Source organism: Squalius cephalus (assembly GCF_949319135.1).
Source record: "Squalius cephalus genome assembly, chromosome: 4".
In the NCBI taxonomy this organism is placed as follows: domain Eukaryota; kingdom Metazoa; phylum Chordata; class Actinopteri; order Cypriniformes; family Leuciscidae; genus Squalius; species Squalius cephalus.
Window position 1 is genome coordinate 26,699,529 of NC_137125.1, and position 576,716 is coordinate 27,276,244.

General features: G+C 39.1%; 8 protein-coding genes and 2 long non-coding RNA genes across 17 annotated transcripts; 6 read left to right on the top strand and 4 right to left on the bottom strand.

Annotated features, from left to right (window-relative positions):
• Nucleotides 1-100,262: 100,262 nt before the first annotated feature.
• Nucleotides 100,263-102,028, top strand: LOC307157665 (piggyBac transposable element-derived protein 4-like; the record flags this gene model as incomplete). Its single annotated transcript, XM_079869593.1, has 3 exons — nucleotides 100,263-100,345; nucleotides 100,482-101,536; nucleotides 101,709-102,028. 3 exons carry the CDS (start codon nucleotides 100,263-100,265, stop codon nucleotides 102,026-102,028), a joined length of 1,458 nt encoding a protein of 485 aa, XP_079725719.1.
• An 11,143-nt stretch (nucleotides 102,029-113,171) lies between these two features.
• On the top strand, nucleotides 113,172-115,253 carry LOC307157475. The gene is made up of 5 exons (XR_013821001.1): nucleotides 113,172-113,311; nucleotides 113,815-113,890; nucleotides 113,981-114,218; nucleotides 114,385-114,544; nucleotides 115,071-115,253. It is a non-coding gene; the product is annotated as an uncharacterized lncRNA (long non-coding RNA).
• Nucleotides 115,254-148,978: 33,725 nt separating this feature from the next.
• On the bottom strand, nucleotides 148,979-161,958 carry LOC307157470 (uncharacterized protein). Its single transcript, XM_079869383.1, has 3 exons — nucleotides 161,919-161,958; nucleotides 161,129-161,301; nucleotides 148,979-154,254 (listed from the first exon to the last, which is right to left on the bottom strand). Exons 2-3 carry the CDS (start codon nucleotides 161,235-161,237, stop codon nucleotides 153,374-153,376), a joined length of 990 nt encoding a protein of 329 aa, XP_079725509.1. The 5' UTR covers nucleotides 161,238-161,301; nucleotides 161,919-161,958; the 3' UTR covers nucleotides 148,979-153,373.
• A 21,019-nt stretch (nucleotides 161,959-182,977) lies between these two features.
• Nucleotides 182,978-186,344, bottom strand: LOC307157932 (uncharacterized protein). The gene is made up of 4 exons (XM_079869926.1): nucleotides 186,235-186,344; nucleotides 185,941-186,111; nucleotides 185,690-185,857; nucleotides 182,978-183,599 (listed from the first exon to the last, which is right to left on the bottom strand). Exons 3-4 carry the CDS (start codon nucleotides 185,811-185,813, stop codon nucleotides 183,361-183,363), a joined length of 363 nt encoding a protein of 120 aa, XP_079726052.1. The 5' UTR covers nucleotides 185,814-185,857; nucleotides 185,941-186,111; nucleotides 186,235-186,344; the 3' UTR covers nucleotides 182,978-183,360.
• A 3,150-nt stretch (nucleotides 186,345-189,494) lies between these two features.
• LOC307157471 (uncharacterized protein) lies at nucleotides 189,495-381,087 on the bottom strand. Its single transcript, XM_079869384.1, has 10 exons — nucleotides 380,578-381,087; nucleotides 197,541-197,650; nucleotides 195,753-196,044; nucleotides 195,414-195,510; nucleotides 195,249-195,320; nucleotides 194,469-194,543; nucleotides 194,185-194,286; nucleotides 190,803-191,036; nucleotides 189,755-189,933; nucleotides 189,495-189,509 (listed from the first exon to the last, which is right to left on the bottom strand). The coding sequence occupies exons 1-8, from the start codon at nucleotides 380,581-380,583 to the stop codon at nucleotides 190,909-190,911; spliced, it is 882 nt and encodes a 293-aa protein (XP_079725510.1). The 5' UTR covers nucleotides 380,584-381,087; the 3' UTR covers nucleotides 189,495-189,509; nucleotides 189,755-189,933; nucleotides 190,803-190,908.
• Nucleotides 223,324-231,326, top strand: LOC307157474. Of its 5 annotated transcripts, none has more exons than XR_013820997.1 (7): nucleotides 223,324-223,521; nucleotides 224,096-224,504; nucleotides 224,638-224,839; nucleotides 229,120-229,431; nucleotides 229,562-230,369; nucleotides 230,463-230,637; nucleotides 231,094-231,320. It is a non-coding gene; the product is annotated as an uncharacterized lncRNA (long non-coding RNA). The 5 variants fall into 5 exon arrangements; XR_013820998.1 differs by having other exon boundaries at nucleotides 229,120-229,417; XR_013820999.1 differs by having other exon boundaries at nucleotides 229,120-230,153; nucleotides 230,278-230,369; nucleotides 231,094-231,306.
• Nucleotides 270,621-288,018, top strand: LOC307157459 (protein NLRC3-like). 3 transcript variants are annotated; one of them, XM_079869367.1, is made up of 8 exons: nucleotides 270,621-270,740; nucleotides 281,695-281,829; nucleotides 281,937-282,053; nucleotides 282,249-284,117; nucleotides 284,297-284,470; nucleotides 284,566-284,739; nucleotides 286,291-286,372; nucleotides 286,702-288,018. In XM_079869367.1, exons 2-7 carry the CDS (start codon nucleotides 281,726-281,728, stop codon nucleotides 286,346-286,348), a joined length of 2,496 nt encoding a protein of 831 aa, XP_079725493.1. In that variant the 5' UTR covers nucleotides 270,621-270,740; nucleotides 281,695-281,725; the 3' UTR covers nucleotides 286,349-286,372; nucleotides 286,702-288,018. The 3 variants fall into 3 exon arrangements, with proteins under 3 accessions (XP_079725493.1, XP_079725492.1, XP_079725494.1); XM_079869366.1 differs by having other exon boundaries at nucleotides 270,623-270,740; nucleotides 286,326-286,372; XM_079869368.1 differs by lacking the exon at nucleotides 286,291-286,372 and having other exon boundaries at nucleotides 270,686-270,740; nucleotides 286,702-286,766.
• A 278-nt stretch (nucleotides 381,088-381,365) lies between the features above and the next one.
• LOC307157751 (uncharacterized protein) lies at nucleotides 381,366-434,493 on the top strand. Of its 2 annotated transcripts, none has more exons than XM_079869673.1 (3): nucleotides 381,366-381,423; nucleotides 388,492-388,632; nucleotides 433,079-434,493. In XM_079869673.1, the coding sequence occupies exons 2-3, from the start codon at nucleotides 388,548-388,550 to the stop codon at nucleotides 434,092-434,094; spliced, it is 1,101 nt and encodes a 366-aa protein (XP_079725799.1). In that variant the 5' UTR covers nucleotides 381,366-381,423; nucleotides 388,492-388,547; the 3' UTR covers nucleotides 434,095-434,493. The 2 variants fall into 2 exon arrangements, with proteins under 2 accessions (XP_079725799.1, XP_079725798.1); XM_079869672.1 differs by lacking the exon at nucleotides 381,366-381,423 and adding an exon at nucleotides 384,622-384,684.
• A 52,507-nt stretch (nucleotides 434,494-487,000) lies between these two features.
• Nucleotides 487,001-514,695, bottom strand: LOC307157464 (uncharacterized protein). Its single transcript, XM_079869375.1, has 5 exons — nucleotides 514,636-514,695; nucleotides 513,667-513,956; nucleotides 494,477-494,557; nucleotides 494,034-494,135; nucleotides 487,001-488,155 (listed from the first exon to the last, which is right to left on the bottom strand). Exons 2-5 carry the CDS (start codon nucleotides 513,929-513,931, stop codon nucleotides 487,305-487,307), a joined length of 1,299 nt encoding a protein of 432 aa, XP_079725501.1. The 5' UTR covers nucleotides 513,932-513,956; nucleotides 514,636-514,695; the 3' UTR covers nucleotides 487,001-487,304.
• Nucleotides 514,696-521,361: 6,666 nt separating this feature from the next.
• Nucleotides 521,362-522,324, top strand: LOC307157666 (uncharacterized protein; the record flags this gene model as incomplete). Its single annotated transcript, XM_079869594.1, has 1 exon — nucleotides 521,362-522,324. The coding sequence occupies one exon, from the start codon at nucleotides 521,362-521,364 to the stop codon at nucleotides 522,322-522,324; it is 963 nt and encodes a 320-aa protein (XP_079725720.1).
• Nucleotides 522,325-576,716: the final 54,392 nt, after the last annotated feature.

Below are 576,716 nucleotides of genomic sequence, written 5' to 3' on the forward strand. Positions count from 1 at the left end.
CTGAAGCTAAAAAAGGGCGTTTTCACATATTTTGATTTTTTGACTCTAGAATTATAAGACAATGTGCTATCCTCAAATGCAAGGTGTTATTTTTTTCAGACAACATCTGGCTTTCAATAAATTACAGTTATTGCCCCTTACTGTGTGTGGTGAGTTTGAAAATAGAGTTTAATACACAATTTCTAAAAAAATGGGAATACATTTTACTGCTTTTTATTTAGGAAAAATCAGAAGACCCCTGAACGAAAGAATCTAACATTTTAAACTTAAAGAATAAACTATAATACATATATACAAGTTTTTTGTGACACTGGGTTGCAGAGTCTTCACTCAGGAGCCTTTTTCGTTACCCCAGTTCTCCAGGCGTTTTTGATCCTTCAATATCCAGGAAGTGCTGAAAAATGGTCATGTACCACTTCCGTGTTTTACGGTGCACCGAATGTGTTCCCAGCATCTGGTCAGAGGAGTCAACTCCCCCCGTGTACTTATTGTACTGTTGAACTGCTGTTGGCCTGGGAACAGGGACCAGCTGTTTTTGCCCATCCTCTGTTGTCTGCCACCTCAGCACTGTCTCCCCACCAGTGGCGTGCACAGACCTCCTCCGGGGCAGGGGCGGAAGGACCAAAAAGGGCACTTTTAAAAAAAAACATTTATTTTTAAAAATAAATCACCTGTATAAAGCAGTACCCGTCTGTCTGTTGCGTTTTATATATTTTAATGACTTCCTCACAATTATTTGGAATATCTCACTCGATGGAGAGCAGCAGTAGGTCAGAGAGCCTCTCTCGGAAATGATGATAATATAACTAATTATTATTTACTTTACCAAACAAAACAGAGAATCAAGTCGGTAATTATGAGGAATTCATGTTTAGTTTGATGTTATAAATTGTAGGCCTATGTATTCAATAAAGTGTTAGCTATCATGAAATCAGTAACACTTTACAATAAGGTTTCATTAGTTAAATTTGTTAACATGAACTAATAATGAACTACACTTCTACACAATTTATTAATCTTAATTAATATTAATTTCAGCCTTTACTAAAACATTATTAAAATCAAAAGTTGTATTTGTTAACATTAGTTAATGCACTGACTGTGACATAACATGTACAAACAATTAAAAGTTGTATTATTATTAACTAAGATTAACAAATAGGCCTATACAGTAGCCTAACAAATGTTTAGTTTAGTTTCAGACACAGTTGAGCTATCAAACAACAGCACAGTCTGAAACAGGTGTAGGCTGAAGCTCTTGCTTATAATGCCTACCTTTTTAAAACATCTCATATTTTAATTAAAAATAAAAATAATTATTGTCTTACATCATTATAATGTTGACAAACAAATATAAACAGAATACAAAAACATTAGTATTTCCTATGCAATACCATTGCACAATCCAAATACAACAAAAGCAGCTTGTTCATTTAACATTCTTTAAATGGTTTCATATAGTTTCAGTGCATTATTTTTTAAATAGTTTCTTTAACTTATTAAGTGCCCCACATATTTTTTTTTTTAGTTCCTCATGACAGCTATTCCATAGATTTACACCTTTAACTGAAATACAATGGTATTTTGCATTGGTCCTATGTTCTTTTTGAACTGTACAAGTTCCCCTTAAGTCATGTTGGCATTCTCTTTCTGTGAACAACCCTTGGATACTTTCTGGCAATTGATGATTTTTTACTTTGTACATGATCTGTAATGTTTTTAGTTGTTTTGCATGATTAGTTAATGTTAGTTAATATGAATAATAAACAAATAAACCTCATTGTAAAGTGTAGGCCTACTATGAAATCAAAGATATAAATTCCTTACAATTTAGAGCTGAACATGGACTTTTCCTTGGACATGAAATTTCCTTTCACTAGATATATGTATTTCCCCAAGCTAATTACACTTGCTATGGCCTGGACAAAAACGAATGACATTGTCAGACTCAGAATGCGGCTGAAATTGAGTTATACTTTTATGATTGTTAAGCATAACTCACATGCTGCCACAACTTTTACAGTAGCATGGTAGGATAAATGTAACTTTTCCGTATTAGCTTAATGTTACCTGCTGCCGTGCAGTTTGAAGACTCGCGGCGAACTGCTGCGTACATAGCGCTGAAAAAAAGAACTCCGCCTACTGCCACTTCACCTCCGCCAAATGCTTCCGCCAAAAAAATAATATTTAATATTTGTTTGTATTATTATTGTTCGTGGCAATGGTGTATAAGTGTATTGTTATTTATTATAATATTTATTTTAATAATAATTATTATTTACATTTATCAGAGAGGGGCACAATACATTTTGAGACAAAAGGGGCAGGGGCTTGAGCCCCCCCGGCCCCCCCCCCCCCCCGTGCACGCCACTGCTCCCCACTGTACACTGTGTGGACAGTTGTGCTCATGGAGACCTCTCTTGTGTCCATCCACTTCACAAACAAATGTTCATCATCTCTGATCCAGCAAATGCAGCCTCTTGGTGACCTTTTGTTCAAGGCATTTTGTTTGGTGAAAGGAACACCAACTCTTCCTTCTCGATAAGTCCCACATGCACCAAATCCCGGCTGGTGCAGGTGTCGAAAGAGGAGAGGGCTTGTGTAGAAATTGTCGCAGTAAACTACATAGCCTGATCCCAGGTAGTCTCGGTTTACCAGTGATGCAACAACATCAAAAGACAGGCCTTTCCCAGATGAAAATTTTGATTTACCAGTGTAAATTTTGAAGTCACAAAAAGTTTTATACCCCACTTAGTGGGCTTGGCCTTCATATATTGTTTGAAGGATATCCTGGCTTTAGTGGTAACCATACTTTCATCAACAGAAATGTGCTGTTTAGGGTGATAAATAGACTCGCACCTGTACCTTATAATGTGTGGTTGTGGTTGCACTCTGTGGACAGTCATACGCCTCTGTGTCCCGTTTCTTGTCATTCTCTGCATCTTAAATTGGATCGCTGATATGCAGAATACAGGAGATTGTTAGAAAACGATCTCTAGACATCACAGTAGCGGGAAAGGGAACATGAAACAAAGTCTTCTTCCTCCAGAAGTCCCTCACTTTGGGCAGATCCATTACACCCATGTAGAGAAGTAGACCTATGTACTTCTTCATTTCTTCTGGGCAAATATCAGTCCATGTGAATTTCCTACCCTTCTCCAGAATTCTTGTTATTGTTTTCACACAAGATCTTCATAACCTCTTCATCAAAATATTGACTGAAAATTTCAAGTGGAGACATTTTTCCAAATATGAGAGGAGGCTGCACTCAAGGTGTTCTTCTGGGAGTAAACCTTGTAAACATTCACCTACACATGAATGCACATGCACACACACACTCACACACATGCATACATACAAATGAAGGCATGCAAAAAATGTAATGAACACGCTTGCAAACACAAACGCAGGTGCACTCACACACACACGCAAACACACACGTACACGCACACGCACTCACACACACACACACACACACAGACAGACACACGTCTCACACACACACACACACACACACAGACACACACTCACTCACACACACACACACACACGTCACACACACACACACACACACACACACACACACACACACACAGACAGACAGACAGACAGACAGACACACACACACACACACACACACACAGACAGACAGACAGACAGACAGACACACACACACACACACACACACACACACACACACAGACACACACAGCCCAGTACGGTAGACTGTTACTCCTGGAGAATAAGGCTTTATGCTTTATGCTTCAGGTTGTATTAGTTGTATTAGTATTACTTACTTACTGTTTTATAATTTGCCATGGTATCATTATTGATGATTATTTATCAAAACTCTCATTGTGTAAATATTTTGTGAAAGCACTAATAGTGAACCCTTCAATATCGACATTGATGTTTGGTCAAAAATGTCGCAATGTTTAATTTTCTCCATATCACCCAGCACATTGACTGTATCAAGTTCTCTGTGCGTGATTCACAGTATTTATCAATTCAGATTTGAATTGAATTTGAATTGAAATAAATTTGAATTTGAATTATTTTGCTTTCTTTGATTTGTGTATAGTTATTTTTGTTAGGGAGGTTCCTCCTATTTCCTTTCAGCTGGTTTTGGAGTGCCCTTTGTAGTTGTCTGCCAAATTGTAAATACTATTCATATCTTGAATATATATCCTATTTATCCAATTCCATATCCTGCTAAATGAATTAATAAACAGTGAGTTTTACTGGTCTTATTCTTCTGTTTTTAAGAAGTTGATAAATAAAATATTTGTACTGTATCAGCCATAAAAACTCTCCTGTGTGTCTTATTGTCACATAAAAAACATAATAGACTTTGATGTATGGTTTGACACAATTCATAGATTTATTCACTCTGGTGGAACAACAGGAGGGCAAAGGTTACAGAGGGCACAGCACACTTTCACCATCTTGCCCAGAGGTGTGAGTCCATCTGGGGTTGAGTAGCACAGTGTTATTGGTATAGTTCCTTGCAAAATGGTGTATTTATTTCGTACAAGGCCTATAGCTCTCTAAACATGGATGCGCACTGCTGCCAGTCCCCGCAATGACTCAACTTTAGCTGGGTGAAGCTGCTGTTTTCCTGTAGTAAATGCCGGTATCTTGAGTCGAGCATTAACAAGACCCAAAGAGTCTGCCACATTAAACCCCCTGTCTGCAAGAACAACATCTCCTGGGGACAATAACACAAGAAATCCACTGTCTTCAATCACATGCTTGTCACTTGTCCTTCGAAACAAAACTGATGACCCCTTGTGGAGTTATGGAGATGAGGTATTTAACTGTGTTATGATGCTTATACTGAGAATATGTTTGTGCTCTTGCTCTCATTTCCTTTGGTCTTTCGATAAATATTTCAAAGCAATCAATAATACTGGTACAATTTTCAAAGCCGTTTCTCTAACACATTGGGAGACTACAAAGGATCTGATCTCTGCTTGGCCACTTTATGATATTACACAGCCTGATATTCATTACATTCAGTGTGTTGTTGAAACCCGATCAGCAGTTGGCGTTGATACATGAAACACATGAGCTAAAAAGAAAAGTGGCAAGTTCATTCTCAGGCGCATTAATGTCAATAGAAACTGCTGAAAAGGGGACAAACTGGATTTCAACTTTAGGAATGATGAGATAAAAGAGAAAACAACAATTAGTTTTACATATGAAGGCAGGCCTGTTAATTTATGTACTTTATCATCTTTGTCCTTCAAACTTTCTTGGTTGAAAGACAATGAATTTACTTGACTTTTGAGCTTCCAAATTTGTCTGTAATCTTATGCACTCCTCTTTTAATTGTTTCATTGTGGCTTCACAAGAGGCATTTCCACAGGAACGGTCCAGAGCTAGGCCTACAGCACTGCTTGTCTCCAATCCAGGCTTCTCTCTGTCAATCTCCTGTCCCTCTTCTTCATCCAACTCATGCCAGTCTTCTCTGTCAAACTCTTGCCTGTCATCTTTGTCCATCTCCACTCCCTCTTCTTCTTTTCCAGTCTCTCGTCTGTCCAAATTAAATGCTCTTTTTCTCTTCAGTTCCTGTGTTTGTTTGAATTGCGTCATTTGATTAATCATCTTCCTCTTGTTGGGGAGCTGAGGTATAGAAATATTGTAGGGACAAAAAGTCAGGGTTCAGAGGGTTCTGGCTCTTCACACCTGGTGAGACAAAGATCTCAAAAGTCAACATTATAATTTATTTCAATCATCTGTTTTTAATATAATTCTACAATTTTAACATTTCAGTTACTAACTATAACAGAACAAAAATTAACAGAAATTTGTGGTGGTTCTGCATTTTATTTGCTAAATAACACAATGCTAAATCATAAAACAGATGTATGTACAATAACATTACGATGTCCAGCAATCGATTTAAATAGTACATTGGGTTTAATTAGTCGTTTAATGAGGCCTATTATATGTTGATCCGACTATTTTAAGTGTGTATTTAAATGGTCCAGGGGCAGAACTTTTGCCAAGCGTGTCAGAGGTTCTGGCTTCTAATCTGCACTCATATAGTTTTTTTAATTTATTTTTTTCTCATCAAAACCGATTATGTTTATCAGTGGTTGTATATCAGGGAGGGACAAGTTTGTGTGCATTTTGTTTTGTAATTTCACCGACGAATAGAGAGTCTCTCCACAACGGATTGAACCGCGCACGTCCGAGTGAAGATTAAACGGTAAACTGATCTTTGACGCTAAACTCATGCTGTTAGACAGTATATGAACCAATTCACATGGATTACTTAATACTGTTTAGAAAATTAGTAGGGTATGTTATTATCTTTACATCTCCAATTTCAGATAGAAATATGGTCATATTGCCACCCGTAAGAAATTTAAACAGAGCTGATAGAAAGTATGTAATGCCATGTTCCCAGGGTCCTATGTTCCCCAGATTTATATGTCACTTAAGAAAAATGAAAAAGTGGGACCTATGTTACCCAGTAAAATGGTAGCCTATGTTAACACACAGAGTAAACTTTTTAAACCCTAACCCATGATAAAAAGTTCAATTTAACAAGCTCAACTGAACAACACAGAGAGAGACCCCTCTATTAATTCACTAGCTTGACTTGAGATTGATTGGTTGAGAAGGTATATTTTGTGGAGGACTGTCTGTGATTAAATCTAAATGAAATTTGGAAAGTTGTTAGAAGTACAGTAGATGTTCAGTGAAGCATATGATAATTGAATCTGAGTGATCAGAACATACTTTATAGCCTGGGGAACATAGTTATGTGCTCCTTGTGTGCCATATAAATATGGGGAACATAGGACCCTGTGAACATAGGAATGAGAGGCAAAACTGTGGCACAAGAATGAAAAAATTTCATATTGATGGTAGCAGGGGAAAATAAAACTTCATACTACATACAGAATTCAAACTACATAGGGGGAGACAATTCTCTACTGGCATCTTGTAATTACAATCAAATGCAGGATAAAATTAAAAATTAAATCATTACCAGTGGCTTTGTAAAACATCCAGCTTCTTTTAAGGCATCTTAATTTTGGAAACTCATTCTCCAGTTGATCAAAAATCGAATGAAGATATAATCAATTGTCATTTGTCATACGGTTAGTCATATCAATATATGTGACACGTGTTGGCATAATGAGTGGGTTTTCACAAAAAATGTGAGTTCATTAAGCCCTCATCTAGCAATCCCAATGCTCCAAATAGCAAATAAACATCTTAGAGTATATTTGTTTGTGCCTTTTATGAGAGGAGTACTTAGTTTTTGCTGCTGGCTTCTGGACGACTGGCGCTTCCTCTCAGCACAAGTTTGGTATGGTTTTAAAGCACAGTATTCCAACTTTGTGAATATTCATAGCGAATTCTCGATGGCATGAGTCTGAACCAATGAAATGTGATTTTCAGACACATGCTGATGTATGATCTTGCTCGGGCTGACTGACGCGTCCAAAAAAGTGTGTGCTCAAAGATGCTATACAAATATACATAGAATTACAGTATTTCAAAATATGTGCTCCTGCCTACCTCGTTGCTGCTGCTGAGTTGGCTTGCGTCTGTAAGCTTTGTATATCTTTCTGTTTTTAATCATTGTTTACTATCATTCCTTGTTGTTTATACTGCTAAATATAGCTTACTCAACATCACACATTAACCTGACATCGCTAGCTAAATCGTTATTGCTAGCTAGGGATGGGCGATATCTTATCGTTTGCGATATACCGCTGAAAATTCTCCCCACGATAAAAATTTGTCTCCTCGCGATAATAACGATAAGTCTAGTTGATGACGTAGTTTTGTGCGTGCCCGATTCACTGTTCACGTGCGGAGTGAAGCATGGCGGAAGGCGTACGTGAGGCTGAGGAGAAGCTTGTTGTTAAGCGAGGAGCTACCTCCACAATTTGGAACTGGTTTGGTTACAGAAAATCAGAAAGCGGGAAGCGGCATATGAGGCGCCGGACTGGACAAAAGCGAAACGAACTGCGCGAGCGAGCGACAGTGCGCGAGAGAGACCGAGTGTGTCTGCGTGAGCGAGCGAAAGTGCGCGAGAGAGACGGAGTGTGTCTGCGCGAGCGAGCGACAGTGCGCGAGAGAGACCGAGTGTGTCTGCGCGCGAGAGAGACCGAGTGTATGACGAGTGGATAGTGCCACGGATAACTTACCGAAGTCGACAGTCGTGTACTTTTACGTGACAGAAGGGGTACGCCGCACCACAGACGCGTGAAACCAACGCGTGACTCCAACGTCGCATCACAGCACGTCGCACCACTGACGCGTGACTCCAACGTCTCACCACAGCACGTCGCATCACAGACGCGTGACACCAACGTCTCACCACAGCATGACTCCAATGTCACATCACAATAAAATAATATCTATTTCCCCCCCTAGCTTTTCTTATCTTTCCTTTGTTATCTTTCTAATCAATCATTCTTTTCTTGTATTCTGATGACATGGAAAATATAATTGATACAAATTTTGTATTGTATACAAAGTTGTGTATGTCATTAATGTCATCTCTGAATGGTTTACGAACATAGTTTTTTTTTTTTTTTTAAATAATTCAATCACTTTCTAGTGGATATGAGGACTATGCAAATTATACACCATCAAAGTCACAACTTTTTGCACAATTATTAACAACAACTTTAAAGTTGAACAGATAAATTCATTAATTGTAATCTATAAACATAATATTCTGGAATGTGTCATTCTGAGTTTTTACTTTTGAAGGTGGTAATAATTTTAATTTACACAGTCGACCATAATGGGCGAATACACACTATGAAACTATTCACGATATTGTTTACAGGAGAAGGTGACAAGAAAGTATTTTAATAGCCTATTATTTTCAAGAAATCAACAATGAAAAAATATAAGATAGGGAAATAGTCGTTTAGTCACAAAATGCAAAACAATGTAGGTTCATGGTCAAATGTTCAAGACGAGGGCTGTCAGTGTCGAATATTTATTTAGGCTATATATTTTTTGGTCATAAAGATAGATCTGAAGTGAACAATAGCCTTTACTAAAATACATAATTACAAATGATGCAATATAATTGGTTCAAATAAAGTAGGGTATTAAAAGTAATTAATTATTTTATTTTATTTAACAACACTATTAAAATACATGAAGAAATATATAAACAATGAACATATGTATGTACAAATGCCAACAGAGGGCGCAAGAGGATAACTGACGATAATTGTTACACATCAAGAGTAGTACTACGGTGACGCATAGCTGCTGCCACATACATATTATTTTTTCCCCTCAATTATTGTAATAACGAGATCTTATGTCGTTTTAACGTCATCTTTTCTCGTAATAACGTGATCTTATGTCGTTAAAACGACATATTTTTCTCGTTTTCTCGTTTTTTGCCTTTATAATCCACATAAAATTGACAGCCTATCGCGCCTTTTTCACACTTCTACGTTCAAAAAGCTTATGCAAATAGTAACAGCCCCCAATCAGGCAAAATGAATCAATGAGGCCCTTTTTTAAAATATATTTTATATAGGCCTATAAGTTTTTTTTATATAATATATTATATATAGCCTAAGATTTATTTTTGTTAATAGGCTATATCTTCATTACCTAGAAATAATTAAACAAAAAGTAGTCAAAACACATCTAACAGATAGCCTAAGTTGTTTATTTTTTACAACATTGTGTTCTTATTTTGTTTAATTAACGAAATGTCAATCTTCATCTTTATAACAGAAGATACAATACAAAAATCTTCAAGATACAGCCATATACAATCTTCACATGTATAACGGATTGTCACCATAAACAATCCTTTGTGTGGTGGAATAAGCAATGTTACCGGTATAATTTAAACTTTATTTTATTATTTTATTTGTTCATTAACTAATTATGCTAACTCAACTAATTTAATGTAAAGAGCTGGATAAAATTACTAATTAAATAATGTCAAATATTAAAGGGTTAGTTCACCCAAAAATGAAAATTCTGTCAGTAATTACTCACCCTCATGTTGTTCCAACCGCGTAAGACCTTCGTTCATCTTCGGAACACAAATTAAGATATTTTTGATGAAATCTGAGCTATGTCTCACTCCTCCATAGGCTGCTATGTGACCGAAACTTGCTGGCCCAGAAAAGTCATCAAAGAGATCGTTAATATAGTCCAAGTGACTCCAGTGGCTCAATCTTAAGTATATCAAGCGACGAGAATACTTTTTGTGCGCAAAAACAAACAAAAATAACGACTTTATTCCACTTTTCATTTCCTTCTCTCTGGGCCTCTAGTTGGTTCGCGTAGTCTTTTTGCGCAGCGCGTCTGTGTTCACGTCACCACGTAGGCTCACTATTGGCCGACGCCGGTCATGTGTGTGATGCGTGATGACGTGCAACACAGACGCGCAGCGCAAAAACACTACGAGGCCCAGAGAGAAGGAAATGAAAAGTGGAATAAAGTCGTTATTTTTGTTTGTTTTTGCGCACAAAAAGTATTCTCGTCGCTTGATATACTTAAGATTGAGCCACTGGAGTCACTTGGACTATATTAACGATCTCTTTAATGACTTTTCTGGGCCAGCAAGTTTCGGTCACATAGCAGCCTATGGAGGAGTGAGACATAGCTCTGATTTCATCAAAAATATCTTAATTTGTGTTCCGAAGATGAACGAAGGTCTTACGCGGTTGGAACAACATGAGGGTGAGTAATTACTGACAGAATTTTCATTTTTGGGTGAACTAACCCTTTAAATGTAGGCTATTGATTAGAGTTGCCATAGACTAAAAGGATTTTTCTAGACTAGTAGTAATTTATTTAAGCAATTAGGACTAATCGCACGTTTATATTCAATCCTGGGTGTATATATGGCTATTCCACGCTCAAGCGCATAAAACTTGCCGCAAAGCACCGGCAAAAGTAGGCTAATGAATGCGCCTTTCATACGGACAGGATCACATAATCAGATGGTAGCCTACCGTATTTGCTTTCGATTGGATTTTTTTTCGTTGGTGGACATTTTTATTTTATTTATAAACTTTATATAGATAGTTATATTTCTCATGTCTGTGAGGCTAACTGTTTTTCGGTTCATTTTTGAGACGCGCTCCAATTCACAGAGATCATGAAAGCGCGTTCGTTTTCTTTTATTTTACAAAAGCACAACGTTTTCTTGTTGTTGAGAGTTTACACAAATAAAGTTGCGACTGATGTTTTATTCTTTTCTGTATGACCAGAAATGGAGTATTTAAGTTGCTTCCACTGTTGATAGGAAAATGCGAGTGATGGCACCGGCGCGTCCATGTGTGCCATGCAGTGTGCGCTCCACACTCCGCACAAACACTCGGATATGCGCTTAATAATCTTATTATCTAGGTTAACTTTAGAGCGAGCGGCCATGCCAGACTGATAAGTCCTTCATGTTTAACAAATCAAATTCTGTTGCATTTTATTGCGCCAGTTTGAAAAGGGCGGCTGAAACACTCTACAGATAAACGCCCAACGCTGTTTTTTTTCTTTAAACAAATTCGTTTAGTCTTTAAAATAAATATTGTTTGTGGGCTAATTAATGCCACAATAATTTGTTTATTTTATTGGTTACTTTTATTTTTCATTTTTGTTTTGCATTGAATACCATTTAAAGGATTTGCTGTGCACCGCAATGCCATCCTCCCATAGAAAGCCACGTTAAGAGCCACCTTTATTTTCTTTATAATAAAGGGTTTCTATCGGAAAACGCTTAACGTATAATTAAATGCATTGCGTTCATATTCTGGGCTCATCTGCTTTTCTGTAGGATAGTATGGTTTATTAATAAGGTGTGTACAGCATTTGATCTTTATCACTGAAGTATATTAAGCCACATTAAGCTTTTTCTTTATTATAAGGGTTTTCTATGAGAGGAAAATGCTTAGCCTAATATGCAATTAAACCTATTTTTTACAGTGTATGAATCAGTGGCGGCTGGTGCTAAAAAATGTTGGGGGGGCACAACAAACTGAATTTTTAATTCAGGACTGAATGTAGGCTTATTGTTAAATAACAATTTAACAGTGATAATAATGTAGCTATCATTAGCCTAAAGTTTAGCTAAAACTTCAGCCGGTAGGGTTGGGAAATAGCCAATTGCCAAATAAATCTGAATTTTTGGGCTAAATGGCGATGTATAGTATAATCTGAGTATTTAATTATTATTTTTCTATTTGAATAAAAAAACCTGTATTTAACTTTTTTTTTTAAATATTTAATATCCTGATCGATATTGTCCTACAAACAATGTTTATATTGAAGGTTATAAAAACAAACATAGTGTAACCTTGCTGTCTATCTGCAGTCTATCCAAAAAATGGGTCAAATCACATTACATTCTAACATTGCAACATTACAATCTAAAAACAAAATAATGCTTTCTTTTTTAAAGAAGTAGTTAAATTTACTAAACCAAAAAAAAAAAAAAAAAAAAAAAAAGCTAATATCATAAAAATACACATGTAGGTTTGAAATTCTCTAGCACATTTATGTTCACCAACAACAACAAATATTCAACAACAAATGTTTTAGCTAAATATATTTATAATTTAGTGCTAATGTATATTTTAGTCAGAATAATTGCGCTCCTATTCTATTGCGCTCCGTCTGTTCGGCGCGCATGCACGCGGGGGCGCTCGTTCACGGAAGTATAGCTTGCAGAAAGCTCGCCCACTCATGACAGCAAACTGGACTTTCTAACATTTACAGATGGAGAATATGTCCGTGAAATGTAAGTTATGCACTGAGGAAATTATTGGATGTCACTTCAGCTTATGGCTAAATACTAATAGAGGTACATTTGTTTCCACCAATCGCTGCACAAGTTAAGGTTACGTATGATGACGAAAGCACGTTAGTGCGAGCCCTCCCGGAACCCATAGAGAATGCATTGCAGTGCCTGCAGTTCGAAAAAAAAAATCTTTGAATGTAAGTCTATGGGAAGACTCTGGGCGATTCTCAGCCATAGTAAAATCGCCCAAAAAGAGGCGGTACTCCACAGAACGTGACTCGGCGCTGATTGGACCATATCCAGAGGCAGAACAACAGTGAGTGACTGCTAGCGTAACTCTGTGGTTGAATGAGATAGTGATTGAAAGTCCCTTTCACACTTTGGTGGTGCGTCGCCCGATCGCCCTAATGAAGAAACCGCCGCTGCTATGAATTAAACACAATGTTCGTATTCTGGGCTCATCTGTTATTAATAAGGTGTGTACAGAATTTTATCTTTTAACATGAATGTCCGTTGGGGGCTGCTATTTCTTCAGCTTTTTGAACGTATGATAAAGACATGATTGGCTATCAATTTTATGTGGATAAAGGCATATTTTGTACATGACTACACACGTTCTTATAAGGCCAAGAAAATATGTCGTTTTAATGAAATAAGATCTCGTTATTACGAGAAAAATATGTCGATAAAACGACATAAGATCTCGTTATTACGACAATTGAGTGGAAAAAATTATGTGGCAGCAATGCGTCTCCGTAGTTTTTCATAAACTTCGATTTAAGAATAAAGAATTTTCCAAGCAAAATGATTAAGTTGACTATATATTGTACAGAGAAATTTGAGTCAGAAAAGTAAAAGAAGATATCAAAATTAGATAAATGTAGGCTATGTTTGAGCCAAGTTGTCCATTAATGAAACATTGTAGGCTATATCATTCCACAGAGAAGAGCTATGTGAGCAATTATAGAATAAATAGTCTAACGTTTCCGTTTCCATAAAGCAAAAGCTGCATTTTTCGTCTACGGTAGGCTATAAATTTAGAGATAATCTTGTTACAGGGGTAATAATGGTAAATAATTTTAAATTATATTTCTTTTACTTTGTTTGTAATTAAAAATGTATGTGGGTTACTCCATGCTCTATTCCAATTAATATTTTCATACAAGGGGGACCATTGTATCTGGAGGCAGGGATAGATTTTGCAAATACATTTTTTTATTACTTTGTTGTTAACTTTTCTGTCTAGAAAAGATAGACCATTTATTGAAACACTGCTGTAGAAAGACCAACAAGTTAGAGCCTGTTTATGGAATATTCGCTTCTTTTTTTATTAAATCCATACAATTGGGTGATGACAAATTTAAAATTAAGAGGCTTTAATATTAAACAAAAATTCACTTTAAAGAAAAGCTTCCTACAAAACAAAAATCATGTCTCCCGATATAGCCTATTGCAAATCTAATCTTACTCATGCTATTCACTTTTCGTTATCAACATGGGAAAAATAACATTATATTGGGACGACGTGTGTATCAGGCGTCTTATTAGGCGACGTACTGAGGGACGACGTGTGTATCAGGCGTCTTATTAGGCGACGTACTGAGGGACGACGTGTGTATCAGGCGTCTTATTAGGCGACGTACTGAGGGACGACGTGTGTATCAGGCGTCTTATTAGGCGACGTGCCTGGTTCAGACGTTATGATTTTTTATACATTTCTCACGTACGCCGTCGCCACGTCGCCGTAAGGTATACTTTACTACTGTGACGCCGCCGTGACGTCGCCGCCGGTCTGTCGTCTGACGTCTCTATCAATCCCATTCAAAAATAGACACGGACTGACGGCGACGGAAGGGTAGACTGCTCCTTCGCCTTCTTCAGGGTAGACTTAGAAAAGGCATGATCCACTCGCCATACCGAGTGTGTCTGCGCGCGAGAGCGACAGTGCGCGAGAGAGACCGAGTGTGTCTGCTCACCTCACGCGAGCAGGGCTTATATGCTCCGAGAACGGACACACTGCACTAGTGATATAAAACACACACACACACACACACACACACACACACACACACACAGGTCTGTTAACTTAAGCAATACTTTTAAAAAGGTAGTCTAATATTTTTCTGACTAACAAATTACTGACACAGTAAAGGGTAGATTTAAATAAAGAAAAACGAAATTTAAATAAAGAAAAAAACGAAATTTAAATAAAGAAAAAAACGAAATTTAAATAAAGAAAAACGAAATTTAAATAAAGAAAAACTAAATATAAATAAAGAAAAACTAAATATAAATAAAGAAAAAAACGAAATTTAAATAAAGAAAAAAATGAAATTTAAATAAAGAAAAAAATGAAATTTAAATAAAGAAAAATGGAATTAAACAAAACACAACACAAACATAATCTGATATTTTACAGAAGAAAATAATTTATCGTCATGTGTATCGTTATCGCAATAAATACCTGAAATTATCGTGATAAATTTTTTAGGCCATATCGCCCATCCCTATTGCTAGCACAACACGCTAGTAATTTGCTAGCCTGTTAGCGTGCCATCCGTGCACTCTTTATTTATTTTTCGCTCGCGCCTTTTACGAGTTCATCAAACCTTAGGTGAGTAGGATCAGTCAACAAACACGGTGAGTCATGTCATCTTCTCCTCTTATTGTCACTTGCACTTCATGTAACATGTATAGCATAGCCTTCTCTGCCAGCACAGGATTTACATGTGATAAATGCAGGGAGATAGTCAGGCTGACGGGGAAGATTTCAGAACTAGAGACACATCCAAATTTTAATCGAGGTTAATTGTAAGAGTGCAAGGGCCTTAGATACTGCTTTAGTTAGTTAGTTAGCTTTATTATCCCCCCATGGGGAAATTTAGTTTACAGCCAGCAGTCACATACAACGTACCATCAACACAAAACAAAGAACACATAATAAAACAATACATTAAATATACTCATTCATTTAAAAGACTAATCGCTCTGGGGATCATGGACTTTTTGAACCTGTTGGTGTTACCCCGTGGAACATTATAACGACGCCCGGAAGGAAGCAGTAAAAACTCTTGGCACAAGGGGTGAGAAGGGTCAGCAATGATAGCCTTAGCCTTCCTCACACATCTGACCCTGTACACCTCGCTAAGGTCATTTAAGGCAATTCCAGCAATTTTACTACACACTTTAACGACATCAAGACGGTTCTTTTGCTTCTCCAAGAGGGAACCGTACCAACAGATAAATGAGAAAGTAAAAAATTGATTCAATAAAACAAAAATAAAACATTTTCATAAAGGTAGTGTCCAGGTTAAAATTTCTAAGTTTCCGATAAAAGTACATACGTTGATGAGCCTTCTTGCAGACAGCATCTACCTGGGACTCAAAGCGCAACTTATTGTCAATGACCGTCCCCAGGTATTTGTAATTCTCTACCTGATCCACAGCCTGGCTGTTGATAAGAGCAGGTGGAAGAGACCAAAATTGATGTACATTTCTTTAGTTTTGTTTACATTTATGTTTAGAAAGGCAGTTTCACACCACTCAACAAAATCTAATAAAACAGGACCATGCCCACAGTCTTTCTGACTTAGAAGTGAAACGATGACAGAGTCGTCTGCAAACTTAACAACATGACGACCTGGATAGCTGCTCTGACAGTCATTAGTATACAGGACAAATAAAAGTGGCGACAGTACACAGCCCTGCGGAGATCCGGTTGATGACAAAAGAACATCCGATTGGATCCCATTCACCCTGACTCGCTTAGGCCGCTCTGTTAAAAAGTCCATCAGCCAACTGATCAAGCCTGGATCAATGTAGGGCTGGGCGATATGGCCTTTTATAAATACCGCGATATTTTTAGGCCATGTCACGATACGCGATATATATCTCGATATTTTGCCTTAGCCTTGAATTAAAACTTTGATGCATACAATCACACCAGTATGATGATTCTATATGTCTACATTAAAACATTCTTGTTCATACTGCATTAATATATGCTAATTTTAAACTTTCATGTAAAAAAGGGGATATCACAACTAAGTCAAAGTTAACATAATTGTATTTATTAAACAGTGAGTGGCACAAACATAAAATTGTCAACAGAAAGTGCATGTTTTGTGCAAAATTGTCAGAGACAACATTTCAAAACAAGACATTAGGGCACGCTTGTAACTGTAATAGCTGTAACTCACATGGCATTTCAAAACACAAAATTAAAGTGCACTTCTTGTACATAATGCCACCACTACAATAATTTAAAACAAATAAAGTGCCCTTTTGTGCATGTTGTCATTAAGATGACATTTCAAAACAACACTAAATTTAAGTGCACCTGTTGTGCATAATGCCACTAGGATATTTAAAACAAATATATATAATGCGCTTTTGTGCAGGATGTCACAGGTAATTTCAAAATCAGTAAAATAAAAAATAGCTGCATAATAGGAAATCAAATGTTGGAAAAGAAAGTGTATTTATAAAAAGGACTCTCCTTTTAGTTTTTTAATAAACAATCCTATGGTTTCAAACACAATACCTAAACATAAAACAATAAGTTTGCAGCTTTAGTTTTGGTTTCTTCTGCATGAAATATATGGCACAAATAAAAAGTAAAAAAATATGTAGTTGTATTTCGTGCATACTATGTTGTCCCTTTGTAACAACAACCAGTGAATACCAGGTTGTTTAGAGGTTTTGTGCCAAAAACACAAGCCTATCAACGGCGTCTGGTTTGAGAGATGCTCGATGGCATGTAACTATATTACCACTGGTACTAAATACCCTTTCCGATGGGGAACTGGTGGCGGGCACACACAGATATTTTTTTGCCACATTTTTCAGGTTTGGGAACATTTCCTCATGGTCGTTCCACCACTGCAATGGATTTGCTTCACCGTCAACATCAACAGACTGCAAGTAGGCAGACAACTCTTTTTCAATAAGCTCTCTCTGCGACAGTGTGGCGGAAGATGTTGCTGCAGTTTTAAAGAAGCTGCCCAGGGATTTCTTCCTTAGTGGCTCTTCTGGCTGTGATACCGTTGTTGCATCTTGAGGCAGTGAAGCAGCCAACTCAGCTGTGCCCTGGTCAGTCTCATAGAGCATTGCCTCCATCTCGGTTATGGCTCTGCTCTTGATGGCCTCCACCTTTTTTTCTGTGCAGTATGTTATCTTGAACCTGGGATCCACTAAGCCTGCCATGTCCAGCAGGTCGTTAGTGGAAGGATCAGAATACTTCTCCCTCAGGTAATCCAGGATGGAGGCTTTGATAGACTGGGTCAGTGGGGGTGTCATTCTCCTGACGTGCCAAGAGGCTGGACTGGAAGAGATGGAGAACAGGCTTGACATAGGACACTGTGACATAGCTCTCACCGGATAGAGCGTCAGTGAATTCCAGGAGAGGTTTGAGAGCCTTGTGCACTGACTCTAGAACTTCCAGGTCTTGCCAGGTGAGAACGAGATGCCGGGTTTTCTTGTCTGCAGCCAAGACTTGAGAAATAGCTTGCTCCTGCTCCAGTACCCGCTCAATCATCTTCTCTCGGGATCCCCACCTGGTAGGAGACTCACTGATGAGCTGGTGTGCTGGGAGATTTAGCTCTTGCTGCGCTGTGGCCAGGTCTCTCCTCCTCTTCCAACTGAAAGAGAAGCTGCTCACTACCTTCTTGCACACAGCAACAGCACGGTCAATACGGGGGTCCTTCATGCTTCTCTCTGAGAATGAAAACAAACATTTAAAATGTTATAATAATTTGAAAGGGAATAGTAATTGTGAAGAAATCCACTCAGCCTAACACTAAACTAATTCTTGGTAATTATTTATTTATATAGTACTGTGTAAAAGTGAAGATGCTATCAAAAAATATAAGTTTCAAAATATAAAAAAATGCACAATAAAGAGCAGTCTACTGACACACTAATGCAGAAAAAGAAAGAACATGTAACTCTAAGGTGCCTAAGCTAGTATAGTATGTCACGGGGTGACGAAGGTGGGAACCTTTTTTTTAGAACTTGTTTCCCCCGGGGAGCGTTTCCGCTGGGACACCAGGACGGTTCCGGTCTCCCACGTGAGGGTCATGATGGCGGGCGAGGCTTGATGAGGGAAACTCGCGGCAGGTGTGAGAGGAGAGGATACAGGATGGTGATGCGGAGGGGGGCCGCGGGAGGGAGAAAGAAAGAGAGACAGAGACAGAAGATTTCGGCTGGATTGCGGGTGTAAGCCGTTGTTTGCACCGTGAGTCTGTTGAATTGCAGTTTTATTATGGAAATGAGCACGAGTGAAACCTTACAGTGTGTGGTGAATATACAATTGTGGGAATTGTGTTTCTGCTGTTCACTCGCAGTCACAGCTGTCCATTAACCTCCTCTCTGCCTGAGCCCTGTGAGTGTACAGCCGCGCTGGTGAGTTACACGTATCCTCCACCCTCTCTCTGAGTCCAGTGAAGAGCCTGCTAATGCTGTGAGTTATACGTTTCCTCCACTCTCTGAGTCCAGTGAAGAGCCCGCTAATGCTGTGAGTTATACGTATCCTCCACTCTCTGTCTGAGTCCAGTGAAGAACCTGCTCTCCAAAAGAAGAGAATGCTGAAGAGACTTTTAAGAAACTTTTTATTTACTTAATAAAGAACATTTATTTTTAATTCTGTGTCTGTCTCCTTTGTGTCCACGGTCAGCTCCTCAGGGGCGGCACGCAAGCGAAGGGGTGGGCGGCCCGCTGGCGCCCCACCCCGACCTGTGACAAGTACAGTATGTACTTTTTTGAAAAATCACTCGCATTCATTCTCTCTCTCTCTCTCTCTAATATTCAATACAGCTTTATTGGCATGGGAAACATATGTTAACATTAAATTCTGTGTTATGACCATGCAGTAGGCTATTATAACATTGCTCATAGGGCTGGGCGTATCGCATGAGATTGTTATGCGCATCTCGTCAGTAAAGCCGGTTCCTTGATTAGTAGTAAATCGCCATCACCTGCTTTCAGATGGAGCGGTGTTAAATTAACACTCCTGGGGCTGGGAGTGTATGAGTCCACACTCAAGAGTGTAAAGTGTTAAAATATGAGTGTTAAATTAACACTCAAGAGTGTTAAAGTTAATGAGATAATTAAGTGATTAATTTAGTGATGATTGAGCATTATTCTCATATATCAATAAAGATAATTACTATTTTATCACAGTGGTAAAAAACACTCACCAATTGCAAGATGCAGGCGATGGCCAAAACACTGTAGACGTGTCCAGTGGTTCAGGCTCACAGCTTTGACGATGTTAGCGCCGTTATCGGTGGTGATGCACACCTGACGAGCTTCATTTAAATTCCATGACATGAGAGCATCTTGCAGGCCTTGTGCGATGATCCCGCCAGTGTGATCCTCAGGAAGAAAGCTCGTCTGAAGGCACTTGCTTTTCAACTCCCAATTGTCTATATAGTGGACCGTCAAACTGAGGTATGGCTCACATGTTCGGCTGCTCCATATGTCGGCAGTTGTTGAGAAGTGGGTCACATTTACAAGCTGACTGGCCAGCTCTTCCCTCACTTTAATGTACAACTCAGGCAGCGCTTTCTCTGCAAAATATTTGCGACCCGGCAGATTATATCTAGGGTCAAGTGTGTTGATGAGCTTTCTGAACCCGGGCTTTTCAACAACATTAAGCGGGGCCATGTCTTTCGCGATGTGGTGGGTTACTGCACACGTTATCTACTTCTGTTTTTGACTGTTTTTGTCGTACGGCGTTGATCTGGAAATAGAAGAGGCCAGACTCAGTTGCGTGAGTGCTGGTTGCTTAGGCACTTTCTTTGATATTGCACCGCTCTGAGATGTTGTCGTGCGGAGTTTCAAGCACTCTTCATTTTCTAGCGGGTGGGTTCTCAAATGGTGATATAAATTTGATGTACTGCTACATTTTGAAGCGATGCTTTTGCGACAGATTTTGCATATCACCGTTGTTTGTTCAACATCTTCCTTCTTGAAACCAAACCACCGCCAGACGATGGATCCTGTGCTGTTTCTTTTTTTTATTAATTCGTCCTCCTCCATGTGTAACCGTTAGCACCTGCTGCCGCTATCTTTCTGCTGGTCGAGGGCGTATGACGTTGCATGCGCGACAGACTGACGTTTGTAACTACCGGTATGTGCGTTTGTTTTGTCTCTATGTGAGAGGGAAAGACTAGAAAGAGTGTGAGAAGCCTGGAGTTAAATGTCCGCGATGTAAAAGTTAATCTACAAACAAGCATCAAAAATAAAATAAAATAAGCTTCTTAACTTAGGTTATCAAGGTATTCATTATGCTTGCGCTTCGATGCTGGACAGGACAAGAGGGGGAAAAAACAAAGGAAAAAAAAATGTCCGCGAGTTTCAGGATATAGTAATTTTCTACATCGCACGGACTACAAGCCGCGATATATCGAGTATATTCGATATATCGCCCAGCCCTAGATCAATGTTGAAGTTTTGTTTCAGTTTATCAGCTAAAACATGAGGCTGAATACAGTTAAATGCGGAAGAAAAATCAACAAAAAGCAAACGGACCAGAGAACCTGCCCCTTCGAGATGTTTAAAAACCAGATTTAAAAGTGTTCCCGTGGCATCATCCACACCTCGACCTGGTCTATAAGCAAACTGTAAAGGATCCAGTCTGTCCTGCACGGAGTCCATTATGGCAGTCTTCACCAGTTTTTTAAATGATTTCATCACCAGGGAAGTGAGTGCTACAGGTCGAAAGTCATTCAGTAGCTTTGGGGCTTTAATTTTTGGGACTGGAACAATTATAGAGTCCTTCCAAAGACGAGGGACCATATGCAACTGCAGTGATAGTTGAAAGATGTAGGTGAAGATATCCGCCAGCTGCACAGCACAGTTTTTAAGAAGTCGTCCTCCAATATGATCAGGACCAGGGCTTTTCCGCTCTTTGACTGATCTAAAAACTTTAATGACAGCACATTTATCGATGTGAACATTAGGGGGAGTACAAGCAGTATCCTTAAAGACAGACACCTCTTTGCTAAAATTATGCTCATCATAACGATTAAAAAAAAACATTAAATTCATTTGAAAGTTGTAAGTCATTTATCCCATTAAGTGAGACTACACTCTTCTTTGTTGGCATACCCATCATATTTTTCACACCTTCCCATGCAGGGCGTGCATTACCTGCACTCAATAAGTTTTCAACTTTATCTTTGTAAGCGAACTTTGCAAGTTTAAGTTCTCTCTTAGCTTGCTTTGAGAGCTCCCTATTTTGTGTCTCCTTGATTAACCCTTGTATGGTGTTCGGGTCTGTTGGACCCTTTTTCATTTTTTATCAAAAGAAAAATGATCCAATTAATTATTTTTTCAAACTGAGACTTATTGGCCTTGGCTCATTTTCTGTGAGGAATATATATCAGAACACATTTTCAATGAAAACACACTGTACACCCCCCCTACACATTTATATTACACACAGGATGTTCGGGTCCACTGGACCCGGGGCTAATAAAAGTGTGGAAATTGTAGGTCCTGTGGACCTTTACTCTGTCCTCCTCCTGTCAGGGCCTGCTGTTAGTGTGTGTGTATGTTCTTGTATATGGTTTATGAGGACACAAATGTGTATAATGACATGGGTATTACAACATAAACATGGTTTATGACGACATCTGTGTCCTCATACTAAAACATACTAAATGGTGTTTTTTGAAATTCAAAAAATGCCAAAAGTTTTCTGTGATTGATGGGTTTAGGGGTAGGGTTAGTGTAGGTGGATAGATTATACAGTTTGTACATTAGAAAAACCATTATGTCTATGGAGAGTGACCGTACACCACATATCCAAGTGTGTGTGTGTGTGTGTGTGTGTGTGTGTATGTGCCCTTGTTTATATTACATTGTGGGGACCAAATGTCCCCATAAGAATAGTAAAACCTGAGATCACCTACATTGTGGGGACCAGCCAGCGGTCCCCACTTTTCAAAAGGCTTATAAATCACACAGGATGAGTTGTTTTGAGAAAGTAAAAATGCAGAATGTTTCCTGTGATGGGTAGGTTTAGGGGCAGGGGCAGTGTAAGGGGATAGAATGTACAGTTTGTACGGTATAAAAAAACATTACGTCTATGGAGAGTCCCCACAAAGATAGTGAACCAGACATGTGTGTATGTGTGTGTGTGTTTTGTGTGTGTGTGTGTGTATGTGTGTGCGTGAGTGTGTGTGTGTGTGTGTGTGCGTGTGAGAGAGAGATTGTGTGTAAGTGTAAAAGAGTGCAAGAGTGAGTTTTGTGTTTCTACTCCTGCCGTTCCCACACGAGGTTGCAATTCTTAAATGTGATCTAACAAAGGTAAAGAGAAAATATTAACCATGCTGTTTATATTGCTTGTAATTGGGATGAAGTAAACATCTGTTGAGTATTTTAACATAACATTTTTGATTGTGTTGAATTAAAAACCCAAAAATGCGGCGGGTCCACCAGACCCACGAACACTGGCTGTGTAACAAAAATATGAACACCACACAAGGGTTAAAAGAGATATTCCTCTGATTAATCAGTTTCTTGACGGATTTTGAGACCCACTGTTTATTATTAGCATAAATTAAACAGGATTACTTGGGGACAATCATGTTTTCACAAAAAGAAATGTAACTAGAAACCGTTTCTGTTAATTCATTTATATCCGTGCAGGCATTCTTAAAAACGTCCCAGTCAGTATCAGCAAAACATTCTTGTAGATCCTGCACCGATTCATCCGACCAGACAGGCACCAGAGTTCTCTCAGGCTTGTTCCTCTTCAGGACAGTTTTGTAGGTCGGACGCACCAATAGGAGCTCTCGGAGGTGATTTATATGCTCCTTTGACTGTCCCAAAACATAGATCAAGACACTTGGAATGCCAAGTCGGGCAAGTGACATATTGAAAAAAGTGACCAAGCGCTTCCCCGGGTTTGCAGTGGTTAAAGTCTCCCAAAAAATCGGCGCATCCGGCGCTCGCGCTTGAAAAAACTGCACTGTTTTGGTCAGGGTTTGTGTTGCGATGTCAGCGTTAGCCCTGGGGTGTATATAAACCACAGTCACAAATAGTTGTGGAAATTCCCTCGGCAAATAAAATGGCCGTAGCGACACCGCTAAAAGCTCAATGTCTGGTGTACACAAGGACTCACAAATGATGACTGTACTGCACCAGCGTTTATTAACCCTCTGGGGTCTGAGCTGTTTTCTGGGCCCTGGAGGTGTTCTGACATGCTCTGACATTTGTGCTTATTTCTGTTACTTGTGACATTTTCATGGCTAAAGTCTAATTACACTGTATTTAGCACAAACTCTGCTACAATAATATATCAGCAGCATGTGTGTAAAAATTTGTATGACATTTATGCGTGGTTTGTGAAAATACAAAAAAAATTCTCACTGAAATAAGGTCATGAAACCCATACTGATTATTTCTTCACAAGACTTTTGGAAATTGTATGACGTAGCCTAGAATATTTGCTCTAAAACTATGTGAAAATCACCCTGACTGCTCATTCAGAGAAGACAATATATTGATTTAAAAATTTTACGACATGTTTTGTGCCACAAAGCTTTATGCGGGAGCTCATTAATATGTAAGATTTTCACACCTGAGAAAGACAAAGACCCTCCCCTAACGGCCCTATTAGGAGATATCAGGCCCTATCATTCTGAGCAACCTTGCACAAAGAATGAGGAGATTTAAAAAAGAATGACTTTTAGATTGTTTGATTTATTTACAACACAACATAATCCAAAGATACACAACAAATGACAAAAAAGCACTCATTGAAACCAATGATCCAAAGACAGAGACCTTTGTGCCATTCCTAAAAACATTGTACATACCTTTCATTTCCAAGGTGTTTGATTTTCATTTTACCAGGTTCATGTACAGAGACTCATGTGAATGTTGAAGTCAGCAGGACTCAGTGGCATCTGGGCCCTGAAAAAAAAAAAAAGTGAACATACTGATATCAAGAGAAAGGCCTGCACGATTTTGGGAATACATTTTAGATTTTTCTGGTTAAAATTGCTTTTTAAAATTCACAGAATACACACACACACACACACACACACACACACACACACACACACAAATGTTTCCAACAATATATAATATAATAAAAACCAGGTTTGTTGTGCCTTGTAGGCATAGGCTATGCGCAGTGCTGCATAAAATAATAATAACAATAACCATAGCAGCCTATAAATCTTCCAAAATATTTCAGTAACAACTAAGCTAGAGAAAAATATATTGATTATCATGTTACTTCAAATGTTTCCATTCGTTATGATGATATGAAATGAGATAATAGTAAAAACATGAAGCCGTTTGGTGCTTTTCAAACGCGATCGCGATCCAAAATATGATACATTCAAACGCGATCGCGCTCAAATATAAAACATTATGGTTACCATATACATATCTACGTTTGAGCAGATATCCACAAACACAGTAACAGTAAACACGGGTCTAAATATTATAATATTCACCATATATCGAGCAACAGTTCAACTGCAATGTGAAATTTATGCAACAATAACAAACTAATATGCAAGAATTTCTTAGCCTACCTTACATCTTTCTTGTCTTCAAATCGCATTCTTCTTCTTCTGAGGTAGCCTAAATCCAATGTAAGCTCACGGTGCGCCTTTCAAACTCGACGAAAAGCAGAGACTTGTGAAGTGTTTTGGTGCTTTGTTTTTGAGGTAATGAGCGTGTTCGCATTCCATGTGGAGATTTACATGTGAATCTCTTTTGCGCGAGTGGGCGTGTTCAAATAAAAAATAATTAGGAAGCGTTTGAGAAGCTGGACATCTTGTTGGTTTTATACAAATTACTTAAACAGAGAATATTTGTTTTCAGTTTGAATCCAATCATTTAAAAGTACACACTTAAATGTTTATAAAGGTATATGGCTCATAAATGTGTGACAAGTATTCGCTGAGTTTTGTTTCAGTTTATAAACCTGCTCAAGAAAAAAAAGTTCACCGCGACGGAGAGGCAGAACGCACACCCTGTTTATTTTCTTTATTTTACAAAAGCACAGTGTTTTGATTTGATTGTAAGTGGACACATACAAAAGTAGAAATATCACAGATTCTTTTTTTATATTTCTTTTTTCTGTATGACCATAAATGGCGGCGTAATTTAAGTTTATAGTTCTACAATGTGAAGAAAATCCAGCAAAGCGCGCGGGCGCGTTTGCCGACCTCAGAGGGTTAATGTACAAACATAAACCACCGCCCAGTGACTTACCGGTCACCGCGGGGTCTCTGTCAAGACGAAGGGGTGCTCCAAAGCCATCAATTTCCATAACGTCCTGGGAGTCATGCTCTTTAAGCCATGTTTCTGTGAAGGCGAGGATGCACGAGTCCCGATACTCCTCCAAAAACCACATGTGTGCTTGGACTTCATCCACTTTATTGCGGAGAGACTGCACATTTGCTAACATTATAGAGGGAAGGGGGATTCTGCGATGTCCAAGTCTCTTGAGCCTTTGCCATACACCTCCATGTCTCCCTCTCTTCCTCCTTGCCCGTGGCGGTATCCAGCTCTGGGCCCCAGGCGTGGGAGCCGGCGGTTGAATGATCTCCCCGGGGAAGACCACGTTTGGATCCACGAAGCCACCCCTGGCATTGCGGAGCAGGAGAAGAAATTCCCGTGTATATTGCAACGTTTCACCGTGCACCGGGAGATAGGCCAAGAGACAACAAAACACGCTCCACAGGAGAAGAAGGTCAGCTCCATGGTAAGTCCACATATTGACCCAGTAAAGTGCGATTAGTCCAAGAGTGTGAAAAAAAAAAAACGTCAACGGGGCAAAACACAATCACAGTTCATAAAAACGGGTTAAAACGTACTTAAACCCATTTATAAAAACTTGTATTCCAAACAAGTCTCACACACTGCTACTGCATGTCGCCATGCTAGCGCCACCGGAAGTCCCAAGATGCGACTAGCTTAGTTAACTCTGTACATTGTTCGGTTCCGGCTGTAGTAGAGCCTGTGCAGCAGGGCAATTGGGTGACGGTGAGGCGCTGTAGTCGCGGGACAAAGCACCGCTCTTCCGTTCCGATTACCATAACAAACAGGTTCTCCCCTCTCAGTGAAACACCCACTGTGAATCCTATTGAATGTGCCCTAGTTATTGGCGATTCTATTACAGGTAACGTGAAAATAGAGACACCAGCCACCATAGTCTTCTCTCTAGTAATATGGCACATAGTCTTAGAGCTCAAACTTGAATTGGGTCAGGTCAGGAAGCAGACAGACTGGCTAAACCGACCGCCTGCCAGCCGTCTCACGTCACCAAGGTCAGATAAATCCCATCACATAGAGCCTCTTTCACCTAGATATCATCATATAGAGACTGTGTCTGTTCCCCGAATTAGGAAATACAAAAAACTTCCAAACCCATCTAAGGGTAAAAATTTAATTGATGTTCAACAAATAAAAAACAGATATAATACAATGAGCAAATGATAAAACTTGGGTTGCTGAATATTCGATCCCTTACTCCAAAAGCACTTATTGTTAATGATATGATTACAGACTATAATCTAGATGTGCTGTGTTTGACAGAAACCTGGCTAAAACCAAACGATTACATTACTTTAAATGAGTCCACCCCACAAGATTACTGTTATAAACATGAACCTTGTGTGAAAGGCAAAGGGGGAGGAGTTGCTATAATTTATAGTAATATTTTCAAAATTACTAAGAAGTCTAGTTTCAAATATAATTCTTTTGAAGTGTTGGTGCTTAATGTAACAATATATAGTGTAAATGATAAATCACGTTTGATATTTGTGCTGGCTACTGTATACAGGCCACCAGGGCACCATACAGACTTTATCAAAGAATTTGCTGACTTTCTATCAGTTATTACTGGCTGCAGATAAAGTCCTAATTGTTGGTGATTTTAATATACATGTGGATAATGAAAAAGATGCATTGGGATTGGCATTTATAGACATTCTTAACTCTATTGGAGTTAGACAACATGTGTCAGGACCTACTCATTAACGTAATCATACTCTAGATCTAATATTATCACACAGAATCAATGTTGATGCCGTTGAAATTCTGCAGCAGAGCGATGACATCTCAGATCATTATCTAGTCTTGTGTAAACTTCATTTAGCCAAGGCTGCAAAGCCGACTCTGTGTTACAAATATGTTAGACCTATCACTTCTGCCACTAAAGATTGCTTTATTAATAATCTTCCTGATCAGTTTCACCATCTCAGCATCCCAGATAGCTTAGAACAGGGGTGCCCAATCCTGCTCCAGCCGATCGACTGTCCTGCACATTTCATCTCCAACCCTAATCGAACACACCTGAAGCAACCAATTAAGGTCTTCAGGATCACTTGAAAATTAAAGGCAGGTGTGTTTGATTAGGGTTGGAGATGAACTGTGCAGGACAGTCGATCAGCAGGTGGAGGATTGGGCACCCCTGGCTTAGAAGAACTTGATATTGCGACAGAAACTTTTAACTCTCTCTTTTCCAGCACTTTAGACACAGTTGCTCCGTTGTGCTTAAAGAAGATTAAAGAAAATGGTCCAATACCGTGGTACAACGAGCACACTCAGGCCAGAAAAATGGAGCGCAACTGGAAGAAAACAAAACTAGAGGTATTTCGCATTTCATGGAAGGAGAGCTCGATTGCATACAGAGAGGCTTTAAAAGCTGCTAGATCTGCTATTTTTCAACCCTATTGGAAGCAAATAAACAAAACCCTAGGTATTTATTTTAAACAGTGGCTAAACTAACGAAAAATAAAGCTTCAAGCCCAGAAGTTTCCAAGCAGTACGCTCAGTATTGACGCTCGCGCTGTTTTCAGTCTCTGCTGCCTCACGATATGATGACATGATGAAATTCATCTCCAGAGCCACTCTGAGAGTCACTTCATGAGCATTTTACCATTTAATTTGAGAAAAAAACTATCGTCATATCATACACACACAGAAACTCAAAGGCTACGTCTCCATGGGATTTTTTTTATAAGCAATATTTATGTTTAAACAGAATGTAGCCTTTAATGCTTATATGAATTATTTACTTATGATTACCGTCATAAAAAAAGTCATTTAATTGAATTCAATATTTTTTTCAAATAGTTAAATAAAATAGAAAAATAGTTCCAACAGATTTTAATGTGGTACCGAAATTGGTACCGAGAACCATAAAATTTGAATGGTATCGGTACCGACTACTGGAATTTTGGTACCGTGACATCTTTACAAGGAAGTATGACCATATCAGCCCGGTTCTGTCAACACTGCATTGGCTCCCTATTTAACATTGTATACATTTTTAAATCTTGCTGATAACTTACAAAGCTTTTATCCCGAGGTTTACTATAGTCAGCCAGATCCGGGCCGTATCCAGATCAGAGGTTGGGCCTGCGCCTAGACGCAACCACAACGTATCCCTGAAGTGTCAGCAGAGATTGTGTCAACTAGACTCTCCCCTGTGAAGGCCTCATCGACACGACAGGCATCGGCACTAATCCTCAACAAAGCTGTCTCTGAGAACTGAACTGAGCTGGACGATGACATCACTGTTTTCTCCAGAGCGGCTGTATAGATAAATGTAATATATTAATAACTTTTTTACAACATAAATGAACCGTCACTTAACTTAGGGTGCTTTCACACTAGCACTTTTGGTGCGCACCCGGGTTCGAATGATGTCATAGTTCGGTTTGTTTGGATGATGTGAACGCTGTCTTCCGAACTCAGGTGCGCACCCGCGAACCGTACTCGAGTCCGATTAAAAAGGTGGTCTGGGGTACGGTTCATGTGAACTCGGGTACGGTTTGCTGCTGATATGAACGCAATCGAACCAAACCGCGGAAGTGAACCGCTATTGATGACGTATAATGTGGTCGTCAGGACAGTCGTCTGTCGCATACACGTCACTTTCAAAATGAGCGGAAAAGGTTTACTTTGGTCTTCCGATGAAATTGAAACCTTGTTAGCTGTATGGGCTGACGAAAACATAAAATCACAACTGGAAAACACACATGAAAATGCTAACATTTTCAAAATGTTCAGCGAGCACCTGGAAACGAGGGGATTCACAAGAACGCCGGATCAATGTCGCGTTAAGGTAAAAAAACTCCGACAGCAATATCTGAAAATACGTGACTCCCTCAGAAAGACTGGAAGCTCAACAGAAGAGAAGGAGAAGTTCCCGTGGTATGATGCGATTGACAACATTATTGGTTCTAGGCCCACAAGTGACCCTCAAAACATAATCGAATCACATCCACCTACACCATCCTTCTATGCAACCCCTGACGACCAACAAGAAGATCTGTCAGCTTCAGAACCTTCATCAGAAACTACAAATGAGCTAACGAACAGTGAGTAACGTTATATTGCTTTAACCTATCAGTCCCTCCAGAAAAACGCGGAGTTTTTTTGTGATTGTTGCTGGCAAAAATCCTTGATTATGCGGCACGTTTTCTTAAAAAATGCGATGGAATATGCGGGATATTTATGCAATTTTATGCGATGAAATTGCGGGAACTTGCAAAAATTGCGGGAACTTGCAAAAACTGCAGTTTGATGAAAGAGAAAAAAAAGTGATTCCCCCAACAAATATATTAAAAAAGACCTATATTTTTGTGAATTGGTGAATATTCAGGTGAATATTGTTTTGTGGCCACGAATTAATAATACCTCAGCAGGTTATACTAATTTGTTCCCTTGTTTTACTATATTGTGGCCATGTAATTTGTTAAATCAAAATGAGGGAGGGAATTAGTTCAACGTGTCCACGATTTATTAAAACGAGGGAACAAATAAGTCGTCGTAACAACTAATTATTTAGATCAGTGGACCAGGGGCGGAGCCAGACGATGTAAACATTCGGGGCTTAGCCCAAACCTAGGGGGGTCCGGGGGCATGCTCCCCCGGGGAGATGTTTTCCCAATAACATCAGCTAAATACACTATTTTTCAGGCTGTTTGAGATAATATAATGCCTAAAAATCTATACACTATCTGGGAAAATGATGATAGTTACTCAGTAAAAAAACAAAACAACAAAAAAAATAAAATTACCCAGTAGAGCCTACAACCTATTTTGTATTTAATTGTTCTCCAGCTGTAGTGAATCCAAAACACCAAAAATGTTAAGGATGACTCATTTTCACCCTGGCAACTAAAAAGAGGCAACCATTATCTGAATTTTAAGTTAGCCTACATAGGTAAAATTGGAATTTGGTGTAAACATCATTACTATTCTTAAGAGTTCAGTTCTGTTTATTTTGTGCTTAGCTGAAAAATTTGCTACATCAGAATCCATGCCATGATAATTTAGGCTGCTCTACTAGCAAACAGCAAATGCTGCAGTGCCAAGTAAATGTGGTCTTCAATACTCTAAATCGAATATCAGGCCAACAGAAGAATATTTACTAAAATTATATTATATTGTATTTCTTTGGGAAATAGCACAGTATGATAAACAACATGACCATATATTATTATGTTATGGTACTTTATTTGTTTGACTATTGGTCACGTTTCTCCTGACTCTTCTTCTCTTACTCATGCTCCACTCATCTCTGGAAATGTCTTCCACTGAAAGAAGTATAAACCAAAGAAAGTATAAGCGTTTCTGATCACAAACTTAAGATGCAAAAAAGATTAAATGCAAATCTTGTTCTCTTACATTTACTTCTGGCATCTGTGCTCCCCTTTACTCATCTGCTCTTCACTCCTTTCTGCTAAACGCATTTTCATCTCTTGTCCCTCTTCCAATTCACCTGCTTTCATATTTCATTTCTTTTCATCTCTATTTTCTTTGCTTTCTCCCTCACTCATCCCTTTCTTCTCCACTCCTCAAATCCAGACTTTTACTTGTCCTCTTCTCTCCTATTTCTCCACTCTTCATCACACATTTTTCTCCTCTCTCCTTCTCTTAACTTCTGCTTTTCACTTCTTTCTCACTCCCCTCATCATCTCTCCTCCTCTTGTCCTCCAGCCTCTCCTGCTCCACAGGTGTATCCGTGTCCTTGCCTCTTCACTCATTCTTCCTCCTCATCACCAGACCATTATCTTTTATTTTCTCTCCTTCATTTACGTCCTCCTCCATCCTCCTTCATTTTCTTTGCTTTCTCCCTCACTCATCCCTTTCTTCTCAACTCCTCAAATCCAGACTTTTACTTGTCCTCTTCTCTCCTATTTCTCCACTCTTCATCACACATTTTTCTCCTCTCTCCTTCTCTTAACTTCTGCTTTTCACTTCTTTCTCACTCCCCTCATCATCTCTCCTCCTCTTGTCCTCCAGCCTCTCCTGCTCCACAGGTGTATCCGTGTCCTTGCCTCTTCACTCATTCTTCCTCCTCATCACCAGACCATTATCTTTTATTTTCTCTCCCTCATTTACGTCCTCCTCCATCCTCCTTCATTTTCTTTGCTTTCTCCCTCACTCATCCCTTTCTTCTCAACTCCTCCAATCCAGACTTCCACTTGTCCTCTTCTCTCCTATTTCTCCACTCCTCATCACACATTTTTCTCAACTTTCTTAACTTCTGCTTTTCACTTCTTTCTCACTCCCCTCATCATCTCTCCTCCTCTTGTCCTCCAGCCTCTCCTGCTCCACAGGTGTATTTGTGTATTTGTGCCTCTTCACTCACTTATTTTTCCTCCTTGATCATTTTCAGACTTATCTCCTTTCTCCGAATTTAATAAATATATACATGTAAAAGCTATTAACCATACAGAAATTCTGTATATCTAACCTATTTAGTAAACATATTAAACATCTCCATTCTTTTGCTCCTTTTTCACTCTCCATTCTTTTCCTCCTACACACTTTCTTCTATTTCTTATTTGCATTCCTTTCCAACTGCCGTGCCTCCATTCTTTCTCTCACAAACCCTCTAAATCTTTGCTCTCCTATTGTTGTCTTGATCAAGCATTTTTTGTCGTCTTCTATTTCTGTTGCGGCAACATAAGGCTGTATTGACGTGGCTTTAATTGAGCAAATCTGTCAATAACGCTGTCAGGGTTGATGTCATTCAAATTGTCCTTTTCAATTGACATGATGGCCAAGTCGTTGAGCCTGTCTTGACCCATGGTGTTCCTTAACCATGTATGAAGACGGCGCAAGGCACTGAAGGAGCGTTCACAGCTGCAGCTGCTTACTGGAATCGTCAGGGCAACTTGGAAGAGAGCCTTTAGGGTGGGAAACATGTCTTCATCAAGCAGTTGGAACACAGTGGAGGTGTCAGGGACTGTCTCTTTCTCCATCCTTCTATTGATGAAACTTTTAGCCACTAGGAGTTCTTCTGGCTTCAACTGAATCTTATAATTGGAAGCAAGGCTTTTGAGGGCTTCTTCAGAGAGAAAGGTCTCTGAGGTTGGGTTGCAAGCATGAATACCTGACATAAGTGCTTCTCCCAGACCTGAAAACCGATGGGTGAGTTCCTCTACCATCCTGTCCAGACATGGATAAAAAAGCTTTTGTCTGAATTCATCTGAGGTGGTCAGATTGGAGGTTGACCCACAGGCTGACTCCACCACAAAACCATCATATCTTTTTTGTTTTTGCCTGGGACCAACAGGGAGCTGGATGTCATTTGCCTCACATAAGGCCATGGCCCTCCTGAACACATCTTCACCACCAGAGTCTGTGCGGAGCTCTGTCAACGTTTGAAGGACTGCCGTCTTGTACTGAACTGCTTTGCTCAAGTCCAAACTTTCCCCCTGCAGGTACCGATGCAGACCTTCAGTTATGCCGAGGAGTTTGGAAAACATCACAAGCATGTAGAGTGTCTTTGTCTTGCAGAGTTTTGATCGGATCCCTAGGGCCATGGATGTGTTCTTGTTGTTGAGACACGCTAAAATGGCAGAAAGGTTGTTCAAGACAGCATTGACAGACCTCACCTGGCACGCCCATCTTGTTGTGGAGAGCTGCACAAGTTCAGATGGCCTTAATCCAAGTTGTTTCTGGATTTCTATGAACTTGTTGTGGTTCACAAGTGAGTTGCTGAAAAATGTGTACACATTCTCCAGCAGTTCAAAGAATGCGGTAGCTTCAGGTATAGCTTTGCATGTGTAGCACAGAACAAGGTTGAGTTCGTGTGCATAGCAGTGCACATACACTGCTTCAGGGTGTCGCTCTCTGAAGCGGGCTTGGACACCGCCCACTGCTCCACTCATGACAGATGCCCCATAATAGGCTTGTGCAACACACAGTAGGTCACCCAAGTTGTGCGACTGTAACATTGCCTCTATTTCATTTGCAATGGACTTTGCATCAAAGCCCTGTAACTTCCGAAGCCCAAGAAAACACTCTCGCACTACGCCCTTTTGCGTAACAAAACGCACACAGACTGCAAGCTGCTCTGTGCATCTGTCTCTGGCCTCGTCTGCCATTACAGAGTACATCTTTGCAATCTTCATTTGCTTGATGATGCTTTCTGTGATTTCTTGTGAAATGCTGGTTATCATTTCATTTTGGGAAAAATGAGAGAGGTAAGTGGTATGAGAAGGGGGAGTATATTCTTGTAGAAATGGGTCAAATTGTTTAAGGAGCTTCATACATTCAATAAAGTTGCCTTGATTCTGGCTAGATTCCTGCTCATCATGCCCCCGGAATGGGATGCCTTGTTTTCCTAAAAAGGTGGTTGCTGCCACAATACGGTGAAGGTACTGGCGCCTCTCTGAGATTTCTGCTGCACTAGCAGTTTTCAGCTGCTCAATTACATCCCCATGAGTTTTTGTGCTTTTAAAACTCTGCCAGCATGTCATGGTGGAAGTGTGGAGGGCACTTCTTTCATGCTCCCGGAAGGATTCCAAAGCCCTCTTCCAATTTGAAAACCCAGAGCAACTGAGTGCATCTTTATTAGCGCGAATGTTTTGCCTTCCGTACAGGAGACATGAAAAACAAAATGTGCAGTTTCTGGTTACAGAATACTCCAACCATTTAAATTGCTCAAACCATGTCTTGTTAAATGCTCTTTGTTGAGCTCCAAACTGGCTGAGGGGGTACTGTGGGAGATGAACCTGCTTTGGGCCACTTTCCGGAGTCCCTAGATCACTAACTGCAGTTAATCCACCTGCTGTCCCTTGCTGTGATGCCTGTCCTTCCTCTTCCCTAGCTGACTCATCTGTGTGACAAAATATTCCCTCAAACACTGTAAAATCAGAAAACATTAGCTAGCGAGTAGTGATGGGTGGATGAAGCATTATGAAGCTTTGGGGCTTTTTTTTCTATTTGTGCCGAAAAAGAGTGGAAGCTTGGGGGGCTTCAAACTCTGCAAACACAGTGGTATCTGGTGGAGTGTAAAACTTATAACAGCCCTTTTAGACTGGGGCCAAAACGCCACAATAACTCGCTGATAATAATTTAAGTCTCGTGTGCAATAAAAGTTCCAAAGACCTGTGTCTTATTATTAAATATGTATACTTTTTGTTCAGAATTGCTGCATTAAATATAGATGATATTGTGTAATATGTTACAGTAAAAAAGATGAAAAACCGCACTCTCAAAGTATAATTTCATAGATTTATTGTTACCATGTCCACACAGACGCGTTTCGGCCTAAGCCATCATCAGTGTGTACTGTGAAACACCGAAAAGATTGTTTTTTAGAAACATCACAGGTGAACCTCATTCCTCAAATCATCAGCACCGTTAGATGCATCAAGTTACCAACATTGTGGGAAGACAAAGAATAAAAAAAAAATAAAAAAAGTAAAAAAAAAAATTTCCAGATTAAAAAAAAAAAAAAAAAAAAAAAATTAGATATACACATATATATACACATACATACACATATACATATATACATTTTTTTTTTTTTTTTATTATTATTATTTTTTTTAATCTGGTAATTTTGTTTTTTGGTAATTGTTCATAAGGGTCACATGTGAACATTATCTATGGCCTGTTTTGTTGTGTTATTCCTTGTGTTCCCACAATGTTGGTAACTTGATGCATCTAACGGTGCTGATGATTTGAGGAATGAGTTTCACCTGTGATGTTTTTAAAAAACAATCTTTTCGGTGTTTCACAGTACACACTGATGATGGCTTAGGCCGAAACGCGTCTGTGTGGACATGGTAACAATAAATCTATGAAATTATACTTTGAGAGTGTGGTTTTTCATCTTTATTTTTGATAACTTCTTTATTACTCGCACCCACCCATTAACGATTTGGGAGTTGAGCGCACCTGTTCTCAATAATATGTTACAGTAAAATAATGATGCGTTGTCCAAAAAGCTTACATATTAAATTGTGGACAGTGATATTCATTTAAGTAGCTGCTGCTACTATTTATTCATTATTACTGTTCACCATAACAATTCTTTTAATTATGTAAATACTAATACGTTTATTATATTATTACAGGCGCATCTCAAATTTTGAATATTGTGGAAAAGGTCATTGTGCTGCACCACCAGAACAAGAATGACAGATTAAATTCTCAGGAAACCTTTGCAGATGTTTTGAGTTGATTAGCTGATTAGAGATCTTGTCAGGTCATATAAAAAATTCTTTGTTCTAAAATTCTAATACATTTTGTGATAGGCGTACTGGAGTTTTGATTTCCATGAGCTGTAAGCCCTTATCACCAAGATTAAAACAATAAAAGGCTTGAAATATTTTACTTTTTATGTAATGAATGTAGAATATATTAAAGATTATTTTTTAAATTAAAGTATGGGGGGGAAACATGGGATACTGATGCATCTGTACTTGGAATTGTTGTCATCAGGAGGAGGAAATATATTTTCTCATGTCTTTCTAATCTTCTTTATCAATATATTTCTCAATTAGTCTCTCTTCTTTTTGCACTAATGTGCCGATTGCCGAGATTATCTTTAAAACATGCCCTGAGATAATTTAGCATTTGATACAAGCTGTGTGTTTCGGTTTTAGTGTGTAACGTTACGTGACAAATCATCAGACAAATCATCCGCCCATCTCTATTAGCAACTAATTTCTCTTAATAACACCTAACGTTAACTCTCTAGCTAGTCAGTAATACAGTCACTTAACTCAAGTGTTACAAGTACTTGTTGTAACAGCGGATTCACAAACCTGTAACACTTGTCTTATCGTCTGCTTCTGAATCTCTCTCCGGCCGGTGAGGTTTACTGTTCCGTATAAAAAACTTTGTTATGTCCATATTATTAGCCAGTAAGCTTGCTACGACGCCGGTGAAGTATATACAACAGCCCGCAAGATGACTACGACGAAGAAGATGATTTATATTCTTATTCGTTAGTTTTTTGGCAGTTGGCAAACAAGCTGAGTGATGACGTCATTTTTGCCGCGCACACCTTCGCGCTCGTGCGGACGCGTCGAGTACCGTCCGACAACACGCACGTAATAGAGCTTTTGTTTCATTTTTTTGCCGCTCCTGTCAGAAAGACTGAGAGGAAATGAAACAAAGTTGAAGTTATTTTAAAAAACCTAAAAGATTCGGGGCTTTTGACAAAACATTTGGGGCTTAAGCCCAATTAGCCACCCCCCCGCTCCGCCCCTGCAGTGGACACAGGGCGCATAAGAACAAGCAGAGAGAGAGAGAGAGCGCCCCAGCCGCGCGCGCGCACTCTCACCGCCTTCAAACAATATGCTGTATTGCTCTCTCCCTCGCGCATATCAACATCAATTGACACAGTAAAAGGTCGAAAGACCGATTGTGTTTTATAGATTTAGTAGTTTGTTCATATAAAGTGTTTGATTAGCAAGTACATGTTCAGGAAATGCTTAATACAAATTGTATGGGTTAATGTAACGGAAACGGACTGTTTTATCGTTGTTTTTTGAAGAAGCAGCAGCATTACTCTTGCCTCGGAGAATACAACACGGGCATAGCGACAATTTTGCATATACATTATTATAGGGCTTGAATTACAACCTGAAACTGCGCATGCGCGGGGTAAAACTGCTGGGGTGAAACTGCTGGGGTAAAACTGTGGCTCTGCGGTTCTGCAGACAGATATTATTGGTTTCATCGGCATCGCGGGGTTTGCAGCTTTTCAATGATGTCGCGTAATTACGTCACTTCATAACGTTCCCATCGCAACAGGGGAAATGGCTGCGCTTGTGTTAAGTAAACGCAACATTTTTCAACTTTCTGCTAAGATATATGTGACTTTTTGCAACGAAAATGCGGGGATTATGAAATCATGCAAGCCCGCATATTATTGCGCGCGGAAATTTGAAATTTATGCAGCGAAAGTGCGGCGTATTTGAAAAAATGCGTCCCCCACATAAATATGCGGACTTTGGCTGATTATGCATTGAATCATGCCGATCGCATAATCGCGTTTTTCTGGAGGGACTGACCTATGGCTTATGTTATTGCTAATATTAGCAAAATGTACAATATTGATATGTTGATGTCACAGTCATACCTTTTCATCAAGCACCGCCATCTCCCCTTGAGACGGCCAAAAGCTCTCTCGATGGTCATCCGTGACTTGCATAGCCTGTGGTTGAATGCCGGTGTTGTTCCTCTGTTTTCTGCGTATGGTTTCATTAACCATTTGAGAAGAGGATACGCAGCATTCCCTAATAACACTATAGGCACATCAACATCATTAAATCTTTCTGTGCAGTTAGGGAACAGTGTACCATTGTGAAGCGATGAATTTCCAAACACCCTGGCATCGCGAACCTTGCCTGGCCAGCCTACGTTAATGTCCCAGAACCTCATTCGATGGTCTACCACACCTTGTAGAATGACAGAATAAAAGCCTTTACGGTTATAATAGTCTGCAGGGCTGTTGGTTGGACATAAAATACCAATGTGGGTTCCATCAATAGCCCCACCACATTGTGGGAAACCCCACTGATCATGAAAACCTTGAATTATTACCTTGAATTCATCTTCAGAAGGTGTTTTGATGTACACTTGGAGCAATTTCTCTACAATGACTGATGTTATATTTTTTGTTATCATACAAGCAGTGGATAATCCAATCCCAAATAAATGTGAAAGTGACCTGAATTCCAGGTTTGTGGCCAGCCTCCAGATACATATTGCGACTTGCTGTTTCACAGACAATGCTCTTCTAAATCTGGTTATATGTCTTTCGAGATGTGGCCTGAGGATATCACATAGCTGCATGAATGTGGTCCTCTTCATCCTAAAATTATTGCGCCATTCATATTCTGTCCAGCTGGTTAGGACATGCTCCCACCACACACCAGATCGATGACGGATCCAAATTCTCCTGTATTGTACAGCAATCGAACTTGGGTTCGGAACAGGCAATCGAACCAAGTGTGAAAGCGCCCTTACTTAAGCTGGACTATGACATTATTTTCTCTGCAACTTTGTTGCATTATTTTCCTGCTATCACGGTAAAGCTGCTATATAAATGAAGGTGACTTAAATACTTCAATTTTCATATTTACCTGATTTTGTTTGTTGTATAATTGTCATTTGATTGAATTCATACAATTTGGATCTCATGGCACCTCTTACCAAGAATAAAAACCTGCTCCAGAGCAGGTTAGCTGTGTAGCATGTCACCATGGCAAAAAAGACACCTAAAAACCAATCCACCCTTTTGAGGCTTTAAAGCTACATAAGCGAGCAATTCTTTACAAAGACAACTATAAATTTGTATTTAGAAGTTGGTAATTTATAAAATTGATAGTCTTGAAAGTTTGTTAAGATGGGGATGTGTACAACATTCGCATGTAAATGGTAAACAACCAAAACAACCAAGAAAACAGCTCAGATCTTGTCGTTTCAGTCATACTTTCAATTTGTTTACAAGACAGCAAACTCCACGGATAAAAAAAACAAATAAACCAAAAAAAACCCGCACACTCGGGTTTGATTTGGGTTGTGTTAGCCTATGTAGCTGTCTGTGTATTACATAAACTAAAAGAAAGTTTATATATAATATTTTCTGGCTAGTTTACTTTAGTTTTTTTATATACACCAAACATTCACACAAACCTAATAATTAAAAACAAGTTTAAATGGGTAGCCGAAATCTTCTATAAATATTTTTGAGTCTTCATTTTCTTTTTTTGCCTACTCCAGTTCTTGTTAAAACTCACTATGCTTATTCTGTGCATTTTGGAAATAAATATATAGATACATTTTTTTTTATTTGAATTTTTTTTTACAATATTTATTTTGTCCATCAAAACTGTGCTTTCACTTTAATTGAGCGTGAGCAGTGCAGCAAAAATAGACTTGGTGCGCTTCAACTGCTGCTCACACAACGCTCCTGCTCCCGGTGTGAATGCCCTCATTTGTATGTTTTTGTACATTTGCCCTCATTTCATCTTCATGCACGCCGAAAAAAATATACGGTGTGAAACTGCCGATGTTGAGAAGACGCTCTTTTCAAACAGTTTTTTATTTTATTTTCACCATGAGCTCGTATTATGAAAAAAAAAATCCTATTCACAAGTGTGCCTTCTGACAAAAGAGATTGAGAACCACTGAACTACATCAAAGCAGATGGTCATGTGCAGCCACAGGAGTTCGTATCTAAATGACAAAAAAAATCAATAATGATTTATTATGAGGTCAATAATGCAAATTTCCATGAAGGTGGACAATCATATCTAGGCCACATTAGCTGCGGTGTGAACGTATCCGTATTTTCCGGTGCCATTTTAAATGGCCGAGCCATTTAAATCTCTTACAACACAAAGAACAAAAATAGCGTCTGAAATATGCGTGACTTTTCAGATGCATCTGTATGTGTGATAGCAAAATAAATGTTTTATTACACTTTAAGCCTTTATCCAGAGTGATTTTTAAAATGGCTCCTTTTTGTAAACCTCTTTCCACATTCAGGGCCCTGCAATTCCTTTCTAGAATGAGTTTGCAAATGACTTTTCAGGTGTCTTCGATATGTGAAACTCTTCTCACAATGAACACATGTAAAAGGCTTCTCTCCAGTGTGAAGTCTCATGTGAACATCAAGGCTAACTTTCTGATTGAAACTCTTTCCACAGAGAGAGCATGTGTAAGGCTTCTCTCCAGTGTGAACTCTCATGTGAGTCTTAAGGTTTCCTTTAAATCTGAAACTCTTTCCACAGTGATCGCACATGAATGTCTCTTCTCCAATGTGAATTTTTACATGCTTGTTGAGGCTTTTTTTGTCTGGGAAACTCTGTCCACACCGATAACATTTAAAACATTCCTCTCCAGAGTGATACTTCTTCATGTGGAAATTAAGGGCTCGTTTACGTGTAAAACATTTTCCACACTCAACACACATGAATGGTTTCTCTCCTGTGTGAGATTTCATGTGATACTTAAGATTTCCGTTTTGTGTGAAGCTCTTCCCACACAGTTTGCAGGTGAAAGGACTCTCTCCGGTGTGACTTCTCATGTGGGCCTTAAAGGTTGATTTGTATGTGAAGCAGTTCCCACACAGTTTGCAGGTGTAAGGATTCTCTCCAGTGTGACTTCTCATGTGCAAATCAAGGGTTGATTTATGTCTGAAACTGTTTCCACACTGATCACATGTGAACGGCTTCTCTCCAGTGTGAATTCTCATGTGAGTCTGAAGGCCTCCTTTATGTGAGAAGCTATTCCCACACTGTTTGCAGGTGTAAGGCCTCTCTCCAGTGTGACCTCTCATGTGCGAATCAAGTTGTGCTTTATATGAGAAGTTTTTGCCACACTCTTTGCATGTGTAAGGTGTACTTTCATTGTGAGATGTCATGTGCCTCTTGAGGCTATCTTTAGTACTGAAACTCTTTCTACACTGATTACATGTAAAACAGCTCTCCCCTGAGTGCATCTTCATGTGGTTATTAAGGGTTACTTTACTTTTGAAAAGCTTTCCACACTGATCACATGTGAACGGCTTCTCCCCTGAGTGAATCTTCATGTGGTTTTTAAGGGTTACTTTACGTTTGAAAAGGTTTCCACACTGATCACAAGTGAAAGGCTTTTCTTCAGTGTGACTTGCCATGTGGGAATTAAGGTTTCCTTTGTGAGTGAAACTTTTTCCACAATGATTGCAGGTGAAAGGCTTCTCTCCAGTGTGAACTGTCATGTGGAGTACAAGGTTATGTTTTAGTTTGAAACTCTTTCCACACTGACAGCAGGAGAAGGAACTGTTAAATTCTCTCTTCGGTGCTCTTTTTCGTGAGGAAGTCGTTTCAGTTTGTATGTATTTTTCTTTAGTTGTGACATGTTTCTCATATTGATGTTTCTCTTCTATTTCATTCAGTTCTTGACTCTCCTCTTTCAGTCCCACCAGGTCTAAAGAAAAAAAAAAAAAAGAAGACAAATACAAATACAAGTTAACATCAGTATACCATCAAAAACAACAACACGATATCAGATCTTTCAACAACTTAGCCTAATTCTCAAGCTATTCAAAAGAACATTGTGGTCTATGTTGCCATTTATGGACAAGTGTTAGCATAATTTAGGTCTTATATATCCGACCTCTACCACTTTGTTTGTGTAAACAAAGAGACATCTCATCAAACACAAGTATGGAATGCAACAGGGCTCAGTATTAGGTCCTCTGCTTTCCTCAAGGAACATTATCATTAAATTTCCTCATATGACCAAACTGGTCATATGGTCAAACGGGAAGTTGTTCCTTTGTTTGAACAACAAAAAACAGTGCTTTGTTGCATGTTGCAAAAAAACTCTCCAAGTTAGTGGAGTTTATTGATAATAAGGCTACATCAACTAACGGATAATATTGACAAAATAAAAGATTATAATTGTTGAAAATAATCACCAATACATTTTATTGTTGACTAATAATGTCAACATGCAGTGCATGGAAAAACCTCCACCATTCAAGTCACTTTACAGATGTGAATAGAGCATTTCCATGGACAAAACACTGCAATGGATGGCACAGAATTTTACATAACATTTACATTTATGCATTTAGCTTTTATCCAAGAGACTTACAATACAGTAACAAGTAATTTGTCAACAATAAATATAGTAAACAATGACAGGAATTGTTAGAAATCTAGAACGGGAAACAAGTTCCCAAGTTGGGAAACAACAGTCAATGTAATATGATAGAAATCTAATCAAATTTAAAGTAAATAAATAAAAAAACAAAGTAATAATAATGAAAATAATAAACAAATAATTAAATTATATTACAAATAATAAACAAATAATAGATCTAGTGCAATCTGTATAAAATGTACAGCAAAATAAATATAGTTAATGTAATATAATAGAACAAATTATTGATATGATATGGTGATATGTAACAAAGCATTGGTTTTTGTTGTTCAAACAAAGGAACCTCTCATCCTAAGATTTCCCTAGATGTAGAATATAAATCAAAATATGACAATGCATCTAATGTAAAAAAAAGAAGAAAAAAAAGCATAAATTTGAATAGAATAATAAACAAATAATAGATCTAGTACAATCTGTATAAGGGCCGTGGGAGAACGGCGCGAGGCCGGTGGCGTGATTACTGATGAGCGACACCTGTGAGACGCACCGGTCTCGTATCTCTCACACGGTGGAGCGGGAATTTTCTTAGCAATGCTAAAACGCACATCAACCGATCACTTGTTTAGTGTTCATGTAAACACTACATTCAGATTCACCAATCAGAATGAATTCAGTTAGACTGAAACAAAAGCTGTGCATGTAAACAATGAATGGCAACTGTAAAAGGCAAAAGCTGAATCCCGGACATTTTGGACGATCTCGACGGCCGGACATGTCCAGGAAAAAGAGGATGGTAACCCCTACTACTCAGCTTTCTCCTACTACTCAGCTTTCTCCACAGAACAAGAGCCTGTTAGCTTAGCTTCCAAAAAAAAGATGTCTGGCACTATTTGTACATTCTGTGAGTGAGATCCCACCCTCTATGGGCAGGTTGAGAACATGCGGAACTAGCTCCTACTACTGGATGTAGTTTCTAGCCTCTGGCCAAAAAATCATTTTTTTGTCTAGATAAAAAATCGTCATTTTGCCTCATCGGAGGATTTTTTCCAGACAAAAAAATACATAAATCTCTCATATCAGGGGGATATGAGGGAGGGAAGCATGGTAATTCGAAAATGCTACAGGTTTTCTACTGATACAAAGCTTAATGCTAAATGCTCAAGTATCCCTTTAACCTATTAAAACCGGATCACACATCTGTGTGTGTTTACCTTTAAGACCGGATCGCGCATCTGTGCGTACTCACCATTAAGCCCGGCAAACGCGTCTGCGTCATTTTGAGCGGTGTCGTCTTTTTCAAGGCACATGGCCAATTATATGCACTGTGATTGGCTGAAATATTCTTGGGGTGAGTGACAGAGATACTTAGGGATTTTTTTTAAACTCATGTGACTAGTAAAATGCTTTGTGATTGGTCAAAATAAGCCTACACATACAGTAAGTTTTATTTTACTGTCTTTACTGTTTTGGTCGACATTTTTAAACACCGTGCTAGCGATCTGTCATGGCTGACTCAAGTGAAGGAAGTGATATTGATGAAGTTATGGAGGATGACACAGGACCAGATTCAAATGATATCCCAGATGATTTAGATGTACCATCGCGTAGTTAGAGAGCAGTGGATCTTAGCGATGTTTCGAGAGGAAAAGGAGGATATGTGCAATTTCGTTGGCTTCCAAGAAGAATGGAAGACCGACAACTTTCACTCTCGTGAGAAGATCCTGTATAACCGCGAACCAGGCGTCAAGATAGAGCTTCCAGATGTTGTTACACCAATACAGGTATTCTCCCATGTTTTCACGGAGGAGTTGTGGATGCGACTTGTAACAGAAACATCTTTATGCTGAACAATCACGGAGCGCAACTCCATCAAACAGCAAGTGGCTTATCAAAGGCGACATCCAAATAATACAAGAAACAAAATTAACATAAATTAATATTGAAATTGTTATGTAAAGAAGTAACCCTCTGTTCTGTTTTGGGTTTTTTCTATAACTTTGTATCAGTGATGTTCACTTGTCACTTTGGTACCTCAAAAGTATGAAATAATGGCTGCAGACAGTGCATTGTGCCACTGTACATGCAGTGCTTCAGAAAACATTACCGCAGCATTTGACAGTGAATGATGAGTTGTGTTGAGTTGAATGTAAAAGTTGAGACTGTACTGTTCTGTTTATCTGTACACTCACCACCAAGTTATGATTATGGTTTCTTAGTGCTATGGTTTCTCTGACGCTGTTATCAAAGGCGACATCCAAAAATACAAGAAACAAAATTTACCTAAATTAATATTGAAATTGTTATGTAAAGAAGAATTAACCCTCTGTTTTTTTTTTTTTTTTTTTCTATAACTTTGTATCAGTGATGTTCACTTGTCACTTTGGTACCTCAAAAGTATGAAATAATGAAATAAAAATGGATCTGTACTGATTTTCAAAATATTCTTGATGTTTTTGTTGTTTATAGATTTTTTAAAAAAATGCAGTTGAAGATTATGGCCAAGCAAGTCAGTCAAGCCTTTCTTTAAAGTGAATTGTTTTGCATAAATTGTATCTTAATTTTAATCAATGTTTCATCAACCAATTGCCTGGATTTAATAAATAAGAAGCAATATAGCAGACAATTTATTCAGGACTCGGAGGCGCTGGCGTGTGAACTAGAGCTTGTCTCATAAGTGAACCGAAACTCAGCTTATAAGATACTTGTCTTACAGACCTGAGAAATATATCTATAGAAAGCTTGAAATGTCTACTTTTAAACAAAACAATTCAAAACGAAAGGAAACAGACTGCTCTCTGCTTATGTAATCCGTATGAAATGTGCATTTCTCTCTAGGGCGTTCACAACTGCGAAGATCGCAAATCAGCATTGTAAACTTCATCTTTTGGTGCCGACACGGACATAGAAAACACATATTAATAAACAATTAAGATGTCTCCTTGCTATATTTGACATATTCATTACTTTTGCCGGTTCTTTGTGACAGCTTTTAGAAGCGTTATTGGCATCGCCACCCTCTGGTTACACCACCGCATAAGCACCGAAAACATGGAAAAACATTTTTATAGACAATAATCAAATATAATTAAATACTCAGTGACTCATCCCAACCAAATATTGAAATCTACGAAACCATTCTGGTAAGATTGCACAATTAATCAACTTTAATTATTATAGGCTACTAAATCGCTCTATTTCAAATTGTTATAAGGCTATTTCTCATGTTGACAAGTGTGTGCATTGTTCAAGACTCTGATTTTCCTACTAACAGAACTGCTTGCTAAAATACATTAACAAATATTAATGTTTATCATATAGGAGTTCAAATCGCAGGTTTCCTCTACAGTCAGGTGAACCGATTAACACCATTGTCCATAGGTGTGAGTCGCTCGCAATCATGAGCTTTATGTTTTGTGTCTAAATGATTGCACGGTTTTCAGCCAGTTTGTGCAGTTCAAAGCACAGTCGTGAGTCAAAATGATTACATTATTTCGTGTCAAAATGATTGCAATATTATTATTATTTTGTCAGCTTGATCGCGGGAACCAAGAGGGAAAAACGCGACATCCCGAGGGAAGTGTCCTATAAGACACATGCTGTATGAAGCGTCCGAAGGGTCACGTCCGTAACGCATTATCATGGTTGTTCAGAGCAAAGTAGTGGGATGAAATGACACAGACAGTTTAGCTTTGCATATAAAGTTTCAAGTTATATGTATTTATAATTTTTATATTATATAAACCTAATCTTTAAAACGTTACGAACGTGACAGAACACTGAAGCGTCATGACCTCTTAATTATTGCCCTTACAAATTCAACAGGCAGAGCTGTTATGACTAAATCAGTATATTTATTTCTCAGGCATGCCTCCATCTTTCTGCAAAATGCTTAATGTTAAAATAAAGTTTTGAAATGCATGAAATATGGTTAGTTGAAAATTTAACATTGTTGCTCACCTCATATGTGGTGGAAAAACAAGGCAATTTTCTTAATTTCTGATACAGCACATTAATACAGTATATTGCAGACCTAAATGAACAACTTAAAGGGGAGGGTGAAATGCTATTTCATGCATACTGAGTTTTTTACACTGTTAAAGAGTTGGATTCCCATGCTAAACATGGACAAAGTTAAAAAAATTAAATTGTACGTTTGAAGGAGCATTTCTGTGCCAAAAATTGTCCTTCCGGTTTGTCACAAGTTTCGGAAAGTTTTTTTCGAGTATGGGTCTTCGTGACGTCAGCTGGGGCGGAATTTCCTTATATGGGTCCTAAGGGCACTTCTCCGCGGGCGCGCACGCACTCGTAGACCAGACAGAGAGAGAAGAGAGCGAAAGCAGTACGTTACCTCATCAAAGCGCTCTGCTCAGCTTTTGGAAGTCAATGTCACCAAAGAAGTGGGTTTTCACAAAGAATGTGTTTGTCACAAAGAATGTGACATCCCTGCACAGATTCCTAAAGAACCCAGCGCTAAGGGACCAGTGGATGGAGTTTGTTTTTGTGCAAGACTGTTTGTTCCCTGCATTTCGACGATGATTGTTTTATAAACAAAGCCCAGATCGACGGATTTGCAGATCGTCTAATGCTTAAGGATCGAGCAGTCACAATGATAAAGGTTCGCGGTCGTAGGCGGTGAGTAAGAAACTGCTTCAAATGTCTCTGTGTTGTTAGCTCGGCGCGTTAGCACAGCTTTAGCTTCGCCCACACGGCCCGCCTCCAGCCGCTCGTTTTTTTCCGGAAAGACTCGGTACAGCCTATCTTTCTTTTATAAATATAATAAAACTAAAGACTTTTTGGAGATATGAAGGATGCAATACTACTCTATAGGTACTCAAGATTAACAGGAGATTGAGTGAAAATGAGCATTTCACCCCCCCTTTAAAAAGGGTTTTGATCTTTAGGTGAAAACTTTATTTTTTTTATGGTAAGGATTACCCTGGAAATCCAGAGTTCTTGCGAGAGCACAAGTTGAATTTGCTCAGCGAGTCACTCTGGCTTTGAGTAATGATGCTCATTAACTATGCCCTTGTATCCAAGCTGCACCAATCACATCGGGTTATCTGATATAGGCGGGCAAGAGGCGAGCTAAACAGATGATGACAGCGCTGTGACGTCGAAGTCATTAGTAAACATGGCAAGATGGCTATGGATGAACACCAGTTGTTTTAAACGGCTTTGGCCACTACAATGAACGAGTTAGACTTGACTTTTTATCTAAAAGAGGAACAGAAGACAGCGCTCAAATCATTCCTTTGCAAGAAGGACATTTTTGCAGTTTTGCCGACCGGATACGGCAAGAGTCTAATCTACCAGTTAGCTCTGCTGGTAGCTAAGCGTATGGGGCTTAACGAAAACCCACTGGTGACTCTGGATACGTCACCATGTATTGTTGTGATTGGTCGTAGTGTTATCCAATTGCGTGCAGTGAGATTTTCAAATGCATGCTTGGTGCTCGAGTTGGGCGACTTTCATTACTCAATGCCAGACCCTTAATCTTTCGGATTTGGGCCTGGATTTCCAGGCTAGGTAAGGATGACTTTTGCGTTGAATTGCCCAAATGCAGTTTCTCAAGGGAACGCCAAACATTTGTGAGAGAACACAAAAGCATTGATGAATAATTTTTTTTTCCCCATCTCATATTATTTTTGGGGCTTTAGGGGCTTCAGATTAGAACTGGTTTATTTATTTTTATTGGTTTATACTCCATAGTCCAGGTGTTAGTAACCTGTACTTAATCTGTGTTTCAGAAAGCCATTTTTTAAGACATGATTAACTATTCTAGATTAAGGCCTATTCCGGTCTTAATTTAAACCCTGTCCGGGAAACCACCCCTTTATCATTCAAATTACTGACGTTTTAATGTTACTGGGCGCGATCCGTGGAAACAGAGTGAGTGTTAATGAATGTCACCGCGCGCTGCAGGAGCTTCAAAGGATAAGAGGAGGAGTGACGACAGTGGAAGATGCGAGAAGACCAGGCCTGGGACATTTAAGTTGCATTTTGTCTTGTGTATGGGTGGCAGTCAGCTATGAAGCACATACTGTTTACTTTCCGTTTACCGTTCACTGGTTCCCTGCGCCTTGAATTTTGTTACATGTATATTTAATAGCATTTTAAATAGCACATTAAAATAAAACACTTGGAAAAATAATACCTTAAGTAGGGTCTTATCTTTTTATTTTACCTCAGATGCGTTTTTTTCGTGTTGTCACAGAGAGCACAGAAATGACCACTCAAAAGACAAATTAGTATTTTGGGAGTATTTTGAAAACGGAAAAGTTTTATGTAAGCTGTGCCATTTTAAACTGGCATAACTCTACTAGAGCGATGCATAACCATAATCAGGACATGCACGTAGATGTGATAGCCGAAGCAAGCAAATGACCATCACATATTCACTTTAACAGCGAAGAAAATAACTGCGCTTCAGAATCAGAATGAGCTTTATTCGCCAAGTGTGCAGCATTTAGCAGGATTGACTGTTTGATTCAAAGATTAAGTGCTCAAATGGATCATATATACACACGTCTTTAGAGGGTTTTTTACTTTTAGACTAGTCGGTTACAAAACTTCCGTTTAAATGACTGTCAAATTAGTCGGTGCGCAAAGTTTTTAATGGGATGGCGGACAGCAGTGAGTAAAATAATAGATGCCCCAAACACGTTTAAGTTCAAAGTCTGGATGCACTTTGGCTTTTATACCATTGATTGGACAAACATATTGTAATTAGACATTTTTGACACTCTGCACCGAGCACTTGCACAGATACACACGTAAGCATATAAACCTTGCGACTAAAACCTTGCGAAGACAGAGCTACTCGTGGTCCCGGCCAACCCAACACTTCACCACAACTTCACCATTCAGCTAGACTCGTCATCCATAACTCCATCTAGATCAGCCAGGAACCTTGGTGTGGTAATTGATGATCAATTGAACTTCACAGACCACATTGCAAGAACTGCCCGGTCATGTAGATTTGCCTTGTACAACATTAGGAGGATCAGACCCTTCCTATCAGAACATGCAACTCAACTCCTTGTCCAAGCGCTTGTTTTATCCAGACTTGACTATTGCAACGCTCTCCTGGCTGGTCTTCCAGCTTGCACAGTCAAACCTCTGCAACTGATCCAGAACGCCGCAGCTAGAGTGGTCTTTAACGAGCCGAAAAGGGCACATGTCACTCCTCTCCTCACAAAATTGCACTGGTTGCCAGTTGCCGCTCGCATCAAATTCAAGTCACTGACGTTTGCCTACAGAACAACCACTGGTTCTGCTCCCTTTTACTTTAACTCTTTACTTCAGACTTATGTGCCTTCCAGGAACTTGCGCTCTGCAAGTGAACGGCGTCTTGTGGTGCCATCTCAAAGAGGCACAAAATCTCTTTCTCGGACCTTTACCATGACTGTTCCCTGCTGGTGGAATGATCTGCCGAACTCAACCAGAGCGGCTGAGTCCATTGCCACTTTTAAGAAACGGCTGAAGACACTTCTTTTTCGACAGCACTTGATCCAGTAATACTAACACTTTCTCTCTACCACTCTATTCTGTTCTATAAAAAAAAAAAAAAAAAAAAAAAATGCCTTGAATTAAACTGAGAAGGGTCATAGCACTTGCATTTTGTTGTCCTACTGCTAGTTTAACTGCTTCTATTGTTCTCATTTGTAAGTCGCTTTGGATAAAAGCGTCTGCTAAATGAATAAATGTAAATGTAAAATGTAAGCATATGAAAGCATGCGTCTATTTACTTAAAATGTTAAATTTAATTTACAGACTGAAAAACTTTTTGCGCTGTTTTCAAACAGTTTGGACTTTAATAAAGAGAGAAAACCTGCACTAAACCTTTTCACAGGCATTTTGTTTTCATAGTTAGACAGATATCATGATCATCATTATAGTATCATTATAGGATTGTCTAGCAATAGATCATGATATTATCGTGTATTGTATTGTGAGGTACCCTGTGATTCCCATCCCTAGTGAGTATCCTTGTAAACATGGTTATGTCTTAAGTGAATGTAAACAGTTTATAACTAAAACACCTGTAACAGTATATTTGATCCGTTAATCAAACAACAAAATACAAAATACAAAAAAAACCACCTCACTCACTCACTGATCTTTACTGAATGAGTTTTGTAACTTTAATAAACATTCATCTTTTCATCTACACCCATGGAGGGCCACAGTGTATACTATGTGTATCTTAACAAACAAACAGAAAGCAATGTGCAAGTACAAAGGTCAGTTTGAGTGAAAATGCAGTGGTAACAAATATGTATTGTGTTTTACAAATATAAATAAATAAGCCTAGATAATATTTCACAAATAAATACAAACCATCCTACAAATTGCATGTAAACTTTGAACAAATACCAAATCTAGTGCATACAAATGCATATCTGTCTGTTATGATTGTGTGACACTTGGCTTTTTATGAGATCTCCTGGCTCGATTTTCTCACAAATGTGTCCAGGCAGATTTTCTCACAAATGCAGTTGAGCATCTTCCTCTTCTAAAACAGTAGATGGCGCTAAACTTGGGGATTAATTTAGCGCTAGTCTCCCGGGAGAAGCACTGATTTGAAACTTGTCTTTGCCTACATCTGAGGAAAATGACCGGTGAATGGGTGTGTTTCTGTCTTAATTGATCTATAATTAACCTTTTTGAGGTTTTCTTTTGCAAAATGTTTATTGCATATCTAGACAGAAATCCACATTAGCACTTAGTAGCACTTCACGCTCTCTAGGATAGGGGAATCTATAAACTGAAAGCTCTACCATCATATGTTGCTTTTTGTCAATTTTTTCTACATCGGACGCATGCGAAATTACTAAATTAGTAATTATGTCTACACTGAACGAATCTATTTCTTTCGTTCTCCATAAATTAATGAGAAAATTTCATTTAATTGAGAGGAAGGTTTCATTTGTCGGTCCAAAATTATAATTTGGGCACTGCATATGTCACAGGCTAGTTAAGAAACAATTGTATATTGTTTGTTTTATTCATTAATTACAGGGTTTCCCCAGGTTTGATCACCCCAAATTTAAGACTATTTTAAGACCTTTTTAAGACCACTTTAATGAAAATTAAGACCTACATCGCACCCATTATGCAGTCGCAAAACACCAGATCAAATCCCAATAATGACTATTACTAACAAATGTTTTAATTAAAAACACATTTATTATAAAAAAAAACTCATTCAGCAATACACTGCAAAGTGATGTTTTTGGTAAATATCAAACATTCATAACAATAAACAGATAAACTAACTTTTCAAATCGTCTTAGTAAAGTTTCTCAGCATTCAAATTGCTTCAACCATTTTACATTTTCAAGAATAAAAAGAAATGTAAATACACCTTAAAAACAAGGGAGAGAGGGATAGAGAGAGACATAGAGAGGGGTAGATAGATAAAGAGACACAATGAGATATAGATAAGAGAGATAAATAGATAGGAGAGAGAGAGGGGTAGACAGATAGGTAAGAGAGATATAGATAGAATAGCGAGATAGGAGAGAGACACAGAGCGACAGACAGATAGATAAGAGATATAGATATGAGAGAGAGAGAGAGAGAGAGAGAGAGAGAGAGAGAGAGAGAGGAGACACACTTGCCTCGTTAACGTCTTTTACCGACAACTTTGTTATGTATGGAGCCAGGCCGAATTTCGTAATATAAGATGTTTTGTTCTTGCCGCAGGAACGCTGCAGCAATTTCAGAGTCATCGAACATCGCCTTAAAGATTTCGCTTATTCCTTCATTTGAGTTGTACGAGTGGTGGTCAGAAATTGTGTGTAGAATCCATAGCACCTCTGCCCGAAGTGTAGGGGCTCCACCGACATGCATCACGCCACTGCTCGCCCCTTGTGCTGTTGCTGTTCTTATCGATGATGTCTGGCTCGGCTGGTGCTGCTGACTTTCGGTGTTCCTGATGCTAGTGCTAACTCTCAGGTGCATTCGGAGGTTGAGCCGTGCAGAATTGATCGATGGGCGGCTGGCGGTGAAGGGCTGCTGCGTTGTTTCACGCTCTTCATGTGAGACTCCAAAGCGAGATGACCTAATGTAGTCAGCTTGAACGTCTTCCGACACACACAGCATCGTGCTTCGACGTTGCTTCCCAGAACCTTCCTCACCCAATCTCTATACCAAGCATCTAAGAGCCACTGTGTATTAAAACGACACTTCCCCATGATGTCTCTCCTCTCGACTGATTGATTAGAATGTTGATCCATTGCCGCCGGCGCAAAAACCCAAACTATTGTTTGCGCATACTCCAAGAAATTAGACGTTCTCTGACTTTACGCTAAACCCTGTTGAATTTTCACGTTGTTGTTGTTTTTTCCCCCATTTCACCTTGCGTTGCAGTCTGGTTGACTTTGAATAAATAGGCTAGTATAATGAAATTTAAGATCTTCGTTTAAAAAATGAAGACTTGGACAACGGAATTTAAGACTTTTTAAGGCCTTAATTTAGGAACATGACATTTAAGACCTTTTTAAGACTTTTAAGACCCCGAGGCTACCCTGAATTATTTTATTACAATAACAGTTAAGCTGACTGAATTCCAACTAAATAAATAAATAAGTGGGACCCTCCTTTCAATTAAAGGAACACTCCACCGTTTTTTCATATTAAACTATGTTATTCCCTTAACTAAGACGAGTTGATACATACCTCTCTCGGCACAGTAATATCATCACTCCTGAAAAATCCTCTCCCCCTCTCCCTCTCACTTCTGTCATTAGAACCAACGTGACTTTTTACTGCGCCGAGTCGAAGTGCTCCCAGTGCTATTCTGCCATACATTATAGTTATCCTTTTTACCCCCTTAGAAAAGCGCCACGTTTTATTTTGCGTCACCATACTTGGTCGTGTAACTACTCGTGTAACTGTATTTAAATAGGGAAAACGTGGAGGTGTTTGGTCGCTTCTAGCTTCATCTCTGTTTGGATCCTAATGAATGAACGGGGCTAAGCTAAGTGCTGCCGCACGCCAGAGCGATTGAGTGCACGCACTGAGACGAGAGAGGTATGCATCAACTCGTCTTAGTTAAGGGAATAACAGTTTAATATGAAAAATGTTGAAGTGTTCCTTTAAATGAAATGTTCTCATTAATGTTCACATTTTTACAAAAATTTAAAAAAGCAACATATGATGGCAGAGCTTTCAGTTTATAGATTCCCCTATCTTAGAGAGAGTGAATTGCTAAGTGCTAATCTGTCTAGATATGTAATAAACATTTTGCAAAAGAAAACCTCAAAAAGGTTAATTATAGATCAATTAAGACAGAAACACACCCAATTCACCGCAGTCATTTTTCTCAGATGTAGGCAAAGACAAGTTTCAAATCAGTGCTTCTCCCGGGAGACTAGCGCTAAATTAATCCCCAAGTTTAGCACCATCTACTGTTTTAGAAGAGGAAGATGCTCAACTGCATTTGTGAGAAAATCTGCCTGGACACATTTGTGAGAAAATCGAGCCAAGAGATCTCATAAAAAGCCAAGTGTCACACAATCATAACAGACAGATATGCATTTGTATGCACTAGATTTGGTATTTGTTCAAAGGTTACATGCAATTTGTAGGATGGTTTGTATTTATTTGTGAAATATTATCTTGGCTCATTTATTTATATTTGTAAAACACAATACATATTTGTTACTCCACTGCATTTTCACTCAAACTGACCTTTGTACTTGCACATTGCTTTCTGTTTGTTTGCAAGTCGAGTTTTCCTTTGCAAAGCAGATCGAGTTTGTTTGCAAAATGCTGGATTTGTTTGTTTAATTATGGCACATAATTCGCTCCATAGTTTTGGTAGATTTGGGCTTACACTTCCTGAAGTCTCCATATAGCTCCCTGAGGTTGCGTTCCAGATGACTGTGGAGATTAGTTTCCTCTAGACGTGACCAAAATTTTTCAGCACGACTTGGTGACACCGTCACTTATCAAGTTTTTTGCGCGTGCAAATTCGTTATTTCAAATGCAGGCGCGCAGCAAGCGCGCTCAAAATTAAAGCACATTTTTCTAGGCCCGGCTATGCCGCGACGAGATGAGAACATCTCAACTTTACAGAATTCCGCAATGGTTGCATAGCAACGACAGATGCAAGCGCTTGTGGAAAGGAGATAGCGGCGCAGCCGCGCTTTCCATGCGTTTTTAGGCGCGAAATGTGAACGGCCCCTTACACAGTACCTGCATTTATGACACGTCTTCTCTATTGAAGCCAAAATATTGCCAGATTTATTTTTTTATTAAATTTTTCTAAATATTAACAAAAACACACACAAACCTTACAAAACCCAGTTAAGTATAAAAGACATGAAACGTACAGTATACAAAGAAAATTTGAGATCATTGAAATTATAAACAGAGCTTGTGATTGCAAACATCATGAAACATATAAAGACAGTATTTGACAAAACATTATGTTAAAGGGGACAAATTACAATGGGGGTGGAGGAGGTGCGTGTGTGCATGAATAGACATGTCCGTGCGTGTAAGTGTGTGAGTGATGAAAGTTTTTATGTTGAAATGTTGCAATCATCAGGATTGGCATAGTATGAGATGTTGGTATTCTAGTTATAAAAGGGAGTGGGTATGAATTTTTGAGTATGTTGGGTTGGGTCGGGGGGGGGGGGGGGGGGGTAATATGGTAATATGGGGTTATTACCATATTTCAGACGTAGAGTTATTTTTAGGCACAGGTTCTTCGCTGTTGTCATTTTCCTTGCTTGTCTCTACTCCCGCCATTAGTTTTTATTTTCCACTCTCTGCTCTGAGCCACTAGGTTCCCCTTTGGGCCCGATCTAGCCAATAGCATAATAGCATCTACTGGGGAGGCGGGTATAAAGATAGTAAGGCCCCATTTGATTGGTCGAATTTGGATTAACAACCTATGCATGCATGACACAAATGCTTGGCACATCAAATAAATGCAATAGATATCGCATATACTATTATCGCGGTAACAATACTTTTTCGATATATTGTGCAGCCCTAAACAGGACATAGAAATGGCACAAATAAAACCTAAACCGCCTTGACCGGACTGTTATAGCCTAGGCCTATGCCTTTACAGTACACGGATCCATTCAAAATGACTAAACACAGCAACATACACATTCAGGATCATGTTGATTTGTCAGTTGTGTGGAAACAATATGAAAGTACTGAAATGTGTCTGTGCATAAATACAATATGCGATCAGTGTGTCGATAGAACACATAAATGGTTTATTTGCGCATCAATATGACAGATTGGCGCATGCTTGCTTTACAACTCCTGTACGTCACCGCAGTCTTTGAGATGCCGGTTTGCTTTATCCAGCAGAGAAACGTAGAAAGCATATCATAAAGAGAGAAAACCTGCACTAAACCTTTACATGGGCATTTTGCTTTCAAAGTTAGACAGATATCACACTCAAAAAGCGGAAGCTTAAAATGGGAGCATGAAAAAACTTCTGCTACAGCCTGTATCAATGGGATTGTTGATTTTTTTAAAAGTAAAATTCAGCAGATCCTACTTCTAAAAAATGCAGTTTACAATCATTAATTGAGGGGAAAAAAAATTGTGAAACAAAGAAAACAGGTGTCATAATATTCTGAGGTATATTTTGCGATTTAAAGGGAAGCGCATAAGCCATACTATGTGTATGCGCAATACTTTAGAGTCTGATCACCTTATTTTATTACAGAACTGCAAGAGTGTAATACAAAAAATAGATAACATTAAGAGCATTACAAACAGAAACTTATTGCATTAAACTATAATGTTGGCATTTATTCATGCACTTACTTTACGATGCGATCATCTATAATTAGATCAAATTGAAGGTGTTTAAATAAAGGTCATTTAATTTTTATTTTTTAAACTTTATTTCCAGCCCATAGACGATTATTCAAAAATAACCGGTTTAATCTCATGACTGGGAGCACCGGTGTTCTGACAATCACGCTGACAATTAAGTCTAAATAAACATTTTTAAGTATTGATGTTTATTGTTAAGTTCAACAATATTATTTAAATTAGTTGAACTTAACAATAAACAATTAATTTTCTTCTCAAAACTGGCGTTTGTCCATTGTCAATAATGCAGGTGGAAATTCCTTTACGCTATTAATAGGACACACGGACGGATAAAAGCCTATAAAGAATGTCCAACAAGAAAGTAGGATCTTCTCAACAACATAAAAAAAAAAAAAAAAACCTTTAATTAGGACACTGTATGACATTCTTTAAAAGTATCATTCATTTCTGTAGCTGGACATTTTAATAAGGATCAAAAGACTGAATGCAGCTTTGAGAATGAAACCAACCTGTTTGTTCCTCAGTATATTCTTGTTTCACACTGAATGTTTCTACAATCTTCATGTCTTCACTCTCCTCTTTAATAGACGCCATCTTTGTTTGTTCCTCAGTATCTTCTTGTTTCACACTGAATACTTCTTCGATCCTCATTTCTTGACTCTCTTCTTTAATAGACGCCATCTTAAATTGTACATCACGTGGTTCTCAGTCGCTTCACCGGGAGTTTTTCTGTGTATAAACATATGTGTCATGTTTAAGATAAGAATAATTAACAGAAAAAAAAAATAGATCCACACTAAACCTCTGAGTGTGTCTCAATCAGCTCTAGTTAAGTAGTTCAGTGCACTGGTAAGAGTGTCAATCAGAGTGAGAGTTAAAGGAGAACTCCGGTCAATTTTAACATTGAGCTCATATTTTTGTAAATTTGGAGTGCTGTCAGTACAGAGAACAACGACAAAAATCGGTGTTGCCTACACCGTGTTACACTCGACTACTGTGGACTTCAGCCGAAAACAGGATGTACAGGTATGTGTGCTGGCTGAATAAACATCATTTTTTTTAATATCTTTCACATCTACTGCAGTCAGATTCACCCGTGATCACTCTGAAGGAATCACTCACATTGGCTGTGCACTTGTAATGACACATCAAGGATGTTAAGAGGCTAAAAGCAGGTTTAAAACTTGCCCCACTGAAGTCAACAGGGTGCAAATTTTAAAAAGAGGATAACACGATTTAGGAAACACCGATTTTTGTCGTTGTTCTCTGTACTGACAGCACTCCAAATTTACAAAAAAATGAGCTCAATGTTAAAATTGACAGGAGTTCTCCTTTAATGACCTGAAAAATAGCGTTACCAATTAATTAGGACAAACTATACATTTTGTTCCTTATGATTTAGCTTTGATATTTAATAATTAGTGGATCCCATTTAATAGATCATTATAGGGTGAACCATTTTTACAGTTGCCAACTTCAGAAAAGGAAAACAAGGGACAATTGTGGTTCTTTATATGAAAATAAGGGACACTCAAAACTTGTAGCCTACTGTACCACACAGTGCATGTCATTTCAGTGTCTGCGGTTATGTGTATAAGGCTGTCAGACAAACACATTTGTCAACACTTTATGTACAATTTAATTCTAAAAATAATTCAAAACGATACACTTATTGTGGTTAAACAATCAATAAACCCTCCAAAAGATATAGCCTAAATAGAATAAAACATGGTTACCACATGCGGTATAGCCTAATACACTAGTTTCAAAAGCCCAGTTTCTCCATCATTAACGTTACTAGCCAGTGAGCGAATTCACGTTTATGATATCAAGCTGATTCAGGATATTGGGAGCGAATATAAAGCGCACATTTTATACAAATGCACTGTTACTCTTGCGCATCTATGCGCTTTACTCGCAAAAATAACGTTAGATAAAGCATTTCTATGTTTCATTCAATATTAATTAGTTCCTTTTACAGTCATTGTAAAAGCTATAAAATTGACTGAGGGGCTTTCATTGATTTAAAAACATAAAAGCCACAAACCTTTTATCAGCATAATCACAACAGATCAGATGCAGGAGCGCGGCGCAGCCTTATGACGACATCTTCTTCTTCTTGATTTTAGGTGCACCCGCTGACGTCATAGCGCCAATCTAAAACTAAAGTCCCATTCACGTGTTGCTGTGTAAAATCAGAAAAGTGCATAAACATACAACATACAAATAATAAAAAAGATGACAGAGAGTTTCAGAGTTGAATCCTTGGTGAGTGAGATTCTGTCTAAAAGGCCAAACTCTAATGGGTGTAGAAACCATACCAGCAGTCAGGATCCTTTTTATTATTATTATTAATCATTTTAGTTTGATTTTTTTCTTTTTTTTTCCTTTTTTTTTTATGAAAGATTCATAGCAAAAACTATGGAAGAGGATTAGGGCCAAGCAAAAAAATAAATAAATAAATAAATCTAAAAAATAGAGTCATTATAATGCGAGAATAAACTATTCTAAACTAACCAAAATTACATTTTGAGAATGAAGTTGTTTGTATAGTATAAGTCGTATCCAGTGGTAGGCCTTCAGATACAAAAAAATCAAAAAATCAGCAAGGCCTCCTCTGTTGGCCTAAACACTATCAGAATCACTGACTAGTACTTTAATATATTTTTCAACATAATGTGTATTAAATTATTCCCAATAGTACATTCTCTAACATATTCTTATGTTAGTTCTTTTATCCAATCATATTTCAGCAATCATGCGTTGCCAAGGTCAAATAAATCTGCCTTGAGGCCTTCAGAATCGATAGTGCGGGCGCCTGTACCTTAAAATGAATGGCAGTGAAACTGTTGCTTTAACCAGTCAGATAATCAGTCAGATTTAATCAGCCAATCAGATTTCGATTAGACTGCAACGGGGCCGTTCAGCCCCGACAAAACGTTGCACAACGTTTTTTTAAACAGAAACGGTGACGCGTTGAACACACTGTTCTGATGACGCAAGAGTTGCAACTATGGCAGCTGAGAAGGCCATTCTTTGTGTTCTTTGTGAAGAATTTTCTGAGCCTGATGAAATCGGTATAAATATGTGTTTAATACTACAAAATATGCCCGATGTTACAGTTACTGCACTTGCCGCCCAGAACAAAAGAGAACATCCCAATCGAGTGAAGGGATTTGTGGAAACTGAAATGGAAGCACACATCTTACCTAATTCAGACTAAAACACATATATTTAGCCTCGCATACTGACTTTATTTGTAGTTCATACTGTTTTAATACCCTGTATTTTCTTTCTCATTTTTAGGAAAATCACTTAATTACCAATGTTTATTTCTATACCAAATGTCATACACTTGCAATGAAGCTAAAAATATAAACAACTACATCATTATGTTGATATCCTATATTTTTACAATAAAACTTACGACAAACATGTCTTCTAATATCCTCAGTTGTTGTGTATACTGAGCTGCATCGAACACATTTGTAAATTACTTTCCTTGAACCCATTGTGCGAGTTCACTTTAATACCGCGTGCTTTATATACATGTTGCTGCTGATTGGACTGCAGTTCTGACACTAAAACACCACCAAACAAGAGAAAACATATCTCAAACCCCGTTGCACACCGGTGCACGCCGTTTCCAGGAAACATGACGTTCAAACCGTAGCAAAACGTTGCGCACCGTTTTGAACTTGAACGTGCCCCAGGCGTACAATAACGTTGGCATTTTCACGTCCTTTGATTGGATGATCAGAGTGTGTAGTAGACCTACTAGAAGTCAGAGGAGCTAGCTAACCGTATCTGTAGCATAAACTAAAATATATCCCTGTAGATTTAATAGTTTTTCAACCCACAAATTAATGTTTCTCTCCCTCCTCGACCCCCAGCAGTTTCAAACCTACCGGAAAAAAATACCTTATTCAGCCTTAAGGCCCGTTCACACCAAGCACGATAACTATAAAGATAACGATAAAGATAACTATATATGCGTCCACACCAACGACCGATAACGGTCTTTTTATTCTAAGCACGCACGCGCCCAGATGATCCAGATCCATCTTAAATGCGCGAGACCTTTAAATTAGAATGGATTCTGATTGGCTGTCAGTGTTTTATCGTTCGACAGCTGGAAAAAAATCGTTCTGAAAGTGATCCCAACGATATTGTTCCTCATATCTTTATCGTTATAGTTGTGGTGTGAACTCTGTTATTCTTTAATATGGAGAACGATTTTTAGAATTATATCTTTATCGTTATCTTTATAGTTATCGTCCTTGGTGTGAACGGGCCTTTATCCAGCTTAATGCAGAGTCACGGAACTCTATTCGATCTGTCCGGGTAAAAACAGAATGAACTGACTCTAATGTATGCCATGACTGATTTTGAAGGCAAAAGTCCCGCTGATCTCATTGATTTCCTTCAAAAATCTGTGAGAGCTTGGGGCAGCTGTAGGCTACACATCGTCATGTTTTGCGGTGACTGTCCCTGTGTCCACTGCTTCTGCTGAGCAAACACTCTCAGCACTAAAGCAAATTTAAATTTATGCCAGAATTACGATGGGACAGACTCGACTTTCAGCATTAGCCTTGGTAGAAAAGACTCATTGTTGGAACTGAAACGCACAGATAACCTGTACAACAGAGTACAATCAAAGTCTTCTTGAGGAAAGAAATAAGGATGGATTTTGTGTAAAAATAATCAGTCGTTTGGACGACTTCCGCTTCCGGCCGAATGGAGTGAGCAGCGAAGTTAGGCAGCTCCGCAAAAGTTTTAACAATTTAAGTATCCTGGGTCAACGAACATCGCCCTTTGTCAGCAATTCACTTATAAAAATAATTTAGGACAATATTTGATATGAAGGGCACTCGGAAATACACACAAAAAACTCTACAAGCCACACCCGCACCGGTTGGCACTGCTCCGGTTAACGACTCTGCTAACAAGGCCTCAACCGGCACTGCACAGGCTGACAAAGCCCCGGCTAACACTGCTCCAGCTAGTGAAGCTCTGGCCTGCTCACAAGATGAGGGCGTGATGGCGGAAGAAAAAACGCCTCTTTCTGTGGGAATATTTCGAAGTGAACTACGTGCCTACCGCGAAAATTTAAAGAATGATATTAAAGCGGAAATCGAGAGTATGCATCAAGATATACGCAAAGACATCACATCGCTACGGGAGGAAGCTAAAGCGGACATCAACACGCTCCGAAACGAACTTTCACAGAAAATAGAAACATTGCACAGGGCCCACACTGAAACGGCAGACACACAGAGAGAGATGGAAAGATCTCTCTGTGATGTTTCGGACAAAATAACCGCCATGGACAAAGCACACGCAACCTTACAGAAGGACTACAATAAACTGCAGGAAAAATACATGGACCTGGAGAACAGAAGTCGCAGGCAAAACCTACGCGTGGTGGGAATTAGCGAAGAGATGGAGGCAGGGAACCCAAGCCGCTTCATAGCAGAGTTTTTTTCAGAAGTGCTCGGCGAAGAAAACTTTGAATCACCAATCTTGATAGATCGAGCTCATAGAACCCTGGCCCCTAAGCCCCGAGCAGGAGAACGCCCGAGAGCGATGATAGCTCGCCTACATTACTACACCGACAGGGAGAAGATTCTGCAACTATCCAGGAGAAAAGGCAACCTATTTTACAAAGGATCACCTGTACATATTTTTCCGGATATGAGTCCAGAGGTCAGCAAGCTGCGAGCTTCTTTCAACCCGGTTAAGGTGAAACTACGCGACGCTGGAATACCCTACAGCAGTGGTTTTCAAACTTTTTCAAGAGCGACCCTTTTTTTTTTTTTTTTTAATTGACGCGACCCATAGGCCTATATAGGCCTATTCTTAAGCCTTTTGTTAACAACCGCTTTTGATGATGCACGTGCAGTGGCTTATCCGTGACGCGATCGTAACGCAAAGTTGATTCTGCACTCTTTTGATCTAGCTAAAGCTACAGGGATGCTAATGAACCGGTAAACCATTAACCATTGTAAAAATTTTAACCAATTAATAGCCTACTATCGTTTGCTGTATGCTTAAAAAATTCACTAAAAATATTCCACAACAAATCCTTTAAATTTAATGATATTCAGAACAGAACAAGAATGAAAATATATATATATATCTATAAACAAGCCAAAGCGAAATAATTTAAAGCGAAAGTGAAAGAAAGCGGCGTTGGGCTCACGTAACTCTCTCATTCGAATACATTTTTTTCCATATTCGCGATTTATTTGGATGCTAAACTATTATTTATTATAGGCTTATAAGAAAAAATGAAAATGATTATCCCCCCAAATTTTAAATATTTATTAGGCTTCAAAAAATATAAAAACTTTTAATTTAAGTGAACTTAAAACAAACCTTACATAAACCCATTATAAATGTCATATTTACCTGTGCCTTTCCTGTCTAACAGGTATGAAATATACAAAAAATTGAATAAGATTATCAAAACATTCTGCACTGCATAAATTATAAACTAAATATAGATAAATCCTTATTAAAGCTACAAGCATTCTTTAGTCAAGAGCAGTTAGTAATTTTCTCCGAGAATTAGCTGCTGCCACTTTAGGACCAGCCACAGCTGACGATCTCACGCATCCCATTCTCTCACTACTCTTTACTTTAATTTAAGATTTTATTTAACTCATTTAAGACTGTTATTGTGAGGATACTCGACAAAACGGACATGGCATACATGTGTTGTTCGTTCTAGCGCGAAAGAGAACTTGATACTGGCGCGCGTCTATCTGTGGGTCGTGTGTGTGTGTGTGTGTGTGTGTGTCAGGAGGACATTCACTGACAGCGCGTTCTCTTTTGTCTTGTCGCGCATGAAAAAGCATTTGCATGAATAAGAGCGGGATCATATAACGATAGCTTAGTTACTGTTGTTGTTTCTGGCGTTTCATCGCCTGTGCCGCAAACGCGATACCACGGACCGAGCTTATGTCGATGCGTCCGCGTCCGGGAACATCGCGTGCACACTATATAAACAAATTATAGCAAACGGGATTTTGGATTTTGAAAAGTGGGGAGGACATGTCCCCCCTCTCCCCATAGGAAATTACGCTCGTGGGCTTCTTTGTACTTCACTCACGTTCCAATATCGATCCCTCTTCAGAAAATCACCCTCTTCACATGCGCAAAAATGTGCTTGGAAACATCACAGTGGAGCGGTGCTTACGCTGAATGGCACGAACTGTAGGCTATTGACTATTTAAACAGAGCAGTGTAATTTTTATGAGAGGTTGACTATTTTATTTTGATAAATGAACCGGCTGCGATGTCAAGATTGCAATGCTGGAATGCGTGTGAGGCGCCACCGGCACGATGGAATCATTTAAATATACTCCGTTATTTTGTTCAGGACATCATTCGAAACTGCAAAGTATTTATTTATATTTGTGTACACTCGCAATAAAACACAACATTGTGCTTTTGTAAAATAAAGAAAACAAACAAACTGCGGTCTCGGTTTCCTTTCCGTCAACTTGTTTGTGAGGCGCCGCGCCAAACGAACCAAACTCAGCAGCATGCTGTCAGTTTTTTCTTTCGTTTTATTAATCTATTAATTGTTTAAATAGCCATATTGCGTGTGTTTCTTTTATATAGGCCTACACTGTAAAAAATGCTGGGTTAAAAATAACTCAACTTGGGTTGTTTTATAACTCAGCCGCTGGTTAACTATTGCACCAGCCCAGCAGTAGTTAATTTGACCCAGCAAGATGGGTCGGTCATATTTAACCCAGCAGATGAGTTAAATATTCTACCCAAATGCTGGGTCAAACTAATTACATTTATGGGTTGATTTAACTACATACTTTGGTTAAATAGTGTACCCAAATGTTGGGTCAATTTAATTACAATTATGGGTTGATTTAACTACATATTAGTTATATAGTGTACCCAAATGCTGGGTCAAATTAATTACAATTCTGGGTTGATTCAACTACATACTTGTTATAAAGTGTACCCAAATTCTGGGTAAAATTAACCCAAATGCCAGATTAATTCTAACACATTACAGTACAATTTATGAAAATAAATTGCAATAGACTACCCATAGCTATAAAACTGTTAAACTACAAACTTAGAACAGAATACATGCTAGATTTATGCATATATTATGCAATAAACACTTAAACAATACAAAAACAAAACAACAATGGAATCTCTGAATTCTTTTTTATTATAACATGAATTAATTGCAACAATATAGTGGAACTGGTGCAGTTCATATAAAAAATATAGTGGAACTGGTGCAGTGGAGATTTGCATGCCTTGGCCTCATGAAGGTACTCCACCATGTTTATTCCAGGCTAAAAAAGAAAGAATACAAGAGAGCGAGAGTTAGAGAGTGCGAGTAAGGACCAAATGTCTACCGACTACTATAGTATAATTAAAATATAGACATTGTGAGGACCATTTTCCTGGTCCTCACTAGAGAAATTGTTTTATGATAAAGTCTAGTTAACTTTACAATTTGGAAAAGATTCGGTGCATTTATAATTCAAAAAGTTGAACTGTAATAGTCTACATCTCATTGCACATAAAATATTTTTTGATTAAGTCTTAGAGCATATAGCTCACATTACAGAAAACAATTTAAAAAAAACGATTCAGACCTCAATTGACCTAAAAAGCCATAAATTGATTAATGATATATCATTACAATAAACATGTTCAGAAAACGAATGTGGCCCACCTATCTGACTATCCTGTCTGGCCAATGGGCAGCGGGGTTAGGTGGTCAGATAGATGGGCCGCAAATGCTTTGTAGATTTAGAAGACTTCTTTAGAGTCAACCTCAGAGTCAGATCCAAATTGGTTAAAATACAACAGTGGGGCAATTCCGCGCAAAACTGTCACATCCATAACACCAACACAATGCAATGGTATTTAGTTGGCGTTATGGATGTGACATTTTTGCGTGGAATTGCCCAGTGTCAACTTTCTGATAATTATGTTAATTTCTGCACTCAATACTTTGTTGGTGCCTGTTTTAGAACAAATTACTGCATCAGTGAGGTGTGGTACAGAGGTTACCAGCCTGTGGCACTGCTGAGGTGTTCTAGAAGCCCAGGATGCTTTCATAGTGACCAACTTAAGCTTATAGAACAGCCATTTTCCGAATACTGTCAGGCTATATTTGATGCCTGTCCCCAAAAGTATAGTAAAAAAAATACCTGGATATGCATGTGTGCATCACAGTCTTGAGCTCAGATATGTTGATAAAATGAATAAAGTTTCCCCCTTTAGATGTACTTGAGGACTTACAGGCTTATGGTCGATGAAGGCCAAGCTGCATTCCTGAATGGTGTGGCAAACCACTTTCGCACCGCGGCCATGGCCAACTCTCCAAGTTGTAGGTGGAAGCAAGGCTGGCAGCTGCCTCAGGGCGAGTTCCCCAACACCATCTGTAAGACATAGGTGTCAATACAATGTGGAATGGCATACCTGTGATTTCACAATCCCCGCAATATCGTCGCATAAATATCCTGCATATTCCATCGCATTTTTTAAGAAAACGTGCCACATAATCAAGGATTTTTGCCTGCAACAATCACAAAAAAACTCTGCATTTTTCTGGAGGGACTGGTTAATGTTATTAGTTACACCGGTACCGCTGTGTTGACTCTGCTGTGAAAACTTGGCATTTTTTGTACCCAATTAGCATAAAGAGGCTGACGGATTTATTTAACTATTCCTATGATGATATCACTCACTATTCTCTATTCACTAAGTCACTATTCTGCCCAAAATTATGTGAAAAGTTTTTGGTCAAAAAACTTTAAAAATGTTGGCAAGAGGAATGCTAATATATTAATATATTATATTACGAATATATTACCTGGTGTTAATCCATCCAGGGGCAATGTCAGCTCTGTCTTGCCAGGTACAGGATCTTCTCAGCATAGATGGGTAGCCATGTTTCAAACAACTTTGATGTAGCATCCCAATGCAGGACAAGAAAGTTCTGTGCAATCTATAAAATGGAAAACACATTTTTAAAATTAATTCAATGTAGCACACTAATAAAACGTTTTAAACAATGCATCCTCATATTCAAAATCATATTTCCCTATACCTACCATGCCTTTGGTCATCAGGCGAGGGAACTCTTCGAGGATCTGATCGATGGTCCAATTGTAGTCCCTAATCCACTTGGCCCTGTAGACTGCCGTGTTCTGCATGTAACGTTAGGTCTCTATCTGGCTGAGGGGCTGAGAATTGTTTCTCAACCATTATTTAAGCTGTGACGCATGTTCGTCTGATATGGTACATTCTGTAAAAAAGAACAAAGTTGTCAGTCACTGAAATATGATTGTTTTGCTTCATCAAATAATTATTCTGTTTAATAATTACCTGGTATGAGAGCCCTTGCAAGAGCGCCATCAACTTAAGTTATACAAAATATAGAGAAAACAGTCCTCCCTCTCTACAATTCATATGACAAATTGCATAAAGTTACATGTAAATTGTCTATGTTTTCACTGCACAATAATATTTGTGGCTGCTCACTGCATAGGGCACAGAAATATATTATATATTTCTTAATGTTACAGGCCCCGCGCAGAAGGCCAAGTAACGTTAGAGAGACAGTTCTGCAAAATAAGTGCATCCGATCTTTATATGTATAACTTAAACCAAACACAAATAAAAGTAAACTCATAATCAACACTATAACCTTGTAACTGGAGTCTTGAATCGAATTAAACGCATTTCACAATAACCTCGTGTGTTACAGCGTTCACAAAATGGCGGACAGTCTGCATAGACCTATATTCAACATATTCACAACCCCGAACGTCATTAACGTTACCCGAAATATCTGCGGTATGAACATATACATTTACATTACAGTGCATATTATCAAGTTGTTGTAACAATAGTACCTGCAAAATAACAGGACAAATTGATGAAACAGGAGACACCGCGTCACGTCGCACCAAATCCTCAGAAGATGTGAGGGGGCGCAGGCGCGCACAGAGTCCTCCTTTCAGTTTTCAAAATTGTCCCGGTTTCTCACCACAAAATACTATATTCTTACACTAATCCCGTAATGATTTACTTTCAAGTCCCACATCTCCGCATAAATAAAAATAAACTTTTGCTTAATGTATAATACCTTACAAAAATGTAATTCAGACCAAATAAGCAGGCTATCCGTGCTGATAACGGCTAAATGGCTAACGTTAGCTACGTTGTTAGCCAAACCAACCAACTAGCCTCGACATCGACAATATATAGTAATTTAATAGGTAACGCAACACAGACAATGTGAATTAGACATGTAGTGTACACATACCTTTTATTATTTGTTTGCCTCGCTGGATGATCAGTCAGGTTCTCTGCTGTGACGAGCGCTCGGTGTGGGTGTGTGGACTCTGGTGACGATATGATGACGTTCGAAGCACAAACAACCCACGTGCTGGGTCAAACGATATAATGTTGGGTTGATGGATTTTGACTCAACATATGAGTTGCACAAAATAACCCAACTTCCATATAAATAACCCATAATGGGTAAAGAATTTCATAACCCAGCGGTTGGGTAGATTAAATAACCCAGCATTTTAAAAAAAATACCCAACTTCCATATAAATAACCCATAATGGGTAAAGAATTTCATAACCCAGCGGTTGGGTAGATTAAATAACCCAGCATTTAAAAAAAATACCCAACTTCCATATAAATAACCCATAATGGGTAAAGAATTTCATAACCCAGCGGTTGGGTAGATTAAATAACCCAGCATTTTTTAGAGTGTATATGGTTTTATGAAAACAAATTTTGTTTTTTAATTTAATTATATTTTCCTTAAATCATCCTGGCGACCCATTTTTTAAGTCTCGCGACCCACTCGAGGGTCGCGACCCAGGGTTTGAAAACCACTGCCCTACAGTCTGTACTACCCGGCAAAGTTGATCATAACGATGGGCAGCACCAAACATTCCTTCACTGACCCACGGGCAGCTGAAAACTTTATCAAAACCCAGGCCCCAACTGCACAGGGAGTAGAGGATTAAAGGTATTTGAGTATTCCTTTCAACATACAATTGTGATGCCACCAAGGAAAACATGCTAAAAGACATTTCTCTTTTGCCTGTAACACATGTTTTAGAGGATATTGGAGTAAGGTTGATTTGACAGAGAGAAAAGGAGGGGGAAGAAAATTTGTGTTGACGGGTGTAATAGCTGGAGGTGTGGGTGTATGTGTATATGCATATGTATATTTATTTTACTGTATTCTATTTTATTTATTTTTCTCCTACCCCTTTAAAGTTTTGTTTATCATTTTTTTTTTTTTTTTTTTTTTTAGCTATTTTCTATGCGTATTGGACAACAATCTGATTTAAATTTCATGTTTAGGGAAGGGGGTAAGGAGTCAAATTTAATTACTATACTAGATTTGATTCGTGTCTACTTTTATTCAATAAGAGTGGGCCACAACTACAAGAGATCTGACCCAGGAGTATATAGTATACAACTTTAGGAGTTAAGTGGTAAGTCAAGTGTCCACGGACTTAGGGATTAGGAACTTAGGGATCTTTAGGAAGATCTTTTTTGTTCTTTGTTTTTACCCTAGCACGTTTAGTTTAGGGATGTTGAAAAAGTTCATATGTTCAGACTTTGTTCTACTTCAGAGGATGTCACACAAGATAGTTTTCACTGCCATGCATTAATTAAATATGACCAAGGTTAACACCATGTTGGCTAAAACAATTCCGCACAACTTGGTCAAATTTGTGACTTGGAATTGCAAAGGGCTTAATGGAACCATAAAACGGTGTAATATTTTAGCACATTTGAAAAAACTAGATATGGATATTTGCTTTCTACAAGAAACGCACTTGAAAAATCAAGATCACAACAGATTACGCAATAAATGGATTGGACAGATATTTCACTCTAATTTCGGTGCAAAGAGTAGGGGTACAGCAATTTTAATAAAAAAAACAGTGCCGTTTATCGCTTCAAAGATAATACCAGACTCTCAAGGCAGATTCATCATTGTCACTGGTAAACTTTATGATAATTTGATCACATTAGTAAATATATATGCACCCAACGTTGATGACGAACAATTTATAAACTCATTGTTATTAAAAATACCTGACATGGACTCTCATCAACTGATAATTGGGGGAGATTTTAATTTAGTGCTTGACTCTGACCTGGATAGGTCATCACGGAGACCGGTTACTGTGACTAAAATGGCAAAAAGTGTTAAGAATTTCATGAATACTTATAAAATAATAGATCCATGGAGAACCCTGCACCCCAACACACGGCAATATTCTTATTATTCCCCAGTTCATCAGACTTATACCAGAATAGATTACTTTTTAATAGATAGTAAACTCCTTCAACAAACGAAACATTGCAATTATGAAACATTAATGTTGTCAGATCATAGTCCTCTAACTCTGCATTTAACTTTCGGATATAATCAAACATCGAGGATCTGGAGGTTTGATAACAGCATACTATCAAGCAAAGAAGGAATAGAAGAAATAAAAAAGCACATAAATTTGTATTTATCATTTAATGACACTCCAGACGTCACAAAATCCACCCTCTGGGAAGCGCTAAAGGCATTCATTAGAGGCCAGGTAATTTCATGGAAAAGCCTGAAAAACAAGCAACAAAGGGAAAAAGAAACTCAACTAAAAAAAGAAATAACAGAAACGGATAGACAACATTCATCTAGTCCCTCAATAATTCTACATAAGAAAAAGCTGGCTTTGCAGACAGAACTGGAATTAATATACACTTCAAGAACAGTTAAAATGTTGACCAAAGCAAGGCATAGATATTATGAAAAAGGGGAAAGAATGGGCAAGATTTTGGCTCAACAAATTAAAAAACAAACTGCATCAAGGATGATTACGGAAATCCGCACGGATTTAGGCCAAGTTACAAGAGACCTACAGGGGATAAATGATACATTTAAATGTTTCTATAAAAAACTATATACTTCAGAATCCAAGAAAAACCCCACACTCATAGATATGTTTTTTGATAAAATGTCTATTCCAACAATTAGTTTAGAAAATCTAGAACAACTGGAAAAACCCATAACAAAGCAAGAAATTGAACAAGCTATAAATAGTATGCAAAATTCTAAAGCGCCTGGTCCAGACGGCTACACTTCAGAATTTTACAAAGCCTTTAAAGAGCAGATCTCGATATTGCTGTTAGATGTATTCAATGAAGCCTTACATAGGGGCTCTCTACCTCCAACATTTTACCATGCAAGCATCTCTCTTATTCACAAAAAAGACAAGGACCCCTTAGACCCCGCGTCTTATAGACCGGTGAGCTTACTCAACGTGGACAATAAAATACTTGCAAAAATTGTAGCTACACGACTGGAAACAATCTTACCGACAATCATTTCACAGGACCAAACTGGGTTTATCAAAAACAGACAGTTGTTTTTTAATATTAGAAGATTACTAAATATAATTCACACTCAGGATAAAAAAAATCTACACCCTGAAATTTTACTTTCCTTGGATGCGGAAAAAGCTTTTGACAGGGTCGAGTGGGATTATCTCTTTTCGACCCTGTCAAAGTTTGGATTTGGCCCAAAAATTATATCTTTGGTAAAATTATTATATGCCCAACCCCAAGCATCAGTGCGGACTAACAATATGCATTCAAGTTATTTCCCTCTTAGCCGCTCGACTAGACAGGGCTGCCCGCTCTCGCCATTACTTTTTGCATTAGCCATTGAACCCCTGGCTCTTTTATTACGGGCAACGGAGGAGTTCATTGGGATTAAAAGGGGAAAAATGGAACATAAGGTTTCTTTGTACGCGGACGATCTGTTACTATATATTTCAAACCCTGTTAAATCTGTTCCTGTGATAATGGAAATTTTGAAAGAATTTGGAGCAGTATCAGGTTATAAATTGAACTTATCAAAAAGTGTCTTATTTCCAATTAATTCTAAAGCCCGTATGAATACTAAGGTGTTTAATATCTTTCCCTTTTCAATCTCAACTGAATTTAAATATCTTGGGATAAATATTACGCAGGAACATAACGGCCTCTTTAAGCACAACTTTTTGAAATTATATGATCAAACGAAAAAAGATATAGATACATGGAAAAATCTACCACTTTCATTAGCAGGTCGAATAAATATTATTAGAATGAATGTTCTGCCTAAGTTTCTGTTCTTGTTCCAATGTATTCCTATTTGGATAGCCAAGGCATTTTTTAATAAACTAGATTCCCTCATGTCATATTTTATATGGAATGGAAAAACTCCAAGAATCAAGAAAATGTTCTTGCAAAGACCAACTTGCCAGGGAGGAATGGGATTACCCTGTTTCCGACGTTACTACTGGTCATGTAATATCCGCTCAATGTCGTTTTGGTTGTCCACTCAGGGGGCTGATTGGAGTAGGATGGAAAATGAAAGCTGTTATCCCACCTCGTTAAAAGCATTACTTTATTCAGCTTTGCCTATTTCAAAACAAAAACTTGAGAACCCAGTAGTTTCTCATTCAGTTAAAATCTGGTCCCAGATTAGGATGCATTACGGATGGAGGGGTGCGTCAGCTTTAAGTCCATTGATTAATAATCATACATTTCCTCCATCAGTCTTAAATATGACATTTCTTCAGTGGGAACATAAAGGTATTCAATGTTTAAAAGATTTATTTATTGAAAATATATTTCCCACATTCAAACAATTACAGAGCAAATACAGATTGGAAAGTAAAGATTTCTTTAAATACCTACAGATCCGAAGTTTTGTTAAGGGTTTATTTCCGTCTTTCCCTAATCAGCCCCCAAACTCTGCAATGGAAACAGTGTTTTTGTCTAATCCATTTCAAAGAGGGCTAATTGCTAAAATCCACAATGTGCTATCACAGGAAGAAACAACACCTACATTGGACCATTTGAAAAGAGCCTGGCAAGATGACCTAGGGGTGTCTATTACAGACAATCAATGGTCAAAAGCCCAAAGTAATGTTCATTCTACCTCTGTTTGTATTAGACATGGTCTTTTGCAGTTTAAGGTGCTACACAGAGTGCATTTATCCAAATTAAAGTTGTCAAAGATGTTTCCTTCCATTAGTCCTTCTTGTGACAGATGTTCACAAGGGCCAGCTTCTCTTGCACATATGTTTTGGAAGTGTCCTCACATTACGACCTACTGGAACACTATATTTCAAACCCTTTCCAAGATTTTGAAAAAACAGCTTAAGCCAGATCCAATTTGGGCTCTTTTTGGTGTGAAACCAGTCAATGTACAACTTTCGGACACCCAAAACAGCATGGTTTGTTTTGTGACCTTGTTAGCACGGAGATTGATTCTCTTGTGTTGGAAACAAAAAATGCCCCCTGCTCACTCAGCCTTAATGAAAGACATAATGGGTCATTTGAAATTGGAGAAAATTAAATACTTGTTAAGGGGGAAGTCTGAAATATTTTATTCAATGTGGCAAACTTTCATAGATTACTTTGGTGAGAATGTTTAATTGATTGGCTTAGCATGGAAATAGAAATGATGCCCTCTGATGTATGTTGTTTGTTATTGTGTTTTTGTCTTTCTGTATTTGATATGTAAAAAACCTCAATAAAGAGAATTATAAAAAAAAAAATAATAATAATCAGTCGTTTTGAAGAGTATAATGCTTATTTTTGTCCCCATTTTTCCCGTGCTGAATATGATTTTCTTCTTACTTTTTCTTGTAAATTTCTGATAGAATTTTTTTTTTTAAAAAACATTTATACTTTTGTAATGTCTGAAGAATGCCAGACAAGGGAGGCTCCATTTCTGAACTTTTTAATCGGAACGCAAAACAACATGAACGCACCAGCCGAACTCACTCGCTCGTTTCTCTCTACCCGGCCTTTTCCGAACTCACTGCATTAATCCTAAACTGCCGGTGCAAAATAAAACAGCAATTTCACAACAATTATAAAGAGTCTGTGAGCTATTTAAAGCATATTAAGAGATGGATTAATTCAGGTACGACACCACTGAAGGCCTAGGTGTGAAATGTATGAAAATGTACTAAAGATATCAAATAATTCTGATATCAAATAATAGTTCTGATAATCAGATTTATTATGATAGGCTATAGCCAGAAGATAAATATAAACAAATATGTATAGAGTAGGAAGATAGACAACCTGTTTAACAATGAAGTCTGAATATATGCACAAAAAAATGAGAATACAAGTAGGCCTATATGACTGATGTTATAAACTGTTCATGGGGTATTGAGTACTAGGTCTTCATCACTCTTCACTCTCTATTAGATGTGCACCGTTACTGTGTTGCCACTTGTTTTTTTTGGGCGCTTGTCTTTGCACTGCAAGGCTCTGGTGACTTCATAAGCATCTCCCAAAATGGAGACGTTAAAATCGCTTTAGTGACGAGCATCATTGCACAAGTTTCACCTCGGCTCACCTAAAGTTAAACTTTATTAAAATATTAACAGCTTTACAGCTTAAGGAACCTGACTTCTAAAATACGTGAGAATGAGCTTTTTTCATATGCACGTGCAGATCCCTGCACAAGCACTGCGGGTGAGAGAGAACGCAATTGAAACAGGCCCCGCCCTCCAAGGGGGGCCCCAACAGACCACCAAAATCCCGTTAATTTTCTCTGTAGGATAATGATTTTCAGCCATAATGTCTAAACCATCCAAGGTAGATTGACCACGAGCTACGAGGTTGTGAAACTAAAGTTTCTGCTCCTATAAAAGCCACAAGGTATAAAAATCAACCTTGTTATTTGCGATCTTCTGGAGAAATACTACACTACCCATAATTCTAAGCAAAACACTGACGTCTCTGATTGGTCGAACTCGCGCCGCGGTTACCATGGCGACGTTTACCGCCCCCGCGAACGGTGATCTGAAGTAAATAAATACCGGTAGTTTATGTGTTTATACTTTGCCTTTTTTGCCGTTAGGTTAAAACGTTATTTTGAGCAGGAAAATAATTTTAATAGGAAATGAAACGTACATATGCCAGTGGTGCTGAAAAACGAAAGATATCAGACAACAAAAGAAAAGCTTTATTCAGTCTACCAAAAGTGACCTCTTTCTTTGGTCCAGCATCTGTGACGTTAACCCTACCGGCGACAGCAGCCGAACCCCCCGTCACAGGATGCTAGCCAAAATAAAGATTATCCGTCTTCAACAAACATCAACTTCAAACATCATTATTTATTTATTTATTTATGAAGTTCGGTTCAGTGTCAGTCAGACACTTTTTCGTCTTTGCTTTTGTTAAATAATTCAAGTTGAGGGGATGTTTGAGCTGTGTTTTTTTAAGTCAGCCCAGACAGCTGAAAATATACTGTGCAAATCAATTAAGCAGTGAAGTTGCCCTGCGTAAAAGGGCGAGGATTATTCCAACGTAAAATGCTGTATAATTGTATATAGTTTTAATCAAATAAGGTTGGATTATTTCTATGTTGAGCTGCCTGTTCATGAAGTTGAAAGTGCACGTAATAAAATAATATACCATTGATGCAAACCAACAGGAATCCTTGCTTTTTCTGCTCTATTATGTTTATGTTTTATGTGGGTATGGCCCCATATTAGTTATTGATGCTTAAGGCCGCCCCTGGCTGGACTGGAGCGGATCATGAAAGACTGAAAGAAGCTCAAAAGAATATTTGATTTGTTCACTTGTTATGGGTATATTAATTCACGTTTTTTTCTCATCATAATGGGCGACTTGCAGAGCGCCGAGTTAACCACGCCTTCTTATTTACATTCCGTGGAATACACGGAATAAAAAAATCTCTTACGGTTGACATTTTATTTCGGGGTTACGGAATATTCCGTCATTCCGCCCAGCCCTAACGTTGTGTCACGCGTCAGACAGGATAAACTTTACCGGCTGAAGTCCTAAAGGTTCAGTTTAAAGATAAGGAACGTACCAAGCACAGTGTTCTCTCACCATTCTAACACACACACACACACACACAGTTTGTCGCAGTCTTGTGGTCGTCAGACTAGAAATGAAAACCGATAAGTTAGATTTTTCTGTAATTTAACTTCTGTTTACATAACATCTCCAGAGTTTTGCGGACTGTGCGTCAGTAATCATGGTCCGTGGGGAAACGCGGCTTAAACAAAGCTTGCCTTGATGATTTTTTTGTATTTGAATTACTCAAGTTACTCGAGGAATCGTTGCAGCCTGCAGCAGGTGTAAACAGGTATGTGTCTCTTTTGTCCACTTGTCATCCAATCGACCAAAACGCATCTTAATATACCAGGCATAAACAGGGCATTATAAAGACTGCAGGGAGCCACAGCAGGGAGGCAGAAGAGCCACATCCGGCTCGAGAGCCACGGGTTGCCGACCCCTGTTCTAGATCAACTATCACATCATCTAATTCAGAGCTTCCCAAACTTCAGAGGGTAAGACCCCCCAAAAACATAGCAAAAGCTCCACGGGCCCCCTACCTCTTTGTTACAAAAATATATAGATTAATAGTAGATAGATATATTTGTAAATTAGATATATTTAATAAAGCAGATTGTCTCTTTGCACAAAATTATCAACATTTATTTATAATTATGTAAACCTTCTTTACAAATGTATTTAAATCCCTATTTACAATTCGTGAGCTTAGAATTATAAGGTTCTATCTCCACTTTTGGTCGAAATTGAGTTTTTGACATAATCTGATCCATTAGGTGTTTATTAATGCCTGTGTGGTGTTATTTTTGTAAAAACATATTTTGTTAGTAGTTATTAAAAAAATAAAAAGGTTCCATCTCAGTTTTGCCAGCTGGGATGTAAAAACTTTGATGCTCAATATCTCGGAACTACCTTAAACGGAGATAGAACCATATAATTCTAAGCTCACGAATTATATTCCATCAAAGTGTGTAATGTAAGATACATAGTTCACAAATCTATTCCAATAAAATACAAAGCGATAACTCCTTCCTGGTGGAACATTCTTCTTAACTCAGTCCGGTCAACCACATCTCTCATAACATTCAAAAAACTACTTAAAATCTCTTCTGTGAATACTTGACAGCAAAACACACTAACCCTCTCTCTTTTTCTCAACAGGTAGTGGTCTATCTTTTGTTAAAACAAGTAACTTTGTATTAGCACCTACTGTATAATTTCTAATGTTTGACATATCGCGTATTGCTCCCTGAACTCTTTGTAAGTGTTTTGGATAAATGCATCTGCTAAATGACTAAATGTAAATATAAATGTAAACTCATTAGAACCCATTATAATTCTAAATTTTGTGCGAATGCACCACACAAAAAATCAGATGTGGGGGTATAATTTGTAAATCACACGAAGTCAGTTGATAATACTATTCTGAGCAGTGCACTATTGTTGTAGAAATGTTGATGATGATTCAGGAAATGCTGCTGCTTGAAGGCTCAGCTCTTCTGGTCACTTAGTTGTATTGTTCAATAATCTATTGATTACTGATATTACTTGGTTGTCTTTTTTCTTACAAACAGATTGATGGCAACAATGAATATGGATGGCTCAGGGGTGAAGAAGGCCTTTGGAAAAACACGGCTATGCCGTGTTATAATAGGAACTACATTACTTTTTTTGTATGATTAGAGGATGTACTATCTATAGAGCTGGTAAGTCCCGCCCCTTCCGCAAAACCCTGCTGGACCTCAAAGTTGAAAAACCGTCAATGCAAGTGAATGGGAGAAAATAATTATTTTCTGGTCCCGCTTGAATTGTGCCATGAATGTGAACATATGTTGTCTGTGAATTTTTTATAGAACTTTTCGTGTAAAGAATGATACAATTTAGCGGGTAGAAGTTTGATACGGTTAGACTTTGTGTGAGAGCACTTTGTGGACTACAACTCTCGACGCGTTTGAAACGTCAACACCACTAGCACACGGACTAGCTCACGGATCCCGCTAAACATGGCTGTGTCTTTGGTGCACTTCACCGCCTTCTTTCAGGGAGAGGACAAAATCGTTCAAGTTGGCGAAAACCACGGGTAAGTCAACTTTTTGGGGTGACGTCACATAGGCGACATGTAGTCTTTCTCGTTATGTCTTTTCCACAACTGCTGGCCGAAGAATCATACCATATACTGTCAAACTCGTAACATGAAACGTTGTATAAAAAATTCACAGACAACATATGTTCACATTCATGGCACAATTCAAACGGGACCAGAAAATAATTATTTTCTCCCATTCACTTGCATTGACGGTTTTTCAACTTTGAGGTCCAGCGGGGTTTTGCGGAAGGGGCGGGACTTACCAGCTCTATACATTATCTATCCAGTGTTACCCATTGTGCGGCAAACTTTTAGCCATCACAGATGTACAGTGACAATACTGTAGGGGTGTAACAATTAATTGTGCATTATTATGCTCAGTTTCTCAACAAGTTACGGTCAAATGCTGCCACATCCAAAAGCCAGAGGGCGCTCTCATGCATGAACTCAAAATATGCGCAGTTATTTATTCAGTTTTTTAAATGTTTTAACCTGCAGACAATAGACAATATTAAAAGCACAGGTTTTAAATGTGTGAATTCTGTTATACCTATGCCACCTTTAGTTAAGATGGGTAGCCCTTATCAGTTAAATTTTTCATCTGAAAAACGAAAAGTTGGACATTGAAAAATTGGATTCAGTTTTTCTGTTTATTCCTGCTGTTGCAGCTCACTTGAAAAGAATGCTTGCTGAAAAATGTATGCTGTATTTTAATGTCTTAAAATGAGTGCTAATTGTGGCTTCATATTCATTAAGGTGCTGTACAGCAGTCCAAACCTTCAGCGTCAGAGGCTGAAATAAAAAAAATACAAAGGGAGCTATCTCCGGTCTGCTCCTGATAGATGCGGGGGCATGGGACGACAAAAGGGGAAATCGGCAATTGATGTGTGTTCAGATTCTGAATAAGTAGGCCTATAACCTATTGTTTATCTACATTGTTTCTGTTCATTTGTGATATGATATGGGAAAACTCATCACATGGTGAAATATAAAATACAGGTTTTGGTATCTTTCAAGCCCTTACAAAACTGGTTTTATTTAACTTACACATGATAGCAAAACCTGTAATATGTAAAAATTTGTCATGTGATGGGTTTTTCAAGATCACATCACATTTATATATGAATTTAATGCAACCAATGTTCTTAAAGCCCCCATCAATAAAAAATTATCTTTGAATTACATTTTTAAATTCTTGAATTGAATATAATAAAACACGTACAGTATTACATTTAATACTGTTGTGTCATTATTCTTGTGGTCTAGAATAGGACATCAATGTGTTAAAAAAATGTACAAAAAAATGCAAATCAAATGAATGTCAAGGTTTGACATCGATTTGATTTGCAATTTTGACCAATTCTTTGATGATTATGTTTGACGTCAATTTGATGTCTGTTTGACATCAATCGCCCGCTGGGTCAAAAGATTTTACACATTACCATAATAAATATACGTTTTTTTTTTTCTTTTTTCGTTGTGTGTTAATGTGTCTTTTGTTGTCCTGACTGTTTTTTTTTGCTTTTGTGTTTGTTATATAACTTCAAAACTGTAAATAAAAATAATATAAATAAACAAATATAAATAATATGTTAAATATTAACATACCTGAACATAATAGCAGTAAATATTCGATGACACAAACCATAAGTAAGCCAATTTTTTTCTTCTCATCTCAAAAGTGTTCGCTGTATCAAACTAGTGTCTTGTAAAAAATAAATAAAAAATAAAAATTGTGACATGGAAGAAAAAACACATTTTCCAGGCAGTTTGATGGAAAACACCTGGAAGCATCAATATTTCACATTTAATATAATAACACTTTAGGAAATATTTGGGTGGCAGTGGGAGATTCAGCTGTAAATGTTTATTTAGAAAGAAATGCAATGAATGCTATTTCTTTCACCTTTTGTGCGATGATGCACATGGAAGATAATAATATTGGCATTTTCGGTTTAAAGGCCCTTTCACACCGGATGCGTAACGAAAAAGCGAATAGTTCGTGTGCGAATAGTTCGCGTCAAAACCCATCACATGAGCCGCGTAAACACGGTCTCTATCTCTATCTTTGACGATTAGCTTTCTATCCCAAATGTAGTTTAGCCTGCTAGCCTACACAGCACAGGACTATACAACAACTAAAACTATCACACAACATACTCACAGTCGTGATAACCGAGTTGGTTGGCAATGCTACGCCACACAATCATTGTCCTTGTAGTATATGATTGGCTGAAGTCTTTTCTGTCGCCGCAAAAGGGAAAAAAAATCGACATCGAAACGAAAAAAAAAAAAGTCGTTTTTTCGCCGCAGCACATTCGCGTTCGGTGTGAAAGCACTCATTACACAAACAGCTGATCAAAAAATAAAACCATTGCGCGAATTATTCGTGCGTAAAAATCGCGTCCAGTGTGAAAGGGCCTTTAGGCTGAAAATATTAGCCGAAAATATGCAGCCCCGTCCCTCAGTGTTTGGCGATCGGGTTGCACTCTCACGCAGCATGTTTTCTATTCGCCACATATTGCGGAGGGCAACTTTCACATACCTCTCATAATGGGAACTGAGAAAAATGCCTGCTTCGTGTGCTGCTTGGGGCTGTACAAATCGCCACACAATTGAAAACAGGTCTCGGGGAATTACATTTCACAAGTAAGACTGAACATTTGTTTCTGGTTGTATTTGGTCATGATATAATCAGTAATAGTAACGTTAGTTGGCCACCGCACTGTAAACCCGGATAAGTAGAATCTACTTAAAAAAACCAAGGTAACTCATTGCCTTAATTTTTAAGAAATGAAGCATTAGTTGAATAAGTGAAGTGGACTACGTTCAATGAACTTAAAGGGATAGTTCACTTTGAAAATAAATTTTGGTATGTTTTAGCTTACCTCAAGGGCATCCAAGATGTAGGTGTCTTTTTTTCCGCAGTAATTTCAATTTTGATATTTTTAGGTCAAACCGTTCTTGTCTGTCAGTCATTTCATGCAGGTCTATGGATACTGTCTCAAAGAGCATGCACAAAGTCCAAATTAAAACATTTCCCCATCGTCCAAATTAAACAAATCCCCATCGTAAGTACACATTGATGGCCTAAGACACGAAACGAACGGTTTGTGTGAGAAAACGAATAGTATTTATATCGTTGTTATCTCTTGAACACAGCCGCGTCCAAATGATCTGAGGACGCGGGCGGGTATAGATATATACACTAGATGTCGCCTTCGCTACTGCAGTTCATTGGAACGAAACCATAGCCAAGGCGATGTCTAGTGTATATATCTCTATACCCACCCGCGCCATCAGATCATTTGGACGCGGCTGTGTTCAAGTGATAACAACGATATAAATACTGTTCGTTTTCTCACACAAACCGCTCGTTTCGTGTCTTAGGCCATCAATGTGTACTTACGATGGGGAAATGTTTTAATTTGGACTTTGTGCATGCTCTTTGAGACAGTTTACAGTAACTGAAGGTACTTAGTTTAAACAATCATTCCCCACCCATTTATTTAACTCAGCTTGTTAAGTAAGCATTACTCCATTACCAATTCAACTAAATTGTATATTCTAAGTGACCCAACTTAACTTTTAGTTCCTGAAACTTAAAATATCTTTCAATCAATAGAGCCAACATACAACTGCAAAATTACACTGATCCAATTCTTTACCTCCAATCATTACAATATTGCACTGCGCCTCTTCAAATTTGGTTGACAAACTGGCAAGATAAAACTCAGCCCTGCTGAACACTGGCAGCTTAACATTTACAAATAACAAATGTGTCCATGGAAAAACAAAAAAGTGTGTGAGAATGAAAAGAGAGAACGGGAGGGTGAAAAAAATAACAGAGAGCAGATACCTGTATGGAGAGCCCATACTCTCCCCTCCACCTCTACCTCCCTTTCTCTCTTCCCCCCCTCCTCTCTCTACCCCACTCCTCCATCTTGGCAATTGTGAACTCGATCATTAACAAAAAATGTTTCTCTGGATAAAATAAAAAAGCATGTGTGAGACAGAATAAGGGTGAAAAATAAAACTGACAGTAGATACCCATCTAGAGCCTATACTCTCCCCTCCTCCTCCTCCCTCTATCTCCCCTCCTCACGACCCCCCATGCTTTCTCTATCCACCATGTAAAAAATGTTTAAGCTGTCCTTCTCTCCTTACCCTCTCTCTCTTCACTGTACTTTACTTTTACTGCCTATTAATAATAAAAAAACTCACATTTGATTACTTGGGAAGAGGAGATGCTGGATCTTTCATTGCAAGCTGATTCTTGAGTGTTTGAAGTTTAGGTTTCAGATCTGTCTTACCCAAGTTCAGAAGTACCTGTTGAAAAAAATCTAAAGTGTTCTTCATGTATTTTGGGTAGTTGAGATGCAGTGCATAGGTAAGTCCGAAGACAGTGTACATGGCCTGGGGCAGGCTCTCAACATCCATCACAATGTTTCCCTCCAAGATGATTCCCACTGAGGATGCAGTGTGGTGAAGGGACTGCGTGTGTGGAGTGATGTTTTCCTGTTCATGGCAGAGGATCCCCACTGGCACATCATTGTATGAACCTTCCTCATCATCAACGTCCTGAAAAAAGGAACAGGGCATGATCACATCAACATGACAACATAGTGCTACAAACACCCTCTAAAGGTACACAGCCCACATGTCTGCCCTGTCCAGTGTCCACCCACTGCAGCGACCGCTACAGAAAATCACTCAGGACAGGTGCAAGAAGTATCCACAAATGATCTGGGGTGAACACTAGGGGTGGAACGGTACATGTATTCGTATTGAACCGAAACGGTACGGGTGTCTCGGTTCAGGACATGAATTTACACGGAGAATACACGATATAAAAATAAATAAAACTTGAGTGTAAATTATTTATGAAATGCAAACCTACTGTTAGATACGCAGTTTCTTAGGGACACCTAATCTGTAGCCCCGCATGTCTGATCTGAAACCAAACACACGAACACTGCAGGGAGGTAAACAGTAACACGTTGGGTTTATGCGCTCTGCACCAGACTGGTGCCGTGCACAGTGCACAAAGATTGTAAACCCGGAAAGCGAGCCCAGCCGCCGCCATCCACTCTGCGGAGCGGACATGCTTCACCTCCACGCGGACACAAAATTGAACTAAAACAAGCATTTAAAATGCATGGAAATGACTTACGGTGAATGTAAGTGCTGTGTCTTATGATCTCCAGTTGACGGTGAAGACTTCATGGCGCCGCTCGTGCTTATCCAGTCCTTTAAATGAAAAATGTGGCAAAGGTATGCCTGTCGCAATAGCAAGAATACTTTCTTTTATCTTTTGTGGGGGGGAAGGTCTCGCCTAAGTAGAATTTTTTTGTTTGTTATTATTCTATGTAATTTGCACTTTCATAAATAAGAGATGCTGTATTTTCAGTTTTATAACTGATTGTCTTATTTTGTTTATGTCACGCCTGCCGATCCAGAGTCTCCGGACAAGATGGCCGCCGCCGAGCCAGCGTCTCCGAACAAGATGGCCGCCGCCGAGCCAGTGTCTCCGGACAAGTTGGCCACCGCCGAGCCAGTGTCTCCGGACAAGATGGTCTCCGCCACGCTGTCTGTTCCTGTTCCTGAGCCGGTGTCTGTTCCTGTTCCCGAGCCGGTTCCTGTTCCTGGGCCGGTGCCTGTTCCTGAGCAGAATCCCATAGCTGCCCTCAAGAGAATTTTAGGGAGGGGCACTGTGTCCCTTGACAGGACCATGGAGGCCGCGCTGCCATGGCCACCCGAACTGTCTGGTCCGCCCTGGCCCCCTGAACTGTCTGCCCCACCCTTGGTCCGCCTCCCACCTGGACTTTTTTGGGTGTTTTTTGTTTTGTTGAGCGTCTGGAAGCCGCTCTTAAAGGGGGGGCTCTGTCACGATTAACCACGCACTCCCTGGGTGATTACGGACTCCATTTCCCATCATGCCTCTCCCTGGACTGATTACACCATACACCTGCACTGCACTGATTACACACACCTGCACCTCATGTTCAAACACTCATTTAAGCCACACTCACACAACACTCGGGGCTAAGTCTTGTTTTGCTGCTGCGAACATTTCCAAGCGTTTTACATGTGTTTACCTGCCTGTTGTGACCTTGTCTGTTCCTGATCTTCTGCCTGGTTCCTCCTGTTTGTTTGCTGCCTGCCCTGATATCCTGTGCCTGTTTGTTGACCACGATTTTGCCTGATCTTCTCTGCTGTGTTTGCTGGTGTATGACCCTTGCCTGGTGACTACTCTGTTTAATAAAGACAAGCTGCACTTGGATCAAGCGTGACTTTTTATTTACAGTACTGTGCAAAAGTCTTAGGCATGTTAATACCCCCCCCCCCCCCCCCCCCAAAAAAGGTTTTAAGTCAGTTATTTATATCTTTTGCTGTAGTGTGTCAGTAGGAAATATCAGTTTACATTTCCAAACATTCTTTTTGCCATTAATTGTAATAATCCAGTGAGATTTCTGTATGCACAACGAATCTGACAACAGTTAGGATGATCTGATCTTACCATCATCGAGTCCGTCTGTGATTACATGAAGAAACAAAAAACTGAGACAAACTAAATCCAGAAGAACTGCGGGAACGTCTCCAAGATGCTTGAAGAAACCTTCCTGCAAAGCTACAGTACTGTGAAAAGTACTGGCACTTGTGTTAAAATGCTGTAAAGTGAGAATGCTTTAAAAAATAAAATCACAGATTGAATTTACTTATGATTTAACTTCTATTAACTAATTCAAATCAATATATGGTGTAACTTGAAGAAACCTTCCTGCAAAGCTACAGTACTGTGAAAAGTACTGGCACTTGTGTTAAAATGCTGTAAAGTGAGAATGCTTTCAAAAATAAAATCACAGATTGAATTTATTTATGATTTAACTAAGACCTTTCATAAGTAAAAAATAAGACTTTTTAAGACTTTTTATGGCCTTAAAAAAATCTAATTTAAGACTTTTTAAGGATCCGCGGAAACGTACTTGGTTACTTACGTAACCTCGGTTCCCTTAGAGATAAGGGAACGAGTACTGCATTGCAAACGCTGTGGGAAAACTCCTTTTCTCGAGAATATTGAAGCCTTTATTTTAAAACGCATTGCAGCTGCACAGCGAGAGCTCGCGCGCTGATTGGCTGTGCTGCGCCAAATTGGACGCGTCAGGAGAGTATAAATTCAGAGAAAACTCGCCATATGACAGGTCTATATCGACTGAAGCGAAACACCTGATATGAGCGAAATAGCACGGCAAGGCAACGCAGTACTCGTTCCCTTATCTCTAAGAGAACCGAGGTTACGTAAGTAACCAAGTATATTCCCTTACGAGAACGTTCTCTCGTACTGCATTGCAAACGCTTTGGAAACCAATTTAAAACACCGTGCTATTCGCCTACGACTACTCTGAGAATCCAGGGACCCCCAGGACTATAACAGAGTAGTCTGAATATCACAGACCAGAACGTCGGGTCTAAAAATGATATGCAATTATGTAGTGAAGCACAAAGACCACTCAGAATATGTATAGGGCTGGGTCGAAAGAGCCAGGGACCTAGAATATCATTCCCACATAGAATTGTGAAGTCACAACAGAGTGTCTGAGTTATACACTGGCCTGGGTCCATATAGCCAGGGCCTAGATGGAGAGAACTCGTACCTGCAGAGCAGGGACCTCTAGGTTATAAAACCTTGCAAATGTGGACGGAGCGGACCAGCCGGCCGCCGCACAAATGTCTTCGATAGGGACTCCACTGGACCATGCCCAAGAGGAAGCCATGCCTCTTGTGGAGTGAGCTCTTACACCTATGGGACACGGGAGGCCCAGTGAGGTGTATGCCAGAGTGATAGCGTCCACTCTCCATCTAGATAGCGTGAGTTTCATGACCGGCAGCCCTTTGGTGCGGCCCCCGAAACAGACAAAGAGCTGTTCAGACTGTCTGAAAGAGGCCGAACGCTCCAAATATATTCTCAGAGCTCTGACGGGGCAGAGCATGAGAGCATCACTATCTTCTCCCAAAACTGGGAGAGCTGATAGAGAGATAACCTGGGCTCTGAACGGTGTTGAGAGCACCTTAGGTACATTTTAGGTACTTTAGAGTCGTTAGGTCCAAACTCAAGACAGGAAGCGCTCGTGGAGAGCGCTTGTAAGTCCCCTACTCTTTTTACTGATGCCAGTGCTAACAGCAGAGCATTTTTAAGAGAGAGAGGTCTTAAATCAGCCGACTGAAATGGCTCGAAGGGGGGTCCCTTTAGAGCCCGTAGAACCAGAGAAAGGTCCCAAGCCGGCACTGAAGGTGGTCGAGGCGGGTTAAGCCTTCTGGCTCCTTTAAGGAAGTGAACTATGAGGTCGCTTTTACCTAAAGAAGAGCCAGCCACTTGCACATGGAAGGCTGCGATAGCTGGCACGTACACTTTGAGTGTGGAGGGGGAGCGTCCCGCATCCAGCAGCTCTTGGAGAAAGGAAAGTACCGTTGGTACTTCGCAAGTGTGTGGGTCGAGGTTCCGAGCTAAACACCAGCTGGAGAACACTGACCATTTAAGGTAGTAATGGTCCATAATGGTATTCCATAATGGTATTGGCATAATGGTATTGGTATTCAGGACACCTTCTGGGAGGTCCTGGGGTACCCGTTGAGTGGCCATGCATGGAGGGCCCACAAGTCGGGACGGGGGTGCCAGATAGTCCTGTTTGCCTGTGCAAGGAGGTCGCTCCTTAGCGGGATTGGCCATGGAGCTATCACAGACAGCTGCATTAGCTCTGGGAACCAAATCTGGGTTCGCCAGAGGGGGGCTACAAGGAGGACTGCGCAATTCGTGTTCCTGATCCGTTCGATGACCTGAGGGAGCATCGAGACCGGGGGAAACGCATAAAGGGGGAGGCTGGGCCACTCGTGAGCCAGTGCATCCCTGCTCTTTGAAAAGAAGATTGGGCAGTGACAGTTGTCTTCTGAGGCGAAGAGGTCTACATCTGCCTTCCCGAAGACCTCCCATAACAGGAGAACCGTGAAGGGGTGGAGTGGCCATTCTTCTGGGGGAACATTGCCCTGAGAAAGCATGTCTGCTCCTACGTTCATCGTGCCTGGTGAGCGCAGGTTGGTTTGAGCCCATAGCAGTAGCCATGTGGCTATGGCTAACAGGTTTGGGGACCTGAGACCGCCCTGGCGATTTATGTAGGAGACCACTGACATGTTGTCCGTGCGGACCAAGACGTGGTGTCCCGCCAGATATGGGAGGAAGGTTTTTAGGGCTAGAAAAACCGCTCTCATCTCGAGGCAGTTGATGTGTAGGCATTTCTCCGAGCTCGTCCAGAGCCCGGAGGCAGGCCTGCCCTCGTACAGGGCTCCCCAACTGGAGTTGGAAGCGTCTGTTGAAATGACCCTCCTCTCTGAGACCAAACCCATGCTCACACCCTGCTGGTACCAGCGGGTGTTTTTCCAGGGGTCCAGAGCTTTGATACAGCGCTGGTTCACCCTGATATTCACGAGGCCCGAGCACCATGCATGGGGTGGTACCTGAGGTGCTTGCCACAACTGAAGAGGACGCATACGCAGTAGGCCTAGTTGGAGTACTGATGATGCTGATTCCGTAAGGCCCAAGATCCTCTGAAACGTTCGGAGGGGTACATAGGAGCCCTCTTTGAACGACGCGGCGAGCCGCTGAATTGATAGAGCCCGGTCCGTTGTGGGCCATGCTCTCATAAGTACGGAGACGAGAACTGTTCCCAGGAACGTGATAAGTTGGCTAGGGGACAGAATACTCTTGGAAAATTTTACTCTGAGCCCTAGACATTCTAGATGGTTGAGGAGTCAAGTTTTGTGAGTATGGGACTCCGCCTCTGACTGAGTCAGTATGAGCCAGTCGTCGAGGTAGTTCAGAATGCGCATTCCCCGCTGTCTCAGGGGAGAGAGATCTGCATCCATGCACTTCGTGAATGTACGAGGCACTAGCGCCAGTCCAAATGGTAGGACTGTGTATTGACATGTCTGCCCCTCGAAGGCGAATCTCAAGAATGGCCTGTGATGGGGGTTCACTTGGATGTGAAAGTAAGCGTCTTTTAGATCCACTGAGAAGAACCAGTGTAACCCAGGTCACAAAGGGTTAAAACAGAATCTTGAAAAAAAAGCCAAGAACAAATAATTTTATATGTAGAAAAAAGAATCATCTATATTATTCAATATAGTACAAAAAGATATATCAGTACAAATATTGTATTTTAAAATAACTCTTAAGTTAAAACTAATCAGAGTAATCTAAAGAGATCGCTAATTGGATAAGTGAAAGTTGAGCCCCGCCCCTAGAAGCTCGTCGGAAAGAGAGATGTGAGACGCAATGTGAGAAAAGCCATGTTAGAGAAGCCATGCGAGAGCATTAGCTATATTAAAGCTGTTAAGAGATAAAAACAAACCTTGATTATATTGAACAGAAGTTCTGTAATGTTCCTGATCGGAAGGAAGACTTAAGCAGTGGCGATTTACTGAAGTAACAAGGCCAAATCGATGGGTGTTTAGGATAATCGCCAACTTTTTTTTTTTTCTTTTCTTTTTTTGGATTATATTCTCCTTGGTGAGTAACATTTTATTTATAAGATGATGTTTTTGAATGTGAAACGAGTAATATGAATATCTGACTAAGGTGCACGTATATACAATGGAAATCTGAATGACGTGAAATGATGCAATTGCTGTTTAAATGAGCTGTGTACAGCTGTAAAGTGATGTGAATGTGTAAATTGTGTTTAATGTTGAAGGAAAACGTGTATATTTGTGTGAAGTTAGTTAGTTTTGTTTTTTTTCTCATTACCGAGTTTATCACCACGAGGTGCTAGCTTGCTAACCATGTACATATATTTCAATATGTATCAACCGCACGTGAGTTGATTAGCATGTCACGTTCTCTGTGTACGAGGAGAATGAAATTGATCAGACAGACATGTTTGAGTTTAAAATAGTTTATTAGAAATTGAAATGAGGTATGTTGACTGAATATTTGGAAAATGTGATTTAATGACTGTTGTTTTTTTGGTTTTGTGTTTTCAAGGCCGGGTTTTTTTGTTTTTTTGTTTGTTTGTTCTCTTCTTTTTTTTTGTTGAGCATATGTGAGTGTTTCATCTGCTGCCGATCCTGAGTTTCAGCAGTAGAGATTGACATCGAGGAATTGTCCTTGCCTTTTGCTGTGTGTGAATTGCGAGGACTGGCGAGCCATTCCCAACTGAATCGTACCTGGTGACATAGTTTCAAGCGTGAGGAATACATATTGGTAGGACGAACCATTCTTCTTTAATCACCTTTATTCTACTGGACTGAGCATTTTTATTATTTTTTTCCTCTCTCGTCTTTCGGACTCGCTGGATTGAGAAACTGATTTTTTTTGGACTGAGCCATTTTTTTTTTCCTTTTTGAATCTGAACTGAGATACTGATTATCTGAACTGAGATACTGTTTTTTGAACTGAAACACTGATTTTCTGAATCGAGACATTTTTATTTTATTTTTATTTTGACATTTCAATTGAATTATACTGTTGTTTATATTGTGTTTTTTTTTCTCCTCCCATTCTAATATTTCACTTCAAGAGTTACTAAGAAAAGAAAATCTAAAAAGATACGGAAAATATAAATACTTTTCTTATAGTTAATACTTACATTGATGTTTTGAGTGGTTATTCCCCTTTTGTTGTCGCTTTATATAATTAGCATTTTTTTCTCCAGAGAGCCGTACTTAATCTTCTGTGACTGGTCTATACTTAGTTTTAACTTGTGATTTAGGTTACAAAAATTGGCGAGCCCAGCCAGGAGGAAAAAATAAATCAATAATATATATATAATTTTTTAAACCGAACAAAAATACTAAGTGCAAGACTAAAAAGGGGAATTTATACTTTAACCAGAGTGAAACAGTCAAAATGAATATAGTGAAACAAGAAAATGTGAACGTTACAAATGCTGTCCTCGTTAGCGGCCTTGCTTTAACTGAAGCAGACCAGCATGTTGAAGCATATTTGCTTCGATATGGTTCTATAAAACGTAACTTGCTGATAGATGACCCTACCTCAAAATTCCACCGTAGTGCCATAGTGGAATTTGCCCATAGTGCTGCCATGAAAAATTTAGGACCTTTACTACCCTTGACATTTGTGTGCCCTACTGACCTGAATGTTACTTTTCAAATACATCCCTTAGATATTATGTGCCCTCAGGCTGACACCAGTGAAGTTACTAAGGGGTACCTCGAAGAACTGCAAGCAATTGCCAGTGCAAGCGGGAAGTCATTTCAAGATGTGCTCCAGGAGGAATTGGCAAAGATTCACCAGGTTAGTGTTTCTGGGAAAGAACCAGCAGTGTCACAGGGAGTGAGTACCTGCAATCTTGGTGACAGTCTTCTGAGTCCAGGGACCAGCAATCCCCCTCTGTTGAGTGATGAGAACCCAGAGTTAAAAAGCCCGGTTTTGGAGAACACAACTACTGCTACACCTTTGCAGTCGGAAGTCAATGGAGCCATACCTGTTACAATGGTGTCCCCACCCATCTCAGCAAGCATCCTAGACACACCTACGGTACAACGAGTGGTGGTAGAGCACATTGTGAAGACAAATGAAGCTGCGTCGTCGCAACAAGCCTTAATTCACCTTCGGGCCTTTTCTGGTAAAATTCCTCGCCCTGGAAATGAGCCAGACTTCGATACTTGGCGTGCAAGTGTCGACCTTCTTATGACCGATCCTTCAATCTCTGATTTGCATCGAACAAGGAAAATTCTTGACAGTCTGCTTCCCCCAGCTGCGGATATTGTCAAACATGTCTCTCCCAAAAGCCTACCTACTGTATATCTGCAACTGCTGGAGTCTGTATATGGCTCTGTTGAAGACGGAGATGAGTTGCTAGCCAAGTTTATGAGCACTCTTCAAAATCATGGTGAGAAGCCTTCAACTTATTTGCATAGATTACAAGTTCTCATGAGTACAACAATTCGACGAGGAGGCATAGCTGAAAGTGAAAGAGACTGTTGTCTTCTGAAGCAATTTTGTCGCGGCTGTTGGGACAATGGCCTCATCACTGACCTCCAGCTGGAAAAGAGGAAATCCAACCCACCTTCATTTGCAGAATTAGTTGTGCTCATTCGCACAGAAGAAGACAAAAATGCCTCCAAAGAGGAACGAATGCGGAAGCATTTAGGATTAAACAAGCACTGTCCTGCTCCTTCAAAATTGAGAATGTCAACTCACCAGATATCTGCACACCCATGCGATGCACTTGAAGTTGACCATGCTGAAGCAACTCTTTTAAAGCAAGTCTGTGAACTTCAAGCTCAAGTTAGTTCCCTGCAAAAGCATTCTGGCCAGAAGGAAAAAAACGTTCAAGCGAAACCAGATGAAGTGAGTGCGCTGAAAAAAGCTGTCACGGAGTTGCAGGCCCAGGTCTCGGCTATGAAAACGGCAGCTACTGCAAAAAAGAAAGATGTGGAATTGACTGAAATTGCTGACTTAAAGAGACAAGTTGCTGACTTGAAAGTCCAAATTTCTGCTTCTGAGATGCACAGAAACCATTTTGAGAAGTTCCCTCAGTCCAGAGACTGTCACAAACACAAGCTACCTGAATCAAGTGCAACAGAGTGGTCTGGAAATGGTCAAATACCTGGCAGCAGACCCCGTCCGGGGTATTGTTTCAGATGTGGGGAAGACAGTCATCTTGCCAACAGTTGTGATAATGCTCCTGATCCCTCCAAAGTTGCAGAAAAACGACAGAAGTTAAGAGAGCGTCAGGCCCAGTGGGATTCACACCATGCTGCAGCTATGAAACCTTTAAACTGAGAATGGTCTCTGTAGAGGGGCATACAGAGACCGGACAAGGAAAAAATTGCCCAAGAAAGTCTAGACACTTGTTCAACCAACATCCTCGCAGCAACCCACCTTTATGCAACTTACCAAGAGGGTTGGTAGGAATAAAGTGTACTGCTCAAATTGCTGTTGCTGGAAAAAAAGTTTCCTGCCTTTTAGACACAGGATCCCAGGTCACCACAATTCCCTTGTCATTCTATGAACAGCACTTGTCAGACCATCCTCTGAAGTCACTGAACAACTTGTTGGAAGTGGAAGGGGCGAATGGACAAGCAGTGCCTTATCTCGGATATGTGGAACTGGTCTTAAAGTTTCCCAGAGAGTTTCTTGGAATAGAAGCAGAGGTACCTACCCTAGCTTTAGTGGTCCCAGATCTGATGAACACGCCTCAAGTTCTGATTGGCACTAACTCATTAGATGCCCTTTACAGTTACTATGTCCCGAAGCCTGCAGAACACCCTCAATCCACCTCTCATGGTTATCGTGCAGTGCTAAAAGTTCTTGAAGCAAGACACCGACAAACATGTGCTGATATGGTGGGCTGGGTGAAATTCAAGGGGAGCGTTCCAGAGGTAGTACCCGCTCGGAGTACAGTGGTCCTGGATGGACATGTTTTGGGGAACAGCCCTAATGTAGAGAAATGGGTAGCTTTAGAGTCACCAACCTCACCCTCCTTGCCTGGTGGTTTGCTGGTTGCTAGCTGTTTGCATACTTTACCTTCCAAGAGGCATCAGTTGCCAGTTGTGCTAAGGAATGAAACCCAGACTGATATCACCATCCAGCCCAGAACTATAATTGCTGAGATGCATGCAGTCCAGAGCGTTATGAAGAATGAACAAATTAATTCCAGTGCTATGAATGCAAGAGGTCCTGTTTGTTCCGATCTCAGTTTCGACTTTGGAGATTCACCCTTGTCACCTGAATGGAAAAAACGGATAACAGATCAGTTGAATTCCATGCCCGAAGTCTTTGCTTTGCACGACTTAGATTATGGACACACTGACAAAGTCACCCACCATATAAAGCTTAGCGATGAGACACCATTCAAACACAGGGCTCGACCTATCTTCCCGCAAGACATTGATGCTGTGAGAAAGCATCTGCAAGAATTATTAGCTGCTGGAATCATTCAAAAGTCAGAATCTCCCTTTGCCTCCCCTATAGTGGTTGTGAGGAAGAAAGATAACTCTGTTCGTCTGTGTATTGATTTCAGAAAGCTCAACTCGCAAACCATCAAGGATGCGTACGCCTTGCCGAATTTAGAGGAAGTCTTTTCAGTGTTGACTGGTTCGAGGTGGTTCTCTGTCCTTGACTTAAAATCAGGGTATTATCAGATCGAGATGGAAGAAGCTGACAAGTGTAAGACTGCCTTTGTTTGTCCCCTGGGGTTCTGGGAGTTCAATAGGATGCCCCAGGGGATCACCAATGCCCCAAGTACGTTTCAAAGGCTGATGGAGCGATGCATGGGGGATTTGAACAGGAAAGAAGTTTTAGTCTTCATCGATGATCTGATAGTTTTCTCTGAAAGTCTCGAAGAGCACGAGTCACGGCTGTTGCAAGTCTTGAAACGACTCAAGGAGTATGGATTAAAATTATCACCTGCAAAGTGCAAATTTTTCCAGACCTCTGTTCGATACCTGGGTCATATTGTATCTGAGAATGGAGTGGAGACAGATCCGGTGAAAACCAAGGCCCTTAAAACCTGGCCAAGGCCTAGGAACCTCAAGGAATTAAGATCCTTCCTGGGATTTTCTGGATACTATAGGAGATTTGTCCAGGATTACTCTAAGATCATCAAACCACTTAATGATCTCACAACAGGGTATCCACCACTTCGGAAAGGTCACAGTCAAGACAAGAGTAAAAAGTACCTTGATCCCAAAGAGCAGTTTGGGGATAGATGGAATCACTCGTGTCAACAAGCCTTTGATCTGATCATTGAAAGACTCACTTCTGCTCCTGTCCTAGGATTTGCAAATCCAACACTTCCTTACGTTTTGCATACCGATGCCAGTACCACCGGGCTCGGAGCAGCCTTGTACCAGAAGCAAGAAGGACAGATGCGGGTGATTGCATTTGCAAGTCGAGGATTGACAAAAAGTGAAACCAAGTACCCAGCTCACAAGCTAGAATTCCTAGCTCTCAAATGGGCAGTTACATCTAAATTTAGTGATTATCTGTATGGAACGGATTTTGTAGTAATAACAGATAGCAACCCCTTAACCTACATTCTGACGTCTGCAAAGCTGGATGCCACTAGTTATCGTTGGTTGTCAAACCTGTCCACCTACAATTTCAAGTTACAGTACAGGGCTGGAAGCCAGAATCAGGATGCCGATGGGCTTTCTCGACGCCCACATGGAGAGCCTTTGGACGATCTAGTGTCCCAGAAAGAGAGGGAGAGGATAAAACAGTTTACCCTTCATCATCTAAATCAAGCAACAGCTGAAGAATCTGTTATCCTGCCAGAAGCCATAAAAGCCATCTGTGAAAGACATCAGATCAGCAAGCTTCTTAATGGTGGTGGATTGTTGAACCCTTCCTTTGCCCTTGTCGAGTCTTTGGCCCTTCATGTAAATGTGCTACCTGATGAGTTTGAACAGGAAAATGAGCATGGTCTCCCTGTTATTCCTCACCTGTCCAATGAAGAGTTGGTGAAGCAGCAGAGGATGGATCCAGACCTTAAAATCATCATTGAATGTTTGGAGTTGAATGAGAAGCCTTCTATTCCAAAGAGCCAGTCCCTCGCTATTGCCTTGTGGATACGAGAGTGGAATCGTCTGGAATTGAGAGATGGAGTGCTCTACAGAAAGAGGCAAGATCAAGGAACCACCCTTTATCAACTAGCCTTACCTGCTGTCCTGCGAGAAACAGTGTTGAGGAGTCTTCATGATGACATGGGGCACATGGGCATGGAAAGGACTCTTGATCTAGTCAGGGCCAGATTCTTTTGGCCAAAAATGTCCTTAACTGTGGAAGAGAAGATTAAGGCATGTGAGAGATGTATACGTAGGAAAAAGCTTCCAGAGAAAGCTGCTGCCCTGGTGAATATCAAGACTACCAGGCCGTTGGAGTTGGTCTGTATGGACTTCTTGTCCATAGAACCAGATAAGAGCAACATCAAAGACATATTAGTCATTACAGACCACTTTACCAAATATGCAGTGGCTATACCTACCCGAAACCAGAAGGCGCAGACTGTGGCTAAATGCCTATGGGAAAACTTTCTAGTACATTATGGATTTCCCGAGAAATTGCACAGCGATCAAGGGCCAGATTTCGAGTCACGTCTGATCAAAGAGCTGTGTCACATTGTAGGAATACGCAAGGTGAGAACTACTCCATACCACCCGAGAGGGAATCCGGTGGAGAGATTCAACAGAACCCTTCTCCAGATGTTGGGTACACTCGAAAACCAGAAGAAATCTTGCTGGAAGGAGTTTGTGAAGCCTTTGGTGCATGCTTACAATTGCACTAGAAATGATGTGACAGGATACACACCCTATGAACTTATGTTTGGGAGAAAGCCCAGGCTGCCAGTTGACTTAGCCTTTGGTCTGCCAGTGAATGAACCTACCAAGTCCCATTCTCAATATGTGAGTGAACTGAAAGAATGTTTAAAGGAAAGCTACGAAATTGCCATCAAGAACGCAGCAAAGGTAGCTGATCGCAACAAGTGCAGGTTTGACAAACGTGTAGTGGTTTCTCCCCTTGAAGAAGGAGATAGAGTCCTGGTGCGGAATGTTAAACTGAGAGGGAAGAACAAGCTAGCAGACAAATGGGAGCCGGATGTATATGTAGTCATTCGGAAAGCGGGTGATCTTCCAGTCTATACAGTCCAGACAGAGGGAAAGAATGGTCCTATCCGCACTCTGCATCGTGACTTGTTACTACCATGCGGGTTCCTCCAAGCGGATGACACAGAAGAGTTGCCAAAACAGAGTCTGAACCGTAGACCCAGAACACGAGCCTGCCTGGATGCTGGAAAAGCGGAAGAATCAGAATCGGTCGAAGAATATTCAGATTATGATGATGATCCTGAGCTTTCTTATATGACTGGAAGAGGATTTGAGATTGATACCAAAATTCTTTCCAGACCATCAACGAGTGTTGAAAGAACTGTGACCAACTTACCTGACCAAGTGCCTCCAAAAGAACCTTCTAGCGAACCTGTGGGATACTTACCTGGAAACTCACCAGAAGAAAACTCCTTACCTGTACTGGATCTGGCAGAAAAATCTGTGTCTGAGGATGAATCTGGAAAAGTAACAGAAACTGTTGAACAGAGGCAGAGAGAAGAACCCCAAGGACTGTCAAGTGAGTTTTCTGAGCAAACCCAGGGTAAATTGTCCAGCACTAATAATGAAGGAATGATGACTCAAGATGAGATAAACACAGAGGTGAATTCTCACCAGGATCTGATGGAACAGGAGGATCAAGTGGAAGAGAGTTTTGTTCCTAGACGTTCTCTAAGGTCAAGAGAACCTCCAAGACGACTCCAATACTCACAGTTGGGGCATCCGCTCAGCCTAGTCATCCAATCCCTGTTGACAGGCCTTAGCACTGCTTTATCTACCTCCTTGGATGACTCTGAATCCTCAACCAGAGCCTCGAGTCCTAATCCTGTGGTGACCAGTCAGCCCCGTAGATGCAGAGGGACCTGCATATATTCAGGAGGGGAGGGTGTAACCCAGGTCACAAAGGGTTAAAACAGAATCTTGAAAAAAAAAGCCAACAACAAATAATTTTATATGTAGAAAAAAGAATCATCTATATTATTCAATATAGTACAAAAAGATATATCAGTACAAATATTGTATTTTAAAATAACTCTTAAGTTAAAACTAATCAGAGTAATCTAAAGAGATCGCTAATTGGATAAGTGAAAGTTGAGCCCCGCCCCTAGAAGCTCGTCGGAAAGAGAGATGTGAGACGCAATGTGAGAAAAGCCATGTTAGAGAAGCCATGCGAGAGCATTAGCTATATTAAAGCTGTTAAGAGATAAAAACAAACCTTGATTATATTGAACAGAAGTTCTGTAATGTTCCTGATCGGAAGGAAGACTTAAGCAGTGGCGATTTACTGAAGTAACAAGGCCAAATCGATGGGTGTTTAGGATAATCGCCAACTTTTTTTTTTTCTTTTCTTTTTTTGGATTATATTCTCCTTGGTGAGTAACATTTTATTTATAAGATGATGTTTTTGAATGTGAAACGAGTAATATGAATATCTGACTAAGGTGCACGTATATACAATGGAAATCTGAATGACGTGAAATGATGCAATTGCTGTTTAAATGAGCTGTGTACAGCTGTAAAGTGATGTGAATGTGTAAATTGTGTTTAATGTTGAAGGAAAACGTGTATATTTGTGTGAAGTTAGTTAGTTGTGTTTTTTTTCTCATTACCGAGTTTATCACCACGAGGTGCTAGCTTGCTAACCATGTACATATATTTCAATATGTATCAACCGCACGTGAGTTGATTAGCATGTCACGTTCTCTGTGTACGAGGAGAATGAAATTGATCAGACAGACATGTTTGAGTTTAAAATAGTTTATTAGAAATTGAAATGAGGTATGTTGACTGAATATTTGGAAAATGTGATTTAATGACTGTTGTTTTTTTGGCTTTGTGTTTTCAAGGCCGGGTTTTTTTGTTTTTTTGTTTGTTTGTTCTCTTCTTTTTTTTTGTTGAGCATATGTGAGTGTTTCATCTGCTGCCGATCCTGAGTTTCAGCAGTAGAGATTGACATAGAGGAATTGTCCTTGCCTTTTGCTGTGTGTGAATTGCGAGGACTGGCGAGCCATTCCCAACTGAATCGTACCTGGTGACATAGTTTCAAGCGTGAGGAATACATATTGGTAGGACGAACCATTCTTCTTTAATCACCTTTATTCTACTGGACTGAGCATTTTTATTATTTTTTTCCTCTCTCGTCTTTCGGACTCGCTGGATTGAGAAACTGATTTTTTTTGGACTGAGCCATTTTTTTTTTCCTCTTTGAATCTGAACTGAGATACTGATTATCTGAACTGAGATACTGTTTTTTGAACTGAAACACTGATTTTCTGAATCGAGACATTTTTATTTTATTTTTATTTTGACATTTCAATTGAATTATACTGTTGTTTATATTGTGTTTTTTTTTTCTCCTCCCATTCTAATATTTCACTTCAAGAGTTACTAAGAAAAGAAAATCTAAAAAGATACGGAAAATATAAATACTTTTCTTATAGTTAATACTTACATTGATGTTTTGAGTGGTTATTCCCCTTTTGTTGTCGCTTTATATAATTAGCATTTTTTTCTCCAGAGAGCCGTACTTAATCTTCTGTGACTGGTCTATACTTAGTTTTAACTTGTGATTTAGGTTACACCAGTCTCCTGGGCGAATTTGCGCTAGGATGTGTATGGTTGTAAGCATTCTGAATGGCCGTCTCATGAGGGCCTTGTTCAGATGTCTGAGATCTAAAATGGGTCTCAAGCCGCCGTCTTTCTTCGAAACGAGAAAATAACGGCTGTAAAACCCCGACTCCCTTTGTGACGCGGGGACTATCTCGATAGCCCCTTTCGCCAGCAGACATGATACCTCGGTGCGGAGGACATGAGCTATGGTGCTCCTTACCAAGGTTTGGATGACAGCGCGAAAGCGCGGTGGTCTGCGGGCAAACTGAAGCGAGTAGCCGCACTTTATAATGTTCATTACCCATTCTGAAACTCCGGGGATGGCCTGCCATACCAGAGCCCGCTGAGCCCGAACCGACATGAGTTTATGTGAGAGGTTTTGCTCAATTCGTGCTTTTTGTGGGTCGCCGTTAAAACGGCTTTGGGTGCAGGGGTGCGTGACAGAAGACGGGCCCATGTTCTGCATTTAACACTGCTCCAGCCGCCTGAGCTGAAGAGGGGGCTGTGAGAAGCACTTAAGCGGTCTTTGGGGCTGGTCCGGCCGCGGCGGGACATAAACCCCTCTTTCTGCCGGCTAGGACTGCTTTTTGGCCTGTCCCTCAGTATGATTTTTCTACTTCTACTTGCTATCAAGGCCAAAAAAGTCAAACTATCATAAAAAAACATATACTTGTATATAGCCTTAAAGCTCCAATATGTAAAAAATTTTGACCACAAGAGGGCGCAGTTTCCAACAATAACAAAGGCGAAGCTTGATGACGCTATGAAGGAGGTGACGATGGGAGATGTCGTTTTTAATGCGTTTTCACCATCTAGCGATGTATCTAAATGGAATTAATGAATCATGATCACGGATGAGGTAATTTATTCGTTTTTGTATTACCTGTAAGTCTGATCGTATTATTTTATGTCATCATAATTAATGAACTGCAAGGAACTTGAAATGTTATGCTATATTATCCCGTTACAACTTACAGCTATTTGTCAAATGATTTGTTGGGTTAATGTTGTGCAGTTTTACATGTTTATGGTTAATGCCGTGTTGTTTAACGTGTTCAAACCAATCGTTCTAAAAGTATATTTGAACGAACATTTGCAAGTAATGACTAAATATGTTTTTTTAACAACACATATCCGATTATATTTAATTGTACTGCCATAATCTCGGTCACCACACGTGATAAAAAGCCTTACCGAAGTACAAAGAGCAATATAACTTTGTTTATAAGTGCTATTGACAGTTGCATGTGTTGCAGGGAAACACAGATACATAAAAAATGCTACAGTGACAGAATGTACAGGCATGTGGTGTAATTCATATCTATTAAAATCATCTTTACTGTAACTATTACGTTACTTGTACAATAAAAAAATAATTGATTTGCTTACCTGTCTATCAATACACTCGCGAGAGCAGAGTCTCTGTCAAGTCCAAGATTGTCGCGCAGCTCTCTCCATCTCGAAAACGCCTGGCCGATATTTATCCGGGTTTTATTCCTCCGTTTGTCACACAGTCTGCGTGTATCCGAATATGGACACTTTCTTTCTGTTGGCACTTCAATACTCGCCAAAGAGTAATCGTGATCCATAACAGCTATAACCATACAGTCTATGGCTATAACGCTATAACCACCACTTCCGCATTTGACCATGTGATATTCCGGTGTGGTGGAATATCACATGGTCCACACCGGAAAAAAAGGATAGTGCGGACATTGCGTCACTGAGAGGCGACATTTCTTTTCCGGGACCGACAGGTATTTAAAATCAGGTTTCATTCACTTTAAATGACATTACACAATAACAAATATATAGTTTATTATTGCACACTAATATTTATAACAGCAAAATAACCTTTTAAACATGATGTAATATTAATATTTATTCGAGTCAAACACACCTTGTACATAAAACGGCCGTTTCACACAGCAAGCGTCAGCGACGCGTATTTTTTTCGGCGTGAGTGCATGTTAATCAATGAGTGCATTCACACCAGGAGCAGCGTGTGAGCGTCAAGCAGGAGCGTCGCGTGAGATGCAGTGAAGCGGGGGTTACTGTTATATATTTCGGGAGACATGGATGATCTTGCATGTTGTAAATCCAGCAGGCTCCGAGTCCAACTCTCCATCAGTATTGTAAACAAATAATGGCGGCGCCCATAGCCCGTGATAACTTACCGATCAACATGATCTTTTTTTCTCCAAGTATTAAAACCACATTATGAGTTCCCTTACATATGTTTAACGATGTTAATAACTACAAGTTTGTAAATATTTTGTATAAAAAAATAAAAAAGATTTTAACTGTCATGCATTGCGAGTCTTTTTTTCCAGCTGACAAGTGCTGTAGATCTGACGTCACCGTTACCTCACACTCGCCTTTGTTCTTATTTAAAGACACAACTTTAATCAAGCTCACCAACTTCAGAGAAAATGACAGAAAATTTATATAAAAGAAGAAAACTGACAAATGAGGAAATTGAGGACATTTTTTTTAATTCTGATGAGGAGATTTTTGACAGCGAGGCAGAGAGTGACAGCGATGAAGATCTTCCCCCGAACCTTGAAGCTCTTGACAACATTGCAGATGAAGAGACGACACCAGTCCCAAATGAGGCAGAAGAGGTAAACTCATTGTTATGGAAGTCAACCAACCTTTTTAATCCTCCTGGCCCAGGAAATTTTGACAACCAGCTCTGTGGTGTGCAAAATCCACCAGAATCACCCAGTGAGGTCAATTGTTTTAAATTGTTCCTCACAGAATGGGAGAAATTGTGGAGGAAACAAACCGCTATGCCTCTGACTTGCAAGAAAGCGAAATTAAAGGAAAACTGGTTAAATGGGTTCCAACAAATATCCCTGAAATGTACACATTTTTAGTATCAGTTCTCCTAATGGGGGTGATAAAAAAAACATCACTTCGTGATTACTGGAGCACAGACCCCATGCTCTTGACCCCATTTTTTGGGTCTTTGTTCTCACAGGATCGCTTCCTTCTGCTCCTCCGCTGTCTTCACTTTGCAAACAATGCGACAGCAGTTTCCAACGACCCGCTGAAAAAAATCAGAAACATATTCACTGCTCTCACCTCCTCCTTTCGTCGTATTTTTGTGCCATACAGGGATCTGTGTGTGGATGAGTCGCTGATGAAGTGGAAAGGCAGGCTAGCATTTCGTCAGTTCATTCCATCTAAACGGCACAGATTTGGGGTCAAGTTTTTTGTGTTGTGTGATATGCGCACTGGTTATGTGCAGGACATGATCATTTACACCGGATCTACCACTGACATCCAACATTACCCAGGACTTGGGATTTCTGGGTCCGTTGTGATGACACTTCTAACACCTTACCTAAGAAAAAGTCATGTTCTTTATGTAGACAACTGGTACAGTAGTCCCACACTTTTCCAGCACCTCTTGTCACTTGGCACTGGAGCTTGTGGGACTGTGTGCGCAAACAGGAAAGGGATGCCAAAGTTCACCTGTAAGATGGAAAAAGGTGAGGTGGAATTCGAAGAGAATGAGTCACAGCTGGCAGTAAAATGGCATGACAAGAGGGATGTTCATGTCCTCACCACAGTCCACCCAACTGGTATGGCAGCCACAGGGAAGCTGGATCACATCACTGGGCAACCAAGGATGAAGCCAGTCTGTGTGCTCGAGTACAACAAAAAGATGGGGGCAGTTGACAAAGCTGATATGATGACTGGTTTTCATGAATGCGCCAGAAAGTCTACCAAGTGGTACAAGAAAATCTTTTTTCATGTACTTGACACTGTTTTACTCAACAGCCACATCGTCTACCGGCAAATTACTGGTGAGAAATGGATACAAATCATCTAATAATAAATATAAACAAGATAAAAAGTGATAACATTTTTAATTAATGTAATCTAAAGTGTTAACAAATTCACAATAATAAACAGACCACACTGTCACATACTATTCTATTCTCCTCACTCCCTATTGATGTGCTCTACTATGAGTAGGAAAGGAAATCACCTCCCTACAATTCAGGACGAACCTGATGAGAGGGCTGCTGGAGGAGTACAGCACATTGCGGTGTCCAGCTAAAGGAGGGCGTCCTGCCTTGAACACTCCTCTGCGCCTTACAGCCAGGCACTTCCCATCTGAAGTCCCTCAGACCACTTCCCAGGGCAGCAAGACCAGGCGGCACTGCAAGGTCTGCCTCTCCAGCACACGCAAGGGCAAGCAGAGGCGCCTCACCAAGCACATGTGTGTGCCATGCAACACTCCCTTGTGTGCTGTCCTATGTTTTCAGGAGTACCACACACTGAAACATTATTAAGCCTGTAAAAAGTCAGAGCATATTAATTAATTTATGATACTATTTTAATTGTTATTTATCGTAATTATATTATTAAGTATAAAGGTATGTATAATAGTTTGTTTAAAAAAAATTAATCAAAAGTCAAGTCAAGTCAAAAAGTATATTTATAGATTTTTCGTTTGTTTGTTTATGATGATAATATTTTGATTGTTATTCATTGTAAATATATTTGTTATCTGTTTTGTAATTATATTAGTAAGTATAAACATATTGTATTAAACAAAAACATTTAACTTACATTAAAATAGATTTAATAAAACATACATGAAATGTGTACACTTTGTGATTTCTTTTTAACAAATGTCATACGTTTGAATTGTATGAATAATGCTAAACTTATACTATACATAGGCCCTATCTCTCACTAGCAAAGCAGAGAAAAGCTACATGGTATGACATCGTTAAAGGAATAGTTCACTTTAAAATGAAAATTCTGTCATCATTTACTCACCCTCAAGTTGTTTTAAACCTGTATGAATTTCTCTCTTCTGCTGAACACAAAAGATGATATTTTGAAGAATGTCAGTAACCAGACCGTTAACTGGAGCCACTGACTTCCATTGTATATATTTTTTTCCTACTATGGAAGTCAGTGGCTCCAGTTAACTCTTTGGTTACTGACATTCTTCAAAATATCATCTTTTGTGTTCAGCAGAAGAGAGAAATTCCGTTTAGAAACTATCCGTTTAAATTATATTTCCAACAAACATTTGAGCAAGCTAATAATATAATATAATATATATATATATATATATATATATATATATATATATATATATATATATATATATAAAATTGTATATATGTATATGGTCACACAGCTTGCTCAAATGTTTTGTATATAGGAAAATATAATTTAACAATGTCATACCATGTAGCTTTTCTCTGCTTTGCTATTGAGAGATATAAAACTCAGTAACAATATTAACTAAAACAAACAAGAAAATCGATGTAAAGGGTTTACCGTCAAATATGTGCTTTGGTATATTCATGTTACGTATAACGTATCAATTCAACTGAACCCCGACTTTACCTCCTGAATGCACGGATTACTGAACATATTTATTTGCAATGTGCAAAGCAGTGCGTTGACAGACAAACAAACCGTAATTACGTGAACGACCACATTATTGAGCACTGTCCGTTTTACGTTCTTTATTCATATTTATTGCATGCTTGTAAATAATTCTAGATGCTTTAGAATACAATTAAAAACTAAAATAGCCTAACGTTACTCACCGATTGTCACGCGGCTGACTGTTTTGAGGGAGATGCAAAGTACCATGTGCAAGCGAAATTCAAAGCAGTGGGGTGGGGGGGACATAAACATAACCATATCAACCATAGTCGGTACACGAAAACAAATTATTTGAAAGGTTTTGAATAAAAAATAAAGCGAAACATTCAAACTACTCACCTGCAGACGGTTATCCATCGTGTGCGCCATTGTGACTGCGAAATGTCACGTGACAAGGTTCATGCGTCTCCATGGAAATTAGAATGCGATTGATTGCAAAATAACGGTCGCAGAAAAAAACTCACGCCAGGCTGCCAGTCTGACTATTTAGAATGTACGTGCGAAAGGGTTAAGTGTCAGTTCCTTAGTCATGAATGGATTTTATTCTTAACGTGTCAAATTTTGAAAAAAAAACACAATTTAGTCGGGTCCCTAGGTTCTCGTCAACCCTGTTACTTTTTATGAAAACACCTCTTTAAAGATAATGGACTGTTCCAAAAGTTGCATCAGTTCCAGGAAGTGACATCATCTGCCTTTCATGAAGTTGATGGTAGAAGACAAGTAAGTGTTCTCTTCTTTTAATGAATTTTCTTTGAGTTTATGTAATGTCTCAAAGACAGGGACACGCTCATTGTGTCAGCCCTGTTACCAGAAAAGCATACGTTAAAAAGTTATTTGTACATATTTAAAAATGTACATATATAACAACATTTAAGCCTCTCATTAAGTCACATAATGTGGTGTCATTACCTATATCTCATGGCTAGTAATGGCCGGCAATAACATTTTTCGTCAACCCTGTTACCATTCCAGGGTAACAGGGTTGACGAAAGTATGCTTTTGTGTGTCTTACCCATGTTGTATACCCAAGAAGGGTTAAATCAAGGGCAACTGGACTTGGTACTTCCATATTTGAAGATGTTTTGCCTCTCATCCAAGGGGTTTCTTCAGTTCTAAATGACTGATGGGGAGTGCCAGGTATTTAACCTCTGTGGGGTTGTCACCCCTGAGCCAACCCTTCTTGGATAACTATGACCTGGATGACTGAGAATTTTCACAGACGTACTTTTCTTACTAATAGTATTTGCATAATATACATGTTTTTAGATATTTCTGGCCAGCCCGTGAGGACAGCATCTGGTACATACTTGATGACATTTTAAGAATGATTCCTGCTCCTTATAATGTGACAGCACGGCACGTAGAAATACGGAAAGACATCTGGTCAAAACTTGTTGGGTAGGCAGACAGGAATGTTACATTAAGTGATCATTAGTGATCATTGACTTTTGTTTATTCTGTTAAGGCCAAACATGTTCAACAGTTAGCTTTTCCTTTACCGAGTCCTTTTGCTCCGGTCCTGAGCGCCAGTACTTAAAACGTTGTTGTGGACGTAGTTGAGGACTAACGACAAAAGAAATTGCTGTATCACCATTCACCTTCAGGATAGAAGCAGGAAATGGCCACTCTGAAATGTCGATATGTGTCTAATCTTTAAACCCAATTTCTCTAGACATAAGATTTTTCACCAGTTTACTTCCTCCATGTTACACACTCACCAAATGCCTACATAATCATTATATGATCTGCATTTTGTTTTTTATACTTTTTTATAGTGGCCTTTAGTAAGTGATCGTTAGTGGTTTTTGCTTATTCTGTTAAGGCCAAACATGTTCAATTGGTCATTTAATTGCAATGTAATGTTAATGTTTTAATAAAACAATTGGTTTACATTTACATCCGCAGAATCATCATCATTTTTCATCATTTTTATGCTAAAATATCTCAATAGAGCTGTCTCCAAAATATGCTGATTAGTCATGTTGAATTAAAGGTTTATGAATGTCCAATTAAGACTCCATTACACCCATAACTTTAACTCAAACAAGCAGTATAACCAATACGGTAACTGTTGTTAACCCTGTTACTGATGTGTCAACCCTGTTACTTGTATAATATTCTAATAATTAATATGTCGGTAACAGGGTTGACCAAACACACACATTTACGTTGGTTATATGAAAAAAAAATAAGATAGCCTGAGATGGCACAGCACATTTTCCTGAGAGGTAAGGATCTACTTCATCCAAAAAGGGGCTTAAAGATTTTCAAAACAGTACTTTGAAAATCAAACATTAAAAGTGGGAAATGGCACGTTTTCATAAAATGACCCATGTATATATATATATATATATATATATATATATATATATATATATATATATATAACTGAATTGATTGTGATGTAATTTCATAGCCAACTTTTCATAAAAACTAACGTTAATGTTATGTTTATGATACTGTTAAAACAATGATAGGATCTTCACACATAATGTTAACGTTATTTAAGAAAATGTCATACATCAAATGATTGTTTAGAAATCATTTTTATTCACAGTTTTAGTTGTAACATAACATAAGCTGCGTCCGAAATCGAATACTTCCCTACTATATAGTATGTGAAAAACAGTACGCGAGCAGAGTAGTATGTCCGAAATCATAGAATTCGAAAAACAGTAGGCGAAAAGTACCCGGATGGCCTACTACTTCCGGCGAGATTCTGAAGTGCGCATACGATGGACACTTTACTATCCCATGATGCCACGGGAGAGGAGTTGTCGTCGTTATATTTGAAAATGGCGGAAAACGGAGACGCGGCTGTTTTCAAGTGTAAGTACTTTACAAAACACTTTTTGTTTCTTTGTGGTTAAATTGTATTTGTTTAACATCATATAAGTAAACGATTGACTTGTTAAAAGTTTAAATAATGTAAATCGAGGGTACAATTTTGTGAATTGGCTGCAAAATGACAATTTTATCATTATTATTACCGAACAGAACGAGCTAATGCCTGTCAGCTAGTTAACACAGTTTTATTTAAACAACGACGTTGTTTCTCAGTTAAATGAGATAGTTACAAAACGTTTATTTTATTTCTCCTTTACCAGTGTTGATATGTAATATGTGTTGGCTACGTAGCAAGCTACTGTTATCAAGTGTACCTCAACTTGTCCATGTAACATTAATATTAATATAATAATATAGATTGACCATGGTTCATTATTAATGTTAAATTCTGTGTTGATTTTGCAGGGGGCTGATGAACACACCTGTGTTCTTATAGAGTGGAGAGTGGCTAATGAAAGGGAGGAAAGAAAAGAAAGAGCGACGAGACCATGAGGAGAGACGAACAGGAGGCCAGAGAGAGAAAGAGAGAGGAAAGATTCCTTCAGCTTTTAGAAATAATTGCTAAAAAAAAAAAAAAAAAAAAAATTAATAAAGAAAACAAATGTTACAAACTCTCTTTCCATTTATTTGTTAGTAAGTTCATTTTGTCATGCCTTTTTAGCAAGTTTTATTACAAAACACAATATTTACAGTAGTTAGATTGTCAGTTGTAAAGTGTTTAATATGTGGCATTGAGTAATTAATATTTTTAAAGGGTGTTGTGTGTGCACTTATTTTGTGGCAGATTCCAGATGGTTTTTGAAACAAGCAAATTGCAGGTATATCTGAAAAATATGAGTGCCGCACTATAGAGAAATACCCACACACTCCAGACACCTTTAAAATGTATTTGCTTTATTTTTGTATATTATTTAACTTTTAAATTGATACAGAATACAAAGCTTAAAACAAAATCACAAAACTTTGGCACAAAGTAGTATAATAGAGCTTAAAGCACCACCAAAAGCAAAAGTTTTAAAACTTTTTTTATTAAAGTGTCATCTTGAGGGAAGAAAAAAACGTCAGCAGCTTCAGTAAGGTAACCTTCACAGGTTTCTAAAAGATCTAAAGGGACTTTCTTACTAACAATCTCATTTGTAGGGAATCACTTTAAAATAATTCAAAATCTGTTTCTTTAAAAGCATGTGTACAAGATGAGAACTACTTTACACCTTGGGTAATTTTTGGATTTCCACTTGAATTTTTCCTACCCAAATTTAAAGTAAATAATTTGTAAAAAATTAAGCTCAAATATGTGATATGTAGCTAGAGCACCAGCACCTCGTCCTTTTTTTCCACCCATGGTCGCAATCAGTGACTGGATGGACTACCTTGAAAGTCGGAGGTTGGGGTGGAGGTCAGCTCCATCTTTAAAATATAGATGAAGAATTGGCGCAGTAGGTTGTAGGGCTCACAATCTGTAAACGTGTTTATAGTTTATTTTAGAATACCATTTGAATCGACAAGACACTTGTTTTCTGTGTTGGCTTATTTATAAATATAATATGTATGAATGTATTATATGTATATGATCAATTTCTTATGTATGTGAATACATATGAATACTTAAGATGTAAAAGCCTCTAAGTGCCATCTGAAATTTTCTTCTAGTTTGATCATTTATATCAATAAAATGTTTAAATGGCCAAATGATATTTAACTTATTTGAGAAATTACACAAAAGCTCTCGACAAAGGCGTGATCTGCGAGCAGCTGACCGACGACTCCTCTGAATTGTGAGCACAAACGACGTAAAAACGCAGATGAAAGCGGAAAGAAGAACTAAAAACATTGCTCTAGGTGCAGTCAGTGGAATGGGCTCTTTACATTTTCGCGCTGATGTGAACGCGCATGTTACGTGACAATACCAACATGGCGCATGTAGTATGTCCGGACTCCATTCATACTACCCATATTCATACTATATAGAATGTACTTTTTTAACGGTCGCAAAGTACGTTCTAATTTAAATGTAGTACCTACTCACATAGTACACGATTTCGGAAAAGCAAGACAAGGGAAAGTTAGGAAATGTCAGGCAAGAAAAAATAGTACACAAAGGAAGTACTAGAAAAGGCAGTTGAGGAAGTGAGAGCAGGAGCTAGCTTGAGGCAGACGTCCAAATTCCATACACCACCCTGCAGGACTACAAAAAGAAAAAATACACACTGAACCCTCATCCTAATTCGGCCCTGACACCTGCAGAAGAAGATGCACTGATTTCATTTATTTTGGATGGCAGACCACGGCTTCCCAGTCACAAGAGCTCTAGTGAAAGTGCTGGCTAGTGGCATCATAAAAGAGAGTGGCAGAGCGGACAGTACCACTGTCAATCTGGAGAAGGGACCAAGTGATGTCTGGTGGTCCAGATTTAAGGCCCGCCATCCAGAACTCACATCCCGTACAGCCGATTCCCTAGACAGAGCAAGAGTCCATGGTGCTACTCCAGAGGCCATTGAAGGGTTCTTCAAATTATATGAAGCCTTATACATTCGCCACAGTTTAGAGGACAAGCCCCATCTCGTCTTCAACTGTGACGAAACTGGCTTTGGGGACAAGCCTAGATCACGAGAGAAGGTGCTCTGCCAGATTGGAAGGAAGCACGTTTACCAGCAGCAGCAGACCACCAGGGAGCACATTACAGTGCACTGCTGCGTGAGTGCAGCCTGGGAAAGCATTCAGCCCTTCATCATCTACCCCGGCTGCCTCCCAAGCAACGCATACAGGCTGGATGGGCCCCCCAATGCTCTCTATGGCATCCAGGAGAAGGGGTACATGGATTCTGAGCTATTTCTCAAATGGCTCAGGCATTTTGTACAGTATGCTCCGGAGGAAAGACCAATCATTTTAATCATGGACGCATGTCTCAAGAGATGTAATCATGTACTGCAGGGAAAATAAAATTGAAATTCTCTGCCTCCCTGCCCACACCACACACATCCTACAGCCCCTGGATATTGCAGTCTTTAATCCCTTAAGGCTGGTTTTTCCACCATGGCTTCCAGGATGGGTCTAGTGCGAGGGGATCTTGTGGTGGAGAAAAAGCAGTTTTCTTCCCTGCTAAAAACAGTCTACCCCACTGCTGTCACTGCACTAAACATAAAGGCTGGGTTCCGGAAGGCAGGCATCTTCCCTCTGTCCAGGGGGGCTGTGGACACAACCCAGGTAATTTTAACATTAATACAATGATTATTCATCCTCTAAGTTACTTGCATTTTTTGTGGTGTGCTAATGAGTTTTAAATATGCTTTATTGTCTTAGGTGGTGAGAGTGCTCTCATCTGCTGACGCCAGGCCATCCAGCGCTCCCGTCACTCCCTCAGCCACATCATCCAGTGCTCCCGTCACTCCCTTAGCCACATCATCCAGCGCTCCCATCACTCCCTTAGCCACAAGGAAGATATGGCAAAGAAGAAGGAGGAAAAAACACAAGCGCAGGAGGCCAAAAGGCAGAAGATACAGGCACCAACTCCAACTGAGGAAGATGGGAACACTGCGCTGTCTGCAGTAGGGTGGTCCCACCTGGCTCAGGAGATGGGGCTATTGATGAATGGGTGCAGTGTGACCTTTGTCATCTTTGGTTCCACGTTGAGTGCGCAGGGGTGGAGGATAAATAAATGCCATAAATGTTGTTTGTCCACATAATCTAACACACACACACACACAATGTAAATAGTTTTAAATAGTGCACACACACACAAAATTAACACATCCTACTGCTGATTTACTGACAATTTCTAATTTTATAATCAGTTTAGTGTTAAATGTAAAAGGTGCACACACACGCTACAACACTCACACACGCGCACAAACACGCTGTATCCTAATTATTTTATTTTTAATTCACGGTTTGCCCATTAATTAGTTACTTTCAATTATTAAATGTTTTAAACAAATGCAAATTGTTTCCCATCCTTCTTGTTCTTCAGAAAGATATGGTCAAGTTGTTTTATAACGTTTCACATGGTTCATGCTTAACTCACGTGCCATAATTAACGTAATATCACGTTGACGTGCGGTGAAAGGTGAAAAGTGTACGGAACATGGTTAGTCTATGTTACCTTATCTGCCTTCCCTTATAAAACAACCTTTTTAACATAGTAAAATCTAAATATCATTCCCAACAAAAGTATTTTTAGTGTAAAACATGTTCAGGATTAGCGAACAGGCTGTGTCGATGCAAAGTCAATGGAGACAGTTGGATTGTTTTCCCCCCCGGTGGGCGTGGTCTTCAGATTATGACACTTCATGCTCACTACTGCGCAGACTCAGTGACTTTGGCGGCTTCACTTTTCATCAATGGAAGAGAGTAAAGGGGCGTCATCCATCTTCTTTTACAGTCTGATCGGAACATACGGGACTTATTCCGCCATATTGCACGTTGCACTTTCTCCCATTCATAGTAGACTAATGCGAGACTAGTGCACTGTTTTTCTGTATAAAAAGTCTTTGCCTATAGTAAAGTGCAATTCCATTTCTTGGCAGAGGTTTTTCATGTGGGTTTTTCTTAGGCTTGAAGCTTTTGCATCTGATGTCTGATGATGTAAATTGTTTATCAAGTCTTACCTCCCTCAAACTCATCATCTCTCTTTTCTGCTTCCCTGTCCCTGCTTCATACAAAAAAAATTCTGATGTCCATCCACAGAAGCCAATAATGAATAAAAATAAGAGTATTTGTATTATTTACAAACTTATGTTTCGTCATGTTTTCATAGCCTACCTTAAAGGGTTAGTTCACCCAAAAATGAAAATTCTGTCAGTAATTACTCACCCTCATGTTGTTCCAACCATATAAGACTTTCGTTCATCTTCGGAACACAAATTAAGATATTTTTGATTAAATCTGAGAGCTGTCTCACTCCTCCATAGGCTTCCAGAGGGACCGAAACTCACCGGCCCAGAAAGTCAGTGAAGAAAATGTTGAAATAGTCCAAGTGACTACAGTGGCTCTACATTAAGTGTATCATACGACGACAATACTTTTTGTGCGAAAAAACAACAAAAAGAACGACTTTATTCAACTATTAGTGTTCTTCAATGTGGGCCTCTGACGAGAGTTCACGGGAGCGCCACGACGCATGCGCGAGAACTGAGATTACGGTGTTCTTCTTCTACAGGGCTCTACAGTGCGAGTAATTCACTCGCATTTGCGCCTAAAAATAGTTATGTGCGAACTTGAAAAATAATTTAGGAGCACAGTGCGCGAATGACGGGCTGTTCTCAATACACTGAACAACAGCGCGATCGATGAAGCGAAGCATACCATTGAATTCACATGGAAAGAAAGCAAGAGGACGAATCGCGACTGCGCAATTTGAACATAACATGATGACGCGCTTAACTTTACTCAAATGAGAGCGACCCATGAGCCAATCACTGAAATAGTGTGGGAATGTGCGGGAACTGCTGGATTTTAAGTGAGAGTCAAGTGACTCCTCCCAACAGTGCTAAAAATAAAGGTGTGAGAGCATGTTATTGACAGTGTCATGTTATAGCCAGATATGATGACGCTACTGCAACACGCATCACGACAGATGAGCGATCTATTCATCAAGCCAACGCGCAAACTGCCGCAAATGAAAGTGAAAGTAAGTCGTAGACGCTCAACACACAATCATATTCATTAATAGTAAAGAAACGAAATGATATTAGGCTACCAGTGCTGCTGTCGCTCTCTCCTATGCTGATTTTGAAATGAGCTTATGATCAATAAAATGCAGCTCATATCTGTTGCTTTTGGTGACGTGAACTCTGCATAGGCCTACATTGAATCTGCATATAGCGCGGGAATAGAAGATCCGATTTATTAGGGCTGGGTAAAAAATATCAATTTCTCTATTTCCAGTTGATGAATGAATCTGTTGCTTTGTAGCGCGCAACCCATCCAATAAAATCGCAATAATCTTTGTGCTTTGTTACTATTGATATAAAACAAAGTCTCAGATTTCAAATTAGACTACGTCCATTTTCTTACGAAATTCAAAAACATAAATACCGTTTTGGCGCTGTGGCGTGAGATCGCTCTGGCGCAGCTCAGCTCAAGAGCAGCAACATGATCTTTTCTTCCGCCTTAATACCAGTACACTCTTAGAAAAAAGGGTTCATTGGGGTTCTATATAGAACCATAGGGTTCTTTACTCAACTCCAAAGAACCTTTTATGCTAAAAAGGTTCTATAATGACAAGAAAGAACCCTTTTGGCACAAAGGTTCTTTAGGCTATTATTCATTTATATATTAGCCTACATTATTCTGCAACATTTTGTAGTTGTAATTAAATGATTGTTTATTAAACTGTCGTAGTAACTTAATATCACATTTTAATCATGCTGATTTTTGAAGGAGAAAAACTGAAATGGCACTCTTCGTGTGATATTGATTAACTAAGTTACATAAAATTATATAAATATATGCATTTTCTAACCCCCATATCTTGAATTTTGTGATCATTCACATGCATTCATAAATGCAATTGAATACACTGAATAATGCAGTGAAAGAACGCACTCAAAATGCACATGCGCAGTAGTATAACTAGACTTGCTAGATGCGTGCACTCTGTAGGCACGATTTGTTTAGTTTTTTAAATATACTTGATAATGTTAAAGCGCACATCGTAAAAAAAAAAAAAAAAAAAAGATATTATCGCAGACGAATTAGCTAGGCCTATATCGCACACCCCTATATTGACCTTAACGTCATCATCATCATTATCATCATAACAAGAAATTACTCAGTATAAAAACAAACATAAGGGCTCATTCTAAGCCATTTATAGCTGAATAGGCTTTCGTCTTGTCTTATTTAGCCTTGTTTGCTGCTTTTTCATTTCATTCTTTGTCATTTATGTGAAATTATTGTACCGCAACCATAGACTAACCAATTTTGCATTATGGATTTAAATTTTTTATCTGTTGAACAGCAAACATAAACAAAAAGAAGTAATAAACTCATTATTTTCATTAATTTTACAAAGTAAACAATTTGTTTGCATTTGCGCGAGCATATTCACGCAGCGCGGTCTCGCGAGTGCAGCAGTGCACGTCGTTTTTGAATTCCAACGGTCGAGAGGAGACTGATCCCCGTCTGCTGATTTAAATTGATGGTCTGACGGAAATATTGTTGTGGTAAGTCAGAGAAATACATCGATTTTTTAAGTAATTTACTTGTTATAAGCTTTAAACCCATTAGTAATGAAGTTGTCAATGTTTCTACAGCGGATTTACACTAAAACACCAAATAGCCTGAACCGCGACAGTGTCACAAGTTGCCTTACATCGGTAAGTTTTGTTGTGCTTGTTGCAAACTGTTAAATTTTGTGTTTTCTGATCCTAAGCTTAGTTTTTAACTGCAGATAGTGCTCTAAGCTAGTTTTTGACCGCACACTCAAATGGTCATTAAGAACAGCCCTACAGACAGAACAGAACGAGCGCTTGTGCGTTCAGCTTAGGGGCGGTTCTAGACCCTTTTTTTAGGTGGGCTTCAACCCCCATATTTTTCGTCTCAGCCCCCCTAAAATTATAATCAGCTATCTAAACGATAAGGTTAGTGCTGCTTCTTCAGTAAAGTTTATCATTTTCACTTCCACCTTTTCAAATTTTATGAATGATTATTTTATGTTCAAGTCAAGTGGTGTCTAAGGAACTGGAAGCAGGCCAGGGTACGGCTGTTTCTAAAGCACACACAGCTTAAAGGGATAGTTCACTTTAAAATGAAAATTCTGGCATCCTTTACTCACTTCTAAATATTTTTCCTTATATGAACTGTCTTTTGCTCATTTCAGCAAACAAAAAGAAGCAAGACTGCAAACTTTCCAGTACTCCTGTGTACTGATAATCCGGTTTCCACCCAGTCAGGAGGTTTGTCTGTTTTATCTTTCTTCACTAAAATGTCTTAAAATTGCTTGGTTATTGGCCAGTAATGTATATACAAATTCCTATATACAATAGGAATTTTGTTATTTGCTACTTTTTTCAGATTATATTAAACCTGGAAAATATTGGAGAAGATCAATGAAGTTTTCAGGAGCACATTACTGTGATAAATGCTGAACTACGTAAAAGACAACCCGACAACACCAACATAAAAAATCGAATGAGATGCAATCTTTTTAAAAGAGTCGATTTAATGACAAAATCAACACGAGAGGTCATGGACATGTTCCCATTTCTTCGGGTTCCACAACTTGTGAGTATTTGTTTTTAGTGTTGTTTCCTTTGAGTTTAGTATTTCCACTGCATTTTCAATTTTTTTGTATGAATAAAAACATTTTATTGTTTATTATTATTAAAACATTTTTATGCTTTAATGAATTTTTCTTTCTTTTTTCTTTCTTTCTTTCTTTTTTTGGTAGTTGCTGCATGAAGTGAAGATGCGGTTTGGGAAGGACCTTCATCTTAATCTAGAGACTGCTCTTCAAGTTCTGGCCCCAAACATCTTAAATGTGGCTAGACATGGAAGTCAGAGGGATGTGCTGAACAGTTTACTTCAGCAAATTGACACAAACACAAAAAGTATGTTCTTTTTTTCCTTTTGTCTGAATATTTGATTCTGATCGGCTAAAAGGTGTACATTAAACTAATTTGATTCACAGGTAGTTCCAGTCAGTTTAATTACAATTAAAGTTTAATGTGCTGCTTTTCAATGACATACATGCACACAAAACACAGTATGCTATCCAAGCTATTTTATTAATGAATATTGCATTGATCTTGAAAAGAAGTTTCTGTGCTCATGATTGTTTGTGAGTTGTGTGTGCAACCAAGCCAATTCAGAATATTTATATTCTGAATTGGCCCTTACCACTGTGGTAAAAAAATGGTCAGTCACATCCTTAATTGTTTGGAAGAAAGTATGCAAAGGCAGTTAAACATGACTAAGGCTATCATTCTGCCTTTTGTTTTTCACCACAGAAAAGTCATGCAAATTTTGGGCAAAATGGGGTTGACTAAATGATCATTTTTGATGAAATTTTAACTTTTGGGACTACTGTATTCTAAGTTATTTCACAAATAATGTATATGTTTTTCCAACTTGCAGAAATCAGTAAAGCCAACTCCGACTATAGTTTTTCATGAAGCGTCAAACCCCCTCCATGCAAAAAGAGCCAGCATCAGTATGGAGGGTGTCAACATTGTGAGCGCAGAAATGGATGTGATGGAGCCAATGGAGTGCCTCTTTGCTACTTATTTCGTATTCAGTGTGGAATACCCTAAGCACATCACTCACACAATGAATTTTGTTGAGCACTACCTGTTTAAACTCTCCAGCAGCCAAAAAATACTGACTGTCCCAGTGCTCAAAATGTATAATCAATTATCATAATACTTTGATATGTCATGAAAAGTGCTAATGTAAATTTGTAAATATGAGGCGATTGATGTTATTCTGAAATGCTGATGTGAATTTGAATCTGTAATTACAATTCTTTATGAGTGATATTAATGTAAATTTGTAGATTTGAAGTACTTGATGTTCTGAAATGCTGATCTGAATTTTAATCTATGTATTCAGATTCTTTATGAGTGATATTATGAATTTGTAGATTTGAAGTACTTCTATATCTGTATATTTCCATTGTGAGTTATATTAATATGGATTTGTAGTTTTGAGGGACTTGATGTTGTTCTAACACTGATGGGAATTTAGGTGAATCTGTATATTTGCATTATTTATTAGTGATAGATTAATGTAATTTTGTACATTTTATGGACTTATTTTGTAATATGTAGATGATGGTGAAAGTCTATTTTCATTATTTATGAGATCTTTTTAAATGGTTGATGTTTTAATGTTGATTTGTACATTTAAAGCCTTGAATACTTGAAATTACAGTAGCATTCTTTCAGTAATAGTGATTATTTTTGTTAATATAAATAAATGACTAGTTCTATGCACTTTGGGTGTGCTTTTTTTTAGTATTCATGGGTGACTTTTTTATTTGAATTACATTTTTACATTTTAGTGTCTTGATGTTTGTCAATAATATGAAATATTTAATCCGGAAAGGACAAAACAAATGATAATGAATGAACCCCTAAAAGGTTCCATATAGAACCTTTTTCCTGGTTACAAAGAACCCTAAAGGGTTCTTTTGATTGAACCCTTAAAAAGGGTTCTATATAGAACCTTTTAGTGGTTCCAAATACGTAGCGCCTGATAGAACCTTTTAAGGTTCTATATAGAACCTTTTCTTCTAAGAGTGTACCGCGCGAAATAAACATGAATGAGCATCTGAAAGTATGTTAAAAGGTAGAATACAACTTATCGAAATCCGTATCATGTGACATGGAATCGCTCAATCAAGACGTCAGTAAATCAGCTTGTAAACAATGTCATTTCACGTCACATTTACCTCAGAAAAAACATATCCAGTGACCATAAACTCGTTAGTCAGCTAGAAAAATTTACTTTAGAGAGGAGCATTTTGCTAAATATATGCACCATATTACATATTCATTATAAAGGTTTTTATGACAGCCCCCATTTAAATGTTTATATTTCTTATAACTTTATTAATATAAAAATAAATAAAAGTGTAACTGAAAGTGTTTGTATACAAATCAGTTCATTTTTACCTTCAATATTATAGTTGGCTAATGAAGCCTATTGGCTACCACCGACTCCCATAGTTTACAGCATTAGTAAAGAGATTTGTTTTCCTTGAGAAAATTTGCCATGTATTGTACCTGATATCCAAAATAATCAATATTGAATCGAATCGAAATCGAATCGAATTACAAGCTTGTGAATCGAAATCGAATCGAATTGTGAAATTTGTGTCAATACCCAGCCCTACGATTTATATCAGTTTTGCGAAAACACACTTATGTGACTAGGTGTAAATGGAATCGTTTTGATCAGTAAAAATGCATGAAGTGACCAGGTGTAAACAGGCCCCTACACCATAAAAAAAGTCAAGTAAACACTTAGTGAGCTAGATACGCAACACAGTATGAAGCCTATAGTCATTATCTCAAAAGATCAAGTGCAAAAAAATTAAACAAGGAACTCGCGCACACTATCAATACTTGCAAATGAGTATCAAAATTTTATTAGACCAAGTGCAGACCAAAGACCAAGTGCAGAAACTGAAGTTACTACCAAAACAGTCGACACTGAGGACAGGAAGATAACAAAAACTCATTTTTGAGGACAAGTTAATGCAGCCTAGCCTACTGCAAGTACTGCAAAGGAAAAAAGCAAGCGGGCATTTGTTTTGTTTTTAGCACTTTATACTTTATTGAGGTGTTCATTCTTTTTATATATTTTGAAGTAGGCTAAAAATAATAATTGCATAATTATTAAACGGGTAGTTCTCTTACGAGAGGTCTCTCGTATTGCGTAAGGTTAGCTTACGCATCGGGAAAGTCTTCTTTCTTCGAGATCTGAAGCCAAAAAATTATCCTTAATTTTGTATACATTGTCAACGCAGTGCAGCAGCCGACAGACCTAGGCAGGCTGTATAAGCGTGCTCATTGGCTGCTCGGCGGCAACTGCTTAAGCCTATCGGTGAGCGCTCTGAACGCGGCAACCAATGAGGGCGCTTCGCGCCCTCCACACCCTTCTAACCGTCAGAATGGGTGTGGCCAGCGTGTATAAATTCAGCGCTCACAGGCTAAAATTCTGGTTTTCGCAGTCTGAAGCGCAAAAGCTCGTGGCGCGACACGGCAGGTTACGCAATACTCGTTCCCTCTTCTAGAGAGAACCGAGGTTACATTAGTAACCGAGTACGTTCTCTTACGAGAGGTCTCTCGTATTGCGTAAGGTTAGCTTACGCATCGGGAACCCTTTGTCAACGCCGTGTGCGCCGAGCATCCAGCCCATGAATCCCAGGGAAACCGGGGAAAACACTCTGCTGGGAAAAGTGGCCGGTCGGAGAGACGGGCCAGCGCAGTACAGGCACTTCATGCAGCATATGAAATAGAGCGGCGCGGCCGGTCTATAAACATATAACAGTACAAACAGTAGGGCCGGCAGAGCGAGCCCATACAGTACATAAGCACTCATAAGGGTAGGAGAAAAACGACATAGTCGGTCTCACATGAAGGGAAAAAATTCCCGCGCGACAGAGAATAATACGGGCGGCCAGCAACGCGGGCCAGCACCGACAACAGCGCGTAACGGGAAATAGGAAACAGAGCGGATCAGCCGGTCTGAGTCAAACACTTCACCCTGAGTATAGTACTAGAATAGCGCCAGCATATGAACGTAGTCTGCACACGAGAAATGGGCAGAGCATACACGTCACTTATACTGACAGTATTTTTGCCTGTAGGGCAGGAACTTCCAGGTTATAAAACCTCACGAATGTTGACGGGGAGGCCCAGCCCGCCGCCATACAAATATCGTGAATAGAAATTCCGCTGGACCAGGCCCACGACGAGGCCATGCCTCTAGTGGAGTGGGCTCTGATGCCCAGAGGGCACTGCAGGTGTCTGGAGGCATAAGCTGCTGCTATCGCGTCCACTATCCACCTGGACAAGCTCTGCTTCGAGGCGGCGAGACCCTTGGTGCGTCCGCCGAAGGAAACAAAGAGCTGCTCTGAACGCCTGAAAGCGGCGGAGCGCGTGATGTAAACTCTCAGCGCCCGGACAGGGCAAAGGAGGTTATCACTGTCCCCACTATCGGATGCTGGCAGAGCCGAGAGGGAAATAACTTGTGCCCTAAACGGGGTTCCAATCGCTTTGGGGATGTAACCGTGTCTCGGTCTGAGAATGACTTTCGAGTCATTCGGCCCGAACTCAAGACATGCAGGGCTAACAGATAGCGCGTGCAAATCACCCACTCGTTTGACTGAAGACAGAGCTATCAGAAAAACGGTTTTAAGCGACAGATATTTTAGATCCGCGGATTCAAGCGGTTCAAAGGGAAAAGCCTTTAGGGCCGCTAGGACCAAGGACAGATCCCACGAGGGAACCGAGGGGGGCCGCGGGGGGTTCATCCGTCTAGCTCCTCTGAGGAAGCGGATAATGAGCTCATTCCTTCCCATTGCCCGGCCGCGCGTCGTCTCAGCGAACGCTGCAATAGCGGCCACATACACTTTGAGCGTGGAAGGGGATCTGCCCTTTTCCAACAGCTCTTGCAAGAAGGAGAGCACCCGCGGGACCCCGCATGCGCGCGGATCCAAGTTTTTAGTAGCGCACCATTTAGAAAACACCGACCATTTAGACGCGTAGAGCCGTCTCGTAGAGGGGGCTCTCGACTGTGTGATCGTGTTCACGACCCCGTCTGACAGGTCAACGGGTATCCGTTGATCACCCATGCATGCAGCGACCAGCGCTCTGGATGGGGATGCCAGATCGACCCACCGGCTTGGGAGAGGAGATCCTGTCTCACCGGGATCGGCCATGGGGGTGAGTGCGACAGCCTCACTAGCTCTGGGTACCAGGTTTGGTTTTCCCATCGCGGGGCTATAAGCAGCACTGAGTGGTGCGTTTCTCTGATCCTCGAAATGACCTGTGGCAACAGGGAGATCGGAGGAAAAGCGTACAGCGGGAGGCTGGGCCATGTCTGGGACAGCGCGTCCTCGCTCTTCGAATAAAACTTCTGGCATTGAGCATTGTCTTTCGACGCAAAGAGGTCGATTTCCGCTCTGCCGAATAGGCGCCAGAGAAACTGGACTGTCTGGGGGTGCAGAGACCATTCTCCCGGGGGAATGTTGTCCCTGGACAGTCTGTCTGGACCGACATTCAGGTGGCCCGGCACGTGCGCGGCTCTCAGCGAGCGCAGCGAGCGGTAAGCCCACACGAGAAGGCGTTCTGTCAGCCTGCACAGATTCCTGGATCTGACACCGCCCTGTCGGTTCACATAGGATACCACGGCCGTGTTGTCCGAGCGGACTAGCACATGGTGATCCCGTATGAATGGGAGGAAGCGCCTGAGCGCGTTCTCGACCGCCATCATCTCCAAACAGTTTATGTGGAGGCATTTTTCCCGGTCTGACCATAGGCCAAAAGCCGGTTTGCCCTCGAACAGAGCGCCCCAGCCGGAGGTGGAAGCGTCCGTCGAGATAACTTTGCGGTGTGAGATAGCTCCCATTGTCACTCCCCGCTGGTACCAGTCGGCCGCTAACCAGGGCTTCAGAGCTGAAACGCAGCTCTGAGTCACTCTGATGCGAATACCGCCGGAAGCCCATGCTCTGTGAGGCACTCGGGCATTCAGCCAGCGTTGTAGCGGGCGCATTCGTAAAAGACCCAGCCGAAGCGCTGCTGCGGCTGAGGCCATACAACCCAGTAACCTCTGAAATGTTTTGAGAGGTACGGTGCTGCCCGGCCGGGGGGACGCGGCCAGGCGTCGAATGCAGCGCGCGCGCTGTGTCGACAGGCGGGCCGTCATCGCTACAGTGTCCAGATCCAAACCCAGAAAAGAGGTTGATTGACTGGGCACGAGCGAGCTCTTGGTCCAGTTGACCGTAAGCCCCAGGCTGTCCAAATGGCTTAAAAGCACTGTTCTGTGGGCGATGAGTTCGGCCTCTGACTGTGCTAGGATCAGCCAATCGTCCAAGTAGTTCAAAATTCGCATTCCCCGACCCCTCAGGGGAGCGAGAGCCGTGTCCATGCACTTCGTGAATGTGCGAGGTGCCAAAGACAGGCCGAACGGCAGGACGGTGTACTGATATACCTGACCGTCGAAGGCGAATCTCAAGAATGGCCTGTGACGGGGTATTATCTGGATCTGAAAGTACGCGTCTTTTAGATCGAGAGATATAAACCAGTCCCTCGGGCGAATTTGCGCGAGGATTTGTCTGGTTGTGAGCATTTTGAACGGTCTTTTCATAAGAGCCTTGTTCAAACGTCTCAGATCCAGAATCGGTCTGAGAGCTCCGTCCTTCTTGGGAACGAGGAAATAACGGCTGTAAAAGCCCGACTCGCTCATGGAAGGGGAAACCGGTTCTATTGCCCTTTTGCACAGCAGTGTGGCTATTTCTGCTCGAAGTAGATGTGCTACTTCCCCATTCACTCTGGTCTCGATACGCGCTTGAAAGCGCGGAGGGCGGCGAGCGAACTGCAGAGTATAGCCTCGTTTTACTGTGCTCAGCACCCATTCTGACGCGCCTGGAATAGCTTCCCACGCTCTCGCGTGTGCAGCCAGGGGCAGAATGGTCTCTGGGCTCTGATCGCCGCTGATCGCGGGCTCGAGAGCTCGAGACGGAGGGGCGGGCGTGACGCGCGCGCTCTTGGTGCTTAGATACGGCGGGTCGCACACAGCGGTGACTGGCCGTTTTACACACAGCGTCCCGGTGGCTTTTGACGGGGAACATACAGTGTGAAGCACGACGCTCGAAGGCGGCGTGGGGGGCGAAGTAAGAGAGCGGATGTGTGAGCGCGTGGAAGCGGGCACAGCATCCGTGTTTATAACTTGACCGGTTGTGAGGGGTTGTGTAACAGAGCGGGTAGTCAGTAGGTGTGGGCACAGCGGGGTGGACACGTGACCTACTTTTATCACTCGAGCGGCTTGTGCCAGCTTTATGCGAGTGGGCTCTGTGAGAGACACGGAGTTTACAGTGCTTGTGTGCAGAGGTGAACACAGATAAGTGGGCACATTTTCTGCATTTGAAACACTTACAGCGCGAGGCGCGCGACCAGGCATAATACTCTCTTTGAGATTTCTCTGAGTCGCCGTGAAAACGGCGGTTGTGTGCAGGCGAGAGGGTGAATTCACCTGCTCGTTGGCTGCGAAATGAGTGTCTGCAGTAACCGTAGCAACGGGGACTGACAGAACGTGAAGCTTTGACGACGGTCCGGCCGCGGCGGGACCCAGTCGTCGCTTTTCTCCTCGGGCTAGGAGGATTTTGGAGGCTCAGGCTTCACCGCGATCCTCTGCCGGGGTCCCCGGGGAGGCGGCGGTCTGACGCGGCTGGTCGAGCGAGAGCGAGGGCGGCCGCCCTGTCGTCGCTGCGAGGACGGAGGTCGAGCTGGGCGCTGGGCAGAGCTATGTGCAGGCTGGTCCGAAGGACGGCGTGCAGCAGGTCTGGAGCGTCGAGGCAGAAACAAATTCATTGCCTGTGTAGTTTTTTGAACCTCCGAAAAACGGTCGACGATCCCGCTAACCGCTGGGCCGAACAGGCCGGTGGGGGAGAGGGGGGCGTTGAGAAACACCGCGCGCTCAGACTCCCTCATGTCCGCGAGCGTGAGCCAGAGATGCCTCTCTGTAACTGACAGAGAGGCCATGCACCTTCCAATGGCCTGGGCAGCGGATTTCGTGGCGCGAAGGGAAAGGTCCGTCGCGCTCCTCAAATCCGTGATGGAAGCAGGCTCCGAGCGCTTCTCGTCCAGATCACGGAGGAGGTTAGCCTGGAGAATCTGCAGTACTGCCATAGAGTGGAGTGCTGATGCGGCCTGCCCCGCGGCGGCGAAAGCGCGGCCGACGAGGGCTGAAGTGGTCCTGCATGCTTTGGACGGGAGGGCAGCCTTTGAGCGCCAACGAGAGGGCGGGCAAAGGTGCGCTGCGACCGCCTCCTCCACAGGGGGGATGGAATTATACCCCTTCTCAGCGGCGCCGTCAACCTGTGAGAGCGTCGATGAGGCGTGTGAAGATACTCTCGCGGAGAATGGAGCATTCCACGATTTAGAGAGCTCGCTGTGAAGCTCAGGCAGGAAGGGTGCTTTTCTGGACGCCAGCTGTCGGCGGCGTTGGTGAAGGAAGCAGCCGTCGAGTCTGTTCGGGGCTGGCTCTTCCGGGGAAGACCAGTCAAGGCCCAGCTGTTCGACAGCACGCGTGAGGAGGCGTAAAAGTTCCGCGTCCTCGCCCGCTCGAGATCGGCCTGAATCCTGGACTGAAGAGGAGGCGGTAGACCATTCCTCGCTGTCAGAAGCCAGGAGAGAACAGGTATCCGCGGCGCGTTCACCAGGCTCATCCGCCTCATCCCCTGAAGCGGCGGCGGCCGGAGGCTGCGCGGCCGTGAGGGGGGGCGGGGAAGGCGAAGGAGAAGCTCGAGGGAAAGGCTCCGGCGAGCTTCTGTACGCCTGGTTGGTCTCCGGTGGTCGCTGTGAGCGGCGCTTTTTCTTGCGCGGCCCAGCAGGGACGGGCGGGGAGACATGTAGGTCGAAAACTCCAAGCCGAGCCCGCAGGGTCGACATTGGAAGTTCCTCGCACTCGGGGCAGCCGCCCGTGGAGAGTGCGGTGGCGGCGTGATCGCGGCCCAGGCAGAGAGCGCAGATGAGATGGCGGTCTCCGTCGCTGAGCGGGGCGTGGCACGAGCCGCATGGAAAACGGGGCATTTTTAGAAAAACGCCCCGCGCTCTTTTAGAAGGAGAGGGTGTGATGCAGTAGGCAAACACACAGCAGTGAAAAGGATATGACGCCGGATAGCGTAGCAGGCACGGAAGGCTGAAGGCGGCGAAGGCGGCCGGCTTCTTCAGGCGCTGTCCTAGGCTTGCTGGTCGCTGGTTTCAACGGCGGCGGCTTCTCCAGATCCAGCGATGCGAAGTGCTTCGCTGAAGACAAGAAAATCAGAATTTTAGCCTGTGAGCGCTGAATTTATACACGCTGGCCACACCCATTCTGACGGTTAGAAGGGTGTGGAGGGCGCGAAGCGCCCTCATTGGTTGCCGCGTTCAGAGCGCTCACCGATAGGCTTAAGCAGTTGCCGCCGAGCAGCCAATGAGCACGCTTATACAGCCTGCCTAGGTCTGTCGGCTGCTGCACTGCGTTGACAATGTATACAAAATTAAGGATAATTTTTTGGCTTCAGATCTCGAAGAAAGAAGACTTTCCCGATGCGTAAGCTAACCTTACGCAATACTCGTTCCCTCTTCTAGAGAGAACCGAGGTTACATTAGTAACCGAGTACGTTCACACAAAATAGAAAGTTCTGTCATTTACTACTCTCCATCATGTCGTTCCAAACCCGCAAGACTTTCACTCATCTTCGAAACACAAATGAAGAACTTTTTGATGAAATTGAGAGATTTCTTTACCTCCATTGACTGCCTACACAACTACCACTTTGATGCTTCGAAAAAAGTTCATAAAAATATCATAAAACTAATCCATATGAATTGAGCAGTTTAATCATCTTTTTTCACTGTGCTCCTATATTTCTTTGTGTGCTCCTAAATTTTTTCATTTAGGAGCACATGTACTCCTTGGGAAAAAAGTTAGCGTAGAGCCCTGTTCTACTACTACTTGTTACTGGCTGCTCACTCCTTATGAGTATTACCGCCATCTACTGTACAAGATGACGTCCCGACATTGCCGGGAGCGCAAAACGGTCTGTTTACAAGCAGATGAAGACGCGCGCTGTATGTAAAACTGTATTCGTAAATATGTCCGCAGATTTCGATGTAGATGAAGATGAAGACTTGAATTTTTTTTAACCAACCATACTTATTCGAACCAGAATACACAGACATTGAACTACAAGAGATGGATGCTGCAACACAACCGCAGTCTCAAGCTTCTGAAAGACAGAGAGCATTGGACAGCTGGTGGTGTAAATGTATTCAGTGCGATGCCTACTGAGGCCATCCTTAAAAATATTTTGGTTTGCCGTAACAGCCAAAAAAAAAAAAAAAGGGGTCGGTAGGTCGGTCTATATATATATATATATATATATATATATATATATATATATATGGGCCATTCTACAGAATTGGTGCAAACTGCTGTCCCTCATCCAAAAAACACATTTGAAAAGCATTTAATTATTAAAATCTTAGATGTTTACTAAGATCCTTCAATTATCTATTGAAACCCACAATAATATTTAAGATATCAGTAAGCTTTATATATATAAAATCATCATTTATGGGCTACTTTCAATTAGGAGGTGGCTGTCCCAAACACTAACCCCTAAATTTCAACTTGTGAAAATGATATTAAAAATTTTTTTGCAAATTTTTCCATTCTTGTTTTAAAAAAAATATTTTTGTTCTTTTTTAAAAAATGAAGTTAAAAAAAATATTTATTTTATATTTTATTTTTAAATCATTAAACTTTATCTAAAAAAAACTTGTCCCGCATTTTCATGTCACTACCAAAACAGTGAATGTTGAAGTCCATTGGCTGAGACTGATTTTAACCACACCCCTACATTTTTGATCAGGAAATATTCCTGTGTCCCTCTCTCTCATGTGCTATATGGTGAGTAGATTGATCCCATCATTTTGAGGTAAAAGTGTTCTAAAGTCTAAAAATCTGTGTGTAACTTTAAGGAATGTCACTACCAAACTCATTTTTTCTGCTATTGAGAAAACTTTTTTGGATGTTATTCCATAAAATTTAGTTGTTATATGTGTTCAACTGTTCTGACCAGTTATTGCTAACCATGTGCTGATTAGCATCTTCGAGCTAGGCTCAAAAGTATCTAAAATTGTCACTACCAAAACAGTCACAACCGTAACATGTCTTGAAGTTTCGGTTGTGACATTATTGTTTTGGTAGTGACAAAAGGGAACACATAATCCTTTATTTGGAGGAATAAACTACATTTTAGTACAGTTATGCAAATAATTACTACTGTAGTATGTTTTAGTAGTGTTTTAGTGTTTTAGTATGCAAGATTCTGTTGAAATTCTGTAATGTGATGAGGTTACAATTACTTAAGGTTGTAGTCCATGATACTAGCTTAGGTGTAAGGTTGGTGTCAGTAATGTTAATTTCTATGATTAACTTGACAGGGAGAATGACATAAAACACCAGCATGCCTAAAACAAATAGAAAAACTAATACAGAGAGACAGAGAGAGTACAAACAAAGGTTGAGGGAAGACCCAGTGAAGTATGAGGAATACTTAAGGAAAGAAAGAGAAAGAAATAAGAAACGAAGGGAAGAAGGAAAGTTGAAGAGTATCAGTGAATTATCTGACAGGGAGCAAAGACATGTCAGAAAAGCATGGAGGAAAAGACAGAAAAGACACAGGACGATGGTGAAAAGACAAAAAGAGGTGGAGACATTTTGCAAGGCTTCCACACCACCTAGCACTTCCAGTGAGGGTGATCAGACACCAGTGAACACACACACTGGGGGAAAAGGGAGAAAACGAGCAAAAATCAGTAACTATAGAAAATGTCAGAAGTTAGAACAGAAGATCAAAGAAATCCAGAGGAGAGAAGACAAATATAGAAAGCGATATCAAAGGTTGAGGCAGAAGTTGACACAAGACCAATGTTCTCCAAGGTCGAAGACTCAGAAGGATGTAAAGAAGCACAGACTTCCCAAACAAGTCAGAAAGACTCTTCTTTTTCACAACACGCTTATGCACCAAATACAGTGTAAATACAAGTCTGCAAGTTATAAAGAGAAACATTCACTCAGAAGAGCTTTCACAAACGGGCTTCTTAGAAAATACAAACTTGTCTCTATGATAAGAAAATGTGCTGGTATCTCCCACAAAGTGTTCAACAAGTCTGAAAACCACCAATGTCATGGGTTCACCTATCAGAGCAATCACAAACACAATAACATGACCATAGTCAAACATTTTCTAAGCCGAGATGACAATAGTCGAGTATCAGCAGGGAAGAAGGACACCATCACAAGATTTAAAACAAAGAAACAAAAGAGGTTTCTCTCTGACACAATGATGAATTTGTATAAGAAACTGATGCTGGAGATGCCCGACCTGAAGCTGTCCTATTCACTTTTCTGTAGAATAAAGCCGTTTTGGATTGTTGCTCCAAATATCAATGATAGGGAGACATGTGTCTGCAAAGTGCATGACAACGCCCAAATGAAAGCAGATAGGCTCAAGCAGCTTGGCATCATTTACTCCCAGAGTCTGAGCAAAGTGGCAGAGGAGTTGTGCTGTGACACAAAGGTCAAGGCTTGTAAGTACAGAGAATGTATTTCATGCAGCAAGAAGTCGCTCACACATACCCAAATGACATCAGAAACAGGGGTCACATGGTGGTACCAGTGGCTAACAAAAAAGGAAGACTATGAAAAAGAAAAGGATGGGAAAAGAGAGAAGATCACTGTGACAAAAACTGTTAAGCAGAGATGTGAGGGTAGGACAATGCACCTATTGGAAGATTTTGAAAAGGAAATGAAAGAAAAAGTGTGCAAGCACCTCTTCAACATCCAACATCAATACACTCAGCTACAGTGTTTGCATAGATCTCTGAAAGATGATGAGGTGATTCTTCACATTGACTATGCAGAAAATTGGCAGTGCAAATATGCAAAGGAGGTACAACAAGTCCATTTTGGAGCGTCTCATAGACAGACAACACTGCACAATGCTGTTTTGTACACCACAGATAACACACTGACATTCTGTGCCTTGTCACCCTCAATGAAACATGATCCTGCTGCCATTTGGGCTCAACTTGAACCAGTTCTTCAGTTCGTGAAGGTGAACCACCCAAGGGTTCAAAAACTCTTCTTCATCAGCGATGGGCCAACTATGCAATATAGAGGCAAGAAGAACTTTTACTTGATGAGCACTATTCCTTTCCAGATGGGGTTTTCTGCTGTAAACTGGAATTTCCTGGAAGCTGGTCACGGTAAAGGGCCTGCTGATGGTGTTGGAGCTACCATTAAGAGAATGGCAGATTCACAGGTAGCCAGAGGTACTGACATACCAACAGCGAAAGCACTCTATGACACACTCCTTCCTCTCACCAAAGTCAACCTCTTATATGTGGAAGAAGAACAGATTTCTAGAGTAAGTGCACTCCTGCCAAAAGAGCTGCCCACCATCAAAGGCACACTAAGCATTCATCAGATAATCTGCACTACTCCAGGCACAGTATATTCTAGAGTGCTCAGTTGCTTTTGCAACAGAGAAGCCATTTGCTCCTGTTTCCACCCAATGTCCACCAACATTGCACCACAAGTACAGCCTGGGAGAAATGTAGTTTCTCCTGAGCCACCAACCCCTGAAGATAGAAGCCATTCTACCTCAAAGTCTGGGTGTAAAGGGACTCTCTGTCCAGTCGAGGATATCACCGAAGAACTTCTTGGAAAGTGGTGTATTGTCGCATATGAAAATGATCCATATCCTGGAATCATTGAAAATGTGGATGAAGGTGAGACATGTTCATTCTTCTTACACTTATTTAAATAAGTGGATTTATTTTTTTTATTTTTAAATCATTGCATTGCATTTCTATTCCATTTTAATATTCCATTATCAGGTGTTCACTTGAATCATATCTTTTGTAAGATTACCTGCCATGTCATTTACACATTGTCTTCAGGTGCCGTGGAAGTCAAAGCCATGCACAACATTGGGCGAAACAGATTTTATTGGCCACGAATGGAGGACAAGATCTGGTACACGATAGACAAGGTCATCACCTTAATCTGCCCCCCGGAAGAAGTCACGAGTAGGCATGTCCAGATCAACCCAGCAGTATTCGAAGCAGTGTGTGAAAAGTTAAACTGTTGAAAAAGTTAATCTCTCTCTCTCTCTCTCTCTCTCTCTCTCTCTCTCTCTCTTTCTCTCTCTCTCTCTCTCTCTCTCTCTCTCTCTCTCTCTCTCTCTCACAATCACATGTCTAGATCAACCTGTTCAAAGCAGCATGTAAAAAGTTGTAATTTGTAAAACTGCTGAATACTCCTTAGAACAAAGGAAAATTACTCTGAAATTAATGTTGTATGTAAGCGCGCACACACACACAGACACACACACACAGAGTTCAGTGGTTCTGGAGATTTATCTGAATGAGGAAAATTATTCGAAAATTAATGTTTTATGTAAAAACACACACACACACACACACACACACACACACACACACACAGTTCAGTGGTTCTGGAGATTTATCTGAATAAACAAAATGTTGGAAACAAAACAAAGTGGTTCTGAAACAGTCTACATTGTAAGTTGTTGTTGTTTTTTAGGAAGAAAAATCTATGAGCATACCTCTTCTCACTTGCTCAGTATAGAATAGCTCTAGGTGTTCTTATAAGATATTTACTGTCAGATGTGTGTCTGCTATATGTACTGACTGCATATGTGCATCATATTTATTTATTTATATTAACATAAAATGTGGACAGTCTGATTCAGCCATGGCAAACTAAGTATTGTGGTCACTACCAAAACATTACTGTCACTACCAAAAATGTGCAGTCACTACCGTAACATGGGATGTGTTGTCAAAAATAAAGTATATTGAATTATCAACTAAGATGTTATGATAGTGTTTGGTTCAATGCATATTCAAACTAATGAATCCTTAACTTTGAAATCAGTACGATAAACTTTAGGCCTTCTATAAAGAAAAATTGGGTTCAAAAAACAACAAATATCATAAATTACACTTAAAATATTATTAAAATTATAATGTTTATTGATTTAATCTATAAAAATATTTTTTAAAAATAGAAAAAAAATATATTTATAAGGTAGATGTAAACAAAATCTAAATAGGTCATTATAAGCCTTCTTAAAAAATTATTTAATATTGTGTTTTGGTAGTGACAAATTTGGGGAGAAGGAAAATATTTCAGCATTTTCTGAAAATACAATATGAGAATTAACTGCACAATTACTAGAAAAGTGTACCTTGGATATTATACAATTTGCATACATGCAAAATTTGTGAGAAAAAACAAAAAAATTTCAAGATGTTTCCAACTCTGACTTTGCACCAATTCTGTAGAATGGCCCATATATATATATATTTTTTTTTTTTTCAAGATTCAATGTATAGTTTCGGTTCATTTAAGAGATGAGCGCGCGGGCGCCTCCGTGTCCTGATTATATTGCCTGCATGCTATTTAGCCTGCCTCTTATGTATTAAATCCAGGAAATTGGTTGATGAAAAATTTATTAAAATTAAGATACAATTAATACAAAACGAAATTCACTTTAAAGAAAGGCTTTCTACAAAAAGCCTACAGTAGCCTACAGAGAAATTTAATGTCGGAGCATCTTGCCGGTGAGCATGTGGGGGGAGAGATACGATTTTCGATCAAACATCGAATATTATATTATTTTGCTTTTGTAAAACTGTATTCGTAATGTACGTAACTGTATGTCCCAATCAATGCAGCACACGCTCTCCTGTTCAGGCCATCCTTAAAAATATTCTTGTTTGCCGTAACCCGACCGACCCTGTCAATTTAGGACCGACCCAATTAATTATTTTTTTCCCCTTTTGGACTAAAAAAGTCCCCTTTGGTTTTTAAGTTGATAAAAACCGACTTGCCGGTTGTAAACGTGCGTTAAGACCGACAGGTTTTTTTTACTCTACAGAGCAGGCTACTGTAGGCTTTTTGTAGAAAGCCTTTCTTTAAAGTGAATTTCGTTTTGTATTAATTGTATCTTAATTTTAATAAATTTTTCATCAACCAATTTCCTGGATTTAATACATAAGAGGCAGACTGGATTTAATACATAGCATGCAGGCAATATAATCAGGACACGGAGGCGCCCGCGCGCTCGTCTCTTAAATGAACCGAAACTATACATTGAATCTTGAAAAAAAAAAATAAAAAAAAAAAAAAAAATATATATATATATATATATATATATATAGACCGACCTACCGACCCCTTTTTTTTTTTGGCTGTTACGGCAAACCAAAATATTTTTAAGGATGGCCTCAGTAGGCATCGCACTGAATACATTTACACCACCAGCTGTCCAATGCTCTCTGTCTTTCAGAAGCTTGAGACTGCGGTTGTGTTGCAGCATCCATCTCTTGTAGTTCAATGTCTGTGTATTCTGGTTCGAATAAGTATGGTTGGTTAAAAAAAATTCAAGTCTTCATCTTCATCTACATCGAAATCTGCGGACATATTTACGAATACAGTTTTACATACAGCGCGCGTCTTCATCTGCTTGTAAACAGACCGTTTTGCGCTCCCGGCAATGTCGGGACGTCATCTTGTACAGTAGATGGCGGTAATACTCATAAGGAGTGAGCAGCCAGTAACAAGTAGTAGTAGAAGAAGAACACCGTAATCTCAGTTCTCGCGCATGCGTCGTGGCTCTCCCGTGAACTCTCGTCAGAGGCCCACATTGAAGAACACTAATAGTTGAATAAAGTCGTTATTTTTGTTGTTTTTTCGCACAAAAAGTATTGTCGTCGCATGATACACTTAATGTAGAGCCACTGTAGTCACTTGGACTATTTCAACATTTTCTTCACTGACTTTCTGGGCCGGCGAGTTTCGGTCCCTCTGGAAGCCTATGGAGGAGTGAGACAGCTCTCAGATTTAATCAAAATATCTTAATTTGTGTTCCGAAGATGAACGAAAGACTTACATGGCTTACAAGACTTACAAAGGAAAAGAACTGTATCGTTTCAACTGCCAAGTAGTGATGATGACCACTCTGCAAATGAAAGCCTTCCTCCTGTGGATTTTTTAGATACCAGACCCAAAAAAGTCAACAGAGTACTGAGACGAAGAGGCGTAAGACCAGACGAGGACGAAGACGAGGCAATTCATCCAAGAAGCAGGAGCATGAGGAAGATAAACAGGAAGTAATTAATATCTCTGGCATATCACTTTCAAACAGCCAGATTTCAGTTCTATCAAAAGGTCTTTCCTTTGCACCTACAAACCCAACCAAGGAGTTCCAAACTAAAGTTGACTTATTTAAATTTTACCGCAACCTTCAGCTAAAAGTGTGGCATTACACCAACTATAGTGAAACAGCTGCTCACTCCCAAGAGACACACTTTAGGCCTAAGTCAACTTTTATGCCTTACATAAACAATTCGACTCTGAATACTTTTTCTACAAAAGTTACATATGAAGTGAATAAACTCTTCGCACCTGGTAAAAAAACTCAACAGAATTACAACCTGTTAAAGGATGAAAAAGAAGCTTTAAAATGTCTGTCAACTAACAACGATATCATCATCAAAAGAGCAGATAAAGGAGGAGCAGTGGTAGTGTGGGGCAGAGACCAGTACATCACCGAGGCCATGCGTCAACTGGACAACCGTGAGTACTATCAGCCTTTACCATCTAATCCAATAGAACAAATTAAGAGTGAACTAGAGGAGATGCTTACATATGCAAAAGGTGAAGACTGGATTTCTAAAAAAGAACATGATTTCCTACAATGTAAATGTCCAAGAATTGCTTCTTTTTACATGCTTCCGAAAATACACAAGAACTTAGAGAACCCACCAGGAAGGCCAATCATAAGTGGCAATGGGTCAGTGACTGAACCGGCATCCAAGTTTGTTGATTTTCACATTAAGCAATTTGTAATAGACTTGCCCTCCTTTATCCAAGACAGTACATTTGTGTTAAATAAGATCAAAGAAATGAAAAATATTGGTAATGCCTTTCTAGTGACGATGGACGTTGAGTCACTATATACGAACATTGATCACAAAGAAGGATTAAAGGCATTGTCACATTATTTGGAGAAGAGACCACCAGAACAGATGCCCCCAGCAGAGTTTATCTTAAAACTAACAGAATGGACACTAACTAACAATGTTTTCTTATTCCAAAACAGATTCTTTAAGCAGATAAAAGGTACAGCAATGGGAGCATGCTTTGCACCAAATTATTCAAATCTGTTTATGGGTCTCTGGGAGGAAACATTTGTCTATTCAAGTCTAAATGAGTATGTTAATAAGATTGTATGGTGGGGTAGATATATCGACGATGTTCTTCTTATATGGTCTGGGTCACAGCAAGAGTTGCTACAGTTTCATGCGTATCTTAATAACACTAATCCTAACTTGAAGCTGAGTCTAGAGTTCTCATTATCAAATATCCATTTCCTAGATCTGGAGATATCAAAAGATGACAAAGGTGAATTGCACACGTCCGTGTTTAGAAAACCCACTGATCGGAATACCATACTGAGGGCAGAAAGCTACCATCCACCTTGGTTAATAGAGAATATCCCTTTTGGCCAATTTCAAAGGATTAAACGCATATGTGATTCTGAAGATGTTTTTGATAAAAATGCTCAAGACATGGTTCAAAGGTTTAAGAAAAGAGGATATAAACACAAGACCTTAGATATAGCCTATAATAGAGTTAAAGAAATTAGTAGAGAACAGCTGTTGGTTCAGAAACAGAGGCGTCAACAAGAGCAAAATCAAGTTTATTTTGTTACACAATACAGTAGTCAAGCCAATAAGATAAAGCAAATAATCAAGAAGAATTGGGACATAATAAAAAGTGATACCGTTTTGAGAGATGTATTGCCGGAGGTACCTACTATCACCTTTAAACGAGCTCCTACTCTAAAAGATAGTCTTGTGAAAAGCTATATGCCTCTTGTACAGAATAAAACCTGGCTAGGCATAAAAAGAGGTAACTATAAGTGTGGAAACTGTAATCATTGTAACAATATGGTCAAGACCAATATTTTTACAGATGTGACATCAAATCGTGAATACAGTATACACTCATTTATTAATTGCAATACATCGTTCGTCGTCTATAGACTTGAATGTCCTTGTGGCTGTTTTTATATTGGAAGAACCAAACGTAAGCTTAAAGAAAGATTAGCAGAACACAAATATGCGATAAGAACAAGCAACCATCAATACCCTATGGCTCTACATTACAAAGAGGCGAACCATGGAAGTAGCGATACTCTAAAAATCTTTGGGATAGAACATGTTAAAACATCACCAAGAGGGGGAGATAGACTGAAAAAACTTTTACAAAGAGAATCCTTTTGGATTTATACTTTAAAAGCTAATCAATACCCTGGTCTAAACTTGGAATTAGATTTTTCTCCTTTTTTGTAACAGATTATATGCATATGTCAATGTTTTGCTATATCTATTTATATTGATATTTCAAATTGTATCTTGATGTAGAAAGTGTAAAATCGTTTAATATCTGAGACTGCACATATTTATAAGAGCATGAAATGAAACTAAATCTTTTTCACAAAGTGACTTTTTTTCTGTAACTTGTCTTATATAAAGTAATCGTTTGCTTTATGTATCTATTGATATTTTAAACTATTCTGATGTGAAAATGTGACTTGTAATTGTTTGCAGTCAGGTGATACGTGCAGATGAGCACCTGTGCTTCTAGGTCATGTGACCACATGCAGATATATAGTATGCAGTCAACGGACTGCCATTTTGAATTTGCCCTGAAGAAGGCCACAGAGGCCGAAACATGTTGGCATGTTTTTTAATGAATAGCCAAGTTTAAATAAAGGCTTTTTAAACTTATATTCCTTTTGAGTGCCTCAGAACTATTGTTTATTTGTGAAAGACTTACATGGTTGGAACAACATGAGGGTGAGTAATTACTGACAGAATTTTCATTTGCTCAAATATGTGCGCGCTGCAGTTGCCAGGAAACACAGATGTGCACGGACATGGATTTCTGTCGCGCGGATCAGCTTCTGTTTTCGGTTTAACTGCGTTGCTTTTACAAGCGTTGATTGTTTTATTACTGCGTTAAATAGATAATTTATATTACCCTATAACATAGTTTCTATGAAGTTTATTTTTTAACATGCGAAATTTTCGGGCAAGAATCTCGGACTCGGTGTGCATGTGCAATGACCTTTGTCTTGTGTGTGTGCCTATGCGCTTAAAAAGTAACATTAGATAAATAATTTTTATGGTACATTCAATATTAACTAGATCCTTTTACAGTCATTGTAAACTTTAAAAGCATAAAAGCCACAAACCTTTTATCAGCAGAATCACAACAGATCAGATGCAGGAGCGCGGCCTTATGACGTCTTCTTCTTGATTTTTAAAAAATTTTTTATGGCGGCTGGGTTTTTATTTTATTTTTTATTGAATACAAAATTATACAACCAAGGCAAATGTATTCATTCTACAGTACGTAAAAAAAATTGAATGAAAGGCTCAACACAGTTTAACCAAAAAATTACTTAAAAGGGAAAAAAATAAATACATATTTGAAATCATATCTTACATGTAAAATTTTTTTAAATAAAAAAAATAAATAACAATCAATTAAGTTAAGGGGCAATATCACACCAAATCATATGAAATCAAAAGATCAAGCAGCTTCATCGCACTCCCACCTCTTATTCCTTCAAGGGCTCTAGAAAAACACTTTAAATCATTTTTGAACACAAGAAGTAGTGGGAGGGATTTAATAAATCTACATTTGTGAATGAAATATTTTGCCATTATTACAATGTTATTAATCAAATAAAAATGAACACAGCAGTCTTTGGAAATTCCAAATAAAATATGTTGTAAAGTAAAAGCAAAACCATCAACAACCACCTCCTTTTCTATCAACCAGTTCTGAACTGATATCCAGAAGACTTTGGAAAAATTGCATGTAAAGAAGATATGGTCAGTGTCTTCAGAATGACTATTACAGAAAGAACAGGGGACATGGCGGCTGGCTTACAACTTTTAGGTGCACCTGCTGATGTCATAGCGCCAATCTAAAACAAAAGTCTTATTCACATGCTGCTGTGTAAAATCACAAAAGTGCATAGACGTACAAGTAGAGGGGTTTACCTGTCACAGTGTCTGGTTTGTGTTCCCTGGGTAACCACTAGATGTCCTCCTTCCCCACGGTGTCTGTCACTTTCTGAACTACATTCCCCACAATCCTTGTTTCTTCATTGCACTCAGCTGTCCCTTGTCATTAATCATTGCACTCAGCCAATTCCCCATTAGCATTGTCATTTCCCTGTGTATATAACCCTGTCTGTTTTAGTATGTGTCACGGAGTCCTTGTATTTATCACGCCACTTCCGAGTTCTGTTCTTGCCCGTTTGTCTTGTGCCTGTTTATGTTTGATTGCTACTTTGGTTTTGACCCCTGCCTGGACTGGATATTGATGTAACGGTTTTCCCTTATTAAACTTACTGCAATTGGATCTACTTTTCCTCTGTTCTTGTGTGGAGCGTGACATTACCAGGATGTCATGTTTGAGGGAGCAACATAAACAATTGACAAATCGGCGCAAAATTAAGCTATACTACACACAATCTGTTTTAGTGCAGATCTTTTTCTAAGCCAGGAACCCAAAGATAGGCACAGCCCTATTAGACTATAAGGCTATCACATAAAACTTAGTTAAACCAGGTCAACATTAATAATATGATTTTATTTTATTATTATTATTATTATTATTAATATTATTATTATTGACAGATTCATATCAGATATATATTCATATTCTCTTGTTGTAAGTGGCTTTGGATAAAAGTGTCTGCTAAATGAATAAATGTAAATGTAAACAGTAGGCCTAGATAGAGAGCCTAAGTCTCTCCCCTCCGCTTCCGGCCAGGCCCGTCGCGACAAGGCAGGCAAACCAAGCAATTGCTTGGGGCCCCGAGCTGGCCTGGGGCCCCAAGACAACGACTGGTTAAGAATAAAATGCAACGACAAACTGTGTGAGCGCCCCTTTGATAGTCAATGCAGTAAAGTGCAATGACATTGTTATCGGGATCCCCCTCAAGGGGGCCCCCCTCAGTAGTCGCTGACAGCAGCCAGCCAATCACGTGATCTCTGCTGCCGGCAAAATACAAAAACTCCTCGGCAGTCATCATGAAGCGGAATTATGCTTCAGGAAGCCAGAAAATAATTAAGAGAAAGAAAGAGGAGGATAAGAAAAAACAAGATAGTGGTAAGTAGGGGTGTAACGATACACGTATTCGTATTGAACCGTTCGGTACGAGGCTTTCGGTTCGGTGTTCGGTACGCGTTTTCAAACCGAACGGTTCGTTGGATCATTTTTCCTGCCGACCAAAATTTCGTTATTTCAAATGTAGGCGCGTTGCGCGTGGCAAGCGTGCTCATAATGTAGAGACGCCGGCGCGACCACAACATTGCCCAACATCAAATGGCAAACGTAATGTAAGCGGAACGAAACTGAGCTACTCGTTATTATTGTGTGGTTGACGGACCGTTGTTTATCAGTTTGGACCAGTGCAGCGCGAGCCGATCGTGATCATGCGACACTGTTACTACACAGCGCTAATAAGAGATCCAGTAAAGAAAGCATTTGAATTTGCCACAGAAGTAATAATATCGCTGCGAGATCTAGTGAGAAACATTCACATAGTTTGGCAGGAATAGTAGGCTATAATGCCTTCAAGTAACATTACGTCAGTTTTATTTTGACATTATGAATACAATGCAAATGTTAATCTTAACTAAAATAAACATTTGTTTATAACTACTACAATACATAAATACAATTACATTTAATTTTTTCCAAGGAGCTGTTTTGTTTTATATGCTCCTAAGAAGAGTCAATTATAGCTCCAGAATTGCTCAAAGTAAAAAGAAATCATATTTTATGATGCTAGTTTTAATTAAAAAAAGAAAAATAAATAAATCAAGGAAATTGGCATTTCTTTCTTTTTGCTGTATCGAAAACATACCAAACCGTAACACATGAGTATCGTATTGAACCGTATTGGCCTCCATGTCCATTTTGCTTGGGGGCCCCATGTCCATTTTGCTTGGGGCCCCCAAATTCCTTCAAACGGCCCTGAGCCTATATTAAATATTTTATATTTATAAAATAAAATTACCATTAATTTCCATTTTACATTAGGGACAATTTTTATCCAACAGAATGGCTGAATTAACATCTGCATAATAATAATAATAATAAATAAATAAACAGCACAAGGTCTTGTAAAAACACTTTTTTTATAATTTTTTCGACACATAATTTCGAGACAGTAAATTGCCAATGTTAAAAAACATAAGCAAATAAAAAAAGAATATAACAAACTTTTAAAACAGAGAAAATAGTAGATCTAGGCTATTCAGACGATAGCTCTGTGGTCAATGCATTAACAATAGCCTCTCGGAGCTTCAAACGATCTGAGATCGAATCTCAGTGTAGCCGACAGTGTTTGTGTTTTTCCATTCTTGATGCTTAAATATGCATCTGTTTATTAAAGTCAATCATCTTGTTTAATTATCAATTTACAACATAAATTTGCTACATTCCAGTTGAGCCGCTGCAAAGACGACACATCTGATGAGGAAGACTGTCAGCCGATTGCACCAGAAAATTAAGATGATGAAGCTCGTCTTTAATCTGCTAAAAAGAAATTTGTGTGTGAATCATTCACGAGATTGAGATGACTGACAGTGATACCCGGCCATAGCAACGGAAGACATTTTTCAAAACAGATCGAACAAATCAGAAAAATACTTTCAATACAGTATTGCTTTCAATTAAAAAATAAACAATGAAAATGTAAAAGAAAAAGAAAATTAATTAAGTTTGAAAACCCATCGCACATTTCAAGGTATGAATAAAGTGTCGGAACAGTTTATTTATTTAAACAGGGTTGCATCGATAGAGTTTATTCCCTTTGTGATGCAAAATAAGAAACACAATCTTATTCTTGCAACATTTTAAATTTCTATTGTCAAAGAAATTGCAGCTAAATTAAAAAATTAAAACGGTACAAAACGAAAAAAGTTCAAAGCAACATAAATTAAGTACAGGCGTTTTTCTTTGTCTCTCTCGCGCTGGATATTTTTTTAGTAAGTTTGGTCTCCCTCACTGCGCGCGGTGGGTCTTTCTCGAAATTAAGCATTTCAGCGTAAAAAAACACCATACAGCTGATAATACTGTATATGTCGCTGTGTGTCATCCACACAAATCACGAAAGAAAAAACTGTAACAAATAGCTTTTGTTCCTTCAAAGATACAACATGCCTTGCTGAATTCACCTCACAATAAAACGAGGTGGGTCGCGAATTAAAGAGCTCTGTATCTGCTAAATTGAAATTGTGTGTGGAAAACCTTTAAATACAATCAATAAAACTACAATATATAATTTAATAAGATATAGGGCCTACTGTACATAGGCTATGGACTTTTGGAGATTTTGAGATTAATCCTTAAAATAATTTTGCCTTTGCCTGCTCATCAGGCTGGCTCCGACACTCTCCATATGAAAGACGGAACATTAATACCTCTGTCCTGCACCCCCACGATAAAGCAACTATTGCCTTCTCCAAACCCCCCACAGGCTAGCTGAGTTTGCAAAACAAAACAAAGAGTTTGCCACTCGTCGTGGTTTGCCAAAACACTTCATTATAAACTTCAATATTTCATTCAAAACAATCTCAAAACGCTTTGTGACATTTTGAAAAGCCGTGGATGCATTACTGCCACTGGAACCATGAATGCAAATACTGGTTCTGATTTTATTGTGTCGTTTAAACGTCATATATATATATATATATATATATATATATATATATATATAGGCCTATATATATATATATTAACAGAACTGCTTTTGAAATTACGATTGGAATCATTATAGGCTACAGAAGTAAAGTCATTGTATAATAGGCTATTTGTTCCTTAGTGTAAAATGGAAATGCATGGTGATTTTATTTTGTAAATAGGCTATAAGCAAAAAAACTATGTTTTAGAACTAGACAAATCTCTGTGCATCAACAATAGACTATAAAATGCATTAATAGGCTAATATAAAAATATCAGTAGTCCAAGTTAGTTCGGGATTCGAACCCGTGTCATCTAAATGATCGTAACGTAAGTTCAACCACTCGGCCCACGATTCACTCGTTGCGACATGGCCTAACGTTCCAGTGTGTCCTCATTCAAATGAACGCGCCGCCGCGTTTGTCGAACACTAATTCAACATGCCAGAAAAAAACCTGCCTTTGGAACAATGCATAGCGCCACTCGTCGTCGTGTGCCAAAAAATTTACAATAATTTAGTTTAATTTATTTCAGTGTTAATGTTTGAGTTAAAAAAATCCTCTACAAATTAAATTAACACAAAGTCGGCTACAAGAGTCCTTTATAGGCTAAGTAAAAAGCAAAGGGCTTACAGTCTTAATATTTAGGCTACTTTGCTTAAATTCGATACATTTATTTTCAGTAGGGCCTAATAAATTTGTAGGGATGTAATTTCAGTATGCTTCACCAACGCTATGTATTCAATTAAAGTTCCAAGAGGTCTGGTATATATTTCCTTCCCAGCTGACACAAAAAATCACAACTTGTGCTTGCTGCGAACGCAAGATATTTAAGGTGTCTCAACTGTACACAGTCTACCATAGTGTGAATTTGTTACAAGGTTTTATTTAATTAAATTAATGTGCAGCAATTTGTACAAATAGAGTCTATAGGCCTACTATACTGTTGTAGCCATTAAATAATCTCATTTAGTATCATATTAAAATATTATAATGTTATTTTTTTTCCATCTATGTTGAATATGAAAAGTGAACAGCACGAGTAAGATAGGATGCATTATATCGAGAGATGGATATGGAGTGGGTCAGACATGATTTTGACCACTTCATTAAGTTTTGTTTAGTAGAAAACCTTTATTTAAAGTGAATTTCGTTTTCTATAAATTGTATCTTAATTTGAATAAATTTTTCATCACCCAATTGTCTGGATTCAATAAGAAAGAGAAGCAAATATAACAGACACTAATCATGGAGGCGCCCGCGCGGTCACTTGCGTTGCACGTCAGCTGGAGCGCATCTCATCCTCCTAACTTAACGAAACTCAGCGTATGCCTCACACAGACATGATAAATACATCAAATACACAAAGCTTGAAATGTCTTCAAACGAAATAATTCAAAACGAAAAGAAAAAGGCTACTCTCTGATTATGTCTTTATGTGCATTTCTCTCTAGGTGCGTTCACTACAAATATGGCGATCGTCAACTTCATCTTTGCAGTCGACACTGTCAGAAAACACTAGTTTATTGATAAAAATCAAGCACGCATCACCGGATTTACAAATGCACATCTTGCTTGTTGCACGCACACATATTATGTCGAAAAAACGAAATATTATGTTGAAATAACATTATTATTAATAATACATCTTTTAGAATATTTGATTAAATGCTGATTGTTGCGCTTGTTCAATTTAATAAAATTAAAACTTTAATTGTGATAATTAAAATAATTGAAAATTAAATATTTAGTGGCCAAGTTTTGCTAATTTAGGCTATTATATAGGCTAGTATATGCCTATTGCCTATATTAAGTAGGTCATATTAAGACAAGGCATATATTAAGTTATTTTAGCTGTTATGAGAAAAATAAATCTAACGAAATCTAAAATCTAAATCTAATAAATCTAAAAAAAAAATTCTAACCCCAATTCAACATGTCAGAATAAAACTTGATTTTTGAACGATGCGTAACGCCACTCGGCCTGGTGTGCCAAAACACTACATTTTAAACTTCAATGTTTAATTCAAAACAATCTCAAAACGCGTTGTGACATTTTTTTAAAGCAGTAGCCTAGCCTATACATTAAGGGCATTGAAACCAGGATCTTAACTAAAACCCGTTCCGCGTAATCTCCACACTACTCCATGTATTTTTTTTTAAGGACTGCTTTTGAAATCACTATAAATTACTATGCAATTGTATCGCTCACGAGAGCTCTTCATTTATCTAATTCCTCAATAGAATAGTAAAAATATTCAGCGTCATTGCTCCTAATATCGTCTCTATTTTTAACTTTTGATTCTATTTTTTCAGTTCTAAAATTGATTCTATCTTTGGTTCTATTCTGTTGTAGCCTAATAGGCCTATTTATATATATGAAAAATATGCCTATCAGGCTTAGGGTTTTATATTTAACCCACTTACATTTTAAAATACGGCTATTGCTGCTGTTTTGCACAATGTCCCTTTGCGCCACCTGGCGGTCATTTCGGGAACGACTTTGAAATGCGGCTGGTTTCACCGCGGCGGCTGGCGCGGCGGTAATAGGCATTCTGGTTGGGTACCATCTGTAATATATAATTATATAAGAGTAATGCATTAAATAATACGTTGTTTAAATTGTATTTAAACGTGAATACGTCTATTAAAGACTATATACGTGTGTACAAACGCGCCAGTTGGCAAAATGATACCGAAGGTAGTTTCATTTGGCTATAAAAATTACGAGGTAGTCGACAAAAAACGAGTTGCAATTTGAAGTTGCATGAAGTTGCACAAAGAAAGGTAAGTTTTGAACGAATGCTAAGCACCTTATCGGATGTACCATAAAACTTCAAATAATAGCCGAGTCCCCAATACACGAATCCGACGAGCGTTCTGTGTAGGCTGCCATCTTGTGGCGACGCCATTACTGAGCTGTTACTGGTATGTAAACAAACCTCCGTGATAACGCACCCTCGATGACAGCTACAGCCAGGCAGTATGACTTGTTGGGTTGATGATGTTAGACAGTGGCCTCCAGTCACAGATGAAGGTACAAACGATCTTACAGATTATTTATGAAAATAGCTTGGCAATAACTATGCTAGCTAGGCTAGCTAACGAGGAAACTATAAAAAGATCTGTCCACTTGGCAACAATAAATAAATGAATGATATCAAATAAACGAATTCATGTTTTTCATTTGTGACCATTATTTATCTCATTTTCACATTTCAAAAGGAAAGGGTAAGGTACAGCTAACTGCTAACGTTGTTGGTTCTCAGAGTGAGAGTCACAGTCAAGCAAATCAAACATTAACAACAGATAACAGTAATGTTACTACTGCCCCAACGCGCCCCTTCTGTTGTTTTAAAGGTATTCAAGAGTATTTTCTCCTTCGCCTGGCATCCGATGATCAACAAAATGCCAACTACAGGTCACTGATAGAGGGTAAAAATTATCTGAGCTCCGGATGGGTTGGTCAAATAATGCACACTCTACCAGATGATAAACACATAGTTCTAAAAGGACCTGTCCGATTTTCACAGACCATTAACAAGACTCATACTGTACAAATAACTCTGCAGAGGAAGAATAGGAAAGTTGTAGATGTAACGTTAGTGACAGTCGTAAATCGCGGGCTGTTTATTCCAGTGGACGCAACCAAACCAATAGGAGGCAATGGCGCAATGCTACCCAGCAACAGCTCAGTTATGGCGCCCGCTTACTTCCGGTAGTTTCGCCGGATTCGTCTATAGACGCCTGTCTCTTTTAAACTCTCTCTCTCTCATACTGTACACACCAGTCATGGAGGCATTCCAATTCAGAAGTTTTTCAGAAGTGATAATTTTGAGGAGTGAGGATTTTATTGATGACATGTTTAAAAAGGTTTAGGCTAAAACGACCAGAGCCGGACGAGTACATTTACTTTAAGTACAATTTTGAGGGATCTGTACTTTACTCGAGTATCATTTTTGGGGAGTGCTCATCATGACTTTACTCAAGTACATTTGAGAGGCAAATATTGTACTCTTTACTCCACTACATTTCTATCCATAACTGTGAGTACCTGTTACTTCTTCTAAAAAAAAAAAAAAGGAAAAAAGAAACATCTCGGAAACCCTCTCAAATGTGATTGGATTGTGCAGGCGCCACTGATTGGGACAGCCTATCAGCAATCACCTTCAGCTTTTCCGCCAAAGTCAACTCCATGGTCAGATTTAGATAAAAGACGAAACCATGGACGAAACAATGGATGAAGACGCAGCAAGTCCATCCCGGGAGCGATATTTTTTTTCCCAGGATGGTAGGGGAAGACTCATGAATATTCATTTGGGAAGTCATCCCTGATTGGTCTTAACCCCAGTGACGGGTAGGTTTAGGGGCGGGGTTATTGAGGTCATAAGACCCCCAGTGACAGGTAGGTTTAGGGGTGGGGTTAGGGGTAGGTCATCAGACCAATCAGGGATGACTTCCCTAATGAATATTCATGAGTCTTCCCCTACCATCCTGGGAAAAAAAAATATTGCATACCGGGAATGTGCCAAGCCGTGGCCCCACCTCGCCAGACTATTTCAATTTTCTGAACAAGTTAATGATAATTTTCGCTTCAAGTGTTTGCTGTTTACCAATGTAAGCACTGTGACAGTAGTAATGCAATATTTAGAAAATGTACTCTTGTACTCTTGATACTCAAGTACTTTTAAAAACAAGTACTTTAGTACTTTTACTTAAGTAGACATCTGACTGTAGTACTTTTACTTGTACTTGAGTAAAATTTAGCAAGGGGTATCTGTACTTTTACTCAAGTAATGTAGCTGTGTACTCTGTCCGCCTCTGAAAACGACCCAAGTCTATTTGAAAGTTAAACTGTTTTGCAATATGAGGTCAATACAATACAGGACTGAAGCTGCATGCTGTGCATTGTTCTAGTGCAATATGCTGTTGAAATACAAGCATTTTTTGTGAAAATTAAATTTTCTGTTTTTTACTGTATTTGATTAATGTCATTGTATAAAAAGAGGTTTAAATAAATACAAATCTTACAGACATACATGATTTGTATAAATTTTATTTCTGTGGTAAGAGGACTTGAAATGACTCGAAACTAAAATGGTAGGACTTTGGACTCGACTTGAGACTTGTTGGCTTTGACTTTTGACTCGACTCGGGACTTGCCTCATCTTTGACTCGACTTGACTCGGGACTCGAGGGCAAAGACTTGAGACTTACTTGTGACTTGCATAACAATGACTTTGTCCCACCTCTGGCATATACACAATCATGTAGGTCATCAAATTCGTAGATACCAAACATGGTATATATGCAATCATGAAAAATCGAGTAATACAAACACAAGCATTCAAGGATTATTACATAGGCATAACACTATAAAAGAGTGTGTGATCACAAAGTGAAATCATATACGTGATGTCTCAAATGATTATTCAACTGAGTAGGAACAGGGTACCTTTTCTAATAATTATATTGTAAGGCATGCATAGAACAAAATACACTACAAAGTCTGTTTTAAGGGCTATGTGTCTTTCCTATGGCCTTTGGTTTTCACAATTTTTCAAGCAATAAAAACAGTCTTAGCCCTGGTGACTGAGGCCTTTTCTGCTCTAGTGACTCTTTTCGGGGGATGGTTCATTACTAAGTGTGGGCTTTAAAGCTTATTTGTAAAATTTGACAAATAATTGTGTGATTTGTCTAAGTCACTACAATACTGTAGGTATATTGCACAATAGAGGGTGTTGTATGCGTAGTTTCTGTATATAGCTATTTAGAAGGCATAGTTTAGCAAGAGCTACTATATCGATACGTGTTCTAAAATGTGTTGTTACATTGTTTATCTTGACTGTTGGCAGTTAGGTCAGGAACGTTTTTTTTTTTTATGGTAACCCTTATTAGAAATGCTGTAGGTTAGCTATAAAACTATATAGGCTTACAAAATGGCAACACTGTGCTTCTTCCGTAAAATAACTCCTTTCTCAAGCAAAACTGTCTCCATGGTTACTTCGTAATAACCTTTGCATTGCTTCCACACTACAAAACTCGGTGCCCATGTCTGTGCGGATCCTCTCGGGACACCCTCCTACACACTAAAAATCTCCTGGGTTATTTCTTCAACCCATTTGGGTTATTTGTGTTGGGTTAAAATTATGGGTTATTTTTTCAGAGAGTAACCATTTTCAGGGTTATAGGGTTAATATTTTGACCCATCTCCTGGGTTGTTTGGGTTTCTGGGTTATTTTTCAAAGAGTAACCCAAGTTCTGGGTTATAGGGTTGGCTTTCTCTCTCTCTCTCTCTCTCTCTCGGGCCCACCCATAATGCTTGATAATGAAAGAGTGCCTGGTGAGTGGTTCACAATTGTCTCGACTTATTAACAATACTCATGTTGTCTTGTTTTCTGTCTTTCAGATGAAGACATAGATGAGGAGGCATTTCTTCTCTTTGATGACACTATCAAAAATCTTGTCCCCAAAGTTGGCCCCAGGCTTAAATTCAGATATAGAGGCTCTTCAGAGAATTGTTGTTTATTTTTCTATTTTTTATTTCTAATATTATTAGAGTGTGACCTAAAATAAATAGGAAAATAAACATGTCCAAGTGTGTGTTTTTTCATATAGATTTTAATTTAATGCAATAAAAATAATTTAAAAGATAAAAGATAATTTAAAAATAATTTAAAATAAAAGTGCTTGAAGTGTGTAATATAATGTAAAACAAAGTTTTATTTTCCCTAAATAATGCATACTGGGATAGTAACCCAAGTTAGGTTATTTTTGACCCAACTCCTGGGTTAAAAAAGGATCAACTAATTTTGGGTTATTTCTACCCAGATGTTGGGTTTTTTAAACCCAACATTTGGGTCAGGTATTTAACCCAGAATTTGGGTCAAAAAAGAATAACCCAATTTTCTGGGTTGAAATAACCCAGAAATTAGTTGGTCCCTTTTTAACCCAGGAGTTGGGTCAAAAATAACCCATTATGGGTTATGTTTGACCCAGGAGTTTTTAGTGTGTATGCTCGTAACTGTTTTTATGAAGTAATTGGCTATTATAGGATCACAGCTGGTTGTGTACGCCTCCATCCATAGAATAAAAACGACTGTAACCATCTATACCGATTAATGGTAATGCATATGGTTTTAGTTTATCATAGCTGAACATAAGCCAGAGTGCATTTGGGTCAGCGCCAGGGATGATTCAAAATAAATAAAATTATATATATATATATATATAGTCTGATTTTGTAAAAGAAAAATGACAAATGTAATGTCATGTATATTTGTTTTGTTTCATGTATCATAACTTACAAATAAAACTATATAAAAAAAAAGTTTGGAAACATTACTATTTTTAATGTTTTTGAAAGAAGTCTCTTATGCTCATCAAGCCTGCAGTTAAAAAAAAACAAAAAAAAAAAACAGTAATATTATGAAATATTATAAAAATAATAATATAAAATAATGGTTCTCTTTTTTAATATATTTTAAAATGTAATTTATTTTTGTGATGCAAAGCTGAATTTTCATCAGCAAGTACTCCAGTCTTTGGTGTCTTATGATCCTTCAGAAATCATTCTAATATGATGATTTGATACTCAGTTATTATCAATGATGGAAACAGTTGTGCTGTTTAATATATTTTTTTGGAATACTTTTTTCAGGATTCATTGATGAGTAAAACGTTAACAGCATTTATTCATAAAAACAGCATTTATTTCAAAATAAAAACATTTCTAACAATATAAATCGTTACCATCACCTTTTATCAATTTAACGCATCCTTGTTGAATTAAAGTACTAATTTCTTAAAAAAAAAAAATAGTAATTGTTCCCAAACTTTTGAACGGTAGTGTATATTGTTACAAAAGATTTCTATTCTAAATAAATACAGTTCTTTTTAACTTTTTATTCATCAAATAATCCTGAAAAAAGTATCTCAGGTTATAAAAAAAATATTAAGCAGCACAACTGTTTCCAACATTGATCATAAATCAGCATATTAGAATGATTTCTGAAGGATCATAAGACACCAAAGACTGGAGTACTTGCTGATGAAAATTCAGCTTTGCATCACAAAAATAAATTACATTTTAAAGTATATTAAAAAAGAGAACCATTATTTTAAATTGTAATAATATTTCATAATATTAGTTTTTTTTTTTTTTTACTGCAGGCTTGATGAGCATAAGAGACTTCTTTCAAAAACATTAAAAATAGTAATGTTTCCAAACTTTTGACTGGTACTGTATATATATATATATATATATATATATATATATATATATTTGTATTTTTATGTATTTATATATTTTTATGTTTGACTATTAGGGTAGGGTTGTATACTACTAACCTTATTGCACTCCACTATTTCATTGTATTACATTTTATTGCATATGTGGGAGTACTGACTGAGCCAGACAGAAGACTACCGGATTCTTTCTTCACTGTAAACACACACACACACACACACACACACACACGTTTCCTGTACAACCACAACATTTAATGGTTTGCATTTTTATGCTCAAGTATAAACCTTAGAAACCAAAAAAGGTTTAACCAGAAAACAACTTTATCTTTAAACTTACATTGACTATGTGGGGGCAGTGATTTACTATAAGGAATGAAAAATAAGCTAAAATGAAGCAGTCTGTGAGAAGCTGCCCAGTTACTGGTCTTTCATGGGGAGCATCAATCTCTCCTTAAGAGTAGCAAATCTGTTGATAATTTGATTATGGTTCAATTATTCAACAACATCTTTCTCAATGCCATAACTGCCCAATAATGGAGCCTGCATTGACCCATGGTTCTCTCAAGCCAGGTGTGGAGATAACGAAGAGCACTGAATGACCTTGTACACTACCAAGTACATTGAGGGCAAGCTGGATGACAGATTTCAGTGATGGAAACATGTCAGAATCCAGCAGGTTATAAACTGAAATCATGTCATGTGGAGCAGCACCATCTCGCTTTTTAAGTGTCAAAAAGTGCCTTGCTACCATGACTTCCTCTGTCTTTAGATCAGTGTTGTAGTGGTGTGCCAGTTATGCTAAATGTGGCTCAGACAGGATGTTTTCAGATATTGGAAAACATGATTGAATACCTTGAGGCATTGCTGCATTTACAGCAAAAAAACAGTTATCCTATTCCGCTACCATTCTATTCAGACATGGATATAGTCATTTTGTTTTGAGTTGTTCGGCATCTGTGCTGATTCAACAACAAAATCATCCATTCTTTCTCAGAGTCTTCTATCTCTGGCCAGAAAGTTGCTCCTCAAATAGAATGTGATTAACTTCACACAATGCCTTTGCTCTGAGATATAGTATCTGCAGCAGTGGGATCACTGCATTTCTGCTTTAGGGAGTTACACACACAGCATCTTTGTATGCCACTGCTTGGGGAAGGGCAATGGTCTCTTTTTGGAGGTATTTGTACAAGCCTGCCACTACAGATAGTAGATCCTTGAAAAGAGTCAACAGATACACAAATGAGAAAATCAACGTCATTGTTCTTACCGTCTTTACTGGTGGACGGTGTTCGTTATTGTCTTTAGTTTACGGTGATGAGTCGTTTAGGAATCATAGACATTTTTCTATGTGATGTGCAAATGTATATTATGAGAAAATTATTTATTTATTTACCTTTGATGCATGTAAACCTGTTGTAGGAGACTCCAAAACAACATTAGGAAACTTAGCATAATTAAGGCACTTTAAGCAAAAACTCACTAAATTTGTCTCTTTTTTTTTTACAGAAAACAAAATATAATTTCTTATGTAATTTTACTCATCTAGTAAATGCTTCTTTTTAGACATTTGGACTGGAAACAAGGCAAAAACACTAAGTAAGAAAAGTATTTCTTGCAGTGAAGCAACTGAGATCCACGTGACACTATTATAAAGATGGTGTTTATTAAAGAAGAGAGTGAGGAAATGAAGACTGAAGAAGCGATTAGTGTGAAACAAAAAACTACTGAGGAAAAAACAGGTTGGTTTCATTCTCAAAGCTGAACTCGATCATTTGATCCTTAATAAAATGTCCAGCTCAACAGAAATGAATGATATCTTTGAAGAATGTCATAATGTATAAAATTAAACCCAATATCTACTTCTGAACTGAAACTCATTCAGATAAGATCATTCAGATCCTCATTAAATTCAGAGGGTCAAAAGATGCTTAATTTACAAGCTAAATATTATTATTAACATTCCTGATCACAATTATCAATAAATATTAATTAATTAACCAGTAAGTAAGCCATATGTCAAAAACACCTAACCCTAACAAAGTAATAAAACGTCTCGCTGACAGCTTGATAGAAAGAGTTACTGCATGTGGTCCACATTTGTTCTTCATTTACAGGGTTTTGGTGAGCAAATAAAACAGCTTGTAATTTTATAACAAACTAACATAATAGATGTCTGAAATAAATTATGTCAGCGATACAACAGCAGCATAACCTTTAGTTGTGTTCCTGTCTTTTTACTGACTACTGCTTCTCAAATCTCTTCGAGGTCAACGGGGAATTTGTAAAAAGCTTATCCATTAAAGATGGGACAGTACCCACTTTATATGGACCAACTTGCTACTTTGTGTGACAACCTGTAAGTATAATTCATTACTGAAAACTACATATGTAGTTTTGTATTTAAAACAGTGTACACCTAGTGCAGCTGTAGGTCTCCGGCTAACTCACATTATTACTGTCTTACTGAAATAGTTCTGCTAAGCAGCTGTTGGCCACTATTACCTAAAACTGTGTCTATTAATGCAGATTGTCTGTTGTTTTTACTACTTTAAGTAATGATAAAAGTAATGATAAAATATGGAGCAAGATTTGTTTTACAAAGTTTAATGTTAAATCAGTCATTCGGGTTAGCGCTCTGCTAATGTTTGCACAGTTAATGGCAGGGATGGAGGACTCGAGTCACATGACCGGACTCGAGTCGCAAATTTACGGACTTGAGACTTGCTTGACTAAATTAAGAAAATTACTTGACTTTGACTTGAGATCCAATGACTTGACTTGAACTGTTTTACTCGAGAATGACTTTATATACAGTTTTATATAACCGCAACATCAATTGATGAACAAAATGAAGGCAACAGAACCTTTGATGCCAGTCATCAGATTCTGCGCGATTGCGTGACGCTGCACAAGCCCAGAAAAAAAACATACATTGCGGTGAACGCGCTAAATACAAAAACATCTCCCAGCATAGTTTCTTTTTGGATATAAACACTAGAAATTGACCATATTCATACAAGAAGATTTGCCATACACATAATAACTGGCAAGGGATATCAGACAAGACCATAACAACCTCAAACTTCATTCACCAAAAAGTAAGCAATGGCTTGTTTAACCTGTTTGTTATAGTTAATTTGACTAACGTTAAATCTAGAGCCTGATATACAACAGGAACCACGATCTGAAACACAGAACTCCAATCTCTGTCAGTAGCATCATTAGAACACAATTTACACATAAGGAGACCATCATCAATAAAATAAGCTGTCTTTTCCTTCTTCACTACCTCCTGACTTACTGCTGAAATGAAACATTTACAAAGCAATGGGTCAGACTGTTGCGCAGCACTCATTTGCTTTCGATTCACTGCAATTGATTACGTTTTTTTAGGAGTAAATGTGACAACCTTTTCATCATTAGATGCTATGGTAGATAGAGTCTGCACGGTATCAGATACTTTCGATGGGCTAAGAGATGTCTCCTTGGTAAAAAGAGGAACAATAAAAGAGTCTGACAAATAAAATCTCATCTCCAAACTTACGTGCCTGGGCTCGTGTAACCGCGCATGCCGAAAATACTTCTGGGAATTTTTTTTTTGTTCATCAGAGCCACAAGGCACTTCGGGCACATCCAGTATCTCCAGTACAGGCATAACTTTACCACCAGCAAGGTCATTTAGTAACCAGCAAGGTTACTTTGGTTGGTGTCGGGTTATTCTTACCTCGTGAGAGCGAAGGTTGAGATGTAGGCGGCGAAGGGAATGAAACTGACTCTGTGCCTGGTGAAAATACGCTCTTATGCATCAGCACAAATTCATCAGCCAACACCGCAGCATGTGACAGAGACACAACTTTTTCCTCATTCAAATAAATGACTGTTTTCTGTTTTCAAACAAATTCTGACAAACAGGATTTAAATTCTTATAATTCTTTGAAGGAATTAATTTTATTGTAATCCACTGCTTGCGTGGCCACACACCATTTATCAAACAACATGCCCTTATCTCGAGCAAATTCCACAAATGTCTGTTGCTTACCCTTTTTGTGATTCCTTAATTTTTGCCTATAGGCTTCAGGTACCAACTCATATGCTCTAAGAAAAGTGGTCTTAACACTCTCATACTTCATACCTTCTTCCAATGACAGTGTAGAGCAAATTTCCTGTGCCTTCCCCACCAGCCTACATTGAAGCAATAAGGACCACACCTCTTTTGGCCATCGGAGAGAGATGTTGCGATGCGCTCAAATACACTGAAATAAGAATCAACTTCAGTCTCCCTAAAATGAGGCACTAAAGCGATGTGTTTACTAATGTCAAAACTGACAGCAGGTGTTTCGGGTGGGGAACATGCATTCTGGAGTTTACCAGGGTTTGGCTGCGCAGCTGAGCTGTCGGTCACCTTCATGGCCTCCAGCTCAAGCTATCGCATCTTAACCTCTTTATCCGCCTCAATCTCCAGCCTGCGGATTTCCAACCGCAGATCCAACTCACCCTGACGTGCTTGCACTTTATCTTGCGCCTCTAGGTGTAAACGGGCCAACCGAACTTTAAGCCGTGCCCCTCCCGAAGTCTCGGAGGAGATTGGGGTATGGGGATCAAACAGAGACAAGCCAGCCTTGGCTCCAGCCTCAGCCATAGCACCAGTCGCAATCCCCTTCTGGCCCCACTCCTCATGCACACGAGGTGGTTTCTAAAAACACTTTCGTTTCCACCAAATAATTCACTACATCACTTTTAATTTCTTTTTTAAGTGCCTGCCTCCTAATAAGAATACAGAAGTGATTCGCTACTTCAATCAAATCATCCTTCCTACACTTTTCCAACTGAACACGACTAGGATGACAAAGAAATGCTTGAAGATCGAAGGAAGCCATGCCCACTAAAAGTATTAAAACCACTACACACACCAGCACGTGGCATCAACTCTATCGCCAGATGGATCACCTAATCCAATACTATGCCAGCTTACATTTTAGACATCAATACGGAGTTAAACCACGACATCTCGGGAAAGTTGTAAATATCCCGGACAAGCCCCCAATTAATGTTACGTACCCTGCGATTATTAAAGGGGTATTGGGAATAACATTAACTGTCGGAGTTTGACTCTGTACTAATGTAAATGCAGGCAAAGAAGACCACAGCTCTAAAGGCAATCAAGACGTGTTTATTTACAAAAATATAGTGGAAAGAACCCATAAACCAAATCAACTTACAATAATATTTACAGGAAAGAAAAGAACAAAAAGGTACCCAGGCAGGGGAGAAGAAGGGAATTGGGCGGCAATCAAATAAATGAAATAATCAAAACATAACCCTCTAACTCATAAATCAGTACTAAACTGACTAAAAAAGAAAAAGAAAAGAAAAATCTTCAGTCTGCAAAGATACCCTAATATAAACTATACTCACTAAATCCAAACAAAAATACAAGAAGTGATGCACGCCCCTAACAACGGGTGGTGCCCAATGTATATCACGTGATATTGCTTACCTTTCCTCTCCTTCCCTCCCCATTGTAATCACAACCATTCAAACAAATGGTGGTAAAGAGTTGTTTAGGTAGCACACAAGAACACCACAGGATCTTAACTACAATACACAGAATTGACGGCGTCTCTAAATCACAATCTCTCTCAGAACAACAACAGACAAAAACAAAGGCATCTTCTCTCTCCGTGTCAGCGTCTCTCTTTTATTATTTCCTGGTGTCCGCCAATTGGAGGAAAGCGGGGCAACATCATCGGCTCCAACGATGATTGGCAGGAAGCAGCACCAATGGCGCAGAACTAAGAAAGTGAAAGTAAAAAAATACAACGAACAACACAAAACGGCACTAGCCGTAACAGTGGATGACAAACTGAGTGAAAACTTATCGCTGAAAAATGTCCTGCTCGAGTCAACCTTTACGATGAAGGTTCGGGTTGAATAACTAGTTCTTCCAACGTTTCATCATCAGATTTGCATTTAAATTGACATTGTTACTGTCCTTACAATGTGTACAATTGCTGAGCTTTAGGAAGCCTCCAGAGCTGAGATTCAGATTAGGGGCGTTTTGTTTCTGACACGTTCTGGAATCGGTAGACCAATCATAACACTGCTATTTCCAGGATGACCTCGCAAATGACGCTTCAGGTCTCTTCGATATGTGAAGCTCATCTCACACTGAAAACATATGAAAGGTTTATCTCCGGTGTGAACTCTTGTGTGGACTTTAAGGGTCCCTTTTTCATTGAAACCTTTTCCACAGTGTTGGCAGGTGAAAGGCCTCTCTCCAGTGTGAAGTCTCACGTGAACATCAAGGTTTGATTTGCTTGAGCAAGTCCTTCCACAGTGATCGCACATGAAAGGTTTCTCTCCAATGTGAGTTATTACATGCCTCTTCAGTTGATCGCTGTCTGTGAAACTCTCTTCGCATTGATGACATTTAAAGCAGTTTTCTCTCGAGTGAGTCCTCATGTGGGAATTAAGGTTTATTTTACGTCTGAAACTCTTTCCACACCGATCACATGTGAAAGGCGTTTCTCCAGTGTGAATTCTTTTGTGGTCATTAAGCGTTCCCTGATGTGCAAAACTCTTTCCACACTGAGGGCAGATGAAAGGTTTCTCACCAGTGTGAACTCTCATGTGGACTTTAAGATTCCCCTTTCCAGTGAAACCTTTTCCACACTCTTGGCAGGGGTAAGGGCTCTCTCCACTGTGAATATTCATGTGAGCTTCAAGGTTTTCGTGTTGGCTGAAACTCTTTCCACACTCAAAGCAGATGAAATAACGTGTACTCCCTGACTTTTGAGCTCTTTCTTCTGAGGAAGTCTTTTCAGTCTGCGGGCAGTCAAGATAGTTTTCCACAGTTATGAAATCATGTTTCTCTTCTTCCTTTACATCAAGTTCTTGAATCTCCTCTTTCAGCGGCATCAGGTCTAAGGTGAAAACAGACAAATACAAGTTTAAGCCGAGTTTAATGGCACAAATAAATGCATACTCTGAGAGTGCTCCACAAGATATTTACGGATACTCCATGATGATCAGGTGAATGCATGTTTATCATACAGATAAGTAAATCACTGATCTAAACGAATGTGCTTCTACACTGTACAATGCACAAACATACAGACTAGGGATGTCAACGATTAATCGACGATCGATTAATTGTCGATAATACATTTAATCGATACAACTTATCGATCATCGATTAAGCAGGTCTTCATGCGCGTACACGCGTGCTGCTCAACCGCGAAACATGTAAAGCGAGCGCGCCGGAGTTATGTTGGGACCATTTTACACCTTCATCATGACTATAAGTTTGCGTGTGCATTCGCAGCCTTTTGTTTTGTGCAAATGTAAGTTGTAATACTGTTTATTTTGTGTATGCCTATTTATATCTGATTTATCTCACATCGGATGCATTTGGTTAAGAATTTAACTCTGTAGTAAAGCATCAGCTTCAGCGCGCGCAGCTCAAACGGCAGTGCACGACTAATAATGTCTATTGGGACTGTAATATTACATAACATTATAAAGAGAACAATATTGTAATAAAACATTGTGAATTATTTGGGTTTAGTTGCCGTGTCGCGTTGCTCCAGGAAGAGCGCGTCCACAACATGAGTAGTTCTGAATGAATGGCACGTAACTTAATTCAAGTTCACTTGTGCATGAATTTGCGTCATTTTGTGCAGATATAATTTGTAATATTATGTTTATTTTGAATATATCGGATTAATCTCATATAGGATGCGTTTCTTTTAGATAAATAATGTGCTAGCAAAGTGCTCCAGTTTAACGGTAGCAGATTCATTCAGCGCGTGCAGTTGTTCCAGGAAGAGCGCGTCCACAACTGTCACACATTCAAAGCGCATACTTAGCGTTTGTGACACGTTGGTAAGTGTACCCATTAAGCCCACCAAAATCTAAGTCTAGGTTTTTTTTCATATAATAGACATAGTTTATAAGAAAAATAATTTGTTAAAATGCAAGATTAATCTCTCATTTGAGATTGTATTAATTAGTTGATGTACATTTTAGAATATAAAATTAAGATAATTTAGGAATAAAGTCAGATGTCTGGCATGGGCTTAATTGGTACTTTGGCACCATTTAAGCCCGCATGTGTTCCAAATAAGCCCACATCATCATTGATTCACAAAATATAAAAAAAGTATTGATTTTAAAGAAGTAAAACATTAATATATTTATTTAGTGACAGGGAAGTATTAAAAAAAAGTAATTTTGCTAATGTTTGATTACAGCCCAGGGTGGGATGGGTTGGTGTTAGTGGCCGGTGGTCTGGAGCCTTAAGTCGGCTTGACTGGAGTTGTAGCTGGAGTCAAGCTGGAAGTTTGACCGGGTGTATCTGGGGAGCCAAGCCGAGTTAGGGCTCCATACTCTGGGCTTAGGGGGGCCTCCTAGTGGGCCCCCCACACCGGGAGTCTGGAGCCTTAAGCCGGCTTGGCTCCCGAGTTATGCCTGGTCAAAGGTGGAAGTTTAACCAGGTGTATCTCGGGAAGGAAGCTGAGTTGGGGCCAGGGTTTCGGGGGGTCTCCTAGTGGGCCCCCCACACCGGGAATATGCAGTATTAGGTCGGCTTGACTCTGGAGTTATGCCCTATCAAAGTTCCACAGGAAGTGACCATATCTCGGGAAGAAAGCCGAGTTAGGGCTCGATAACTCAGCATAGGGGGCCCACTGGGTGACCCTTCCATGCCCAGAGTCCGGAGCCCCAACTTGGCTTGGGTCCCGAGTTTTGCCCGGACAAAGTTGGACAGGAAGTGGCGGTATCTCGGAGCCGGACAGTCCCAGGGGCTCAGGACTGTGGGGAATGTAGGGTCCCTCTGGGAGCTCTCCATGTCCAGAATCTCAATCCTTAACTCAGCTTGGCTCCCGAATTATGCCCGGTTATACATAAAGGACTTTAGGACAAAACGGGCTCTATCTCATTTGAATGAATGTGTGTAATTTGTGTGTAAGTAAGGTAAGGTTAAAAGGTTAGTAAGGTAAAAGCACACAAAGACATGTTATCATTAAACATTTCAGAAAATGTATCAAAGTTTGCAATTAGAGGAATTCCTCACTGAAACCCATAAGGTGGGCTTAAATGGTTCCACAGTGAGTAATGGTGAAAAAAGACAATGTTTTCCTTTAAAAATGTAAGATATGTTTACAAATACATGCATGGAGCTTAAATATACTGTGGACTAGTATCATAGTAATTTTCATTGTGCCCACATTGAGAAATGTTTAGTTTTTTTCATTCAAGGTTAGCTTGTGATGGCTATAGTTTGCATGCGTTTTGTGGCACTGTACCATTTAAGCCCATCTTTAAAAAAAGTTAATTTATAAAAATAATCTTCTCTATAAAACAATTTAGGGTGTATTTATTTGTAAATGAATGTAAAATGAATCACAAAACATTTATTGTTTGCAGTTCACATGCTTAATTCTTTGGCAGTCTATCTTTCTGTAAGGCTAATGGTTTGACCTAGAGATTAGCTTTGAACACAAGCTAATAAAACTCATCTTTCCATTTAAAGGAAAATGATATAAAATGATAAAATACTGTTTGTTCATACACAAAAAACAAAACATTTATCTCTTATTTGACATAATATCAATGCAGTTACCAAAGAAATGGCTGAAAATTGCAGAAATGTGTTGATTTCTGAAGGGTCCCGAAACACCAAAGTTTTGGGGTGACTTTGTGTGAGGTCCCCTGAGACAGCATGCACATTGGTGGGGCTAACTCAACATTGCCAAATGTAATTGGTATGCAATTAAAAATGCCAGGGAAGTAACAAATCACTGGATTGATTAAAATAATAAGCAGCATAAAATATTATTTTCTCTTTTTTTAATTTGACTTCAGAGTTGAAAGTGGGCTTAAAGGGTACATGGGCTTAATGGGTACACTTACCCTAGTAGTTATATTTGATTATTAAATAATTAATTTAATTATCAATCACATCGAAACATTTTACAATCCTACTAGCCCTTTATTTATATTTAAAACCATTCTCATTGATTTGGTGAGGATAGCGTTTTGAGCAGCATTTGCAGACCCTGTCATGCTGTTGGCCATAGCCACTACAGTAGAGGCATATCGCAGTATTACGGCTAACGATTAATCGATTCATTGATCGTTAAATTAAATGACGATCGATCATGAGAATTTGTGAAAATTGACCTCCCTAATACAGACAGTATCACGTGCAGACTGCACACACACGGAAACATTCTGTCAATGCTTTTCTAATTTATCAATAAAATAGCTTAAAAACTGAAAGTTCTAGCATGTTTTGAAAGAACTAAACCCCATAGCTTCAATTAGTAGAGAGACGCCGCACGGACAGGTAGGAGTAATTCACACACACAATGGCTCTCTTACTAGGGGTGTGCACAATTATTTGAATTTTCGATCTGTAATTATTATTCGAAAAATAAAATGCAACATTATTTTACTACGTTACTTTTTCTGGCCGTGAATGCAGTGAATCCATGATAAATCCCAAGCACTAACTCGCAGTTATAATTAAATGCACTGGATGGCGCTGTGGAGCGTGTTAACGTGTTAAAGTCCTTCCTAAATAAATAAATAAATAAACAATCCTTCCTAAAACGCATTAAACTTTAGTTTACAAAGAAGTGAAACTCACGAGTGGTCAGGGGTGTTCACTGATATGCTCACACAAAAATCGCTGCAAAAGATGCTTTCCAACAGGTTTTATCGTAGTTTTTGTCCAAGTTTTTTTTTTTGTGTGTTTGACAAAAACTACGATAAAACCTGCTGGAAAGCATCTTTTGCAGCAATTTTTGTGTGAGCATATCAGTGAACACCCCTGACCACTCGGTGAGTTTCACGTCTTTGTAAACGAAAGTTTAATGCGTTTTAGGAAGGATTGTTCCAGTGCCCATATGCAGCCATTCTGGAGGTGGGGGGGAAAGCGAAAGAAACCTAAAATTCTCAGGACAGCAGCATGTGTCCAAATTTTAATCTTAACCATTCTATTTCATCAGAAACGATCTGTAAACAGGGCTTTAAGTGTAAAATACCGAACTTGTATCAGCTTGCAGACCTTTCCCGATACCAAAATTTGCACTGCAAAATGCAGCAATGATACTCAACCTTTAAAGGGTCATTTCACCCGTGGAGACATGAATGTGTATTGAAAGTGGGTCATTTATGTAGAAGAAATGTGAAATTATTTTTGAATTTGGAGCTTTCTAGACTGAGAAAAGCCAGAAAATGTATTTTTGGCTTATGTGGAGGAAAGACAACAACTCCCAGAATGCACTTGCTTCGCTGCCCTACAAGGCCACTCCCAAGCCACGCCTACCGGTAAGACAGCGCAGTTGAAAACAAAAACATCAAGGCAAGGCTAGGCTACGAGTGAGTCTCCGTGACGAGTTTGCCCAAAATGTCCGGGATTCGGCTTTTGCGTTCTAAAGTCGCCATTCATCATGTTTACTGTGGCGAGCAGGACGAGGCTAAGGGGCGCGGGATAACGGCGCGAGGCCGGTGGCGTGATTACTGACGACCGACACCTGTGAGGCACTGTTCTCGTACCTCGCACGGAGGAGCAGGTATTTTCTTAGCAATGGTAAAACACACATCAACCGATCACGCCACCGGCCTCGCGTCTTTCAACCGATCACGCCACCGGCCTCGCGTCTTTCTCCCGTGGCGCTAGCCTCGTCCTGCTCCCTGTATTACTGTGATTACTGATGAGCGCGCCTGTGAGATGCACCGGTCTCATGGGCTATCTCTCACGGAGCTGCGGGTATTTTCTTAGCAATGTTAAAACGCAAATCAACCGATCACTTGTTTAGCATTCATGTAAACATTACATTCAGATTCACCAATCGGGGTGAATTCAGTTAGATTGAAACAAAAGGTGAGCATGTAAACAATGGATGGCGACCGCAGAAAGCAAAAGCTGAATCCCGGACATTTTTGTCGATCTCGACGGCCGGACATGTCCGGGAAATAGAGTATGATAACCCCTACTACTCAGCTTTCAAACGCACTCGCACTGATCTGTGATAGGTCTGTTAGCGCATTAGGTCCAACTAGGGCTGTCGCGATAACCGCAATATCGCAGTACCGCGCTACTGACAAGCCAACCGCAGAGGAATTCAAGTAACCGCAGCAACCGCGATATTCACGTGTTTTCTTTTTTCATAAGGCTATACCCTTCTTGTTTTGAACTTCGTGCATGTATTGAATGTTAAATAAGTTAATAATGATAATAAGACGCGGCAATCATGGTTTTATCATGGTGATTTGTACAGAGGCTTCGTGGATTTGCCTAAACAGACAGTGAATGAGAGTGATCGACTGAGTGCGTGCGATTACCTGCGTCTGTCTTTGAGGTCAAGTCATATATTCGTGAAAAGGTTGCCGTGTCCAAGGAAAGTTAAATATTTGTCCTGTCATCCTTTTAACGTTTAAAATAAAGGTTACCATGAATGGCATCAGCGACAGCGCTGGTCAGCATCCACAGCACGAGGAACTCGCGGTCGCGGGAAACAAAACTCAGTGAGTCACGCATTGAATCAATGCCATTTGTCTCCATTAAGTGAAGCTTCAGTCAGAGAATGTCTAATAAGACGGGCTCTGCTTCAGTGTTACCCGTGCGACGCATTGCTGGTCAGCTGAGCCTTGAAAAGTGGAGCTCAAAGTTAAAAAATAATTAACCTTGTTTCATTACTATCTTTTAATGAATCAATCAGCGTTTTTGAACGTGTTGTTGAATGAATAGTTTAATGACTCACTCAAAGACAGTCCGTTGCCGTAACAACTGCGCGCTGAGTGACAGGCTTTCAATGCGGAGAGACGCTGTTTAGTTTCGGTTTATTGGTTACTAAAAATGTACTCGTTTTTGTGCATGCTGATTATTTATATAGCAACAAATAAATATAAATAAATCAAAATAAATTAATAAATGCGGTAAAACCGCATATCGCGCTATTGAGCCACTCAAAATTACCGCAAGGGAAAATCCTTCACCGCGACAGCCCTAGGTCCAACCCCCTATGGGCGGGTTTGAAAGGGTGGATCTAGTGCTTGTAGTCTTAACAGAAATCCCCCCCTCTTACACTTCCTCCTACAATGACGCAAAATGACGATTTTTGCGTCATTGTAGGAGGAAGTGTAAAGAGGTAAATACAGATTTCTCTCGTCTCGGGGGAAAATGAAAAAATGTTGCATGACCATTCAATAGTATGACTGGGTTTCTATCAATGCAAAGCTTAATGCAAATGGGTGAAGTGTCCCTTTAATGCTGATTAATTTCGCTGATTAACAACTGCCGTAGTCTATTGCATGTTGTGGGGAAACAATGTTTAATGCATACTAGTGTTCCAATCAACCACGCTGAAACTATTCTCCTAGTATTGCTTATTTTTTTCTATTAATATAAGTTCTGAGCAGAACTTTTGTGATAATACAAAGCATACTGAAATACTTTAGCCGCAAATTTAATCAGGGAGCGAAAGTGGAGCAGTGTTTCTGTTATCAGTGAGCAAGGAAATTGGAGCGGAGTGATTATTGAATGCTTAAGGGTGCGGAGGGAAAAAATACTCTGGTTTGAAGGCAGCATTCATGTTTGTCCGGTCATGTGATCTCAACATCATGTCTGTCCACAAGAGGGACCCGCTCCATGTCAAATGTTCTGCTATTTTAAATGTTCTCTCTAATTTAAACTATCACTCTACTAACAATCACTCAATTCTGTAGAGCTGGACATTTTAATACGGAATGGATCAAATGACTGAGTTCAGCTTTGAGAATGAAACCAACCTGTTTCTTCATCCGTTTCTTCTTGTTTCATGCTGATTGTTTCTTCTTCTTTCACTCTGATTGTTTCTTCAATCTCCATGTCCTCACTTTCCACTTTAATAAACGCCATCTTTATAATAGTGTCACGTGGATCTCAGTCGCTTCACCAAGAGTTTTTTCTGTGTTTGGACAATCTGTCATTATTAAAATGAGAATAATTAACAGAAAGAAAAATAAATTCAAACTAATTCTCTGTGCATGTCTCAATCAGCTCTAGTTCAGTAGTTCAGTGCACTGGTAAGAGAGTGGACTTAAACAGCCAAAAAGTCATTAAAAAAAACCCTCAAAACTAGTACTATATGAATAAAAGAGCACAAATTATATCGACATAAACACATAGCCTATCCTTACTATGATTCTATTTCTTAGACTTTGTTTGTTTGGTATTTATAAAATGTAGATTATAGACAGCACTTTCATTTAAACATTCGCTGTTGGTGTTCATTACACGTTTGTGTTCATTACACGTTTGTGTTCGTTAGACGCGGTGATTCGAGCGCTTAATTCGAATCACTGAATCATTTCGCGAAGCATTTAGTTCAATAGATTTGATTTTCCAAAGGCTCGGTTTCTCCGTCACTACTGCGCTTTAGTCAAATGCTTAACGGTTCGTTTCTAGCATAACAACCTACAATTCAGTGATATATAACTAATTCCATAGCTCTCATATAGCTATAAAACAGTCTTGCAGAGTTTGTATCGATTGTATCGATCTACTTTTAATACACTTTAAACGCTGTAAAACACAAACCTTTCTTCAGCCGAAAACCGCAGCGAATGCAGGAACGTGGCGCAGCCTTATGACGTCACACCACCAAACCAAAATAAAAGTATTTTCTTAAAATATCTAAATAGATATAAATGGGGGAAAAATACAAATAACCAGAACAACACCCTAACCATCCCAGATATCACACAAAAACTAAGAAATTAAAAGGAAAGATATATATATATATATATATATATATATATAGAATCAAATCTCCAACGAAGGGACAGTTCGAACAAAGGAAAGGACAGGGGACCACATTTTATAAAATGAGTGAACAGTCTCTAATGGAGGGTTTAATTTTTCTTCTAGGTGTAGAAAGAACATTAAGTCCTTGAACCAAGAAAAATTGGAGGGGGGCAAGAGGATTTCCAATGTAACAATATTCATCTTCTAGTGAAGCAAAAGCAATAATATCAATCTCAAACTGTAATACAAATATAAATGACAATAAACAATTAAAATATATATATATTTTAAATCATTCAACTTTAAATAACAGGCTGAGATTTTTAGACTAAGAGTATTGAAAGTGTTTATTTGCAAATGATTCATTAATTAATTTCTTTTCCACATTATTCAGGGACGTTTCATTTTTTGAACAGCTTGTCCTCATTATTCCCATTGGTTCTTATGACTGCATCTTCTGCCCTCGGTTGAGTGTGTGGCTACTCAGCCTATGCAGCGAGATAAACATACAGTAAGAGAAGGTGGTTCCAGGAATAACAGGACACAGTTTTCTTCTTAGTGTCTTTACTGAAGACCTCTCTTTTTGATTGTAAAACTGTGAACATACAAGTAAATTTCATTAAAAATACATTATTTAACAAACCAAGACTCATTGCTGTGAATTTAAATGCTGGAAGTGATCAGAGTTCAAGATATAAGAATCACAAGATTACATGATTCAGTTTGTGTCAGTTTGCCACCATGTGGTTGCGGAATATACTGCAGTTAATTGCAGTTTCAGTGCACAGATTCACATTGATTTATAAGATATTGTACAACCATATACTAAACAGAAGCTAGCAACATTAGCTTGGCTTAGATCACAAACAACCTTTTTGCTTGAAAGAGTAAATAACCTCTAAGAAGCACCCAAAAGAAACACTAAAGGAGATACTGACCCCAAGTGGGGAAATAAAGAAATGCACCAGCGAACTAATACAATACTATTGAACATAGAGGGACAGAATAGCCTAATTTATATCAGATGCAAACATGCTGAATTTCTTTTGGATGTAGTCTGAAAAAAAAAAAAAAAAATATATATATATATATATATATATATATATATATATATATATATATATATATATATATATATATATATATATATATATATATCAGAAAATCACTTTAGTTTCAGTTCCACTCTTCAACAACGGTTCGTGGAAAGTATTCGTACTGTTTCCAATTAATTTTTAATGGCATAGTGGTCAGCTTTAATGGCTTTAAACGTTTCAGGTAAAAGAAGTGAAGTTAAGGTAACACTTTACTTCCTAAAGCCTTTATGTATAATGCATAATAAAGGTATTAATAATGTACATTATAATGCATTATATCTTTTAATGAATATATTTGCAGATTCCTTGTTAGTTGTTACAACTGATATTGGTTGTTTGTCATGTGTTTTAATGCATTACACATTGTAAAGGCATAATATAAGTACTATAATGTATTATAATTGACCATACAATGCATTATAAGGTGCATTACAAGGCATACTTAATGCATTAAAAATGCTACATATAAAGGCTTTAAGTAAAGTGTTACCGAAGTTAGACCAATTGGTTACAAATAATGGTAACACTTTGTCAGGATACAGGCACGGAGACAGAGGTAAGTGAATCCAAACACAGCTTTATTCAAGTAAACAAGAGTGCAAGGTGAGTATTCAGTGAGTTCAGGTGCAGATTCGGTGAAGATCACTCGGTGCGGGGCAGAAAATCAGGTGAGCATGTTCTCTTCAGGTTATTTAATGTCAAGCAGTCACATTTCATTTATACTTGTCTTTTCTCTTTCAATTTACTGCCACAGTACTGCTATATTGCACAACCATATAATTAAACAAGTTACTACTGAATTTGGCCCGCCCATGAGAAAAAGACATCATGGCTTGCAAACAAGCGAAGCATGGCAGTTGCTCAGTTATGTGAATTTCTGATGTGTAATTGTTCAAGTTCAGACAGATAATCTTTCTCTCAAAGTCGTTCTATACTGTTTATGCATCAGTAAATCAAGTCAGTGACTAAAATATCAACTTCACATCGTTTCTCTTAGTAGGATGAAAATAATCTTATTTAAACTGTGATTAAAATATATACAGAAAGCGATCAAAGAACAATCCCTTTCCAAACGCCCAAGCTGTCAATCACACAGCGCGAGTTTATCTGGACACTTGCCAAAACTCGTTATGAAATCAATGACAGTGTTACACTGCACAACGAAGCTCTTACTGTACTTACCTCATGTTTGCATTGGTGAAATCATTAGTGAGAGTACAGAAACTGCGTTGCAATGATAAGATCTTCATTCAAGCGATCAACAGACTCAACAGTCAACAGTCATCTGCTCAATGCTCATCACTGCAACCTTTTATGTGATGGGGATAGATCTAAATACATAAACTTCTCACGATTCGTTCATCTCGATAGCTGTAATAGTAAAACCGTATAATAGCTGTAATAGTAAAAGTATTCGAGAGAGTTCCACATTTAATGCTAGCTATTTCGTATGCAAGCATGCCAGCCAATCACATTGGGCGTTTACACTGAAGTCTCACAGCAGACACAGACAAATCAGGCTAGGAAAAATGCCTTTATTTCAAAATTATTAAAATTTTTGATCTTAAAAACATACTAATATTATAAGGGCACCCCAGGAAACATTATAAAATAATCCATGTCATGGAACCTTTAAGATAATCCATGCGATCCGTGTGATCATCGAATCCAGAGGATTAAGTTAACTCGTATTAACTTTTGTATTCATTTAGCAGTTAACTAAAGTTATGCTGTTCAGATTAAAGCAGTAAGCACGTTGCTGTGTTTTGGGAGCAAGCTGTTAAATATAAAAATACTGATGTAGCTGTTAGCCAAATCAGCATATCAATTCTCGATTAGCAATGCCACCTCGTTTATTCATCTAGATTTTGGTGGATAGACTAAGTTAGTGTAATACTGACAGGCTATGGCATAATTTGTACCTTACATTTCTAGAAAGCATCAGCCAATAGACACACCCCAGCTAACAATGACCTGGCGGTTTGCCGCAGTTGGTCCTCCGTCGGCACACCGCCGGCATGCTGATTGTTGAGCATTTATTTAAATTAATAAATAAATTATATATATATATATATATATATATATATACATATATATATATATATATATATAAAACATAACTACCGTAAATGTGTATTTGTAAATGTGAATAGAATGGAACCTTTTTTTTTTTTTAATAATGGATGTGTGAAGCGCTCAAGTTACTGGAGTAAAACCTTTTTAAAAGGCTGAAGACGCATCTTTTTCGGCAGCACTTGATCCAGTTATACTAACACTTTATCTTCTATTCTACATTTACATTTACATTTATTCATTTAGCTGACGCTTTTTATCCAAAGCGACTTACAATTGCTATATATGTCAGAGGTCGCACGCCTCTGGAGCAACTAGGGGTTAAGTGTCATGCTCAGGGACACATTGGTGTCTCACAGTGGATTCTATAAAAAAAAAAACAAAAAAAAAAAAACCGTAGCCTACTGAGTAGATTAAAGTGAGAAGGGTCATAGCACTTGCATATTGTTGTCCTACTGTTAGTTTAACTGCTTCCATTGTTCTCATTTGTAAGTCGCTTTGGATAAAATGCTAAATGAATAAATGTAAATATAAATGTAATGTAAAATTCTTTTTAAGGCAATCAGTTTGCATTTTTTTAACAAGATGTTTAACTAAATACAACTGAAATTTCAAGTTGCAGGAAATGTTACATTATTTAGCTCAACTTACATTAAATAAGCATTTGTTACTACAACATACTATTCTCTCACTTTACAAAGATTTTTAAGGCAATCACTTTGCATGCTTTTTTAAAGGGAGGTTAACAAATTAGAATTTACAGTGTAAAAGAGTGAAAGCACATAATAAAATAAACATTTGTGAGATGGGCAAACAAAAGCTAAGTTAAATATAAATACTAATCAGTTGAATGTAAAAACAATAGAAAATCTAAAACTAAAAAAAAGGTGTTCTACTATCATGGTGCAGGTGGCATTTTGCATCTATGACTTAAATTAGTTATTAGTTACTTAATAAGTTAATCATTAATTAAACGAGATTTAAATTTATTTCCTCAATGTTTATTGTATAATTCTTTACATTTATAAAATATATCATAATAAGTTATTAATAAATCTTTAATATAACAAATGATATAGACTCAGCAAAAAAGAAACGTCCCTATTTTCAGTATGCTCACCCATGGCTCCCAGAATGCACTGCAAGTAAACTCAATTTGCAGTACCTCATTGTAAACTTTTAAAACAGTAGTAACTTGTTTAATTATATGGTTGTGCAATATAGCAGTACTGTGGCAGTAAATTGTCTGAGTGAAAAGTGAAACTGCTGCCAGTACGGAAACAGTACATTTTAACAGAGACCTGTATGCAGGCCCGGAGTGGGTAATCGGGAGAATCGGGAGAATTCCTGGTGGGCCGCTTCACTTTTGGGCCGGTCGAGGAATTTTTTTTATTATTATTATTTTTTTTCACATTTCAATGTCACGTTAGTTACAGTAGGCTACACACATTCCGCATTCTGACAGCGGAGCGCGCAGCCTCTGCATGGGTTGTACCATGTGAGGGAGTTCTCCCCTCCCCTCCTATAGAGTTGGTTGGGTCCATAGCTGTCTTTTCCAAAACGTTTTCTCAGGTAGGCTACTGCGGCACCGCCGGCACCTACCGATAGCTGGGCCGGCCCTACCGTAACGGTACGCGTCAGGGAGGATGGATGGGAGGAAGAGGCCAGGAGGTATGGAAGCTTTGTTTCCGCTACAGAATAAAACATTTCAAAAGATAATTGTGACTTTTTATCTCACAATTGCGAGTTTACATCTCGCAATTCTGACTTTATTTCTCAGAATTGCGTGATATAAAGTCAGAATTGCGAGATATAAAGTCAGAATTGCGTGAAATAAAGTCAGAATTGCGTGAAATAAAGTCACAATTGCGTGTTATAAAGTCAGAATTGCGAGATATAGAGTCAGAATTGCGTGATATAAAGTCACAATTGTGTGTTATAAATTCAGAACTGCGTGAAATAAAGTCGCAATTGCTTATAAAGTCAGAACTGCAAGATATAGAGTCAGAATTGTGTGATAAAGTCACAATTGTGTGTTATAAAGTCAGAATTGCGAAATATAAAGTCAGAATTGTGTGAAATAAAGTCACAATTGCTTAAAGTCTAAGTGAATTATTATTTAACCTTTAGGCTACATTATTTGTTAACCCATGGTATTAATACAAACTACACAATAGTACGAGCTGAACTGTTGCTTCATTTATCCAATTTAGAAAAAGTGCTAATTTGGAATTCCACCATGGAAAAAGTGGACCGGTCTTGGGCCTGAAACTCCCGGGCTGAAAAGTGGCCCCACTCCGGCCCTACCTGTATGGGACGGCAGAGGAAATCATTCCCTAGATTTGTCAATACAAGTAAAGAAAATAGAGGTGGACTATAACAGTCAGAAGTAAGAAACCCAGCTCCTCTATTAACCCATGACAGCAGTTTTATTATATTATTATTAATTTAATGCCAGGGTGATATAAGAAGATATAATGACACACATTATATATATATGAATATGAATAAATATAAAAATATATAAACTTTGCTGCCAGACTTAAATTATTACTCGCGTGCCAAGCCCGCGAAAAAACTTGGCAGCGGGTGTAATAGCTGAAGTCTGTGCCCAGCACACATCCCACCTGCCGACTCCCTGCTGAGAGGACTAACGGTGCGTGTCCACTGGCACGTTGCGAGCGGAGCAGAGCGAGCGTTTTCAATTCATTCCTATGGAAGTTGAGCTTCACGCTCGCGCAGTGCATTTTGGGATTGCCAGCGGACCGGAGAAAGCATTGAGAGCGACCGAGAGCGCCAAAAAGGTTGGGCAGTCGACTTTATGCAAATATCAAGCGAAAAACGGAGGGCGACAACCAATCGGTGTGAAAAGTAGGCAAGGCAAGATTTTGACGTATGTTTCCGACTGTTTGCGAAACTGAGGTGGGTTACTGAGATCAAATCACGCGATATTTAAAAAGTCATAGGCTACTTCAAATGCACTTTGCATACTTTCATCATATGTGCTGAATGGGTGAACAAAACTGTATTAAACTGTCATTGTATTAAATGTAGGCTATGAAAATGTATTTAAGTTTACACAAACATATGGTAATAAACTTTTTCCCGCACTGAGATATCATGGCTTATGTTTACTTTATTGACCATTTCTTCAAAACAATCATTAGCTAATTAATGCATAAATGTGTAAACAACTCGAAGTTCCCCCTGATAACTTTGTCAGCGGCAACATGGAGAAGTTGATTGTCGCTGTGTCTTCTTTCCCCGTTCTCTATGACACATCCCTTTATTCATATAGAGACACAACAATGAAAACTGACGCATGGAGCAAAGTGGCAGAGGTTGTTGGTGTTCCTGGTAGGTTTAACAGTAATAAAACTGTTTGTGTCCGTGTTAAGTCCTGTTTACAATAGGCTATAAGTCACATTTTGAATAGTGTCACAATTACAAATTCTTTATTGTATTTTTAGACTATTGGATTAAAAAAATGGTTCTCAACACTACCAGATAGCAAAGACTTGTTTTGTTGCTGATTTGGTTTAATTTAATCAATATCACTTGCTTTTAAATGACATAAGACAGTCCCTAACTTTTTTAGTTTACTCTACCTAAACTGAGCTGTTCACATGTGTTAAAAAATTTGTTAAAATAATGCAAGAAGTAGGATAAAACGATTACTTTTTGATTTGTAAGTTATATTTATAGACATATTAAGGATATGCATCATATCTGTTGGATAGGATGTGTTTGCTGAGCTACAGTAATGTTCTAAATTACTTACATTTAGAAGATGCTTTTATTCAAAACAACATATAATAGAGGCAACAATATTCATAGTCAATGCCAGTTAAAAAAAAAAGAAGCTATATCATAGTCAATGCCAGTTAAAAAAAAAAGAAGCTATATCAAGAACTAATTTGAGTAAATAACAATCTTCTTTTGAAGTAACATTCTTAAATTAAGGTACATTAATTTGAGAAGCAAAATAACAATGGATAATAAATGTTGTTTTCTGTGAAACTCATAACATGCCTAAAACAAAAAAATACATGCATTCTGGTAAGAAAAAATACACTTCATTCAAAGAGAAAAAAAGTTTATTTGGTCTTATTAAAACAATAAACTTCTGTTAATTTTGAGAAATTGATCTGAAAACAAGACCTATCTTTAATCTTATGTCAAATTGCATCTTAAAGGTCCCATTCCATGGATTATTTTTTATTATTTAATAATGTTTCCAGGGGTGCCCTTATAATGTTAGTATGTTTTTTAGATAAAAAATTGTTATAATTTAGAAATAAAAGGCATATTTCCTAGCCTGATTTCATTCCCTGGTTTGAACACTCTGTTTGAAGGGGCGTGTCTGCTGTGAGACTTCAGTGTAAACGCCCTCTGCTGTGATTGGCTGACATGCTTGCATATGAAATATCTGGTATTACATGTAGAACTATCTGGAAAACTTTTACTATTACAGCTATTATACGTTTTTACTATTACAGCTATCTGGATTAACGAATCGTGAGAAGTTTTTTAAGCATTTAGATCTATTCCCATCACATAAAAGGTTGCAGTGATGAGCATTGAGCAGATGACAGCCTGTTGATCGTGTGAATGAAGATCTTATCATTGCAACGCAGTTTCTGCACTCACCAATGATTTCACCAATGCAAACATGAGGCATATAAATACAGTAAGAGATTCGTTGTGCAGTGTAACAGCGTCATTGATTTCATAACGAGTTTTGGCAAGTGTCCAGATAAACTGTGTGATTGATAGTTTGGGCGATTGGAAAGGGATTGTTCTGTGATCGCTTTCTGTATATTAATCACAGTTTAAGTAAGATTATTTTCATCCTACTAAGAGAAACGAACGATGTGAAGAGTGATCGCTACTTCCATAGTAAATCACTACTTACCGCTTGCTGGAATATAGTTGAAATTGCCCCCTTCGTCAGTATGAAACGCTGAGAGAAGCCTGCTTGATATTATTCCAGGTTAGAAAAACAGTCCGTGGTGAAATGGACAGAGCAAACTAACAACTTCGAATTAATCTTTTGCGGTATCCGATTATAGATAAACATCAACCACGTCTGTTGACATTTCGCCATCAATACGCCTGTGTTCCTGTGGGCGGAGGTTACGGTTCTAGTGACATCATTAAAGAAGGAAGTAGAGGGGTGTAGTCCAATCCAGCCGTTTTTTTGTAGTCAACTTCTGTTAAATAAAATATCTCGCTTGGCATTGAACTTTGAGCTTTATAATTTTACAGATATTATTTATACTCTAACAACAACATTACACACTAACTAAAGTTTGAAACATGGGATCACATAGAACGGGACCTTTAAAGGGGGGGTGAAATGCTATTTCATGCATACTGAGTTTTTTACACTGTTAAAGAGTTGGATTCCCATGCTAAACATGGACAAAGTTTCAAAAATTAAGTTGTACGTTTGATGGAGTATTTCTGTGCCAAAAATACTCCTTCCGGTTTGTCACAAGTTTCGGAAAGTTTTTTTCAACTATGGGTATGTGTGACGTCAGCTGTGGCGGAATTTCCTTATACGGGTCCTAAGGGCACTTCTCCCGGAAGGGCGCGCGCGCACCCGTAGACCAGAGCGAGAGAGCGAAAGCAGTACTCCCATCAAAGCGCTGTGCTCGCTGCAGTCACAGGACTTTATTTGTTCCCTGCATTTCGACGATGATTGTTTTATAAACAAGGCCCAGTTCGACGCCGGATTTGCAGATCATCTAATGCTTAAGGATGGAGCAGTCCCAACGATAAAGGTTAACGGTCGTGCGTTGGAACCGTGAGTAAAACTGCTTCAAATGTCTTGTGTGTTGTTAGCTATCGGCGCGTAAGCACAGCCCACACGGCCCGCCTCCAGCCGCTCGTTTTTTTCCGGAAAGACTCGGAACAGTCTATCTTTCTTTTATAAATATAATAAAACTAAAGACTTTTTGGAGATATGAAGGATGCAATACTACTCTATAGGTATTCAGGATTAACATGAGATTGACTGAAACTGAGTGTTTCACCCCTCCTTTAAGTAAATGTATCTTTTGTAGTAAATGTTCCATGAACAGCTGAATTAATGTATTGGAATTGTGATCTTAAAGAGCTTTTGTCTTTTGATATGTGTGTGTGTAAATATATATATAAACTTTAAAATACAACAACAACAACAAAAAACAAGAAGCTGCCAACATACACTCTATGAAAATGGTAACTTCTTCAATCAGTACAATCAATGGTTAGAAACCATACCATAATGGTTAATAATATAAAAACTGAGTACATTGGTATTGTTGAATATAACGGTTTGAAAAAAACATAACATAAAAGTGAAACTTTGGTAGTAAGATTATATGATCAAAAAAAGGAGATCAAACAGAAGAAATGTTTCAGAACATAAGTGTTTGGAATGACATGAGAATTAGTAAAGATATAGAAGTATTTATTATTTATGTCTGTGTGAAGTACTTCCTTTACACATGAAAATAATGTATGCTTTTCAATTACAACCCCATTTCCAGAAAAGATGGGAAATTTTGTTAAATGCAATAAAATCAAGAATCTATGATTTATTAATTCTCTTTAACCTTTATTAAACTGACAAAAGTACAAAGAAAATATTTTCAATGTTTTCACGGACCAAATCAAATGTATTTTGTACATATACACACATTTTTAATTTGATGGCTGCAACACACTCCAAATAAGTTGGGTTAGAGGCATGTTTGCAACTTTGTCACATTACATTTCCTTTTAATTACACTTTTTAATAGTTTGTGAATTGAGAATACTAATTCTTGAAGTTTGCATGTTGAATTTTTGCCCAGTCTCTTCTGATATAATACATATGCTCAACAGTCCAATTCTCCTTTTCATGATGGGTCATCCATTTTCAGTAAGATACAGCTCTTGTCTGCAGGCATCAGGCACATCTCTTCTACCAACGTGATCTCATGGAAATACGTGTTGATTTGTACGTAAAGTTTGTTCAAGGCAAACGTATGCATTTGACGTTTTATGGACGCATATGCGTACAATATTGACGTATTTTGGCTTGATAAACGTACAGTTCTTACATATTTGCACATTAATTACGTATAAATAATGTAACTGTATTAATAGTTTTCAGTCACGTCACTGTCGCGGAGCCTTGGAGGGCAAAACCGCCATAGAACTCCATTAAACTGCAGCACAACATACAAGCCTGGCAAATTTCCATCTTAAAACAAAAATGTGTGAACAAGATGCACGTTTTGGGCACATGATCCATATACAGCACCTGCTGCAGTATTTCAATCACTTAAAATAGTGTGAAGTTTTTAATGTGAAAAACACTATAGGGTGAGTTGCACCAATAAGGATTAAATTAAGTAAAGTTTAACGTTATTCTACGGTTTGTATATATGGGTTTTATTTTAAATCGAGTTGTTGCACCACTTAATTTTAAACACTGATTAATTACGCTGTAAAACCGTTAGGCTAGAGATCAAGCAGCAGACGGAAGGTGACGACTGGCTAGAATCATTAGTGCAACCCTTGAAGTGCCATAATGTGATAAAACAGTGATATTAAAATATCAAAATCCTTTTTGATGAGCCAAGAATATATGAACGCAACGCGTACGGGTTTCGCTGGGGAAAACACGTGGCATTAATATTCTGCGTTCAATCTGCTTTCCAGTAGCAAAGTATGCAACATCAATGTTGAATTTGGTAATTTAATATCACTGTCTGCATTAATACTGACTACAAAACTGTGTTTTACATATAACTGCTATTGATCAGATGCCTTGTAACATTCTTTATTATTATTATTATTATTATTATTATTATTATTAATAGGCTAATAATAATAATACATTAATTGGCGTCCAAAATCACTCAACTTGCAGAGTCACGCATGAATTCATGCCGTTTCGTTTCAGCTTATTGCAGTAAGAAGATATTGGCTATTATTGGAATTCCAGTTTTGTCGACTCCATGTCAATAACTTCTTCTGTAGGCCTACCGTTTGCAAATGATTATAAATTTGGGTATGGGTTGTGAGAATAAACTGAACAACTTTGTCATCAATAATATTGCATTGCATTTGTTATTTATTGTTATGTTATATATATAGAATGGGCATATCATTTTACTTAAGGGTATATTAGGGTAATTGTGCATAATAATTAACCGCTTGAATATAGGCTATAGTCAAGAGCTAGAATGAGTTTCGGGATGAGCGAAAAACCGGGGAAAACACAACTGCAATGTCGCGATTGACCAATGAGAATCAAGTATTTCAGAGCGCATGTAATAAATAAAAAATAAAATGTGGTCAAATGAAATACGTGAAAGCAAACATGAATGTGTAATTAGCCTAGGTTTATAACAAAAACAAAAGTGCTCGTTTTGTAGATATACTGAGTAAATTATTTATTTGATAGTTGTAAAATCTGCATATTTTTGTGTTGCATTTTTAAACTGTGTTATCAGGTAAGTAAATAATAATAATAAAAAAAAATAATAATAAAAATAATAACTTTATCAGCTTTGCGCTTGCATTTCCGGTGTTTCTCCTTTGGCACAATCTCCCACGAATTGCGTACAAGAAAAATAGCTTAACAGGTAAGAAAACTGTGTTTTCCTTCTTTTTTGGTTGTTCTCTGATATTGTATTCAAAGTAGATTATAAATTAAGTACTTTTATATTAGTTATTCAGTATTAGATGTCACTTGATATGCTATTTCTCATTGATCTGTTCAAATCTTTGAAATGTGATGTATTAAAATGTGTAGCCGCGTAATGTTAGATGTGCTAATGTTATCCATATGCAAAATCAACTTGATTATGCATTACTAATCATCATCTAAAGTGATCTGATCTTCTTTTTAGGCTTCATTAATAATTTAGCATGTTGTATGAGCTCGTTTAGGTCAGAGTGGATTTTCTTATTACCAATTTACTAACTAATTTATGACATTTCAAAACAGCATAAAACCGGCAGCATTAATCAACATGGACATTTTACTTGCTGTTTTTAGAAGCATAACAATAATACAACATTACAGTGAATTACTTGCTACATGTATGCTCATGGTAAAAATGTGTACTTTTTGTTTATCACAGGATGCCTGGGTCCACTTTTTAAAAATGCGGGTCATGCAATGTCCACATTTATGTAAACCTGCAAACACTGTGGACAAAAACAGGAAATGAAACAAGCAACAAAAGCTGCCAAACAAAAAATAAATGACAAATGGGTCAAAAGCATGAAAAATGGAAACAACTTTTGCAAACTCACAAATGCAGCCAATGTTCTGGTAAGTCACTATATTAAATGCATTCACATGTTAAAGTTGGCCTTCCTTTGGAGTATGAAACACGATGAACTGTATTAAGTGTGTGTGTGTGTGTGTGTGTGTGTGTAAGTGTGTGTGTGTGTGTGTGTGTGTGTGTGTGTGTGTGTGTGTGTGTGTGTGTGCATGCATGTATGTGTGTGTGTCTATCTGTGTGTCTCTGTGTGTGTTACAATGGCTTCTGCAAAAAAAAAATAAAAAAAAATACCGGTGCTGGTCATATAATTAGAATATCATCAAAAAGTTGATTTATTTCACTAATTCCATTCAAAAAGTGAAACTTGTATATTATATTAATTCATTACACACAGACTGATATATTTCAAATGTTTATATCTTTTAATTTTGATGATTATAACTGACAACTAAGGAAAATCCCAAATTCAGTATCTCAGAAAATTAGAATATTACTTAAGACCAATACAAAGAAAGGATTTTTAGAAATATTGGCCAACTGAAAAGTATGAACATGAAAAGTATGAGCATGTACAGCACTCAATACTTAGTTGGGGCTCCTTTTGGGGCACGGAGTCGATCAGTCTGTGCTCAGGTGTTATGAGAGCCCAGGTTGCTCTGATAGTGGCCTTCAGCTCTTCTGCATTGTTGGGTCTGGGTCTGGCATATCGCATCTTCCTCTTCACAATACCCCATAGATTTTCTATGGGGTTAAGGTCAGGCGAGTTTGCTGGCCAATTAAGAACAGGGATACCATGGTCCTTAAACCAGGTACTGGTTGCTTTGGCACTGTGTGCAGGTGCCAAGTCCTGTTGGAAAATTAAATCTGCATCTCCATAAAGTTGGTCAGCAGCAGGAAGCATGAAGTGCTCTAAAGCTTCCTGGTATACGGCTGCGTTGACCTTGGACCTCAGAAAACACAGTGGACCAACACCAGCAGATGACATGGCACCCCAAACCATCACTGACTGTGGAAACTTTACATTGGACCTCAAGCAACGTGGATTGTGTGCCTCTCCTCTCTTCCTCCAGACTCTGGGACCCTGATTTCTAAAGGAAATGCAAAATTTACTTTCATCAGAGAGCATAACTTTGGACCACTCAGCAGCAGTCCAGTCCTTTTTGTCTTTAGCCCAGGCGAGACGCTTCTGACGCTGTCTGTTGTTCAGAGTGGCTTGACACAATGAGTGCGACAGCTGATACACATGTCTTGCATTCGTCTGTGCGTAGTGGTTCTTGAAGCACTGACTCCAGCTGCAGTCCACTCTTTGTGAATCTCCCCCAGATTTTTGAATGGGTTTTGTTTCACTATCCTCTCCAGGGTGCGGTTATTAGGGGTGTAAATCGGACAGTTAATCACGATACGATACGATATCGATTCTCTCAGCCAGCGATACGATATTTTCCGATACTTCAAAAAATTCCACGATACGATTCGATTCGATTCGATTCAGGGCTATATCGATTGATTAATCGATATTTAGATATTATGTTCACACAACTAGTTACATTTTTATTAACTCACAAATGCAACCAAAATATATAACATGAATGTTTAATTAAACTCTTTGAAAATTGCACACCCTCTCCCAATTGGGACATTTATAACAGAAGTGGTCATTTGCAAGTACTCCGTTCTTGTTCATTTTCATAAATCATGTTTTTTATTATTATTGTGCATTCCAAGTAATATCAATCAAACTGCAGCTGGGTTGTTTTGATTAATAATAATAATAATAATAACTTAAAAAAATACAGGTAAATTACAAAATTAAAGATAATTGCTTTAATATGTTAATTTTTTTTATTTATTTTTTTTTTTTAGCAGAGCAGATACATTCACATTTCATATTTCTGAGTCAAACAAAACCAAGTAATTGCTATGATAAATAATACAACACTCGGTTAATCTTCATAACGTTAATCTACTCAGCTGACATAGACAGACAAACTTTGTTGTTGTGATAACGTACACGCAATACAGAGAGCTTTTCCCTCACCACTAAACGAGCTGCTTTAGTAAGGTTCCGTGAAAATGTTTCAGCTTTTATTTTCCTTTTACGCCCTGAAGAAGATATCACGAGTTCATTGAAATTATCCATCCTCGATCACTTTTAGTCAGCTTTGACGAAACTCGTCTTAGCTAGCGCGTCTTTTCAAAGTGACATCTGACCTGAATACTGCGCGCTGAGTCGCTAAAACGGACTTATCGTGTTGTGTTCACCAACAAGGGTGCGACGACTGCTTGTCTGTTTCTGCTGTAAAACATGAACTTGCGATGCCTTGACAGTGGACAATACCGGCTTTTGTGAAAAAAACTTGTTTAGGGTTTAGTCAGTCTTGTCAGGCGTCTTTTTCAGATGAGGAGATTAACGTTACACACCGGCAGGCGGTTGGTGAGTAAACGAAAATGTGCGCTTTGGCGGAAGGATGTTACGTGAGAATGTGGAGAGTGTCAAAATAAAGGTGTATATCGATATTTTAAGTGTGGAATCGATGCATCGTATCATTAGACGTTATATCGATGCATCGATCCATCGTGAGCTTAGAATTATAAGGTTCTATCTCCACTTTTGGTCGAAATTGAGTTTTTGACATAATCTGATCCATTAGGTGTTTATTAATGCCTGTGTGGTGTTATTTTTGTAAAAAAAATATTTTGTTACTAGTTATTAATAAAATAAAAAGGTTCCATCTCACAAAACATAAACCGAGTTGGGATTATAAGGTTCTATCTCCAGTAGATTCAATATCCAATCAAAACCCTGAATGAACACGGACGGACCAATCAAAACCCACCTCTTAGCTCTGTAGCCTGGACACAGAGCTAAGGGCTGGACATTAGCCTGGACATTTGAAGTTGGCAAAAGATGGCATTTCCATCTTTCTATCTTTTTTTTATAACAAATCAATCGTTCTTTCTTTCTATCTATCTATCTATCTATCTATCTATCTATCTATCTATCTATCTATCTATCTATCTATCTATCTTCAAACTGTTTCTATCTATCTTCAAACTTTATCTACCTATATATCTATACTTAATAACTATTCCATCTTTCTTTCTTTCTAACTAATCTTTCTTTCTTTCTTTCTTTCTTTCTTTCTTTCTTTCTTTCTTTCTTTCTTTCTTTCTCTTTCTAACTAATCCATCTTTCTTTCTTTCTAACAAATCCATCTTTCTTTCTTTCTAACTAATCTATCTTTCTTTCTAACTAATCCATCTTTCTTTCTAACTAATCCATCTTTCTTTCTTTCTTTCTTACTAATCCATCTTTCTTTCTAACTAATCTATCTTTCTTTCTAACTAATCCATCTTTCTTTCTTTCTTTCTTTCTTTCTTTCTAACTAATCCATCTTTCTTTCTTTCTTTCTTTCTTTCTTTCTTTCTTTCTTTCTTTCTAATACATCTTTCGTTCTTCCTAACTAATCTAATTTCTTTCTTTCTTTCTTTCTTTCTTACTAATCCATCTTTCTTTCTAACTAATCCATCTTTCTTTCTTTCTTTCTCTCTTTTTCTTTCTTTCTTTCTTTCTTTCTTTCTTTCTTTCTAACTAATCTATCTTTCTTTCTAACTAATCCATCTTTCTTTCTTTTCTTTCTAATCCATCTTTCTTTCTTTCTTTCTTTCTTTCTCTTTCTTTCTTTCTTTCTAACTAATCCATCTTTCTTTCTTTATTTCTAACTAATCTATCTTTCTTTCTAACTAATCCATCCATCCATCTTTCTTTCTTTCTTTCTTTCTTTCTAACTAATCTATCTTTCTTTCTAACTAATCTTTCTTTCTCTCTCTCTTTCTTTCTTTCTTTCTTTCTTTCTTTCTAACTAATCCATCTTTCTATCTTTCTTTCTAACTAATCCATCTTTCTTTCTTTCTTTTTTTCTTTCTTTCTTTCTTTCTTTCTTTCTTTCTTTCTTTCTTTCTTTCTTTCTTTCTTTCTAACTAATACATCTTTCGTTCTTCCTAACTAATCCATCTTTCTTTCTAACTAATCCATCTTTCTTTCTTTCTTTTTTTTCTTTCTTTCTTTCTTTCTTTCTTTCTTTCTTTCTTTCTCTTTCTTTCTTTCTTTCTTTCTTTCTTTCTTTCTAACTAATCTATCTTTCTTTCTAACTAATCCATCTTTCTTTCTTTTTTCTAATCCATCTTTCTTTCTTTCTTTCTTTCTTTCTTTCTTTCTTTCTTTCTTTCTCTTTCTTTCTAACTAATCCATCTTTCTTTCTTTCTAACTAATCCATCTTTCTTTCTTTATTTCTAACTAATCTATCTTTCTTTCTAACTAATCCATCCATCCATCTTTCTTTCTTTCTTTCTTTCTCTTTCTAACTAATCTATCTTTCTTTCTAACTAATCTTTCTTTCTTTCTTTCTTTCTTTCTTTTTAACTAATCCATCTTTCTATCTTTCTAACTAATCTGTTTCATTTTTTAAAATGTTTCAGAGCACAGAGGGGGTGGGGGTGGTGGATGCATCAGGATGCATCCATGTCCATGTTCTTTGAAAATAAAAATAAAAATTTTTCTTACAAACTTGCTTGGCTTTGATGTATACTATACTATTATATATTATATTATATACTACAAGCTGTGTGCTTGTATTATAAATATATAAATTGATTAAAATCAATGGTTATATACATTTATTCTTTGAAATGTGGGGTTTTATTTGTAAAAGTGGAGATAGAACCTTATAATTCCAAACAGAATCAGAGCTCTCAGAATTATAAGGTTCTATCTCCATTTGGGCCATCTTAAAAAATCCCATTTCCAAATGTGCCAGGATTTTGATATTCTATCCTCAAAGTACCTGTAGGGTGATGGTCTTGTTGAGCTATAATAGTAGGTTATACTACATAACAGTTTTGCCAGCTGGGATGTAAAAACTTTGATGCTCAATATCTCAGAACTACCCTAAACGGAGATAGAACCTTATAATTCTAAGCTCACGCCATATCGATGTATCGTTACACCCCTAGCGGTTATCCCTATTGCTTTTACAATTTTTTCTACCACATCTTTTCCTTCCCTTCGCCTCTCTATTAATGTGCTTGGACACAGAGCTCTGTGAAGAGCCAGCCTCTTTTGCAATAACCTTTTGTGTCTTGCCCTCCTTGTGCAAGGTGTCAACAGTCATCTTTTGGACAACTGTCAAGTCAGCAGTCTTCCCCATGATTGTGTAGCCTACAGAACTAGACTGAGAGACCATTTAAAGGCCTTTGCAGGTGTTTTGAGTTCATTAGCTGATTATAGTGTGGCTATATTAGCTGACCAGGTGTCTTCAATATTGAACCTTTTCACAATATTCTAAGTTTCTGAGATATTGAATTTGGGATTTTCCTTAGTTGTCAGTTATAATCATCAAAATTAAAATAAATACACATTTGAAATATATCAGTCTGTGTGTAATGAATGAATATAATATGTTTCACTTTTTGAATGGAAATAGTGAAATAAATCAACTTTTTGATGATATTCTAATTATATGACCAGGCCTTATTCATTTGATCAAAAGTAATGTTCAGCATTTTCCTTTTCATGTCAGACTAATTTTTTACCCTTGTGATTACAGATGCACAAATTTCATGCCTTGGGGAAATATCCTCTGCTTCTCCTGGGGAAAAGGGATGTGTCGGGGTGTTTTACAACTGATGTTATCACAAACCATTCCTTTTCAGCCCCACAGGAGAAGGTGTCCATAGACACAATGAAAAATATTTTTTCAAGTGTTCTGAAAGGTAACTGTACAGCTACAGATTTTCCATGTTGCAGTTTTAACCATATCTTAGTGAAACCAATTTAATGCCAGTCAATGTAAAGTAGTGTTATTTTATTTAAGTTTGACATTTGGAGCAATGGTTCCTTTCTTACTGAGCAGCCTTTCAGGTCATGTCAATATCAGGCTCATTTTAATGTAGACACTTGACCAGCTGTTTCCTCCAGTATCTAAGGTCCTTGCTGCTTCTGGAATTGATTTGCACCTTGTGCACAAAACTGCATTCATCTCTTAGAGATTTCATATGCATTGTGATGGCTGTGTGATCCCATTTTTTGTGATCCCAATAGCATATTATTGTTTATAAAGATGAACATGGTAATTCCAGTGGTTTCTTTTAAGTGGTTAAAACTTGCTTTAATGAATTCAACCTTATTGTATATAAACTTCTGAAGTTTGATAACAGTGAAAGCAAACGTATCAAGGCAAATTACAGTTTAAAATTAGTTTAATTGTACTATTATATTATTAAGTTGTCCTACTTTTATGTGTTCTGTGTGCCTTAAATAGCAATATTAAATATTATTACTACTTAGTATGATGGGGCTGTGCTGAGAAGCTTAGCCTTAAAGATATGAAATTGAAATTGATGTGATTTGCTCTGCTAATTTTATAGTGAAATATTCTGTCCTGGACCACAACATGGCATCCAGCAGGGAAGATAATTGTGGAACCCAAAGATCACTGTGGCTGAGCTCCAGAGATGCAGTCGGAAGATGGGAGAAAGTTGTAGAAAGTCAATCATCACTGCAGCCCTCCACCAGTCGGGGCTTTACGGCAGAGTGGCCCAACGGAAGCCTCTCCTCAGTGCAAGACACATGAAAGCCTGCATGGAGTTTGCTAAAAAAACACCTGAAGTACTCCAAGATGGTGAGAGACCAAGATAGAGCTTTTTGGCCTTAATTATAAGCAGTATGTGTGGAGAAAACCAGGCACTGCTCATCACCTGTCCAATACAGTCCCAACAGTGAAGCATGGTGGTGGCAGCATCATGCTGTGGGGGTGTTTTTCAGCTGCAGGGATAGGACGATTGGTTGCAATCGAGGGAAAGATGAATGCGGCCAAGTATATGGATATCCTGGACGAAAACCTTCTCCAGAGTGCTCAAGACCTCAGACTGGGCAGAAGGTTCACCTTCCAACAAGACAATAACCCTAAGCACCCAGCTAAAATAACGAAGGAGTGGCTTCACAACAACTCCGTGACTGTTCTTGAATGGCCCAGCCAGAGCCCTGACTTAAACCCAATTGAGCATCTCTGGAGAGACCTGAAAATGGCTGTCCACCAACGTTTACCATCCAATCTGACAGAACTGGAGAGGATCTGCGAGGAATGGCCGAGGATCCCCAAATCCAGGTGTGAAAAACTTGTTGCATCTTTCCCAAAAAGACTCATGGCTGTATTAGATCAAAAGGGTGCTTCTACTAAATACTGAGCAAAGAGTCTGAATACTTAGGACCATGTGATATTTCAGTTTTTCTTTTTTAATAAATCTGCAAACATGTCAACAATTCTGTGTTTTTCTGTCAATATGGGGTGCTGTGTGTACAATAATGAGAAAAATATGAACTTAAATGATTTTAGCAAATGGCTGCAATATAACAAAGACTGAAAAAATTTAAGGGGGTCTGAATACTTTCCGTACCCACTGTATGTCTGGAAACTGTGCCCAAACTATTTAGTAAACATAGCATAAGTAGTTCTCCTGCAGATTTTCTCTTTGATACGCTAACTGGACTTTGAGTTACAGCCATTTGAAATGTGCATTTTTTTTGCTCTTACAGGGGCCACTACTGGGCCCCTGAGGGTGGAAGGGCAGTACAATCTATACAGATGTATTCTCTTCATCTTCAGTTATGCTTTAAGTGTTTGTAGAAATGTAGCCCACTGTAGCCTCTTGTAATACCTTCCCTTTATTTCACTGAAAACTGGCATACATGTCACAACATGCAAGTATATGGTGTATTGTCACAACATGCAACTTTTTGGTGCATTGTTGTCCCAAATTTCATACAATACTGAACAAACACTATTTTACCCATATCAACAGCAACCTCTTTTAAAGGATCTTTTAGAAAGGCATATGTATTGTGTCTTAATTACTGTTGTCGTCAATTGCGGATACACCATAAGCTTGCTAATTAATTTCATTGCATTTTTTCCCCCTGTAACCATTACTGTTTTGCATAACACAGAAGTTTCCTTCTTAAAATCATACTGTTGTCATAAAAGTGTGAGGGTTTACACTAATTTAGTGGTTTTAACATCTAAACACACTGACACCTTAGATATGATGTTCATTATTACATGAATTACTAAATTGCACAGATGGTAACACTTTACAATATACGGGTGCACTAATATGCATTAATTCATGCTTAACTAATGCACAGATAATGAGTTAATGTATGACTCATGAAGAACTAAAACATTTATTAATTATATTAATTGTATTAATACAAATTTAAAAAATTAGCTTGTAGTAGAAAAGTATACCAATACTAGTATACCAAATCAGTTGTCACTAAAACTACAACTATAGCTGTTTTTTCTTAATACACACACACACACACACACACACACACATGTAAATATGGCCACTTTTTTATTTAACATCATTGTTACTTTGAAATAATCTTCTATTTAACACAAAATAAAAACATGTCTCAAAACAATTCCCATACATCCCCCAATCCCAGCAAGACACTGCAGGATAAATCTGTAAAACCCACTGGAAGAGAGAGAACAGAAAAATAACAAAATGGATAACTTCATGTCAGCTTCTTAGTACCCCTTCCTACTCAGGTAAAGTTCATCTTTTTTTTCTCCCATGGTGCAAGCACTCATTTGCAGACACAAAGGAAAGATTAAAAATAAGTGGAAGAGAGGAAACAGAAAGATTGAGAAACAGAAGTGGAGTAATATATAGCATGAGAGAGACAAATAACATGCAAGGTATTTAGCATGTTATTTATATTAATAACTACAGAAGTTCATCATCTTCATCAGAGCTCTGATCAGTACTGCTTGAGTAAAGGTCTTCCGGGTGTTCTGGCCAGCTTGAATATTCACATTCTTCAACAGTAATATGTTCCGTTATGCTGTCTATTGCCTGATAACTTCTTTTGACAGTGTCCTGGTGAGCTCTTAGCTGATGTAATTTTGTCTGCAACACACACCGAAGTCCTTGAATCCCATCGTCTGGAAGATTCCAGGGGTTAACTACAAAACAAACACACAAACAAACATGAAAATTAAGTAATTATTATGACCGCCGCTAGCATTGCTAGCGAAAGCGGTCATATAGGGATTGTCAAAGTTTTTTTTTTTTTTTTTTTTTTGTCATCTACTGAATTTTTCGTCAACGATACCAGGGACACCGAAACACCGGGGAACATGAAATTTGGTGGGCATGTAGCCCCACTAGACTTTTACGGAAAAATTTTGTTTGGTCCCAGGGGGCCACTCCCCCCCCCCCCCCCCCCCCCCCCCCGCGCTGGGCCCCCCCAAACCCAAAAAATGCAGTTTTTCCTAAATAACTACCTGAACCGTGGCACCGAGGATGAAGAAATTTTTATGGTATGTTGCTCTTAAGGGCCCACATCAACCTAGCCCATAATCACACTCATTTGTGATTTGCGCCCCTCCCATAAAAAATGAAAATGCAATATTATTCTGCTTTAATCGCCCCTATCTTCAGTTGAGATGTTCAGAACTGCACCATATTTCATGTGTATGATTAACTTGACATCCTCTGGGGGTATGCTAAGTTTCGTAGAATTTCATCCATGGGGGGGTATAAAATAAATTCATTTATGTGCACATTTAGTGACTGTACACTCATCGGCCTGTAGATGGTGGTGTTGAGCGAAGGGTTGCTGGTTTAGGATGATACTGTCACTAGGTTGCCAACTGTCCCGAATTAGGCGGGACGTCCCGTATTTTGGGCCTAATTTATTTGTCCCGTGCGTGACCTCCCGTGTCCCGTTTTTTGACAAGCTGATAAACCACTGACTGATACAACAGCAACAGCAGCAGTGCTGACCACGACACTTGAGAATGATCACCGACACCTGTCATCATCCAATCACAGCTTTTTTTAATCACTGTTTTGAGACAAATCATTGTTTGATTTGCGAACATCCTCTGGCGTCTGGTCGCTTCCGCTTCAAGCCGGACTCGTCTCGCGCTAACGGTAATTTCCTTTCACTGTCCAAGTTTTGATTTCGGCTAATCAATTTTGGCGAATGCAAACAACGTGATTATTGTTCATGAGTCTAACATCCAGCCACGCAAGAAAACATGTAATCTACCTGAGGGAATAATATGCTCAAAAAACATTTCTGATTATTATTAATGTTTTAAAGCTTTTAGAAAGTACATAGAAAGCTTTTGTAACATTATCTTAACTGTCACTTTTGATTAATGTAATGCATCCTTGCTGAATAAAAGTAGGCAATTACTTTCTTTATTTTTTTTCCCAAAAAATAATCTTACTAACCCCAAACTTTTGAACTGTAAGCCTAGTGTATAATGTTAAAAAAGCTTTCTATTTTAGATAAATGCTGTTATTTTGAACTATGGTTTGTTTGTAATGTGACTTTTTTCATGTATGACATTAAAATTATTTTTAGAATTAAATACATAAATAGGTTAAGCAATACAAATGTGTTTATGTCTGATAACCTTTTAAACACAAACTTAACTGCAGACACTGAAATGACGTACACTGTGTGATACAGTACAAATATTTTGAGTGTCCCTCATTTTCCTATAAATAACCACGATTGTCCCGCATTTTCCTTTTCTGAAGTTGGCAACCCTAACTGTCACACACACACACATGCAGGAATACAAACAAACGCAAGCATGCACACACACTGACATCCACACGCACAGACACACACCCATACACACACACACATACAAATCCACATGCACAGACACACACACACAAACACACACGCGCACACACATGTACGCACGCATACATACACGCACAGACACACACACAGACACACACATACACAAACACACATACACAAACACACACACACACATACATACACACACACACAGACAGACATGCACATACTACTACTACTTTTTTTAGGTATATACATAAACACGCAATACAGCCAAATTGCTCCACGTCATTTATTTTTGTGGAAAGCCAGTGCAGGCCTGAGCGGCGGTCATATTTTGTACCGCCATGCGGTACATCTAGTTTCATTTGGGATAAAGAAATTATGTATTTTATGAATTGTAATTATGAAATGTTTTTTAAATTAAAAACATTTTTAGGTTCTTACCATCTGAAATGATGCTATCAAGCAAACCGTTCAGTTTGTGTTCCTGACTTCTTAGATAAAGCCAGTGCTGCTTTGCCTCTTGAATGAGGATAATCTGTTCTTCCTCTAGTCGTTGAATTAGCATCACCTTGTCAAAGACCTTCTTCTTTGTTAAGAGGTTGACACCATCTACATAATACAGGTAAACAATGTAAATAAAATAAATATTGATTAAATATTTAATGTGAATACTGACGCTATGCATCACTGACCTTGTACTGCTAGCTGCCAGGGGAAAACATAGTCATTTTGAAGGACCTCCTCAACAGACACAATCTTAAGGGAAAGGTCAGCAAGGTCATTGTGCTGCTCAACTGCAGAAGCCAGCTTTTTTCTCTCCTCGTTTATTTTTCTTCTTATTTTATTTCGTCCTTTGTTTGTGGCTGAAACACAATTGACATTGGCATTTTGTTTATTGCCATTTGTTATTTTCAACAAGAATAATAGTAGTAGTAATAATAATGCCAAAGTAGACGAATACGTTCTTTCCTAAATATTTTAAATACCAGTGTGTCTGTAAAGACGATGCTGCCGTTGTTTAATGCACAAAGATAATTCTTCTATTGTGTTCCTTATTGGCTGGATTGCAGCATCACTGTCCCAAACAGTTGCTGTAAAAAAATGACATGTCAATTTTAATAAACTAAAACTGTTTGATCAATTACAAGTTGTAGCACAATGCAGTGATAGTGTTTTGCAATTGTACACTAATGGTGCTTTTCCACTACACAGTACCAGCTCGACTCGACTCAACTCGCCTCGCCTTTGTTTGGTTTTCCACTGTGTAAAAGTTGTACCAGTACCTGGTTCCAGGATGGTACAAAGGATATGCATAGATCTCTCCTCTAAACATATTGAGTGCCCTCAAAAGAACACCATGCCTACAGACAGCGACTTCAATTCCCTCCTCATCCAGTTTACTGCTGGTCTTTCTGGAAAACTCTTTCGCAGCTGCAAACTCTGCAGATCCACAGACACCTTTGCCTCCAACCTACATTAAATACAAGATAATAAAAGGAAAATCAGGCTTTTGGGATAGACAGAAAAAACAAGCCGATATGCCTGATTCATGAACTGTGTACACATGATTTTGTATGTGAAATCAGTCTATAACACTTTTCACAAACAAATCATGAATCATAATGTGTACATGCAAGCAATCTGAGGCAGTGTAGTAAACTTACGTGTTGCACTTTTTCACGGATATATTGAACAAAAGAGGAAACCTCATCATCTTTGCAAAGAAACAACTAGTGGTCGACCGATATGGGATTTTTAATGGCCGATGCCGATGCCGATATTGAGAAAGCAATCTGGCCGATATGAGGCAGATACAATACATGTGAATACAGTAAATGAGAGACATAAAGAATATTGGTGAAACTAAATGAACATTTATTGTACATACTATTTATGCAAAAATCTTTTTGAAATAAAAAATATTTACTAAGAAGTTAAAATGTAAACAAAAAGGTAAGGTAACACTTCAATAAATAAAGTTTTAGTGCAGCTTCTTGTCTGCTTTAATATTTAGTCATTTTTTCAGTCACATAAATAATTACTGCTGCTTACTGCAGGTTACAAATAACATTTATCATTAATGAACCAATCTAAACAATATTCATAAATTGATGACAAAATAGTATGTGAAATTACATACATTTTATGTACAATACATAGTTAAATATAAATCTCACATAGTTTATTTACACTATTTACTTTAAACAGGTTGTTTTACTTCAAGTATATTTAAATAATGATTTATGTGTTTAGTTTTGCTTGTTTGTTTCTTTAAAGGTGCCCTAGAATGTGAAATTGAATTTATCTTGGCATAGTTAAATAACAAGAGTTCAGTACATGGACATGACATACAGTGAGTCTCAAACACCATAGTTTTCTCCTTCTTATTTAAATCTCGTTTTTGAAAAACACCCCTGAAAAACAGGCGAATCTCCACATAACACCGACTGTGACGCAACAGTTGGGATCATTAATATGTACGCCTCCAAAAATTTGCATATGCCAGCCCATGTTCAAGGCCAGGCGGAACTGCGCAGCCGAATCATCAGAAGTTCTGCAGGTTAAGAAACAAGCAGGAGGAGGATCATAGGGAAAATGGCAGATCTATCTATAATCTATCTATCTATAATCGGATACCGCTACAGTTTAATTCGAAGTTGTTAGTTGCTCTGTCCGACTGTTTTTCTAACCTGGAACAATATCAAGCAGCCAGGCTTCTCTCGGCGTCTCAAACGGACGAAGGGGGCAATTTCAACTAACGTTATATTCCCGCAAGCGGGAAGTAGTGATTTTATTAACGATAATTTACACTGTGTTATCTAGATCCAGCGCGATATTGTTTTTTCCTCGAGAGACATCGTGGCTTGCAAACGAGCGAAACGAAGTATGGCAGTTGCTCAGTGTTTGGATGTACAAATGAACACAAAAGTATTTTTTTAGCTCCTTCATCCGAGCCTCTGGAGAACCAGTGGGTTATGTGAATTTCTGAGGTGTAATTGTTCAAGTTCAGACAGATAATCTTTCTCTCAAAGTCGTTCAACACTGTTTATGCATCAGTAAATCGCGTTGCAGTGATAAGATCTTCATTCACGCGATCAACAGGCTGTCATCTGCTCAATGCTCATCACTGCAACCTTTTATGTGATGGGAATAGATCTAAATACTTAAAAAACTTCTCATGATTCGTTAATCCCGATAGCTGTAATAGTAAAAACGTATAAAAGCTGTAATAGTAAAAGTTTTCCAGATAGCTCTACATGTAATACCAGATATTTCATATGCAAGCATGTCAGCCAATCACAGCAGAGGGCGTTTACTCTGAAGTCTCACAGCAGACACGCCCCTTCAAACAGAGTGTTCAAATCAATGGATGAAATCAGGCTAGGAAATATGCCTTTTATTTCTAAATTATAACAAATTTTGATCTAAAAAACATACTAACATTATAAGGGCACCCCAGGAAACATTATAAAATAATAAAATAATCCATTCTACGGCACCTTTAAAACGTTGCAAGCCGTCATGTATTTGCATGACATACATGAACATATGAAAATGTATACTACACACGATATTACGCCAATCATGGATAAATAAATACAGTAGATAGTGAATAACATTTTCAAGGATTTATTTTCAAACGTAATATTATTACATAGTGTTCTCCTCTCATCCACCTCACGCAACCAACTGATCTGTAATGCACGCGACCCAGCTTTTCCGTGCACGCGAGTCCGTTGGAAAACAGCGTCTAGTTTAAATGTAACCCGAGAACAACGCGCGTATCTGAGGAACAGCCAGTCACAGGATTTTTGACTGTTTGTGAGGTAAAATGTTTTCAGTTTTGTTTGAATTCCTTTATATCACATCTGTGACCCCCACTGGAGCTACCGCTGGGCTGCAGATCTGACATATCACGGTACTGTTTGAATAGACTCTGCTGCACGCCGGAGTGTTTTTGTGTGTAACACAATGTAGCGTCAGGTTAGAAAGCGAATGCGAATGGTCATTTACTGTGTCTGTCAGATGTCTGCTTCACTTCTGAGTGGCTTGTCTTACGGTGCTCTGTTCGCGTCAGTGGAAAAAAGCGCTAATGCACAGTCACAAACTGTTTTGAAATATATCCTATCGGCCAAACGGAAATATTTATCGGCCGATGCCGATATCTGAAAAATTCCAAATATCGGCCGATATATCGGCCTCGGCGATATATCGGTCGACCACTAGAAACAACCCTTCAAAGTAGCCAGAGCCCTCTGAACTAATAAAACAAATTAGATAGATTTTTTTTAGATCAGATTTTTAAACAACAATGAACACAATCTTAAGAAAGAACAACTTCAGGGTAATTCAAAGAATTGTTGTGACAATAATAGAAAGAGTCTTCACAGTATGAAACATTCTTCTCTATGGTCTTTGTATTACTGACATAAGACATTGAGTCATAATAGTATAAAAAAAATACAAAAAGTAAAATTCAACCAATAACAACAACTAAACACTTACTTCCCAGCCTTTTTGAACCGATGAAGTTTTCTGTTGCCGTCCACAGCAACTGCCAGCATTAGAGGGGAACAAGCTGGGCACATGAAATGTTGTTCACCGCAGATCTTTTCAACCTCATAACGACAGATGTTCCATTCGAAAAAGCTCTTCAGAAACGCATCACCACATAAAGTGCCAGTCTAGAAGATGCATGGAAACAATGAACAAACCTAGAATTTAAAGACTTTAATAGAAGTCTTTTCCACATTTACTATCCTCTATAAGTTAAATATACTGATCACATTAAAACATTAAAACAGAAAGAATAATATTATGTAGGTCCTCATTGTGCAAACAAAATAGCACAAAGCCATTCTAAAATGATATTATTTTCTGATCACAATTTTACAAAAGAGTTACCATAAACTTTGTCAGTTTGAATCAGTCTGACAATTGTTATTCGTCACCAAGGTGTTTTTACTTACTGAACACTTTTTTTTTTTGGGTCACCATTCTGGGTAAATGCTAGAGACAGTTCTGTGTGTGGAAATCCCGGAGACCGGAGTCAGCGGTTTTTAACATTTGGATCATTATTGTTAACAAAACCATGCAGATATGGGTCATTTTAAGTTTATGAACTACACTGCATGATTGGTTGATTACTAGATAACCAAATGGATGATTGTTGTTTCCAGATGGGCTGGTTTGAGAACATCTATGTTCCTGTTTACACCTGGTATTAAGATTTAATTTGGTTGATCACAAGTGGACGTCACTAAATACAGGTCTAAAACATTTTGAGCTTGTCCACTTCCAGTGGTAGTCGAAAACCCATTTGACCAGATTGCTGTCATAGTATAGACAGATTTAAAATACAGATGTAAATGAGAATGTCTCCCTCGTCTATTTGTGATCTGATCAACCAAAATGCATCTTAAACTAGGAGTAAACAGGACCATACACTGCTTATCTCCTGCTTTGCTCGAATGAGGTTGGAGCTCAACAATAGACATTTTTGTCTATTGTCAATACACAGTTTTAATGCTCAGTGTATGAGAAAGGTACTCACTCTGCCATAGTGCTCTGTCTTCATGTTAAGCATTCTTAAGAATGCTAAACGGGACATTCCTGGAGCAGCCATTTTTAGGTCTTCGAATGACATGAAGACTTCTTCATCATAGATTGTGCAGGAGTTCATGGTTGCAGGCCAGTAGCCACTGTTCTGCATTTCTACCACACCTGGTATCCATGTTTCTCTGCATATGGGACAGTGAAGATAGGGGAAAAAACAGTTCGTAGCGACCTATAAAATAATTGTCAGTAAATTAGATTAGTAATGATAGAATGCAAATGATGGCTGAGCAGAGTACACACATTTAAATGCATAAAGACAGCTTCTGCCAATGACTTATATTTCTCTAGGCAAGAATATTCTAGACAAATTATACAAATCAGGTGCTGATATTATACATACTATATCATCAGAAATGTGCTTGTAAAGCAAACCAACATGTTGGTTTAATATCAACCAACAGAAATATACAAATTGGCTACGTCAGTATATGTGTAGCAGCTTAATTAAGCAAAAAAATAAATAGCAAAATAGTAATTATGACCAAAGCCATTTTTAAAAAGTAGAGTACATACATGCATTTAATTTTCAAATAATAAACATTCATATGTTAAAGGGCATATGTTAGTATCCACTCACTCACTCAGTCACTCACTCACTCAGTCACTCACACGCTCACTCACACACTCTCACTCACTCGCACGCTCGCACACTCGCTCGCAGGCTCGCACACTCAGGCTCACTCACACGCAGGCTCGCTCACTCACACGCAGACTCGCTCACTCACATGCAGGCTCGCTCACACGCTCGCTCACACGCTCACTCGCACGCTCACACTCTCACTCACACACTCTCACTCACTCGCATGCTCGCACACTCGCTCGCAGGCTCACTCACACGCAGGCTCGCACACTCACATGCAGGCTCGCTCACATGCTCGCTCACACGCTCACTCGCACGCTCACTCGCACGCTCACACTCTCACTCACACACTCTCACTCACTCGCATGCTCGCACACTCGCTCGCAGGCTCGCACGCAGGCTCGCACACTCGCACGCAGGCTCACTCACACGCAGGCTCGCACACTCACACGCAGGCTCACTCACACGCAGGCTCGCACACTCGCACGCAGGCTCACTCACACGCAGGCTCGCACACTCACGCAGGCTCACTCACACGCAGGCTCGCACACTCACACGCAGGCTCACTCACACGCAGGCTCGCACACTCGCACGCAGGCTCACTCACACGCAGGCTCGCACACTCGCACGCAGGCTCACTCACACGCAGGCTCGCACACTCTCACGCAGGCTCACTCACACGCAGGCTCGCACACTCACACGCAGGCTCACTCACACGCAGGCTCGCACACTCACACGCTCACTCGCACGCTCACACTCTCACTCACACACTCTCACTCACTCGCATGCTCGCACACTCGCTCGCACGCAGGCTCCCACACTCGCACGCAGGCTCACTCACACGCAGGCTCGCACACTCACACGCAGGCACACTCACACGCAGGCTCACTCACACGCAGGCTCGCACACTCACACGCAGGCTCGCTCACACGCTCACTCGCACGCTCACACTCTCACTCACACACTCTCACTCACACACTCTCACTCACTCGCACGCTCGCACACTCGTTCGCAGGCTCGCACACTCACACGCAGGCTCACTCACACGCAGGCTCGCACACTCACACGCTCACTCGCACGCTCACACTCTCACTCACACACTCTCACTCACTCGCATGCTCGCACACTCGCTCGCACGCAGGCTCCCACACTCGCACGCAGGCTCACTCACACGCAGGCTCGCACACTCACACGCAGGCTCACTCACACGCAGGCTCCCACACTCGCACGCAGGCTCACTCACACGCAGGCACACTCACACGCAGGCTCACTCACACGCAGGCTCGCACACTCACACGCAGGCTCGCTCACTCGCACGCTCACACTCTCACTCACACACTCTCACTCACACACTCTCACTCACTCGCACGCTCGCACACTCGCTCGCAGGCTCGCACACTCACACACAGGCTCGCTCACTCACACGCAGACTCGCTCACTCACACGCAGGCTCGCTCACACGCTCACTCGCACGCTCACACTCTCACTCACACACTCTCACTCACACACTCTCACTCACACACTCTCACTCGCACGCTCGCACACTCGCTCGCAGGCTCGCACACTCACACACAGGCTCGCTCACTCACACGCAGACTCGCTCACTCACACACAGACTCGCTCACACGCTCACTCGCACGCTCACTCGCTCGCTCACTCACACGCAGGCTCGCACACTCAGGCTCACTCACACGCAGACTCGCTCACTCACACGCAAGCTCGCTCACTCGCACGCAGGCTCGCTCACTCACACGCAGGCTCGCTCACTCGCACGCTCACTCACACGCAGGCTCGCTCACTCACGCGCAGGCTCGCTCACTCAGGCTCACTCACACGCAGGCTCGCTCACTCACACGCAGGCTCGCTCACTCACAAGCAGGCTCGCACACTCAGGCTCACTCACACGCAGGCTCGCTCACTCGCACGCTCACTCACTCGCACGCTCACTCACTCGCACGCTCACTCGCACGCTCACTCGCACGCTCACTCGCACGCTCACTCGCTCACTCACACGCACGCTCACTCGCACGCTCACTCGCACGCTCACTCGCTCACTCACACGCACGCAGGCTCGCTCACTCACACGCACGCTCACTCGCACGCTCACTCACACGCAGGCTCGCTCACTCACACGCAGGCTCGCACACGCAGGCTCGCTCACACGCTCACTCGCACGCTCACACGCTCGCTCACACGCAGGCTCGCTCACTCACACACAGGCTCGCACACTCAGGCTCGCTCACACGCAGGCTCGCTCACACGCAGGCTCGCTCACACGCTCACTCGCACGCTCACTCACACGCAGGCTCACTCGCACGCTCACACGCTCACTCACACGCTCACTCACACGCAGGCTCGCTCACTCACACGCAGCCTCGCACACTCACACGCAGGCTTGCACACTCAGGCTCACTCACACGCAGGCTCGCTCGCTCGCACGCTCACTCGCACGCTCACACGCTCGCTCACACACTCACTCACAGACTCGCACACTCACACGCTCACTCACACGCTCACTCACAGACTCGCACACTCACACGCTCACTCACACGCTCACACGCTCGCTCTCGCATGCTCACACACTCACTCGCAGGCTCACACACTCACTCGCTCGCACACTCACTCGCTCGCAGGCTCGCACACTCACTCGCTCGCAGGCTCGCACACTCACTCGCTTGCAGGCTCGCACACTCACACGCACACGCTCACGCTCACTCACACGCTCACGCTCACTTACCCTTCATGTTAATTAAAGTAATGGACCTCCTTATGCCAACACTGTACGTTTCTTCACCACAACTGCATATGGAATTAGGTAGTGCCATTGGTAAGAGTCGATCTACAATAAAAAAAAGAAAACATTAAAAGAAAATGTTTCAATTCATAACTTCGCAAGTTCAATAAAAAATTAAAAAGGAAGTTTGACAATGGCAGCTTGTAGTTATGTGACTATTCTAAGAATTACATTTATAATGACATTTATTAGAAAGTAATTATTCAAAAACTAAAATAAGACAGTACCTTCATGATGGTGAAAATATTGCCCATCAGAGTCCTGCTTCACCACTGTGGTGGGAGGTACAGCCTTGTGGAAGCCTGAAATCATAGTGCTTCTGTTGTGAAACACTTGTGTACGGTGTATAGCACAGTCACAGTCAATGCAGGTGTATTGTTTAGGCAAACAGTCTTTGCATTTGACCACCGCCACCTTTGCCTTGCACTGTGAACACAACTGTGTTGTGATATGCTCTGTTGCTGATTAACAAGGGTCTAGCCTCCCTCCATCTTTCTGATGAAGCTGCTGTCCTAGTGCCCCAATGCAGTGATGCTGAATGTGGGGTACTCTCACAATGAAGGGTAGAACTAGCCACTGACAGCAGGTCTTGCAACTCGTGTAGAAGAGAATCTGTGCCCCCCCCCCCCCCCCCCCCAAAAAAAAAAAACAATTGCAAATTATGTACACCACTGAGAGTAACAAAACAGTCTCCTGTCTAATGACACAGTGCAGTTACCTTACTACAGATAATTGCTTTTTGTTACAATGTAAGGCACTGTTGTGCTAATTTGAAAAAATAAAATATATATATATATATTTTTTTTTAAGTTTAAGCAAAGCATTTTATATAAGTATCATAGATCAAAATCATTTGGGGCTACTGGGGCTCATATGGGGATCTTTGCACATCATGAAAAATGTATAGTTTCATATAATTTATATCCAAAAATAAAGACATGAACTTACAATAAGTCCTAATAAATGTAAAAAAAAAAAAAAAAAAAAAACATATTGGCCTAACCAACCATGATCTGGACCCTGGTCTGGAACAGATTCTGTTGGCTGTGGACATGCCCTTGATTGGCTGACTCTTGAATCTGAATGTAAAAGTCAGTCAAAACATCTTTGTTATTTAAAAAACTAATGTACAATATAATAAATGATTTTCCTTTAGGATGACAAAATCTTACCATGTGAAGTAGAAGATTCTGCCCTTTGCGGACGTGACTTCTCTCTCATTTTACACTTGACTTTACAGCTGGACTGGATCCTTTTTTTCCTCTTTGTCTGTAAAAATCAAACATTACACTATATCTGTGCATCATTAAGATCGGACGTTTTGTTATGCAGATCAAGATTGATAGGATTATGACTGTCTGAATCGTAGTAAAAATTAATACTATAATTTAAAATATTTATTACATTATATCTATTGTTCCATCAATCTTTAATAATATTCTTAAAATTTTCAGTCAAATGTTATATTGATTGCCTTAAAATTTGGATGTTCAAAAACTACATTACTTTACCATCACTGGTTGGACCTTTGGGTCACTTTTGTTTGGTTGGTCAAACATCTCTCTGGATTCCTTCAAAAGATGGTTGAGATTATTCTTGGAACTCTCCTGGCCAAGTGCTTGAAAAATCGTCTGTCCTTGTTTGACTATCTGACAAAGGTCCATTTGTGCAGGGTCAGTACGTTTTTTTTTAATGAGGGCATCCATTTGGCTGCGGTCATACACCTCATCGAGGGCTGCAGCAACTGCGCGCCCTTTTCTTACTAGTTCATCAAGTTTGCTGTTATCTGTCATAGTGTGTGATCTGAACATGTAAAAAACAAACAAACAAACAATAAATGCGTCAAAATAATTGAATATATGTATTATATTAAATATAGTATCAAACTAAGGTGACCAGATGAAATGGAAACCGGGGACATTTCCTATTTGAGTGGTCAAAATATCACTAAAATCTCATTTGTTATTATCTTTTAATTAAAAAACAGGGACAATACATTTTTGAATGTATTGTTATTGTTGTTAGAGGCTCCCTATATTATATTAACATTAACAATTATTATGATTTAGTTTGATTATTAGGATTTTTGGTCTGGATTTACCATATATACCCGAATATAAGACGAGGTTTGTGACGTCAAAAATAATAATGTCCGTATCTGACTCGGAGTATTCCAAATGTTACGTCAGTTGTGATGTAAAATAAAGCGTGCACCGTGTCTGCGGGAGATTTACGGCTCATATTATCCCTCATGCAGTTACAGTCTTATATTCAGGGTCGTCTTACAGTATATACGGTAATACAATTCAACGAACCGCCAAAACAACAACAACAACAACGCTGATGATAAATATGAACAACACTATGATAAATAAAACTATTTAAAAAACATTTTAACATTTATAATTGTATTTAATATTTTTATTTTCATAAGTTTGTACTATATAAATTACTTTTTTAGGCCTAATTCAAATGTTTTGTTAAGTTTGCGCTTGCAATTAACTCTTACTATTCTCAGTTGGTCTTGTTATTTTGTATTTTAAGCAGAAAGTATGTGCATTTCTGCACATGTATTTGTTGCGATTGTAACGCTAATTGTTTAGGTTTTTTATAAGTGTGTGGTAATTACACTTTGTGACTGCGGAACTTTTGGGGACAAAACAATCCCGCACCTTGTTGAGGCTCTTTTATTAAGCACATACATACAGTCTTAATTTAATTTAACATGAATAGTTAGTATGTCACTAGTCACTACCTTGAAAGCGATAACGATGTTTCTTTTTATATTTGACGATAATGGCGCTCTGCCCTCGGTTACGTTATTCATGAAAGTAACTTAGCGGAACAAGTAGAATCAGCGTATCTCACAGGCTGCTGTATGTTGGTTGAGCGCCTTTTTTGCAATATATCTGCGGGTTGTTTTGAACGAGATGTAAAACGGGGACATTTCCGGGGACAGAACACCAAAAACCGGGAAAACGGGGACGTCTGGTCACCCTGGGTGCGTCTCAATCAGCTCCCTAGTTCAGTAGTCAGGGCACTGATGAGGGAGCCAGCCCATTGACTTGTGTACTGATCAGTGTCCTGACTACTAAACTAGGGAGCTGATTGAGACGCACCCCCTATCTCTCCAATGCTAAAACCTAGCATTACTCCAGTCGATGCACTTTTTCTATTACAAGACAGCAATCTGTTGTTATCTAACAGGACAAAAAGCAACAACTGCACTTAAAATCATCTTATTTCATAAAGCACACATATAAATGAACAGAAGTAAATAAATAAATAAGTGTCCTCACCTGGAAAAACAGACATCCAAACTGTAACGAACGGAGTCTGTTGCAACTCTGAAATGAGTCCGACTCCGACAGGTGTTCGGGAACGCGCACTTTTCTGGTTTCGTCAGATTCTGATTAATTTGACATCAAAACCACAGAATCATAACGTTTATAGTCCATAAGACCTCGAAGCAAATTAATAATAAAATATAAATTAAATATAAATTTACTACATACGATTTAAAAGCAGCTTCATTTAAGTTTTAATACGTAAATATAGATACGTATCGAACCTGAAATAACGTCCATATGATACGTAAAAGTCACTATAATACGTAAATATATATACGAATTGGATCGTTTTTATTTACGTCTAAATATGTACGTTTCGTGTGTGAGATCAGGCTGCTTCTACGGTGCAGAGTGTCTAGAAACCACTCAGTTTTAGCATGTGCAGAATGAGGCCTGGAATTGTCTTGCTTCCCAGGAAAGATGTCACCTTGATGGCAGTTAATGTCTCTGTACAATCCAAATATATGCCTCCATGTCAGCGAAACCTTCACACAAATGCAAGTCCCACATGCCGTTTGCACTGATGCACCTCTATACAATGATATACTGTATATTTGCTTCATTCAGTGCCATCTGAGGGCACAAAGGTCATGCACATTTAACAGAGGTCTCCTGCCTTGCCGTACACAGACTGATATTTCTCTGGATTCCCTGAATCTTTTCACAATATTATGTGTGGTAGATGGTGAAAGAAACTTGTGACATACTAATTGTGATTTTTTAATTGTTTGACGATTCTCTCATTGTATTTTGCACAAAGTGGTGAGCCATGACCCATCTTTGCTTACAAATAGCCTCACCTATTACCAGTTCACCTACTTATTGTGGACTGTTTCAAAACACTTTAACTTTGATAATCTTTTCACTTTTATTTTGCCACTGTTCTACCTTTTTTGGAGTGTGTTGCAGCCATCAAAATATTTTATTTTTATACAAAATACAATTAAATTGGTCAGTGAAAAGATATACTTTTTTTCTTGTGTTTCTGTCAGTTAAATAAAGGTTCAAGATAATAAATAAATCACAGATTCTTGATTTTATTGTGTTTTGTCAAAATGTCCCAACTTTTCTGGAATTGGGGTTTAAGCTACAGCACAAGATGTTGCCAGGGCACAGCACCCTCTGTACAGAAATAAGCAGAGAACGCATCCCTGATGCGAATGGCAACACGTGCAGCATTGTTGCTTCCCAGTCTTGGAGCCTCCTGGAGTGCCGCTGGCCCCTCTCTCTGCCAAGAAGAGACACATAGGTGGTTTCTGGTCCCTCTTCTGGACATCCTAAGAAAGTTGTGGAGGATGCAGGTGGCCTTCACACACACCTCTGCCTTTGCTGGGTTGACAGTGAGCAGTCGATGGTACATACGCCATTGGCTTGTTAGTATGCCAAAGGCACACTCCACAGTCAACCTGGCACGACTGTGACGATAGTTGAAAATACGTTTTTCCCTGGAGAGATTGCACCCAGGAAAGGGTACAATGGCAGGAGGTTTCTTTGGAGGGGAAAGGCTTCATCCCCCACAAACACATGTGGCAGTGGAGTACAGTGCTGTGATCCTGGCAATACACAGTCATCTGGGAGATCAAGGTTGCCATTCCTCAGGGCTTCACCAAAGGCAGAGTTGGCCAGGGTCCCGCCATCACTGTTACGTCCATATCCACCAACATCTATTATAAGGAACAGATATTTGGCATCCACAACTGCCAGAAGCACAAGAAAGAAGGTCCCCTTGTAGTTATGAAACAGAGACCCTGAGTTTGAAGGGGCCTGGATGACAACATGTTTGCCATCGATGGAACCCAAGCAGTTTGGGAAGTTCCATTGCTCTAGAAAACCTGCAGCAATGTTGCTCCAGTCCTGCTTTGATGGCACAGGCATATAGTCATCCAACAGGTACTCCCATATAGCCTGGGACACTGCCCCAACAATGCGTGCCACTGTGCAGACACCCACACGTTAGCTGTAACTTATTGTTGTGAATGAGTCACCAGTGGCAAGGTAGCTGCAACAACAAAGGTAGACTGTAAAAAAAAGCTGTGTGGTATTTATAAGAAAATTAATGTAAAACAAATCAATTTGTTTTGATTTGTTTATTTTATTGGCAACTTATATTTTTCATTTTTGTTTTACATTCGATTATTGATCGAAAATAACAAAAAAGAACAATAACAAAAAATAAGTTTTTTTTTATGAAATTGGTTTTCAAAACAGACCCATCACAAGATTCCCACCTCACTAACCTAACAAGTCAAGTCAAGTCATCTTCATTTATATAGCGCTTTTAACAATGTAGATTGTTTCAAAGCAGCTTTACAGAGATAAACGTATAATTTAAGGTAACAGAGAAAACTTTTAAATACCAACATAATACAACATAAAAAAAAAAAAAAAAAATTCTCCATTTTCTCATCTTGCCAGAAAATTTATAAAATTAACTATATTCTTCTTATTATTATTATTATTTATAAATAATTATTTAATTACTCTCCAAGTTAAACGTGAGAACTATGTTTTTAAATAAACAAGTAAAAGGCCAATAATGCAAAAATGACATTAAAAATCCTATAAATAATCACCGTAGGCAAATGGCAAGGCGCTCGGCTGGGGGAATTGCCAGACGAAACGATGTGTTCTGCATCGTTATCCTAGGTGCCAGTGTGGTCAGCAGCTTATCAAACTCTGTCTTGTTCAGTCTGAAATAATGCTGAAACAAGACATCGTCAAAACGAAGCTCCTGTACCAAACGGTAGTACTCGCTGTGTGATCTGCGGTACTGGCGTATAGGGTGTACCCAGAACCTATGGCGCCGTCTCCTTCGCATGTAAAGTAGGGTGATAATGGCAATCTTCGTTCGATAGTCCATGATGACAACTGACAAACATTGCTGGATACCATTTTATAACCCAGCATTACCTAATTCCAGAATAAAAGCATATTTTACATGCAAGCATTATTTGACAGTAGTGCTTTATTTAATTTATTTGATGTTATTAAATTATTTTGCATTCAATCATTTGTTCAGATTGTAGTTTAGCTCTAGTCAATACATTCGCAAGTTTTTTTTAAATAAACAGTCATTACAGTGGAGTGACTTATTTAAAAACAGCCCTTTTTTGAATCTACGAACTTTTCAAATATCAAATAAGCCGGAAAATGTGTCAGTTGAATGTTTATTTAAACATTCATAAATCATACCCTTTATTTTTTATTTATTTAGTTACTCATGTGTTTTATTTAGGTCTGTCTTGAACATTTGCTGTTGAATTGTTTCATCAGTTTGAAATTTAGATGATAGATGGCGCTAATAAAGTACTTGGTTTGCGAACCACCATTAAAAAAAAAAAAGAAGAGGAAACGCAAACAAGGTGGAGACATTCGTTTCGGAGGCGTGCTCCACGGTAAATTTATTCACACGCCCCAAAGCGGAGACGTTACAGTGTTGCCAGCAGCACTGAGTGGAGTTTTGCCGCTGTAGTGGACACGCACCGTTACTGTGCGTTCACACCGCCGCCGGCGAGAGCGTCAAAGTGGCCGGAAGCCATTCATTTTCAATGAGAGCCGGCAGCGAGCTCCAGCGAGGGCGGTGCGGCGTGTCTTGAACGGTGAGAGCGGCGAGAAGAGTTGAAATCAAGTCAACTTTATGGTAATAAGCTATGACACGGTTCGGCGGCAACCAGCGGCAACCAAACGGAATGTAGAAGTCCTCCGCCTGAGAGGATACAAGAGAACACATTCCTGTAAACTTTGGTTCCGACCACATTAGTTCCTAAGCAAAATGGAGGAAAAATGTATCATTTCTGTTGCGGGTTTCCCGTTATTGTACGACTTGTCCCTGTTTACATACAGGGACATTAATAAGAATAACGACGCATGGAACAAGGTGTCTGAAATTGTTGGTGTTTCTGGTGAGTTGCTGATGGGCATTAACGTTATATATTTTCTAGAAAAAAGCGGGAATTGCATGATAACTTTAGCGCCATATCACGCAAAACAGTTGTTTATGCAAATCAGTCAGCAAAGTTCATTTTACTATTTTTACAAGATCAGTTTTTGTCTGTACATAATTAAATGTGCAACTATGATATGGCAATTTACTGATTCTGTACAATAGCCTAATGTACTTTAGCCCGCCAAATTTCATTAGATGTAATTATCAGCTGTTATAATCATAGTGATCTAATTTTGAAGTACAACATATTTCTTACATATTTTAAAATGAAAGCAGTCACTTCTGCCTTTTTTTTATTAAAAATAATTCTGCAAGGAAAAACAAAAGTGTACTATACCTGTTCCCCTTGTGGTATTTATCTACAAATTGCTTAGCTGGAGAAAATAATGATAAATGTCATTACAGTCACATATTGAATAAATAAAAAATGTCATCAGTCACATATTTAATTAAGTTTCATATTGTCTTTTTACTAGCAGATTAGTTCAGGAAAAGATGGAAGTCCCTTAGAGACACATTCAGAAAGGAGAAGAGGAAGGAGGCAGAGAGGAATAAGAGTGGAGCAGGGGCAAGCAGTGTCCGGCCATGGCACTACAGTGGGGTCATGGGCTTCCTCAACCCATTCCTAGAAGATAGGTTAACGTGCAGTAATATGGTAGGGGGGGGGGGGGGGGGGGGGGGGGGGGTTGGATAAAACCTGACCCCAGAGGAAAGAGAATATGCCATGGCCGGGCCCAGTCAGGTAGAGGAGACACGCACACACAGTCATCAGTGTGAGTCCAGCATTCAGGGACAGCCAGATGAAAGCCAGAGCCAGTCCAGCCTTCTTGGACAGGCAGGTGGAAGCCAGAGCCAGGCAGGTATAAGCCAGAGCCAGGCAGGTATAAGCCAAAGCCAGGCAGGTATAAACCAGAGCCAGGCAGGTATAAGCCAGGGACAGGAAGGTGTAAGCCAGAGCCAGGCCAACCTTCATGGACAGGCAGGTGGAAGCCAGAGCCAGGCAGGTATAAGCCAGAGACAGGAAGGTGTAAGCCAGAGCCAGGCCAACCTTCATGGACAGGCAGGTGGAAGCCAGGGCCAGCCCAACCTTCAGCCCTCCTCATTGAGGAGAAAGAGACCACACCACAGCTCCAACTTCGATGAGCGCATGCTTTGGAAGCTGTTAGTAGAAGAGCAAGCACCAATGAGGACAGTGACAGCCTTTTTTTTCAAAGCCTCGTGGAAGACTTCAGGTCGCTGTCTGTGAGGACCAGACAGGACCTGAAGTTTAAAATACACAGGCTTGTGTATGAGGTGTTGTATAATATCAAGAAAATGCCTGCCTCCTTGTTTATTATAGATGCCTTTTTGTTACACATATTTAGCCAATGTATTGGATATAATGCATTGCATTCAATGTTGTTATTTATTTTGTTTGTAAAAGAAGGCTTATATTGTTTTGGCATAGATGTACAGTAATTGGTTATGTATGTATATGTGACTGTGCCAACCCATGTTGAGAGGAGCAGAAAAGTGCGATTATGTGTGTGCGCTAGACTCCTAGAACTGTAAATGAACTCAGCCATCTTAGTTGAGTTTACTGGAGTTCAAGGACATGAAGAGGTGGACCGCTTGCACCTGCCTGGAGAAGGATCTGGGAAACTTTGGAGGAGTGTCAACCTAACGCCTGTTGAAAACAACAGGAGTATAAAAGACTGATGAACTGATTGCCTCTTGGGATACTGATACGCCAGTGCCCCCGACGCCTAGAAGCCCAGAGCTGAGGACAAGAAACCCCAAGCAGAAGATAAGAAGCCCAGAGCTTACTACACCTTTGATTCAAAATGTGATTATTGTATTTTATACTTAAACGATGAAGTTTTATTTGCCTTTATATTTTTGTTTATTATAAAAAGAAAAGTAACCAATTAAAAGAAATTTAATTGATTACAAAATCTGCCTACTGAGACTTAGATTTATGATGCTGGAAGACTTTTAATGAGAACATACCACAGAGGAGTCTTCTGACCAAATTGTAAGTACCTTTTGAATATGGTTTAGGTCAGATTAGACTTTCTTTACCTTACCTGAGAATAATAAATAAATAGGTAAAAGGTGTTAAGAATAAAGTACACACCGTAAAACAGAGGCTAGATGTCTGGAGGCTGAAGCTAAAGAACACTGGGGTGAGAGTAACGAGGGGCAGCTGACAAGTCTGTGAGGGGTGATTGTAAGCTTATTTCCCTCGCAGTCTTGTCAGCTGCACCTTGTGCTTTCTCCCTTGTTCTAACAGTGTTCAAAAAAAGTGTTCAGTGTTCTGAAAGTATTAGTTCAAAAGTACAAAACTGTTCTGTATGAAAGTATTGTATGAAAGTATTAGTTCTTGTAAAGTACAAAACAGTTCTGTATAAAAAAAGTATTGTATGAAAGTATTAGTTCTATTGTAGGAAAGTATTAGTTCTAACAGTGTTTAAAACTTTAAGTTATTCATTTTTATCTCTCTTTTTTTTTTTAACGTTATTAGTAAAATAGGCAATAAGATTTCTGGTTATGTGTGTTTTATATTATTACAAATCTTTCATATTCTACCATATATTGAAAACGTGTAGGGGAACCCAGGTGAGAGGTACACTTCCATAAGTGTTTTTAGAGCAGTCTTGCTCAGTCTATTAATATGAACTAAAATGTGTTTTTAAAATATGGAGAAACCATGTTTATGAACCGAGATGTGTTTTTAAAATATCGAAACACCATGAATATGAACTAAAATGTGTTTTTAAAAAATCGAGACACCATGAATATGAACTTAAATTTGTTTTTAAAAAATCGAGACACCATGAATATGAACTTAAATTTGTTTTTAATTGGTGGCTCTTAAAAGAGCCGTTTAAAGGCATGGCTTATGCCACAGGTTGCCAGGGGACAGCTCCCTCTATGGAGAAATAGGCCATGAATTTCTCCCACACACGGATGGACTCCCGTGTGGCATTATTGCTGCCCACTCGGCTGACCTCCTGTAGGCCAGTAGCTTCTCTGTCTCCAGCAGATGGTCTGGGTGTCCTGGTGATGCTAGTGGACCTCCTCAGGAAGTTGTGCAGGACAAATGTAGCCTTCACTCAGGCGTCCATGTTGGCAGGGCTGATCGCAATAACTAGCCTGTACATCCGCCACTGGGCTGTGAGAATGCCAAAGGTATTCTCAACAATCAGCCTTGCCCATGACAGCCTGTAGTTGAATACCCTTTGCCTGCCAGAGAGATTGTGTCCTGGGAAAGGCCGCATGAGGTCCCGGCGGAGTGGAAAGGCCTCATCAGCCACAAAAACATGTGGCTGTGGTCCCAAATGCTCTGCACCTGGCAGCAGAGCATCTTGTGGCAGGCCAAGGGTCCCATCTCGCAGTGCCTGGCCGAAGGTGGAGTTAGCATTTAACATTTAAAGCATATATATATATATATATATACATATAATATAGGTATATATATGCTTTCATTAAATGTTACATTAATTTCACTGTATGCAGAAGAGAACATGCATTTCGTGAGTTTTATTTGCACGTTTAAAAAGCTAGATGACATATTTCAACTAGCTTGTATGTTGGCAAACTATTGTGAAGTAAAGCGTTCTTTCGAGCTATGAACCGCGTAAATGTGACGTTACATGGGACAGGGCAATGCGAACCTCCAAACTCCATCTGTGTACGTTTTGTCCAATGCCTTTATGTCTGATGCCTTTTTGTCTGAGGCTGCTTTGTCTGATGCCTAATTGTACGAGACCTGACACCTGACATTGTTTTTCCTGAGACCTGAAGCTTTTCAGTCTGAGGCGCGATGCCGTTTTGTCCAATGACTGAAGCCTTTTAGTCTGAGGCATGATGCCTTGTCTTCCTATGTCTGAGGATGTCATAAAATGTACACCGTACATATGACATTTACAAACCTTTTTTTGTTATGGGTCTCATGAGGATATTGGATTAGGTCTTAACTGACATGCAGCAACCTTTTAAACCTGCTGTTACAGAAGAGGCTCCCGTACCGCCTCCTCTTCACCACCGGAGGGATCCGTCCCCAGAATATTAATCATTACCAAACTCCAATTCCCATAAAGCCTCTTACCTGGGACTGATTGCGCACACACCTGCATCTCATCCACACACACCTGCATCTCATTCTCACACATACATATAAATCACTTCCATGCACCACACCAGTGCGAAGTCTTGATTTTCCCTGGCTGTCATTACCGAGCGTTTATATCTGTGGATTGTTTATGACCTTGACCTTGACCTTGACCTTGACCTTGGACTGTGTACCCCGTTTCTGATCGTTCTCTGCCTACCTCGACTTGGATTGTTCTCTGGACCTTGCTTCTCGCCGCCTGCCCCGACCATTGCCTGTTATCTTGCCATTTCTCCATTGTCCTGTTTGCTGGTGTTGACCCCTGCCTGTTTGACTTCGTTAATAAAAGCTGCAAATGGATCCTCTTGAGTCTGATGCATCATTACACCTGCTGCTGTCTGTCATTAATGTTAATCAAACAACCAAAGACAAATATAAAATCACTCACTACTCTTGACTGAATAACTTTTATAGCTTTTTGTAAACGATTAATCTATATTTAATTCATACAGTGAAGAGTATGCAGTTTCATTTATTTTACATTTATTTTACATTTGATTTATTCAGTTTCAGTACCAGAATATTTACTGTGACCAGTTCAAAACAATAAAAAAGAATGCAAAAGTAACTTCAGGGCTAGGCCAGGCCAAAATAATAAACAAAAAGAAAACTACAGAAACTACATATCCTACCAGGGACCAAATAAAACAAAAGAAAATACAAGAACTTCTCCTTAACCAAGCAAAAACAGGAGAATAGTATATAAAAAATTAATGGCACCTAGCCCCAACAGCGTTCATGACTCAGGCAGTTTGTTCTTAGGTTAAATGTGGCCAACACTAAAAGAGAGAAAAATGAGGGAGAAAAAAACAACATTATCAATGACTCAAACTTCACAATCAAAAGCTATAAAAACACAATTTCAACTGTCTCTCTCTCGCGCTTCCTTTCCCGTTTCCTCCTCCACTGATTTCCCAAAAGCATCGTAAGCCTAAGTAGATTGTAAAAATGATCGTACGACTGATCTTAATATTACGGTCTGTTTCCTAAAAGCATCGTAACTTAAGTAGCACTTGAAAATCATCATAGATCTACAAGTGCTCTGGAGTAATCGTAAATCCCCAAGTGCATCGTAAGAAGAGTTATGAGGTCACCTGCAGGACAACCGGCAGATTACACCTTTATTCAAGTGCAATGTGATTATAAGGTTTCGATTGTAGCCTACTTCATGTTTATTGTACACTTTATTACTCGTTTTTTTTGTTTAAATGAATTTCTAAATGAAATAATTAAAAAGGGCAGAAAACAAAAACAAAAAAATATAAATAATTTAATCCAATCATTTTAATCTAAATTAAATGAATGAACAAAAAAAATGTATAAAAGATGAAATATGCTTCAAAGACTGGGAAAAATAGGGATGAACAAAAAAAAAAAAAAATCTGTCAATGACTTGCTGACATGCACGAAAACCAGCCATGTATTGTGCATTTCTTGGTTGGCCATCATTGGTCCCACCACCTGTTTTATTAAATGTTGTCCTCTGCAGAGCCCTTTTCCTTTTAGCAAGGCTGGCAAAGTCCTGCCACTTCTTCCTGACCTCCTTCCCTGATCTTTTAATGCCCCGTGTTACAGTCAGTTTTCTAGCAAAATCCTCCCAGATTTTTTGTTTTTATTTATTTGTATGACTTCCCTTAAACCTGCTGAAAATAATATGTTTGTATAGCTCCACCTCCTCTAAAATTACCATAATCTCCTCTTTTATAAAAAATATATTTTGAATTTGAATTTGAATTTGGAATTTGAATTTGAATTGTTTATTGATCCAACAATCAGCTATCTCATATATATATATACATATGAGTGCTGTTCTTCCTGTGGTCAAATCACAATTACATATACATTTTTACAAAATAAGCATGCATTCATACAACATACAAACATAAACAAAGACATTTAGTTGAAGAAGAACTGAAAATATTCCTTGATTTAAATGGTTCAGCCATTTTGCTGGTGTCTCCACTCGTAGGTTTGTGCTTTTATAGATTATTGGCCTCGTGGAAAATGCACATCAGGTGAAAACAGTTAGGTTAAACATTTAAAATTGCAAGCGTGTGCTGCAATTACAAGCCATTCTACAAGGTGACATTTCAGCACTTGACAAACGGACAGCGACTCTTAAGTAGCACTTAAAGCACAGCTGCGAACGATCTTGCTAAGTGCATTTTTGTGAGACGCACGTGAAATGAACACAAACGTTCGTAAAGTCGCTCGCAGAAAATCCTCGTAAGTGCTAAGATCCATCGTTATCTGGAAACGCAGCCCAGGGCAGAACAACCTGTGAGAAACGGGACAGGAGGAGGGACAGCGGAAAAAATGGAGGGAGAGAAACACGCACTGAAATACACCTTCAGGCATAACAGACTTATGGCTCTTATCTGTTAGTGGGTTGGGTGGTACATCAGATGTACTCAGCATTCTTCTAACTGTTGTGCATTTTGAGATGGCATTGTAATCAGAGCCTTAACTTTGGTTTTATACATGAAAATAATTATCTTCTCTTTTTTTTTTCAGTGTCGATTGCCATCTGATTGTTGTAAGTATCAATCTAACAGTCATCCTGTATGCCTGATTTGCCATGACATACTGATTAATAAAAGACATATTGCCATAATAATAATTGATAATAAATCAATACATTTTAATTTGTACAGGTTTTCTTCTTTTTCTATTTTTTTGATTTTGTGAGCAGCTAAATTATCCCCAAGGGCTCTTTTAAGAGCTATTAAACCTAAAGGGGGGGGGGGGGGGGGGTACACCGGACGAGAAGCGCAGTGTTGCGTTGTCTATATTTTTTTTGTCAGGCACCTCAGTATTTGGGTTTAAATCAATTAAAGCTACATTATGTTAGGGTCATCAGTAATGTTTTAATAAAGAAGTTTAAGGGATGGTTCTTTAAAAAACTACCTACATCCTGCATCTCTGATTTGCCATGTTCAGAACATATCGATTAGTTAGTAATCATTGATGAAAAATGAATTTTAATTTGTACAGACATATGCAATATCTATTCAGTCATGTTTCTTCTTTTTCTCCATTTTGCTTTTGTGTCAACAGCTGCTAAATAAACCCCAAAAGCTCTTTTAAGAGCTCTTTCAACCATTAATTGTCTTTATCCATGTAAGTATATTTGGGAGAGTATATTATATGCGTTTAGTATTTGGGTTTTAATTCTTTAAAGCTAAATCATCAGCAATGACAGCTTGAGATGTTTCCCTTATTTGCACTTATGTTAGCTGTCCATTTACCTGCTTTTACCAGTTTAAAATTGTGACTGATTGAAAATCATCTGCAAAGATGAGAAACATGGACATAATTAATGCAGTTTCTCGTGTTACCATAATATTTTGCTGTCTAGTCAATAAATAAATACAAATCCATATGATCCTGTACCACAATTTCCGTTTTTTACAATTGTCATCCTTTGCTGTAAGATGTTTTTTGTAAGATATCTTTTGCACAATCTTAGTTTCACTTTAGATTTATTCTAGATATTCATATTAGATTAATTTGCAGCATACATGCATCATTCAACATTTGAACAACAGTAACAATATTCAGCTTAACTGTAATACTGTATATTCTTTTTATTATTACTTTTCTTAGATTTTGCATCCTCCTCCTCCACTGATTTTTTTCTTCTTCTATCCATCCTTTATTTCAACTAGGGTAAGTTATCTTTTTTTAGCATCACAGGTGTTTTCTAAATTGTTGCTAGGGTCTGGCTACTTCAAGGCTGCTGTCAGTAGTGGTTTAATCCGTTGTCCTCTGTATGTCACGGATCTATGAAGGAGGACTCAAATGCAGAACGAGTGTTAACAGGTTTATTGACAAAACAGTTGACAGATGACAAGATGTGGTCGATTCGTTCTGTCAGAACGAGAGTCGCAGATCCAAACGCAAGCAAGCAGTTTATTGTAGACAAGCAGAAACAGGGGTTATACTCAAAACACCACGTATAGCAGGCGGGCAACCAGGATAAACAATCTCAGAGGAGAGGAAGGGTGACATGGATAAACCCAGCGCGTGTGCAAACTGGAACTGGATGACGAAATTCCAAACGACCTCCAGAAGCCTTGATACACAGACGAGATTGAGGAAATAACTCCACAAGGAAACTCAGGTACAGAGCTGGGTGAGAGAGCACAGACAAGAGTGACGAATCAACACCAAACAATTTAACACAAAAGTACACAGTAACACAACATCTAACGAACTGGCAGCACATGAGGGAAAGACATATAAAGGGTGCTAAGAACAAGAGGCACAGGTGAGTACACTCAGGTAAACGAGGACTCAAACAAGGGAGCAGAGAACATGAGGAACAGGTGACAACACTCAGACAAATGAGGATTCAACTAGACAAGGGGGCGTGGTACCGGGAAACGAGGCAGGAACAGAGGAGCACATGGCCAACACAAACAAAGACAAAGCCATAAGCACAACACAAACATAGAGACATGAAACAAAGGCAACACAGACAAAGCTGACAGGGCATAACCCTGACACTGTAGCAATATTGTTGAATTCGGGTAAGAGACCAAAAATATGCAAAAGGTGTCACATATTACTCTGTTTCTCACTCAAAACCAACCATCACATTTGCAGAACTTTTAACTAAACGAATAAGACTGATGACATGGTATACCCGAGTTGTAACAAAAATAAAAGGTCTTTGGATTTTCCCCTTACTTTAAAACGAATGCTTAATTCGTGATTCATTATTATTAATGAAAACACATCAACAATAAAGATAGTACAAGGACAAATTATATTTAACATTAATGAAGCGAACTTTAAATTCAATATTAGGCCTAGAGCAGAACAAATTCATACATTTAAAATACTACAATCACTTGACGCCATTGAACGGCTACTATCGTGCAAAAACTGCAACCAATCCATTATTCAAGATTAAAATTCGAACAGATTAGTTTAGTATCATAATTATTAAACCGTTATGAATTAAAATTGACTCACCCTATTCAGGCGGGAATCAAAAGTGATCCGACGCTTCCAGTCAGCATCTCCTGTCTATCACAAAAAATAAATAATAATAATAATAAAATGCACTTTAAGATTCAAAATGAATCCTAGTATAGCAAAATATATTAGATTTTAAAAAATACCAACATTAACCATTAAGGTAAAAGACCCTATGGCTTGATGCCATTTTACTCAGCTTATGAATGCGGAATGAAAAAATGCTAATTCATTATTTAGGATTAAAATTCGATAAGATTAGTATTACAGTCATTAAATCATTATGAATTCAAATTTGATCACCTTATATGCAGAGAGAAAGGATAGCTGCTGAATCACCACGAGAAGATAACATCCCAGTGTTGATTCTATAATTTGATTTACTTTACATATTTATTCAGAAGTGTTTATCTCCAGGTAACATGTCCAGTTACTGGAGTAAACGTAGAAAAATTCAAAGAGGAGTTGAGCAAGACTTGCAAAATCTGAAGTCAGCATCTATAGAAACAGATGAAAGAACTGAGTAGATACTTGACTGTTGTAACATAAGCAAATTTGAGCAAGTGGCTCTTACAACTCCAGAGTCTAACAATAGAGTGGAGTCAGTGGATTATTACACACTAAGCAGCAGTGAGGGAAGAGATAGTGAGAGCTTTGCTGGGAACAGAGAGGAGAGCAATGATGAAAGCATAGACGAGGAGGAGGATGATATCAGAGCATTACTTTCTGATTGGGCAGTCAGGAAACAAATTTCACATTCATCATTGACTGAACTACTCAAGATTTTGTGCACCAAACTACCTGAATTAGGCCTTCCTAAAGATTCACGGACTTTGCTGAAAACAAAATCAGTGGTGGAAATGAAAGAAGTCTCTGGGGGGACTTATTTTCATGCTGGCATTGAACATGGTCTGTTGTCTCAACTCACAACATTAGTTCATCCAATGTGGTCTGAGTCCGTGTCCCTGCAAGTCAATATAGATGGCCTTCCTCTAAACAAGAGCTCAAACTCTCAATTCTGGCCTATTTTAGGCCTAGTAGAAAACTACAAGGACGGGGTCCAGAAGACTTCACAAAGCAAGTCTTACAATTAACAGCCTACACAAACACCCGTTTGATCGATCTGCAGTGTAAAACAAACAAAATCAAATGAAGATTACAACAGAAATGCAAATTAACACATATTTGCAAAAAGAAAAGTGAAATATGTTCTGCAATAATATTGGCATGTTATGCAATTCATTCTCATAACACATCTGTAGCTTGTCAGATGCAATCAAATGGATGGTAATAAAATGCATTAACGGCATCTGCAGCCTTTTGCCACTCAAGTGCCTTTTTGGCATTAGTAATGCCCACAGTGTGCCCTCCAAACAACATTTTACTCCTCTTTTCCACCTCGCCAACGATAATTTCTACTTCACATTGAGTGATGTTACGTTTCTTGGTTTTCCTCTCTGTGTTTGCCATGATTTCGCAATTGATGAATGTTAAAGGAGAACTCCGGTCAATTTTAACATTGAGCTAATTTTTTTGTACATTTGGAGTGCTGTCAATACAGAGAACAACGACAAAAATCGGTGTTGCCTACACCGAGTTATTCTATTTTTAAAATTTGCACCCTGTTGACTTCAATGGGGCAAGTTTTAAACCTGCTTTTAGCCTCTTAACATCCTTGATGTGTCATTACAAGTGCACAGAAAATGTGAGTGATTCCTTCAGAGTGAACACGAGTTAATCTGACTGCAGTAGATGTGAAAGATATGTATAAAAATGATGTTATTTAAGCCAGCGCAAATACCTGTGTTTACATCCTGTTTTCGGTTGAAGTCCAAAGTAGTCGATTGCCGAGTTCACGCGCATAGGTTTATCACGCGCATGAACTCGGCAATCGACTACTGTGGACTTCAGCCGAAAACAGGATGTAAACACAGGTATTTGATTTGAAAAAATCTAATTTTCTCCGATTTTGTCGTTGTTCTCTGTATTGACAGCACTCCAAATGTACAAAAAAATGAGCTTAATGTTAAAATTGACCGGAGTTCTCCTTTAACTTGTGGGCGTTTCACGGACTATTTATGGACAACTATGGGCGTGACATGAAGCCGCAAAAGCTGTGCTACATTTAGAATTGATTGCGATATATAAAGGGAAAACTGCGTAGGATGTGCGTGCACACGGTTTTATAAATCCAAATATTTCTGTGCGTACGCACGTCCTATGTTTCATCCGTATGCCACTTCTGACGCAAATCCTACGCAAAGTTTTATAAATGAGGCCCCAGGTCTCTGCCATTGTTTGCGACGCACCAGCAAGGGCCTTTATCAGAAAGGGCCTATATGTCGCACCGCGACACGCGATAAAAGGTATCTTTTCCATGTTAATCAGAGTTTTTGTCCTAACCAGGCGCGACGGCGACACGCGACGATTCTATTTTAGAAACGGTTTATATTTTTCTGCGACATCGCGCTGGAACATCAAACACAAAGTGTGGCAATGATAATCTCAGGTACTGTTTATGTGATTTATTTAATTTTAAAAGTGTGAAATGTGACTTTGAATATCATTTTGTGCTCCAGCTTTGTAGCTGTAAAAGCAACAATGGATATAATTCACCTCAGATCTTGAAATTAAACAAATTGAAACATGAATTTTCAAACTGTGAACAAACAAGTGTATTATTTGACAAAGATTGTTTTAGTAACTCAGTAGCCTATGTATTTTTTAAATGGTGTAATATTTGTGAATTTGATTATGTAGCTACTTATCCATTTTCTTGCAAGTGCCGTCAAGTTTACTCTCTAGTGCTGTGCACTTGCCGCGAGACTCCGCCCACACGCTGTTCTGATTGGCTGTGATTTTTGATTGACGTTGTGGCGTCTCACAGTCGCGTCGCGTCTAGTGTGGACAGACACATTGCCGTCGCTGGAATTTTATCGCGTCACGTGTAGTTAGGACACGGTGTAAAGGTCACAATGGTTACTATGGATGTAACAAATGCAGTCAAAAGGGAGTTTACTACAATAACCGTATGACCTTCCCAGAAACAACAGCCCGTCTGAGGTCCAACCATGACCATTTTGAGTCTTTTTCTGAGGACTCACACTACAGTGGGAAAACACCTTTAGAATCACTGTCCATTGGTTTGGTGACATCATGTCCTCTTGACTACATGCACCTTGTATGTTTGGGGGTTACACATAAACTAATATCTCTATGGCAGAAAGGGCCACTGAAGACTCGTTTAGGCCCAACGTTTGTCAGAAATGTTTCTGCACAACTGATAGAGCTACGGCCTCATGCTCCATCAGAAATGAACAGAAAACCGAGATCTCTATTTGAGTCAGACCGCTGGAAGGCTACTGAATTTCGTACATTTCTCTTGTACACTGCACCTGTCTGTTTAAAAGGAAACATTCCTAAGACAATGTATGAAAACTTCATGCTGCTTGCAGTTGCTATGACCATCTTTCTCAGTCCATCCTTGTGTGCAGACTATGCCGGAAACGTCCTGGTTTTGTTTGTGAACCACTGCAGCTGCTTGTATGGGAAAGAAACCATAACTTACAACATGCATTGCTTAACTCATTTGATTCATGACGTACATGCATTTGGTGTACTTGACAACATTTCTTGCTTTCCCTTTGAGAATTTCCTTGGCCAAATTAAAAGAATGATAAGAAAACCAAACAAGCCTTTAGAACAAGTCGTAAGAAGACTGTCAGAAAGAAAGGCTATGCGAACAATGCAGTCAGATCCAGAGAAAACTCTGCAAAAACCACATGACAACGGCCCAGTCCCAAATGGTCTAAATGTGAAAGCACAATATGCAAAAATGCAGTTCAGTCACTTCTCTGTACAGACGTGCACTGGGAATAACTGTGTCCAGCTGAAAAACAAGGATGTTGTCGTAGTGCAAAACCTGGTGGTCGAGGAACATGGAGAAACTTTCATTGTGTACACCACATTCAGGAACAAGGCCGATCTTTTTGTCTATCCCCTGCCATCATCACAGCTTGACATTTTCCTTCTCTCTGGACTGAAGGATGAACTCCTTTTCACCCAAGCCACAAATGTGCTACACAAGTTTGTGCTTCTTCCATGCAAAGAGGACTTTGCTGGTCTGCCATTACTCCATTTGTAGGATGTAAGGCACCTGTAAAAAAAGAAATTAAAAAAAAGCTCTGTAAAAAGGTGTGTATGTTATAAGATATGTTGAAATTGAGTTTGTGAAATATTTTGTGAAATTGATTGACCCATTTCACCTTTTTGTTCACAGTTCAATGTTTGCTGTGGTCAATTTCCCGAATGAAGAGGACAGTTTAGCTGTCATCCCAGAAAACTGGTGCACCAAGGAGGGATGTCATTGGCCTCCATACAAGAGCCAAGAGAGGTTAAAGAAGGCAGTGTTGTTTCATGAAAAGCCAAACACTGACACATGGGAGATACACCCATTTGATTTACTGAAAAAGAAAAGTGAGTGTTTTAAAGTAATATCAAATGCTAAATGTATAATTTGCAAACGTAAAGCAATTAATTAAAAAACTTGTTTTCAGATACATATGACAAGGCCCATGAATGCCTGATTCGGGCTGAAAAGGGTTCTGGCATTGAAACAGAGCCAGAGTCGTATCAAAGAAAGAGAAAGTAAGATTTGTTGTTTGAGATAAATGGAACCTCAACACTACAATTTAGCCTCTAATTACTTCATGCTTGCTGTCATTCCCAGGCGAAATCCTAAATTTGATGAAACAGATTCTGAGGAGTCTGATGATGCTGACAATAATCAGCTCCCACCACCACCACCAAAGCCCCCCAAATTTGCCTCAAAAAGGATTTTTGTAAAGCTAAAAGTATGTGCAAAGTTTCATTGTAATTTTCATGAACTGTACACATTTACATTTTGTTAATTGTTATTTGCACAATTTGCAATAGCACCCCCAAGAGCATCCTCCCATCCCTCTTCATCACTCTCTGCTGGGGGTAAGTGCCCCTTGATTTAAGTTGAATAACAAAGTTTAGCTATCACAGCATTTTGCTAAATAATTATGTAATACTGTATTTTTAAAAATCAGGAGCAGGATGTAAAGCAGCCTACAGCACCAATAAGGCAGCAATACAAGGTTAATAGCATCTATCTATCAATACAGTGAAGCACTGCACTGTGGCAGTCCTTTTAATGTTTGCAAGTATTGCTGGAAGTACTTTGGAAGTAAAATTATTTGTGAACTCTGATGTATAAGACAAATAACTGTGCTTAACTTTGATCTGAAGAGAACCCCAGTCCTCCTCTTCATCACAGAGGCTCACTGGTTACCGGCCTGAAGGTACGTAAACCTTGTCCATCATAATATCTTAGATGTAAAAAGGAAAAAAATGCTCTCATCAAATATTTCAGGTATCTATATTACTGCAATTATTGCTTGCAACGGCTATTATTAGCACAATTACATTTAATTAACATTGTTTTTAACCAAGCAATGTGTTTCATGCAGAATCAGAATCATCAAGACCCTCTTCCCTAGATTTTCTGGCTGCTAATCAAGGTAATTTAAAGTTTTCCGTTGTATCACTGAACTTATATTTATTAAATATAACTTAAAACTTAAACATAAGTTTCATATTTATGTTTAAATAATATAATATTACTTTTTTATTTCATTTATGTTGATTATATGAAAAGTGAACAGCATGAGTAAGTCAGGATCATAAGATCCGCACTATATCGGGAGACATTTGGAGTTGGTCAGACATGATTTTGACCAGCTTCATTAAGTTTTTGTTTTGTAGAAAGCCTTTATTTAAAGTGAATTTCGTTTTGTATAAATTTTATCTTAATTTGAATCAATGTTTCATCAATCAATTGCCTGGATTTAATAAATAAGAAGCAAATATAGCAGACAATATATTCAGGACTGCATTGCACGTGAACTGGAGCTGTCATAAATTAACCGAAACTCTGCGTATAGGCTATATACCTATTCAATATTCTATAATAAAATCAACTAATCGAATATTCGAAAATCATGACTCATCCCTACTGCACAATATGACCTAATAATAATGTTGCATTATATTATTTTATCATATTGATATTTGAACCGCAATGTTATAATTATAAACATTCACATGAAAATTTCAAAATAAATGAATAATTCACGCAAAAATAAAAAAAATGCTGTTAATTTACTCACCCACTGGCAATCAAAGATGTTGGTGTTTTTTCTTTTTTCAGTAGAAATTTCAAGTCAACTGTTGGCGTCCGTTAGAAGTAAAAAAAAGCTGACACAGAAACACAAAATAGTCCCACTGACTCCTGACCATATATTGAGGTCTTATGAAGCAAATGATGTGTAGAAAACTGAAAACTGACTGTTTATCTGTGGTTTACTAGTAAAATATTACAGGTAATAGGCCTAATGGTGAAAATGATTGTTTCTTACAAGTTGTTTCTCTTTCATGAGACCTCAGTATATAGTCAGCATTTTTTTGAAGGGGCATAACTTTGAAGTTAACATACTGAGGTAAAAATTAAAAATGATTTTTTTTATATAAAGATACAGTTAAGCAACATCACACGATCAAGAATTCTGTCTTCCTGAATACCATCACGATTGAAAATGTGGCATTTATTTCATACAACAGTTCAATAAACAAATAATTAATATTAAGTCACTTACATTTTAGATGCAATATTGACTTTTTGTTCTGTTTCAGCAGCGAAAATCATTCCAAACAAAGATCACAGCATCTCACAGGAACACGTCTTTTCATAACTGAATGATTCAGCGTTTTGAACGAATCGGTTGAGTTAAAGATAAACAACTGCCTCATTCCTGAACAAATCAGCAGTTTGAACAAATGACTCAATGACTCACTCATTAAGAGGCGGTTTATAAGTATCATTCTTTCCAACATTCATTATGTATATTCAAAAATTATTCAAATCATTCTCATAACATGGCATATATGTCATAACATATAAATAATATATAACATAACAAAACATAACATAACATAATGCAGTTGTACCTGTATATTTCAGTGTAAATGATTTAATTTGATTGGTAACAGCCATATAGCCTTGTGTTTTATTAGTCTAATTGAATTTATTGATCAAATTTAAGAATTTAAAATGAAAGATGAAGCATACATTTAATAAGATCAAGGGAAAAAATTGCCTATATAAGGGTAAGAAAAAATGCCCTTGGGCTGGGTAAATATCAAACACAAATACTTAAATAGTTACAACACACAACATCCTGTTTTACTCTGACAAGTGAATGATCGATTTTACTTGTTCGAATTAAGGATTAATGTCAAGCCCTGGTCAGGAACTGCTGGGATTAATTTTGTATTTCCTGTAGCGTTTTTATTCATTTAATTTTTTATAATATGTATATATATATATATACTTTTTTTTTTTTACCCAGCTAAAGCTAAACCAAGTCTTAAAAAAATGAAAATAGCATTTAGCATTAGTGGCATACATGCATTTACACTGAAATTAAAATAGTGAGAATCGATGCTTTGAATGTCATTTTAAAATGACAATTTTAACAAAATGTTCTTTATTTCATCCCAAACAGCTCAATCTTCCCCATCACTGGGCCCTGCTGGTCGTCAGTCTGAAGGTAACTGCGCTATAATTGCCCAGGGTATTGTTATACAATGATGATTTTAACAGATATATTGGTGGTTTAGCTCTTGAATTCAATTCCCAGAGCTATTTATGTGAAGGTTTTTATCTTGTTATTCATTCCAAAGTCCATTGTGATGTTTTAAGATTTTCATAGACTGGTTCTTCAGCATTTGAGGAAACTGACAGGATATCAGAGAGCTGCAGTACCAAAGCTCTGTGAACCACACCCTTCTGATGCAGCTGACCAGAGGCTCGCAAGAGGACATGGCTCTGCCAGAGGACACTGTGTGACACAATATTAGTGAGCCAATGCTCAAGTTCCTCTGGCATCAGCTCACTAATATTGTTGAACTTCAGGAGAAATTGGTAATTTGGCAAGAACATAATTTTTTAACATGAATCTCATTACAGTTAACCTCGGGCGGTTCACGTATAAAACTTTGCAGAAAAGCTATAAACATACTTCACACAAGTACACGAACACAGGAACTTTTAAATTTAAATTTTGTTTTTGGATGTTGCATACGCACAAAAGTTTTTAGAAATATAAAATCACATATGTGCTGCAAATTTTGGTTTAACTGGTGTGAAAAATATCAGTCCTGCCTGTTTATAAATGGCAGTGTTGATGTTTTACAATGCTAGTAGGCCTACATACTCATGACAGGAAATTGAGTCATCAGTAACCAAATGTGTTGAATTATACTGATTCAAGACCTTGAGAACTATACTGCATTCATTAGTACGTTTTGTCTTTTGTGTACTTCTGTGCATACACAATGTTTATACATGAAGCTCTAGAGATATTAGACTATGACTTCATTCAAATATTTAGAGCTCTGTCTATAAAATATTTAGAGCTCCATGAATCAAAATGATTCACTCACACCCTCTGACTCTGGGGAACAACAAGAGTGCAGCTTTTGTGGGCAGAGGCAAGCTGAGATCAACTGTTTGCTAGAGGAGAACAGGCAACTGAAGGAAGAGATCTCCAAGAAGAATTTTGATGAGCGCTTCCTTGAAGGCAATGAAATGAAGGTGAAATACTACACTGGTCTGCCTTGCTTCGCTGTTTTGATGGGTGTGTGGCTGAGGCTGAACCTGCCAATTCAACATGTAGCACATCTATTTGGCTTAGACAGGAAGACAGTCTAAGTTACTTTCAGAGACACCATAGCAGTAATGTTTTCACATTTCAGGCCACTGGTGCACTGGCCAGAGAGGCATTGGTGCTGGCGGATCGTGGGTTTGACATCAGGGACAGCATTGGACTGATGTGTGCTGAAGTGAAAACGCCCGCCTTCACATGAGGCCGCTGTCAGTTGGATGCGAAGGACGTCGAAGACACCAGAAAGATAGTGTACCTTAGGGTTCATGTGGAGAGGGTAATTGGTTGTGTTCGCGGAAAGTACAGCATATTGAACGACACAATTACACTAAGCATGGTGGTTCCCTGTGAAGGCGAAAACATGGTCTTACTAGACAAAATTGTGTGCTGTGCTCTGACTAATATGTGCCCCAGTGTTGTTATGAAACCATAATGTAACAGGAAAGCTGAACTATTTTATTGTCATTGTTACTGTTATATTACTGTATGTAGACTTCTGTTCACATTGTTGTTAGAAGTTTGGTGAATATATTATGGCAGTTGTTTAGATAAAAATTCACAGTAACAATATATTGTGCAACATGAAATTGTATACATAGTTATGATGAGACTCGTTGTGTATGGTGTGTGTCTCTCTCTCTCTCTTTCTCTCTCCATTTTTTCTTTATTGTGAACATTATGTTTTCTCTTGTTTTTGGCCAGTAAGGGAGTCAGTTTAGTGTCTGTATTTTTTGTTTAAAGGTTTTCTTTTGATAGGATAATAAGTTTTCTCTAAAACAAAGGTAAATTATAGTTTGTTTGTTGTTTTGGCTTTGACCCAACCCTGAACTTAATTTGCTTCTTTTTGATATTTTGTGCTGACCGTATTTACCAATTTGAACAACTTGTTTCAAAATAATAAAAAGAAACAAGAAGTCAGGTGTGACAAATTTATTTATGTTATTCTCCTGGACCCTAGACCTGGGACGTAACACACAATAAGAACATGTTTACAGAACATGGATTAGTAAAAAATAAGAACAAGTGCAGAAGTGCAGAACATGTAAGTAAACAAGTAAAAAATAAATAATTTTAAATCAAATGAATAAAATTTCATTTGAAAGTATGTGAAGTATAAACAATATAAGTTATTTTTTTCTTAAGGATACACAGACAATATGTACTATATATATATATGGGCTTTGACAGAGAGGGGGTGAGCCTGAGAGCGAACACTTTCTGTTGACCGCCACACTAACGCACTTATTTCGACTCACAAGGTAACTTTACATGTTTGTAACTGCAGTACTAGTTTTATTTTACGTGTGGAGGAATAAATCATTGCAATCGGTCCATAACTCTTTCTCGGTGCCGGTGGAGACCGGCCGGCTACGCCATTACCTTATTCCAAACCGGCCTTTGCGTTGCCTCTAAAATGGTCGCTGTTACCCACAATGCACCGTTCCATAACGTCTACACCCGAGCTCTATTGGTGTCGATTTTCAGTCTCTTTTTAATGATAGGCCTTACGCATCTGTCAATCATCCCTGCTTGCTATTTGGGGAATGAACCCAGCGCTATGATTGGTCGCACTCTTCTTCTTTTCCTGTTGCTTGATTTAAGGACTGCGCATGAGGTTATAATCGTTAACGAAAACGAACGAAAAAACGAAAACTAAGTGGGAAAAAACATTGTCGTTAACTGAAATAAAAATAAAAACGAGGCATTACAAAAAAACGATAACTAACTAAAACTGTAATGTGTGTTTGGCAAAACTAACTAAAACAAAATAAAATTATAGAGTAAATGTCCTTAGTTTTCGTCTTTGTTAAGGTCTTTCATTTTTTAACGCTATTTAAAACACGCAGCGTATTCGTTCAGCTGCATTTCCTGCTCTCCCTCTCTCTGTCACTCATGCGTCTCTCACATGCGCGCGCGCACACACACACACACACAGCCCCTCCCCTCCGTGCAGTGTTGCCAGATTGGAAATGTCCAAGTATCGTACCAGAAGTTCAAAATTATCGTATTCGGAAGAAAATTATCGTACACGAGTCAACGACATGCAAATGACAGACATCCCAACCTGCACAAAGTAATTTCTGGGAGTCAAGAAATTGGGGGGTTGGGTTCTGTTCTGATTCGGGAGTATAGATAAAAGCCCGCCCGCACTTACAATTGATTGGTTGGGTCCTTATGCGCTTCGTGAGGCACACTAGCACACACACGCAAGGTCTCTCGCTCCCTCTCTCTACAGGTTCTTCCCCCGGTAGACGTAGAATCCACGGCTAGATCAATGAGAAGTCCTATTACAACGACCATCATTTGAAGTGTCACACAGTTCTGAAATTATCGTACATTATAGGATTTTTTCCATTATTGATCGTACATCGTACAGAGGTCAAAATTATCGTACAAATACGATAATTATCGTACATCTGGCAACACTGCCTCCGTGCACACCGCGTCTCCATGAGAACGAGTGTTCGTTCGACGTTGAAAGCAAGTTCGCGAAAGGTTGGTATCTCTATCTCGTGAACACCTTTACACAATCACGCATTAAATAGTGGTATAAAAATATTTTAAATTCTGAATATAATTTTGTCAGTGTGTTAATGTCGACCCGAGAAGCGATTGCGCCTTCTTTAAGTTAACTAGTCGCAAGTTTGAGGTAAAATGCACTTTTTGGTTGTGGTTGTCGATGTCAAAACACTATATAGGGTAGAGTGGGGGAAAACGCCCCCCTTAAGGAAAATGTGACATTACAGTGAAACAAAACATACATTTGACTAGAATTGCCATCCCGGTTTTGAGTGACTATGGCAGGAGTTATTCACCAAATATTAAAATTGCTCAGCCTTCATAATTAATTAGTATTTTGACTTATAATTTTCTTGTACACAGCGGTGGGGTAAAACGCCCCCCAAGGTGGGGTAAAATGCCCCCTTTCTTACCAACCAGTTTGCTTCATAGATCAACAGCAAAATTAACAGACAATAGTTTTTAATCTCTAAACGTAAAAGGCAAGTAATGTATCAACATGTATTAATATTTATTTCAGGAATGTCCAAAATAGCCAAATTTCACTACCTTCCATCAGTGAGCTAACTGTGCTAGCAAGCTAATGCTCACTTGAGGTAATTTTTTCATGTTTTGTTCAAATATTTTAATTTTACCACCTAGTTATACTGCATTAAGTGTAAAACAAAATATTTGATAAACAGAAATATGTTATTATAGTAATTATGATAGAGAGAAACTATTGCCCCTGTGGGGCGTTTTACCCCTCAGCGTAGGGGGCGTTTTACCCCACAAGCTATGACTTTTTTTAAAAAATGTTTAATTTTTTAAATATAATTATATTCCTTATAAATAACATATGATCTCAAAAAACTACAGATTTCACTATTCATCTATCATACATCACTGCGATATCCTGAAGAACAATATTCTTTTAAACACTTGTTTACTAATATCTGAAAATTATAGCATTTACCATGTAATCCTCTTCTCTTCAAATATGTCGCTGGTGTCAGCTTCTCCATAGAGATTTGTACATCCCCGTTATCAACGTAGTGCATAGCAACAGTAAAAATGTATCTTAACCACTGATCTATATAGAATGACTGGATAGCTCATGACGTCATAAACTGTGAAGCCACCGCGCCGCCATATTGGTATTCCCTAGTGAGCTCACGCGTTCTATTGAATCAATAGGAAATTTTATGATTTGACTGAGAAAACATTGCCTATCGAGACACCGTTTTAAAATCTAAAGTCTCTCTGCACATTTTTACAAAGCAAACACCATAAGCATTTAAATGGGTATTTGTTTAAAGTCGGAAATTGTTCATGCTTATTAAAAAATTGTTTGATACTGGGTAGAGGAGCTTGGAGAGTGTCTGTCTAGGCTAACAGCAGGTGGCAGTAATAAAGAGTTTTTTGTTTTGTTATTTTCCCTTTGACTGAAGAAGAAGCTGCTTAACTGCTCGTTAAAAAACGCGTTTAAAATATAATAGGCCTGTTTAATAAAAGACTAAAACGGCCATTTCTTTGCAAAAGGGATTAAAGGCTGTACGAGAACACAAGTTGGCCGTCACTGAAGAGCTATTTTCACAGGTAAGAAAAACAGTTTGATACTATTGATTAAGTAACGAATGCTAAAGTTATATTTTTGTGAATTGGTGAATATTCAGGTGAATATTGTTTCAAGGTCACGAATTAATAATACCTCAGCACGTACGTTCCCTTGTTTTACTATATTGTGGCCATGTTGTAATTCATTAAATCAAAATGAGGGAGGGAATTAGTTCAACGTGTCCACGATTTATTAAAACGAGGTAAGTTAACAAATAAGTCGTCGTTTTAACGAATTATTATATCGTTATAAGGATGGCATGACACTGTCAGGAAAAACAATGGATGCAGATGCTTTTACTAACATTACAGTAGACTGTTTGTAAAACTGCAGTGCTTTATAAAGTATTGATATTATTTAATGCAAAAAAATGTTTTTAACCTTTTAAAAATAGATGATTTTATATGGATATAATTATATTTAAAATAGAGAGAGAGACAAACATGGTCAAAGTTTAAAATTAGAGGTTTAATTGTTTTTAATCTTCAGTGAATTCATGTCGGCAAGGATTGCTGGAAATTGAAACGGTTCTTTATCTTATTGATTTTTGTGCAGAACAAGCTTGCCCAGGGTTTTGCGCAGCCGTTTGCAGTGTGATGCAGCAGATGTTTCCTTCGCAAGGAAGTGGAGCCTGATGTTGGTGTAGCTGTCTGCAATGTACTTAATGAGAAGGAATATGCGATTGTTGTATGGTTCTAGGTTGAACATGTGTGCCTCAAGTTCTTTAAATGCAGAGCCACCATGGAGTTCCAGAACCTGTGTGGATAGCCTGGTTTTAAATTTGCTGTCCAATTCTGAGACGTGCCTTGTGAGTAAGTGCTGTTGAATGCACCTCTCAGCTGTTTTGCAGATTTTTAGGACACTGTCTGATGGTCTGATAAGTCCACCTCGGGACTTCATGTCGATGAGGGTGTGTCCAAATTCATCTTGGAAAGAGCTCTCTACACTGAGTCCTGATAGACAGGTAGGGCAGTGAATTTTCTTTGTAGCTGTTCTGACTACAAAGCCAGCTATGTATCCAACCACAGCCTCTTTAAACATGGACAGACTGGGAAGGCTTACAGTGAAATTTGTGTCTGTGTTCTCTTCTGTTTCAGGTTGCATGTCGCTTTGCCGAAATGAAAACATGTCAGAAGGTGTTGCCTCCAGTACCACTGTGCTGTCCAGTGGAGAGCAGTTGCCACTGGCTTTGATGGCATGTCTCACTACCATTCTTTTGAATGCTGACTTGAACTGCCTCGCTGTGGGATTGTTGTTGCATCCATTAGCTGAGCGAATGGCAGCAAAAAACAGCTCAAGGTGGTCTTGGCTAAATTTGAAGGAAAGCAGATATTGTAACTGCGATGTCGGTGGTCTCACATACAGATGGTGGTCAACCAGAATGCCTATTACCGCCGCGCCAGCCGCCGCGGCGAAATTACCGCGGCGAAAATAAACCAGCCGCATTTCAAAGTCGTTCCCGAAATGACCGCCAGGTGGCGCAAAGGGACATTGTGCAAAACAGCAGCAATTGCCGTATTTTAAAATGTAAGTGGGTTAAATAATAGGCATATTTTTCATATATATAAATAGGCCTATTAGGCTACAACAGAATAGAACCAAAGATAGAATCAATTTTACAGCTAAAAAAATAGAATCAAAAGTTAAAAATAGAGACGATGTTAGGAGCAATGACGCTGAATATTTTTACTATTCTATTGAGGAATTAGATAAACGAAGAGCTCTCGTGAGCGATACAATTGCACAGTAATTTATAGTGATTTCAAAAGCAGTCCTTAAAAAAAAAAAAATTACATGGAGTAGTGTGGCATAATTTTTGAGAGATTACGCGGAACACGTTTTAGTTAAGATCCTGGTTTCAATGCCCTTAATGTATATAGGCTAGGCTTTAAAAAAAATTCACAACGCGTTTTGAGATTGTTTTGAATTAAACATTGAAGTTTAAAATGTAGTGTTTTGGCACACCAGCCCGAGTGGCGTTACGCATTGTTCAAAAATCAGGTTTTATTCTGGCATGTTGAATTGGCGTTAATATTTTTTATTTTTATTTATTAGATTTAGATTTTAGGTTTTGTTAGATTTATTTTTCTCATAACAGCTAAAATAACTTAATATATGCCTTGTCTTCATATGATTTTTATCAATGAACTAGTGTTTTCTGACAGTGTCGACTGCAAAGATGAAGTTGACGATCGCCATATTTGTAGTGAACGCACCTAGAGAGAAATGCACAAAGACATAATCAGAGAGTAGCCTTTTTCTTTTTCGTTTTGAATTATTTCGTTTGAAGACATTTCAAGCTTTGTGTATTTGATGTATTTATCATGTCTGTGTGAGGCATACGCTGAGTTTCGTTAAATTAGGAGGATGAGATGCGCTCCAGCTGACGTGCAATGCAAGTGACCTCACGGGCGCCTCTATGATTAGTGTCTGTTTGCTTCTCTTACTTATTGAATCCAGACAATTGGGTGATGAAAAAATTATTAAAATTAAGATACAATTTATAGAAAACGAAATTCACTTTAAAAAAAGGTTTCTACTAAACAAAACTTAATGAAGTGGTCAAAATCATGTCTGACCCACTCCATATCCATCTCTCGATATAATGCATCCTATCTTACTCGTGCTGTTCACTTTTCATATTCAACATAGATTGAAAAAACAACATTATAATATTTTAACAAATATGATACTAAATGAGATTATTTAATGTCTACAACAGTATAGTAGGCCTATAGACTCTATTTGTACAAATTGCTGCACGTTAATGTAATTAAATGAAACCTTGTAACGAATTCACACTGTAGACTGTGTACAGTTGAGACACCTTAAATAACTTGCGTTCCAGCAAGCACAAGTTGTGATTTTTGCTGTGCACTTGCATATTAGTGTCAGCTGGGAAGGAAATATAGAGACCAGACCTCTTGGAACTTTAATTGAATACATAGCGTTGGTAAAGCATACTGAAATTACATCCCTACAAATGTATTAGGCCCTACTGAAAATAAATGTATCGAATTTAAGCAAAGTAGCCTAAATGTTAAGACTGTAAGCCCTTTACTTTTTTACGTAGCCTAAAGGACTCTTATAGCCGACTTTGTGTTAATTTAATTTGTAGAGGATTTTTTAACTCAAACATTAACACTGAAATAAATTAAACTAAATTATTGTAATTTTTTGGCACACCACGACGAGTGGCACTATGCATTGTTCTAAAGCCAGGTTTTATTCTGGCATGTTGAATTAGTGTTCAACAAACGCGGCGGCGCGTTCATTTGAATGAAGAGCGTTTCTCGCTCGTGTGAGCGAACACACACTGGAACGTTAGGCCATATCGCAACGAGTGAATCGTGGCCGAGTGGTTGAACTTACGTTACGATCATTTAGATGACACGGGTTCGAATCCCGAACTTGGACTACTGGTGTTTTTATATTAGCCTATTAATGCATTTTATAGTCTATTGTTGATGCAGAGAGATTTGTCTTCTAAAACATTTTTTTGCCTATTTACAAAATAAAATCGCCATGCATTTCCATTTTACACTAAGGAACAAATATTATACAATGACTTTACTTCTGTAGCCTATAATAATTCATATATATGACGTTTAAACGACAAACAATAAAATCAGAACCAGTATTCTGTTGCGTTCATGGTTCCAGTGGCAGTAATGCATCCACGGCTTTTCAAAATGTCACAAAGCGTTTTGAGATTGTTTTGAATTAAATATTGAAGTTTATAATTTGTTTGGCACGACGAGTGGCAAACTCTTTGTTTTGTTTTGCAAACTCAGCTAGCCTGTGGGGGGTTTGGAGAAGGCAATACTTTGCTTTATCGTGGGGGTGCAGGACAGAGGTGTTAATGTTCCGTCTTTCATGGTGTCGGAGCCAGCCTGATGAGCAGGCAAAGGCAAAATTCTTTTAAGGATTAATCTCAAAATCTCCAAAAGTCCATAGCCTATGTACAGTAGGCCCTATATCTTATTAAATTATATATTGTAGTTTTATTGATTGTATAGGTTTTCCACAAACAATTTAAATTTAGCAGATACAGAGCTCTTTTATTGGCGACCCACCTCGTTTTATTGTAAGGTGAATTCAGCCAGGCATGTTGTATCTTTGAAGGAACAAAAGCTATTTGTTACAGTTTTTTCTTTCGTGATTTGTGTGGATGACACACAGCGACATATACAGTATTATCAGCTGTATGGTGTTTTTTTACGCTGAAATGCTTAATTTCGAGAAAGACCCACCGCGCGCAGTGAGGGAGACCAAACTTACTAAAAAAATATCCAGCGCGAGAGAGGCAAAGAAAAACGCCTGTTCTTAATTTATGTTGCTTTGAACTTTTTCCGTTTTGTACCGTTTTAATTTTTTAATTTAGCTGCAATTTCTTTGACAATAGAAATTTAAAATGTTGCAAGAATAGGCCTAAGATTCTGTGTTTCTTATTTTGCATCACAAAGGGAATAAACTCTATCGATGCAACCCTGTTTAAATAAATAAACTGTCCCGACACTTTATTCATATCTTAAAATGTGCGATGGGTTTTCAAACTTAATTAATTTTATTTTTCTTTTACATTTTCATTGTTTATTTTTTAATTGAAAGCAATACTGTATTGAAAGTATTTTTCTGATTTGTTCGATCTGTTTTGAAAAATGTCTTCCGTTGATATGGCCGGGTATACTGTCAGTCATCTCAATCTCGTGAATGATTCACACACACAAAAAAAAATAATTTAGCAGATTAAAGACGAGCTTCATCATCTTCATTTTCTGGTGCGATCGACTGACAGTCTTCCTTCATCAGATGTGTCGTCTTTGCAGCGGGAATGTAGCAAATTTATGTTGTAATGTACAATTGATAATTAAACAAGATGATTGACTTTAATAAACAGATACATATTTAAGCATCAACAACACTGTCGGCTACACTGAGATTCGATCTCAGATCGTTTGAAGCTCCGAGAGGCTCTTGTTAATGCTTTGACCACAGAGCTACCGTCTGAATCGCCAACGTCTACTATTTTCTCTGTTTTAAAAGTTTGTAACATGTAAGGCTATATTTAGTTCTGAATATAACAAAGAATGCTTAAACCGACTACATCGCTTAGGAGCTGCAAGTCCTGAAAATGTTTTAATTTCACGGTAAATTATTTTAATTTATTTCACTGTTATGTTTCAGTTAATAAATCTACAAACACATTAAAATAACACGAAGAAAATGACAAGTAACCTATTGACATAGCCTTTCTAAATTATAGAAAAACTGGGCACACAATGTTAACGTGTGTCTACTTTGTTTGAATTTAATGAATTTGAATTCGTTTAACCACAATATTTATCTTGAATTTATCTGTGACCTCAACTCAAATTACTGCCGCGGCAGATTACGTCATAAAGAGAATAAACTGACACTTTTCAAAGTCTGTGATTACAGCGCCACTCAGCGGTAAAAGGCAGCAAATACACATCCCAATTTTGCCGCCGCGGGAACGGCGGCGGTAAAAGTCTCATTCTGGTTGACCACCATCTGTACGTGTCATATAAGTGTTTAAAACTTTTGATTGCCACCAGGAAGCCAAGGAAGGCAGTTTTCTTGCCCGTTTCAACAAGGAGGCGTCCATTAATGCCTGGCTCTTTCAATCCACTGATGTAAGTGTAAGCTTCCATTAAGAAGGACATGTTGGTGTTTTCATTAATGGGCCTCAGGGGACTTTTAATTCCCCTGGCGATGGGATTTCTGGAATTCATCAAATCAAAAAGGCGGTCAAATGTCTCCAGGAATTTACATGTTGGTTCACAGCCAGCAAACTGGGGGAGCTGCAGGTGTCGCTCGCAGAACCGGAGGGCATCTGCCACACTGGCGCTTAGGGTCTGTGCAGCAAGGTTTACTTTCATTTTTTGACTTTGCCAATCTATATGAGCTGATCTCAGTTTGTTGCCTAGATGTAGCCCTTCGTCCTTTTGCAGTTGGTGTAAAGACTTGATGTATTCCCATTTTATGTTCTTTCCACAGGGATCTACAATAATGCCACAGGACCCCAAGGTGTTGCGTACCAGCTTCAGCATATGACAGACATCTAAGATGGCATGGATCCTTCTGTGGCTGTGCGATGGATCTGGGAAACTGGGGTTCAGGTTTGTGAAATGCAAGTCTGCTCCAAGGTCTTTGAGCATAGAAAAATGTGTTGATGGACCATCACACGTCAGGGATACCACCCTCACTCCCACATCTGACAATTTATGGATGCACTGCCGCACCAGAGTAGCCCTCTCTGACCCAGTCATTCCATGTGTTAAAAAATATGCCACTGGAGCTTTCCAGTGGTCATGGATGCAGACAACCATCAATACAAGTACCTCTGTTGCCATTGGTATGCCTTCATTTGTTATTTTTGTGCCAATATCTACATAACCAGTCATCCTTTTGCCATCCCATTCAATGTGTTTCATAATGGACATTTCATCCATCATTAGTGCACAGAGCGTCTCCTGTCCCTTGGCCTGTGCTGCAGATGATTTAGCTTGGAGAGAGGTTAGTACCTCTTCACTGAATCCAGGATCTCCTCCAGTGCCGCTGTACCACCTTCTTATTGTTGATGGGTGAGGTAAACCCAAGTTGAAGGTCTCCCTGACATGCTTGTAGGCCTTAGCTGAATAGAATTGCAGTGTAAGTGCAAATGACTTTAAGGCTGGGTGATATTTCTTGTTACCACATTTTTCTCTCTTCAGGATTTCTAATGGCACTTCAGGACAGTTTTCAAGCATGAATGCTCCATTCTCTGACACTAACTGAGATTCCCTGAGAGACTGAATGATATTCTGTAGGTTTGAAAATTTTTTTGTGCTTCTCCTGTTTTTTTTATTGTACATTCTGGATTTCTTTTTGTGATCTTTGATTGTTTTAATTGCTTTAGTCAGCCTTCTGGTGAGGGTCTTTGGACTGGCAAAGCAGTAGCTGTGCTCATTTGCTGTGGGAGCCTGATGATGATTATCAGTTGTGGTGTCAGAGGTGTCCTCACTGCTGTCCAACACTGCCCGTGTGTCCCTTAATACAGGGGCCTCTCTGTTGGTCTGTTCCTAGAAAACAAGGTTTGTGTTCCTCTTGTATTATTTAGAATTTATATTGACAATAAGCTTTCTCTGATACTACTTTTGTCTAACCAGAAATGACTTAAAGGGATAGTTCGCCCAAAAATGAAAATTCTGTCATCATTTACTCACCCTCAAGTTGTTTCAAACCTGTATGAATTTCTTTTTTCTGCTGAACACAAAAGAAGATATTTTGAAAAATGTCGATAACCAAACAGTTGATGGACCCCATTGACTTCCATAGTATTTTTTTTCCTACTATGGAAGTCAATGGGGTCCATCAACTGTTTGGTTATCGACATTTTTCAAAATATCTTCTTTTGTGTTCAGCAGAAAAAAGAAATTCATACAGGTTTGAAACAACTTGAGGGTGAGTAAATGATGACAGAATTTTCATTTTTGGGCGAACTATCCCTTTAATCTACTTTACTAAGCAATTATGTCTACCTTTTGCAGATGTGGAGGGAAACTGAATATTGATGGCACAGCATCTGAGAAAAGCCTGACTGTCTGTCCTGTCCTATCAAAACACTCAGCAGTGAAGTGATCAGAGCATACGTGGGAGTAAGCAGATGGCCTGAAGTTTTGCCTCCTGAGCTTTACAACCCATTCTCTACTCCTGACAGGATCTTTTGGAAATCTACAAAGTTGTACACAAAGCCAAATAAAGTTTTTATTTACACAACATTAAGCACATGGTTTGACAGTTTTTGAACATCACTTGATTAAAGCTGTTAAATTTCAAATGGCAGATAAAAAAATAACAGTAAAATAAAACAATGAAAGATTTGTCACTGAAGAAAAATTCCCTGTATATGTGTACTTGAAATATAGCTCTTTCTGATTGTGTTTCATAGATAAGTAGTTTGTTCAAATAAAGTGTTTGATAAGTTAGAAAGTACATGTTCAGGAAATGCATGATACAAATTGTATGGGTTAACGTTAAAGTAACGGTAAACTGACTCTGCACGAAGCTCTTTTGAAGCTGTCAAATGGTGTCGCTGTTGGACACTTAATTGTGATTATTGCTGCTCTGGGGTTTCTTATAGGCTATTGACAGTTTTATCGTTTTTTTTTTTTTTTTTTTTTGAAGAAGCATTACTCTTGTCTCTGAGAAAACAACGCAGGAATAGCGATAATTGTCAATATAAATTACTACGTAAAGGGCTAGAATTACAACCTGTGGGCAGTTTTTCTACATCCTTTTGAGAACGTCGTTTTACAGTTAAATGCTGCACAGCGGGTCATCTTAAAAGTGCCGTTGGAGCTACCAGTCTGTATAACGTCCGTTGGAGCCCTCTGCTGGTAGGGAATCATAAGATGGCCGCTCGAACACTTCCGGTGGCTTCACTGCCTAGTGGCAGTTTAGAACGTCATGAGCTATCCAGTCATTCTATATAGATCAGTGATCTTAACTACCTCTAGTTGTTATTTTGGGAAAAACAGGTGGGGGGCATTTTACCCCAGGGGGGCGTTTTCCCCCACTCTTCCCTAAGCTGTGATTCAAATATTAAATATGTTATGTCATTTTTTTACTTTTACACTGAATGTTTGCTGCTTCAATTCAGATGAGTACACTGTAAAACATTTCAAGTCTGTTAAACTTAGAAACGAAAGTTCACCTGCTGCCTTAAAAACTTGAGTTAACTCAACTTAAATATATTCTTTGTTTCAACTCAAAATGTTGTGTTTTACAAGTTAACTAGCTAATGAACATTCGTTGTTTCAACTTGATTCTCTGAGTTTAAACAACTTTGTCAAATGTTGTTTCAACTTGATTCTCCAAGTTAAGACAACTTACTAGGTTACATTATGAACATTCATTGTTTCAACTTGATTCTCCAAGTTAAGACAACTTACTAGGTTACATTATTGAAAACTCATAATCAACAAATCATCTGCTCAAATATTTTTATTGTAAATAGTTCAATGTTGCATAAATTTAACATTGGTTTTATGATACAATTTATGTCAGGAAAACAGGTTCTAAGTAAGGAATTATTATTAAACGGTTTCATTATGTTACAAAATTCCACAACAATTTCATCTTTCACATACTTTCTTATAACAAAGAGTCTTTGCAATTGTAAATGACAACACCAGCAGTTAAACACTTATAATCAGCTAAATTAAAGAACAGAATGCAAAGTAACAATAAGTGTCCCCTCAGCAAAAGCTTCAGAAATTCTCAAAATTAACAACCTTGCATTAAAAACACATCTAAACATTTATAATTCTGAGATTTTTCAGCAGTACTTGGGTTTTACTTGAAATGGTCGGTAATATCAAAATTCATGTTAGGAAAAAAAGGTTTTAAGTAAAGGATTATTATTTAACAGTTTCATTATGTTACCTATTGTATAACCATTTAATCTTTCACATACTTTCTTATAGGAACAGAGTCTTTGCAATTGTAAATGACAACACCAGCAGTTAGTTAAAAACACTTATAATCAGCTAAATTAAAGAACAGAATGCAAAGTAACAATAAGTGTCCCCTCAGCAAAAGCTTCAGAAATTCTCAAAATTAACAACCTTGCATTAAAAACACATCTAAACATTTATAATTCTGAGATTTTTCAGCAGTACTTGGGTTTTACTTGAAATGGTCGGTAATATCAAATTTGAACAGTGTCAAGTAACTGAAGACAAAGACTGCAAATGTAACATGTTCCCTCCGATGTATGGTTTGAGACCAGTCTATAAATGATATCTCAGCAGTTTGTTTCTAAGTCCATGTATCTTGGCAGAACAGTGGTCAGTTTTAATCTTCATGATTACTTTCTGCAGGAATTCGAAGGAGTACCTCATACTGCGGGGATATTCAAGGTTAAGGCAGTAGATTGTGCCCATTAACAGAGCAAAGCCAGTGGGTATGTCTCTGAGATTATGGAGAACAATTGTCTCTTCTACCACCACAGCCACGTTGGAGACATCAAGAGGAAATGCATCATTCAGGACACCTTCGTGTCCAATCAGTAGTCCAACACGCATTCCCTTCATAATGACATCCAGGGTTTCACCATGAACCTTTAAACAAATGGACAGTATCAATCCTAATTCAAAAGGCATGTAATAGATTTGGTCTATAAAATTATAGAAATGGTGCAATAAAAGAATGACAATTGCACTAAGCCATATCATGATTTTACTTCATTTCAATATATGCTCTAAAAGGCTGGGATGACAGTCAAAACAAGCCACTGGAGAAGCACAAATTAGGCTAAAAGCCACTGTATGGGCAATTATTTATTATAAACAAAGACTAAAATGAAGCTAATTAATTATTTTTTTATTTTTTTAAAAATATATATCACAAAAACAAAATCATGACAGTTAAGAGAATCATTTTTTTCTCCATCCCTACTACTCTGCAATGAATTCAGTATCATAAGTGCGTTAACAATGTGTAAATATATTTTCTTACATCACACATCTTGATTATATCCGAAGTATCCTCTGTAAAGAAGTGTGGAAGACCAAGTAAGGCAGCTGTTCTTCTGTTCTGATTTGTGTCCTACGAACAATTGTAAACAAGACAGAGTGACTGGCATTATACAAATTAGAATCCATATGTTAGTAAATATTGATTAGGGTCAAATATCAATTTCAAAGATTATTAAAAAAGTAAACAGTTATTAATTAAAAAAGAACAAATAATTTAATAATAATGAAATAATCAGTGATTTTCAGGTAGGCCTATCAGTATTTTTTAGAAACCAAAATTGAATTAAGTAATAAAATGTAAAATAATTAGTTCATTGTTATTCATACCTCCTTATCAAGGCACTGCATAACACTGCTAAGGCTCAACCTCCTGCTTGAAGATACAGCTACTTTGTACAGCTCTAAAAGACTTGGCACCAAGGCATCTAGTCCATTTAAGAATGACTGCAGTAGATCGGTGGTGACTAGTCTATTGAACTCTCCACTTATCTGAAACAGACACATAAGACAGCAAAGATTGAGAGAGGGAAAAGAGCGACAGAGTAGTTAGGGACAGCACATACAGATGAAAATTATTTCACAGGCATATGTGAACCTCAAATTCATTTAAATCAGCCATGTCACTACCCATTTAAGGAAATACATAATTTCCTTGTAATTTATATTGCTGTGAATGTCTGAGTTGGCACTGGTTACCTGTCTCTCATTGAAGAGTGCAGGCCATCTGTCCCTGACTACAGAGATGAGCGGCTCGTCACCAATGATTTCCTTTCTTCGCTGAGAGAATGTTGCATTCATCAGTTCATCAAGAAGCTGCAGGTCTGGATCACACTTTTGGACCTCTAAAAGCATGGTCTTCCGATTCTCCTCTAAAGTGACTGCAGATTGTCCTTCAGGTAGATTTGGCAAATAGTGGATTTCTCCCTTCTTTGACTTCTTGACTGCCTTGCAGCTTGTCTGTCCAGGCTTTCTTTTATTTACAACAACTTCAGGGCATCCAGCTGCCATCAACTTCTGACGGTAATTGCCCATCTTGAATTTTAAACTGAACACCCAGCAGTACCATCCTTTGGCAGAACCTGGCTCTTGGAGACAAGGGTGCTTTGCTACAAGAGCTTTGGCTACACTTTCATACTGATCTTTACTAGGATATGGAGTGTATTTTGATATCATATCAGCTAGTTTGTCCAGTATTTCACTCTTAACACCCTTGGAGATAACAATGACTGTTCCATCTCTGGCATAGGAATCATTTGCTGCTCTCAGTTGAAGTTCAACATCATGGGAGAAGTCAGGAATTACAAAAGGATCAGGCCAATCCACTGATGAAGCATTAGCTGAACTCAAGCTTGCAGAATCTAATGTCGGGTGAGAAACTGAATCAGAAAATGTGAACAAAACTTTCAGTGTTGCTCGATCAGTTGGAAGATCTTTGATATCTGTCAAATTGCAGAGTTCATTTCCAAAATCTGGATCTTCAAACTGTAGAATGAAGTTTCCTTGCAAACCCAAACTGGTGCGTAGTGCTTCACATAATTTCTCAACGGACTCAGGCAAACTCTGTAGGGTAACACGCCTTATTTCTTGAGGTGACACAATAACTCTGAGAAGCATCTTGGAGGAATCAGCAGCTGTAACTAGATGACAATACAATAAAACAAAAGCAAAAGGTTGTAAAAGTATAGATAAAAGTAGGGATGGGCATTTTTAAAGAGTATTGTACTCAAATTAGTTTATTTAAATGACGTTTAATGAGAAATACTTTTTTTAATGCATCAAGTTATCCAATTCTGAACAAGCTTATGATGGTTAGTCAATTTCACAACAAGCTTACATTATATCTTCTTTTAGCTGATAACATTAAACAATATGTAATCAAAAACAAAAGAGCCAAAGTATTAAGCTCAAGCATAGTGAGTGGGGAAAAAAATGCTAATAAAGCAGACGTCGACATTTATCTTACAGAACGAACATATATACTCAAGTCGGTTATTGTGTTTATAGTTTCACGTTCAACAATATCCACATGCTCGGATGAGAAAACATGCTCCTCTGACAGACAAAAGCCATGAAATTGTACAATGAATAAAGAACAGCAATGACTGAATTAAACACATTGGGCCCTATCTTGCACCCAGCGCAATTGACTTTGTACACCGACGCATGTATCATTCCAATTTTGCACCCACGCAAAGCGCGCTTTTCCCTCCACAGAAGCACGTCGTTAAACTAGGGAATGAACTTGCGCTCCCTGCGCAGTTCAGCGCAAAAGAGGCGGCGTGTTCCGGCGCAAACGTTCCCTCATGCTATGGTTTATAAAACAATTGCGCCACTGGCCGAAAAAAAAAAAAAACAGTTTAAAGTCAGTGACGTATTGCGCATGTTATTCATGTGCTATTTTAAGGGCGCATGCTGGGCCATAATCAATCACTTTAATTCTCTCATCTACACACAGACGCAGCAGTTATTTTTGCAAATCATACATTACGATAGATAGATAGATAGATAGATAGATAGATAGAGTTTATTATAAAAGCATACATCTAGCTTACACATTTACCCAAATTATCATACGCCTGTTTCACCGAAGTTAATTTGGGTGCGTTTCTCCATCCCCAACGTCCCTGACGAGAGCGTTGCTCTCCACGGCTGTGAACCGCTCCTCGCGTGCGCCTGGCAAATAATAGGAATCCGCTTTAGAACAAGCGCACCTGCTCTTAAAGGGAATGTGAGATGACGCTCTGATTGGTTTATTTCACGTTACGCCCAAACCACACCTATGAATAATGAAGCTACTTCAGACCAACCCCTTTTAGATTTGCGCCGGGCGCAAGAGTCATTTATCCCGCTGGTATAATAGCAACAGTGCCCGAGACCCGCCCACAAAGTTACTTGTGCTTTGCGCTTGACACTTGCGTTTCAGATCGTTAAAATAGGGCCCACTGTGTCATTGTATTAGGCCAGCAGTGAGTACACAAATAAAACAGTAAAAAATAAAAATATTTAAAAAAGTTCACCTTACCTTATTTTATCTTATCATGAATGTCCTTCATATAGCTTCCTGGCTGGCTCAGGAACACTCTGTAGGGTGACACGCCTTGAGGTGATAACTTCGAGGAGGAATCAACAGCATAACTGTGAAAAAATAAATAAAAACAGTAACAGATATCAGAAGCAGCAATATAAAGCCCATGAAATTGTACTCAAAGAACAGCATGGTCTGCATTAAATTTGTTGCGTAATTGCATTAGGCTTGGAGTAAGTAAACAAGTTAAACAGCAAGATTTTAAAGATTTATGTTTACTATACCTTATTGTAACATGAATGTCCTTGGAGTAATGAGCAGCTTTCCATCAACAAGGTATGCGACGAGGGGGATGTAGTCATTCAGCTCTTCAGGTTGGACAGCCACAGTTACTGCAGGGTCTTTTTTGGCGAGCTGGTAACACCTTAGATGTTCCAAGAAGCCAGCTGTGAACAGTTCAGTAATGAAAAGTATGCGACCATCCACTAAACAGATCTCGAGTACTTTCCCAAAATCTGGTAGTCCGCTTGTGTGCCCAACTGAGATCACCATTCCTTTGGAATATTTTGTCCCATTTAAATACACGGTGGATGTGAATGAAACAGTGTCCAGGCCTTTAAACTTGTCCCATATTGCCACCCTGATAGTAGCATCCAAGATGTCCACAGATACAACAGATACAGGACCAGTTTCAATGCTTGGTTTAAAAACACTTGGCATCTCCAGATAGTATGCCAACATTAGTTGATGTCTTGTGGCCAACGTGTGCAGAACATTTTTGAAGTTGCCAGCATCACGGACCACCTTTTTAAAGAAAGAATGTTTTGCCTCAAATCTTAGCGTCCAAAATTCAATTAGGGGACCAAATTTTTGGATTAACATAGGATAATGTTCCAAATAATGATGTTTAGGACGCAATTTAGTACATGGGAAAACTTCTAAAAGCAACTGTCGATGGTCAGAGATTTTGGCTTGCAGGTAGCACAGAGTTTCAGTTGTGAATGAGGAGCTGGATAACAACTCAACAATGTCTTTTAATTCAAGAATTATATTCCACGTTTTTTCACCCTCTGGAATACAGTGGCCAACCAACAGTGGAAGAAATCTCAGAAGTGCCCAGTTCTCGTGTCCATTGCCACCGATAGTTTTGTTTTTTTGAAAGTTTTTTTGTATTGTCTGGGGTCTGTTAGTTTTGTCATAGAACTGAAAGGGGAATGTTTTTATTCTCTCATTAAGGTCATTCAATGTAAAATACTTCTTAGCAATCAGATCTGAGAGGCATATGCAGAGCTCCACGGGTACAATTCCTTCAAATGCATCGTGTAGAAAATCCGGTGGAAATCCTTTTGCAGCATGAAAGTGAGCCAGTCTGTTTAAAGGACAGTCTCTCTTTATACCATCAACACAAGAAAGATCACTTTGCTTTAGCACATTAATGGCTTCATCGAACAATCTTGGTGTTCTCAAGGTAAAAACCCCACTTCTGACATTATACTGCTGAAGATCTACACGATTTGCCGTACAAAATCTGCAAAACTTATCAACATTGAAAGACTCTTGAAATCCAGAAAGTGAGTGTGCACCCAAATTGTCTGCAGATACATACAAAACTGTCCCTTTGAGATTAGAGCCAAGACTCTGAACAAACACACCTTCTCTCTCAAGGAGCTCAAGATCCCTAATTAGAGGCTCTAGAACCTTGCTGTAACCATATTCTTTTATGTGTACAGTTTTGCACAACACAGCTAGATAAATTGATGATAATGTTGAGCGAAGTTGTATGGGTAAATTGGCAATCACCCAATATACCCCACAAATTTTGTGCTTTTTTTTTGAAGTACCTAACGGATTACAAATTTCAAAATCATCAATATATAGTCCAAGAGCTATACCCTTTTCTTCAGAGAGAATCTTGTTTTCTTTAAAATATTCTCCATCTCGAATTGAACCGTAATTACCTTCAAGTTGACTGGATCTTTCTAATGTCTGAAGTACCTCTTTTCGTTCCAAAAGTTTACTGAGCAAATCTAAAATAGGAACATAAACAAAAGTATGATTTTTTTCTTGTGCATTTAACACATACTCAACTGGTTCAATAACAGAAAAGTTATTTTTATAAAATGACTGTCTTTTGCGCTCCGTGCCAAGAGGCCCCTCCCTTGAGAGCAATCTGAGTGGGTTCAAAGTTTGTAATTCTTCAGTCAATGAAGTTACAACAGAGGGATCAACACTGCAATTGTTGTCTTTCAAAATGTTATCAATGACAGTCTTTATGTTTTGATGAGCAAAATCTCCAATGTCAAATAACTCATCAACTATTTCCTGTACTGCTGAATTAGATACATGTAAAAGTGTTTGCATGCGGAGAAATAGAGATCCCAACTGATTTTGGATGGCCTTGCCATTTTCAAGTCCAGATCCAGCCGCCTCAAATACAGACTCAGTTTCAAGTATATCTTCAGTGTCTGAAACAAAGTCGTCTTCAACAACAGGCACAGAAACAGCAAGCTCTGCCACAAGCTCTGGTCTGAAATTTTCTAAGGTGGAAGGCTTATGATAGCGACTTCTATGAGAAGTAAAAGTAGATAGCACACTAGACTTGAAAAAACAACCTGCAAATGGACAATTAACAAGTTCTCGGTTTCTCAAATGAATCTTCAGATGGATGAAATATTTGTAAATGTCACAAGACTCTGAGAATTTACATAAATCACAGGATAATTTGGTTAAAATCCTGTATCCTTTTTTATGTTCTTTTAAATGATTTTTAAGTTCGGCTTGGGTTTGAAAAGTTTTTAAACAGTCTTTATGAATACAGGTGAGGCCTGAACTCCTACGATGATGCCCATGAAACTCTTTGTAGTGCTGTAGTATTCTTCCCTGATGATTAGTAGAGAATGCACAAAACTTACATTTCCACTTCATTAAGGGAACATTCTTGAAATCTGTCAAGAGGAAGAAGAAAATTAAGAAAAAATGTATTGCACGTTCTCAATGAAGGTCAGTGTAATACTTAAAATCTAATATACCCAGTTTTATATTACCCAGTATTATATAGATGGAAGGTAATATTTTAAGCACCTTTGCACTGCATTACTAATCTCTACGAAGATACAAATAAATCCAGTAACAGTTTAAAAATCAAGAGAGAGAGAGCAAGACAGTTTGAAGACGGTGAGAGGGCGCGCGCGAGGCCGGGGCTCTCTCTCTGGAGTCTCTGCTCGTTCTTTCAGTAATGCGCCTTTAGTAAGGTGCGCCTTTATTTCGGCTGTCACAAGCGCAGCAGTCAGTCATCTGTCACTTACCGATCAAAACAGGCCTTGGCGGGATTAAATTCGCTTTCGCGGCCGACCAAAAAAAATTAAATGCCTTATTAAAAACCTTATTTCATCATCTCTCTTATTAAGCCTTTTAAATTTCGCGTGATAATCAGCTCCCTGAAAACAGGTCGTGCCACAACCATTAGCAGCTATTTGCACTCGCTCCCGAATATATTTTTAGGTCGCACAGATTAAATTTCGGGAGCATATGCGACCAAATGGTCGCAATTTCGAGCCTTGTATTATGAATATATCATGGCATAGTTTTAACATGCTGAATGTCGTTAACTTACCGAACGCGACGCGCCGTTTGAATGCTGTAGCAAGTTATAGCAACGTTAGAGAATTATCGACAGCCGCAGCGGAGAGAAGACGAGTTTCCATGAACTTGAATTAAGCAATGTCAATATTCGTCTCTAACGCGCAAAAATGAACCTTCAGCTGGCATGATAAAAGTACTCGCGCACAAATTCAACAACCGAGAGGTGTACAGGTAGCTGCGAGCGAGCGCCTGCCATATTAATTTTCTAGGCCGGAAAAACCCTGCAGTATTTTCGGATTGTTTAATTCATATTAAGTCCTAACCTTACACTAGACATATAGGCCTAACCCCTCAAACACGATCATCACCATGTGATTTCCACTTAGATTGCCCAGAAATTAACTGTAAGCTGTGTAATGTTTATAAGTTAACTAACTTAGCTGGCAACGGACATTTGTTCAAAGGCAAACAATGATTTTCCGCTCCAGTAACGTTATAGCAGCTACGCGTTTACTACACACCCACCAACTAACAAAAAATACGGTATAAGCTGTGAACCAAAGTTATAAATTAAATTATTTTACCATTTGGTGTTCTGGTAAAAAGGTGAACTGGTGAGGGAAAACACCATGGTGTCATTAAATTCGCAGAGCACGGTCAATGTGCTGCTTACAAGAATTAAAACGTAATGTCCTTCATTATAATTACAAATTAAAAAGAAAAACTAACCTTCCACGGATATTTTGTGTTTTTCAGCACGAATTCACGTAATGGCTCCTGCTGGCAGCTGCGTCAACTCAAAATGGCGATAACTTCTCTCTGTGTTTCGCGGTATTGCTCTGTATCACCCCTCCCCCAACGTAACTTACAGCCACGAGTTAAATACGAAAAAATTACGATATAAGCACGAGTTAAAACAAAAAATACGGTATAAGCTATGAACCAAAGTTATAAATTAAATTATTTTACATTTGGTGTTCTGGTAAAAGGTGAACTGGTGAGGGAAAACACCATGGTGTCATTAAATTCGCAGAGAACGGTCAATGTGCTGCTTACAAGAATTAAAACGTAATGTCCTTCATTATAATTACAAATTAAAAAGAAAAACTTACCTTCCACGGATATTTTGTTTTTCAGCACGAATTCACGTAATGGCTCCTGCTGGCAGCTGCGTCAACTCAAAATGGCGATAACTTCTCTCTGTGTTTCGCGGTATTTGCTCTGTATCACCCCTCCCCCAACGTAACTTACAGCCACGAGTTAAATGAACTTTACAAGCCAGACAAAAATCACAGGTAGTCAACATAATGTATAACTTTAAGTTTAATTTTAGAAAACTTATACACTTGAGTTCAATTTCTACAACTTACCATTGCAATTTGAGTTAAAGACAAGGAGTAAGTTCATATAACTTAATGGGGCTCTCACTGTAAAACATTGCTATATATAATATACTATATAGTAACCATAGCCTATAGGCTATGGTTACTATATAGTATATTATATATAGTACTATATTACTATAGCAGGCTATAGTACGGCTGTGGTATTAGTATAGGGTGTGAATTCTGATGTGTAGATTTTTGGTACGGCGTGTGGATTTTGTAAGAGGTAAAGGAATTTCAATGGGTTGTGAATTTTTTTCTAAAATTGTATGATGTTTTTGTTGAGTTTTTATTACACAATACTTTTTCTGACCTTTTTGAATTTTGCCCCTGACAAATAACCCAAATTACAAAAAAAGACTAAAACTAACACTAAAACTAATAAAAACTAAACTAAAACTAAGCATTTTCAAAAAATAAAAAATAAACTAAACTAGCAAACCCACTTTAAAAACTAATTAAAACTAAACTGAATTTGAAAACAAAAATTCAAAACGAAATAAAAATAAAAACTAATAAAAAATGCAAAACTATAATAACCCTGGCATGAACAGAGGCGTTTTTGCGTAGTTTAGATTGACAAATCGTACCCATAGACATAATAGAAAGTAGACGCCCTATTGGCCGCTGGGCGCAAGAAATGCAGCCGCCATCTTGAACTGGTCATACTCCTAGTTGCGTAGCAGCAGAAGACACAAGATGCCGAGCACAGTGCAGCATATTACTGCTCAAATCGGCAGACAATCGCAAACAGGGCTCGGGGGATTACTTTTCACAAGTAAGATTTAACATTACCGTACTATTGGTTGTATTTTGTGAATAGATTATTACCAGAGAGCTGAGAAGGAGCAAGCTTTGATATTACTATACTGAAATCGTAGCCAGCTAGCTAGGCTATGTTTACTGCACTGGTAAACTGAGACTTGATAACTCCTTTTATCAAGTAGCTTGGCCACACAAGCTACACTTTTCTTGTCATTTGAAATTATCGCAACTTAAAGTAGCTTCCTATGTAGTGAACTAGCCTTCTGCTGTGTTTGTGTTACTTAGCTTGCTACATTTGACTGGGTGGTAGCATTTGTGTAGTGAAGCTTTATTCATTGCAGAGTAACTGATAGCTTAGCTAACTACAATTTCCAAGTAGCTTGCCCAACACTGTGTATTATTCACATGTAATTCACCCTAACAAAAGTAATAATAATATTATCATATATTGTTTCTTCAACTTATTAAAATATCTGACTTTACTGCCACTATCTGTTTCTGCGTCTCTATCATATTTATAGTGTGTGATTTGCAAAATACCTATCATTGCCTACATCACATATCATACTGTGACCAGACATCAACTGGGTTTCAGGGGACAGTCCCCGTTTTTGGTTGCCTGTCCCTGGCTAAATACAGAAAAAACTACCTCTGTCCCCGTTTTGTTTTTGAAGACACAACATTAGGTTTTCCAATGAGATTGAAAGTCAAACTGGAAATGTCCCCATTTTCCCCCCCTTTTCGGGGATTATGTTCCCAGTTTTGATTTCGGACGTCTGATCACTTTATATCATATATCAGAATATATGCCTGATGAATAGCCCACTATGAATATTAAAATACGCCGAACCATGTGTTCTGTATCGTAGCTACATGTATGACCTTTGCAGGAAAAAAAAAAAACGTGTGCAAATCAGTTCGGTATTCAGTGAGGTATGATCAATTAAATGCGCGTTCTCTCCCCACTGCTCTTCTCCCTGTACACTAATGACTGCACTTCTAAAGACCCCTCTGTCAAGCTCCTGAAATTTGCAGACGACACCACTGTCATCGGTCTCATCCAAAATGGTGACGAGTCTGCTTACAGACTGGGGGTTGAACAGCTGGCTGTCTGGTGCAGTTATAACAACCTTGAGCTGAACACACTCAAAACAGTGGAGATGACCGTGGACTTCAGGAGAAACACCCCAGCACTCCCCCCTCTCACCATCATGAACAGCACTGTGGAAGCAGTGGAGTCATTCAGGTTCCTGGGCTCTACCATCTCTCAGGACCTGAAGTGGGCAAATCACATTGACTCCATTGTGAAAAAGGCCCAGCAGAGACTGTACTTCCTTCGCCAGCTGAAGAAGTTCAATCTGCCACAGGAGCTGCTGATCCAGTTCTACTCAGCCGTCATTGAGTCTGTTTTAAGCACTTCCATCACTGTCTGGTTTGGTTCAGCTACCAAATCGGACATCAGGAGACTACAACGGACAGTCCGGACTGCAGAGAGGATTATTGGTGCCCCCCTGCCAACCCTCCAGGACCTGTACTCTTCCAGAGTGAGGAAGAGAGCAGGTAAAATCATCACAGACTCCACTCACCCTGGACACCACCTGTTTGAACTGTTACCGTCAGGACGGCGACACAGATCACTGGCCACAAGAACATCCAGGCACAGGAACAGTTTCTTTCCACAGGCCATTTCCCTCCTGAACACTTAACATGCCCCCAAGGCATATGCCTGTAAGTGCAATACTCCCACTGTCTAGTGCAATATTCTCTAACTCAGGTGATATTTATATCTATATTATTCATACTACTCAAAATACTGTAAATATGTTTAGAAATCTGTAACATGCGCTAGACTCCCACTGTCTAGTGCAATATTCTCTAACTCAGGTGATATTTATATTTATATTATTCATACTACTCAAAATACTGTAAATATGTTCATAATCTGTAAATGTTTATTCGGACTAAACCCAACTGTGACCCTACTTTTTTACTTTTATACTATTTTTATTTATTTTTTATATATTTTTATTCTTAGAATTTGTATTACTATGTTTCTTGTTGTATTTGTATTTGTATATGTGCACTGGAAGCTTCAGTACCAAGAAAAATTCCTTGTGGGTGCAAGCACACTTGGCAATAAAGCTCTTTCTGATTCTGATTCTGATTCTGATTCCAAAAGGTGAACTGAGTTTGCTTGTTATGCACCTACATCCAATTAAAGTTAAAATAGTCAACTCCAGACAGCTGCTGCTAATGTATGTATGCTAATGTTAAATCTTTAGCTTAGTTTGTCAACCAGGCTGCTTGTTGCTGTAAGTAAATTATGGGCCAGGCCAGCTAACGTCAGGTTGCCAACATTAACCAGTTTCAGAAACAACCAGTGGTTCTGACACACCAGCAGTAGCAGCACTGGCCAGTTCTGACTGCTGTTCTGGAGATGAGGCTGAGACTGAGAGCAGAAATGAGGAAAGACGAGGTGAGATCATTGCTCATTGTGAGTTGTTTACCTTAAATAAGTAAGCCTTTTGATTCAATGTGTGTGCTATTGCCTAGTGCTATTGGAGTGGTGGAAAGAGTGGCAGCACACTGTAAAGTTACTAGCCCTACTATTGCTTATAATGTGTGATATATTCTCAAACTACTTAATAAATTATCTGCCTATATTTCTGCACATGTAGATGTGCCTACCAATATCACTGTGTTCTCAAGATCACACACAAGTAATATTGATTTGAGCAATAAAGCAAATTATCATTTTTGTTTGGTGAAAAGCCCTAGCATTGCAGCACAGTGCTGTGCTTAAAAGCTATAGTCAATGCATGCTCAATAAATCCATGATGTTATCAAAGCCAATGAATAGGGTTGCAAAATTCTGGGAATTTTCAAAGTTGGAAAATTTCCATGGGAGTTAACAGGAATATAAGGGAATTAATGGGAATTTACAAAACTGAAAGGTTATTCCTTTAACAGGGAACTTAAATATAGTTGAGGAAAATATATTGTAGCATAATCTTGGCTAAAACAAGCAGATTTAATGCAGCACACTTAAAGGGCACCTATTATGCCCCTTTTTAGAAGATGTAATATTGGTCTTGGGTGTCCCCAGAATGCATTTGTGAAGTTTCAGCACAAAATACGCCACAGTTAATTTATTATAACCATTTGAAAATGTCATTTTTGGGGCCTGTTTTGAAAAGAGCTGTTTTGGCGTCTACCACTTTAAATGTAAATGAGCTGCATATCCCCGCCCCACTGCTGGACCTAGATGATGAAGAGACTCCGGCACAGAATAAACACGAATGAGAATGGACTAAACGTCTCGGAATGGTTATTTGATACATTTATGTACTTACAAAGTTTTAATCGCGTCCCTTTTGCCATTATGGATGTGCAACACACACACACACACACACGAACTGTGATAACGTTCGCGCAATTTTTTGAAACTACACACACACACACACACACACACACACACACACACACTACTGTGAAGTACAAACGAATTTTTTTATTTATTTCTTAAGGGGAGGGAGATAGACGTTTATATAGCCTACTGTCTATGGAGATAGAGCAGACCTTAATTTATTTACATTTGTAAATGCTGCAAAAAAATGATACGTGACATAAAACTGTCTGATGTTGTTTGTTGAGACATCCTATGACAACGACAATAAATAGCTTTAGACGCATTTGTTGTTGAACTTGCTGACATCGACTGAAATGACTATTTGCTCAAAAATCATAAAATACACTTACTTTTTCTGGAGGTGGCGTTGGATCGCGAACTGTAGGCAACGATCCACACTCTAGGATTAACTTTGACCCTCGTTCACAAACAGTCAGTCAGAAAATGAATCTCGTATTTAGGAAGTTTAAGTGGTGCCTTTTCTTCATAAATAAAATCCATCCGCTGCGTTTTCAGTGGCTCTGATGTCAGTGAAGACTAGTATGTCCATTCTTACATCCCACAACACACTTCTTAGGAGACATTACTGGCTGTCGTTGAAACAATGGAGGATGCAGATCACCGAGGGCGGGGTCTATGCCAAAACCAGATGTCAATCAAATCACGTCGGCGGGGCTTAGCTCATTTCTACGTCACAGTGAGGAAAATCTAGAACAGGGTGTTCTGAGACAGTGCTTATGATTTATTGAGATAGTAAAAAAACTACTGGGTGGATTTTTATCATTCTAGGGTGGTTTTGCTCACACACTGCCAACACACATTTATGTTCAAACACCATGTAAAAGTGAATTTTGCATAATAGGTGCCCTTTAAATGTCTCTGCTATTAAATCACATGCACACTGCAGGGCTACTGAGGCCACGCCCCCTACATGCACTGTGCATTCCTCCATCACATGCACTGATGATTTGTTCAACCCTGGAGTACTGAGGACACACTTGAGCTTGCAAACTACATAAAGTGTAATGATGAGTAATATTTTACTCAACATTCATGTTTTTGTTATTCCGTGGAAGAATTAATGGTTCAGTACAAGAGTTAAAGTTTTAAAGTTCTAATCTAAAATAAATCTGATAAAAGGTCATGTTGTTTACATTGTTTTACTATTTAAAAAACTAATTTTTGATATTTATGTTTGGATATGATAGTTTGTTGAAATTATCACCAAATTCCAGTTAATTTCTATTAATTTCCTTTAATTCCCATCATTTTTGTGGAAAGTTTTCAAATTTTTATATTTTCAAAATTCCCCAGCTTAACTTCCCATGGAAAGTTTCTGGAAATTTACTGGAAGTTTACCGGAAATGTTCCTACCCTTTGCAACCCTACCAATTAATAGTTATGTTATCTTTGTACTTGTTCGTAATGGTAGATTTCAAGCTCTGTTAAGCGCCCTATTGTGGGTACTTAGACACTTGGTTGACAGCCTAAAGCTTAGTCCAAACTGTCAACATAATACGCAATGCTTATTCACATGTTTAATTATTTTTAGCGCTTTATCTTGCACTGAAATGGCTCTTGGAATACAAAGTGAGCTTGCTTTAACAAGTAGGTTGTTTTTTTTGTACGTTAAGAGGCTAATACCTATTTTTTGTGCTTGTTGATGTAGATAGTTCTGTACTTGATGCAGAAGACAAGGCAGGGTGCGAGTCTGATGATGTGAGAGAAGGTGAGCTCATAGAGGCAACTTTAAGTTATTACCAGCAATCATGTGCTGTAGCAGTTTCAACTGAAATGAGCAGCAGTCTACTATTATCATACTACTATCATACTACTACATACTACTACTATTATTATACTACTATTATAGTACTATTATCAAGTAGGATGAATTATTACATGTGAGACTACAATAAGGTTGAGGCTAACGTAAATAATGTATATTTCATGCTTGTAGATGTTTTTGAGAGTAGTGAGGAGGCTGGGGAGAGAGAACAGGAAGGGCAAAGTGAGGGAAATGAAGAGGCTGGGGAGAGAGAAAAGGAAGGGCAAAGTGAGGGAAATGAAGAGGAGTTGTCAGAGGACCCAGGACTGTGGCCAGAGAAGCTAACTGCTCAGCAGAGAGATACTCTAGTTTTCTGGCTAGTCAAAGTGGAGACCTTACCAAAGTGGCACCCAAAGACAAGGACGGCAAAGCATTCCCTAGCTATCTTCAATACGTTAAGTCGGCCAATGGGCGGGAGAAGATTAGGAGGGACTGGCTTATTCACAGTGACAGTGCAAATGCTCTATTCTGTATCCCATGCCTTCTGTTCTCACATGAGCAGACTAGGCCATCTAAAAGTGCACTGAACAGCAAGGATGGACTTAAGTTGGCAGACATCAAATGGCAAAAAAAATGTATAGAAAGTTCCCTGAACATGAGACACACACTCCCCATAAGCAGTGCTATGTAAAATGGAAAAGCCTTCAGCACCCATTATTGGTAGCTACAGGAGTTGATGGGCACCTTCAAAAACAGTTCCAGGCAGAAGCAGAGAAGCATACCAAGATCTTAGAGAGGCTTTTAGATGTAACTCTTTATTTAGCTTCAAGAAATCTTGCATTCAGAGGCAAAACCTCACATTTGGATGATGTACATAATGGCAATTTTCTTGGAACACTTGAGTTGTTGGCCCGTTATGATCCCCTCTTACAAGAACACTTAGAAAAAGTAAGGCAAAAAAAGAAAGGGTCACGTTTAACTCACTACCTAAGTCCAGACACCCAGAACGAGTTCATTGAGATCTGTGGCAAGAGAGTGCTCAACACTATCCTGAAAGAAAGAGAAGATGCAATATATTACTCTGTCATATGTGACTCAACACCAGACATATCTCATACAGAACAGAATGTGCTATTGATACGATATGTACATCAAGACAAAGAAGACAGCGGTGTTTGGAAGATAGTTGAGAGGTTTATTGAATTCAAAGATTTTCACAAAAAGACAGGCCAGGAAATTTCTGAAATGATTAGGGCTGTCAAAGTTAGCGCGTTAATAACGCGTTAACGCAAAATCATATTAACGGCACTAATTTTTTTAACGTGCGATTAACGCAGCGCGTATTTTCTGTTTGACCCGTGGCCCAACCCCTAGTTGGAGAAATGGAGATACACAGTGTTGCTAACTTAGCGACATTGCAGACCCCTTTAGCGATTTTTTCCCTTCAACAAAGTGCCCAAACCTTATTTAGTTTCTGAGAATCTACCGGTACCGCCGGTACTGCTCTCTCAGCACGCGCGCGCGCGCACCTCTCTCTCTCTCTCTCGCTCTCTCTCTCTCTGCGTCTCGCGCGGAGGAGCAGCGCTTTAACTCAGTTAAGCACAGATTGATATTATGTTGCTTCTCTATTTTTACAAGTAGGCTATAGCCGAAATCAGAGCACAGATATTGTCTTTATCTTATGTGAATTTGATTTCACCAGACGACGGCTCGATTATCAGAATTTTTGTGCAGATTAACTTAACATCTTGGAAGGGAGAGCTGGTTATGTCTTAATGGGTCGCGTTTCAGTCACCATTTCAAATTCATTCCGTTGTTTGACAACAGAAACAGTAAAATATACCAATGAAAACAGTTTTATTGAGAATTTAGCTTCATCAAAATGGGCACAGAGAGAGACAAACTACAATGTAATAGGCTAATAAATAATAAATGTACATTTAGCATTTTCAGAAGAGCTGCCCTGTCATGCAAAAATCTAAACATGTTTGTGTTAGTAAATTGCTCAGTGCAAAGAAAGAGAAGTAATGGTAACCTGCCATTTTTTTGTTCTTTCTACGTGTCTAATAGACATGAACAAGTTCTTTGAAAAACATCTGTGACCTTTGAAACATCTCATCCTTATGCTCTATATTGACTATGGTTTCAATAATAAACATACATTTGCATAAAGCATCTATATTTATCCATGCCCACGTTGATTAGAGTATTACAAACTTGAAAAGTATTAATTTAAGGTACATTTAGAACAATTAAAAAAATGTGCGATTAAATGCGATTAATCGCGAGTTAACTCATGACAATATGCGATTAATCGCGATTAAAAAAATTAATCGATTGACAGCCCTAGAAATGATTCTAGAAGTGTTGCAGTCCAATGGCATACCTTTACAAGACTGTAGAGGACAAGGCTATGATAATGGAGCCAACATGTCTGGAAAGGTGAAAGGAGTACAAGCTCAGATTTTAAAAGTCAATCCGCTTGCTACATTCTCTCCCTGTGCTTCCCACACCCTCAACCTGGTTGGTGTCCATGCAGCTGAGTCATGTCCAGAGGTTGCAACATTTTTTGGCTCTGTAAACCGTCTCTATAATCTTTTCAGTGCTAGCCCAGAGCGATGGGCAATCCTGAAAGAAAAGACAGGGTTCTCTCTTCATCGTCTCTCTGACACTCGATGGAGTGCCCGCATTGCTGCAGTGCGAGTTGTGGCAGTGCACTTGCCCTCCATCCTTGAGGCACTGGAATGTGTCTTAGCCACCTGCAGTTTAGCAAGTGAAGCCAAGTCTGAGGCAAATGGTTTGATAAGTTATTTCAAGACCTTTGACGCTATCGTCCTGCTCACTGTGTGGGTAAAGATTTTGCAGTGCATTGAAAACCGAAATGTAATTCTTCAGGCAGGAGATATTTCTCTGGATGTTCAGGCTGCAAACATCAAGGCACTACAAGAAGAAATGCAGGCTCTTCGTGATAGATGGGACTCACTGCTTGCAGAGGCCTCCCTAGTAGCGCAAACAATGGGTGTCCCTGATCATTTTCGGACTGAAGAGAGACGGAAGCGAAAAAGGAAACGCATGCCTGATGAGATGACACAAGAAGATGCAACTACTGAAGACAGTGCAGAAAATGCATTCAGGAACAAAATATTTTTTGTTGCAATGGATAGCATCATCAGTGCATTGAGTGCCAGATTTCAGACCACAGCAAAGATATGTGAAACATTTGCACCTATTCTGAAGCTGACAGATATGACTGCAGAGCAGATAAAAGAAGCATGCCAGACACTGGCAAAAATGTATGACACGGATCTCTTAGAAAATCTCAAAAACTCTGTCCTCTCTTGAGCTCCTCAATGCCATCTGGAAGATGCAGCTGCAGAGCATTTTTGGAGAGCTTTGCATTGTTTTAAGGATTTTCTGCACACTTCCTGTCACAGTTGCAGGAGGTGAACGGGCTTTCAGCAAGTTAAAACTAGTAAAAAACTACCTGAGATCAACAATGGGCCAGGATAGACTAAACAGCCTCGCCATTCTGTCAATTGAAAGCCAATTGGCCAAACAGTTGGACTTTACAGATCTCATCACTGATTTCGCAAACAAAAAGACTCGTCAGTGGGGATTTACTGGGATGTAGATTACATCTCATTTGACTTTTATTTTTTTATAGTTGACTTTTTTTTTTTCATTATGGCAGGCTTAGCTTATTTGATTGGTTTCTGAGGGTACAGTTGTCTCGTGTTCTCCTGTTCAAAAATAAATATTTTTAATTTAAAACTTGCATCAGTATCATGGATCAAAATGTTAGTACACAAACCCGATGTAGCCTAATGTTTAAAGGTATTTGAGCACAAGTAGGCCACATGCATCAATTCAGGTGGTGAATGAAAGAACCAGTCATTACTATAATCTGATTTGATTATAGATTTAAACACTATTTATACTTGTTTATATTCAAATAATTAAAAAAAAAAATTCATTCAAAATTGAATTTTCATTTTGCTAACCCGCATCGTACAATGGCATGTGCAGGGGGCCCACTGACATTGAGAGTATACAGGGCCCAGAATTTGGTGCTACGGCCCTGGGCGTGAGTGCTGGATATGTGAGTAAGAATGGCTTGAGTGCTGGATGGTGTGGCTGAAGGAGTGGCGTGAGTGCTGGATGGATCTGCAGATGGGAGCAGTCTCATCACCTAATAATGTAAAACATTTGTAAAACTCATTAGCAAACTTAAAAAGAAATGCAAGTAGCTTAGAGTAGAGTTCTCAACGGGTCGGGTCGGCCCGACAAACCCGACGGGACCCGCGGGTTCGGGCCGGGTTCGGGTCTAAAATATAATCAAATGATTCGGGTCGGGTCGGACCTCGGGCTTAATCTTTTCCGCTCAGTAAAAAAAACAAAAAACATTTATTAATCATCGCTGCTGGTCACCGTAAAGAAAGTCTGGCTGCTGCGTGTAACATGCATCATGGAGAGGGGCGGGGGCAGACCTGACGCCGCTGCGTGCACGCCTTTAGCCTGGAGAAGAAGATGGAGTTGGTGAGAAGTAAACTTGCCGCAGGTGAATTCACCGTCGCTACTACAGCCTATTTATATATTTAAAGTGTATTGTTTCAGTTGTTTGTATTGTTTGTATTGTTAAAAAGCGTGAACATTAAAGGTTGATTTGAATTCCCGTCTGCTGGTCATGATAATATGTGTATGAGAGAAAAAAAAATCCGACGCGGCGTCGGGCCGCGGGCCGGGTTCGGGCAGATAATTCATGTTTATGTGTCGGGTTACATCGGGTCCGGGCTTTAAAAGCCACGGGCCGGGTCGGGTCGGGTTGTAATTTTCAGGCCCGTTGAGAACTCTAGCTTAGAGGATGAATTATCATTGTATTAATGTTAAAATTACCTGGGTTGTGTCCACAGCACCTCTGGACAAAGAAAAGATGCCAGCCTTGTGGAACCCAGCCTTGATGGTTTGGCCTGTGACAGCAGTGGGGTGCACACTTTTGAGGAGAGGTGAGAACTGTTTCTAACCCCACCACAAGATCCTCTCATACCAGACCCAGCCTGGAAACCATGGTGGAGAAGGCAGTCTTCAGCGGGTTGAAGACTGCAATATCCAGGGGCTGAAGAATGTGTGTGGTGTGGGCAGGAAGGCAGAGAATTTCAATCTTATTTTCCCTGCAGTACATTATTACATCTTTTGATACAGTACTGTGCAAAAGTCTTAGGCATGTTAATATCCCCACCCCAAAAATGTCCCCAAAAATGGTTTTAATTCAGTTATTTATATATTTTGCTGTAGTGTGTCAGTAGGAAATATCAGTTTACATTTCCAAACATTCTTTTTGCCATTAATTGTAATAATCCAGTGAGATTTCTGTATGCACAAGGAATCTGACAACAGCCGGTATGATCTGATCTCACCATCATCGAGTCCGTCTGTGATTACATGAAGAAACAGAAAAAACTGAGACAGACTAAATCCAGAAGAACTACGAGAACGTCTCCGAGATGCTTGAAGAAACCTTCCTGCAAAGCTACAGTACTGTGAAAAGTACTGGCACTTGTGTTAAAATGCTGTAAAGTGAGAATGCTTTCAAAAATAAAATCATAAATTGAATTTGATGTTCATGAATTTGAATTTATGATTTAACTTCTATTAACAAATCCAAATCAATATATGGTGTAACGACCCTTTGCGTTTAAAACGGCTTTTGTCGAGGTACACTTGTTTGCGCATAGTTTTTCAGTTAGCTTTGCAGGAAGGTTTCTTCAAGCATCTCGGAGACCTTCCCGCAGTTCTTCTGGATTTAGTCTGTCTCAGTTTTTTCTGTTTCTTCATGTAATCACAGACGGACTCGATGGTGGTGAGATCAGATCATACCGGCTGTTGTCAGATTCCTTGTGCATACAGAAATCTCACTGGATTATTACAATTAATGGCAAAAAGAATATTTGGAAATGTAAACTGATAGTTCCTACTAGCACACTATAGCAAAAGATATGAATAACTGACTTAAAACCATTTTTGGGGACATTTTTGGGGTGGGGATATTAACCTCCTGGGGTCGGCTATCGCGCCGGCTCGTTTTTTTCCGTATGAGTGCAAAATTTTTTTTTACATTTTTTTTAAATTTTTATCTTATATGCTTGTGTTATACATCAATCGATCCTGTTTAGTGTGTATTTTTTTTGTGTATGCTCATAATAAAAACAAAGTGTTGTGCTTTTCGCCAAATAAAGAAAAATAAACATGTGAGTTCTGCCTACTCTCCGTCAGTGAAGTCAATTCTGAAACACGTCCGAAAATGAACTGTAACTCAGCGAATACTCAGTCAAACAGGCATACAGTCACACAGGCATGAAGCTTGAATTCTCTTCTTTTAAATGAAGTAATTTTTATAAAAAACAAATATTCACAATTTATATAATATGTATGTAAAGAGAGAGATGTCAGTCGTTCTCATCTCAGCTAATTAAGTTTTAATGTGACTCCGCCTACGGAGACCGCGCTATTCAAACGCAAATGTGAGGCGATCCATACAAACCTGTGAAACGCCCACATCCGCTGGATAAGGCCGGTGAAACACTGGATGCGTGGCGTAAGCGTCTCAGCTGCGTGGCGTGTCCGTTTTTATTTCGGCTCCCATGTTAACAGTTTAGAGTTTGCACACTGCCTGTGTGAGACGCGCGTCTCAGGCGCGGCACGAGCCGCGTGGAAAACGCGTGCATTCTAGAAATAGAACCGACGCCTATTTTTCACGCGACACGCAAGCGTCTTGGAAGCGTTTCCATGCAAAATTGAATAGGAAAATCTGTTTATTTGTCATTTTGACACGAATACATATTAATAAATGTCCTTTTGATGTTTAAAAGTGTCTAGGTTTTGACATAAATGCAAATATAAATGTAATTTTACAAAATATGATCGATTTTCAAATACTGCTGTATTGAATGAACAGCTTTTAGCAAACTCTATTGCTATACTGAGATGAGGAATATATACTGTATGTGTTTTGTCAAAAATAAAGTCATCAACTAACTAATGAATCCTTTACTTTGAAATACGTATGATAAAATGTATACTTTAGTTTTGAAAGACGTTGACTAGTTTTGAAAAGATTATAAAGTATGTATGTGCATGCATATATATTAGTGGTGGGCCGTTATCGGCGTTAACGTGCTGCGTTAACGCGAGACTCTTATCGCGCGATAAAAAAAATATCGCCGTTAATCTATTCTCCAAGTTGCGTTGGGAGCTGGCTAATACTACACAAGCTATGATGACGCAATCTACCCGCGGCCGCGAGGAACACCCGGCTGCAACGCATATTCGTCGTCATCTTAAGTAAACACGGCTGAAAGTGAAAGCTGGTGAAAAAGATCGGTGCAACGAGCAGCAAACTATATAGACAGAGTGTGTGAGGTAACACCTCAAATTCAAAACGAAACATATCACTGAATACCAGCGCGCGCGTATTATTCCCAATATATCTTAGTGGTGTAGCACATAATCTCTGTCTGCGCCCGATTTTAAGAATCGTTGTTGTGTTTCTTTTTAACTGAAAAGACATCAGTTAGACAATATTCTAACTTTAAATTTGGGGTTTCATAAGCTCCAAGCCATAATAAACATTAGACCTACTTAAGTCTCTGCAGCTAGTGTACTTACATTTTATTTATCTGCAAAATTATGTTGTATACTTACAGTTTTGCACAATATATGTTCTCAAAACTACATACACCCTTTAAAAAAAAAAAAAAAAAACATTTAGCAGTTGTTTAGCAGGGTCTGTGTAACCTGTTCTGAAATGGTTTTATTATAATCGTTATCGCAAGAGGCTGCAATGTATATCACAATATGGATTTTAGGCCATATCGCCCATCCCTAATTGATAGCCTATAGTAGTTGATAATAACATAGGCCTACCTAATGTTGCCTACGTACGGTAACAGTACAGTAGTAACCTTTTACAGTCTATGAGTAGAACAGCTTTCTCAAGCAGTTTGTGATGCATTTTGGAAACAGGAGATGAGCCCCTGGTCTAATACGCCACATGGCTTGAGAAACCCGTTCTCAAAGACTTACTTTTATAGTCATTATTTGGGTAGCACACATATTCTGAATGCCTTCGGCAGAATTCAAATGAGCCATTTTAATCTAGATTAATCTAGATTAATTTCAAAATTAATCTAGATTAATCTAGATTAAAAAAATTAATCTATGCCCACCTCTAATATATATATATATATATATGTGTGTGTGTATATATGAAGAGTTCAGATGCAAAAGCCTCTAAATGCCATTTTTATGAAGCTTGTATATTTAAGTTAGCTATAGGTGACACACCTGAATGAATGGCTCATTAAGTATGCAGGGACGTAGTCTCACCAGGTGTGAACTACTAAATATGCATGATGCTGTTGGAGCGTTTACGCCCCATCCGCATATTGGCTTTCCAAACTAAAAGTGTTTCACAAAACTAAAATCAATGTATCGTTTTATGTGAATGATTAGGCAGGATGATTTTCATATCATTTTGAAGAAAAAACACTAGGCGATGACATCCATTAGTCAAAAGTCTTATTGCCACATATTTAGTATGTGTTTTGTGGCCTTATTTCAGAAACTTTAATTTTTAGTTTTTTCGATAACCATGCATAAACATTATTCTCTCAAAAATGAAAACATGTACATACATGTGGCTCACATATTATGGAAGTCCTGTTTGTGCTATATAGAGTGAATTTACACATTTGCCATTAATATGTTTATAAGCAACTGAAAAAAGCACAAATGTCAGGGCATGTCAGAACATCTCAAGGACCCCAAAAACACCCCAGACCCCAGAGGGTTAACATGCCTAAGACTTTTGCACAGTACTGTACATGTGTCTCATGTTGGTCCATGATTAAAATGAGTGTTCTCTCCTTGGGTGCGTATTGGATAAAATGGCAGAGCCATTTCAGGAATAGCTCTGAATCCATATATCCCTTATCCTGGATGCCATAGAGGGCATTGGGGGGGGTCCATCCAGCCTATATGCATTACTCGGGAAACAGCCGGGGTAAATGATGAAGGGTGGAATGCTGTCCCCGGCTGCATTCACACAGCAGTGCACTGTGGTGTGCTCCCTGGTCGTCGTCTGCTGCTGGTAAATGTTTCCTCCCAGTCTGGCACAGGACCTTCTCCCTGGACCGAGGCTTGTCCCCAAAACCAGTTTCATCGCAGTTATAGATGAGCTGTGGCTTGTCATCCAAACCGTGCTTCACATAGAGGGCCTCATATATCTTTAAAAACCTTCAATGGCCTCTAGTGTAGCACCATGGACTCTGGCTCTGTCCAGGGAATCTGCCGTCCGTGAGGTCAGTTCAGGATGGCGGGTCTTAAACCTGGACCACCAGACATCACTTGGCCCCTTCTCTAAATTGACAGTGGTGCTCTCTGTCCTGCCTCTCTCCTTGATGATCCCAGTCACAAGTATTTTTACTAGGGATCTTGTAACTGGGAAGCCATCATCCGCCATCCAAAAAATAAAGAAATAAGGGCCTCTTCCTCTGTAGGGGTCAGGGCCGAATTAGGATGAGGGTTGTGGGAATTTTTTTTTTTTGTAATCCTGTAGAGTGGTGTGGGGAATGCTGTATTTTCATGCTGTGGCCCTCAAGCTCGCTCCTGCCCTCACTTCCTCAACTGCCTTCACTAACATCTCCTTTGTGTACATCTTTTTCTTCCCTGCCATCTTTTGCTTTAACGTTAACGTTACTGACTTTCCTTTAAATTGATCATATGCTATAACATTTCTAATCACGTTAACTTCAAATTATATATCATTATAAAACTGTGTAAATAAAAACAATTTTTAAACAATCATTTGATGTATGAAATTTTATTAAATATGTGTCAATATCCTATCATTGCGTTTAACTTTAAGTTAACGTTAAATAACATAAGTTACTTTTTATGAAAAGTTGGCTATGAAATAACATCACAGTCAATTGAGTTATAGTTCATGTTTAATTTGTTAAATCATGTTAAAATATTAAATTCATGTAACAAGTTATGTTAACATGAACTTAATTGACCCTTTATGAATATAAACATCATCACTGCACGTAGGATGATGGGCAAACAGCGTCTGTGCTGACAGCCTTTCTGCTGCCTGAGACTGGGGGCAAACGGTCATCGCCCACAATCGTTTAAAAATTCCCATTTCAAAGCATCTAACGTTAGTCAACAAAAAGGTAATATATTTAACATTTGTGATACATAATATTAATTCCATAAAGACTGTAATTCTGTGAAAAGCATAAATTAAATCGAAATGTACATTTTCGCTGCTCTAGTTGTCTTCCCAAGCAGCTGTCTAAAGTGTAGGTTGCCGACCGGCCATTTTCAAGCGCAGTGGGCGCACCTAGCAAACTTACTGAAATATCACTGGAACAAACGGCTGGGGTATCTCTGTCTTGATAGGGGATGAAAGAGGGAGAAATGAAGACGACACAGATATATATTTTGTGTATTACCTGGAAGTATTTGTTCAGCGATCGGCAGTAAAAGTTCATCTGTACGGAACATCGTTGTTAGTCTATGTTACTGTTATAACTTATTTGTCATCTTGCTTTTATCCACTATCAGAACAAGCCTATTGTAGCGGACCCCATCCGAATAATGGCCAAAAATGTACTGATGAGTTTAATGAAGTTTATTGTACATCACACAAAAGATGAAGCGTCTGTTTTACTCTAAATCTCCATAAGAGCTGAATAAACACAGTATAAGAAGTGCACATTAAAGTCTTATCCATAAACTTTCTCTCACTCTTGCATCATCATCAATACACAGCGACACAAAGCCATTCTTTACAACTAACAGTAAACAAATATATACAGACTTTATGCCTTTTCAATGGGTGCTTAATAAACTGGTAAACTTTATATCCGCAAAACAACTCTGATGAACTGTAATAAAGTGTGTGCTCTCCCTTTCATTATTGCCGTGATCAGTAACGTTAGGCCAGTGGTTCTCAACCTTTTTTGGGCCAGCGCCCCCTATCCAATATCCAGGTCCCTGACCTCCCCCCACCCCCAAACTAATAAGCGAGCAGGAACTAGTGAGAGTTAACAGATGAAACAAGTACAAAATTGTCATTTATTAATACAATCTAACTATACTCCACAGTGATTAATCCCAAAAACCAGCTATAAACTGCATTGACATAGCAATACCAGTGTTTCTCACAGGATTTTTGGTAAATCTGTGGTGGGTGGACCTCGGGTCTTCAAGAGGGGTTGGGGGGCATGCAATACAATAAATACAATCATGATTTTTCATGAAAAATTATGTTAGACTTGTAGGCCTAAAATACCTTGGTATCAGCTTATTTTCATCAATGGTATAATTAATACAATTACAATTATTTTGGTTTGTCGTGATTCATTTGTGTTCATAATCAGTAAAAAAAAAATCTTCTAACAAGAATAAACACATATGAACAATTAAATTATTATTGTATTATTCATTATTTTTATATCTTGAAACTACCCAAGCAGCGTTTCGCGCTCAGATGTGTTGGCGGAATGAATACATTACCAAAATGTGATTGCAGAATATATTTAAACTATCCATCAAATTAAACAATTCTGACCTGTTTAAGTGTACTTGTAAATTGCGCTTGTTAATTAATTTAATTTGCAGCGTTACTAGGTCCCCTTCCCATAATTGATCGTGGGATGTGTTTGTGTTCACACAGAAGGCACTCTATCAATTTTATGGGATCAACGCTCTGTGTTAAAGGGGCTTATGATTACTCATGGTTTGATTCTAACCTGTGATTGGTTTGGTCTGTAAATTTAATTTGTGAATTAAATTAAATTTTATTTTATTTTATTTAATGTTTCTTTCATTTCATGGTCAGTCCTCGTCATGATTATAACAGTTGTTTTGTTCCTGTGTTGTTGGTTTTTTTCTATAAGTGTGTGTTGTTTTGAGTTCTTTTTGCTGCAAATAGATTCACTCACATTATTGAGCAACCGGCCACAGTACTCATCTTCTGTTCTTTTTTTATTTTTCTTCATCTCTGGGGCATCGAAAAGAATGGTCGTCTGTTCCCTGAGAAAAGAAATGGGTTCCCTGTTTCACCAACTCAATCTGATATTTTCATTTCAAATGCATTACTTATCTGTTTTTACAATGAACAATAAAATAATACTGTCATTGCTTTTTCTTTTATTCATTTTCATCCCGATCTCTGGGGCATCCAAGAGGATGGTCCTCACAGACTCCAGTAATGGGTCCTGAAGACAAGTTTTTGCAAAACACAAGCAGCTAAAATATCCTGCACAACAACACTTGGTGTTATGGATTTCTCCAAGCCTTTTGTCACACTTTGGTGTCACATGTGTGACCATAAATGGATGCATGTTCCCTATATATGCTGTGTTTCCTAACATTTTGTGTTCTTCTATTGTCTTCCCATTCATAGAAAAAAGGAGAAATATCAAATCTAATTGGCCAAGAGGCCACATGGTTTTAGAACAGTCACAAACAATACTTTGCCAAATCCTTACATTAGCCGTTCTCCTAACCTGGCCTGGTGCATGTTTAAGGGTCTCTGCAATATGGCTCTCAGCATCCATACTGGTGGACCCAGGCTGTGATTTCATTATTGCCCCTAAAATGTTTACAGTACAAGTTAAGCTTTTTGAGATGAACAAGTACATTTCAACAAACAAGGTATTCATCCATTTTGTATTACCAATCATGTAGAATGTCACTTTAATGCTCCCTTCTGTTGATTTTTTTTCTTAGTGGAACTCGATAAACAGAAAGTTTTTAAAGTCTCCTCTTCCCCTTCCTTCGAGACTGTACTGTGACCACACTTCTGAGGAAGCATTTTTTTCCTCATCACTCAAGTTTCCCCATAGTTTGGTCCTCCAAGCACAGAAAGACATTTAACCCGAATTTAATTTAAATGCTATAGTCAATTCATATGCATATACACATTACAGTTCAGCTTTATTTGTAAAATACCTGTAATGTACCTCATCTGCCTTATTTGACATGGGTAAAACATGGACTGGTGTTGTGGATGAAGTCTCTTCACCTTCAATGTTGTCAAGAGCTTCAAGGTTTGAGGGAAGGTCCTCATCACTGTCACTCTCAGAATTAAAGCTGTTTAGGCTGTTAAGGAAGAAGAACTTTTACTTTAAATAAATGATAATGCACTGCTAGTTCAATGTTACCATATCATCAGGCTTAACACTGAGAATTTTAATAATTGTTATTTGATAATCGGATGCGGATATCTAAATCAGAGAAAATCATAGATTTGCGTGGATGATTTATTTTTAACAGCGGATTCGGTGACTTTAGAGCTGATCCATGCATCTCTAAAAGGGACAGTCCTTTCTGCTTCTCTTCATATGGTATGGGAATTACTTCACGCAACAGGATGTTTTCAACAGAGGAGCAGAAGTCTTTTACGCTGTCACATGCAGTTGAAATGCCAACTCCAAACAAATGTGTGACACTTCTGTTCTCTGTGTCAGGACAGACGATAGTTTGTGTATGTTTTCTCCAACGCTGGCTTCAGACGGCAACAGGTGTTCTAAAACATCTCTCTGGACATTCGGAAATTTAGGATCCACTGCTCAAATGTAAAATTGGGAATGACAGTTTGACACAGGGTCATTTTGACCCCCTTTATGCATTCTAGGGTTAATAAAATAAACTGTAGAATCATATCAATATATTGTATTTCACTACTATATATTCTCAGTAATTTTCTGGAGAAAGCACCTACTGTGTCCAGACTGCTGTGGGCATCATAGCCAGATTTAAAAAGGGGAACATAAAAAAAAGAAAATGACCTTTGGGGAAAGGCTGGTGGCAGAAATCAAAGAGTTAAGGCATTTGTTAGACATGACATGGGAAAGATCATTTTGATCTCCCATTTACAAATGAAAAATGAAAAATTGGCAAAAATCACATTTTGTGACTATTGTTTGTACACTGGATTATAAGATACAAACAGGTGCGATTTAAAAAGTTTATTCTCAAATTAATATCTCTTATTCCCATAATTATTTATGTGGCGAAATTTAAGACCTAATTTAAATATTTTGTGTCTAATTATTTACTTATGTGGCAAGAAGCCGTTTCACGTCGGGGTCCTCATCACCCTGTCGGGGTTTATTCTGAGATAACAACCGACTGGATGTACATTATCCTTTACTTGATATTTTAATTTTGCACGAAAGGTAAGGCGAGTGGCTTATGCACAGCAGAGCATGCATAGAAACATAGCTGCTGTACAGCTGTGGAGTGTTTGTCATGCAGGTCGGTTTTCTTCATTAAATTGTACATGAAGAAAAACAAGTTCTTATAAATTTGTGGAGCAGAATGTTGTTTTGCTTTAATCTTATAAGAACCCTGAAGTGCACCAAGACAACAAACCAGAATTGAGTGGGTAAATTGAGGCTACATACAGAAAGGGTCAAAGCAGACTACTTTGTGTGGGGGCTTAGGCTCTTCAATGTAGATTATGAAAATAGTACACTGTATATGATTTATTGATTTATATGCATGCGTTTTTATTTATTTATTTGTATGTATCCTCCAAACCTCAAAATCGCAAAACCACACAGCTACGTTGGACATGACTAATTATTGATATAATAATTTAATTATTGGACACCTCTGTGAATGCAGACGCGATGGCTGGATTGAGTTTACATTACACTGAGATTACATTCCGATCCGAAGTGCGTTTACACTTGTCTTTTCAATGTGTATGTGGACAACATACGGATGCAGGTCGCATGTTAATGCCAAGTGTAAACGCAACCTTTAATTCAACAAGCTTGTAAATGGCACATGTAAGAAAGAAAGACATTTGTATAGAATATTGTAATGTTCTGTTGCCATCCTGAGCGTAAGAGAAAAATAAAATACACAGAATATTTATGAATCTTTATTATGAAAAATATTCAGAACATAAACAAGGGCTTTTATTTCCTCTTTTGTGAAAGGCTGAGTATGTTGGTGCTAAAGCTAGCACGTTGGACATGACTAATTATTGATATAATCATTTAATTATTGGACACCTCTGTGCATGCATAGTACTCAAATCAACCAACATCAAAAGAAGAAGAGTTTTCTTCTTAGCGCTGGGTACATTCCCCAAATAGCAAGCAAGCAAGCAAGCATGATTGACAAATGCGTTAGGCCTATCATATATGGTACTTCTAACTCATTAAGGTAACCGGGCTGGGATGGATGTGGCAAATTGAAATATTGAATTGAGTTAACTCGCATGAATTAACTTAAATACTTTAATCATTCACCAAAATACTTTAATCATTTGTCATTCATAGTCACTCAGATAAAGAAGGTAACCCCTCATTTACACTGCACACGTCTGCGGCGCATTACGGCTGCGACACGGCTACCGGAGCTGATCGCGCCCCATTCAATGCTTGTGTTTACACCGCCCGCGATGCGGCGCGTTTCAGAAGCAGCTCTCCGCGCCGCTTCGCTAAATATAGGCGCCTAGTCTATTTTTGAAGGACGCGCGTCCAAGTCGCACCGGAAATACAAAATAAAAGTAAAAAAAAACTGTCAATTTCAAAATAAACACCCTGTGCAGACTCCCAAACGTATTGCACGTATATTGGCAATATATCCTTGGTAGGAGAAACCCCAAAATCAGAAAAACACGTCAGACAGGCAAATCACGTGGTCTCACGCATCCAGTCGCTCCGCTTCAGATATGCTCCCATGCTGCGTTCCAGTCCACTTTTAGACACGCACTTGCGAACTTCCCTAAGCACTTCCCCTTGGGGGAATCCCTGCCGCCATTTTGAAGTGCGTTCCACTTCGTGAAGTGGACGAGGGAAGTTTATATGGACAGACCCTCGTTCCCTCGATTTTGACCGAGGGAGCGAGTCTGCTTCAAATGTACACTTCAGGCACCTATATGTCCCACAATGCAGTACGATTGTGACGTCACCACATATCTCGTCTAATCACCACCACACAGACAACTCTATGATATATTAATTATATATATTTTTAAATTTAAAACAACCCAAACACACCTATAAACATTTGGATGCTGCATTAAACAAATTATTAAAGGGAAACAAATGTAAATAATAAATCAACTCCACAGCTGATTCCAAGTGATCAAGGGCTTAGGACGTTCCAGTTCAGCCCATTGCAGTTTCCGCCAGTAGTGGGCACTCGCAATGACGTACATCCGAGTGAACGAGACAAAGGGAAGTTAGCGAGTGAAGGGCATGACAATTTTGGACTGGAACGCAGCACCGGTGTGAGTTGGCACCGCGTGGAGAACGGAATAAAACCTTGTCGCAGCCGAAAAGCGTCGCAGGCGTGTGCAGTGTAAATGAGGGGTAAGACATCATTCAGCTAGGCAAATTATAAAATGCTGAAGTAATGCTGAACAATAAATCTAAATAAAATTGAAATCGCTATATGGCTTAGTGATAATGAAAGTGCTGTGATTTAAATAAATATTTGACGCACCGTGTGTTCAAGAATGAAGAGTTCCAGAATTGTTCAGGTATGTGGTCTGTTTATAAATCAGCACTTATGAAAATTTTACCATAGTTTTACCATGTACTGTAGTGTAGTAGGTGTTTTTTGTTTTGTTTTGTTTTGTTTTTTTGACAGAAAGAAGAGACTAAAGACAGACATACAGTAAATATGAGTATTGTCCTAGTTTTGGTTAGATTATGACCAGTGTTTCTTCACAAATACTGCCGTAACAGGAATTGCTCAAAGGTGTGTGTGTTACTGAGTGCAGACTTGCTAACCTTTGGAAAATATTTAACATTAAAGGATTAGTTCACTCCAGAATCGTCCATCACACACTATGTAGTCTCGTTGGAAAGGTAGGTGGAAGTATGATAAACATCCCATCTCCTTCAACTTCAAAATCATTGTTTTGACTTTCTTTCTTTCATTGATTCTTTGCACGTTCAATTTGTAAACACTGGGTCGGTACTTCCGTCTTCTGCCGATTTGTGCTACGCCGGCCAGAGCAAAAGTAGGCGGAGTTTTCATTTTGATTTCCGCGCTTGTTTGGATGCCCTGTTTATATTGGCCGCACGGGTAATTGTCACAGAGCGCAGTGGCAAAAGTTGAACTATTTTTCGCCAATTCTGCGCTTCGCTTTGGTTGACGCAGCAACAAAACGTCCTCGCACGGCGCAAGCATAAAATAAATGGGTTTCATAGCACAGCGCATTCCGCGTCCTGTCTGAAAGGGCCATTAGTGACTGAGAGTACTTGGTGTGATAATGTAATGTTAGTATTACATGTTCGTTATGGCACATTAATTTGTGGAATATGCAGTGAACATAGCCGAAGTTACAGCACAGTAACTGTAACGTTAACTACCCGCAAATTAAACGTTAATTTAGCCCAGTGCATAACAACAATCGTTGATTGCTGAACAGAAATCGTATCAGATGGAGTTTCATACAAGTAGCCTACTGTAAGGTTGAGGATGGCCTTATGCAATATTTACACTGCTCTATTCCAATAGATAAATGTATATATCTTGCCAATGAAATAAAAATTCTTTCAATTAATTTAGGCTGTGCACTGTCAGAGTCTTCTGGGTTAAAATGGAATCACAGGTTGTTGTTGCACTGTCTCAGATTTTGTTCAAACCTTGTCTATATCAAGAATGTGTTCCAAAACCAAGGCCTGTAAAATATTTCTGTTCAAATCCTGTCTTCATATTTTCAGCCCTTTAAATTACTTCAGTTTTACAGCCTGAAAATCACATAATCTGGGAAGCAATATTTGGACATTAATATAATGAAAAGTATTATTCATAGGTATTATCTATTTAGACAGTGATATATTTTGAAAAATAAAACTTGTGATTTGCTTAAATATCTGATCCTTCTGCTATTACAAAAATCAATTTTGGCTGTTTATCGCATTATCTCTTTTACAGTTTTTTTCAGTCGCTAACCAGCGTTTGTCCAAACAGTTGTCACATTTTCAAAACTCTAAACACAATTAGCACAGCATCAGTCTTTTGTGGCCATACAATTCACAAATTTCATGTCGTTTTCACACAATATGCAGTTAGTGAACACATTTCCACAATGCTTACATTTTCTTAACAGACAAGCTATACCTCCCAACAAAATTATGGATTGTTTTTGTAGTATTTACGAATGTTAACACACAACATCCCACAATAGCAAAAACAATATTCCAACCCCTTAGATACAGTATTAAAAACCTCTGCTTCTGCAATGATATCAGTTCAAAAACTATATATCTCAGCTGATAATAAACAAACAATTGAATAATTGACATACAGCTGATTTATTTTTGGGTGAATTGGGCCAACCACAGCTCATTCCAGTCTGGCTTACAGTTTTTTTACGATTGCTATGACAGATTTTTCAATACATTTAACAATTTTCCAAAACTCTTAACACAGTTAGCACTACATCCGTCTGTGTAAGCTATACTATTAACACCTTTATTGTTGCTTTAACACAAAATGCATACAATTAACACAATTTTAAAATGCTTGAACTTCTTTTACACACAAGCTCAAACAAGACCAAAACAATGGATTTTTACTGCCAAATTTACCAATGCTTTAACACTGTATGTCAGAACAGATAACACCATGTTCTAAACCTAACCTTACAGGCTAAAGTCAAGGTAAACAGCTGTTTATATTGTGAATTGAAACACAAATATATCCCCTGTATTTTATTCTATTCTTACTGAGAAACAGCTGATTGAATTATGCAAATAATCAGAAGATGACTCTTTTTTTTTATTTCTTTTTTTATTCTTCTGGTGCTTTTTCTGTTCGTATATTTTGTATTTTCACATTATTCCATTGCTAGTGAGAAACAGCTGATTGAAGTTATGCAAATATGGGACAATGTGGCATTCCACCATTCCCGTCTAGTCACAGCCTGGTTTGACGCCCATCAGAGGATGATGTCCATTTTCCTTGCCCCTTACTTCCCTTTCCTCAACCCCATTGAGGAGTATTCTCAGCCTGGAGATGAAAGGTTTTTGACCATAGTCCACAGGACCAAATGTCCCTCCTGTATGCAAAAGATGCTGTATACCAAGACATCACAGCTGAAGACTACCAGGATAAGGCAAGCCAAAAGATTCTTCCCAAGATGCCTTGCCAGGGAAGATATCAGGTGTGATGTGGATGAGAACATGAACAAATGCAGAAGACCGGGCAGATTAGAAGATGGCTTTTTCTGTTTGTATATTTTGTATTCACATACAGTAATACTGTAAATGGCAGCTATATGCATATTTTTGTTATCTTGCAGAAATGTCCTGTTGCAAATAAAGCCGTTACTGCAGCAATTCTGTCTCTGTCTTCTTTTTTTCATAAACCATACATTCTATAAAGCTACTCTAAGAAGGGTCATTTATTTTGTTGTATTGAATTTCTGCTGCTGCTGCTGCTGCTGCTGCTGCAAAAAAAAAAAAAAAAAAAAAATTGCATGCATTTACATTACAAACAAAACAAAAATGTAGAGAGACTTAAAAAAAAAAACTGCAGTGCAAAACACAATCTAAAATCAATACAATATACTGTCTGTTGTACAGTATAAGGGCATACCTGACACATAAAATAATGTAGTTTCTGTAATTCCATCTGATGTTAGTGTTTTTTTTTTTTGTCATTGTGTTATGATTGACTAAATGTTCCTGTTGGAAGAGAACATGTGTTAGTGTTTTGAATAATTATTTGATTTTGAAACATGTTTGCAGTGTTTTGTTAGACATAGTGTATTGTGTTAGTGTATTATTGTATTTTGAAAATTAGTTTTGGAGTTTAGTTTACAATGTGTGATTTTGAGCATGAAATTAACCGTTTTGCCAATTGTGTGTTTTAGGTGTGTTGATGCGTTAAGAGTTTAGGAAACTTGTTAAATGTATTGAAAAAACTGTCATAGCGATTGTAAAAAAACTGTAGACTCAGTGGCAGGGGTTATTTTTTTCTATTACTATAAAAGGAGGACTTTGAGGTGTGATGTTTTTGGAAACAGAAAAAGACAAACACTGTAATGTCTGGACGAGGAAGAGGAAGAGCAAGGGGCCCAGGGAGAAGACCAGGTCCAGTGAGAGATGCAGTAAGAGGTGCAGGTGCAGTGAGAGATGCAGAAGGAGGTGCAGGTGCAGTGAGAGATGCAGTGAGAGGTGCAGGGCCAGGGAGAGATGCAGTGAGAGGTGCAGTAGGAGGTACAGGTGCAGTGAGAGGTGCAGTAAGAGGTGCAGGTGCAGGAAGAGGAGCAGGCCCAAGGAGAGGGCAAGGTAGAGGTGTAAGAATGCATGGTGGTGGCATTCCAAGGGCTGCAAGAACAGTAGTCAGTGAAGAAATTCGTGCCACTATCATTGACCTTGTAATCAACCACGGTCTCTAACTAAGAGAGGCTGGTGAACGAGTGCAACCCAATTTGAGGCGGTCAACGGTTGCCTCCATTATTCGCATCTTTCAACAAACCAACAGGTAAGTATTGCATTTTACATGGATTGTTTCTATTCTCACTTGACATGTCAATAAGGTCATACAGTAATGCATATGTTGTTGTTTTTATCCCTCTAAAGAATGCAATGTCTTCCACCCTCTGGGGGAAGAGGAAAGCTCCTCAATAATGATCAAGAGCTTGCCATTGTAGAAATGGTTGTTGCAAATAATGCAATAAAACTGCATGAAATTAAAACTAGAATTGTGGAGGACCATGAGATATTTGGCTATATAGAAAGCATCAGCCTCACAACCATTACACGGACATTGTCTAAACACAGAGTGCGGATGAAGCAGCTCTACACTGTTTCCTTTGAGAGGAACAGTGAGAGAGTCAAGGAGCTACGACGACAATATGTCCAGATATAGTGTATATTCAATTCAATGTCCAGTTCTATAAGCTTTGCACTTTGCAAGTAGGTAACCTACACAGTAATAGGTTACAGTACAGTATGGTATACAGTAATGACATGATATACATAAACTTTGTTTCAGAGAGTTATGGAATTGGAGGCCAACCAGGCCCCTCATGAATTAATTTACATGAGGCAGGATTCAATCTGTCCAAAAGGCGTCGACGTGGACGAAATATAATTGGAAAAAGGGCCACAGTTGATGTGCCATGACAGAGAGGGGCAAACATTACCATGTGTGCAGCAATGGCAAATGCAGGATTACTCCTTCACAGATGTCAGGTTGGACCCTATAATACCGAGCGCCTCCTTGCCTTTCTCAATAATCTCCACCAGCGCCTGGTACCAGAGCAGGATCAGGAGGGTGAAAACATGAGGACCTTTGTAATTACCTGGGACAATGTTGCTTTCCATCATTCGCAAGCAATAACAGCATGGTTTGAAGTCCACCCAAGACTGTTAAGTCTCTTCCTTCCACCCTATTCACCTTTCCTCAACCCCATAGAGGAGTTATGTACTGCATGGAGGTGGAAGGTTTATGACCATCAGCCACATGACCAGATATCCCTCCTTGAAGCCATGGATGCTGGCTGCAGGGACATCACAGTTCAAGACTGCCAAGGGTGGATCCGACATACCAAGCGGTTTTATCCCAGGTGCATCGCCTTGGATGATATCAGATGTGATGTTGACGAAAACATGTGGCCTAACCCTGAAGATCGCAGGGATTAGATACATTAATTTTGTGCTATTTTTAGTTCCCCCCTTTTTATCTGGGCTTTTTTTGTTTGTTTGTTTTTTCTTGTTTTTTTTTCCCAGAATGCTCTTATATATGATATTTTGTTCACTGTAAGCAATACTGTAAAACTTTTTCTGTTCTATTATACTGTGTTTCTACTGTACCTCCTTTAGTAAACAGTAAAGAAAAAATAACTGATTTGCTTTTTACTGGAATGCGTTTGAATGTGAACATTACTGTACATGTGGACATACAGTTCCCAACCAAGAAATTTAGTGTAAAAGGTGGATTGCATGTTACCTGAAACATAAAAGTCTATGCAGTTTTTCTAATGTCAACAATAGCCAGTATTTTGAAACCTGGTGTACTTTGACTGCATATACCTTGTGAAGTGAAAACAAGTGTTATTCTTTGACAGAATAATTTCATTTTGAGTCAGATTTCCAGTGTTTTGGTAAAGTTAGTGTGTGCAGAGAAACATGTGTTCTGTTTTGAAATGGAGAGTTAGTATATATTTAACAAAATGTGTTTTTGAGAAGAAAATTATCAATTTGGCCAATTGTGTTTTGTAGGTGTAAGTCTTGTGTTAAGAGTTTAGAAAAATTATCTGAAGTATGGGTAAGCGCTTGTTAGCGATTGAAAAAAAAAAAACTGTAATGTGATAAAAACACTAAATAATAATTTGGACTATGTATTGGTATGTAATTTACGTTGGTTTAAGGTGCTGGAAAAAGCTTTAAAATGGACCTTGAAAGTGCTTGAAAAGTGCTGGAATTTGACCTTGGAAAAGGTGTACGAACCCTGCACATGACAAGAAGGCACATGACAGGATCACATGAGGAACAAGAGAAACACATGACAAAACCAGGAACATGACTTGCATCTGAGGCTTGTATTTTAGTGTGTGTGTGTGTGTGCGCGCGTGCGTGCGTGTGCTTCTCTCCCTCTGTTGTTTCCGCTGTGTACAGAACAGAAGCATAAAACATCCCCAGAGGACGAGTGACATGAACGCTTTAGGGGGTAGGTGCCATTTATTTTGACATCTTTTTCTCCTGTTTGTGTAGTTAAGGAGTTAGGAAAGTTCTTGTATTTTCCTTTGTTTTATTGTCCCTGATAAGATATTTAGTTTTCTGGGATAAGGTAGTCTACTTTTTGTTTATTATTTTAGCCTGGTCTAGACCTGAAGTTACTTTTGCGTTCCCAAACATTGTCTAAACTCTTGGCAAAACTTGTTTCTACTCTAAACCTCAATAAAAATAAGAACCAGAGAACTTTTTTAAGTAATCTGTTTGATTATTTTCCTTTATGTTTCACCCCTGAACCCTAGACCTTGGGTCGTAACAAACATATGTGCCCTTTAAGTAGCTGGGGTGTTTTGGAAGTCCAGAAATTCAGCTATTCTGTAACTTTCCCTCCCACAGTTCGAGCCTATGGGCCGTCCTGGTGGTATTGTGGGGGTGGGTCTACTCACTCAGGGCGGGTCTACGCTAAAACTGCAATGTCAGTCAACAGTCATGGGCAGGGCTTGTGCAAAAGTACGTCACATTGCCCCTAATCTGAGAACGGGTTGTTCTGAGACAGTGCTTATGATTTATGGGGATTTTTAAAAAAAGCACTGAGTGGATTTTTATTATTGTATGGTAGTTGTGTACACACACTTCCAACATAGCCTGGAAATCCAGACCTAAATCTGAAAGATTAATGGTCTGGCATCGACTAATGAAAATCGGCCAGCTCGAGGGGCGGCACCAAGCATGCATTTGAAAATCTCACTGCACGCAATTGGATAACACTACGACCAATCACAACAAGCCCCATACGCGTAGCTACCAGTGGAGCTAACTGGTAGATTAGACTCTTGCTGTATCCGGTCAGCAAAACAGCAAAAACGCCCTTCTTGCAAAAGAACGATTCGAACGGCGTCTTCTGTTCCTCTTTTAGTTCCTCTTTTTTTTAAAAAAGCCAAGTCTAACTCGTTCATTGTAGCGGCCAAAGCCGTTTCAAACAACTGGTGTTCATCCATAGCCATCTTGCAATATTTACTAATGACTTCGACGTCACAGCGCTGTCGTCATCTGTTTAGCTGGCCTCTGGCCCGCCTATATCAGATAACCCAATGTGATTGGTGCAGCTCGGATGTGAGCATCATTACTAATAATGATAGATCGCTGAGCAAATTCAACTTTGGATTTCCAGGGTACTGCCAACACACATTTATGTTCAAACACCATGTAAAAGTGAATTTTGCATAATAGGTGCCCTTTAAGTAGTGTAATTGCAATAAATGTGAAAAGACGGATGCGGCAGCTTGAGCAGACTCCAAAATGTGGTCTACTACAACCAGGCCCGTCGCGACAAGGCAGGCAAACCAAGCAATTGCTTGGAGACAACGACTGGTTAAGAATAAAATGCAACAACAAACTGTGTGAGCGCCCCTTTGATAGTCAATGCAGTAAAGTGCAATGACACTGTTATCGGGATCCCCCTCAAGGGGGCCCCTCTCAGTAGTCGCTGACAGCAGCCAGCCAACCACGCGATCTCTGCTGCCGGCAAAATACAAAAACTCCTCGGCAGTTATCATGAAGCGGAATTATGCTTCAGGAAGCCAGAAAAGAATGAAGAGAAAGGAAGAGAAGGATAAGAAAAAACAAGATAGTGGTAAGTAGGGGTGTAACGATACACGTATTCGTATTGAACCGTTCGGTACGAGGCTTTCGGTTCAGTGTTCGGTACGAGGCTTTCGGTTCAGTGTTCGGTACGCATTTTCAAACCGAACGGTTCGTTGTATCATTTTTCCTGCCGACCAAGTTGCGCGTGGCAAGCGCGCTCATAATTTAGAGACGCCGGCGCGACAACATTGCCCAGCATCAAATGTGCAAACGTAATGCAAGCGGAACGAAACTGGGCTACTCGTTATTGTGTGGTTGACGGACCGTTGTTTATCAGTTTGGACCAGTGCAGCGCGAGCCGATCGTGATCATGCGACACTGTTACTACACAGCGCTAATAAGAGATCCAGTAAAGAAAGCATTTGAATTCGCCACAGAAGTAATAACATCGCTGCGAGATCTAGTGAGAAACATTCACATAGTTTGGCAGGAATAGTAGTCTATAATGCCTTCAAGTAACATTACGTCGGTTTTATTTTGACATTATGAATACAATGCCCTCAAATGTTAATCTTAACTAAAATAAACATTTGTTTATAACTACTACAATATTACATTTAATTTTTTCCAAGGAGCTGTTTTGTTTTATATGCTCCTAAGAAGAGTCAATTATAGCTCCAGAATTGCTCAAAGTAAAAAGAAATCATATTTTATGATGCTTGTTTTAATTAAAAAAAGAAGAAAAATAAATAAATCAAGGAAATTGGCATTTCTTTCTTTTTGCTGTATCGAAAACATATAACCGTGTGTATCGTATTGAACCGAACCGTGAATTTTGTTACACCCCTAGTGGTAAGTGATAAATTACACTGGATAAAATAGCTCCACTTGTCTTGTACAAATGGTGTAATTTTGCAGCAGGTAGGCTAGAAAAAATATGTTTATGTTAGCTACCTGCCTGACGGCAAATGCTGCTTGTAACAAACAGTTAGTGCAACTTTTTTTTCGAACGGACGGAATTATAATATGTTTTTTATTGGGGGGGCCTCCATGTCCATTTTGCTTGGGGCCCCCAAATTCCTTCAAACGGCCCTGACTACAACTCTTCCTCTTCTCATGGCTTTTATTGCATGTTCCCTGGGGCGGGGTTTATGTAAATTTTAGGGTTAGTGATGTCACTAAACTCGGGCTTGAAATAAAAGTAATAATTACATTTTTGGCGACTGGAAAAATGCAACAGTGCATGTCTTGGGGTGATGACTTGGGGTCATCAGTCCACAGTAAGCAGGGTCTGAAATAGCAGAATTGTGGCACTGACCACACCAAACATACTGGCCAAAAGTGTTTTTTTTTTTTTTTAATGACCCTACAAGTTTGCTTAAACCATTGAAATATGAGGAAAATATTTGTATAGTTATATATTTTTTTAATATATTTTTAAATATGAGGGAAGAACAAAACACTAAACTTAGTGAAGGTATTTATCTGACAAGATTATTTGGCAAAAAATGCAAACTACAGCTACAGGTTTTAGAAAAACAAAAAACAAAAAAGCTCACAGGAAAAAAAAAAAAGAAGCATACATTGTCTGCTACATAATCATTAATTAATATTTCATTGGTCCCCTCATATTTTTTCATGTGTTCATAATTTGTTTGAATGACAGCCTAGTCAAAAAATTATGTCCACAGAATTTGGCCATGTTTCATTGTATTATCACAAATAAAAAAACAAGTGACTCCAAGCACAACTACACTCCATATGCTTACAAAATCTTTAACACATTTTTTATATTATTTGAATAAAGAGTGAATGTCAATTTTCCTATGTTGGACAATCACTTTTGGCCACTACTCTATGGCTGTTCATTGACTTTCCCACTGACCTTCAAACCATGCGGCAAAAGCAAGCCGCTTTTATGAGTATTTCGGGCTTCCCTGGAGTTGTTTGGAGCCATTGATGGAACTCTTGTTGGCATCATTGCTCCAACTGCAAATGAGGAGACATATCAATAGAAAAGGATTCTGTAGTGTCAAAATTAATTTGTGGTAATTTTGCACAATGCAAAGCAATTTTTTTTTTTTTAAAGGTCCCATTCCATGGATAACTTTATTATTTTATAATGTTTCCTGGGGTGCCCTTATAATGTTAGTATGTTTTTTAGATCAAATTTTTTTATAATTTAGAAATAAAAGGCATTTTTCCTAGCCTGATTTCATCACCTGATTTGAACGCTCTGTTTGAAGGGGCGTGTCTGCTGTGAGACTTCAGTGTAAACGCCCTCTGCTGTGATTGGCTGACATGCTTGCATATGAAATATCTGGCATTACATGTGGAACTATCTGGAAAACTTTTACTATTACAGCTATTATACGTTTTTACTATTACAGCTATCGGGATTAACAAATCGTGAGAAGTTTTTTAAGTATTTAGATCTATTACCATCACATAAAAGTTTGCAGTGATGAGCATTGAGCAGATGACAGTCTGTTGATCGCGTGAAAAAAGATCTTATCATTGCAACGCAGTTTCTGCACTCACTAATGATTTCACCAATGCAAACATGAGGTATATAAATACAGTAAGAGATTCGTTGTGCAGTGTAACAGCGTCATTGATTTCATAACGAGTTTTGGCAAGTGTCCAGATAAACTCGCGCTGTGTGATTGACAGCTTGGGCGATTGGAAAGGGATTGTTCTTTGATCGCTTTCTGTATATTAATCACAGTTTAAGTAAGATTATTTTCATCCTACTAAGAGAAACGATGTGAAGTTGATCGCTACTTCCATAGTAAATCACTACTTACCGCTTGCTGGAATATAGTTGAAATTGCCCCCTTCGTCAGTATGAAACGCTGAGAGAAGCCTGCTTGATATTATCCCAGGTTAGAAAAACAGTCCGTGGTGAAATGGACAGAGCAAACTAACAACTTCGAATTAAACTTTTGCGGTATCCGATTATAGATAAACATCAACCACGTCTGTCGTTCGCCATCAATACGCCTGTGTTCCTGTGGGCGGAGGTTAGTCAGAAAACGGTTCTAGTGACGTCATTAAAGAAGGAAGTAGAGGGATGTAGTCCAATCCAGGCGTTTTTTGTAGGCGACTTCTGTTAAATAAAATATCTCGCTTGGCATTGAACTTTGAGCTTTATAATTTTACAGATATTATTTATACTCTAACAACAACATTACACACTAACTAAAGTTTGAAACATGGGATCACGAAGAACGGGACCTTTAAATAAATGTAAATATCAAAGTCTTCATTAAATTATTTTATTATAAATACATTAAATGATTGGTGTCATTCTGCAGTGACCTCACCCTTGCAGGCTCACTATTGGCTGATTCAGTGGTTGAGGGCGGCCATTTTGGGTTGACATCATTGTAGTACTTAGTTCACAACACTTAACTGTAGGTTCACACGGGGCGTCAGCGTCAACGCTTGACGGAAGGCGTGGCTGAAGTTTGGCACTGACGCCATGGTCATAGCAGCGTCAGCCAATGAAATTAGACAGGAACTCAAATTTATCCTCAGTTTGCTGCTCTTGAACAGGATGAACGTGATTGGCTGCCACCTGGCTACTGTATTTGCATAGAGCGATCCTGATTGGCTGACGTTTCCGTCTGCGGCGCTTCACTGGCGTTGCTCGCGGCAGAAGTTGAAAAATTCTCAACTTCTGCCACGAGCAACGCCAGTGAAGCGCCGCCGACGGATCCACAATTCTTTTCGGCAACGCTTGACGTCACCCATTCAAAGTCAATGGGAAGCGTTGACGCTGACGCCCCATGTGAACACACCATTAAGTGCCACTTCAGTCAGCACTTAAGAAACAGTCTTAGAGTTACTGAAAGTTGCTTTTAGCTTTTTTATAAAAGTCTTAGACAAATCCTACTTTTACTAAGAATTTTTGGACACTTAAGTAAAATCTTAAGACTATTCTTAAGAGCATTTCTAAGATGTTATACATATGGGCCCTGCTATTTAGATTATTGGTCTTAATTAATGACATTTCAAACCTGGTTCATATTTCGTGCTAAATTACTTTTGATATTTTCGCCTTTACGAAAATAATCGCTATACTAAATTACAGTATTTCAAACTGTCCAGGCTTTCCGGTTACTGCATTCAAACACTGCTGTAGCAAAACATTGAAAGCTGAACCAACCATAAGAAAAGTGTAGATGAATGTACCAGAGTATAACAAAATACCTCAATAACAAAAACCTGTTTGAAATTATTTGTATGTGTATTGTACAGAACTTTGTCAATCAATAATCACATTTTTCTGTAATTAAATGTGATCAATCACATCTAACATTGACGTTTTAATATATTTTATATTATAATACTTTCACATTGAATTTTGAATATAGATATTACAGCAAACCGAACATATGACAATGTCTGATTTTTGAGCACAGATCAGAAAATGAAGGCTGAGAAATATATTTTATAGTTCTCTATGATGTCTTCACTGTCTATTATTACTTTCAGTTCCTCTCTGCTGATGCAGTTTTGGTCAAAGTCATGTGAAATTGGAGTTGGTCTGTCTTGGCAGAAATACAAAATTCAGTTCAGTCACATATAGGGTTGGGAACCGAGTATTTGTAGTGTTTTTTTTTAAATACCGTAACCGTGCGGAACCGGTTCTGGTGTGATGTGTGGGCGAAGTGCTGAGTGCTTATCCTTTAATAGCAACGTCTCACCTCATGAATATTAAAATAGTAATGAAAAGACCTTGCGCTACTCCTATACACTCTGCGTCAGATATCAATGCAGAGAGAGAAAGAGCTGCACGATTAATCTTTAAAACATCTCGATCTCGATTCCACTCAATCTTACTTCAAAACAAACTTCACACCAGAACATTGCGCTGTCGCTGACACAGAGAGAGCAGTTGTCAATATATAGGTATGAAACAGCTTTACTTTCACAGTCTTTTCAACCACACAGTATCAATATTTCTGTGTTACAAATATTCATATGATCACTGAAGTACTGAGATATAAGTTTATAGTTTGAGTATAAACACGGATGTCTACGGTTGCAACCAAAGTAGAGTAAATTACTTTTTGAATGTTGCTTCAAATAATGAGTGTTTCGATTTCATCGGATGCTCCAAAGCGTTCATAAGACAAGTGACTGTTTAACCCTCTGGGGACCAAAAACGCGCCCGCGCGTTTTGCTCGTTTTTTTTTTTTTAGCAATGAAAATAAACACTAAATGCTCTGTTAATTTTGATCTTTCATTTTCGTGTAATACATCAATCGATCCTGTTCAGTGTCTATTTTTTTCTGTATACTCACAATAAAAATAAAGTGTTTTGCTTTTTGACAAATAAAGAAAAATTAACATGATGCGATTTCTGCCTTCTCTCTGTCAGTAAACTCCCATTTGAAACGCGTTCGAAAATGATCTATAACTCCGCGAAAATTCAGTCAAACAGGCAAACAGACCCACGGGCATAAAGCTTGAGATCGCATCTTTTAAATGAAGTCATTTATATAAAAAACAAATATTCTCAACTTCTGTAATCTGTATAAAAAGAGAGCGACTCCAGTCGACCTCATTACGAGATGATTCACAGTAATGTGACCACGCCCCGGATTCTGAGAACCATTTCAGAGCTGTGAAACGCCCACATCAGCTGTAAACAAAGCGCGTCGCGACTCCTCGCGAGTGAGACATTATAGCCTACCTTATGGAGAAACGATTCCTCAGAACAGTGCTGATGAGGAGCAATATCTCCTGAAATGAGGAGCAGATTCCGCTGAGGAGTGAGGTAGGCTGTTTTCTTTTCTCACGTGTGGAATAACGTTATGGAATAACGTTAGTGTAGGCCTATGTAAACCGCAAAAAGATGAATCCCATTTCTATAATATGACTCGCCTTTCTGTGAGATGAATGAAGGGGACATATTTGTAAAGACTGTTTAGCCTAAATATGAATCGCGCGTCTGTGTGTAAAATAATAAACTGCTTTGCTATAGCCTACTGAGATGAGTAAAAATCGACTGGAATATGTTGAAATAAAATGTATTTGTATAAGCAACGTATTAAACTGCAAATTAGCATTTATATGCCCTAATATTTCATAAAAACAACATTACAGTCAGGCGAAGTATGAAAGACAACATTTTGTTGACTTGACTAGGGTACAGTTTTTAGGCTACTGTAGAATATATCGCCACATCAAAAAAGCTTTTGTTTAGCAATTTCTGCTCATATCTAACGTTATTAGAGGTGGGCATAGATTAATTTTTTTAATCTAGATTAATCTAGATTAATTTTGAAATTAATCTAGATTAATCTAGATTAAAATGGCTCATTTGAATTCTGCCGAAGGCATTCAGAATATGTGTGCTACCCAAATAATGACTATAAAAGTAAGTCTTTGTGAACCGGTTTCTCAAGCCAGGTGGCGTATTAGACCAGGGGCTCATCTCCTGTTTCCACAATGCATCACAAACTGCTTGAGAAAGCTGTTCTACTCATAGAGTGTAAAGGTTACTACTGTACTGTTACAGTCCATAGGCAACATTAGGTAGGCCTATGTTATTATCAACTACTATAGGCTATCAATTAGGGATGGGCGATATGGCCTAAAATCTATATTGTGATATACATTGCAGCCTCTTGCGATAACGATATACAGTATATTATAATAAAACCATTTCAGAACAGGTTACACAGACCCTGCTAAACAACTGCTAAATGTATTTTTTTTAAAGGGTATATGTAGTTTTGAGAACATATATTGTGCAAAACTGTAAGTATACAACATAATTTTGCAGATAAATAAAATGTAAGTACAATAGCTGCAGAGACTTAAGTAGGTCTAATGTTTATTATAGCTTTGATCTTATGAAACCCCAAATTTAAAGTGATAATATTGTCTAACTAATGTCTTTTCCGTTAAAAAGAAACACAACAACGATTCTTAAAATCGGGCATAGACAGAGATTATGTGTTAACGTTACACCACTAAGATATATTGGAATGAGAATAATACGCGCGCGCTGGTATTCAGTGATATCATGTTTCGTTTTGAATTTGAGGTGGTAGAACGGATTAGTCGTGTGTTAACTTACCGAACCGTTACCCCACACACTCTGTCTATAGTTTGCTGCTGTTTGTCGGACGGCTTAAATCCGAACCAAGTCCAAATAATGGATGTTGCTGCTTTCACTTTCAGCCGTGTTTACTTAAGATGACGACGAATATGCGTTGCAGCCGGGTTTACCTCGCGGCCGCGGGTAGATTGCGTCATCATCTCCCAACGCAATTTGGGGAATAGATTAACGGCGATATTTTTTTTATCGCGCGATAAGAGTCTCGCGTTAACGCAGCGCGTTAACGCCGATAACGGCCCACCACTAAACGTTATATATATATAATATATAATATATAATATATATATATATATATATATATATATATATATATATATATATATATATATATACTATTTTTGTCAAAAATAAAGTCATAGACTAAGATGTTAGATGTTCCAATGTTGGCTATATTCAAACTAATGAATACATATGATAAAATGTAGGCCTATAATCTTTTTTTTTTTTTTTTTTTTTTACAAAGAAAGAGTACACTTGAAATATTGTTGAAATTGTAATTATTGTTGTAATTGTAAAATTTTTAATAAAATAGCAAAACATATTTACAAGAGAGATGTAAGCGAAATCTTAAATGGTCAATATAAGTCTTCTTCTAAATACATCTTTTGTCCTTGCATTGTGGCTCAGTCAGTGTCACACCTGAATGAATGGGCATTAGGCAGAGTCATTATGCAGAGTGGGTGGGACAAACTACTCCTCCTCCACGCCCCCCGCGCATAATGGCTTTCCAAGCAAAACCTGTTTTACACCATTTAAATCAATGTATTTTGTTTTGTGAATGATAAAGCCAGACCATTTTCACATAATTTTGAAGCTAGAACTCAAAGGGACAACATCCATTAGTGAAAAGTCTTGTGGACACATATTTAATATGTGTTTTGTGGTCTTAATTCAGCAACTTTCATTTTTATTTTTTCCAATAACCACGCATAAACATTATTCTCTTAAAAATACAAACATCTACATACACGTTGCTCGCATATTATGGTAGCCCTGTTTGTGCTATATAGAGTGAATTTACACCTTAGCCATTAACATGTTTATAAATAACTGAAAAAACCACAAATGTCAAGGCATGTCAGAACATCTCAAGGGCCCCAAAAACACCTTGGTCCCCAGAGGGTTAAGCTGCAGTATGTAACCTTTTTTTTGTTCAAAATTTACAAAATGTAATGAGGGAGTAGCCTACATCATGAATGCATTTTCCAAACCGTGTTTTTGTATTATCCTGAATCACTATGGTAAGCCTATATAATAACTTGTTTATTTTCAGACTACTTTACACTGGTCGGCACCGCTGCGAAGTAGCCCAGTACCTGCATGACTCTTCATAGACGTAGACAGAGAGAAGGAGCTCTGGCTACAGTGTTCTTTCACAAGAAGCTCGCAGTTTTAGTGTTTATTAACCGCTAGAGTGCCAAAAGTTACGGACTGCAGCTTTAAAAAATGTATTTGTCATTGAATCATTCATTCAGGAGACTCGCTCAAAAACGCTGATTCATCCAGTAATGAAACAAGTGAAGTCTTTATGAATCAATCATTCAAACTGAATGAAATATATTCTGTTTCACCTGTCTGGATTTTACAAAAAAATTCTAAATATGTTGAATTTGTTGTCATTACCAGTCTGTTAAACTCATTTGACAGGTATTAAGAAATAAACACTAAAACAGCTGTTTGAATTGAGTATTGTGCATTTTTTCCTTACTACTATTTTTTTATTAGGCTAGTTGTTTAATAATTTTAATGGAATCGGAACCAGAATCGACAGGTATTAAGAAATAAACACTAAAACAGCTGTTTGAATTGAGTATTGTGCATTTTTTCCTTACTACCATTTTTTTATTAGGCTAGTTGTTTAATAATTTTAATGGAATCGGAACCAGAATCGTTTGGCAGAACTGAAACCTGACAATTTCTTAAGATTCCCAACCCTAGTCACGTCTGTCTTCAATGTAAGAAAAAGCAAATATGTCTGCGAAGACAAAAAAGCAAAACAAGAAAAGGTAGTAATAAAGACCCCTGATCCCTAATGAAAAAGAGATGTTTTGAATAGAACATAAACTCTTTTTTAATATAAAGGTTATACTACATTAAACTGTATGTTTGCTTTATTATTATATTATATTATAGGTAAAAAAAAAATAACAGTACAGCATTTATATAATAGAATATAGTACAGAAAACTTTTAAAACATAAAAGCTCTAAAACAAACTCTATTTTTAGGAAATGAGAATTAGAGGACGCTGACTCTAGAATGAGTTCTCCATCTCCTGAATCAAACTGTGTGTCATTGAGGAGTGATCAGTCCATGATGAATATTCCCCTTGAATTCAGTGATGCAGTGACCTCTGACCCAAAGTGAGACACTATTTTTGCATTTAACACACAATTTTAACTAAGTATATGTAATTGGTGCATTCACAGTTTAGCTAGTACTCTAAAATGCCATTTTTTTCTTTTGTCAGTATCAGCAGGAGACAGAGATCAGAGTCCGCAGAACCCAGCTGTGTGTCTGTGAAGAGCAACACATCCATGGATCACCCATTTCAATTCAGTGATGAACCAGTGACCGCTGACCCTCTGTTAGTATAAACATGAAATTGCAAATTCACTGTAGTACAACTCATATAAATAGTGATTTAATAGACTCTAATGAAGTAACACTAATGTACTTAAGCATTTGCATACAATCTAAAATCAGTATCATATCATATTGATCTATAATGGTTACTGTAATCACTGTCATTTTGTTACTCTTTTCTTTTTAATTTCAACAGGAAGGAGATATATGAACCAATTAGATCTGTGCCCCCATCTACATCCCACTATCAGACCCATATCAGACAGGTAGAAACTGAAGCAGTCCTGCAGACACACAAGCTGGAGACTGGATACCTGCAGAGAGTCAAAGACCAGCACAAAACCAGCATGAAAAACAAGTATGAGAGATTATTTGAGGGAAACCAGCTCCAAGAGAATGAAGCCCTCCTGAGCAGGATCTACACACAGCTCTACATCATAGAGGGAGAGAGAGAAAGAGTTAATGAAGAACATGAATTTTTACAGATGGAGAAAACACAACACTCACAAGACAATGCAATCTACTGCAATGACATCTTTAAAAACTCACCTGAACCAGGATGTGAGGATAAAGACCAAATCAAGACTGTTCTTACTAAAGGCATCGCTGGAATTGGAAAAACCATCTCTATGCAGAAGTTTGTTCTGGACTGGGCCGAGGGAAAAGGTAATCAGGATGTAGATTTCATGTTTGTTCTTCCATTTCGAGAGCTGAACTTGATTGGAGATCATCAGTACAGTCTCCACAGACTTCTGCTGGACTTTCATCCTGAACTTCAAGATGTGGACTCAAAGATTTATGATGAGTGCAGAGTTGTATTCATCTTTGATGGTCTGGATGAAAGCAGAATTACACTGTTTTCAGATGATCAGAAGGTTTCTGATGTGACTGAGACTTCATCAGTAGGTGTATTGATTTCAAACCTCATGAAAGGAGAGCTTCTTCCCTCTGCTCTCATCTGGATCACCTCCAGACCAGCAGCAGCCAATCAGATCCCCAGCAAATACATCAACCGTGTGACAGAAATTCAGGGATTCAGTGAGCCTCAGAAGGAGGAATATTTCAGGAAGAGAATTAGTGATGAGCATCAAGCCACCAGAATCATCTCACTCATCAGAAGAGCAAGAAGCCTCGACATCATGTGCCAGATACCCGTCTTCTGCTGGATCACATCCACTGTGTTTCAAATCATTCTGAAACTAGATCTCAGTGCAGAAATCCCTCAAACTCTGACTGAAATGTACATCCAGTTCCTGCTGATTCAGATCAACATGAGGAATCAGAAGTATGAAGAGAGAAATACAGAGAAATTCCTGCAGTCTAACAGAGAAGTGATTGTGAAACTTGCTGAACTGGCTTTTAAACAGCTGATGAAGGGCAATGTGATGTTCTATGAGGAGGACCTGAGAGAGAGTTGCATAGACGTCACTGATGCCTCAGTGTATTCTGGGATTTGCACTGAGATCTTTAAGGAGAAATCTGTGATAAATCAGAGAAAAGTCTACAGCTTCATTCATTTGAGCATCCAGGAGTTTCTTGCTGCTTTCCATGTGTTTTACTGTTATTTAAACAGCACCATGGAGACCCTTAAGGTTTTTGATTCAATGTATAATCTGCTTAAAGGTGTAGTAGATAAAGCCCTTGAGAGTGAGAATGGACATCTGGATCTGTTTCTGCGGTTCCTGTTGGGAGTCTCACTGGAGTCCAATCAGAGACTCTTACAGGATCTACTGAAACAAACAGAGAACAGCTCAGAGAGCATCAAGAAAACTGCGCAGTACATTAAAGAGAAGATCAAAGATGGACATGAACTCTCCACTGAAAGATCCATCAATCTGTTTCTCTGTCTGCTGCAAGTTAAAGATCAGACTCTGTCCAGAGAGATTCAGGAGTTTGTGAAATCAAACAAAAATCAGAAACTCTCTCCTGCTCACTCTTCAACAATTGCCTACATGCTTCAGATTTCAGAGGAGGTGCTAGATGAGCTGGACCTTAAGAAATATAACACATCAGATGAGGGTAGAAGAAGACTGATACCAGCTGTGGTCAACTGCAGAAAAGCCCTGTGAGTGATTTAATCCTGACTTTCTTCAAGATTCTTTATGAATGAAAGTTTCTGTTGTCATGCCAAGTAAAACATCTTGTATCATTTATTTTCAGAATGGAATATAGCTGATATTATTGAAATACCCATTATAGAAAGAGGTTAAGAATTTAATTCTTATGTATTTTTCTCTTTTTCAGTCTCGCTGGCTGTAATCTCTCTGGTCAGTCCTTTGAAATTGTGTCATCAGCTCTACAATCCTCAAACTGTCTCTTGAGAGAGCTGGACCTGAGTAACAATGACCTGCAGAATTCAGGAGTGAAGCTGCTCTCTGATGGACTGAAGAGTGCAAACTGTCAGCTGGAGATCCTGAGGTATTAAGAACAAAGAAGAGATAATGTACAGTCAGTCATAATGGTAATGTGTCTGTAGATGTGTGTCTGTAGATTATATAACTGTGTGTCTGTAGGTTGTCTGGCTGTATGGTAACAGAGGAAGGCTGCAGTTATGTGTCTTCAGCTCTGAGTTCAAACCCCTCACACCTGAGAGAGCTGGATCTGAGCTACAATCATCCAGGAGAATCAGGAGTCCAGCTGCTAAACAACAAACTGAAGGATCCAAACTACAGACTGAATATACTTAAGTATGTGTAGCAGTAAGAGCCTTATTTGGTTTTACAGTAGATTGCTAATACTGTAAATCTCAGTTGATTAAAATAAAGTTGAACAAACTGTGAATATTACCCACTTAAATTTAAATGCCTAAGTAAATTATTGCTTAAATACAGTGTTATGTCACGCAGCATAATTCCTATAGCACTTCATACAATATAGACTGTTTCAAAGCAGCTTCAGAGTAATAAACAGGAAAATAATATAATTTTGTTGCAAAGTTTTAAATTATTAAACAAATACAAATTCAGCTGTAAACCAGCTCTATAGAGAATAATAGGGGGTGGGGCTGAATTTGTATTTGTTTAATAATTTCTATCTGGGCAGCAGTAGTACTTTGTAAAAGATACAAGATCCTAAACAGTCAAAATAATCATCAAAGATGAGGATATTGGGCCTTCAGAGCCAAAGCAGTATGTATAATTTCTGGTCACACTTTAGTTTACGGTCCAATTCTCACTATCAACTATAATTTTTGACATAATTACTGCTTATTAATAGTAAGGTAGTTGATAAGTTTAGGTATTGGGTAGGATTAAGGGATGTAGGCAGAATAAGGCACTAATATGTGCTTTATAATTACTACTAAACATCTGAAATCCTAGTAATATGCATGCTACAACTAGTTAATAGTGAGAATTGGTGTCACAGTTATGTTCAGTTGAACTTGGTTTGCACTTTTTCCCTGCCTGAGTTTGTTACCATAATGACCTAGTTAAGTTAATACTTCCATTCAGCTGTACACCTCAATAGGCCCTGAGCACCAAGGTGCGAGGACCCTCTTGGAATTGACCTGTTTATATCGCTTTTATTTAGTTTTCCCTGCTTCCGTTTGAGTTTGTCTGGCCTTGTCTATGCTATGTCCTTGTGTGAGTAAAGCTAATCCAGTGTTCCTGAGTATATATACACAGATATCAAGTCAGAGGCAGCCCGATCAAAAGTTGGATTTGGGATTGTTCAGGCTCTGACGCAATCGGGAGCAGGAAAATAGTTGTAATGACACCACACAATTAAGGATTTTTGTGACAAAAAGGAGGTTGCGAGAAGCCTCGAATTGGGCCACCCCCCCCTAAATCGTAGGGGGTTGCAAATCGTGCCCAAAATCAAGCTTAAAATCTTCAAGTATGTGGCCAGCCTTAGAGGATAGAATATACAATTTATACAGTATAAAAATCATTATGTCTAGAGAAAGTCCCTATAAAACATGAAAACCCAACATGTGTGTGTCATGACTCGTATGCCTGCATGCAAGATGAGGGTCATCTAATGCAGAGTTCAGACATGTTACAATAGTCTCTGTCAGATTATCCGATTGTTACCCCCAAGATCTTGTCTTGGACAAGAAAGCAGGGTTTCCGCGTAGTCGTCCACTATGACACACTATACATGATGGATTGTGCCAAAATCTGGCTGATATATAGTATTCTTTTTTTTTTTTACCACTCATTTTAATTGTACCATTATGTCACTATGTGCCAAAATAGTAAAATCATTTCATTAGTATATTGAATATTATTTGTTAGTGTGTGTGTGTGTGTGTGTGTTTGTCTCATTTTAGTTTGGACCATGGAGGACATTTAAGGATAAGACCAGGCCTGAGAAAATGTAAGTCCACACACGCACAGGGTTATAATGTTTTATGGGGACATTTGCATTTTATACTGTACAAACTGTATATTCTATCCCCTGACCTTAACCCTACATCTAAATCACAAAAAAAAAAAACTTTATGCATTTTTACATTTTCAAAAAACATCACTTAGTACGATTTATAAGCTGGTTTCCTCATGGGGACAAAAAAATTCGGATATTACCATCTTTGTGGGGACAAATAACATAGGGTTTACCAGGACCACACACACACACACACACACACACGCACACGTACATATTTAATGATGTCATTGATGTTCTGATCTGTCTTCTGTGTTCAGATGCCTGTGATCTCACACTGGATCCAAACACAGCACACACTCAACTCATTCTGACTGAAGGGAACAAAAAAGCAACATTTGAGGCAGAGCACCAGCCGTATCCTGATCATCCAGAGAGATTTGTGACCCATGAGCAGGTTCTGTGTCGAGAGAGTCTGACTGGACGCTGTTACTGGGAGGTTACATGGGTTGGCTCTGGTCATATAGCAGTGACATATAAAGAAATCTGCAGGAAAGAAGGGAGCGAATGTCGGTTTGGACGCAATGAAAAGTCCTGGACTCTTTTCTTTTGTGATAAGCTGTACACTTTTTGGCACAATAGTAAGAACATTGACATACCTGCTCCTTCACCCTCCTCTAACACAGTAGGAGTGTATCTGGACTGGTCGGCTAACATTCTGTCCTTCTACAGCATCTCTGACACTCACACACTCACACATTTACACACATTCACCCCCACATTTACTGAACCTGTCTATGCTGGATTTGTAGTTTATCCTGAGTCTTCATTGTCTCTGACTCAGATTGACCTGCAGTGAGAAACCACAGAAATTCATATTGAAGCCATTTTCCACCTCTGAGCAAAATTAAATTAAAATGAATTATGACATTGCTTTCTTTCTTACAATTATGAAAGTTGCAATTGTAGGCTACAGTTGGTACTTAACCTGAATAATACTTTTACCGCCACCGTTTCAGTAAAATTGGGGGTGTGTATTTGCTGCCTTTCACTGCTAAGTGGCGCTACAATCACAGACTTTGAAAAGTGTCAGTTTATTCTCTCTATTGCGTAATCTGCCGCTGCGTCGCGGCTCATTGAGAGCTGGTATCAGATAGCTACAAATTTTTAGTTAAACGACTTCATAATCACAATACTGAAATTAAAGTTCAAATTTAGAACTGAAACAAATGTAGGCTTCTAGTATTGCATCAGATTTAAGCAAAGCAGGCTAAACGTTAACATTGTGTGCCCAGTTCTTCTAGGCTGCATCTCAGGTTATATGCATCTATATAATAGGTATTATACTTTGTGTTATTTTAATTTGTTAGTAGATTTATTAACTGAAACATAACAGTGAAATAAATTAAACAAAATGATTAATTTAAATATTGTCAGGACTTGCTAACCGATGTTAGTCAGCAGCAGTTGTGTTTTAGCATTCTTTATTATTTTAAGCTTTCAGACGATAGTTCTGTGGTCAATGCTACAACATGTTCGAAACTCAGCTATATAAACTGATTCCATAATTTTGTCTCTAGATTAATAGATTAATTTGTCGAAAATAAAAACTTTTGAAATGTGCATTTATTGATTCTAAACACTTTTAAGAGCTTTGTTATTCATTGTCTGTCATTTTTATTAACAGGCTTTAGACGATACATTGTAGCCATGCTGTTAACCGATGTTGGCCAACAATATTTATGTTTTACCATTCTTGATGCTAGGTAACAGTTTATTAAAGTCAAGCGTTTTGTTTAATTAATAATGGCACATTCCAGTAGAGCCTCTGTTGCGCTGCACAGACGACAAAACCCGAACGTGCTGTTGAAGGCAGATTATCAGATGATCGCACCAGAAAATCACAATGGCCTGAACATGATGAAGCTCGTCTTTAATCTGCTAAATTAGTTTTGTGAATCATTCACGAAATTGAGATGACTGACAGTGATACCATAGCAACGAAAGAAAATTTTCAAAACCGATCCATAGGCCTACATTAAACAACTCCGAAAAAGACTCAGAAAAAGAAAGAGAATATAAATGAGAAATATAGAATCTTATTCTTGCAACATTTTAAATTTGTATTGCCAAAGAAATTTCAGCTTTGCTGTGTACAATTAAAACAGTACAAAATGAAAATAGTAGGCTACAAAGCAACATAAATTATGAACAGTTGCTTTCTTTGCCTCTCTTTCGCAGATGCGCTGGATCTCTTTTTGCAAGTTTCTTTTGTCGCCCTCACTGCACGCGCCTGGTCTCTCTCGAGCTAAAGCTAATAAAACTGTAAGTCACTGCGTGTCACCAATGACAAAAAACAACTGTAACAAATTATTTAGCCTTTGTTGCTTCAAAGAAACAGAATGCCTAGTTGAATTCACCTTACAATAAAACGAGGTTGATTGTGAATTAAAGAGCTCTGTATCTGCTGATCACTCGCATTCGTTTAGTTGGCATGAATGCGTTTCGGCAGTAGTTCATGTTTAGATAATGCCAGATTGTTGACAATCATACACACTGCTCAAACATTCTAAAACTCTACAAAACCAGTTGAATCAACTGGATTGAACACTTCAAATAAAATAAAAAGGGCCTACATTTGGACACATTGAGAGATTTATCCTGAAAGGAACTTTGCCTGCTCTTTAAGAGAAGCGATAAAGCCACTTCACTGGCCCTCCAAACCCCCCACATGCTATCTGAGTCTGAGACTGACTTAAAACAAAGAGAAGTCGCAATTCACACTTAAATTCTAGACATTAGCCTATTCTAGACATTAGCATTATTAAAGTGTTGATAATGAAGGAATTTAATCATTTAGGCTACTTGTAGTAATATTTCTGTCATAAAAGTTTATCAATTAAATATTTCGTTATTTCAATGATTGAAGAATTAAAATCAGTTTAGACCAGCTTTTTCCAAGCAAAACGAAATACAAACAAATTGTTGTATTGTAGAAAATGTCCAACGCAGTATTAAATTACACAGATTTTTTTGGGATCCTTACAACCAGCGTGCAATTTGTGGATAAAGCAGAGTTTTTTTTTTTTTTTTTAAATAGGCCTAAATCTCAAACCACAGTGGGTATTTTGTGTTTCTGTTAAACTTAATACCATTTATAGAATAATTATGAAACAATATCGCACCATTTCGACAAAGAAATTATTTGATCTGTTTTATACATTTTAATTCAGGGTGATTTAGCTACATTTAATTAGAGCGAGATTTTTACCCTTGTCCTTTCCTCATTGGGAAGCGCTCATACACATGTTTGAGTAGATCCTCTGCGCCTCTCGTTTTTATATGGATTACATAATCAGATATTTATTCACATTTAAAGCTTTAGACATATTTCTTAGCGTGACTGAGCTGAGGCAAGTGGCCTTAGTTCATTTTTTTGACTCCAGTTCCCGGAGACAGAGACGACAGAAAACGTTTTGTCGTTACCCTATTGTAAGTGTAGGCTACTGTACATGAATAAAAGTAGACCTTTTACAGTTTTAAAAGATGATATCTTGTCTGTATAACCAAAAAGGACGGAGTATATTAAGTTCTTTTAGCTGTTATGAGAAAACTAAATCCAAGTGAACACGAATTCAACATGCCAGAATAAAACCCGATTTTAGAACAATGCGTAGTGCCACTCGGCCTGGTGTGCCAAAATACTTAATTAAAAACTTCAATATTTCGTTCAAAACAATCCCAAAATGCTTTGTAAGACATTTTCAAAAGCTGTTTATACATTAACCCTCTGGGGTCTGGGGTGTTTTTGGGGTCCTTGAGATGTTCTGACATGCCCTGACATTTGTGCTTTTTTCAGTTGCTTATAAACATATCCTAGTGATCTGAGTGATCTGTTGGGTTTATATTCAGTGAGCATATCTGCAATATATTGAGGTCCTAGGCCATTGAATGATTTATATACCAGTAATAATACTTTAAAATCAATCCTAAATTTAACTGGGAGCCAGTGTAAAGACCTGAGGACTGGTGTGATATGTTCATATTTTCTGGTTCTGCTCAGAATCCTGGCGGCAGCGTTCTGTGTGAGCTGCAACTGTCTTATGGTCTTTTTGGGAAGGCCAGTGAGGAGTCCGTTACAATAATCCACCCTGCTGGTGATGAAAGCATGAACAAGTTTCTCTAAGTCTTGTCTGGAAACAAAGCATCTAATTCTTGCAATATTTTTCAGATGATAGTATGCTGATTTAGTTATTGCTTTGACATGACTACTGAAACTAAGGTCTGACTCTAGTGTCACACCAAGATTCCTAACTTGATTTTTAGTTGTTTGACCCCTAGAGTGAAGGTATGCGTTAACCTTGAGAACTTCATCTTTGTTTCCAAACGCAATGACTTCAGTTTTGTCTTTGTTTAACTGAAGAAAGTTTTGACACATCCAACTGTTGACTTCATCGATGCATTGGCACAGGGAGTCAATGGGGCTGTAATCGTTAGGCGATAGGGCTAAGTCGAGCTGTGTGTCGTCTGCATAGCTGTGGTAAGCAATTTGGTTCTTTCTCATTATTTGGCTCATTGGGAGCATATACAGGTTGAACAGGAGTGGCGCAAGAATTGAGCCTTGAGGGACTCCGCATGTCATGGATGTCCACTCAGACTTATGGTCTCCTATACTCACATAATAACCTCTCCCATCTAAGTATGACCTGAACCATTTTAGGACTATCCCAGAAAGCCCCACCCAGTTTTCCAGCCTGTCAAGAAGTATGTTGTGATCGACAGTGTCAAATGCAGCACTGAGGTCGAGTAGTACCAGCACTGATAATTTGCCTGAATCAGTATTTAAGCGAATATCATTTATTATCTTTATGAGCGCTGTCTCTGTGCTGTGGTGTGGTCGGAAACCAGATTGAAAATTGTCAAAGTATCCATTCGAGCATAAGAATTTGTTCAGCTGATTGAGGACAACTTTTTCAATGATCTTGCCTATGAAAGGAAGATTTGAAATCGGCCTATAGTTGCTTAATATGGTCTTATCCAGATTGTTCTTTTTCAGGAGGGGCTTGACAACTGCAGTTTTCAGGGAGTTTGGAAAACTCCCAGAGAGAAGTGAGGCATTTACCAGTTCTAGAAGATCTGCTTCTAAACTGTTTAACACACTTTTGAAAAATGATGTGGGAAGCATGTCAAGAGCGCAGGTTGATGTTTTAAGGTGCTGTACGGTTTCTTCCAAAATTTTGCCATCAATTTCTTTGAAATCAGACATAGTAACTACTTTCTCAGGTGGTCTGATCTGTCTGACCCCAGCGCAACTCGATGTGCTGATCACCTTTCTGATATTATTGATTTTCTCAGAGAAGAAAGAAGCAAACTCACTGCACTTATTGTCTGAGAGCATTTCACTGGGAATCTGACTTGGGGGGTTTGTCAGTCTCTCTACAGTAGCAAAAAGAGTGCGTGTGTTGTTTAAATTACTGTTTATAATATTTGAGTCTGTCTAGCTTTGCCTAGTTCCATATTGAAAGCATGGATGCTGTCTTTGTAGATGTTATAATGGACTACAATTTTTGTCTTCCGCCACATGCACTCTGCTTTTCTGCATTGTCTTTTCATATTTTGCACTGTTGTTGAGTTTCTCCAAGGTGCTTTTTGTCTGCCACTCTTCTTCCTGACTTTCACAGGAGCAATATCATCAATTACACTTTTAACTTTTGAGTTAAAAGAATCAAGGAGAAAATCAACAGAGTCTGCAGATATGCTTGGTGTTAAGGATATAGCCTTCATAAATAGTACACTAGTGGGTAACACTTTAGAATACTGTTCCTTCATTAATGAATAATTACACAGGAACAAACGAGTAACGAATTATTAACATTCTAGTTACTACTATTAACTAACAAGAAACTCTGATTAACAAATTATTAAGTAATAGCGCTCAGATGAATGTAGTAGTTTATTATTAGCTAATCAATAACTACTATTTTTTTCATACCTCCCAGAGAACTACTATCTACAGGTTCATAATTAACATGAATAATGCATAATTTATAATAAAAGGTAATGGTAACCCACTAGTAATGACTCAAGTATTACTACATCATTCTAAAGGAACTACTAATTATTTGGATCAGTATTCTAAAGTGAAAAACATGATAACTATCTAATATTGACTGAAGTCATTGTAAGCTTTTGAGATTTTTGTAAGATTTTGAATAGCAATTCCTTCCAATGGATTTGGTAACACTTTAGTCATTACTAGTGCGTTCCCATGATCTTCACTTTAGAATACTGATCCAAATAATTAGTAGTTCCTTTATAAAGATGTAGTAACACTTGATTCATTACTATCCAAAACCTTACAAAAGCCTTAAAAGCTTAAAAAAAAAAAACTTCAGTCAATATTAGGTTGGTATCATGTTTTTCACCGTCGAGACGGGTGTGGCTAACCTCTATAAAAGGAGCTCGAAAAGGCTGATTCACTTGATTTTCATCTCTTCAGCGAAGCTCACGCATCGCTGGATCACGAGGAAGCACGCGTCGTCTGAGTGACATCAGCGCTCGCCCCTCTCAGACTCAGAGGCATGCGAGTGCTGAACTATTTGGACGACTGGCTGATCCTAGCTCAATCACGATCACAGCTCGTGGAGCACAGAACCATTTTACTCGATCACCTCGAGAATCTTGGTATCACAGTCAATTGGACAAAGAGTTCGCTGAACCCCAGTCAAGCGATTTCGTTTCTGGGTACCATTCTGGACTCACAGTCTATGACAGCGCGGCTGTCGCCACAGCGCGTGCTGCACATTCAGCGCGCGGCGAGATCCTTCCGCTGCGGCGCAACTACCCCGCTCAGGAAGTTTCAAAGGATGCTGGGTCTCATGGCCTCAGCATCGCCAGTTCTTCAGCTGGGCTTGCTCCGCATGCGCCCTCTGCAGTTCTGGTTGAGAGCGCGAGTACCGCGCGGAGCGTGGGTGTCCGGCCGGTTACGTCTCAAGGTCAATCAGAGCTGTGTGGCAGCCCTGATACCTTGGATGGCGGACGACTGGTACCGATCAGGTGTAAGCCTGGGGACTTCCTCGGGAGTGAGGATGGTGTCGACAGACGCATCCACCTTGGGATGGGGAGCGCTGCTCGAGGGCAGACCGTTCTTCGGCCTGTGGTCAGAACGAGAAAAGCTCCAACATATCAACTGCCTGGAAATGCTGGCAGTGCACAACGCGCTGACGCGTTTTTGTCCCCAAATCAAGGACCAACACGTCGTAGTCCGTTCGGACAACACGGCCGTGGTGTCCTACATAAATCGCCAGGGCGGTCTCAGATCCAGATCCCTGTACAGGTTGGCGAAACGCCTCCTAACATGGGCTCAGCACAATTTGCGCTCGCTGAGAGCAGTGCATGTGCCTGGGCTCCAGAATTTGAGCCCAGACAGACTGTCCAGGAACAACATTCCCCTGGGCGAATGGTCTCTAAACCCACAAACAGTCCGGCTGTTGTGGGAGAGATTCGGCAGAGCGGAGGTGGACCTATTCACGTCCCGCGAAAACGCTCATTGCCCCGTGTTCTTTTCCAAGAACGACAGCGCGCTGTCCCGGATGTGGCCGCGCTGCCCGCTATACGCTTTTCCCCCCGTCTCCCTCCTGCCTCAGGTGTTAGAGCGGGTCAGGGAAACAAAATGCTCAGTACTGCTTGTAGCACCGTTCTGGAAGAACCAAGCATGGTTTCCAGTCCTGATGCAGTTAGCAGACATCGCTCCATGGCCAGTGCCATTGAGGAAAGATCTCCTCTCGCAGGCCGGGGGCTCGATTTGGCACCCACACCCGGAGTTGTGGTCCCTTCATGTGTGGGCGCTCAACGGATATCCGTTGATCTCGCAGAGGGAGTGATGAATACCATCACTCAGGCTAGAGCACCGTCGACTAGGCGGCTTTATGCCTCGAAGTGGTCGGTTTTTTCTCCGGCTGGTGTACAGCTCGGGGCCTATCACCCCTCGATTGTGAGGTGACGGAGGTTCTCTCCTTCCTACAGGAGCTGTTGGATAAGGGCAGATCCCCTTCCACGCTCAAAGTTTATGTGGCGGCTATTGCAGCGTTCTCTGGAACAACGCTAGGTCAGTCACTAGGAAGGAACGATTTAGTCATCCGCTTCCTCAGGGGAGCTAGGAGGCTGAATCCTCCCAGACCTCCTTCAGTCCCTATGTGGGACCTTTCTACGGTTTTGGCGGTCATGAAAGGTGCCCCTTTCGAGCCTATCCAATCTATTAGCCTCAAACATTTGTCTTTAAAACAGTGTTTTTGATGGCTCTCGCTTCGGTGAAGCGCATAGGCGACCTGCACGCGCTCTCCGTGAGCCCAGCGTGCTTAGAGTTTGGACCTAATGACTCTAAAGTCATACTCAAACCTAGGCATGGTTATGTGCCAAAATCCCTCAACACGCCGTTTCGGGCTCAGGTTATCTCCCTGTCTGCCCTGCCGGGATCAAGTGAGGAAGGGGACTCAAGTTTTCTTTGCCCCATTAGGGGTTTAAGAGCTTACGTGTCCCGCTCTGCTGTCTTCAGACAGACTGAGCAGCTCTTTGTCTCGTTCAGTGGACGTTCCAAGGGAATGGCTGTTTCGAAACAGAGCCTATCCAGATGGATAGTTGACGCCATAGCGCTGGCTTACACTGTCAAGGGCCTCCAGTGCCCGTTGGGCGTTAGAGCGCACTCCACGAGAGGCGTCGCCTCTTCGTGGGCTTGGTCTAGCGGGATTTCCTTACAGGACATATGTATGGCGGCAGGCTGGGCCTCGCCGCCTACATTTATTAGGTTTTACAACCTAGAGGTTCCCGCCTTGCAGTCTAAGCTACTATCGGTGTAGTCGAATCAGCTGTCTAACTAGAACACTGAAATCGCATGCGCAGCGCGCTACCGACTGTTTTATGGGCAGAATTGTGTAAGACCCACATTTCCCACATTAGTTCAGGTTCCCCACCCTGTCTATGTGATGTCATATTCGCGTCTGCGGAGGCGGCCATATAAGGACGGAGGGATCCCCTTTTGTCTCTAGACTCTCTCTATGAGGTCATGTTTTGCGTCTGCGGACACTACAATATAGGGAATTAAGGTCCCCCCCCCCTTTATTCCCAGACTCTCTGTGAGTCTATCTGGTGATTATGCACTGTATACCTGGGTTAGCTTCCAGTGATCGGTGTTTTATCCCAGCACGCACGGCGTTTTACAAGGGGTTCCCGTAGCGTTTTTACAAAAACGCAGTACGAGAGGACTCTCGTAAGAGAACGTACTCGGTTACTATCGTAACCTCGGTTCTCTCTAGAAGAGGGAACGAGTACTGCGTTCTCTGCCGTGCGTACGGTTCACTCTGGTTCGCTTCGGCGATGAAAATCAAGTGAATCAGCCTTTTCGAGCTCCTTTTATAGAGGTTAGCCACACCCGTCTCGGCGGGAAGTGGCAAGGAGGGCGCGAAGCGCCCTCATTGGCCTGACGTCACTTCAGGCCTCGCTCGATAGGCTTATGCAGTTGCCGCAGAACAGCCAATGAGCGAGCAAGCTGTCTCGCCATAGCTGTGTACTGCTGCAACGCGCTTTACATACAGATGGTGGACAACCAGAATGAGACTTTTACCGCCGCCGTTCCCGCGGCGGCAAAATTGGGATGTGTATTTGCTGCCTTTTACCGCTGAGTGGCGCTGTAATCACAGACTTTTAAAAGTGTCAGTTTATTATCTTTATGACGTAATCTGCCGCGGCAGTAATCTGAGCTGAGGTCACAAATAAATTCAAGATAAATATTGTGGTTAAACGAATTCAAATTCATTAAATTTAAACAAAGTAGACACACGTTAACATTGTGTGCCCAGTTTTTCTATAATTTAGAAAGGCTATGTCAATAGGTTACTTGTCATTTACTTCGTGTTATTTGAATGTGTTTGTAGATTTATTAACTGAAACATAACAGTGAAATAAATTAAAATAATTTACCGTAAAATTAAAACATTTTCAGGACTTGCAGTTACTAACCGATGTTAGTCGGTTTAAGCATTCTTTGTTATATTCAGAATTAAATAGGCTTACATGTTGTTATGATTATCAATTGAATTCTTTAATAAATAATCAACCACAATGCCTATTACTGCCGCAGCAAAAATAAACCAGTCGAATTTCAAAGTCGTTCGCGAAATGACTAGGCTATACCGGGTGGCGCAAGTGACAGGGCAAAACAGCAGCAACTGCGGCATTTTAAAAGGTAAGTTTCCTATCTGTTTATTAAAAAAAAAAAAAAAAAAACGGCGCAAGATCTTGTAAAAAAAACCAAACACTTTTTTTCATTATTTGAACAAAAATGAGACTGATTGAATATGTAAAAATATAAACAAACAAAGCAGAGAAAATAGTAGACCTAGGCTATACAGACTATAGCTCTGTGGTCAATGCATTAACAATAGCATCTCGGAGCTTCAAACGATCTGAGATCGAATCTCAGTGTAGCCGACAGTGTTTATGTTTTTCCGTTCTTGATGCTTAAATATGCATCTGTTTATTAAAGTCAATCATCTTGTTTAATTATCAATTGTACATTACAACATAAATTTGCTACATTCCAGTTGAGCCGCTGCAAAGACGACACATCTGATGAAGGAAGACTGTCAGCCGATTGCACCAGAAAATGAAGATGATGAAGCTCGTCTTTAATCTGCTAAATTATTTTGTGTGTGTGTGTGAGAATCATTCATGAGATTGAGATGACTGACAGTGATACCCGGCCATAGCAACGGAAGACATTTTTCAAAACAGATCGAACAAATCAGAAAAATACTTTCAATACAGTATTGCTTTCAATTAAAAAATAAACAATGAAAATGTAAAAGAAAAAGAAAATTAATTAAGTTTAAAAACCCATCGCACATTTCAAGGTATGAATAAAGTGTCGGGACAGTTTATTTATTTAAACAGGGTTCCATCGATAGAGTTTATTCCCTTTGTGATGCAAAATAAGAAACACAGAATCTTATTCTTGCAACATTGTCAAAGAAATTGCAGCTAAATTAAAAAATTAAAACGGTACAAAACGAAAAAAGTTCAAAGCAACATAAATTAAGAACAGGCGTTTTTCTTTGCCTCTCTCGCGCTGGATATTTTTTTAGTAAGTTTGGTCTCCCTCACTGCGCGCGCCGGGTCTTTCTCGAAATTAAGCATTTCAGCGTAAAAAAACACCATACAGCTGATAATACTGTATATGTCGCTGTGTGTCATCCACACAAATCACGAAAGAAAAAACTGTAACAAATAGCTTTTGTTCCTTCAAAGATACAACATGCCTTGCTGAATTCACCTTACAATAAAATGAGGTGGGTCGCGAATTAAAGAGCTCTGTATCTGCTAAATTGAAATTGTGTGTGGAAAACCTTTAAATACAATCAATAAAACTACAATATATAATTTAATAAGATATAGGGCCTACTGTACATAGGCTATGGACTTTTGGAGATTTTGAGATTAATCCTTAAAAGAATTTTGCATTTGCCTGCTCATCAGGCTGGCTCCGACACTCTCCATAAGAAAGACGGAACATTAACACCTCTGTCCTGCACCCCCACGATAAAGCAACTATTGCCTTCTCCAAACCCCCCACAGGCTAGCTGAGTTTGCAAAACAAAACAAAGAGTTTGCCACTCGTCGTGGTGTGCCAAAACACTTAATTATAAACTTCAATATTTCATTCAAAACAATCTCAAAACGCTTTGTGACATTTTGAAAAGCCGTGGATGCATTACTGCCACTGGAACCATGAACGCAACAGAATACTGGTTCTGATTTTATTGTTTGTCGTTTAAACGTCACATACATACACACACACACACATACATATATATATATATATATATATATATATATATATATATATATATTTATTTATTTATTTATTTATTTATTTATTTTTTTTAAAGAACTGCTTTTGAAATTACTATTGGAATTATTATAGGCTACAGAAGTAAAGTCATTGTATAATATTTGTTCCTTAGTGTAAAATGGAAATGCATGGTGATTTTATTTTGTAAATAGGCTATAAGCAAAAAAACTATGTTTTAGAACTAGACAAATCTCTCTGCATCAACAATAGACTATAAAATGCATTCCCCTTACCTGACAGGGATCACTGGTGATCCCAGATTATTTTAGTTCAAAATATGTTTGAGCTTATATATCTCAATATTAATAACAGTCTGGTTAATTTTGAGTCTTGAACTATAAACTCTCAAGGGTTGGCTTTCTAAATGTATGTGTGTTATGTTTCTATTCAGAATTACTTATGAGCAGTAACCTTTTTATTTTGGGCATTTCATGTATGCAGCACTTGCCAAAATTGGGGGTGATGAGCAAGGGGTTAATAGGCTAATATAAAAATATCAATAGTCCAAGTTAGTTCGGGATTCGAACCCGTGTCATCTAAATGATCGTAACGTAAGTTCAACCACTCGGCCACGATTCACTCGTTGCGACATTGCCTAACGTTCCAGTGTGTGTTCGCTCACACGAGTGAGAAGCGCTCTTCATTCAAATGAATGCGCTGCCGCGTTTGTCGAACACTAATTCAACATGCCAGAATAAAACCTGGCTTTAGAACAATGCATAGCGCCACTCGTCGTGGTGTGCCAAAAAATTTACAATAATTTTGTTTAATTTATTTCAGTGTTAATGTTTGAGTTAAAAAAATCCTCTACAAATTAAATTAACACAAAGTCGGCTATAAGAGTCCTTTATAGGCTACGTAAAAAAGCAAAGGGCTTACAGTCTTAACATTTAGGCTACTTTGCTTAAATTCGATACATTTATTTTCAGTAGGGCCTAATAAATTTGTAGGGATGTAATTTCAGTATGCTTTACCAACGCTATGTATTCAATTAAAGTTCCAAGAGGTCTGGTCCATATTTTCTTCCCAGCTGACACTAATATGCAAGTGCACAGCAAAAATCACAACTTGTGCTTGCTGGAACGCAAGTTATTTAAGGTGTCTCAACTGTACACAGTCTACCCTACAGTGTGAATTCGTTACAAGGTTTCATTAAATTAAATTAATGTGCAGCAATTTGTACAAATAGAGTCTATAGGCCTACTATACTGTTGTAGCCATTAAATAATCTCATTTAGTATCATATTTGTTAAAATATTATAATGTTATTTTTTTCCATCTATGTTGAATATGAAAAGTGAACAGCACGAGTAAGATAGGATGCATTATATCGAGAGATGATATGGAGTGGGTCAGACATGATTTTGACCACTTCATTAAGTTTTGTTTAGTAGAAAACCTTTCTTTAAAGTGAATTTCGTTTTCTATAAATTGTATCTTAATTTTAATCAATTTTTCATCAACCAATTTCCTGGATTTAATAAGTAAGAGAAGCAAATATAACAGACACTAATCATGGAGGCGCCCGCGCGGTCACTTGCATTGCACGTCAGCTGGAGCGCATCTCATCCTCCTAACTTAACGAAACTCAGCGTATGCCTCACACAGACATGATAAATACATCAAATACACAAAGCTTGAAATGTCTTCAAACGAAATAATTCAAAACGAAAAGAAAAAGGCTACTCTCTGATGATGTCTTTATGTGCATTTCTCTCTAGGTGCGTTCACTACAAATATGGCGATCGTCAACTTCATCTTTGCAGCCGACACTGTCAGAAAACACTAGTTTATTGATAAAAATCAAGCACGCATCACCGGATTTACAAATGCACATCTTGCTTGTTGCACGCACACATATTATGTCGAAAAAACGAAATATTATGTTGAAATAACATTATTATTAATAATACATCTTTTAGAATATTTGATTAAATGCTGATTGTTGCGCTTGTTCAATTTAATAAAATTAAAACTTTAATTGTGATAATTAAAATAATTGAAAATTAAATATTTAGTGGCCAAGTTTTGCTAATTTATTATATAGGCTATTATATGCCTATTGCCTATATTGAGTAGGTATATATATACAAGGCATATATTAAGTTATTTTAGCTGTTATGAGAAAAATAAATCTAACGAAATCTAAAATCTAAATCTAATAAATCTAAAAAAAAATTCTAACGCCAATTCAACATGCCAGAATAAAACCTCATTTTTGAACAATGCGTAACGCCACTCGGCCTGGTGTGCCAAAGCACTACATTTTAAACTTCAATGTTTAATTCAAAACAATCTCAAAACGCGTTGTGACATTTTTTAAAGCAGTAGCCTATATACATTAAGGGCATTGAAACCAGGATCTTAACTAAAACGCGTTCCGCGTAATCTCTCAAAAATTATGCCACACTACTCCATGTATTTTTTTTTTTAAGGACTGCTTTTGAAATCACTATAAATTACTATGCAATTGTATCGCTCACGAGAGCTCTTCGTTTATCTAATTCCTCAATAGAATAGTAAAAATATTCAGCGTCATTGCTCCTAATATCGTCTCTATTTTTAACTTTTGATTCTATTTTTTCAGTTCTAAAATTGATTCTATCTTTGGTTCTATTCTGTTGTAGCCTAATAGGCCTATTTATATATATGAAAAATATGCCTATTAGGCTTAGGGTTTTATATTTAACCCACTTACATTTTAAAATACGGCAATTGCTGCTGTTTTGCACAATGTCCCTTTGCGCCACCTGGCGGTCATTTCGGGAACGACTTTGAAATGCGGCTGGTTTATTGGCGCGGCGGTAATAGGCATTCTGGTTGTCCACCATCTGTATATGGAAAATTAAGGATAATTTTTTGCTTCAGTATTTCGTGAAAAAATAGTTTTTCCCGTAGCGTTTTTACAAAACCGCAGTACTCGTTCCCTCTTCTAGAGAGAACCGAGGTTACGATACTAACCGAGTACGTTATTCATTAATGAAGGAACAGTATTCTAAAGTGTTACCCACTAGTGTTCTCATTTAAGCATCTCTTCTTGACAGACACAGATCTAGCTTCAATGGCAGGAGAGATCAATATATCAAAGAAAATACAGAAATGATCAGACAGCGCTACATCCTTAATAACAATCGATGAAATGTTTAGACTCTTACTGATAAGTAAATCTAGAGTGTGTCCATGATTGTGTGTGGGTCCATGTACATGCTGAGTCAAATCAAAAGTTTTTAAAACAGTTTTGATTTCTTTTGCCATATTGTTTTCTGCAATATCTATGTGAATGTTAAAATCCCCAGCAATGGCAAAACAGTCAAACTCTGAGGTAATTGTTGATAACAGTTCTGTAAAGTCCTCAGCAAAGGCTGGAGAGTATTTTGGAGGCCTGTAAATAACTAGACAAATCTCTCTGCATTTATAATGTAACGGTTTGCTTTTGTTAAATTTAACCAATTCTGTTGTAGCCTAATAGGCTATTTTAAAAAAGTTGTATTATTTTTAGAAGTTTGTTCTATTGTTTCGTTTTTTTTTTTTTTTTTTTTTTACATATTCAATCAGTCTCATTCTTGTTGAAATAATGAAAAAAAGACCTTGTGCTGTGTTATAAGAGATATATAATAGTATACATATAAACTTTTATTTGTACGAACAGTGAACTATGTATACTATAAGTTGTATATGATCATTTGTTTAAACATTAACCAAATTTTCTTTATTTAATAATAAAATTATTACTTTGTAACATGCAGTTTCAACTCCACCAAATCTTTATTTGTTTCATTATTGTACAGCAAATGTCAATAGTTCTTGTTTAGATTTTTCATGTTTGTTGTAGGCTTATTTGGAAATTACCATAGATGTAGTATTTCATCCTTACTGTTAATTGACATTAGCCCCACTTACGTTTCAAAATGCAGCAATTGCTGCTGTTTTGCAAAATGTCCCTTTGCGCCAACTGGCGGTCATTTCGCAAATGACTTTGAAATGCGAAAAAATGCGGTAATAGGTATTCTGGTTGACTACCTATTGTATAGTCACGTTGGTTGTAAGCAGAGGTGGGTAGAGTATCCAAAAACTGTACTCAAGTAAAAGTACAAGTACTTATAGAAATATTTACTCAAAGTAAAAGTAAAAGTAATAATCTTAATAGTTACTTGAGTAAGAGTAAAAAAGTATCCAATGAAAAAACTACTCAAGTAGTGAGTAACTAGTTACTTCGGATCATATAGGCCTATATATATATATATATATATATATATATATATATATATATATGTATGTATGAAGACTTCATGATGCAAAAGCCTCTGAGTGCCATCTGAAATTTTCTTCTAAAACAATCATTTGTATCAAGCTCGTATATTTAAGTTCAGTAATTTCACTTTAATGACAATTAATAGGTAGGCTACTTTTCATTGCCATTTAAGTGTGAACAAACATACAAGCTTGATAAAAATGCTCTTTTAGAAGAAAATTTCAGATGGTACTTAGAGGCTTTTGCCTCTGAAGTCGTCATATATATAAAATGATATTATTTAGATTGTTTATTTAAATGACTATTATTATCAGCTATCTTTGCAACAAAAACAGAAGAGAGACGTAAGCATTATTTCTGCCATCTGTATAGCTCGAAAATCATTGCCTGTCCTCTGGTTTGTATAATAGTAACTTATACAACTACATTTGGATTATTAGACAATGTCGAAATAAAGTGAATCTGCAGAGTGTTGCATTCAAAGGTATTGACAGAGAAGAGTTAAAAACTCTTCACATGTGCTCGCGCTCATGACTGAACATCTGAACACACAAAAAACAAAACAAATAAAAGTACATTGACGGATCTTCTTCTGACTGTTCTCCAAAATATAATCAAATGTATATTTTTGCAAGCATGTTTAAACTGGTTAACTGTCTACGGCAGGCAAAGGCATTCGTTTTCAAGTCGAGTTCGCAAGCCACTGTGCAACGATACACACAATACTGCGGGATGGCGGGTGTTCATAAACTGTGAACAATGGTAGCTTTATTTAATGTAAATTAATGTATATGTCCAAAAAACGGGTAATGTCATACTTTCTAGTATCGTGGCGTAATAATCTGTTTGGTTGTAAAATGTATTACCTGAGTGAAATGAAATCGAATATATCGTCCTGACTCCTGTGGAATCATTCATTCACAGACAGCTTACGAAGATGTTCAAGTTCAACTAATAAAGATCTTCATCGCTGGCAAAAATATGATGCATTTGAAGATTTGCTCTCACTTGACTGCACTGTAGGTCCACTGCCACTTCATCTAACGCTCTTGATGTGCTTAAATCTTCCTGTTACGACTCCGAGTCCAGTGTGAATTGAAATCGCTTCAGACGATTCAGTGCGTGCAGGAACTGAACAGATCATTCAAACTGATTCGCGAACCGATTTAGACAGATCTGCCAACTTGTTTGATCAAGTCTTTGAACAGAATCGACTCAAAAGAGTCATTCATTTGTGAATTGAGCATCGCTCAAGTCCAGAAAAAAGATACAGCGCGCTTGGAATAAACTACGCATTTAACAACACATATTGCAATAATAACGAGAGGAATGTCGCCCAATGTAACGAAGTAAAAGTACAGTTTTTTCATTAGAAATGTACTCGAGTAAAAGTAAAAAGTACCCACATTCAAATCTACTCTTAAAAGTACAATTTTTCTAAAAAAGTACTCAAGTAAATGTAACGAAGTAAATGTACTTCGTTACTACCCACCTCTGGTTGTAAGCATCTGTAACCCTGGTAGGCAGAAATTTCTATTCTAACCCCTTAACACAATTTCGCTTCTCTGTTTGCGATCATATCATTTTAAGCCACTAAACTCTAGGAACGTTTTCAGTCTAGTGATCCAGTAAGCGAATGCATTTAAACAATCGGTCCAAAGCGGCGCTAAATCAGTGGCGAATAATTTAACAATTTTTTCACTGACAAAAACAAGAAGATTATCAAGTACTGTTTCTGAGACACGAAGGTTGAGGATCCAAAATTTATTGAAAGGGTAATCCAGAATCGTAATCAAAAACAGGCAAAAGGTCATAAACACTGGGTAAACACTCCGAACAATAACAGGGCACAGGCAAACAGGGAAATCCATGAGAGACAGGCGAACAGGGTAAATCCAAAAGACAGGAAAACAGGTCAAAACCAAAGAACAGGAAAGTGCTCAGAATTGCAGTATGACACTAGACAAGACTTCACAGAGAATGACTGAATAAACCAGGTATATAAAGACAGAATTATCAGGAGTAATGACACACAGGTGAAAGTAATCAGGGATAATGAGTCCGGGCTGTCTTGTGGTTGAAGGAGAGAACCCAAACGCAGACGATATGCAGACACTCAAGGTTTATTACAACACAAAACAGAAAACAAAACCCACGAGGGGGCAAAACAGGACTGGAGGAGAGTTCACCTTGACTAAGACAAAATAATAAACGAAGACTAGATACTGACTTGACAGGAAACAAACAGCAACACAAACTCACAATTCTCATTAACAGGATTCAGACGAAGTACTCACAGGACTGTCACAGAGTTTAACACGCAATGTTTGACAATGTACCGACACAGGACAGAAAACATGAGGGGATTAAATAGGGAGCAAACTAATCAGGAACACAGGTGAAAGCGATGATATAATAATTGATGAGATAACAAGGGGGCGGGGTAAGGTGACAAGACAACGCAAGCACACAGCCCAAACAAATGGCCATGTGCTTACACATAAAACATGAGTCTGTCATGATCCTGCCTCAAGACAAGAGAAGATCTGGGACATGAAGGCAGAATCATGACAGAACCCCCTCCTTAAGGAGCGGCTTCCAGATTAAACACAGGACAAGACCGACCGTGACATAGACACAAACCAACAATACATGACAAAAACTAACAAAGGCAGACACGAATAAACTATAACAGGGTTGGGATGGACAATAAAAACAACAAACAAGGAAGGGGAGGAGGAGGAAACATTGAGTCCATGGGGGGAAATCCAGAGGGGATAGGTGAGATGGGGGGCTTGGGTTGACGGGACGAGGGCTTTGGACAAGGATTATGGGCAAGTTTAGATGAAGAAACACGAGGTAAAGTCTTGGTGAAAACAGTCCGGGGCTGGGCAACGACAGGGGTGATAGGGAAAACACACGGCGACTTGACAGGAGTCTTGACAGGGACAACAGGGGGCGACAACACGGGAGACAAATCAGGGGATGAAGCGGATGATTGTGGTACAGGTTCAGAACTTCTTTAGCGGCTAGATCGGCCGCAACTCTCTCAGCAGATCCAGGATCGGCCCCTTCTGCAGCGGATTCTGGGACAGCGCTTGCTGTAGCGGCCTCTGGGACAGCGCTTGCAGTAGCGGCCTCTGGGACAGCGCTTGCAGTAGCGGCCTCTGGGACAGCGCTTGCAGTAGCGGCCTCTGGGACAGCGCTTGCAGTAGCGGCCTCTGGGACAGCGCTTGCAGTAGCGGCCTCTGGGACAGCGCTTGCAGTAGCGGCCTCTGGGACAGCGCTTGCAGTAGCGGCCTCTGGGACAGCGCTTGCAGTAGCGGCCTCTGGGACAGCGCTTGCAGTAGCGGCCTCTGGGAGAGCGCTTGCAGTAGCGGCCTCTGGGACAGCCAAAGATGAAGGACGGAAGGCTCCCTTCCTCCTTTTCTTTCTCCTAGGTCGCAGTGCGGAAGTCATAGCTGGACTAGTGGCCGGTTGGAGAAGCTCCGCGGGGACCGTAACTGGTGCTGGAAGGGCAGTCTCAGGCAGCGTTGACTCTGTCGAGGATGATTCAGAAGGAGAATCCCATGAAATCCATCTCCCTCGTTTGCCACGGAGATCAGCGGGTGTGGATGAAACCTCGGGAGAAGAAACGGAGAGAGCCTGATCCCCTAGAGTGACGACAGCTAGGACTCGACCCTCAGGGACCACTGGAAGCATGGCAGATGAAAACCTTGTGGGGTCCTTTGACTCTCTCCGAGATAAGCAATCCACCATTGCTCGAAATGGGCGAAGAGTCAGCTCCTCTCGTTCAGACAGAGGAGGAGGAGAATTGAGACCAGCGATGAAATAGCGAGAAACCAGGACCTCAGGCAGGAAGAATCTTTTCTCTTCCACGACTTGGGCATACCTCTTCAGGGACAACTCACCCTGGGGAGGGAACAGAAGTCTTCCATTTCTACTGTCGGCAATGGCCAACTGCCACCATCGTTCTTGGTCAGTCGGCTGTGGTTTAGCGGGAGAAGACATACAGTCTGCTGGGTTCTTCTTTGGTCGGTACATTCTGTCATGTGGTTGAAGGAGAGAACCCAAACGCAGACGATATGCAGACACTCAAGGTTTATTACAACACAAAACAGAAAACAAAACCCATGAGGGGGCAAAACAGGACTGGAGGAGAGTTCACCTTGACTAAGACAAAATAATAAACGAAGACTAGATACTGACTTGACGATGACTTGACAGAAAACAAACAGCAACACAAACTCACAATTCTCATTAACAGGATTCAGACGAAGTACTCACAGGACTGTCACCGAGTTTAACATGCAATGTTTGACAATGTACCGACACAGGACAGAAAACATGAGGGGATTAAATAGGGAGCAAACTAATCAGGAACACAGGTGAAAGCGATGATATAATAATTACAAGATGAGATAACAAGGTGGCGGGGTAAGGTGACAAGACAACGCAAGCACACAGCCCAAACAAATGGCCATGTGCTTACACATAAAACATGAGTCTGTCATGATCCTGCCTCAAGACAAGAGAAGATCTGGGACATGAAGGCAGAATCATGACACCGGGCAATGGGTTATAAGATGTAAGGCTTGTTTGACTTTGTGCAGCTCTGGTTGAACTTTATTCTTTTACAAACAGATGCTGTATTAAGCAGTATATAAAGTATTGAATGAAAATGTCTGTGTATTTGAAAAATATTGCATTTATTTCACTTCAGCTGTGGTAAAGTATGCAAACAAAGCACAAGCGTCACTATGGGAAGCAGAAATTGTCCGACTTCACGTCTCCATTTTCAGCAACACGGTCACGATCGGTCACATCCAGCCACAGCCAATGTCGAACACACCTGTTGTCTATGAGGAAATGACAATAGTCTGTGGTGTTGTGCCCTCTAGTGAACAATGAGGGAACTCCAGCTGGAGATCGTGACAAAGATAACTAAATAAAAACTAGTTCTGAATGACAAAAACTGATGAAAATCTATTGACATTTTTGTCACCGAGTAAAACCGTGACAAAATTGTTATGGAGGGAAGATTTGGGAAGAGATCCAGTCAGAAATGAAAGCTTTAGCATAAGTAATCACATTATAATACTCGTGGTATAAAAGATTGGTACTTACACACGTTTGAGTTCGCAGATGCTGACTCTTCCATTCACCTCCATCCTCCCCACCACCTCCAAGACGGATCCTTCCCTCCATCCTCCCCACCACCACCACCAGGATGGTCCCTTCCCATACCTCACAGGGGGTCGGCTGCGCCCCTGCCTTTGTCTTCAGGCAGGATATGCAGAGTCCGGACCCTCAGATTGCGAGCTACGGATGGGGCCTACGCCAAATAACTTTATTGCTTGCTGGGCTGTTAATAAATGTATAATTGTCACAGTATTTACTCTCCCGAGTCTTTCTGGTAGAACTGATGTCCTGCTTGGTAGATACACACATTTTTTATTGTAACATGCTTATCATCCTGTAAATTGATAAGACATAAATTGACAAACACTTGCTGCATGTCACATGTCACATAAAACATTCAATAATGTCTGGGAGAAAGTGAAGTGCAGATATATGGATAAATCTGAAAAAGCGTATTGACGCAAAAGAGCTCAATTCAGTCCAGTTTTCTGTGCACACACAGAAAGCCGCCTCTCAGACTCCAGCGCAAGTACTGAATTGAGCTCTCTTTCGAATCTTTCTGTAGTCTGGCTATCACCAGACCAAGCACAATCTTTTAAGATTGAACATTAGTCTGGGGAATCTGCTCTGTATTTTCTACTGCACAAGAGGTGTGATCAACGGGCATAGTTCAAATGACTCTGTACACAATTGGATAGTCCTTCAACCAATCAGACCAACGATCCGGGTGACGTACTTTGCAGAGCGACGTAAAAACTCCAGGCAGGAAACGTGTCAACAAACGTGTTGGTTTGTAGCATTGATCAGCAGTTTGCAGAATTGATCAGCGGTTTGCAGAAGCAGCAATGGCATCGAGCGATTTTCTCAGGTTGTGCAAAAAAAAAACATGAAAGTGAGTGGTATTTACACCCACTCGAGCGATTTGTTTGCTAAACTAAAGAAGCCATTGAGCATCGTCGAGAGGTTAAAAGGAGTTGGTCCCTGCAGATTTGTAACGGAAGCAGGATAGAAAAATCATTTTGATTACAGACTTTGGCTCAGGCATTTCAAAATTATTAAAATAACATTTGAGATGCTGTGCGATGTGATTGGTCTGTTGGTTAGTCCAGTTATCCAAACACATGATCTGTTGAGGCAAAGTCACGAGTTCTTTGTCGTCGCCATCGCGGGGTTTATTTGTTGAATGTGTTTCCATCATTTTTTATTCGTATGTCTTCTTATTGGATTAAAAAAGAAATGTATCTGCCTCAATTGAGCACATATGTTTTTTATGTGCATTTTTCCATTCAGAATTTAATAAAAATTGTTAGAAGAATGTTTCAGGAACATCATACTAACCTTAAAACAACGTTCAACTGACATTAAGAAAACTGTAAATTTTTACATTCACATTGCAAACAGAATGTTTGAAAAAAAAAAAAAGTTAGCTTTTTTTTAAAAAAATAAAAATAATAATAATTATTATTGGTTATTGAAAATGAATAAATACATAAACATAGATAAAAAGTTCCTATTTTATCACCATCTATGTGTGTGTGTTTTGGTGTAATTGAGTATCAGTTCTTTGCAGATGATGTGGTTTTAACATGTGACATCTGACTAACCAGAAATGCACATGTGACTTCAAAGAAACAGTGTCAATCATTAAAGCAATTATGTTTATTAGAACTAAAGTAAGAAAGTCGGAATAAAAAACCCTAAAGAAAAAAGGGTGTTTTCAGGAAGATGTGGTTCTAAATAGAACCTTTAAACAACGTCTTTTTTGTATTATGAGGAAGGTAATTAGATTGCTATCCCAGTGTACTGAAGTGTTAAGCAGGCATGTGATCAGTCAATGACAAAAAACAAGGAAGGAATGCCACAAAATGCTGCTTGTTCTGCTTTTTTTTCTCTCCCTCTCTGAGGAGACCTCTGTACCTTTGGTTTGAGATTTTTACATTTCTGCAAAGCTAGACATACTGAACTCTCCTTGGTGTTCCTGGAGTAGTACTGAATGGCTGACACCTGCATAGCCTCCAGGTTGTATTTTTCTGCTTCATTTGATTTATGTCTTTACACTGAGGTTGGCAGATTTAGCTTGCATGATGTTGGACATTACACTGAATGTTGAAACCACCTGTGGCCCATAAAACGGGCAGAGTGCTGATAGTGCAAGCTTGTATTGGGTACCTCTCCGTTTTCCTCACAACATTCCACCAATAAGCATCTCTTGTCCTCTCTGTTATCCAAGGCAGAGTAAAGTCACTTGTATATAATTAAATAACAAGAAAGGTGCGGTTAAGGGTACGTTTACATGACAACGATATGCCTAAAATGGAGAAGTTTTTCCTTTGAGTTTTCTGCGTACAGACGACACCATTGTCAAAACGATTCCCATTCACACAGATCCGCGAAAACAACTAAAAATGTTGTATTCTGCTGCCAGGCCATTAGATGGCGATGAAACACTATAGACTGAACACGTAATGCGCATGACTTCATTGTCTTCAGAGGTTCATTTTTTTGTTGTTTACTCGGAGACTGTTTTCAAAAACTTCCATTTTGAATGAATGAATGAATGGCTTTATTTCGAACATGTAAAATAAACAACAATAATAATAATAATGCAATAAAAGCTAATGGGCAACAAACAATATTAACATATACATCATTTTAATCTGTTTATCTCCACACACCAAGAAATACAAAAATAACATAGTTTTTGCACATTTTTCAAGTAAATTTTACATTTATGGAAATTAAGTTAATCTACTTAACTAAGCCGAGTAAAATTAACTAAGTGAATAAGTAAATATAACTTGGCCTGTTCAATTATATTGAGTAATTTTTACTTACAAATCTGATGTAATTAATATAATTAAGTAAAACCATTTGCTATTTTAAATACATTTTACTTGTTTTATGCAGTACTGGTAATTATTTTAAATTAAATTAAATGTTACTTTTATAATGTGACAAAATAATACTGTGACAATGTGCAGTTAAAGCTGCAGTCCATAGTTTTTCCTCTTTGTCGCCATCTCTGTTCGAAATCTGCAATTGCAGTTATTCGCGTAATTATCAACTTTACGTGGGTTGTACCTCGGCATGGCACAGCGTGGATGAATCCAATGTTTTGAGGAGAATGTGCGACTGTCAGTCACCGCGCCGGTGTGGATGCTGTCATTCGCAATCACAGATTCACCAGAAAATGTCATCTGAACAAGTAAGTAACATCCACTTTTGTTCTGACCAACTAAGGGAAAAAAAGCATTGCAGTAAATCGCGCTGATTAAATCTAATGATCGCTGTATCATATCACGTCAAACTGTGCAAATTATACTTTGTTCTCAAATAACAACATCAGCATTGCGTGACTACATTTAATGTGTATTAGGGCTACCTGTAGTTCAGTTTCCTTTTCTGTGCAGTCTAATTTCTAATTGTCATACCAACAAATTATTGTTTTTTAGAACTGGTTCTCTTTGAAATACAAACATGTGTATCTGTAATCAGATGCATATTTAAAACTGGAATATAATCAAATTCTTACCTTTCAAAAGCCCTTCCGATATTTATCCTTGTTTTCGCATGGGCCAGCTGCAGTCTCTTTTTTTCTGTAGCCAATCCGAAGTCTTTTGTATTTTACAACAGGTGAATCTCCAGTTTTTTTAATTTATTTATTATAGAATAGCCTCTTGTGATGCAACATCTCATTTTCAAGAGGGTCCTATAAACACAAATACAATAGTTGTCACTGGTGATTGTCGTTTGAACCTTTCTGGATCCGCCATCAAATCAAATTGATAAGTTAATTATATCAAGTGCTGTAAGAAAAGGCTATAGGCTAAATCTCCACCTCCAACATCCTCACACGCAATATAGCTTACTAGCCGGGACTGTCATGATCCTGCCATCTAGTCTTTAATTTTCCCTGGTCTTGAGGCAGGATCATGACAGACCCATGTTTTATGTGTAAGCACATGGCCATTTGTTTGGGCTGTGTGCTTGCGTTGTCTCGTCACGTAACCCCGCCCCCTTGTTACCCTTGTTTAGTCATTATTAATTAATCTGTGTCACCTGTTGTTATCAATAGTTTCTCCCTATTTAATCCCCTTGTGTTTGCTGTCCTGTGCCAGTTCATTGCCATTTATTATGTGAAACCTACCGTGAGTAACCTGTTGAAAGTCTTGTGAAGAGTTTGATCCTGTCTTAACTGTTAGTCTATTGTCTAGTTTCTTGTTTGAGTCTAAGTCTAGTCAGTCTAATATAGTCTTCCCTGTCTTGTTTTGCCCCCTTGTGGGTTTTGTTTTCTGTTTTCTGTCATCAATAAATCCTGTGTGTCCTGCAAACTGTCTGCGATTGGGTTCATCCTGTATCCTCATAACAGGGACATCTTCTTTGTGTATAGATGTGACGTAATGACGCAAAGAAATGCTTGAATTTCCCGTGAAAATCCACCAGGACCACTGGAATTAAAAACATTATTACAAGCTTACCGTTTTGAATCGACCTAAGGCAAGCAGATAGTTTTGAACACTGGCTGGTTATGTACTTGCTCAAATTTATTTTGGATCATTTTTAACCCAAAAAAGTTACGGACTGCAGCTTTAAGAGTAATTTATTAAGAAATAACAAGCATCTACAGAAACCTATAATGCTTAATATTTGGATGTTAAACACTTTGGATGTTTATCGTTGCTCAAGCTGCTTAAACCTTTACTTTCAATGATACATTAAATGCACATTAGAACTCTAAAATTAGCAGTTCTATGCATCGTAGAACAGGTTTTTTCCAAGGGTACAGTTCTGCAGTCACAAAATGAGTGAGTCAACAAAGCAGATAAATGCCTATGAACATCCACAGAACAAAACATGTAAATTAAGTCAAGTTAATTCTAAATTTCAGTATCAAAACATGACTAACAAACTGCTGTTACAAATAAAACCTGCTAACCAAGCCCCCACCCCCCACCCTTAGGAAACTCAGAAAGTCCTTGCCCAAGTGCATTTAGAAAGCCTTTTAAGCTAACAAAAAACCTGAAATACAAATCCTGCAATTTGTAAATGTAAAAACATTTGTACAAAACAGTTTTATCAAATGATGGCAACCATTATCAACTCAGTTGCATGCACATCTGTTATGTTAACAACAAATACAAATATAAATATAAATGTAAAGGTTGCACACAATGAACATTTTGGAACAAGAGTCAACAAGGCAGATAAATGCCTATGAACATCCATGGAAATATTTCAAGCAAGCAGCTTGTTTTTCAAAGACCGTACTTTTAGGAGAGAGCTTCAGACGATCAAGATCCAGAAACAATTTCTGGAAAACCTCAAAAGTGTACTTCAGCTTTGAGGGATACTGAAGATTTAAGGCATGTATCAGTCCCATCAGGAGAGCACAAGCTTTCTCAGTATTTCCACATTTAGTTAGGACCTTGCTTCCTTCAAGCAGAATGGACACCACTGGCTCTCCGTTTCCATGGACAAGAATCATGAGGACATCTTCCGTGAAGTTTTCTTGATTGCCATCCTTATGCAATCCAGGAGGATGAGGGGAAAAAAGCTATTTTAAAAGGTTAATACCCTCATATGCTGTAATGTTATATAAACATTAAAGAAAAAAGTTTAGGACAATTTCACATCTTTCCACATGACAGGTTGGAGCAGCCTACCAGGCTTTGCGGTTTTGTTTCACCAATATGAGAATCAGTGTTGGGGTAGTTACTCAAAAAAAGTAATTAGTTACTAGTTACTTCTGTACATTGTAATGAGATTACTTTACTAGTTACTGCATTTGAAAAGTAACTTCACTACTAATTACTTTACTTTCCCGTTTCTTAATTTACCGTGTAGATACATGGACAAACATCATAGCCCTATCATCACTTAGCCTGTCCACATAGTGTTTATAAATGTAGCCTGTACAAAATGGCATGTAAAACCATATGAAAGAACAATATCCATGTCTGCACAAAGAAATATGCCTCACTGTAAAATCCACAAACAACTGGATAAAGGACAAATGTCCGCGGTGGTAGACACATAATCAGGGCTGGACTGGGACAAAAAAAAAAAAATCGGCCCTGGCATTTTGGCCATAATAATAATAGCAGACTAATAGACATATATTGTAAAACAAATGCACTGAAAAATAAAGGAAACTTTCATAATTAGTTTTGTACTAATTTCAATACTTGAAAGAGATAAGCACATGATCTTTTATTTTGACGGAAACTGCATCAAGCTTTTATTTTGGCGGAAAACATGGTTTACAAACGCGTCTCATTAAATTTATAGTAAATTACGGTAATCGTCAACTATGCAGATGTGGAAATAATGCGTTACTGGGTAATGGGTTCCTACACTCATGACATAGCCTAAGTGTTTTGAAAGTAACTGTTAGTTCTGCTTACCACAGGCTCTACACTTTCTCATCTCTGTCCTTATCCTCCTCTCTATCCTCATCATCAGCCACAGGAGCTGATCAAGGTCCTGCTGCTGCAGAAAACATTTTGACACATTTTACAGTGTCTGCTTGAAGGGCCTGTGTCTATTTTTCACGCTATTTCTCTGCACATTCCTTGCGTTTCTTCTCCATCTCTCAGACTATTTTGACAGATAAACACTGACACACTGCACGCTCGCTCAAAGCCCAAAGGGGGAGGTGTTTAAAGATGTGATTGGACCAGCCCAGTGTCAATCAAGAAAAGATCCAATGGGACAAGGTGTTTCATGGGCCGGTCAGCTAACTTATCAGGAAAACAAAACTGACGCAGACTTTTTTTAACTAATGCATTACACCGGCACGCACTTAACCCAGCGCCGCCAATTAAGCAAAACGAATGGGCCGCCGATGTATGAGTTTTATGGTCCGTTAAGACAAAAAACAGAAAAAGAAAAAAAGTATGAGATGTTGGCCCAAAAGGCACGTCAGCCCACTGGGAATCTCCCTGTAGTCCCGATGGCCAGTACTTGCTGCCTAGGCATAGAGTGTATTTCACGCAAATATTGTTGTCCTTTCGAGCAATAAACTGAAAGTAATGTGAATATCGCCACTGGCCGAAACCCCCTGTCTCCGTCTCCATTTCCCGCTCCCCTTCGCACCAGCAGCTACGTCACTCAGATCTCTATGACAACGGTGCCCAGGGAAGCACACACACACACACACAGGCATGCACGCACCACTTAAACAGATCAGAGCTTTACACGCAGGCAAACACGGCTTGGGTAACGCAGGAAAGTGCGTTCCTATACTCTAGTAAAGTAATGTAGTTACCGATATTTTTAGTGTAATGCGTTACTTTACTTCGTTACCTAAAAAAGTAATATCGTTACTGTAATCCGTTACTTTGTAACTCGTTACCCCCAACACTGATGAGAATGACTGGGCTTCTGTGATTGGGAAATTAGTTATTTTTACTTAAGAAGCCATCACATATTTCATCCAAAAATATAAATTTGGTACTTATTCACCCACCCTTGTATTGTTTGAACATCCAATCCAATAAACATCCAATATCCAGTGTGCAGAGCCGCCTTAACCTAATGTTAGGCCCCGGGGCTGAGAGGTTTTGTAGGCCCCCCATCCCCTCGATTTATAGAGTCTCATTTTAAAAAAGTGTAATATCTAGGTAATCTACATCACAAAATGCATTAGTTTCTTTCGAGACCTACAACAGTGAGTTTTCCCTCTTTGAGCCAGAAAACACCATAATATTGTTATTATTAACATTTCTACCAGAAAGACTTGGGAGAATTGATTTGTAACAATAAACATTTATTTAGAAGCTCAGCAAGCAATCAGGTTCTTTGGCGTAGGCCCCGTTCGTAACTCGCATTCAGAGGGTACGGAATCTGCGAGTCCCGCCTGAAGACGGAGGCGGTGTGAGGAAATCAGAACGGATACAATTGCAAGTAAAATGGCGTTTATTGAGATGGTCAGAAACGCACAACACAGGTCGGGGAAAACAAACACTCAGATGACGATTGTAGCACAGGGACTTTGATGACATCCGGTGGTGGTGAAGTGATCGGCGTGTACGGGAAACCAGGAACCAGTGGAACATCCAGACGAGGTGACGAATAACAACGAATCCACATGACGAATAATCCACAGCAGGAAACAGAGAGCCACACGGGAACAGGACACGACACCGGGGAAACCACAACGATCTGACAACATGAGATGGGAATTACTGCACATATAAAGGGAACGGGGATTGATCACAGCTGGCGACACTAATCAACACAATGAGTAACCACACCCACACCCACACACAGACACACACACTCACATCAGAAATGAGACAGCCGATTCATGAACCATGACAGGCGGGGGCGCAGCCCACCCCCGGCGAAGTAAGGAAAGGGGCCATCTGGTGGTGGTGGGGTGGATGGAGGAAAAGAACATTCTGAAGTCTTCAGGATGGAGGGGATAGCCTGTCTGGTGGTATTAGGGATGATGGAGGGAGGACCCGACTTGGTGGAGTAGGGGGATTGGAGGAAAGGTCCCGTCTTAGTGGAGGCGGGGAGGATGGTGGTACTGGAGCGACAGCATCTGCGAACTCAGACATGTGTAAGTACTACCCTTTTATGCTACAGTAAATGATATGATTGGATAGATGAAGAGGTAATTAGTGACGTGAACGATTGAGTCTTCCTGGCAGAACTTGCGCTAGCTTCATATCACTGAGTCCACTTGAGCATAAACACAAGACACTTTATTTAATAACCACACACAGCAACTAAATTTCAACTTTATGCAAATGAGAAGAGATTTTCGTGAGTGACAACCAATAGGAAAGAAGCCTTTCAGTGGAGCTCAGCTCCCATCACGGTCTCGAGTGCAGTGCAGGCAAGACAGAAGAGTTTGAGGGCGATTTCACTGTTTTATATGATTTCACTGTAACTAACCACAAACATGGATATAATAAAATGATGCATGGAAAAGAAACTGTCGACAGTCTCAGTGAGTTTAATTCATACATTTATACTGCCCTACAAAACAAAAAGGCAGTAACTGCATTTTTGTTCAAAAATGAGTTATTATCATTTTCATGACATTCAAGGCATCCTTTGTTATGTGACAAAACATCTTATCTCAAATGTGTGTCGTTTTGGAGAAAAATGGTCGTTTGTACAGTAACTGCAAAAAGCCCTAGTGAAACAAAGCATGAGTACAGTAACATCCATTACTGTATTCTTGTTATGTTTTACCTAACAAAAAATAACCGTGTTGCTGCGCAGTGAAGTTACTGTTTCCATGGTGAACACACACAGCTGATTTCGCGGCATCCTCACAAGACGGTTTTAACATTTGCGATTTCACCCTTCTAACTTCACACAAAATTTGGTTGAGATGGCACAAAGCTGGGGAAAGAAGATGGTCGAACTGGCGTTGAAAAGAAAATACCCGGAGAATGGTAAGTAACAGTGACAGATTAAACATTTAGAGGCTAGGCTATCACAATATAAACACCTGTCAGCTGCCAGGGCGGGACTTCCTCTCAGAGGTCCATTCAGATAGCATTATGCTAATTGACAGGCAATGTTTTAAATAGCTTTGCTTACCTGCCCCTGATCCTCCCTGCTCCTAGCTGTAACTTTATCCTCTGTAACTTCATCGCCGATGCCATGTCATCATTTTGTTGTTCATGTCACAAAGTTATAATCCAACCAGCGGTGGAAAAATATTCAATAACTAGAAAAGCACTCAGAGAGCACTAACCTCTGTCAAGGTAGCCTAATAGGTCACTGAGGCAATACAAATTCCAAATGTCCCGTGTTACGGATCACCACCAAAATGTAGTCACCTGTTCCTTGTCCTAATGCCCATGTTGTCTGAAAATGTCATCCAAATCCGTACAGTACTTTTCGAGTTATCTTACTAACGAACAGACAGACAGAAACAGCACCAAAAGATAACCTTTGGGTGGAGGTAAAACTTCTAAAGGCATCAGGCTATCCCATAACATCCAAGCAGCCAGCGTGATCTTCTTCGCTCTTATTAGCCTAAATGAACGGCATCTTCTTTTTTCATAGGCTAATCATTCACAGCGTTGTTGTCCAGCAGGAGAATATAACTGTCCATAAACACAGCTATCGGTGTAACAGTTATTCTTTAACGTGACAGGTGTCTGTTCAACTTAAAACACACTCTCTTCGCGGCCGCTGTTTGAAGACTATGTCCGCTGTTTAGAGAAGTTAGCGAGTTGTGAGCAAAACTGACATCTTTCTCTTTACTGTAAGCATCCATGCTTTCAACAAAAACAAACTTCTGCAGAGCGAGCCGGCAGGTATTTACGCCCCCCCCCCCCCCCCCCCTTAGCTCTCAGGCTCAAACACATTGGTTCCTGTTCCTAAGCATTTATTTATTGCACGGTTTCTTCTTCTGAATATAAAATTATATATTTAATTTGGATTCCCCTTAATTATATTAACCTATGAAAATGTTGTCCCTCTGCATGACTGCAAGCTTCTATGTTTTATCCTATTATTGTAGGCCTAATGTAACTTATGAAACCAGGCTGCGTTTTTGTGTGTTGGCTTTTCTTTCTTCATTTTCATTAAGGGTGCAAAATTATTAATTTATTATTGTGTTAGCCTAATTCATGCATTATTTTGTCATGGACCTAATTGAAATTATTCCCTGTACAATGAAATATTATGATATACAGACATCAATATACATATATTGATCAGAGTGAAGATGTTGTTGTCATGTAGGTCCATATAATAATAATAATAATTTGTTGCAGTACACAGACAGATGTGGATTTACATTCATACCACTACTTTTCTCTCTTTTTCATTTAAGAGACACATGTAGGTATTCCATCAAAGAGGCAGCAAGTCCTGCCCCCCACTGAAGAAATGGAGTGGACCATCCTGGACACTTTACCGGATACCACCAGTGTGAACAGCTTATACGATGAATTACAGACCCAGATTATGTCCCAACCCCTACGATGACACAGACTGAAGTGGAACTTGGAGACCCAGGGGAACAAGTTCAAGAGCCAGAGCCCCAGCCAGAGAACACCAATGAGAGAGCCATGTGGTGCCAAATGTCGAAGAAGGTGTACAGACCATATTTCAGTCAATACTGGGAGATGACCTACATAGAAAGACGATCATGGATGTTTTACTCAGTTACTCCAATGCCAACCAAAAGAACAACAACCGGCCCAGAAAGTCGCCGTGGACGCTCATTCATCTACCGGCTGCAAAACCAGAAAGGAGAGCCAAGACAAGTCTGCAAAATGTTTTTCCTGTCATCATTGGGCTACCACCCTAAAAATGACAGTCTAGTCATTTCCATGATGGGGAAGTCGAACACCAGGCCACTGGTTCCATCCAAGGACCAGAGAGGAAGGCAGGCTGCAGTCAACAAGATGGACATCTCTCTGTATGCAGATGACATTTTAATTTTTACAAAAAATCCTTCTAAATCTCTTCCACATCTTCTTAAAATTTTTGAGAACTTCAGCAGTATTTCAGGCTATAAAATAAACTGGACAAAATCTGCTTTAATGCTGTTGGGGGGACTGGATGACCAGATATCACTTTTCAATATTCCAGTTGTTAGTAGTTTTATATATCTAGGAGTGTCCATCAGTCCCTCACTCAACCAGTTAACTGGATTCGACCATATAGCAAGTGAGCGCAAAACAAAGCTCCAAGAATACCACTCCAAATTGACACCTCCTGATAATCTGTGTCTTTGTAAGGTAAATGCTTTGATTCTGGGTTTTTTTCTGTTCCATAAATAAGAACTAATGATTGAATGTAGCTTCTTCCAATAACCACCCGGTGGAGCTGCTCATCATACTGCTCACAAAATTAACACGAGGCAATATGTTCATCTTAATGACTGAAAGTCTGGACTGAAAGGAAGTAGGGAGCATCCCCATCTATTCAGGTCACCCTCTACATTTTTTAGAACTTTATTATAGTTGTCAGCAGAGATTTTGGTGTCATGATGTTCCATTGAAGAATGTTTAACATATCCATATTGTTTGTCTAGTCTGATATATTCTAATATACCCCATAGTATAGTTAAACGCGATTTTGGACCAATAATCTCTTATCTTTTTACGGTATGGCATAAAGTCCACCGATTTGCTAAAATCCCAAACACATTCTTCGCTCAATCCCCTATCTTCAACAATCACTCACTTTTAATTGAGAAGAAACCAATTATGTTCCCTCAGTGGAGCAAAAGAGGGGTTTGTGTCCTCAAGGACATCATAGGGGAACAGGGTCTTCGTGCAGTCCATGACCTAGAGAGAGCGTACAATTTATCGGGCACTTTTTATTTTTATTTACAGTTACGCACAGCAATGCACGCTCAGGGCATTCCTTGGGGTATCGAGTTGGGGAATCATCCCATTCATGTAATCTTTGACACTAAGGGTAAAATTAATGGTATTGTCTCAGAGTTATATAAGTTTATAACTAAATCTTCATATAAGCCCTTATCATTTATTAGACTCTGGAAGACAGATATTAACATCTCCCAGGACCCAGACTGGTGCGCGGTTTGATCAAACATATCTCTATCGTCTAGAAACCCTGATCATCAAATGATACATTATAGATTAATCCATAGGTCTTACTTAACCCCGCGAAGATTACAGCAAATGAAACTTAGAGACAACCCATACTGTGATTTTTGTCCAGACAATACCATTGCTACTTTTTACCATATGGTGTGGCAGTGTCCAGAGGTCAATAGATTTTGGCATAGTGTTTCATCCATCATGTCTAGTATTATCAAAGGACCCATTCCTTTTTCACCATGCTTGCTTCTGCTCAATGACACATCGTCTCTAAAGCTAACTATTAACAATTGGCGTCTTCTTCTGGCTGTTTTGACAGCTGCCCAAAGAATGATAGTTTGTCGCTGGAAACGACCACATACATTGTTAGTGAGTAAATGGCTCTCTTCCTACCGGGATATTGTTCAGCTAGAGCTCTCTACAGCATGTTTACATTATGCCAAAACCTCTAATATTGACTGTTGGTCAGAGCTATTAGAGAAAATAAATGAAATGATTTAGATATGGTCAGACGTTTTCTCTTTTATTGTTTACATCTGATTTGTCTTACACAAATGCTGGCCAATTTTTTTTTTTTTTTTTTTTTGGGAATGTGCATCTAATGTATACAATGTGTTATGTTTAAATGTCTATAGCTCCATGTTGTACATACTCTTTATTTAATTTTATGTTATTACTACCTAGAATATTGTATTGACCTCTGTGAATTTTATAATATGAAGGAAGAAGCCATGATGTGCTTGATACTTTCAAGTATGAGATATCTATCTAATATACACAATGTCCAATGTCCTGCTCTGTGTTCTATGATGTTATGTGGATCTCTGTGGATATCATAATGATGGAGGAAGGATGGATGGGTGGTAATGGGAAAGGGTTGAGAGGTGTGTGTGTGTGTGTGTGTGTGTGTGTGTGTGTGTGTGTGTGTTTCCGCCCCTTTTTTTTTGTTAACTGTTCAATACCATGAGCGAATCTTGTTAGGGGTTGGAGGGTGGGTTTGGGCTGGGTAGGATATGGGGAGGAGAAGAGAAACGAGAAACAGGTACCACAATAAGCAACACTTTACTGTGCCACTTTTATATTTTTAATGATGATGTAATCAGCCTAAGGTTTTTCTTTCTCTTGAGAAGGTGTTTCCTCTCCAATGTGTACATAATGATTGTAAGAAAATAAATAAATAATTGATCACAAAAAAAAACAAGATGGACATGAAGACCCTTGATGACCACATTGAGTCCTTCCATCCTTGTGTGAGCCATTACAGATGGGAGCATGCCCCAAATCGATGGTACATGCCAAGTGACATCACAATAAAGATGATGCATTCAGACTACCTGGATAAAGGAAACGCCTGCTCCTATGAAGCATACAGGAAGATTGTAAAAGACAAAAAAATCAGCTTTGCCAAACTTGGGGAGGAGCAATGTGAGGACTGTTTGGAATATGCTGAACATGCGAACTGCCACACAGGGGAGACTGAAAGCTCAGATTGCCCAGAGTGCCTAAGGTGGAACAAACATAAGCAGTCTGCCCTAGAGAGCCGCCAAAGCTACCAGGCAGATGCAGAGAGGGACTGGCCGGACATGACATCAGTTCGGAGCGTGGACCTCCAGAAGGTAATAATGCTGCCACGCATACCAGGAGTCAAGTCAGCAGTATTTACTCGTCGCATCGTGGCATACCACAAAACATTTGCCTCAGTGGGGAAAAAAAAACAAAAAAAAAAACACCATCTCTGTATTGTGGCACGAGGGAATGGCTGGGCGAAGTTCAGTTGAAATTACATCAGCATACACAACTGCATTGGAGAAGGAGCGGGATGTACGCCACACCATATTCTGGGTGGACAACTGCAGTGCACAGAATAAGAACTGATGCCTTCTATCCTCACTCGTCACTCTTGTGAACAGTGACACCATTTCACAGGAGGACATCACACTAAAGTTTTTTGAGAGGGGACACACATTCATGAGCGCAGAGTTTCCACCATGGTGTTGAGCAGCAAATGAGGAGCCGTCCAGGTGGTGTGGTCTACGACTTCGAGGACTTTGTGAGTGTTGTGGCAAGCTCCAACTCCAGGAAGGTGGATGTTGTCAAATTGGAGAATGCCAATGTGCTAGATTGGAGGGATGGCCACTCCACCGTCAAGGTCAAGAAAGAGCAAGCAACAAAGCTTGGGGAGATGGCGGAGATACAGCTGCGGCGTGGCTCCAAGAGCCTCTTTTACAAACTATCCCATACGGAGAATGAATTTATGGAATTGGACTTCCTCATGAAGAAATTCTCGCTGAAGGTGCCCACACTTTTGCGACCTCAGAATAGAAGGGTTGAGGAGGTCAAGAAGAGAGACATCATCTGTAATCTTTGTCCTCTCATGCCACCAAACAGGAGGGTGTTCTGGTATTCCCTGCCTGTGAGCACACACACATTAATCTAATACTCACACATAATAATGTGGTCCTATTCAAAATAAATTGTCACCATTTGGGCCTTGATACAGCTTAGCAACGTGAGACTTTAAGCAGCCGTTTCAGCACCAGAACAGCTTCCGGGTGGAAAATATTGACCTAAAATGGTCAAATTAGTTTGGGTTTGGTATATCCATATTCAGGAAAACAAATGGTTCCAATTATTTCAAATACAGTGTATCTAACACACCCAGAGCCCAAGTTGTGGCAAAATAGTTTTTGGAGAATCTGTAGTTACTGCATTTTTCCTTGGTATGGTGCCACGTTTTTGGTAAGTAATACAAAGCAAGAATACAGTAACTGCAAAATAGGGGTAAAATATCAAATTAAATATGAGGATTGATATGTACAAAGAATAAGCTAATATAAAGTAACAAAACAGCCACATGTCCAATAATCTACCTACAACTACTTAGGCTGGATGACAGGATAACTTTAAAGTAATTTTTCTCAGTTCTGCACTCTGCGTAGTTACTGCCTTTTTGCTTTGTAGGGCAGTATAGTTCGAGTGTTGTAGTTTTATGATGCAAGTTTAGCACTGCTGCAGTTCATTTTACAGTTTCCCCTGCATTATGTTGACTATTAGGGACAAGAAAATTGATTATTTGTCAAATTCGGATGACGTTTTAGTAATTTATAACAGTATGAGTGAGTTTAATTTGTAGATTTATCGATCGTTAATCTAGTAAATTATTTAATCCACTGAACACTGCTGTGTGGTAATATAAAAACACTCTCCCAACAGCATATTGTTTCTTTTGAGCCTAATTCCTAGTCAAATTAAAATAATATAGTTGTATCACTTGTGATGGTGTTTTGTATAGATGTGGCCAGACGAGCAGTCTACCAATAACATTAGAGCGACAGCACTACCAACGCTGACATGCCCTGACATTTGTGCTTTTTTCAGTTGCTTATAAACAAATCAATGGCAAAAAAAAATGACACTCTATTTAGCACAAACAGGACTACCATAATATTTGAGCCACATGTATGTACATGTTTTCATTTTTGAGAGAATAATGTTTATGCATGGTTATTGAAAAAACTAAAAACTAAAGTTTCTGAAATAAGGCCACAAAACACATAGTAAATATGTGTCAATAAGACTTTTGACTAATGGATGTCGTCGCCTAGAGATTTTTCTTCAAAATGATGTGAAAATCATCCTGTCTAATCATTCACATAAAACGATACATTGATTTAAGTTTTGCGAAACACTTTTAGTTTGGAAAGCCAATATGCGGATGGGGCGTAAACGATCATGCATATTTAGTAGTTCACACCTGATGAGACAATGTCCCTGCATACTTAATGAGCCATTCATTCAGGTGTGTCACCTATAGCTAACTTAAATATACAAGCTTCATAAAAATGATCATTCTAGAAGAAAATTTCAGATGGCATTTAGAGGCTTTTGCATCTGAACTCTTCATATATATACACACATATATATATATATATATATATATATATATATATATATTATATATATATATACACTACCAAATTGGTTCACAGTTGGAGGCATCGCAATTTTTTTTTTTTTTTTTTCACAAATTGTGCTTGCAAAATGTATAATATCCGAGGTAAACATGTCAAGTAATTGTGCAGTTAATTCTCATACTGTATTTTCAGTTTTGGAATATTTATCCTCTCCCCAAATTTGTCACTAATAAAACAAAATACAAATTATTTAAAGAAAAAATTATATTTACTTGTTTACATCTACCTTATAAATATATGTTTTTTTATTAAAAAGGTTACAATTACAACAACAATTCAAGTTTAATCTTTCTTTTTAAAAACTAAAGTATACAAAACGTATTATTTGATGACTTTATTTTTGATAATTTTTGATATTTTTCCTCATCTCAGTATAGCAATAGTTTGCTAAAAGCTGTTCATTCAATACAGCAGTATTTGAAAATCAATAATATTTTGTAAAATTACATTTATATTTGCATTTATGTCAAAACCTAGACACTTTATTTCAACATATTTCAGTCGATTTTTACTCATCTCAGTATAGCAATACAGTTTGCTAAAACATTATCATTCATTCACACACGCGATTTAAATTTAAACTGTCTTTTTGCGAGCTGTGGTAAACAGCGCACATCTCTGCCGTTCATTCATTCATAAACAGAAACCCGATTCACGTGAGAAGGAAAAAAACTTACTACAGCATTCCTCAGCTCGCTCCTCGATATACCCGCACTTCTGAGGTACATTTTCCATTATTATTATTCCTCACAGCGCTGCGAGACGGTGTAAACAAGTAATGATCTGAATAAACTTGTGTTTTCTCGAGCTGATATGGGGGCGTTCACAGTTTGCACGGATTGCCTCAGTCATTTGCGTTTGAATAGCACGCGCTCTCCGAGGGCGGAGTCATATTACAAGTAATTAGATGAGATGAGAACGACTGACATCTCGCTCTTTTCTTACAGATTACATGAACTGAGAATATTTGTTTTTTATATAAATTACTTCATTTAAAAGAAGAGAATTCAAGCTTCATGCCTGTGTGTCTGTATGTCTGTTTGACTGAGTATTCGCTGAGTTACAGTTCATTTTCGGACGCGTTTCAGAATGGACTACACTGACAGAGAGAAGGCAGAACTCGCTTCGTGTTTATTTTTCTTTATTTGGCAAAAAGCACAACACTTTGTTTTTATTGTGAGTATACACAAAAATAATACACATTTAACAGAATCGATTGATGTATGAAACTCCTATGGAAAATCAAAGTCAACAGAGTAGCTATTTATGAGTTTCTTTTACACTGATAAAAAAAAAGCGACCTGGTATCGCCGGCGATACCGCCGACCTCAGGGGGTTAAAATGTCTCCTTGCTATATTTGACATATTCATAATCATTACTTTTGCCGGTTCTTTGTGACAGCTTTTAGATGCTTTATTGGCAGTGCCACCCACATGTTGAACGAGTCACACCGCATCAGCACCGAAAACAAGATTTTTTTCAAATCTAAAATCAAAAATCGTGATACGAACCAAATCGTAGGTTTGGTCTATCGTTACAGCCCTGGTAAGATGAGAAAGCAGGAGTTTATGGTTGTAAAAAACAATGGCTATCTGAACATCTTTGCCAAGCGCAAACCAGAAGTAATCAATAAATTATCGGGGAGGGTCATGCCTTTTTTCACAATCATTTTGGAGGGTCATAGAAAAATGTATTGCTGGCGAAGGGAGGGTCATGTATTTTTTGACTACAGATCTCAAAACTCCTCCGGTAGCCCCTTAAATAAAAAACGAACAGTCCCTTATCTCATGATTTCAAATTAATCTTTTAGTTGAACTCACTGGTATGATCTCTTTTATTGTTTGGGAATTGTAAAAAACTAGAATACAAATGGATTAAACTACTTAATTTAGTGAGTATACCATGATTGACAATGTAGTTTGATACCTTGCAGCAGCCATTTTGTAAAATGCAGTTTTCATGAAAATTGTCACTGGTGTTACTGTCACTGGTGTCACCTTCCTTATGGGTAACACCAGTGAAGATCAGTAACTGTAGCTACCTGGCTTAAGAAAGGTTTGACTCTTTGACTGATGATTCCCACACTTTATTTGAATATCTGTATTCACAGATAATATCACCGTTGGACGCCACAAGACGTAGTACACCACCATGACTCGTTGAGAATCAACGTAAGAGCTTGTACAAAAAGAGAAAACAAAACACCAAAATTAATAAACCTTGAAATAAACTTAAGACAACCTACATAACAACCTACTGTAGGCTATTTCATTCTTAATATCACAAAAAATGCAAAAACACAAATGCTGTCGAGTCCTGATAATGTTTTAATCATTTAGTTTCATTTATTTCAGTGCAAGTTTCAGATAAGAAATTAACTACAAATTAAAAGAACACAAAGGTCAAGACATATCCTATTGACATGCATAGCTTTCTAATTATAGAAAAACTGGGCTCACAGAGTGACGTTAAGGCTACTTTGCTTAAATTCGATACAAATAATAAAAGCCTATACATTTATTTTCAGTTCAAAATTTGTACTGTAATTTCACTTGAATTTATCAGCTACCAGTTCTCAACGAGCCGCGGCAGATTACACAATAGAGAGAATAAACTGACACTTTTCAAAGTCTGTGATTATAGCGTCTCTTAGTGGTGAAAGGCAGCAAATACACACCAATTTTCCCACGGTGGTAAAATTATTATTCTGGTTGACTACCAAATATATATATATATATATATATATATATATATATATATATATATATATACATATATATCACACACAGATCAACAGTCGTTTCTTTTCATGTCCAATCAGAAATAAATTTGGAAGCAAAACTTTGAAATACTCCCTTTGTAATTAGACTGAACATTTTCACCAATAATTTCTGGTATTTAATGAATACATTTTATCCTTGACATTTTTCTTGCAGCTTCTTTTATTTATTTTCTACTGATTCTTGGAAGATTGTCATTTTTAGATATTTTCTGAAGAAAACTATAATTTTTAAGATTCAAATGAAATTAATATGTCCACATTTTAATATTGGGGAGAAAAAAACACTGACTTTAATGTGTTTCAGCACTGATGTGTGATGTATGAACTCATACACTCTTTAATCTAGGGTTTTTAATCTCATCCCACATAGCAAAATTTGTCTGGCCCACTACAGGGCCACATCCTTGCTTCAATTCTGGCCCAGTTCTGGCTGGGTCCCCGGCCCAAAACTGGTCCACACATGGAAAATAGACACAAAAACAGTTCCTCTGGCCCAGATGAGGCCCACACCCTGTAAAATGATTTGTTTTGTTTATGTGGCCCAGTTCTGGCCCAGACACTGTAAAGTGACTTGTATTGTTTTATATGGCCCAGTTCTGGCCCAGACACTGTAAAGCAACTTTATTGTTTTACTTGGCCCAGTTCTGGCCCAGACACTGTAAAGTGACTTGTATTGTTTTATATGGCCCAGTTCTGGCACAGACACTGTAAAGCAACTTTATTGTTTTATTTGGCCCAGTTCTGGCCCAGACACTGTAAAGTGACTTAGTTTTATGTGGCCCAGTCCTGGCTCAGACTCTGTAAGACAGATCTGGCTGAGACTCGGCTTGGTCCCCGGGCCAGATGTGGTCCAGAAACTACGACATGTAATACATTTTAGCAGGAAAACACAAATTAAAACATTTAAAAAAGATTAAAGGCTTTTATTAAAAAAATAACAAATACACTATAACATGAACATGTATTAACAATGATCAAATAAACTATGAAATGAACATTGACACATTTTAAACAATAACATTAACAACTCATTTTAAATAATAACATTAACAACTCCTTTTAAACAATAATATTAACAACCCATTTTAAACAATAATATTAACAACCCATTTTAAACAATAACAATAAAAATAATCAAAATAACAATAGAAATATATTTATAATATAGGAAGAAAAAATAAACTCAGTCACATGCACAAACACAAATAATTATCACACGCACACACACACACACACACACACACACACACACACACACACACACACACACACACACACACACACACACACACAAATAATTCTCAGTCACATGCACACACACACAAATAATTCTCACAGTCACATGCACACACGCACACACACTCACACACACACACTCTCTGTGAACACTTTCTTTTTGCAGAAGCCTTCTCTTTTGTCCACCATCTCTATCTGCTGCCAGCTGGAGCCACCTTTTCATTGTCCCCTTGACCTCCGTTTCAGCAGCACTGGCTGTGAGGGGTTTTTTCCGAACTGCAGCTTTGAAATAAAGGAATAAATATTGTTAAGCATTACAGTTTTTTTACAGTTGCTAGGACCAATTATTCTCTTTTTTTTAACTCTTCACACTGAGAGGCACAACAGTCATGAAAATATGCTCATGTTTTGATGAATGAAACCAGGCTAAAACATTTTTAATTCTACCTTCTAGATATCACATTACTGAACAAGTTGAGAGAAGTTCCTGTTGAGGAAAATGTGTTTTACATTGCAAATATTCTTGATATTGGCTTGTCAACCCTTTGTGTCTACTAACAAGTGTGTTATATAGCAATACACTATAATACTATAAGTCTCTTCTGCTAACCAAAGCTGCATATTTTGACGGCCTATTTGATCCAAAAAGTCAGCACAAACAGTAACATTGTGAAATATTATTAGGCCTACAGCTGTTTTCTATGTGAATATGCAGTAAAGTGTTTCAGTTTAAAATGACTGTTTTCTATTTTAATATATAGTAAAGTGTAAGTTATTCCTGTGATCAAAGCTGAATTTTCAGCATCATTACTCCAGTCTTCAGTGTCACATGATCCTTCAGAAATCACTCTAATATGATGATTTGCATATTTCAGAATCAGAAACATTTATGATTAATTGCAAAGATTGGCTTTCACTGAGAGACATTAATCGCTCTGTGAAAAATGAAATCAAAAGGGCAAAACTTGCATATAAGGACAAATTAGAAAAGGTTTTCAGTAGTATGAACACCAGGCAGGCTTTTCAGAAGGTGAAGACACTCACTGGCACCACTTCAAATGCCAGCATTCCTACATCTACTGATCTCAGCTCGTTTGCCAAAGACCTGAACAAATTCTATGCCAGGTTTGATACTCTAAATTGCACCACTGAATGTGAAAGAATGCTCAGGAGCCTACCCACTCCTGAAGAGCCACATTGTGTCCCATTAACGGTGGGAGATGTCAATCAGCAGCTCAGGAGATGCCACACTGGAAAGGCCCCTGGCCCAGATGGAATCACCGGGAGGCTGCTCAAGAATTGTGCCTTGGAGTTATCTCCTGTCCTTCATTCACTTTTTAAAGAGTCACTACAGACAGCAACTGTCCCCGCCCTCTGGAAAACTGCCACTATTATTCCTGTACCCAAAAGACCTCGTCCCTGTGAACTGAATCATTACAGACCAGTAGCACTTACATCTATAATAGCAAAATGTCTTGAGAAACTGGTATTAAACACTATCCTTCCGGTTGTCGGCCCACAGCTGGATCCTTACCAGTTTGCCTACAGGGCCAAAAGAGGAACAGAGGATGCTGTTGCATGCCTTCTTCATACTCTCCTCCAACATCTGGATTCTCCTGGCCATTATGCCAGGATTCTTTTTATAGACTTCAGCTCCGCCTTTAATACGATACAACGTCACCTCATGATAACTAAACTCCAACAACTTCACGTGCCAACTATTTTTATCCACTGGATTTATAATTTTCTCAGTGACAGACCACAGGCAGTAAGGGTGGGTAGTATAACATCCTCCACCATTACTGTCAACACTGGAGCCCCCCAAGGCTGTGTCCTCAGTCCGTTCCTTTACACATTATATACTGACGACTGCCGTAGTTCTTCTGACATCACAAAGTATTTCAAATACTCGGATGACACAGCCATACTCGCCCTCCTCACCGGTACGGAATCAGTCACAGCATATCACCAATCTGTTGCCAATTTCACCCAATGGTGTACAAACAGTCATCTCCTTCTTAACATTATTAAAACAAAGGAACTTATCCTAGACACACGCCAAAAATCCTCCACTGCTCACTGCCATATCTCCATCAAGGGCCAGTCAGTGGACATTGTGGACAGCTTCAGGTACCTTGGCATTATTTTGGACGATAAATTGAGTTTTCACCATCACACCACAGGCATTCACAGGCGCTGCCAACAGAGACTATCTGTCATACGTAAACTCAGAAGTCTCTCAGTCAAACCACATCTTCTTCTCCTTTTGTACCGTAGCATCATTGAACCCGTCCTTCTGTACTGTGCCACCTGTTATTTCACTATGCTTTCTCTCACTAATAGGAACAAGCTTCTTAGAATCACTAAGACTTCCTCAAAAATAATTGGTCTTCCCACACCCAACTTGCCGGCTCTCATTGATGCTGCTACCATTCGCAGAGTAAATACCATCAAACAAAATCCCAGCCACCCTCTTAACTCATGTTTCACCCTTCTTCCCTCAGGCCGCAGATATAGACAGCTGCCTCATAAAAAATCACGACTAGGGAAAAGCTTTGTAATTTCAGCAATAAGAGCGCTGAATTCACAGAAAGCCTAATTTACTCATGTGTACAAAATTCTGTGTTGTACGGGTATGTTATGAGTGTTGAATGTTACTTTTGGTACAGACTGTGGAAACAAATTTCCTCAATTGAGGACAATAAAGAATGAATATGAATATGATTATTATCAATGTTGAAAACTTTTTTCAGGATCATTTGATGAATAGAAAGTTCAAAAGAACAGAATTTATCTGAAAGAGAAGCTTTTGTAACATTAAAATCTTACTGACCCAAATTTTTGAACGGTAGTGTATTAAGAAATGAATCGTATAGCTACTTTTTATTTAGCAAAGGTGCATTAAATTGATCAAAATAAATAAAATATGATTTAAACAATAATAAATGTGCAAAGTACATTTATTTCTTTATTTATATTTTGCAAGTATTCTTGTATTAAATGTGATGAGCAGTCAAATGGTACAAAATATAAACACTAAGAAAACTAATTTAATCTCTGTGATTTCTTTCTTCTTACATATTCTTTCTTACATAAAACTTTTTTTTTTCCAATTACTTACAATTGTTTTACAATTAACTCATGTTGTAAGTGAGATTATAAACATTTAGCTGCTTTTAGTCTTTAATCTTTTAGTAATTTTAAAACAAGCACTTTTGATTTTATTTTTAAATTAAATAAGCTTTTGTTTCCTTTCCCTAACTGCTATAGCAAACATTTTTTAATTTACTTGGATTGCATCCATTTACCGTAACAAAAACAACAACAACAACAACAACAACAACAACAAAAAACCTACTGTAACCAAACATTATGTTAGCACTGTTAAGATTAAGGCTTAAAATAATTTAATTATGGCAGGATAGAAACAGTGTTAAGGCTTTCTGATATTCCCTGTGCATTCAACATATTCTTTGCTGCTACAATTTACATACTGTACCTTTAAGCCATTTTCTGACATTTGTAAATGTATGATGTCCTTACCAATAACAACATCCTTTAGATGCAGGGCTGCAAGAGATATTTTACCATTTACCCCTTTCCAGTTTATGTTTTTGGCTAAATCATTGGAAAATGTCCGCCGCATTATTCGCCACACAGTGTCCTTTACGTCGAACCCTCCAGCCCTAGGTTATTAATCTAAGGGAAACAAATGCTTTTTATCAATCATCTTCATGTGACATATGAACTGTTAACACTGATAACAAGAGTCCACACCAAATTTAAAATACTGTTATCATTTACCAACCCTCATGTTGGTTCAATCATGTATGGCTTGTTCATCTTAAGAACACAATTGAAGATATTTGAAGAAAGTTTTCAGCAGTTTGTGTCCATACAATGAAGGTTAATAGCAACCATCACTTTAATGATAAAAAAAGAAAAAAGACATCATAAAATATGTCCCTGCAGCTTAAAATAATTGAAACACTCTAATAAGTACCTGTGCACCTGCACTTTTTACATTTAGTTCAGTTCAGAGGTGTTTTATTGAGGAAAGCAACTCATCTGCTGTACATCTTTGATGCCATGTGGGTGACTATTTTATAGCACTCTATCTTAAAGGGATAGCTCATCAAAAGGAAAATTTGAGAAGAAATTTTTGAAAAAAGTCATTATTTTGTTTTTTGGCACACAAAAAGTATTCTCGTCAATTTATAACATTATAGTTGAACCACTGTAGTCACATGGACTATTTTAACGATTTCTTTCTTACCTTTCTGGGCTTTCAAAGTGTTAATTAAATAGCTGTCAATGTAGCCCCCTCTGAGCAACCGGATTTCATAAAAAAAAATATCTTAATTTGTGTTCCGAAGATGAACAAAGGCCTTACGGTTTTGAACAACATGAGGGTGAGAAATTAATGACAGAATTAAGACAGAATTAAATTAATGACAGAATTTTTTGGGTGAACTAACCCTTTAAAGGAGAACTCCGGTCAATTTTAAGTTTCAAAAATGATATTTATTTAGCCAGCGCTCATACCTGTATTTACATCCTGTTTTCGGTCAAAGTCCATAGTAATCGATTGTCGAGTTCACGCGCATGATCATAGGTACTAAACCAATGCGCGTGAACTCGACAATCGATTACTATGGACTTTGACCGAAAACAGGATGTAAATACAGGTATGAGCGCTGGCTAAATAAATATAATTTTTATTCATATCTTTCACATCTACTGCAGTCAGATTGACCCGCGTTCACTCCGAAGGAATCACTCACATGGCTGTGCACTTGTAATGACACATCAAGGATGTTAAGAGGCTAAAAGCAGGTTTAAATATTGCCCCATTGAAGTCAACAGGGTGCAAATTTTAAAAAGAGGATAACACGGTGTAGGCAACACCGATTTTTGTCGTTGTTCTCTGTATTGACAGCACTCCAAATGTACAAAAAAATGAGCTCAATGTTAAAATTGACCGGAGTTCTCCTTTAATGTGTGTAATGAAGATAAATAAAAGGCTTGTAGTGACATGAGGGCAAGTAAAAGATGATATAATTTGAATATGTGGACATAACTTCCTACAAATGTACTTATTGTAGCAAGTACACATTAGAAAATGTACACAAGTCTAATTTTGTATTTTTCACAAGATAACTGTTTTTTTATTCACACAGTTATTCTCTTTTTGGTGAGAACTTCTTAACTCACCAGTTTTCCTTTGAAATCACTTGATAGCAATTTCTGCTCCAGTCTCTTGAGGCTCTCGAAGTCTTTCACTGGCAAAAGTCCATCTTCAATTTCATAATTTGTTTCCTGGAGTTGCTTTGCATTCAGAATCCGCAGAATAGACAGTTGCTGGTCAAGAATCATTTCTTGTTTCGTCAGCATCTCACGGATTAGTGCTAGAACAGAAATGATAAAAAATATAACATGAACAATGGTAAAAGAAAATTTAAAGGACTACATCATGGGGTGAACCTGTGGCCCTGTGAATGAGATTATGCATAAAGTTTATTATGAAATCAAAATACCAATAATAAATAAACTGATCTGGAATTAATTCAATGTGCAAACTGTTGTAGTGTCTTTCTGGGCCGTGTCATAGGAAATACTAATAACTTTTTAGCACGCCATTCAATATATAGATTTTACTAGTATTGGCACAATAATCTGTATTACACTTAATATTTTTTTCTTTTTTACAGAATTAGTAAATAAACTTTGAAGCAGAAATATAAATAAAATAAAAAACGTGTGAACTTTGTATTCTGATAAATTAAATTATTTTGCTTGTAAAAGGTTCCTGCTATCTCAGAATATATTATGAATATAATGTACACAGATGAACCAAAACATTATGACGATCTGTCTAATATGCTGTTGGTCCTCCGCTGAGGCATGGACTCTACGAAACCCCTGAAGGTGTGCTCTGGCACCAAAGCGTCAGCATCTTTCAAGTCCTGTAGATTGTGAGGTGGAGCTGCCGTGGATCAAACATGTTTGTCCAACACATCCCACAGACGCTCATTTGGATTGAGATCTGGGGAATTTGGAGGCCAAAGCAACACCTTGAACTCTTCATCATGCTCCAAGGTCCAGGTCTGACGCTCACAATGTAGGTGGACAGGGCAGGGGTCATCATAGGCACTCTGACTGGACTGTGCTATGCAGCCCCATACGCACAAGAGTACGATGCACTGTGTTATGACAAATTACCCCCAGTCGCTCAGAACTTTATTCCTGCCCATTTATCCTGCATCCAACATTTTGACTACACGAACTGATGTTTTCTTACAATCTAATCTACCCAGAGCTTATATGGCCCTGTTAGAAGATGATCAGCGATATTCGCTTCACCTGTGACTGCTCATAAAGTTCTGGCTCATCAGTGTACAATAAATGTTACATTCCAGAAACCATGTTTGTGTCTTACTATTTCTAAATTCTGTGTTATATTTCTTTTAATACTGAAGTAGCCTTTTTTATGCTCAAGTACATTCTGCTGATAAAAGAAAACATACAGACAATAACTTCAGGAGTAGGAGTCTGAGGAGTCCTTTGGCATCCTTCTGGGGTCTGTTTAGGCTGTTGTGGGCTCTTTGGACCTTAAGGAAAATAATACAAGGGGTAAATGGAAACCATTTATTAATTTATATGACATAATTTTGGCCTACACCAACTTACTGGCAATTAGTTCAGTTGACTGCTGAGCTCTGTTTCCACAGAGAGGTATTTCTGGGAACCAGGATCGTGTAGGCTCTTGTGGAGCTGGAGAGGTTTAAAAAAAAAAAAAGAAAAAAAGATGCAGATTGATTTTTTTATTTAAAAAAAGTATATGCCTGACATATACCCATAATTTCCTATAGAACCATGTGCTGTATACGTTCACATGTGAAATCGTCAGTTGGCCAGATGGCATGGTGACTGGTCAGCATATCTGTAAAGGATATACTCTTTGTGTGGGTGGGACGGTCGGACTGGTGGAGCAGTAGGAAGGCCTGTGCTACCCTGCTCTTCATCTTCTTCAGAGTCCATCACAAACGAGCTCAACAGTCGAGTGCTTGGCCTTTAAAATACAGTCATGGTCAAAATTGATGGCACCCCTGGTAAATATGATAAAAAATGGCTGTAAAAAATAAATCTGCATTGTTTATCCTTTTGATCTTTCCTTCAAAAAATTCGCAAAAATCTAACCTTTCATTTAAGTAAAAGAATTGAAATTGGGGGGTAAATCACATTATGAAATAAATGTTTTTCTCCAAAACACGCTGGCCATAATTGTTGGCACCCCTAGAAGTTTTTATGAGAAAAATATCTCTGAAGTATTTTCCCATTAATATTTACATTTTTAAGCACACCAGGGTGACTAGGAACATGAAATTGTCCAGCTGTGACTTCTTGTTTCACAGGAGTTTAAATATGAGGAAACACAAAGGCCAAATCCCCTGAATCATCAATCACAATGAGGAAAACCAAAGAATATAGTTCTGATGTGCAGCAAAAGATTGTTGAGCTTCACAAAATAGAAAGTGGCTGTAAGAAAATATCTAAAGAATTGAAAATCCCCATTTTGACCATCAGGGCAATAATTAATAAGTCATAATCAACTAAAGATGTTACGAATCTACCAGGAAGTGGACGTGTGTCTATATTGTATTAATGGATGGTGAGGAGGATAGTTTGAGTGGCCAAAGACTCTCCAAGGATCATAGATGGAGAATTGCAGGTATTAGTTGAGTCTTGGGGGTCAGAAAGCCTAAAAAAAATTATCAAACAACCCCTACATCCCCACATGTTGTTTGGGAGGGTTTCAAGAAAAATCCTCCTCGCTCCTCCAAAAACAAACTCCAGCATATTCAGTTGTCAGACACGGCTGGATCTTCAAAAGGGACCGGATTCTATGGTCAGATGAAACAAAAAAAGGGCTTTTTGGCAGCAAACCCACCAGATGTGTTTGGTGCAAACAGGGATAAAAAGTACCCCATGCCTACGGTTAAATATACTGCTGAATCTTATATGTTGTGGGCCTATTTATTTGCTGGAGGTCCTGGACATCTTGTTCAGATACATGGTATTATGGATTCTAGCAAATACCAACAGATAAAAAAATCAAAACCTGGCGGCTAAAACCTCTGCTAAAAATCTTATAATGGGCCGTGGTTGGATCTTCATTCAGGACAACGATCCAAAACAAACATCAAAATCAACACAAAAATGGGTAACTGAGCACAAAATGAAGCTTCTGCCATGACCGTCCCAGTCCCCTAAACTGAACACTATAGAAAATGAGTGGGCTGAACTGAAGAGGAGAAGCACCAACATGAACTTGTGAATCTGAAGGATCTGGAGAGATCCTGTATGGAGGAATGGTCTCTGATCTCTTGTCAGTTATTCTCCAAACTCATCAGGCATTATAGGAGAAAACTCAGATCTGTTATCTTGGCAAAAGGAGGTTGCAAAAAGTATTTAATAACAGGGTGCCAACAATTATGGCCAGCGTGTTTTGGAGAAAAACATTTATTTTATAATGTGATTTACCCCCCACTTTCAATTATTTTACTTCAATGAAAGGTTAGATTTTTGTGAATTTTTTTAATGAAAGATCAAAAGGATAAACAATGCAGATTTATTTTTTACAGCCATTTTTTATCATATTTATCAGGGGTGCCATCAATTTTGACCACCACTGTATATATTTTTTAAATAAAGTAATTTGTGTCACTTCAGTGCACTGAGCAAATCATATAATGTGAAAACCACTTTATTATGAGACAACAGAAAACAAATATTACAAAAAATATTACACCTACATTTTACGCCTTGCTTTTTTTCGGCCTGGCTCCTCTGCTTCTGACTGAAGGTCAGATTGAACCTCAGCCTCTCGAACCTTCCTCCTTCCTTCCTCATAGTTATCTGTTTAAATAAAAAAATCTTAAATCACTATAATCATTCCTAAGAATACATGAATTAGAGATATCCAACATACCAGTAGTGAACAGCTCTCTTATCTCCCAGGACACCCAGTCTTGACTTGGCATCACCTGCTGCTTAATTGCGGAGTGTAGGGAGATTCCCTTAAGATGTGGCCAGAAGCAAACTCCATTCTGAACCCAAACACTCGGTACCAGCTCCACTTCTTTCGTTTTTATGAACTCCACCACTTTGTACATGTCTAAACTTTAATAATGAATTAAATAAATAAATGAAACTAATGATCTTTATGCTGCAGTGCTGTGTTATTCTAACACGATCTCATGAAAGTGCGCATCTATAGCACGAATTGTATTTATTGTGCAATTTATATGCAGAAATTTGTTTTTACGTGCATATGATACAAATTGTAAACCTCTTGGATAAGATTAGTGGTGGGGGTTACGTGCATAATACACGCCATAACGTGTGTATCATGCATGTGAAAACTGCATAGGATATGCACGTAAAAACTAAAGTCTGCGTATAAATTGCATGATAAATACAATTCTGGCTATAGATGAGCACTTTAATGAGATCGGGCTGGTTATTCTCAGTTACACCATTACTCCATGTGCAGTAAAGGCACTGCAACAAATCGGCCTTGATATGGTAACCTCACATACTTTATTACATTTCCATTCAGCTCAATGTATTTCAGTCTAGGTGAGAGGTTATCTACTAAATAGACCCCGATCTGAACAGAGTTTATGGGATAGTGAAAGAAAGGTTCCACATGTTCATATTCTTTATAGATCACATACACTTTCTCCCGACACTGAATAATATTCATAACTAATGCAAGGCAGCCTCCGATTTTAACACAGCCATTTCCAATACTTGACAGATTAACTCGAGTGCTACCTATATCAACCTCCTGAAACTGGCAAACTTCATTAAAACCAGGTGGGATTGGACCATTTTCGTGTTGTTTTTTCAAGAACATTCTCGTATTAGCCTTTACCACAGAACTATCCATTTCTGAGAGTCGTCATATAACCTGTGATAGGGGATGGTGAGGAGTTCTTATCATTTTCTTTATTTGTCCCAAGAAACTTTCAAATGGAAACCCAGATATTAAGTCAAGTCTTCCATGTTTTTTGACATCCTCAGAAAGATGGGTTAGCCCATGTACATTATAGCTAACATATTCAGGACCATACAACTCACTAAAATGCTTTACAAATGACACTAGCAAGCTGTGAGCAAAGTCATTAAGACTTATACACAGAGTTGGACTGGAGAGAATGAAAATAGCCACAGATAACAACATAAAATTGTTGTACACTGGTTCTGACAGCACATTGTGAAGAACCACTGGACCTGTGTATAACAGAAACTGTCGCAATTCTGTTGCTTTCCACCTAAGTCTCTCTGAGATTTGCCTAGGTTTCCTGGCAAAGTCCACAGGAATATAACGTCTCAAGCTAATGAGAGCATCTGAGATCAAAACACTTTGGCGCGCAGACAAGCGACAGCATAAAGGCCCGGAAGCAAGCCATAAATCCAGCAATTTTCGCATGACACCGAGACATACAAGGTGCATGCAATCATGTGGAAAGCATGATACCATGCCAATTGCTGCATCTTTAAAAGGTGAAGCTTCAAGATGATGTTCTTCATCCAACATGTTGAGGAAAGACTCATCAGTCCTACACGGGCTGTTGACCTCAGGAAAGGTCATTCTGTGGCTAATATACACGCCAGATTGGATGCACTTATCACAACCTGAATAACCAGTATGTGATTTAATTCCCTTTATGATAGATGTGATTTTTAGGAAAAATTGCTTTCCATTCATGACAAATCCATTGCGTAACTCTTGCAATTCACTGACTAGATCTTTTAAATAGTTGGTTAGTGATGTTGGCTTTGATTTACCACAGAACAGAGCAAAAACAACTGGTTTCTTTGTATAATCCTGCAGTAACCCTAGAATGGGCCAAAACTGCAATGACGAACTTTTGAACAGAGGTAAGCCATCCATGTTCAGCTGAATTTTGAATTCATTTTTATCTGGAACCGAAGACCAGATTTTTTCCAAGGTTTTGGAAAGAGCTTTAACAATACCAAAATAATGATAAGTACCACCAGCAACATTTTGGATACTATATGAAGTTGTTGTTTTTAGGAGAGTCCTGCCATCTTTTGGTAGATATGGATGATGAAGTTTCAGGATACCTAAAAGGGCAGTCAAAGCCACTAAAGACACACCATAACTGACAGCCCAGTTACACAAAGACTCAGTAAGGGAAGGACTGCATCCCCTGCCAACATCCTCATCATGCTCTCCTTCACTCTCTGACTCAAAAAATACATCATCCTCCTGACTGGTATCGAACCAGCTCGGTTCCTCATCATGCACTGCAGCACCATGATCATCGGTTTCTCCTAAATTTCAGCCGGAATCGGCCCAAATGTGCTTGCTATCTGGGATCTGTCACTATTACATTTTCATACAATGATATCTATAAATGTTTGTTTTTTTTCACCCCAAAAATTACAATTTTGCCTTGTAGACATAATCACACACTGTTTCAATAGTAGTTAATATTTTACAAAGAAATCAACTCTGAATTCCTCTGGGATCTATTTTATTGCATATTCTATGCACTTTGTTTAAACATGTGAATGGGGCCTTTATTTTGTTGTGGCATGATGACATCATAAGTCTGCGACATACTCGTGCGTCTGTTGTGGTTCAGCTGAAGAAAGGTTTGTGTTGTAAAACATTTAAAGTATTTAAATCCATTTTAAACAAAAAGTTTAATCAATTGTATCGGTTTGACAAGCGATGCTAAATGAATTATTTATCATTGAATGTAACATTATAATGCTTTATCTAACGTTATTTTTGTTCGTAAAGTGCATCCACACATCATTAACAGAAAAGGAGCGTCTCATTTCGCTCCCAATATCGTCAATCAGTTTATTGTAAACATGAATTCGGTCACTGGCGAGTAGTGATGGAGAAACTGAGCTTTTCGAAACTCAGAGTCAATTGAATCAAATGCTTCGCAAATGCTTTGATTCAGTGAAACGTGTGTAATTACAACTTTAACAAACCAACTGCAATGTTTTAGGAAAGTGATCAAGCATAATCTTCATATCCATTAATATCAAATGTTAAACATAAATTCCTAAACACAAAGAGTCGGTTTAACTTGTTATTTATTCATTTGTATTGCTTATTTTGAGTGGCTTCTTTTTTCTTTTTTTTTTTTGTGGTTGATCTGGTCATTTAAGTCCATTAACTCTCACTCTGACTGACTCTCTTACCAGTGCACATAACTATTGAACTAGAGCTGATTGAGATGTGGATTTGGATTTATTTTTCTTTCTGTTAATTATTCTCATCTTAATCATGACAGAATGTCCAAACACACAGAAGAAAACTCCTGGTAAAGCAGCTGAGATCCACAAGAAAATACTGAGACACAAACAAACAAAGATGGCGTTTATTAAAGAGGAGAGTGAAGAAGTGAAGATTGAAGAAGCGATCAGTGTGAAACAAGAAGAAACTGAGGAACGAACAGGTTGGTTTCATTCTCAAAGTGGAACTCATTTGATCCTTATTAAAATGTCCGGATCTACAGAAATTAATGATATTTTTGAAAAATGTCATATGTAACATTAAACCCAATATTCTGTACTGAAACAAGGAAAAACATTAATTTCTACCACTTTTAAATGCAACCATAACAAAACATGGACTTTACAGTAACTAAAATTCAGAGGGTCAAAACAAAACATTAGCCTACACATGAAAGAATATTTAGGCTAGATCCTCATAAAACTCAGAGGGCTCAAATTTAACATTTCAATAATTTACACATTTGCATGTTCTTAATTCTCTTATCTCAGTTACATGACATGATGCTAGTAAACTAAATATTTAACATTTTTAGTAAGAGTTTAATATTGATTGGTTTTATTTTAAAATTATTCAAAGCATTTGATTTATTCATCCAAAAATTGCCAAATTCTGTGAAGTTCCCAGTAAGTTCCTTTTGTGACTGGATTCCGTGATTCCATCCGTGTTTTCTGCATCGTGGAAATCATATGGCTTATTTCATCATATGAGTTATTTATTGTTGCAATATAAACAGGGGTGAACAAGTTTTTCAGTCTTGTTCTCCTGAGAGCACCTTGAGATTTGGTGCTCACACTGCACATAGTGTGACCCATTAAATTTAAATATATTTTTTTAATAAATAAATAATAGCATTATTACACTTTTAGTTATTTATTATTTTATTTAAAATAACAAAGTGATAATACTATTATGTTTTAAAATAAAAAAAATTATATTAAATAAAAAATACAATTATTTTATAGTTTATATAATAGTCACATATTTAAGGTCTAAATAAACTCATCATGGCCTAAAAAACTCTTAAAACGACTTTTCGTGAAACAACAACAGTATTATTTTTTTTTAAATATGGTGGATTTACATGATTACATAATTTGCGACTGGGGTTGGTTTATATAAATGTATCTGTAAAGGGAACTGACTGTCTTCAGAAAAGTTTTCATGGCATTACAGGGCTCGACAGTATAAGCGTTTCACTCACGTATGCAACTAAAAATAGATGCGTGCGAACTTTAAAATGTATTTAGGAGCATTTGAGTGAATAAAATGTCTTAAATATCTTAAATGGTGTAACAAACGTCTTCATTATCATTTTAAAGATCTTAAATTTGTGAATGGAAAACAGTGATACAGCTTAATGTGATTATTTAACTTCAAAAATAAACTTCAAATAAAATAATTAAACTCGGATGAGAAGCATGGGTAAACGAGTGAATGCGACGTGCTGAATGAAAATTTAAATTCACTCTCTGACAGCAGATAACCCAGGTAACCCTGTAAACAAAGTGGTGCTACTTTCTGTTCCTGAGATATTTAAATGTTTCAAACGGCCATTCAGATTTATGTAATTTGCCATGGTGTTCATCTCAGCACCAAATATTTAATACTTCAAGACTAAATAGGTAATCTGGACTGAAACATGGCCAAGATATTGATTGAAAATGTGCTCATTTTCTAATCAACATAGCCCGGCTCGGACCTGTAGCACTGAGCCCAAAACCACGTTGCGTTTCCACCGTCGGACCAGAAGCTCTGCAGCGCTTCACTAAAACACACCTGGAACCCATCATTTAACCAACAAAAGGAAATTTTATCAGAAAACTAATCATAAAGAAATCACTGGAAACTAGCGAGATCGCAAAATGAACATGATAAAAGCGTCCGTTAGTTGCCATTTTTGTTGTTTATTTAAAGATTTAAAACCCAAGCATCGATACTTTACCACAGGTTTACAATAAAAAGTGATACATTGATAATAATGTATTAATTTGTGTCAAGATTGCTCATTAGTTGCACAGAAATAAAGTGATTTACCATTATTTCACAAAAGAAAGAGGACACATTTAGCTACTTATTCAGTTGCATCTGTTTCTGTTTATTTGTAGTTACAGGACATATTTAAATCACATTTAGAAAGAGTGATCATTTCTACAAATATGCCACCAAAAATACGACCTGAGGAGCTTTAGCACTCTCTTCCTATAGCCTATAGTTATATTTTCAGTCAGAGAAACAGAGGAATCTCCCTGAAAAAAGGTTGCTTATGTTATGACGTATGCAGAGCTAAATATGGATATCAGACAGTTATAAAGATACAAGATGTTCTGACAGATAAAATAAAAACAGGGCCCCGAGGAAGCCCTGATGAGGCCCCATCAATCCCCGGAAGTGACAGTGGAAATGCGACTGACCCTGGCACGCACACACTAGCACGCCCGCTTTTGACCCCACAGTGGAAACGTTAGTGTTACGAACCATGGTTACATTAGATAACCAGAGACGTTCTTAACTATAGAAAACAAAGTAACAGTACATCCATTGAGAATCCTGTGTGTGGAGGTTTTTGGTTTGGATGCTTGAAGGATTCGTTCACTTCAAAATAAAAATTATGCCATCATTTACGCCAGGGTTCACCAATCTCGTTCCTGGAGGGCCGCTGTCCTGCAGAGTTTAGCTCCAACCAGCTCCAACACACCTGTTTGAAAGTTTCTAGTATGCCTAGTGAGACCTTGATTAGCTGGTTCAGGTGTGTTTAATTGGGGTTGGAGCTAAACTCTGCAGGACAGCGGCCCTCCAGGACCGAGATTGGTGAACCCTGATTTACGCCCTCTTCAAACCTGTATGAATTTCTTTCTTCTGCTGAACAAAAAGAAAGATATTTTGAAGAATGTCAGTAACCAAACAGCAGTAGTGGAAAGACTACTAAAAAACTGTACTTAGGTAAAAGTATTGCCACTTAAGTAATAATTTAAATACTTAAAAAAAAAATTAGATGACTCAAGTGAGAGTACTGTAAATAGGTAGTTTGCTTAAAAACTACTCAAGTTACTACGTTACAATGTACTTTAGTATTATTTTTGGGGAGATGGTAGCAATATGGAGCGCTAAATAAACACTCTCATGTCATATCTGTTTCATTCATACTGGAAGCCCAGTACGTATGATTCATACCTCGTGCAGAAAGTCCACAAGTGAGATTCATAGAAGTATTAAACTTGTGACGTTTCAGGAAATGCCTTATATGGATATAATAAATAACATGCAAATAGAGACGTCTTGACTGATGAAACATGAAGACAAACAGAAGTAGACATGTGTCGGTATTCGGTAATGCGATAAACCACGGTAATGAATATGCATGATATTGTTATCGCGGGCACTTCAAAATACCGTGAAAAATAATAGGTCAGAATTTAGATTTATAGAATGCGCATTAGCTTATTTTCCATCAACCGCTTAAACAAACACTGCATATGCTGCGCGAAACACGTGCGCACTCTGATGTAAACAATCCCGTGCACATGTAGAAGCACTGAGTGCATGCGGCGCAGTGCGCACTCTCTAATGTAAACAATCCTCACATGGAGAAGAAGCATGGCGGAAGGAAGAACGCTGCCGACGATTTATCCCCCTTCTAAAAACAGGGCTGTCAACTCTACGCATTCAGCGTGAGACTCACGCAATTTATACACTTTTCACACGCTCTCGCGCCACAAATCCATTTTCTCACGCAGAGAAAAATCACGGAGCAAAGAGGACACTGACACCCGACAGACTAGACAGAGCAGGTTACTTTTGATATGAAAAAAATTCTCAGCTATCAGGTTCTGTCCATTTTATTATGAAATTCAGACAATAAATACCGTTTTGGCGCTTGTAAATGTGACGAGACCGATCGCTGGAACGCCTCAGTTCAAGTAAACCGATCATCTGTTACTTTTTATTTAAAGATACAGTACAACTTACCGAAAGGTATTTAAATGCCTCATACATAACATCGATCAATCTGTGTTTTTCAACCACGGAAAGAGGTCAATAAAACTGCAGGTGAACAATTATGTCACAGAACGTTACATTTACCTCAGGAAAGCCATTTAATGACCAGCATGTTAGTTGACTAGGAAAAAAATAGCTATAGAGAGGAGTATTTTGCTAAATATGTGCACTATATTACATTTGTACTATATTTTTACTTGTGTCATAATTGTTATTATGATGAAAACCACATTATATTTAATTTAGTTTGTTATTTTTAACCTTTAATAATACTAGCTGACAGGGCTCTCTGTATGTTTACAGCATTATGTGAGATGAATGAATGAATGAATAGCTTTATTGGTCACTAGTCACAAGTACCAGCGAAATTCCGCCATCAACCTGTCCATACAAACATACATACAATATGACAAGGGCGTAGACAGGACAGGAAGACAGAGCATTTTAGGAAAGAATACAGCATAAACATGAGGAGAGGTGAGGAGAAAAAAAGGCCACCCCCAGACTACGCTCCTGTAAGGAGTCCAGTTTGGGAACAGTAAAAAACACCTCAGCAACATTTGCACATAATCAGTACACAACATAAACACACAAGACTTGCAACAGGGGAGGGTAGTGGGGGATGGAGGTAACCCAGCACAAGCAAGCAGCCATCCGGTTCCTGCAGCCATTCTTCGGCGCTGGTCGGACCCGCCTGCCAGACTGGTGGTATGTAGCGTCGAAGACGAGGGATGGGGGTATGGGGTGGTGATTGCATATCTGTATATATGTAGTGCGTGTATGTGTAGGCCTGGAGAGCCGCTGCGTCTGGCATCCTAATCTAGCCTCAGTCCGCAGGATGTCATTGCGAAACACAGCAATTGCTATGGAGACAGCCTTGATCAGGTCCCAGACAGAGTCAACAATCAGCAGGTGTTTGTGGGGGATGGGGGAAGGAACGCAAGAGCGTCACGCTGCAGTGCTCTCACCAGGGGGAGTTGTTGTTGCAGCAGCGGCCTCGCCAAGGCCAGTGCTGGTTGAAAGGGGCCGAAAGCAGATAAGATTGGGGTTGTTTGGTCTTGGGACGAGTAGCTGCATTCCAATTTACACAGCTCCTGGTCCATTTTGGTCTCGATCCATTTGCCTTTGCAAAGCTGTCAGCTTCTCCAAGATGTTATCCATATTTTGGTTCATAGTCACCAAAGTCACAGTCTGAGTGCTGACAGCTCTGCCCACTGCTTCAATCATGACGGGCAGCCTTATTGGGTTTTGGACAGCTGTCACCGTCTTCTTAATTCCTCGATAAACCAGGGCAATGCCTAATCCAAACAGCAGAAAACCTGTTATCATGGTTCCGAATAGGTAGATATCTTCAATGTCCTCCACGGAAAGAGCCGCCAGACACACGACCCGCCACCTCTCCCACGCGTCCATCGTGTAGCCAGCTGCGAACGTTCCGGCAGGGCAGTCAGGTTCCCCCGAACCCAAGCTTCTCGTCGAGAAGATGGTGTCAATTGCGTTGAGAGACCAGTTGATCAAATCCATAATTTCTTAATTTGGAGAGCAGTGCGGAGAGAGTCTCTCAAAGTACAAGTAGACTATACGAGACGAGAGGAGCAAAGCAGGGTAGATAAGGGAGAGGAGGGTAAGAAAATGCGACCGCCTTCGTTGAGAGCAAAAGAAGAAGTGTGTATTTTGAGATGTAAAAATGAGATGTATTTTTTTCTTAAGAAAAATTAACATGTAGGCTATCTACTGTAGCCTACCTAATATTTATCCAAAGAGTCCATATTGAATCAAGATTAAAATCAAATCCCAAGAATTGAATTCGTGAAAATTGTGTAAAATTCTGTTTAGTTACAAAATGTTTTGACAATCACAATTACACCTATTGTGATGCAAGTTGTTGTTTTTTTCTACACCATCCCCCCCACCCCACCAATCTATCCGTTTCTCTTGTGCAATTATAATATTTTGATAATACCATATACCATGATATAAGCTCAATCAATTAATCGCAGCATTAAAATTTGATACCGGCACATGCCTAAACAGATGATAGCGATAATATATCTGTGTTCCTCAAGCTATCTCAGGTATTTTCATAAGAATGATGTATGTCTTTAAAGGGATAGTTCACCCAAAAAGGAAAATTAGCCCATGATTTACTCGCCCTCAAGTCCTCCTAGGTGTATATGACATTCTTCTTTTAGATGAATACAATCAGTTATATAAAAAAATGCTTCCAAGCTTTATAATGGCAGTGAATGACTGGAGTAAATTTGAAGCCCAAAAAAAGTGCATTCATACATGATTTAAGTGCTCTACTTTTACTCCAGGGGGTTAATAAAGGCCTTCTGAAGTGAAGGCATGCATTTGTGTAAGGAAAATAGACATTTAAAACTTTAAAAACTATAATCACTTCTGCCAGATGGCCATACGCATTGATTTATGGTGGAAGACTAACCCCTGACCCCGACGCACCATGTAATGACTAACATGAAAGCTTATGCCGAGTTCAGACTGCAAGATTTTAGCCCCGATTTTGGCTCGCCGACAGGTTTTGAGAAATCGCTGACAAATGGCCGAAATCACAGGCAAATCGGTGCTCGTTCACGCGACTGACAATCACGCAGTGTGAATGAGCAAAGACGCGATCTGAGAGAATCGCAGACGAGTCGCCGACGCCTGTGAGATATTTGGCATGCTAAATATCTGGACCTGTCGGCGATTCAAAATCGTGTGAAATTGAATCGCCGAAGTGTGAAAAGTGAACTTCTTAACGGAACTTCTATCGCCCTACAATCCATCGCGCTCTTTAAGATCACTAAATTCGAGGCTTCTGGTCATTCCTAGGATATCTAAGTCCACTAAAAGAGGGAGGGCGTTTTCACATTTAGCTCCTAAACTCTGGAATGGCCTTCCTGATATTGTTCGAGGCTCAGACTCGCTGTCCCAGTTTAAAACTAGATTAAAGACGCATCTCTTCAGCCAAGCATTCACATAATACTTACATTTTATACTACAGTTGAATCAGATTGAATGCATTAATATTGCGAACAGCAGCTACGCTAATTATTTCCCATATGCTTTTCTGTTGTTATCTCGGGACGCTAGTCCCGAGGTAAATACAGATCGTCAGCTCCAGTTTGTATCCAGCCTCTCATGGAAACTACAGATTCTCCAACACCCGTGCAGAGACGACTCGGCGCCTGTGAAGAGACGACTCGACGCTGGCGATATGTTTATGCCCTAAATCAATACATGATTAACTAACTGTATTTCTCTATGTACATTTCTGAAATGCACTTTCTGTAAAGCTGCTTTGAAACAATATGTATTGTGAAAAGCGCTATACAAATAAATTTGATTTGAATTGAATTGAAAAAGTGTTCTGACTGAAAACTACATCGGCTAATGAGAGAGCAAGATACAGACCAGCGGGAGTTCGGTGAGGAGTTATAGGCCACAATATCAGTATTTTAATAGATCTATTTGCAGTTATATCAAACAGAAACAAAGCACAAAAAATTTGCTTGACCAGCAGCAACAGCAGCACATTGCAAAATTATTTATTTACCCCCAACTCTCTTTGCAGAACACACAGTCCTTGCTCCCCTTGTCTTCCCAACCATTTCCTCATGCATAATATGGTTTTCTTTTTCTCCTTTTCGCTGCAAATCAGTGCACAGACAATTTGGATCGCAAGCTTTTTGCAGGCTATCATTTTTAATAACTTCAGTTTGTTGCACAGCTCTATTTGTTTAAACCACGAGAGGCATCTAAGCTTACGATACTCCTACATCCTACGTCATACATGCGCCACGGGTTACTCTTGTGGCGCAAGTCGACTTGCGTAGTATGCGCTCAGTCGTCTGGCGGAAGCTAGTTATTTTAGATTATAAAGTTATAAATATGGGTATTTTTCTTACAAAAACGCCCTGGTTGCGTATGCAACCCACCGTTCCCTGAAGGAGGGAACGGAGGACGTAGTCGTCAACTGAATGGGGATCACGTTTAGGGAGGCTGTCTTCTTTGGTGGACTTCTTTCGTCTTCATTGGTGGACGACGACGACACGCATGCATAATATTGCATTGCATTTAATGTGAGCTGGTCAACTAGTCTAAAATTAAGAAACCCCTAGAAAACAGTAAAAAAATAAATGTGAAAATAGGAACATTGTGTACAATTAAGATAGGCTACTTAATTTATTATTCCAATATCCAAATATGATACTAAATACCACAGGGAAAAGGGCTTCTATTTGTGACGTGCTTTGCATTTGAACATTGCACATTTTAAACAGGACACGCATTAGCTGAATAAATGTTAGCCAATACAAACATATTTATAGATAACAGTTGACAATGAATAGACAACTGAGTCCAGTAATAGTATAACGAATCACTTATTCTAAAAATAATATCAAGTAGGCTATAAGTTAGACGAATCCGACATATAGGCCTAATGAGGGCTGTGTTAACAGTAAAACGTCCGTCATTTAAAGGGACACTCCACCCATTTGCATTAAGCTTTGCATTGTTAGAAACCCAGTCATACTATTGAATGGTCGTGCAACACACTCTCATTTTCCCCTGAGACGGGAGAAATCCGTTATTTACCTTTTACACTTCCTCCTACAATGACGCAAAAATCGTCATTTTGCGTCATTGTAGGAGGAAGTGTAAGAGGGGGGGATTTCTGTTGAGACTACAAGCACTAGTTCCTCATCTTTCCCAGGGGGCGGGACCCGCTCACGCTACAGACCTATTACAGATCAGTGGGTGGGACTTTACTCTCTGAAACTGAAAGCAATATCCTCCATCTTGTTTGAAGCTAAGCTAACAGGCGCTGTGGAGACAGATGTAAAGTTATGACAATAGCGGAGGAGAGTGCTCAATATGATATAGAAGAAGAGGATTTCGGAAGTCTGATGCTTGAATCAGGTGTTTGTGGCTACCTTTACAAGCTGCATTATAGCGAAGAGCAGCCGAGGCAGAAGACCTGCCTGCCGCGGACGAGGAGCCCAGACTGGCTCGAGTTAGGGCGGACTGGTGGCGCCGCTGATCTCACTATGCAACTCATAGACTGTAAGATGCAACTACGAACACAGAGATAGAGTCCGTCTGCGGCAAAGAATTTCAACGATGACAATTTCTCCTGGACGAAATCTCTGAATCAGACGAGGACACGGACGTTTGTGTTGAGAACTATCCTAGTTTCGCACCGCATATGTTCTGACTGAACATCCAGGTACCATGCAATAATTCACCTTTTCGAAAGAAATACAAACGAGGAGTAATGCACTAATGAGTTCGCCAACTAACTAGACATTTTGTGTGAATGTGAAATTAATTTCAAGCTCTGGTGGTAGCTAGCCTTGTAGACGGAAGAGTGATTTCTCTTATAGGCAGATATGCGCTTTCTGGATTAGTGGGAGTGGCTTGCGGAGCTGTGCAATGTGGTGCATTGTGGGAGTTGTTGTCTTTCATACAAATGCGTCCTGAAGTTATTTTTTGTCTTTCCTCGGTCACGAAGGCACTAAATTCAAAATTTATTTTACATTTCGACTACATATATGACCCACTTTAAATAAAAAACAATGTTCAAATGGGTGGAATGCCCCTTTAACAAATTTTAAAAACACGGATGGATAATACAAAATGCTTTCTGACATTGACAGAAAAAAACAAGCAAGAACAAAATTTAAACTTAGCCCGTCAATTTTCATTTTACAATTATCTTCTCTCTCTGTGTGCGCACGTCTGTGTTTGTGAGAGAGCTCGCGCAGCACTGAGACAACGGTACTTTTTAATCCATAAGTAACTAACGCACTAGTTTTCATACAAAATAAATATGTAACATAATTAGGTACTTTAGTTATTATTAACACAATAACGTAACACATGAAGGCTACATTTCTCAACACTGAGAATGAATAAATAAACGCCTGTTTCTCCAGACTCGCGCTTATCGGTAATCCACAAATCACAGCACTTTCATAATCACTAAGCAATAGTGATTTCAAATTAATTAAAATTTATTGTTCAGAATTACTTGAGCATTTTATTATTTGCATGGCTGAATGATGTCTTCCTCTATTCTGAGTGACCATGAATAACGGAGTATTTTAAGATAATCCATGCGATCCGTGTGATCATCGAATCCATAGGATTAAGTTAACTCAATACAATATTACAACTTTCCACATCCACCCCAGGCCGTTTACCTTCAGGAGTCAGAAGTACAGTGACTACTGTACTGTCCTCACTTATGACATCAGTCAGACGGCGGGCCGCGGGAGTGGAAGGGGGATCGAGCGGGATTCTTTATTGGTGTCGATTTTCAGTCTCTTTTTAATGATAGGACTTACGCATCTGTCAATCATCCCCGTTTGCTATTTGGGGAATGAACCCAGCGCTATGATTGGTCGAACTCTTCTTCTTTTGCTGTTGCTTGATTTGAGGACTGCACATGCAAAGGCGTCACCAGGTTTTTGCGTAGTTTAGAGTAACAAATCGTATCAGCGTACTTTGAAGAACTACAAGAACTACAGGTCTGCAGTTCTTGGCTGAACTGCTTCAGATCTGTCAGGGCTCCACTGCAGTAGTTTGAAAAGTGTCTGTTAAATGTCAGCTTACCCTGTTGCTCCGTCAACAACTTTGTCAAAGTACTTTGTACTTTTGATGAAAAATACATGTGAAGTTGAATACTATGTTTTTATTCAACTCAAAAGTACCATCATTTGATTATACTCAAGAATCTACTCAAGTACTGTTACGAAAGTATTTCTACCTCTACCAAACAGTGTATGTACCCCATTAACTTCCATGGGGTACATCAACTGTCTGGTTATTGAGATTCTTCAAAATATCTTTCTTTGTGTTCAGCAGAAGAACAAATTGAGGGTGAGTATGGTGACAGAATTTTCATTTCGAAGTGAAGTGAAGTTTTCCTTTAACACCCTTGTCTTTGTCACAATTTAATTGAGGAAAATTACTTTACCACATCTTTGTTATTAGTTCACTCAGTTAACTTGTGCCATTTCTTCAGATTGTGAGGAAATATAAAAATATTTTATTGGAGTATTATTGGCATAACGTAGTGAAATCTAGTGATAATGTCTCTCAGGGGAAACATGTACTTGTAAACATGTACATGTAGTTGTCTCTTCATTCACTTAAAGTCGCAGTGGTCAGATAGACCTAAACCATGCTATTGCTTGTCCACAAATGCCAACATAATTATGAAGCTATCCAAAAGAATCTAGTGATCCATGTTGTCGGCTGATCTCATAGCAAAATAAGAGAGATGTAGACACAATCAGATACCAAAAGCAGGTAATTTGTAACTTATTTTAATGTCCCACCGAGAGGGAGCAACATAGAAATCATTTTACAGAGATGGGAGCTATTCTGGATAGTTACTATTCAGAATTGATCACCAATGGATTTAATTGAAGCGTTATTAATGTTATGTTGTAAAACAATGGAATTTGTATTTTCAATATATTTATTAATGTAAATGTTATAGATATGATAAATTGTCATTGATTGTTATTGGTGGTTATGTGTCACGATAGGGTCAAATAAACACAGTGATTGCTCAATAATTAAATTGGATCATTTTGTATTTGTCTGTTTGTGTATGCCTGATGAAGGTCATGGGACCAAATATATAGGTCGTTGTTGATACGCTGGAGCACTGTCTATGAGCAGAATGGCGTCTAAGCGATTGTGGTGTTCTGTTCTTGGGTGCAATAAGGAACACAGCAGTCATTTTGATGTTCCTAAATCCGAACCGCTGAAGACGCAGTGGCTGAGTTTTGTTTTCGAAGGGAATATTCCCCACGATCAACGTCAATGCTTTCATGTTTGTGCGAATCATTTCACAAACCAGACTGCTTTACAAACGAGGGTCAGTATAAAGCTGGTTTTGCTAAGAAGCTGCTCCTGAAAAAAGGATAGGTACCAACTATTCGTGTTCCTGCTGCACCTCCAGAAGAAGAAGTGAGTGTAACGTTTTATTAACCTTTATTTTAATATTTATATTAATCTTTGCAAATCGCTAGCACGCTTCACGATGAATGCGGCTAAGGTTTACACTCAGGGTACATTACGGCACGTTTTCTATGTATGACGTTCTCAATATAATTGATAATCCCACGTTTATAATGAACAACGCGTTATGGTTATTGTGTTGTTGTGTTACAAACGGTGTACGCACAGAACAGAGGGGTGGGGTGAGCAAAGCGCATTATTTAAAGACACATGCACTTAAATGGCGTGCTGAAAACAGAGCTGTTTTTGACCAGGTAAAATTAGTGTTTTCTTACAATACTAATGAGAATTTTTAATTAAAGTATATTACAAACTTTTAATTTAGACCCTAAAGAATCATATTAGCTTGTACAAAAATGGCATTATATGACCCCTTTAATAGACTAATTTTTATATATTTGCAAGTACAAATAGTGTGCGGGATCTTGTTTTAAGATGAGAGGTTCAATTATTGCTCACTTCAAAGTTTTTTTTGGGATGTTTTAACCAGAGCGATATGGTTACCAGAGGCTCTGAGATTAGAGGGAACACATCTTTCAATAGAATACAGGATGATTTTAATGCTTTAAATGTCTAAATCTTTATATCTGGTTATTTGTCCTTTGTGTTAACTTGTATTTCTCTCTTTTTTTAGACCTGATGCAGCTGAAAGGAGAGAGTGAAGAACTGAATGAAATGGAAGAGAAATATCAGTATGTGAAACATCATGATTTCACAATTGGAGAAAAATTGTATAGTTTCTCACAAACCGAAGAGGCCTCCTCACAAAAAAGACCTCAAAAGACAGTTGCTAGAAGTCATTTCACCTGCCTACAGTGTAGAAAAAGTTTTGATCAACTTGGAAACCTTAAAGTCCACATGAGAATTCACACTGGAGAGAAGCCTTTCTCCTGCCAACAGTGTGGAAAAAGTTTCACTCAAAAGGGAAGCCTTAAAATCCACTTAAGACTTCACACTGGAGAGAAGCCTTACAAATGCTCTCAGTGTGAAAAAAGTTTTTCCCATAAAGAAAGCCTTAGAGATCACATGAGAGTTCACACTGGAGAGAGGCCTTTCACATGCAAGCAATGTGGAAAGACTTATACACATAAAAAAAGACTTGATTCTCACACGAAATTTCACACTGGAGAGAAGCCTTTCACCTGCCAATATTGTGGAAAAAGTTTCATTAGAAAAGAAAGCCTTAAAAGTCGCATAAGACTTCACACTGGAGAGAAGCCTTACACCTGCAAGCTGTGTGGAAATACTTTTACAAATAAAAAAACCCTTGATTCCCACATTAGACTTAACACTGGAGAGAGGCCTTTCACATGCAAGCAATGTGGAAAGACTTTTACACATAAAAAAAACACTTGATTCCCACACAAGAGTTCACACTGGAGAGAAGCCTTTCACATGCAAACAATGTGGAAAGACTTTTACACATAAAAAAAACACTTGATTCCCACACAAGAGTTCACACTGGAGAGAAGCCTTTCACATGCAAACAATGTGGAAAGACTTTTACACATAAAAAAAACCCTTAATTCCCACATGAGAGTCCACACTGGAGAGAAGCCTTACACCTGCAAACTGTGTGGGAAGAGCTTCTCACAAAAAGTAAATCTTATGGATCACATTAGAATTCACACTGGAGAGAAACCGTTTGTATGTGCTCAGTGTGGAAAGAGTTTTACACATAAATCAACCATGGATTGCCACATGAGAATTCACACTGGAGAGAAGCCGTTTGTATGTGCTCAGTGTGGAAAGAGTTTTACACATAAATCAACCATGGATTGCCACATGAGAATTCACACTGGAGAGAAGCCTCACACCTGCAAATTGCGTGGGAAGAGCTTCTCACAAAAAGAATATCTTCGTAATCACATGAGAATTCACTCTGGAGAAAAGCCATTTGCATGTGTTCAGTGTGGAAAGAGTTTCAGTTGTAAAGTTAACCTTACCTGCCATGAGAAGATTCACTCGAGAGAACTGTTGTAAATGTCATCAGTTTGGAAGGAGTTTTAGAGATTGGAATCAACTTAAAAATCATGTAATAACTCAAACTGGAGAAGTATTTCATCTGCCCTCAATGTAAAGTTTTACACTTAAAGGAAACCTTTTAAATATGTATCCGTGGAATTAAGGCAATGTTCACACTGCCACTGATTGTGGGCCAAATCTGATCATCCATGTTCTGTAACACTACTCTTATTTGCTCTCCTGTGTACTTTATACTTTGATTTTAAGCTTTGTTTTCTTGTCATGTATATATAAACTCCTGTATCTAGACTTAACCATCTTTTTTGCTAAAGTTTCTAATATTTAGCAGTTGCAGTAGACCCCTTCTAATTTCAGTAGTATTGAGCCATCGCTCCATTCTGTATATTAACAACACAAAATATTAGTTAGTATTAGTAACTTCTGTTTTGTTATGAAATACCACAATATGAATGAAAGATTGAACTTAAAAGGACAATCTAAAGATGAATTAAAAAATGCAGAGCAATGTTCATTATTTAATTTAGCGGTAGATTGAACAGGTAATCATATGTTGTCAATCTGAACTTGATTATGGCTACTTTTGGGGCTCATTCTGTGAAATCTAGGGTCCATTCTTTGTACGTGGATTACTCAACTAGCTGGATTTCATTGTTGAAGATTTGCACACATTTTTTTCACTTTATTAGTTCCTTTTGTCCTGCACCTGTCAGAAGGTGGGATGTGCACACAATTACTTTTTTAATTAAAGATTTGACATGATCCAGGATTTTTAGGCTTAAAAGGTTTTTATTTATTATTATTAACACAAGTAATAACAATCAACAACAAAATAAAAAAGGGGGCATAATAAATTTTTTACATATTGAATCAACCACACGGACTGGAGGGCTCAGAGAATAGTACACCAGCATGACAGTTATCACACAATTCTTTTATTAAGGGTTAAAACACAGCACAATCTCATAAAACGTTACCACCCTTTATCAGTTTGTAGAATCACACGTATTAGATGAGCCCAAGTCAGCAGGGAAGATATCCTTTGTCAGTGAGGCACTCAAAATACTCAGTCCATCAGTGGGAAAAATACCCTTTGTCAGCAAAGGCACTCAAAACACTCAGTCCATCGGTGGGGAAAATACCCTTTGTCGAATAGGCAACTCAGTTCATCAGGTTCAGCATAATCTCTCTGCTCAATTCCGGGGTTCTTAGGGCTCTTGCCACTTTTATTCGCACCAATCAGGAGCTCACCTAAGAAGAGTTATACCCCTTACTATCTAACACATTTATCCCCCACTTACTGACTATCTTCACTGCCGGATACACTAATTATCCCGAGCAGCCATTTAGCATTTCACCCTAGTCAGAGCTCCTAGCGTGTACGTTAAACATCCAGTCATCATCACACTACCCCCCTCCCAAGCAAAAGGACTAATCATCTAGTCAAGCAGATAACTCGTAGTCCAACAACCGGGCCGGTAACCTCCTGGTCTGCGGCGAACATCCTTTCAGCAACTATGTGTCCCAGCTCACACCTCGTAGGCTACAGACTCAGTTGGTATAGCCATAAGAGATCCATCAACCGAAAGAGGTGCAGCCACATTCAACTTAGGTGCAGCAAGCAGGGTATAAGCAGGAGGCAGCGCAGCATCAGACACAGAAGAACTAGGCTGCACAAGATCAGAAAGCAGTGCAGGGTCCAGCAGTGCAGGGTCCAACAGCGCAGAGTCCGGAGGCAGTGTAGGGTCAGGAAGAGGCAGTTCACTCTCTGCACCCGCCACAGCAGACATTCAATCCTCCCCACCACTCTGCCATTCCGCCATCCCTGCAAATGAATTTGAAACATCGTTTTTGCCTTCCTGAAGCTCTAAGCCAGCGGTCGGGAACCTATGGCTCGTGAGCCACACCTGGCTCTTTGGCAAAAATCATGTGGCTCGCGAGGTCTCTCACCCTTTACCAACAAACGATCGATAAAAAAATAAGACACATCAACAGAGATCGGCTCTCTGCAGAAAAAGCAGCCAATTACAATTCCCTTGTTGTAGCCTACAGCCTACCGAAGTTAATGAAAAGTTTATGATAATAATAATATTCAAGTTATACCGGCAAAAGTGCGTGTTCAGTGCTGTTCGCGAGTGTCACGAGTCACCACAGCAATCAACTAACCACTTACATTTCTGTGGTAACCTACAGCTCCTGCACTGGATTCAAGCAGCTGCAGCTTGTTTAAAGATTCAACTTCCTGCTCAGCTACTGTTCGGACGCTCTTGCTTACTGCTCCGCGCTTTGCTCTATCGCTTTTACATTTTATCTCCTATATTTTTATATTTTATTTCCTTTTATCACCTAACTTTAACTTCAGCAAACAGCACAGTGCTCAGACAACAAATTTTGGATTACTACAAAAACGCAGAATTCTTTTACCCGACCAGCTTACATTCCGGGAAAGGAAAACACAACTGCCTACATTCATACGGATAAGAGAAAATGCCTCTTCAGGTTCAAGAATCTACTTGCTGCACTAACTGCCACAGACTTTTACAAAGGATTGCAGTTCTCGAAACAAAGTTACTTACGGGACCATCAAACCAGACGGAGCACACAACAGAGCTTCGTCATGAACACCCTCAGCATACCGGTGAGTCCCATGAAACTAGTGCTCCTCGACAGGTAGAGAAACAAGCCAATCGACTTACTAATCGATGGCACAAACAGGGAGCTAGACCCAAAGGCACTCAAGACATCAGATTGTCACGAGCATCACATATTGCCGCAGTAGCATCCTCTACCCCAGATACAGCTCTGACATGGATTGCAAACACCGGTCTTCTACCACCGCCTATACATCTTGAGAACAGATTTGAAGTACTAATGAATGTAAATGAGGAATCCCCAAATGTGATGAATGTGATCGAACACAGACTGAATGGGCCAGTAGCTAACACTGATGCTAACTGGCGCTCAAGATCAAGCAGACAGCGGCACTCAGCTCAGAACGCTGCCGAACCCAGGACTCTGATAGTGGGGGACTCGATAATCAGAAACATTAGCAGCAGGGATACAACTATGTGCTGCCTTCCACAAGCAACAACTTCTGATATAAACAGGGAACTTCAGAACATTCTGATGAAACATAAGACTGCAAATCGACTCATCATTCATGTGGGGAAGAATGATATTCATAAAGAGCAGTCAGAACTCCTTAAGAAGGATTTCAATGAACTTTTTGAAACACTTGAAAGACTGAAAGTTCAAACATTCATCAGTGGACCACTCCCAGCAAGAGGAACAAACAGGTTCTCACGGTTGCTTGGGCTAAATACATGGCTGCAAAAAACCTGCAATATAAAAGGAGTAAACTTCATTGACAATTTCAATCTTTTCTGGAGTCAGAGACAACTGTTTCATCGGGATGGCCATCACCCAAACAAACTTGGTTCAAGAGTGTTAAAGGACAATTTCTACTTCTCCCTCAATCATCCTTCTGCAGTGTGTGCCAATCCACTCAATCTGAACGGCACACACACACCTGGACACAGTATGAATGACCACAGGACTTCACTTCAGCAGCAAAATGGACATGCGGTTGACATATCACACAAGGACAATGATAACACCACTCCGCCACAACAACCTCTGCTCACGGACACAATCTCAGCTGAGCCCTGCCCACAGAGAGACATATCAGAACTGCTTGAAGATTCAGCACCCAAGGACGACTTCCTGGAAAACAGCCAGGGAAGCCAGGACAGCATATCACAACCTCCTATAACACCAGAGCAACAGCCCCTTTCACCAGACACGCTATCCCTCTCTCCAGCATCGCCACTTCTGTGTTTCTCACAGAAAATGGAAGAACTGGTGTATGCTGGAACCAAACTATCCCACTCTTTTGCTGCAAGCCCCCAGATACCAACCAAAAAACGGCAGGCACCATTACCACCCGCACCAAAGCCTGCAGGCCCAGCTCGCCCTCCCCCTCCTGTGAGAGCTCTTCGGCCTCTGCCACAACGCCAGGGCCCACACCCACCTACATCTGCTCGAGGTGAACCAAAAACAACTGATACCAGCTCTCAGTGATGTGTTTTGGGTCCCCGCTCTGATAACAGTAACTTTCTCAAATGTTTACAGAACAAGCGGGAACCCAGTGTGCCGGTATCTTTCTCTATTGCTGTTTTATTACAAGATAGAAAATCTAAGGCCTTCAATAGCCGTGCAGCAAACCTAACTAATCTGGTGCCTATTACACGTCAAAGTAAGATTGATGTGGGGACAAAAAGTAAGACTGTTAAGTTAGCACTTTTAAACATTCGTTCACTTAAAAATAAATCACTTCTAGTCAACGACTTAATAACCACAAACAACCTGGATTTTATGCTTCTAAATGAAACCTGGCTAGAAGACAGCTTTAGTGCAACAATCCTCAATGAAGCAGCCCCTCCTAACTTTACTTTTATGAGTGTCTGCAGAGCTGTTAAGAGAGGTGGGGGTCTAGCTGCTCTTTTTAAAGATATCTATCAATGTAAGCAAATATCATTTGGGAATTACCCTTCTTTCGAATATCTGGGTATTGTGTTAAAAGGTGCTCCACGCATTTTACTTATCATTATTTACAGGCCTCCAAAATTCTCTCTAGCCTTTGCTGAGGACTTTACAGAACTGTTATCAGCAATTACCTCAGAGTTTGACTGTTTTGCCATTGCTGGAGATTTTAACATCCACATAGATAGTGCAGAGAACAACATGGCTAAAGAAATCAAAACTGTTTTAAAAACTTTTGATCTGACTCAGCATGTACATGGACCCACACACAATCGTGGACACACTCTAGATTTACTTATCAGTAAGGGTCTTAACATTTCATCGATTGTTATTAAGGATGTAGCACTGTCTGATCATTTCTGTATTTTCTTTGATATATTGATCTCTCCTGCCACTGAAGCTAGATCTGTGTCTGTCAAGAAGAGATGCTTAAATGAGAACACTAGTGTACTATTTATGAAGGCTATATCCTTAACACCAAGCATATCTGCAGACTCTGTTGATTTTCTCCTTGATTCTTTTAACTCAAAAGTTAAAGGTGTAATTGATGATATTGCTCCTGTTAAAGTCAGGAAGAAGAGTGGCAGACAAAAAGCACCTTGGAGAAACTCAACAGCAGTGCAAAATATGAAAAGACAATGCAGAAAAGCAGAGCGCATGTGGCGGAAGACAAAACTTGTAGTCCATTATAACATCTACAAAGACAGCCTTCATGCTTTCAATATGGAACTAGGCAAAGCTAGACAGACTTTCTTCTCAAATATTATAAACAGTAATTTAAACAACACACGCACTCTTTTTGCTACTGTAGAGAGACTGACAAACCCCCCAAGCCAGATTCCCAGTGAAATGCTCTCAGAGAACAAGTGCAGTGAGTTTGCTTCTTTCTTCTCTGAGAAAATCAATAATATCAGAAAGGTGATCAGCACATCCTTGAGTTGCCCTGGGGTCAGACAGATCAAACCACCTGAGAAAGTAGTTACTATGTCTGACTTCAAAGAAATTGATGGCAAAATTTTGGAAGAAACCGTACGACACCTTAAAACATCAACCTGTGCTCTTGACACACTTCCCACATCATTTTTCAAAAGTGTGTTAAACAGTTTAGAAGCAGATCTTCTAGAAGTGGTAAATGCCTCACTTCTCTCTGGGAGTTTTCCAAACTCCCTAAAAACTGCAGTTGTCAGGCCCCTCCTGAAAAAGAGCAATCTGGATAAGACCATATTAAGCAACTATAGGCCGATCTCAAATCTTCCTTTCATAGGCAAGATCATTGAAAAAGTTGTCTTCAATCAGCTGAACAAATTCTTAAGCTCGAATGGATCCTTTGACAATTTTCAATCTGGTTTCCGACCGCACCACAGCACAGAGACAGCGCTCATAAAGATAATAAACGATATTCGCTTAAATACTGATTCAGGCAAACTATCAGTGCTGGTGCTACTCGACCTCAGTGCTGCATTTGACACTGTCGATCATAACATACTTATTGACAGGCTGGAAAACTGGGTGGGGCTTTCTGGGATAGTCCTAAAATGGTTCAGGTCATACTTAGATGGGAGAGGTTATTATGTGAGTATAGGAGACCATAAGTCTGAGTGGACATCCATGACATGCGGAGTCCCTCAAGGCTCAATTCTTGCGCCACTCCTGTTCAACCTGTATATGCTCCCAATGAGCCAAATAATGAGAAAGAACCAAATTGCTTACCACAGCTATGCAGACGACACACAGCTCTACTTAGCCCTATCGCCTAACGATTACAGCCCCATTGACTCCCTGTGCCAATGCATTGATGAAGTCAAAAGTTGGATGTGTCAAAACTTTCTTCAGTTAAACATAGACAAAACTGAAGTCATTGCATTTGGAAACAAAGATGAAGTTCTCAAGGTGAATGCATACCTTCACTCTAGGTGTCAAACAACTAAAAATCAAGTCAGGAATCTTGGTGTGACACTAGAGTCAGACCTTAGTTTCAGTAGTCATGTCAAAGCAATAACTAAATCAGCATACTATCATCTGAAAAATATTGCAAGAATTAGATGCTTTGTTTCCAGACAAGACTTAGAGAAACTTGTGCATGCTTTCATCACCAGCAGGGTGGATTATTGTAATGGACTCCTCACTGGCCTTCCCAAAAAGACCATAAGACAGTTGCAGCTCATACAGAACGCTGCCGCCAGGATTCTGAGCAGAACTAGAAAATATGAACATATCACACCAGTCCTCAGGTCTTTACACTGCCAGTTAAATTTAGGATTGATTTTAAAGTATTATTACTGGTATATAAATCATTCAATGGCCTAGGACCTCAATACATTGCAGATATGCTCACTGAATATAAACCCAACAGATCACTCAGATCACTAGGATCATATCAGCTAGAAATACCAAGGGTTCACTCAAAGCATGGTGAATCTGCTTTTAGCTATTATGCCAGCCGCAGCTGGAACCAGCTTCCAGAGGAGATCAGACGTGCTCCTACAGTAGTCACATTCAAATCTAGACTCAAAACACATCTGTTTAGCTATGCATTTACTGAATGAGCACTGTGCCAATGTTCGTCCGACTGTTTGTACTGTACTGTATTTTTTTATTTTTTTATTTTTCTTAACTGTTTTAATTAGTCTTATTTCTTTTTATTATTTTAATTTCTTTTATGTAAAGCACTTTGAATTGCCATTGTGTATGAAATGTGCTATATAAATAAACTTGCCTTGCCTTGCCTAAAGTAATGACAAAAACTATTTTTAGAACAGCAGCGAAAATGTAAAAGTAGGCTATATAAACGTACTCGGTTACTAACGTAACCTCGGTTCTCTCTAGAAGAGGGAACGAGTACTGCGTAATAGCTTACGCTAGGAGAAAAACTCTACCACGAGATATTGAAGCCAAAAATTATCCTTAATTTTGTAATATTGTAAAACGCGTTGCGGCAGCATGCAGACATAGGCGAGACGGCTTGCGCGCCCATTGGCTGCTCTGCTGGCAACTGCAGCAGCCTATCGAGAGAGGCCCCTCGTGACGTCAGATCTAATGAGGGCGCGAAGCGCCCTTTACGTCACGTCCTGCCGAAACGGGCGTGGCTTGGGCCTATAAATACAGCTCGAATCTGGTTTTTCACCGCCGAAGCGAACCAGAGCGTGTTGCATGCACGGCAAGATACGCAGTACTCGTTCCCTCTTCTTGAGAGAACCGAGGTTACGTTAGTAACCGAGTACATTCTCTTACGAGAGGTTCTCTCGTACTGCGTAATAGCTTACGCTAGGGGAACGTAGTGTAAAACGCTGTGCGTGCTGAGATCCCACACTAAAGTCCCAAGGGCAGGTGCCCGGGGCTCATACAGTGCATAATCATCAGAGACTCACAGAGAGTCCGGGAAGAGGGGCTAGAATAGCATCATTCCCATAGAAAATAGTGCTCTATTAAGAGCAGATTATATCAAGTGTTCCACACAGTCAGGGCGAACTCAGCCTGGACTGATAAGTATTAGGGGACTTACACACTGCCCACAGAAGTATATAGTCGGTCAGCGAGCGACGCTCTAGCAGTTTCAGCATTCTGAGCCGATAGCAACGGGCAGACAATACAGATTTATTAGACCGAGAGCAGCTTGGCCTGCAAAGCGGGAACCTCTAGGTTGTAGAACCTTATAAATGTAGACGGGGAGGCCCAGCCCTGCCGCCATACAGATATCTTGTAATGCAATCCCACTAGACCAGGCCCACAACGAGGCCATGCCTCTTGTGGAGTGCGCTTTGACACCTAACGGGCACTGCAGGCCCTTAGATGTATAAGCCAGCGCTATAGCATCAACTATCCACCTGGATAGACTCTTAATGCCCTGACCGGGCAAAGGAAGCCCGCGTCCCCTTCCTCTTCAGAGACCGGCAGGGCCGACAGGGAAATCACCTGTGCCCTAAACGGTGTGTTGAGGGATTTAGGAACGTACCCGTGCCTTGGTTTGACTATGACTTTCGAGTCATTAGGCCCAAACTCCATACACATCGCGCTCACTGAGAGCGCTTGCAGGTTCCCTATGTGCTGAAGCGAGAGCCAGAAGAAACACCGTCTTGAAAGACAAGTGTTTGAGATCTATTGACTGAATTGGCTCGAATGGGGCACCTTTCATGGCTTCCAAAACCGTAGAAAGGTCCCAAATGAGAACTGAGGGAGGTCTGGGAGGGTTCAGCCTCATAGCTCCTCTAAGGAAGCGAATGACCAGATTGTTCATTCCGAATGACTGGCCAAGCGTTGGTTTGGCGAACGCTGCTATGGCTGCCACGTAAACTTTGAGCGTGGATGGGGTTCTGCCCTTATCCAGTAGCTCTTGCAGGAAGGAAAGAACCTCTGTCACCCCACAGTCTGAGGGTGATATGTCATGATCTGTGCGCCAGCTAGAGAACACAGACCATTGTGATCGTGTTTAACACTCCCACTGGGAGGTTAGCGGGTACCCGTTGATGGCCCACGCATGTAGGGACCAAAGCTCTGGGCGAGGATGCCAGATCAAGCCCTTGGCCCGAGAGAGGAGGTCCCTCCTCACTGGTATCGGCCATGGGGCAGTGCTCGTCAGCTGCATCAGAACTGGTAACCAGGCTTGGTTCGTCCAGAACGGAGCCACAAGTAGCACTGAGTATCCGTTTTCCCTGATTCGCTCTAATACCTGAGGTAGGAGCGTGACGGGGGGAAAAGCATAGAGCGGACCGCGGGGCCATACGTGGGCCAGCGCCTCCCTGCTCTTGGAGAAAAACTCCGGACAGTGAGCATTTTCCTGAGACGCAAACAGGTCTACCTTCGCTCTGCCGAATGTTTTCCACAGCAGTTGGACTGTCTGTGGGTGTAAAGACCATTCCCCTGCCGGAATATTGTTCCTGGACAGTCTGTCTGGTCCTATATTCAGGTGACCCGGCACGTGCGCTGCTCTCAGCGAGCGCAGATTGTGCTGAGCCCAGACCAGGAGGTGACCCGTCAGCCTGTAAAGGGTTCGGGACCTGATACCTCCTTGGCGGTTTATATAGGCCACCACTGACATGTTGTCCGAACGGACCAGGACGTGGTGTCCTTTTATTTGGGGACAAAAACGCCTCAGCGCGTTGTCGACTGCCATCATTTCCAGGCAGTTTATGTGTAGAAGCCTTTCCCGTTCTGACCACTGGCCGAAGAACGGTCTGCCCTCGAGCAGCGCTCCCCATCCCGAGGTGGAGGCATCCGTAGACACTACCTTCACACTCGAGGAAGTCCCCAGGTTTACACCTGACCAGTACCAGTCGGTCGCTGTCCAAGGTTTCAGAGCTGAGACGCATTTCTGATCTACCTTGAGGCGCGGTACTCGCGTTTTTAGCCAGAACTGCAGCGGGCGCATGCGAAGCAGACCCAGCTGAAGCACCGGAGATGCTGAAGCCATAAGACCCAGCATCTTCTGAAACTTTTTGAGCGGGACTAAATTGCCGTAGCGAAACGTTTTCGTCATGCGCTGAATACTCAGTCTGCGCTGTGGCGACAGCTGTGCTTTCATGGACAGCGAGTCCAGTTCTGTGCCCAGAAAGGATATTTTCTGACTGGGAGACAGCGAACTCTTCGCCCAATTGACTTTGAGACCGAGATGATCGAGTAATATGGTCTTGTGTTCTATGAGCTCTCAGTGTGATCGAGCTAGAACCAGCCAATCGCCAAACGGCAGGAGTGTGTATTGATATGCCTGGCCCTCGAAGGCGAATCTCAAAATCGCCTGTGACGTGGCGCTATTTGTATTTGAAAATACGTGTCCTTCAGATCTATTGACATAAACCAGTCCCCTTGGCGAATTTGCGAGAGGATTTTCCTGGTTGTGAGCATTCTGAACCGTCGTTTCAGAAGTGCTTTGTTCAGCTGTCTTAGATCTAAAATGGGTCTGAGACCCCCGTCTTTTTTCGGTACCAGAAAATATCTGCTGTATATGCCCCCTTCACTCTGAGCTTGTGATAAGGGTTCTATTCTCAATAGCTTCGCTATTTCGGCTCAAAGTAGGTGTGCTACTTCCTTTTTCACTGTAGTTTCGGTTAACGGCGCGTAACGTCATGGGCGTCGAGCGAACTGTAGCGAATAGCCTCTTTTTATAATGTTCAGCACCCACTCTGATACCCCGGGAAGCTTTGCCCATGCGTTCGCATGAATAGCTAGGGGTAGAATGATATCTGGGCTCTGGCCGCGACATAGTGGCGAACGGGGAGCACCGGTATGCTGTAACATAAACGCTGTGCTTGCAGCGTGTGAGGCGGGGGGCGCGCCGATCACAGCGGGCAAACTGCCCGCGCTCAGCTCTCCTATAGCGGTTCGCTGAGAGAGAGCGAGCGGGGCGAACCCCATAGGGCTTGTCATGTCTGTGAGTGAATATGGGCACGGGACAGCGGGCACATTCATAACACTGAAAACACCGTCTGTTTGGGCAGACTGTATGTGTGTTGGTTTTTACAGAAACCGTGGGACATGCAGTGTGTAGTGTTTGTGGGCACTGGGTCGTGGGCACATTCACTACATCTGGTGCACAATCGACATGAGTCGATTTTATTTATGCGAGCCGCGTGTGGCGGTCTGTGCTTGTGTGTAGGAATGAGCACTGGGTTGTGGGCATTTTTACTACACTCATAACACCATCGGCTGTGGCCGGAATACCAGAAAATACACTCTTATGGGATTTATCTGGGTCGCCGTAAAAACAGCGTTTGTGTGCAGGCAAGCGGGCTGTGTTACCGACTTGTTTACTGCAGAATACACTGGAACAGTCGCATTTACTGGAACTGAACGAGCGAGAAGTTTTGGTGGAAGTCCGGCCGCAGCGGGACTTGAACACCGTCGTTTCCCTAGACTGGCTAGAAAGACTTTGTGTTGCCAAAAGAAACAGTGTTTGGGTGCAGGCGAGCAGGTTGTACAACGCGCTCGTTGGCTGCAAAATACACATCTGCAGTCGCCTTTTTAAGGGAACTGACAGAATGAAAGCATTGACGGCATAATTTTATCTGCCGGTAGACCCGGGATTCCAACACGGGTCTCTCGTGCGAAAGTCTAAGATTCCACCACTGAGCCACAGGGGGGAACAAGTCAGGTAAACGTATAATTTAAGGTAACAGAGATTGTTTTGGCTTTATAGCGGTTCTTTCATAAAGTTATTTTCCAGCTAAAGTTAGTTTTGATTGATTCGATTCCGTCGCAACGATCATTTGTTATTAAATTAGGGGCCGCTAAGACGACACCATTCTCTCTACACAGACTTTAAACGCGAACCTGTGAGAAACGCTGATGGCGTTCACATGCGCATTAAGAATTGGTTCTATAGTTATGTGTGTTTAAATATATGTGCGCAGGTTTGGAATTCCCTACAAACCAAGCCTAAACAAAGTACTGGTGTTTCCTTATAATTTTTGATACAGAATTTTATTTTATTTGATCAATTCGGGGTAGATACGCGAATTGAGTTTCCCGACGACGCTTTATCTGTAGAGTGGTAAAGGGATCCTCCATAGGGAGAGACTAGTTGGCACTTCAGCACTGCGTTGTTATCGGGTCCAGGCGCAGGTCCTTCATCAGATCTGGATACGGCCTGGATCCGGCAGGCTGCGGGAAAACCTCGGGATAAACGAAAGACACTAAAATTAGCGTAGATGCCATTCTTCTTATGATGTAACGAGTACATCAGGATTTATGGGAAGTGTTCCCGGTTCCAGCTGACCTAATCTATGCAGCCTAACACTGAATTATAGAAGTCTATAATGTATTATGTGAATGCTAGGTCAAAGAGATGTGTCTTTAGTCTAGCTTTGAACTGACAGAGTGTGTCTGCTTCCCGGACAATGTTAGGAAGACTGTTCCAAAGTTTTGGTGCTAAATAGGAAAAGGATCTACCGCCAGCAGTCGATTTTGATATTCTAGGTATTATCAACTTGCCGGAATTTTGAGATCGCAATAGACGTGAAGGACTATAATGCGTTAAGAGCTGCAAATACACATCTGCAGTTGCCTTTGAGGGAACTGACAGAGCGAAAGCATTAACGGCATAATTTTATCTGCCGGCAGACCCGGGATTCGAACACGAATGTGTCTCGTGCGAAAGCCTAAGATTCCGCCACTGATCCACAGGGGGGGAACACATAAGCATTCAGCACGAGCATATAAGAGAGCGTCAACATGTTTGCTTCGGCGTTTGTTTGCAGGCGTGCGTGTATCATAACAGGCTCGTTTGCTGCAATATTGATATTTCCAGTCGCCTGTTTAAGAGGGGACTGAGAAATGTGTGAGAAATGGAGCTTAGTCCGGCTTCGGCGGGACTAAAAACACACTTTTCTCCTTTCGCCGGTGAGTGACGCGTGAATGGGGCGCAACTAGGGCGGGGTAGCTTTTCTTGTAACGTAAAGAAAAAACTAACCCCGTGACGGTCCGCTTCCGGCCTCCCTTTTGAACGGCTCGAACAGAGGGAGAGCAGATATCATCCCCCACAGACGCGGCTTCTTGGTCAATATCCACGACGGAAGCAGCGGCAGATGGCGGCCGCTGTCCATCAGGAAGAGACTCAGCGAAGCAGGTGAAACAGGCGGGCGCACCGGCGAGCTTTGCGAGCTGGTGGAGGTTCCAGGACCCGTTGAGCACGGCGCTTTCTACGGCGCGGTACCGCGGCAGGCGGAGGTGCAGTTTTGGAGAAGGATGCCAGGCGAGTCCTCAGAGTCACCGTAGGCATTAGCTCACTGAGGGCAGCCGCGGCTTCTTCCTCTCGGGATCCAGCGATGCGTGAGCTTCGCTTGAAGAGATGAAAAATTAGATTTATCAGCCTCCGAGCCTTATTTATAGTCCCAAGCCACGCCCGTTTCGGCACGAGGGGCCTCTCTCGATAGGCTGCTGCAGTTGCCAGCAGAGCAGCCAATGGGCGCGCGAGCCGTCTCGCCTATGTCTGCATGCTGCCGCAACACGTTTTACAATATTACAAAATTAAGGATAATTTTTGGCTTCAATATCTCGTGGAAAAGAGTTTTTCCCCTAGCGTAAGCTATTACGCAGTACGAGAGAACCTCTCGTAAGAGAACTTTAATATATCCTTTTATTGAAACGGGTGCTTTGCTGTGCAAAGAGACATTTCAAAACATTTCACCCGATGGTACTTTCACTTTTGCCGCAGAGACCCTTTATGTCCTATAAATGTGTCATATTTTTCCTATAAGCCATCATCACATACGGCAGGAGTATGTCACAGTTCTACTAGTCTACTGGCACAAACAGAGCCAGCATGGAATGTAGAGTCCGATTAAACCGCTCCACCATTCCATTCGATTGTGGATAAGCCGTTGTTCTGGTTTTCTTCATCTCCAGCAACCTACACAACTCTGTAAATGGTGTACATTCAAAGTTGCGACCTTGATCAGAGTGAATACTGCGTTGGACCCCAAATCTGCACACCCACTCCTGCACAAGAACCTTGGCTATAGACGCTGCCTCCTGGTTTGGAAGAGTGAAAGCTTCGGTCCACTTCGAGAAATAATCCCCGATCACCAGAATATACTTATTTTTCTCCCCAGTTAAGGGCAGAGGGTCCAAGATATCTACTGCTACACGTTCAAAATGCCAAGACACAACAGAAGGCTGTAAAGGGGCACAAACATTTAGCTCAGATTTACGAGAGGCACATTCAGTACATTACCTACACCACTTCTTTACATCCTCAAACCCCCGGGCCAAAAAAACCTGTCTTTCACTTTTGCCTGCAATTTTTGTACGCCTAGGTGGCCACCTGCTGCAGAATTATGCAACATTTTCAACACATCTGGGACCATAACCTTCAGAAGCACCACCTGAATTTTTAGCCACCAGTATTAAGGGGCCGCTTACGCACTAACCAACCTCGCTCAAACTCCAATTGGTCCCACACGGGCAAACATCCCCTCACTTCCGCCCTTGTCTGTGCCTCCACACGCTCCTCCCCCCTGCAACCACAGCTGCGCTACAATCTGTAAGACAGCATCCCTCTTCTGTGCCCCCACCAACTCATCTCATTCCCTCAGAAGGAGCCGCACGCACAGCGCAAACAGAAGCACTGACATCCATCTAATGAATCCTCCCGTTTGGCACCAAATGATGTCAATCGTGAAAGTGCATCCGCATTAACATGCTTTTTCCCATGCGGTGCACAATTTTCTATTGAAAACTGGCCAACTGTTCAACCCATCTAGCCAGATGTCCTTCCAGCCCCTGAAAGTTATGAAGCCACCTTAAAGAGCTATGGTCTTGTACACAACATAAATTCTTTCCCGAGCAAATAATGTTTAAAGTATTTAGTAAATACAACCAAACCAAGCAGTTCCTTTTTCGTGGTGGAATACTTGCGCTCCTGTTTTGTTAAAGCTTGACTCGCATACGCCACAACCTGCTCCAAGCCATCCTCCTGTGACAAAACTGCACCACTCGCATCAGTGTCTAGAATGAACGGCTTGTGCGAGTCAGGATATGCAAGGACTGGAGTTGTCACAAGAACTGTTTTGAGCTGTACAAATGGCCGATGGCACTCATCATCCCACTTAAACTTTCGACCTTTCTCTGTGAGACGGTGTAATGGTTGCGCAATTTTGGGAACCCCTTAATAAACTGCCGGTAATAAGATGACAAAATTTCGCTCCTCAGACTGATTCCTTGTAACGGGCCATTGCCTTACTGCATCTATTTTAGCTGGATCTGCTTGCATGCCATCCGCCGATATAACGTGCCCCAAATAATGAACCTGAGTGGTAAAACAATGCACATTTGGACGGCTTAACCTTCAGATTAGCATGGCGTAATTTACAGAGGACCTCATCGAGCCGCTGTAGATGTTCCCCAAATGTTCCCCCAAAAACAACATCATCTAAATAAACAAGGCAAGTGGTTCACTGCAAATTCGCTAAAGCCAAATCTATAAGGCGCTGGAATGTGCTTGGTGCGTTGCATAATCCGAAACTTAAAACATTAAATTCAAATAGCCCCTGCCGTGTTATAAAAGCGGTCTTATGTTTATCCTTGGGCGACCTGCCAGTATCCATTGGCCAGGTCAAGAGTGGAAAACCACCGGGCATGAGCAAGGCTATCCAACACATCATCAATACGCGGTAAGGGGATACGCATCTTTTTCCATTACATCATTCAGTCGCCTGTAATCCACACAAAATCGAAGGGTCCCGTCTTTCTTACTAACGGGAACCATAGGCGCTCACCACAGACTGCATGATGGCTGTATAATTCCGTTTACCTGCATATCCTTGATATGCTCAGTCACATCAGCTTGTAAATGAAGGGGAACACGACGTGGAGGTAATTTAATAGGCTGGGCATCCCCCGTCTTGATCTGATGCGCTATTACTTGTGTCCTCCCCAAATCTGTATCATTTATACTAAAAACCGACATATTCTTGCACAATAACTCGCGCACTGTGCACATTTCAGCCTCCCCAAAGTCCTTTTCATTTAGATTTAGCCCATCTATAAGTGTGTTAACAGGGAACGTTGTACCCATAGAGAAGCCATCTCACTCCTCCACCACAATGTCACAAAATATAGTACCCACTTTCATCCCACGCTTTAAAATATGGGTGTCATCAGTAACATTAATTACATTGTTGCGAACGAGCCGGCTCTAAGAGCCGATTGTCTGTAGAGAATGAGGAGAGCGACTCTCGACGGGGAGAGCCAAATCTTCAGCCGCAAGCAGGGGCGGGACTTTATTTTGATGGGCACACCATGTGGCCAATCACAGACTAGAATCATACCATTATGTGAAAGAAGGAAGGGGGACAAACACTCCGTAGATAGCGAGTGTAGTGGTACAGGCCCAAATACACAGAGCGACAAAGAGAGCCGGGGTTAGCCGGATTTAAGTGACTTAAACTGCAATTCATTGTCTGGCCGCTAGATACTGGATGCAAAAGGGAGTCAATCCCATTTATCCTCCATGTTAAAATGCCTAATTTTACAGCAGAAACAGCTCGGTGCAAAAAGTGATTTTGGTCTACATCACTAATTTTGCCCTTCATGACAACTGTGAGGGGGGTGAATTTTTTTTATAAATTATCCGTTTAAATTATATTAAGCCTTAAAGTTCTGCATAATTGAGGGCGTGGCCACTTGAGCCGTTTGTCTGTTGTCTGTTAGCAGTCACGTCACCTCAGCTAATTCCAGCTGCTGAACTTGGCATCTCTGCCGTGTTTGTGCTTTTTTCTGGATATTTCATAAAATGTAATACACGCATTATAGATTGTGTCGTTGGATTCCGTCATTGTCGAGTATCGAGAGAACAACCAGCACTGTTTTTCAGTTGTTTTCCTCTGTGAACATGCAGTAATGGTTGTCTAACAATTTCGTTGCTTTTTGAAGTTTTTAGATTTAAAAATGTCTAAAAATGTAGAGGCTACAGTCGTTCTGCGGTACCGTTGCTCTCACGGAACAGATAGACTTGATATGATTATTTAACTTTTAGTGTTAAAAAAACAAAAACAAAAACTTGTGTGCATAGTGAAATCCTGCAGGTGTCAGTGCTTTCTCCGTTCATGCAATAAATACACATCCTTGAATGAGCACGGATTTCTAGTGCATTTACTTGAACTTCTTAGGTAATATCTATGGTTTGACCCATTTGAGAGGCAGCCAAAATCAGAATTTAAAATGGACTGAATAAAGCTCTTGTAATGGCTGAGACAAATCAGACACAATTATTTGTTATATTTAACAAATAATCTTTAAAACTCACTCTGGGATCTACGGACCCATCCCTCAACTAGGACAAGAAGGGCCTCAGTTACCATGACTACTCACTGATAAGAAGTTTTATTGCTCTAAAAAAAAGAAAAGACCCACAGCCCTTAAAACAGACTTTCCTGCATTCAATTATAGACAAACTGATCTATAAATGAACATGCACCCCAGGACACTGAGTGAATGATTTACTGTCTTGTGTAGTGTATCTTTTTATACTATTATGTTTTTGATAGTATGTATTATGATAGTACTGTTAGGGGATAACAGCTTAAAGACCCAGGACCAGATACGATGAAAGAAGACCTGGGCCCGTATCCCTAAAGATTCTGAGAATCCTCTCAGAGAGCTCCTAACTTAACCTAAAAATTCCTTGCCAGGAGTTTTAGCTTAGAAGTGATTCCAGAACATTTTCAGTGAACTCTGAGCAAGGAATGGATGGAAAATCCTATCTTAGTGAGGAGGTGTGGTTGACCCCGTTGCTAGGTATGAGTCATCATTTCAAAAGCCGTGATTGGTTGATCCTACAAGTTTGATGAAAATGAACTTTTGGTGATAATGAGCAAAGGATGTACCCTCAAATCAATAAACATAATTATACACTCTAATCTTATGCAGACTGTAATTGTAAATAATATTTCACATTCAAGAAAATATCTGGAAAATGAATAGTAAGCTGTAGGGGTTATAGCCTAACATTAGAATCTAAAATATGTGAAAACTTAAAGTCCCTGTAAAGGCAATTCTAAAAAAAAATTCTAAACACATTATAAATGTTAGAAATGTATTGCTAAATCATATTACAAAGACTGTGAACTGTGAAGTACTGAATTGTGGAGTTAGACCGTTAAACAGTTTTTCACCGTTGCTGTGTTCCGGATTTTTTGGGCGGGGCTAAAAGGGGGGCTCGATGACGCACTGGAGCCCCTGAGCTCCTGGACACGCCCCTATTTGATGACGCACTGGAGCCCCTGAGCTCCTGGACACGCCCCAACTTGATGACGCACTGGAGCCCATTCACATCAGTTTGCAACTCAATCGCGAGTTACTGTCAGTAGCCTACTATTAGTTACTACATCGTACAGTTTGCTAGCTAGCTATGCCTTCGTCGCGGAAATGCGTATTACCTGGATGCGATCACGTACAAAACAGATCGGTGTCCTTATTTAAATTTCCGAAAAACTATCATATCAACAAGAGGTGGATTAATTTTGTGAAGAGCCACCTTGATGGAGAGCTGAGGATCACCGCCAAAACCCGCCTCTGTAGTGATCATTTTACATGGGATAGTTTTATAAACTTTCGTCGGAGACAACTGGGATTCATTCACTGATAATCCGCTGTTACTGGTGAATGTGGCCGAACCGACTATCTCCCGCCTCGGCCTTCATCCTCCCGTCGCGCCGACGACTGGTGCCATCGTCGGCAGTGCGTGCCCACCAATGAGTGTAAGTTGCCTTGTGTGCTTATGTTATAATTATAGTAGGTAGTCCAGGCTCGAACATGTATGGCTTTGTAAAACAAATTAAGCTGCTACGAGCATCCATTCCGGCTGTAGCGGTGACAGTTGAGTGTGGCGACGGCAGCGAGCTTTCCCGCGAGTGGGCGTGGTTTCAGCGCAGCCAGCGGACACGCCCCCAGCGTTTGAGAGCAGAGATTACTGCTCATTTTTTCAAGATTTTGATCGCTTATTTTATGTACTTGCCGGCTTTTTTTATCATTCAAATTTGGCTGGGTGGCTAATAACACATTTTTCTGTGGTGTGACAAACTCAGAACACATACTTAATTTTGACTTTACAGGGACTTTAAGCTCATTACACCCTGTTCAAATAATGATTCGTGTCTTATTTGCTCATATTAATATCCTAGCTGGCATATTTTGTACTTTCACTCCCATATGGACCCCATTGAAAACAAGATGGCCTATCTCAAGGGGCTGTCCTTAATGAAGTAGAAATTGCAACGTTACAACTCAGTGTGGTCTTAACGAGGGTAACACGGCTCAGCTTTTATCAATGTCTGTGATTGCTGGCTGGTCTATTTATGAAGGCTTGTTAACAAATATCCTACAAACACAGAAAATGGAGAAAAAAAGGAATGTCATCCAGTGTTTGCAGGACATCTCTCCTGCCTCCTCTGTTGGCCATTTTGTGCAGCTGCTTAGGGGAACTCCTAAGCCACTAAAAGTCCTCTTCCCTGCTCTTAGCAGATCTCGCCTTAGGAGCCCTTTTAAGCGCTAGGAATCTTGAGGAATAGCTTTTATATTAACTGGGATTTTCGTGTCACTTTTAGGGGAAATTCTAAGAAAACGTCATGACTCTGAGAATTTTCTTAGAATTTGGCCGCTAGGAGCCACTTTTTGCACAAAAATTCTTTAGGGATACGGGCCCTGGGGCCTCATTTATAAAACTTTGCGTAGGATTTGCGTCAGAAGTGGCGTACGGATGAAACATAGGACGTGCGTACGCACAGAAATATTCGGATTTATAAAACTGTTTGTAAAGCAGTTTTACCTTAATAAATCACAATCAATTCTAAATGTAGCGCAGCTTTTGCGGCTTCATGTCACGCCCATAGTTGCCCATAAATAGTCCATGAAACGCCCACAAGTTAATATTCATCGATTGCGAAATCATGGCAAACACAGAGAGGAAAACCAAGAAACGTAACTTCATGTGAAGTAGAAATTATCGTTGGCGAGGTGGAAAAGAGGAGTAAAATGTTGTTTGGAGGGCACAGTGTGGGCTGGAAAAAAGGGTGCAGACGCTGTTAAAGCTGCAGCCTCACAACCTCGGACCGTGGCCGAAATAAAAAAGAAATGGTCGGACATCAAAGTCGATGCAAAAAAGCGTCTAGCGCTCCATCGCCAGGGTGTGTCTGCCACGGGTGGGGGAAAGGGGACACCGGAGCTGACCCCTCTTGATGAGAGACTGGCGGCAATTATTGGGCAATCCCTATTAAGTGGAGTGGTGACTGAGGCGGAGGGGGACACTGATGCGCCAGATGCACCGGATGACACAGGTAAGTGAAATAAGTAAAATTAATGCAGTCAAGTCACATGTATGTAGGCTACACGATTACAGTTTATTCATATAGAACAATCTTTATTTCAGTCGCTGGGTGTTCCAGTGGGCCAGTGGTTCCGATGCTGCAGCTGAGCAGCCGTCTGGGCCCAGCGTCTCCACGGCACGCGGCTCTCAACTCTCCAGCAGCGGCCGTGTCCTCAGCGATGCAGTCCTCAAAGTGCAGAGGGAAGTCATTAACTCAATCAGAGAGGTGGCCAAGGAGTTGGGCGAAATCAAGACTGTCCTATCTGAAATAAACTGCACAATGAGGGAATTCTTGAATAAATAATATAATGGTTCCACACCTTTTGTTGTTCTTCACAAGCGACGCATCACTTCCAAACGCTGGTGCACAGCAGCAGCATTTGGCTCAAATGCCTGGGGATGGGGGTCAGGGTCGGGGCCAACACAGCCATCGGCGTCAGGGGGTAGAGGCACGTTTTGAAGCTGTGCCACACTGTGTAGCACAGCACATGCCAGCATGATTTGGCACACCTTTTCAGGAGTGTACAATAACCTCCCTCCAGTGCAGTCGAGGCAGCGCCATCTGCCCTTAAACAGGCCGATGGTGCGCTCCACTATAGCGCGAGCTCGGCTGTGGCACATGTTGTAGTGCCTGAGGGGATATCCACTGTCCCCTGCAAGGATAGTGAAAGGGTTAAGACATTGAAGTACAGTAAAATGTGAAATGTCTATTAACCCTCTAGAGTCCTTCGGTCATTTCTGACCGGAATTTTTTAAATAAACAATTTTTAAAAATCGTAGCTTCATCGGAATTCGAAACTTGGTGACTTTATTGGTACTTGGTATATGAACACTCCAAAAAATTGGTGACAGGATTTGAAAAGTCTAAGTGGTCGTAAAAATAATAATCACACTCAGGGCCTTCGGGTCACATTGACCGCCCATAGGAAATGAATGCGAAATTGGCAAAAATATGAAAATACAGAGTTTCTTTGTGCGTACAATCTACAAATCAGCCACGATAATGGGTAAATAGGTATCTTTCTAAAGCTTAGAATCTCTGCTTTTTAATGCATCTAATCACTTTGATCAACTCCTAAAGGGTGTTGAGTAATCCCTCTAAAACCGAGTGTACCCCCCGCAGGCGCCACCTAGCTGCGGAAAAAATAATCATAATATTTTTCAAAAATAATTACCTTGATCAACTTAAAAATAGGTGTCATTTGAAAGCTTTGAGTCTGAAATTTACAATGAATGTAGCCAATTTGATAAACTCCTATGTAGTGCTGAGTTATTTGCTGATAAATGATCCATCAAGATATTCTTCCTCATGGAGTTCTAACACAAAAAAATCAAGGTAGCTTAGACTTGGCCTTTTTACTCGTATCCTCATGAAACATACATCGATCATGACAAATGACACATCGTTATTTACAGCAGAAGCTCACGATTAAAAAGAGCCCAAACTCAATATATTCCATCAATCAGATCTAAAGATATTCCTCATGGCGTTCTAACACAAAAAATACCACAAAGGCACCTAACCAAGTATATACTCATGAAGCACTCGCGTTTGGTTTTCGCTTATAACTTCACGAGGCATGCACAGATCGTAGAAAACGGCACATCATTATTTTCAGCAGACTCTCACGATTAAAGAGTCCAAACTCAGCATAATCCATCACTCAGATCTAAAGATATTCCTGAAAAAAATAGGCAAATATGTGCAAAAATCACTAGAATTCACAAGCCTTTCTACAGAGAGCTGTAAATCCATCTAGTGGTTAAAATATGATATTGCACGATAATTATGCTCACTACATCCACCAGATGGCACCAATCTGACTTCAAAAATTGTTTTCTATAGGCCTAGTCTCTACTTTAACCTGAAATACAGCATTAATTAAAAAAAAAAAAAAATTCTATTATATTCAATGGGTAAAAATGGATCATAATTATTGCATAAATATTCATTATTATCATAAAATTCTTTCAAAACACCAAAGAAAAAAAGAAAAAATATTATTGAACAAAAATACATTTGATTGATTTTACTGAAAAAAAATAAAATAAATAAATTTCAGGGCTCCGGTCACTTTTGACCGCGAAGGTCCTGAGTGTGACTGGAAAACGAAGAACCTCAGAGGGTTAATCAAACGTACCTAGAAGCCAGCCATCACGCACAGCACCAGCCTCGAGTCTGCACCCAACACTGCTGTGTCTTAAAATGAATGAGTCATGGGTTGACCCAGGCCACCGAGCTAATACTTTAGTGAGCAACATGTCTGCATCACAAATAATTTGGACATTGATCGAATGGAAATGCTTTCGATTAATGAAAGCATTTTCATTAACATTCGGTGCCCTTATGGCAACATGAGTGCAGTCAATAGCACCGATTACATTTGGGAAACCGTACATAGCTGCAAATTGAGCTTTCTTGTTTGTCTGTTCACCCGCCGTGTATGGAAACTTTATGCAATCATGGGACAAAGCTATTATGCCTTATAACACGTCTGGCATTACCCGGCTAAGGGTCGGCTGAGATATACCTGACCTGTCAGCCAATTCCCTCTGAAAAGTGCCAGTCGCAAGGAATCCTAGTGTTGTCAGGACTTGAAGTGGGACTGGCACGGCGTGGTTCCTCCGAGTGCTCCTCTGTAACGCTGGGCCCAAAAGACCGCAGAGGTCCACTCGTCCTCGTTTGCCAGCAAGTCTTCTTGCTGTCTGAAGATGCGTTCACACCGAATCCTTCCATTTGCCACATCTTCTAAGAGCGCAAGATCAGCCATTGTGCGCCATTACACATTGTGATGGCATCATGGCATTTTATTACAATCCATTTGATTGCATCTGACAAGCTTCAGATGTGTTATGAGGATGAATTGCATAACATGCAAATATTTTTTGCAGAACATATTTCACTTTTCTTTTTGTAAACGTGTTAATTTGCATTTCTGTTGTAAACTTCATTTGATTTTGTTTGTTTTACACTGCAGATAGATCAAATGGGTGTTCGTGTAGGCTCTTAATTGTAAGACTTGCTTTGTGAAGTCTTCATGTTATTTATGAGAGGCAGTATTTCCATTTCTTTTACACAACGGTCTACAGTTTCACACACTTTCACGTGTTTCTTCCATCTGCTGACGGTTTCGCCATTTCTCATTTCACCCGTTTTTGTGCGTACGCCTGGGTCAGAGTTTGCGTGAAGGGCCGCACATTTTCCCGTCAAGTTTGCTTTTTATAAATACCAATTATTGCGTAGAGAGCGGAGTACGCCTTCTTTTGTGCGTACGCAACGTTTATAAATGAGGCCCCAGGAGTCGTGAGGTTCAATCAAATAAGTAAAAATTTACTGAAGAATAGTTTGCAGTTTCATCGCTAGAGTCAGGCTTCAAAGTCTCTCGATGAGGTCGCAGGCCAGAAACTCTACCATACACAATTTTGGCAAACAATTTTCTACTTACCGAATAAGAGACAAATATGGATCAATTGTCTTTAAAGATAATTTATTCCATTGCATGGAGTGCCTGCAGAGTGTGACCACAAGTGGTTTTCTTCATTCTTTATAGTTGTTCCTCCCCAAGGTTGTTTTCCTGAGGCTACATGAAGATATCTCTCAGCCATAACTAATATATTGTTTATCAGATGCTACCCTTGAGTGGAGCCCCTCTGTCTCAGTCAACACTCGTAGTCACACATTACTTTTTGTCAAGTCACGTATACAAGGTCATACACCTACAGTACGTATATTCATAAGGGTATGTATCGACACTACATTAATCTGATTATCATCATATTTCTAAGATTCTATGAATATACAAAAATGCAAACATAAAGAACATATAAATTTCTTCCACACAGCTTAAAGACCCAGGACCAGATATGATGAAAGAAGACCAGGAGTCATGAGGTTCAATCAAATAAGTTAAAATTTACTGAAGAATAGTTTACAGTTTCATCGGTAGAGTCAGGCGTCAAAGTCTCTCGAGGAGGTCGCAGGCCAGAAACTCTACCATACACAAAATCTCACACCAGTTATACCATTTCCAAGAGCACAAATGACATCAGTACATACATGTTAGCTACTCCTGATTGGCTAAGAGAATATAAAGTCTAAACAATTCTACACATATAGATAGATAGGAGGGTGAGTCGACATTAATCAAGCTAGGTGTTGTCCAATTCCAAGATTAGTCCGGAGGTGACCTCGGAGGTCGTAGAAAAGCGTCTCGGGTCTGTTGTCGCATACCACAGTGTTCCCTAACTCCTGCACAGAACATTCAACGCACACACAAAAGAACTACGGAATCGCAGTTCCTCCAGGGTTGAAGAGGGCCTGAGCTCACTCTTATCAGGACAGACTACCAAAACATACTGATAAAACATTCCCTCCTCAGAAAACAGTACATTCATTAAAGAAATACACATAAAAGAAGTACAATTCTGTGAATCAGATCACGTAAGCCATGTAGTGTTTGACCCCTGTAACCTTAACTTGGTCAGCTAGAAACAGATTTTCTTTCCTTTTATAGGAATAATGTAAGCATTTAAAAGAATATATAGATATATATTGAAGAGACAAGGGATTCTGATCCCAACCCTTCAGTACCAACAGTCAATGTAACCTCAGTTATACCATGTTTGGTCTCTATAAATTAGTACTTTGAAGATCGAAATGATTGTGTATATGACAATGTCGATAGTCGATAGTATATGACGATATATGTCGAAAGTTGCGCAACATATTAGTATTACAAGAGTCTTTAATAGTTTCTTCATCAGCGACCAATCCAGCTGCACAAGCAAATGAGCACACTTGAGACAGAGTCATACATTTGGAAATTCCACCTTTCTTATTGGTCAAGCCAACCCTGAGAGGTGGGACCTTTCAGGCTTTATATGGCCTCTACACAAGCCCTACCCTCTCTTGGCCACCTTGGTACCTTCGCGTAGCCGCACCAGGGTAGCAGGCTTTGACTCACAACCAGTCATGTGCTCATTCAGAGGGACTCTCTCAACCACAGAGTCAATGACAACATCAGGAATTTGGCACAATTTCTTCATTGAATGCAGAAGTCGTCAATCGCAAATCCAACCATCAACTCTTCCTCCCTTCTCCTGTTTTTTCATTCAATGCAGAAGAAATCGATTGCGACTCATGGAACCATAAAAATCCTTCTTCAGGAACTTCACAATGCTTTCACTGCAAAGGCCATGCAAGTATAAATTTAATGAGGTGATTTGAAAATAATAAGCTGATGGTTCTTTTCATAATTAAATGTATCTTTTTCATATTTCCATTTCCTGCTTCCGGTTTCATTCAGTCACTCACCATTTTACTCATGTATGTATGATTGTGTGTATGTGTGTTTAAATTAGTTATGTTTGTGATTTAGTTAATAAAACTTAATAATACGTACACAATACATATTTGGTTCTGATTCTCTGCTTGCAATAAAGTTAAATTTACGATTTTTACATTTTGACTACCTATTCTGAGTAGTACTGTATAGTAAGAAAGATATTTCTCTCACCCTGCAAATGAAAATTTCTTAGAATTAATAAACAATTAACATTGAGTGTTCATGGGACATACAGGTCAATTGATTGTACTATTAAAGGGTTAGTTCACCCAAAAATGAAAATTCTGTCAGTAATTACTCACCCTCATGTTGTTCCAACCATGTAAGTCTTTCGTTCATCTTCGGAACACAAATTAAGATATTTTTGATGAAATCTGACGGCTGCATCACTCCTCCATAGGCTTTCAGAGGGACCGAAACTCGCCGGCCCAGAAAAGTTATTAAAAACATCGTTAAAATAGTACAAGTGACTACAGTGGCTCTACATTACGTTTATCATGCGACGACAATACTTTTTGTGCGGAAAAACAACAAAAATAACGACTTTATCCAACTATTAGTGTTCTTCAATGTGGGCCTCTGACGAGAGTTCACGGGAGCGCCACGACGCATGCGCGAGAACTGAGATTACGGCGTTCTTCTTCTTCTTCGTTCTACAGCGTGCGTCTTCCTCTGCTTATAAACAGACCGTTTTGCGCTTCCGGCAATGTCGGGACGTCATCTTGTACATAGATATCATATTATTATATGATATCTATGATCTTGTACAGTAAATGGCGGTAATACTCCTAAGGAGTGAGCAGCCAGTAACAATAGAAGAAGAATGCCGTAATCTCAGTTCTCGCGCATGCGTCGTGGCGCTCTTGTGAACTCTCGTCAGAGGCCCACATTGAAGAACACTAATAGTTGGATAAAGTAGTTATTTTTGTTGTTTTTCCGCACAAAAAGTATTGTCGTCGCATGATAAACGTAATGTAGAGCCACTGTAGTCACTTGGACTATTTTAACGATGTTTTTAATAACTTTTCTGGGCCGACGAGTTTCGGTCCCTCTGAAAGCCTATGGAGGAGTGATGCAGCCGTCAGATTTCATCAAAATTTGTGTTCCGAAGATGAACGAAAGACTTACATGGTTGGAACAACATGAGGGTGTGTAATTACTGACAGAATTTTCATTTTTGGGTGAACTAACCCTTTAATTTTACTACACTAAGTTAATTCTATTGACTGATCCAAATATTCATAATTAATTATAACAAGTTATGATTGATTATTAAAATGTATTTATATATATTGTATTTATTTGCTACACTCTCTACGAATTTGATGTGCAATGCCACGCTTACTGACATATGCGCATGAATCACTGTCACATGGTCAGAACAATACTGTAAGTTACTGCATAATACATTTTTAACTAGCAGAATAATACAGCATCACGACACACACAGTCTCGCTGTTAGCTATGTATTTGAACTATTATAGTATTTCGAAGGGCAAAAACATGAACTTTAACTATTGGCTTTACATCAAGTCAGCTGTCATTTTAGCGCGAGACACTTAGCACAGTGCATATTCCATTAGCTCCTTAGTCTGAGCTAGGGCTGTAGTAGTCCGGACTCGAGACCGTTTTTCTATGGTCTCGGACTTGTCTCGGACTCGCTGGTATTTGGACTCGGACTTGTTTCGGTCTCGGCCACTGGTCTTGCCAAATATGGCTTTTGGTCTCGACCGAGTCTAGAATAAATGCATATTTGGCGTGCTGTCCGAGGAGAGGGCCTCGGGCTCGGTATTCGGCCCGAACCCAAAGTACTCCCCCCGTATTCCAGGCTGTGGAAGAACAAGCCGAGAGTGAGTGTAGGGATGCTGAAAACTGTCAAGGAATGTTATGTGAGTTGACAGAGTGAATAAATATATGCTTCCGCTCATGCTGATAGGGTAGACATGGTAAATGTTTTAAGACAAGTTGATTGGATTGATTATTTGAACGTGCTCCTCCCGAACTTTGTTTATAAAACATAATGTGTAGATTCCGCCATCGCATCTGTTATAGAAGATATTGACCGCGATCAAGGCATTTGTCGATCGGAAACATGAATGAAAAACATACGTCACTTACTCCGTTGCTCTGATTGGTTGTAGGTCTATCCAATTGAGTGCAGAGGCATTTTCTTTCCTGGTTCGGTTGAAACACACCCCATAATCACAGCCCAATGGAGCAGTATCAGACTCACATTCTGACTAGAATCTGATTATGACAACGTCAGGCTAGTGTTAGCCTACTCTTTTGGCGTAAATTGATGCTTAAGGCCGTCTGCCGGAAGCTAGTTATTTTAGTCGATAAAGTTTTAAATATGGATATTTTTCTTACACGAACGCATCGCTTAACTTCAGAAGACCTTTATAAACCCCTGGAGACATGTTGAGCACTTTAATCATAAATAGATGCTCTATGATGGACTTCCAAAGACAGACACCCATTCACTGCCATTATAAAGCTTGGAAGAGCCAGGACATTTTTAAAATATAACTCTGATTATATTCGTCTGAAAGAAGAATGTCATATACACCTAGGATGACTTCAGGGTGAGTAAATCTTGGGCTAATTTTCATTTTTTTGGGTGAACTATCCTTTTAACCTTATAACTAAGGGTTTTCTCAACTTAAGGGTTTTCATGCAACCGGGCCCTGGAAATGACGGAGTCTGGGTAGTTAATTTTGAGGGGGGGGGGGGGGGGGAGGCGTTCCAGTTCAAATTAATTGGTTTGATTTTTAAAGAAATGAAAAGCATTTTTATATTTTATTCACTCAATAGCCTACGAATACGAATTAAGCAATACAAATTAATCTTGAAAAAAAACATAGCACAATAAAAAAAAATTGTATAAAAAATTGCAGCAGAGTTTTCTATGGTTGGTTGCTCAGTTGACTTTCATGATTGGCCAAAAAAGCTGCAGTTGCATTATCAGAACAAACCACTTCAGGCAAATAAACTGTGATGAACCAAGATTTTAGCAGAACATCTGAACAGAAACCAATACTTTAATATATGTGACAACAGAAAATGTGATAAAACATGAGACTTGCGTTTGCGTTAATGAGACACACAGAGCTGCATGGTTAATCATTAAAAGATCGCTATGTTGAGTCAAACACCCCATCAATCTAATTCCTAAATTACAGGAAAAATTCCAGTAATGAAACAAGTGAAGTCTTTATGAGCGAGTCATTAAATCATTCATTCAAGCAGATTTTTTTTAAAAAAAGGAGAATTTGAATCAATCAAATATTTTTTTCGACTGCAGCAACTAACATTTTGTCAGAACCTGTAGTAAACTACATGTTATTTAGTTTAGTTTTGTTTGTGATCTCTGTGAAAAAAAATATGAATTTCAATTATCAGAATTGTGCTGCTCATTGAGTAAACACAGTATCATATCATAATCTCATGTGATGAAAGGTGGGGGAGATAAACTCATTAATAATGTATAAATTCTTCTAAAAAATAGAATCAGTTAAAATTATTTCTTAGAATTCTTATATTAGAATACAACTATGTTTTTTTTTTTGTTACTCCAATGTTTATATGCTAACAGCATTAAAACAAAAAGTTTGCACATTAGATTCCCTTTCTCTCAAAACTAGATACACATTTAAATGTGTTTAATAATTGTTGATTTTCAAAGCACTAAACTGAGAGGTCACCATCTAAAACATTGTACAGTTTTTTTTAACCTGAAGACAAATGTTTTTATAAGGTTTGTGTGTGAACTTATAAATTCTGGATGCACCACATATGCAGATTCTTACACAGTGTATCTTTAATTTAGCCAAAATGACACAGGTAATTATCTCCAAGCAGAGATTCTGTTGAATGAAGAGCTTGTGCCACACACAAAATTCAAAAATGTTGTTCATTGACCTTTTCTTGATACTCAAGAAAAATTAGTTTGGAGGAAACATGACATATTGTATAATGTATAAAACATTTTAAAGCATTTAAAAAAAAAAAAAAAAAAACAGTTTAGATTCTAACTTAATATGTCCACATTTTAATATAAGAAAAAACACTTTTATATGTGGCTCAGTACGCTCAGTACTGAAGTGTGATGTATGAACTGTTTTATGAACTCGGGTTTTAATCACATCTGTCACTATTTACATTTTGATTATATTTAGAAGTGTGTTATGTTTTTGTTTTGTTTTCCTAAAAATAACAGGTTTGCTGTTTAGACATAATATCACACTCTTTCAATAGTAGTTAATATTTCACAAAGAATTAGCCTAAACTATTTTACTATAATCTATGCACTTGTGATTTTAGCGTGTGAGCAGGGCCTTTATTTTGGCATCATGACATCATAAGTGTGCGACCCGCTCGTGCATCTGTTGTGGTTCAGCTGAAGAAAGGTTTGTGTTTTAAAACATTTAGTATTTAAATCGATTAAAAAATGAAATGAAAAATGAAAATGCTTTATCTAACATGAATGGACGTTATTTCTGTCAGTAAAGTGCATCACACATGAGTAATAGAAAAGGTGCGTCTCATTTCTCTCCCAATGTCATGAATCAGTTTATTGTAAACACGAATTCGGTCACTGGCGAGTGGTGATGGAGAAACGGGGCTTGTAGAAACTACAAGTCAGTTGAATCAAATGTTACGCATAATAATTCAGTGATTCGAATCACCGCATACTGTCAAAACAGTGTAAATGCAACGTGAACACAAACGTGTGATTACAACTTTACCAAACCAAATGCAATGTTTTTAGGAAAGTGTAGCCTAAGTATATATATTATGGCAAGCCGTTCAGGAAATAATTATATTTGTAATATGAAGTCTGAATATATAGAATGAAAGTCTGAATATAGAATGAAAGATATAGAATGAAAGTCTGAATATAGATAGAATGAAAGTCTGAATATAGAATGAAAGTCTGAATATAGAATGAAAGTCTGAATATATAAAATGAAAGTCTGAATATATATATAGAACGAATGTCTGAATATATAGAATGAAAGTCTGACTATATATAGAATGAAAGTCTGAATATATAGAATGAAAGTCTGAATACATAGAATGAATGTCTGAATATATAAAATGAAAGTCTGAATACATAGAATGAATGTCTGAATATATAAAATGAAAGTCTGAATATATATAGAATGAATGTCTGAATATATAGAATGAAAGTCTGAATAGCCTATAGAATGAAAGTCTGAATATAGATAGAATGAAAGTCTGAATACATAGAATGAATGTCTGAATATATAAAATGAAAGTCTGAATATATATAGAATAAATGTCTGAATATATAGAATGAAAGTCTGAATAGCCTATATATAGAATGAAAGTCTGAATATAGATAGAATGAAAGTCTGAATATAGATAGAATGAAAGTCTGAATATATAGAATGAAAGTCTGAATATCTAGAATGAATATCTGAATATATTAAATGAAAGTCTGAATATATATAGAATGAATGTCTGAATATATAGAATGAAAGTCTGACTATATATAGAATGAATGTCTGAATATATAGAATGAAAGTCTGAATAGCCTATATATAGAATGAAAGTCTGAATAGCCTATATATAGAATGAAAGTCTGAATAGCCTATATATAGATTGAAAGTCTGAATATATAGAATGAAAGTCTGAATATATTAGGGATGCAACGGTACACGGTAAAATCCTGGACCGTTCGGTCAGCCCTGCACGGGACAATCTACCCTCGTGTCCCGCGGGACTTCGGTTTTGCCATTGAGTTCGCGCTGATCCTTTTAGTTTTTGCTTTAGGCGCCGTTCACATATCGCGCCTGAAAACGCTAGACGCGCCGCGTTCTCCTTTTCCCAAAGCGCTAGGGCGGTTGCGCTCCGGAGGCGTCTGTCGTTGCTAAAGCAACCATCAGCTGCGCTCTGGTTGGTTCTTGTCACGTGACCTACGGTGCGCTTGCGGCATTCTGAAAAGTTGAGAATTTTCTCCACTGCTGGGGACATCGTTAGTGCCAACCGGTCTCGCCTTGCACCAGACAGTGTTGATAGACTCATCTTTTTGCACAAGAATCTCTCAATAGTGGATGAGTAAATAACATTGCACTTTGTATCCTGAATGCAGTATTTTTTTATTATATTATTTTGCTCTGCTTTTTTTTATTCAAAGCACAAGCTAATTTATGTTTGTTAAAGGTAAAAGTGCACTTTTTCTTTCACATTGATCACTTCATATACCAGTTATCAAGGTTTGGAATTGGGATCCACTTGAATATTTTGAAGTGTGTTTGTTTACATTTTGTATTTCATATAAGTGATAGTTGAAGAGGTTGTATTACTTAGTGTTGTTCAGTACAGACTAGAGTGTTAATTTATTCCATACATTGATGTTCTTCCTACTGTGACATTCTGTTTATGCTCATAAGAAAAATAAAACATATTTTTGGGATGAAATAGCAGTCTCTCTCTGCACAAAACATGTACCGAAACCGAACCGAGACTGTGGCCCAAAAACCGAGGTACGGACCGTACCGTGGGCTATCTGTACCGTTGCACCCCTAGAATATATAGAATGAAAGTCTGAATATATAGAATGAAAGTCTGAATATATAGAATGAAAGTCTATATAGAATGAAAGTCTGAATATATATAGAATGAATGTCTGAATATAGATAGAATGAAAGTCTGAATATATATAGAATGAAAGTCTGAATACAGATAGAATGAAAGTCTGAATATAGATAGAATGAAAGTCTGAATATAGATAGAATGAAAGTCTGAATATAGATAGAATGAAAGTCTGAATATAGATAGAATGAAAGTCTGAATATAGATAGAATGAATGTCTGAATATATAGAATGAAAGTCTGAATATATATAGAATGAAAGTCTAAATGTATGTGAAAGTGTGAATATGTGAAAAGAAAGTGTACATTTGACAATTCTCACTGAATAATGTGTAGCTTGTTTTAGCCTTTTGAATTGTGATTCATTTAAAAATGTCATTCCCTGAAATTTTCCAATACTTTGGTGAGCTACAAGACTTTTTTGTAACAGTTGGTCATACTCATAAACAAATAAACAACATAAACAATTTGGAGTCTACATCACGTCATCTCGAGGATCATATTTCCATTCTTGCAATATTCTTAGCGCTTATGGGCAGTCATGTTCAACAAAATGTTGCTGAAAGAACATTATGCATCATTCTCGAAGGAATTTATGAATCTTATGAATTCACCGCATTCGCTCTTCCGCGATGAAATAGCGGATTAATTTCTTCATCAGTAGAATGATGTTGAGTACGGTTGCCAGTATTTTGGCCCGTACACGCATTTGCCAGGGTGTTAATTAGATGATCGTTATTTAAAATTGCTACTACTAAATTTCGTGCGGACTCGCTCATTGTTCAAAATGTGTATAAAAAATAGTAGATGAATAACACAAGATGGCGCTGATAACATCAGATTTTCATTCCATATATTCAGACATTCGTTTTATATATTCAGACTTTCATTCTATATATATTCAGATTTTCATTCTATATATATTCAGACTTTCATTCTATATATATTCAGACTTTCATTCCATATATATTCAGACTTTCATTCTATATATATATATATTCAGACATTCATTCTATATATATATATATTCAGACTTTCATTCTATATATTCAGACTTTCATTCTATATATTCAGACTTCATATTATAAATAGAATTATTTCCTGAACGGCTTGCCAATATATATATATATATATATATATATATATATATATATATATATATATATATATATAATGTAGGCTACATATCCATTACTAAACACAAGGTGTCGGTTTAATTTGTTCATTTGTATTACTAATTTTGAGTGTTTTTTTTTAAAGGCCATTAACTCTCACTCTGACTGACTCTCTTACCAGTGCACTAAACTACATTTACAGTTATTTACATTTATGCATTTGGCAGACACTTTTATCCAAAGCGACTTACATTGCATTTCAAGGTACACATTTATATTCTTATCAGTTCTTGCTTTCCCTGGGAATTTGAACCCATGACCTTGGCATTGCAAACGTTGCAACACTCTACTGCTTGAGCTACAGGAAAGTGAACTACTGAACTAGAGCTGATTGAGACACACACAGAGATTTAGTTTGGATTTATTTTTATTTTTGTTAATTATTCTCATCTTAAACATGTCAAACTGTTCAAACACACAGAAAAACTCTGGTGAAGCAACTGAGACCTACGTGAAGATACTGAAGAACAAACAAAGATGGCGTTTATTAAAGAGGAGAGTAAAGAAATGAAGATTGAAGAAGCGATCAGTGTGAAACAAGAAGATGCTGAGACACAAACAGGTTGGTTTTGTCTCAAAGCTGAACTCAGTCATTATTTGATCCTTATTAAAAATTTCCAGCTCTACAGAAATTTAAGGATATTTTTTGAAAAAGGTCATATGTAACAAACCCAATATCTACTTCTGAACTGAAACAAGGAAAAACATTCATATCACTTTTAATTATGCAACCGCAACAAAACATGGACGTTACAGCAACTAAGGCCCCGTTTACACGAAGGGAAGATGCAGATATTTCCCTGCGGTTTGGCCTCTCATTCACACGAAACCCTGTTTTTATCACAGAAAACGATTATTTCTAAAAACTCCGGCCAAAGTGGAGATTTCTGATAACGTCGGTTATGTGTTGCCTTGTCAACTGGGAGAAATGGGGTTTTAGGATCTCAAACATCACATTATGCGCCAGAAAACGCTTAACGTCATGTGAGCGCCCTATGTTTACAGTTTGTTTGGCTACTGATCATGCTCGACGGCGTATTTATGCGGGTTGATGTAAATGACAACTTTTTTGAAAACGATGTTGTGTGCACGATGTTATTATTGAAAACGGAGGGGGGGGAATATTAATTTCTCAAAATACCTGGCTATGTGTAAATGTGGCCTAAAATTCAGAGGGTCAAAACAAAACATTACACATGGAAGATAATATTCAGATAATCATAAAACTCAAAGGGGCAGGGCTTGACGCTAACTTTTCTCGGGTGTGCACACAGTAAGATCTTTAGGTGCGCAATGGAAATTTACAAAAAAAAAAAAAGTTTTTCCTTAATAAAGGGATACAAGAAGACATTTATAAGCAAAATTATTTAATTCATTTGAATGCAAAAAGTATCAAGGCAATTCCAGCGTTATGGACGTGACATTTGCAGTTGCAATTCTCAGAAAATGCATTTAATACCAATATATTGAAATGTCTGTTTATATATCCATAATGCCTTAATAAAGTAGTCCAGACATTAGAAAAATATCAGTCTACACACGTTTTATATTTTAGATGAGGGAAATATATATTCATTACGGACATGACAAAAAAATCTCTAAGTTTTAGGTGCCAACATATTTTTTAGTAATTCTGTGAATTACACTGCACAAACCAAAAGTAATAACTACCCACCGGATGAAGAACGGTTGAGTCTCCACGGAACATAAAATATTCATTTTAGTTTATTTTTCCTGTTCACATTTATGAGGAAAAAACAATGTTACGGACGTGACAGTTCTCCGTTACGGACGTGACCGCCCTGAAAGCGCCACTAATAGACTGCTTTAAAACTTTCACAGAGACCTCAAACAGGCATTTATAACACCAAATATTAAGGATTGGCATTTCAAGTAAAAAATAATATTCAATGATTATTCGAAAACCGCACCCCTTCCCCACATGCTCACCGGTAAGACGGCTTTCGTTTAAATTCTGCTCCGACATTAAATGTCTCTGTACTGTATGCCAACTATACATGTTGTAGCCATTAAAGAAGGCGTGTTTAGTTTCATATTTATGTTTAAATAATATAATGTTATTTTTTTATTTAATCTATGTTGATTATATGAAAAGGGAACAGCATGGAGTGGGCAGACATGATTTTAACCACTTAATTAAGTTTTGTTTTGTAGAGAGCCTTTCTTTAAAGTGAATTTCGTTTTGTATAAATTGTATCTTAATTTTAATCAATGTTTCTTGACATTACAGTCTTATTGTTGTCATAAACAGGGGTGACATTTTTTCAGTCTGGCTCTCATGAGAGCACCTAGAGATTCGGTTTGGTGCTCACACTGCACATAGTGTGACCCATTAAATATAACTATGTAAAAATTAGTTTTAAAATTAAAAATGTAATAAATTTAATAAATAATAGCATTATTGTAGTACTTTATTTAGCTAGTTTAAGAAAATAATAATATTAAACAAAATAATAAATAGTGTGATCATACTAGTATTAAATAAAAATACAATTATTTATTGTACACTTAAAAATATTTATTTTATTATTTTTCTTTATTATCGTTTTATTTTTATATGAATTTTCAACATTTTCAAACCTAAAATCAGCAAGCATTTATTTTGACGGGTTTCCAGGAAGTAAGTATATGCACTGCCTATTGAACCACAGCACGGCAGATTTATTTTGCCTTGAAATCTTATATAGTCTATCTAAAACGGTGATTGTGCATTAACAGCTGTCAACCATGTCGGTACGCAAATGAGTGGTCTGAACTTACCTAGCACATTTTTTATTTTGGTTACGCATGCACATCACTTATGTGCACCCCTGGTTATAAAGTTGTTAACATTAGTGTAAGAAGGGCATGAGGTTAATAGTGGTCCACTCTCAATACACTCTTTATGGCCATTGAATAGATTCAGCAGCTGTTTTCAGCAGTATTTAAAAAAAAATGCATATCGGTAATGGAATTGCAACCGGTTCACCGCCCAGTACTAGTTGTGAACTTCACATCTTCTATACGCTGATTTCACGCAGCCGCCATTTTGAAATCGAAAGCTAGGCTCCGGTGAGAAAAACCCAGGAAGTAAAGATAAACAACAATGCCTTTGGACTACCAACCTGAAGCTGCTGCCGCGATTTACACTATTGGATGTTAATATCCAATATAGGATATGTATATAGTTCATTCCTGCTTCTTTTTTTACTTTCTGAATTATATAAAAAAATATATTTTATTTATAAATGAATTTCACTGTATATAGTCTAAAGTATGAAAGAAATGTATGTACAGTTTTAGAATTGACACAACATCATTAAACACAACAATACGCCATCGCATTCACGACTCTCCTGTGATTAAAGGCGACACTTCCGGTTTTCTTCCCACCGGAGCCTCGCTTTCGATTTCAAAATAACGGCTGCGTGAAATCAGCGCATTAACTTTCAATGTGAGCACGGAGGGGAAATAGTTGCCTCTCTGCTCACATACTTTGGCCTGTACATATCTGTTCACATCTCAAAAAAGGTGTTTTGGGGTTTCATGGCCCTTATTACACTTGAATGGTTTAATAGCACTTGAATAAATGAGAGTGTGATCATATACTGTACCGAGCCCAAGGATGACAGGAAAAAACTGATGCTGCGTTAATTGCGTTAAAGAGGTCATGAACTGAGAAATACAATTTCCCTTGAGGTTTTGACATATAAGAGGTTATTATATATATTCTTATAAGAATATCCTAAAAGTTTCAAAACTGAAAACATCCTTGTTAGTCCAAAATCAGCTTCAGGCCCAGCGAACAGTGTTGCCAGATCGGGATGGTTCACCAAGCTCACCCAAAAGCTCACCAAGACCCACCCACTCAAAAAAAAAAAAAAAAAAAACACCCAAAATTTTACTGCCAAAAAATGTGATATTTTATTGCCATGTCATTCAAGTTTGATAATCACAATTTGTATCTCCTTAAAACAAAATAACGATAATAAAATTTTTTAAAAAAGTATTAATTTCCCAGGAAAATGGATCAAAACAGGGCAATAAATTAAGGAGAATTAGCAAATATGACTAAAATGTCCAGGTGGACACTGTCAAAAAACGCCAATCAAGAAATTAACTGATGACTTTAACTCTCGGATGTACACATTGCAGAACATAACGTAGAATTTAGCAGTCGAAACTGATTCATCGTCGACAGCTGTCAGGGATGAGTAGAGTGCAGTCTGGACGGTGTAAAAGTTGCAGATGTCTGGTTAGGCCAGTGTGCATGTGACCATGGCCAAGAGTCGTCCCATATTCGATTTCAAGTCAAATCTAGTCACGTTAGCCCCTTTTACACAGAGATTCCGGAAAATACACGGATAAAGTGACCCGGGATTTGACCGGTTCGTTTGATTTTGGTTCATTCACACTGCCAGTGATTTTCCGGAATCAGAGAATAGCAGTTCACACACAACACATAAAAATCCCGTAAAGACATGTGACATCGATGTGACTTGTAATGTCTCAGCAGTAGGGCCCTATAAAATCCGTTTTATTTTTTCCCAAATTCCGTTTTTTCCGTTTTAATTTTTGCAAATTCCGTTTTTTCCGTTTTGATTTTTGGGAATTCAGTTTTTTTTTACCCTTTACTGTTATTTTAGTTGTAAAAAGAGTGTTTTTAATGTTAATGATTAAAATGTACACAAATAAAATAGGAATGACCCTTATTGAGGTAACAAACAAAATTCTCATTAAAGAGATGTTAAATGTGGTTTGGTTTGTTTACATTAGTGCATATTAGGCTAACTAACATGAACCACGAGCAATACATTTGTTACTGTGTATTTATTAATCTTTGTTAATCTTAGTTAACCCTAACCCTGTATTTTTATTATGTTACTTCACACAGTACATTAAGCTAACTAATGTTAACAAATACAACTTTTCATTTAAATAATGTAGGCTACTAAATGGTGAAATTAACATTAATAAAGATTAATAAATGCTGTAGAAGTGCAGTTTATTAATAGTTAATGTTAACTGATCTAGTTAACTAGAGTTTAATAAATGGAACCTTATTGTAAAGTGTTACCGATTTTGTTATACACCGTGACCGAACCGATTCAGTGTTGGACAGATCAGTTGTTTTAACCATTCATTAAAGTGAATCGGTTCAAAGGAGTCATTAGTTCGCGAATCGGACATATCATTAGCAGACTTGTACGCGTTGTGTGATTATCCCGGCAGTTAGGACATCGCACAAGATTTGTCAACACAGAAAACATTTCATCATTGGATAGGTTTTGTTTAGTTTATTGAAAGTGTTTTTTATGTCAGCTGAATGGGCGGAACGCTTTTCAGAGAAGAAGGCAAGGTAAAAAGTTTTTTTTTTGCACAATTCACACCCAGCGGTAGCCTAATTCAGGAAAAAAATGTCAGAATGCTCCACGTGAAACTTCGTTCTTCTGATCTTTTACCATTGTGTCAATTCTCAATTGATTTAGATTAATAAGCGCGAGGGAGTGAGAGAGAGCAAGACAGTTTGAAGACGCGCGCGCGACCAGGCCTCTCTCTCTGCTCGTTCTTTCAGTAATATGCGATTTTCCTCAGACATACGTTTTTCCCCCACACAAAAACAGAATTTTATTCCAAATATGTAAAATTCCGCGAAATTCCGCGTTGACACTAGATTTCGCGTTAATTTGCCAATTCCGCGATTCCGTCCGCGATTCCGTGATCGCGGAAATTATAGGGCCCTACAGCAGTGTCTTAAATTTGCTTATGAGCTGCGATTTCTCTCTTGAGAAACCATGCTTGTGCATTTTTTTTCTCTGATTCAATCATAAACTTGCGCATTACGTTTTGCGCATTAAGTTTGTTTCCAGAAGAAAATAGCGTCACAGTCCAGCTTAAGTAAGTTCAGTGATGTTTCATTTTTGTTGTAAAAAAAGTTATTAATTTAGTTCATTTTTATATATATACAGGGTTCTCAAGTCTCACGCATTGGCCGTGAGACACACGCAATTCAACCAGTTCACACGCTCACACGCCACACCGTGTATTTCTCACGCTGAAAAGGCAATGTCAACCAAGTTGTCCTACAAGCTTTATATATAACGTTGTATACGAGGCGCGGGCACACAAAGTGAAGTTTTCTGCCGCCAGCACGTATCTCGGCCAGATTGCGTTCGTTAATAGGCAGCATACATAGATGCGCGAGCACACGGAAGTTGACGGAACATTCTCGGCCACCGTACGATCGTTACTAGGTAACCAACAACATCGCGCGAACACACGTCGTGATGATGGAGAAGGTAAGTCGGAAGAAAGCTCGTCTAACATTTTTAGGCTAGAACATTTAATATATAGCCCATCGTATACATTATTATTGATGCAGTCAAAAACTCTACAACTAGCCTACTTTGCAACCAGGCCAGAAGCTTTGGCTCAGTTTGGCTAGCTTACGTTATCTGAAACTAAGGGAAATGTTACTGGGTATGGGAAGGAATGAAGATGTATTTCTTCATTTTATTTTAAATAAATTTAAATTTATTTATTTTATTTTAAATTATATATTATACTGTATTAATAGTATTTCTAGTTACATTAAGGCTACATACGTATTAAAGCAGAGTGCTCTGGGTAATATATATCCTGTCAAAACATGCATTAATCATTGCCATTGCATTTGTATTTTTCAAACACTTACAACACAAAACACATTTCATAACTCTTGTGTACACACACACACCAATAATACTCTAATATGTCATTTGTTCACAATGTCCCACCACACAATAAATCATTATACCGTTTCGACTAGACACATTAAAAAATGCAAAAATATTTGTTTTTCCAAACTGTTTGGAGCAATTTATTATATTTTTGTAATTTTTGTATAACTTATTTGTAATTTTGAAATATAAAATTAAAGAGTATATTTGATGTGATGAATTGCTCTGTCATTTATTAGATTTACCAATTGTTATAATTTCAATTTGTGCTGGTTAATTATGAACAATGGGTAAAATTGGGGGGCGGGGACAGGTGGGGGCGGGGCTCCATTAGGCTCCTCCCCCAATCACATGTGATCTCACTCCAAGCTTTTGATAAAACTTGAGAACCCTGATATATATATATATATATATATATATATATAGCCGCTCTGGAGTAAATCGTGATGTCATCGTCCAGCTAAGTTCAGTTATTGTATAATAGTGTCAATACAGGCAGATCAATATTATTGTTGAATATTAAATTAAATGTTAAATTTAATGTCCCCAACTGAGTCATTCAACTGTGCTCTCAGAGTTAGTTATATTTATTAAGAGCCATCGAGTCATCTCCACACAGGTGTAATCCACGTTTTTAGAGTTGCTCACTATCTCACTCTTTGCTGTAGATACAACTTACTGTATATTTATGCCACTTTGGCATTATCGATCACTTGAATATACAGCTACAAGTTTTCGTGCTAAATCGCGTCTGCCTGCTGATCGCTGATTGGCTAAAAGTGTGTGCTCGTCTGAGGCTTCAACACCAGCGCCAGCTGACTCTGCATGATGACTGATTTTATGGACTACACACACACTTTAGTTTTGTTTATTGACGATTAGACTTTAAAATGTAGATGTTTGAAAACCGCAAACTGACCCCAAACCAGCCCAAATTTTGTCCACCCTACCAAACCCTTTTTAACCTGTACAATCAAATTCAAAACCGGTAACCCGCCCAATCTGGCAACACTGCCACAGCGAACGACTCATTCTGGAATATGCCTCTTTATGATGTAATAAAGTAGTGAAAGACCGCCTCTTTAGAGCACAGAGCACAACCACCTTCTAAAGGATCCTAATGCTGGGAATGTGGTTGTTTATTTTAAACTATGTGACTGTCTCATTACGGTCTCTGAACATTATTTATTCGTATTCGGTACATTTCACTGGATTCTTTGGTAAATCAGTCTGCAAGTTTCTCTTAGTAGGGTGTGAATAATCTGTTATTTAAATTGATTGAATGATATATAGAAAGCGATCAAAAAAAGCTCAGTTTAGAATAGCTGTAGCTTTCAATCAAACAGCGCAAGCTGGAGCTGTCAGTCAAACAGCGCGTTTATCACTGACTGAGTTCTGGACTCACGCCAAAACTCCCATAATAATCAACGAATCTCTTATTAACATTGTGTTTGCACTGTTAGTAATGATGCAAGCATTCATTGGTGCGCAGAAATCGAGTTGCAATGAGAGATCGCTGCATACATGTCTATGGCTATGCTCATCACTGCAACCTTGATATCTTAATATGATGCCATACACTGTAAAACCCGATAAGTTCAGAGTACTCAAAACTTTTGTGGAAACTGATTACCTAAGTTTTTTTAAGTAAACATACTTAAAAATTACAATTACACTAAACTTAAATATTTTTCTTTCCCTTTTTATTCATTTTAAGTACAGTGTACTTAAAAACTTTACATATGTTACACTAAAGTTTAATGTTTTCAATACTAACTGTTTTTAACTAATTACCACTTATATAAATAAAATATTTTATTCAAGAAATAAACTCCTGAATAACTCATAGCCTGATACACATTTGAGTTCAAAATACTAAAAAGAAGCACACACAGAACTGTTGACATATAATTAAAGGGTTTTTATTTACTATTAAATTCTTTGTCTATTTTGTACAACTGTTTATATAAATCTCTGTAAACATGTAGCAAATCAAATTAGAAACTGTTAAAACATTGATTATAATTTTTTACACCCATGGCCATTATTTTGCAACATGGCAAATCAAAATAAATAAAATCAATAAAATAAATAAAGCTCCTCCAAAAAGAAATGTTAAAAAATTATAAATTATAGGAAATAAAAACAATAAATTAAGTCAAAACACAAACAATAATACATACCTGGGGGCTGTTCCATAAACCAAGATTAGAGTATAAGCCAGGCTTATTTCGGTTAGTCAGGCTTATTGTCGGTGGATTCTGTTTCATAAAGCAAACTTAAAATAGTTCAAACTCAGTTACCCTGGCAACTTATGCTGGGAAACTAGCCTGGTCCAGGGCAGGCTAACTGTCAGGCTAAGCCTCAGCTGTTACACAGATCCTCTAACACTGACCAACAAGAACACAATGATATTACCACTGACACTCTCTCATACCATTATTGGACTTTATTAACCACTATTAGTCCAAAAATAAATACACAGTATACAGAAAATCAACTTAAATAAGGCAACAATGATAAATTAGACAATATAGACCTATATATAGATAGATAGGTAGATAGATATATAGATAGATAGATAGATAGATATACAATATATATACTACAGGTTTTCTTTTTTTACTGGCTGAATGTTTTGTGCCCAAGATTTAATTAGATTGTTTTAAAGATTTATGAATACATTTCTCTCTGGTTTTGTTTGGCTGCTGTAGTACATGTTTATGATTAGAAGAACATTAGAACACAATCTGAAAAAAGCTTTGTAAAGCAGAAGTTAAAATCACAAAATTAAAAATAAATAATTACAAAAGCACAGTATAAATTTTAACTATTAAGATGAATCTGAGCTTAGTAATTGACAGTATATTAGCCTACATTTGATTTACCCCATTACAATAGTCCCTTTACAGTTATTGCTATCATAAAAATATACACACAGGTTTAAATTCTAAATAAGGCACATCTAATGTCCAAATAACAAATATTTTTGTATATATATATATATATATATATATATATATATATATATATATATATATATATATATATATATAATTTACTATATTATGTCTTTCAATTCAAACACATTTAACACAATTATACAAATGGACAGTTCCTTTAAAGACATATTTTCACCCAATAAATATTCCTTATTTTTCCTTCTACTTTTTTTCTTTTGTGATAATACCCACCAACACAACAGCCTAAAAAACACATGATTAGAACAATAACCAAAAAGTACATAGTTAGACACTTTTACATATTATTTTTAGGGGGAAAAGACAAAAAACAATAAATAAATAGTAATAAAAATTTAACATTCACATATTTATATCAAACTCTTATAATGACACATAATTCCTAATAGTTATTCAAGTAATATTATTTGAATATCAAATATTCAATATTAAATTAGTAAATAAATAAAATAACAAATAACTAGAAATAAAAGGGAGGAGGGTTATATAAAAATGTAGTTAATGTAGGCTAATATATATTCCTTTATTTTATGGAATATTCTTTGATTTTAGAGTTGCACATATCTTTTCAAAATGTATACTTTTGCTCTTAATTTCATGTTATCCTCTCCATAGTGTACTTTAGAAACTAAATCTAACCACTCATTTAAAACTGGGGATTCTTGCTTTCTCCAAAAAATTATTGCATTAAAAGCTGTAATTCTCAGCATTCTAAATAAGTATACATCATCTTTATTAAGTAGCATAGGTCCTATACCCAAAACTATATTTTGTATCTTTATATATTTAGTTTCTTAAAAAAAATCTTCCCTGAATTAGGCTACTTCTGTTCACTGAAGTACTTCTGTTCGCTAGAAGTTCACTGCAACTTATCCAACATCCTAAAGATAAATTATTATAATTAGAAGATATTTCTAGTGTTATTAAATATCGCATATTAATTTTCCAAGCAAAATGTATATTTTAGTCAGAATTATTGTGCTCCTATATAGCGCATGCGCGCAGCAGCGCTCGTTCAATATGAAGATTAGCAGCAAAATGGATACATTTGCATGACTTTCTAACATTTACAGATGGAGAATATAACTGTAAAATGTAAGTTTTGCACTGGGGGGGGGGGGGGGGGGACATGTCACAAACGCATAAAACAGCACAAAATATACGCTGTTTGATGGTGGATCGATTTGATCTGTGATCGACCTCTAGGGCTGCTTCAGAAACGCGTGCACACGCAATTATCTAGACTAGATAAACCTGGATCAAATTAGTGAGATTGCGTGAGCTTCAATTACCTTTTATGGAACCACTTTAGCCCCAACTCATTTGTTAGGCTCATTCAAGTCCGGTTTTGGAGTTTAATCCCCGCTTTTCTAAGCGGCTTTTATGGAACAGCCCCCTGATTGCATTAAATATGCAACAGATATAGATTTTACAAAACGTAAATGTAAACATTTAAATGCTTTAAACTACATGTTCCATTGTGTAAAGTGCAACTGAGGTAGATCTAACAACTTACCAAATGTTTAAACTACATGTTAAACAATATACACTTGTAAACAACCTTAAAATAAACAAAATCTGATAACAAAAATCAAGTTTCTGTTGTAAGAGTGCAACTGGGGTTGATCTGGTGCAGAAAACAACCTACCAAATGTAAAAATGCTGTAAACTACATGTTTAGCTTATAAAACAAATTGAGATAAACAAAGGAAGTGACAATATTAAAGTAACAACCTACCAAATGTTTAAACTACATGTTTAACAATATACACTTGTAAAACACCTTAGAATAAAAAAATACAATCTGATTGCAAAAAGTTTTTGTTGTAGAAGTGCAACTGAGGTGGATTTGGTGCAGAAGACAACATACCAAATGTAAAAATGCTTTAAACTACATTTTCTACAACATACGCTTACAAAACTACTTAGCAGGAACTAACAAACCCAGAGTGCAATCAAGATAGATTTGGTGGCCAGGACACAACCTACCCAATGAAAACATCCAAGCACTTAAAACAGCACTTGTAGACAAGATGGAATTTGCCTACAAAGTAAGTAATAGTTCATTTTTTAGATTGAGTAAGCAGGGTTTCAGAGGTTTACCATCATCAAGCCCCATCAGCATTTTTTGGATGAATGTGAAGGTGTTAATCAATTTTCTTGGGTAATCCAAATGCAATGCATACATTAACCCAAAGAGTAACACAAAGGCCTCAGGAAACGTGGGGATGTCGCTCAGCACAAACTCATCTTCCACCACAACAGCGGTCCTTGCCGGATTGAAACAGACAGGACCAGTGTTCTCAGTGACTTCCATCACAAGGGCAAGAGGGGTACCAGTGATGTCTGGCTCATCCGACTCCTCCACCTGGAATGCACAAAGAGGGTCCAACTGTAAACATGTCTAGTAATGAATTACATCATCAGGTATATCATAAGAATTTTTTGGTTAACTATCACTTTAATATAGTATCATACTTAACCAGGCAGGCCTTTTCAGTTTACACAGAATTGGCCCAAATTTAAAAACTAGACAAGAACATACATAGAGAATTTGCAAAAGTAGAGTGAAATAAAGTTGAATATATATTAAGGTAATTTGTTAATGAAGACTAAAAAACCCTGGTAAGCACAAAAACTGATCCTGTTTGGTGAGTGCACTGAATGCTTACATTCCATGTCTTAAAAAACTGTGGGTCATCTTCACGTAAGTATACTGCTAGGGCACGAAGAGCTACAGTGCGCTTTATGTTGATATCATGCACATCCTTGAAAGACAAGCAAAAATAACAATGAACAAGCAAGCAAAGTTATTCTGGGTTCGATACTAGAGTTGTACAGTCTTTGTCTTTAACTCACCTCACGATCATAAATCCTGAGGATGTCACGCAGCACCTCCGAGACCTTGCCAGTATGTGATGCTTTTTGCCTGTACAAGGCAAATAGTTGTGGCGTATGCCTGTCCAATTCGGCATAGAACTGGTTTCGAAGATTGGTGTTTGTGATGCGATGAAACTCTGCGCAAACCTACAAAATCATTAATACACAAAATGTATAAATGACATCAAAACAGCCTTAGAGAAACATACAATGCAATCATCTTGATAGAAGTTAAGCATTATTCTCCCAAAAAGTTTTTGCTATCTTTCAAAGATTAAGTAGTGGCCAATTCACACATATTCAACAAATGCTAATAAGCAGCAACAAACCCCAATAGTTCAAAAGTCTCATTGACAAACTAGTTTGTTAGTGTTTGCTGGAGCCGGACAAGTAATTTAAAGATGAGGCAGAAAAGAGAAATGTAGATGTTTTTTGTTTTTTTTACCTGCGACTCAATCCGAAGTGCTGGCCATTTCACCAGGAAGTCCTTCAGCAATGGGTTTTCCTGTACGATCTCCTGGCGACGAAGGGAAAATGTCATCTGCATAAGATTATCTATCAACAACAGGTTTTTCTCACTCTTCTCAACTTCGTGTAGAATGTCTAGTCTCATTTCTTCCAAACTGGCCTGGTTTTGTCCCTTTGGAAAGTTTGGAAGGAAGTTCACTTCTGCTCGTCTTGCTCGTTTTATGTTGGAGTGGGGATGGTCTTTGTCAGGATTGTTCTTACTTCTTTTGCCTGTGTTGACCGACACCTCCAGACATCCAGATCTGGCTAGCTTGGTACGGTAATTGCCCATTTTAAATTTAAGGCTTATCTTCCATCCATACCATCCATTTTCACTTCCAGGCTCTTTAAGGCATGGATGAGCTTTAACAAGAGCCTCTGCTGCCATACCCACATCCTTGTCACTTGGGTAAGGTTTGAAACCATGTATTATTGATGCCATGCTCTCTAGGATGTTGTGCTTTTGGGCCCTGGATAATTTCAGTGTCTTTCCAGATCTGTCATAGGCAATATTTCCCTCTTCAAGCACATGCTCGACTTCATAGGAAAAAGTAGGCAGAGGAAAAATGTCAGGCCAGGTCTTCCGACGCTCGCTTACAGGCACATGAGGAAGGATTTCTGTATCAGTACTTGCAAGTGAGCTGGCATCAGATTCGGATCTAACAACTTTGAGTGTTGCCTTCTCTGGTAACTCTTGAATATCAATCAGACAGCTCAGTTGTCCATTAAAATCTGTATCCTCATACTGCAGGGTAAACTCAAAATCCAGTCTTGGCTTGACTTTCTCTCGCAGTATGGCGATTAGATCATCCACTGATTCTGGTCGTCCAGTCAAAGTTACTTTCACTGCAATATCTGTGGCAATGTAAACACGCAGCATGAATTTCTGGGGTGCTGCCATCGTCTGGAAGACAAACAAAACAATTGATGAAAACAGGCATGGCATATTTATTAACATTTTTTAAACACATACAGAAATTAAAGTTATTCTCACACTATTATATTATGACTGATTAGTATAAAGACCTTAGAATGTAAGGATAAAGCGCTGCAGAATTTTGCTTTTTTAGGCTTTGCTGACCACAAAATAAATCAAATTCTAACAGTTTTTTAATAATAATATTAAAATCTGAAATACAGTCAAAATCTGCAATTGGTTTAAAATTAACAGTCATACGTACATTATTAGTGAAGATGAATGAAGCGTTTGGGTGTCAACAGCACTTTTCCTTCAAACCTGTATGCATAGAGGGGTAAAATGTCATTCAGCTCGGATAGGCTGTGGACAGTCATATTCCCTGGGGAAAGCTCATATGACCTCAGGTGTTCAATGTACCATGACTTGTGTTCTTGGCAAAGAAATGTCACATCATTGTTAACAAGGAGAATTGATTCAATTTTGCTAAACTGGGGAAGTCCTCCTTCCTGTCCCACAGACACAAACATTCCAACATCAAAATTAGTTCCATCAGTAATGATCCTTGATGTGCTGTATATCATGTTGCTGTTTGTTTTTTGTTCAATGTGAACTTTTGCAACTTCAGGAAGTGATGACACCAAAACAGAAGAGACATCTGTAATCTGCTGATGTGGTTTGAAGAATGATGGTGTTTTGAGAAAGTATGCCACCATGTGCTGATGCCGAGTTGCTAGTGTTTTCAGCACATTCTTGAAGTTTTGTGTATCATGAACTACACGCTTGAAAAAGCGGTGCTTACCTTCAAACCTCATCGTCCACAAATGGACAAGAGGCCCAAAACAACGTATGAGATCTGGATAATGCTCCAGATAATGATGCTTGGGGAGCAGTCGGAACTCTGGAAAAACCTCTTGAAGGATTTGTCTGTGATCCTGTATCTTAGTTTGCAAATAATGAATGGAATCTTCAGTAAATTTTGGAGATAGCACAACTTCCTTCAAATCCATCAAAACATTCCAAAAACCATTTTCCTCAGGAACCATATTGCCAATCATCAATGGGAGTAGTCTCAATAATGTGAGATTTTCGTGACCATTGCCACCAATGGTCTTCTTTCCTGCAAAGTTCTTGGGAATGGGATGTGGCTTGTCAGTCTTGTCTGCATGTTGGTATGGGAATGTCAGAATTTTCTTGTTCAAATACTCCAGGGTAAAATATTTGAGCTTAATCATCTCCTGAATACACAGGGCCAACTCCACTGGAACAATGCCTTCAAAAAGATCATGAAGGACATCAGGCGGGAAACCAGTGATTGTGTGAAAACACTGCAAACTCTCTCTCAAGACACAGTCTCTTTGGACACCAAACTGACTGTGACCATCCCCTTGTAAAACATCCTGCAGGTCATGATCATGATTGGCCTTTGTCCTTGGGGTAAATTCGCCATCTCCAACAGCAGAAGATTGAATCTCTTCTCGTGTAGCTTTGCAGAACCTACAAACATATCCAGCTCTGAAACACTGCACAAAGCCTGCAAAGGAATGGGCTGCTAGATTATCAGCCACAACAACTGAAACAGTACCCCGAACTGACTGACCAAGGGACTCGATAAAAACCCCATCATGTTCAAGGCAGCCAAGGTCTTGCAACAAAGGAGAAAGTGCTCTTTGATAGCCACAGCTGTGAAGATCTGGTACCTTACATAGGACTGCGAGCTGAATCACATGCAGTGCAGATCGATATTTAGATGGCAGATCACCAAACATCCAATAGACTGAACAGAGTTTGTGGATCTTACGTGAAGTCCCAAGTGGATTAGCGATTTCTAGATCATCTATGTATAAAATCAATGGCAGTGACAGTTCTGAAGATGACAACAAAGTATTCTCCTGGAAATACTTGCCATCTTTATGGCTCATATAATGACCTTCTTGTGATGCCTTGGTTTCCTTTATTCGGTCAAGGATGTCAGTATGTTTGAATATCTCCTGGATCATCTGAAGTATTGGGACATAAACGACTGTGCGCCCAGACTCCAACACGTACTGCACTGGCTTTACCACAGGAAATGTTTTTTCGAAATATGTTTTTCTTCGTTTATTTGAAGACAAGTCCTCACCTTCAGCTGTGGCACTGACAAAAATGTTTGTGTCATTAACAGCATTTACCAAATCATTCAAGACAGCTTCAGTAGGAGATACATGATGCTGTTGTAGTATCTCTTTTATAGCATCTTTGATAAGAGGTTGCGATAAGGAAAATATCTCTAACAGATGATCAACTATTTCCTGACATGCCATGTCAGAAACATGGAGTACAGTTTGCATCTTCAGAAACAGGGAAGACAAATTATGGTGTAAATGGGCCCTTAACTCTCCGATGTTGACATTTTCAGCCTCAGGAACAGAATTTGAAGTGTCCGCAATCCAACAAGGAACTGGATCATCTGCATTAAGGTCTGCAGTGCTTGTGACTGGGGAACTGTCATTTTCCATTGATACAATATGATCACAAAAGTCTAAACTTCCCGAATGCTTCCTACTTTTGTGAGCATTAAATGATGAATATACATTGGTGTGGTAGGTACAGTTCTTAAACGGGCATGTCACATTTTCATGGTTCTTTAAGTGGCTCCTTAAATGGCAGAACATGTTCGATTCTGAGAAGGGCTCTTTGAGGCCACACAAGGGACAGGTAAAAAATGAACATCCTGTTTTTGATCCTTCACTATCAAGAGTTCTCTGTGTGTCTTTGTGAATCCGTGACAAATGAATTTTCAGTGCATTAAATGACTGAAATGTGCAAATGCAAGAGTCATAGAGGCATGGCAAAGGGCTAACTCGTGAATAATGACTGTGCTTTAAACGGTAGTGCCGAAATAACTGTGCCCGGGTGTCTGAGGAGACAGCACACAACTTGCACTTCCACTCCATTGATTTTTTTATCCCTACAATTTGAGTGAATACTTTTTTAAAACCAAGAAATTTAGGTAACACTTTATTTTGATAGTCCGTTTGTTGAGATTTTACTAGTTATTAATAGCCATTCAGTAGCTTGTCAACAGTGCATCAGTTGACATTCAACAACACTGTTTCAACTGACAAGTAACATACGTTCAACTGACTGCCTATAGACTATAAGGTACAATTCAAGTGTTAATCTACAGATTTTACGAAAAAGTGCCTGTTGATTGTCAATATTATTTTGCAACAGGTTATTAACCAATTGGCGACTAACTTTAAATTGTCAACCAACTTTCTGTAGAATGAGTACCAAAAACTCAAGATCAATCTGTCAGTTAAAAGTCAACAGTCATGTCAGTATATGAAGTATATGATGCTGTATATCCTACTCAAGGGGTCTCATGTGCATCAAATTAATGATTATTTTAGCTGATTTAAACTGTTTTTAAAAAGTTGTTAACCATTAAAAGCCTGTTGCAAAATAATATTGACAGTCAACAGACCCTTTTTTGAAAAATCTGTAGATTAACACTTGAATTGTACTTTATAGTCTATAGGCAGTCAGTTAAACGTATGTTACTTGTCTGTTGAAACAGTGTTGTTGAATGTCAACTGATGCACTGTTGACAAGCTACTGAATGGCTACTAATAACAAGTAAAGTCTCAACAAACGGACTATCAAAATAAAGTGTTACCGAAATTTAGCCTTAACTTTACATTGTGTTATGTAACTTACCACTGGAATTGAATCAGATCTTCACAATAACAGGGACTATACATCTATACAGGAAAACAAAAAATAGCAGCATTTTAGTTTTCATGATTATAATAGATTAGATCTGGCAAATGCTACAAAGTCGACCAATGAGGCCAAAGCATGTTTCAGACTTTCAGTCATTGTTTTGTACAATTTGTACATTGCTTTGTAAACTCTGAACACGTTATTCTACTTCACTCACTTGCTAACTTGATCTGTACAAAATTAGATAAATATTCAATGCAGGTTTATGTGTGAAGCTGCTAAAAATATCTTAAGTAAACGAAAAAAGGATACTTACCAAGTTCACAGACTCTGCATCCACTTTAGCCTACAAGGCAAAAAATATGTAACTGTTAATACGAGCTTGCCGGTGTCTCTACCATACCTAGTTTTCACAACTCTTATTATTAACTATTTTTCCAATATATTGCTAACTTTGTGTCATTAGCCTTAACGTAATGGATAAAAGTTACAGCTAGCCGCAAGCACATTAACAGCTGAAGGCAAGCATAAATAAGCATTTTCCAGAACAGATCGCTTAACAAAAACAGAATAAAAAATGATGACTTCCCAGACAGCAAGCAGCGTTGGCCCAGATCCGGCTCACATTTTGCCCGCATGGATTTCACTCAGGCCAGATATAGACCGGATCTGGGCCAAAACTATGTTGCTGACTTGGTTCCGCTGACTAACTGATTACAATATTAACGTTACATAATAAATTAAATATGGCAATGGGGTTAATGGTTAAAAAATGTGTGCGAAGCAGAGCACTGCAGAGACGCTTGTCGAGCTTTCTACGTTAACGTTACCGGTAAAAAAGACAGCAAAGCCAAACATGAAACATGTTTAAAATATATACTTGTAGTTGTTATGATAAAATAAAAAGCAGATTAAAAAACATTTACTTACAAATCTCCCCACGTGCGTCCACACTCACACGAGTGTCCGCCATCTTGGTTATGTTTTCTGGTAGCGTCAGTCAGAACAATGGCGTACGTCCTGACGTAGATGACGTCATTGAACGTCACTCCGTATACTTAAAAAATATCACTTCAGTAGCAATTTATACTCAAAAATGATGAGCAACGCAAAATTAAAATTAAGTCATTTGTTCAAAAAATGCTATAGTTTTAAGTTCAATAAACTATGTAATTGATTATAATTATGGTGTTCTCATTTTTTATAAGTTAGTTGTACTGTTCGGGTTTACAGTGTAGATTTGCAAATATCCTGCAAAATTTGCCTAAAATGCCTAAAAAAGGTAGCCTGGGTTTCCCCATACTGCCTTGAGCAGCGCGATTTTATTCACGCTGCAAGGTAGTCTGGATACCATGGACTAATTTTTCCCCTGAAATAGGGAACCAATCACAGAACGGGGAGGGAGCAGGAAGACGATGACGAAGTATATGCGACACACCGAAGCAGTTTGTTTATCTATGGATCCAACATGACAGACGTAAAAATATATGCATATTTTTAGGAACACATCTACAAAAATATGCCTGTATTTCAAGTTGATAAAATAATTTAAAATCCACATCAGTTTATTTGTGCCGACGCGCCACGCCCTCCCAGGATCTATAACGTTACCAAGGCTACTTCCACTTTTAAAAATGCATCACAACCGCGCGCGCGCGTTCTGCTTGCAGTCGTCAAGATGGATACTGAGGAGTTGAAGAAAAGAATAGCTAGTGGAGATTGTAAAGTTGTCGACAATACGTCATCAAAAATCAAGTCTAGTGTGTGGGAGAAATTTGGAGTTATCTGAAGAAAATATTGTGAAAGGCTTTGCTGCAAACATTTTCGTGTTGGATAGCCGCAAATGTGGAACTTCATCCCTGAGGAAGCACGCAGATAACTGGTAACAAAGCAGCTCTATCGAACGGTATTTTTCATATTTAACACTGTTAAGTATGTGTGTTGTGCAGGGTGTGTTTGAACCCAAAATTGTCAGATGTAGGCTAGACGAAATTGTGTGGCATATAGGCCTAGTGTTGTAGCCGCGTCTGTTCGATTTGTGTGGTAACGTTAGCCATGTTCTTCATGTATCGGCCTTTTGACAGCTTCGGCTGAAGTTGTCCTTAATGGTCGTGTAATAACTTCTGTATGACCTGGCAATAAAAATGTTTGTAAGTGTGTCTATAATGTGATAGTCTAAACTGATTTTATTTCGGGTGCGAGTCGGGTGTCGGTTCTATTTTAAGCGGGTCGGTGCAGATTTTTATTAGTGCTGCTGTTGGAAAACGGGTCGGGTGCGGATTTACAAAATCGGACCCGTGCAGGACTCTCTGGTGTACACATAAATCTGACCCATCGTCGTCTTCTTCGTTGAATATCTGTCGCTCTACATACGTCATCTGGTATAATTTGAAATGATTGGCTATGAGCTGCGTACAGGCGCATTTGATAGACATTCGTAGCGCCCAATAAACGGCTCTGGGCATTCGTAAACCACGCCTCAAATACGAGAAAATGTACATGTGGTTTCCAGACCACGTCTCAAAGAGAAAGTGGTCTGACGTTAGCCAGGCTATAAAAAAGGCTTACCCAAATTAAATTGCTTGCTGTTTTTTAACCATTTGGAGTATATGCATGCTTTTGGTCTCTTTTGAAAGGGGACACTCAGAATCACTGTAACTCTTACTGGTATTGAGTAATAGAACTTTGAACACACTGAAAAAGGACCCAAAAAAATCTGCCTACTTTTTTTTTGTAAACAGATGCCTGCAGATCAATAATTGCTGACACATAGTAATTGAAGCATAAACACATTATAGTGTTTTTTTCTTCTTCCAATTCTTGAAACCAAACTTTCTATAAATAAAGAGACAAAACAAGTGCTATGGTATTAACCCCCTGAGGTCGACAATCGCGCCGGCGCGATAGGCTCGCTTTTTTTTTTTATCAGTTCAAAAGAGATTAATTTTGCTCTGTTGACTTTGATATTTCAAACAAGTTTCATACATCAATCGATTCTGTTAAATGTGTATTATTTTTGTGTATACTCACAATAAAAACAAAGTGTTGTGCTTTTTGCCAAATAAAGAAAAATAAACACAAAGCGAGTTCTGCCTTCTCTCTGTCAGTGTAGTCCATTCTGAAACGCGTCCGAAAATGAACAATAACTCAGCGAATACTCAGTCAAACAGACATACAGACACACAGGCATGAAGCTTGAATTCTCTTCTTTTAAATGAAGTAATTTATATAAAAAAACAAATATTCTCAGTTCATGTAATCTGTAAGAAAAGAGCGAGATGTCAGTCATTCTCATCTCATCTAATTATTTTTAATGTGACTCCGCCCACGGAGAGCGCGTGCTATTCAAACGCAAATGACTGAGGCAATCCACGCAAACCTGTGAACGCCCACATTTCAGCTCGAGAAAACACAAGTTTAATCAGATCATTGTAGCCTACTTGTTTACACCGTCTTGCAGCGCTGTGAGGAATAATAATAATGGAAAATGTACCTCAGAAGTGCGGGTATTTCGAGGAGCAAGGATCCGACTGAGCTGAGGAATACTGTAGTAATTTTTTTTTCCTTCTCAAGTGAATCGCGTTTCTGTTTGTGAATGAATGAATGAACGAACGGCAGAGATGCACGCTGTTTACCACAGCTTGCAAAAAGACAGTTTAAATTTAAATCGTGTTTCTATGTGTGAATGAATGATGATGTTTTAGCAAACTGTATTGCTATACTGAGATGAGTAAAAATCGACTGACATGTTGAAATAAAATGTAGGCTATTTGTATAAGCAATGTATTAAACTGCAAATTAACATTTATATGCCCTAATATTTCATAAAAACAACGTTACAGTCAGGCGAAATAAGAAAGACAACATTTTGTTGACTAGATTTGGGTACAGTTTTTACTGTAGAATATACTGCCACATCAAATAAGCTTTTGTTTAGCAATTTCTGCTCATATGTTTGTCATATGTCTATTTTTGTCAAAAATAAAGTCATCAACTAAGATGTTAGCTGTTCCAGTGTTGGCTATATTCAAACTAATGAATACATATGATAAGATGTAGGCCTATAATCATTTTTTTACAAAGAAAGAGTACAGAGTTTACACTTGAAATATTGTTGAAATTGTAATTATTGTTGTAATTGTAACCTTTTTAATAAAATAGCAAAACATATTTACAAGATAGATGTAAGCAAAATCTTAAATGGGTCAATATAAGTCTTCTAAATATATCTTTTGTCCTTGCATTCATTCTTGTGGCTGAAGTGTCACACCTGAATGAATGGCTCATTATGCAGAGTCATTACGCATACTGGGTGGGACATTGTATTCTCAGGTGTAAACCACTCCTCGTTCACACCCCCCTCGCATATTGGCTTTCCAAGCAAAACCTGTCTTATAAAACAATACATTGATTTAAATTGTGTGTGAACGATTAGGCAGGATGATTTTCACATCATTTTGAAGCCAGAACTCGAAGCGACAACATCCATTAGTCAAAAGTCTTGTTGACACATATTTAGTATGTGTTTTGTGGTCTTATTTCAGCAACTTTCATTTTTATTTTTTTCAATAACCACGCATAAACATTATTCTCTTAAAAATTCAAACATATACATGCATGTTGCTCGCATATTATGGTAGCCCTGTTTGTGCTATATAGAGTGAATTTACACTTTTGCCTTTAACATGTTTATAAATAACTGAAAAAAGCACAAATGTCAGAGCATGTCAGAACACCTCCAAGGCCCAGAAAACCCCTCAGACCCCAGAGGGTTAAAACACTTTAATATTAGAATTCACACTATATGTACATGTATGTATATGTATTTCAAACTATTTACAAATTATGTAATAATTCACAACTGGGGCACAGGTTATTGGCAACATGCCAATCATTATAGCAATCCCGATTTGGGACAAAGCACAGAGGCACATCACAGGAGGAGAACTTTACTGGTGTCTTTTGCTTTACTTTGGTCTGCTGCTGCCAGCTCCTCAACAAGTGTCTCTCTAAAGGCCTTCTGGTGCATGGATACCTCTCCTTTACCTTTTTTGATGTCCTTGTAAAGAAGGAAGGCATTCACAACAGCGATGTCCATGAAGTGATAAACAAAATGTCCTATACCACTTCTGGGTCTTGTGGATGACTTTGTAGTAACTTATTAGGGCATCAGATAGATCCACCCCACCTGTTTGGACATTTAAAAAAAAACAATGAAATATTTTATTTCATTTCAAATAGCATAACACCCAGTGCCCATCTGGATCTCTGACTCTCCTCTGAACAGTGTCCCCCGCATGGGCTGTGTGGAGTGTGGAACAAATGAACACGTCCCTTGTGTCTCGCCACTGGACAAAGAGGAGGGAGTCCTTTCGGATCCATCTGATACTGCCACAGGGAGATTTAGAGTCCAGAACTTTTGTTTTTGGAAAAACAATTCTGTTTGTGCGTATGTTTCCACACGCCCAGATCCTCTTCTGAAGGAGGTCGCAGAAAAGAGAGGGACTGGTGTAGAAATGATCTACAAACAGCTTGTAGCCTGTGTCAAGCAACTATGTCAAGAAGCTCCATCACAGACTCATAACTGAGCCCCTTGCCACTGTTTCCTTACAGCTTCCTTTCATATACAAAGAAGTCCCAAGTGTACCCATTGCTTGAGTCTGCGAGAACAAAAAGTTTATATCCCCTAGCGAACAGGCTTATTTTTCATGTGCTGTTTTAGCCCGATACGTGCTTTAATTCAATTCAATTCAAATTTATTTGTATAGCACTTTTCACAATACATATTGTTTCAAAGCAGCTTTACAGAAAGTGCATTTCAGAAATGTACATAGAAAAATAAAGTTAGTTAATAATGTATTAATTTAGGGCATAACATTTCGCCAGCGTTGAGTCGTCTCTTCACGGGTGTTGGGGCATCTGAAGTTTCCATGAGAGGCTGGATACAAACTGGAGCTGACGAACTCTATTTACCAACAGAAACAACAGAAAAGCAGATGGGAAATAATTAGCATAGCTGCTGTTCATAATATTAATGCTTTCGATCTGATTTAACTGTAGTATAAAAGGTAAGTATTATGTGAATGCTTGGCTAAAGAGATGGGACAGTGAAAACTGGGACAGTGAGTCTGAGCCTCGAACAATATCAGGAAGACTATTCCAGATTTTAAGAGCTAAATGTGAAAACGCCCTCCCTCCTTAAGTGGACTTAGGTATCCTAGGAATGACCAGAAGCCTCGAATTTAGTGATCTTAAAGAGCGCGATGGATTGTAGGGCGATATAAGTTCCGTTAAATACCCAGGAGCTAAACCATTTAGGGCTTTATAGGTCAGTAGTAATACTTTGTAATTGATACGGAACTTAATAGGTAACCAGTGTAGTGATGATAAAATTGGTGTTATATGATCATATTTTCTTGACCTAGTAAGAACACTAGCAGCTGCATTTTGGACTAACTGTAGCTTGTTTATTGAGGATGCAGGACAACCAGCCAATAAAGCATTACAGTAATCTAGTCTCGAGGTCATGAATGCATGAACTAACTTTTCTGCATCAGAAACAGATAGCATGTTACGTAGCTTAGCAATGCTTCTAAGGTGGAAAAAGGCTGTTCTTGTAACATATGAAATATGATTTTCGAAAGACAAGTTGCGGTCTAGTATAACACCCAGGTCTTTTACTGTAGTGGATAAAGTAACAGGACTTCCTTCTAAATTAAAGTTGTATTGTAAGAGGTTTTGTGGGCAGTTTTTTGGACCAATAAGTAATACGTGCGTTTTATCTGAATTTAATAGCAGAAAATTACACGTCATCCAGTATTTTATATCTTTAACACACTCTCTCAATTTGGATAATTTACTGTTTTCATCTGGTCGTGATGAAATATATAATTGAGTGTCATCAGCATAACAGTGGAAATTAATGCCATGTTTTCTTACAATATTACCAAGTGGCAGCATATATATTGAGAATAGCAGAGGGCCTTACACAGATCCTTGCGGCACTCCATAGTTTACTAACGTTATCTTCGATTTTTCCCCATTTAAACAGACAAAATGATAGCGGTCTGATAAGTATGATCTAAACCAGCTTAATGCCTGTCCATGAACACCAGTGTAGTTTTGTAGTCGATCTAAGAGTATTTTGTGATCTATAGTGTCGAACGCAGTGCTAAGATCGAGTAAAACTAGTATTGAGATACAGCCTTGGTCAGAAGCTAGAAGCTAAATCATTTGTAATTTTAACGAGCGCAGTTTCTGTGCTATGATGCGGCCTGAATCCTGACTGAAATTTTTCATAGATATAATTTTCTTGCAAGAAAGAGCACAATTGAGCGGACACAACTTTTTCTAGTATTTTAGGGCCTGAATCCTGACTGAAATTTTTCATAGATATAATTTTCTTGCAAGAAAGAGCACAATTGAGCGGACACAACTTTTTCTAGTATTTTAGACATAAATGGAAGATTTGAAATGGGTCTGTAATTTTCTAGGTTATTATGATCTAATTGTGGTTTCTTAATGAGAGGTTTTATAACTGCCAACTTGAATATTCTTGGAACATGACCTAAAGATAAAGAGTTAATAATATTGAGAAGAGGCTCTTCCACTACAGGTAACACTTCTTTCAGTAGTTTAGTGGGTATTGGATCTAATAAACATGTTGTTGGTTTAGATGCAATGATAAGTTTATTTAGCTCTTCCTGTCCTATAGTTGTAAAGCGCTGTAGTTGTTCTTGAGGGGCGATAATTGAGGCTGAATCATAAGACACAAAATTGTGTTTCTGATGCTTTCTATTTTCTCAGTGAAGAAATTCATAAAATCATTACTACTACACTGTAACGGAATATTTTGCTCAGGTGATGTCTGTTTATTTGTTAGTCTAGCCACGGTGTTAAATAAAAACCTTGGATTATTTAGGTTATTTTCTATTAGTTTGCGGAGATGCTCAGTCCTGACTGCTTTTAGGGCCTTTTTAGTTGAGGGGTGGTGGGCAGTATTGCAGGGACTGCAGATGGGCACAATCAAAGGATATAAACACACTCCTGTGCATCACCTCAGTGTTGCGAACACAGGCATCCAGCTCACAACGAATTTGATGGCTTGCCCCCAACGTCTGCTTCTGTACTGTATGGGTGCACTATTGCTGCTGAAGGACTTTACAACAGCGAATATTCCCCTTTCAATCTCTATTGGATGACATGCCAGATGATGGTCGGCTGTAATGTCCTCCTTGACATTTGAGTGGCATCGTCTCATATGCTGCTTTACATTTTTTTTATTCAGCACTAACTCACACTTTGTGCACTTAACCTTTCTGAACCTCGAACGTAGGCCAACTGCTTTTTTTTGGTTGCTGAAGCTCTACCATAGCCTCCACAGGGTGAAGCTGGGCTTCTACCGTGGCCTCCATAGGGTTCAGTTGGCCTTCTAAGGCTTGAGGTGAAAAAGAGTGCAGTGGGCCTTCTGCTGGCTGAGTGTGGCATGTGCTGAGGTGTCTAAGCAGTTGGTTTTTTCTTTGAAAAAATGTTTCTCTTTTCTGCAGCCACATTTGCAGGTATACATCACAAACTCTGAAAGGAAGGTAACAAACAAAGCAGGCTTTAATAACTGGTCCAAACACAAGTGCCTTCTTGACCACGCTTAGTGTCCTCACCTTCTTCATATCATCAACACAAAGGTTATTAATCTAAACCAATGAATCACCAATCAGTAAACATACCTCCATGCTGTACAACTGCTTTCAGACGTGACTGTAAATGTGTTTCCACTTTTGAGTAGTCAAGTGGGCAAAAGGGGCAGTGGAGAAATTGGCATCCTTGCTCAGAACATCTTGTGGCCTGGAGCTTGTGGCCGCTTGGCAAAATTGACAGATGTAGCTATAGATTAGAGCAGGGGTTCTCAAACTTTTTGGGACCAGGGACCCCTTAGAGCGGAGAAAAATGTCCAAGGACCCCCTCATAACAATAACTGTGATTGATATGCTTAAAACTATTTGTACTCTTAAATGCCATTGGAATTAATTGTATTGTAATCTTTTTCACCCTAAAAACTTAAGACCTGTTTTATAGAACAGAAACACATTTCAGTTTAAATCATGTTAATACCACTTAAATACTTGTAAACAGTGGGTCTTTTATTCACATTTTATTTGGACTCAATAGCATTTACACAAGTAATTTATCTTAAAAACTTTCCCAAACATTAAAATTCCCTAGATTAGAATTAAAACCTTAACATTTTACATTTAAAATAATAGTTCACCCAAAATGAAAATTGTGTCATTTACTCACCCTCAAGTTGTTCCAAACCTGAATGAGTTTCTTTCTCCTGATGAACACAAAAGAAGATATTTTGAAGAATGTCGGTAACCAAACAGTTGATGGACCCCATTGACTTCCATATGTTTTTTTTAAAAACGTACCAGTAACTGTTTGGTTACCCACATTCTTCAAAATATCTTCTTTTGTGTTCAGCAGAAGAGAGAAATTCATTCAGGTTTGGAACAACTTGAGGGTGAGTAAATGATGACACAATTTTTTTTTTTTTTTTTTTGGGTGAACCATCCCTTTAAATAGCATTTAAATTATGTAATGTTACTTTATGTGCATCAACTTTAAAATAATGAACTCATTGCACCTTATATCAATGGCAGAACTATGAACAAATCTTAACAGAATTAACACTGTTGCAGAACACATCCTAATAATTAGTCTGCATCTTATAGTCTCACATTTTTACAGTAACTAGTTTGATGAGCTAACATGAACTAATGAGATGGGTGTGCCTCTCTCTCAGAGCAAATTTTGTTTATTCTTGGAGAGATGGATGACAGGCAGACTCTAAGGTCATTCTCCACATTCAAACGAGCCCTGTACTTAGTTTTCATTGCAGCCAAAGTTGAGAATGATGACTTGCATAGGTAAGTGGTAGGAAAGGGGAGCAATATTCCCATGGCCTTGGCAGTGAGTTCAGGATACTCATGTGAGAGGGTGGGCCAAAAGTCTGCATGAGGCATCTGCTGAAATCGGACTTTCAGTGTCCTATCACAGGATAAGTCCAACAGCTCCTCTTCTGCCTTACGAGTAAGGTCACTTGTTGCATCTGGGGCAAAAGGATCTCGCACCCAGTCCCAGGCATCTGTGTTCACATCTGGGAAGTATGAGCTGAAATGCTTGCTCAGTGCAGTGAGGTGAGAGGTAACTACCTCTCTCACTATAGCAACAGACAGATTGTTTGTGTGGAGAAACTCGGTCAGTTGGGGGAACATGTCTGTAACTCCGTCTTGTATCCTTTTTCTCCATAGCTCTGTTTTCTTCATGAAGGCAGTGATTTTATCACTGACTTCCAGGATAGATGCATAGCTTCCTTGTATAGAAAGGTTTAGACTGTTGAGCAAGTTGAATACATCGGCAAGATATGCCAGTTTGGCAACACACTCCGGGTCCGAAAAAAACTCTGCGATGTCGGGTTTGTCCTCTCTCATAAATACTGACATCTCACTGCGTAGCTCAAACACGCGCTGCAAAACTTTACCACGTGACAGCCATCGCACTTCTGTGTGATACAGTAGTGTGTCATGCCCTGCGTCCATCTCCCTACAAAGTTGTCCAAACAAGCGTGACTGCAATGCTCTTGACTTCACAAAATTAACTGCAGTGACAGCTGTGTTCAAAACAGAGTGAAGGTCAGGTCCCATGCTTTTGGATGCGAGCGCCTGCCGATGCAGCATACAGTGCGTAGCCATAATCTTCAGGTTAACAGTCTTTATTCGTGCAATAACTCCACTTTTTCGACCTGTCATCGCCGCCGCACCTTCGGTACAAACGGCAACACATTTTTCCCAGCTTAGTCCCGCTTCTGTCATGAAAGCATCCAGTATTCTAAATATTTCCTCACCTGTTGCCCTGCCAGGCATCTCCTTGCAGAACAGAAAGTCCTCCAAAATCTTCCCGTCCCATGGATAGCGAACCAAAACAATGAACTGAGCCGCACTGGCGATGTCAGTTGACTCGTCCAACTGAATAGAAAAATGCTCACAGGAACGCAATCTATCCAGTAGCTGTGACAGAATGTCAGCTGAGAGATCTTCAATTCTTCTCCTCACGGTGTCATCAGAGAGAGGTATAGCTTTCAGTTTATTAGCTGCTTCTGTGCCTAGCATAATTTCACACATTTCAACGGCCGCTGGAAGTATGAGTTCTTGTGCAATTGTGTGTGGTTTCTTACTTTTAGCAATTCGTTGAGCCACCAAATAAGAAGCCTTTTGTGCTTTCTCTGAAACTGTGGCCAGGTTTACCATCCGTGTTTTCTGTTGGATGTATTCCTGGCTCTTTCGAAGAAAAAAATCTTTAGTTTTGTCCTTATATTGTGGGTGCCTTGTAATAAGATGCCGCTTCAATTTGGCGGGCTTCATAGCTTCGTTTGCTAGCACCTGAAGACATAAAACGCATTTTGGTCTCCCGTCGCTGTTCTCAATAAAACCAAATTGAATATAACTCTCACAGTATTTTCTCAATTTAGACATCGGTAATTTAAAATTAGCTTCAGTTGCGGACTTCTCCATTTTTGTCAGTTAGCAGCAGGAACGTTTCGTGGCGGGAAGAGATTTGTATTCTGAGTGAAGTGATTGACAGATTGTAGGCTATAGCCTATGACACAATCATATCAGAGTTTCTTTTTAATATTTCTGGATTTATGATTTAATACAAATTTATTATCAGAAACGGGGGTAATCAAATGGCATGAAACATTACCAAATTATAATATTTTAAAATGTAATCAAATGAAAATATAATTGGCTAATTTATTTTATTTATTTGATTTTAGCAAACAATGCTGCACAAAAAAAGGTTTAGCCTACTGTTAAAATTAAAACATTAAAAATTAAATAAATAAAAATATTTTATTAGGTCTAGCTAATAAATTTGATAATGAAAATTAGCCTATATAATTATTTTAAAATGATTAAAACTATTAGTTTTAATATATTTTTTATTATTACTTTGAGAAGTAGGCTACATTCTACGGTGCAATATTACTTTATGTATATAATAATTTCTTAAAGTTAAACCAAACTTTTATTTTGGCGGGTTGTAGTGAATAACTTTTTTTTTTTTTTTTTTTTTTTGTATTGTTATTTATTTAGGCCTATTTTTGTATCAAATTAAATGCTGAAACGTTCTCAAAGTGACTCATAGCAGCTCTGGAGATGACACTCTTGTGTAAAAGCTCATACATTTTTACTCATAGGCCTATCAAAGAGAATGAAAGCCCGTGTCCGCCATAAAACCATAAAAAAGGTAGGCTAATTGGGATTTTTTTATCTCAAAATTCTGACTTTAAAGTCACAATAACCTTTTATTTTCTTTTTTGTATTCAGTGGCGGAAACGGGCTTCCATTACAAATAGGCAAACTACTAAACGTATTAAACAATAAATAAACTGACGGATAAAAAAAAAGAACGGAAAAAATTAAATATAGCCTCTTAACTTTGATTTTTCAACTAGGCTAGGCTACTGTATATCCGCGATTCACTGTTCTCTCTGATATGCGCGCATGTTTATGAGACGCCAGACTGGACAAAAGTGAAACGAACTGCGCGCACGAGCAAAAGTGCGCGAGAGACCGAGTGTAATATAGCCTAATATAAAATAAAAACAAGAATTAAATTATTACCACTGAATTAGATTAAAATATTGTTGTAGGCTATCGTTGCACTGACAACTACTGCAGTGCAATATAATGTAAGCTAATAAAAAAAGTTTCTTAAACATATTGAAAAATGTATAATATTCGCGTTAAGTAAATCACGGTGGTTCAATATGTTCAAACTCGTGCTGTTCCGTGCGCTACAGATAGATAGATAGATAGATAGATAGATAGATAGATAGATAGATACGAACGAATATTTCATTAACAATGCAATTCAAACTGATCATAGTGTTTCTGTACACTGGTGTATTCTGTGTGCATGTGTGTATGCTTGTCAAATAATGTCAAACATTTTGTTAAAGATTATAACATTTCAGAAAAAAAAAGAAAAAAAACACTTTATTTCCTGTAGCTACATATCAGACCAAGATGTTTTGCTGCATTCTTATCATTTTTAATCCTATATGACAGTTTGTGCTCGAATAATTTATATTTATTAAACATAGTTCAAAGCAAGACGTGTGTAGTAGCCTACTGATTATTGCTGTCCATTAATCGAACGTCCATGCCTCTTATATAATAATTATATATTAATTTATACCAATTAGCCTACTAAACTAATGATCGGACACACTCGTTCTCTCTCGCGCACTTTCGGTCTCTCTCGCACAGTTCGCTTCTCTTTTGTCCAGTCCGGCGCCTCATACATGTTTGTGGGGGGAGAGAAAGAGAGAGCAGGTGCGCTCTGCCAAGAATGTCTGACTGGATTCCGCGATTCCGTTCATAGTGCTCTAAAATTATTTCGCGGACCCCCTGGCAACGGGTCCGCGGACCCCACTTTGAGAACCACTGGATTAGAGATATATGGAGAACATTAGCCAAGCTCAACTTACTTTTCTCACCATGCTAGCACTAGCTACTACCTGCTGCGTTGAATCCAAGGAATCCTCACGTGAGAAAGCTAAAACTCTGTTAGTTAGTAAACAATGTGCGTTTATAAATTCTGTACCTGTAGAAGACGCCCAAGCCACAGCTGGACCCTCCTCCCTGGAAGGGGATGCACAGTATTTGCAGGCTTGAGTATTCCAGGAGAAAGAGGTTTCCACATAACATCTGCTATGAACACAGTGTGTGTCACGTTCCCTCCTCTCAGAGAACCATTGTTACTTTAGATAAACAGAGACATTCTTAACCCCTTAAACTCTTTGGGTTATTTTGGAATTCCACATGAAATTGGACATACCCAAATCTGATGGCTCCCCTTACCCACATACAGTGAAGTAAATGCAAAATATTGGTGTCATTCTATAGGAAACCCTTTAAACAAACAAAATCAAGTGTCAAATGTAATAAAAACTATTGTATGTGTTTAAAATATAAAAAGAAAAGTTTTTTTCTTTGAATCTTTTTTTGAAAGTGTATAACTCTGGTATTGTGTGCAACAGCTACCTATTATGAGTTCCATTTGATTCCACTAGATGTCACCAAACACTGAAAAAAAATATTATGTGCAGGGATGCACATAAGTGGTGCGCAGGTGCGCATGCGCTACCCAATTAAACAATGCGTACCAGATGAATTGTCGCAACCCTCATTTGCGTACCTAAGATTCGGGGATAGATAGGTGCACAATCTGTGGTGTTGGATAGGCCTCAGAACTAGAGATGCGCGGATGGGCTATTTCATCCGCAACCGCATCGCAAAACTCATCATCTGTCCGCCATCCATCCGCACCAACGTTTTTGACCAATTTTCAAAACCGCACCCGCCCGCCATCCGCTGATTGGGCAATGCAAGGCGCTGCTGATGACAGCCGCGAGACTAGAAAACTCTCTTACCTCAGAATATCAGCAGTGAACTCCGTCTCCGATCGGCGCACATGGACAAAAATAAATAAATTATTTAAATAAATAAATAGCCTAAATTAAACGAACTTCGGCAAACCTGACCATACAATATTTTCATTGTAGCCTAATAGAAAACGCATTTTGGCACATCATTTAGGATTTTTCGTTGGTGCGCCATCAGCTAGCCTATGCCTACAAAAGACAGATGAAATTTAATATTAATAATTGATCCATGTCGGTATACACAGCCTAATATTTTACACTTAGGCTATAATTAAAAAATAGCCTAAACAATTAAGATAGCCTATTTACTTTTTTATTTATTAAAACCAGGAAATTCGTTAATGAAACATGGATTAAAATTAAGATACAATTAATACAAAACGAAATTCGCTTTAAAGAAAGGCTTTGTGCTTTCTGTTTGAGGTCTCTGTGAAAGTTTGAAAGTCTTTTAGTGCCGCGGCGCTTTCAGAGTGGTTGCGTCCGTAATGGAGAACTGTCACTCACGTAAGATTGTTTTTTCCTCATAAATGACAAAATACTTAAAAAAAAAAGACAAACCATCAATTTAAAAAATATATATATATATATAAAAAAAGGATGGATTTATAGCGTTTTGGGGGAAAAATGGATGGATGACCTTCTATTGCCTTTGTTTTTAATTCTCCTTTTTTGAGTTTGTCACGTAAAGTTACCTCCTTCGCCGGCGTTGCCATCTCTGATAATAACAAGCAGTCTGCATAGACTCGACTAGGCCATATTAGCCTACTGCCTGATAAAAATTTGACTATTTTAAAGTGTGCTCGATTTTTTTTTATTTATTTTTTTATTTGGATGTAGGTATAGTCAGATAACAATATTTAACAATATATTATGCATCCCTCTAATTTGTTCCTCCCGTGAGGTGGGTTAAGGAAAAAATACATTTGAAAATGTGAGGACCAAGCAACAACCCCAGGTTCTCCCCTGAGAACAAGACCAAAAATGTTATGTGCACCCCTGATTATGTGTCTAACATTTTGCTTTCAAAAGTTATTGCTATGAAACATACTCGGTTACCTAATGTAACCTCGGTTCTCTCTAGAAGAGGGAACGAGTATTGCGTAAGTTGCTTACGCATCGGGAAAGTCTTCTTTCTTCGAGATCTGAAGCCAAAAAATTATCCTTAATTTTGTATTCATTGTCAACGCAGTGCGGCAGCCGGCAGACCAAGGCAGGCTGTATAAGCGTGCTCATTGGCTGCTCGGCGGCAACTGCTTATGCCTATCAGTGAGCCCCCTGAAACGTGGCCTCCAATGAGGGCGCTTCGCGCCCTCCACACCCTTCTAACCGTCAAGATGGGTGTGGCCAGCGTGTATATAACCAGGGCTCACAGGCTAAATATCTGGTTTTCGCAGTCTGAAGCGCAAAAGCTCGTGGCGCGACACGGCAGGTTACGCAATACTCGTTCCCTCTTCTAGAGAGAACCGAGGTTACATTAGGTAACCGAGTACGTTCTCTTACTAAAGGTTCTCTCGTATTGCATAAGTTGCTTACGCATCGGGAACCCTTTGTCAACGCCGTGTGCGCCGAGCATCCAGCCCATGAATCCCAGGGAGACCGGGGAAAATCATTCTGCTGGAATAGGTGGCCGGTCGGAGAGACGGGCCAACACAGTACAAAGCACTTCACTCAGTATATAAAATAGAGCAGCGCGGCCGGTCTATAAGCATATATCAGTGCAAAACCGTAGGGCCGGCAGCGCGAGCCCACACAGTACATAAGCACTCATTAGCGTAAGAAAAGAGCGACATAATCGGTCTTTTACGAAGAGAGTAATCCCCCACGCCACAGAGTGGAATACGGGCGGCCAGCAACGCGGGCCAGCACCGGTAAACAGCGCGTAACGGGGAATGAGAAACAGAGCGGCCCAGCCGGTCTGAGTATAAAACACTTCACCCTAAGTACCATACCAGAAATATCGCCAGCATGTGAACGTAGTCTGCACATAAGCGAGAAGTGAGCTGTAAGGCGGGAACTTCCAGGTTATAAAACCTAACGTATGTCGATGGGGAGGCCCAGCCCGCCGCCATACAAATATCGTGGATAGAAATTCCACTGGACCAGGCCCACGAAGAGGCCATGCCTCTAGTGGAGTGGGCTCTGATACCCAGAGGGCACTGCAGGTGTTTGGAGGCATAAGCTGCTGCAATCGTGTCCACTATCCACCTGGACAGGCTCTATTTCGAGGCGGCGAGACCCTTGGTGCGTCCGCCGAAGGAAACAAAGAGCTGCTCGGAATGCCTGAAAGCGGCGGAGCGCGTGATGTAAGCTCTTAGCGCCCGGACAGGGCATAGGAGGTTATCACTGTCCCCATTATCGGATGCTGGCAGAGCCGAAAGGGAAATGATTTGTGCCCTTAACCCTCTGGGGTCTGAGGGGTTTTTGGGGTCCTTGAGATGTTCTGACATGCCCTGACATTTTTGCTTTTTTCAGTTGCTTATAAACATATTAATGGCAAAAAAAAATTACACACTATTTAGCACAAACAGGGCTACCATGAAATGTGAGCAACAAGAATGTACATGTCTGCATTTTTGAGAGAATAATGTTTATGCATGGTTATTGAAAAAACTAAAAACTAAAGTTTCTGAAATAAGGCCATAAAACACATTCTAAATATGTGCCAATAAGACTTTTGTCTAAAATATGTCATTGCCTAGTGTTTTTTCTTCAAAATGAAGTGAAAATCACCCTGCCTTATCATTCACATAACACAATACATTGATTTGAATTTTGCAAAGCACTTTCTGTTTGGAAAGGCCATATGCGGAGTGGGCGTCTACGGTCATGCATATGTAGTGGTTCACACCTGAGGAGACAATGGGGCCTGCATACTTAATTAGCCATTCATTCAGGTGAGTCACTGAGCCACAAGAATGCAAGAGCAACAGTTGGAAGCATCTCAATTCTTTTTTATTTTTCCACATATTGTGCTTGCAATTTGGCCTATAATATCCAAGGAAAACATGTCTAGTAATTGTGCAGTTAATTCTCATACTGTATTTTCAGTTTTGGAATATTTATCCTCTCCCCAAATTTGTCAATAATAAAACACAATAAAAGTTATTTAAAGAAAAGGCTTATATTTACCTTTTAATAGTTTGTTTACATCTACCTTGTAAATATATTTTTTTATTAAAAAGGTTACAATTACAAAGAAAGTGTAATCTTTCTTTGTAAAAACTAAAGTATACATTTTATCATACATATTTCAAAGTTAAGGATTTCATTGATTATTTGATAACTTTATTTTTGACAAAACATATTATATTTAACATAAGCAAATATTGGCAAACTTATTTGAAAGCTTATTTGAGGTGGCAGATATTTTACATTAAAAATGTATAATCTATCCAAAACTAATCAACGAAATGTTGTCTTTCATATGTCTGTAACATAGGTCTTTCATTTTTATTATAAGAAATATAAATGTTAATTTGCAGTTTAATACGTTGCTTATACAAATACATTTTATTTCAACATATTTTAGTCGATATTTACTGAGTGTAGCAATACAGTTTGCTAAAACCGAAACATTCATACACAAACAGAAACGCCTGACTGTAACGTTGTTTTTATGAAATATTAGGGCATATGTTCATTTTCAGTTTAAAACGTTGCTTATACAAATAGCCTACATTTTATTTCAACATATTTCTGTCGATTTTTACTCAACTCAGTACGGCAATACAGTTTGCTAAAACATCATCATTCATTCACACAGAGACGCAATTTAAATTTAAACTGTCTTTTTGCGAGCTGTGGTAAACAGCGCGCATCTCTGCCGTTCATTCATTCATAAACAGAAACCCGATTCATGTGAGAAGAAAAAAAAACTTACAGTATTCCTCAGCTCGCTCCTCGATATACCCGCACTTCTGAGGTACTTTTTTCATTATTGTTATTCCTCACAGCGCTACGAGACGGTGTTAAAGTAATGATCTGAATAAACTTGTGTTTCTCGAGCTGATATGGGGGCGTTCACAGGATTGCGTGGATTGCCTCATTCATTTGCGTTTGAATAGCGCGCGCTCTCCGTAGGCGGAGTCACATTACATTTGAATTAGTTGTAATGAGGTCGACTGGAATCGCTCTCTTTTAATACAGATTTCACAAGATGAGAATATTTGTTTTTTATATAAATTACTTCATTTAAGAGAAGAGAATTCAAGCTTCATGCCTGTATGTCTGTTTGCCTGTTTGACTGAGTATTTGCTGAGTTATTGTTCATTTTCGGACGCGTTTCAGAATGGTCTTCACTGACAGAGAGAAGGCAGAACTCGCATCACGTTTATTTTTCTTTATTTGGCAAACACTTTGTTTTTATTGTGAGTATACACAAAAATAATACACATTTAACAGAATCGATTGATGTATGAAACTTGCTTGTAATATCAAAGTCCACAGAGCAAAATTAATTTCTTTTGAACTGAACTGAAAAAAAGCGAGCTGGTATCGCCGGCGATACCGTCGACCTCAGGGGGTTAAAGGGGTTCCAATCGCTTTGGGGATGTAACCGTGTCTCGGTCTGAGAATGACTTTCGAGTCGTTCGGTCCGAACTCAAGACATGCAGGGCTAATAGATAGCGCGTGCAAATCCCCCACACGTTTTACTGAAGACAGAGCTATCAGAAAAACGGTTTTAAGCGACAGGTACTTTAAATCCACGGATTCGAGCGGTTCAAAGGGAAACGCCTTCAGGGCCTCCAGGACCAAGGACAGATCCCAAATAGGAACCGAGGGGGGCCGCGGGGGATTCATCCGTCTAGCTCCTCTGAGGAAGCGGATAATGAGCTCGTTCCTTCCTATTGCCCGGCCGCGCGTCGTCTCAGCGAACGCTGCAATAGCCGCCACATACACTTTGAGCGTGGAAGGGGACCTGCCCTTGTCCAACAGCTCTTGTAGGAAGGAGAGCACCCGCGGGACCCCACATGCACGTGGATCCAAGCTCTTAGTAGCGCACCATTTAGAAAACACCGACCATTTAGACGCGTAGAGCCGTCTCGTGGAGGGGGCTCTAGACTCCGTGATCGTGTTCACGACCCCTTCTGGCAGGCCAACGGGTATCCGTTGATTACCCATGCATGCAGAGACCATCGTTCTGGATGGGGATGCCAGATCGATCCACCGGCTTGGGAGAGGAGATCCTTTCTCACCGGGATCGGCCATGGGGATGAGTGCGACAGCCTCACTAGCTCTGGGTACCAGGTTTGGTTCTCCCAACGCGGGGCTATAAGAAGCACTGGGTGGTGCGTTTCCCTGATCCTCGAAATGACCTGTGGTAACAGGGAGATCGGGGGAAAAGCGTACAGCGGGAGGCTGGGCCATGTCTGGGACAGCGCGTCCTCGCTTTTCGAGAAAAATTTCGGGCAGTGAGCGTTGTCTCTCGACGCAAAGAGGTCGATCTCCGCTCTGCCGAATAGGCGCCAGAGAAACTGGACTGTCTGGGGGTGCAGGGACCATTCTCCCGGGGGAATGTTGTCCCTGGACAGTCTGTCTGGACCGACATTCAGGTGGCCCGGCACGTGCGCGGCTCTCAGCGAGCGCAACGAGCGGTGAGCCCACACGAGAAGGCGTTCTGTTAGCTTGCACAGGTTCCTGGATCTGACACCGCCCTGTCGGTTCACATAGGATACCACGGACATGTTGTCCGAGCGGACTAGCACATGGTGATCCTGTATGAATGGGAGGAAGCGCTTGAGCGCGTTCTCGACCGCTATCATCTCCAAACAGTTTATGTGGAGGCATTTCTCCTGGTCTGACCACAGGCCAAAAACCGGTTTGCCCTCGAAAAGAGCGCCCCAACCTGAGGTGGAAGCGTCCGTCGAGATAACTTTGCGGTGTGAGATGGCTCCCATTGTCACACCCCGCTGGTACCAGTCGGCCGCTAACCAGGGCTTCAGTGCTGAAACGCAGCTCTGAGTCACTCTGATTCGGATGCCGCCGGAAGCCCAGGCTCTGTGAGGCACTCGGGCATTCAGCCAGCATTGTAGCGGGCGCATACGTAACAGACCCTGCTGAAGAACACATTAGCTTTCGGTTAGCGCGAGCATATAAGAGTACGACCTCATGTTTGTTTGCAGTCGTGCGTGTAATAAAAACAGGCTTGTTTACTGCAATAGTAATATTTCCAGCCGCCTGAACTTAAGAGGGGACTGAGAAATGTTTGAGAATTGGCGGTTTGTCCGGCCACAGCGGGACGAAAACACTCTCTCTCCTCTTTTCGCCGGTGAGTGAGGCGCGCGCTTAACGTTGCTCGTGACCGTCCGCTCTGTCATCCCTTGTGAACGGCGCAATGTGCGTGGCCCAACAAGGGGAAGTGCGGGTTCGCTTTCTGTATGTAAGAAAAACTGGCCGCGAGCTTGGAGAAGCGAACAGCATAAATTTTTATCTGCCGCGAGAGCCGGGATCGAACCCGGGTCTCTGGCGCAAAAGCCTATGATTCTGCCACTGAGCCACAGGGGAGAACACATTAGCTTTCGGTTAGAGCGAGCATATAACAGCGTCATGTCTTGTGACGGCGTTTGCTTGCAGTCGTGCGTGTATTTATAACAGGCTCGTATACTGCAATATGAACAATTCCAGTCGCCTGAACTTAAGAGGGGACTGAGAAATGTGTGAGAAATTGAGGTAGGTCCGCGCGAGGACGGAGTAGCTTTCTTGTAACGTAAAGAGAGCTCCAGGACCGTCCGTTTCTGCCATCCCTCGTGAGTGGCGCAGTTTGCGCGGCTCGAACAGAGGGAGAGGAAGCTCGCTCCGAGACCGTCCACTTCTGCCATCCCTTGTGAGCGGCGCAGTAGTGCGGCTCGAACAGAGGGAGGGTGTCTATCTCATTCGCCTCATCCCCTGACGCGGCGGTGGCGCGGGCGTTTAGCCGGCGGTTGAGCGGCCGGGAGGGGTGGCGGAGAGGGCGAGAGAGAAGCTCGAGGGAGAGGTTCAGGCGAGCTCCTCAGTCATATTAGTCTCCGGTGGTCTCTGCGAGCGGCGCTTCCTATTGCGCGGCCCGGCAGGGACAGGCGGAGCGACAGCTTGGTCGAAAACTTCAAGTCGAGCCCGCAGGGTCGACATTGAAAGTTCTTCGCACTCGGGGCAGCCGCCCGTAGAGAGTGTGGTGGCGGCGTGCTCGCGGCCCAGGCAGAGAGCGCAGAAGAGGTGGCGGTCTCCGTTGCTGAGCGGGGCGCGGCACGAGCCGCAGAAAAACAAACAAACAAAAAAAAAAAACGATGCGTTTTGACAAAAACACCTCGTGCTCTTTTAGAACAGTGAGAGATAGTGTGTGTCGCAGGGCGAGCACACACAGCAGTAATAAAAGGATATGTCGCCGGATAGCGTAGCAGGCACGGATGGCTGAAGGCGGCGAAGGCGGCCGGCTTCTTCAGGCGCTGTCCTAGGCTTGCTGGTCGCTGGTTTCAACGGCGGCGGCTCTCAAGATCCAGCGATGCGAAGAGCTTTGCTGAAGACAAGAAAATCAGATATTTAGCCTGTGAGCCCTGGTTATATACACGCTGGCCACACCCATCTTGACGGTTAGAAGGGTGTGGAGGCCACGTTTCAGGGGGCTCACTGATAGGCTTAAGCAGTTGCCGCCGAGCAGCCAATGAGCACGCTTATACAGCCTGCCTTGGTCTGCCGGCTGCCGCACTGCGTTGACAATGAATACAAAATTAAGGATAATTTTTTGGCTTCAGATCTCGAAGAAAGAAGACTTTCCCGATGCGTAAGCAACTTACGCAATACGAGAAGAACCTCTCGTAAGAGAACCAAAGGGAGGCAAAGTGGCTTTTTAGTGTATTTTTGGAGTCTCCAAAGTCCCGACTGCAAAAACAAGCTATCATAAAGAAAATTACACCAAAAATCTCACTTTTACCATTTGCTAAAAGCACTTACAAATATTCCCATATATGTTTCACTATCTTCTTCTCAAAGAGACTCAATACATGCAATAAATAAGTAATGGGGTAGACAAAAATGAGATCTGCAACATGAAAATCGATCTTTTGGTTATTTATTTACATTAGAATAATATGTATAATTTTTTTTTATGCTAAATTTAAAAAAACACACACACACACACACACACACACACACTTTTTTTTTACAACAATTAAATGTAGAATAAAAAACTAACATGTAATCAATTAGGGTCCAGAGAACTTCCCGTTCATGGAGGGAGGACTACAACACTATAAACACTCTGTACAATATTTTATATCACACACTCACTCACACACACACACACACACTTTTTTTTTTACAACAAGCAAATGTAGAATAAAAAACTAACATGTAATCAATTAGGGTCCAGGGAACTTCCCGTTCATGGAGGGAGGACTACAACACTATAAAACTCTGTACAATATTTTATGTCACACACTCACACACACACACACACACACACACACACACACACACACACACACACACACACTCAATCTTACACACACACACACACACACACAATTACTCAGGTGTGTCCGTCCCCATCCTGGTGCCATTCTTTGTAACAGTTGCGGGAGGAGACAAAGCACAAAGCCAGACCACATCCAGAGCAAAACACAGGAGTCTTTGATATTATTCCTTGCCTTTTGCATACAACACATTGCCTTCTTTTATTTGTAGCATCTGTGCTAAAGTACTGTGGAATGCAGTGGCTGGTTGTTGAGCTGGTGGTGGATGAACAAGCTGCACCAGCTGCGAATGGCTCTGGGGGAGCTGGTATGGGCTGTGTGGCAATGCCTGCAAGCTCAGACACAAGGGTTTCCCTGAATGTCTTCTGTGTCATCGGTTTTGTTTTCTGGGATTTTGAAAGTTCCTGGTGAAGAATGAAACTATTTACAGCAGCAATGTCAAGGAAATGGAAAAACAAGGTCTTGTACCACTTCCTTGTTTTTTGAAGAACATTGTAATAGCCAATCAAGGCATCAGACAAGTCAACTCCACCCATGTATTTGTTGTATTCTTTGACTGCTGTGGGAACCGGGATCTGTTGTATTCTCCACTCACCCTCTGCATTCTTCACACGCCTGTTGACAGTCTCACCCACATATGCCTTGTGAATTGTGGAGCACATCGCCACCTCTCTTGTATCCATCCACTTCACAAATAGGAGTTTTCCTTGCCTGAGCCAGCGGATGGTTCCTCTCTGGGCTTTCTTGCTGAGGTCATTTGTTTTTGTTTTTGGAAAGCCCAACCTGTTTGCTCGAATGGTGCCACATTCTAGAGTTTTTTTTTCAAACAAATCCAAAAACAGAGTTGGACTTGTGTAAAAATTGTCCATGAAAATGTGGTAGCCAATGCCAAGAAGAGGAAAATTCATCAGGGTCATTACGGAGTCATAGCTAAGGCCTTTACCAGTGGCCATGGAGTTCTTTCCTTCGTAAACAAAGAAATTCTAAGTGTAACCACTGATTGAATCTGCCAACACAAAGAGTTTATAGCCCCATTTTGTTGGCTTATCCTTCATGTACTGTTTTAGTCCTATTCTTGCTTTTGAAGCAACCATTCTTTCATCTACAGACAGGTGTTTGTTTGGTTGGAAGTATGTCTGGCATGATTGAACAATGTCTGTGTACAGAGGTTTTACCTTGAAGAGTTTATCATAATCTGGGGTTCCTTTTTTCCTGGAATTCTGTTCATCCTTCTCTACATCACAGAGGTGCAGATTCCATGAAATAGCTTGAAACCTTGGTCTTGACATCACAGATCGGGGAAAGGAGAAGTTGTAAAGGGTTTTCTTTGCCCAGTAGTCAACAATGGTTTTTGCGCCAACCAATCCCATGTAAATGACCAAAGCTAAATAGGAAGAAAACTCCTGTGCAGTCAAAGGAACCCACTGGAACTTCTTCCCAGCCGCAGACATTTTTGATGCGTACTTGTTGGTGTTTCTGACAATTGTGTCAATTACAGAGGTGGTGAAAAACAGCTGAAACAACTGGATGGGTGAGTAGGTGTTGCTCATAAGGATCTGAGGCCCTGGAGGTCGTTTGGGTGTAAAATTGGGCAAATCTGGATCCACATCCTCCTCTGTGACATCATGCCATCCATTTGTCTCACCATCATCATGTCTTCCTGCTTGTGACTTGCCCCTTGTTTGCCTGCACCTTACACGTGTTGTTGACACAGATGTTTCTCCAAGAGGGGTAGGGGTGGGGTCGTGTGTCACAGGTAATGTGTGAGGACGACACCTCTTTCTCCCTGACAGAACAGGCTCCTCATCATCAGAAGAGATCACACTGTAACACAAACAAATGCAGGTCATATGCATGCACTCAGAGTAAGGAAAGAAACCATAACACAAAAATAATCATTGGACAATGTGCATTATTCACACTGTAACACAAACAAATGCAGGTCATATGCATGCACTCAGTGTAAGAAAAGAAACCATGACACAAAAAATAATAATTTAACAGCTGGGTGAGTTTTGTATTGGCTTATTGGATACCTTATTGCCAATAACGGCAACTTATTTTCAATACTATTTCATTGGACTATGTGCATTATTCAAATCGCGACACAGATACGCAAACAAAACTTCAAAGATGTTCAGAGCCCACGATAATGATGCACGATATCCTTCACAAATAATACAACTTAAGAAAAAAAAAATCACAATTGTAAATGAAGAAATACTACTTACGCGTCAAAATCCGGGTCCTCTCTTGCTGCAAATGCAGCCTCAAAAACTGAATCATAGCTCCCATCACTGTCCTCCACGTCGCTGAGTCGATCCAGTTCCTCCAAAACTGCCTCAGCACCAACAAAAAGCCTCTTGGACGTCATTTTCAACAATCTGAATTATAATAATCTAATTATATGCATGAGTGAGCACGACGCGTCCAAACTGTGCGCCGCAGAATATCTCATACTCTGAGGTAAAATTGCGCGCTGAATATCTCAGACTCTGGTTGGTTTAGAGGAAAGGTGTGTTCACGACATGTTCATGTAATGCTGAGATCATTAGCTTTCCAATGATGCGTAGTTCGTCATCATCCGTCGCCGATAACATATCATGTGGATCGTGGATAACATATCATGTGGATCGTATGAAAACAATGACTTATTTCCTGCATTACTAAATGAGACATAACGGTGGATTATTTCTCAAGCGAAACTCACATAAAGGTGAAAATAGACTCATTTTGAAGAGATCAGTCTAAGGTGAAAGTCTGTGTATCTTTTTGACTACTTTTAGCTCAGACATGCTGTAATTGGAGATGAAATGCAACGTTTCTCCTAGTTTGTTTACAAATATCAAAGATGTACTTTGCGACTCATTCTGCAATCATTTGATCTGTTGTATTATGTCAACTAAATAAACCATATAGCAAAAATCTTGAGAAAGAAAGCTTTTGTTTGATATATGACTTGCCTTTGACCAATGCCATCAATATTCAAATTCATAATCACACTTACTTTTGATCGGTATTTCGGTTGCGGGTGGATGAATTTAAACATTTAAATGATGCAATATGTAAAATTAATTAAAAAAATTATGGTTTTGTGTGAAAAGTAGAGGGTCTAAGCTTTGTAATGATATCACATATGACTGTTAATGTTTCATCAGGACCTTTAAATATTAAAGGACGATCGTAATAACGCTCTTAATAACGCAATTCAAACCCGGTACGGGGTTTATGTTTACAGTACATTAACATGTTACAGTACGTCCACTGAGATCTAGTATCCTATGTGGAGGTTTTTGGTCATATACTTAACACCCTTGTCTTGTCATAATTTAATTGTGGAAAATTACATCACATCTTTGTTTTCATGAATTCCATCTGTTAACTTAAGGAGTTGTGATGTTTCCAAAAACTGAGTAGTATTGGCATAACGTAGTGAAATCTAATGATAATGTCTCTCAGGGGAAACATATAAAAAGAAAAGCAGAGGCCCTAATACTAAGCCCTGTGGCATAATTTTTCATTCACTTAAAGTGGCAGCGGTCAGATAGACAGGACCTAAACCATGCTATTGCTTCTCCACAAATGCCAACATAATAATGAAGCTATCCAACAGAATCTAGTGATCCATGTTGTCGAAAGATCTTATAGCAAATGCAGAGAGATGTAGCCACAATCAGGTGCCAAAAACAGGTAATTTGTTACTTTTTTTAAAGTCCCACCATTATAGAAATGATTTTACAGAGATGGGAGCTATTCTGGAGATTAACAGGGCTCTCAAGTCTCATGCATTCACCGTGAAACACATGCATTTCAACCAGTTCACATGTTCATATTTTGATAAAACTTGAGAGTTCTGTCGTAACTATTCAGACTTGATCACCGATGGGTTTAAATGATGAAGCGTTATTCAATGTGATGTTATAAAACAATGGTATTTGTATTTTCAATGTATCTGTTTATGTAAAATAAAAATGTTCTATAAATTCTTGTCATTGATTGTTGTTGGTGGTGATGTGTCACGATGGGGTCAAAAACGCAGTGATTGGATCATTTTGTAATAGTCATTTTTTGTATGCCTGACGAAAGTCATGGGACCAAACTTTGCGCTTAAAGGACTAATTTTGATATATTTGCAAGTACAGTTATTGTGCAGGATTTTCTTGTTTTAAGATGAGAGGTTTGATAATGTCCCGCTTCAAAGTTTTAACCAGAGTGATATGTTAACCAGAGGTTCTGAGATTACAGGTAACACCTCTTTAAATAGCATACATGATGATTTTGAAGCTTTTTCAAAATCTTTATATATGTTGCTTTGTGTTAACTTGTATTTCTTTTTTGTTTTAGACCTGATGCAGCTGAAAGAAGAGAGTGAAGAACTTAATGAAATGAAAGAGAAATATCAGTATGTGAAACATCATGATTTCACAACTGAAGAAAAATCTTATAGTTTTTCACGGACCGAAGAGGCCTCCTCACGAAAAAGAGCTCAAAAGACAGTTGCTAAAGTTCATTTCACCTGCCAACAGTGTGGAATTATTTTTGATAAACTCGGAAACCTTAAAGTCCACATGAGAATTCACACTGGAGAAAAGCCTTTCTCTTGCCAACAATGTGGAAAAAGTTTTACTCAAAAAGGAAGCCTTAAAAACCACATAAGACTCCACACTGGAGAGAAGCCGTACACATGCCCTCAGTGTGAAAAAAGTTTCACCCATAAAGAAAGCCTTAAAAATCACTTGAGAATTCACACTGGAGAGGACCCTTTCACCTGCCAACAATGTGGAAAAAGTTTCACTCAAAAAGGCAGCCTTAAAATCCACATAAGAGTTCACACTGGAGAGAAGCCTTACACATGCAAACTGTGTGGAAAGACTTTTACAAATAAGAAAACTCTTGATTCCCACATAAGACTTCACACTGGAGAAAAGCCTTTCTCCTGCCAACAATGTGGAAAAAGTTTCACTCAAAAAGGAGGTCTTAAAAGCCACATAAGACTTCACACTGGAGAGAAGCCGTACACATGCTCTCAGTGTGGAAAAAGTTTCACCCATAAAGAAAGCCTTAAAAATCACTTGAGAATTCACACTGGAGAGGATCCTTTCACCTGCCAACAATGTGGAAAAAGTTTCACCTATAAAGGCAGCCTTAAAAGCCACATAAGAGTTCACACTGGAGAGAAGCCTTACACCTGCAAACTGTGTGGAAAGACTTTTACAAATAAAAAAAACATTGATTCCCACACGAGAATTCACACGGGAGAGAAGCCTTACCCCTGCAAACTGTGTGGGAAGAGCTTCTCACAAAAAGGAAATCTTATGAATCACATGAAAATTCACACGGGAGAAAACACGTTTGAGTGAGTGTGGAAAGAGTTTCAGTTGTAAAGTTAACCTTAACTGCCATGTGAAGATTCATTCGAGAGAACTGTTGTAAATGTAATCAAAGTTTCAAAGATTGGAATTACCTTAAAAATCATGTAATAACTCAAACTGTGGAAAGAGTTTCACACTTAAAGAAAACTTTTTAAATATGTATCTGTGGAATTAAGGCAGTGTTCACACTGCCACAAAAATCTGATCATCCATGTTCTGTAACACTACTCTTATTTGCATTCCTATGTTTTTTATACTTTGATTTTAAGCTTTTTGTTTTCTTGTCATGTATTTATAAACTCCTGTATCTAGACTTAACCATCTTCTTTGCTACAGTTTTTAATATTTAGCAGTTGCAGTAGACCCCTTCTAATTTCAGTTGGGGAGACCGGGTATAATTGTAACACGGGGAGAGTTGTAACACTACCAATTCCACGAATCAGGGATAAGATAGGAGTCATGTGAGAGTTTCAGTTTCCTCAGGCTTCCTTTGCGATCCCACATGGAGGTTTTCCAGTCTGTGTTGCTATCTCTCCTGAAGAACAGCAGAAAATCTAATTCTGAGGTAAGAAAGTAAAAAAGAATTATAAGATAATATTTTGTTTTGTACTTCTACTGTTCTAGATAATGTTGTATGAGTTACATCAGGTCAGACTGTAGTTTCTCTAGTAAATAATGGTGTATCAACCTCCTGTTAATTTCAAAGCACCATGCTAATACAGCTAGCTAAACAATAAGTGACAGTGGTGGGGTAGGTTGTAACACATGTTTTGAAAGTGTTACAACCATCCCCTTACATACAAATAAGAACATTTTTGTGGAAAATCTCTCCTTGATGGCTGACGTGGCTGCATCAACGACAACGTTGAAGAATCCAACCTCCTAACTTGCCAAGTGCATCACTGAAAGACTCTTCATGTGATTCATATGAGAAGTGGCACTTTGTGGACCTCAGCCTTTTTTGTTTTAAAACAGCCTCCACATTAATTTCTTCACAAATGTCTTTGGCCGCCCCACCTCCTGTCGTAAGAGTTGCCACCTTGTTTGTTGTCCAGACAAAGACTGGGCCTCAGCCTTTATAGCAGGGTCTTTGGTGTGGTCTCTCACCTCAATTAAAGCCTCTCTCACGGCAGCTCCCTGGTACCTCGTGGGCACGACGCCCTTGACCTTGCTCTCCCACCTTGTTTCTGCCCACATCTTTAAGGTAATGCTCACATGATTCTTCAGCATGGCCCATCTTTGGGTGGAGGCTGAAAATAACGTGTATAGCTTTTGCAGGACACCAAAGTAACTTATAGCATCAACAGATCCCTTAGCAGCATCACACACAACTAAATTCAATGTATGCGTCACACATGGCACAAACAGAGCTCTGGAATTATTTTCTAAGAGCCTGGCTTGAACTCCCTTATTTTTGACTTTCATGTTTGCTCCGTTGTCATATGACATGTTTGCTCCGTTGTCATATGACTGTCCTCTGCAGTCTTCAAAAGGAATTGTCAGGATCATGGATGCCAAGTGATGGCCTGTGGACTCCTCTGCCTCCAAAAATCCCATAAAATGTTACCTAATATGGGGCTTCTCCATCAGTGACACCACTCTAATGACCACTGATAACTGTTCTGTGTGGCTTATATCTGGGGTTCAGTCCAGAATTACTGAAAAACTTTGCCTGCTTGATGTCATCCACTATAGCAGATTTGATTTTGCTGCTCAACAAATCAATCAGCTTTTTCTGCACATGATGGCCTAGGTAGCTGTTGTGACTTGCTGTTCCTCTTTTGACACAGTTAAGGTGATCTTTCATAATGGGATCAAACCTGGCCATAAGTTCGACTTCTTTGAGAAAATTCCAATTTGATGGTGTGAACAGTGTTTCTGCGTGTCCCCTTAGAGCCAAATTTCGAACTGCCAGTGACTGCACGATAGCAGTGAGACGTATCAGCACTTATCTCCATCTCACCCTCTCAGCCTCCAGAAGTGCCATCTCCAGCTTATCAATAGTTTTCCCACTTTTTAACCTCACTGACAGTTCCTTCCATGCTTTCATGCAAATTGAGTTGTTCTGGATTGTTTTCATGTGATGTGAGGTAATTGCCATCTTTTCACCACTTACTAATGTCTTCTTAAAATATTGGTGGTGGCAACTTCTCCCATCACTCTCATTCCTATGGAAAACAAAGCCAGGTGGCACCTTACTTGGTCCTCTGCGAACCAGCTCAGTCCGAATCCTGTCAGTCCGTTGTGAGGGCCAGTTAGCAGGGTCAGTTGACAGAGGCTCATCCTCAGCAGTGGGGCTCAGTGGGGGTTCAGCTCCAGGCATTTCTATCAGACAGCATATTGGCACATTACTCAGAGCACATAGCAATGGAACATAACATATAGGCCTACTCAGAAATTATCAGAAATATTAAAATTACATTAAATTGCAGTTGTCTTGTAGCCTAGGCATTAGGGCTGTCACTTTTTATTCGATATTCGAATATGCATTCGAACATAGCGTGAAATATCCGAAACCGAACTATAAATAAACTATTCGGTTTTTAAAGTGCCATGTTTAGCGCATTTTTTACAGTCTATGATTAGACCGTTTGCTTTTTATTTTATTGTTTGCCATCTCATCCAGTAGCGGCCGCTCTAAACGTATTGTAGCGTAGGCCCATGACCAAATCAAGCGAATAATAGCAGCCAATAGCCAGCTTGTTTTGAAAATGGAAGATAACGACAAGACAAAAGAGTCCGCGCTGTAATTCCTGCCTATTACACACACACACACACACGACCCACAGAAAAGACGCGTGTCAGTGTCGAGTTCTCTTTCGGGCTTGAACAAACCATAACACACAAATTATGCCAAATGTCCGTTTTGTCGAGTGTCCTCATAAGAGCAGTCTTAAATTATTTAAATAAAGTCTTAAATGGACGTAGAGATGTGCGAAAATGCGACGCGTGTCAGATCGCGTCTCTGTCCGCAGCGGCTGGTCTTAAAGTGTCATTAATGTTAATCAAATAACAAAGGTAAGAGAACATTACTCACTTAGACCCGGCGCCAGGAGGATTATTATACCGGTAGCCTAATCATGAATGCACTCCCTATCTTTTAACACATCTCCGGCGAACGGCTTTTTCACGCAAAAGAAAAACTCTTCATGAAGCGCAGTGAAATTCAGCGACCATGTGGCGTTTCCTGATGGATCGAGGTTGTTCGTTAACTTCATTTTACATTTTACTCGTAGATATTCGAATATATTCGAATACATTTCTTGATATTCGATATCCGTTCGAATTTGATTTCTCTCAAAAGTGACAGCCCTACTAGGCATACCCCCTCCACACACACACACACACACACACACACACACACACACACACACACACACACATACAGACATATGCAAAAACCCGCCTGAAGGCTCATGCTGGGTAGAAGTCGAGGAAAAGAGGTCTTCATCCTCAATATCAGATATTTGTAGAGATATTTGTGGAGAGACATATGTGTAGCTGAGGACATAGATGGTAGCTCATCCTGAAGGGTCGAGACCATTCCAGAAGAGGCCTGTGTAGCGGGGGAGGTGGGTGGCTCATCCTGACCAGTGGCAGAGGATGCTCCAAAATATTTTAGAAGTGCCCCTGGAATTGCAGTTGAAATTGAAATCAAAAGACCGTAGGATTATGTTTTATACAACTAAAACAGCCTGGTGTCAAATTTACCTCAAACATAATAGGAGGGTTACATAAACATGCACTTACACGCTAAATGTCTGTCATTACACGCTATATTAATCTAACTTTCAGGAACCATTAGCTCCTTGGTCACTGCCTCGAATTCTATGCATGGCACACTTTTAGTTATGACTTGTTAAACTATACTTTGTCACGAAATAGAGTTGTAGCAAATAAATGGCAAATGTTGGTCTTTGAAACTACCTACAGATTTGAAAATTCCGTTGGCTAATTACAGGGCCTAACGTTAACCCATCTCATGGAAATAAATAATAACTGAACTTGTAACAGTTTTGCTGCAAAGCACAATATTATGGTGAAATTAGATCTCGTGTTTGAGTTAAAACCAAATTATTGTTGGATAAGCATAGCAAGCATCATAGCAAAAAGGCTAACAAACGTAAGAGTTACACCCACCAATTAACATTAGGCCTTCATTCATGACATGATTCCGTAATCATACAGAGAACATAGTTGCATACGTTTATCTTTTGCTCATTTCTCCTCTTCTTCTTTTCTTTTCTTTTTTTTTTTTTTCTAAATTGGGCACCTGATGGCTTTGACCTTTTCCTGCCCATCTCTGTGTTTATTTGGCACTCGACAATCAACAGATTTCCCATCCCCCCAACACTGTCACTCACGACCAGAAGTCAAGACTAAACCAATTCACCTTGGTGACCACATAATTGTTTTGTATTACCTATTTTTATTAGCCATTTCACACAATTCAGAAAAAAAAATGTGCAGGAACTATAGGCTTGTATTTATAATACTAATTATGAAATGTGCATTATTTGGAAGAAAGTCGAGGTATGACTGACTTTAGACCACTAATTCCATTAGAGTATTGCTATACAGTGGATCCCCCTTTCCCCCCCATGTCCATTCCATTTGGGAGAGACCCAGAGGTGAACTGTCCCCCGCGCCCCCTCCCCTTCCCCTTCTCCCTTCTCACACAGCTTCTGTGCATGGCACCTTCTCAGCAAGCAGGGGTGCCAATTTGCCAGTTCCCCACACAGTGAAATGATAGATAATAGAAAATAGATAATAGATAGATAATTTTATTTTTTTACTGCTCGTGCCGCCCCCCATGTGTCAAAAAAAATGCCACCCCGGGCAATTGCCCGGTTCGCCCGTGCCAAAAACCGCTACCACCAGGCATGCACTACAGGGCTGACCAATTTCATTTGTCACCATTGTGACTATGATTAACAATGCATTAAATGTGTTTGTTATTGTCACCATTGTGACTTATAAGGGGAGACACAGCAGTCAAAACATAGTTTTTTTTTTTTTTTTCACTGGTCAATTTTGAGATTTTGGGCTATTTGTCTTCAATAAAGTCTTCTTTCAGACTTGTCAAAAAAAAAAAAAAATCCAACATACACATTATTTTATTACACTTTGTCTATTTGCGTCTGTAGATTTCTCCTAAATTCAACAAAAGTTGGCGTTCTAAATCAACATGCTGCTCTGCGATCGCTGTCTGCACCCTGTCATCACATATACCGTTGGAAAGCTCTCTCTCTCTCCTGTACAATGTTGTCGGATCCAAATATGGTCATTTTCTAATATCAGCAACCAATCATTAAAGTACAATGGAGCATTTGATTCTAAAAGCGAAATCTCTTTGGCTGGTGTCAATTTCTGACAACGTGATTCGTTCAGATGCATCACGTGACGTGCTCTGACATCTAACATGGGACCGTTTGTGTGTGTTTTTAACTGGTTTTGATGGGTTCTGTTCAGTTGAAGGCCATAAATGCTGTGTTATAAGTTTTGATGTCTTTTAGGTGGTTTGTATTGTTGTTGCTAGTGATTTGATAAGATATTGTGTCTGTAAATTAGCCTGGAAATCCAGACCTAAATCTAAAAGATTAATGGTCTGGCGTCGACTAATGAAAATCACCCAGCTTGAGGGGCGGCACCAAGCATGCATTTGAAAATCTCACTGCATGCAGTTGGATAACACTACGACCAATCACAACAATAAACCCCATATGCTTAGCTACCAGCGGAGCTAACTGGTACATTATACTCTTACCGTATCCAGTCGGCAAAACAGCAAAAACGTCCTTCTTGCAAAGGAACTATTCGAGCGCCGTCTTCTGTTCCTGTTTTAGATAAAAAGCCAAGTCTAACTCGTTCATTGTAGCGGCCAAAGCCGTTTCAAACAACTGGTATTCATCCATAGCCATCTTGCAATGTTTACTAATGACTTCGGCGTCACAGCGCTGTCGTCATCTGTTTATCTCACCTCTGGCCCAACTATATAAGATAACCCGATGTGATTGGTGCAGCTCAGATCGAGGGGCATATTTAATGAGCATCATTACTCGACACCAGAGTAACTCGCTGAGCAAATTCAACTTGTGCTTTCGCGAGAACTCTGGAATACCAGGGTATCTGTAAATAGTTGTTTCCACTAAAAAAGTATGAATTTTTACAATACAAATCTTTAAAGGCCGTTTTCTCAAAATGGGCTTTTTCCTCATACTCTGAGCCAGAAATCTCCACTTCAGCAGCACTTACATACTCCAAACTTTCCAGTTGTATTCCTATCTATATTCTTAAGGTTTTACAGAGGAGTTTGTTCACATATCATTCAGATTCTGATTTATACAACATTTTATACTTAAAAGTAGGGCGAAAATGTTTTTTTTTTATGGCTGTTGAAATTCTTTGTGATTTAAAAAAAAAGAAGAGATATCCAAAATCCCCTCTGTAAAAACCTATGACTCTAATGTCAACAAAATGAAACAAGAATTTTGAATCTGGCTTTGTCCAATGTATATGCAAATTAGCACATATTTAATGAGATACCTAATTTGCATATTTAAACATAAATATTCTAAAAACTTGTAATACAAAAGATATTTGTCTTAATTCCAGTAATCAACTGGGGACGTTTCATGCTGATATCTATTAGTTTTTTTGTTGTTTTTTTCTATTCACCTGGAGTGTCTCCCCTCAAGAATGCATTTCATTTGTTTGTTCTTGTCACTATTGTGACTTAAGAATGCATTTAATTTGTTTGTTCTGTGGAATGGGGGTAAATATGTTTGTTAATTTGCTCTCACTCATTCACACACACACTTACACACACACACCCACCCATATGAATTCTGCACGTACAGACATGCACACACAAACGCACACGTGTGCATGCACAAACACACACAATATGCACATACACTCCCCATATTCACACATATTTTATTGTTGCAGCCATTCATTTAAAATAAAACTGTTGTTGTGGCATATCACTTGGAGTACCCTTAGTTTTTGTGCATTTTTTTCTACCTGTTACAAATTACCCCAGTATGTGTTACAACCTACACCAGTAGTGGGGTAGGTTGTAACAAAGGACCACCTTGTATTTTCACAAAGTCTGTGATATAGTTGAGGAAATTTAAATTGTTGCCATTTGTAGTAGACAAATGTGGGTACTTTGCCTAAAAGTTTCAGACGTGTAGCTAAAAAAAAAGAAGTACTTTTAGGTGCTGAAGAAAAAAGTGTTACAACCATACCCGGTCTCCCTTAGTATTGAGCCGTCGCTCCATTCTGTATATTGACAACTCAAAATCAATATATTAGTTGGTATTAGTAACTTCTGCTTTGCTATCAAATACCACAATATGAATGAAAGATTGCACATAAAAGGACAAACTAAAGATTAATTAATTAATTCAGGTCAATGTTCATTATTTAATTTAGTGAGAGATTGAACAGGTTGTCAGGAAATATGTTGTCAATCTGAACTTGATTATGGCTACTTTTGGGGCTCATTCTGTGAAATCTGGGGTCCGTTCTTCGTGGATTACTCAACTAGCTGGATTTCATTGTTGACGATTTGATATGATCCAGGATTTTTAGGTTCAAAAGTTTTTTTTTAAATTGATGCTCAAAACAGCTTGTTGAAATAACAATCAACAAAATACACAAAAAAGAATGGGGCATAATATAAATTGAACATATTGATGAATTGTGAGAATGACATGACACTGTAAAAAGGAAAAGAATTGCAAACAGATTAAGGTTTTTTTGTTCTCAGAATATTTAATTGAAATTAGGTATTTTTAAAGTTATTTCATAAAAACAAGAGAGGTTTAGCATTTAGATAGTTAGATATGTGAATATGGAACTTGCACACGCTTTAAGGCTGTCTCACACTCTCACTCTGCCCAAGTAAATCTCACGTCACGCCAAATTGCCAACCCTGCTTTTGATATGAAACAAAATCTCAGCTTTCATATTTTGTAAGTTTAATACAAATTCAAACAATAAATACAGTTTTGGTGCACTTAACGTGGCATAACAGATCACTTTAGTGACAAACAGAGTCTCAACATGCTTTGATCTCACCGACATTGCTGACGACACGGTCACATGGTTCGTGGAGCTCTCATTAGTTCCAAACAAACCAGCTCTGTCAATACATTTGATTGGCTTTAAGCAGGATACAGGTATATGCAGCAGTTTTTGGTAAACATTGCAGCATAGTGTGCATTGATTATTACGTCAACGACATTTACAGTATCATTTTATTCTGTAGAGTGAATGATGGAGAGGCAACATTAATGTTAACGTTTTACTTGTATTTAACCCTCAGGTATTACTTACTTATTGGTCACACTCATACTAATTGGTGGTCAAATGTGACCATACACGTTAACTATTTTTTAACTAAATGTTTTATCAATTTTAGTTCAATAATATTTATATAAGATTTGATGAGATCTTTTGGTACTAAATACTGTTGTGCAATAATGATGGTCCATCAATGACAAAAAAATAACTTTTTTCTACTATTTTGTATTATTTATATTACAGTTAGTATAGTATTAGGGTTAAAATGGAGAAAAGGGTTTTAAATTCCAATGCAAAGAGTCATTTTGTGGCTATATAATAATTTCCATTTGTAATGCCATTGTTTACCCACTAGGTGCCTGTATGGCTCTTTAAAGGGGTGGTTGATTGCTATTTCACTTTTTTCATTTTAAATACTGTGTAATGTTGCTGTTGGTGCATGAACAGTATCTGCAAAGTTGCTGCGCTGAAAGTTCAACGTAAGCGGAGATATCGTCTTTTAAAAATCAGGAAGTTTAATGCCTACAAAAACGACTCAAATGGGACTACAACGAGATACTTCCCGGGTTTTATACGTAACTAACCCATACATTTACATCAACCCTCCCTCCGGAACATGTTCTGCTGTCGAAGAGGAGGAGTTATAGTGGAGAGCTGTAGCCGTCAAAGTGTGTTATTTTCACCCAGCTGTCAGGTCTTCTGTGTTCAGGCTTCCTACAGACGCTGTAGTTCGTCAACAATGGTTAAAATTTATGTTTGATTATGTTCCTGACAATTACAATCATAATTTAGCTCTCTGTGCTGCGCATTTTACAGAAGACAGCTTCCAGAATCTACACGAGTTCAATGCCGGATTCAACAAGAAACTATTACTACAAAATGAAGCAGTTCCAACTTTAAAACCAGAGGCAGCAGTTGTTGGGCCACAACCTGCAAGTAAGATTTAATCATTTTAAATGTATTTGCCTGTATAATTTAAGACGTAATGTTTTAGTTTTATCAAGGATGTAAACAAATGCCAGCGCTGGCTTTAGCCACTTAGTATATGACAAACGCGTACAAACATTTTGGACCCGAATTTGTAATATGTACAAATTTTGTAAACTTATTTTCCATGTATGCTTTATGACGTAATTTTTTTATTTGATCAAGAACGCAAACCAATGCCAAAGCTGTTTGGTTATAGTAGCTAGTTAGTTCGATGCTATTTTGTGTGTATAAGACAAACGTGTACAAACTTCAAAAAATTATCGCAACAGCAAACTTCAGCTGCTGTTATCACATGTACACCTAAAGAAAACGACAAACTGAGTAAACTAAGTTTTGTGAATAGTTAAACGGTTGTTCATTCTATCAATAAAACAATATCTTTAAAAAACGGTATTACTCAGTCATGTATTCAGTTTTAAATGTTTAATCAGGGGGAAACCGTATCTCAAAAGCTAACAAACAGCAGTAGCATTTTCAAGTAACAGCGTATGGAAATTCTTTGAGAGAATAAAAAAAACAAAACAAATGTACCATTCAGAAATGTTTAGTAAGAGCCGTGTTTGCGGAGGTTCTGCTTGACTCTCTTCATCACCGCTCTCTGGGTCTGATTCTGGCTCATACTGATATGGCAATATTGACACCATTATTTACATTTGACCGGAGCACATGCAACTGTCGCCCGTAAAGGTAATGGGCGTGAAGATTCCGGACGCAGTTTAGCCAATTACAACACACCGGCCGAACTAACCAATCTGAGCCCATTGCCTGTTTCTGAGGGAGTGGTTTCATAGACTCAGGAAGTCAACCGGTCGTTCAAATGACAGAGGAGGAAGCGGCTTACAATAAAGGTGAAATTTTGGAAAAATAAGACGTTTTTTAACAAACGAAACACGAAGACATGTTATATTGCAGCCCATAAACACAATCAAGCAAAGAAAAAAGGCAGTAAACCACCCCTTTAATAAATATATGTATTTACTAGTCTAGTTGCTCGAAAGCGTATTGCAGGTCATAACTGCTTACTTTTTTTTTTAGGTTTTGCATTTGAATAAATATTTAGACATGATCAAACACTAGATTTTTCAAATGATACATTTTAAAAAGTTTATAACTTGTTTCCTATTATATTTTAATGATACTTGTATAAACACACACGAGTGAATATTAATGAATGCAAGAAAATACTGAATTTAACCCAAGAAAAGTAACAAATTGTGCTAAAAAGGCAAACTGCATTCAACAAAATATATTTTCCTTATATGTACAGTAGGCTATATACATGTGATTTGAATTAAGATTGAAATTGAGCCAATGAGGGTATGATTTAAATAATATAATTTAATATATTGTTTGTATACTAGGGTAGGCATGAAAAATACAGTAGGCTACACTGCCTATCAAGTCAATCCCTGGATATTGAATTCATTGCTAATCATTTTAAATAACCAGCTATATAGACAAACATTATATTACTGTAATGGTCTTACTGTAATGTTTTAAACACACCCATTTTTCGTGTGTTTTGCTAAATTATAAATAAAATATTATAACAAATTTGACTATATAGCAAGAGTAGGAAAAAATCACAAAGTTTAATGCTATTTAGATTAAAGGAAATTCATAAAATAAATAAACCCAGATTTGACAGTGAATGGGAAACCATCTTGAATTGCTCCCGCATCATATTATGTTAACTGCATTTATGATAAACAACTACACAGACAGATGCAGATATAATAACAAACTATCAATAAGTGCACACACATTGTCCTCTGCTTTTGATTTATCGACCGAAAATGCATGCAGGTCCCCCTACACTCTTGATGGAAGCCAAAGCAAGCGGGAGAACAAGTTTTCATTGACAAGATTTTTAACTCAGCTGCCTGCAGAGGTTCAAAGGGAGGTCTCTGCAGTTGCGTGAGCACCAGAGATAAGTCCCAAGAGGGTACAGAGAGGGGGCGAGGTGGATTTAGGGCCTGTCCCAATACCTCCCCTTACCCTAGATTTCTGCCCTAACCCTTGTTTTTGCGCGTTCTCGTGTAGGGGTAGGGTGTCCCAATACTCTTAAGAGCAAGGGGAGTGCTATTCTCCCCTTAAAATCAACCCTCAAAACAGTGTGGTCCGATGCAGGCTTAAAACGAAGTGGAAGATGAAATTACCCAAAATACCTCAGCAAGCCGGTAATTTTTTTTAAACAAGATGGCAGACACCGCTGGAAAGGAACAATTGAATTGTAAGTATATTTTCGCAAATAAGCATGTTAAAATTTCTAAATATGTTGGAATATGTTAGTTTGATGCACATCCAATGGACTGTTAAGTTTTGAACACTAATGTTATAAAATATTTCACGAAGCTATCTATCTGACGATGTTCATGATATCTGCCGAGTGCGTCGAGAGAGTCTGCCCATCAAATATACATCTGATCTGGGTAGTTTATCTAATTTTATTTTCGATTTTGGCTTCCAAGGATTATAAAAAGAAGATGTGAGGTAAAACTATTAAAAACTAGCCGCGTTCGTCTAGTGCTTCATCTTTTTTTTTTACAGCGCGCTGTCACTTCTCCCTAACGTTAAACCCAAACAGCACTGAGCACAATCAGTGATTGTTGTAAAATGCAGTGTCTGCTGATTCTGAATTGCGGGAGGTGTTTGATTGTAAAAAGAGCTATTATAAACACAATGATCCACACAAGAGACGTTGACCCTGTTCCCATGGTGGCGCGTGTTCGGAAACGGACTGTAACTAGACAAGCAATATTTTGGGTTTCATGTGCTAAACGATCAAATACAGACAAAAATATGGCTAAATGACTGGTTTGGAGATTCACTTTAACACAGTTTAGAAAATGTGTATAATTAGATCTGCTTTCGGTCTTAAAGTGGCAGCGCCTAATAAACCTGCTAATGATTACACCTTTAATGTGAATAAAACAACTAAAGGCAAAGAGAAAATTACTCCCAGCTCTTGAATGAATAACTTTAGCTTTAATAAGCATTAATCTATCTACAGTATAATAAACTATGCTGTGTTATTTTACATTTGCTTACTTTATTAGATTTCTAGCCTATTATTATGGATACTTATTTCCTGATCATAACTGGGATAGTTATGTGCATGTATTCACACTCATCAGATTGTATTGACCAAAAATCTGTTTAGTTCTATCCTGTTAATTTGCAATTTACTTAGCGGCAACTGGTCTCTTATTTCAGGGACTGTCGAGCAGACCTTTGGCCTCATCAGGTTCTGGACTGAGAATGAGGAGAAGTTTACCAAAAAAAAAAAAAATTGCCTCCAAACTGTTATGGGAGTGAGTGACCAGATTGTACAATTCAATAACTGATAACAATATCAATGTCTGATAATGTTCTAGCCCCCAGGCAGCTACAATGCATTTTGACAGCTATTCTCATATTTGTATGTTTTTTAGGAAAGCAGTGAAAGACCTGGGCCTGGAAGGAAGGATTACAGGAGAGAGAAGGCAGGCAAGAAGTGGGAGAATCTAAAGAAGCGTTACAAGGTAATTCTTTGGATAGAGATCTGTTGCATGTCTTCATCACCTACATCTTACATCCTTTACACTAGGGCTGAACGATTTTGGAAAATAATCTAATTTTGATTATTTTTACCAAGATTGCGATTTAATATGCGATTATTTTTTAAGCTCTTTATCTTTTCTATTATTCAACAAAGACAAGCAATAAATCATTGTAAAATATGGATGGGAATCTTTAGGCACCTCATGAGCCGATCAACTTTTTTTCTTATTAATTAATCTTATTAATAAAACTAAAAATAACTACACATTAAAAAACTAAATTAATACAATTACATGTTAAGAATTTTAAATAGGCTATATAAACAAATAGCTTCAAAATATAAAAGCTATCAATAACAAAGAGGGGAAAAAAACATTACAAGCAATAAACAAAGACTGCTTTCAGTATTTAAGAGTAGGCTGTCTAAACGTTTTCCATTCAAGAGCTGTAAGTGATTATTCTTTCTCAGTTTAGACACAAAAAGCTGCATTCACACTAATGCACAGATCTCTTTTGAAATATAAAATGTGTTTTGTCCTGTCTGTTTAATAACTTAAGATATAACTGACTGTGTTTACATTTTCACACCATAAAAACATTTTGAGATTCAAGTACATTTAACCACGTAGACAGAGTCGCTCACAGCCGAATGTGAGAGCGCTCTGCACAAAGCACGCGTGAGTATTTGAAATTGAAAGCCTTCTGTTGATAATTTTCATATTTTTATTTTTAACATATAGGCCAACTGCATTCCAAAAGACATATGATGCCTTTATAGAGCATTTCTAAGGAAAATACCGGCTTGGCCACTCCTCTCACGACTGCTGTTTCTGTTTCTCTTTTTCTTTTTTATTGTAGGACCTGAAAACACCAAATACAGGCTCAGGTACAGAAAGCGGCGAAAAAACAGTATCCAACTGGCGATACTTTGAGGCGATGCATTCCGTTTTGGGGGGAAGGCCAGCGATAGATCCTCCTGTGATTGTGGCCTCTTTCAAGCCGGCAGAGGACCCCACATTATTGCTAATGGTAAGTTGATAGGAGTAGGAACTATCACATTTTCAAAAATAGCCTATAATTGGTGCAATACTTGCATCAATGCAATGCAAATGGTCGCACCTGAACACAAACCCCTCGAGGAAGACATCTCTGAGCCTGGATCTACTCTTCATCCCACCACCCCAGTTCGTCCCACTACACCAACCACCACTTGTCCCACAACTCCAGCTACTACTCATCTACCCACCACTCCAGCTACTCCGAGCTCATCTAAAAGGAAGAGAGGAAATAATCTCATTCTGGATTTTCTTCAAGCAGAATCTGTTAAGGAGCAGGAAAGGCACAAAGAAACAGAGGCCCAAACTGAGAGGTTTTTAACCCTCTTTGAAAAACTTGTGAACAAAATGCCCCAACAATAGTTATGTTATGTTGTGTTAAGATGTCATTAAAATGTTCAATTTTTTTTTTGCATGTCTATATCATTATAAAAGAAACCATCACCAACATGTTTTCAAAATATAATTAAGTTTAATAGAACTAAAGTTAAAATGAACCATATGTCCACACTAGAACAGCCCAAAAGAACATTGGCATGTAAAAAAACACACTCAAGCCCCTTTCACACAGAGATTCCGGAAAATACACAGATAAAGTGACCTGGGATTTGACCCGGGTTCGTTTGATTTTGGTTCATTCACACTGCCAGTGATTTTCCGGAATCAGAGAGTGCGTTCACACACAACCCGTAAAAATCCCGTAAAGACACGTGACATCGATGTGACTTGTAATGTCTCAGCAGCATCTTAAGTTTGCTTATGAGCTGAGATTTCGCTTGTGCTTTTTTTTTCCACGCTTGAGCTTTTTTTTTCTCTGATTCGATCATAAACTAGCGCATTACGTACCGTTTCACAGCTGGCGAACGATCCTGGCGTCAGTGTCATCACTACGACATGGCATTATTACGGCTTTTGTTCACACAGCGCGCGTTCCAGGACTGAACACGGCAATGTTACTAGGTCCCCAACCCGGCATCGATGCCGGCATCAATCCCGGGTCGTGTTTGCGTTCACACAGAAGGCACTCTGGCAATTTGCCGGCAATTTCCCGGGTTCAAAGCGCTGTGTGAAAGGGGCTTCAGAGTAGGGCTGCACGATATTGGAAAAAAAAAAATCGTTAACCTAACGTTCTTCGGGTTCTAGGACCTGAAAAATTATGTTTTCTGTGCTGATTCAGTGACGCGTTCATGTAAACGGCACCTAGACCCAGCAAAAGTAATGATTAATAATATGTAAAATATTACAATGAGACATTTTAATTGTTAATTAATAAACAAGTGTTTTCTGTAAAGATGAAGTTGACAATACTGACTCGCGATCTTCGCAGCAGTGATCGGGAGAAATGCACTTTTCATACAGATTAAATATAGCTATATATTTTTTTTAATGGTTCTGTTTAAAAGTAGAGATTTCTGTAGATAATAGATATATTTCTTTCTTTTTTTTTTTTTTTTTTTTTTTAGGTGTGTGAGGCGAGTACGTAGGCTACCTTTTACGCTGAGTTTCGGTTCATGGATCATAGCTTAATCTCGGGTTCAGGCGCTGGCTGCTATATTTAATTATTATTAATCATTATTAAATCCAGGAAATTGGATAATGAAATACTGATTAAAATTAAGATACAACTAATACAAAACGAAATTCGTTTTAAAGAAAGGCTTTGTGCTTTCTGTTTGAGGTCTCTGTGAAAGTTTTAAAGCAGTCTTTTAGTAACGCTTTCATAACGGTCGCGTCCGTAATATCACGTAACATTGTTTTTTCCTCATAAATGCGAACACGAAAAATAAACGAATGTTTAAAAAAGACAACCATCCACAACTTTATAACACTCCAGCAAAGTAGCCTACCTCTTTTTGGTCAACATCCTCCTTTTTGTAGACGAAATAGGCTAGTCCCAAATAGCTGATTTTGACTTTTTTTTGCGGCGGATCCTCTTCTTCGCGCATTTTTGAATGTTGGCTGTGAGTGCGGTGAGCTGCAGCACAGCGAACCAATCACTGTGCAGGCACGCAGAACGCGTATGTCACCCCAGCAAAAAGCCATACAACAAACTTGTGTTTACTGTGTGCTACCGTTCTCTTATGGGTACTAGCGTACTACTAACGTTACCCTTCACATCGCATGTTCCGGCGATGTGACTATCGCTCATTCGCACATCGCGATGTCGATGTTAAAACAGAATATCGTTCAGCCCTACTTCAGAGAGTTGAACTATTTACAATTTATCAGAATTTTCTAATGAGGGGCTTGTGCGCTGATCAAGGCAGCAAGTCTGTCCCTTGTGGCATTCCCTGGTGTTTCATGTGCCTCAGGGGCTTCTTGTAGGGGAGGTTCTGGGCCCAGGATGTCCACTTCCACATCATTGTCTGGTTCCAGGACATCTCCATTGTCAATACAAACATTGTGCAGGAAAGCACAGGATGCTATGACCTGGGGTGCAAACGTAGGACTGACCTCCAGGGCCCTGAAAAGTGTGGACCTCCAACGAGTCTTCATGATGCCAAAGGCCCTCTCTACAATGGAATGTGCCCTTGATTGGTGGTAATTGAATTTCCTTTGCACTGGGCCATTCACAGGTTCCCTGTATGGAGTGATGAGGCAGATTGGTGTCTCCAAACAAGGATATCCGCCATCTCCCAGGATAAAGTATTCATTGGGTAGATTTCTGGCCAGATAAAAATAACTGGTTTTCAAAATGCGTGTGTTGTGTACAGAACCTGGATAGCCTACAAAAATATCCAGGAACTTTCCAGCAGAGTCACAGATGGCTTGCATGTTTATGGAGTAAAACCCTTTGTAATTTAAATAGTCCAGGCGATGAACTGATGGGGGCTTAATTCTTATGTGACAGCCATCAATAGCACCTACAGCTTTGTTGAGGACGGGCGTTCCAGAACACTGGGCAAATCCATCAGCCACAGTGTCCAGGTCTGCAGGCTTCGGAAAGACGATGGCTCTATGTAGATTGTCCCAAATGAACTGTGCCACCTTGTGAATAATTTTGTGAACAGTGGATTTGGGCACACTGAAAACTCGCGACACCACACGATAGGAAAGTCCATGGGCAAGCCAATAGACATATATCAGGACTTCCAATTCATTGCCCCATCCATGGTCCTGCTCTCTCTGCATCAGGCGCTGCAGGGCATGCATGGCCTGCCTATTTAACCTGAAGTCCTGTTTGATCTCTAACTCCACATTAAACCACAGGCGTAGGATGGGCACAAGGGTATTCAAACTGCAGTGACGGTCACTCTGGAAAACAAGGAACAACAAGTAGCCTAATAAATACATGTTTTGCATTACACATTCCACAGTCAGTGTAGATTGGTGACATTTACAACAATAACATTTTTAGCATTTTAAGTGGGCTTTAAGTGGGCTATTTAAAAAGTGTTATTTATGTTCAATTACGTTTTTTTTAAACATACGCGCAGAGTGTTAACTTATGTAATATTGTGTTCATAGAAAAAAAATCGTCGGCAGCCACTCAAAAGTGTATGAATAAGATACATTTTATTGTATCAGCACCCCCAACCTAAAACCACCTCCCGCACCCCTGGATTTAACTAACGTTATACGACCTGAATGTGTAGGTCGTGTTATTTTATCGACACAAACAACAGGTAAGTTAATTCTATTTGGGCTAGCGTTAAATCATCAACAGCTGAGGTAAACATATAACGTCAAAATATTTAAACAAATCGGACATACCTGAAATAAATCCTCAAGGCAAAGAAGACAGCGAATGCGTCTTCTATATTCGACATGTCTTCTCTGTTGATTCATCAGACATAGATAAACGAACACAGCCCACACAACAGGCAACACAACAGCTGGAACCGGCATTTTTCTGAATGAAAATAGTAGTAGTAGACGACACTGCGCGTGACGTAGTGAGGTTTCCCTCGTTTGCCGCGCTAATTTGCATATAGTGGTGTCCCATGCGTGTCTCGTAGAGGGCGCTCTCGCAGAAGTGATGGTGTCTACGACTGCTTGTGGTAGATCACCTAAGTCCTCCGCATCCCGTCCAGGTACCAGGCAGAGTGTCCAGAGGTCTGGATGTGGGTGCCATACGGTGCCCCATCCCTGAGAAAGGAGGTCCTTCCTAAAAAAAATGGGCCATGGATGGGCTGTCGAGAGGAGCATAAAGTATTTCTTTGGTAGTGTGTGCAATGGCATTACAGCCAATACATCTTTTATTCTACATTTGAGAATTGCACTAATCTGTTCTGTTCAAATCTTGTTGATTTTGCACAGAGTAGCAAGGCATTCTAAGGCATTGTAGCATTTAACTTCTCTTGAGGTACGTGCACATTAACAGTAGTGAATTTTATATATTTAGATACCTTGTGCAATGGCATTACAACCAATAGTTTTATTATTATTTTTGAGAATTGCACTTTATTTTTTTTAAATGATTTTGATTTTACACAGACAGTAGAAGACAGTAAGTTCAGAGTTAGGTGGTTATCTATTGTAATAATATTGTACTTCATCTTGAAAGAATGTCATATTCATTGCATATCATTCAGGGAGAATGCATATCTTTTTAAGGGAGCATGTATATTTTTCAGGGAGAGCAGGCCTTATGCTTATTTTATGTGATTATATTTTGTGAAAAAGCCACGGTCAGTGTTTTTGACATTTAAGAATAAAATAAAATACATGTTTTGTATTACAACCGTTAAATCTGTGTCTGTATTGCATATTCAAACCTTAATACCATTCCATAACAGATTGGTGGATACTTCCAATGACCGGAAATTCTGGAGAAACATTTAGTCAAGTCAACTAAGTCCACTGTAGATTTAGTTGACTAAAATCTGCTAATATTTGGTCTACTAAAACTAGACTAAGACTAAAAGACTTAAGACTAGACTAAGACTAAATCTCTTATGATATTTAATCGACTAAGACTAAAAGATTTCAGATGACTAAAATATGACTAAAACTAAATGGTGTGTTATTCAAAAGACTAATACTAAGACTAAATCAGAATTTGCTGTCAAAATTGTGTATGAATGGTGTATGACATCAAAATAGCGCAAGAATGACTCGATTCTTGATGTTATGTCAAACGCTCTGCACAGCATGTTGGCTTTTTAATTTGCCGTGAGATTTACTTGGGCAGCTTGGGAGACAGAGAGTTTAGACAGAGCCTGAAAGCGTCCAAATGCATGAGAGCTGCATACAACCCTGCATTTGTATGATTACTAGAATGCTAATTAAATGTCAGGGAAGGAACATTTGAATTCTTATGACCCCTGTAATGTTTCTAAAAAGTAGAAATAAACTGTTTGAGCGCAAAGCGCGTCCGGTGTAGACAATATCACTGATCGTAATCAATCCGTTGTTTATGCACGGTGGCAGGCTAACCACTTTCACAACAAATATACTTCAAAACAAACACCAGAGACTGCTTAAACAAATGTTTCACATGCTGAGAGCGCTAACCTAACATATAAATCATAAATGTTTAAGAATCAATTACCTCCGGGTTGTAGCGTATGGACAGGACTCATGATTACTTGTCATTATAAATTTTGGTAAAGCTTTTAACTTTTAAAGGGACACTCCACCCATTTGCATTAAGCTTTGCATTGTTAGAAACCCAGTCATACTATTGAATGGTCGTGCAACACACTCTCATTTTCCCCTGAGACGGGAGAAATCCGTTATTTACCTTTTACACTTCCTCCTACAATGACGCAAAAATCGTCATTTTGCGTCATTGTAGGAGGAAGTGTAAGAGGGGGGGATTTCTGTTGAGACTACAAGCACTAGTTCCTCATCTTTCCCAGGGGGCGGGACCCGCTCACGCTACAGACCTATTACAGATAAGTGGGTGGGACTTTACTCTCTGAAACTGAAAGCAATATCCTCCATCTTGTTTGAAGCTAAGCTAACAGGCGCTGTGGAGACAGATGTAAAGTTATGACAATAGCGGAGGAGAGTGCTCAATATGATATAGAAGAAGAGGATTTCGGAAGTCTGATGCTTGAATCAGGTGTTTGTGGCTACCTTTACAAGCCGCATTATAGCGAAGAGCAGCCGAGGCAGAAGACCTGCCTGCCGCGGACGAGGAGCCCGGACTGGCTCGAGTTAGGGCGGACTGGTGGCGCCGGTGATCTCACTATGCAACTCAGACTGTAAGATGCAACTACGAACACAGAGATAGAGTCCGTCTGCGGCAAAGAATTTCAACGATGACAATTTCTTCTGGACGAAATCTCTGAATCAGACGAGGACACGGACGTTTGTGTTGAGAACTATCCTAGTTTCGCACCGCATATGTTCTGACTGAACATCCAGGTACCATGTAATAATTCACCTTTTCGAAAGAAATAGTAATGCACTAATGAGTTTGCCAACTAACTAGACATTTTGTGTGAATGTGAAATGAATTTCAAGCTCTGGTGGTGTTGTGGTTTAATTCTTTTCAGGGGAATGACTTCAAAGATATTTGACATCAGAAAAAATTAGACTTTATTAACAAAACAAAGCCGAGTGCCCCTCTGCAGAAAGACCCTTCAGAAAGATTGCCCAGCAAGCGTATATACCCTCTCCTCCTCCCTAATATGGTAATGCATTCTATAGATTATTTTGAGAAATAGTTTGTACCATGTGACTTTACTGAAATAGAATTTTCTGCTGTAACAACACCTTGTGCTCTCAGGTTCCAAAGTCACCCACAGACAAGGAAATAATAGTGTACAAAAACCAGTTAAATTACTTATTTTCTAAATAATAAAATCTTCAACAGTGGTAGCTAGCCTTGTAGACGGAAGAGTGATTTCTCTTATAGGCAGATATGCGCTTTCTGGATTAGTGGGAGTGGCTTGCGGAGCTGTGCAATGTGGTGCATTGTGGGACTTGTTGTCTTTCATACAAATGCGTCCTGAAGTTATTTTTTGTCTTTCCTCGGTCACGAAGGCACCAAATTCAAAATTTATTTTACATTTCGACTACATATATGACCCACTTTAAATAAAAAACAATGTTCAAATGGGTGGAATGCCCCTTTAACCTGTTAAATATAATTCACTAAATGGAGCCGCCTGGTCTGTGAGAGACCATCCTCCTGGGGTGTTTACGACCCCCCAGAAAGCAAAGAATAACACCAAATGGACCCCGAAGAGCTCTGAAAGCCTTGGTCAAATTGCCTTCTGACACTTTCATGCCAGCATGAAATTTAACAGAACCATCGCTAGGATCCTCACTGGCAGATCACAAAGATTGCTATCAATCTTCCTCCTTTCCCTGCAAACGAAGGCCCAGGTGGTCGGTCCACACACACACACACACACACACACACACACACACACACACACACACACACACACACACACACACACACACACACACACACACACACACACACACACACAAGACACACACTCACACACAAACGCTTTCTTTTCATGTAACTTAGGATAGAAATATTCTTTAATGTATGTACCTTCCTATATTCATGTGTGTGATTAGTTTTGCTTTATAATAGAGGTGTGACTTTCTAATGCGTAGCCTTGAATTATAAATGTTCTAGTTTAAGAATGTTCACCGGCATCCTCGGGTAATCAGACCCCCCCCCCCCCCACACACACACACACTTTGGTTAGGTTGATAAAGATTTTATGGCCCTAAACGGAATGTCAGCAAGCTGGAAATTCCACTGAGATGCTAGCAGAGTAGAAAGAAACTGTTAATCCTATATATTATATATGTATAACCACTTAAGAAATATGTAAACCTGAATGTAATTTCTCTTTTCCACGATTGTTCTTCTCTGTGATGGGTTTTTGTATTCTTGTAAACCTTAAAGGTGCATTAAGCAAGATTCTGAGTTTTTGCAGAACTATGCCACCTCTGGCGGCAAGCGAAACTGCAGCCAGAGATGTGCACGCTCACTAGACAAAAGTTTTCTTTTTTTTATCTTACGTGGAGTTTGCGTTGGTGTTTGAAATAAACTACAAGCAGGTCTCTTACAATCCATCTTCAATTCAATTCAATTCAATTCAATTCAATTCAATTCAATCAACTTTATTGATCCCACAAGGGGCAATTGATTAAGAGCAGCATGTAAATAACAATAAATAATACAAATCACACGCATTATTCACACAAGTAACAAAGTCCATCACACACACACACACACACACATAACGTACAGCAGTACACAGTATTCATCAGCATGTGCAATTTTTCCCTTCTCCAGGAGCTCTATGCAGAATTTAAAAGTTTAATCGCATAAGGAATGAAAGATTTAGAATGGCGATTCGTCTTACATACCGGGAGCGCGTAACGACGCCCAGAAGGCAGCAGAGAGAATTCACCTGCCAAAGCATGACCTGGAGCAGCCAGGATGCTCTTTGCCTTCCGCAGTATTTGCTGGTTACAAAAGACATTGTGATGATCCAAGGGGCTGTGGTGCTTTGTTTTGCCAGTAGGTGTCTCTGGATAACACTTTTTGTGTCTTCAGGTTAATTGCTGTGTAGCAGGTGTGGAGAATTGGTTGATTAACCATGCTGCTTATAAGATGCTGGCTTTCTCACCCTCGAGGAAAAACAATTGGGCTTGGTCTCTGCTGGTCTCGCTGCTTGGTGGACATGCTGACTTTTCACTCTCTCCAGTCCAGGGCTTGATGTTGTTGTTTGTATTTTTAGTTTTTGTCTTTTACTTTAAATGTAGTTATGTCTGTTTTCTTGATTAAATATTAAATGTTTCAAATTTGATTATGTGTTTGGCCTCCCCATTCATGTTATTGCTCCTTGAGCCAAGGGGTTGTAACATATGGGGGCTCGTTCGAGATTAACTAAATTGGCTAGGGTTTGGATAATTCTTTAATTAGAATTATGATTTGGACGATTCTTTAATTAGAGTTGTGATTTGGATGATTCTTTAATTAGAATTAGAATTTGGATAATTCTTTAATTAGAATTATGATTTGGACAATTCTTTAATTAGAATTGTGATTTGGGTAATTCTTTAGAATTACAGTTTGGTTTATCCTTTAGGTAAAATTATTGGTTGGGTAAAATAAGTTTTGGGGAGTGCCATATAAAAGTATTTTTGTTTTGATTAGTGGTTTTGGACTGGAGAGAGAATTGTCCAGCAGTTGCACTAAATTGTTCAGATGTTGCGGTTTAGACTGCATAAGCCAAAAATAACCCCGTGTTAGGCTGAAGAGCGCTTAACGCTTTTTGTTATTTTAGTTTGTTATTTTAGTTTGTTGTTTTTGGTGCGTCGGACGCGGGTAGACTGGTTAGCAGTTGAGCTGCATGTGGGCGTGCCGAAGACCAGGGTTGAGCATAATTAGTTGTGTGTGTATATTATTTAGATACGGGGTGGCTTTAACAAATTTTTCTGGCAGTTGAAGTGTGACCTGTTGGCTTTTGGTGAGTATTATATACTTTATTGTTCAAACGTTCTTTTAGTAACAAAGAAAAATTCAAATGGATTTGTTACAGGATTTTATTGTTGCTCCTACGATGGGTAAATTAGAATGTCTTTCAAAAGAGCAATTATTTAAAGTAGCTGAACATTTCGAGTTTGAATTGGCTTTAACAAAAAGTACTAAGGTAAAACCTCTGCGAGGGGCTGTAGAGGAGAAATTACGAGAGATGTTGGTTTTGACTTCAGAGTCACAGTCTGATGAGGAGGTGATACCTGAAGGTACTTCAACACCTCATGCGTTGTTAGATCCTAAAAGGTTAACCTATGAGCAACAGTTAGAAATCCTTAAGATACAAAATAAAGAACGTGAATTGGACAGAGAACTTGAGTTACAGAAATTGAAAAGCCAAGAGCGAGAACAAGAACGCAAATTTGAAACTTTCAGAATGCAACAAAGAATGGAGGAGATGAAATTAGCTCAGGACGCAGAACGGTTAAATTTGATCGGACAAGGTAAAGTCTGTCCTGTCCGGGCAAAGGTCCATGCCATTGACAAGTTCCCAGTTCCTTCTACGAAGAAAGAGTTGATGAGATTTTTAGGAATGATTGGGTACTATCGAAAATTCTGTGAAAATTTCTCAACAGTGGTTGCTCCTTTAACAGATTTGTTAAAAGACAAACGGAAATATGAATGGTCCTCAATTTGTCAACATGCTTTTGATAATGCCAAACTGTTGCTGAGTTCTGCTCCCGTATTGGCAGCACCTTGTTGGGACCGTCCTTTCTATTTAAAGGTAGACGCGAGTGGGCTGGGTGCTGGAGCTGCATTATTGCAGAAAGATGACAACGGCATTGATCGGCCAATTAGCTTCTTTTCTAAGAAGTTTAATTTGTGCCAGAGAAATTATTCAACTATTGAAAAAGAGTTGTTGGCATTAATTTGGGCTTTACAGCATTTCGACGTGTATGTGGGGGGAGGTTCTGTATCTCTGGTAGTATTTACAGACCACAACCCTCTTACCTTCTTACAGTCCTTGAATAGTCCAAATCAACGACTTATTTGTTGGGCTTTATTCTTGCAGTCTTATAGCCTCGATATTCGTCATATAAAAGGGGTAGATAATATTATGGCGGATACCTTGTCACGAGCTCCATTGAACGAGTAACCTATTACAATTTTGTTGGTTCTTGTCTTTATTTATTTTACCTCAGTTGTGTTCTCAAGGCGCCTGAGAGCATTGAGAGGTGGAGTATTAAAGGGGTAGGTGGTGAAGGAGAGATGGTGAGTGGAACCAATAATTTTGTTTGATTTTTAAACTTGATTAAATCTCATCTTGTGAATTAGATTATGTTTTGTATGTGTTTTGTATTATGTTTACAGAGTACCTTTTATAAGGGCCTCTGTCTTTGGGAGGGAGGTGTGATGATCCAAGGGGCTGTGGTGCTTTGTTTTGCCAGTAGGTGTCTCTGGGTAACACTTTTTGTGTCTTCAGGTTAATTGCTGTGTAGCAGGTGTGGAGAATTGGTTGATTAACCATGCTGCTTATAAGATGCTGGCTTTCTCACCCTCGAGGAAAAACAATTGGGCTTGGTCTCTGCTGGTCTCGCTGCTTGGTGGACATGCTGACTTTTCACTCTCTCCAGTCCAGGGCTTGATGTTGTTGTTTGTATTTTTAGTTTTTGTCTTTTACTTTAAATGTAGTTATGTCTGTTTTCTTGATTAAATATTAAATGTTTCAAATTTGATTATGTGTTTGGCCTCCCCATTCATGTTATTGCTCCTTGAGCCAAGGGGTTGTAACAACATTTAAGTCTCTCTGTTTTACGCCGATAATTTTAGAGCAAATCTTTACAATGTTATTCAGGCTATTCCTGTCTTTGATGCTCAAATTATGAAACCAGCAGATAAAAGAAAAATTTAAAAGACTCTCAATAAAAGACTGATAAAATCTGCACAGAATGACCGGCGAGACGGAGAAAGTATTTAATTTAAGAAGAAGGTGAATTCTCTGTTGCCCTTTCTTTGCAATGGTAGCGCTGTTAAGATCAAATCTAAGATGTTCATCAAAGACAGTGCCCAAGTATTTATATGAGGAGACAATTTCAACCTTTGCATTATGTATAGTGCTCTCAAAAACACTATCTCGATTTCTCCTGAAGTCAATAATTATTTCTTTAGTTTTAGATACATTTAGTTCTAAACAATGGTTATCACACCATGAGATGAATTCATTTAGAGCATTTCCATGATCCGATACTGGACTTTGTAATAGTGACAGCAACACAGTGTCATCGGAAAATTTAACCAGGTAGCTGTTCTCCTGGGTACTTCTACAATCATTTGTGTACATAATAAAAAAAAGGGGTGAAAGGACACACCCTTGAGGTAGTCCTGTAGAGAGCAGTAAGGGATCTGATAGATTGCCATTTACTGCTACCCTCTGTTCTCTGGCGGTTAAAAAATCTAAAATCCATGAAACAAGTTGATGAGGCAGGTTAAAATCACTTAACAGCTTGTTAATTAAAATATATGGTTGTACTGTATTAAAAGCTGATGAAAAATCTACAAACAGAAGCCTTGCATGTGATTTTGGTTTATCTAAGTGCTTGTATATGCTGTTCAAGATAAACAGCTTTGCGTCTTCCACTCCCCTCCCTGTTTGATAAGCGAATTGCAGGGGATCTAATCTCTCCTCTATAGATGTTTGCACTAAATGTTTAATAATTTTTTCAAATACCTTCATAATTAACGAAGTTAAAGCAACAGGCCTAAAATCGTTTAGTGTCCCTGGTTTGCTAATCTTTTTAGGAACTGGAATCACTATGGATGATTTCCAAAGAGTGGGTACCACACTCCACTTCAGTGACATCTGAAAGATGTGCTGGAATACGCTGCTCAGTTGATCAGCACAATAGCGCAGTGTCCGCCCGCAAAGCAAATCAGGGCCAGGTGCCTTCCTTATATTTACTCTCTTCAGATGGTCCCTAACGCACTCTTGACTGATAGTGATCTCATTTTGAGACAATATTGTTTCTCCTATACAAGTAACGTTTCTAGAAGGGTCATTTTTTTCGAAGCGAGAATAAAAAGTATTAAAAGCGTTCGGGAGATTAGCATCAATTGTCCCCGTAATTGTTATAGGTTTCCTACTGTCTCCATTTCCCTGGGTGACTGAGGACATTTCTTTAATTCCCCTCCAAGCTGCCCGAAGGTCTCCACTACTATACTTGTGCTCTATCTTATCCTTATACGCCCTTTTTGCTTTCCTTATCCCATTCCTTACTTCTCTATTAATTTTTTTCTTTTCCTGGCTACTCCCTGTATAAAAAATACGTTTCTTTTTATTTAGAATGCTCTTTAATTCTTTAGTAACCCATGGTTTGTTGTTAGGGAATATTGTTATGTTTTTACATGGGATATTACTGTCTACACAGAAAGATATATAAGATGTCACAGTTTGTGTTAGTTCATTTAGATCATTGCAGGAGCTGTAAAACACTTTTCACGATCACTATCACGATCAGGTAAAACGATTAAGAAGTGTAATCAAAACGATCAAGTAGATGCAATTCATGGCTCCGGGTTGACAAAAATGTTTTAAAGTTTAAAAAGTGCACATCAACGTAAAAATGTACTTAAAAGAACATAAAAAAACTACAACAACAATCAGGCGTTCGGCATTCACGCTGCTCATGGGTCGCACATCAGGTGGAGCGCCCCGGAAGTAACTTCTACGGAGAATGCCGGCGAATACACAAACCTGCCAGACATAGATGTGAGTGTGCCGTGAACGCGCATGACGTCACGCCCAGTCTAAAATTCCGGCCCGAATCCCTCTTATTTATTTTACTTTACAGGATTATAGAGACAATCTCAGTGATCAGAGAAGGGCTCATTCAGACCATCAGGCAATTGTTTAAGCATGTATGGGTTAGAAAACGGGTATTTTTAACATGAAAAGTTGCTTAATGCACCTTTAAAGGAATAATGTTTCAGAGATGCACACTGTTGCGAAATCATAAGGTATGTCATGTGGTCTTTTTAAAGTCCAATCTCCATTCCCATTTGCCAATGCACATCACATTTTAGGTTAGTCTTAGTCCTAGTTTGTTAGTCGAACTTTTAATACTTATCTTACAGAGTAAGAAGGTACTTCTAGGCCGTAGCTTTTAAACATACCAAATTTGGTCTTGAATTGAACCTCTATATACCCGTAGGAAAGATATGGGTATCAAATTATGATAAAATGCATTTTACTGCAGTTATAGCCTAATTGTTTAAAGTAGAAATGGCATGATCCTAAGACTGCCATAAAACATGCTCCTAAGTGAGACAAAGAAAATTTCTCCCACCTGGAATTTCACGTTCCAATTGGCCCAAGCGCCAGGGAGGAGTGAAATTTCTGTACCCTAGAAAAGCGGTTACACTCCGCGTTCCGGTCAGTTCTGTTCTGTATTTCTTTCGTCTTGTTTTGTTCCTGCTTTTTCGTTATTTTCCTTTCTCGTACGAGTCTCTTTATTTTATTTTACTTAAACTTTGTTTTTGTTTTAGTCGTAACTCCGACTTCTTGTTTTAATAGTCTATTGTTCATTCACTTACACCTCAAAGTGAAACGAACTTAAATCAAGTCTTAGCAGCTCACACGCGAACCGTTTGAAACTCCCGCTACGACGCGCATTCAGGAAGAGCCAAAGAACGCTTCAACCAAAAAGGATACGCAAGCATCGGCCACCTGCCGTCCCCCTTCAACCACAAGGTTTTCAATGCAAGTATTTTTGATCTCTTACCAAGATTTAAATGCGTATTACATTTCCCTGCTTAAGGTGATTTTGATACTTTGCTGGTTCTCAAAGGCACATTGTGATTTGCAGTGTTGTATAAAGTACTAGAAAGCAATACTTGAGTAAAAGTACAAGTATCATACTAGAAAAAGACTTTGGTAGAAGTGAAAGTTACCTTTTAGAATATTACTTAAGTAAAAGTCTTAAAGTGTCTGATATATACTGTACTTAAGTATCAAAAGTAATTTTCTGATATTTAATGTACTTAAGTAATTGAAGTAAAAGTAATTTTTTTTTTTTTAAAGCAAGCGGTTAGAACTTTGATTGTGAGCTTTATTGTGGCTTTATTGTCGGGTGGGTGGGTGGTTGGGGGGTTTGTTGGGATGTAAAAAAATAATCTTGTATCACAATATGCAATATTGACTAAATATTAGGTACACAAAATAGGCATTAATTTTTCTCAAGAAAAAAAATCTCACCCTAATGCTGTAAACATACAGAGAGCCCTATCAGATATAAATATAATGCGTTTTTTATCATAATAACAACTTTATTTAATGATATAAGTAAAATTATAATAAATATGTAATATAGTACACATATTTAGCTAAATACTCTCTATAGCTCTTTTTTCTAGTCAACTAACGTGCTATAGCCTATATGGTCATCAAATGTACGGTGTACATTTTAGGACATCCTCAGACCTCAGACATATGAAGACAAGGCATCATGCCTCAGACTAAAAGGCTTCAGTCATTGGACAAAACGGCATCGTGCCTCAGACTGAAAAGCTTCAGGTCTCAGGAAAAACAATGTCAGGTGTCAGGTCTCGTACAATTAGGCATCGGACGAAACAGCCTCAGACAAAAAGGCATCAGACATAAAGGCATCGGACGAAACGGACTCGGAGTAAAAGGCATCAGACATAAAGGCATCGGACGAAACGGACTCGGACTAAAAGGCATCAGACATAAAGGCATCAGACGAAACGGACTCAGACTAAAAGGCATCAGACGAAACGGACTCAGACTAAAAGGCATCAGACATAAAGGCATCGGACGAAACGGACTCAGATGGAGTTTGGAGGTTCGCATTGCCCCGCCCCATGTGACATCACATGTACGCGATTCATAACTTGAAAGAACGCTTTAACTCCACGATAGTTTGCCAACATACAAGCTAGCTAGTTGAAATATGGCATCTAAGTTTTTAAATGTGCAAATAAAACTTGCGAAATTAGTGTACTTAATTAGTGTAACATTCCATTAAAGCACACACACACACACACACACACATATATATATATATATGCTTTGATTAAATGTTACACTGTTTTAACATTTAATTAAAGCATATAATATAGCCTATACATAGCATATATACAGTACAGGCCAAAATTTTTGAAACATATACAATTTTATTTATTTTTTTTAACAAAAAAAGTTTTTAACCCTATACAAATATGGGATACATGCTAGCACAGAGAGAATGCTTTTGAAAGAAGTTTCTTCTGCTCATCAAGCCTGCATTTATTTGATCAAAAATACAGAATTTTTTTTAATATTGTGATATATTATTACAATTTAAAAGAATTGGTTTTCAATTTATTATACTTTAAATTATCATTTATTTCTGTGATGCAAAGCTGAATTTTCAGGATCATTACTCCAGTCTATCACGTGATCCTTTAGAAATCATTCTAATATGATGATTCATTATCAAAGTTGGAAACAGTTCTGCGGCTCAATATTTTTTCATAACCTGTGATACTTTTTTAGGATACTTTGAATAAAACATAAAATAAAAATAAAAAAAAAAGAAGCAAATGTTTTAAAAATATAAATCTTTTGTAACAACAATATACACTGGTCAGTAATTTGGGGTCAGTAATTTTTTTCTTTCTTTTTTTGAAATAAATCAATACTTTTATTCAGCAAGGATGTGTTAAATTGCAAATGCCACCCTAAAAGAAAGCCTTGCCACCCCTGCTGCCACCCCAGTTTGCAGCAACAAATTAAAAGTTATGGCCAATTTAACTGTGATTAAATTCAGTATATATACGTCTGTCATATGTTGCCACCCCTCAAAAATTCCTGCACCCCTCTCGCCACACCATAAATATTTTTCTAGATCCACCCCTTTAAAGAAGATTTATATTATTAGAAAATATTTTTTTATTTTGAATAAATGCAGTTCTTTTTAACCTTTTATTCATCAAATATATTAGGCAGCAGAACTGTTTCCAACACTCATAATAAATCAGAATATTAGAATGATTTCTAAAGGAGCATGTGATAGACTGGATGTCACATGTGATACTGAAGACTGGAGTAATGATGCTGAAAATTCAGCTTTGCATCACAGAAATAAATGATAATTTAAAGTATAATAAATTGACAACCAAATATTTTAAATTGTAATAATATATCACAATATTTCATTTTGATCAAATAAATTCAGGCTTGATGAGCAAAAGAAACTTCTTTCAAAAACATTAAAAATAGTAATGTTTCCAAACTTTTGGCCTGTGTATATACACTAATTATGTTGAAGAGAACAGGCATTTCGTGAGTGCATGTTTTAACATTTAATTACAGCATATAATATATATATATATAGCCTATATACACTCACCTACAGGATTAATAGGAACACCTGTTCAATTTCTCATTAATGCAATTATCTAATCAACCAATCACATGGCAGTTGCTTCAATGCATTTAGGGGTGTGGTCCTGGTCAAGACAATCTCCTGAAATCCAAACTGAATGTCAGAATGGGAAAGAAAGGTGATTTAAGCAATTTTGAGCGTGGCATGGTTGTTGGTGCCAGACGGGCCGGTCTGAGTATTTCACAATCTGCTCAGTTACTGGGATTTTCACGCACAACCATTTCTAGGGTTTACAAAGAATGGTGTGAAAAGGGAAAAACATCCAGTATGCGGCAGTCCTGTGGGCGAAAATGCCTTGTTGATGCTAGAGGTCAGAGGAGAATGGGCCGACTGATTCAAGCTGACAGAAGAGCAACTTTGACTGAAATAACCACTCGTTACAACCGAGGTATGCAGCAAAGCATTTGTGAAGCCACAACACGCACAACCTTGAGGCGGATGGGCTACAACAGCAGAAGACCCCACCGGGTACCAGTCATCTCCACTACAAATAGGAAAAAGAGGCTACAATTTGCACGAACTAACCAAAATTGGACAGTTGAAGACTGGAAAAATGTTGCCTGGTCTGATGAGTCTCGATTTCTGTTGAGACATTCAGATGGTAGAGTCAGAATTTGGCATAAGCAGAATGAGAACATGGATCCATCATGCCTTGTTACCACTGTGCAGGCTGGTGGTGGTGGTGTAATGGTGTGGGGGATGTTTTCTTGGCACACTTTAGGCACCTTAGTGCCAATTGGGCATCGTTTAAATGCCACAGCCTACCTGAGCATTGTTTCTGACCATGTCCATCCCTTTATGACCACCATGTACCCATCCTCTGATGGCTACTTCCAGCAGAATAATGCACCATGTCACAAAGCTCGAATCATTTCAAATTGGTTTCTTGAACATGACAATGAGTTCAATGTACTAAAATGGCCCCCACAGTCACCAGATCTCAACCCAATAGAGCATCTTTGGGATGTGGTGGAACGGGAGCTTCGTGCCCTGGATGTTCATCCCACAAATCTCCATCAACTGCAAGATGCTATCCTATCAATATGGGCCAACATTTCTAAAGAATGCTTTCAGCACCTTGTTGAATCAATGCCACGTAGAATTAAGGCAGTTCTGAAGGCGAAAGGGGGTCAAACACAGTATTAGTATGGTGTTCCTAATAATCCTTTAGGTGAGTGTATATATATATATATATATATGCTTTAATTAAATGTTACACTAATTATGCTGTATGCAGAAGAGAACATGCATTTCACGAGTTTTATTTGCACGTTTAAAAAGTTAGATGACATGCATGTACGCGATTCATAACTCGAAAGAACGCTCTAAGGTTGATTAAAAACAAGAAAAGTGACAGATTCTTGAAATATAATGATGATATTTTTGACAATACCACTGATGCATAATGTTTCCTCTGTGTAGGCTATGTCTTTTATTTATGTATTTATTTATTTTATATATGTGAAGCTTTACATATACTTGATATAATTTAATTCCTGTAGAAGTTCTATGTCCTTTATATCCGCTTGTTATCTGAAACATATTCAATAAAAGAAAAAAAAAGAAAAAAAGAACGCTTTACTTCACAATAGTTTGCCAACATACAAGCTAGTTGAGAGATGTCACATGGGGCGGGGCAATGCGAACCTCCAAACTCCATCTGAGTCCGTTTCGTCCGATGCCTTTATGTCTGATGCCTTTTAGTCTGAGTCCGTTTCGTCTGATGCCTTTTAGTCTGAGTCCGTTTCATCTGATGCCTTTTTGTCTGAGGCTGTTTCGTCTGATGCCTTTATGTCTGATGCCTTTTAGTCCGAGTCCGTTTCGTCCGATGCCTTTGTTTCGTCTGATGCCTAATTGTACGAGACCTGACACCTGACATTGTTTTTCCTGAGACCTGAAGCTTTTCAGTCTGAGGCACGATGCCGTTTTGTCCAATGACTGAAGCCTTTTAGTCTGAGGCAAGATGCCTTGTCTTCCTATGTCTGAGGTCTGAGGATAAAATGTACACCGTACAAATGGCTTTCCTGAGGTAAATGTTATGTGACATAATTGTTCTCCAGCTGTTTTACTGACCCTTTCCGCGGTTGAAAAACACCGATTGATCGATATTATGTATGATGAATATACATTTCGGTAAGTTGTACTGTTTCTTTTAACATTGTTCATTCACATGTGTTTATTTACTATTAGCTAGTAGAGATGATCGGTTCACGTGCTCTAGGGATCTGTCACATCACATTTACAAGCGCCAAAATGGTATTTAGTGTTTGAATTTCGTAATAAAATTGACAGAATCTGAGAGCTGAGATTTTTTTCTATCATAACTAACCTGCTCTGTCTAGTCTGTCGGTCTCCGTGTCCTCTTTGCTTCGCGATTTTTCTGTGCGTGAGAAAATGGATGTGTGGCGTGAGAGCGTGTGAAAAGTGTCAATTGCGTGTCTCACGGTGAATGCGTGAGAGTTGGCAGCTCTGGTTGTCTACGATAACGGGAGGTCCTCCAGTAGGTGCTTGTGCTTCCATGGCGGTTTCAGTTGTGCTTCCTCCTCCTTTGGCATGGCAACAAACAACCATTACGCTGAAATAGAGCGCGCGCCGTGCGGAGCGTGCGTAATGCAATCTAGGAGCAGTGATTCGCCAAACGTCCCTTATTGCAGACGCACACATTTCTTCTGATTTTATTTTGTAGTAACGAGTAACGAAGATGCTTAGTGGAAATATATCAGAGTAAAAGTATACATTTTATCTAGGAAATGTAGTGGATTAAAAGTAAAAGTTGAAATAAATTTAAATAGCTAAGTAAAGTACAGATACGTGAAATTTCTACTTAAGTACAGTAATGAAGTATTTGTACTCCGTTACATTACAACACTGGTGATTTGTTTACTATTCTGTAATCTGCTGTTCTCTTAGGAGAGATACTCTCATACTGCGTAGAATACGCTAGGGGAAAATCCTTTTCCACGAGAATACTGAAGCCAAAAAATTATCCTTTAATTTTGTATTAATGTAAAACGCGTTGCTGCAGCATACAGGCATAGGCGAGACAGCTCGCGCGCCTATTGGCTGGTCTGCTGGCAACTGCTTGAACCTATTGAGCGAGACCTAGAGTGACGTCATACCCAATGCGTCACGTCCCGCCGAAACGGGCGTGGCTTAGGTCTATAAATACCGCTCGCGGGCTCATATCTCTGATTTTTAATCCTTCAGCGAAGCAACTCACATCGCTGGATCCGAGAAGAAGCCGCGCTGTTGAAGAAGCATCTCAGCGGGACGAGTCGAGAAGCTGCTGGCCGCGCCGCCTTCATCGCCTTCCTGCTGCGCTATCCAGCGCCTATATCCTTTTCTCTGCACTGTGTGTGTGTTCGCCGGCGCAACACACACTGACTAAAAGAGCTTGCGTCTTTTTAAAGATGCCTTCCTGCGGCTCATGCACAATCAGTTTCCTGCCTGGGTGAAGAACACGCAGCTCTCGCGCTCGCTGACGGCGGCTGCCCTCACTGCGAGCTGTTGCCCATAGTGACTCTGAGGACTCGCTTGGCATTTTTCAACGAGACCCACACCTGCTGTAGTGCCGCGCCGTAAAAAGTGAACGAATCCCGGAACCTTCTCCCAGCGTCAGCGTTGCACACCATTGCCACGCTCCAGATTTACCAGGCTGATCTCCTCCGCAAGCTGGACGAGAAAGGACCTGACGCAATCTGTGTGCCAGACCTGAGGAGTGCTACAGACCTCGCTCTCCGCGCTACCAAGTCTGCGGCACAGGCCATAGGACGGAGCATGGCCTCGCTCACCGTGTCTGAGAGACATCACCTCCTCTTCACAACGCTGCCAGACCCAGAGCTTGAGACCGTGCTCTCGCTCTTCCGGCCACCGCCCCGTCCCGCGTGGCCCGCGGCCAAAGATTGCGTTGAAGCCAGAGGCCCCGAAGTCGTCCTAGCACGCCTAGGAAAGCGACGGTGTCCAAGTCCCGCTGCGGCCGGACTTCCACCAAAGCTTGCCGCTCGTCCAGTTCCAAGAAATGTGACTGGTCCAGCGTATTTAGCAGCCAACAAGCCGGTTCCATTGCCCGCTTGCCTGCACACAAAAGCCGTTTCTATGGCTACCCAGATAAATCCCTTAAAGAGTGTATTTTCTGGTGTCCCGGCCACGGCCGATGGTGTTTCATGTGTAGAAAAAATGCCCACTACTCAGTGCCCATTCCTACACACAAGCACAGCCCCTCACACAGGGCTCGCGCACATAAAATCGACTCAGATCGATTGCGCATTAAACGTAGCAAACGTGCCCACGACCCAGTGCCCACAAACGCTACTTCCTACGTGTCTCACGGTTTCTGTAAAAATGAAACCAGTATGCAGGCTGGTTCTGCCCGCTGTTATCAGCGCGCCCCCTGCCTCAGATGCCATGAGCGCAACGCTTATGTCACAGCTCACCGAAGCCGCTGTATCGCGAGCCGATCAGAGCGCGCTTCGCACCCACCCCCTAGCTACCCGTGCAGACGCGTGGGCGAAGCTTCCCGGGGTTTCGAAATGGGTGCTAAACATCATAAAAGAAGGCTATTCGCTACAGTTTCGCCGACGCCCTCGCCGCCACACGGCGCGCGTCGAGACCACAGTAGAATCGAAAGTAGCACATCTACTTCGAGCCGAAATTCTGAAACTACTGAGCAGAGGGGCTATAGAACCCTTATCTCAAGCTCAAAGCGAAGGGGGGCTTTACAGCAGATACTTCCTGGTACCCAAGAAAGACGGGGGTCTCAGACCCATACTAGATCTGCGGCAACTGAACAGAGCGCTTATGAAACGTCAGTTCAGGATGCTCACGACCAGAAAAATCCTCGCGCATGTTCACCGAGGGGACTGGTTTGTGTCAATAGATCTAAAGGACGTGTATTTTCAAATACAGATAGCGTCACGTCACAGGCAATTTTTGAGATTCGCGTTCGAGGGCCAGGCATATCAGTACACAGTCCTGCCTTTCGGCTTGTCCCTGGCACCCCGTACATTTACGAAGTGCATGGACGCAGCGCTCGTACCCCTCAGACTCCGGGGCATACGAGTGCTGAACTATTTGGACGACTGGCTGATTCTAGCCCAATCTCACTCAGAGATCGTGGAGCACAGAACCATTTTACTCGATCACCTCGAGAATCTCGGTCTCACAGTAAACTGGGAAAAGAGTTTGCTATTCCCCAGACAGATTATATCTTTTCTGGGAATAGAACTGAACTCTCTGTCAATGACAGCACGCCTGTCATCTCAGCGCACACTGGACATTCAGCGCGCAGTCGGCTCCTTTCGCTGCGACGCTGTAGTCCCTCTCAAGAAATTTCAAAGGATGCTAGGTCTGATGGCCTCAGCATCATCAGTTCTCCAGTTGGGCCTGCTGCGCATGCGCCCACTGCAGTTCTGGCTCAGAGAGAGAGTGCCTCACAGAGCTTGGGCCTCTGGTCGGCTTCGCCTCAAGGTCAATCAAGCGTGCATTGCAGCTTTGAACCCTTGGGGGGCAAAAGACTGGTACCATTCAGGTGTAAGCCTGGGGACTTCCTCGAGACTGATGGTGTGGTGTCCACGGACGCATCCGCCTCAGGATGGGGAGCGCTGCTCGAGGGCAGACCGCTCTTTGGCCAATGGTCAAAACGGGAGAAGCTCCTTCATATAAATTGCCTCGAGATGTTAGCAGTGAGCAAAGCGCTCACGCGCTTTCGTCCCCTGATAAAGGGGTACCACGTCCTAGTACGTTCAGACAACGTGTCGGTGGTATCCTACATAAATCGCCAGGGCGGCCTCAGGTCCCTGACCCTGTACAGGCTAACCAGACGCCTCCTGATATGGGCTTGCAGCAACCTGCTCTCGCTGAAAGCAACGCACGTGCCAGGGCTCCTGAATATAGGACCAGACAGACTGTCCAGGAACCACGTTCCGACAGGAGAATGGTCTTTACACCCACAGACAGTACAGCTGCTGTGGAAGAAATTCGCCAGAGCGGAAGTAGACCTGTTCGCGTCTCAGGAAAACGCTCACTGTCCAGAATTTTTCTCGAAAAGCAAGGACGCGCTGACCCACATGTGGCCTCGCCGTCCTCTCTACGCTTTTCCCCGTCTCCCTCCTGACCCAGGTGGTAGAACAGATCAGGGAAGAAGGATGTTCAGTGCTGCTTGTAGCGCCGCTCTGGACGAGCCAACCTTGATTCCCAGTTGTGATGCAGTTAGCAAGCACCGCCCCGTGGCCAGTGCCTCTGAGGAAGGATCTCCTTTCTCAAGCCAACGGCTCGATCTGGCATCCTCACCCAGAGCTGTGGTCCCTTCACTTGTGGACCATCAATGGGTACCCGCTGACCTCCCACAGGGAGTGTTAAACACGATCACGCAGGCCAGAGCTCCATCTACGCGACGTCTCTACGCCTCCAAATGGTCGGTGTTTTCTGGCTGGTGCACAGCTCTTGGCGTGTCACCCCTGAATTGCGGAGTGACGGAGGTTCTCTCCTTCCTACAGGAGCTGCTGGATAAGGGCAGGTCCCCTTCCACGCTCAAAGTCTATGTGGCGGCCATAGCAGTGTTCTCTACGACAACGCTTGGCCAGTCTATAGGAAGGAACGATTTAGTCATTCGCTTCCTTAGAGGAGCTACAGATGTGGCCTTTAAAAATGCGCTTCTCAGAGAGAAGAATGCCGCGAGCACTTCCGAAATTCTGCGGGATTCTGCAGAAGGGGGATTAGGTGTTGGACGCAGGAAATACTAAAATCTGTAGATGGCAGTCGTGTTTCATGTGGCCATACTGACGACAATACTGTATGTGTGCTCGACTTCATGCTGAGCATACTGTATGATATTGAAGTAATATGACAGGGATTCTCGGTGCTTTGGCAGTACTTTGTCATACACATGCACGCTTTTTGGCAAACGTTAGGTTGGCGAAGTTTTCTTTTGCCAGTTACATAAACAGTCACATTCTTCATAAAAATCCGACTCAAACGCGCATAATTTGTCTTATTTTTTTCTGTGTACTTACAGTAGAAGAGACGTGATGTATGATAACTGAGTCTTATAACACAATAATTCGCGAAGACCTTTGAAGAGACCTAGAGCATTTGCGCAATATCATTAACTAGTTTATCTAATTTTACATTTAGTTCCTTTTTGCATCTGAACGTTTTAAATAGCTTTATCATGTTTCTGCGTTACTGTACAGTACTTTTTATATTATCATGTTTCCCTTTACATGGTATGAAACACATAGGCGTCGATTTCGGTGGGGACAGTGGGTACGCGTACCCACCAGATCTCGTGTTGTCATTTTGTACCCACCACTTTTAACTTCCGTCCATATTTGACTTTTGGTTCGATTTTTTTTTGACCGTTTTCAGTGGTTATGAGGAGCAATATGAGAGAGAAATTTGGTAATCATTGTCTGACCCAACAAAAAAACATTATAATATTCATTTTATTTTATTTTTCGTGTTCGCATTTATGAGGGAAAAAACAACGTGTCAGTTCTCGGTTACGGACGTGAGCGCTCTGAAAGCGGCACTAAGACTGCTTTAAAACTTTCACAGAGACCTCAAACAGAACAGCTGCCTTTCTTTAAATTGAATTTCGTTTTATATTAATTATATCTTAATTTTAATCAATATTTCATGAACCAATTGCCTGCATTTAAATAAGAAGTAAATATAGCAGACAATCACGACATTGGAGGCGCCGGCGAGTGAACTGGAGTTCGTCTCATAAATGAACCGAAACTCGGCGTATAATGCACATTCACATTCACAGCGTATTTAGACACATTTAGACGCATTCATAATCATTACTTACCGATTCTTTGTGGCAAGCTTTATGCGTGCGGTCGTGCACTTGAGTGCAGCTATATTACGTAAACGCTCATTATCCTGTAGGCTATTATATAGCCTAAGTAATTAAATTAATATAAAGGGGCGATTTGTCCACGAATGACTTAAATGAACAACTACTAGTCGACTAGAAATTATTCCACATATTTTCGAACCAGGCAACAGGACATCTGTGTTGAGCGAGCGACCTTGCGGAATGAACGAGCGGAGCGGAATATTCAGAAATGCGCTCTCCACTCACAAGCTCTGATCGGAACAAACCCGAACCTCACTGTCTGCTGAACTTGCGCAGAAACATCAAAATATAATATTTTCTAAAGAAGAATTTTAAAACTTTATTGGTGGTAGTTGAGAATAATTCCTCTTTCCATATCTAAATCATTTTGAGCGCAATATAAATGTATCATATTGTTATTCTTAATATATAAGAATACGTATTTTTTTACAACATTTTTAACATATAGAGAATATAAGTTTAGCGTGTTGTGTGTATTTCCTAATTATAAGCTTTTGGTGAAATTGCAACAAAACTAAAAGTGCATAAAAACATAAAAAACGTCATTACTTTTTTAATTCTTATTCACTCTTTGTTTTAGCGATGTTTATAAATATACTATATTTTTTGCATTTTGTTGACAAACTGTCCTGAAAAGAAACCAATGTAAACTAGATCACAAAAAGTAAAAGTCTAAACACAAGCACCACTATTCTGAATGATGGTAACCACAAACCTCCAAGAGTTTGTAAACCAATTGCCAACATATTTAATGCTAACTTTACTTACAAATTCAAAAAATTATTTTTTACAGTGTATAAATAAAACGACATAAAGGAAGTTATTTCCAAAATGTAATTAATTGCACAGTCTTTGTTAGCTGCTTGTTTTAGCTGCTTGTTTTAGCTGCTACCAATTGACACAGAGTCAAGAAATTACAAACCACCCACCCCCCAGGTCTGCCAATTCTTTGCCAACCCCCAATGCTAATCGATCTCCTCTCAGGGAATCAAAAGAAAACCGTTTTTTCCTGTTTTCAACAGCGTGTGGGGGTTTAATTCCTACCCTTGCAGTTCCTTTGTTTAAATGCTATTTAAGCAAATCTACTATACATACGCTTTAAGTTATTTCAAATGAATGTTTATAACTTAATTTGTTGATATCGCGTAACTTAATTTGACATATGTTGATATAACCAACTGACATTGTAGCCTAGTAGATTAGATTGCATGCCAGGAAGAGGCTTAATGCTTTGTATTAAGTAATGAGCGTTTACTATAGCCGCACTCAAGCCACGACCGCACGCATAAAGCTTGCCACAAAGAATCGGTAAAAGTAATGATTATGAATGCGTCTAAATGTGTCTAAATACGCTGTGAATGTGAATGTGAATGTGCATTATACGCTGAGTTTCGGTTCATTTATGAGACAAACTCCAGTTCACTCGCCGGCGCCTCCAATGTCGTGATTGTCTGCTATATTTACTTATTTAAATTCAGGCAATTGGTTCATGAAATATTGATTAAGATTAAGATATAATTAATACAAAACTAAATTCAATTTAAAGAAAGGCAGCTGTTCTGTTTGAGGTCTCTGTGAAAGTTTTAAAGCAGTCTTTTAGTGCCGCTTTCAGAGCGCTCACGTCCTTAACCGAGAACTGACACGTTGTTTTTTCCCTCATAAATGCGAACACGAAAAATAAAATAAAATGAATATTATAATGTTTTTTTGTTGGGTCGGACAATGATTACCAAATTTCTCTCTCATATTGCTCCTCATAACCACTGAAAACGGTCAAAAAAATCGAACCAAAAGTCAAATTAATATGGACAGAAGTTAAAAGTGGTGGGTACACAATGACCCATGACGAGATCTGGTGGGTACGCGTACCCACTGTCCCCACAGAAATCGACGCCTATGTGTTTCATACCATGTAAAGGGAAACATGATAATATAAAAAAGTACTGTCCAGTAATGCAGAAAAGCGCATTACAACCATGTTAACTTCAACTTAAGTTGCTTATCTTCTTTAAGCAACTGTGTCTAAAGTGCTGGAAAAGAGAGAGTCAAAAGTTTCTGTCGCAATATCGAGTTCTTCTGAGCCATCTGAGATGCTGAGGAGATTAAACTGATCAGGAATATTGTTAATAAAGCAATCTTTAGTGGCAGAAGTGATAGTTCTAACATATTTATAACACGGAGTCGACTTTGCAGCCTTGGCTAAATGAAGTATACACGAGACTAGATAATGGTCTGAGATGTCATCACTCTGCTGCAGAATTTCAACAGCATCAACGTTTAGTTGATTCCATGTTACAATATTAGGTCTAAAGTATGATTACTCCAATAGAGTTAAGAATGTCTCTAAATGCCAATCCAAATGCATTGTTTTCATCATCTACATGGATATCAAAATCACCAACAATTAGGACTTTGTCTGCAGCCAGTACTAACTCTGATAAAAAATCTGCAAATTCTTTGATGCCCTGGTGATATTACTATAAATTACAGCAACACCCCCTGCCTTTCAGAAGAGGCTAATGTTTATAACAGTAATCTCGGGGGGGTGGACTCATTTTAAGTAATGTAATTGTCTGGTTTTAGCCAGGTTTTTGTCAAACTCAGCACATCTAGTTTATGATCTGTAATCATATCATTTATAATAAGTGCTTTTGAAGAAAGGGATTGAATATTCAGCAACCCGAGCTTTATCATTTGTTCATCTGTATTATATTTGTTGAACATCAGTTAAATTTTTACCCTTAAATGGGTTTGGAAGTTTTTTGTATTTCCTAATTCAGGGAACAGACACAGTCTCTATATCAGTGGTTCTCAAAGTGGGGTCCGCGGAAAGTTTGCTATAAAATATAAACATATCCGGAGAAAGTGCATGGCCCATCGTCATTACTCCCGCGTGTGTGATTTTGATTGTAGGTAGGCCTCCAGAAAACTGGATAGGCCAGTTAAAATGAGCCAAAAAAAAAACGTGTTCCCCTTCATCTCCGTTTCAGCGCTTTTCTGCGGCACCGAGGACAGCGACTCAGTAGCCTACCTGAATTTAATGCGTAATTAAGCATCGGTAAAAACTTGAAATATAAATTATCTGAAAATGCGTTTAATACTAATATATTGAAACGTCTGTTAATTCATCCATACTCCCTTAATAAAGGAGTCCACACGTTAGAAAAATATCAGTATTTTCATGCGTTTTATATTTAATATGAGGGAAATACACTTGCGTTACGGTCCGGACTTGACACAAAAAATCTTTAACTTTTAGGTGGTAAAATATGTTTTAGTAATTCTATGAATTACACTGGCAAACCAAAAGTAATATAGGGCCTACCCACCAGATAAAGAATGGTTATGTTATGTTATTGTTAATGTTATGGCCCTCCACAGAACATAATATTTTAATTTTATTTAATTTTTTCCGTGTTCGCATTTATGAGGAAGAAACAATGTTACGGACGTGAGCGCTCTGAAAGCGGCACTACAAGACTGCTTTAAAACTTTAACAGAGATCTCAAACAGGCATTTAAAACACCAAATATTAAGGATTGGAATATCAAGCAAAATAATATTCGATGATTGATCGAAAATCGTATCTCTCCCCCCACATGCTAACCGGCAAGATGCTCCGACATTAAATTTCTCTGTACTGTAAGCTAATAGGCCTATGCGTTGTAGCCTAGTCATTAAAAAATGATTTAGTTTCATATTCACGTTTAAATAAGATAATATATATATATATATATATATATATATATATTTTTTTTTTTTTATATATATATATTTTTTTATATGTTGATTATATGAAAAGTGAAAAGCATGAATAAGTTAAGATGATCCCGAAAATATCGGGAGACAAATGGAGTGGGCAGACATGATTTTGACCACTTCATTAAGTTTGTTTTTGTAAAGCCTTTCTTTAAAGTGAATTTCGTTTTGTATTAATTGTATCTTAATTTTAACCAATGTTTCATCAACCAATTGCAGATTTCAAATGCATTTAATTGAAAACTTTTAGTTCAGTGAACTAACAGTTTTTAATGCAGTGCAATTTAAATTTTAGGTACATTAAACTTAAAATGTGCTGTTGTTTCAACAATACAAAATCAACTTTTTTAGGGCAACGAGTTTCCATAAATTTTTTAAGTTCAATCAACCTGTAAGGGCTTACAATTATGCAGAGAAAACATATGTGAAACCTAATCTGGATGAATATTGTGAGTAGACAGAACCCAAAACTTTAATTTAAATATAGCTATTTACTGTAAATGATTTAATAAAAAACACCTGCTTTACAAATAAGGACAAAGGATAACAATCATTTATTTGAACTTACAATTTATTTGAATTAACTTAGCAAAATCAGTTTTCAAAGATGAAATATGCATTTACTGTACCTGTTTACATGGTAAGCTGATTTGTAACAGCCATAATCTTGCCCTTCAACTCCTTCTTGCCTAAACCTACCAAAACTTGCTGAATGAAAAGAAAGGTGTTGCCCATGCACTTTGGGTAGTCTAGGTGCAATGCGTGAGTTAAACCAAAAAGAAGACACATGGCCTGGGGTATGTTGTCTAAATTGTCCATTACAACATTCCCCTCCAAGATGATTCCCACCGAGGATGGGTGAAGGTGGATGGACAGGGGTTGCAGAGCCACATCTTCATTTTCTAAGCTGAGGATTCTAACTGGCACATGTTGGTACGAGTCTCCATCATCAGAAGCCTGGACAAGAGATTGGAGATTACTAAAATACATTTTAGCAGTGTAGAGTTTTTTTCTAGATATTAATTTTATTGGACATTTTTTTGTTTAGTTGTATGCAAGCATAATTTTTTGTGAATTATGTACACAAGTGCATCCAGGAGTTCAGTTATATTTAAACATTAAGTATATGTTTTTCATTTGTATACAAGTCTTTGCATATGACATGAATTACTGATTAAAATAAAACATTATGAGATTAACCTTGATTGTATTTTAGTGTTTCAAAGGTGTCATGACATAAATTAAAATTTCTCCTAAATGATTTAAAATTAAAACTTCCTCACTCATTTCATTCAACATTTATGTAAAATATAACATTGTTTTTGGTGTTTTTTAAAAAATATATATTGTTCTTACTAACATAAATGCACGGTAAGGTTTACATATTTCCAGCTGAAAATATTATAATAAACCTATGACAGTAAAAATGCATTAATAATACTTACAAAAGCATGCTTTGAAGAACTCAGTTGGGTCATCACCAAGAAGTACTGGAAGCCCTCTCATGGCAACACATTGCACGTCAACGAGATCAGAGGTCTGAGGTGTGGTGGTTGCAGAGAAAACATTGTATCATTTGTCAACATGAAAGGAAGGCAATTTCTATTAATCATACTTTTGACTGTTACTTAACAGTCTTAAAGAGTTAGTTTACCCCGAAATTAAAATTCTGTCAGTAATTACTCACCCTCATTTTGTTCCACACCTGTAAGACCTTTGTTCATCTTCAGAACACAAATTAAGATATTTTTGATGAAATCTGAGAGGTATCTGACTTGTCCATAATTAGCAATTTAACCAGCACTTTCAAGGTCCAGAAAGATACTAAAGACATTGTTAAAACAGTTGAAGTGCCTGCAGTGGTTTAACCTTAATGTTATGAAGAGACAAGAATACTTTGGGCACAAAAACTAAAATAACGACTTTATTCAACAAAATCCTCTCTTCTGTGTCATTCTCATACACTGTTTACATTCAGAGCTTCCAGGTTCTACATCAGAATGTCGACTCATTATTGATGTAGAACCTGGAAGCGCTGGACATAAACATTATAAGAGAATGACACAGAAGAGAGGATTTTGTTAAATAAAGTCGTTATTTTTGTGCACAAAAAGTATTCTCGTTGCTTCATAATATTAAAGGATTAATCCACTTTCAAATAAAAATGTCCTGATAATTTACTCACCCCCATGTCATCCAAGATGTTCATGTCTCTCTTTCTTCAGTCGAAAAGAAATTAAGATTTTTTATGAAAACATTCCAGGATTTTTCTCCTTATAGTGGACTTCAATGGCCTCCAAACGGTTGAAGGTCAGAATTACAGTTTCAGTGCAGCTTCAAAGGGCTTTAAACGATACCAGACGATGAATAAGGGTCTTATATAGAGAAACGATTGGTCATTTTCTAAAAATTACAAATGTATATGCTTTATAAACACAAATGATCGCCTTCCAAGTGCTTCCGTCTTCCGTATTTTTCAAAAAGCTTACGCTGTATGTCCTATGCCTTCCCTATTCAACTTACGGAACGAATGTGGCGCCAGTTCCGTTTTTTTGTATAGGACATACAGCAAAGCTTTTTGAAGAATACGGAAGACGTAAGCACTTGGAAGGCGATCATTTGTGTTTATAAAGTATAGACAGTTGTTTGTATGTTTTTTCAAGGTCAAGAAAATGACCAATCGTTTCTCTAGATAAGACCCTTATTCCTCATCTGGTATCGTTTACAGCCCTTTGAAGCTGCACTGAAACTGTAATTTTGACCTTCAACCGTTTGGGGCCAATTGAAATCCACTATAAGGAGAAAAATCCTAGAATGTTTTCATCAAAAACCTTAATTTCTTTTCGACTGAAGAAAGACGTGAATACTGTCAAAACTGAAAATCAGTTTTGAACTGGCAAAACTGGCAAAATATTCAGTAATCTGACAGGGTTCAAGAAAATCACAAGTTGACAGCGAAACTTAGCTTCAAATTTTCCCTCCGATTGTTGTTTTTCAGTTGCTGTAAGAAAACGGGATAAGTGTATTTTAAGGCTATTGAAAGACTTAAAACTACATAAACATTCTTGATATAGTCATGGAAAAGGCTGGCTTCTTGTATATCTCCCATGTTTAAGTCTGTAATGTTTTAACAAGTATCCCCTTTTGTCACAAGCAAATATGCAATACTTACATTTCCAGATCATCTTGATTAGCCTTGCTTTGAACTTGAATCTGCAAGAGTAGCCTAACAAAAAACATTAGATTGCTTTTTACATGATAACAAGAAAAAAAAAAAAAATCTTTTGATCTGTTATCTACAAAATTTATATCCAAAATAAAGTACTATCTAGCTATCCATTTATTTATTTAGCATGTCATGATACAATAGACTCGCATTAATTGAAATGTACTAGCTAACACCACGCTGATGAGCACGAGGTTGCACCAACTTCATGGGCTAGTAGGCCTATTTCTTGCGGGCAGTCGAATTTCAATTTAAGCTATTTTGTTTAATACTTTACTCACAAAGAAATGTAAAAACTTCTAAAATGTTAATGATAAAGTTGCGCTGTATTTAAGCCATATTGAACATTTCTAATATGGCAAACCGCCAAGATGCAAAAACACCAGTGGAAATTTTTTTTTTTTTACACAACAGATGACGTTTTCGTTCATTTGTTTAGTGAGAATTATTGATCAAAAAAGGTTAAGCATTATATTTTAAATGTGACGATCCCAAAGCATGTCATAACATATAACTATAAAAGTGTCGGTTGCGACTGATCGATACAGCACGATGGTGAACGTTAACATGTAAACACAGCCTAAACTTACATTTAGTTTTACTGGCTAAATGTTATACATCTCATTTATCGATATTTTTTAATGTATTCGCTGTTTCAGACCAAAATGTAAAGTCCTACTCACCAGCAAACGTTGATGAATTTTTTTTTTTTTTTTCAAAAAAACAAATCGTTTATTAAAAAAATAAATAAAAAATTGGACATAAAAAAAAACATTTATCAGAATATAATTGTAAATCACAAAAATAAATCAAAACAACAAAAATTATACAAAATCCAAAAACTTTGTTGGTGCCTTCCTCTGCCGCTGTGCAAGGCAAAGTTTAAGTGACCTCCTTTCTACATTTTTTTTTTTTCTTTTCCCCCGGGAGCTAGTGGTTGGGCAGGGGCATCTCCATCAGGGGCATCTCCATCAGAGGCATCTACTGTTTCTGCTAAATGGATTCTCTTTAAAACCACAAGAAGTCTTTGTTTAGGTCCTTTCAGGAGCGGTGGTGGTGGTGCTGAAGAAACAGACAGCTCGTCCTCAGACCCCTCAGTCTGCACTGCCACAGCCGCCTCCTCATTCAAGCATTTCGTTGCTGCTAAACGGATTCTCTTTGAAACCACACAAGGTCTTTGTTTAGGTCCTTTCAGGAGCGGTGGTGGTGGAGCTGGAGAAACAGACAGCTCGTCCTCAGACCCCTCAGTCTGCACTGCCACAGCCGCCTCCTCATTCAAGCATTTTCTTTTATGCTGCAAACTCCTCTGTAGTGCAGTTTCTGTAAATTTCCGTGCCTAAAAGGCCTCAGCCGTTTTCTGACTATGGCACATTTGGCGGCGAACGGATAGCATCTGATGTTCCGTTAGCTGCCGCCCCACAAATGTGCTCATGCTGGTCCTTATTAGGGAGAATGTTGGCGTTCCTGGAAGGCCAAACATTCTCCAAGACTCCTGGAATGATTCCAAGAGGTGGCCATAGCGCCCACCTCTTGAATTAAAAAAAATATATATCGAAGAACAACCAGGCAGCTTTTGCCTAAGCTTAAGCATCTGCTGGAAGAACTTGTATTCTTCAGGTAACAAGGCGATTTGTGCCTGACCAAAGGTTGACGCAGTCTTGTGGTCATCAACTTTGATCAGGCACTGTCCCTTTTTATTAGTTAGTGGATTTTCCACTGCCTTGACGAGCAGATTTTCAAGCACTCCTCTGCGGTGGCCAGTTTGGCAGATTATATATCCAGCGAGGAGGCCAAACACTTTTTTAACGTTGTCTTGATTTGGGTTGGCCTTCAAAAGTTCAAGCTCTTGAGGCAGATAATGTCTAGCCATGTCCAGGAACTTTTTTATACTTGCTGCATCAAGTATATTCTCGGATTTCGCAGCACGGACTTTCTGCCTGTGGGGAGTAAGCTTGCGTCCTAAAGTTTTCGACAGCAGACAGTTCAAGATGGAAAATCCTACTGTTTAGAACTTTTTTGGTGACAGTGACATCCTTTAGATGAGCTTTTTTTTAAAATTTTATAAAAGTTAGAATACATTTACATTTACATTTAGTCATTTAGCAGACGCTTTTATCCAAAGCGACTTACAAAGTAGGACTAGATTAAGCGAGTCATCATGAAGAGGCAAAAAACAAAAAGCAGCGCAAGAAGTGCTCAAGATACAAAGTTCAGGCATTATTCAGAGTAGCATAAGCCCGATAAGTGAGGTTTAGAGGGAAAGGGGAGGTGTTTTTTATTTTATTTATTTATTTATTTATTTATTTTATTTTTTATTATGAGGTTAAGTGCTCCCGGAAGAGATGGGTTTTCAGATGTTTTTTGAAGGTTGTCAGGGATTCTGCATTCCGGATGAGGGTGGCTATCAAGAATACTTGATAGCCACATAAATCTTGTAGAAATTGCTAGCCCGGAGAGGTTTTCTGCCCATTCTTTCATTTTGCTGTGGTTCCACAGACATTTTAGGTCCATTGAAGGGGTGTTGGGGGCAGCAATGAAGAGTAAGCAATTTTTCACATGAGTAACTTTTTGCTTGGAATTGTCTTGTTGCTTTTTTTTCTCTGTGGCAATGCAATCATACCAAGTTTGAAGAACTCTTTCATAAACAGGAGTTGGAGTTTTTTTTCTGCAGACCACCCGCTGGTGTTCTTTATGGGTGGCCTGCAGCTCCTCCGACAGTTTAATCCTCCTTTTTAATGATTGCATTTTGTTTTTTTGTTTTATTAGTTCTTTTCCCAATATTTTGCACTGATTGCAAATTGGGTTTAGCAAACCCTCACCCTGTGCACTCTCCTGGCCTTCACTATCTGAGTGAAGGTCCAGGTTAGAGTGCACAGGTATGTTGGGGTTGCTCTGACGCAATTTTATTAGTTCGTCAATGATTTCATTCCTCTTTGACTTTTTTATGGCGCCAGCCCGTTCCTTTGCCGTTAGGTCTGAATGGCAGGCTCCAATGTGCTTGTCGAGCCTGGAAAAGTGTCCCATTAAACAAATAGGACACCGCAGCTTTCCTTTGTATCGGCCAGTAGAATATGTAAACGTTGATGAAAATGCGAGCTGCATCCATGTCTGACTGACGTCAGCTCAAAGAGCCAATCAACATCTTCCTTGTATTGCGTTGCATTGACAACAGACTAAAATAAGCTAAGTTAAGTTCATTCAATTTAAACAATTCAATAGAATAAAAAGTATCATGCAAATCGTACAACAAACTAAAAACATGGAGTAATTGTGCAAACATTTTGGAGTTTATGTTTATTGTACCTAAGTAGTTTGAATTAAAACAATTTCAGGGATAACAGTGTAGTAGGCCTACAGACTCTCTATTTGTACAAATTGCTGCACATTCATTTTATTCTGAATTTTGCACACATACTTTGAAGGCATTTGTTTGTGCAAGCATAGTAAAACATATCTGCAATATTTATCAAGTTCACTGATAATTGTGCGTGCATTTATTAATTATTATCTTAATGAATAATGTAACAAGGACAAGCATGTAAACCCCGTTGTTTGTTTAAAATGGAATGGATCGCAAATGGATCTGAATGAAGAAACGTACAAAACCATAGTAGAAAATGGGCGGGCCCGGACCTAAAATGGGTGGATGACTAATTTGGCCACAACATCTGAGAAAGCACAGAAGGCTTCTTTTTTAGTAGCCCAGCGAATAGTAAAATGCAAGAAGCCTAATACAATCGCACAAGAGCTGATCCTCCCAGCAGCAGTCGGTATGTGCGAGATAATGCTCGGGACAGAGGCAGCAAATAAATTAAAAAGCATACCCCTCTCCGATGACACCGTGAGGTGGAGGATCGGTGACCTGGCCGATGACATCTTATCACAACTTGTGTGGAGACTTCGTTGCTGTGAATTTTCCCTTCAGCTGGATGAGTCTACTGATGTGGCTAGTGCAGCACAGCTAATCGCTCTTGTCCGCTATCCGTGGGATGGAGCCATTCTGGAGGACTTCTTGTTCTGCAAAGAGGTCCCTGGCAGGACAACGGGCGAGGAGATTTTGAGTTTATTGAGTTTCATGAGCTGAGTTGGGGGAAATGTGTGGCCATTTGTACTGACGGGCAGAAAGAGTGGTCTTGTCGCTCGGATAAAGGCAGTAAACCCCAGAGTGAAATCTGTCCACTGTATGCTGCACTCGACAAGCGCTCGCCTCCAAAGGTATGGAACCAAACCTGCACTTTGTGTTGAGCACAGCTGTGACAGCAGTTAATTTTGTTAAGTCGAGGGCATTGCAGTCACGTTTGTTTGGGCAACTTTGTCGGGAGACCATGACACACTTCTTTACCATACTGAAGTGAGGTGGCTCTCCCGTGGGAAGGTGCTTCAGTGGGTGTTCGAGCTACGCAGCGAGATGTCAGAGTTTCTGAGAACGGAAAAGCCCGACAACGCCGAGTTTTTTTCCGACCCCGAGTATGTTGCCAAATTGGCCTATCTGGTGGATGTATTCAACATTCTCAATAGCATCAACCTCTCCATTCAAGGACGCTATGCATCCATCCTTGACGTTAGCGACAAAATCACCGCATTCATGAGGAAAGCTGAGCTATGGAGAAGAAGACTTGGAGATGGAGTGACTGACGTGTTCCCTCAACTCACTGATTATCTCAACACAAACAACATGTCAGTTGCTGTAGTGAGAGAGGTAGCCACCTCTCACCTCACTGCACTCAGCAAGCACTTCACTTCCTACTTCACGGATGTAAACACGGATGCTTGGGACTGGGTGCGAGATTCGTTTGCTCCAGCAGCAACATGTAGCCTCACTAGTAAAGCAGAGGAGGAGTTGGTGGACTTATCTTGTGACCGGACTTTGAAGGCCCGATTCCAGCAGGTGAGCCATGCAGACTTTTGGCCCTCCCTCTCACGTGAGTATTCTGAACTAACAGCACAGGCCATGCAGATATTGCTCCCATTCCCTACTACTTACTTATGCGAGTCATCTTTCTCAACTTTGACTGCAACGAAGACGAAGTACAGAGCTCGTCTCCATGTGGAGAATGATCTTAGAGTCTGCTTATCATCCATCACGCCAAGACTGGACAAACTATGTAGTGAGAGACAGGCACACCCATCTCATTAGTGACACACCAGGCTTGTTCGACTTGAACCGGCGCTGCACAGACTGATCGGTGAATGACATTAAAGTACCGCGAGAGCGAATAGAAAGTAGATGGCTCCTTATGCTTTTGAATTGCTCTCGCGGTAGTTTGATGTCATAAACCGATCAGTCTGTGCAGCGCCGGTTCAAGTCGAACAAGCCTACCATCTTCTTAATGTAGGGTACATATGCATCTGTTTCTGTTTAAGAGTATGCATTAGTGTCATCTTTTCATTGTCATTCATTACTTGATGAGTAAAAAGTTCTCTCTCTCTCTGTCTATCTCTCTCTCTCCCTCCCACCACTGAATTTGATTCACTCTGTTTAAGAGTACATGCATGCACTTGACCTGTCAGTGTTTTTTTTTGTTTTTTTTTATTGTTTGTTCACACTATTTGATTAATCAAAAAGGTGATGTTGCACTATTTTTTTGTGTATTGTGTTCCACTGTGTTGCTGCAGTTAATTTTTAAACTGGGTAAACATATACTCTCTGTTTATTGCCTGTTACTGCATCGGTGCATTTTCATTGTATTTTATATTTTAACACTATATTTATCCTTATCAAAAATCCTTTTGCACTATTTTCATTGAGTTCCGCTGTGTTGCTGCATAGTTCATTTTTACTTGCCCACCCAACATCCCCCCCCCCCCCCCATCCCACTGGTTAAACATATTTTCCTAATACATGAAGTCATTCCAAAAAAGTTTGATTCTCTCTGTTTATTGCCTGTTATTGCATCAGTGCATTTTCATTGCATTTTAGGAATATACCTATATAAAAAGCATTTTGCACTATTTACATGGTGTTCCACTGTGTTGTTGCAGTTCATTTTTACTTGCTCACCCCTTTCCCATCGTTCTTTCTCTCTCTCACACACACACACACACACACACACGCACACGCACACACACACACACGATTTAGCTATTACATGTGTTGCGGTTATGAGGGGGTCCTTGGAAAAAAAATTTGCCCTATGAGGGGTCCCTATCTCCAGATAGTTTGAGAACCCCTGCTCTATATGATGATATCTAGGTGAAAGAGTCTCTATGTGATGGGATTTATCTGACCTCTGTGATTTGACACAGCTAGCAGACGGTCGGTTTTGCCAATCTATCTACTTCCTGACCTGAGCCCAGTTAGTCAAGATTCAACTCTAAAACTATGTGCCATATTCCTTGTGCCCTTGTTGTATACATGTATTGGCCAGTAGCATTCAAACATTAACATGCACAGACAGGTTGTGTACTGTTTTAATACTTAAACCGGTCTAAAAACAAAACTGAAATGTTGCTTCAAACAATTGAATTGTTTTAATCCATGATCTGTATCTCTTAAAGACACTTTAAAGTTTACTTTATCACAAGTACAAAATTAATGTTAAATCACGTCAGGACAGATTGCAATTGAGAATGTTATTTCTTTTTAAACTTAATTTAAGTTGATTTGACTTTCCAATATTTCATTAGAGTAATTCAGCACTAGAAAGATTCAAAATAATGAGTTGAAATTACTTGTAAGTTGATTTAACTTAAGTTCAGTTGCTGCCTTAATTTTAAGTTGAAATGGGTGAAATTGTTTAGGGTAACATTACCATTCAGCAAATATTAATAACATCACAAGAATGTTGTTCTAAGAACAATTACTCACAACATTACAAGAACATTCCATAAACATTATTTTAAGAACGATTTGTCCTATTTACATAACTTTAAAAGAATGTTAGTTAAAGTTATGGGAATGTTCCCTGTTAGCTGGGATGATGTCCTACTTGCCTGTCAACATATGTATTTGAAACCTCTGTGGCACCTGCTCACGCAGACGTCACATCATCAGTGTGTTCCTTGAGTCGTAGACAGTCACCAAGCACCACAACCAATCAGCCTTTTGGTTGTTTTTGCAGTTTTCCTTTTGCAGTACCTCCATACCCAAAACAACGAGTTTATGCTGTTTTCACACCATGTCGAACTTACCGTAATTCAGAGATGGCAACTTAATTTGGCAACTTTTATTTAGCAAAATCTGTGTGGCAAAGCTGCGTGACCCACTGGACAGCACGGAGATGCATTTACATTGTAGCGAAGCACAGACCACTCGATTTAAGAGTAAATACACAGTAGTCATAACTTTTATTCTGGATGGATTTTATTTATTTCATGAGCAGAACGGGCTGATCTTCGGTTGACCAATCAGCGGAAAGGGGCGTTTCATGTACATGTGGAAATCGAATTTTCAAGCCGTTTATCCATTTCTACCCCTGAACCTAAAAACATAAAATCAAGCTGTTTTCTCCCTCCGTTTTTTTAAAAGAAAAGAGAAAGATACAATTTTTTTAATAAATGTGCCAATTTTTGATTTTTATATTTTCAATATTACATAGAAAAAAAAACTAATTAATGCAACATACACGGACCGAAATGGTTCCTTTTTCTAAACCTTTTGTCACACTGAAGTACACTGCAATGTATTTACAGGATGAGTTTGCAAATGACGCTTCAGGTCTTTTTGATATGTGAAACTCTTTTTACACTGAAGACACTTGAAAGGCTTCTCCCCAGTGTGAACTCTTATGTGCCTCTCAAGGCTTAATTTAACTGTGAAACTCTTTCCACACTGACGGCAGGTGAAAGGCTTTTCTCCAGTGTGAATTCTCACGTGAGTTTTCAGGCTTGTTTGGTTTGAGCAAGTCTTTCCACAATAATGGCACATGAAAGGTTTCTCTCCAGTGTGAGTTAATACATGATTCTTAAGGTGATTGCTGTCTGTGAAACTCATTCCACACTGATGACATATAAAACAGTTATCTCTTGAATGAATCCTCCTGTGGTTATTAAGGGTTACTTTATGTCTGAAACTCTTTCCACACTGATCACATGTGTATGGCTTCTCTCCAGTGTGAAGGTTCATGTGACATCTTAAGTTCAGTTCTGCTGTGAAGCCCTTTCCGCACTGGTGGCAGGTGTAAGGCTTCACTCCAGTGTGAATTCTCATGTGCCTGTTAAAGCTTCCCTTTTGAGTGAAACTCTTTCCACACTGAAGGCAGGTAAATGGCTTCTCACCGGTGTGAATGTTCATGTGGATTTTAAGGTTTGCTTTTTTAGTAAAACTCTGTCCACACTCCTGGCAGTTGAAGTAACTTATAGTTTCTGTCTTAAAAGCTCTTTTTTGTGAGGATGAATTTTCAGTCTGTGAGCAACTAAATTTTTCTTCAGTGGTGAAATCATGATGTTTCTCATTCTGGTCTTTTTCCATTTCATCTAGTACTTCACTCTCCTCTTTCAGCAGCATCAGGTCTAAGGCGAAAAGAGACAATTACAAGTTTAATGCCACTAACAGACAATTAACACATTTAGTCATGTAAAGCATCAAAACCAACAACATGTACCCTACAACATTAGATCCTATACCCACAAAGCTAATAAAAGAGGCGTTACCTGTAATCTCAGAACCTATTGGAAATATTGTTTATTCTTTGCTTTGTTTATGACATGTCTCAAATAATTTCAAGCTGGCAGTTATCCAATCCGATATTATTTATAAAGCACAAAATAAAACAACATAGTTGACCACAGTGCTGTACAATGTAATAAAATAAAATGAATCACAGAAATTAATAACCACAAATGTAAAACATCAAAACACACCATTCAAGGACATCTCAGACGAGTAGCTATAGTGACAATACCACAACGCTCATACCTGATCAAAAGCTAATGTAAAAAAATTAGGACCCTGACTGAAGATTTTCTAGTCGACTAGCAGTCGTTCATTCAAGTCATTACTCAACTAATCGCATGTTTATATTTGCTTAATTACTTAATAGCCTACTGAGGAGAATCCTAAACCATAATGAGCGTTTAATACAGGCGTCATATTATAGAGTCTATATTCCGAGCTCAAGCGCACTCATAAAGTTTGACGGCTAAGCATCAGCAACAATAGCAAGGACACATTTTAATTATTTATTAATAAACTAGTGTTTTCTGTCTCTGTGTCGCTGCAAAGATGAAGTTGATGATGCTGATTCGCCATCTCCACAGTGGACTATACTTTATCTTCCACACTCCTATTGATACTATTATACAATACTATTGATCAGCATTACCAAACGTGGACGTTTTCCACTAGAAACAAACATTGATGTATTATTTTAATTTAATACTGTGAAGCTGCTTTGATACAATCTGTATTGTGAAAAGCGCTATATAAATAAACTTGACTTGACTTGACTCCGCACAAACACGGATATGTGCCTAATATTAGCGCACATTTATAGGTTAACGTTAGAGTGAGTGACCATGTAAAGTTGCTACTTGCATGTTTGCAAGCCATAGGCTTGAGGTCGACACACTGTAATTACCACAAAAAAACGCCATTCTCTCCGTGACTGCCACAAGTTTTTTTTTTTCCTGCGACTAACTGACTAATAAAATTTTGGTTGACGAAAAAATATATGTTTTTAAATGTTTCTTAAATTCATTCAACGATGATGATTGTCTCATGTACTCTGATAAACTGTTTCTTATATTATGTTCCTATTATTTTATGCACCTCTGGACTTTAGTTTCGATTGAGGAACGTGTAGGAGATTTTGCGTATTAGATCGTAAAATTTTCTCTTTGACTCATGACAATGAACATGAATAAGATCAGCAATGTATGGAGGGGCTGTACCATGCAAAGATTTAAAAACAAAGATTAGAGTCTTAAAATTAATTATATAAGGAACTGATAACCAATGCGATGATCTCAAGACAGGGTACCAAGGACCTGGCCAGTAGTATTGCGGCTGCATTTTGCAAACGCGCAGTTCATGCAAATGTCAACACCTTGCCATGAAAAAATAAAGTTTTTACCAAAAGAATGAAACCCTATTTATGTTTTGCATTTAGGTCTGTATTTTACTGAATTAATGTGCTTTAATATAAATTTCATCTAACTATATTTCATGGTTTCAAAAGAGAGATCAAAGGCCACCCATCTTTTTATTTGTCAACAGTAAACATTTTGTAGAAAAATAGAGACCTGCCTGAAAAATAAATACTCACTTCATCTAAACATCAATGATTTTTGGATTTATAAGGGCAAGATTTATGAAGTCACAACGCTTTAGTCCTCTGTCACGTCCGTAATGTTTTAAAGATTACGTTTATAGCATTATTATTAATGCAGTTAACTTGAAACTTTCTCGAAATACCTTCTTGAAATATTACTAGATTTATCTTTGTAAAACATTTTATATGCGTTTCCATAGTCGGATAAATTCCGCTTTCAGAACTGTTACGTCCGTAACACAGATTTTTCTTCTGAAAAAAGAAAGTTATGTTCTGTGATGAGCCAACCCTTTTCCACTCGGTAGACACAGTTGCATTGTAATTCACAGAAAAGTCTACAAAATATGTTGTCTCCTAAAACCTTGTCTTTTTTTGTCACTTCCGTAACGCATGTATTTCCCACATCTAAAACATAAAACACATTTATAGACTGATATTTTTCATTTTTATCGTATCCAAGCGGTGCTTAAAAACATAAGAAATCAAATACTGAAAGTTTGCCAAAGATTACAACTTTTTTTTAGCCCAAAAATCTAAATGAAACATCTGAAGAGGAGGAAGACCCAACCATGTTGCGGCCGCCCACTAAGCAAGCTGCGCCCGCACCTGTCACCGGAGATGAGTTGCCCTGTCTCTGATACCCAGCCCCCGCCCCACGATTCGGTGGTAAGCGAAATCATGCTTTCCGATGACCCAGTGCTTTGGCCTGAGAAAATAACTGACCAGCAAAGATGCAGCTTTGTCAAAAGGGGACCAGTTCAAATAAAGGATTTCGATTTTCCTAAAAATAGTAACAAAATTCCTTATTTTTATTGTTATTACAAAAAAAATTAAAAACAGGAAAGCTGAAAGGACTACATTTTTTGAATGTGCAAGACAGTGGACAAAATGCAGACTCTTGCTCAAGGTAAAACCAAGACCTTCAATTTCTTATAAAAGGATTCTGAATGGATTCTGAATCATTTGTCCAAGACAATGGACACACATTTTGTATGTCTTATACCAAACTGTAGAAAATTTTGTGTGCTGTTCAAAGTAAAATAAATATGTTTTTTATATGTCTCACTTACTTCTATATACTCAATATTACTGTTGTGCAATTAAACACCCCTGCCAGTACCGGAATACCGATGGAAAACACACCTTCACCCCCCGGGGGAAAAACATGAAGGCCCTTCCCAGTCTTTGGCCTCTTAAAGGAGCCTCACCATTGCAATCTGGTTAAGTCGTGACATAACCACTCTCCGATAATAGTGTTTTCGGGTCCTCTCTACCTACCTACTGCTTTCACTCGTGTTTTTACCATGCCGCAGTGCTGTGTCCTTAAATCTTAAACGAATGAAGAAACGTAACCAAAGCGAAACCGGCCCTTTGAGAAAAAGGCTTATGTAGTCTATGGGTTTTATATGTTGTTTGTTGCTATAAACCCAAATCTCGCATCATGTTTCAGTTGTCAGGTCGTGTTCTGTCCCGCCTAGTTAAGATGAAACTAGCTACCTAAGGCTAACTAGTTAACGTTAGCTTTGGCAACAATCTATAGACAAGCCGAAGATGTGAGTAGGTTTCGTAGCAAGAAAAATGTTCCCTGAACATCCCGTCTTTCCTTGTCAATGGACAGTTTACACAGGAGGAAGTGAACAATAACAGATTAATCTCAAGAGCTAGGATACATGTGGAGCGTTCAATTCAGCGACTGAAATTGTTTCGCATTCCATACCAGTTGGAAAGTATAATATAAAAAATATAAACAAGATACTTAAAGTGCATGTGTGTGTGTCTTATCCAATTTCACGGAGAATGGGTGTTTGCAAATTTGTGAGTTAACTGTGTTGTACATACATGAATTTCTGCATATTTGCTTGCAGAAATCGAATTTAAAAAGTCACAAAACAGGTTACAGGGTGTAATACATATGTCTGTATATATTAGGGGTGGAACGGATTGCAGTTAATCCGTACAGATAAGGCCCCGCGGTTCGGCACGCATGTGATTCGCGGATTAACTGCTAAACTTTACCTACATAGAGTGAAAGTTTATAATTTGGACGTGTTTTGTCTTGCCAATTTACGTATTCAAACAACAACGGAACTCGCACGTTATCTGTGTGCGCACAGAAAGAGAAACGTTATGTATGTATGTATGTATATAATTTTTTTTTTGTGCTGATCCGAAAAAATTATCCGATCCGTGGCTCAAAACCCGTAAATGATCTGAACCGTGAATTTGGTGATCCGTTCCACTACTAGCAAATATATATTGTACAATTAATTTAAGTTTTACATTTAGATTCAAGTTATATTATAATATTTTATTATTTTGTACTTTATAATTTTATACTTTATAATTATTCTATGTGTTCCAAGCTTTGGCAATATTGTAATATGTACAGTCATGCCAATAAAGCAATTTTGAATTGAATTGAAAAATTATATATATATATATATATATATATATATATATATATATATATATATATATATATATATATAAATAACTATATAGTTTTTTTGTTACCATATTCTAATACACATTTAATTATCTGTTATAAGTTCTGTGTGAGTAGCATGAAAGGCCTACAAACTTGTATAATAAGTAAAATTGCCTTGATTGTGTGAAATGCCAAATACTCATTTATTATAACTCAGCTTATTTAAAGGACAACAGTACAGCTTATGAATGCAGGGTACTATGAGCATTTACAGTAAAAAAAAAATGTTTTGGACAAAACGTTTTGATCAGTGAACCCTTACAGACTAAAGAAATATAAATAATCAAGGTAAACAAGAATACAACGGGGAGACTTCAAGTTCAATTAGCTGCAACAGAGAAAATTAACACTGACCGACATATCAACTTGTCAGTACATACATAAACACTATTTTGAATTTAAAAAGTTTTACAGTTCTTACAACTGTGAGAGAATGTATGGTAGGAAACAATCTTTATAAAATATTTCCCGAGTGTCAATATTAACAGCCCATGGTAGGGTCTTTGAGCACTGACAGAAGGACAAGGTCAAGAGGAGGTGACAGCTGTTAGCTCCGGTAAGGTGTAGGTTTCCCTGGATCTGATGCCAGTAGTTTCGAGTTTGTCAGCTAGGACAAAACCTGGGCTGGTCACCAGCCCATCAAATGTCTTGATTGGGAGAGTCTAGAATTAAAGTTAGGCACAAGTTGTGAAGTACATAATTAGCCACATAGTGTATACAAAATACATTTGAAATGAAAGCAATGGTTTACATACATACATATGTGTAGTTAACCACATTTTTCATGAGCCAAAATTATGTAATGTTAGTTTTTAACTATATTACACAGTTTGAAACCCCTGGTTCAAATTTTGAGAAATTATTAAATATAACATTTTACAAAATTATTAAGGGTTGGATGACAAAACCCTAGCTAAATTGTCATTGGTTTACTGTAGAGTAATTGTGATGTTTCTGCTCATTTTAAGGGTACATGAAATAGGGCTGCACGATTAATCGCAATTTACATGTAATCGCACTTAAATCGAGATGGCTTATCGTGATTTTAAAATCGCAAAGGCTGCAATTATTTTTTATGCACAGCTTGTCATTGATGTACGGCTCTGTAAACGCTGCTCCATCTGAAAGCACTGTGAGTTTGAGTCACTTATAACGTGCATTTGAAAAAACAACACGCATCAAACATCTTTCCAAAACATGAGAAGCATTTATGAACCTCTTTTTAATAATATGCAACATTTAATAACATGCATTTACTCCAAACTAACTTCATAACGACAGTTGAGCATCCTTCTGTGAGATGATGTGCCTTCTTACACAGAATAAGGCAGTCGTGTATTTATAAGTCATGTTTAATCAAAGCGTTTCAATCTTCTGTTTATTCAGCTACAGCGATAGGGATTTCCTGGAATGATGCGCATCATTGTACTTCTGCAGCGGGGCATATTTATCTTGTTTGCATGAGAGTGCCCTCTGGCGTTCAAATGGGGCAGTATTTACCACCAATCAGCCGCACTCCACTGACAAGCTGCGCACAAAAATAATCGCAGCCTTTGCCATATCGCATGCGGTTTTATTGCGATTAATCGTGCAGCCCTAACATGAAAGTACAAAAGTTAAAAAATCTTACCTGGACTCAAAATCCACCCCATCCCAGTAAAACGCCCAAGTTGCAACAAGGATGCATGAGCCCATTCTTTGTCCTCCTGGGTGACAGGTCTTTTGATGCCAGCTGAAATAATAGTATAAAACTGGTTATAAAAATTAGTAATAGTATTTAAGATCATTTCAAGTGATGGTAATATCTCAATTTACCAGCCTTTTATTATGATCATTCATTTATGGCACACAATCAAAGCTTTTAAAAAAATCAGTGTACACCTCAGCCTCACTTTAAACATGGTTATAAAGCTTACGATCATGATTTTTCACCTGCACTACATCACACTGTGAGTGTGTTAGAATAATTTTATAAATATGATTAATCTTATTAGCAATAGCTTTAAACCACATTACATTGCGTAGTTAAGAAAATAATTAAAACCACGCAACATCAACAAACTTATTACAAACCTCGTGTTGTGGATGGTGTCATCTCAGAAACTCTCTTGACTGCAATTTGGTCCCCCTTTGGAGTGTTGGTCTTCTTCCACACTAGAGGTGGGACAAAGCAAAAAAAAAATCGATATGCCGATTTATCGCGATATTTCCGGCCGCGAGACGTTAACGACACTGGCACCAAGTATCGTTATTTTTTTAGGCATACAAAAGATCCAAATTCATATACCCACACTGTGGAGTTTTCCCACTTTGGCTTACCGCAGCAGCAATACACCCAGGCTTCTTGTGGTGGCGCTTCCCATATTGCAGATGGTCAGATGAATGGAAATTGTAATTCACAACGAAGAAGAAATACAAGCATAATGGTGGACCGACAACAAATCAAAGATACACCGGCGTCTTTTAAATCAAAAGTTTGGGCCAAGCGGCAACCTCCCTTTAATTAAGTGAATTAAACGGCAATTCATCAACTGGCCGCTTGAGGCTGGCTGCAAAAGTGAGTCAAATCTGCATCTCCCCCATGTTGAAATGCCCAACTTTACAGCATAAAAAAAACATGTTTACAGCCTGGAGCAAAAAGTGGCTTTGGTCTATACAGCTAATTTTGCCCTGCATGACAACTGCGAGGGGGTGAATTGTTTTAGAACTCATCCGTTTAAATTATATTAAGCCTTAAATTTCTGCATAATTAAGGGTGTGTCCACTTTTGAGTGACAGGTGAATTCCTGCTGCTGTGGTCATTAGTCATCATTAGCCGTTTGGCCGCTGTCTGTTAGCCGTCACGTTACCTCAGCTAATTGACTGTAAAAATAAATAAATTCCAGCCACTAATCACAATGGCATCTCTGCCGTGTTTGTGATTTTTTCACAATTATAATGTCTTGCTGTAGGGTTAATTGTATTAACAGACCGTCCAAGAAGCTTGGACTCCATTTTTTCCATGAGTGAAATTCTAATATAATTTAATTTATTCATTATTTATAATTGAATTTAAAACTTTATTACACTCCAGAATCCAACAGACTGTGATTAGCTGTAGGCTGAAACCATAGACTGTATAAAACGTCTGAAACGTTTTCATATAATGTTACGCCTGCATTTCATAAATAGCGCAACATTTACTAACACTGACTATATTGGAAGTATTTTTTGACATGTCCTCAAAGATATGTGTAGGAAATAAGCCTGTAATTACTCAATAGACAGTACAACGAAACAGAATGAGGACTGTGATGTCCGCCACAAATTTTTAAAGGGCACCTATTATGCAAAATTCACTTTTACATGGTGTTTGAACATAAATGTGTGTTGGCAGTGTGTGAGCAAAACCACCCTAGAATGATAAAAATCCACCCAGTAGTTTTTTTACTATCTCAATAAATCATAAGCACTGTCTCAGAACGCCCTGTTCTAGATTTTCCTCATTGTGACGTAGAAATGAGCTAAGCCCCACCGACGTGATTTGATTGACATCTGGTTTTGGCATAGACCCCGCCCTCGGTGATCTGCATCCTCCATCAACGACAGCCGGTAATGTCTCCTAAGAAGTGTAGGTGTTCTGTTGTGGGATGTAAGAATGGACATACTAGTCTTCACTGACATCAGAGCCACTGAAAACGCAGCGGATGGATTTTATTTATGAAGAAAAGGCACCACTTAAACTTCCTAAATACGAGATTCATTTTCTGACTGACTGTTTAGTGTTTAGTGAACGAGGGTCAAAGTTAATCCTAGAGTGTGGATCGTTGCCTACAGTTCGCGATCCAACGTCACCTCCAGAAAAAGTAAGTGTATTTTATGATTTTTGAGCAAATAGTCATTTCAATCGATGTCAGCAAGTTCAACAACAAATGCGTCTAAAGCTATTTATTGTCGTCGTCATAGGATGTCTCAACAAACAACGTCAGACAGTTTTATGTCACGTAGGCATTTTTTGCAGCATTTACAAATGTAAATAAATTAAGGTCTGCTCTATCTCCATAGACAGTAGGCTATATAAACGTCTATCTCCCTCCCCTTAAGAAATAAATAAAAAATTCGTTTGTACTTCACAGTAGTGTGTGTGTGTGTAGTTTAAAAAAATTGCGCGAACGTTATCACAGTTCGTGTGTGTGTGTGTGTGTGTGTGTGTGTGTGTGTGTGTGTGTTGCACATCCATAATGGCAAAAGGGATGCGATTAAAACTTTGTAAGTACAGAAATGTATCAAATAACCATTCCGATACGTTTAGTCCATTCTCATTCGTGTTTATTCTGTGCCGGACTCTCTTCATCATCTAGGTCCAGCAGCAGGGCGGGGATATGCAGCTCATTTACATTTAAAGTGGTACACACAAAACAGCTCTTTTTAAAACAGGCCCCAAAAATGACATTTTCAAATGGTTATAATAAATGAACTGTGGCGTATTTTGTGCTGAAACTTCACAAATGCATTCTGGGGACACCCAAGACCAATATTACATCTTCTAAAAAGGGGCATAATAGGTGCCCTTTAAGCTAAAATACATTTATTACAACCTTTTGAACACTGTAGTAATTTAAGTTCTATTGTTTGCATGTAAAGTAGTCTGTGAAGGATATAACTATCTATTTATTTGTGTAAAGTTTTCCTTTAGGTGATCTAGATCATCTCAGGCTGGACCAGTGGATGCTCAACAAGAAACAACAGAACGTTTCATACCTTACAAAGAGTCAAGCAACATATTGGTTGAAATTGGTGAAGTATTGACCAACATACATTCATTTACATTATATTACTAAATATTTGATTAGGTCACTGTTAAGGTGAAATTAGTGACACACCAGTTAAGTTTAGTGTTTTCACCGATGCAAAAACCCGAGTGAAGATTTTACCAATCAAGCAACTCGACCACTTTTTGCCAACCTTTACATTTCAGTGCATTTAGGGCTACACGATATTGAAGAAAAATGCGATATGTGATAACTCATTAAATAATGCGATATTTAGCCAAGAGCAGTGAGTTATTTTCTCTTTGTCTTTTGTTCATGACCCCAGTTATTGCAAGCTGTTGTGGTATGCATATCGCTATATATACATTTGCAATATTTCGATATATTGTGCAGCCCTACCTTTTATGCAAATACCATAAAATAAAAAAATTTAATAAAAAAATTCTCTCTATGAAATTCATGTTTGAAAAATTATTCTCCAAGCGAGACAGCGGAACACATAATGATTCCGTAGTGACAGTTATTGTGAACAGTTACATATTCTTTTAATAGCAATAATAATTTTAAAATGTAATCTGTACATTCATACTAGTGTTAGACCGAATAATGAAACAAACGCATTGTCACGTACTGCTCAGAGACACAAAGTAGGAGATCCAAATGCAGCTTTATTGGCTGGGGCAATCCAGTGGCATAATCCAAAGTACAGGCTAGGGTCATACACAGGCAGGTAGTCAAAACAAAGAAACAAACAAAACAAACAAAACAGGCAGGGACCAGAGGCAAGAGAGTAATCCAGGGACCAGAGGCAAGAGAGTAATCCAGGGAACAGGGCAAGATATCAAAAACCAAGAAACAAGAAAACCAGGGAAACGCTCAGAAATGCAGTGTAACACTTAACAAGACTTCGCGGTGAGTGAATGAATGAACAAGGTATATATAGACAGACTAACAGGATGAGACAGGTGAATGCAATCAGTGAATGAGGTACAGGTGAATGTGATCAGTGATAAGTGATGATGAGTCCGGGCAGTGAGTTATGGGAAATGTAGTTAGTGAGTGAATATGATAGTCTGATGTGGACTGCCCTCTGGTGGCTCACAAGGGCAGCTCCAGCTGGTGATCGTTACATAGCCCCCCCTTTAAGGAGCGGATTCCAGACGCTCCTAAAAGTGTCCAGGAGGGAGGTGGAGCGGAGGCGGACCCGGGGGCGGGACGGAGGGCCAGGCCCGTGCAGCGGAAGGGGACCTGAAGACTCCGGCAGGGCGGAAGGCCAGGGCGGAGCAGGCTGTGCAGGCGACCAGGGCGGAGCAGGCTGTGCAGGCGTCCAGGGCGGAGCAGGCTGTGCAGGCGTCCAGGGCGGAGCAGGCTGTGCAGGCGTCCAGGGCGGAGCAGGCTGTGCAGGCGTCCAGGGCGGAGCAGGCTCTGCAGGCGGAGCAGGCTGTGCAGGCGGCCAGGGCGGATCAGGCTGTGCAGGCGGCCAGGGCGGAGCAGGCTGTGCAGGCGGCCAGGGCGGAGCAGGCTGTGCAGGCGGCCAGGGCGGAGCAGGCTGTGCAGGCGGCCAGGGAGGGGACGACCCTTCAGGCGACCAGGGAGGAGACGACCCTTCAGGCGACCAGGGAGGAGACGACCCTTCAGGCGGCCAGGGCACAGGAACAGACACCGGCTCAGGAACAGGAACAGACACAGGGACAGGAACAGACACCGGCTCAAGGACAGGAACAGACACCGGCTGAGGAACAGGAACAGACACAGGAACAAACACCGGCTCAAGGACAGGAACAGACACCGGCTCAGGTACAGGAACAGACACCGGCTCAGGAACAGGAACAGACACCGGCTCAGCGGAGACCATCTTGTCCTGAAACACTGGCTCGGCGGTGGCCATCTTGTCCGAAGACACAGGCGTGGAGTCGGCCATCTTGTCCGAAGACACAGGCGTGGAGTCGGCCATCTTGTCCGAAGACACAGGCGTGGAGTCGGCCATCTTGTCCGAAGACACAGGCGTGGAGTCGGCCATCTTGTCCGAAGACACAGGCGTGGAGTCGGCCATCTTGTCCGAAGACACAGGCGTGGAGTCGGCCATCTTGTCCGTGGACACAGGCGTGGAGTTGGCCATCTTGTCCGAAGACACAGGCGTGGAGTCGGCCATCTTGTCCTGAGATACTGGTTCGGTGGCGGAGGTCATCGTGTCTGGAGACACAGGCGCAGAAAGAGGAAGAGGAACAGATTCAAGCTCAGTATCCGGATCAGTTTCAGGCTCAGGAACAGATTCAGTCTCGGCGGGACGAGACACTTGACGGGCGGACGTGACGTGAAGCTCAGTCTCTGGATCGGCAGAAGTGACGTGAAGCTCAGTCTCTGGATCGGCAGAAGTGACGTGAAGCTCAGTCTCTGGATCGGCAGAAGTGACGTAAAGCTCAGTCTCTGGATCGGCAGAAGTGACGTGAAGCTCAGTCTCTGGATCGGCAGAAGTGACGTGAAGCTCAGTCTCTGGATCGGCAGAAGTGACGTGAAGCTCAGTCTCTGGATCGGCAGAAGTGACGTGAAGCTCAGTCTCTGGATCGGCAAAAGTGACGTGAACAGTCTCTGGATCAGCAGAAGTGACGTGAAGCTCAGTCTCTGGATCGGCAGAAGTGATGTGAAGCTCAGTCTCTGGATCGGCAAAAGTGACGTGAACAGTCTCTGGATCGGCAGAAGTGACGTGAACAGTCTCTGGATCAGCAGAAGCGCACTCTGAGCTTGACGGGACCAGCGGCGGCGAGGGCTTTGAGCTGGGTAGGACCAGCGGCGAAGAGGGCTTTGAGCTGGACAGAACCAGCGGCGAAGAGGGCTCTGAGCTGGACAGAACCAGCGGCGAAGAGGGCTCTGAGCTGGTTAGGACCAGCGATGAAGAAGGCTTTGAGCTGGACAGAACCAGCGGCGAAGAGGGCTCTGAGCTGGACAGAACCAGCGGCGAAGAGGGCTCTGAGCTGGACGGAACCAGCGGCGAAGAGGGCTCTGAGCTGGGCGGGACCAGCGGCGAAGAGGGCTCTGAGCTGGGCGGGACCAGCAGTGAAGGCTCTGTGCTGGACGGGACCAGCAGTGAAGGCTCTGTGCTGGACGGAACCAGCGGTGAAGAGGGCTCTGTGCTGGACGGGACCAGCAGTGAAGGCTCTGTGCTGGACGGAAGCAGCGGTGAAGAGGGCTCTGTGCTGGACGGGACCAGCGGTGAAGAGGGCTCTGTGCTGGACGGGACCAGCGGTGAAGAGGGCTCTGTGCTGGACGGGACCAGCAGTGAAGAGGGCTCTGGGCTGGCGTGAAGTGCAGGCTTAGCTGGACTGGGGTGCCACGGAAGGAAGCTCTCCAGACATCTGGAGAGTGCCTCTCTCCAATCCAGACCAGAGAGATCGGGGAGCTCCCTCGGGTCGACCTCCTTAGCCCCCAGCCGGTAACATAACTTAATAGCCTCGTCACCCAGAGAGCAAGAGGCAGCGAGAGGAAAAAAAACCCAGGTGTACTGGAACAGATCGAGGCTATCCAGGGCTAAGGCCGCGATCTGTCCAGCGAACTCCCGGCTCATACTGGGAAGATCAGGTGAGATCCGTACTGCTGTATTACAGGAGGTCATAGCTGCTGGATCTGAAGTGTGGCGAAGTCTTCTGTCACGTACTGCTCAGAGACACAAAGTAGGAGATCCAAATGCAGCTTTATTGGCTGGGGCAATCCAGTGGCATAATCCAAAGTACAGGCTAGGGTCATACACAGGCAGGTAGTCAAAACAAAGAAACAAACAAAACAAACAAAACAGGCAGGGACCAGAGGCAAGAGAGTAATCCAGGGACCAGAGGCAAGAGAGTAATCCAGGGAACAGGGCAAGATATCAAAAACCAAGAAACAAGAAAACCAGGGAAACGCTCAGAAATGCAGTGTAACACTTAACAAGACTTCGCGGTGAGTGAATGAATGAACAAGGTATATATAGACAGACTAACAGGATGAGACAGGTGAATGCAATCAGTGAATGAGGTACAGGTGAATGTGATCAGTGATAAGTGATGATGAGTCCGGGCAGTGAGTTATGGGAAATGTAGTTAGTGAGTGAATATGATAGTCTGATGTGGACTGCCCTCTGGTGGCTCACAAGGGCAGCTCCAGCTGGTGATCGTTACACGCATACATCTCTGTTATGAATAACAGCCATTTACAGCCAATAACAGCCAATATGACCAATAATGTCATATTTTTTATGCTTCTTGTATTTTTTATTAGGTAAGGACATGCCTGAAGGACACCGCTGCGCCTACCATTTCCTCTTTCTCCAAAGGCAAAGAACAACAGCCAAAAAGAAGACACTTGGTAAGTATTGATGAGGTGGTAAGTGGCATCCCTATTTCAGCTGTAAATAGTAATGAGGAGGTTGCATATGTAGACAATAGGAGTGCCAACAGCCATGCTGTCAATCAGAGCAATGTCATGATGATGGAAGACACATCTGAACAGGCCTTTGTTGCTCAAGATGTCGTGCATGATGACATTGCTCTGACAGCGAATGTGTGTGAGGATTTTGGTTTGGGTAGCGTTCAACACACAAATCGGAGTGGAAAACAATCACACTTTGGTTCTTCGAGTGATCACTGCTACTATATTCCAGAGTCTCCGAAAACAATTAAAAGGAAAGCTTATGAGGTAAAGGACAAGCTATGTGTAGCTCGCAAAAAGCTGAGGTTGAAAAGGCAACAGACAAGGAGACTAAAGGCAAGAGTTTATTCCTTGAAAGGTGTAATCAAAGTGCTTCAGAAGAAACTTATAATTTCAAGTGAATGTGCCTCTTTTCTTGAAAGTCTGGATGATGTTCCCCGGGAGATATTTCAGAGAATCCAAAAGAAGAAAAAGTCAGTGTTTTCCGAAAACATGAAGCAATTCGCAACTACACTGCACTTCTACTCTCCAAAGGCCTATGACTATGTGAGAGAGAAGTTTCTCTTGGCTTTGCCTCATCCTCAGACCATACGGAAATGGTACAGTAGCATCTCTGCAGATCCTGGATTTACTGTTGCTTCATTCACAGCTTTAAAAAGTCATGTTGCTGAGCACAAGAAAGTTGGTAAAGACAGTTTGCTCATTGATGATGGATGAAATGTACATTCATAAGCAAACTGAGTTTGGTGGGGACCAAATTCATGTCTATGTTGACATCGGCAGTGGGGAGATAGAAAATGTTGTGGCAACACAAGCACTGGTCCTCATGGTTGTTGCAATCAATGAGTCTTGGAAGATTCCCATTGCTTACTTTCTTATCAACAGCATGGCAGGAACAGAGAGAGCAAGCATCATCCGAGAGAGCCTTGTTAGGCTTCATGCAATCGGAGTTAGGGTTGTTTCCTTGACGCGTGATGGACCCTCCCAAAACATAGCAATGATCAGGGAGCTTGGTGCTAACTTGTGCTTCATGGACATGAGACCTTACTTTCTCCATCCTGAGGATCACACACAAAAAGTCCATGTGCTCTTGGATCCATGTCATATGCTCAAGTTTCATCGGAATGTGTTCTCAAAAGTTTTATCCACACACATCCATATGAACACTACTGATTAAAACACCCTATATCTGAAGTTGCAGGTCAGCTGTTTTTCTTTAATTAACTCAGTGTTCGTGGCAACTCACTTTTGATAAACATTAAAACAATAATCAAAACATTATTCTAAATTTACTTCATACAGCAATGAAATGAAAAATCAATGTATGCCATAAAAACTGCTCAAACAACGGTGAAAGACTGAATCTATTTAATTTAATGCTTCAGTCAGGATGATATCGCTGCAGAGTCCATGGGATGGTGGTGGTGGTGGTATGGTATGGGATGGGATGGGGGGGGGGGATAAAGGGTGGGAATGTAGGCATGAGGAAGAGCAGAGGTGGTAACAGTGTTATGGCTACAGGTGTTATGGCTGACGTTCTCGTCAGGGCCGTAAAACACTGAGAAGTGACATTGTATGGGTATGGGAGAAACCCACCCAAATTAGCTTCGGTTAAACAGGCGTACAATAATTTTACTAAATGTGTAAGCTAGATTTATGCTTATTTTTTCACATCTTCATGGACACAACAATGATTTCCCTCGTGTTGTAATATTTTTCCTTGTAATTATGTATGGTTTGCAAAAATGGCAACTGCTGCGTCTGTGTAGAGTAGAGAAGCAAAGCGTGTGTGCGTTGTGCACACACTACATTATGGCCAAGCATGCGCCCTTAAAATAGCATCTGAACGCACCACTGACTTTAGACTAGGTTTTTCCTGGTCAGTGGCGGAATTTGTTTTCTGAAACTGCAAAATAACATCAGGGAACGTTTGCGCCGGAACACGCCTCCTCTTTTCGTTGAACCGCCCCCGGGAGCGCAAGTTGATTCCCTAATTTACCGACGTGCGTCTGTGGAGGGAAAAGTCCGCTGTGCGTCGGGTGCAAAATAGGAATGATACATGCATCGATGTACAAAGTCAATTGTGCTGGGTGCAAGATAGGGCCCTTAGGCTTATTGCAAATGAGTCGAGTCAAGTCAAGTCACCTTCATTTATATAGCGCTTTTAACAATTTAGATTGTTCCAAAGCAGCTTTACAGTGATAATAGGAAATTGAAGTAACAGAGATTGTTTTGGCTTTATAGCAGCTCTAGAATAAAGTTATTGTCCAGCTAAAGTTAAGTTTTGATTGATTCACTTTCGTCGCAAAGATCATTAGTTATTAACTTAGGGGCTGCTAACACGACACCGTTCTAACAGAAAACCCTTAAGTTCTCTCTGCGAAAACTTTAAAAACGTGAACCTGTGAGAACGCTGATGGCATGCACATAAGTATTACGCGTTTAGATTATAGGAATGTTTATAGGAGTGTGAACCTATTTCGATTAATATTTCAAGTTTACTTGTTACTGATACATGGCTCACTGATCGATTGCTCCTGTCTGCCTCGCTGCCTGCTGTGAGTGTGTTTGCTTCGGTGCTGTAAGCTCCGTTTTAGCCTCGTATTTCCTTGTTTTGAACCATCATTTACTACAATTTCTAGTTGTTTATACTACTACTAAATACAGCTTACCCAACATCTCAGATTAACCTGACATCACTAGCTTCCGTTACTAATAGCACAACACGCTAGTAATTCGCTAGCCTGTTAACTGGCCACCCGTGCGCTCAGCTATTTTTATTTATTTATTTTTCTCTCGCGCCTTTGAGTTCATAAAAGCTCAGGTGAGTAAGAATCACTCAACAAACACGGTGAGTAATGTCTTGTCCTGTTATTGTCACCTGCACTTCATGTCACATGTTTAGCATAGCCTTCTCTGTTGGCAATATAGGATTTATATGTGATAAATGCAAGGAGACAGTTAGGCTGACAGAGAAGATTTCAGAACTAGAAACACGCATCCAAAATTTAATTGAGGATAGTAAGAGTGCTAGAGCTTCAGATACTATTTTGGATGCGCCTAGCATAGTGAACTCTTTACATGGTGCGGTTCCAGCTGAATTAGTGCCTGCGCAGCCGGGCAAATGGGTGACAGTGAGGGAACGCTCTAGTCGCGGATCAAAAAACCACTCTTCCGTTCCGATTACCATAACAAATCGATTTGCCCCGCTCAGTGAAACACCCACTGAGATTGATTGTGCCCTAGTTATTGGCGATTCTATTACACGGAACGTGAAAATAGAGACACCAACCACCATAGTCACATGTTTGCCGGGAGCCAGAGCGCCTGACATCAAAGCAAATTTAAAAGTGCTGGCTAATGCTAATCGTAAATTCTCTAAGATCATTATTCACGTCGGCACTAATGATGTTCGACTCCGCCAGTCGGAGATCACCAAAATTAATATTAAAGAGGTGTGTGAACTCGCAAGTACGATGTCAAGCACTGTAATTTGCTCTGGCCCCCTTCCTGTTCGCAGGAGTGATGAGATAGTTAGTAGATTGTGTTCGCTTAACGGTTGGCTGTCTAAGTGGTGTCCGCAACATAATATAGAATTTATAGACAATTGGAAAAGTTTTTGGGGCAAACCTGACCTGTTGAAAAGAGATGGTATTCATCCCTCCTGGGATGGTGCTGCTCTTCTCTCTAGTAATATGGCACATAGTCTTAGAGCTCAAACATGACAATCTGGGGCTCAGGTCAGGAAGCAGACAGACTGGCTTAACCAACCGTCTGCTAGCGGCCTCACGTCACCCAGGTCAGATAAATCCCATCACATAGAGACTCTTTCACCTAGCTATCATCATATAGAGCAGGGGTGGGGAACCTTTTTCCTATCAAGGGCCATTTACAATTTTTAACATTCTTTAAGGGCCATTGTAATGAGCAGGGGCGTTTCTAGGTTTTAAAAACATCATGGGCTGAGCCCGAAACATCAAGGGCTGGGGGTGGGTAACAAGATAACATGATTCGATACAGAGAATAATGTATATTTTAGGCCTATATGCAGGGGAGCAGACTGGTTAAAAAATCCAGTCCTGGCACTGTTGCCACACCAGCCCATATTACCACACAGACACACACATTCAAATGTGATGTAGTTAGGGGGGTTCGGGGGCATGCTCCCCCGAGAAAATTTTGATTTCTTGGACCTACATATGTACATTTTAAGGTGTTTGAAGGCCAAATTTTTTTGATAACAATAGCTTTAAAAGCATGTCAGTGGGCAGTAGCATAAATTATTTGTCAAGATAACAGATTCTTAAACATGAGAATGAGAATAAATGTTGAAATGAAGGATCCACACTACAAAATGGAAATGCAAAATGTTTCTGCTTATTGTTGACAATACACAATCACATATTCCAAACAGGAATGGCCTTAAATGAGAAATCTTTCAAGGATTATTTTGCATAGATGTAAACTTTTTAGCATTAAATATTGGTTTCAGCAACTTTTTTCTTTTTTGAGTTAATCAATGTTTTTGGCACTATTAAATCAGTTCAATTAAATTTCAATTTTCCGCCTCTGGTAATGAGGTTCAGTGTTTGGAAGGAAGAAGACAGGGTCGGCGTGACTGGGTCTGGGACTCGTACGTTTTATTGGAAACTCAAAACTATAAACAAAACAAAAGGTGCGCAGGCAGCGCATTCACCATAGCGGCCTCGTTACAGCACAAAAACAGTCACACAATAATACTTTCCACAGCTTGGGCTCAACTCTTTCCACTAAATCAGCACAGACTCATTCCTCTTTTAATCAGCCACTCATTCCACTTTTAGTCGGCCACACATTGTACTTGCTGTCGGCCACTTATTCCACTTTAATACGCAAATGACAAAACGAATGTAAATGCAGCAGCCCCTCGTGGACGACTACCACACGCACACACACACACACACACAAAGTAAAGTCCATGCCTGGTCCTCCGCTGTCTTCGTTCCGATCCTTTTATGCGCCCCGAAGCTGATAATCAGTGAGAAACTTGAAACCGGTGCAGCGCGCGCGCCCCCGCGGCTCATCCGTGACCGTGAGAAACTTGAAACCAGTGTGGCGCGCATAACACTCGCGCTACTGGCCTCGCCCTGCTCTCACGGCTCGTGGACTCGTGCTGCTTGCCACTTTGCATATTTTGTGTTTTCTATCACAGGAAAAGTAATTGCTGAGATTTTTGTTTCTGACGTTTTTTTGTTTTTTTGGGGGGAGAAATTGACTCGCGGGCCGCATCAAACTGTTTTGCGGGCCGGTTACGGACGTACGGAAAAGTAATTGCTGAGATTTTTGTTTCTGACGTTTTTTTTTTTGGGGGGGGGGGAGAAATTGACTCGCGGGCCGCATCAAACTGTTTTGCGGGCCGGTTACGGACGTACGGAAAAGTAATTGCTGAGATTTTTGTTTCTGACGTTTTTTTTTTTGGGGGGGGGGAGAAATTGACTCGTGGGCCGCATCAAACTGTTTTGCGGGCCGGACGTTCCCCACCCCTGATATAGAGACTGTGTCTGTTCCCCGAATTTGGAAAATCTAAAAAACGTTTAAACCCATCTAAGGTTAAAAATTTAATTGATGTTCAACAAATAAAAAACAGCTATAAGACAGATGAGCAAATGCTAAAGCTTGGGTTGCTGAATATTCGATCGCTTACTTCAAAAGCACTCGTTGTTAACGATATGATTTCAGATAATAACCTAGATGTGCTGTGTTTGACAGAAACCTGGCTAAAACCAAACGATTACATTACTTTAAATGAGTCCACCCCGCAAGATTACTGTTATAAACATGAGCCTCGTCTTAAACGCAAAGGGGGTGGTGTTGCTGTAATCTATAGTAATATTTTCAAAACCACTAAGAAATCAAGTTTTAAATATAATTCTTTTGAAGTGTTAGTACTTAATGTAAAAATATATAGTATAAATGATAAATCACGTTTGAGATTTGTGCTGGCTACTGTATACAGCCCACCAGGGCACCATAAAGATTTTATCAAAGAATTTGCGGACTTTCTATCAGAATTAATATTGACTGCAGATAAAGTACTAATTGTTGGTGATTTTAATATATACATCGATAATGAAAAAGATGCATTGGGATTGGCATTTAAAGACATTGTAAACTCAATTGGAGTTAGACAACACGTGTCAGGACCTACTCATCGTTGTAATCATACTCTAGATCTAATATTATCACACGGAATAGATGTTGATGCCGTTGAAATTCTGCAGCAGAGCGATGACATCTCAGATCATTATCTAGTCTCGTGTAAACTTCATTTAGCCAAGGCTGCAAAGCCGACTCCGTGTTTCAAATATGTTAGACCTATCACTTCTGCCACTAAAGATTGCTTTATTAATAATCTTCCTGATCAGTTTCATCATCTTAGCATCCCGGATAGCTTAGAAGAACTTGATATTGCAACAGAAACTTTTAACTCTCTCTTTTCCAGCACTTTAGACACAGTTGCTCCGTTGCGCTTAAAGAAGATTAAAGAAAATAGTCCAACGCCGTGGTACAACGAGCACACTCAGGCCAGAAAAATGGAGCGCAACTGGAAGAAAACAAAACTAGAGGTATTTCGCATTTCATGGAAAGAGAGCTCGTTTGCTTACAGAGAGGCCTTAAAAGCTGCTAGATCTGCTTATTTTTCAACCCTATTAGAAGAAAATAAACATATTCCTAGGTATTTATTTGAAACGGTGGCTAAACTAACGAAAAAGAAAGCTTCAAGCACCGAAGTTTCCAAGCAACACAGCAGTAATGACTTCATGAACTTCTTCACTTATAAGTGCATTGTAGTCTCCCGGAGGAAAAATTTGATTCGTTCGTTGCTATAGAAGAGGAAGAATTTAAATCTACAACATGTATGTTAGACCCTATACCGACTAAGCTACTGAAAGAGATGCTTCCAGAGGTCATAGATCCTCTTCTTAATATCATTAATTCATCTTTGTCTCTAGGATACGTACCAAAAACCTTTAAGCTGGCTATGATTAAACCGCTTTTTAAAAAACCGCAACTTGATCCTACAGAATTAGTCAATTACAGGCCGATCTCGAATCTACCTTTTCTGTCAAAGATATTAGAAAAAGCAGTATCTTCACAACTGTGTTCCTTTCTTGAAAGAAATGATATCTGCGAGGATTTTCAGTCAGGATTTAGACCGTACCATAGTACTGAGACTGCTCTCGTTAGAGTCACAAATGATTTGCTCTTATCATCCGATCGTGGTTGTGTCTCTCTATTAGTGTTACTCGATCTTAGTGCTGCATTTGATACTATCGACCACAACATTCTTTTAAATAGACTCGAAAACTATGTTGGCATTAGTGGAATTGCACTAGCATGGTTTAAATCATACTTATCTGACCGTTATCAGTTTGTAGCAGTAAATGAAGAGATGTCTCATTGATCGCAAGTTCAGTATGGCGTACCACAAGGCTCAGTACTAGGACCGCTGCTGTTCACTCTGTACATGTTACCATTAGGAGATATCATTAGGAAACATGGCATTACCTTTCACTGTTATGCCGACGATACTCAGCTCTATATTTCTTCAAAACCTAATGAAACTTACCAATTCAGAAAATTAACGGAATGCATAGCGGATATAAAAAATTGGATGACTCGTAATTTGCTACTTCTAAATTCTAAAAAAACAGCGTTTCTAATTATTGGACAAAAAACTTCCTCACGTAATAACCTAGAATACTGTCTAACACTTGATGGCTGCTCTGTTAAGTCTTCGTCGTCGGTTAGGAACCTGGGTGTGCTCTTTGATACCAATCTTTCATTTGAAAGTCACGTGTCTAGTATCTGTAAAACTGCATTTTTCCATCTTAAAAATATATCTAAATTACGTCATATGCTCTCATTGACAAATGCGGAACAATTAGTTCATGCGTTCATGACCTCAAGGCTAGATTATTGTAATGCTCTACTGGGTGGTTGCCCTGCACGCTTAATAAACAAACTACAGCTAGTTCAAAACGCAGCAGCTCGAGTTCTTACCAGAACCAGGAAGTATGACTATATTAGCCCGGTTCTGTCAAAACTGCACTGGCTCCCTATTAAACATCGCATCAATTTTAAAATATTGCTGATCACGTACAAATCACTAAATGGTTTAGCTGCGCAGTACTTGAGCGAGCTCTTAACGCATTATAGTCCTTCACATCTATTGCGATCTCAAAATTCCGGCCAGTTGATAATACCTAGAATATCAAAATCGACTGCTGGCGGTAGATCCTTTTCCTATTTAGCACCAAAATTTTGGAACAGCCTTCCTACCATTGTCCGGGAAGCAGACACACTCTGTCAGTTCAAAGCTAGACTAAAAACACATCTCTTTGACCTAGCTTTCACATAATAGGCTACATTATAGACTTCTATAATTCAATATTAGGCTGCATAGATTAGGTCAGCTGGAAACGGGAACACTTCCCATAAATCCTGATGTACTCGTTACATCATAAGAAGAATGGCATCTACGCTAATTTTAGTGTCTTTGTTTATCCCGAGGTTTTAACGCAGCCTGCCGGATCCAGGCCGTATCCAGATCTGATGAAGGACCTTCGCCTGGACCCGATGACAACGCAGTGCTGAAGTGCAAACTAGTCTCTCCCTATGGAAAATCCCTTTACCACTCTACAGATAAAGCGTTGTCGGGAAACTCAATTCGCGTATCTACCCCGAATTAATAAAATAAAATAAAATTCTGTATCAAAAATTATAAGGAAACAACAGTACTTTGTTTAGGCTTGGTTTGTAGGGAATTACAAACCTGCGTACATATATTCAAACGCACATAACTATAGAACCAATTCTTAATGCGCATGTGAACGCCATCAGCGTTTCTCACAGGTTCGCGTTTAAAGTCTATGTAGAGAGAATTGTGTCGTCTTAGCGGCCCCTAATTTAATAACAAATGATTGTTGCGACGGAAGCGAATCAATCATAACTAACCTTAGCTGGAAAATAACTTTACTAAAGAACCGCTATAAAGCCAAAACAATCTCTGTTACCATAAATTATACGTTTATCTCTGTAAAGCTGCTTTGAAACAATCTACATTGTTAAAAGCGCTATATAAATGAAGATGACTTGACTTGACTTGACATTATCACTCCACCGAGTCATCACTATAATACCTTGCTCTCTTTTGTCCAAAATACTCAGCCCTAGCTTCTTCATCTGCGTTTATCCTGGCTCTGAACTGTCTCTGCCTCTCTTTATTAGACAGGAAGGACAGAATTGACCTTAAAACACCAGAAGCTATACTAAAGCTTTAATAAAATGTTGATATATTAATACATTTTATTACATTATTCATGATTTGACCATTAACATTACAAAATTCAATTCAATGATAAAGACCCATGTGACTCATTGAATCATATGAAATCAAGATGAATGACAGCAAAAATATGGCAAAAAAACATACAATTATGTAAATGTTAATTTTAATAATATAACTATAATAACTATGCCTAAAAGTTTACAAATGTTAATTAAAAACTAGATTGTTGTGCATATGTCATTCTGGATAACGGATGACATGTCCTGGCTAACAGAGGTTTTTTGTTATCCAAGAATGATATGTTATCCAGGAATGACAAAACAAATATTTTTTCTTTATAATCAGGCACTAACTTAACCACCTATGGAAATCTACAACTTAGCTATCCTCGCTTAAGGTAATCTTTTAGATCAAATAGATTGTTTTTTAATGTAAAAACATTGTAAATGTTTTATTAGTGTTATCCAAAAGGACATGATATTGCTACAAAGTGCACCAGTGACTGAAAAGGTCGAAATATCAACATTTTAAGAGACGCTTCCTGACCTTTGCACATGTTCTGGTGCTCCTTCAGGGTCTTCTTTTTGATACAATATTATGTCACATGACATACCAAAATGCATTATGGTATAAAATGGCCATTGATGTCTGTTATCTAGGACTGACATTAGAGAAATCACAATTTGGAGACAAAAGTCTTTCTGTCATAAAAATTTAAATAAGCTTAGTATTATCACTATATTTGTAGGTGTCGTTGAAAACATCAATGCAATTATGCTCAATTAGATTTTAAATGCATTTATTTATATTTTTTACATTTTTATATTCAGATTTTAAGCCGGGACAGTTACCCGGAAAGACATTTTAGGACTTTTGAGCTCAATAGTTCTTTAAAGATTAATTATTTATAATAAATGCTCACATGAATAGTTAAAGAGGGGGAATTTGAGTCACTTAATGAAGTACATTTAAAAAAAATAATAATATTATGAATACTTGGACACCAGAATTGACACGCCATATCATTGACCCATGTATTAAAGTAATTAGTCAAGAGACTATATCTGTGCTGAGGAGTGCACAGTCATTACTTTTAAAATATAGTAAATATGGCCTTAAAGACCCACTCCGATGAAAATCATGTTTTTCTAGGTGTTAACATGTTCTTGTGGCATTTTTCTGATGTTAGAGGACACATCTTGAGAAAAATAAGCTCAAAGTTGTATTTCTGAGTATTTCTGCATTCAAATGGCTGTGAATCAGTAGCAGACGCTAAAATGCTGGCTAAAATAGACTGGAGTTGTGACGTAGTAACTCCACTGGGCGGGGCCACAAGCTCATATTCCCCTCTGCCTCTACCGGGCAAAAACGCCAGTGCTGCATAATGTGGCAACTCTCTGTTAACTTAACTTCATCTGTGTTAAAGCGATGTAGATTATAATGTAATGTAATGTAATGCGTTTTACAGGGGCTTTTTTGAAGTTGTGTTTTGTGTTTAATTTTACTCAGCAGCAGGGTCAGATACACACACACAAGCCGTTGCATGTCATTGTGAACAGAGCTCCGATAGTGGCGCTGAAATTGGAACACATACTGTAACAAATAAGTCACTTTAGGGCCTGCTCACATATCGCGTCTTTTGCGCGCGCAAGTTCGTTATTTCAAATGTAGCCGCGCGGTATGCGCGCTCATAATGGAAGCGACGCGGTCGCGGTGCGACGCGCTCGTTTTTTCCAAGCGCGTCCGCGCCGCATCGAGATAAAAACATCTCAACTTTTCAGAATGCCGCAAGCGCACCGCAGGTCACGTGACAACAACCAAGCTTAGCAACGACAGACGCCTCCGAAGCGCAACCACCTCGAGCGCTTTGGAAAAAGGAGAACGCGGCGCGCCTAGCGTTTTCGACGCGTTTTTATGCGCGATATGTGAGCGCCGCCTTACACCGTCAAAACTAAAGTTTGGAGAACACAGACTGATCCCGTCAGTAATTACATCATTACATAATGAGAGAGGGCAGCCAGCCTCCTCCAGCCAAGCAACAGGCGACATTCGTGCATGTGAAATTCCACGCTCGTTCAAGTAGACTTGCACACGCCGGGTGGCGACGAGTTTTGCCTGTCGCAGTCGTTTGTCCCCTCGTGTGTCAAGCCCATCACTCGTGAGAGAGTCAGTCAGTTTTTCAGATAGAGCGGTGACAGTAGCATCTTAATATTCCCGAAATTCCGAGCAATCCACTGATACTAAATATGTCCTGATTGATCACTGTGGGAGGGATGAAATATCGATGCGAAGTCGAGCTGTTTTTTACCGCGACGTCTCGGAGTGAAATAATGATCGGTGATAACTTTGATTAACTTCGGATTCGGTTGGGGGTGTAAGCTAGCGGGAGAGCTAGCGTAAAGACAGAGCTCTCGGCAACGGGGAGACGAGGGGGAGGGTCGTCTCCGTGCCAACGGCTCCGCCCACAACCCAGAGGCGAATTGCTAATGAGCTACTGCCGCTCTGCTGAAGCGAAGTCCCAGAAAACGGCACAGGTTTTGTGATTTTGGCTAAAAATGGCATAATCATAATTTAAAGACCACTGAGAATGTTTAAAAATAGCTCAAAATATGATCGGAGTGGGACTTTAATGGTTTTCCGGCCAATCATCAACCGAACCACAGGCTCTACTCGTCAGCACAATGGTAACCCCAAAAACTCAGACATACCAGAAAACCTTTTAAATTAAAAAATATTAGAACATTAACAGATCATGCAGCTTTGAGAATAATTAAACCAACCTGTTTGTTCCTCAGTATCTTCATGTTTCATTCTGAATGTTTCTTCAATCTTCATGTCTTCACTCTCTTCTTTAATAAACAACATCTTAGTTTCTTCCTCAGTATCTTCTTGTTTCACTCTGAATGTTTCTTCAGTCTTCATGTCTTCACTCTCCTCTTTAATAAACACCATCTTAGTTTGTTCATCAGTATCTTCTTGTTTCATTCTTAATGTTTCTTCAATCTTCATTTCTTCACTCTCCTCTTTAAGAAATGGCATCTTCATAATCTCAGTCGCTGTGTCACTTTTTCTGTGTTTGGAGAATTTGTTAAGTTTAAGATGAGAATAATTAACAGGAAGAAACATACATAACTAAAACGAAAAATAAATCCACACTAAACCTCTGTGTCTCAATCAGCTCTAGTTCAGTAGTTCAGTGTTGAGTCAGTCAGAAGTGAGAGTTAATGGACTTAAATCACCTAATCAGCCAAAAACTTTCAAAACTAACACTACAAATTATTAAAATAACACAAATTATATTTCATATTTGATTTGTAGATCACTTAAAAGATTCCACTTTAAAGAAAACATTAGCAGTTGGTTTGTCTGTTGTCTTTGTGTTTTTGTGTGTGTGTGTGTGTGTGTGTGTGTTGCATTTACACTGTTTTGAACAGCATGTGTCGTCAGCGTGCGGCGATTCGAATCACTGAATTAATTTGTTAATCATTGATTCGAAGAAAATTTTAATTAATATTTTCCATTGACCGAATTCGTGTTTACAATAAACTCGTTCACGATATTGGGAGCGAAATGAGACGCACCTTTTCAATAACTCATGTAAGCTTTGTTGACAGAAATAGCGCTCATTAATGTTAAATAAAGCATTATAATTATTTATAATTATTATATTTCATTATAATTATAATAATTTAATGATGAATAATTCATATAGCAATGTTTAAAAACTTGAAATGTTTAAAAAGACAAACCTTTCTTCAGCTGAACCACAACAGATGCACGAGCGGGGACGCGGCCATATGACGTCACCAGACCACAACAAAATAAAAGCCCTGCTCACACGCAAGAACGACGAAAGTGCAAAATATAGTAAAATAGATGTCAGGAAAATTGAGTTGAATTCTTTGTGAAATATTAACTGCTATTGAAAAAGTGTGATTTTGTCTAAAAGGTAAAACTGTTTTGGGTAAAAAAACATTTATACCAGATATCCTTGTATTAAAATGCAAATAGTGAAAAATGTGATAAAACACACTTGATAAAAGAGTGTATTCATACATCATACGTCAGTATTTAAACATAAAAGTCAGTGTTTTTTCCCTAATATTAACATGTGGAAAGTTAAATTAAAATTAATTTGAATCTAAAAATACCTGAACGTTTAATGAACGTCAAATAATGATCTTCCGAGAATCAGTTGAAGACAAATAAAAGAAGCAGGAAGAAAAATGTCAATAATAAATGTGATTCATAAAATACCAGAAAGTACTGATAGAAAGGTTGAGTCTAATTTTAAAAATGATGGCTATGTAGAGTGATTCAAATCGCTGGGTACATTATGATGAAGATGATGATATGTAGGGCGTAGTAGATCGTATAAACAGCTTAATTTTAACAAAACAAAAGAGTGAAAGTCAAATGAAAAAAATAATAAAATAAAACAGTGTGATCCATTCAAAACCAACACAAGACATTGAACTATAAGGCTACATCCAGACTGCAGGTAAATGTGGCCTAAATCCAATTTTTTTGCTCACATGATTCCGATCTGTTTTTGTTTTCATGACAGTGTGAACAGCACAAACCACATGGAATCTGATCTTTTCAATTCCGATTTGTGCCACTTCCATACATGGTCCTAAATTCAATACAGGTCAGATGTTTTACAGTGTGACCGCAGTCCAAACAGTCATATCGGAATTCATGCGACTTTTACGTCATTCTAGATGTTCATTTGACATTCATTTCAGTTCTGCGCACATGGGAGTCACTTCAAAAGTTTTACATACCCGACATTATCAGACAGCTGTGAAAGGTAGTCAGTGAAGGTCAGTGTTGTGTCAGAAATCACAAGTATTACAGTAACAGTTCTATATACAAGCAAAACACATATCATAAATGTTTAAATACTCTGCTCTCTTTTTTTGCATCCTCGCCTCTGTCTTTTTTATATTGCCTGCGTATAAATTTACTGGCTTCTGTGACAGATCACGCTATAGCCTATTGACATCATATCCTGGAGATAAGCCCTGCGAATAGGGCTTAAGACATATTACTGTCTGAGAGACATAAAGTGACAAATGGTATTTATTTCATAATTTTATGTAAGTAGTCTGCTATACTAGTATTATTAATACTAACTAGTATTAGTATATATACTAGTACAGCTGTTATATATATCTCTCATTGATTTACATTTCTGGCCATATAAATAACAACTGAACCAAATTGCTATTTTCAGTTTGGGCCTCTGAATACAATTAAGCTGTAAGTCTTTGGTTATTGAGTGCAAACAGTGGGAAACTCTGGAAGCTTGTGACATATAAACGCGCACATCAACCCGAACACATGTTTAGCGTTCATGTAAACACTACATTCAGATTCATCAATCGTAATGAAAAGTTGTGCATGTAAACATAGCCAGTGACTCACTGCGGAGTTACCAGTTTTGGTGGTCTTTCCAGCTCTTAACGGCAAATGTGCTCTTGGATGGTTAGATGCATGATGGGCTAATGTAGAATCATTAATTCAAGAAACATTAAAAATATATTTTGGGATGAAGGGAAATCATCTTGTCTTTACAAATTTGACTTTACATATCTAAGAATTTACACTTTCATTCAGCGTCTCCTTCACTTGTTCGCTCCTCGAGTGTGCAAGCCTCTTTTATGCAGCAAACAGGCACTGTTGATATTCTGAACCAATTTATAGAAACAACGTCAATCAGAGTGTGTGTGTGTTTGTGACAGAAGTTTATCGATCTACTTTGAAGTGGGCTTTGTCTGAATGTGCGTTGTGATGACGTCACACGATGTGTCTAGGCCAAAATCTGCAGAAATTTGAGAAATCAATTAATTTTATTTTTATATGATAATTCTTATTTGTTTGGATAAACTATCCCTATGATATCTAAAGAAATAAGGTTCTTACGTGTGATTTATTACCTGGATGAGGAGCAGTTTTAGGAGATGCAGCTGGTGGACAGGTTGGTTCAATAGATCTGGTTATATTTGTATTTGGCATCAACTCCTCAGATCTGTTAATAATATCTAAATATAAAACAACAATAACAGAAAAGTTCACATGACCTCTGTAATCAACACCAAAAGGAAGTGTTTTTCATTTTTATGATAGAAACATCTTTAACAAATTTAAAGTTCAGTGCCTTTAGCTCCAGATTTTTGGCTTTCAAGCCTTAACCTCTCTTCTAAGGTCATTCAGTTTGCGGTTTTCTTTGGATTTCTCGCTTCTTTTTTGTAGTATGTCTTCATGTGGTTCTTAACAAAATTTTGTTGATATAATTTGTGAGTAATAAAGACTTTATTCTTCTGCATCTCTTATTTGATGGCTGTTTTCTGGACTAAATATTTCCTTCCTTTTATTGCTCTTTTGTCAGAGAGATAAGAGCAATAAGTTGGCCCTCCACTTGGGGGCCTCCACTTTTTGCTTTCTCTCTGACTCTATCTGATGAAGATATTTCAGTTGCCTGACCTTATTTTCTAAACAGGAAAATAAAATCATTGCTTTATAATATACAAATTCCATTCATGAAAATATAAAAATAATTACAATATTTTAAAATATTAAAGTTATTTAATATAAATAACTGAAACACAACTGAAATTCTCAAAACTACTTGTTCAACCTCCATATAATCTAGTCACTTGTGCACATCATAAAAGCAATTTCTCATTCTTTTAAACAAATTGCAAATGCTTTGGTATAGTCATGTACTTGATTATGTACAAGGGTCTGCTGATTCCTACATTATTAATTGCTTATGTCATGTTGATCAAAATAAATTACATGGTTCCCTGTTGAATAGTCTCACCCCTCAAAACATCAGGGCATTAGTTCCCTAAGCATAACCCTTCCAAATATTAACCATGGTTTTACTAAAAATAAATCTAATTAAAGTTAAACCATGGTTTTGCTACTCTAATCATAGTTTATTTAACCATTGTATTTGTGGTAAAACTGTGGTTATACAAATGGTAATCAATTAGCCAGAAAAACATGGTTACTACATTTTTACTATAATAAAACCATGGTTTATTTTCCTTTTTTTGTTAAGTTTAATTTAAGGGAAGTCATTCAATTCAAAATGGTTGAACTATTTGTCTGTCAAGCATATTTTCTTCACATTACTTTTAGACTTTTTGTAAATGTGCCCTGAATTGATTAATTGTGCAGGTGAATCTTGACTTAACACTAATGAAGGTAATGTAAAGTGTTAGATCAACCAGTTCTCTGAAATAGCTAAAAAATTCATCTCATGAACCTTCATTGGCAAGCATATATAGACAGAGCACAACACAGTTACAAAGGGTGAACGACCAGAAAACGAACAGGGTCAACAGCCGAGAGGAGGAAGAGGAGTAAAGATGCATGGTGGAAAGGTACGGGGGCAAAATAGAGGAAGAGATCGTTCAGCATTGAGTCAAGTTGTGAAAGAAGCCGGAAGTCTGTCGGCACCTACAGCAGCATATGAGCTACGAAGTAATTTCACTTAAATGGCAATGAAGATTACCTATTAATTGTCATTTAAGTGAAATTACTGAACTAAAAACGAGCTTGATAAAATGTATCATTCTAGAAGAAAATTTCAGATGGCACTTAGAGGTTTTTGCATCTGAACTCTTCATATATATATATATATACTGTATATATATATATATATCTTCTCAGGAACCTTGTGGCCCCTCTTCCTGCACTTCCTGTCATTGTCAGTGAAGTTGAAGGCCTCACACTCCTCTGGAAGTTTCTCTACTTCAGTCTTACCTGTGAAAGGTAATTCCCTGAGATCTGGTTTGGATCGTATGACGGTTTGTAAAACCTCAATAATCAGACACCTTTTTTTTTCAGTCTACTTATGAGAGTTACGGCAAGTTGCCCGGACAAATATGGCGGCGCCGTCGAAGATCAAGCGACCAATGGGGCGTCTATGTATTTATTATGTCTATGGCAACACCCCAGCAACTGCATAGCAAGAGTCTAGCAACACTTTAGCAAAAACCCAAAACATTTATCTATTCTGGCCTAACTGACTAAACTTTTCATTTTTTTTTAAACCAAGACTTTAATTTGGCTTTAAGAAAAGCCCGTATAAATTTGTTTTTCAAACTTTTCAATCTAGTTATTACAGTTGTACTGTACACACACTTCATGAAACAATTCACTGTTTTCTCACAACTATAAACACAATCTCAAAACTATATACCAATTTTCAAAAATAAAATATTAGTCAAAAACATTATCTTCTGTCAAAATTAAACTTCCAACACAGATGACACACAACTTACAAACACAGGCTTACTCCACTGTAGTTTTCAGTAGATGAAAAGCACTAGAAAAAGAAAAGTTCAAATACACATTTGGCCCAGTACTATAGCAGTTTATTGGTCTTCTGCAGGGCTGCCAACTTTTGAGTTTAGCTTGGAGTGAGATTTTTGGGGGGGGGGGGGGGGGGATGCAATAAAAAACAAATATTGCATCACAATAAGTGTAATTGTGATTGTCAAAACATTTGGTAACTAAATAGAATTTTATGAAGTTTAGTGACAACATGTTACAATGTTTACATTGTACAATGACTGGTAGGATACAGTTTTTATTATTGCTTGACAAAAATTTCAAGATTTCAATTCCATTCTTGTGATTTGATTCCGATTTTGATTCAATATTGACTAATTTGGATACATGTTTATTTTAAATTTTATTTAATTATTTCTATTAAAAATAACAAATTAAATTAAATATAATGCAGTTTTTGTTATAATAACAATTATTTAATGACACAAGTAAAAATATAATAAATATGTAATATAGTGCTCAGCAAAATCTCCTCTCTAGCTATTTTTTCTATTCAGTTAACGTGCTATGGTCATTAAATGGCTGTTATATTGACCTCTTTCCGTGGTTGAAAAACACCTATTGGTCGATATTATGTATACTTTCGGTAAGTTGTACTGCATCTTTAAATAAAAAAGTAACAGATGATCGGTTCACGTGCACTTGAACTGAGGCGCTCAGCGATCTGTCACGTCACATTTACAAGCGCCAAACGTATTTTTGTCTGAATTTCGTAATAAAATTGACAGAATCTAAGAGCTGAGAATTAGTTTAATATTAAAAGTACCTCTTTGCTCCGCAATTTTTCTGTGGTGAGAAATTGGATGTGTGGCGTGAGAGCGTGTGAAAAGTGTCAATTGCGTGAGTCTCACGCTCAATGCGTGAGAGTTGGCAGCCCTGCTTCTGACACAAGACTATGGGGCCCTATTTTAACGATCTGAAACGCAACTATCAAATGCGAAACACAAGTAACTTTGTGGGCGGATCTTGGGCGCTGTTGCTATTATACTGGCGGGATAAATTACTCTTGTGCCCGACACAAATCTAAAATGGGTTGATCTGAAGTAGCTTTATTCATAGGTGCAGTTTGGGCGTAACTCGTGAAAAGCAGGCGCGCTTGTTCCATGGCGGATTGCTATTATAACGGCGGATTTTCCAGGCGCGCGCCAGGAGCGGTTCACAGCCGAGGAGACCGACGTTCTCGTCAGGGCCGTAAAAGACAGAGAAGTGACATTGGGGATGGGAGAAACCCACCCAAATTAGCTTCGGTTAAACAGGCGTATGATAATTTGGGTAAATGTGTAAGCTAGATTTATGCCTATTTTTTCACATCTTCATGGACACAACGATGATTTCCCTCGTGTGTTAATATTTTTCCTTGTAATAATGCAGCCTATGATTTGCAAAAATGAAAACTGCTGCTTCTGTGTAGATGAGAGAATCAAAGTGCATGCGCGTTGTGCACACGCTACATTATGGCCAAGCATGCGTCCTTAAAATAGCATCTGAATAACATGCGAAACGCGCCATTGACTTTAGACTAGGTTTTTCCTGGTTAGTGGCGGAATTGCTTTCTAAACCTGCAAAATAGCATCAGGGAACATTTGCGCCGGAACATGCATCCTCATTTCGCTGAACCGCCCCCGGGAGCGCAAGTTCATTCCTTAATTTACCGACGTGCGTCTGTGGAGGGAAAAGTCCGCTGTGCGTCGGGTGCAAAATAGGAATGATACATGCGTCAATGTTCTAACTGTGCGTTCACACCGCCGCCGACTTGAGCTGCAAAGAAGCTCTGGCCGCCCTGTCAAGGACGCTTGTCAAAAAGTACGGGGAAGCTTGTTGACGCTTTGGCCGCTCTGAAGTCTGTGTCACACCATGAAATGTAAACAGAAAAAAAAACATTACCTTTTATAACAGCATTTTTATAACCGTTTTGGTCACATTTGGTCGGGAAAAAAATTATAATTAGCTATTATTATTATTATTATTATTATTATTATTTGCATCTGTGCAATTGGTCAAATCGGTGTTACCGTGAGCGAATGAATAGCATTCCCGCTTAAAACGAGCGTTCGTAAATATTATAAAAGTTGCGCTCATCCTCAAATGTGCATCACTGGATCATTATGGATCATCGCGAAGTTGTTGTTTTTGGTGCTGCTGCTGCTGTATTGTATTTGCGGAGAAGACGTCGGACTCGGAGATTTTGGGTTCATGCCACCCTCCAGGACCGTCATCAATTCGGAGAGTATCACCGGCTGGTGCAGCAGCTGCGACTTGACGACGAGAGATTCCAGCGGTACTTCAGGCTGGACACGGAGCAGTTTGACAGCGTGCTGTCAAAAGTGGGGCCGCTCATCATGATGAATAGCACTAATTACCGCCATGCAATATCTCCTGCTGAGCTTCTGGCTATTTGCCTGCGGTTCTTGTCCACAGGGGACTCCTACCGCACTATTGCTGCCAGCTACCACATGGGAGTGAGCACTGTGTCCAACATTGTCCCCCAGGTCTGCAAGGCCATTTGGGACTCCATGGTGGAGGAGTACATGCCAGTGCCCACCACGGAGGATTGGCTGAGCATTGCAAAGGGGTTTTACCAGCGGTGGGCTTTCCCCAACTGCCTTGGATCCATTGATGGGAAACATGTGGTCATTAAGTCTCCTGACAATTCAGGGTCCATGTATTTTAACTACAAGGGGACTTATTCAGTTGTGCTTCTGGCAGTGGTAGATGTCCAATACTGCTTTCGGGTAGTGGATGTGGGCAGCTACGGGAGGACGAGTGACGGCGGTGTCCTGGCCAACTCCACCTTCGGCCGGGCACTACTGGACGGGACACTTGGTCTGCCACAGGATGCTCTGCTGCCGGGAGCTGAGCATCTAGGACCACAGCCACATGTTTTTGTTGCTGATGAGGCCTTCCCACTGCGCCCCAACCTCATGCGGCCTTTTCCTGGCTCCAACCACTCTGGCAGGCGCAGAGTATTCAACTACAGGCTGTCACATGCAAGGCTGATTGTTGAGAATACCTTTGGTATTCTCACGTCGTCATTGGGGTCAGCCCTGCAAATGTGGACGCCTGTGTGAAGTCTACCTGTGTCCTGCATAATTTCCTGAGGAGGACCTCCAAGACACCAACCAGGGCAAGACGTGGACCACCACCAGCTGCAGACAGGGAAGTTGCTGGTCTACAGGCAATAACCCGAATGGGCAGCAACAACTCTGCACGAGAGGCCATTCATGTCCGGGAGACATATACCTCCTATTTCTCCACCGAGGGAGCTGTCAGCTGGCAACCAGGAGTATAAGCCTAGTGCTACAAACGGCTCTTTTAAGAGCCACCAATTACACTAAAAGCATAGTTTCCATAGCTAAGCACCTATACACTTTTAAATAGGGATGCACCGATCTGATACTCAGTATTAACTGTTCGTTAATTAAAATGTGTGATGCAGTTATTGAAAAGTATGCTACCGTGTTCTTTATTTATTAGCTTACAGTTTGTTCATTTAAATTTCGTTTTTCTTTGTTTAAATTTCGTTTTTTCTTTGTTTAAATTTCGTTTTTCCGTTTTTTTCTTTATTTAAATTTCGTTTTTCTTTGTTTAAATTTTGTTTTTCCGTTTTTTTCTTTATTTAAATTTAGTTTTTCTTTGTTTAAATTTCGTTTTTCCGTTTTTTCTTTATTTAAATTTCGTTTTTCTTTAAATTTCGCTTTTTCTTTGTTTAAATTTCGTTTTTCTTTATTTAAATTTCGTTTTTTCTTTATTTAAATTTCATTTTCTTTATTTAAATTTCGTTTTTATTTAAATTTCGTTTTTCTTTATTTAAATCTACCCTTTACTGTGTTATCTGTTAGTTTACCGAATCCGTGTATCATTCGTTCAATCATTTTTTGATTTAATATTGAAAGTAGAAAAATGAGAAAACAGTTCCTTTTTCGATTTTTCATCTTTTCCAAAAAAACGAAAAACAAGAATTCAGCTTGATTTTTCGTTTTTCGTTCTGAGGTAGCAAAATTAATAAACAGCTGGAAAATTCGATTTCTACACGTGGGCGGGAATGAAACGCCCCTTTCCTCTGATTTGCCAGCCGAAGATCAAACTGTCCCGTCATCAGCTCTTCCTCAGTTCTGCACTGCAGAATAAGAGTCCTCCGTTGTGTGGATTCTTAACGCGTTTATTGCAACTACATTTAATCTTTTTTTCATCAAACAACCAGACTAACGAATGGTTCGACACAACCCGTACTGGGAAATAAACTACACAGGGCTTTCTTCTGTGTAGATATAAATTCACCTAACTTTATGCTTTGCATCAGCTCGGTATGCAGGGTAAATGACGGCTGTTAGCCTAACATGGTCGCCCTCGATCGCCCAGTAATTTTTTTTTTAAATAATAAATGTAGATATAGATAATCAATATAATTAGTTGTAAATTAAATATTTTAACACTTATAGAAAAAGAAAAGAATAATGCATTGACTATATATATAGCCTAAGCCTAGGCTATATTAACATAAACGCATGAACTGTCATTCAGACTGACTATCTAACAACCGGAGAACAGAGAACAACAGAGATATTAAAATACATACTCTTCTGAGTTTTATAATGTAGGCCTTATTGTGTTTTATTAAAATGTATTCATTTATATCTCAAAGATGTGCGCTTGTGCGCAGTGCACTGGGTCATGTTGAGAGGGAAACAAACGCATTTTATTATTAGCCTATTCAGAAAAAGACCGGTAAATAAAATTCAACATTAACATTATAAACACTATTAATAACATATAGGCTATTTCTATGCGTATTTTACTTCCCCTTACCATTACTTCCCCTTTGACATTTGCCTATGTCAAATCCTTAAATGAATGGTATTCAGAAAACAACAAGAATAAAAAATAAGTAGCCACGTATAATAAAAATATAACCTAATAGCTTATAATAATAGCCTATTGTGTCCTTTATTATAAACAACATTTAGCCTATTTTAAACGCCAAGCCTAAACAAATTTAGGCTATTTGAATCGAAACTGAAACTGTACCGACATTGGTTTCGCGCATCTCGGTCCCAAGTTTCCATATTTGCAATGCAAAATTTGGATGCTAACTAGTAATGTAAAGAAGGCTTTAAACTTCAGTCGAGTCCCAATATAGGCCTACACGTATAGTGGTCTCAAACCGGTTCCACGGAGGGCCTAGTGTATGCAGGTTTTCTCTTTTACCTTGAACCAAACTGATTGAGTAGGTCACTAATTGGTTAAGATCTCCCCTCACCTGGTAGTCTAGGTCTTAATTGGGCACTAATTGAAGGGAAAGACCAAAAACCTGCATACACTAGGCCCTCCGTGGAACCGGTTTGAGAACTCTGGGCTAAATCATCATCTTCACAGCATGGGAAATGAGTTTGGAATAACTGCTGTGCGGCACAGCCTTTATATTGTACAACAGACGAATTAAATTAAGCAGAATAACTTTTTATATATTTGGTTGACTGTGTTTTATTTTAATAATGAACAGGCTGCGATGTCAAGTTAGCAATGCCAGAAGTGAACTGATAATAGCCTATGTTGTTAGAGCGAGCGATGCGTCGGCGCCATCACTTGGATTTGTTGCTCAGCAGGGGAAATAACTTTGTTATTCGTTACTCTGTCATTCGAAACAGTAAAAAAATATATTTTTATTTGTGTACATTCAAAATGACTACAAAATGTTATGCCTTTGAAAAATAAAGAAAACAACATGATTTCTACTTTAGTGCGTCTCAGTCTCCTTGAACATCTTTCTGGCGCACACCAAAAATGAACCAAAATAGAGTGAATAGCCTTCGGACGCGCCTACTTTTCAAAGTCAACATTTAGATTATTTGAAGTAAAATGCATTATATAGTCACTTAGGAATAAAACTCAGCGTGGTTCATGATAAAAAAATAAAAAAAACTTTACAGTTCGGAAAATATGAAAATAGCAATCCCCTGGCACTTGAGAACTCTGGTCTACAAAGAAGAAAGCCCCGTCTAGTCTATTCCCCAGTACGGGTTGTGGCGAGCCATTCATTAGTCTCGTTAATGGAAAACATGAAAAAGTTGCAATAAACGCGTTAAGAATCCACACAACGGAGGACTCTTATTCTGCAGTGCAGAACTGAGGAAGAGCTGATGACGGGACAGTTTGATCTTCGGCTGACAAATCAGAGGAAAGGGGCGTTTCATTCCCGCCCACGTGTAGAAATCGAATTTTCCAGCTGTTTATTAATTTTGCTACCTCAGAACGAAAAACGAAAAATCAAGCTGAATTCTTGTTTTTCGTTTTTTGGGAAAAAATGAAAAATCGAAAAAGGAACTGTTTTCTCATTTTTCTACTTTCAATATTAAATCAAAAAACGATTGAACGAATGATACACGGATTTTACCGCTTCCCACTCGCGCTGTTCTGTAGTTTATTATAAGTTTATTAATTGTGAACGTGTCGCATCTCGCGTGTATTGCACCAAATGCGAAGTGAAGTCGAAGCACCCTTGTGAAAACGACTGGATGAACGGTTCCCGAAATAATCAAAATGCAAACAGACAGACAGACACATTCCTGCCTTTATTAGAGAGAAGAATATATTCAGCCCGTCCGTCTCCGAAGCTCAAAAAATGGTATTCGGACCAGCCCTCGTTTCTGTGTCATTAAACAGCTGTGCTATATACATTTAAACAAGTAATAAAAACTCAGTGAGTGTTTTAGCGCAATTTTCTCACCTCATGGGATCACAACACTAAGAGATAGTAAATCTTTTCCTGGATTTTTTTTGTGCGTTCCCGAGATTAGACCTTCCTTAACATAATGCCGAAAACCCGAAGTCTCTAGGTGGTCTGGTTGAGGAGTAGATAGAAGTGCAAGATTGGTGCGCACAGACGCACAGAACAGAAATCATGAGTTAACAAAAAAAAGTAAAAAGTCTCAATTTTATAGTAGGATTAAAAAATAATATGAAACACACAACCATGAATGTTGAAAATATTTTACAATATTTATTGGGGAAAAAACAATTCATACAACGTAACTTTTTTTTTTTTAAGCTATGAAAATGCTTGCATAGTGACTAGACATTTACTCTTGAGTGAGCTAACAAAAACTTGGTCCCAACAGGGCCTTTAATGTCAACGTGTTGATCAAGTCTGCTGGCTCCAGATATGCATTAAACAGACAGACGTGAACATGGTTTCAATCAAACAGCTAAAAAACAAAAGTGTATTGTGAGGGAAAGAGAACAGGGGGCAGCTGACAGCACTGCAAGGGTAACAAGCTTACTAACACCCCTCACAGTGTTGTCAGCTGCACCCCGTTCCTCACTGCACTACCTGTGTGAATGATACTGTGTGTGTGCGTGTGTGCATGTGAGGGAGAGAGAACAGGGGGCAGCTGACAGCACTGCAAGGGTAACAAGCTTACTAACACCCCTCACAGTGTTGTCAGCTGCACCCCGTTCCTCTCAGCCCAAGGGTCAACCTCACGACACTTTGCCTCATACACCAGGCGGTGCATCTCAAACTTGAGATCCTGCCTGGTTCTTAAAGGCAGGGTTCTAAAGTCTTCCTGCAGGCTTTTAAAAAAATAGCTATCACTATCGTCAGGAGGAGGGGGAGGAGGAGGAGAAGGACTGGGGACCGGTCCCGGTCTGTTGCTCACAACCTCCAATACTGTGATCAGTCTGTCCTCAAAGTCAGAGGTGTGGGGTCTCTTCCTTCTCGGGGCGGGCTGGCTTGCTCTCTGCACTGGTGTGTTGTCTAATGCCTGAAGCTCTGGTGCCTGCTCTTGTGCCTGAAGCTCTGGTGACTGCTCTTGTACCTGAAGCTCTGGCGTCTGCTCTGGTGCCTGACTGTGCCCGGCCATGGCATCATCACTGTCCACTGTCCACTGTCATCTAGGGCTTCCCCTCCCCCCATATTACTGGACGTTGGCCGGTCTTCCATGAAAGGATTGAGGAAGCCCATGACCGCACTGTACCGCCATGGCCGGGCACTGCTTGCACCCGCGCCACTCCTTCGCCTATCTTTTTCCTTCTTTCTTTCCTTCCTGAACATGTCCCTCAAGCTCTTCCATTTCTTTTTGCAATCCTCAGCTAGTGAACAGACAACAGAAAAAAAAAACGATAAGCAATGTGAATATTCAACATCACATCACATCACAGAGCAGCTTTACACGAAAAGACCTATGGCACGCGTTGTGTAATTATCTCAGCAGTTTAGGATATCGCACACGTTTGTCAACATAGAAAACATTTCATCACTGGAGAGTTTTTTTTTTTCAACACCATCGTGTCAATTGATTTTGATTAATATGTGCGAGGGAGAGAGCAAGACGTGCATGTTGTTTGAAGACGGTGAAGGTGAGTGCGTGCGCGCTGTGTGTGCGCTCTGTCAAGCGCGCCCTGTTAAATTGACAGGACTTAAAAACACGTACAAATGATAAACTTTCACTCTATGATGGTTAAACTGTGCAATTAATCCGCGAATCACATTCGTCAAGGGCCGGGGAACAGCTGGCCCGGACGCCGCGGTTAATGAATCACGGATCAACTACGATACTGCTAGCCCGCCTATTCTTGACATTGCACATACTGCAATGTGACTATCATGTATTCGTACATCGCGATATCGATGTTTAAACGATACATCGTGCAGCCCTACTGGCAAGACAGAGACAAATTTGAGTATCCGACTATCAGTAGCCTACTAATGTTAGTTAAAAATATTATAAATCATCAACACGCACTTCACAAACTCACCGGAGACACCAACTATACCAGCTATCTTATCCCATGCCTCGTTCTTTTGTATCTGGTCCCTATATGAAAATAACGTCATATCATAAATGATAGGAAACCCAGCAACAGCGATTATCAGTTTCTCCTCCATTTTCTCGGAACTAATGTTTTGGTAGGAACGAAAGTTTACATCGTATGTTTCTCTGGATCAGCCAGCGCGAAGGACGTCCGCTTTCATTCTGATTGGTTGCTGGCGTTTTGCCGCTGCTTGCCGCTGAACCGCGTCATAGCTCATTACCATAAAGTTGAGCTTCTCTCAACTTTCAGATTGACGCTCAAAACGCCCAAAACGCGACGCCGAGGAATTTGACGCTCCTTGCAGCTGAGAGAAGCCAGCTTCCATTGAAAATGAATGATTTCTGGTAACTTTGGAAGCTCAAGTCGGCGGCGGTGTGAACGCACAGTAAGTCAATTGCGCTGGGTGCTATATCTCTAGGCAGTCATTTCTCAGTTCTGCAAAAATATAGTAGGCTACACAAAAAAATGGCTACAATTAAAGTTGACAATTACATGTTTGAGGGTGTACATTTGTTATAGTTTACTGTACATAGAATAGTGATATTTCCCTCATCTAAAGTACTGTGCCCGGTTGCATAAAGTACCTTAAGTCTTGCCCTTAGGTTTCCCTTAAACTTAAGGGTGTTGCAAAAAATAACCGTTAAGTGTTACATCATGCACCCTAAGAATTTCCCTTAAGTATGTATTTTTCTAATAAGTAATCCCTTAAAAACCGTTAAGTGTTGCATAAAGCCCCTTAATTGTCATTTTCCTAAGTAAAGCTTAAGGTTACGAAAACTGAGAAAACATGGCTCAGTTTATCGATCCCGTTCAAGATGTTGATGTGCCAAGGTGAATTTTACGTGATAGGGAGAACCCTCTGAACCATCTTAGCGATGAAAAACTGTTGCAAGAATATTGATTTGGTCGTCGCACAATATATAAGATCGCTAACAACCTAGAAGGTGACCTTGAACATGTCACCCATCACAACCACTCACTACCCTCGGCGCTACAGCTGCCAATAGCACTTAATTTCTTAGCAACTGGGAGTTTTCCAGTCTGTAGTGCGAGATGTTTTCCACACATTCATAAATCGTCTGTTGACAATTCAACAGTAGAGTTATTCACCAGGTTGCAGGGGCCCTTTGCCATCATTTAAGCCAAACCGTGAAGTTCCAACTCCTGTTGAACTGGATATAATTACAACCTATTTTTTTTTCCAGAAAGCGGGGTTTCCTCAAATAAGTGGTGTCATTGACAGCACACATGTCAGAATCCAGGCGCCCAGCACGCATGAAGATCAGTACGTGAATAGAAAATGATCAAAACAAACTATCATCCTGTTAATGTGCAGTTAGTGTGTGACCATCTATGCAGAAAAAGAAATGTTGTTGCATCGTGGCCAGGGAGTACACATGACTCTAGGATTTTGGCAGAGAGCAAGATCGGGAGAGATTTTGAGGCTGGAATGCATGGTGGTCTCCAGCTAGGAGACAGTGGTTAACGTGGTTGTGCATTGACACAAACAAGGTCGATAGCTGAGAGGACGAGCGGACAACTTGAACTTGAACAGATTTCCACAGCGAACTGCGCGTTGAACCTCTAAGGGCTTGTAAAATTGTTGTCACCTGTGTTGTTCTTTTTAACATATCCAAGATATGAGCTCAAAGAAGAGGCTCATGAAGCAAAGATTTGCTGTCAGATGCCGTGAATGCATTCTTTAATTATTATTAGACAATAGTTGTAGCAGAAGTAATATTACAAATAAAATGTATTAGTAGCTGTAGTAATATTAATAATGAAATGTATTATAGCCTATTAGTAGTAATGTTAATGATGAAATATAGGATAGCTATTTATTAGTGTTAATATTATATGAATGTATTAGCTATATATTATTAGTTGTTATTATTTATTTTGTTAATATATTTGTTCCCTATAAGTAGACTTAAATAAATAAGAAAACTTTTCAGATCTGTCATAAAATGTATTTATTCATCAATTGACGTGACTGTTATTTTCCCTTCACTTTGTAGCTGCAGAAGCTTATTGTTAAGTTAAGTTGTAAAGGTCTTGATTTTCCTTCTCCTTTTTGAGTTTTTCGATCTCTAACTGCAGTTTTGTCTTTAGTAGCTGTAGGACATCTCTCTGCAGTTCCAGCACTTCTTCTCTTGTAGCGACTGGAGAGAGGTTTTGCGTCTTTCTGCAGTTCACAAGTGTTTTGGAGAAATTATAAAATAGTTCTAAGTCAAATTAACAAAAGACTAAAATAATTGTTAACAAAGAAACAATAAAACCTCCTTTGGTTGCTGCCTGGTTTGGCGAACTTCTGGCGCTTTGTCTGTGTTGAAGCTGTTTTAACTGCTGGAAAGGTCACGCGTGAAACACATACCAATCATCATATTATTTTGTTGTCATATTTTATGCCTGTCATGATCTTTAAATCATTTATCCTCAGCAGTAATAAGTTTTATTTGATTTCAAGACAACATTCTCTCCCTCTGTGTTATACTGTTCCTCTGGTTCAGCTTCACTCTCTAAACCACCAGGGATGCCAGCCAGGACAGGTGAGTCCGTCCCAATGATGTCTTGGACCATTTTAGTAGAGTCTGACAATTCAGTGGGCGGTGGTCCTCCACCTGCCGTGTTGTTACCATTAGCTCTCTGTGATACAGCAACAAAACGCACTCGGTGCGGTGAAAACAATCAACCAGTTTTGTTGGACTGTTCTTTTTCGATTTTTATTACCTCTGAAACCGGCCTCTTATAGATTTCATGCGTTAATTTTCTCTGTTATTTCCTCCCACTGTTTATGCTTTTTAGCAGTAGTTACAACAGGATTAAGTTTGCTTTTTAAAATTGCTTTTCTTTTCCCATATTCATCGTCAAGTCACCTTTATTTATATAGCGCTTTTTACAATACAGATTGTATCAAAGCAGCTTCACAGTGATAACATAAAAATAATAAATAAAGTTTATTAATAATAAAGTTAAAATAATAGAAAATAAAGTTTGTTTCTAGAAGAAAATTGTGTCATCGTCCACCTTAAGGCAGATCATTAATATTGTTGAATATTAAATGTCCCCAACTAAGCAAGCCAAAAGCCAAGGCAACAGTGGCAAGGAACCAAAACTCCCATCAGGTGACAGAATGGAGGAAAAAACCTTGGGAGAACCCAGGCTCAGTCGGGGGCCAATTCTCCTCTGTCCAACGAGCGAACAGTGTATGATTATGATTCAGGCAGCATTACAGGTCAGAAGTCAGATTGGATCAGAACATTCAGAATATTATCCAGTTCCATCTGGTTGAAAGTCGGAGTCATCAAGCCGGTATGGAGACGAGTTTGTTGAGGATCAGTGCCGATGGCTGTCGAGTCGATGAGGCCTTCACAGGGCTGATGAGGCTGGCACTTCAGGGATGCGTCGTCGATGGGTCCAGACACAGGTCCACCATCTGATCTGGATACGGCCCGGATCCGGCTGACTTCGGTAAACCTCAGAATAAACAGAAAGACTAACGTTAGCGTAGATGCCATTCTATGATGTAACGAGTACATCAGGTGTTATAAGAAGTGTCCCCGGTTCTGGCTGACCTAATCTATGCAGCCTAATAATCATTTAACTGATTTGAATAATAGAAATGTAATGTTCTATATGAATGCCAGGTAAAAGAGATGCGTTTTTAGTCTAGATTTAAACTGACAGAGTGTGTTTGCTTCCCGGACAATATTAGGAAGACTGTTCCAAAGTTTAGGTGCTAAATAGGAGAAGGATTTTGATATTCTAGGTATTATCAACTGGCCAGAATTTTGAGATCGCAATAGACTATAATGCGTTAAGAGCTCGCTCAAGTACTGCGGAGCTAAACCATTTAGTGCTTTGTAAGTAGTCAGCAATATTTTTAAATTTATACGATGTTTAATTGGGAGCCAATGCAGTGTTGACAGAATGGGGCTAATATGGTCATACTTCCTGGTTCTAGTAAGAACTCGAGCTGCTGCGTTTTGGACCAACTGGACTATGTTTATTATGCGTGCACGGCAACCACCCAGTAGAGCATTACAATAATCTAGCTTTGAGGTCATGAACACATGAACTAACTGTTCCGCATTTTTCATTGAAAACATATGTCGTAATTTAGATATATTTTTAAGATGGAAGAATGCGGTTTTACAGATGCTAGAAACGTGGCTTTCAAATGAAAGATTGGTATCAAAGAGCACACCCAGGTTCCTAACCGACGACGAAGACTCGACAGAGCAGCCATTGCTAGACAGTATTCTGGGTTAATACGTGCAGAGGTTTTTTGCCCAATAATTAGAAATAATTTTTTCAGAAGTAGTAGGAAATTACTAGTCATCATAATGTTTATATCAGCTATGCATTCCGTTAATTTTGTGAATTGGTGCGTTTCGTTGGGGCGCGAAGAAATATAGAGCTGAGTATCATCAGCATAACAGTGAAAACTAATTCCATGTTTCCTAATGATATCTCCCAACAGCAATTGTCCTAGTACTGAGCCTTGTGGTACTCCATATTGAACTTTTGATCGATAAGATATTTCTTCATTTACTGCTACAAACTGATAACGGTCAGATAAGTATGATTTAAACTATGCTAGTGCAATTCCACTAATGCCAACATAATTTTTGAGTCTATTCAAAAGAATGTTGTGGTCAATGGTATCAAATGCAGCACTAAGATCCAGTAACATTAATAGAGAGATAAAACCACGATCGGATGATAACAGCAAATCATTTGTGACTCTAATGAGAGCAGTCTCAGTACTATGAAATGGTCTAAATCCTGACTGGAAATCCTCACAGATACCATTTCTTTCTAAAAAGGAACATATTTGTGAGGAAACTGCTTTTTCTAGTATCTTTGACAGAAAAGGTAAATTCGAGATTGGCCTGTAATTGACTAATTCTGTAGTATAAAGTTGCGTTTTTTTAATAAGAGGTTTAATAATAGCCAGCTTAAAAGTTTTCGGTACATATCCTAGTGACAAAGATGAATTAATGATATTAAGAAGAGGATCTATGACCTCTGGAAGCATCTCTTTCAATAGCTTAGTCGGTATAGGGTCTAACATACCCTAAACCGATTTAGATGATTTAACAAGTTTAGACAATTCTTCCTCTCCTATAGCAATGAATGAATGAATGACATTTTTCCTCAGGGAGACTACTATGCACTGTCTGATGCAATACTGTATTAGACGGTTGCATAGATTTAATTTTCTCTCTAATATTATCAATCTTGTAAGAAAAGAAGTCAATACTGTCAATATAAGTTTGGAAACGTCCGGTGTTATTTTTTATTAATTTAGCCACTGTTTCGAATAGATACCCAGGGTTGTGTTTGTTTTCTCTTAAAAGTGTTGAAAGATAAGCAGATCTAGCAGTTTTTAAGGCCTTTCTGTACGCAGTCGTTCTCTCTCTCCACGAAATGTGGAAAACTTTGTTAGAAATGTATTTTCTTTGTCTCAGCTTTGTCCATGTAATAGTTTTGTCCATAGCATAAGTTGAGTCCAGACGAAAAGGCCTGGTTTGCACATTCCTTTTGTGTGTACGTAAGGCAACATCTGGAGCACCCCAATATAGAAAGGGGGAGAGAGATGTGTGTGTTTTCTATGTATTGTGTGTTGCAGAAGCCCTTCGGATCTAAAGGACCTAAAGGAAAATGTATCGGATATTGACCATTTATAGTTATGTTATACAACAGTATATATGATACCTATGATATCATGGATGATTTTATTGGTTAAGATAATGATACTCCCTCTATACTCTCATTATATATTCTTTGTGTAGAATACTGGGGAGCTAAGCTTTATCTCTTAAGCTTCCCAGGCTGGTCTCTTTTCTTTTGTTTTATTCATTCACTACCAAATAAAGGACGGAAAGAAAAGGCACTTCGTGTTGGAATGAACTTTATTTCTAACAGAAATGGGGGCTCGTCCGATCTACTCCAGATGGTAAGAACATTTCTTCTTTAAATAAGAACAGTTTCTTACTATCTGCTGAGATAGATGAATTTTGATACGTGCCGTGATTTGTACCAATTTGGTATAATTGGTTATCCTTGCAGTAGCAAGACGGACGAAAGGGAGACCTGATCAGTCTTTCTATCGTCATGGTTTACCTCGTGTTTAATTAAGGCGTGCTTTAATTGAGACGGGAAGAACGACAAAAGACAGTGATCTTTTATCGTTGCTTTTTGGGTGTTCCTTGTGTTTTAATTAATACAAGAAGAGCGTGAGAAAAAATTTATCACTTTTTCTGCGTTTTTTGGTTTTACCTTACTTTTGTAAGAAGGAAATATTGTCGCGAGATATTTCAAAGTGCTCCGTTCCTTTTTTTGTGGTTGTGAATGAATGATACAGTACATGATCTGATTTCTTCCTTGTCTATTCTTTTTATCTCTTTGTTTCCTTTCTTGGCTAAATTTACTAACAATCCAAACTGCGGATTTTGTCTTTTGTTTCCCTATTTGATTGTTTTGAAATTTGTTTGCTTTGAATTTGAGGAGAAATTTTTGTGTGGCTTAAAATGGGCAATAAAATATCTCCTCCGTTAACCTGTTAAGCTGCAACCCCACTTTTGAAAAATCCCCAGAAATGACATACCCAAACTGAAACAGATACAGTTCATGAACCCTTTGCACTAAAAGCACAAGTATGATCTCATTTGAAAGCTGACACCTGGTAGTTTATTGTAAATGTAGAATTAATTATTGTCATAATGATTTTTTTTTTTTTAAATAGCTTCAAAGTTTTGTAAAGTTATTAGAATTTTTTTTAATGAAACATATTAATGAAAATAAAATTGAAGTTGGCACTGGAGCAATCTAGAAATGCACTACAGCTAAAGCCACATGTCTGACCATGTTATATTTAAAATATGAAGATAATAAGTCTAAAACTCTGTATTTAGTTAAATGTTTTTCAAGATCATGTCATGACTTTATTTTGATTAGGCTACTCTAAAAATGCTACTGATGTTTAGTCATCGTCTAAGCATCCATTCAGTCTTTTGTCTCTATTGTTTTGTGGTGCAAACGAGCCCCATTCAGTCTCAGTCTCCCCCTGCACACATTCACACCTCTCCAGACTGGTTATGGCTCGAAATATGCATTTCTTTTGTCTGCATTATAGTTACTAACGACTGGCTATTCACAGGCTATTCATAGGGTTTCAATCCCTAATTTCTTTTATCAAAGTTCTCACTTCACATTTGAAGTGCACTAAATAGTGGTCAAATGCACTAAAACATATCAGTAAGCATTCTTATTTAGAACAAAATTCTTAAAAGAATAACCCCTGGTGGCAGGTGCACCTGGGCTAGCTAGCATGTTAGCTTAGCACACCATCAATACACGACCATTTATGAGATTAAAACCATGTTTGTGCTCCAAACTTACTTCATAACGCAATCGAGTGTTTTAAATAATCTTCTGTGATCTAATTTGGCTTCAGATAAAAAAAAAATCAGACAGAAAACATTATTTATAGTTTTATGCACGATGATAAAGTCTATATCGATTAGCATTACATTATAAATATAATCTATTATTATGAAAATACCTGGCATGGCTTGAAGAACACAGGCAAATCAAATATCATAGCAAACATGTTTATTGTCTTCAAAACATCTTTTATCTGCATATTACAGCGGGATCTCTGTAGCTTTGTGTGCATCAGTGACGTCCTGGAATGTCACATGATCATGGCTCTTCTTCATGTTCCATATATGGATTATTTTTTGTGCATATAGCGCCCTCAGGCTATTGGTATGAATTGAAAACACTGCACATGTCAGTAAGAAGCACTCACAATGATTACATCGACACATTTGGGTATAAATTCAATAAATATTATTCCTGTCTTTAGAAATATGACGTGAATCTATGAGAATATATCAATATTTCTCCAAGTTTGCACATTTTTGAGCTAAAAGCCCTGAAGGACGTTGTTTTGTGTATCGCTGTCATGACGACAGCACGGGAGTTTTTTATGAATGAAAGCGGCTGACGCGCATAATTCATATTAATGGTATCGACTCATTTTTTAATTTCATAACTCCTGACACAAATTAAGACATAACTGTCGCTGTAAGTTTCTCAGAATACAATAGTGGTCAAATACTGAAACTTGAGTATTATATCTTTTTAATGATGTATAGTTTGTCAAGGTATAACATTAAATCTGATAGTAACTTTGAACTATATAAATAAAAAAACGCTTCAGTGCGCCCACGCACTGGTGAAGCTTAACTGTCACGATCGGTTCAAAAACAAAACTGAGGACTCAATTGCAGAAAAATAGGATTTTAATAAAGGAAAAGGCAAAAATACAAGAACAAAACAAAACTCCCACGCAGGGGAAAACACTAGAATATATTAACAAACTAAAACACTGGAAACAAAACACAAGAACATTAGACAACGTAACAGCACAGTACAACAAACACAAGGAGACTAAATAGGGAGGCAAACAAAAGAAGGTAACGATGACAACAGGTGGAATTAATTAAACCAATAACAAGATAACAAGAAGGGCGGGGCTAACCATGAACACGAGCACATGGCTCAACATAACAAACACCCAAGTGCAAAACAAGACAGGACAAACTTGTGACATTAACAGGTTAATTGATGAATCTCCAAAAGACTTTATGGTACGAAATGATCAAGCCTTTTTTACTGAACCTTATCTTTCGAATCTGGTAGGCTGGTCCCAAGATAAAACACAGCTAGATAAATTCCCTCGCGAGGGTTCGTTTAAAGATGCGGACATGCAAAGTGCCAAAAATATGATTTTTGATTTTTGATATGAAATCCTTTAAAACTTGGCAAAGCATGAAAAAATACTGGGATCAAGGTCCAGTAAGAGTTAAGAATACTGAAAATAATAGTTTTCCATATCCTGAATTGGCTGTGAGGAAAAGTGCAGTCTCTGCCGTCTCTGTCCCTCAGTCAGAAACGGAAAAGAGTTCTCTGCACGAGGAAAAAAAGTCTCTGTTGGAAGAGACACAGACGCTGCAACCCCTCCCTCCCAAATATGAGAGCATTCAAGCTCCCGCTGAAGCACCCGCTAAAAATAGATTATATCCAGATTTAAAGCAAGCGACTGCGTTTCCTTTTGTTGAAACTTCAGATGGATTTAAAGTTCATCCGCTAAATATCTCAGAAGTAATGGCTATCTGTAAAGAACTGCCCGATCCGTCAAAAACTCCGCATCAGTATGTATCCGTTTTGAAGCGTTTAACTGCTTACAGTCAGCTGACTGGCCGTGATTATCGCTTTATATTAACCAAAACCCTTCCTGCTGAAATTACGGAGGAAGAATTAATTGAAGCGGTTGATCTTTTGGATCCTGTTAACGATACACCACCGCCTCGTCGTCTTGTGAAAACAGACCCTGAACCGATTGACCTCTCCAAATCTTTCCGTGGTTTGAGATTTAGAGATGATGAAGATGAGGACGACGCGGATAAAGGTTGGATATGGGCCAATCCAAGTAAACTTAAACTTTTTTTCAAGCAATTAATTACGTTTTTGCTGAAGTTGTCATCTGCTAAACAAGATATCTCGCATGCCGCAAATACAAAGCAGAGGCCTGGCGAGACGCCAACGGCATTTTTTAATAGATTCAAGCGTACTTGGATTGAGGAATCAGCACTTCCGATCGATGATGATAATTGTCTGTTGTTTGTGAACACGTTTCTGAGCAACATGCATAACGAGACTGCACAATTAATTCGAATTACGACGTCTCAACTTTTTACGATGTCAGTTGATGACCTTGGCAAACGTTTACGTGAACTTAGGGTGCTGGTGCTTTTGACTCTAAAGGAAAAATTCCAATAATGTTACAGGTTAATGCTAATGTTCAAAATCGTCCGTTCACGTCTCCTAAAAAAACCTCTAACCTGTTTCTGCTGTGGCCGTCCTGGGCATACTGCCAGGTTTTGCAGAAAGAGAGCTGAGCTGCAGCAGACTAATGGAAACCAGATGTTTAGGTGCTCTGATGGCTTTGGGCCCAAGGCCCCCTCCTTGTGCTCTTCCGAACAAGGGAGACCGTATTCAACTGAATGGAGAAAGCAATGACTGCGCCTGCACACTCAGGAATCTAACATTTCAATGATTACGTTGAATTATGGCAACAAGTCAAATGTTTTGCCATTCATTGAATTAAATGTTGATCACAAACCATATGTATTTCTCGTTGATTCAGGTGCCAGTGTATCATCATTGTCATCAAACTTTTATGAGGGCCTGATCACTGGAAAGAAAATCAGTTCTATTGGAATTGACAACGTTCCAGTAAAATGTGAAATGTCGCCACCTTTACCGGTTACTTCTAAGGATGTACCATCATTGTTTAAAATGCATGACTTTGCAATCATACCGAATTCACCATTCTGCCTGTTGGGTAGAGACTTAATGCATAAACTTGGTATGAAATTGGATTTTGACGCTGACTCTCTGACACTTATGTTTCCTGCAGCTTTTTCCATCACAACCGACACGGGAAGTGCTCTTGTCGATGATTTGCCTGCAACTGTGCTGCCACAGGAAATTTCCGGCGTCAACCCTCAATTGTGGGCGGAACACAAGGATGACGTAGGGCTAATTGATGTCCGGCCCTACAGGGCAAATTTGATAACCAATAGGCCGGTGTTTCAGAAACAATACCCGCTTTCAAAGGAAAAAGAGGAGGGAATTGCACCCCTCATAGAACAGCTATTGGCTCAAGGCATCCTGGTTCGCACTCATTCACCTTATAACACACCAATTAATCCTATCAAAAAGGCAAATGGTTCTTGGCGTTTAACGCAAGACCTGAGAAAAATTAATGATTTGATAAAACCACTTGCACCAATTGTGCCGGATGTACAGACTATAATCAATTATATTCCTTCAGAACATGCATTCTTTTCTGTTATTGATTTAAGCTCTGCCTTTTTCAGCATCCCGGTTGATCGTGTAACTCAGCCATTGTTTGCATTTTGTTTTCGGAACTGTCAATACATGTGGACACGCCTACCCCAGGGCTTTAAGGATTCCCCCGCCGTTTTCTCCGCCGTAGTGCAAGCCACACTGAAGGATGTCAAACTCCCTCCAGAGACTTGTCTGCTCCAGTATGCGGACGATATCCTAGTCACTGGTGCCTCTGCAGAGATGTGTGCTGCTGCCTCCACAATTGTCTGCAATGTTCTAGCTGAGGCTGGATTCAAGGCATCCAAAGAGAAACTTCAGTGGGTACGGAAAAAAGTCACCTACTTGGGGGTACACCTACAAGTCCGTCTGTCTGCTGACAGGGTCACAGCCATCGCTGCATTCAAGCCTCCATCAACACGGAAGCAAATGCAAAGCTTTCTGGGACTGGTCAATTACTGCAGGCTATGGGTCCCTAACTGCTCCATGTATGACAAAATTCTGCGAGAAGCTACGCTGGGTGATAAAGAGGACATTACATGGACTGCTGAAATGGATCAGGCATTCAGACATTTGAAATCCTCTCTCCTAAGGCCTCCTGCTCTCGGCCTACCATGCTACTCTCGTGACTTCCACCTGTATATACACGAAAGTGGAGGAACGGCGGCGGCAATCCTGGCCCAAGATCATGGGGGTACTTTTCGTCCAGTAGCTTATTTATCCAAAACTCTTGATTCAGTGGCTAGGGGTCTCCCTGCCTGTCAGCGGGCAGTGGCTGCTACAGCAATCATGGTACAGGATGCTGAAAAGGTTGTTTTATCTCATCCATTAACTGTACACACTTCTCATCAGGTCGGAGCTATTATGCATACTATTTCTACACAGCATATGACTGCTCAACGCCGTTCAGGCTATGAGGCTATATTGTTAGCCACTGCTAATTTAACTTTGAAAGTAACCTTTGTTGTTCACGGTCCCACTGTACATTTGCACAGGTTACTGACACAAGGTGAATTTCAGAGTGACGACCACGACTGCCTGACCAGGATCCAGACGTCGACTGCCTGTAGGCCAGATGTATCTACATCTGTCCTAGAGGAGGGACGGAATTGGTATATCGATGGATCCTGTTTTAAGCCAAATGACAGTACATATTTGTGTGGTTATGCTATTGTTGAATTGCCCGATAATGTAATTGAAGCATATTCGCTGCCATATAAATCAGCACAAGTTGCAGAGTTGATTGCTCTAACAAGAGCTTGTCAATTGGCAAAAGGTCAGTGCATTAACATATACACTGACTCCAAATATGCGTATGGCGTAGTTCATGATTTTGCTAAATTATGGGAGGAAAGAAATTTCAAAACCTCCGACGGAAAACCAATTTCGCATCATAATATTGTGGCCGAGCTAATTAGTGCAGCACAGCAACCATTAAAGCTTGCTGTCATTAAGGTTGCTGGTCATAAAACAGGTGAATCTGATGAAGCCAAAGGAAACAGATTTGCAGATGAAGTAGCAAAATGGGCAGCAAAAGAGGCGATACGTAGCCCACATGTAAATGACCAAAGCACTGAAGTGCCAATGATGAATTCGTCATTGACTAATGATTTGGACATAAAAATACTACAAGCGAATCCTACTCAAGATGATTTGAATCATTGGGCAGCCAATGAAGTAAAACCAGACCAAGCTGGTATTCTGAGAGATAAACAAGGTAGAATCGCACTACTTGCATCCACCATTGTAATGTTGTGCAGGCATTATCATGGTGTATCGCATGTATCGAAAGAGAAAGTGATACAAAATCTGAATCAATCATATTGCATAGCAAACGTGCGAAGGAATACTTTGTTGATTTTGGATGCTTGCCTGGTGTGTGCACGAACAAATCGGCATAAGGCAATCGCCCATGATGCGTTACCGCATCCTGAACTTCCCTTTCAATATTTACAGATCGACTTCACACACATGCCTCCATGTGGAAATAATAAATATTTGCTCGTGATTGTTGATCGATTTTCTAAGTGGCCAGAAGCTTTTCCGTGTGGCAAAGAAAATGCAAAGACGGTAGTAAATGTTCTTGCAAAAGAAATTATACCGCGCTTCGGCATTCCAACCGTTATAGCAAGCGACAATGGAACTCCGTTTGCTTCGAAAGTCACACAATTATTAGCCAAAGAGCTTAATATTACTTGGCATTTTCACATTCCCTATCATCCGCAGAGCTCAGCGAACGTGGAACGTTTGAACAAAACGATAAAAGAACGTCTTAATAAAGCGTGTCTAGATACGGGCAGAAATTGGGTTGATTTGTTGCCTGCCGTATTGACAGAAATGAGAATGTCTCCATCAGCCACTACAAAAATGTCTCCATTTGAAATTCTCATGGGTAGACCTTTCCCGACCCCTTGGGTCAGAGGTCGCGCTGGCACTCTTTCCACAGGTGACACGGAGGTGATCATCGCGGATTATGTGGATTCCCTTATTAGAACTTTGAATGGCATAAATGGTGATGTTTCTCTGTCTCTCCCTCTTCCCTCAGAAAAGCCAACTCATCCTTTTGTTCCAGGACAACAGGTGCTGATAAAGTGTTTGAAGCCCACGAAACTTGGGGAACCAAACTATCTGGGGCCTGCCACGGTGATCGCTGTGACGAGGACCGGTGTTCTGACGGACCTCCAGCCGCAGTGGATCCACGCTAGCAGAGTGAAGGCAGCTCCATCCCAGGGGAACGCTTAAGCCTATGCAGAAGTGGACCTCCAGCACTGATCGAAAGGAGAGCGAGGAAGAGAAGTAGACGAAGAACGAGATTGCTGATTGAGATTAGCAATAATTATCATTGAATCAATTAAGTCATGTCTGCAAAGTTGCTATTACGCCTGCTCGTGCTGACAAGCATGCTCATTCCTACACAGGCCCTTGTTAGCAGTGGTAATGAAACCTGGCTATGTTAAATTATGTTGTAAAACATTGTGTGTGCACGCGTGTCTATGGTGCGCGTGAAAGAATATGTCAGCAGCGCTCAAAAAAACCCAAAAAACATTCGTCCGCAGCCGCTCTACTCCTGACCGCAAGTCCACCGTCAGTGTTGTAGGTAGGCACTAGGCAGGTTTTTTGTGTTAATTTCTATTGCATTACAATTGAAAGCAGTAGGGGAGAGGCGGGACGATTGAAACGCGGGACGGATGAAACACTGAGATTTTACTGAAAACCACTCACGTCATGTACGTCAAATTTCGTCAGCACGTACAGCACGCAATGCCTACCATACCCGCGAAAACATTTCTTCTTTACGTCGTGCCGTTTTGGAGTTAAAGCCGCAAAGCTGTTTTTGAGTGCGGTGAGTGAATTCTTTCATGCGGTACTTTTTTTTGACTGACAAGTTGGATTTATTGTTTCATGTGCCATTGTAATGATAATACGGCAGGTGTATTAGTACTGCAACACACCCTTAAGTGTGCAATATCAGAGTTTTTTAGTTTAAGGGCAAAAGAGGTTTAAATGACAGGATGCGCTGTCGGGACGGTTGAAACAGTGTTTCAACCGTCCCGACCGCGCATCCTGCCCGTTAAACCTGGTCATAGCCTATACTGTTCATAGATTCATATACTGTTTCTAGACTTGTGTTTCTTTTAATGCAAATTAATTTTCAATTACGCAACACATGCTATCTCTGTAATAATCATCAATTGTCCAATCTTCAATCTTCAATAAATTTAATTGTTTTCGTTTTCTTCATAATAACAGACTATTCAACTAGCAAACACTCAATATGACTCAAGGAAGAAATGTAAGAAAATTAATTGTGAACGGATTTGTCTGTCTTCGTCAAAATAGCCCATTAGAAAGATTACAAAATGCGCATAGGCTTATCGCCTATTGTTTATTGGGCGACAGAACAAAAATGGTTAATATGAAACTTTAAATTAAAATAAATTACAAAATATATTTGTAACAATATGTACATAAGTTACTTGTCAGGTATTGTTCACAAAAATAAGCATTAGATGAATAGTTGCCATTTAAACTGTTATGTTTCATCCGTCCCATCCCTGTGTTTCAACCGTCCCGCACAGGTGGGACGATTGAAACAAAGCACAACTCCCGTTCAAAGTCAAATTTTACTTAAATCATTCTATATTTATACCGAATGACACATGATACTAAGAGAACACATATGTGAGTTGTTAATCACAAAAAAATAAAAAATCTATCTGTAACCTTATCTTAGAAAACGACATTAATCTGAAAAGTGTTTCAACTGTCCCGGCTCTCCCCTATCAATAATGTCAAAAATATGATGTGCAGTCAAGTTTGGGTGTGTGTATATGCTGTTTAAATGAGTGTTCTCACCGATACGCTTGTTGTGATTCGCAGAGTTTTGACGAGTTGTATTTTGACGACTTGATATTATTTCTTATTCAAAAGTGATTAAACATGTTTACTTGCAAATTACATTCTAAATTTAGAATGCCTAACATTCTAAAATCTTCCAGTTTAATGCGACATGTACCCTAAGCTATGTATTGTTACTTTTGCAACGACTCTTTTTTCTATTTTTTCCAGTCATAGACCAGCGCTCAAGCACTGACAAGAATCAGCACATGCGCAAAAATGTGTTTCGCGCTGACAGCAATCCGGTGTAGCCTAGAATCCAGCGCTGACTAGAATCACGCAGTGGAGGGATGGAAAGTTGACAAGCCATTAAAAAGTATTGACTTAAGAAACACTTATATTTTTTCATATATTTTCAATAAATCATATTCCCATTCACTCCGGCGATGAATTTTTAAATGAATTAAACTAAATTCTATTTATAAGGTAAAACTTTTACATTTTTAGGCATTAACTAATTCCAATCCCTAACGCCAAAATATTTTGTTTGCTGACCAAGTAATTTACTGGTCAGGCATTATTGTTAACTTGCAAGACAGTAAGGAGATGGACCTGTGATATTGGATAGCTGGCCCAAAAAAGGTTAAGAACCACTGTTCTGTTCTGTTTGAATCATGGTTGGTTTAAAAGAAAGTTTACTATCTTTTCTATAAAAAATCCATCACAACATCAATCAAATTTTTACCCTTAAATGGGTTTGGAAGTTTTTTGTATTTCCTTGTTCGGGGAACAGACACAGACTGTGATGTGATGTTATCTAGGTGAAAGAGTCTCTATGTGATGTGATTTATCTGACCTAAGTGATGTGAGACAGCTAGCAGACGGTTGGTTTAGCCAGTCTGTCTGCTTCCTGACCTGAGGATTTGAGCTCTAAGACTTATGTGCCATATTACTAGAGAGAAGAGCAGCACCATCCCAGGAGGGATGAATACCATCTCTTTTCAACAGGTCAGGTCTGCCCCAAAAACTTTTCCAATTGTCTATGAACCCTATATTATTTTGCGGACACCACTTAGACACAGTGAAGTAGTAAGTTCATCAAAAAGTATACACTTCTCCTACTCTGTCTTATTTGGCTTTCTTTTTTTGTTTTTTGTATCCTTTTCTTTATCCATTTTATCCATTGTTTTCTGTAAATTTGCTACTCCTGGACCGCTGTCATGGAACACTTAACTGTTTCCCTTAACTAAGAGAACAGTTTAAGGGATTATATCCACACCCTTAAGTCATTCCCTTAGGTAAGGGCAAATCACTCATTTAGTCTCATACTTAAGGTAAAAACTAAAGGTGCTTTATGCAACCGGGCACTGGGATTGTGTACTGTAATTATAGGCTACGGTATGTGTAAGGTTAAGTATAAAAACCCTGCAGATGATTCTTTCAGCTCTCTCTCCAGTGTTAGGATGCAGAGATTCTATTTGTTGTCATCAGTTTTGCTTCCTAATTTTTACTCATTGTTAAACGTTTTGAGAAATGTGTCTTTGTTTTGAGAACTGTATGAATGGTTGGGAAATTGGCCCAACTGAATCAGTTATGTGTTAGCAATCAAGAACAACTGCAATAAGATTAGATTCTTACCTAACTCAGCTATGAATTTCCGTGTTCTTATTGAATTCATGTTATTGTCTCGTCGGATGGCTAAAAGGCCTATGAAAGTAGAGTGCGCGGTCGGAGAATCAGCTTGCCTAGCAATTACGAAATGAATCTCAGAGATATACGGACGCGATTAGATTTCACTGTGGACTTCTGAGTTAGCCGAGAAGCAGTAATTTTTTGATTCACAAACAAATACAAAAACAATTTGTATGTGAACTGGGCTGTGCTGTGTGTTTTTGACTCATAAAGAACCAGTTCATAAGAGTCATTTGTTAATGAAGCTGACTTTACTGTGCGCGCTGCATGCACGTGAAACAATGCACGGCTTATTGAAAGACGCATTTTCTTGCCATTATTTTGCATTACGCAGTCTTTTTTTAAAACTCACAACATTGAAAAGCTACACTTGAATTACCGCTTACATTTATATTTTATTCCGTGATAATTCTGGGGTGGCAGTAGGGTGGCAAAGCTTTTTCTTAGCGTGGCACCTGCCACCCCGGTAGATCCGCCCCTGTTTCATTGTATGGACATGATCAGTATGGACATGATCATTTTTTTTGTCATCTTTAATTATTTAGCTGTTCATTTCAGGTATTCACTCATATTTAATTGCTGAAAACATGAATATTGACTATACCAACCTATTAGTTCCAGATGCCTTGTAGAGAAGCCATCCTCCAGATGCTGACATCATTTTGGGGTATGCTTCGCAAAACAATTAAGCTGGAAACCTAAAATTAAAAAAATTACAGCAAATTATCATTACAAATGAAGTTATTCTGTGTGTCACCTATGAATGAATATTCTATGTATCACGTCTGAATGTGTCAAATCATCATTCATTGATAGATTTCGTTTTTCCAGTCCAGCCTGCATGAGTTGCAGCTCCTCAGCTGATGGAATTTTTATGTAAAAGGAATGCTGAAAATATGAATGGTTTCCAAGATTTGCTGAACTTGGCTGGTTTATTACAGCTGGATAAACGTCTTATGGACCCATGCTTAAAAAATCCTGGGAAAGACCTTCAAGAGATGATTTAATCAAAAATTAGTGGCTGAAAACAGTAGTAGTAGTAGTAGTATTGTAGAACAATATAGAAATAACACCAACCTCAACATCATTTTCTCTGACTACCATATAAATATATAAATAGAAATATATACAGGGGTGCACATAACTTTTTTGGTCTGGTTCTCAAAGGAGCACCTGGAAATGCTGCTTGGTACTTATCCTATAAGCTGTAGTCATCACAAATGAATTAAGTAGTGCTTTATGTTTTTCAGGCATGTCTAACTGCATTCAGTAATATTGTATTCAGTAATTGAATAATCAAATTCAAAATAACACTATACTGTATAAATTAAATATAATTAATGTAATTAAAACAATTTATCTGTGTTAAAGCTATAAAAGTGATTTTCTCTTTTGTTGTTTGATTAACATTGGGTTAACAAACAGCTGCGGGTATATTAGGCTGCCATCATTTTAAGACAAATGAGGAATCTTACGCATAACGCAGGCTCTGTGTGCGCGCACAAAACAGCGCGAGAGTTCCAGTCTTGTTCTTGCGCTTGATGTTTAAACTGACAGGACTTAAAAACACATGCAACTGATAAACTTTCACTCCATGATGGGTAAACGTTGCAATTAATCCGTGAATTGCATGCGTTCCGAACTGAAACCGATCAACTAATATCCCTGACATCCTGTGATGTGACTATTTTGCGGATACGCACATTGCGATATCGATGCTAAAACGTTATATCGTGCTGCCCTAATCATGATTGCTATATTACCAGAGATGGAGAAAAATCTTACTCCAGTAAGTAAACGTGTCCGTGTCCCCAAAAATGTTGGTACTCAAAAAGCGCTTCCCTCCACGTTTTCTGGTGCGCATAGTTAATTTTTACCACGCACCTGTGCACCAGTTATGTGCACCCCTGAATATATATACAACCCCAAATCAGAAAAAGTTGGGACACTGTACAAATTGCGAATAAAAACAGAATGCAATGATGTGGAAGTTTCAAATTTCAATATTTTATTCAAAATACAACATAGATGACATATCAAATGTTTAAACTGAGAAAATGTATAATTTTAAGGGAAAAATAAGTTGATTTTAAATTTCATGGCATCAACACATCTCAAAAAAGTTGGGACAAGGCCATGTTTACCACTGTGTGGCATCCCCTCTTCTTTTTATAACAGTCTGCAAACGTCTGGGGACTGAGGAGACAAGTTGCTCAAGTTTAGGAATAGGAATGTTGTCCCATTCTTGTCTAATACAGGCTTCTAGTTGCTCAACTGTCTTAGTTGTCTTCTTTGTTGCATCTTCCTCTTTATGATGCACCAAATGTTTTCTATGGGTGAAAGATCTGGACTGCAGGCTGGCCATTTCAGTACCCGGATTCTTCTTCTACGCAGCCATGATATTGTAATTGATGCAGTATATGGTCTGGCATTGTCATGTTGGAAAATGCAATGTCTTCCCTGAAAGAGACGACGTCTGGATGGGAGCATATGTTGTTCTAGAACTTGGATATACCTTTCAGCATTGATGGTGCCTTTCCAGATGTGTAAGCTGCCCATGCCACACGCACTCATGCAACCCCATACCATCAGAGATGCAGGCTTCTGAACTGAGCGCTGATAACAACTTGGGTTGTCCTCTTTAGTCTGGATGACATGGCGTCCCAGTTTTCCAAAAAGAACTTCAAATTTTGATTCGTCTGACCACAGAACAGGTTTCCACTTTGCCACAGTCCATTTTTAATGAGCCTTGGCCCAGAGAAAACGCCTGCGCTTCTAGATCCTGTTTAGATATGGCTTCTTTTTTGACCTTTAGAGTTTTAGCTGGCAACGGCGAATGGCACGGTGGATTGTGTTCACCGACAATGTTTTCTGGAAGTATTCCTGAGCTCATGTTGTGATTTCCATTACAGTAGCCTTCGTGTATGTGATGCAGTGCCATCTAAGGGCCCGAAGATCACGGGCATCCAGTATGGTTTTCCGGCCTTGACCCTTACGCACAGAAATTGTTCCAGATTCTCTGAATCTTTGGATGATATTATGCACTGTAGATGATGATAACTTCAAACTCTTTGCAATTTTTCTCTGAGAAACTCCTTTCTGATATTGCTCCACTATTTTTCGCCGCAGCATTGGGGGAATTGGTGATCCTCTGCCCATCTTGACTTCTGAGAGACACTGCCACTCTGAGAAGCTCTTTTTATACCCAATCATGTTACCAATTGACCTAATAAGTTGCAAATTGGTCCTCCAGCGGTTCCTTATATGTACATTTAACTTTTCCGGCCTCTTATTGCTACCTGTCCCAACTTTTTTGGAATGTGTAGCTCTCATGAAATCCAAAATGAGCCAATATTTGGCATGACATTTCAAAATGTCTCACTTTCAACATTTGATATGTTATCTATATTCTATTGTGAATAAAATATAAGTTTATGAGAGTTGTAAATTATTACATTCCTTTTTTACTCACAATTTGTACAGTGTCCCAACTTTTTCTGATTTGGGGTTGTATATCTGAGACAGATTTATTATGCTACTCTATTGTAAGTCTCTTTGGATAAAAGCATCTTATAAATGCATAAATATGAAAAATTTGCATCACAAACAGCAAGTATCATTGTTTTGCCGTCAATCTAAATCTTACTAGCCAATGAGAGCAAACCGCTGTTAAGCCCACCCACACTATTGGTTTGTGCCAGAATGGCGAACGTAAATTTGCAAAGCGTAAACAAAATTTTTTAAAGTGAAATCATAAACTCTGGCAGCGCATTCAAAACCACATTTAGTGAAAGGGAACCTTAGTAAACTTTCAAAAAAGAATGCAGTTTATTTGAAGACAATGTACTTTTTTTTTGGTGTTTAGTTGATTGTTTTAATTTTCTGAGTGTTTTTCTCCATTGTCAATGTATATTTTTGTTCGTTTTCACAAAAGTTTCGTTCATTTTTATTGGCACAAATATAATTCCATAGTTATAGCGATATTCATACTCGACACTAGAGGAAGCTCTATCGCAAAAAGTCCTAAATGGACATAATAAATCCTATGTTTTTGAATGTTAATAAAGAACAGTATAATCATTGATGCTCTCTTTTCTCTTAGACATGACAAACTAGGTGGACAGTAAATAATGTCTGCAGCTGGCTGCAGGAGAATGGCCTTGGTACTTTTGCATCAGGCTTCATCTGTGAGCTAAATGGACCAAATACAATGCCCAAAATATTGCATCAAGAGCACAACTTACTCCAAATACCTCAAATATCTGCAACTTCAGTCAAATATGGATAAGTTATTTGGAATCTTGAATTTGAGTTTCTGAATGGATTTAAAAACTTGTTTCCATATGACTTTACACCAAAGCTGCTCTACTTGGTTCATTATCCTAAACTCATTGAAAAATAGGGTACTCCAAGAGCCAACTGGTGTATGAGATGATAGAAAGTGCCACACTAAACAGCATGAAGTGGTCATACAATCTGTCAGGTAAGACCATTTAGACCATTTAATTTTCCCAGCATAAAGGGGAAACTGGTGCAGTTCTGTGGCTTTCCACCAGTCAATTTCTTCTATGAAACGTGGCTTCCTAGCAAACACGAATGGATGGACTTAGAGCCATAAGTATATCACTGACTTCTTTTATCTGCTTGGAAGATAATAATCCTCTTTGGACCATGCAACCACAAGATAACCAATTTGCGCATGACACCTAAGCAACACTGATGCATGTAATCAGGAGGGAACTGGTTGATCATGTCAATAGACAGTTGGCAAAATGGAGATACATCTGAAAGGTTTCTCATGCATCTTTTCTCTGAATGACCTTTCTCTGAGATTTAAGTTACTGACATCAGGATAGATCACTAGATCACCAACCTTTCTGTGTGCACATCACAGCCATGATAACCTGAATACTGTTTGCTACTTTTCACCAAAGCCTTGGCTGAAGCGTCATAGTCACTTTTCCAAACATTTCCAAATTCCAATTCATTTTCCATCATTCGATAGCCCTGAACCGCAAGGTGAGAAAAGAAAAACAAAGAAAACTTATCTCGTTATTTCGAGATATTAAGTCGTTATTTCGACATAATATCTCATTGTTTCGACATAAATATCTCGTTATTTTGACATAATAACTTTCGACATAATAAGGGGACATTCTAATATGGATAATATGGATTTTACTATAAATAGTAAAATTCCATGGTTCTATTTTTCCCAGTCACCTGAACACATCCTTCATTCACATCTTTGTGCAGGAGTCACATGGTAGTCTCAGTGAACGCTTTCAACCAATCATAGCACTTAAGCGCGTTTTTACAAGCTGCGGTGAGTTCCCCAATCAGTAGTGTGAGGGGCAAGCCACCGGAGCAGCTGCACTCGGTATGTCTCTACACAAACAATGCTATTTTCGCTTATTTTCCATCTTAAATGCTTGGTCGACTCTAGCATGCGATTCTGTATTTGTAGTGTCCACCACCGTCGTCTTTAGAAGCCGACTGGTGCCGTGGTGTGTCGAATATCTGCGGGAATTGGTGAGTCTTTTTGTTGTTTTGTCCGCTAGCGTGTTGCTATTGGCATTGGCATCCTTATTGGCATTCTTATATAGTAGCAGTTCCGCATCAGCTTAAGTACACGAAAACTCGCTTCCGGGCACATAAAAACGTCAGAGCAACCCTTAACAGATTAGACCAATGAACTTTTGATGTGTCATTTACTGGAGGAGGGTATTATCTTCGTTTCTTAGCTTTGATTGGTTTATTTTTGGCCTATGAAATGCTCGTAAATGGCGATTTCCTTGAGGCGGCGCTGGGTGAGGAACTATGTTATGTGTCACAAGATTCTGTACGGTCATTGTTGGTAGCGTAACATGAAACCGTACAACGGGGCATCATGATTTCGACAACGTGAAGGTACCGTTTTTATATAAATTTATGTGAATTACCTTAACTTTTGCTGTTTGTTACTTCATATGCTGTGTATATTATCTGTTGTCAGGCCTAAATAACCGATTTGGATGTGTATTAATTTCAGTATAAACTAAATACACTAAACTTCACCTGTTTTCAACGGTGTGTAGTTAATGTTTTATTTGATAAACTTAGCTTCTGCTGTTTATTATTTGATAGGCTGTGTGTATTATGAAAGCTTGTATCCTCCACCAAAAGTCCTTCATTTAGATCATTATTTAGTTTCAGTATACTTTTTTTTTTTAAATCAATGAGGTAAACCCGTCAATGACAGTCACTGTATCAAACATGGCTTTAGGTTTTAGGAAACCGTGTGGGGTACAAGAAAACACTGATGCACTTTTGATTTTGATAAATGTTTTAGGAACATGAACATATTTATTAAAACAAATAAAGAATGCAGTACATATATAAAATAGAACATGTAATTGATATATATATATATATATATATATATATACAAAACTATTTATAAACCTATTTACATATCGTGGCTCATGGCACACTCCCATGCACAGCCATGCCTCCTCTAGTACCACATGAGCTACACACTCAGTGTGGTACCAGAGGGTGCAGTTTTCACACTGTACCCACTCCACTATCTCTGTTGCAGATCCTGGGGGGCTTGGCTGCTTGCAAGCGGCGCAGATGTCATTCTGGAGCCGCTCCTGCTCCCTCTCTCTCCGTAGTCTTTCTCTCTCTTGTTCCCTCTCCCTCTGCTTCTCTCTCTCTCTCTCTCTCTGCTCCTTCCCCATCTCTCTCTCTGCGCCTTCTCCCTTGTAACGATATTAGCTCAAAGGGGAAATATTAATAATAATCCATAATTACTAATTATGATTAATTATTAATATTTGGGTCAGTTAATTAGATTAACTTTGAGGTAAGCCAATTAATATTACAATCAATTAATCAGTTCCAACAAACTCTTTGATTATTCATTTATTCTAAGAAAAGTGTATCTTTCATGGTCACTGAAAAATAATTATTCCTTAGCATGTACAGTGCTTAGAGCATGTAACAAGATCAAGATCGTAAAAGGGACTTTGTATGCAAGCAGAGACACTTAGAAACCACATCCATATTGTGCACAAGTTTTATTAACTAACTCACAAACATAACTAACACTAAACAAACATACATACATATATTCATTCATTCATGCAAACATACTAGGGGTGTGCAAAGCAGCCGGTATTTGTATCTGTATTTGTATTTGTTGAGGGGGGAAAAGTATTTGTATTTGTATTTGTATTCGAGTAAAATTCAAAATAGGTGTAAAAATCCATTTTTTTTGCGTTACACTTCTAATTTACGTTATAGTGTAAGTACTCTTTAATTATATCCATTATAATAATTATGGATATGCAATATTGGTTGATGTTTTTCCATAAATCCAGCAATGAACATGTAACAAGGAACGTCATTGAAAAGAAAGACAGCCATTACCTACGTTAACGTTACTCTGTCAACAGCCTATTGTCTAAATTACCGAGCTAACAGAGCTACTAGTGTTGTCACGGTACCAAAATTTCAGTATTCGGTACCAATACCACTGAAAATCCACGGTTCTCGGTACCAATTTCGGTACCAAAGCTTAATTTAGATTAAATTTACATATATTAAAGTGTATATCACGGTTACAAAGATGGAAACTGTAGTATTAAAAACACTTTACAATAAGATTCCATTTGTTAGATAACATTAGATAAAATGACCTAACAATAAACAATAGTTATATACTGTCACAATTATTCTCCTTGGGGTTAATTTAAAAATACATTTTTAAAATCAAAAGTTAACATTATTTCTTTTAACATTATTTAATGCACAATGAATGAAGTGAACAAACATGACCAATCAAGTGTTTGTATTAAATAACATTCACAAACATTAATTAATGTTGTAAAAATATATTGTTCACTCAATGTGTTGATGTTAGATAACGCATTAAGTAATGTTAATGAATGGTAGGCTATCTTATTGTAGTGTTACCAAACTATACAGGAGATAAAATGTATTTTTATTTGACTTTACTGTACTTTTATTTAATCCAAAACTGCATTCATATTTAATTTTAAAAGGGCTTTTTAAACCTGCTAAGAGTTATCCAGCCAAGAATAAGCCTAGAACTGCTTTTCTGACGGACTGATATTAATGACATAATGACGGCTTTTTATTTCATTTCTCATCTCCATAAATATATCTAAAGCTAATGCAAGGGCTAGAAATCAATTAATTATTTGCTGATACTTCCTCGTCATCATGAAGATCGCAGTTCGCACCGCTTTCTCCTCTCTCATGGCGTCGGTCGTAGCGATGCAACCATGGACATAGGCACGCCTGGAAAAACGAGCGCGCCGCTCGCTTCTATTATAAGCGCGCTTGCCGCGCGTCTACATTTGAAATCTGCACGCGCAAAAAGCGCGCTATGTGAACGGCCCCTTATGACAACGTGACATTAGCCTAATCCAAAATATTTCCATATGTGGCTCTTTCCTCCTTTCTTGTCAACAAGTGGATTAACAGCCACCACATCAGCAGCACCGCCGGTCGCCATGTCTCATGAGGAAACGCAGCTTTTTGATATAAAGTTTTTCTTGTTCCCGACTACAAATTTTAAAAGTATTTGTTCGAAATAAGTATTCCTAAAAAACACATTATTTGTGCCTTTCCGAATACCGTATTCGGGTTCGGCTCCACCCCTAATACATACATACATAGGTAAAGTGGTGAGTGTTATGGAACCGGAAGCAGAAAATAGAACTATGGAGCAAGATCTATTTCAGTATGAAAAGAAACATCAGCTGATCATTTTCAGAGCACCTCATTAAATTTATACTTGCATTGTCAGTTGCAATCATGGACAATTCTTGAAGTGGTTGAAAAATGAGTCCGTTGGTCCGTGAGGGTCAAAAGTCATGGTGCAAGTTGCCATCGTGTGGTTCTGACGCTGTTGTGGGTCGGAGCTTGCATGGTGGCTTCGAGCACATGACTGTGGTGAGTCCAAGCCTGCTGTCCTGGTCTGCTGAGAACACGCTGGACGGTGCGGCCTCCTGAAGTGCCGAGAAGGCAAGGAGTTGATCGTTGGATGGTGCGGCGATGGTAGGTTTGCAGTTTTGCAGTCTCCCTTTTTGGTGCCCAGGGCCCAGGGCCCCCCCCAGTAACAGCAGAAGCAGTGTTGTAGTGTTGTAGGATGAGAAGCGCTGAGAGAAAGGCAGGGCTAACGGAACGGCCTTTTAAAGCTTAACAAAAGGCACGCCTTGCAGGCGGTCTTAAACCAATCAGAAAGAGGGAATTTCTGGCGGGAGTTTCCTTTTTGTGGGAGATTTACGACGCTGTCTCAAGTACTATTTTCTGTTCATTAATACTCAGATAGATATAACGAATCCACACTGCATTCTAAGAGAAGGTGATGTACATAAAAGTGTGAGTCATTAAATGAGGAGTAATTAGATAGGAGACATGATACAGGTAAAGTTACATTGACCATTGGTGGTGTAATAAAATACATACCATGGTGTATACATAATAGTACACAAAACATCACAAACATTCACACAGTTTCTGGGATGCACGTTCATTTCTAGATCAGTTTGTTTCTGTCTAATGCAGCGAAGTCTGCATGGAAGATTGTTTCTGTCTTTTCATGGTCTCTCTCTTGCATTTGGCCACATTCTATAACACCCATAAAACCTTATCTGATCGTTGTCAGGGTAACTGAGACCGTCTTGTCCTGTTTGGAGGATGGGACGCAGATCCCAGAGAAGTTTGAAAGTTTTTATGGTACATGTACCAAATAAGTGTGTCTGATTTGGTCTGATTTGGTCTCATTCATTACACCCTCTCTCTCTGCTCCCTCTCTCTCTGCTTCCTCTTCTTCTCTTCCTCCATCAATGCTCTCCTTTCCTTGACTTCCTCCATCCTCCTTCTCTTCGCCTCCTGCTTCTCCCTCTCTTCCCTCTCCTTCTCAGCTTGGTGAGCTGCAAACTCGTCACTGGTTATGCAGCGTGCTCCGGCAGGAACCTGCTGGCGATTCCTGTAGGAATCGCCTCCTCTGGGTCGACTGGTCAAAACGTGGCGGGACCAGAATGTGGGCGAGCCCCGCTGGGATAATTCCAGCCGCGACCAAAGGATTTGGCGGCCGATGGCAGGTGGGGCACTCTACACAGCCAGCAACAACTGGCACTGAGATGATGTCGGGAGGAGCCATGGCGATGGTGGTGCCAGGAGGGGCTGGGTGGATCTGGGCTGTGGCGATGGTGGTGCCAGGAGAGGCTGGGTGGATCTGGGCCGTGGCGATGGTGGTGCCAGGAGGGGCTGGGTGGATCTGGGCTGTGGCGATTGTGGTGCTAGGAGGGGCTGGGTGGATCTGGGCTGTGGCGATTGTGGTGCTAGGAGGGGCTGGGTGGATCTGGGCCGTGGCGATGGTGGTGCCGGGAGGGGCTGGCTGGACCTGGGCTGGGTGGATCTGGGCCGTGGTGATAGTGGTGCCAGGAGGGGCTGGGTGGACTGCCACTGGAGGTATGATCATCATCTGAAATGTAAGTTAGAGGAGATAAAGGTATTAGTAAATTATTGTTTGCATCGTTTCTATTGTATCTATGCAGTGTCTATTGTTTGGTTTGTACCTGATCACTGTCCTCCAGTGCGTGCCTGTTCAGGGGGAACAAGCCTGTCAGCCGGAACCCCTTCATTATGTTTTCCACGGTGGCCGCCTTTGGGTAAGCAAATTTTAGGATGGATGAAAAATGCTTTTTCCCCAGGACAAGGTCCCCCCTGACCAGGCCCATATTTGTAGCCAGCTTGGTGAAGGCCTCTTTCAGTGGCCCGAAGAGGGACATATCGAGGGGCTGAAGGGCATGGGTGGTGTGGCTTGGCAGGCACACCACCTCCACACCATTGACCCAACAGAGGTCCAGAGCTCCTGGAAATGGCACCACCACATACGGCTCAGCCCATGTTCAAAGTTCACCATTGTCTGGCGTCCCGAGGCCTTGACAATACCAGTGGCCATCAACGTCGCCACGGCCCTTGTCACGGGGAAGTCGTGCCTTCCCATCCAAATTATATAGGTAACTAAAGATGCCTCTTCCTCCGGGAGGAGGGCACGGCTGGGGTGGAGCTGGTAGGCGTAGCGGCCTCGCCGATGGTCCTGAAGAGTGTTGTGGGGGATGCCGTAGCGGGCCCCCACCGTTCTCAAGCTGTTTCTAGCACACGTCAAAGTGCCCGTCAAAGTGCAGTTTCTTCTGCTTAAGCTGCTAGCTGCTACCTTACTTACTTCGTTTATGGACACCCTGCCTCATCGTGCAGGGTGTCTTATAGTAGTTAGATTTCATTATGACACAATTTACTTCACATTTGACTCTTTGGTTGACTTTAAAGACCTTATATTGCTGATCTGCAAAATATTGTTCATTACGAAAAATGGCGCGTTCAGTCACCGCAGGTCGTTTCCAAGACCTCGTGAACATAGTTTTTAAACCGCCGTTTAAAATGGGGTTTTATTAACCTTATAACACACATTTTAGGTTAAAAATGTTCAACACCAATAACCATTACGTTTAACTTCAATACTATAGAAAACATGACAAAAACTTCATTCATTTCATTCACTGACTCTCTTCCCTCCTTCACCGGATCCCCGCCCACCGTCATTTTTAAATGCCACTTGGGTGTCATTGTACTTACCGGTGAAATGTCGTCTTCAAAGGGCATGGACTTCGACAATGCGTGAAGAAGATCAAAGAGGACAAAACACAGTTTCCAAAGGTATATATAACTTTATTTGACCTGGAAGTGATTCATTGTACATTTGCTTCAAAGTGTCACTGTACGGATTCATGTTACGGAAGCGCCGCTGTACGGATTGTGATGCGGAACTGCTATAATGAAGGTTTCCGCTAGCTTAATGCTAACAGCATTAAGCCATCTCAATGTATTTTATATGGGCTGTGGTGGCTGGTAGCATTAGCTTCCCATTCGCTCCTATGGAGTTTCTATTGGGTTCAATGAATTATAATGTAAACCTAGCACTTTGTTTTCAATGCTATGGCTTTAAGTATTTAAATGGTTCATTTACATACTGAATGACAAGATTATCAATTGTATTGAATGGAATGTTATGTTGTAAATAATCCCAATATTTATGGGTGGTTATTTCCATGCATTTGAGTATTTTTGTACAATTTTGTTATTGTCATTTAATATAATTAGACAATTACTTATGCAGTATTTTAAATACTATTGTGTACACATAAAATATAAAACTAGCTAGTAGGTAAATTATATTATGAGTAGTGACTAAACCATGGGTCCTGTTTATTTATTACAGGCCAGGTGCGGCCAGATGGCGAGCTATTATTACCTGGAACAGAACCTGCCCCTGCCCCTGGATAGTAGGCTTAAAACATATCGGCAACATTTATCAAGTTCACGGATAACTGTGCGTGCACTTAATTAATCATTACGATACTAAAATCATAATAAAGTATACTACAAAAAATCTGATGAGTCCAGAATATGAACGCAACGCGTTTAATTTCACGTTAAGCATTCTCCTCCCATAGAAAACCATTATATGAACGCTAAATGTGGCTTAATGCATATTAGAATGTCCCCTTATTATGTCGAAATAATGAGATATTATGTCGAAATAACGACTTATTATGTTGAAATAACGACTTATGTCAAAATAACAACGACTTATGTCAAAATAACAACGACTTATGTCGAAATAACGACTTAATATCTCGAAATAACGAGATATGTTTTCTTTTATTTCTTTTTTTTCACCTTGCAGTTCAGGGCTTCCGTACCATCAAATTACGGGAACCCTGACAACATCGTCCAGAAATGTAAGACTACTAGGCTTTGTGGTGCCACAGCACAAAGCAAATGGGAAAACTGAGGAAGGAGACAAATTAATTTTACACAGAACAGGCCACAATGACCGACTGCTACTTTTAAAGAGTGGCAAACCTTCAACGTTCAAAGACGTGTCTAATTCACAAAGCTTATTCAAAACACTGTGGGGACACATTTTCAAGTTGTAACGCAGAGTGCTCTCAGAGATGAGTGAAGGCAGGATCCATGTGTAGGAGAACGTTATTAAAATAATTACAAAGATAACCAAAGTAAACCAAAATAAACACAAGAAGACCAGGGAGCAGAACTGAGAATCCATAGAAACATCTGTGGTAGATTTTTCCCTAAACCTAACTACGTACCTGGGTCTCGTCTACAATCGACATCCCCTAACGTCTACAGTTGATGTTTAGTCTAATCTGGGTCTCGTCTACAAAGGACAACACCAGACAAGGAACATAAGAAACACTGGGGTTTAAATGCACAAGGAATAATTGAAACAAGACACAGGGCTCTCAAGTGTCACGCATTGAGCTGACAGTCACTCATTTCGGTCTTTTGTCACGCACTCCCGCCACACATTGTATTTCTCACGCAGCAAAACTATTTATAATATATTAATATGCCGCAGCGCCCAAAAGTTATCTGGTCGCGCCGCTCTCACTATGGAAACCGGCAGGAATCAAGTGCGTCTCCCCTGGAGTTCTTAGTCGAGCCTGCCACTTATCAGCCAATCAAAAAAAGAAATAGGCTACACAATAGCCAATCAGAAAATAGCACTATTGTATCTGGGTAAGATTTAACGCAACAATCAACAAAAAAAGCATCCTGGAATTGTTCACCATCTTCCTCGTTCACCCACAGAGGAAACCACTGGAGCTCCGAGCATCACTTTGAGCACAAAGTAAGTAATGATCTCCTGTTACAACAAATTCACAACTTGTTTGACACAAACAATGACAACTTGACTGCTGTTAGAGAATGTTTCCCAGATAATTAGCATCAGTTTTTCATGAGTGTCTGTTACTTAGCCAACAGTTTTACAGCCTGTTCACTGACAACACCTGCTCAGAACAAGTAGTCTAGGCCTAGTCATATTTTCATTATCACACGATGACTGACATATTGTCACATTATAAACATATCTCTCTCCAATAGGCTTAATAATTTTATTAGCACTAAATTAATTAAAGTGTATTGCATAGTCGATGTTATAGGTCACTTTTAAAATCATGTCATATTTTATAATTATATCCTGGCCATGGATGCATTAATCATTGCATCTGTCTTTCAAAGATGTCAGGTAAAAGGCAACTAAGCATCCTTTCATTCACCCTGAGAGGAAAGCCCCCCAAAAAGGGCAGGTTACAGGATGCTGACCCAGAGAAGGTGGCGAAAATGGTAGGCACATTAGAGGAGGAGACAGAGGAGGAGACGGTGCAGGTAGAAGATGAAGAGACAGTGCAGGTGGAAGAGACGGTGCATGTGGAAGAGGAAGAGACAGTGCAGGTGGAAGAGACGGTGCAGGTGGAAGATGATGAGACAGTGCAGGTGGAAGATGATGAGACAGTGCAGGTGGAAGATGATGAGACAGTGCAGGTGGAAGATGATGAGACAGTGCAGGTGGAAGATGAAGAGACAGTGCAGGTGGAAGAGACGGTGGAGGAGATGGCTAAGGTGTCAGAAGAGGCCATCAAAACAAAAGGGAGAAAAGTACCAGGAGCAGCCACCTACAAGAGCTCTTTTAATAATGAATGGACCTCTAAATGGCCATTTATTACTGTAGGAAGCACCAGCTTCTATTACTGGTGTTCTATCTGCCGCCAAGAGAACTCCTGTTCCCATCAAGGTGTGCGGGATGTGACAAGGCACATAGAAAGTAAGGGGCATCAGGCAAAACAGCAGGCACTAAAGTCAACCAGCACAGTCAAAAACTTTTACTTGCCAGTGACTGCAGAAATGAGTGTGCAAGAGGTCAAGGTACATAGCACATTAAATCCAAAAGGTTGATTACATTGTTCATGAATACCATTTTTCCTAAATAATACAACCAATTCTATGTTTATGGCATATATGAGACATTCATCCATGACATGGACAGAATACTGCTCTGTAATGTATTTTTATTGTTACTGAAATTCATAATTTTAATGGACATACAGACATGGGTTAAATCAGAGTTAACATTCAAATTTGTATTCAGCATAGCTATATATTTTTTTCATTTGTTTCTGTTGCAGACAAGGAGAGCTGAGGTGAAAGTTGCTGTAGCAATGGTTCAACACAATGTTTCATTTGCTGTGGCAGACCATTTCAGCCCCTTGTACAGGGAATGCTTCAAAGACTCTCCCACAGCTCAAAATTTCAAGAGTGCCAGCACAAAAACTATGTGCATCATTAATCAAGCAGTTGCACCACATTATAGAAACGAGCTGGTGATGAAGATGAGGGAAAATCCCTTTACACTGGTCACGGATGGCTCAAATGACACAGGTATACCTTTGACAGCTAAATTGCCTGTTTCCATTTCCTCATGTTCATGTCTCACACACTGAAATAATACATGCATGCAGAGTTAGTTATGCACCATATTGTTACAGGACTAGAGAAGATGAACCCCCTAACTGTAAGGGTATTTGATACCACCAAATTTGTGCACAGATTCCTTGACATGTGCACCACAAGTTGAAGAAACTGTGGCACAGCTGATGTCATATATAAAAAAATCAACGATGTCCTGATAGAGCATAACATACCATGGAAAAATTGTGTCGGCCTGTCAGTTGACAATGCCCCAGTTAACACTGGAGCCAAAAAATTCAATTGCGGCAAAAATGCTTAAGGAAAATCCCAGCATTTACATTCATGGGTGCCCCTGCCATATAATCCATAACACTGCTAAACACGCTGGGAAGAGGTTTTTGGAAGTAAGTTTCAACATGTTTGATTTCCATTAAATATCTGTTAAGCTAAGGTGAAGTAAATAATTTGCTGTATAATGACATAATATATGTTTGCGCTCATATCATGTTCTGCAGATATCTGGATTTGACACTGAGGACCTTGTGGTTGACGTTGGATACTGGTTTAAGGGCAGCACAAACCGTAAAGGTTACTTGAAAGGTTTGTAATTCAATTAGCTCCAGTGTTATACACCCAAACTGAGGAAACATTGGGTTAATTTTGTTTGTTTTTCTTACATATATTTAACCAGAATTTTGTGAACTCCATGGCAGTGATTATATGGAAATGCTGCTGTACATTTCTGTGAGGTGGCTGAGTTTGGAGATGTGCATCACCCGCATTCTGCAGCGGTATGGCCCACTCACTAGCTACTTCAAATCTTTAAGTAAGTCACACATTATATTTTGGCACTAGTTCAAGATGGTTATGTGAGACACCTAATACTAACAACCTGTCTATTTGCAGATGAAAAACAACCAAGGTTCAGGAGGCTGGTGGAGGCGTTTTCCAATCCCCTGACGGAAGTCTACCTTCTGTTCCTTCAGGCCACATTCCCAGTGTTCTCTACACTGAACCTCCTTCTCCAGAGAGAAAAGGCATCCATATTCCAGCTGTATGAAGAGGTAAATGAGAGGGTTGGGCTATTTTTGGCTACTTTGATGTCTCCTTTCTTAAGTGCAACACCCCTGTGAAATATAGGTTGTGTTACTTTGTCAAGAAAGACAATTAAGCTATCTAATTTCAAAACAGCTGACATTTTTTGATTCTGTGCACTACATGTGTCCCTTGATAAATTACTTGTACAGAGTGAAAAAATAACTTAATTATCTAAACTTAAATCTTCTCATAGTCATTGAACTGAGTAGCAATTGCATTAATAATGCATTTGAATCTTTTTTGACATTACATTTTGCAGATGACGAAATTCATCAAGAAACTCTGTTCGAGGTTCATGACACCAGCAGCACTACGAGGAGGAGAAGTCCATGACATTCCCTTCAAGGACTCACTGCACCAGGTAATGCTTTGAAGTCACATAGGGAGATAAACCTGTATGCTTATTCACAACAAATACACCTTTTCTATGGATTGAGTGGTCTTTCTGATGATAGAATATGGATACAAAATTTTTAAAAGTATGGTATCCCAATAACAATATATTCACCCCTCTGCCATTTGGTAGAAGATATAAGAGCATCAGAAACAGCACTAGTAGATTCAGAGACAGCTTCTATCCTCAAGCCATCAGAATGCTGAACTTTACTCAACCATCTTCACTCTCCTAAATGGCACACTTGTCACTTTTTAGAATTAATCCTTCAACTTAAATTAATCCTTTTTTATTTTACCTCTTCTATTTATCTACTTTCTATTTTTAAAAAAATTCTGTAAAGTTGAGATTACTTTGAGCACAAATTTCATGACTGATAAATGTTATTTATGTGTATACATGGTTCGAATTACGTGGGAGCCAGTGGGAGCTGAGCTCCCATAGAGAGAGGATGAGCTCCCATGAAAGCAGTAAAATCATACACCTGTGGGGGTCTCTAAAAATCATCAGCACCATTATTTTAAATTACAAATAAAGCACTTTTTCCTTCAGACTACTGTAGCATGACTTAGGCTACGTTTACACAGAAACGATCTGAAGAAAAAACGCAAAAGTGATCACTTTTTATTCTGCGTTTAGACGAGCGTTATCGGGGGGAAATCTGCGTGCATACGGTGACGCAAAAGTGTGTGAAATTCAATGTAGTATGCACTCCAGGCGGCTAGGTGGCAATGTAAAGCACTGATCGGTGCCTTCACTGTCTAGCAAACTTTTGCGATTTTACCGTTTAGATGGAAACGCGACGGTGGAGCGTTTTTAAGATTTCCACTCTGGAGGGTGGTTTCACTTTTTTGCGTTTTTAAGCCCCGAAAACGCCGTCGCCGTCTAAACGAAAGGCACATCTGATAAAATATTTTTACGTTTTCACCCGCGAGCGTTCTCGTGTAAACAGGGCCTTAAAAGATGCCAAACACATGGATCTCACGGGATCTCGGATCGTCGTCACACTACATCCTTATGCTTAAATCAAGTGATCAAAGTGCTCGTTGCCGCTGCGATCAGTGGCGCGGATACTGTGTTTGTTTGTGGCTCGCACGCAATCTTCACTCGGACGCGCGATTCAATCCTTTGTGGAGACTCTTTATTCGTTCCAGTGAAATTACAAAACAAAATGCACACAAACGTGTCTCTGCCTGATATACAACCACTGATAAACATAATCGGATTTGATAAAAAAAAAAAAAAAAAACCTATATGAGTATGGATTCGAACCCAGAACCTCTGACACGCTTGGCAAAAGTTCTACCACTGGACCACTTAAGTATTCTCACAACTCACAACACAACACTTAAAAATTCTCACAACTAACAACATATTAGACCTCATTAAACGACAAATTAAACCAAATGTACTATTTAAATTGAATTGTGTTACCAACGCTTTTTTAAAAATTACATTTGTATTATATTTACAAATTTTTATATTTTCATATTACATTATTAAGCTACGCGCGCCTGCTCATAGGCTACTTTTTTTTTTTTTTTTTTAAAGAGACCCCCACAAAGATGAAATCATAATTCGAACCCTGTGTGTATATGACAATAAACTTGAAACTTGTATAACCCAGAGATATCTTATAAGATGCCTGTATTTGACTAGCTTTCTCTATGTCTTCTGTCTCACTGATAGGAGAAAAACTCAATGTGGGTTTCACCACCAGAGCTACGCTCAACAGGCTCCTTGAGGCTGGAGAGGTCACATCACAGAAGGCTCAACAATTCCAGCAGGCAGCACTGGCCTTTTTGGTCGGAGCTGTGGAGTATGCCATGGATAAACTCCCGTTGAAAGATGCTCTCCTGAAGCATGCAAGATTTATTGATGTGCAGCTAAGAGCTGAGTGTGGGGTTGAAGATGCCCTATACTTTGTAGACAGGCAAGGGTTTTCACATACTGATTATATATTTTTAAGTTTAAACAAAGACAAAACTGAAGTCATAGCGTTTGGAAACAAAGATGAAGTTCTCAAGGTGAATGCATACCTTCACTCTAGGGGTCAAACAACAAAAAATCAAGTCAGGAATCTTGGTGTGACACTAGAGTCAGACCTTAGTTTCAGTAGTCATGCCAAAGCAATAACTAAATCAGCATACTATCATCTGAAAAATATTACAAGAATTAAATGCTTTGTTTCCAGACAAGACTTAGAGAAACTTGTGCATGCTTTCATCACCAGCAGGGTGGATTATTGTAATGGACTCCTCACTGGCCTTCCCAAAAAGACCATAAGACAGTTGCAGCTCATACAGAACGCTGCTGCCAGGATTCTGAGCAGAACCAGAAAATATGAACATATCACACCAGTCCTCAGGTCTTTACACTGGCTCCCAGTTAAATTTAGGATTGATTTTAAAGTATTATTACTGGTATATAAATCATTCAATGGCCTAGGACCTTAATATATTGTAGATATGCTCACTGAATATAAACCCAACAGATCACTCAGATCACTAGGATCATATCAGCTAGAAATACCAAGGGTTCACTCTAAGCATGGCGAGTCCGCTTTTAGCTATTATGCCAGCCGCAACTGGAACCAGCTTCCAGAGGAGATCAGATGTGCTCCTACAGTAGTCACTTTCAAATCCAGACTCAAAACACATCTGTTTAGCTGTGCATTTACTGAATGAGCACTGTGCCAATGCTCGTCCGACTGTACTGTACTGTTTTTTATTTTTCTAAACTGTTTTAATTATTCTTATTTCTTTTTATTATTTTTAATTTCTTCGATGTAAAGCACTTTGAATTGCCATTGTGTATGAAATGTGCTATATAAATAAACTTGCCTTGCTTTGACTTACAACCAAAGAAGAAGCGTACTGTATATAACATGTTGAATGTGTCGGTTAAAATATTATAAATATATATATATATATATAATGTAAAAATTTTTTTTACTGCAATATTTTTTGTAGATTAATATGCTTTCTTTTCATTTAAATTTATACTTTAATTCTTAATACCTATTTCCACAGGTTCCTTGCAACAGGGGATTCATACCGCAGTATTGCCCTCAGCTACAGGGTTGGGCACAGCACTGTAGCTGGTATTGTGGCAGAAGTGGCAAAGGCCATTTGGGACTCCCTGGTGGAGGACTACATGCCAGTTCCTATCACAGAAGATTGGCAGGAAATGGCAGCAGAGTTCCACTGGAATTTTCCAAGCTGTCTAGGGTCTATTGATGAGAAGCAAGTAGTGATCCAGGCTCCCAACAACTCTGGATCACTATTCTATAACTACAAGGGGACATTCTCTATTGTCCTCTTGGCAGTTGTAGATGCCAGATATTGTTTCCGCATCATAGATGTTGGCAGTTATGGGAAGTCCAGTGATGGTGGGACTCTGGCTAATTGTCCCTTTGGAAACGCTCTTCGAAGTGGAACCCTTGGCCTACCGGAGGACATGCTGCTGCCAGGAGCAGAGCACCTGGGGCCCCAGCCTCACATCTTTGTGGCAGATGAGGCCTTCCCTCTCTGCAGAAACTTAATGCGACCCTTCCCAGGTACCACTCTTCCCAGTAGACACAGGGTGTTCAACTACCGGCTTTCATGGGCAAGGCTGACAGTTGAGAATGCGTTCGGTATACTCGCAGCACAGTGGCGAATGTATCGGCATGTAATTGGTGTCAGCCCAGACCATGTAGAAGCCTGTGTGAAGGCAACCTGTGTTCTACACAACTTTCTGCGGAGGACAACAAGGACTGTGCGGAACCCACAAACCCTGGCTGTTGAAGGAGAAGCCTCTGCACTGCAGAACATCAGCAGAGCAGGGAGCAACAACGCTTTCCGAGAAGCCATTGCGTGTGAGGGAGACCCTTGTTGAATACTTCTGTGCTGAGGGTGCAGTTCCCTGGCAGCCACAGGTGTGACAGGCATGAAAGGTTCTTTTCAGAACTAAACCAAAGGCTCTTTTAAGAGCCACCCACATTATAATAAAAGAGCAATGTTTCCATGTGTTTCCATCATCTCTTATTATTACTAAATTATATCCTGGCTATACTATAAGATATGCTCAATAAACACATCTCCCCAAATACATAACAGCATAACGTATGAACAATAAGTGACTGCACTATGGTAATCATACTATAAAAGGCTACAAACTTTAATATATATATATATATATATATACTAAGGCTCAATCCCAATTCACCCCTTGGCCCTACCCCTTGTTTTCGAGTGTACCCCTTGGCCCTTAAAACAGAATGTTATGGCCAAGGGGTTGAAAAATTCCCCTACGAAATGGAACAACCCTTCATGCACCCGATACGTTACGGAAGCGACGAGTTTTTACAGGATGTCTCCATGACAACGACTGACAACAATACCAATATGCCGTCCTCCGCTGTGACAGTCTCTGTCGTATGGGCTGTAAACATCTTTCTGCACTTGTCTACCGCAACTCGGACAAGAAAACGGAGGCATGTTCAACGCCTGCGAATGCTGATGGATACGTCTGTGGTATGTAGGATGGACAGCAAACATAGTAACATATGCCTAGCTAGATTGTGTGATATGTGTGCTGGTCTGATAAGATGGAATACCGTGAACAGAGATGGGCATAAATACATGGACATTTATTTAAAATACAAAATACTGTGTGGAAAACATTTATTTAAATACAAATACAGTGTTTTGTATTTTGAAAAGACACTAAATACATGTGAAATTGGCCATCCAGTGCAGGTACAGATCACAGTGAATGAAGAAACTACATATAGGCCTATTGCTGGCCATTACAAATAAACTTGTGCAAAATAGCAGCCATTTATATACTTATTTCTGACCAGGCTACAATGTAACTTGTGGTGAACACTATTAATTTATTAATATATAAAATATAACTATTAAAAATTCATACTGTATGTAAAACTGTGGGAACCTTTTCTGCTATCTAGACTAGCAAAGATAAAAAAATCCAAAATCGTAATTTTACTTCACAGTTACAATATATATCATGGTTACACAATTCTCAATATCAGTTTTGATACAACAGCAAAAACTGAATTTTAAACTCTGTTGAGGCTTTTAAAAAAAATACATTTAAAACAATGTTTTAAATACATGTAAATACTGCCCATCCCTGACCGTGAACATGTACTGTTTTGTTGGCTGCTATAAACGTATATAACTAACGTTATTCATATGAGGAGATGCCAAATTGCAACAATTTCCCTGCAGTTTTAACTAGTAGAGATCCTTCTTTTAAAACTAGTGACGTGAACTTAATTCCTTTTTTCAGACTGGTCATCCTAGGTCATACTGCAGACTCAACAACAACATGCCCATCCTGCGTTTGTGGTTTAATGTGGAGGCTGAGCTGAAGCAGGAAGCCCTGCATTCAGCAATGTTGTGGGAGCAATAGATGGCAGCCATGTCAGAATTAAACCTCCTCAACAGTACAGATTAGACTACCTGAATTACAAAGGATTCTATTCACTTAATATGCAAGCAATATGTGATTCTAATGGCAGGTTTCTAGATATCTTTGTCGGTTACCCAGGATCAGTTCATGATACACGCATCATGAAAAACAGCAGCTTTTACAGGGCAAGACAGTATCCTCCCACAGGATACGTCCTTCTGGGTGATGGTGGCTATCCCTGTTTGGACACACCTGTCTGCCTAATCACACCTTACAAGGAGCCAGTTAATGGGCAAATACAAGGGGGCTTCAATTATTATCATGCCAGGGCCCGCAGCATAATCGAAAGAGCTTTTGGGATGATGAAAACCAGATGGAGGTCTACGCTTTTCAGAGCCTTGGAGGTTAAACCCACGTTTGCACCTTTGGTTATTGCGTCCTGTGCATTTCTACACAATGTGTGTCTAGATAATGAGGACTTGATGGAGCCAGATGAAGATGCAGATTTGGACATCCTTGAACCCCAACCACCCCGTGAGCCCCTAGCGGTTAACGAGAGCTCTGGGAATGCTACAAGGGACAGACTGGCTGCCCTGGTCTCAGGCCATGTACAAGACCCTTAAGGATGTCTGTACTATATATATAGCTTGTTAGCTATGTGAAAAATGGCTATTTGCCATTGTATTGTTTGTTGTTGATGCTGCTTATAGCATCTCATGGATGTGAATATGTGATTTTACAATGTTTTTTTTTACTAATTATTTTTATACTAATAGCACAGATAGTTTGCATGTTATTTGTTTACATAATCTTTTTATTGACAATATTGCACTTTCTTACAATATAAATATAAATAAATAAATAAATAAATAAATATATATATAACAATTGTATATAAAATAAATACTTTGTATATTTTGAAAATGTATATAAATAAAAGTGATTTCATTTAAATGTGTCTATTGTTAACTAACAGAAAAGAATTATACAACACAGGATGGGGGGAAAACATTTCAAAACAACAATTGATGATAGTGCAATCACATTGTAAACATCTATCATCAGACTAACAGGAACTTGTGTGATGAAAGGGAAAAACAATTACAAAGCCAGCACAGAATTATATTACATTTTAATTTATATTATTCTAATTATATTTTATCTATGAGTTTTTCAAACAGACCTAAGAACCTATCCATTTTTGCCTCACTCTCTTCATGCCGCTTTTGCTCCTTAGCACTTTCCTCTATTAAAAATTCCACAATAGACTTCCTCCTCTTCTTTTTTGGTGAGGGGTTTGGGGTTGCAACAGGAGAGGCTACAGAGGTATTGGCCGTCTCTGAGGCGGAGTCTGGACTGCTGGGCTCGACAATCTCCTATGAGAACCCCCCCCCCCCCCCCCCCCCCAAAAAAAATATTATAGGAAACACTTTATAATAATTCCTGCAATGAATAACATTAGTTATAGATGTCATTAGTTATTAGTTATAGTTACCCTTATTATAGAGTGCTACCAAAGAAATAAGGTAATGGTGTATCATTAATAACAATATAACATTCCTATGTACATTACAATTCTCATATCAAGTGATCAATAATCAATAACACTTCAAGCTACATAGTGTTGGTAAAATAATTACAATGCAATTGCAGCTAACCTTTAAACCTTACCATAAGAATTGTTATCGGATCAGCATCAGGACCAAAAGATGCAACCACAACAGGAGGGTCCATTGAAGGCCTGGCACCCAACACCTCGTGCATGTCCTCAAAAAACTGCCATGTGGCAGCTGTTACCTTGCCAGCATCCGTTCCAGATCCTGTTTTGGGGGTTTTCAGGCATACATGCCAACCCTCCCGATTTTTCCGGGAGACTCCCGAATTTCAAAGCCCCTCCCGAAAATCTCCCGGACCGACCTTTCTCCCGAATTTCTCCCGATTTCCACCCGGACAACAATATTGCTACACCATCCGTCACTGGGTGCCGTTTCCATGGCCGTTTCAGACCAAACGCTTGCGCTCCCATGGCGTCTGTCGTTGCTATGCAACCAAACTGCGCTCTCCATGATGACGACGAAGAAGTATCAGCAAAGGATTAATTGATTTCTAGCCCTCGCATTAGCTTTACTACTAGATATATTTCTGGAGATGAGAAGGGAAAACCCGCCTGGAAAAACTAGCGCACCACGTTGCTTCCATTATGAGCGTGCTCACCGCGGCCGCGCGCCTACGGTTGAAATAACGACCTTGAGGGCGAAAAAGATGCGATATGTGAACGGCCCCTAGAAGCAGACGTCTGAAATGAAAGGCAAGAACAGCTATTTATTTAGCTTTAGACTGTTACATGAAAATTTAAAAATGAAATGTCATAATTATAATGTTTTGAGAGTTTACTTAAGTAATTGTTGCATTAGGCTATGAATTAATAAATGTTTATTGATAAGATCTAGCTATTTCATGTCTTTTCATTTACAGTAGCATGAACCACGAGTAGTCGAGTAACTCGAGTATTGTTTTGATAAGAAATCGACTAGCATAAATCAGTAGTCGTGCAACCCCTAGTAGAGGAGTGTTGTTGTTATTGTACAAATTAGGGTCTAACCTCCTGAGGAGAGGCCTTAAGAAATTGAATTTGTCAAATAAATTCAATTTATTTGACAAAATAAATGACAAAATAACCCCCCCCCCCCCCCCCTCTTGAATATCTCCCTAATTCTGAGGTCTCAAGGTTGGCAAGTATGTTTTCAGGTCCTGAAGTGAATATAAACAAACAATGTCTACATTACATTTACAAGATTACATTAAACGTTTATGGATTTCCTTGACCGTTTGGAATCCCTCCATATAAACCAAGCTAGAACCACACTGGTCTCTGCTTACCTTATATTTTTTTTTTCAGATTTTCCCACTTCTTGGAGACCTGTTGGGAAGTGACATGTCCCGGCAGGCCAAGTTCTTTGATCAATGTCCTGTAGCATAACAAATAAGATATTATTGTCATTTACCACACATACCACAGTAGTACAGGTAAAATGAAATAGCGCTTCCCTGGAATCACTAGACAAAAGAGAAATTAATAAAATATTAAAATCACACTGCAACACCAGGTAAATATACAGACGGTGGGACCTGGTATGTGTAATATTGTAACAGAAAATGATATGAATGAGTAATTTTAACAGAATTAAAACAATAATATATATATGTTTTATACAGTCAAGCATACTGATCAAATGACTTACTCCCAAAGTTGTTTTGCAGAACTTTTAGACTTCAAAAAGCGGTTCTCATTTTCTGCTCGGAAACGGATGATCCGTCTGGTTTCCTGTGGAGTCCCTGCATGATTGGAAGTAGACATTGTTGAGAATAACGGTTGCCAGTGCTTGCATTTTCTCCATACTGTGACAATAATGGTTACTGTAAGAGCCAATTTAATATTTCAATAATTTGTATATTAGTTTTGTTTGTTTGGAGTGTTGATTTTGCAAGCACTAACTGAAGGTATCATATTTGTATCTTTCTTTGAATTCTGATATTTCCTGTGTTTTCTGATGTATAATTTCTGTTCTGTTTCTTTAATGGTTACGCCCACTGGGGTGCGGAATATTGAACTTGAAAAAGTTTGTGCACAGAAAAAAGGAGAAACAGTTCTCTTACCGTTTGGTCTGTCATTTATGTATAGAACTCGTGTTTAACACAAGTTAAAGGTTTAACAAGTGAAATCATAGGATAGGCTACAGGAGCCAACAGGATTTTGTATAATTTTTGATTAAACTCACACTTGTTTACGGATTTTTGACTGACTTCTGTGACGAGTGAGAACAATGTTTCCTGCTAATACCAGTGATGTAAACCTAGGACTTTACATTTACATTAAACTTATATCACACATCAAACTATTTAACAACTCACCGATTAAAAATTAAAAACATAGCTTCATTAACGTTACCAGGTAAATAATAACATTAGTAGCGCTGGCTACCTAGACAACATGCTAGCGGCTGAATTAACAATCTCTTTTATGATTGTTTGAAGAAAATCACCATATTAGGCTACGTTGTAGCCGAAGGTGGAGACCTTCGGCTACAACGACCATAGCATTACAACCATGGTTATCGTACATTTTACGAAGAAAATACTTACATTTGTGACTTTCTTTTGCTGGTTGTGAAGCCATCTCGCCGGTGATTCGCTGTGCATTCTGGGAACTTTCTCAAACTTTCTCGTAGCCCTCCGTTCGGAGTGTGCCTCTGAAAAATCTCCGTTTCGAGGGCTATGTAGCCCTACCCCTTCGCCCTACCCCTCTATCGCAACAAGAATAGGGACACCCTACCCCTAGACGTGAACGCGCAAAACGGAGGGGTAGGGGCAAGGGGTAGGGCCAAGGGGTGAATTGGGATTGAGCTTTAATATATGAAATCAGAATATATGAAATAGTTTAATATATGAAATCAGTATTGGATCCAGCTGACTTTCACTGCATGGACAAAATTCTTCAAAATACTATTTGTGTTGTGCTGAAGAACTGTACCCTTAAAAATAATTTTAAAAACAAAACATGGAAAATTCTGGAACAAATGTATATTTTTTAAAAGAATTACCTTAAAGTTTTTGTTATTTTTATCGTTTTCTTTTTAAAACAACCCCCCTATACTATATATTTATACTATATATAAAGTATATCATATTTCACTCTTTTCCTCCTTCTTGATGTAAGAGTTTTAATTTGTGGCAACAGGCTACGGAGGAAAAGTTCATCTGTAAGTTGGCTGATAACAGAATCTGGCTGGATGGCTGGCTCTGCCTGACCCGCTGACTGTCTGACTGACACTGGGCATTGGACTCTAGCTACCAAAATGGACTCCCCAACCCCTTGAGGCATGTTTCCACTAGTGCCTCTGAACTCCATAAAGGGGTTGAGGAAGCCCATGATGGCACTGTACTTCCAAGGCTAAGCATGATCAGCTGCTGAGCCACTTTTTCTATCTTTGGTTTTATTTAATTCCCTCCTGTATATATCACGGAGGTTTTTCCATTTTTTTTTTGCATTCTTCAACTAACAATAAAAAAAAGATGTAAGAGCACACACACAAATATTACTTTTATGAAAATGTATAACAAATTATGATCAGATGCAAAGAGTAAGCGTAGTATAGGCCTATAGTTTATTCTGTAATATATTGCAATACAGTATAAGATCTGTATATACAGATATAAGATACAGTATATTTCATAGAATACATACAGTATATACTAATAATACTGTATCCATCAGTATACAGTACATTAATACAGTATTAATATCTAGTAATAAAATTTCAATAGTATATATATATATATATATATATATATATATATATATATATATATATATATATATATATATATATATATATATATATGTATGTATATGTAACCGATGTTAGGGCCGAGGGACAATTACCACACTCCGGAGGAGCAGACACCAGAGGCGGACAACAGAATGACTTGATTTAAAACAATAAAAACAATGCTCGGAATGTTCGGGGCTGGAACCTGGTTTGGGAAGAGGATATTCCTCTTCTCTCTGGCTCGTAGGTGGGACAATGGCTTCTTCTTGTCTTTTCGACTCGTCAGAAAAGTGCTTGTGGGACAGACAGTAATTTCTTCTCGTTTCCCCGACTCGTCAGAATGTGCTTATAGGACGGACAGAGGCTTCTTCTCGCCTTCAGCTTTCCCCCACAGACAGAGCAGGTAAGTATTCGGCTCGTGAAGATGTTCTTAGGGCAGCCGATCGAATGACAGCAGCTTCCTCACCTCTTCTAAGGGACAGACAGTGATGGTGCTCAGACTCGGCTTACAGACGTGTTCATGGAACAGCCGATCGAATGACAGCAACTTCCTCACCTCTTCGGAGGGACAGACAGTGACGGTGCTCAGACTCGGCTTGTGGACGTGTTCATGGAACAGCCGATCGAATGACAGCAGCTTCCTCACCTCTTCTGAGGGACAGACAGTGACGGTGCTCAGACTCGGCTTGTGGACGTGTTCATGGAACAGCCGATCGAATGACAGCAGCTTCCTCACCTCTTCTGAGGGACAGACAGTGACGGTGCTCAGATAATAACAAGTGAGACAGGACTGTGGTAATTTACCCGCCTTTGCTCTCGTTCCGTGCGCAGCAGAGCGGCGTCGTTAGGAGAGTTCGTGAGACTGGACTTTCGTGGACGTGAGAGACAGTGCTCGTGGAGTGTGGTACTCGGGGTGCGTTGAGCTCTTTCCCTCCACACCATACACTCGAGTGGGAACCTGGACACAGCTTTAGACAGATCAATTTGAAGAAATCTTCACAGTCATAAGTCAATATTCATCCATCAAAGTTTCAGAGGAATCGCAGTCGTTTGATCTCACCACACTTGTGCATAAATCACTCTTGTAAATCTTCACACGTGTACACTTCACTCTTTCAGACACTGCAAAAACTCACTTCATCTCCACAGTGATTAATCGACTCGTTTCTCTTCTCTCTGTAGGGTGGATGACTCGAGGAATAATGTTTTCAGAAGATCAGCATGAACACATCAGCGATCCTCCCAGCTGTCCCCGTTACTACGCTTCATTCTGTCAACAAAATCACACACACTGCCCGCAAACAAAGGTTAGTTGTACACTGGTGATGGTCAATCTTCAAATGTGGTCTTCTCAACAGGTAATCAAATGAAGAGTGCACTTAACTTTTCCTGCAGTGGTTTCCTCTCTCACTTCTGCCAGTCACTCTCCTTTTTGTTTTCCTTCTGTATAATCTTCTCACTTACTTCATCGCGTTGCTGTTCATGGTTTCTTCAGAAAACTCACCAAATGAGCATGCCTCGGGGAATCTCACAGTAGAACTCCGATCCGACATTAAACCTTCAGCCTTTTTATTTCACCGCAGCAGTCAGAACACACACTGCTGCCTGCCCATGACCCACACTGCTCAAACACTCCGTTTTTATGCTCCTTTTCCTGAGCACATGCTTCAATGAAGCACAGCTGATTTGATTCAGCTGGCGCTCGTTATGGCCAACACTCAACAGAGCCAGAATTAGAACCAATGAGGAATCTTTTTGGATTTGCCAGGTTTTCACCCGGTGACATATACATTATACAGTACATGATGTAAATGGAGAGTGTAAACAGCACTAAAATATTAGCAAGGCTACTATAGTACGTTTAGGTTTTGTTTACTGTCTCTCACGTAACACATTGTCAAAACAAATTATTTAATAGTTAATTTTACAGGCTATTCAATAATGTAAACCTACTTTGAATCCCCGCAATCTCTGAAACTCCTTTCCACGCATCATTCTTTTTATATATGTCCCTGTACGTGGGCAGAGACATGTCATATAAAATTGGTAAATTGCTAACCGCAAGGATCAATTTTTCCTCCATCTTTCCATCAATGCACTGCAGGCCCAGGGGCTGAGCGGAGAAGGATAATGCACGCTCCACTCCTATTGGTTGTCGCTCCCGAAAGTTGCTCTTCATTTGCAAAAAGTTAAACAGATCTCAACTTTGTCGCGTCGCCAGACACGCCCCATCTGGTCGCCAACAGTCGCTGTCGCACGTGTCGCCAGAAATCGCCCGCTCCCCATTGAAATGAATGGTATCGTGTCGCTTGTAGTGTGAACAGGGCTAAAGACTATTGAATGTCTGTATGTAGGCTACAGTATGTCTGCTCTTTGAAAGTAAAACACATAGGCTAGCCTCACAAGTACAGGTGTTGTACACAAGTACACAAGTGTTGTTTAAGGTGTACAATATCTTTATGTATTGCCTTTAATGTCCATTTATAGTCTTTACACATCAGCTTGGATACTTGCATGGTTAAAAAACTGCTAATTTCAAGACGCTGATGTCACGTCAGGTCGTCACATGGGTCACACATTCAGAGGTACGTTCAGATTGACGTTCGATCGGTCGTTCGGATGTTTAATTTTGGCACAGGGCGTGTGCGCCATACTAACCAAGCTTAAAGACGTGGTGTGGAGAACGTCTGCCCTCTTAACGTCACAACGATATAAGTTTACAAACGTGACTACGTGAGTGTGACATGCATGTAGAGAACGTTCGTTCTTCTTAACACCGTACTTAATGTGCCTTGGCTAATTTCAAAAGAGCGCACATACTGTTATAAAGCTACTTGTATGATGGACTTGTCTTATTTGAGACACTGTTCAAACAGTGTGGGCTAGAAAATTTGATAATTTAAGCTATTGTTAAATTAGATGAAGTAATTTTGAATATGAAGACTTTTGTCATTTTATGACATCTGGCATAATTCAGTCTCCAGTGTTTGGGGTAGCCTAAAAAAAAAAAAAAACCTCATGGCTAATCTATCACTCTTGCATGGCTGATCTTTCCCCAGCTGGCCCAATGTTGTTGTTTTTTTGTTGTTGCTTTTACATTGTTTAGCCTATACTTCTTTATATTGTGTATGGTTTGCTTATGTTAAAATTGTATTCAAATGTTCATTATTTGTAGATTATATACTATAAATATTACATTTATGCCATAAACCTTGACTGGCTGTTATTCTTAATACCTTATTAAGAGTTATACCATAATACCTTATTCATTTTAGTATGATATGATATTGGTTAATCATTACAGAAGTATTGTAAACGTGACTGTTATGCCATAGCTGTAGTCAAGAGTTTTTTTTTACAATATAACTGCAGTGGCGAAGGTTGATTTGACTCCTAATTGATGTCAATCTGTTCTGACAATCTGTTCTTAGAAGAATTCCAGTGATGACAGAATTTTATAACAATACAGACTGTGCAAATACATGGAGCAATATGGAATGAAAAACGAGTACTTCATTAACTGCGATATTGTTAAGTGAATGCTTGTTTTTACTGTAATTCTTATATTTCTGTAACAAACTTGTTTAATTCCCAGGATTTAAAGATTTAGTGTAGCATTTATGATTATTGTGTGTTTGTGTGTGCTTTCTTAAGAGCAGGGTAAAGCTATGGGTATCTCATGTAAATAGGTAGACAGGAATAGGACCAGCATGCAGGCAAGATCACACAATAAAGCAGTCATATTCTGACCATTTAAATCCATTATTCTGTTGAGATATGCTACAAATGATAGTACAAACTTTTCGTTTTGACATGAAAATTTTAAATTTTTAGTTTTATTCATTCATTGTACATACATTTGACTCATTATTTATCTTGTGTTAGCGGAATATAACTTTTCCAAAGATGCAGAACCCCCCATACAATACACACTACCCTGAACAAATCTGTAAGACATTTACAGCACTTAAGATATTTTACAAAAGCAAATGTATACTATATCGAACATTCCCATACAGGAAAAAAAAAAAAAAATTGAAATATATTTTAAAGTGTCAAAAATATATGTGGCATATATTCCAAATACATTGAAATA

Coding starts and splice junctions, on each gene's coding strand:
- LOC307157470 (XM_079869383.1), bottom strand. CDS start 161,237: ATGGCGTTTATTAAAGTGGAAAGTGAGGACATGGAGATTGAAGAAACA. Junction 154,255..161,128: donor AGAAACGGATGAAGAAACAG/GTTGGTTTCATT, acceptor TTTTCACCTTAG/ACCTGATGCCGCTGAAAGAG.
- LOC307157932 (XM_079869926.1), bottom strand. CDS start 185,813: ATGCTAATTCAACGACTAGAGGAAGAACAGATTATCCTCATTCAAGAG. Junction 183,600..185,689: donor TGATAGCATCATTTCAGATG/GTAAGAACCTAA, acceptor TTTGTTTTGTAG/TTAACCCCTGGAATCTTCCA.
- LOC307157459 (XM_079869366.1), top strand. CDS start 281,726: ATGAGTTCTCCATCTCCTGAATCAAACTGTGTGTCATTGAGGAGTGAT. Junction 281,830..281,936: donor GCAGTGACCTCTGACCCAAA/GTGAGACACTAT, acceptor TTCTTTTGTCAG/TATCAGCAGGAGACAGAGAT. Junction 284,471..284,565: donor TGTCAGCTGGAGATCCTGAG/GTATTAAGAACA, acceptor GTGTGTCTGTAG/GTTGTCTGGCTGTATGGTAA.
- LOC307157471 (XM_079869384.1), bottom strand. Junction 196,045..197,540: donor TTGGATGTCTGTTTTTCCAG/GTGAGGACACTT, acceptor TTACATGTTCAG/ATCACACACTATGACAGATA. Junction 195,321..195,413: donor AGAATCTTCTACTTCACATG/GTAAGATTTTGT, acceptor TTTTACATTCAG/ATTCAAGAGTCAGCCAATCA.
- LOC307157751 (XM_079869673.1), top strand. CDS start 388,548: ATGGCGTTTATTAAAGAGGAGAGTAAAGAAATGAAGATTGAAGAAGCG. Junction 388,633..433,078: donor AGATGCTGAGACACAAACAG/GTTGGTTTTGTC, acceptor TTTTTGTTTTAG/ACCTGATGCAGCTGAAAGAA.
- LOC307157464 (XM_079869375.1), bottom strand. CDS start 513,931: ATGAAGATGCCATTTCTTAAAGAGGAGAGTGAAGAAATGAAGATTGAA. Junction 494,558..513,666: donor AGATACTGAGGAACAAACAG/GTTGGTTTAATT, acceptor TCCCACCTCTAG/TGTGGAAGAAGACCAACACT. Junction 488,156..494,033: donor GGGGTGGATTTTGAGTCCAG/GTAAGATTTTTT, acceptor TTTTCGCCTTAG/ACCTGATGCTGCTGAAAGAG.